The following is a 517332-nucleotide window of genomic DNA, read 5'->3' as shown; positions in this document are numbered from 1 at the left end:
TAAGTGAAGGGCCTTGAGATGAGGAGATCATTCTGGATCATCCGAGTGGGACCTAAATGCCATCACAGGTCACCTGGAAAGAGTGAGACAGAGGGAGAGTAAAAGGACACCCAGAAGAGCAGTCAGTGTGAAGACATAGGCAGAGCTTAGAGTCACGTGGCCTTATGAGAAAGAAGGTCTGGAGCTACCAAAACCTGTAAGAGGTGAGGATGGATTCAGCCCAGAGCCTCTGTGGGGAGCTTGGCCTTCCCAACACCTCGATTTCAGACTTCGGCCCTCCCAGCCTATGGGAGAATGCATTTCCACTGGTTTCCTTTGTTTTGTTTCTGGCTATGCCACACAGGATCTTAGCTCCCGGATCTGGGATAGACCCAGGCCCATGGCAGTCAAAGCAGAGTCCTACCTACTGGACCGCCAGGGAATTCCCATACATTTCCATTGTTTTCAGCCACCATTGGAAACTAATGTTGGCTGCAATGGAAAAGTTACCCAGAGGCAGAAACACCTCCTACTCTGCTGACTTCCCTCTTCGGGGAAGACTCAGGACAAGGTTCATTTGCCGGAACAGGACAGAGGTGGAATTGACCAGCATGCACTCTGTGTGCCCCCATCGTGCAGAGTTTCAAAGGGAGGCCAACCACACAGGCATGCTTGCCACAGGGGATGAGGGCTGAAACAGAAGACCAGAGGTGTACGTCCAGGGTCTCATCAAATCTCCAGCGGTCCTGTGAGCAGGAAATGGAAGCTCAGCATTCAGCCCAAGAGAAGAGTCACTCAGATTTGGGTTTGAATTCCAGCTCCCCCATTCAGTGACCATGTGACCTGACACCCATCCTCCCACCCCACCACCAACTCTAGCCTTTTATCTGAGAAACTGAAATTATGACATTTACCTGCAGTCTTGTTGTTGTGAGGTTTAAAGCCCTTCACAGAGCTTTCTGCTTCCTGAACGACCTGGTACATAGCTCTTGCTATCATGGCCCAGGATCCCAGAGCAGTCAGACAGGCCTGACTGATGTGGGAGCCTGAGGCGGACTCACCTTGCAGGGATCAGCCTATCTCTGTGGAGGAGCTCATTTCAACTCCCCCACAACACTCGTCAGCGTGGGGTGTTGCCTGCTGTGCTCAGCACCAACCTCTCAGTGCTCCCCAAACCACAAGGGCTAGAAGCCTGAAAACTATGTCTCTCAGATCCCCCCTGCCAGCAGGGTTCCAGTTTAGATTCTGCCTTTGGAAGGCTTTTGCATGAGAGCAGGAGGCAGAGAGGGAAACTGTTTCTCTGGCTCCAGCCTGGGAGGCAGCCGGCAGTCTAGCCCTCCTGCGGAGGCGGAGCTAGCAGCAGCGGAACCCTGCAGGACAGTGGCTGGTTCCTGCTGGCCTGAGAAGAGCAGCAGGGCTATTTGAGTCCTGTGGGCTCAGAGACAAGTAGGTTCCTACAGAGTTACAGCGACTGACTGCAGAGTTGGATCTCTGGGTAGCATCACTGTTGCCCATCCGTAATTTTGCTCCTTCCCTTCCAACACCTAGGAAACTTCACTCCCTGTATTAAATTGCACTGTGTTTGAAATACCTATAGTGACTCTCGTTTTCCCAGCTGAATCCCTGACCAGTCCATCAGTCCTCTGAGGTGCAGGGGCCAAGGTACACATATCGTAGGGGGCTCAGAGGGCCATCTTCACCAGGAAATATGACCTTATATTTCCCATTAGAAATAACCCTTGTAATGAAAATACACCATGTCTGCTAAGTCACTTTAGTTGTGTCTGACTCTTTGTGACCCCCTGAACTATAGCCCGCCAGGCTCCTGTGTCCATGGGATTCTCCAGACAAGAATACAGGATTGGGTCACCATGCCCTCCTCTGGGTGATCTTCCTGACCAGAGATCAAACCCACATCTCTTAAGTCTCCTGCATTTTCATGCAGGTTCTTTACTGATGAGCCACCAGGCCAGGGAAAGCTATAACACTGGCTCAAATGCAACCTATAGGGAGTCATTGACCGTATCATAGTCTGTCTTTAGTGAAAGTTTTGCAAATGGGGAAGAGTGCTAAATACAGTAGGGCAGAGAGGAAGCTGGGATGAAAGAAGGGGAAAAGAAAATCCCTCAAAGGGAGGAAAAATATCAGAGAGATATTACAGAGAGAAATACAGATTTGCCCAGGCAGCAGCATATTGCTTGAGTTCTTTATTTTTAATATTGTGGTAAAATATACCCAGGAAAGAGTTTCCCATTTTAATTATATTTAAATGTACAGTTCAGCGGCATTAAGTACATTCACTTTGTTATACAGCCATCGCCACCATCGTTCTCCAGAACTTTTACATCTCTCCAAACTGAAACTCCATTTCAGTGTACAGTAACTCTCCACTTCCCCCTCCCCCAGCCTGTAGGTATCATCGTTTTACTTTGTGTCTGTGACTCTGGCTACTCTAGGTACCTTAGGAAAGTGGAATCACACAGTCATTTGTTCTTCTGTGTCCGGCTGGTGCCACTCAGCTTAATGTCTTCAAGGTTCATCCATGTTGTAGCATGTGTATCAGAATGCTATTCCTTTTTAAGGCTGACTAATTCCATTGAATGTACATACATACCACTTTTTAAAAAATTCGTCTGTGTTGAATTTAAAAATTCAACTTGTGTTGCTTATACATTTCGGCTATGGCAAATAATGCTACTATGAACACTGGCGTGCAAATGTTTGTTCGATCCCTGCTTCCAGTTCTTTGGGGTAGAAAAATTCTACCTAGAAGTAGAATCGTTGAATGTCATAGTGATTTTAGGTTTAATTTTATGAAGAAAGTCCATATTGTTTTTCACACTGCCTGTATCATTTTACATTCCCATCAACAGGGCACCAAGGTTCCAATTACCCTACATCCTCTCTATTATCTGTTATTTTCTTTTTTTCAGTAATAGCCATCCTATTGGGTATGAGGTGGCATCTCATTTTGATTTGTGTTTCCCTAATGATCAGTGATGAACATCTGTTCATGTGCTCATTAGCCGTTTGTGTATCTTCTTTGGGGAATGTAATGACTTTTTACAGGAATTTTTAAAACAAAGAGACTTAAGTCGGTAGGAAGAAAACAGTATAACTCTCTACCCCTCCTCATATAAGCTTCAGAGAGTATGAAAAAAAATTTTTTGAATGTATTGGGTCACATTTTCTATGTATATTGGGTTCAAATGGATGCAGAATGTGATTTTTCTGTCTAGTCAAATAAACTTATTCAGAAGGCAGATTCAATATAATTCAAAAAACTTATGAAATAAAATGTATTAAAACACATCAATTTCTATTGAAGGATGCATTAAAAAAAAGTAAAACTCCCCTTGTCATTCAAATTATAATTGAAATACATCTGGGCTCAGGAGATGGGAAGCTGCCCCTTAGGGTCATGGAGTAGGGAGGGGGTGGGGAGGGCAAATTTAGAATAGCAATTCCGTGAGAAGAATAAAAACAACTGCTTCCTGGCTTCTCTCTTTCACACCCCACTTGAGGCCCACACAAGTGATACTCAAAACTGCAGAGGGGGGTGGTGTTTTTCTGCAGGCATGGGAAGGAGCATTTCCTGCTCATGTTTGTTGAGGCTATTTGTCTGAAATGAGTGTGTGGGAGAGGGTCTACCTTCAAACCTAAACACAAAAGAGATCTTATTTGCTTTCATGATTCTTTTTCCCCCTCCCTCTTCAGATTTTTACTCAAAAGTGTGTGCACATTTTTTCAAATATCTGGAACCTAATTCACCATCAATCTCTCTATAGCTTTTTTTTTTAAAGTTTTGTATCATTTACAAAAGAATAGCAATGATGTTAGTTAATGGCCAAATTAGTTGAAATCTTTATTTCATAAGATCGCTCTCTCAATGTTTTTCGCAAAAAAAAAAAAAAAAAAAAAAAAAAACGAAACAAAAAAATTGCACCAACACCAACAGTGAATGGAGTGGCTGATACATAGCAAGATGCTCAATATATGTGAAGGAACGAACACTTGAAAACCTGAGTCCCATCATTTCTTCCATGAGCTGGTATCACTGCTTTCTAGTTGCTGTCTCTTCTTGCATCCCACACTGTTGCCGTCCACCAGATCATGTAACTGGGAGTCACCCTGGCCTCCCCCTTTCTCACTCTCCACTAGTCATCCACAATCAGAGACTGTTGTATAGAAAACTAAATCCTCACCATTTCTGCTCCTTTCCAAGCTCCCTGACGCAGTTTAGTTGGGCCCCTGATCAGTTATCACCTGGATATTTTAATAGTCTTCTAACTGTCCTCTTTTCCAATAAACCCGCTACATTCTAATACTTCCGGTAGAATTCCAACACAAGTCTTCCTTTCCAAATTGAATGACACCAGGAATACTGTTTCTAAATGCTTACATAGCAGAAACTAGAAGCCTATGTCACAAAACAATAGGCATGAATACATAGAGAATACATGTACAGTGATATTCTTTGCATCATAACTTATAATACCAAAAATTGCAAACAAACCAAATATCACTTTGTACAGGAATGATTAAAGAAATTGTTTGTCTACAAATGGAAGACCATGTAACTATGATAAAGAAGTAGACCTACATGAACTGGCATGGAAAGATATCCATGATAGTGTTATCTTCAAAAACCGCTTGCAGACAACAGCAGCATATATATAAACAGAGCATGTTGTACAAAATGTATACGTTACGTAAACAGTGTAGGAAAGCTAATTCAGCAGGCCCAACTGCAATCCTCTGAAAATCCTACTTACAAGGTTGGCTCTTGGTGGGTATCTAGGAACTTGGACTTCAGGAGAGTTCACACCATTCCTGATACATAAGACGGGTCACCATGCCTACACTCTTTGTTAAAATGGTTTGTGCTAAGCACTTGTTTTCCTTCTGGGAGTCTGAAATTTTAGGATATACCTTCTAGAGGCTGCCTATGTAACAAGCCCCCAATAAAAACCCTGGATGATGAATGCCTGAAGAGCTCCACTAGTGGACAATACTTCACAACTCCTTGCAGGGGAAATAGTCAGGGACTGTGTGATTGTACCAGCAGAGGACCCTAGAAGCTTGTGCCTGGTTGCTCCCAGACTTTGTACCATAAACCTTCTCCCTTTGTTGATCTTGTTCTATACCTTTCCACTGTAATAAATATTAGTCATGAGGACAACGATCTGCTGAGTCCTGGGAGTTCTCCTAGCAAACTGCAGAAATTGGGGATGATCCTGGGGCTCTGTGAATACATAGCTTTACTTACATTGTTGTGGATTGGTCACTAATTTATGTGTCACTCTTTTGCGACCTCATGGACTATATATATACAGCCCACCAGGCAGGCTTCTCTTTCCATGGGATTTCTCAGGCAAGATTACTGGAGTGGGTTTCCATTTCCTTCTCCAGGGGATCTTCCCAACCCAGGGATGGAACATGTGAAAAGTGTGGAATCACTGACAATTTTTAATTCTTAGCAGTGTGTTGAAATTGTCATTTTACCTCTCACTATAGAATATTTTTAAACTATGGGAATAAAATAAAATTGTAATTTCATGAGTCTTCAGTGACTTTAGTGACTTACTATGTTGCAATGATGGCTTACCTGTACACCCCCACATTATGATGAGTCCCTCTAGTGGAGGGAGGGGGTGGTCCTGTCTTATTTTTCAATATCTACCGTGATTAACGTAGGCCTGGGACATACTGGGTGACAGAAATGATGATGCTAACTGAATTTGAAAGAAAACGAAGCAAAGGGGCATAGAGATGATTTCAAAATAAACTGAAAGGTAATATTTCCATGCCAGATCTCCTTTTCTTTCAAGCTTCAGATTTTTAGTACCTTTGACTTCCCAGCTTACTTCAAGCCTCTCCCATGTTCATCCCTCTTTAGAAGAAGATAGGGAAAAGCCAAAAATGTAGAACAACAACAAAAAAGAGGTGAGATAGAATTAGATGAGGTTAGAAAAATAACTACTTCCTCTCTTCTCAGCTTAGCCAGAGGCAAGCAGTTGGCCCTTTCATTTAACATAGTTTATCCTAAAGAAGATGGTATGTATTCTTTCTCAGAGAAATCTCTGTTGGCAGCATGACTGATATATCAAAGGATGTCGGATGTATAGTAGGAAGGGTATAAAACAAATGCAAAAAGCTTTAAAATTTTCTTCCTTTTTAAGGTGCAGCTTTGTAAGACTGATTAAATACCTGAGTAACTACAGGGTACCACTATGTGAAGATAAGCTAAATCAAGTGTTTATTCACTGCTTTAGGATATACAAACATAGAACAGTTGGGTGCTTGTTTTTTTTTTTTTTTTCCCATTTTACCTGGTACATAAAAATAAGCCATCATAAATTCAAATTCTGGCACCAAATTCTGAAGACCTGTCGGAACACAGATTTTGAGGCAATGTAAGTAATTGAAGAAACATATATAAACCCACAACTACTAGGTAAAAAATAGGTTTGCTCTGAAACAATTTGAGTTTTAAACTCTGCCTTAGCTTAGCATCTGTAATTCAAGCTGGCACCGAGTCAGTGTTTTCTAAATTTCTTCTTGCTTAATCATAGATGGGTCATGTATTATATAGACAGTCACAAGTTGAGATGGCACAGAAATACATACCTGACAAATGTATATGAATTTTTTAAATTTCCATGTTGCAGCCAAGCGGCAAAATATTCCTACTTGAAAATTAACATATTCAAATAATCAGGCTAGCACTACCCAGGTTCAGAGAATAATTTAAAGCATCCAAACCATTCTTTACTATCCATTAAATTCTTGTCTGAGCTACTGCTACCAAGGGCTTCCAGCCAGAGAGACTTGAATAGGTTTTTATCCTGGTGAAAGATCAGAACCTGTTTTACATGCTGAAGCTTTGTGAAAAGGTGAATCCATCTCTTCTGGTTACAGAAAGTCAGAGTTTGCTTAACATTTTCATTACTAACAGCTATTTTTCAAAGTAAATTCATACTTCACTTGGTTCTCAGTAGTCATAAATGGTTGTCAGAACTTGCCTTGGGTTCAACTAGATATTCCTTAGAGATAGACTTATTAGTGAGTGGATAGATTCCTTTCATATGCCATAAGATATAGCCCACATGTGGCCAAATACAAAATAGCATGTGTGTGTGTGTGTGTGTATTATTGTGTCATATCCTAATGAAAAATTCTCCAAAGAAGACATACAGATGGCTAACAAACACATGCAAAGATGCTCAACATCACTCATTATTAGAGAAATGCAAATCAAAACCACAGTGAGGTACCTAGTCATGCCAGTCAGAATGGCTGTTATCCAAAAGTCTACGAACAAAAATTCTGGAGACGGTGTGAAGAAAAGGGAATGCTCTTACACTGTTGGTGGAACGCAAACTAATACAGCCACTATGGAGAACAGCGTGGAGATTCCTTGAAAAACTGGAAATAGAACTGCCATATGACCCAGCAATCCCACTGCTGGGCATACACACTGAGGAAACCAGAATTGAAAGAGACACGTGTACTCCAATGTTCATCGCAGCACTGTTTATAATAGCCGGGACATGGAAGCAACCTAGATGTCCATCAGCAGATGAATGGATAAGAAAGCGGTGGTACATATACACAATGGAGTATTACTCAGCCATTAAAAAGAAGGCATTTGAATCAGTTCTAATGAGGTGGATGAAACTGGAGCCTATTATACAGAGTGAAGTAAGCCAGGAAGAAACACACCAATACAGTATACTAATGCATATATATGGAATTTAGAAAGATGGTAACAATGACCCTATATGTGAGACAGCAAAAGAGACATGAATATAAAGAGCAGATTTTGGACTTTGTGGGAGAAGGCGAGGGTGCAATGACTTGAGAGAATAGCACTGACACATGTATATTACCATATGCAAAATAGATCACTAGTCCAAGATTGATGCATGAAACAGGGCACTCGAAGCACCTGGGACAACCCTGAGGGATGGGATGGGGAGGGAGGTGGGAGGGGGGTTCAGGATGGGGGACACAGGTACATCCATGGCTGATTCATGTCAACATATGGCCAAAAAAACACTACAGTATTGTAAAGTAATTAGCCTCCAATTGAAATAAATAAATTACATGAATATATATTTTTAAAAATGCGGAGGGAACTGTCTGCGTGGATTTGGGCCAATTTCCCCCTTTTACATATAGGTTTAACTCATGAATGAGAAACAAAGTTTTAAAGTCAAATACCTGGATTTAGAATTCAATGCAATGCACAGCAACTGAACAATTAACTGTTTGAGCAAAACCCAAAGGCTGTGAGCTCTGTGTGTATTTGGGAGGAGAGTGTTCCAATCAAAGGAAGTAACAGGCAAAAGGCCCTGTGGCTGGAGTGGAATGGGTCACAGGAAAGGCGCAGACAGTCGTTCAGAGAAATCCCAGGTCACCTATCTCACAGGGCCTTGAAGCCATTGTAAAGACTGTTTTTACTCTCAGTAAAGTTGCATAACCACAGTGCTTGCATGCTAAATCACTTCAGTCATGTCCAACTCTTTGCAACCCTATGAACCGTAGCCCTCCAGGCTCCTTTGTCCTTGGGATTATCCAGGCAAGGCTACTGGAGTGGGTTGCCATTTCCTCCTCCAGGGGATCTTCTTGACCCCGGGATCGAACAGAGTCTCTTACGTCTCCTGCATTGTCAGGTGGGTTCTTTACCACTAGCACCACCTGGGAAGCCAACCAGACCCAAACTGGCCTTCTCCTGTTTCTAACAAGATACTGAGTTTCTTTTCAGAGACAACTGATCAAAAGCACAAGTCATGCAGGTGAGGCATGCACAGAGGAGATAATAGCAGTCTCCACAGCCAGAACCAAAGTTTCTTCCCCTCTGCAGAGCTGGTACCTGAACATGGGAGCCCTTTCAGAAGCAAAGGCTCTGTTGTCCAGGAAGACCCCTTTACCATCCTCACTGTGAATAGCCAGGTGCCAAAACCCTCCGACCACACCTGCTCTGCCAGTGCTTCAACATCCGCCCTCGTCCCCTAACTCACAGAGGGGTGAGCGAACCCCAGATCAGGGAGACCGATTTGAGTCCTGCCTCCTGTCTCCTAGCTCGCTGGCCTTGCAATAAAGCATTCTCTTTTCTCAAAAGCCGGTGCGTTGCATTGGCTTCTATGCACATCACGTGGGGCCCTTCACTTGGTAACAGTGGAAAACCACTGGAGAGAAAGTTCTAAGCAGAGGAACAACACATCCGATCTGACTTTGGCAGCGTCACTTTGCTGCACAGATTAGACCATGGAGCAGCAAAGGTGGAAGAAGGGAGGTGTCAGGAGCTTTGAAAGAGACATGGTGTTGGAGTAGAGTGGAAGCAGTAAAGGTGGCAAGAAATGGTCAGGCCCTGCCTGTGTTTTAAAGGTAGAACCTTCAGGATTTGCAGGCTGGTAGACTAAGGGATGGGAGAGGAGGCAGAGACAATGCCAAAGCTTCAGTCAGAGCAGCTGGAAGAATGAAGCTGGCGTTACTAAGTCTTCTCCATCTAATTTCATCCTTCAGTAAACTTTTCGGCTCTCCATTTTGCTGGAGTGATGAAGATACAGCCTCAGTGAACAGATGGGCTGACAGCCCTTCTCAGTCACAGGCAATTCCTGGGGTGTGTCTGGGGACCAGGCTGGGGACACCCACACTGCAGTCAGGCCAACCCAGGCTTGTGCTGCAGGGAGGCAACCTGGAAGGAGACAGGCCAGGAGTCTGTTTATTTGAGGAAGTGAGGCATTTCCCAGAAGAGAACTCTCTGAAGGAAAGAGAAAATGAGAGTCATCAGACCAGTGACAAACAGAGGTGGAGTAGAATTTCAGAAGCAGAGTAGAAAACGGAAGCAACAGAAGTGGAGGAGAATTTCCAGAATCATTGCGTACTACTGACACCAGGTTCTTCCCCAGCCCAGGCCTCCACTGACTTCAGTCTGAATCCCAGAGACAGTGAGAGCAAGAACGAGAGCAAGAGAGAAAAAACAGAGATGAGAATAATGCCTGAAAGAGAGCAGCTCTCACTGAAATCTCTGAAGGCCCCCTGGGCTGAGCTGTACCCACTTGGGGCCCTGGAGCAGAGGGTCTCCTCTTCCTCACCACCCCACAGGGCTGGCCCGTAGTCACCCAGAAAAGAAAAGTAAATTAGCAGGGGATCATTGCAAGTGAATACAGGGCACTCCTGGGCACTCCCAGAAACACATGATGGGAACCAGTGGGGCCAAAGTGGCTCATTTGGGGTTAAGGATTATACCAGTGAAGCATAGACTGTGTGAGCCTCCAATGAACTGGTGATTTCTTAGGTGACAAAAGGCCAGCACACCATACGAAGGTTGCTGGAGAGCCTGTCCTCCCACTCAGACCTTGGCAGGGGCTTAGCAGCCCACCTTCAGCTGGGATAGCTGGGGGGAGAAATGTTAGGACCACGGGGAGAGTGGACGTACACACCAAAGATGTGTGTGTGTGTGTGTGTGTGTGTGTGTGTGTCTGTGTGCTCAGTCGTGTCTGACTATTTGTGACCCATGGACTGTAGCCCTTCAGGCTCCTCTGTCCATGGGATTTCCCAGGCAAGGATACTGGAGTGGTCTGTCATTTCCTTCTCCAGCAGATCCTCCTGACCCAGGGATTGAACACACATCTGCTGCATTGAACACACATCTGCTGCATTGTCAGGTGGATTCTTTAACACTAGCGCCAAAGACAGGAGCCTTCAAAGGGCTAAAACACTGAGATCAACACGTTTCTACCTTTTATATGAAATTGAAATGAGGACGGGAAGGATGGCGCTGTGACAGCCGGAATGCAGCCCTCGGCGTCTGCACCGTGGCCCCAGCCCGCGCCCTGGCGCTTGGCCCGGCAAGATGGCATCCACAGCCTTCCCTCTCAATTCGACCCTGAAAGAAGTGGAAGAAGAAGAGATTCAGAGCCTGGAACTGGAGGATGGCCCCACAGATATGCAAAAAGAAAAAAAAAAAAGAAATTGAAATGAAAGATTTTTTTTTACCTCTTTAGTGAGGATTAAGTTGCAAAGTGGCAGCAGCTAGGATGTGGGAGGGAGATGAGAGGATCACAGCTCAGGAGCACACATTGCCATGGGCTTGGGGTGCACTTAGTCTCTGCTCCGGTCCAGCTGCCAGGACACCAGCCCTTGGGATCACTTGGGCCAAGTGACCTTGGCCTTCGGCACAAATGCAGGCAGAAGAGTTAGGCAGGGGTCCCACTCCCTCTAACCTCCAAAATGCTTCTACCTGTCTCCGGGGTCCTAAAATGCTTCTTGTATACTGATTGTCCTTTTACAAATAAGTAAAAGCTTCCATTGTTCCCAAAACTCATCTATCTGGAGGGGTTATGAAGGAATGGCTCCAACTGGGTGCTGTAACGATCAGAGAATTGTCAGCAAAAGGGGGAGGTATAACACTTAGGAGTAAATTAGGGTCAGCTCTTTCAATTCCCAACCTTACTCCTCAACTTCTGTGGATCTTAGTCAAAATATTCCATTCAGTGCCGTGGATCTCAACTTTGACTACAGTAAATTTACCTGGTGAAACTTTAAAAAATCTCAGTGCCCCTGGATGCAAGGGTTTTGGGAGAAAGAAGGAAGGGCTGACTAGGCAAACCACAAGGGATTCTTAGGGCACTATTCTAAGATATGCAGATGACACCACCCTTATGGCAGAAAGTGAAGAGGAACTAAAAAGCCTCTTGATGAAAGTGAAAGAGGATAGTGAAAAAGTTGGCTTAAAGCTCAACATTCACAAAACGAAGATCATGGCATCTGGTCCCATCACTTCATGGGAAATAGATGGGGAAACAGTGGAAACAGTGTCAGACTTTATTTTTTTGGGCTCCAAAATCACTGCAGATGGTGAATGCAGCCATGAAATTAAAAGATGCTTACTCCTTGGAAGAAAAGTTATGACCAACCTAGATAGCATATTGAAAAGCAGAGACATTACTTTGCCAACAAAGGTCCATCTAGTCAAGGCTATGGTTTTTCCAGTGGTCATGTATGGATGTGAGAGTTGGACTGTGAAGAAAGCTGAGTGCTGAAGAATTGATGCTTTTGAACTGTGGAGTTGGAGAAGACTCTTGAGAGTCCCTTGGACTGCAAGGAGATCCAACCAGTCCATTCTGAAGGAGATCAGCCCTGGCATTTCTTTGGAGGGAATGATGCTGAAGCTGAAGCTCCAGTACTTTGGCCACCTCATGTGAAGAGTTGACTCATTGGAAAAGACTCTGATGCTGGGAGGGATTAGGGGTGGGAGGAGAAGGGGTCGCAAAGAGTCAGACATGACTGAGCGAGTGAACTGAACTGAACTGAACTGATTCTATGTGGAAAATATAGAATATAGATTTAGGAAACTATGCTATGTGACACTATAATGGTGGATTCATAACCTTATGCATTCATCAAAACCATGGTCCTACACATGAAGTTCAGTTCAGTTCAGTCTCTCAGTCATGTCCAATTCTTTGCAACCCTATGGACTGCAGCACCCCAGGCCTCCCTGTCCATCACCAAATCCCAGAGTTTACCCAAACTCATGTCCATTGAGTCGGTGATGCCATCCAACCATCTCATCCTCTGTCTGCCCCTTCTCCTCCCACTTTCAAACTTTCCCAGCATCAAGGTCTTTCCCAGCAAGTCAGTTCTTCACATCAGGTGGCCAAAGTATTGGGATTTCAGCTTCAACATCAGTCCTTCCAATGAATACTCAGGACTGATCTCCTTTAGGATGGACTGATTGGATTTCCTTGCAGTCCAAGGGACTTTCAAAAGTCTTCTCCAATACCACAGTTCAAAAGCATCAATTCTTTTAAGTCAGCACTCAGCTTTCTTTGTAGTCCAACTCTCACATCCATACAAGACTACTGGAAAAACCATACCTTGACTAGATGAACTATTGTTGATAAAGTAATGTCTCTGGTTTTTAATATGCTCTCTAGGTTGGTCAAAACTTTCCTTCCAAGGAGTAAGCGTCTTTTAATTTCTTGGCTGCAGTCACCATCTGAAGTTATTTTGGAGCCCGCCAAAAATAAAGCCAGATACTCTTTCCACTGTTTCCCTATCTATTTGCCATGAAGTGATGGGACTGGATGGCATGATCTTAGTTTCCTGAATGTTGAGTTTTAAGCCAACTTTTTTACTCTCCTCTTCACTTTCATCAAAAGGCTCTTTAGTTCTTCTTCACTTTCTGCCATAAGGGTGGTGTCATCTGCATATCTGAGGTTATTGATATTTCTCCTAAGAACGCACTGGTCATAGCAAACACCCTCTTCCAAGAACACAAGAGAAGACTATACATGGACATCACCAGATGGTCAATACTGAAATCAGATTGATTATACTCTTTTCAGCCAAAGATGGAGAAGCTCTATACAGTCAGCAAAAGTAAGACTGGGAGTTGACTGTGGCTCAGATCATGAACTCCTTATTGCCAAATACAGACTTAAATTGAAGGAAGCTGGGAAAACCACTAGACCATTCAGGTATAACCTAAATCAAATCCCTTATATGGTGAAAGTGGGAACTAGATTTAAGTGACTAGATCTGATAGAGTGCCTGATGAACTATGGATGGAGGTTCATGACATTGTACAGGAGACAGGGATCAAGACCATTCCCAAGGAAAAGAAATACAAAAAAAGCAAAATGGCTCTCTGAGGAGGTCTTACAAATAGCTGTGAAAAGAAGAGAAGCGAAAAACAAAGGAGAAAGGGAAAGATATACCCATTTGAATGCAGAGTTCCAAAGAATAGCAAGGAGAGATTAAAAAGCTTTCCTCAGTGATCAGTGTAAAGAAATAGAGAAAAACAACTGAATGGGAAAGACTAGAGATCTCTTTAAGAAAATTAGAGCTATCAAGGGAAAATTTCATGCAAAGATGGGCTCAGTAAAGGACAGAAATGGTATGGCCCTAACAGAAGCAGAAGATATAAAGAAGAGGTGGCAAGAATACACAGAAGAACTAACTATACGGAAAAGATCTTCATGACCCAGATGATCATGATGGTGTGATCACTGACCTAGAGCCAGACATCCTGGAATGTGAAGTCAAGTGGGCCTTAGGAAGCATCACTATGAACAAAGCTAGTAGAGGTGATGGAATTCCAGTTGAGCCATTTCAAATCGTAAAAGATGATGCTGTGAAAGTGCTGCACTCAATATGACAGCACATTTGGAAAACTCAGCAGTGGCCACAGGACTGGAAAAGGTCCGTTTTTGTTCCAATTCCAAAGAAAGGCAATGCCAAAGAATGCTCAAACTACCGCACAATTGCACTCATCTCACACACTAGTAAAGTAATGCTCAAAATTCTCCAAGTTAGGCTCCAACAATACGTGAACTGTGGACTTCCAGATGTTCAAGCTGGTTTTAGAAAAGGCAGAGGAACCAAAGATCAAATTACCAACATTTGCTGGATCATTGAAAAAGCAAGAGAGTTCCAGAAAAACATCTATTTCTGCTTTATTGACTATGCCAAAGCCTTTGACTGTGTGGATCACAATAAACTGTGGAAAATTCTGAAAGAGATGGGAAGACCAGACCACCTGATCTGCCTCTTAAGAAATCTGTATGCAGGTCAGAAAGCAACAGTTAAAACTGGAAATGGAACAACAGACTGCTTCCAAATAGGAAAAGGAACAATCAAGGCTGTATATTGTCACCCTGCTTATTTAACTTATTTGCAGAGTACATGATGAGAAACGTTGGGCTGGATGAAACACAAGCTGGATTCAAGATTGCCGGGAGAAATATCAATCACCTCAGATACACATATGAAGAGTGAACCCCAATATAAGCTATGACTTTATTTAATACTCAAGCTTCCCTACTGGTTCATCACTGTAATAAGTGTACTACACTAATGCAAGATGTGACTAATAGATGAATCTGTGTGTAGGGGAAAGGGGGAATTTGGGAATTCACTTTATTTTCTGTGCAGTTTTCTTAAGACTGTGTTAAAATATGATGTCTGTTAAAAAAAAAAAAGCCTCAGGGGGAAAAAAAAATTTCGAGTGCCCTAGGCATCATGTCAAACCAACCAAATCAGTATATATTTAAAGCTCTCCATTTGATTTCCATGCACAGCGACCATTAAGAGCCATTAGTTGTCCTGGTCCACTTTCGGGCAACTGAAACAATCTCTGTGGGAAGCCACGTTTTAGAAAAAACTCTTGTGTGCTTATCACATGCAGTTAGGGTTGACAACCAACCACAGCCTCTCTTGTTAGTAAGAAGGTGATCATGCTTAACTCATTAGACGGTCGTCAGGATTAAGCAAGGTAATATATGAAATGAACTAAACATAGTAGTTGGTTCTTAATAAGCACTTAATAAATGGTAGGATTTTTAATAAAATTATTATTGTTGTTGTTGTTGTTGTTATATCCACAAGAGGACAAAGGGATACAAGAAGAGAGATTAAAGATTATAAACACAAACCTAGGGCTTCCCTGGTGACTCAGATGGTGAATCTGCCTGCAATGTGAGAGACTGGAGTTTGACCCCTGAGTTGGGAAGATCCCCTGGAGAAGGAAATGGCTACCCACTGTAGTATTCTTGCCTGGAGAATTCCATGAACAGAGGAGCCTGGTGGACTACAGTCCATGGCGTTGCAAAGGGTAACACTTGCACGGAGGCATTCTAGGGAGGACAAACCTCACTCCACTGACCTTTGTGTTAGGCTTAGCAAAGCCCAGTGAAACGTCAGAACTCTGACTTGGCAGCTTGTCCAGAAACATCTCGGGCTCCGGGGCGAAACCTTGATCTCTGACCACAGCCATCACCCTTGTTTGACACTCCACTGGCCTGGTTCCCGAGGAAGAGGTCAGGGGAGGGAACAGCACCCTGGGTTGGGTCCTGAAGAGGAAAGGGAAGTTTAAAAAGAGGCACCAGTCTGACTGACTACTCAGGCTTTGTAAAGACACATCCAACTAGCTTCTGGGTGCTACACGGGACTGAACCAGAAGAGACAGCTCATTTGAAAAAGGCTGAGGTGGCTGTGACACCAGGCTGTCTCTGGTGCTGAAAGTGTCCCCTGGGTGGGATGTGTAAAAGGATGAGAGAACAGAGGTCACTTGGGACTTCCTTCTAGCACCTGAGAAGGACCTAGGGATGATTCTGGATTTTGCTTCCTGCGCCTCTCATCAGTTTTCCTAAATGTCTCCTTGAAATCAGACAGAGCTACCACCTCCCAGCTATTGTGTGCTTGGGACAGAGACACAACCTCTCTGAACCTCAGGTACTTTATCCTAAGAGCAGGCCTAAAATACTTTGAAGTTGGCTTTATGAAAGAGGGACTCCATCAAAGACTGAATGAAAGTCAATTAAATGAGGCAAGACAGCACCCAGCACATGGTAGGAACTCCCAGAGCTCTGACTTCCTGTGGGTTTGGACTGCCTTCAGCAGACCAGCCTCGTTGTTTCCATGACAGAAGGCGGTCATCAGAGGAAAGTGACTTCAGAGTTGGCTTTAATTAGAAGAGACTCTTAAGGAAGGAATTGATTTGTCCTGCTCTGTTTGGTGCCCCCCTACCAATACAGCCTTTCTACGGGGAAGACAGCGGCTTGGACTCAAGGTGTTTGTTTCTTTATTTTTTTTGATTTTCCCCTTTGGTTTTTTTTCTTTTTTTTTTTCAGTTGTGGCAAACAAAAGCTACTCTCTAGTTGTGGTGTGGGGGCTTCTCATTGTGGTGGCTTCTTTTGTTGCGGAACACAGGCTCTAGAACATGGGCTGAGTAGTTGCAATGCACAGGCTTAACTGCCCTGAGGCACGTGGAATCTTCCCAAACCAGGGATCAAATCCATGTCCCTTGCATTGGTAGGCGGATTCTTAACCACTGGACCACTAGCGAAGTTCTAAAGCCTTCATTTCCTGACTTCATGAGCTCAAAATGCAGGATGGGAGTCAAAAGCTACTGTTCTTTGAAAGACCCATCCCACCTGTCCCATCCCGGTGACCCCAGGCTTGCAAATCATGGGAAAGAATCCCTTTAGGCCATTGTGTGTGTGCTAAGTCATTTCAGTCGTGTCTGACTCTTTGTGACCCACTGGACTGTGGCCCGCCAGGCTCCTCTGTCCATGGGATTCTCCACACAAGAACACTGGAGTGGGTTGCCATGCCCGCCTCCATGGGATCTTCCCCACCCAGGGATCAAAAACATATCTCTTACATTTCCTGCATTAGCAGGCAGGTTAAAATGGCAACCCACTCCAGTATTCTTGCCTGGAGAATCCCATGGAAGGAGGAGCCTGGTGGGCTACAGTCCACGGGGTCGCAAAGAGTCAGACACGACTGAGCGACTTCGCTTCACTCTTTACCTTTAGCGCCACCTGGGAAGCCTCACTAGGCAGTTACTAGGAATTAATCCAGTACAGAAGATCGTCAATAGCAGCCCACCGAGAGTGGGCCATTAAGGAAAGACTGCTCTTCTCTTCAGGTGTGATAAATAGTGCATTTAAAGTATTCAATACTATAATAAAGGTTGTAATTAAGTGAGGCAACTTGGCATCTTAATAACTGCATGCTTGAAAAGATTTAAACTTCAGACTGAGACACAGACCAACATTCATAAACCCTCAAATGGGTTTCCTTTCTAGAGGCGAGAAAATAAAGTCTGCCTCGTTTCCTGAGAAGCTGACAGGGCGGGTGTGTTCCCAGATCTTCACGGAGTTAAAAGTAAGAGGTGACTTTGAGCTCCTGCCGCTGCCTCTTTTGTTCTCTCTCGGTGTTTTCCTGCTAGCTTAATTATTACCATCCTCCTAGTGGGAAAAAGGGAGAAAAAAGGCCTAGGGAACGCAGTGCAGGGACCTGGTAGCCCCAGCGATATGCAAATCACTTAGCAATATACAAATGACTTCAAGGAAGTCCAGTAAGCCTTCCTGGATCAAATCGTCTCCATTTCTGTGGCTTATTATGAAAAGAGAGTCACTTTTTGCCATCACTTGTCCTTTTGCCCTCCCCCATCCTTTCCAGAGTTTGCATCCACGCATGCCCACACTCACATGCACACACAGATTCACTTTAAAATCCAATTTTCCCTCTCCTTGTAAGTTCCAAAAGAGGATGTGCTTTTGCCAACACTAGAAAGGACTTTCAGAAAGATTTTGTAAAATACTGTGTTGAAGAAGAAGAAAAGACTGCAGAGATGCATAAAATGAAATCTACAATCCGGGTGAATCGGATGAGTGTCGATGCTGTAGAGATTGAAACACTCAGAAAAACAGTTGAGGACTATTTGAAATGCAAATTTCAAATACATGTTATAATTACAAGTTCAGCTCGGCAGTTTACAAAACAGAGGCACTTTGTTCATTTTCATCCCATCCAGGAGATGTATATCAACTGTCAACTGCTGGACATTTGAAAACGGTTTCTGACATCATTCATTGAAGATTTCCCTAAGGCCTAGGATCGTGAGTCTGAGAAGAGATTCGGCAAAGGAAAGAAAGAGAATGCTTTCACTCCCACACATCTTTGTTTAAGTGCACACTGCCTTTGATCATAATCTACTGACAGTGTTTATGGAAAAATGATGTTAATCATACTTTTATCCTGGGAAACATTTCAGCCCTATAGACAAAGAATGAGCCTGTCAGAGAACAGCTGAGCTCTGTCTCTGTCATCCATCCCCACTCAATCCCTGTGTGTCCCCCAATCATTATTATTCCAAATTCCGAATATTCTAATTAATTCTGATCTCTACCTCTAGTAGAGATCACAGATTTCAAGAGTGAAACAATGCTTGTGGAGACTATCAGGGAAGCTTTTAGGTGACAATCTCTTGCTTCGTGCTCTGGTGAGAGGACATTCATATTTGTAGGGGGCACAGCTCTCCTTTCTCCACTCAGTGAACAGTGCTGCCCAAGACGCAGAGGGGAGAGGAAGTTTCTCAGATCTTCTCTGGGCTCCTCCAACTCCTCTGGGACAAGCCTGGAAGAAGAAAGTTCCAGCAGCCCCACTGACTTCCCGCACAAGGGCAGACATGAGCAGAGAAAGTCCTGCACTTTACACAAAGCCCAAGTCCTGCATTTCTATAAAACATGCAGTGACTGAGCAGCGTACAAAGGACAGTTAGCTCTGTAAACAGAAAAGACATTTCTGGCAGGGCTTGTTGTTGCTGTTTAGTTCTCTCGGACTCTTAGCAACCCCATGGACTGTAACCCACCAGGCTCCTCTGTCCATGGGATTCTCCCCACAAGAATGCTGGAGTGGGTTTCTATTTCCTTCTCCAAGAGATCTTTCCAACCCAGGGATCAACCCACATTTCCTGCATTGACAGGTGGATTCTTTACCACTGAGCCACCAGGGAAGCCCCTCTGGTAGGACCGCCTCTGTGCAAAGTATCAAAGTATTAAAAGTTTACTTCTCTGGGTCATGGCTTTTCCTAACTACACCCCACACCCCCCACACCCCAAATTGCCCTTTCCTCCTGGTGGGAAAATCCCCCACCAGGCAGGTTCACTGCTGGTAAGGACAACTAGGGTGTGGTTCAGATCTCACTCGTCCCCTGGGCCTGGTGCCCAGGTGGTGGTTCTGATTTGCTGATTTGCCCTGGGATTGGATGGAGAGTATTCTGTGCAATGAGGGTGAGCAGTGTGAGTGGAGTCACAGTTGGTCAGTCACAGGGTGGAGAAATGAGAGGCAGACTTCGAAACCCTGGGCCAACCCAGAATTTCTGCAGGTAGAGCCAGGAAGGCATAGAGCTGCACAGAGGATATGTCACTCTATCCATCTCAGAATATGCAGTTGTAGCTCAGAAGGTTTTAGGGATGGAGTATTGCAAATCCTGCAGCCTCAGCTGTCAGAAGAGGTTCCAGACAATGATCACAGGTGCCTGAAGTATTCTTCTGCCTTAGAGGTAAGAGCAGCTCAGGAAGCTTGCCCAGTCACACCCTGGCAGGCTTCCTTGCTGCCACTGTCTAGCAGCTAAGAACCCAAGCCCCTGGTGCCCTTTTCCACTTGTTTGGCAAATACTTCAGTTCAGTTCAGTTCAGTCACTCAGTCACGTCCGACTCTTTGCGACCCCATGAATCGCAGCACGCCAGGTCTCCCTGTCCATCACCAACTCCCAGAATTCACTCAGACTCACGTCCATCAAGTCAGTGGTGCCATCCAGCCATCTCATCCTCTGTCGTCCCCTTCTCCTGCCCCCAATCCCTCCCAGCATCAGAGTCTTTTCCAATAAGTCAACTCTTCGCATGAGGTGGCCAAAGTACTGGAGTTTCAGCTTTAGCATCATTCCTTCCAATAGTGAATGCATAGAATGTGCCAGGCACTGTGTTATGTGCTGGGGAGATAGTGCTGAGTAAGGAAGAAATCTACCCTGTCCTTCTGGAGTTTAATGTCTAGCAAGGGAGACAGATGCAAAATAAATAATTCTAGTGAAAGTGAAGTCGCTCAGTTGTGTCCGACTCTTTGTGACCCCATGAACTGTAGCCTACCAGGTTCCTCCGTCCATGGGATTTTCCAGGCAAGAATACTGAAACGGGTTGCTATTTCCTTTTCCAGGAGATCTTCCCGACCGAGGGATTGAACCTGGGTCTCCTACGTTGTAGGCAGATACTTTACTGTCTGAGTCACCAGGGTTAATAATTCTAGTAGTTCCTTTTAATTGAGAAATGAGCTTCAGTGCAAGGCTGTCATACACTAAGGGCTTGGCCAAGCACAGGGTTCTTGACAAGCTTTTTAAGAAATTCAGACTTAGTTTGGACAATTTCAAGAGAACATGTAGAGTCAGAAAGACTGGGAAAACCATCTGGTAACCCCACCCTTCATGTACAGATGAGTGATTCACATACATAGTCAAAGGGAAATTTGCCCATGTCGCAAGGCTTCTTGAGCCACAAATTAGAAATTGAGAATATGTAGTAAACCACATATGGAAGAATATGAGTGTGGACCCCAGCATAGCCTTCAGAATTATTTTAGTAGATGACAAGGAGTTGTGGGGGAAGAAAGTCCCACATCACAGCAACCCTGGCTTTGATTTTAGAAATTGTTCATATATACAACATTGGTATATACACGCAGCCAAAGTCCTGGGAGTTCCCTCCAAAAAAATGGTGAAACTGCATGATAATGACCTGACTCACAAGTTGCAGGAAGCTGTCCAGTATCTCCACCCACACCCTTGCTCAACTCCTCCGTGAAAGCCGCATTTCTGGGAAAGTAGATTTCTTGGTGTCACAATGGTAGATCTCCTCTTTGCCCCCTCTTTCTAGGAGACACAAAACTCTCCCTCAGGCAAAGTAAACAGGAAAGAATGTCTTGTTTCAATCAGGCTAGATTCTAACTAATTTAGAGAAAGATATTACCAGTGAGTATCCAATTCAGTCACTCAGTTGTGTCTGACTCTGTGACCCCACGGACTGCAGCACGCCAGGCTTCCCTGTCCATCACCAACTTCTGGAGCTTACTTCAACTCATGTCCATCGAGTCAGTGATGCCATCCATCTCATCCTCTGTCGTCCCTTTCTCCTCCCACCTTCAATCTTTCCCAGCATCAGGGTCTTTTCCAATGAGTCAGTTATTCTCAACAGGTGGCCAATGTATTGGAGTTTCAGCATCAATATCAGTCCTTCCAATGAACACCCAGGACTGATCTTCTTTGTGATGGACTGGTTGGATCTCCTTGCAGTCCAAGGGACTCTCAAGAGTCTTCTCCAACACCACAGTTCAAAAGCATCAATTCTTTGGCACTCAGCTTTCTTTGTAGTCCAACTCTCACAGTCATACATGACTACTGGAAAAACCATAGCTTTGACTAGATGGACCTTTGTTGGCAAAGTAATGTCTCTGCTTTTTAATATGCTGTCTAGGTTGGTCATAGCTTTTACTCCAAGGAGCAAGCATCTTTTAATTTCATGGCTGCATTCACCATCTGCAGTGATTTTGGAGCCCCCCAAATAAAGTCTGTCTCTTATTTCCATTATTTCCCCATCTATTTGCCATGAAGTGATGGGACCAGATGCCATGATCTTAGTTTTCTGAATGTTGAATTTTAAGCCAACTTTTTCACTCTCCTCTTTCACTTTCATCAAGAGGCTCTTTAGTTCTTCTTCACATTCTGCCATAAGGGCGGTGTCGTCTGCATATCTGAGATTATTGGTTTTTCTCCCAGCAATTTTGATGCCAGCTTTTGATTCATCCACAGCCCGGGATTTTGCATGATATACTCTGCATATAAGTTAAATAAGCAGGGTGACAATATACAGTCTTGACATAGTCCTTTCCCAATTTGGAACCAGTGTAACTGTTGTTTCTTGACCTGCATACAGATTTCTCGGGAGACGGGTAAGGTTTTCTGATCTGGGTGAGTATCCAGGGTGTCTGAAACAAATATCTGCTTTGTGAGGACTCTGCACCATCCAAGGGGTCTGGGGTCACCAGGCAGCCTGGGAAATCCACTTGTGGGCTGGTTTGCTGCAGCTAATGGGAAACTGTGCAAGCTTGCTCCCTTGATGGTTTCCAGAGACCACTCATTAGACTGAGTAGTTATGTGAGTGCAGTATTTTCAAGAGAGGATTTAAGTTGAACACTGGTAGGACTGTTTGAAAACACTTTTAATGTAGTGGTTAAAATTAGATGATGTTACAATCCCAGTGAAACTTATGCTGGCAGGAATGATTTAAATATTTTAAGCATTTAAATTGTTTAGGCTGTAAAGTTTGCGTATTGAAATGGTGTGACTTTGGTCCATCTTGCCCTGCAGTCACCCTCTGGCCCAGTCTCATAGGTGAGCTGGTTGTCACAGTTTCACTCCAGCAAAGGAGATCCTAACCCACGGCTGTTGAAAGAAAAGGATCTGAAGGAAGATGGCTCACAGTTCTGTCTCCTGTGTTCTCTAGGATCCAGCTGACCACTCAGATACTTTGATGCCATTGAGGGAACTCAAGCAAAGAGCCAACCTCTTCTCTGTCTTCTCTCCAGTCATCCATGAACCTGTTCATGATCTAACAAGTTGGTGGCAATAAACTTTTGTTTGAGAATGGCTTTCCTGTTAGGAATTTTATATTCCTTTCCTGCATGGACTTTGCTTAATGGCACAGCTAGAGTGAAAAGAATCACGAAGCTAATGCTGGGGCACACAGACTCCAATTAGAAAAGTGAATGATTTTAAAATAGGCAATAAAGATTACTGGGTGTCCAGTCAAGGGCTCAGCTCCCTATTTAATCATCTTTGAGCTATTTTACAATTATTTAAGTTGCAGAAAACTGATGAAAATGCAAATGATTTTTATCCAGAGAAATACAGACAAATTGTGTCCACTTGAATGCAACTGATTATCGCTGATGGATCATCATCAGTTTTTCAACTATTCATTTCAGTATTTCTGTTTGTATATCTATATGTCTACATATAGATATCTGCTCTGAATTCTCCTTTGAACCAACTGTATCATCTTATTGAGTTTCTCATTAATTAATGACTTAAATAAAATCTTTGGCATGTGTTCACTTTATATTTGTATGAGCATCACAATTAATCTATCCAAAAATATTAGCCTCTAAAGTAAAGGTAAGCTCTGTCTCATGCAGTATAGTTGTAGAAATATTTCTTACTGTTGACCATGATGATTATAAAGGAGGAAAGGATAACAAGTTCACCCCTATAAACTACCTAAGATTGCTGCCAAAACTCAGCCTCTGTACAGTGGTGCTGAATTGAATCTTGGAGACAGAGTTTTGGGTAAAGTAGAAAAGAATAACTTTACAGTAATTCCCCTACGTATGAACCTTCAAGCTTCAAACTTTCAAAGATGTGAATGTGCATTCACATGTCCAATCACGTAAGTTAGTTCACATGTCTGGCATCACACGCCTGCATCTCTGCAAGTGGTCGTGCTTTTAGGTACTTCACAGTACTGTAAAGAGTACAGTAGTATAGTATCTTTATTTCAAGCCCAAGATATCCAGAAGCAAGCATAAAAACAGCAGTGATGTAACTGGTACTGCTCAGATTTGAGAAGCAATAATGATGGAAACAAAAGTGTAAATTGAGCGGAGCAAGGCAAAAAGATGGTAGACATCGCTTGTTCTTATAACATAAATCATTCAACCATCAGCACAATTCTAAAGAACAGGAACAAGATGATGGAACATGTGAAGTCTGCTGTGTCAGTGATGTCAAAGGTAATATTGCAGAAGCATGGAAAAAGTGATGGAGGAGATGGAGAAACTTAGGGTGTACATGCAGGATCAGCATCAGTGTTGTGTCCCACTCAGCTTAATGCTGATTTAAGAGAAAGCTATGATGATATGAAGAAGAAACACAGTGAAGAACCAGAGGGTGCATCTTTTAATGCCATCCATGACTGGTTTCATTGGTTGGAGGTTAGAGCCAAACTTCACAGTGTAAAAGTGGGGAGGCAGCGAATACAGATACAGTAGCTGCCCGGGACTTCTGAAATGCTTCAAGAAATTATTGATGAAGGTGTTCTTTACCCAAGCAGATTTTTAATGTGGCTGAGACAGGACTGTACTGGAAGAAGATGTCAGACCAAAGTTATATCAGTAAGGAGGAAAAGTTGATGCCAGGCTATAAAGCAACAAAGGACAAGTTAACTCTGATGTTTGGTGGTAATGCTTCCAGCAACTGAAGCCTCTGTTAGTTTACCATTTGGAGAACCCAAGAGCCCTAAAGAACATAGCCAAGGGGTCTCTTCATATTGTGTCAAACAGCAACCCCAAAACCTGGGTTACACAGGCCATTTTCCAGAACTAGTTTTTCTACCACTTTATCCCAGAGATACAGAAATATTGCTTGAAGAAGGATGTCCCATCAACATTCTTTTGCTGCTCAACAATGCTTCAGGCCACCCTCTATTCATGGGTGACTTTCATTCCAACATCAAAATTGTGCGTCTGCCACTGAATACTACATCACGCATCCAAATTATGGACCAGGAGTTAAAGTGCCTTTCAAGAAATATTATTCATGTCACACTTTTTGTCAGGCAGCAAGGGCAAACGACAAGTCAGAACAATCTTTTGACCATTTTGGGAGGACTATAACGTCTCCAATGGCCTTGTAGATGTTATAGTCCTTCCAAAAACATTGACTTTGCTTGGTGGAGGTTGTAGCCATCACCATGAATGGGGTTTGGAAGAACATTTGCCCACAGTTTGCTCATGATTTCTATGGATTTGAGAAGATGGATGAGGAGTCTAAAGAGGTCTTCAACAACATAGTGATCCTCAGTGAGAAGCTAGAGCTAGATCTGTAAGATGACAGCTTCACTGAACTCCTTGCTGTACAACACGAGGAGCTTGGTAATGAAGGTCTGATGGAACTGGAGACATGGGAAAAGGATGAAGAGAGACAAGAGGCAGAAGAAGTAACTGAAGAACCAAAGAGATTCACGATATAGGCAATGGCAAGATTTTCTTTATTTGAGGAAGCACTGTTAGGTTTTTGAGGCACAGGACCCAAACAGAGAATGGTACACAAAATTTGCAGCAGCCATTCAGAAAGCAATCCAGGGCTACCACATTATCTGTGATGATAGAAAAAGAGTTACCACTCAACAGTCCATGGGGTCGCAAAGAGTAGGACACAACTTAGCAAGTGAGCAGTAACAATAACCCAGACATCACTGGATCATTTTTTCCAGAGGGTAGATAGAATTGAATCCAGCCAGGAAGAAGAAACTGTGCCATCAATGTCAGGCATGAGTGAAATTGCAGCATGCCCTTAATCTCTTATTGCTCTACCATCCTTTAGCTCTACCATCTCCCTCTTCCAGTCAGTAACTCTTCTTGCTGTTCACTTGATGCCAGGCCCTGTAGGCCAGTTGTTATACTGCACTATTGTACTTTTCAAGGTAACATACTGTAAAATTTAAAATGTTTTATTTTTTGAGTTGTCCAAGGAGTGGTGGCTGTGCTGGTGCAGGAGGGCCTAGAGGAGCTATTCCATGTTCAAGGTCAGGAGGGGCAGCGGTGAGGAGATACCCCTCATCCAAGGTAAGGAGCAGTGGCTGTGCTTTGCTGGAGCAGCCGTGAAGAGATACCCCACTTCCAAGGTAAGAGAAACTCAGGTAAGATGGTAGGTGTTGTAAGAGAGCATCAGAGAGCAGACACACTGAAACCATACTCACAGAAAACTAGTTAATCTAATCACACTAGGACCACAGCCTTGTTTAACTCAATGAAACTAAGCCATGCCCCTGGGGCCACCCAAGACGGGAAGGTCATGTTGGAGAGGTCTGACAGAATGTGCTCCACTGGAGAAGGGAATGGCAAGCCACTTCAGTATTCTTGCCTTGACAACTCCATGAACAGTATGAAAAGGTAAAATGATAGGATACTGAAAGAGGAACTCCCCAGGTCAGTAGGTGCCCAATATGCTACTGGAGATCAGTGGAGAAATAACTCCAGAAAGAATGAAGGGATGGAGCCAAAGCAAAAACAATACCCAGCTGTGGATGTGACTGGTGATAGAAGCAAGGTCCAATGCTGTAAAGAGCAATATTGCATAGGAACCGGAATGTCATGTCCACGAATCAAGGCAAATTGGAAATGGTCAAACAAGAGATGGCAAGAGTGAATGTCGACATCCTAGGAATCAGCGAACTAAAATGGACTGGAATGGGTGAATTTAACTCAGATGACCATTATATCTACTACTGTGGGCAGGAATCCCTTAGGAGAAATGGAGTAGCCATCATGGTCAAGAAAAGAGTCCGAAATGCAGTACTTGGATGCAATCTCAAAAACGACAGAATGATCTCTGTTCGTCTCCAAGGCAAACCATTCAATATCACAGTTATCCAAGTCTATGCCCCAACCAGTAACACTGAAGAAGCTGAAGTTGAACGGTTCTATGAAGACCTACAAGACCTTTTAGAACTAACACCCAAAAAAGATATCCTTTTCATTATAGGGGACTGGAATGCAAAAGTAGGAAGCCAAGAAAAACCGAGAGTAATGGGCAAATTTGGCCTTGGAATGCGGAATGAAGCAGGGCAAAGACTAATAGAGTTTTGCCAAGAGAATGCACCGGTCACAGCAAACACCCTCCTCCGACAACACAAGAGAAGACCCTACACATGGACATCACCAGATGGTCAACACCAAAATCAGATAAATTATATTTGCAGCCAAAGATGGAGAAGCTCTATACAGTCAACAAAAACAAGACCAGAAGCTGACTAGGCTCAGATCATGAACACCTTATTGCAAAATTCAGAGTTAAATTGAAGAAAGTAGGGAAAACTACTAGACCATTCAGGTATGACCTAAATCATATCCCTTATGATTAGACAGTGGAAGTGAGAAATAGATTTAAGGGCCTAGATCTGATAGACAGAGTGCCTGATGAACTATGGACTGAGATTCGTGACAATGTACAGGAGACAGGGTCAAGACCATCCCCATGGAAAAGAAATGCAAAAAAGCAAAATGGCTGTCTGGGAAGGCCTTACGAATAGCTGTGAAAAGAAGAGAAGCTAAAAGCAAAGGAGAAAAGGAAAGATATAAGCATGTAAATGCAGAGTTTCAAAGAACAGCAAGGAGAGATAAGAAAGCCTTCCTCAGAGATCAATGCAAAGAAATACAGGAAAAGAATAGAATGGGAAAGATAGAGACCTCTTCAAGAAAATTAGAGATACCAAGGGAACATTTCACGCAAAGAAAGGACAGAAATGGTATGGACCTAACAGAAGCAGAAGATATTGAGAAGAGGTGGCAAGAATACAGAAAGGACTGTACAAAAAAGATCTTCACGACCCAGATAATCACGATGGTGTGATCACTGACCTAGAGCCAGACATCCTGGAATGTGAAGTCAAGTGAGCCTTAGAAAGCATCACTCTGAACAAAGCTAGTGGAGGTGATGGAATTCCAGTTGAGCTATTTCAAATCCTAAAAGATGATGCTGTGGAAGTGCTACACTCAATATGCCAGCAAATCTGGAAAACTCAGCAGTGGCCACAGGACTGGAAAAGGTCAGTTTTCGTTCCAATCCCAAAGAAAGGCAATGCCAAAGAATGCTCAAACTACCCCACAATTGTACTCATCGCACACACTAGTAAAGTAATGCTCAAAATTCTCCAAGCCAGGCTTCAGCAATATGTGAACTGTGAACTTCCAGATGTTCAAGCTGGTTTTAGAAAAGGCAGAGAAACCAGAGATCAAATTGCCAACATCCGCTGGATCATGGAAAAAGCAAGAGAGCTCCAGAAAAACATCTATTTCTGCTTTATTGACTATGCCACAGCCTTTGACTGTGTGGATCACTACAAACTGTGGAAAATTCTGAAAGAGATGGGAATACCAGACCACCTGATCTGCCTCTTGAGAAACCTATATGCAAGTCAGGAGCAACAGTTAGAGCTGGACATGGAACAACAGACTGGTTCCAAATTGGAAAAGGAGCATTGTCACCCTGCTTATTTAACGTCTATGCAGAGTACATCATGAGAAACGCTAGGCTGGAAGAAACACAAGCAGGAATCAAGATTGCTGGGAGAAATCTCAATAACCTCAGATATGCAGATGACACCACCCTTATGGCAGAAAGTGAAGAGGAGCTAAAAAGCCTCTTGATGAATGTGAAACAAGTGAGTGAAAAAGTTGGCTTAAAGCTCAACATTCAAAAAATGAAGATCATGGCATCTGGTCCCATCACTTCATGGGAAATAGATGGGGAAACAGTGGAAACAGTGTCAGACTTTATTTTTTTGGCCTCCAAAATTACTGCAGATGGTGACTGCATCATGAAATTAAAAGATGCTTACCCCTTGGAAGAAAAGTTATGACCAACCTAGATAGCATATTGAAAAGCAGAGTCATTACTTTGCCAACAAAGATCCATCTAGTCAAGGTTATGGTTTTTCCAGTGGTCATGTATGGATGTGAGAGTTGGACTGTGAAGAAGGCTGAGCACCAAAGAATTGATACTTTTGAACTGTGGTGTTGGAGAAGACTCTTGAGGGTCCCTTGGACTGCAAGGAGATCCAACCAGTCCACTCTGAAGGAGATCAGCCCTGGGACTTCTTTGGAAGGAATGATGCTAAAGCTGAAACTCCAGTACTTTGGCCACCTCATGTGAAGGGTTGACTCATTGGAAAAGACTCTGATGCTGGGAGGGATTAGGGGTGGGAGGAGAAGGAGATGACAGAGGATGAGATGGCTGGATGGCATCACTGACCCGATGGACGTGAGTCTGAGTGAACTCTGGGAGTTGGTGATGGACAGGGAGGCCTGGTGTGCTGCAATACATGGGGTCGCAAAGAGTTGGACACGACTGAGTGACTGAACTGAACTGTATGTATTATTTGTGTGAAAAGTATTCTTAACATATTACAGTGCAGCATCATATACCCAAATGAGCGACTGAACTGAACTGAGGCTTACTTTGTTGGATTACAAACAAATTGGACTTATGAACACACACTCAGAACGTAACTTGTTTGTATGTAGGGGACATACTGTATTGCTTTGCCAGGCAAATGGGGACACAGGGGCTCATGACCTCAAAAGCTGAGTGTCCTAAAAGGGAGAGATTTGGTAATGAGTTTTATAGCAGTGGTTCAAAGGCAGGGTTGCTGATAATGATCAGTTAGTGTGTAGGGCCTGAATTCCTTTCGTATGACGTGAGGAGCTTTTGTGGTTCTTGAGGTTATAAAACTGTGACCTTCTCTCTGGAATGAAGACTGCTTCATCAGTTAGTTAACCTCTTCCATTTGTTGGGGGTTCATCTTTCAGTGTCATACCTTTTTGCCTTTTCATAGTGTTCATGGGGTTCTCAAGGCAAGAACACTGAAGTGGTTTGCCATTCCATTCTCCAGTGAACCATGTTTTGTCAGAACTCTCCACCATGACCCATCTGTCTTGGGTGGCCCTACACAGCATGGCCTATAGTTTCATTGAGTTAGACAAGGCTGTGGTCTATGTGATCAGTTTGATTTCTGTGATTGTTGTTTTCATTCTGTCTGCCCTCTGAGAGATAAGGATAAGAGGCTTATGGGAGCTTCCTGATGGGAGAGACTGACCGTGGGGGAAACTGGGTCTTGTTCTGATGAGTGGGGCCATGCTTAGTAAATCTTTAATCCAATTTTCTGCTGATGGGTGGAGCTGTGTTCCCTCCATGTTGTTTAACTTGAGACCAAACTATGGTGGAGGTAATGAAGATAATGTCCACCTCCTTCAAAAGGTCCCATGCACACACTGCTCCAAGCAGTGCCCCCAACACTGCAGCAGGCCACTGCTAACCCACACCTCCACTGGAGACTTCTGGACACTCACAGGCAGGTCTAAGTCAGTTCCTTATGGGGTCATTGCTCCTTTCTCCTGGGTCCTGGTGCACACAAGATTTTGTTTGTGCCCCCCAAGAATCTGTTTCCCCAGTCCTGTGTAAGTTCTCTAATCAAATCCCGCTGGCCTGCAAAGTCAAATTCCCTGGGGGTTCTCAGTTTCTCTGCCAGATCCCCCAGTTGGGAAGTCTCTTGTGGGTCCTAGAACTTTCTTAACAATGTGATAATTTGTTTGGTATAATTGTTCTTTAGTTTGTGAGTTGTCTGCTTGGAGATTCTATGGTGGGGTTAATGATGACCTCCTCCAGGAGGGCTTATGCCACATGCTTTATGACCCAGGTCTGCTACACCCAGAGCCCCTGCCCCTGCAGCAGACCACTGCTGACCTATATCTCCACAGGAGACACTCAAACACTCAAAGGCAGGTCTGGCTCAGACTCTGTGGGATCTCTGGGTCCTGGTGCACACAAGGTTTTGTTTGAGCCCTCTGAGCATCTCTGGCAGGTATGGGGTGTGATTCTAAACACTATTTCAGTACTCCTAACATCTTGCTGGGGCTTCTCCTGCTTGGACATGGGATATCTTTTTTTTTTTTTTTTTCCGGTGGGATCCAGCATTGTCCTGTCAATGGTTGTTCAGAAGCAGGTTGTAATTTTACAGTTTTCATGGAAGAGGATGAGCACACGTCCTTCTATTCTGCCATCTTGAGTGTCAACCTTCAAAACTTTCTTGACCTAACAACCAAAAAAGATGTCCTTTTCATCACAGGAGACTAGAACACAAAAGTAGGTAGTCAAGAGATACCTGCAGTAACAGGCAAATTTGGCCATGGAATACAAAATGAAGCAGGGCAAAGGCTAACAGAGTTTTGCCAAGAGAACACACTGGTCATAGCAAACACCCTCTTCCAACAACACAAGAGAAGAATACACATGGACATCATCAGATGGTCAATACCAAAATCAGATAGATTATATTCTTTGCAGCCAAAGATGGAGAAGTTCTATATAGTCAGCAAAAACAAGACTGGGAGCTGACTAGGACACAGACCATGAACTCCTTATTGCCAAATTCAGACTTAAATTGAAGAAAGTAGAGAAAACCACTAGACCATTCAGGTATGACCTAAATAAAATCCCTTACGATTATACAATGGAAGCGACCAGTAGATTCAAGGGATTAGATCTGATAGAGTGCATGAAGAACTATGATCAGAGGTTCATGACATTGTATAGGAGGCAGTGATCAAGACCATCCTCAAGAAAAAGAAAGGCAAAATGGTTGTCTGAGGAGGCCTTATAAATAGCTGAGAAAAGAAGAGAAGCTAAAGGCAAAAAGAAAAGGAAAAATATACTCATTTGAATGCAGAGTTCCAAAGAATAGCAAAGAGGGATAAGAAAGCCTTCCTCAGTGATCAATGCAAAGAAATAGAGGGAAACAATAGAATAGGAAAGACTAGAGATCTCTTCAAGAAAATTAGAGATACCAAGGGAATATTTCATGCAAAGATGGGCTCGATAAAGGACAGAAATGCTAGGGACCTAACAAAAGTAGAAGATATTAAGAAGAGATGGCAAGAATACACAGAAGAACTATTAAAAAAAAAAATCTTCATGACCCAGATAACAACAATGATGTGATTCAGAACCAGACATCCTTGAATGAGAAGTCAAGTGGGCCTTAGGAAGTATCACTATGAACAAAGGAAGTGGAGGTGATGGAATTCCAGTTCAGCTATTTCAAATCCTCAAAAATAATGCTGTGAAAGTGCTCCACTGAATATGCCAGAAAATTTGGACAACTCAGCAGTGGCCACAGGACTGGAAAATGTCAGTTTTCATTCCAATCCCAAAGAAAGGCAATGCCAAAGAATGCTCAAACTACCACACAATTGCACTCATCTCACACACTAGCAAAGTAATGCTCAAAATTCTCCAAGCCAGGCTTCAACGTACGTGAACCATGAACTTCCAGATGTTCAAGCTGGTTTTAGAAAAGACAGAGGAACCAGAGATCAAATGCCAACATCTGTTGGATCATTGAGAAAATAAGAGAGTTCCAGAAAAACATCTATTTCTGCTTTATTGACTCCACCAAAGCCTTTGACTGTGTGGATGAGAACAAACTATGGAAAATTCTTTGAGAGATGGGAATACCAAACCACCCTACCTGCCTCCTGAGAAATCTGTATGCAGGTCAAGAAGCAACATTTAGAACTGGACATGGAAAAATAGACTGGTTCCAAATTGGGAAAGGAGTACATCAAGGCTATATACTGTCACCCTGCTTGTTTAACTTAAATGCAGATTACGTGATGAGAAACACTGGGCTGGATGAAGCACAAGCTAGAATCAAGATTGCAGGGAGAAATATCAATAACCTCAGATATGCAGATGACACCACATATCTCTCCCATAAGCAGAAAGGGAAGAAGAACCTAAGAGCCTGTTGATGAAAGTGACAGAGGAGAGTGAAAAAGTTGGCTTAAAACTCAACATTCAGAAAACTCAGATCATGGCATCCTAGTTCGTCCATGGTCCCATCACTTCATGGCAAATAGGTGGGGAAACAATAGAAACAGTGACAAACAATTTTTTGGTGCTCCAAAATCACTGCAGATGGTAACTGCAGCCATGAAATGAAAAGACGCTTGCTCCTTGGAAGAAAACTATGATCAACATAGACAGCATATTAAAAAGCAGAGACATTACCTTATTGACAAAGATCTGTATGGTCAAAGCTATGGTTTTTCCAGTAGTTGTGTATGGATGTGAGCGTTGGACTATAAAGAAAGCTAAGCACTGATGAATTGATGCTTTTGAACTGTGGTGTTGGAGAAGACTCTTGAGAGTCCCTTGGACTGCAAGGAGATCCAGCCAGTCCATCCCAAAGAAGATCAGTCATGAATATTCTTTGGAAGGACTGATGCTGTAATTGAAACTTTGGCCACCTGATGCAAAGAACTGACTCACTGGAAAAGACTGACTCACTGGGAAAACTGAGTCACTGGGAAAGATTGAAGGCAGAATGAGAAGGGGACAACAGAGGGTGAGATGGTTGGATGACAAACTCAATGGACACGAGTTTGAGTAAACTCTGGGGGTTGGTGATGGACAGGGAGAGCTAGTGTGCTGTGGTCCATTGGGTGGCAAAGAATGGGACATGACTGAGTGACTGAACTGAATTGAACTGAGCAGATATGCACTCATCTCTCTAGTAAAGTAATGCTCAAAATTCTCCAAGCCAGACTTCAGCAATATGTGAACTGTGAACTTCCAGATGTTCAAGCTGGTTTTAGAAAAGGCAGAGGAACCAGAGATCAAATTGCCAACATCTGCTGGATCATGGAAAAAGCAAGAGAGTTCCAGAAAAACATCTATTTCTGTTTTCTTGACTATGCCAAAGCCTTTGACTGTGTGGATCACTACAAACTGTGGAAAATTCTGAAAGAGATGGGAATACCAGACCACCTGACCTGCCTCTTGAGAAACCTATATGCAGGTCAGGAGCAACAGTTAGAACTAGACATGAAACAATAGACTGGTTCCAAATAGGAAAAGGAGTACGTCAAGGCTGTATATTGTCACCTTGCTTATTGAACTTCTATGAGAGTACATCATGAGAAATGCTGGGCTGGAGGAAGCACAAGCAGGAATCAAGACTGCTGGGAGAAATCTCAATAACCTCAGATATGCAGATGACACCACCCTTATGGCAGAAAGTGAAGAGGAACTAAAAAGCCTCTTGATGAAAGTGAAAGAGGAGAGTGAAAAAGTTGGCTTAAAACTCAACATTCAGAAAATGAAGATCATGGCATCTGGTCCCATCACTTCATGGGAAATAGATGGGGAAACAGTGGAAACAGTGTCAGACTTTATTTTTTTGGCCTCCAAAATTACTGCAGATGGTGACTGCATCATGAAATTAAAAGACGCTTACCCCTTGGAAGAAAAGTTATGACCAACCTAGATAGCATGTTGAAAAGCAGAGACATTACTTTGCCAACCTTTTAAAGGTCTGTTTAGTCAAGGTATGGTTTTTCAAGTGGTCGTGTATGGATGTGAGGGTTGGACTGTGAAGAAGGCTGAGCGCCGAAGAACTGATTCTTTTGAACTGTGGTGTTGGAGAAGACTCTTGAGGGTCCCTTGGACTGCAAGGAGACCCAACCAGTCCATTCTAAAGGAGATCAGCCCTGGGATTTCTTTGGAGGGAATGATGCTAAAGCTGAAACTCTAGTACTTTGGCCACCTCATGCGAAGAGTTGACTCATTGGAAAAGACTCTGATGCTGGAAGGGATTGGGGGCAGGAGGACAAGGGAACAACAGAGGATGAGATGGCTGGATGGCATCATGACTCGACGGACATGAGTTTGAGTGAACTCCGGGAGATGGTGATGGACAGGTAGGCCTGGCGTGCTGCGATTCATGGGGTCACAAAGAGTTGGACAGGACTGAATGACTGAACTGAACTGAACTGATACGTTGGGGAGATTTAGTTCTGCTGAAGAGCTCAATGGTGTTATGTTTATCCGTTGAGGCAGAACCAGAACCCTGGCCCAAGGCTGTGCTATTGTTTCTTGACTGCTCCTCCCTTTCCTCTGGGTCCCCTCCCTTACCCGATTAGCAATTGCTTGAACCTGCACTTTGGAACTCAGAGAAGGCATTGGAGTGTTGAAGACTATTTCCTATAAACAAAAAATGGGGGACACAAAGAGATTTCCATGCCCAGGAGCCCCATAGAATCCTGTTCAGATTCAAGATGATAGTGGGGAAGAATATTAACTAAAAGAACTGAAATACTTAAAATGTCTATTAGTCTTGGATTCCAACACACAGAAAAGACAGCATGAACATATATACAGAAAAAAAGTGGCCATTATCAGTGGGCCAATAGGATGGGACACTCCCCCAAGCCTGGTTGGAGGTTCTAGTCATCATTTCCCATGTTGTGATGACACCCACTTAAGTGTTTGCAAATCAAAGTGGGACCCTCCAACAGGAGGCAACTTTATAGGCCACTTCTCATGGCAGAATTATGTCACCATTAACTGTTGCCTGCCCAAGAATCCCAAGCTACATAAGACTTGTCATGTTACCCAGAAGAGGCTCCTTCCTTGATAAAAATAAAGTGGCTCAGGACGCAATGCAGAGGGAGACAGCATGATTACCTGATCAGACATAATTCCTTTCTTCTCTGTCCTCTCATCTTTACTTTTGTTTATCTAAACTAGAAAAACAAGAAAAAGAATTAGTGTGACAAACACACAACTTGAGCTATAAGCTATTGCATTTATTCCTGGTTTGTTCTCACCTGACTTCAGGAAAAATCTATTTATTGTGGAAAAAATTTAAGACTTTCCATTCTGATGTTCAAATCCAAGGCAGACATTACTTGTGCTATGAAAGAAAAAGGATTACCAAATTGTAAAATCCCATTTCCATCTAAACAGATCTTTTAAATGTCTGGAAGTATACATGCAAAAAATTAGATATCTGTGGTGAATTACAGGTAGTTTTTACTGACTTTCATTTATTTATTAATTTTTATAAAGCTAAATTTTCAATAAATCTGAATTTATAATAGGAGAAAAATTTATAATAGATATATTGAATTTAATTCTAAAGTCTATGAGGCAAGCTTTTTAATTCGCAAGAAAGAGACTTACACCAGTCACCTACAGTGATGAGTGCTTTTTTTCCCCCACAAATAGAAGGACATCCCATCAAGTTGTCTCATCTGAACCCAGAATTTCAAAGACTGGGACACAGAGCATGTCTCCCTGAGAATTAGTTCAGTGAAACAGCAAAATCCTCAGAGAGCTGCAGCCCAGGGAAATGACTGATGTTATGACTCAGAATTTATTATAGATCTATAATTTTTGAACAGTAGGGAAATTCAGGCTGTGTTCAGGCTTGCCAATTGCTCTTTGCTGGCCAACGAAGGAGGAAGTTTCAAAATCTTCCATATGTTGGGAATTCGGAGAGATTTGAAGCTCAGAGACAGAGAGACTGAGAATTTTTTTTTAATTAACATAGAAAATCCACGGACTGAGGAAATGACCATCTGAGACAAACTGCTGAGTGAAAACATAAGCAGCCTGGCAGAAAACAGAAAGAGAGGGACAATCCCGAAGAAAAACAGGGACAGAGATACTTTACTACTTCTTAGGAGGAATCATTGGATTTTAACATCAGAACCTCACTGTGAATGGTCCTTGTCTAGGCCCCCAGTATGGGTTCAAGTTCTACACAAGCTGAAACTTCCAGGATGCCTAGTGGGCCTGTGGGTAAACTTTAAGCAGTTGTTGACATGGGGCACCAAGGAACTTCATGGCATGCAAAACTGACTGGAAATTATGAGGACGAACTCTGGATCTTAAAACCTCTAAGCCAGAGGAAAACAAAGGCTATCTTTGAACACTCCTCTCATTTAGCCCCAGCAGTTTTCAGGATGGGCAAAGTTCTTTTCAAGCAGAAGCAGGAGAGTGGCCGTCAGAACTTCCTGTGGCTGGTGACATGCCAGCCCCGGCTAGACCGGTTATGTAAGTTACAGGGAACAAAGAGCGAATGATAATGTCAGTAATAAGAAGGAAACACTTCTGGGCATATACTGAGAGAAAACCATAATCCAAAAAGATACATGCACCCCAATGCTTATTGCAACACTATTTACAATATCCAGGACATGAAAGATCTTAAATGTCCATCCACAGAGGATTGAATAAAGAAGCTGCAGTTCATATAGACAACAGAATATTATTCAGTCATAAAGAGGACAAAATTGGGTCATTTATAGAGATGCGGATGGACCTGGAGACTGTCATACAGAGTGAAGTCAGAAAGAGGAAAACAGATATTGCATATTAACACACATATGTGACATCTAGAAAAATAGTATAGATGATCTCATTTGCAAAAACAGAAATAGAGACACAGCTATAGAGAACAAATGTATGGACACCAAGAGGAAATGGGGGGTGGGTGGCAGAAACTGGGAGATTGGGATTAACAGGTATGCACACTATTAATACTATGTATAAAATAGATAGCTAATGAGAACCTACTGTATGGCACAGAGAACTCTACCCAATGCTCTGAGGTGATGTACGTAGAAAGGAAATCCTAAAAAGAGAGGATATATGTATGTGTATAGCTGATTCCCTTTGCTGTACAGTAAAAACTAACACAACATTATAAAGCAACTATACTCCAATAAGAATTTTTAAAATAGTAATAAGAAAGAAGCACACAAATGAAAAGGCTAAGAGCCCAAGACAACACAGTCATGAAACCTGGAAGCATCTCTTAGAGGGACATTTTTCCCCTTTCACTTCAAAAGAGATGTTTGGAATGAGAAGGATAGAAGGCGATAGTGATGCTCTGGAGACCCAGAGAGAATTTGCAAGGAAGCGGGTGGAAGGGGAAAACGGTGCACCGCAGGCTCTGCGAGGGCTTCGGAGACAGAGAGCTGAGGGACGTCTTCCGCTGGCTGGGAGTGTGTTGAGCAGTAGTGGAGGGCATGTCACTGTCACCTGTGTGACATGCTGCACGTCTGCTCTGGAATGAAAGCGGGGTTAGAGAGGGATGAAGATCCTGGAACTGTATCAGGAGACAAACAAGAGATTTACTCTTTTATTTCTCTTTAGAAAGACTAAAAACACATTTTCAGCCAGTGGCTTTGATATTCTTAAATGATATATTCTATTGACACATAAATCATACAATAAAATGAGTCCTTCATGTATTGTTAGATATCTTGGCTAGGTATATCTAATTGAAATGTTCTGTGAGCTGTCTAGAGCCCACTTTCAAATCAGGGTGTTGGGAAGATAAAATAGCATCATCTTTAGGAAAGCAATCTAACAATATGCAACATAAATTTTAAAGGTACTTCTACTCTGTCCGGTTATTCCATTTTTGGAAACATCCAAAAGAGATTTCATTAATGCAAATATCCTTGGGTGAAGATGTTTATTATCTTACAAAAGTCAAAAAACTTCTTTCAGTCTAAGTGTTTAAAAATTAGAAATTGGTTAAATAAATTATGAAGATCTGCACTATGGATGTAATGGAAATACTAAAATGATGGCTATAAAGTGTTTTATGTCAATAGGCTGTGTCTATGACATAATTTTAAGAGGGAAAAAGCAAGCTAGTAAACTTTAATATGCAATATAAACTCTAGCTATATAAAATATGTATTATGCATAGAAATAGGAAATAGATGAAAAATTATCTCTGAGTGATAAGATTATGCTTGTTTTATTTCTTCTCCTTTCCCATGTTTAGATTTTACATTCCCAGTTTCCATATAAGCAAATAATTAATTTATATTCTAAAGAAAAGAAATGACTATGTGTGCGTGAGCACAAATGTATGTACTTTCCTATGTGCTCATGTACGGGCACACGTACACTTGGTACCGTGCCAGGAAAGCAGCTTCCTCTTGCACAATGATTGTCACTTGTGTTACAAACTCATATTGTTATTGCTTTTCCTTTTCTAGCTTGACTAATAGTTGCAGATTTGCACACATGTGCAATATGTGCCCCGGAGGAGGGCACAGCCACCCACTCTAGTACCGTTGCCTGGAGAAACCCCATGGACAGAGGAGCCTGGCAGGCTACAGTGTATGGAGTCGCCAAGAGTCGGGCACAATAGAAGCAACTTAGCACACATACACTCCATATAAGCAGGGACTTCCCAGGTGGCTCAAGGGAAAAGATCACCTGCCAAGCAGGAGACAAGATCCCTAGGTCAGGAAGGCACACCTAGAGAAGGAAATGGCAACCCACTCCAGTATTCTTGCCTGGGAAACCTCATGGACAGAGGAGCCTGATGGGCTACACTCAAAGGGGCTGCAAAAAAATTGGACACAACTTAGTGACTAAACAACAACCATTTATGTGACACGCATGAACACAAACACATTCACACAGAAGACTAAAATCTTCATGAACAGGGACTTGAGATCAAATAGGATGAAGCATATAAAACTCCCTGTCCAAAAATTTTCTGTCTTCCCTCCCTTCCTTCCTTTTTTATTTTCCTCCTGGTTATCACTCTTCCACTCCATGATGCCTGAGGAGAGAATGAGAAAGACAGGCATCAGGGAGGGGGCAGTGAGCCCAGCAGACTGCCTTGGCAGGATTACAGAGTAGTCGCATCCTCAAGCAATGAGCCAAAAACACCGCTGCGATGGGGGTCCAGGCTGCGCTGGAGAAGGGCCTGGGAGGCAGAGAGCTTGGATTCCGTGCGACGAGACATTTGGAGCCCCAGTAGGCTCCCCAGCAGGGAGCACCCACATTCCAGAGAAGACACAGAGCCGAGGTGCAGGCCCAGCTCCCAGCCCGACCTCATCTCTGGAGCTCAAGAAAACTCAGGGTTGGCTCAGAGTTGTTCTCTTTCTGTGGTTCAAGGGGCCTATTTCCCCTCTCCTTTCCCAGTATACCGGCGTCATGTTAAACAGAGGTCACGGACCTCAGGATTGGGCTGTTATGTAAGTGAGGCAGATGAAGTGTGATGAAATACAGAGCGACAGGGATTGCAGCCGACCGGGAACGGTGCTCTCCAAAGTGGTCCTGCACACTTTGTGCCAGCACTTTTGCTCATTGGGTATGAGGCCAAGAGTTGCAGGTCTTCCAGTTTTTCAAAGGAAGCTGAACATCCAAAGGAGCCTGGAATTCTAGGGGTGTATGTGCATGTGTGTGTAAGAGCTCTCAATTTTTTTAAGTGTTGGCTCAATTAAAAAACAAACGACAGTCTGTAGACCAAATAAAACATATCTTCTGGCTGGCTTTAATATGTGGGCCATAGGTTGGGGAATTTCTGAAATGAAACTACATAAAGCTTCCCCCACTTCTTGCCTTATGCCTAGTAAGAAACATGGTGTCTCTTGTAAAGAGATAAATATTTAATTCTTACTATGTGCGCAACACACCCTATCTACTATAAGAGATACATAAGAAATGCTGAGTTGTTCTCTGCCTTCTAGAAACTTAAAATACTGTTGAGGCAATAAGCTATTCACTCAGGAAAGTCAGGTAATGGTGCTATGCAGAATTCTGGTATCAAGGCCTAAACAGATCAGATTAAATATACCAAAGTCACCTTAGAAAGAAAGAATTGCTCTTAGATCTTTATCAAAACCTGACTGTAGTAAGCCAGTGGTGTGGAAGTATCTAGGGTATTGTTCACTTTTATATTCCTAGCATTTCATACATAGTAAATGATGTTCAACAAATATTTCTTTAAAAAGAGGATCACATTAATGAGTCATAGAGGGAAAAACTAAACCTTGTGAGCTTAGCAAAGTGGGGGGAAAAGAGAGAAGCAGATGTTTTCGCTGTTGATGACAATATCCAATGGAGAGACATTGAAACTGGAGGCCAGAGCATTTGGTTAGTAGCATTTGGTTAGTAGCATTTGGTTAGTAGCATTTGGTTAGTAGCGTCCTCATTCCTGCTAGAGAGCAAAAAGGAATGCAGCTAGTTCCCGCTGTTGCTGTTTAGTTGTTAAGTCATAGCTGATTCTTTGTGACCCCATGGACTGTAACCCACCAGGCTCCTCTGACCATGGAATCTCCTAGGCAAGAATAGCAGAGTGGGTTGCCATGCCCTTCTCCAGGGGATCTTCCTGACCCAGGGATCAAGATGACAGCTCTTGCATCGGCAGGCGCAGTCTTCACCACCTGAGCCATCAGGGAAGCTGTTCTCACTGTAACCCATGTTAAATAGTTCACAAGAATATTTTCCTTCTTTGCTGAAATGTCTAGTCAACTTCCTGATGACTAATTAAGCTTCTCTGACATCTTGATGGAGGAAGAAAGGAGCCCAGGACAGTGGACCCATGAATTCTGCTCCTGTGAATGGCTTGCATCTCTTTACAGTGAGTGCTCTGACTTACACACAAGTGCTGGTAGAGTCAGGTTAGAGGTGCTCCATCTCCCAGAGCCAGATGCCATTCTTCAGGATCCTGTCTTGATAACTGCAACTGACCTTCCTCTCTGGTGCCTCTTATCCTTCATTGCTTTACTCCTAGCACTGCCCTCATGGAATACTGGCCTCAGCAGGCAAAGCAGACAGAAAACGCACAGTTGTAGATCAAAGAAGGAAGCAATCATTGTGTTTTGAGTAGTCAAGAGAAAGCTCAGGACAGAGAAGGGGCCAGGGATAGCTCTTTAAAAATGAATCCGTTTTGGGAAGGCAGAGTGGGGAACAGATGGCATGAAGGCTGGTGGTAAAGCTTACCTGCTCTGTCGGAAAGTTTGTTTTGAGTTAGGTCAGCCCAGAAGTCAGGCTGAAGAGTCTGAATTTTATCCAACAGACTCACAGGGGAGAAACTAAAGTTCTGAGGAGACAAATGATAGGATGAAATTGATGTTTACTTGGATCTTTCGGAATGAATAGAAGAGGCTTCATTACATTCTCATTATTGTTCAGAATTAGTGAATCAATCCTAAAGGGCTTTGTGGCAGTCAAAGAGGGCCGTCTCCCAGTATGTGAGCTGATTGCAAATACCTGATGCTTGGTCTCCCAGAGGGTCGTGGACAATCTGAGAACACAATGGGCCTTGGATTCCTGGATCAAGTGCAGCCATGAAGACGGCAACATGAGAAGACAACACAGTGAACTCGGATCTGTTGCTGTTAACAGCTCCTCTCTGCTAGTCCTGATGCAGTGAGAGCTCGTGGTCTGGTTGTCATCATGGACATTTCTAACACAGCCATTTACAACCTCTTGGAAACAACCTTGCTGCTGCTGCTGCTAAGTCACTTCAGTCGTGTCTGACTCTGTGCGACCCCAGAGACGGCAGCCCACCAGGCTCCCCCATCCCTGGGATTCTCCAGGCAAGAACACTGGAGTGGGTTGCCATTTCCTTCTCCAATGCATGAAAGTGAAAAGTGAAAGTGAAGTCGCTCAGTGGTGTCCAAATCTTCAAGACCCCACAGAGTGCGGCCCACCAGCCTCCTCTATCCATGGGATTTTCCAGGCAAGAGTACTGGAGTGGGGTGCCATTGCCTTCTCTGGAAACAACCTTAATCTCTGGCAATTTTAGGAATTCAAAATCCCAGCCACGTTACTCCCCAAAAATTAAAACTTCCAACGGGATAACAGAGACAAATGTTCTTAGGGCCCCTTAGATTAGCGGGGGGACTTGTACAGGTCACAAAAATCTGGGGCTGTGGTTTTCAATCTGTTTCATTTCAGTGCCAAAACCGACTGTTGAAAACTCATTTAGTATTCCAACGCGTGAAATGGGTGGACTTGTCAAGGTCCCTATAGGAAATCCTTTCTGATGGGCCTTTGCCCATGCTGTTTCCACAGCTAACATACCTCCACCTCTGGGGTCCCTGAGTCACTTCTGCTACGCCCAGTGCTCTTAGAACATGGTGTGAAAGCTTCTGGGCTGGACTGTAGACGTGAAGAATGAAAACTCTGCTTCTCAGTGAACCAAGGTAATAATAGCAATTGTAATCATACATTTATGTAACATTTACTTTGTACTTGTTATGGGCCACTTTCCGCGTGTTAATTCACTGGATTCCCCGTCCCCCAAATAATCCACATTTTATGGATGAGGAAGCTGAGGTCTAAGGAAGCTCAGTATCTTGCCCAAGCTAGTGTTGTAAGTAGTAAAGCCAGGATTTTATTCCAGAAAGTCTAATGACAGAACCAGCTCTCGGAATACTTCAGTCTCATTGGTTCTGCCTCATTACCTCAGGAAATTTATTAAACCTGTAGCATTTCTGTGCACGTGTTCAGTTTTAGGTTTTTTTTTCCTCTTCTCTAAAAAGAGAGGAATTGTCCGAGGAGCCAATCAAGGTTCACAGGGGCCTGGACTCCAGGTCAGGGTTCTTCCGCCCCTCTTTGCTATACTAGAAAGCAAATGATTTCTCCAACAACATCCGAGAAATCTGACACGAGTGCTCTGTGTTTCACAAGAGGAGGCATTGTAACATTGAAGTCATAGCTATAAATATCAGCGTTAATGAAGGAGGACTCCTGGAGACCTAAATGAATCCATTTTATCCATTTGTCATACATCAGGTTAATATGATTCTGGCAAATAATTATATTGAAAACTGGACAGAGATCAGGTATGCTGTTATTCCTTGCAAATGTTACAGCAGAGCCTTCTGGCCCATTAAAGGGTGATGACGCCAACACTGAAGTGCAGAGCTAAACTATAACAATTTGTGGCATTTAGACAAAGGAGCTCACAGCTCTGCACCCGCTCGGGCTCAGGCAACAGGATTGTCATTGTCTGATTCCTTAATGAGCAGAGCAGCTCCTTCATATGGATTACTGAATTGTCGGATCTGGTATGGATACAGGAGGACAGGATAGAGGCAGAATGGAATACTAATATAGCTTTTCTTTCCTTTTCTTTTTTTTAAAACATCATCTATGAGAATGTTCACACAGAAGGATATATACATTGGGTGAGCCCTGAAACTGGGATTTCTGTTTGAATATGTCAATCATGATGGAAGCTTCTTGTTTGACTAGAAGGGTGGCTTATTCTCTCTTGGGTTAATTGCAGCGGCCTCTGAGGGGAAAAGGGCTCCTTACAGAAGACGGTGGGGAGAAGGAATTATGTGGCTGTGAGATTTGCCATCATCCACTTGACTTGCCTCAAGTCCCGGCTCTGTGGTCCAGGCTAGAGGGCTGGGACTCCCAGGAAGACTGACCTCAGGGAAGACAGTCAAGTTCAGGGGCCTTTCTGCAGCCACAGGGGCTTCTCTTTCGCCCTGTGGGTTGTTTGGTGCACTATCCCACGGGGGTGCAGAGAGAGAAAGTTCAGCCCTTGCTCTGCTCACCCAGCCTTACTGCCATTCTTTATCTTGAACAAAGTTTACACGAGGGTCAGTAGAGGCCCTTGGCTCACCCAGCGTGGGCAAGGACCCACTGCCTGGGCTGTCATAGCACCATAAAGGGACAGCTTTACTTTGCTTTCTAGTGTTCCCAAGCAAATTCCCTCTGTATTCTCCTGTCTTATCATGCTCAACCTCCTCTTAGGTGGCATAAAAAGAATGAGGGAAAAATGATCTCGTAGTTACAGAGAACAGATAGGTGGTTGCTAGAGGCAGGGTGTTGGGGGTAGGGGTAGGGGAAATGTGAGAAGGGGATCAAAAGGTACAAACTTCCAGTTATAAGATGAATAAGTGCTAAGATGTAATAGCATACAGCATGGCAACTATAGTTAACAATACTGTATTGTATATTTGAAAGCTGCTAAGAGAGCAAATCTTTAAAGTTCTCATCACAAGAAAATAAAAGTTTGACTATGTGTGTTGATGGATGTTAATTAAACTTATCGTGTTGAACATTTTGCAACATACATGAGTTTTGTATCCCTGGGTTCACCAATTGTGGATCAAAAACAAACAAACAAACAAAAATTCTGGAAACTTCCAAAAAGCAAAACTTGAATTTGCCACACAACTATTTACAGAGTTTACATTGTATTAGGTACCATATGTAATCAAGAGATGATTTAAGGTATACAGGAGGATGTGTTTAGGTTGTATGCAAATTCTGTATCACTTTACAAAAGGTAAAGATCCTTCTTCCATGGATTTTGGTATCCAAGAGGGTTCCCACAGATACTGAGAGACAACACAACTACATATATATATATGTACACACACACACATATATATATATCCTGCTTAGTCACTTCAGTTGTGTCTGACTCTTTGCGACCCTATGGACTGCAGCCTGCCAGGCTGCTCTGTCCGTGGGATTCTCCGGGCAAGAATACTAGAGTGCGTTGCCATGTCCTTCTCCAGGGGATCTTCCTGACTCAGGGATCGAATCTGCATCTCTTACATCGCCTGCACTGGCAGGCAGGTTCTTTACCACTAGCGCCACCTGGGAAGCCCATATAGATAGATAGAGATAGCTATATAGATACACAGAGATAAAATCATTACATTGCACACCTAAAACTAATATAGTGAATGTTACATGTCAATAAAAAAATTTACGAATTAATTAATACGTTAACTAATATTTAAAAAGAGAAAGCGAGAAGTTGTGGCTACACTCAGAACAAAATCCCATTTGGCTCTGACTCTGTCAGCACTCTTTCTTTCACTAGTAAGTACCATGTGAGTAAGGGTACTATGAATCTCGCTTTTCCTCTGCAACTCTCTCCATCCCAGCAGCTTTTCAGCCAGGAATCGCCAGTGAGATGTTTCTTCAAATGCCCACACCAAGGCCCTCCTCCCCAATCTAAAGCAATCTGGACTTTGTACAAACTGAAACTTAAGGAAACTGCCTTAGTAAGAAGGCAACCTAGAAACTGTCTCTCACCAATCAATCAGCACTAAACATGGAGACGTCAACATGCTGTTTTTCTTCATAACATCCTGCAAAGCTGTTCTGTGTTAAATTGTTTAGCAAAATTCTCATTAAGATAACTGGTGACTTCCATTAAAATGCATGCCAGAATATTGCTATGCGGTAAAGCCTCAGGTTTTGAGGACAGCTGCTTTTTTCTGCCATTCAAAAAGTTGCCCAAAGTGTGGGCTCCTCTCCAGGCCACTGAAGGCTGTCCCAAGGACCCTCTGTCAGGATCCCTCCAGGCTCCATGTGGTCCATTCTCCCTTTCGCCACCAACCAGTCTGAGCAGGCAGGCTTTGGTTTGAGTGATGCATCCCCGAAAACAGAGAAAAGCCTAACTCTGAAAGCAACTCGGACCTTGAACCCAGTAATTGGAGGATATGTCTTCCTTTTTCTCCCCGCAGTCTCAAGAAAGAATAATGCCATGTATTTTTCTAAAGAGAAGACACACAGCACAAGATAAAATCTTTTTTTTTTTTCCAGCTAAGACTCCCGCTGGGTTCCCCAGCCAACTTTCTGCAGCTCATAAAATAAACCCAATTCCCATTCATCCCCCTCAGCTCCAAATCCATCATTACTTGGCTGTGGACAAATGGGCAGGTGGTACTGCACAACGGGGCTTGGATGAGTTCTTTTTTCCTTCCTGGACGGAAGGAGGAGGATTAGCATAAACTCTTTTCTGTTAGTGAATGACAGGGCAGACAACTGGGAGGATCATCTGAATTTCATCCTGGAGGAATGTGCAGAGGTGATTATCAGAACAGTTTTGCTGTCTCCATAAAGGCAACTCTGGAATTCTCCATACTGGCCACCATCTCAACGCATGGTCCACTGTCTTCACTGGATTGAGATGAGCAACTATGTGGTGGGGACGGGAGGCGGGGGCAGGGGGAGGAATAACGAGTGTAGTGAAAAGTGGATCTTTGATAAACATGCAGCCCTATTGCAAAGCATTACCTGCCTTTGGTTTCCTTTTAAATTTTGATAATTGGGGGAACTTCCATGAAGTAGCCTCAGGAAAGGGAAGACATAAACCGACCTAGATTTTTCTGTAAAGTATATAGAGCCTAAGTGTCCTCACATGCTTGGGCCTCAGGGAGAGCTGAGAGTTGCAGGGCACTGTAGAATGTTCTAGGTGGGGAGAGGAAGCCAGGTTGCAGCTAGGAAGTATTTCTGGATAAGCACACACTAATTTCAAAGCTGCTAACGCTTTTCTGTGTGGTCACACACAAAGCTGCCAGATCTTCATGTAGCTGAGCGGTGGCTATTAAGAGGTGTTGCCTGAGGAATAGTCCCTCCTTTTAACATCTGGAGGCCCCAAGGCTGGGTCTGGAAGCTGGAAGAGGAACAGAGAGTTTCTGAAGGTGCTCTAGGTAGATGGCAAGTGTTCAGACTCCTGTAGGGGGTGAACCTTGCAGGGTTAGTAGTATGAGCAGGAAATAGGATATCCTCCTCAGGAAGATCTGGGGCTTTCTGTCGCTGATATCAGTGATTGGCCTAAGGCCTGTTACCTGTGAAAGTGTAATGTGTTTGATCCAGTGATTACATATGGGTGACCTTGAATAGTGAGGAGACAATGCATATTTATAGGAGCCTACTAGCTACTGAAAATAATGCTGAACATGGTGTCACCAAATTCAGGTTTGGCTACTCACTGCTTGAAACCCCACAGAGAGATGAGTCTTGGTTAGAAAAGGAATGGTTTCTTTATTCAGCAACCTGGAGAGATGCAGACCTGTGTCCCAGAACCAACTCCCAAGATTCTGCTCAGCTATGAAAGTTTTTAAAGGAAAAAAGGAGAAGTGAGTCACAATTAATCAGTTGGGGAGGGGGTTAGAATCTTGGTTATTGTTCACTGAGTGCAGACTTGCTGAACGCTTGTGATCTTTCTTTAGATGTTGTCTTGTTCATGCAGTTTGCTCATAGGATTACTAGAGAGGAAGAGGGGGAAAGAGTGTGCGTGCTCAGCCATGTCCGACTCTTTGTGACTCCATGGATTGTAGCCCACAGGCTCCTCTGTCCATGGAATTGTCCATGCAAGAATTTAGCCATTTCCTCCTCCAGGGGATCTTCTCAAACCCATGTCTCCTGTGACTGCCACACTGATATGTGGATTCTTTGCTGCTGAGCCATGTGGGAAGCCAAGGGGAAAAAGCTAGTCATCCATTAATAACTTGTTCCTTATTCCTACTTCTTTAAGAAAAGAATTGACATGTTAGGCAAGGCACTGTGTGATCAAAAGATTTGACAGCTGTGTTTGGGCCAGAGGTTATTGAAGCATGGGGGCGCCTGGTGTAAAAGTAAATTTAAAACGTAGCTTTGTTCAGGTAACAAGACAAACTGCCCTCTGCAAAGAGCTACTTAACGATGGGGGAACGTACATCTTTTAAATTAGTGTTTCAATTTCCTTCAGATAAATACTCCAGAATGGAACTGGTGGATCAAATATTCTTAATCCAGCTATGAACGTCTTTGCTTAGAGGGATCCACACAGTTCAGAAATGTGCAATGTTTGTGGAGAACTGTCTTTCAACAAAAGCATGTAGGTAAAGTAAAAATCTTCTTTCCTCAGTAAAAATCCCTTTAGTTATACACAGCCCTTCAAGAACCTTTTATATAACTATACCACTTTATATAGTAGCATTTTGGAGGGTAGAAATAAGGGCAGCAAAGGAAAGTGTGACTGACTTCCACGTTTATTCCTCTATATTGACCACATGTGGAAAGCAGCAGTCTATTAAAGAACATTGGAGTCCGGATATTCCAGACTGTGGCCATCAATGACATGAATGGTGGTCACAGTAATGGCAATAACATGCAATGTAAAAGTACATCTGTTCTGTGAATGACAGTGGGCGGCATGAGATAAACTCATTTTTCAAGGGATGATGGAAGAATGGGACTTGTGAAGCAGGGGAGACTTACACTTGAACTACAAGGGCACTCTATCTGCTCCAAGGTGAGCTGGCTTGTTAAATTTTTCTCCTTGGCCTAGAGAGAGGCTGGACCATCCCCAATTAGAGGAAGCCCAGCTTGAAAATCTTGGCTCTTCACCCACCCTCTTCAGACTAAAAAGCTTATGTCTTATCTGCAGATGGCTCTTTCACTAACAACTGTCTCCCTGGGCTTCACTAAAAGGAAGATGAAGGGTTTGTTTCTTCCAAAGATGTGTAGGAATTCTGCCCCAAGAATACGTCCCTTCTTGGCAGTTCAGCCAAGCAGTTCATCAGCACTCACCTGCCTTGGTGTCAGCTGAACTTCTCCAGTGCCAGTTGACCCTGGTGAGGTCATCAGACTGTAAAATTACAGTTTGAATTTTCCAGTCTCTGTCCAACAGCTCACTCATCATTTCTATTGTTTTTCTGTATCCACACAGGAGATCGATTATTCAGACTCTATGGTGGTGGCATTTTGGGTTCTGAACCCAATATTCAACGTGTGCGTTGAGGGGGTTTCCCTCCAAACCAGCAGGCAATACTCTGAGTGTCCTGCAAGTCAACACATAATCTACCAGAAGACAGCAAGACCGCAAGACCAGACTTCTAGTCCAAGTTGTTACCTCTGTTTCTGACTGACTGGCTATAAATCTGAGGTTCCCCACAACCCCCTCATTGGGTTTAATCAATTTTCTAGAGCAGCTTACAGAACTCAGGAAACCCATTTGCTCACTAGATTACTGGTTTATTACAGAGAATATTAAAGTATGCGAATCAAAAGCCAGATGAAGAGATACGCAGGCAAGGTCTGGAACAAAGGCGCTCTGTCCTCGCGAAGTTGGAGCCGGTACAGTGGCAGGTGGAAACACTCTGATTCCCCAACCTGGAAGCTCTCCAAACCCTCTCCTTTTGGGTTTTTATGGAGGTTTCATCACATAGGCATGCCTGATTGAATCGCTGGCCATTGGTGATTGAACGCAATCTCCAGCCCCTCTCCCCCACCCTGGAAATCAGGGGGCGAATTGAAAGCGCCTCTATTCATGGTTGGTTCCCCTAGCAACAAGCTCCCATCCTTAGGTGCTTTCCTAAAGGCACCTCATTAACATAAACCCAGTTGTAGTGGAAAGGAGTTTATTACGAATAACAAGAAACCAATTTCACCTTTATGGCTGTGAAGTGATTTCAGGAGCTGAAAGCAAGAGACCAAATATTATTTGACAAAAGATATTCCCATTGCTCATATTGCTCAGGATATTTTAAGGGTTTGGAGATCTGTGAGCTAGAAATCATGGACAAAGGCCACATGTATATGAGAAATACATTTTGATCATCTAAAGGGCCAAATACATATTTCTTACAAATTGCAGTATTGCAGAGGATGAAAAATTCTCATGAGGTATAAAGATGGGTCTGCTCTTCATTTGAACCATATGAAATTTTTTTCTTGACAGTAGAGAAACAGTTAAACACTGGCAATTTCATATGATTCATCTAATGGTTGTTCCTTCCTCAAGAGGCGATACAAGGTATACTTCAACTGCCGAAGTCAACTAGACTCATTCGATCTCCATGATTTCAACTACAGCCCACACATGGATGACTCAAGCGTGTATCTCCAACTTCTCTCCTGAACTATCCTACACCCCCATTTGGATGTCACAAATAGAGCACAAATTTGCTGGAATATCCAGATTGAATCACTCTTCCTTCCTCTTCTCAGACATACTCATTCTATATTCTTATTGCACATGGCTCCAGTGTCTACCCAAAGTCACCAAAGTTCATCCAGGAGACTTCTTGACTGCCTTATCCTTAATCTTCCCCTCCACTTGATAGACACATATAATAATAGTATCTCCTTCAGTTCAGTTCAGTTCAGTTCAGTTCAGTTCAGTTCAGTTGCTCAGTCGTGTCCAACTCTGCAACCCCATGAATCGCAGCACGCCAGGCCTCCCTGTCCATTACCAACTCCCGGTGATCAATCTATTTCCTATTTCCCCACTGCTTCTTTTAAGCCTTCAGAATTTCTTACTTGTATTTTAGCAACAACCTCCTGATTGTTTTCCCAGCATCCAGTTTTCTCACACCTCCAAATTAAAGGGAGTCCTTCAGAGAAATAGTTCTGAAATGGAAATCTGATTGCTTTTCCTCTTCACGTCTCCTATTGCCTTTGTGACAAAGTCTTCGCGGCCCACAAAACTTTGTATCTCATGGTTCTCAAAGGAAGATGGGATCTAGCAGTATCATTCACTTAGAGTTATTTGTGGCTTCTCAGTGTCCAGGATGTTATTGTCATTTAGTGGGCAAGGAATAGTGATGCTGAATATCCTGAATGAGAGATACAGTTCTGTCCAAAGAACTGTTGCATCCAAAGACTAACAGCTCTTGAGTTGAAATACACTGCTTGTCTCCTGACCACTTCTCCAGCCTGATTTCCAGCTACTCAAACTTTTTAGCTTTGTACTAGAATCATCTTAAATCTCCCAGTTCTTGGAGGTATCTATTATGTAAAGCCTCTGTCTTTCTGTCTCCTTCCCTGACCCACCAGATCCATGCACCAGCTTCTTAGTTTTCCAACTCCTTCCTATCCTTTTGGAACTCAGCTCAGATGCTATAATTCTGGGATTCCATAATTCTGGAGCTCCCTGGGCTCCAAAGCCTCTCACATCTCTCTCTTTACTACTGTGTTGATAGTGTGTCTTCATTTTTAGGTACTCCCAATTCTCCTGTGAGCCCTGGAGGACCAGTTTCTGTATTCCTAGCATAGAACTAATTTACTGTAGTATCTCAAAGAACTTATAAATATCAAAGCATAGAACTAATTTACTAAAAGAACTTGTAAAACTATAAAATATCTTCCACTTTCTGCCAAGAATTTTTTTTTTAATCTGAAAATTGATACAACTGCTTAGTAAAAAATTCAAACAATATAAGAAGGGAGACCATGTAGCATAATGGATAGGCTCACCTGAGTTTGAATCCAGGCTTCACTGCTCTTTCCTGGCTCTCCATTTCCACATCTGGAGGGTGGAGGTAGTAATAGCAGCACTCCCTGGTGGCTTTGACAGTAAAGCGTCTGCCTGCAGTGCGGGAGACCTGGGTTCGATCCCAGGGTTGGAAAGATCCCCTGGAGAAGGAAATGGCAACCCACTCCAGTACTCTTGCCTGGAAAATCCCGTGGACGGAGGAGCCTGGTAGGCTACAGTCCACGGGTTCGCAGAGAGTCGGACATAACTAGCAACTTCACTTTCATTGTATAATGATAAAGTGCAAGTGATAAACAAACCGATCTCAAGTTCCAGCTCTGCCTACCTACTATCACTGTGACCTTGGGCGAGTAACTTGACATTTCCATGCCTCAGTTTATACTTCCCAGGTGGCTCAGTGCTAAAGAATCTGCCTGCAGTGAAGGAGACATAGGAGATGTGGGTTCAATCCCTGGGTCAGGAAGATCCCCCGGAGGAGGACGTGACAACCCACTCCAGTATTCTTTCCTGGAGAATCCCACAGACAGAGGAGCCTGGCAGGCTAGGGTCACAATCAGTCAGACATGACTGAGGTGACTTAGCACACTTGCACAAACTAGAGATAATAAAATCTATCCTACAGGTATTTTGATAATTAAAGGAGATGATACATTCTTAGTACTTAGAACACAGCCTGGCATAGGGCAAGCACTCAATAAATATTAACATTATAATATTATCATTAATAATAGCAAGAATATTATAAGGGGTATATATTGAAGATGGGCTTCCCAGGTGGCGCTAGTGGTAAAGAACTCGCGTGCCAATGCAGAAGATGTAAGAGATATGGTTTTGATCCCTGAGTCGGGCAGATCCCCTGGAGGAGGCATGGCAACCCACTCTAGTATTCTTGCCTGGAGAATCCCACGGACAGAGGAGCCTGGCAGGCTACACAGTCCACAGGGTTGCCGAGTGGGACATGAATGAATCAACTTAGCATGCACACATATACTGAAGACACCAGTGTCTCTTACTAACAACAACATTTATTAATATTTTATGCATTACTCCAGAAATTTTATGTGAATATCTAGTGATATATTTATAGTTTCAAAAACAAACAGGAGTAAATTATGCATTTCTTATTTTTCCCCATTTGCAAAACGCTTAGTTACAGACCTTTGCCTAAAAGCACATGTAGTTCTGATTATTTTCATGGCTTCATTGTATGGCAGTTCATGTTTTATTTACTAGTTCCATAATTTTTTTTTACCAGCTCTCTCCACTGTTGACGATTATTTCCAGTTGCTAGTTATTGCAATAAAAGTTTGCTGTTGAGTAATTACATTCATCACAGATAATTCTCTCTCTTAATAGAAGGTGGTCTCAATTACTCTCTAAAATATCAAGCCTTTTGGACTCCCAACTTACTCAGTGATCTGCTACATTGTCCCATGCAAATGTCCTGGGACCATCTAGTCTCCAACTTGACTCTTTCTACAAGGCCTCTTACCAGACTGTCCTCTACCCTTGCAGGCTTTGTAGTCTTTGGGATCCATACAACCTGAGTTTTCATCAGTTAATACTTAAAAGTAACTAATTACTACTATTAAAAATGACCAAAGGAAACAATTTAGGTGATACAAGCAAACTTTATTTAACACTTCATGAAATGAACAGTCTCCTCTTAGAGAATTTTAAATTGGGGTGGGTGGGAGGCAGGAAGTTTTACAGGATAAAGAGGAACAACGAAGTAAGGGGAGAATCCAGAGTTGGCTTCATGTTTGGGAAACTGCCTTTCTGGTCAAGCAGAGCATTTCCCAGGGACAAAAAGCCTGTCTAAATATTGACTTGCTGACATGGCACTCTGTGCAGAAGCAGCTTCATCTTGGGTCAAGAAACTTATTTTTATTTCAACCCTACACAGGAAGAACAATGTGAAACTGTATGTTCACAGATGGTGGCAGCTGGGCAGAAGGGGGAAACATGTCCCTTCATCTTTCTACCAGGAGAAATGATTTATAACTGTCAGAAATTTGATAAAAATGTTAGAAGTACATAAAATCCATTTTATAAATTATAAAATGTAAGTCATGATTCTATTTGTTTGGTGACAACGTTAAAAATGACTAATTTTCATCAATATAGAAAATAAATATGAATCACTACAATATCCAAGTGGTTGTTCCCACTTCCTCCCTCCCCTGCAAACATTATACTCACCCTGTGCCTGTGGATGGAATTCAGTACTAGAAGTGTAGGAGGCTGGAGGGAGTGGAGGGCAGGCAGAGAGGATCCGGATGGAAGAGATGGGAAAATGTCAGAGAGAAATTTCCCTCGTGTCCCCATTTCGCCCAGAGCTGTGTCTGCCTGGGGCTTTACAATGAAAACAGCTCAGAAAAGAACCCCAATAGAGGGGAAGAAAAACTTTTTTTGAAGCTTTCCAGGCATGGACATGTCTGAAAAGCTCAGTTGTGCAGGTCTACAGTCACCCCAGCACAAAGACTGAGACGATAAACCTCCTTCACAGAAATTTCTGGAACCCAGGCATCTTTTCAGAGACAAAAGTCACCTGAAACATACAGTTCCCCTCTGGAGGATTTGTTCATCGCAGCCCCATGCTTTACTAACTGTCAGTTGGAGAAGCAAAGACAGGAGTCAGCACCACATCCTGGGATCTATCTTCTGGGGATTTCAGGAGACACCAGGGAGAGCAGTGAGCTATGGGGAAACTTCCCACGTTTGCCCAGGAGGAGCAGTTCATCTTGCTACTGTATTTTGTACAGAATGAACCATTTTTCAATCAGACAGAGGTTTTCCCACTTTTATTCCTACTGGTAGTCCTTTTCTGCACGATCAATCAGGTTGGCTGAGCAGAAAGACTAGCCGGTTCATCCCAGTATCTGGAAATGCCAGGTGTACTCCTTTTAAATCCTGGACTGTTTTTCACAGAACGAGGCCAAGCCTCCATCCAGAAGGTTCTGCCTGGCAAGTAAGCCAGGTGTTGCACCTGTGCCGCGGCAAGCTGGGCTGCGAGCAGTCAGAAACTACTATTGGGCCGTGAGAGCTGGAGGTTCCCCATTCACATCCACCGTGAGGTGAGCCGGGGTCGAACAGCGGAAGAGCATGGGGTTTACAGTTTCTGGCTACATTCCTTACTAGTACTGTGACTTCTTTCTCATAGTTAGCACTCTAGGTATCATTAGCTGGTATCATGGACGAATATTACTGGTCAAACGTCACCAGGAACTAAGGCACTGTTTTCCTCTTCTCCCTTGCTATTCACAGTGCATTCGTATACCAGGTTCATCTTCATCTGGAAGCTTATTAGAAATGCACATTCTCAAGCCCCAGTCCAGAACAATGGAGTCAGATTCTACATTTTCTCAGGATCCCAGGAAGTTCCCAGATGCACAGTCTGAGAGGCCCTGAAGTCTAGTAGTCAAACCTCCTGCCTCCCTGAAAGGGCCAACCCACTCACTCTGCTTTATTCAGAAAGACAGTCTCTCCAAGTGTTCTCCTTGTGGTGAACACTCTTCCTACAATCTAAATCTGGACAGATGGTCAAATCGAATACGAACTGACTTAATGAGAGCAGTGGGACAGAATGTTTGACATTGAGATTGACCTTCACCATATTTAAGTCTTTTCATAGCCACTTTGCTTTCTTCTTTCTGAAAAGGATAGAGAATTATTTCAAAACAGTCCACCTCCTCAGTCGAGTCATGGATGAGGCTGTATGGTGGTTTTTATAAAATTTTCTGTCAAAATGTTTCAATGTCAAAAAAACAGTCCCTACCAGACACACGATGGGAAAATGCCCCTTTTCCGCACAACATCCCGAGGTCAGTTGCTGCACTGAAGGAGCTGGTCTATGTGGCCGCTGTACCTCGCCCTTCGGTGGATGTTACAGGCCTATTAAGAGCCCTTTTCTTACATCTGCATGAGCAGGGCACTGGGCCATTTGCAACAGCAGTTTTTGAAGGTGAACTACAATGCACTCTTACAGCAACTCTTCATCAGGACCCACCAAATCAGAGGCAGAGGCAGAGGCCGCTCCTAAGGCTCTGAGTTCCTGATCTGAGACCTCTGCTGACCATCAGTGACACCATGGAGACTCTGTTTAGAATCAGCAGTGCTGCCTGAACTGCGAGTTATGACTCGGAAGCTGCGAGCAAATAGAGATTTCATTCAAGTTTGGTTTAAGTTTCCAATTTTTCCCATTTTCTATCTGAAAAAAAATGTCTATGTCCACTGAGTAAAAACTGCAGCAGGAGTGACTTTCATCACATACCCTTGACCAAGAGCTGGACAGTGCGTGGGCAGCAAAGGAATTGCTCTGAGACCACTGGAATCTTGGGAATTGCTCTGAGATCACTGGAATCATGGGACCTGCCCTGAGACCAGTGAAATCAAGGCAGGGGTTGGCTCTGGGCTCTGAAGGCAGAAAGACATGTCAACTGGGAGCTGATCAGTTGCAGGTACTGGAAATCTAGCTCACACCAGCTCAGGTTAGCTTAGTAACTGGGAAGAGTGCTGGGTGGCTCAAAAGTAGAAGAGAGAGTTGAGAACCAGGGTGTTGGGAGACCTAATGCTTCCAGGCACTTTTTCTTTTCTTGTCGTGTGTGTGTGTGTGTGTGTGTGTGTGTGTGTGTGTGTGTACTCAGGCTGGCATCCTCTTTGCCACTAGAGATGATTGCTGCAAGGTGTTCTTTGACTTGTTTTTCCCTTGCGTGTCGCTAAAGGGTCAGCAAATTATTGGCCTGGTGGCCTGTTTTTGCATGCCCCCAACTCCACACATGGCAGACTAGGAATGGTTTTAAATTTTTAAAGAGTTACAGCAAACAAAGAAGGCTATGAGACAGGATGTTCTGTGAGCTGCAAAGTCTAAAATATTATGAATATTTACTATTTGGCCCTTTGCAGAAAAAATGTTCTGACTCCTGCAGGAAAAGAGTTTCTCCCGGCCTCCACCAATTACAGCAGAAATGGCCCTGAGGGACACATGCATTTCTGAGGCGGTCACTGGGGCCACTGTGGGTCTGTGCAGGACCGAGAGGCCTGGGAGCGGAACGGGGGCTCTGACTGACCAGGCTCATAGGGCTTCTGGGTGCTGGAGGGTAGGATAGTTCTTCCAGGAAAAAGCAGGTTGCAGCCCCCAAAAGAAAAAGGGAGAATTGGGCAAGTCAACCAACAGGTACCCGTAGGAAAAAAAAGACTCTCTTATTTAAAAAGGGCTATTTCCAAAGGTGTGGACAGTGACAAGGGAGGGAAGAGAAGGCTGGAACAAGGGACGGGAAGGGCCTTTAAGGGGCAGGGAGGGAAACTTTAGCTAGATCTACAGGAGCTGTGACCCTGAGATCATCACCAGACTGGAGAGAGAGAGAGGAGAACACAACAAGGGCTGAGCTGCCACCTGATCGGCCGCGGGGAGGAAGTGCACACCTTCCCACCCTCGGGCCACCCTCCAGCCTCCCGCCCTCCCTCCCTCCGCACCCGCCACACCAACCAGAAGCCTTGGACAGCCTAGAAGTCAGCCTCCTGAGCACGAAGCCTATTAAGAAGTGTCCGGAGTGGGCTGGCAGGGGCAGATGGAGACGATGCAGACGGTCCGCTGAGAGGGCAAGCTTCTACTGGACTCTGGGCTGGGCCGCCCTCCCGGGCTGATGGCCTGTGCTGTCAGGGGACAGGCTCCACACTTGGCTCAATGCTTTGCCGTCACCATCTCGAAGTTCTTAAGTTTTTAACAAGGGGCCCCGTGTTTTCATTTTGCACTCAGCCCTGCGAATTGCACAGCCAGGCCTCTCTCTGTTCCTGTGATGTCAACAAGTCCTTTCATCTCTTCTGCCATAGGTTTCCCGATCAGTAAAGTGATCTGAGAGATATTTTCCTCTCAGAGATGAAGGGCAAATGAGGTTTGTGTGTGAAGGGCCTGCTGGAGAGGGTGAGCGGCCAGCCGGGAAGTCCTTCCCCTCCCACAGTGGTTCTTCCTCCATGTTCCTCAGACATGGATCTTGACAGCTCCAGGCAACTCCGGCAAGAAGAAAGTGAAAAGTGAAAGTGAAGTCGCTCAATCGTGTCTGACTCTTTGCAACCCCATGGACTGCAGCCTACAAGGTTCCTCCATCCATGGGATTTTCCAGGCAAGAGTACTGGAGTAGGTTGCCATTTCCTTCTCCAAGGGATCTTCTTGATCCAGGGATCGAATCTGGGTCTTCCACATTGCAAACAGATGCTTTTACCGTCTGAGCCACCGGGCAACGCAGGCAAGAAGAAGGGACCCTAAAATGCAACCCAGCTAGAAAGATTCCTGGTCTTATCTCAGGCCTAGAGCTGACCAGGAGGGAAGAAGTGTGAGAGGAGGGGAGGGCTGGTTGGCTGTTTAGCTACTAGTCATTCAGAGACCATTGGAAATAACCCTAACAATCCTCTGGTTCCTTTGTCTGACATGAGGAAACTGGAGTCCATAAATACCCCAAACCTTGCCCAAGTCACAGGTGTAGTGAATAGCAGAGCTTGACCTCAACTCAGGACTTATGGGGCCAAGTCCAGGAAGCTCTTAACTCCCTACTGTTAACAAGGAGGCCCTTAGACTGTGGGGGCTCTGATGGCCCCACCCATGTAAGCAAACCCAGTTCTAAGCATGGAAATGTCTTGGAGTTATCAAATAAAAACTCAAAGGACAATTGGTCACAAAGAAGCAAGTCAGCTTTAGGCTACAACCAATCAGGACTTTCTTGTGGTTCATTGGTTAAGACTCTGCTTGTCCACTGAAGGGGCGCAGGTGTGATCCCTGGTTGGGGAACTAGGGTCCCCACATGCCCCCCTGATTGGCCAAAATTTTTTAAATAAATAAAATAAGGTGCAGCCAATCAAATCATTTCCTTTATTTGCTTCTTCACTTTCCCTATGTAAGTCTTTCCCCCGACCTCTTTGGGTTTGGCACTGTCCTATTACAAAAGATAAATGCTCAAATAAACTCTTAAAATGTTTAATATACCTCAGTTTATCTTTTAACAGAATACATTTATACCCACACAAGAAACTGGGCATGATTTGACTTCAAGTTCATTGATAATCTGACTTTTTTCCTCTCTTCCTTCTCCAAAAAATCCCCTCCTTTCTTCCTTTGCACTTCCAACTGGAAAACTCTGGCTTTTATTTCCTTGAGAGTGCGTACTAGCACCATGGGCCTTGAACCAAAGGGCCTCGGTACTCTGATGACGCCTCTGGCAGGAGGCCCTGAATAGGTCTCAGCGCTGAATGGAATCTGGATGAAAATTTCATTTTTTCTGCGTCAGGTCTGGGCTCCAAATGGTCAATGTTTTGTGAGTCTCTTTAAGGTGAAATAATTCTATTCTTACTGACTCAGATTTTCTGCCTGCTTATATACCTAAAGTCTTTTCCAATTCTCATCAAGTAGTTTTTTATGCAAAATTGTCTTATATCCCACAGCAAGCTTTAATCTGGTGAGGACAGTCTGTTTCTCCTGGCAACATTGAGGATACTAGATGAATGGGGGTCAGCTGGGTAGCTTGAAGAGAAGCCTTGGTAATCTGTTCAACAAAGCTGGGAATTTTCCGAAGAATGTTTAGCAAAGATACTACAGTTGGAAATGAATAGGAAGGGTTTTGTTCACAAGCTCTGCCTCACTGTTGGATTCGAAGAATGTTCAGCCCCAGAAAAGAACATCAATGTCTTACTTGGAAATTAAACACACACACACACACAAAAGGCTTCTTTTCTGCCCACATTGAGCTTTGCTTAACTCTAGAAAAGTTTGTCATGCCTGAAAATATGTATCTTTGCCTTTGAGCCAAAGCAAATGTTATAGAGAAACAAAAATTACCATATCTTTTGTCTTTGGGAAAATGAATCATTGAGGGTTGTGCTTCAGAAAGATCATCAAAAGACCAAACTGATTCTGCAGAATGAGTTCTGGGAGTTTGGACTGTGGAATGAGAGTCAGGGTCCCCTGTTTCTGACCTTAGGGAGGCATTTAAGCTCTTTGTACCTTTATTCCTCTATTTGAAAATCGAGGATAATACCTGCTGCCTACTTAACCTTAAAGGGATATGTGAGGATTAGTCAATTAAAGTTTGCCAAATGCTTGGAAACCAATGGAGGGGGAAATCTCTATGAACATAAAGCATTATTAACATCCCCCTCTTCCTTTTCTCTCTTCCTAAGGATTGCAGTCCTGGGAGATGCGGTGAACATTACTTGTGGTTTTGCTTCTCGTTGCTTTTGTGGAAAGGGGCTTTTTCATTTTATTAGCCACTTACTAAATGGTTTGTTTGAAAGTCATCCTTTCTGTATCATCAAGGGAAGGATTCTAAACATCTTAGACTGATGGCCAGTGTGTCACACCTGGCAAAGCTTCAATTGTGTTTATCTTTAGAATCCTATAGAGGCAAAAACAACCATTTCCAGGTAAAATAGTAAGTATAATTTGGAAAAATTTGCCATTAGTAATGCAAAGTTAGTGAAGTATAAAAATAAAGTCAATGTAGAGCTTTTAATACAATCCTTAAAGAAATTCCCCCTCTTAACTAAAATAGTGATAATACTTTATATTTGTAAACATTGCCTCTCTGGTTCTTACAACTTTACCTATAAAATGAGTATAACAAAAATTGATCATATTATATGCACTTTACAGATGAAAAAATTGAAATGCAAAGAGGCTAAGTGATTTTTCCCAAAATAATTTAGCTAAGAAATGGCAAAGCCAGAACTAGACTCTATATTTATATAAGAGTTTATAATATAAGATTCTATATTTTCTGGTTCCTAGGGCAGCAGATTTTCCCTGGCCATTATTTTTTTACTATGGACCAAATGATACCAAGTGATGTTAAAAGTCCAAATATTGTTGCTTTGGTTCTACGCCACCAAATGGGTAGGTTCTGACACCACTGACCTGGAGATAGCATCAGAGCTCACAATTGTGTTGTCCTACAAGACTGCACCTCCTCACGCTACTTCAGAGGCCAAACAAAGGTCCAGGTTGTCACCCATGCTCATGCTTGGTGATTCCAATGACCCCCCCTTCGCAGTTCAGTTCAGTTCAGTTCAGCCGCTCAGTCATATCCAACTCTTGGCGATCCCACGGACTGCAGCACACCAGGCCTCCCTGTCCATCACCAACTCCCAGAGCTTGCTCAAACTCATGTCCCTTGAGACAGTGATGCCATCCAACCATCTCATCCTCTGTCATCCCCTTCTCATCCCACCTTCAATCTTTCCCAGCATCAAGGTCTTTCAAATGAGTCAGTTCTTTGCATCAGGTAGCCCAAGTATTGGAGTTTCAGCTTCAGCATCAGTCCTTCCAATGAATATTCAGAAATGATTTCCTTTAGGATGGACTGGTTGGATCTCCTTGCTGTCCAAGAGACTCTCAAGAGTCTTCTCCAACACCACAGTTCAAAAGCATCAATCCTTCTGCGCTCAGCTTTCTTTATAGTCCAACTCTCACATCTATACATGACTACTGGAAAAGCCATAGCCTTGACTAGATGGAAATTAGTTGGCAAATTTATGTCTCTGCCTTTTAATATGCTGTCTACATTGGTCATAACTTTTCTTCCGAGGAGTAAGCGTCTTTTAATTTCATGGCTGCAGTCACCATCTGCAGTGATTTTGGAGCCCCCTAAAATAAAGTTTGTCACTGTTTCCACTGTTTCTCCATCTATTTGCCAGAAAGTGATGGGACCGGATGCCATGATCTTAGTTTTCTGAATGTTGAGTTTCAAGCCAAATTTTCCACTCTCCTCCTTCACTTTCATCAAGAGGCTCTTTAGTTCTTCTTCACTTTCTGCCAAAAGGGTGGTATCATCTGCATATCTGAGGTTATTGATATTTCTCCCAGCAATCTTGATTCCAGCTTGTGCTTCATCCAGTCCAGCATTTCTCATAACATACTCTGCATATAAGTTAAATAAGCAGGGTGACAGTATACAGCCTTGATGTACTCCTTTCCCAATTTGGAAGCAGTCTGTTCCATGTCCAATTCTAATTGTTGCTTCTTGACCTGTATACAGATTTCTCAGGAGGCAGCTCAGGTGGTCTGGAATTCTCATCTCTTTAAAAATGTTCCAGAGTTTGTTATGATCCACACAGTCAAAGGCTTTGGCATAGTCAATAAAGCAGAAGTAGATGTTTTTCTGGAACTCTCTTGCTTTTTCCATGATCCAGCAGATGTTGGCAATTTGATCTCTGGTTCCTCTGCCTTTTCTAAAACCAGCTTGAACATCTGGAAGTTCAAAACTCACATACTCTTGAAGCCTGGCTTGGAGAATTTTGAGCATTACTTTGATAGCTTGTGAGATGAGTGCAATTGTGTGGTAGTTTGAGCATTCTTTGGCAGTGCCTTTCTTTGGGATTGAAATGAAAAGTGACCTTTTCCAGTCCTGTGGCCACTGCTGAGTTGTCCAAATTTGCTGGCATATTGAGTGCAGCACTTTCACAGCACCATCTTTGAGGATTTGAAGTAGCTCAACTGGAATTCGATCACCTCCTCTAGCTTTGTTCATAGTGATCCATGCATTAGAGAATGGCAATGAAGGCAGTTAACCATCAATATGTGCAAACTATGAAAGCCAGTTTGGGGCCTCTTCAGCGGTATTTAAAGGGATGCTTATCTCCTGCACCAAGAAGACAAAAAACATCTGAGGATTGGGGCCAGGATTTAAGTATAGAGTCCATGGCAGAACTTTATGCTCATCAGTTGGAGTTATTAAACTTAAATAACTCAAAGCAAGTTATTTAACTTATATGCAGAGTACATCATGAGAAGCGGAGGTTGATGCTTCACTTAACAGTTCACCTACACGAAGTTCGTGGCCCTGTTTGGGAAGGAGTGGGACCCTGAGAGTTAAGATGAAGAATCTAAATCTTCATATTCTACTTGACTTTGGGCCAAGAAAAAAGGCCCATCCCTTCTTGTTAAGGATAGTTCTTGCTCCTTACTTGAAGATGAGACAGAAGCTTCTACCTTGCACAGCAGTGTGTACCCATCCCTATAATCTACGCCACCTCCCCTTGTAATCATCAGAACAATGATTTAGAGTCTAGACACACCACAATCCAGCAGGGGAAGTGAAGCAAGAAAAGGGATTATACACCAAAGGAACTGAAAGACATAACCAACATTTATTGTCAAGAGCCAGCAGAATGAAAACGGACTAGGTGCTGGATGAAAGGAAATGGAATATAAAGTTGGATAAGGGACAGTTTATAGATATTGGAACACAAACCCTTGCTGCAGGATTAAAGATGATGGCAAGAATCTTGGGAGGCATGCCAAAATTGTTGGGGGAAATGATGGAGGAAAGAATTGAAAGCCTGGGAAATTGGGCATATTGAAGTGGCTACATTATGCAGTGTCAAAAACCCTGTTCACTTATTATGATCTGTGAGATAGTTCAGAGGACATTCCATTTACCAAAGGACATGGGATGTGCAGGGGACACCAGCATTGTTAAGAGTCTCGGCGGTGGTCGACCTCTGTAGAATAGGACTGATTTTGGAGGATGCTGTTGCAAAACTGACTCTCGAATAGCACAGTGCTGGTAGACTTCTGAAAAAAATGGAATCCAGGTGGTGGCACTTAACTGTCAAAAGCAAAGTGAGCTCAATTATTGTAAAGAGTGGCAAGGCTGGCGGGCGGGGAGTGGCATGACTCATGTAGTGCCGTGATGGTAGTTAATGGAACACAGCATCTCCAGGGTCAAGACTGAGCAGGCAACAAGGTTATTTCTCAATCTGTGTAACAAAAAAGAAACAAAGGTTCAGAACTATTGCTACAATAAAATGACAAAATCCCTTGCTAAGTTTCTGGACCCGATTCAGTTTTTAACCCAAAAACCGCTGACTGAAATCAAGGCTGGGTTTCGTGAGTGAAGGACACTGCAAGGTCATGGCAAATGCTATCATAATGATTCTCCTTGTCCTTCTCTGGAGGGATCTACACTTACCTACTTGAGGAACCGTATACTGGGGAAAGGAGAGTACTCAAATGTTCAAGAGCTGTGTGTTGAGATCAGTACCTGGCTCATGGTCAGCTAAGTGTACGGACCCAATCAGTGGTTATTTCTCCAGTCTCTGACTGTGTATTTGGATTAGGAAGTTGACAGAATCTCTGTATTGGTTCCTTGGCCTGTGAGTTAAGAATTCTCATAATGAGAAAGGCCAAGTGGAAGCCTCTGATACTCTCCCTCCTACCATGCACAAGATATTAAATTGAAACCAACATGGCATCCTTGGGAAATAGACTACTGTCAGGCTGGAGGGCCCAAAAGACTGGCAGAGTTGGCAGTTACTGCCCTACCCACATTTAATTCACCAGTCTGGCACCAACAGAAGCCTGTGGTAGGATAGTGGTTTACTACAAACTCAGTCAAGGAGTGGTCCCAATTGTAGCTGTGGTATCAAAATAGTTTCTTTCCTGGAGCAGATTAGCATGGTAAATAATACACTGTGTCCAGTCCTGGATCTCAGTGTGGGATAAACAGTACAGACTTAGGATCTTGCTCCACGGCCATGCTAACTCTCTCCCTCTCATAATATAGTGACATGATTGGGCATTCCAGAGGACCACACATTTCTTCAGTTTACTGATGGCATCATATTAATCAGGTCAGATAAGCCAGAAATGCCAAGAATTTTTGGAGGCTTTGGTAAAACACACAAACTCCAAAAAGTGGGAAATATCTCTAATGGAGATTCAGGGACCTACATATCAATGAAGTTTTCCAGAGTCCAGTGGTTTGGAGCCTGCCAGGACGTCCCCTTCAAGGTAGAGTACAAAGAATCATAAATTGCCCCTTCCACTATGGAGGAAGTACGATGGCTGGTAGGTCTCTCAGGTTCTGGATGTAGCCTGTTACGCATTTGGCAATAACGCTGTAACCAAATGTTCATTGTTATGTTCAAAACTTAATTATTTATAAGCTGTTGTGTGTTCAGCTGCTAAGTTGTGTCTGACTCTGCGATCCCATGGACTGTAGCCCACCAGGCTCCTCTGTCCATGGGATTGTCCAGGCAAGAATATGGAGTGGGTTGCCACTCCCTTCTCCAGGGGATCTTCCCAACCCAGGGATTGAACCCAGGTCTCCCACCTTGCAGGCAATGCTTTACTGTCTGAGTTACCAGGGAATTTATTTATACAAACAGTAATTATTTTATTCATAGTTTTTTGGGGCAGGAATCCAAAAAGTGCTCAGCTGGATGGGTCTGACTTGGGTGTCTCATATGCTGCAGTCAAACAGTAGTTGAAGTTATTACAGAATAGCTGGGGGCAGGGGAGTGGAAGGGAGGGTTGTTAGAAAGCAGTGAGACAGAGCAAATCTGAAACAGGTTGGAGTTGACAATGCCTATGTCTCTCTCTCTCATCTCAGGATCTTTCCAGAGACTCCCTCCATGTTGACCAGCTTGGATTTCCTCATAGCATGGTAGCTGGGTTCCAAGAGCATTTTCAGAAAACTAAATAGAAGTTGCACAGTCTTTCCTAAACCAGTCTCAAAAATCATGCAGCATTACTCCTGCTACTCTTCTTTGGTTAGAACTGTCAGAAGTTCCCACTCAGCTTCAGTAGCAGGGGACAGACACCACCTCTTTATGGAAGGAGTGTCAAAGGATTTGGGAGTATGTTTTTAAATGCTATAGTGTGATAAACTGACATCAGCACCAATTTTAGAAAAGTCTGGGCAGGATGTGACTCAACCACTTCCTACTTGCAGGTCTGTGAGCTGTAATACAATCCATCTTCTCAGGAAAGGACTTTTGCTTTCTCTTTGTGCTTTAGTGTGCTCAATAGCATCATGGAAGATAACAATGTTTTTCAGTCAAACTCCTTTGGATGCAAGGAACAAAGACACCCTCATGCTAGTAAAGGTTGCTGGGAAAAACAAACCAGCAATAGCAGCTGCCCCATAACAGGAGGTGAATCCTAGTGACCTCAGCAGCAGGAGGTCATGCTTCTTTCATTTATCTCGTTTGGCTTTTCTCTACCTTTCAGTTTCCCCCTCCTATTCCTTGCTCACCTTCTGCTGTCTCTGTGTCTTTTCTTTCCCTTTCACTTCTGCTAATAAATTGATTTTGTTCTCTTAGAACCTCAGTCAGTATCATAGCCTCTCCAGCTTCTCCCCACATCAAGGCATTTCTATATCCGCTCTCACCACTGTCTTATTCTTTAGGAATTTCCTAGTTCAAATTCCCAGGAAATTTTCTGGGGTCAAAGTGGATTGTCTATGTTTGGGTAACATCATGTTCTTGTTCACTGATTGACCACTGGTATGAAGAAAAGGTCATCTCTTAGCAATCAACACTGGAAGGAAAAGGCAGCCATGATTGGACAGCTATATATTCACCAGTAGAGTCCAATGCAGATGTCGACCTCCAAAGAACCGTGGTGTGCATCAATTAAAATAGAAAAGTCAAAAGTATTGTAAAATATTAAGTTATCTAAGAAGATGCGATATCATGTTTTAATAATACAGAGTACCCACATATTCACTTGCTAAATACCAATATATCAAGTTAGGATTTCTCAGGTGGTGCTAGTGGTAAAGAACCTGCCTGCCAATGTAAGAGACAGTCAATTCCCACCTTGAGAAGATCCCTTGGAGGAGTGCATGGCAACCCACTCCAGTATTCTTGCCTGGAGAATCCCATGGACAGATGAACCCGGCAGACTATAGTCCATAGGGTCACAAAAAGCTGGACGTGACTGAAGCGACTTAGCATGCATGCATGCATATCCAGTTAACATCCTTGCTAATTAATCTAGCAAATTGGTATTTGCTGATTGATGTTTTGTTTCCATGAACGATTATTGCGACTGCTCTTCCCTGACATCCAGCTACATGCTAGCTATGTTAGGTCCTCTAAGCATTGAGACTGACTCTTTCAAATGTCAAGCAATTAGATGTTCAAATCATGCCATGCTGACTAATATATAGATTATAGCATTATATTTTCTTGGATTCTGTTTAAAAAGGGGGAAACTCAGAAATTATTCTTTGTTCAATAATAGTCTTGAAAGGCATCTGTTTCTAACTGCATGTTGTATGTACTCAAATCTGTATTGAAAAATTACACTGTAAATGTTTTGTAGGCTTTTTCTTTTTCAGTCATTTCAGTCTCTCACCGTCTCTCACTTCTTAATCAATTCCTCTTTTCTCAACACAGACTGCCTTGCCATCGAGCTATCAACTAATAATTTTCTAGAACTCAAAATGAAAAGAAAAACCTAACCAAACAAATAAACAAGAGTAAAGCTTCAGGATCCTTTGTACCTGAACAATTATGCTAAGGCATCCAGCTAGCCCTCTGCACATGGTGGGTTGAATTCAAATGGACACCTGAGATAGTGATTTTTTTCTAACTTAATAATTTTTTAAAAATCCAAAATGAATTTCCTTTTCCTTGTCTTCAGGAAAGCCTGCAAATACCAAATCCTCTATGAGAGAGATTTAATTTCGCTTTTGGTCTATGACACAGCACAATTATCTGTGGATGTTTAAAGAAAATTCACAAAGCAGAATGCGCTTAGTTCACACCAGATAAAGCCCCTATGAAATGATGCCATGGTTGGCGTCATCTGTTGACATTCATGCATGATTCAGCACCTCTAGACAACGATTTGGAGGAAATCTGCCTCTCCATTACAAGCCAGGCTCTGCCCTTTTGCTGGAAATTGAAAGGATCAAAATTTTCAGCTTTTAAGACTGTCTACCTCCTGTGACAGCTAGCACCCAGGAGCAATCCAGAGCCTCTTTCTGGTGTTTTCTCTACATGCCGTCCAGCACACGGTAGACAGGAGGCATCCAGGTGATTGACAGATATCTCGCTTGTCCTCTTGCTGCTTTTGCATCTGTTGATACAGCCCCTGTGTTTATATGTGTGATTAGGCTGAGGCTTTCTGGGTCAGCCACCCACTGATTGTATCAAAAATAATCAATCTTATTTGACTGTCTTAACATTTTGGCTATTTTAGTTGTTAAGGCAACCAGATCTGATGAAGTATTCACTCATCAATTTGATGTTCAGCAATCGTCTGTCATGGTTCTGAAGCTGGAGGGAAAATAAAAATAAAAATCAACTGTCAAAACAGTCAATCCAAAACAATCAATCCAATCATGAATTTCCCTGACACCAGAGACCATTGTTTCCCCTTTCCCTTATTTTGCCTCCTCCTTCGCCTCCTCCTCTTCTCCTGAGATCTGTGCCTCCCACAGATTCTTTCCTCTAGTGAAGCTGATGAACAGCAGAGAAGGGAGATATTTTATGTTCACAAAGGCTTACATTTTCCTAAAAGGTTTCCCTTTACTTGGTTTTGATGTTTGATAATTTTCGGCTAAATTATCCTAAAAGGTCCTAAAAGGATGGATACATTAAATGTATGGCAAATGTTACTCTGAATGGAGAATTTCAGGAGAAATGTCCTTTGCTTTCTCTTTCAAGATGAATTTCCCTTTTTGGGGAGCGCAGCTCCAAAGTCAGCCACAGGCAGCTGGCTTACACAGTCCCTTCCTGTCCCCTGAGTCTGTTCCAACCTCCTTGGAACAGAAGAGCTCCGAGTCTGGCCCTGGTGTGGGATGTGGCTGGCTTTCCAAGTTGGAAAATGTGTTAGTAATTACTTTTTACTGCTGTCTCCGTTTGAATTTCCAGACTTCTGCCCCCTCTCCCAGCCTGCGTTTCTCCACCCAGCTTCCTACCTCATTCTGGCTGCTAATTTAACCCTGGCTCCCTTCCTCCAGAAACATTTGACCTTGTGCAAGAACTTGGCATCAATTTCTCTCCTCTGCTGGACTAGGGCAATTAGCATCAGCAGGCAACCCTGCCAGACCGCCTGCCTGTTGTCCTCTGGGCTCTGCCTGGTACAGTAGCAGGCCTCTGTTTCCGGGCAAAAGGGCAGTGGCCACTAGTTGCATTTGCCAGGAGACATTTTCCAACATTTTGCTTCAAGATGTTGTTACCAGGGATATGGACTAAGCCCAATTAGCTTGCTTAGTGAAGTAACCTATGGGGAAAAAATGTAGAAACATCGAAATCTCCTTACCTCAAATATTCCTGCTCTAGATTTGAAAGAATTCTCTTGGTTTCTCCTATCAAGAAAGGTTATTCTATGTTGATTGATAACCTGGAAAGGGCTATAAAGAAAGTAAGAGTTGTTTTACTTGCTTAAGAGAACAAACTTCACAATCACTTAAGAAATGCCCATTTCTTCCTTTTGTTGATAAGTTGATTGCATACCATTTTAATCTCCCCATTAATTAAGTCCCCAAGAACAATTACAGGGTAGAGTTTCATAACTGAAATAAGAACATATAGGTACTTGAGAAAAATGCTACTTCAGTTTCTTAAAAATCGTCCACAATTCCATATTCTCACTAATTCCTTATTCTCACTAACATGAATGAGTGGGTTTCATGTTATATGTCTGTGAATGTATATCCTTAAAGTTTATAGAACAGAATTATCTTTGTAAAATACCTTGGGTTATAGAGATTCATTTTAGAGCTAGAAATTGGTTGAGGAGAGATTGGGATAGAAATTACAAATGGGGACATGGACTCTACTCATGATGATAAACATTCTATATCACTCAGACTATGAAATGTGAATTACATAGTACAAATATTCATATACATACCTACATGTGTGTGTATGTATATAACACACATGTATAAAATGCATAGTATGAAATGAAACTCTGAGTAAGCCATTCTATCCCTCTATTTATTGGGCAGAAGGAGGTATCAACTGCAGGGGTCTAAGTGACAAGACCTCTATGTCTTAGGAGATGAACGTCCAGAGACGGGTATCCTCCATATTGTTTCCACTTCCCAGAGGAAGGAAATTGAGACTGTTTTTCTCACAGTGTCCTTTTCCCTGCCCCCACATCAGAGGGCTAGTACCTTAATTAAATTCGAGTGTTCAGTAATGACGTTCACTACATACATCCAAAAAGAGCTTGTGAGAGCAAGAACACATGCTCTGAAACCAAAGCCTTGGCTTTAGCTGTGAAACTGTCAAAGTATGACAGTATAAGGTAAAAAGTTGACTCGTGCAAACATACAAAGAGCACATGTCAAAATTCATTTAATTTATTAATGAAGGAAGCATTAGGATTATAATACTGGTTCAAAAATCGGAAAGACTGAATGCATACCTATAGATAGATAGATGGGAAGGAAGGAAGGATACAAGGAGAGGAGGAAGAAATGTGTCTCCATGGAATTATATTTTCTACTGGGCAAAAATAATTCGCATTGTTATCAGACAAAAATCTACAAGTTAACCTAGAATTTCACAGAGTTTAAGACTAATCAATACTAAGTAGTAAGGTAAACAAAGGTACATTCTGTAAGAGAATTAACAATCTGTAGGCTCCAATTAGGTAAAGCTCCTGTATAATGTTGAAAGGATACATAGGACTCTTTTTGCCTTATTTTCACATTTAGGATAATTTTTCTTAACAACATGTAAGGCAAATTACCTCAAATCTCTCTGAACTTCAATGCTTTTACTTGAAAAGTGGGACTAACAATATCTACCTTATGGGGTTGTTGCAGGATTTAAATGAAATTGTATATCTAAGGCACCTCCCACAACACGTCATACATGGTAATTACCTTCCCTCCAAGTAGTCCTTTAATTCATATTATCTGACATCATGCCGTGAAGATCTGTTTAAATTGGCACCTCCTTGTATTACCAAAATATTGGTAATTGATGGTTATAATGATGATCTTGAGACTCTTTGCAGCCTTCTATACCATTACAGATAAAATTATATGCTCAGCATAGTATTAATGTTAACTGCAATTTATTAAGTTTCACTTTTTAAAGTCATTATCCATGTAATCTAACTCCATTAAAACAAAATAACCAGTTAACCAAAGCTATATTTTCCAGATTATTAAGCATAAAGAAAAATTTTACCAATTATTTTTACTTGGAATAATTATTTGAATCCAGAGTTGCCTGTGTTAAGCGGTAGATTTGAACAAACACCTTCTAACTTTTCTTCCAACTTCAAGATTTTATAATAAGTTGAAAAGTACACTTGAGAAAAAATATCACACAGAAGGAGAAAGTTTGTATATTTTAGTTCTCAGAAAAAAAGAACACAATTGTATACTAAAAATAATGACTGTAGGGATGCATTTTTATTTCTTTTAAAACATGTAATTAAAACATGTAATAGGCAATTTCAAATATATAGAAAATGACAAAATGCTCATGTACCCAAGTCAATATTTAACACATCTTAATATTTATCCATGTCTCCTTGAGACAGAAAAAAGTAAGCTATAGCTAGATTTCTCTTTCATCCTCACCTCTCTTCCTTCCCCCATCTTCCATCCCCCAAAGGTCACTGTTATCCTAAAGTTGATCTATATCCGTATGGTAATGTTATGCACTCAAAACACTTGATAGCATTATTTTGTGAAATTTTAGGCTTTACTTAAATGACATCATATGCTATATGACGATTCGCAACATCTTTTGTCCACTCACCATTAGGTTCTTTAACTTTATCTGTGCAGATATATCTAGCCTATTTTACTTTGTATTCCAAAATGTAATTATTCTGTAATTTGTTGAACCACTTCTGTACTGAGTTATTATCTCCAATTTTTTGCTGGAACAACTCTGCAAAGCTGTTTTTGTAGACACAAAGAATGTCCTATAGGAAAGGTGTACCTTTTACTGTGGTGTGGCCAAATTGCCCTCTGAAAGAATAATACTGATTTATATGTTGGCTAGCATGAAATTTCATATGATTATGGTCATTTGATTTTCCTTTTCAGTAAAGTGCCTGTTCATAATCTGTGCCCATTTTCTAATGGAGTGCTTCTTTTTTCATGTTGATTTTGTAAGTGTGTGTGTACGCGTGCTTTGCATGTTTTATAATTCTTTGAGGTTATACGCATTAAAGATATTTCCTCCTAGTACTGGTTTGTATTTTCAATTTATTTATGGAATATATATTCTTTTCACTTGAATGTAGTCCATTTTCCACTCTTAAGAGGTAGTGTACAGAGCAGTGACTCTAGCATAGATCTTGACTATCTAGGATCATCTCACACCTCTGCCGCTTAGCACACAGGTTAAGGAAGTGAACAGCCTCTTCAGGCCTCGGTCTTTTATGAAGATCATGTTAATAATGGCCCTTGATCTTCATAAAAGACTGAGGACTGGAGAGACTGTTCACTTCCTTAACCTGTGTGCTAAGCGGCAAAGGTGTGGCCTAGGGTTTTCATGAGGATTACACAAATAAGCATATGTAAGGTACTCAAAATATTGTATACAAATAGAATAGCATAACAAATACTGGCTTATTGTTATTATATTACTTTGTAGTGTGCATTTTTATGTCTCATTTAAGAAATATTTATCTGCCCTGATAGAAAAAATATTATCTTAAATTTTTCATTCAAAGTTTTTAAATGTTGCTTCTCTGCTGATACTTCTGGAATTTTTTTTTAAAGCATGGGATGGGTAGGAAATGTATTTTTTCTCACAAAAATAGCCATTTTAAAGCAGTATTTATGGATAGCTTATCTTTTTCTCATAATGCTACCTCCGTCATGTATATCTCAAATATTTATGGCCTGACAATGGGTTCTTAATTTGTTTCAATGCTATGCTGTTTCAATGACTATAGTTTTATAAAACACCTGCAAAAAAGTTAGTATGGGTCTTCCTTCCTTATTCTTTTTCAAAATTGTCTTGACCCTTACTGGCTGTTTGCCCTTCCACATGAATTTTAGAGTCAGGTTGTCAAATTCTATGAAAAATCCAACTAATTCAATTTGGTTTTGAAGAAGTTTCAATTACAAGAGTAGATTTCATCCTAAGAAAGTTCATTTGTATTGCACGTTGGCAGCACATTATGTGAAAAAAGCCCTGGATGAAGATTTGAAGGTTTGAGTATGAACTCTTTGGGACAAACCTATTCATAACTATAGGCTTCAGTTTCTTCATCTGTAGAAGAGGCTGGACCATGCTCATAGAACCTAAAACAGTACTCCTCAAAAAGTAAGCCCTAAAAGAGCAGCATCAGCATTCCCTGGCAAGAGGATAGCAAATTAGAATCAGAAATCTGAGGGCAGAGTCCAAGAATCTATGTTTGACAATCATCTCAGGTGGTTCATACTTATGGCATAAATGCTAATTTTGTGTCAACATGACTAGTCTATGGTATCTAGATACTTGATCAAGTAGTGTTCTAGATGTTTCTTCAGAGAAATTTTTTTAGATGAGATTAACATTTAAATCAATGAAATTTGAATAAAGCAGATTACCTAGCGTAATGAGTAAATGAGTGAGTCCCACCCAATCAGTTGATGGCCTTGATAGAAAACAGACTGACCTTCCTGCCTGGGAAGAGAGAATTATAACATCAGACCATCTCTGGACGCAAACGGCAACTCTTCCATGGGTCTCCAATCTATTGGCTTACGCTGTAGATTTTGGAGCCGCTGGGCCTCCGTAATCACATGGGTGAATTACTTGAAAAAAAAAAAAAAATATATATATATGTATATATATACACACACACTATTTACATATTTTATATACTTTCCTCTTATTGGTTCTGTTTCTCGGAAAACTCAGACTAATACACACAGCAAAGTCTGAGAAGATCATATTCCAATGCACCTGGCATAGCTCCATCTTTTGTGTATGACTGGTTCAGATTCATTCATTTGTGGAAGAGCTATGGCTAGAATCTAGGTCACAAGACACCCAGTTTGATGTGTTCTCTGCTGTGCTCTGCTTGTTAGGGAAAATCCCCTATAAGGAAAACAAACTATTTATGTTGAGTGGGTGGGTAAGAGTAGAAATTTTATTTCCACAATGAATTAATTTGAGTTCCATTTAAATAAGAAGTTCACCTGGTAATTCATTTATAAATTTCTATAAGCCTGACAGAAAAAGCAGCAACAGGGGACTGAAATATTAGGGCTAAATACCCATTTAAAGCTGAATCGTAAATGAAAATAAAGTATCTCTGAAATGAAAACGTGAGACAATATAAGCTTCTTTTAGCAAAAATATTTTATTTCCCTACACAATGTGTATGTGTTAATAGAGCCACAGACAAAGTGTGGACATAAGTTCGGTGTGCTCATCCACTTGGGCCTAGAAAGCATTTAGTGGGAGAAATTACTCACTCAGGCTCCAGGAATGTGAAAGCGTAATAAGGGAGGAGCTAATGCAACTCCAGGCCTCATCCACTTCCTATGAACATCCCTAGATGTGGGGAGATAGTTTTAGGTCACTAGATGGTAAGAAAAATGTCCACAGTGTAAGCATTTTGTCACTGTGGAATGTACTCTACAGGAGCTGATCTGAACTCCTACCCAGCAAGCCGATGACCCTGTGGGTACCCCAGGGCCTACACTTTATTTCTGAATGTATGAACTGATCACTATCAGAGAGATTTTGCTGACTTGCACTCCGTGGTGGATTAGGCCTTAGCGAGTGATCAGTGGATTTAGAAAAAGGGAAATAAATAAGAGCATCTTCCAGTCAGGCAGATCTCTTTCCTCACCATGTGAAGCGCAAAACACACAGAACCATGACTATTTTTAACAACTGGGAGACTTTGCAGAGAGAGGAAGTTAATCCTCTCGTGTGGAATATGAGCTTGGACACATAGACTTTTATAACCCTTTATCTTGACTGGAAAGTCTGGTGTTTTCAAATGACTCTAGGTTGTTTGAGGCTGACCCAGGGTCTTATTAGAAATCTAGCATCTCCTCTGGCACCACTCTCTCACCAGGGTAGAGAGCCTGCAGTGAGTCAGTTGGGGAGGCACCAGGAACACTGCATGAATATTTATAAGTGAAAATGTATTAATAGAGCTTAGAGAACCTCTATCCCCAAACCTCCAAGAGACAAAAGAAATATCCAAGGGAGATCACTGGCTAGAATTTTTTAAGCTACTGATATTTTAAAATCTATTATTTTTAAATGGCACCTCTCTTCCCAGCATCTGAATGGGGAATTTCAGATACACACTGCCCATTCCGTGCCTTTATCACTTGTCCTCTTAGGAACTCTATTGGGAAACTTTCTTTTGAATTTATCAGACCTGACTCTCCAAAGAGAAAGCAACAAAGCCAGTGTGTTTCACAAATGCATATGCTGCCGTTAAAATAGCTGTCCCTTCTCTCAGAGAGCCTCCCATAAAAGCATTTTAATTCCCCAACTAAAATGTAGTTCAGCCTTTATTCCACAAAGCCAATTTGTTTATGTTTCCAAGTTCAATCACAATCTATTTGTAAAACCTATTTAGAATCAGAGTCACATAGCCAGAAATGATCATGCTCTAATTTCCTTATTAGAGAGATTCTTGTTGCAGCTGGCAGCCTGATTTGACTGCTCCCAGAGTCTGGAGCGACACGTTCTTTCCCTCGTTTTCCGATTTTATTCTTCATTCGTTTTGTTCCCCAACACCGCTCCCCCCTCCCACATACAAATATCAAGCCAGAATGAACAATTGCTGATGTTGTTGCTTAGGTGGAAGTGAAATAAGAGACTGTCACCTTTTTGCCTGCAGAAGAGAAAGGGAGGAAATGTTCACAAAATACACTATAAAAAGGAGGCTTTAGGATTCAGATAAAAGGTCAATTATTTCAAAGGACTTTGGGAGAATGACGTTTTCTGGATAACTGAATGAGAATTAAAGTAGAAAATCAATGCAACATTTGAGAAGACTTATTTTATCTACTTTTTCTTACAATTTTTTTCTTTATAAAATAGGTGAGTTGATCTTTCTGATATAGCAAGATGTCTTTTCAAGATAATTGAACAATTCTCTAACAAAGCAGAGACTTGAAGTGCCTGTGTCTGCATGAGTTAGTGAAATCTTACTCATCCTTTAAGGTCTGGGTCAAATGTTTTTCTGTAGAGCTTTCACCAACGTCTCACTATTGTCCTAATGTAATAAAGTCATTCGTTTTATATAGTATTAAAGATTCCACTAGTCCAAGCAGAAGATGCTATGAAAACTGCTAAGATTCTTCCATTTGGTTGGTGAAAGTGAAACAGTTAGTCACTCAGTCATGTCTGATTCTGTGACTCTGTGGACTGTAGCCCACCTTGTTCCTCCCCTGTCCATGGGATTCTCCAGGCAGGAATACTGAAGTGGGTAGCTATTCCCTTCTCCAGGGTATCTTCCCAACCCAGGGATCAAACTTGGGTCTCCTGCATTGCAGGCAGATTCTTCACCATCTGAGCCATCAGAGAAGCCCCATTTGCTTGGAATGGTGGCTAAATTAACATCATATCTTAAGGTTCACCCTGTAAGAGATTATCAATTGCCCAAAGACCTTATTTGCTATGTCTCTCAAGTTAAATTAGACTGAGAAGCAACACTGCCTACTAATAAATAAATGTCAAATATTAATACATATGTAACACCTGTCATTCAGCACTAAGTTTGTTCTCCAAAAGAGTCTGGGGTACAGAGAATCAGGCATGTTCCAGATCTAAAAAGTGGAGGTTTACTTTGAATTGGGTGATCTGACCCCACTTGAGGTCATATATTAGTTTGTATAAACAGCCAACCTCATACAACCTCATCACACATGCTTCCAAATCTCTTTGGGATTCCTCCACCGCTCACTCAGACTTCCTGTCTTTCTTTCATCCACTGCTGAAATACCACCTCCTCCATAACTGACTTCTTTGGTGGCTCAGATGGTAAAACGTCTGCTTGCAATGCGGGAGACCCTGGTTCAATCCCTGGGTTGGGAAGATCCCCTGGAGAAGGAAATGGCAACCCACTCCAGTACTCTGGAAAATTCCATGGACGGAGGAGCCTGGTAGCCTACAGTCCATGAGGTTGCAAAGGGTTGGACACGACTGAGCAACTTCACTTCATTTCTCTTCCATAATTGACTTAAGACACACACTGCTTATTGTCCACCCAGTATTCATTCATTTTTAACAACTTTCCTTAACAACTGAACCTTGAATTTATCCAAGGTGTATGCATCCAGTTTTCCAGATTCTCAGTGATCAGGAAACCCATATGACCAAGCTCTGACCAAGGAGATGAAAAAGGAATTCATTGGGTGCAACTCACAGGCACTTTTCTTGGAGACAACTTCAGCTGGCATGCTCCTGGGTTCTTTAACCTTTATCTTGCCCTTTCTCTCCTTCTTGCCTGCCACCCACAGTTAGTGTCTGAAAGTACAGCAGCCATTTTATGATGTTAAGAATGGTGAAACAGTGAGATGAATGGAATCTGGACTCTTGATGACATTGCTGACTCATGCTAGCCTTGGACTGCCTAACTTTGACTTTCCATGGCATGAGACCAGTAAACTCCTTTCCTGTCTCAGCTATCTTTTATTGGGTTTTGTTACCTGCAGCTGAGAAACAATCCCAACGATACACTCTTCTGAACCAATTGAGAGGCCTAGAGTGAATCTGCCTGGGACAGGGAAAGCCACTACCCTACAATTTCCTTTTACAATAATGCTTGACAGGAATTTCAGAGAAACTGGCAATCCACACCGGTGGAATCCCCAGAGGTCATCAAGCCCTCTTATTTTTAACTGATTTTAGAATTTCCAGATAAAATATTTTCATTTGTTAAATCTAGGAATCTTACCCTTCTTTGGCAGGGGGAACTGTGTCAAATGTTTTATATGCTTTCCAAAACATCTTGAACATTTTGTAATTTTATTACTTTTTACATGTTCTGTGATTACTATGTTGTGCTTTCTATACAATGCTCTTTATTGATGTTTACCCGTGTGTTTACCCTATATTTAAGTGGTTCCAATCTGCGAAGTTTTATATATGTGCATACACACACACACACACATTTTTCTCTTCTTGTCAACTGGCTCTGCTTTACTGTCAGAATGCCTGTCTATAGCATTTTGATCTCAGTTCAGTTCTTTTCAGTCACTCAGTCCTGTCCGACTCTTTGCAACCCCATGGACTGCAGCACTCCAGGCTTTTCTGTCCATCACCAACTCCTAGAGCTTGCTAAAACTCATGTCCATCAAGTTGATGATGTCATTCAGCCATCTCATCCTCTGTGTCCCTCCCCTTCTCCTCCAGCTCTCAATCTTGCCCAGCATCAGGGTTTTTCCAGTGAGTCAGTTCTTTGCATTAGGTGGCCAAAGTATTGGAGTTTCAGCTTCAACATCAGTCCTTCCAATGAATATTTAAGACTGATTTCCTTTAGGATGGATTGGTTGGATCTCCTTGCAGTCCAAGGGACTCTCAAGAGTCTTTTCCAACACCACAGTTCAAAAGTATCAATGCTTTAGTGCTCAGGTTTCTTTTTGGTCCAACACTAATATCCATACATGACTACTGGAAAAACCATAGCTTTGACTAGATGGACCTTTGTTAGTAAAGTAATGTCTCTGTTTTTTAAAATGCTATCTAGGTTGGTCATAGCTTTTCTTCCAAGGAGCAAGTGTCTTTTCATTTCATGGTTGCAGAGACCATCTGCAGTGATTTTAGAGCCCCCCAAAATAAAGTCTGTCATTGTTTCCATTGTTTCTCCATCTATTTCCCATGAAGTGATGGGACTAGATGGCATGATCTTAGTTTTCTGAATGTTGAGTTTTAAGCCAACTTTTTTACTCTCCTCTTTCATTTTCATCAAGAGGCTCTTCAGTTCCTCTTCACTTTCTGCCATAAGGGTAGAGTCATCCATGTATCTGAGGTCATTGTTATTTCTCCTGGCAATCTTGATTCCAGCTTGTGCTTCATCCAGGCTGGTATTTCTTATGATGTACTCTGCATATAAGTTAAATAAGCAGGGTGACAGTATACAGCCTTGATGTACTCCTTTCCCAATTTGGACTCAGTCCACTGTTCCATGTCCGGTTCTAACTGTTTCTTCTTGACCTGCATACAGATTTGTCAGGAGGCAAGTAATGTGGTCTGGTAGTCCCATCTCTTTAAAAATGGTCCACAGTTTGTTGTGACCCACATAGTCAAAGGCTTTAACTTTTTGTAATCAATGAAGCAGAAGTAGATATTCTTTTGGAATTCTCTTGCTTTTTCTATGATCCAACAGATGTTGGCAATTTAATTTCTGGTTCCTCTGCCTTTTCTAAATCTAGCTTGAACATCTGGGAGTTCTCAGTTCATGTATTGTTGGAGCCTGTCTTGTAGAATTTTGAGCATTACTTTGCTAGCAAAATCTACATCTTTAAGAAGATTCCCAGGTAATCTCTATGCACATTGATGTTTGAGAAGCACTGATCTAAAACAACAGTTTTCCGACTTAGTGTATATCAGAATCACCTGTGCGGCTTAATAAAATACAGATTTCTGAGCCCCACTTCCAGTATTTCAGATTCAGTAGGTCTGGGGGTGCTGAGAATTTGCTTTCCTAACAAGTTCTCAGATGGTGCTGATTTGGCTGGTCTTCGGACCACACTTCTGAAAACCACTGCTCTAAAGAAAACAAAGTGGCAGAATTGGCAAAAATTCAGTGGCTTAATAACCAGAAGCTTTGCATATTAGCTTTTATTCCTCAAGTAGCTAGCCATGTGACCTTGAGAGGGCCTTTGTGCTCTCTATGGCTCTTTTCCTCACTGGTAAATACAATGATCTGAGGATCAGCTCAAGCACAGCACTTGTCTTCTCAATTCTGTGTACATGTCTCCGCTCTGCACTGTCAGCTCCTGAAACCAGGAACCATATTTTAATTATCATTTTATCCCCAGTGAGACCCTAGAAGTCTCTTGGTTGTATGAGTGCATAAATGAGCAAATAAAGAAATGAATCCAAGACATAATACCCTGGTTGTGAAAGCATTTTAAAAATGAAAGAGGAGCTGCCCTGGTGACCCAGTGGCTAAGATGCCAGGCTCCCGGTGCAGGGGTCTTGAGTTCAATCACTGGTCGGGGAACTAAAGATCCCACATGCCACAAGATCTGGTGCAGCCAAATAAATAAAAATAAGTATTAAAAAGAAAGATATTTTTATGACTGTCATATATGGTACCTAGTTCTTCAAAATTGTTGATTAAACACGAGAGTTTCAAGGACACAGATGATCATGAAAACAACGGCATCAAGAACTATTAATATTCATGGTGATACTATCAGACTAAATGCAAAAAATAATCATAGTTGGTGAAGAAGACATATTCCAGATATTGAATCCAGTAGGCATGGAAACTATAAGACACCAGGAAGTGTGATCTGATGCGTCACGAGGGAGATGAGGATTGGAGCAATTAAACCAACTCAGGGCCAGCCAAAAATTCTAGCAAACTGGCAGCCAACTTCTGCTTTAAGGGTGAGTCAGAGGATTTCTGGGAAGAGGACTCTGCACTTTCAAGTCTGGCAGTTCAGCACCCTCTTTCGTGGTGGTTGGAGTGGAGAGTGAGCAGGGTACAGGTTTATCTGCATTCCAGCCCCTCTCAGCACACAGTCCCTCTAGGATCCTTGCATGACCTCAAAAGAGCAGTTCAAACCTCCAAGCCAGGTCTAGGCTCTAACTCTCATTTTATAGGTCCTGCTGCTTGCAAGGGACTCAACCTAGCTTAGAATCCTTCTGCTCCCAGCGGACCAGGGTGTGACACCAAGAAAGTGTACAACTTCCTTGTTACTTTAGAAACTCTTCAAGTTCCCCTGCGGGCCACTGCCTTACCCTGTCTAATGGCAATAAAAGCAAGAACCAAGTATTTCTGCCTGTGTCAAGAAAATAATGTTGAAAGAAAGGAAAATTGGATCAACAGCTCTATATGTAAGAAGATGAGCAGCCGAATGTGATCAGGGACTAGAATATTTAATTAAGAGGGAGTAGATGTCCTTGGTACATGAAAACTCAAATTTGTTTCCTCAGGAAGTTTTCATTTTCCTCTGCTATGTACCTCTGTCATCTACTTGCTTGCATTAATTTTTTTTTTCAGAAAAAAATGCAGCATACAACTAGGCAACAATGTAATGGGGTTTAATTAACGTTTGGGAAGTATTTTGAGTTTCTTTGATGAACCATGTTGGCCGCCACTCAGGGACTTATAGCATAATATTCCTGCTGGTTGTTAAGATTTTACAGTGAAAAAAAAATTCCACTGGATCTAAAACACTGCTGATGGGTGAGGTTTTATTTAATAAGCTAAAGAAAATAATACATTACAATCACCTAAGCACATGAATGTCTGTAAGGTTGCTAAGCTATAACCAAATGTATCTGCAGAAGGGAATAAAAAAGGTAGCAAAGCTCAGGAAAGTCAGTATTAGATTCCTACCAACAGATAATTGTAATGCCAGTGTGGGTTGCTAGAGGAAACACCAATAAAATTACCAGGCATCAGACCCTGGTGTTTTAGGCAATTTACAGGGAAAAGTTGAGCATGGCTATTATTTGAGCTCAGCAAGGAACAGAACATTTAAGCAGAGCCAAATGTGGGTGCAGCAGACATAAACATCTATGCATTTATGTATGCAAATTAGTATAAACATTTGATAGGCTTCAGATTATTTTCAACGGCTTTTCCTTCTCTGTGATGACACTGAAATGTCACCATCTCCAAGCATCAACACTTCTTTGAGTGCAGCTCAGCAACTTCCGTATTTATGCTTACTCTTATTTGAAGCACAATTCTATTAATAACAAGTTTGGTTAGCTGATTTCTGGACCCATGGCATATTAGAGGCAAGAAATAAGGTAAGGGAAGAGGGCTGCTAAGACAGATGCTCTGATATCACCAAATAGTGACCCAGACACTCTTGCCAGTATTTCATCCAGCAGTCATTTTAGGCTGTGCAATGTTTACTTATAAACAATTTCTGCCCAGGTTGGTCAGGTAGCTGGGGAGCCATCTACCCAATGAGTCAGCAGTTCCCTATCATCCACTCATGTCCTGTGTGAGGTGCTGTCCTGTCATTCCAGTGAAATTTCTAGCTGTCTGGATTTGTGCGCTGTTAGTAAACCTATTCCCTTTCATGGATCGCAGGCTTGTCAGGGTGAAGGGGTTTGCATAACTCAACAAAACTATGAGCCATGCCACATGCGCTCACCCAAGATGGTCAGGTCAGAGTGAAGAGTTCTGACAAAACATGGTCCGCTGGAGGAGGAAGTGACAACACCCTCCAGTATTCTTGTCACAAGAACCCTATGGACCATATGAGAAGGCAAAAATATATGAAGCTGGAAGATGAGCCCTCCAGGTTGGAAGGTGTGCAGTATGCTACTGGGGAAGAGTGGAAGGCAAGTACTAATAGCTCCAGAAAGAACGAAGTGGCTGAGCAAAAGAAGAAATGAAGCTCAGTTGTGGATGTGTCTGGTGGTGGAAGTAAACTCCGATGCTGTAAAAAACAATATCGCATAGAAACCTGGAAAGTTAGGTCTATGATTCAAGGTAAATTCGAAGCGGTCAAGCAGGAGATGGCAAGAGTGAACACTGACATCTTAGGAATCAGTGAACTAAAATGGACAGGAATGGGTGGATTTAATCCAGATGACTATTATATCTATTACCGCAGACAAGAATCCCTTAGAAGAAATGGAGTAGCCCTCATAGTCAACAAAAGAGTCTGAAATGTAGCACTTGGGTGCAACCTCAAAAATGACAGAATGATCTTGGTTCACTTCCAAGGAAAACCATTCAACATCACAGTAATCCAAGCCTATGCCCCAACCACTGATACCAAAGAAGCTGAAGTTGGCCAGTTCTGTGAAGACCTACAAGACCTTCTACAACTAACAACAAATAAAAGATATCTTTTTCGGTGGGAGGGGGGGTCATGTTTGGGAACGCATGTAAGAATTAAAGATTTTAAAATTAAAAAAAAAATAAAAAAATAAATGTGGGGAAAAAAAGATATCTTTTTCATCATAGGGGACTGGAATGCAAAAGTAAGAAGTCAAGAGATATCTGGAATAACAGGCAAGTTTGGCCTTGGAGTACAAAATGAAGCAGGGTAAAGGCTAACAGAATTTTGTCAGGAGAACACATTGGTCATAGAAAACACTCCTTTCCAACAACCCAAGAGATGACTCTACACATGGACATCACCAGATGGTCAATACTGAAATCAGATTGGTTATATTCTTTGCAGCCAAGGAAGGAGAAGTTCTATACAGTCAGTAAAAACAAGACCTGAAGCTGACTGTGGCTCAGATCATGAGCTTCTCATTGCAAATCAGGCTTAAATTTAAAAGTAGAGAAAATGACTAGGACATTCAGGTATGACCTAAATCAAATCCATTATGATTATACAGTGGAGATGACAAATAGATTCAAGGCATTGTATCTAATAGAGTATCAGAAGAACTATGGATGGAGGTTCATAACATTGTACAGGAGGAAGTGACCAAAACCATCCCAAAGAAAAAGAAATGCAAGAAGGCAATATAGTTGTCTAAGGAGGCTTTACAAATAGCTCAGGAAAGAAGAGAGGTGAAAGGTGACAGAGGAAGAGAAAGATATATCCAACTGAATACAGAGTTCCAGAGAATAGCAAAGGGAGATTCAAAGGCCTTCTTAAATGAACCTACAAAGGAATAGAGGAAAACAATAGAATGGGAAAGACTAGAGATTTCTTCAAGAAAATTGGAGATATTAAGGGAACATGCCATATAAGAAGGTTCACAGTAAAAGACAGAAATGGTAAGGACCTAACAGAAGCAGAAACTATTAAGAAGAGGTGGCAAGAATACACAGAAGAATATACAAAAAGAAGTCTTAATGATCCAGATAACGACAATGGTGTGCTCACTCACCTAGAGCCAGACATCCTGAGTGTGAAGGAGTCAAGTGGCCTTAGCAAGCATTACTACGAAAAAAGCTAGTGGACGTAATGGAATTCCAACTAAGTTATTTAAAATCCTAAAAGATGATGCTATTAAAGTGTTGCACTCAATATGTCAGTAAATTTGGAAAACTCAACAATGGTCACAGGATTGGAAAAAGTCCGTTTTTATTCCAATCTATAGAAGGGCAATGCCAAACTACCATACAATTGCTTGCAGTTCATATGCTAGCAAAGTAGTGCTCAAAATTCTTCAAGCTAGGCTTCAGCAATATATGAACCGAGAACTTCCAGACATACAAACTGGTTTCAAAGAGGCAGAGGAACGAGGGCTCAAATTGCCAGCATCCATTGGATCCTGGAAAAAGCAAGGGAATTCCAGAAAAACATCTACTGCTACTTCATTAACTATGCTAAAGCCTTTGACTGTGTGGATCACAACAAACTATGGAAAATTCTTAAAGAGATGGGACTACCAGCCCACTTTACCTGTCTCCTGAGAAACTTGTGTGCAGGTCAAGAAGCAAGAACTGTCCAGTTCTAACTGGACATGGAATGACAGATTGGTTCAAAATTTAGCAAAGGAGTATGTCAAGGCTGTATATTGTCACTCTGCTTATTTAACTCATATGCAGAGTATCATGTGAAATTAGTACATGGATGAATGTACAGCTTGGATGAATCACAGCTGGAATCAAGATTGCCAGGAAAAGTATCAATAACCTCAGATATGCAGATAACACCAACCTAATGGCAAAAAGTGAAGAGAAACTAAAGAGCCTGTTGATGAGGATGAAAGAGAAGAGTGAAAAAGCTGACTTGAAACTCAACATAAAAAGAAAAACTCACATTAAGGCATCTGTTCCCATCACTTCATGGCAAATAGAATGGGGAAAAGTGGAAATAGTGATAGACTTTATTTTCTTGGGCTCCAAAATCACTGCAGATGGTGACTGCAGCCATGAAATTAAAAGATACTTGCTCCTTGGAAGGAAAGCTATGACAAACCTAGGCAGTGTATTAAAAAGCAGAGACATCCATGTAAAGGTCCATGTAGTCAAACCTATGGTTTTCCATATGGGTGTGAGAGTTGAACCATAAAGAAGGCTAAGCACCAAAGAATTGATATTTTTGAATTGTGGTGCTGGAGAAGACTCTTGAGAGTCCCTTGGACTGAAAGGAGATCAAACAGTCAATTCTAAAGGAAATCAACCCTGAATACTCATTGGAAGAACTGATGCTGAAGCTGAAGCTCCAATACTTTGGCCACTTATGCGAAGAGCCAACTCACTGGAAAAGATCCTGATTCTGGGGAAGGATGAAGGCAAAAGGATAAGGGTTTTTCAGAGGATGAGATGGTTAGATAGCATCACTGACTTGATGGATATGAATTTAAGCAAATTCTGGGAGACAGTGGAGGACAGAGGAGCCTGGTGTGCTGCAGTCCATGGGGTCTCAGAGTCAGACACTACTTAGCAATTGAAGAACAACAAAAGTAAGCCTACTGGGCAGGAAATATTCCACCCATCTTAGTATGGGCAGTGGATGGTTGGGGCCATTGAGGGTTACTGCTGAGCAGCCTTTATAAAAGGATCTATTGTGCACACGCCAGAATCAAGATTGCCAGGAGAAATATCAATAACCTCAGATATGCAGATGACACCACCCTTATGGCAGAAAGTGAAGAGGAACTAAAAAGCCTCTTGATGAAAGTGAAAGAGGAGAGTGAAAAAGTTGGCTTAAAGCTCAACATTCACAAAACACAGATCATGGCATCAGGTCCCATCACTTCATGGGAAATAGATGGGGAAACAGTGGAAACAGGGTCAGACTTTATTTCTGGGGGCTCCAAAATCACTGCAGATTGTGACTACAGCCATGAAATTAAAAGATGCTTACTCCTTGGAAGAAAAGTTATGACCAACCTAGGTAGCATATTCAAAAGCAGAGACATTACTTTGCCAACAGAGGTCCGTCTAGTCAAGGCTATGGTTTTTCCAGTGGTCATGTATGGATGTAAGAGTTGGACTGTGAAGAAAGCTGAGCGCTGAAGAATTGATGGTTTTGAACTGTGGTGTTGAAGAAGACTGTTGAGAGTCCCTTGGACTGCAAGGAGATCCAACCAGTCCATTCTGAAGGAGATCAGTCCTGGGACTGCTTTGGAAGGAATGGTGCTAAAGCTGAAACTCCAGTATTTTAGCCACCTCATGTGAAGAGTTGACTCATTGGAAAAGACTGATGCTGGGAGGGGTTGGGGGCAGGAGGAGAAGGGGACGACAGAGGATGAGATGGCTGGATGGCATCACTGACTCAGTGGACGTGAATCTGAGTGAACTCCGGGAGGCGGTGATGGACAGGGTGGCCTGGCATGCTGTGGTTCATGAGGTCGCAACGTGTTGGACATGATTGAGCAACTGAACTGAACTGAACTGAACTGATTATGTATCTCTGAGCCCTGCAGTTCAGGGTGCTGATATTCTGTGTAGACTCTGGGTTCAAATCTTCATTTCCTAGCCAACTGATAGTTAAATAACTCTGACCAGTTACTCATTCTTCCTGAGTTTCAGTTTTCTCATCTGTATATTTAGACCTGACTCAAAGGGTTATGAGTCAGACACAACTGAGTGACTTCACTTTCACTTTTCACTTTCCTGCATTGGAGAAGGAAATGGCAACCCACTCAATTGTTCTTGCCTGGAGAATCCCAGGGACGGGGGAGCCTGGTGGGCTGCCATCCCTGGGGTCGCACAGAGTTGGACATGACTGAAGTGACTTAGCAGCAAAGGGTTATGAAGAGGATCACATGAGGCAACATAAGGAAACCCCTTAGCACCTTTATCAAGACTGATATAGGAGACACTTAGAGCTGGAAGAGACCCTGGCAGTTGACTTATCGTCATATCTCACTTTAAAAATGAGGGAAACAAGTTCCAAAGAGGTTAAGTTCAACAGCTAGATACTGGCAGAACAGGAAACTTGATGGAAGAAAAGAAAAACAATTGCATACCTAGTCTATACCAGGAACATCACATCTACTACCATTTTTTCCCTCAGAAAGTTCTATTAGGTATTTTTACACCTGCTTCATAGAAGAAGAAAGCTCAGAGAGGTTCAGTAAGTGGTCAAAGGCCACACAGACAGTGTGTACTAGAACTGCAATACAAATTCAGCTTTGCCTGACTTCAAAGTCCATGTCCACTCTGGCTCAACATAGGAGGTAGGATTCCTGTTTTTTCGGTAACCTGCTTAAAACAAATCAGAACACTCTTGAGCTGTTATAAGACCAAGGGAGATTTAATTGTATCCTCAGTTCAGTTCAGTTCAATTCAGTCGCTCAGTCATGTCTGACTCTGTGACCCCATGGACTGCAGCACGCCAGGCATCCTTGTCCATCACCAACTCCTGGAGCTTACTCAAACTCATGTCCATCGAGTCAGTGATGCCATCCAACCATCTCATCCTCTGTCATCCCCTTCTCCTCCCACCTTCAATCTTTCCCATCATCAGGATCTTTTCAAATGAGTCGGTTCTTCACATCAGGTGGCCAAGTATTGTAGCTTCAGCTTCAGCATCAGTCCCTCCAATGAATAGTCATTGATTTCCTTTAGGATTGACAGGTTGGATCTCCTTGCAGTCCAAAGGACTCTCAAGAGTCTTCTCCAACACCACAGTTCAGAAGCATCAATTCTTCGGTGCTCAGCTTTCTTTATAGTCCAACTCTCACATTCATACTTGACCACTGGAAAAACCATGGCTTTGACTAGACGGGCTTTTGTTGGTAAAGCAATGTCTCTGCTTTTTAATATGCTGTCTAGGTATCCTACAGGTGCTCAATGGGCATTCAGTTTTTAGCTGAAAATCCCAATATCAAAATGCTTCTGCCTAGCAAAGGCAGAGAAATGTGGCTCTTTTCACAGCCTAATGTGGCTGAGAATGCTAATAGAGGCAAGAAACACAGACAGGGCATGGAGGGCACGGTGGGAGCAGACAGAGCCACAGGACCATATAAACAAACCCAGAGAGAGGCATTCCTTGACAATTAGAGGCAGATATGTTGGAGAAAGCATTGAGGGAGCCAATCTCCATAGAAATCGACAGACAAAGACTGTATTTAAAGGGAAAGATGAGAAATTACATGAGCAGAGATGGAGAACCATCTCTAGGCAGTAGCAGAGCCCCCACGAGGAGCCGACACCATTCCCACACAGGCTGCCTGTAGCAAAAACGGTGCAGGGGCCGCAGGAAGGAATGTGAGAGCAAAGAAGTCCTGACCATATGTAAGCAGCCACTGTTCCCTTCATCACAGAAGGGACTGGAAGTTTCACTTGTCCGTCATGCATCTTTTGCAGAGATGCTTATTGCATGGGATTTGAAATCAGACTGCTGTGTTTGAATCCCAACTTCACCATCTGCCAGCTGCCCAACCTTGGACAAGTTACCTAACCTTTCTGTGTACCCAGCTTCCTCATTTATAAAATGGGTCCAAAACTGCCCCCACATCCTGAGGCTATTAGGAGGATTAAATAAGTTAGTACATAGATGACACTTGGAACTATTCCTGGCACATAATGAGAGCTCAGTAAATCCTAGCTTTTATTTTTACCTCATAGGATTGCTCAGAGGATGAGGTAGGCTTCAGGGCTGGCATGTGGTAAATAATCAGTGTTCACCTTTATTATATATTTTTATATATTATTTATCATTCACAGGTCTAGTGAGTGTTTACTGTTGAATTCATAAGGTCCCAGTTTAACCCATTTGGTAGAGCTGTAGATAAATATCTGTCCTGGGTAAACCCTACCACCAAGATCTTAATACACAGAGAAGGCAACTGGGAAAGTACCACTACCCTCTGCCACCCAACATGGAGAGGATGTTCTAAACAGAGATTTCTATCTGAATGCCTACAATGTGATCCACTGATGGGAGATTATGGTGTGGTTTCTTTTCCTGATGATGTTAGTAATTAAAGGACACCAACCACAAAGTCGCCTTCAGAATTCTCATCCAAGGGACCATCTGGATTAAAAGCTATCACAGATCCTCTTCCTTAAACATCTTTCAAAATTCTCCCAAAGACGGAGAGCATTGACTTGCTGTTTTATTGGAGAGAGAGGGGAATTCTTCATAATACCAATGAACAGCACTTTATTTTAAAGGGTCATAACTGATCCTAATGGGTAAAAGCTGAAAAAAGTGAGATTCATAAAAGTAGCAGGAAAATATACAAAGTGTCTTTACATCAGTCAATTGAGATTCAGAACGAGGTTCACCTGAAAACAACCCTCCAACTGGTGATTTACATGGTCTGAGTTACATAATAGAGCTGCCACTGGGAAACTCACTGAAAAAAAAACTTTCTTCCTCTGCTGCCTAACTGGATAGTGGAGAGTGAAGTTATGTGACCCTCAGAGAAAAGCAGGCAAATGTGGGGTGCAAGTTGAGGGGGGCAGAAAGGAAAATCAGGCAAAAATGGTTTTGCCTTAATCTGAGAGGTCTTAAAGTTATGAAGAAACAAAGGAAGGTTTGGCACTCTGAGATTCATGATAAATAAAGCAATATGCAACCTCATGAAGAATAAGATGGCAGCAGAAAGTGTGTTGTTTCTTACCAGCTTTTTAAACCACTGAAAAGCAAAGCACTTGTGATACTAAATAAGCCAGACATAAAATGTCCAGTGCAGTGTGGAGCATGTTTTATTTTAAAAGAAGCAGCTCTGTACGCTCAGGCTGTGTTTATGTCTATGCCCTTGCTTTGGCCATGGCAAGAGACACGACCAGCAGATGCAACTGAAGCAGATCAGTTAAGAGGTCACCTTGGTGAAACTTCCCTTGGAGTTGGGGTGCACACGGCTCTCAGAACCTTCACACCGCAGAGACAGCGCATGGCCAGCCAGCCTGTCAGCCTATTCACTCAGGCAATCTACGAATACCTCTAGAAGATTCTGCAGGGCACAGTCTGGCTTCAGTGGAAACCTAATTTAAAGTGATTCCCAGATGACCAGCCTGGAGCCATCCTCTCCTGAATGCAGAGAACCCTGGGGTATGAGGTGTGTGTGTGTGTGGGGGGGGGGGTTTGCTTGTCTTTAGTCTGACATGAATATCAGCCACTTTGATTCCTCCTGGAAGGAAAAGCAGCCTTCAAATTTGTGCATATCCTCCTTTCAACATAATGAAGCATTCCATAAACTGAGTATCCCAGGACTCAATTATAAAGGCCAAATTGCTATTTTACTCACTAAGATAAATAGCTCTCGTCTCATCAGTCTTGCCCTTTGTAATTTACCTTATCTGGTGGACACTTCACAATAACCCTATGAGCAAAGCGTTTGTTCTAGTCAGGGATCTGTTGGTCACAGGTAACAAAAGCTCAATTCAACCCAAGAAAACAGGAAGGAATGGAGGTTGGGGGGATTGTTGCAAGGTTGTAGTGCAGTCTCACAGGAATCTAGGAAACATTGAGCAATCAGGTCTTGGGACACGCAAAATTGAGGTGGCTTTGTGAATTGTCACTCTCTACTTCCACCCCTTGCATCAAGTGCCCCCCTGGTCTGCAGACTTATTCTAGAGCAGAATCATGTGCTGAGAGCGCCACAAAGCCTGATTATCAGGGGCTAAGGTGAGAGGCAGAATTCCTGCCTGCAATGCACAAGAACATGGGTTCAATCCCTTGGTGGGAAAGAGCCGTTGAAGAAGGAAACAGCAACCTACACCAGTATTCTTACCTGAGAAATCCTATGGACAGAGAAGCCTGGTGGGCTACAGTCCATGGGGTTACAAAGAGTCAGACACGACGCTAAACAACAACAAGGTGAGAGGCAGATTGCCAGACCGGAGGGTATAGGCAAAGCATTACCCCCAAGCGATTCTAGTACACTGCTACTAGCTCCATTCATCACATAGGGAAACTGAGGCACATCAAAGTTAGGAGGGCTCAGTCCTACAGCGAGTAAGTGGCTCTCAGCTATCTGAGGGCTTGGGTGTTGTATTCAGACAGATCCAAATTGAAATCCCATAGTTTGCTTGCTGTTGGGTCCTTAACAGGTTACTTAATCTCTTTGCATTTCAATTTCTTCACTATCAAAATGGGCTTATGTCAAAGGCTCATTTTTAGGATTAAATTAAATGAGTATAATCGATTTAACCCATATAATTTAGTACCTGGAATAGAAGAGCAAGCAAAAAAAAAAAAAAAAAAAGATACTAGCCTTTCTGTCATCTATGGAACCCTGAGCTAGGCTGCACCACAGTTTACCACTGAGTGTGATGGGTTCTGGGCTTCCTCATGGCTCAGCAGTGAAGAATCTGCCTGCAATGCCGAAGATGCATGTTTGATCCCTAGGTCAGAAAGATCCCTTGGAGAAGAGCATGGCTACACACTCCAGCATTCTTTCCAGGGAAATCCCATGGTCAGAGGAGCCGGCCAGGCTACGGGTCCATGGAGTCACGAAGAGTCAGATACAGCTGAGCACGCATGCACCCGTGTTACGTGTTCTTCCTTCAAGTGTCTGTCTCAGACTTCCACTCTCAGACTTCCAGCTCCATGGAGGCAGTGTCTCATTCCTCTCGCATCACACCCTGGGCTGGCTAAGCACATTGGCAGTCTCTTCAAATTCTTGTGGAATTAAACCGGTTGAATCATTTCACAAGTCACTCTCGTCCCGCAATGCCCTAAGGACGCCACATCACCATTGTTTCATTGTCACTGGCGTCTCTGGGGCACCAACCTGGTGTTTTTCTCTTTTCCCTTCTTTCTGTCTTTCATGCAGCTCCACCTGGAGGCCAACGGCCTGAGTTTGTCATGAAGTCAAATTTATCACAGGAGAAAAATGTCCCCCAGTAAAGCAGGGCTGTTCAACTTCGCATGACTACAGACAAAGAAAAGAAATCCTGGATTCTACTTCCTGGGTAAGTTATTAGGGTATTTCTTTGTTGGAGTGAAGGGGGAGGGAAGACAAGAAATCTTTATGTCAAGTGGGGATTTGGGGTAACATTTAAAGTAAAGGACTACATGAAAAGCAAGTCCAGTTAACCCTTGAACAGCATGCATTCGAACTGTGCAGGTCCACTTATATACAAATTTCTTTTTCAGTAAATTTATTGGAAAAAATTTTGGAGATCTGCAGCAATTTGAACAAACTCACAGACAAACCACATAGCCTAAAAAAAAATTGGAAAAAAAGTAAGACAAAGTAAGGTATGACATGAGTGCATAAAATATAGAGAGATGTACACATAACATACAAAATACAGGTTAATCAACTACATTATCAATAAGGTTTTTCGTCAAGAGTAGGTTATTAATAGTCAAATTTGGGGGGAGTCAAAAGTCATACATGGATTTTCCATTATGTGAGTATCGCTGACCTTCCCCTGTGTTCAAGAGTCAACCATATTAGAATTATGAAGACAAAATAAGAAGTGAAGAATTGCTTGCCTAAAGGTGACCTCACAATCCTCCTCCAGTTATTTGCAAAGTGAATATCAGCAATGTGTTCCAAAAATCTCTTAGTGAAAGTAAAAGTGTTAGTCGTGTCAGACTTTGTGACTCCATGGACTGTACCCTGCCAGGCTTCTCCGTCCATGGGATTTTCCAGGCAAGAACACTGGAGTGGGTTGCCATTTCCTTTTCCAGGGGATCTTCCCGACCCAGGCATTGCAGGCAGACTCTTTACCATCTGAACCACCAGGGAAGCCCTAAAAAATCTCCTAGACAAGGTGCTAACTTTGAAGAGAGCTACTCCACAAGGATGCATTAACGATAAGACGAGGAAGGGGAAGGGAACTTCTCTTTGACAAATACTATCATGTGTCTGCACTGACCTATGCACTTACAGTACTTCATTACTGTCCCTTCCCACCCTTGCAACATCAATAATGTTCCAGTATTACAGGTGAGGAAAACCAAAGGTAATGGCCTCAGGCTATGCAATAAGTAAAGGATGCGCTGGAGCCCAGCCAGGGGGATGCTGCAGACAAGATACCAGGTCAGTCTTGCTTCCCCAAATTGCTCATTTCTCTTTTTTGTGCTTCAGGCAACTCAGCTTGACTACCACTATCTGAGAGAGAAGACTGGTCCCTAACAGGACCAACAGAGACTAGAAGAAAGAATGGAGTTGTTGTTTAGGAACCAGCCACAATCTTTATGAGTCACAAACACTCATAAAGAAAGATTTGCACCACTAAGTTTCAAGGAGCTATTGAAAGATCGTTCTGATAAGTATAAAATTATTAGCACATGGGCTTTTGGGTCAGACTGAACTGACCTCCCCCTTTACTATGTGTCCTTGAGCAAGTTACTCAACCTTGCTAGTCTCAAATTCCTTAGTTTTAAAGGAGAATAATAGTTATACCTACCTCATGCTGCTGCTGCTGCTGCTGCTGCTAAGTCGCTTCAGTCGTGTCCGACTCTGTGCGACCCCATAGATGGCAGCTAACCAGGCTCCGCTGTCCCTGGGATTCTCTAGGCAAGAACACTGGAGTAGGTTGCCATTTCCTTCTCCAATGCATGAAAGTGAAAAGTGAAAGGGAAGTCGCTCAGTCGTATCCGACTCTTAGCGACCCCATGGAGTGCAGCCTACCAGGCTCCTCCGTCCAGGGGATTTTCCAGGCAACAATACTGGAGTGGGGTGCCATTGCCTTCTCCATACCTACCTCATAGATCTACTGTAAAGATGAAATGCAATAGACTTGCCAAAGTGTTCCTTGCTAAGGAAAATGCCTTGTGCATAGCAAGCACTCAAGAAACGCTAGCTATCATCAACAGTGGATAATTTTAAAGAAATGGGGATTGGTCACAGAAATTGCTACAAGACATCTATTTCTGCTTTATTGACTATGCCAAACCCTTTGAATGTGTGGATCACAATAAACTGGAAAATTCCGAAAGAGATGGGAATACCAGACCACCTGACCTGCCTCTTGAGAAACCTGTATGCAGGTCAGGAAGCAACTGTTAGAATTGACATGGAACAACAGATTGGTTCCAAATAGGAAAAGGAGTATGTCAAGGCTGTATATTGTCACCCTACTCATTTAACTTACATGCAGAGTACATCATGAGAAACGCTGGGCTGGAAGAAGCACAAGCTGGGATCAAGATTTCCGGGAGAAATATCAATAACCTCAGATATGCAGATGACACCACCCTTATGGCAGAAAGTGAAGAAGAACAAAAGAGCCTCTTGATGAAAGTGAAAGGAGAGTGAAAAAGTTGGCTTAAAGCTCAACATTCAGAAAACAAAGATCATGGCATCCGGTCCCAACACTTCACGGCAAATAGATGGGGAAACAGTGGAAATGGTCGCTGACTTTATTTTTTTGGCCTCCAAAATCACTGCAGATGGTGATTGCAGCCATGAAATTAAAAGACGCTTACTCCTTAGAAGGAAAGTTATGACCAACTTAGCATACTCAAAAGCAGAGACATTACTTTGTCAACAAAGATCCGTCTAGTCAAGGCTATGGTTTTTCCAGTAGTCATGTATGGATGTGAGAGTTGGACTATAAAGAAAGCTGAGCACAGAAGAATTGATGCTTTTGAATTGTAGTGTTGGAGAAGACTCTTGAGAGTCCCTTGGACTGCAAGGAGATCCAACCAGTCCCTCCTAAAGGAGATCAGTCCTGGGTGTTCATTGGAAGGACTGATGTTGAAGCTGAAACTCCAATACTTTGGCCGCCTGATGGGAAGAACAGATTCATTTGAAAAGACCCCGATGCTGGGAAAGATTGAAGGCAGGAGGAGAAGGGGACAACAGAGGATGAAATGGTTGGATGGCATCACTGACTCAATGGACATGAGCTTGGGTAAACTCCGGGAGTTGGTGATGGACAGGGAGGCCTGGCGTGCTGCGCTTCATGGGGTCACAATGAGTCGGACGTGACTGAGTGACTGAACTGAACTGAACTGAATGAAGAGATGTGAATCATTTACAAATAGTACACATTTGCATGTAGACAGTAATGAGATAATATCCTTAAATACAGTGTGTTTTCTCTAAGAAGCCTGAACATATTCCTTCCCACTGATCCTGAACCCCACCATGTTACTTATTTACATTGCTAAACTGCTTAGCAACGCCCATTCTAGGCTTGAGTAGAGACATAAAATTTCAATCAAGAATAGGACAAAATATCACAAATGTTAAATAAACATACAACTATCATATTAAATGTCAAACATAAAAATCACCTTTACTTTAAAGTATCTTCTCAGGGTTTGACTCTCTGTAAATTCAAATGGTTCTTCCTATGTCATGTGTGAGGTGAGGGCTTGATGTGTTTGTAGAAATGTGTGGAGCATCTCAGGAAGGGTGTTTTGCTCCTTTTTTTAAGCATGTAAGGGATTTATATATTTTTTGGGGGGGGAGCATTTCTCTGCTTGTGGAATCTTAGTTTCCCCACCAGAGATCAAACCTATGACCCCTGTGGTGGAAGCACAGGGTCTGAACCACTGAAGTCCCAAGTAAGGAACTTAATTGTCTCATACAACAAGTTAGGAAGCCTGGGGAGGCCAGTTCAGGTCTGGAATAGGCAGCTAAACTTGTCTGCCAGCTCTGTCATCCTTATTGAGAAGGTTTTGTGTCCCTGGCACCTGTAGGCATTGCTCCAGGAAAAAGGAAGGAAATGAAAGGCCAAAATGGCTTACAAGTCCAATTTTTCTAGATGCTCTGCCCAAGAAGTCTTCCCAGAAGCTCTTTAGTTAAGATTGGGTCCAAGGGAATCTGTCTTCCCCCTGAATCTTGCAGCTGGGTGTGTGTGTGGGGGGGGGGGGGGTGTGTCTGTGTCTGTGTCTGTGTGTATACATCTTGGGAAAGAATGAATCACTCTGCTCCAGGTTCCAGAATCTGGTCTCATTAATCCTACACTCTCTTTCCTTCCTTTCAAACTTTGATTAGCTCAACAATGATAGAGGGGAGAAAGATGACAGTGATAAACTCTCCCTTCAGAAAGAGATAGAAAGATTTACTTATTATGTTTTTGAGGACATGAATCCAGTCTTTGTCTCAGTTATTCTATCGAGCAGAGTAATTTATGAGCCTCCAATATCCACAACACCCTGAAATTTCATCTGCTACCAATATCCTTCTGCCAAGGATAATGTTCTCAGCTTTCTGATAACAGGCTTTCCCATTCTTCACATATCCTTCCTATTTGCCCCGTCTGTAACCTTCCCTGGAGGAGCTCTTATTATTGGCATGCCATTTTAAATCCTGTTTTCAAACAAGGTAGGAAAAGCAGAAATAAGCAAATGTTAGATTTTATGATTGACTCAGAAGGCCTTAGCTAGGTTTTCCAACATGAATTTTTGAGGGCTGATCTTTTGAATGACTACAACAGAGACTCCAATATTACTCTCTTTTTCAGGTGGAGACCTTGCCATGGTATATACTTTTTATCTCTGTCTCTTTTTCTCCTTCTTGTCCTCCTGAATGTGGAACTTAGCATCAGGAGGCCCACCTCAAAGCTTTTCTCAGGTCTAATTTCTAGCATGATTAGTTTGGAGTCTAGGATAAAACACTTTACCATTCTTGGTATCTATTTTTTTTATTTATCCAGTGAGGTATCTGTATTAGGTAAATGCCAAAGTCCTTTCCAACTCCAAAATTTTTAACCCTTTATGCATCTGAGAGGGACTTTTACCTATGGATAAACTGTAAAAGGTCACAGCAGGCTAACATCTATACCATAGCAAAAGAAAAATAAAGAAAACATACATTTCAAATATCATTAAAGATACTGAAGAGCTATGGATGCAAAGAGAATTAAATAAACTAAAATTTCTAAGTGAGCTTACATTACCAATAGTTTGCTTCCCAAGGAGCATTTGTCCATTTTGGGTACAAACTTAAGACTGGATTTAGGCCAAGAAGAAGGACTCTACTGGGAAAAAGAGCATACAGCAGAACCCTTGGTGAAGGTATGTGACTGAAATAATGACTTAGAGAACTGTAAGACTCATGCTTTATTGACTATGCCAAAGCCTTTGTGCGGATCACAATAAACTGTGGGAAATTCTGAATGAAATGGGAATACCAGACCACCTGACCTGCCTCTTGAGAAATCTGTATGCAGGTCATGAAGCAACATTTAGAACTGGGCATGGAACAACAGACTGGTTCCAAATAGGAAAAGGAGTACGTCAAGGCTGTATATTGTCACCTTGCTTATTTAACTTATACGCAGAGTACATCATGAGAAACGCTGGACTGGAAGAAACACAAGCTGGAATTAAGATTGCCAGGAGAAATATCAATAACCTCAGATATGCAGATGACACCACGCTTATGGCAGAAGGCGAAGAGGAACTAAAAAGCCTCTTGATGAAAGTGAAAGAGGAGAGTGAAAAAGTTGGCTTAAAGCTCAACATTCAGAAAACGAGGATCATGGCATCTGGCCCCATTACTTCATGGGAAATAGATGGGGAAACAGTGGAAACAGTGTCAGACTTTATTTTTTTGGGCTCCAAAATTACTGCAGATGGTGACTGCAGCCATGAAATTAAAAGACGCTTACTCCTTGGAAGAAAAGTTATGGCCAACCTAGACAGCATATTCAAAAGCAGAGACATTACTTTGCCAGCTAAGGTCCATCTAGTCAAGGCTATGGTTTTTCCAGTGGTCATGTATGGATGTGAGAGTTGGACTGTGAAGAAGGCTGAGGGCCGAAGAATTGATGCTTTTGAACTGTGGTGTTGGAGAAGACTCTTGAGAGTCCCTTGGACTGCAAGGAGATCCAACCAGTCCATTCTGAAGGAAATCAGCCCTAGAATTTATTTGGAAGGAATGATGCTAAAGCTGAAGCTCCAGTACTTTGGTCACCTCATGCGAAGAGCTGACTCATTGGAAAAGACTCTGATGCTGGGAGGGATTGGGGGCAGGAGGAAAAGGGGACGACCGAGGATGAGATAGCTGGATGGCATCACTGACTCGATGGACGTAAGTCTGCGTGAACTCCGGGAGTTGGTGATGGACAGGGAGGCCTGGAGTGCTGCGAGTCATGGGGTCGCAACACATGGAGTCGGACACAACTGAGCGACTGAACTGAACTGAACTGAAGACTCATTCCCTTCTGTTCCGAGGGGGTAGGGAAAATGTATGTGAGCTGAGCCAGAAAGAGAAAGTAAGAACTCTTACAGTCTGCAGTGCATAGGAGACACGGTCCCTCTAGAAATAATGTGTCCGGAATGAATGCACAACAGTTCTTCCTCTCAGATCATTTGCCAGACTTTGAACCTGTGTGAAGCAGAAAGCTAAGCTATAAACCCAAGATCTCTGATGAGCAGGACTTTTAGAGCTGAAGAGACAGGGAGCTGTTAGGTTTCCAATTGAAAATCCAAAAGAATCTCTGCAAAGAACAGGGACAAACCAGAGGTGAACTAAACACAAAATACTGCAATTCAAACTCATATCCAACTCAATTTTTACCTATCTGCCTATCAGAGAAAAGGAAGAACCCTTGCTGGTAAAAGATTTCAGCCAAAAATTCTCCAGATTTTTTTGTTTTGTGTTGTTTTTAATACCCAAAGACTATGCTGCAAGTTAAAATTACTAAGATGAGAAGAGAATGGAAGATGTGATTGATAATCAACAGGAAAAAAATTAAACAATAGAAGCATATCCACAGATAATTCAAATATGGTAATTAGCAGAAAAGAATTTTAAATAATTAAAATTATTATACTAAAGAAAATAGAGGACAAACTAATTAAAATATTAAACATTTCAACAAAATTGACATGCTAAAAAAATCAAATGAGCATTCTGAAATTGTAAAATACAATACTACATTATCTAAACCATAGACTTCACTAGATGAGTTTAATAGCATGCGGAACACTGTATATTTTATTCAAAGACAAGAATAGTTTTAAAAAATGAAAGAAAAGGAAGAAGACCCAAACTGAAACACAAAAGTGTGGAGAAAGAGTGAGAAAACAGAATAAAACATAAAAGATATGTGGAACATAGTCAAAAGATCCAATGCATGTATAATTGAAATCCTAGAGGGAGAAGAGACTAGAGATCTCTTCAAGAAGTTAGAGACACCAAGGGAACATTTCATGCAAAGATGGGCTCAATAAAGGACAGAAATGGTATGGCCCTAACAGAAGTAGAACATATTAAGAAGAGGTGGCAAGAATACACGGAAAAACTATACAACAAAGATCTTCATGACCCAGGTAACCCTGATAGTGTGATCACACCTAGAGCCAGACATCTTGGTATGCAAAGTAAAGTGGGCCTAAGCATCACTACAAACAAATCTAGTGGAGGTGATGGAATTCCAGTTGAGCTATTTCAAATCCTAAAAGATGATGCTGTGAAAGTGCTGCACTGAATATGCCAGCAAATCTGGAAAACTCAGCAGTGGCCACAGGACTGAGTCCACTTTCATTCCAGTTCCAAAGAAAGGCAATGCCAAAGAATGTTCAAACTACCACATAATTGCATTCATCTTACACACTAGCAAAGAATTGTTCAAAATCCTTCCAGCCAGACTTCAACAGTACATGAACCATGACATTCTAGATGTTCAAGCTGGATTTAGAAAAGGCAGAGGAACCAGAGATCAAATTGCCAACATTCGTTGGATCAAATTGCCCAATTCCTTCGGATCATCAAAAAAAGCAAGAGAGTTCCAGAAAAAATCTACTTCTGCTTTATTGACTATGCCAAAGCTTTTGACTGTGTGGATCGCAACAAACTGTGGAAAATTCTTAAAGAGATGGAAATACCAGACCACCTGACCTGCCTCCTGAGAGATCTGTATGCAGGTCAAGAAGAAACAGTTAGAACTAGACATGGAACAACAGACTGCTTCCAGATCAGGAAAGGAGTATGTCTAGCCTGAATATTGCCATCCTGCTTATTTAACTTATATGCAAAGTGCAACATACCGGCTGGATAAGCACAAGCTGGAATCAAGATTGCCGGGAGAAATATCAATAACCTCAGATATGCAGATGACACCACCCTTGTGGCAGAAAATAAAGAACTAAAGAGCTTCTTGATGAAAGTGAAAGAGGAGAGTGAAAAAGTTGGCTTAAAGCTCAACATTCAGAAAACGATGATCATGGCATCTGGTCCCATCACTTCATGGCAAATAGATGGGGAAACAGTAGAAACAGTGACAGACTTTATTTTGGGGGGCTCCAAAATCACTGCAGATGGTGACTGCAGCCATGAAATTAAAAGACGCTTACTCCTTGGAAGAAAAGCTATGACCAACTTAGACCATATTAAAAAGCAGACACATTACTTTGCCAACAAAGGTCCATCTAGTCAAAGCTATGGTTTTTCCAGTAGTCATGTATGGATGAGAGTTGGACTATAAAGAAAGCTGAGCACCAAAGAACTGATGCTTTTGAACTGTGGTGTTGGAGAAGATTTTTGAGAGTCCCTTGGACTGCAAGGAGATCCAACCAGTCCATCCTAAAGGAAATCAGCCCTGAATATTCATTAGAAGGACTGATGCTGAAACTGAAGCTCCAATACTCTGGCCACCTGATGTGAAGTACTAACTCATTGGAAAAGACCCTGATGCTGGGAAAGATTGAAGACAGGAGGAGAAGGAGTTGACAGAGGATGAGATGGTTGGATAGCATCACCATCTCAATGGGCATGAGTTTGAGTAAGCTCTGGGAGTTGGTGATGGACAGGGAAGACTGGCGTCCTACAGTCTATGGGGTCACTAAGAGTCAAACACGACAGAGTGACTGAACTGACTAAGAGGGAGAAGAGAAAGGGACTAGAAAAGAACAGTCGTTGTAGTGATCAGTCAGTTCAGTTCCCAAGATTGGTCAAAGATATCAACCCACAGATCCAAGAACAGGGAACACTAAGAAGAATAAAAACAATGAAAACCACATCTAGGAGCATTATATTCAAAATGATGAAAGCCAAATACACAGAGAAAAAGATCCAAGGGAAAACAAAACAAAATACACTGCTTTCCAAGTGACAACATTAAGACTGAGAGTTGGCTTTTCAATAGAAACTATGGAAGCAAGAAGATAGTGTTTCAACATCTTTTAAGAGCTGAAAGAAAAATATTATATCAAGTGAAAAGATACTTCAAAAGTTAAGCCAAAATAAAAATACTTTCCAACAAACAAACCTTGATGACTTTGTCTCCAGAGAATGCAACTATAACATTTACTTAAAGACAATTTTCAGACCAAAGGAAAATAATCCCATATTGGACTTTGGGAAGGAGTAAAGAACACTATGAGTGAGTGAGTGGAAGTCGCCCAGTCGTGTCTGACTCTTTGAGACCCCATGGAAACTGTAGCCCACCGGGATCCTCTGTCCATGGGGATTCTCCAGGCAAGAATACTGAAGTGGGTTGCCGTTCTCTTCTCCAGGGGATCTTCCTGACCCAGGGATCAAACCCAGGTCTCCCGCATTACAAGCAGATTCTTTACCATCTGAGCCACCAGGGAAGACCAAAGAATACTATAGCAGATAAATATACATATAAATATTTGAAAATATTGACTTTATGAAACAAAAGTAAAGAAATACTTATGACAGCATAACAAAGAAGTAAAATTATAAATAATATCACAGAGAACTTGAGGGTCTAAATGAGGTTAAACTGTTATGAAGTTCTTGAATTACTTGTGAAGTGGCAAAAATACTAACTTAGAATATATATTGAGAAGCTAGAAAGACATATTGATTCTCTAGGTGGAAAGCTATAAGAAAATCAAGAATGATAATCAAAAGACAATAAAAGAGAAAATGGAATGTACATACTTAATTCAAATGCAGGTAGGAAAGGAGGAATAAAGAAACAGAGAATAGTGTAAACCAACTATTTCAATAATTATATAAATAAATGGAATAAACACTCCAATCAAAAAAAGAATGAATTTTTTAGAATACATGATTCAATTATAGGTTCTTTGTTTTGGCTATGCTGGGTCTTCATTGGTGTGCGAGGGTTTCTCGTTGCAGCGGCTTCTTGTGTTGTGCAGCGCTGGCTCTAGGGCGCTTGGGCTTCGATAGTTGGCAGCATGTGAGCTCAGTAGTTGTGGCACACGGGACCAGCTATCCTGTGGCATGTGAGATCCCAGTTCCTGGATCAGGGATTGAACCCATGTTCTCTGCATTGGCAGGCAGATTCCTAACCACCAAACCACCAGGGAATCTCTAAAGGTTCTCTATAATAAAAATATTTAAAACTTTGCCGTACTTATCTGGTAGTCAACAAGGCATGGGCCTAGGAGATGAAGTGCCCTGGGTTTGAATGCTAACTTCTAATTATAAACTGTTTGAACATAGATTAGTTATGTTCACTGACTAACTGAATCTCTCTCTCCTTATTTATATTAAAGGGGCAATAGGGCCTATCTGCTAGCATTTGTGTGAGAATGAAATAAAATTTACAATAAAAGCTAGGACAGAAGACCTTCAGTGAATGATAAGTGTTACTGTTGTATAATCACCATCACCTACCAGCCCAGTCTCTAATACTGTGGTTAACAACTTAGGTGCTGAAATTACAGTTCTTGGCTTTTAATTCCTGCTCTGCCTGTTATTTAGCACATGACCTCGAGTAAGTACTTAAACCTACACTCCATACATCTCGATTTCTTCACCTGTAAAGTGGGTACTCTAAGATTTGTGAAGTTAAAATGAAGTCACCTCTTAAGATACAACACATTGCCTGGAAGGTAGGTGCTCTCTACCCAGCAACCAAAGTGACTATTAAAACATGTGATAATGTCAATCATTTGCTCAAAAGCTTCCAATGTCTTCTCACTTTTACAGTCACTTCCGAGGTCCCTTAAAATCCGTTCCTCCTCTGAACTCATTTACTAGTTACCCCTTGCTTACTCTGCTCACTTCAGACACGCTGGCCTCCTTGTACTTCCTCAAACAAGTCAGCAACACTGTTGTCTCATGGTCCTTGCACTCTCAGAGTCTTCCTCTTGGAGAGCTCTTCCTTCTGTGGTCACCCACCGACTTCTCAGACCCCTCCACTTGCTCCTTTAGCACTGCTGGGTCTTCTTCAAATATATTAGTCAGGAAAGGCGGAGGGAACAACACCATGTAAAACAGCATCTTGCTACCCACCCCACCCCACCTCCCTAGCTTACTTCCTTAGTTTGTTTTTCTTTTTTGCAGAAATCACCATTTTACATTCCTTTCTATCATAATTCTTTATTAATTTATCATATGCCTTCCCTCATTACAACGTAGGTCCATGAGGGCAGGGATTTTTGCCTTTGACCAATGCTGTAACCCCAACACCTAGACAGCCACCTGACACATAGTAGGCACTCAAGAACATTTATCAAATAAGAGAGTTTAAAAGTTACTCATTATATTCTTATTACTAGTATTATTGGCTTGGCCAAAAAGTTCATTCAAGTTTTCTGCACCATCTTATAGAAAACACAAACAAACTTTTTGGCCAATCCAATATTTACTTATTTGATTATTTCTTCCTCTTCTTCCTTCTTTGGTAACTATTGGAGGCATGGAGCCATCCCTGAACTCAAGACCTAGCTCAGCTTAGTCATTACTTCCTCAAGGAATTCTCTTGAATTCCCTGTCATTCCTCATGTTCTGCCTTCTTACAACACTGATCTCTGTTGTGTGATTCTTCAGTTTGAGCCTATCTTTTCTACTAGAGTTGTATCACTAGGGACCTCATCAATTTTGCTCACCTCTGTATTTCCAGTAGTGAGTACAGAGCTTGGCACGTAAAATCAACTCAATAAATAATGAATGAATAGTCAGAATAGGCTGTTGATTTATTTTGCCTACTGTAGAACTAATTTTGCTCATTACTTGGCCATTCTGGCTGTGCTTTGTTTAGTGTATGTTCATGATTGATAAGCCTTGGCATTTACTAGGCCATTTCCTCATTGATGTTGAACTGTATAACTTAAGCCAAGCTGTGTTCTGACAGATATTCACAAATGTTTTTCATTGGTTTGTATGTAGAGTAGAAGATGAAAGAGCAGTAGGTTGCCAGTTAGCAAAAATCCATTTGCTCCTGCTCAGATCTGTGAAAGTATCCAATTAATATGATGCATTAATATTTCACAATAAGGAGGAACTTGGAAATCAGTCTAGTAATAAAAATAACAACTGAAGATAGACACGTTCTTCTTTATTGGGATGGAGGAATTACGGCAACCATAGTGCAGGTAAGAAGAAAGAATGGTCATTTATTCGGAGCCTGTCATACGCCAATCTCCATTCAAGATACCTTGCATTTATGATCCCATTTGATCCATATCATAAATGTGGTTGAGAACGGAGGATGTTGGCAAATGCGGACATATCTGTGTAAACTTTTATGTGTACATATACGTGGGTGTTTGAAATAAGCAGTCTCTAGCCCTGCCTTTGCTTCATATTCACTGTGCAAGCTTAAGGAAGTCAGCTAATGCCCCTGAGCTTCAGTTTCTACGTTTGTAAAGTGTGGATCAAAAGGCCCATCTCACAGAGCTGGTATTAAGATCAAATAAAATAATGAATATGAATGTTCTTTGAAAATAAGTGTTGGGGTGGGGGCGTAGGGTGTTACAAGGATCAAAGCAACAATCTGCTCCTTTGGATAGCATAATGTTTTTGCATTTTCCCTGATGAAAACTAGATCTGGGGTAAAGTCATATTATATCAGGCTATTACCTATTCATTTATTGCATTTCAATCTAATAAATATTTTAAATATCTGTTATGTGCCAGACTCCATAAGGCCATGGAGAATAAAAGGGATGAAACACGATCCTGCTTCTAGGAGTTCACACTTGAGAAGAGGAAGCATATGTGTATAAAAATAACTATACAATTCAAGGGAGAATATGCACAATGCTATGCATGTAGATATCAGGAAATCACATCAAATAATTTATACAATAACTGTATCCTGAATACCAGCTGTGGACCAGGAACTGTTGTACAACCCAAAGAGACAGGAGTGAACAAGAAAGATAGGAAGCCTGTTTTCCTGGGGCCAACTTCTGATACATGAAAAAGAATAAACAGTCCAATTCCAGTTAACTGCTGTGCTGAACAGAAAACAAGGTGATGTGATCCTGCGTTCTGGAGGAGCAGAGGGCGGTCAGCTAAGGTCTCTGATATCTCTGATATCTGAGCTGAGACTAGAGCCATGCCAACAGGGCAGCTTTGAGAAGATCTTCTGAAAGGGAGTTAGTTCTGCACAGAGAGAAAAGCAAATGCTAGGAGCTCGTGGGTTTAAGGCTCTGACAGAGAGTGAGAAACTGTGGTGAGATGTCAAGGGGCCACTGAGGGTGGACCGGCCAGCTCACACACCGCTTTCTGGCTGTGGTGAAGACTTTGGGGTCTAATCCATTACAATGGGTAGCCAGGGAAGGTTTTACAAAGAGCAGAGATACAATCTGAGATCTGATTTACGTTTTAAAAGAGCACTCTTGTTGCTCTGTGGAGCCGGTCGACTGCAGTGGGGAGAAAGAAAATCCAGGAAGCCTAGACAAGATGCTATTTTTGTAAATCCAGGTGAAGGATAACGAATGGTGGCTTGTAGCTAAACTAGAAGCAGTCTAGATGGGGAGGAAGGGACAGATGTAGGATATGTTTTGGAGCGGAGCCAACAAGAATTTGAGGAAGAAAAAGGTTGTTTCTAAATGAAGAATGCTTCAGCTTCTATCTTTACTTCAAAATCCTTTAATGTCAAACAACAAATATGTCTAATGTATATTGAAGCTAATATTAAAATACTCTGGCTGTTTAAAGTTTCTCCATGATAAATACAATTATGCAAGAAAGTTGTTAAAAAAATAGTAAAAATGAAAAATACATAAATACATCATATAAAACATGCTGTGCACACATCTAAGACTTAAATTTTTACCCCCAGAACTATGACTTGATCTTATGCTTCTGAGGAGGCAGTACTGTATCAGATTTTGCCTCTGTCTATAGCACCTGTCAAAAACCGAAAATAGTTTGACAACTTAAACACAAGAGCTGGGTGTGAGCATTTCTTTATATATTGGAGATGACTTCCACCGATTGGGGAAAGTGGGAATGTCCAGTATCCCAGTATGTCAGGGACTGGATGGAGCACCTGGATATTTCACCAAGGCCTTAAATATTACACATGCAATCACCCAGATTGCTGTAAATGCGGGAGAAGGGAGTTTGCAGCTATTTACAGCAACTGAGCGAGGCCTGAGTAACTCAGTCCCTTAGGGAAGCTAGGTTAGAAACCTTAGTCCACGGGCAATCAAGCTCTGGATGGTTAGAAGCGGCCAGTGCCTCTCTGCATCTACAGGCGGCCCCTCGCCCCCATGATGGTTCTGCCTTTTGGGTCCTGTCGGTTTAAACAGACGTAGGATTCCATAGAGGTTAAGGAGTGGGCGGGAGTGAGTCCTTGGGGGGTCCGCCAGGGGAATGAGTTCTGTAGAGCTCAGTGCTGCCACCACCTGCAGGAGTGTATCCTCCCACTGCCCACCCCACGCGCATCTGAGGCCGGATGAAGCCGGGACCAGCCAGCGAGGTTGTACCGTGGCGTGCATCATCTCCTTGCAGCATCCTCTCCCCTGCCGAGGCTGTAATGGATCTCTGCGTCCTAAAAGAGGAAGATAATACTGGGTTTAGCTTATAAATAGATGGTTGTACGCTCTCCCTGCAACGCATTGATTGAGACAGCCAAGCTGACTATTGATCTAATTTTAGCTTACGTTTTAGCTCGCAGCTTCTCCGCCTCCCTGTCGCTGTTTGGTGGAGCGCAGGGCTCGCCTGTCTCAGGCGACCGCCAGGGGGCGGGCCGCTCGTGTTCCTGCCACCCTACCCGTCTGGTCTCTGTTTACGCAGGATACAATGCCGGCCTTTATTGGGTTTGAAAAATAGGAGTTTGATTTTCCTGCGCCGGGATGACCTCATCACTCATGAAAGTCAGAGGGAAGAGGGGAATTGGATGACAAGCAGTCGGGAAAATAAAGCTTGCACTTCACCTCCTCCCACTCTACCACCTACACAGAGCAGTCGGGTGTGCTTCTCATTTAAAAACCACGTTGCTGAGGCCGGGAAGTGGGGGAGGGCGGTAGGAGTGGAATGTTAAGTAACCCGACATTGTGTGTTCTGTTTAAAAGGTTAGTATCACCTCCTCTCTGCCTACCTGGGTTCTCTATGGAGCTGTCACCAAATGCCAGTGCATCAACACTCTCTAGGAAAGAGTGACTTGACTTTAAAATTTTTAGTTATTCCTAAATTCGATTCATCTTGCCAGTTTAAATAATGGTCATCCGCAATTTTATACTGCTAGCTTGTACGTTTCAGATCTGCTTACACCTTCAGTTGAACAGGATCAACAATTAAAATCTATCACATTTTTATTGCCACCTTTTGGGACCATAAAGTATAGGGTAGGTAGAGTATAATGTAATGGGAAGGGAGATAGAAAAAGGAAAAAGCCTCCTCAGAAATTCCCCAGTCCTGGAACCTGGTATTTGAACTTTCCTCCTGAGATTAAGTGAAACATAACAATAAGAGCTAATATTTGTTGGCTTAAAATAAAATGCATGAGATGAGAGATGAGAGTTAAGTTTTATTTTGGGCAACATGAGGACTGCAGCCCAGCACTTCAGATAGCGCTGAGAAACTGTTCCAAAGAGGCAGGAGAGAAAGACAGTATATATGTGATTTTGGTAATGGGAGTGCTTGCAATCAAGCTCATATTTTTTTGTAGAAAAGTTTCTGCTGACCTCATGAAACTTCAGATAGGCACGAGAAACAGTCGGCACCATGAAGGATTTTAGTGTTTTTCTAGATATGAGAAGACATAAGAATTGGGCTCATAAAATCAGCTCCTGAGAATATCTAACTATCTGAAGACCTATCCTGCTAGTTTCCTGCAGCACAGAGTGCCTCATTTCCACTCTCCAGCCTGAACTCCTTTCATGGAGTGTTGGTCAGCAGCTACAGCAGCACACACTTTAATCCCTGTGGAGGTAGATGGCAAACCAATTGTATTTATCAGACACTTGTTATGTGTACCAGCCATTTCACCTTTGCTACCTCCTTAAATTCTAAAGACAACCTACCAGTTAAGTTCTATCATTATCCCTATTTTAGGATTGAAGAAACTGAGGCTAAGTTACTTCCCCAAAGTCAGATTAGCTAGGAAGGGGCAGAGACAAGGTTCAAGGCTCAGTACTGAATGACACTAGAACTTGAGCTCTTGACCACCATGTTATAGCTCTTAAAAGCCTGCCTACCCTTGGCAAACTCGTAAAGTTTCTGCATCCCTAAGCAAAGGAGGATACATTTAACGAGAGGGTGACAAGCTTCAGATAAGGCCTGCCAAGGCCAAAACCAAAAGATTCTTCATAGGTAGGGGTCTTGAGAAAGTGAGAAATGTACAGAAAGGTTATCATCTTCAGCATCACTCATGACAAAGCTTATAAGAGGGAAATTGACAATAAGAAGGAATGTTCATTTGGTCAGTCATTCAACAAATATTTGCTCTCGGCGGACTGGTCTTTGTGGTGAGCACTGGCATATTGTGATGGAGACGACAGATATGGTCCATCCTTTCCTGGAAATTCTTGAGGGAGAGGTTTATAAATAGGTGAGCAAGGAAATACATAATTGGTGATGACTATAAAAAGAACATGAGTTATTTGGGGAGAGGGAGATGAGGCAGGCCTGTCAGGGGAAATGACATGCCAGCTACAACATGAGTAGGATTTAGCCGAGTGAATGACAGATATGAGTGTATTGTGGACAGACATGGGGAGGCTTTAAGGAGGATATGGTGTTGGGAACACAGTGATCAAGAGGGGAGGGACTGTGAGAAGAGGCTGGAGCACTCACATAAGGTCTTCTGCTCCAGAGTGAGGATTTTGAACATCATCATAAGTGCAATGGGAAGACCCCTTGAAGAGTTTGGTGATGGATAGGAGAATTGAGGGAGAGAGGTCATAGATCTTTCCCAGTTTCTGGCGTGAGGCACAGGATTGAATGAGGCATCATTTATAAATCCAGTGGACATGCAAAGAGGAGCAAACCGGGGCAACAATTGGTTTGGCCCTTTCTTATTTGAAGAACAAAGGCTGCTGACCACCAGACAGAAAGAAGACTTCAAAGGGAAGCTTTGAGTAAAGTCATTTCTTTATGGAAATGACCTTGTTGTTGTGGCCTCCACAGTTGACAGGTAAGCTTTAAAACTGTTGTGAGTAAGATGGTATAAGAAAGCAATGAGGTGGTGGTATATGTATTTGCTTCTATCATGAAACTTGGAATCTGTGAGCTTCAAAGGAACCTGAAGGAAACTCTTGTCTTATTTTCTCGAGACCAGGCAATGCCACTGTGGTTTACAGCCCCACATGGGAGGAGAATCACCAGTATCAGAGTTGGAAAGGGTCACATTACCCCCAGGAGGAAACTAAATGCCCACAGAGATGAATGATCTTGTCCAAGTTCCTGCAGCAAATCTGTAAGTGAACAGGGGAAGAGAACAAACAAACAAACAGGGCTCCTGGTTCTTTCCCATGCCACTCTGCCTCTCAGAGGTTAAGGTTTTTTCTCTGGGCTCACAAATCTTCTGGTTCATCAAGGGAGGTTGCTGGGCTGCCAAAATACTGGTCATACACTTTGATCCAAACTCTGTGAGAAATGCAAGCCTCTGGAATCTCCGCAGCATCCTGCAATTCTTCCAGGCAAGAACCAAAACTTCCCTTACCATTTCTTGGCACTTGATCAGGCTGCTTGAGGTACTCAGCTCCTGGCAACAGATCATTCTTTCCTGAGTCAGAAGAGAGGATGGATTATGTCCTTCCCTCGGAGATTGTAGGATGCATCCTTGCCCTTGTGGGAGGCTCCCAATTATGAAGGAAGAGTTGCTCACCTGCTATGCACCAGAATCTTTGTCTGTGGTGCTCTTCTTAGTTAAATATAGGCTGCTCCTCTCCTTAATTCGCACTCTACTTCCATGCCTTTTTTCCTTTGGAAATTTTAGAATGGGACTGAAACTGGAAATCATTTTCCTATGCTTTCCTATCCTATTCTGCTTTAGAATCATGGAAATGTCTCTTTCTTTTTCTTAACTTATGTGAATACCTGAGATATGATCAATTGTCTGACCAATTTGACTTGTTTAAGAGTAGAAACATGATCAAAATTTGCTGCTTTCAAGGTGAAGCAAGAAAGGTGAAAGTGGTTTAAATCCATTTATCTATCACATAATTTTGAAAATTTTCTCAACTATGATTTGTGGTGATATTTAATAACTATTGATCTTAGATGTTAGGCATAAACAGTCCTGTTTGCTGAAATGCACTAGTTTCTTTCAGTCTGTTCAAGTGGTAAATGTTTGTGTGTGCATATAATTTTTTCCAATTTTGTTGAGATCTAATTAATATATAACCCTATATACCTTTTAAGGAGTATAGCTTAATGATTTCAATTGGTAAATGTTATTATCCTTATTTATACAAGTTTCTTCTGAAATATTTAATCTCCAGAATTATCAGTCTCTGCTGTTACAAGGACAGTAATATTTAATGGCAGTAGTTTTTTTTAAAGAAAGATGCATTCTAAAGTATGATTTATAGGAAAGCAACTGAGGATATTTCTCAACAGAGATGTACATTTATGAAACAGAAAACAGCCATAATGATACTTTAACTAAACAACTAGGTGAAAACAATGGCATGAGGAGAGACTTATGAATCATTCCTGCACAGAATTTAATCAGAAGACAGTTCATCATTTAATCAAGTCATCTGAATGCTAAAGGATGCTTCATCATTTAGCCTTAGTTTCTTTTTTAAAATTTTTCCCACATTGACTAAAGGAGGCTTAATTTTTTAATTTGTACTTTTCTACATTTTGTTATTTCTAAAATGCATATATGTGACTTTTACTAAGAGGAAAAAACAAAAGCATTAAAGATAATTTATCCCATATATAGATAAATAGATTATATAAAACCTCAAAATCAGAGGATTGTTGCATAATGGGAGAATGCTTCTTTGGCTTTAATCTCCAGCAAAAGTGATTCGAGGGAAAAAGTACCTATCAGAGCACAGACATTGTATGAGCAACAGGAAGAGCTTTGGAGCTGAAAATTCTGCCCTTCTATAGGAAAGTGTTTATTCTTTAATATCAGAGCATAGGAGCTTCCCCAATGGCTCAGCAGGTAAAGAATCTGCCTTCTATGCTGGAGACACAGGAGATGTGGGTTCAATCTCTGGGTTGGGAAGATCACCTGGAGAAGGAAGTGGCAAGCCCCTCTACTATTCTTCCCTGGGAAATCCCATGGACAGAGGAGCCTGGCAGGCTACAGTCCATGGGGTCACAAGGAGTCGGACATGACCGAGCACCTTGGCACATCAGAACATAATGACAGTGATTTGTGATTCATACAAGATGTACACTGAATTGACATTGCTTTGAATTCTTTCTCCAGTAGAGGCTGGGCCTGTGCTGGCCCTGAACATACCCATTAAAACGAAGGATTAGTCTATCTGGGATTAGGCATCCAGTTTGTGACTATGAAATACAACAAGTTAACTATCCTAATTAGAATTATAGTCCATGCCCTTGACCTCATTAACAGAGAGTGACCCTAACTGCTTACCAGCAAACCAAAGCATTGATAACCTAAGCTGCACAGATTAATGAAGGAAAAGGTCTCACTGCTCTGTGGGAGCAGACCTTTCCCAGACAGTCAATGGGTGAGCAATGGTAGTCTCCTTCTGGATATTATAAGCAAATGAATTATTAAGAACAACTGAACAAATAGAAGCTTCTTTTCTCTGCTTTTCATGCTGCTTATCTAGTCTTGGCAATCTGCTCATTGATGAGAAAATATTTTTTTTCACAACAAAGTTTTTGGGAGATCCCATTATTTTCATTGCCGTCTTGATACCCTTTAACGTGTTCAAGCACAAGAACAGTGCTTGAAACTTCTCTGCCTGCTATGCACCTGTGTCTTGTCCCTTTTTCTGTTGTTGTTAGGGAACTGAATTTGACTTCTTGATGCTAATTAAGGAAGAAGATTGAGAATGAAAATGCTTTAAAAGTCCTTCCTGTTTTATTATTGTGTCCAGGCAAAAACACCTTTTCGATACATATATATGTATAACTGAGTCCCTTTGCTTTCCGCTTGAAGTTGTCACAACATTGTTAATTGGCAGATTCAATCCCTGGGGCAAGAAGGTCCCTGGAGAATGAGATGGCAACACACTCCAGTATTCTTGCCTGGGAAATCCCATGGACAGAGGAACCTAGTGGGCTACAGTTCATGAGTCGGACTCGACTGAGCGACTGAGCACACGTGCGCACACACACACACACACACACACGCCTATACTCCATCGTAAAATAAAAAGTTTTTTTTTTAAAAGTCTTTTCTACTTTTCAGTTATTTTAACTCTCCCCTCTCTGCCTTTTATTCTTTTAGTTTGGAGCTGTGGTTCCCAGTGTTTTTCTGCAGAAATCACACAGTCATATGCCACTTTCTCTAGGAGAATAGAGGTAAGATGGGCAGCAGGGTATTTGCCTTCCTCCTCCTCACCTGCTCTGTCCCCACACTGAAAGCATGTGGGAATGTGTGGGAATGAGAGTGACCTTACCACAAAGATCGTCTTACAGCCACTGCAATTTTCATGAAAAGCACCCTATTTGAAAACTTCATAACTTTATTGCTTATAACAAATTGCCTGTGGCAAACTCCACGACTGACTGAGCAGCCTGTCCCAACACTGCACTTGGGAATTAGCGCAGTAATATATTGCCATTTTAAAGATGAAGACAGGGACAGAGTCTGTAGGATCTTGCCACAGAGGCAGGCCTCATCAAGCATAGTATCTCCTATTTAGAGCAGAGGTTTCTCCATGAGGTAGTGTTCAATCTGTAAGAGAGAAAATTAACTCCGATCTGATTCAAAAGAAAATAAATACAATGTGCAGAAATACTGGAACAATCCAGCTTATGACGGTACATATTCATACAGGGGGGCTTCCCTGGTGCTTCAGCTGTAAAGAATCCACCTGCAATGCAGGAGCCACAGGAGACACTGGTTCAATCCCTGGGTCAGGAAGATCCCTGGAGGAGGACATGGCAACCCACTCCAGTATTCTTGCCTGGAGAATCCCATGGACAGAGGAGCCTGGCAGGCCTCAGTCTATGGAGTCTCAAAGAGTTGGACATGTTGGAGCAACTTAGGACATGCACATTCATACAGAGAAACAGCATCAATCCAGGATCTTATCTTTTTATGATGTGGTTTCCTCTTTACAATGAAGGCAGAGTTGGACACGACTGAGCGACTTTACTTTCACTTTTTCTTTCATAGGACAGTTAATACTTGTGAAGCCGTGCAAATGCTGCCTATCATATAATAATCTCTCAGTAAAGGTTCATTCCATCATTAACATTATCGCAACATGGACACAGCTATTTTTGAAATTAAACTGAGGATAAACTCTACCATTGCTAGTACTGCTAATGTTACCAGCATTAGGACATCATGGACTATAATCTGCCTCTGTTCATTGAATTCTCTGGGCAAGAATGCTGGAGTGGGTTGCCATTCCCTTCTCCAGCGGATCTTCCCAGTCCAGGAATCGAACCTGCATCTCTCGCATTGCAGGCAGATTCTTTACCATCTGAGCCACTGATAGTTTATGGTGAATGATGTCGGATTCATGATCGCCGAAAAAGATTTAGCTTCAGAACAAGGGACCAGACTTGAACACTCGAGAGCTTTTCTGTAGCAGAGTTTTATTAAAGTAAAAAAGGACAGAGAAACCTTCTGACATAGACATCAGAAGGGGGATGGAGAGTGCCCCACCCTTGCCAGTTTTATCAAGGCCTTATATACTTTTACCAGACCCAGGCCCACAACACACATCTTAAATTAGCAAGATTAGAACTAACAATTGAAAGGTCTTACCAGACTCACTCCCACAACATATGTCTTAAGATAACAAGACTAGTCAGAAGGGTCTTGTTAAAAAAGAGAAACATGTCCTGAGCAAGATACATTGTTGTTGTATAATCCTTAGTACAGAGTTTAATTGAGTTGTTTTGCTGTGTGATCATTAGCTCTAGGCTTAAAGAAAATATGGAACTAAGAGAAAGCAATGCAGGGAAAAAAAAAAAAGTTTGTCCTTTTCTCCTCCTTGAGAGCACCAGACCCCTTTCTCCTCCTCAATGGTTCTGGACCCTTCCTCCTTGAGGGCCCCAGACTCCTTATCAACCTATGTAAGGATTAGCTATCTCACCATTCAGTTCAGTTCAGTCACTCAGTCGTGTCCGACTCTTTGCGACCCCATGAATGGCAGCACGCCAGGCCTCCCTGTCCATCACCAACCCTCGGAGTTCACTCAGACTCACGTCCATCGAGTCAGTGATGCCATCCAGCTATCTCATCCTCTGTTGTCCGCTTCTCCTCCTGCCCCGAATCCCTCCCAGCATCAGAGTCTTTTCCAATGAGTCAACTCTTCGCATGAGGTGGCCAAAGTACTGGAGTTTCAGCTTTAGCATCATTCCTTCCAAAGAAATCCCAGGGCTGATCTCCTTCAGAATGGACTGGTTGGATCTCCTTGCAGTCCAAGGGACTCTCAAGAGTGTTCTCCAACACCACAGTTCAAAAGCATCAATTCTTTGGCGCTCAGCCTTCTTCACAGTCCAGCTCTCACATCCATACATGATCACAGGAAAAACCAGAGCCTTGACTAGACGCACCTTAGTCGGCAAAATAATGTCTCTGCTTTTGAATATGCGATCTAGATTGGTCATAACTTTTCTTCCAAGGAGTAAGTGTCTTTTAATTTCATGGCTGCAATCACCATCTGCAGTGTTTTTGGAGCCCCTCAAAATAAAGTCTGACACTGTTTCCACTAATTCCCCATCTATTTCCCATGAAGTGATGGCACCGGATGCCATGATCTTCGTTTTCTGAATGTTGAGCTTTAAGACCCTTTTTCAATCTCCACTTTCACTTTCATCAAGAGGCTTTTTAGTTCCTCTTCACTTTCTGCCATAAGGGTGGTGTCATCTGCATATCTGAGGTTATTGATATTTCTCCCGGCAATCTGATTCCAGCTTGTGTTTCTTCCAGTCCAGCGTTTCTCATGATGTACTCTGCATAGAAGTTAAATAAGCAGGGTGACAATATACAGCCTTGATGTACTCCTTTTCCTATTTGGAACCAGTCTGTTGTTCCATGTCCAGTTCTAACTGTTGCTTCCTGACCTGCATACAAGAGGCAGGTCAGGTGGTCTGGTATTCCCATCTCTTGAAGAATTCTCCACAGTTTATTGTGATCCAGACAGTCAAAGGCTTTGGCATAGTCAATAAAGCAGAAATAGATGTTTTTCTGGAACTCTCTTGCTTTTTCCATGATCCAGTGGATGTTGGCAATTTGATCTCTGCTTCCTCTGCCTTTTCTAAAACCAGCTTGAACATCAGGAAGTTCACGGTTCACGTATTGCTGAAGCCTGGCTTGGAGAATTTTGAGCATTACTTTACTAGCATGTGAGATGAGTGCAATTGTGTGGTAGTTTGAGCATTCTTTGGCATTGTCTTTCTTTGGGATTGGAATGAAAATGGACCTTTTCCAGTCCTGTGGCCACTGCTGAGTTTTCCAAACTTGCTGGCATATTGAGTGCAGCCCTTTCACAGCATCATCTTTCAGGATTTGAAATAGCTCTACTGGAATTCCATCACCTCCACTAGCTTTGTTCATAGTGATGCTTTCTAAGGCCCACTTGACTTCCCATTCCAGAATGTCTGGCTCTAGATGAGTGATCACACCATCGTGATTATCTGGGTCGTGAAGATCTTTTTCATACAGTTCTTCCGTGTATTCTTGCCACCTCTTCTGAATATCTTCTGCTTCTGTTAGGTCCATACCATTTCTGTCCTTTATTGAGCCCATCTTTGCATGAAATGTTCCCTTGGTATCTCTAATTTTCTTGAAGAGATCTCTAGTCTTTCCCATTCTGTTCTTTCCCTCTATTTCTTTGCACTGATCGCTGAAGAAGGCTTTCTTATCTGTTCTTGCTATTCTTTGGAACTCTACATTCAGATGCTTATATCTTTCCCTTTCTCCTTTGTTTTTCGCTTCTCTTCTTTTCACAGCTATTTGTAAGGCCTCCCCAGACAGCCATTTTGCTTTTTTCCATTTCTTTTCCGTGGGGATGGTCTTGATCCCTGTCTCCTGTACAATGTCATGAACCACATTCCATAGTTCATCAGGCACTCTATCTATCAGATCTAGGCCCTTAAATCTATTTCTCACTTCCACTGTATAATCATAAGGGATTTAATTTAGGTCGTACCTGAATGGTCTAGCAGTTTTCCCTACTTTCTTCAATTTGAGTCTGAATTTGGTAATAAGGAGTTCATGATCTGAGCCATAGTCAGCTCCTGGTCTTGTTTTTGTTGACTGTATAGAGCTTCTCCATCTTTGGCTGCAAAGAATATAATCAATCTGATTTTGGTGTTGACCATCTGGTGATGTCCATATGTAGAGTCTTCTCTTGTGTTGTTGGAAGAGAGTGTTTGCTATGACCAGTGCATTTTCTTGGCAAAACTCTATTAGTCTTTGCCCTGCTTCATTCCGCATTCCAAAGCCAAATTTGCCTGTTACTCCAGGTGTTTCTTGACTTCCTACTTTTGCATTCCAGTCCCCTATAATGAAAAGGACATCTTTTTGGGGTGTTAGTTCTAGAAGGTCTTGTAGATCTTCACAGAACTGTTCAACTTCAGCTTCTTCAGCATTACTGGTTGGGGCATAGACTTGGATAACTGTGATATTGAATGGTTTGCCTTGGAGATGAACAGAGATCATTCTGTCGTTTTTGAGACTGCATCCAAGTACTGCATTTCAGACTCTTTTGTTGACCATGATGGCTACTCCATTTCTTCTGAGGGATTCCTGCCCGCAGTAGTAGATATAATGGTCATCTGAGTTAAATTCACCCATTCAGTCCATTGTAGTTCACTGATTCCTAGAATGTCGACATTCACTCTTGCCATCTCTTGTTAGACCACTTCCAATTTGCCTTGATTCATGGACCTGACATTCCAGGTTCCTATGCAAGACTGCTCTTTATAGCATCGAACCTTGCTTCTATCACCAGTCACATCCACAACTGGGTATTGTTTTTGCTTTGGCTCCATTCCTTCATTCTTTCTGGAGTTATTTCTCTATTGATCTCCAGTAGCGTGTTGGGCACCTACTGACCTGGGGAGTTCCTGTTTCAGTATCCTATCATTTTGCCTTTTCATACTGTTCATGGGGTTCTCAAGGCAAGAATACTGAAGTGGTTTGCCATTCCCTTCTCCAGTGGACCACATTCTGTCAGACCTCTCCACCATGACCCGCCCATCTTGGGTTGCCCCATGGGCATGGCTTAGTTTCATTGAGTTAGACAAGGCTATGGTCCTAGTGTGATTAGATGGACTAGTTTTCTGTGAGTGTGGTTTCAGTGTGTCTGCTCTCTGATGCCCTCTTGCAACACCTACCATCTTACTTGGATTTCTCTTACCTTGGGTGTGGGGTATCTCTTCACAGCTGCTCCAGCAAAGCATCACCACTGCTCCTTACCTTGGACTAAGGGTATCTCCTCACCGCCTCCCTTCCTGACCTTCACCATGGGATAGCTCCTCTAGGCCCTCCTGCCATTCAGTTCAGTTCAGTCGCTCAGTCGTGTCCAACTCTGCGACCCCATGAATCGCAGCACGCCAGGTCTCCCTGTCCATCACCAACCCTCGGAGTTCACTCAGACTCACGTCCATCGAGTCCGTGATGCCATCCAGCCATCTCATCCTCTGTTATCCCCTTCTCCTGGCCTCAATCCCTCCCAGCATCAGAGTCTTTTCCAATGAGTCAACTCTTTGCATGAGGTAGCCAAAGTACTGGAGTTTGAGCTTTAGCATCATTCCTTCCAAAGAAATCCCAGGGCTGATCTCCTTCAGAATGGACTGGTTGGATCTCCTTGCAGTCCAAGGGACTCTCAAGAGTCTTCTCCAACACCACAGTTCAAAAACATCAATTCTTCGGTGCTCAGCCTTCTTCACAGTCTAACTCTCACATCCATACACGACCACTGGAAAAACCATAGCCTTAACTAGATGGACCTTAGTTTGCAAAGTAATGTCTCTGCTTTTGAATATGCTATCTAGGTTGGTCATAACTTTAGGGAAGCTCAAATTCACCCTGAAAGTGAAGTCACTCAGTCCTGTCCAACTCTTCGAGACCCCATGAACTGGGGCCTACCAGGATCCTCTGTCCATGGGATTTTCCAGGCAAGAGTACTGGAGTGGGTTGCCATTTCCTTCTCCAGGGGATCTCCTGACCCAGGGATTGAACCCACGTCTCCTGCATTGTAGGCAGACGCTTTACCATCTGAGCCATCAGGGAAGTCTAAATTCACCCTAACTATGACATAATACTGAAAGGGAGGTGGGTTTAAGGACATCCTTTTAGCCAGTTCAGATAATTGCTGAGCCTGAATAGAAAATTAACCTTTAAAAATTGTTCATTTCTAGTGGGAAACATACATTGGCACAAACCTTCTGAAGAACGTTAAAAAACTTAAAATTTGAATACTCTATATCTCAGCCATCTCTTAACTGTGAATTTATCTTATGAAAAGAATTAGAGATGTGTGAAAAGATGTACATCTAAGATGCTTTATCAAATTTATTTATAGTACTGAAAACCTGGAAGAGCCTTAATGTCCAACAATAAGCTACTAGTTAAGTAAAATATGTACATTTAAATGATGGAAAGCTGTGCATACATTAAAAATTATGTCATGGAAGACTGTATAGTGACATGGACAAATGTTTCGATATGTAGCCCAGTGAAAATAGCAAACTGCAACACAGTATATTATAAAAATACTATTCACATATAAATATGACAGACTGAGGTGTACCAATGCAAATTTTTTTATATGAAGCTTGTTGCTATATTCTCAAAACTTTGATTTTCCAATCTACCAATCCAATATGTATACCATCATGCAGGGTATACATATTTTTGGCCTAGTCTTTGTTAAATCTTAGTCTGGTCCCCTGATGTTTATAATCCAATCTGGTTATTTGAGTCCTAGGCTCTCTTGTTGACTTTTTTTTTCAAAATACAGTATTATTAGCTGTCACTATTCATAATTTCAAGCTGTCTCTCTCTGAACCAACACTCTCTACTCCATCTGCACCAACTCCAAGCAGGGCAGAGGAGAGAAATCCTCTTTTTGTTTCTGCCTGAGAGCACAGTAGTGGGAGAAGACTTGGTTCGGACCTGGGGCCACCAAGTATTTTCACAGCTCCTGCTGCTCTGGAGTTTCAGTATGAGCCAGATGCATGTTTTCCTGAGACCGTATTGCGTTCCACAATAGCCCCTTCACAGAATACTCCTTCACCGTGTAGGGACAGCTGTGTGTCCTTTCGGCCCACACTCAGGAAGCTCTACACTTCCTACCTGTCCATTAATCTCTGTGCTCCCGTAAGACCAGGGGATCTTCTTCCATGTTCTCCTCATGGAGAACTGGGAAAGGTGTGTCTCCTTCCTCCTCTCCCTTCCAGGAACACTCCAAGATCTGTCTGAGTTCTACTAGCATTGATCATCTCATCACCTGATTTCCTGAGTAGGAGCCCCCATCTTTAAGGGTTACATGTCAAATAGCTACCTTGCCCCCCTGGATGGGATAGGATGGGATGGTGGAAGGGCCATGGAGCCAGGAAGACAATTTGTCATCCCTGAAGGATCTCAGAGAATCATCCTCAGAACTCCAGTCAAGGGTTCTCAATTAAAAAAAAGTTTCAAGTATATTTACATAAGATAAAATGTTCCATGGTAAATGTACAGTTTGATGAGTGTTACCAAATGCAAACACCCATGTAATAACCACAATCAAGATACAGAATATTTCATGGATTCAAAAAGCCCTCTCTTCCCTCTTCAAAGTCAATTGCTGCTCTCTTGTCTTAGGAAACTGCTGATCTGCTTTCTGTCCCTTGAGATTTGCTAGAATTTCATGTAAGTGCTATAATACAACATGTATTTTCTTTGGCTAAGCACAGTGTTTCTGAGATTCATCATGTTTTTGTTGTAATTTGTTTCTTTTCATTGGCAATATTTCATTATGTGGATATATCATAATTTGCTCTTCTGTTCACTTGTTGATGGATATTTGGGTTGTTTCCAGTTTGAAGCTATTTCAAATAAAGCTGCAATAAACATTCATGTACAAGTCTTTTTGTGAATATATGTACTCATCTCTCTTAGGTAAATACCTAGGAGTGGAATGATTTGGTCATAGGATAGTGTATGTATAAATTTATAAAACTGCCCAACTGTTTTCCAAAGTAGTTGTACCACTTTTTTCATTCTTACTAGAAGTGCATAAAAATTCCAATTTCTCTACATCATTGTCAATACTTCTTTTTGTCAGTCTTTATAATCTCAGCCTTTCTAGCAAATGTATAGTGGTATCCCACTGTGGTTTTAATTTGCATTTTCTGATGACTAGTGATGTTGAACATCATTTCGTGTGCTTATTTGCCATTTGTGTGTCTTCTTTGGTGAAGTATCTGTTCAAATCTGTTGCCTATTTTTTTAATAGAATTTTTATTTTATAATAGTTTTTTTATTTATAGAAAAGTTACAAAGATAGCGCAAAAGAGTTCTTATATCCCACACACCTAGTTTCCTCTACTGCTAACGTCTCAAGTTAGTATGTTTCATTTGCTACAATTAAGCCAATATTGGTATATTATTGTTTACTGAAGTTCGTATTATATTCAGATTTCCTTTCTTCTCACTTAGTGTCCTTTGTCCTCCCAGGATCCCACCTATGATACTACATACATTAAGCGTAGTTGTCATGTTTCCCTGGGCTCCTCTAGAGTGTTCATTTCTCAGGCTTTCCTTGCTTTTGAAGTCTTAACCGTTTGGAGGAATATTGGCTAGCTTTTTTACAGGAGGTCCTTGCCTAGAGTTTATCTGGTATCTTTCACATGACTAGACTGGGGCTGTGAGTTTTTTTGGAAAAGACCAGAGAGTGGAAACACCATTCTCGTCTTCTCAGTCGTATCAAGGGTGTCTGCGTGCTGTGCCCAGCTGCTTCAGTCACGTTGGACGCTTTGTGACCCTAAGGACTGTAGCCTGCCGAGGTTCCTCTTTCCATGGAATTCTCCAGACAGGAGTACTAGAGTGGGTTGCCATGCCCTTCTCCAGGGGATCTTCCCACCCGGGGATCAAACCCAGGTCTCCTGCACTGCAGGTGTGTTCTTTACTGCTAAGCCACTAGGGAAGCCCCCATATCAAGGTCACATGCTACCAACATAACTGATCACTCTTTTTTTCTTTTTTTTAACTGATCATTCTTGATGTTAACCTTGACCACATGGCCAAGGTTAGGTCAGCCTTTTCCATTGTAGTTATTTTTTTTTCTCTGCCTCCCATAAGATATTTTGTGGGAAGAAGTCACTATGCACAAACCACACTTAAGGGATGGGGGATAATACTGCACCTCCCTGAGGTAAACTATCTGAATAAATCATTTGGAATACTTCTGTATGGGAGACTTGCCTGTTGGCCCCATTTATTTACTCATTCAAGCATTTATTTATATCAGTATAAACTCACAGGCATTTAGTTTCAACTTTGGATTATATTCCAATACTACATTACTCATTTTGTTGTCCAAATTGTTTTATCAGTAGTCTTCCAGTTAGCTCCTGTGTCCATCTGGTATACCGCCATGACTGTGGTTGTTTGTTTGTTTGTTTGTTTTTTCCAAGCACTTCTTTTCTGAAATGACAAGATATATCTGGGAGAAAAGGTTTGGTATATGAATTAATTTGCCTTTTCTCCTACCCACGTGCTTGCAAGACTCAGATCTTCCCATACTCTGTCACTGTTGGATCCTTTCCGTGTGTTCCCCACTCCCCACAGACGCCATCTTTTGTTTGGAGAATGTAGGGCAAGATGTGTAGAGAAACATTTCTTTACATGCCTGAAGGGTGCTTGAGTGGTGTATATAGGGAACGAGGTTACGGTAATTGGTAGCCCCACGACAACAGTGAGTATAAGATTCTGCATGTGCAGGCACCAATGTGTCCTGCAGGAACTACACGGTGTGTGTGGTATGCAATACCCTCTAAAGCAAAGTTTGAACAGTGGTACCAAGTGGAGGAATGTAAGTAGGTCAACACAAACAAGTGACTGCCCATTCTGTGTTTAAAAACCTGCAATGGAACACCTCAGTCAACCATTCCAACGTTTAAATAACTTCTTCCTCTGGTTGCAATGTATCAGTGGTCAAAAAACTATAGCCCATAGGACAAACTCAATCCACTGACTACTTTTGTAAATAAAGTTTTATTGGCACACTCATTTGTGAGTTGTTTATGCCTACTCTCACATTCAAATGGCAGAGGTGAGTAATTGCAAAGCTTAAAGGAATACTTCTCTGACTCTTTACAGAAAAGGTTTCCTGACCACTGCTCTATTTCATGACTAGCCTAAATTTTACACAACAATAAAGGGTCATGTTTGTGCATTACAGCCTACATGGGGACAGAGAACCATCCGTCAGTGCCATCTCTTCAAGTAACCTTCATATAAGAAGTCTTAAGTACTAACTTGTAAAATGAAAACTCTGCTTGTCTAATCCCCTTGCTTTGACCTTCTCTATCTCATCTAAAACCAAAATTCACAATTATGCTTAATTGCTAAACAGGCTCACGGGTTAGGAATACATATGCAGAAGCCTAAAATGTTGATCAAATAACTTTCAGAAATTTACAAGGGAGAAAACTTTCTGCTTAACCAGAAGCTGTCAGGCATTTAGAAAAGGGAAGAGCACCTAGGTATCTTGTGGGACTTGGATCTTTTCCACTTATCTGCTTTTCTAAATTCAGGCCTTTGTATTGATCTACAGAAAGGCTTTGGGCAATGGGTGTGGAGACGTGGAACACAGGGTAACACAGGTGTAACAAAGGCTTCCAAAATGAAATGCAAATTGTGTTTTAATGAAGTGCAACTATTGCAAAACCATGAAGAGATCAGGAAATGTTTTGCTCTACCTGCTTGACCTGGGAGAGTTTTATTTTATTTACTTGATTTTCTTCTATGTACACATTTCTTTTTTAAGAAATGCAGACTACTGAGAATGGTTATGAGAGCTCTGAAGGAAGATGAACTGGGAGACTGAGATTGACATATATACATTACTATGTTCAAAACAGATAACGAAAGATAGCCTACTATATAGCATAGAGAGCTCAGTACTCTGTGGTGACCTAAATCGGAAGGAAAACCAAAAGAAGAGGGGAGATTATATTTATGACTTCCCTGGTGGCTCAGATGGTAAAGAATCTGCCTGCAATGCAGGAGACCCAGGTTTGATCCCTGGGTTGGGAAGATCCCCTGGAGAAGAAAATAGCAACCCACGTCAGTATTCTTGCCTAGAGAATTTCATGAACAGAGGAGCCCAGCAGGCTAGAGCCCACAGGACCCCAGAGTTGGACATGACTGAGCGACTCACTTTCACTTTCATGTATACAACGTGTAACTGATTCACTTTGCTGAACAGTAGAACTAATACAACTTTGTAAAGCAACTACACACCAATAAAAGTTAATTTTTCTTAAATAAAAGGGCTAAGCAGCCGAGTAGCTGTTCTAACTTAAGGACAAAGTGGCTGCCTGAGAACTCTGTTGCTCAAGCTTGGCTGAAAATGTGTTTGTAAACAGGTGGTGTTGTCTTGTGGGAAGACACCCTGTCTGGCCTTGGCTTCTGGTTCAGCCAGCCTTGGCTTTGTGACTTAAGCAAATTCTGTCATCTCTCTGAGCCTAATCTGTAAAACAGGGATTGTGTGTGCCTTGCAGAGTTATTATGAGGATATGGAATAATAGATGTATGTACAGTGTATCAGTTCAGCTCAGTTCAGTCGCTCAGTCATGTCTGACTCTTTGCGACTCCATGGACTGCAGCACGCCAGGCCTCCCTGTCCATCACTAGCTCCCGGAGCTTGCTCAAGCTCCTGTCCATCGGTGTATGGCACTTGATAAATACTAGTTTTAATGACTTATTATTTCCAGGACACTGTACTGCTACATACACCAAGAGTAAGGGTGTCAGAGAGTAAAGTGAGATGAGACAGACCACAGGCATTCTGGAATAATCACAGTGATCATCTTGGCTCCAAGAACCCCTTTCATGTTTACAGTTTTCTTGGGCCTGGAGAAGGTTAAGGAGAGCCCTGCAATAATCTCGATCCTACTCCCTTTTCATTCCTCCTTCTGCCTGCACAGAAATTCGGGGACAATCATGACAAGCTGCAGACATCCTTGGAGGAAAAGCAGACTCCATCATAAGAGAGACTCAGAGCACAGGGAGTCTGCAAGCATGTGATACCCTGGCTGCGCCCGGCCTCTGGTCCCAAAGCCCATTTTCTCTAGCTCCAGGGAAACGATCTAGGATCAAACTCAGAGTTTTCTTTGACTTCTCTTCTGATTCTCTTCACAACAGATGGGCCCTTGGTTTAATCCTGAAGGTGCCCAGGCAGGTCCACATTGTGTTTATCTGTCTCTGAATGGTCAGGAGGCCCCGGAGGTCATGAACTCCAGGTTCCACAAGAAGCCAGACCTGGGAATGAAGCAGCAACAAAGATATGCTGCAGAGTTGAGTCACCAGCGGGATTGGAGTCAGGCAGGGGTGGAGGAGGTGACTGCCTGCACCTTGTGATTGGGGTGAGGGTGGTCAAGACTATGTTCACTTGCTAGGGCTGCCATTACAAATGGGGCAGCTTCAGACAGCAGACTCTTATTGCCTCACAGTTCTGGAGACTAGAAGTTCCAAATTGAGGTGTTAGCAGGGCCCTGCTCCCTCTGCAGCCTGAAGAGGAGCATCCTTCCTTGTCTCTTCTGTGCTGTGCTGTGCTGAGTCATGTCCAACTCTTTGTGACCAGGCTCCTCTGTCCGTGGGGATTCTCTAGGCAAGAATACTGGGGTGGGTTTCCATGCTTTCCTCCAGGAGATCTTCCCAACCCAGGGATCAAACCCAGGTCTGTCTCTTCCAGCTTTTGGCATTTGTCAGTGATCCTTGGTATTTCTTTGGGCTTTCCAGGTGGTGCAGTGGTAAAGAATCTGCCTGACAAAGCAAGAGACTCATGTTCCTTTCTTGGGTTAGGACAGTCCCCTAGAGGAGGAAATGGTAACCCACTCCAGCATTCTTACCTGGAAAATTCCATGGACAGAGGAGACTGGTGGGCTACAGTCCAAGGGGTCATGTCATAAAGAGTCAGGCATGACAGAGTGACTGCGTAAGCACGCCCCACACGTGGTATTCCTTTATAGCCATGTTCCATTCCCTGCCCCCGTGGTTACCTGCCACTACTCTCCCTGCTCATCTTCATCATCTCCCTGAAACCGAGAAGGACACTGCGGGGCTCCTGGGCCCAGAAGACTGTCTGTATCCCCTGTTTCTTATTTGCAGGGAATAGGCTTCAGCCTCCATGACCTTCCCTGAGTTCCAAAGGGTAGGTTCAAATAGTTGCTAATCAGGGCACGGAAGGGGTGTGCATGATCTGAGCTTTATCAGAAACCGCACCTTGAACCACTGCTATAAAACTCCTCACCAAATCCCCCCAGGTTGGGATGCATAGTTTTGAGGACACGAGCTGCTGTGTCCCCCTTTGCTTGGCAAAGCAATAAAGTTATACTTTCATACTTCACCCAAAACTCTGTCTCCAAGATTCAATTCGGCACCAGTGCACAGAGGCCCAGCTTCGTCATCATTCCCTCTGTGCCTATCCCTGCATCTCTTCTCTTAAGGACAAGCCCTGCGGCACCAGGGCTCACTCTGCTCCACCATGATCTCACCTTGGGGTTTGGGTCTTTGATTACATCTGGAAAAAAAGTGAAAGTGTCAGTCACTCAGTCATGTCTGACTCTTTGTGACCCCATGGACTGTATAGCCCACCTGCCAGTCTCCTCTATCCATAGAATTCTCCAGGCAAGAATACTGGAGTACATTGCCATTCCTTCCTCCTCGGCATCTTCCTGACCCAGGAGTCAAACCGGGATTGCCTGCATTGCAGGCAGATTTTTTACTGTCTGACCTACCAGGGATACCCTTGATTACATGTGCAAAGACCCAGTTCCCCAATAAGGTTACATTCACAGGTTTAGGGGGTTAGGGCTTTAACTTATCTTTGGGGGATAAGTTTGTCCTGCAACAGGGGGGTGTGAGGGAAGCAGCAGACCAGTTCCTTCCAAACCAATCACTTCTCCCAGCGGGAAGACCTGTAGAGCTTCACACCTTTGACCTTCAGCCAGATTTTTCCAACTGTGGCAAGCAGCACTGCAAACCCCTGTGGGCTCTTGCTCACAGTATAGGTTCCTGGGATAATGATGTACAGTCAGAAGATCTGCAACCTTAGAACTGACATTTTTTAGCCAACCTGAGAACCACAGCCTTCAGTAAAAAACAAAGCAAAAACTAAAACCAGGATGTTTGCTCTATTACCAGCTACTTTCGCTATATGGTGAAGAGATTTCAGATTCTTTTGGATAAAGCAAAGGAAAAAGAGGTTTGAGGAACTTGGTAAAGAGAAAAGAAGACTGAAAAAAGAATGCTGGGTATCTTAAGAGGAAAAAACCTCCCTCTACTCTGTTTTGCTAACAATTGGCCCTGAACACCAGCCTTTACATGCAAAAGCCAAGAGAATCATCATTGAGCCGTGTAATTTATCACATCTGCAGTGTTGCTTCTATCCTCATGCCTGTTGGGGGTGGTTAGTCCTGCAGGCCAGGGCCCAGGTTCCCCATTCCTCCAGACTCATGGGGCACAAACTGATCCTCAGTCAGAATACCACCACCTGAATAGACCCTGCTTATTTCTTTTCTTTCAGGAGAGTCCTCTTCAACCCTTGAGAGGAGGGTTCCAGTCCCAGCACAGATGAGGTGCATCCAGTTGGGAATAAGCCTTATTTAGGAACCCCTCCAAGAGAAGAGTTGCTATAGCTTGTCCTCTGCCCTCTCTGGGCAACAGAACTGTCATTCAAACAACAGGTGGTGGAGGCAGTGGCAGGGGCAGGGTGGGGGGATTGGCGGGGGTGGGGGGCGGGTAGGGAGTGTGGTCAAACCAGCTCAATACCTCTCCTTTGTAATATCTGAAGATGCTGTTTTCCCTGGAACTTGATGAAAGCAATAAAAAGGTAAACCGAGAGTTACTGAACCAGAATAATGAAATGGATTATTAACCATTCACTAAACATACAACATGCTATAAATAACACAGAGTTATATCCTTAGTATACCTCTGATGCTTCCTGTTAGAAAAGGTTCTGGCCTCCCAAATATATGAAGGAGCCCCTACATCCCTCTTCTTCAGCCTTCATAGGAATTTAGCTTCCTGAAAGGCTTGTGGCTCTAGGCTAGAGGAGAAATGTATAGGAATGTATTCAGGAAATGAATCATTGGTCTCGAGCAAAGCAGAGAAAAGATGTCCCAGGAAGAGTTTTAAAACAGGACCAATAGATCTTGCATTCCCAGGAGGAACAGTAATAGTCACGTTCTGTACAAATGAACAAAGCAAATGGGAAAAGGAGAAGAATTCCATGACCACTCACAGGAGGGGTTGGACTAGGAGTAAAGTTGTCTGTGTCCATCAGGGAAGGAGACTTTTAGGGAGGAAGAGAAACAGCTTTTATGTTTCTACGTTTTAGGCCTAGAACACTGGGATATGGCTCTGTTTTCCACAGTTGACAAATTGATACTTGGTGTACTTGAACAAAGCTGAACTTGAACAAAGGGAGTTATGAAACTCTGGGCTCCCTTTGTCTCTAAGCCGGCCCATGGTGGTGGGATTTCTTCAGTTGGAAGTGCTCTTTCAGTGTAAAAAAAAGTGTTCACAGACATCAGTGCCCCAAACTGTTACTGTTTTAAAGAGTTTGTGTTCATCTGTACTTCATATACCCTGTGATTTGCTGCGGGCATGAGGCTCTATCTGCCTCCAAACATCACCTGTTTTGTGCTGTGCTTTGCTTAGTCTATCAGTTGTGTCTGACTCTTTGCGACCCCATAGACTGTAGACCCCCAGACTCCTCTGTCCATGGGGATTCTCCAGGCAAGAATACTGGAGTGGGTTGCCGTGCCCTGCTCCAGAGGATTTTTCCAACCCGGGGATCAAACCCAAGTCTCTGGCAGTGCAGGTGGATTCTTTACCATCTGAGCCACCAGGGAAGCCTTGTTTTAGTTTCCTCCAAAGTCAAATCTCCATCCTCAAACTACTTCCTCCCATTTAAGACATTTTCTTCTCAAGACTCCTGTAAAATGCAAATATCTTCCTAAGAAAGGTAACTCACTGGCAGCATTCCATAGTTCGTCAGATTCCCATCAATACACTTCAGTAGCAAGGTCACAAGAGCACTAAATTAGTCTGTGAAAGAGAGAGAGGTATGATGTGATAAGGAGAAAAGGCCTTCTTCCCAGCAGGCTCCATCTGTGCAGGCATGTGAGCTGCATAGAGGCTGGCCATGGGTGTACCTACAGTGCTGGGACCCTGGCAGTCATGGACCATCAGATGAGGGCTGGTGGCAGATGACTGGTGGTCTTGGGAAACACCAAAGATATAATCAATTTAATGGCAGAGGGCCTTCATGAGAAATACTGTTTGGTTTTCATTTCTAAAGGCATACTTTGTGTTTTAGGTACTTTCTAATTTTTTACAATATGGAAGAACATGTTTTCCTTAAGCAACACTATACCAAAGACGACATTGCTCAGGCTGTTAAAGTTGATGTGCAGACATTGTACTTGAAAAGAATACACTTCAGTTCCTTTGCTTACTTTAAGCAGCCTGGGACTTCCCTGGTGGTTCAGTGGTTAAGACTGTGCTTCTGCTGCAGGGGGTGCTTATTTGAATCCCAGTCAGGAAAGTAAGACTCCACATGTCCCATGGCGTGGTCAAAAAATAAACAACAGCAACAATGACAACAGATGAAGCCCTGAGATGGGCACTGCAGGCCTCCTGGGTTTCCTTTCTTTCTGGGGTGTGATGCTCTCCTCCTTGTTGATGCACCCCCTAGCCCTGGGGCTCTTCTCCCTTCTGTGCAGAGCACCCCTAAACGCTTGGTTCCCTATATCTTTTCTAAATAAGACTGTTTAACCTGAAATTTTTTGTGCATTTTGAATTCTACTTTTTTAAAAGAATGAAGCTAATGACAAAATAGCAACTTTATAGAGCTAATATGAAATGCACATAGAGCATAGAATAATGAAACAAACACAATACAGTCCCTTTTAAAACTGTCTTTAAGTTTTTGCAGATCTCTGCTTTAGGATAAGTTGAGAAGTTCTTTTCTTTTCTATGTAAAAGTAGGCAGCAGGGCAAGACTGGGAAATCTATGAACTTTGGGCCTAGACAAACATGAATTTGAACCAACTCTGCCTTTTGTAAAGTGCAGTCAGACAAGTTTTTTGTAAGTCCTCTCTGAGCTGTACCCATTAAGCATGGATAGAAATTGCTATGTTGTAGAGCTGTAAGGATTAGAAGTAATTCTTATATCCTAAAGGCTGCTGCAAGGACTAAATGAGTTAATGTATGCCAAGTAATTAGCACTTAGCAAAAACTCTATAAATGCCATGTAGTCTTACTAAGTTATTAAAAAAAGTAAGATATTCATAAGAAAACTAGAGATAACAAATCAAGTCAGACAATGGAATATTATTCAGTACTAAAGAGAAATGCATTTTATCAAGCCATGAAAAGACATGGAGGAAACCTAAATGCAAATTACTAAGTGAAAGAAGTAAAAAGGCTATTAATATATCCCAACTACATTCTGGAAAAGGCAAAGTCATGGAGACAGTAAAAAGACCAATGGTTGCTAGGGGTTTGGTGTGAGGGCAGTGGAGGGAAAATAGGAAAACACAAAGGATTTTTAAGGCAGTGACAATACTCTATATGATACCATAATGATGGATACATGTCACTATACCTTTATCCAAGCATGTAGAATGTATAATACCAAGAATGAACCTTAGGATGAACCATGGACTTTGGATGATAATGATGTGTCAGTGTCGGTTCACCCACTGTAACAAATGGACCACTCTGATGGGGATGTTGATAAGAGGGAGGCTATGCATGAATGGGTCAGGAGGTACATGGGAAACCTCTGTACTTCCATCTCAATTTTGCTGTGAATTGCTCTAAAACTGCTCTAAAAAATGAAGTCTACAAAATTTAGCCAGACTAGGAAGAAAGAAGAAACAACTGAGCAGTGAGACATAAGGTTGCATTCTTTCCCACTGAGTTAAGGTCCTGACTTTTCAGCTCTGTAAATCCAGCAGTGGAAGAAAGATGAGAGCCACTGGAGGAGGGAAGATGCAACCTGAAGGAAGATGACAGGAGAGGAAGGGAACACACAGGCTTTCAGGCAGCTACAGTCTCACAGCATTTGGTAATAGCTTGAAATGGGAGATGCCATTATCATAAAAGCATACAAACAAGGAAGTGGAGAAGTACTCATTGTTTTAAAGTCACTTAGTCAATAACATTTATTTTTTTGTCTGATTTTGAAAGTAGTGTATGTTCGTATTGAAAAATTAGAATAAAGAGAAAAACACAAAGACAAAAATGAAACTAATCTGTAACAGAGAGAAGACTATCCATCACTTAGGGTCAGTCCTTGCAGTCTTTAATATACAGGTTTCTTCCTTCTGCAAATTCAGGCTTATTTTATAAAAGTAGCATATCTACCTTTTCAGTTAATGATATAATGTGAACATTGTCTCATGTCGTTAGATAATTTTCTAGAGCATTTTTGAAAAATGTACTATTAAAATTTTTAAATATGTATTTTATGTTTATTGCTTATAAAAATAGCACAAAAGCAGATTTCTGTTAGATATTGGAAGCCTAAGCCAACCAACCAACAAACAAACCTAATATATTTACTGGCTCCAATCAAAGCATGAATACTCACTTACCAAGCAAAGAATAATTTGACATATGAAAATATAGAGTTCAGAATAATGAACCTACATCTATTCATCACTCTGATACAACAATTAACAACTCATAACCAGTTTTCTTTTATCCATACACTGTCCACTTCTTCCATCCAACCTTTTGATTTTCCTGAGGCAAATTCCATGTAACATGGAATTTCATATATAAATATTTTAGTATGTATGTCTCTCTAGAAGACAGAAGTATTCTTTTAGAAATATAATTGTGATAATATTATCACATCTAAAAATAGTAATAATTCCTTAATATCATCAAATTACATTCAATGTTTACTATTTCCTGGTTGTAATATTTTAACTGACTCACGATCAGACTTGGGTGTGTGAGATACTGTAAGAACTCTGAGTTTAAATTTGAAGTATTGATATGAACTCACATGTATTTTTATTTAAAACAAAAACACATTTTTAAAAATTCTGTACATCAAAAAGGCCTAGAAACAATGACTAATCCAGTAGCAAAGAACACTTCCACTGCCAAGATTATAGGCTCTAAATATGATTTTCCACTAAGAAAAACTAGCTTCTTGGAGAAATGTCAGATTCCAAGTCTGGGGCAGAAAATGAACAAGATCATATCCCAAAAAGCAAAGAAAGTGTGCACACACCCCAGAGTCATGTCCAAAGGACTCAGGAACTAGAACAGCACCACCCTCCATGAACCAATGATGTGATCATTTAATAAGGATAACATTAAAAGTACTCACAGGTCACTTTGAAAGATAGTAGGAAACAAGCTGTATTTTGGTACTAAGCAAATTCAAGAGAAAGCATCACATATTCACTTCCCTTCTCAGTGGCTTAGATAGTAAAAATCTGCCTGCAATGCAGGAGACCCAGGTTCAATTCCTGGGTCTAGAAGATCCCCCTGGAGAAGGCAATGGCTACCCACTCAAGCTTTCTTGCCATGGATAGACTAGCCTGAGGTCACAAAAAGTTGGACACGACTGACTGATTTTCACCTTCCTTTACAAATGATACCTTAAGATGAATGGTTAACGAGGAGAAGTTTCTTTTTATATTAAATTCCAACTCCAGATTTTAAAAAAATGTGGGGTTAGAATAGCACCATTTTGTAGGCTTTATATGTAAGGTTTCTAACATCACCAATAAACAAGCAAAACAAACTACTTAACTTCTATTTGTTTGTAATCATTCATCTCTCCAAGCTTGTCCTGATCTCATAGCACGCCCCAGTGACACTGACCTTGGTCACGAGACTGGCTTTGAATAAGAGAATGTGAGCAAAGCTGACACAGGCCACCTCCACACAGAAGCAAGTGCAACTGCTTGGTTCGGCTCTTCTTCCCCTGAGTTTCCGTCCTCAGCCATGGAAATGGCCAGCACCAGGTGGTGCCTGCTTCCTCACTCTGAGTGCCAGAATGAGAATTCACAGAGAGAAGAAGCGCTGACCTGCAAAAACTGTGAGCAAGATATAGTATCAGCTCGAGCAAGCTGCTGAGATCTGAGGAGTTTGCTAGTGTGGTTTGCTAGGGGTTTGCTAGTTTGCCAAAAGCGTCAAACTTGACTCTGAGCAAGTTACCGTCCTCAGCAATGACAGGACATACACAGGATGGAGACACATGTTAAATGACCTCATGGGATCAGCTAAAGCCAGATTGAGAAAACCTACGTGATAAAAGGTCCAGTTTCTTTTTAAAAAAAAGAAGAAGAAGGAATAAAAAGGAGATAGAATGAAAAGAGACTTAAAGACATGCATGTATTCTATAACTTTAACCTAATAAATATCTTTAATGGGACACCCCTAGATCCAAGAGTGGTCAAGGGGTGACCACTTGCAGGTGGAGGCTGGAGGATTATGGACAGAATTTTATTGTACCCTAAGTGTTCACACACATACCTCCTTGGCCCTTTGTGGTGGGATAAGTTGAGAAGAGAAAGCAGGTGAACCAGAGATTTTTATCTGTACTCTTATTCCAGTGCTACAAATATTAGCGAGTAACAGCCCTAAAGAGGATGGATTGCTAGGGGTGGGAAGGGAAGCAAGCAGCTCAGCTGAGAGGCTCCTGCAGTAACATAAACAAAAAAGACGTGTGGAACTTCCCTGGTGGCCCAGTGGCTAAGACCCTGTGCTCCTAATGCAGGGGCTTGGGATCCATCCCTGGTCAGGGAACTGGGTCCCACATGCCACAGCTAGGAGTTCACCTGCAACAATTAAAGCTGCCGTATGCCACAACCAAGACTGAAGACTCCGCATGCCGCTAAGACCCGGCACAGCCAAACAATTTTTTTTTTTTTAAAGCAATATGTTAGTCAGGATGGGATGGAAGGAGAAATATGAGAAAAAATTCAGGCCCCATTACATTGCATGCTGACAGAATCTCCACTTCTGAAAAATTATAGTATTGCTCAAACATTCCCAGGTCATGAGATGATGATAGTAACTATATTCAAGAATCAAATTTTAAATGTTGAATTCTGTACCTACTTATGGTTTCAAAGGAGGGAAGTTGGGCAGAAGTGAAAGTGTTGAATCAGGAGAGAACCCAGTGTGACGGCTGCAGTAAAGGGTGCCTTCCCAGCTGGGTATACACATTGGTAAGAGAAAGCTAACCGTGAAATTATGGTGATGGGGAAAAGGGAATTTTCAGCAAAGGAGATGGAAGGCAGATGGGGGTACTGTGAAATTAAAGAAGGAGGCAGGGTAGTTATTCATAGCTATTCTTCTGTTATACCTCTTAAATATGTGTGCTTCAAGAGTGAATAGAAAGTAATTTGATTTGAAATAGAAAAGCATTAAAGCTTGGAAATATGAAAACATGAGAAATGACCTCAAATTAAATGTGTTTAAAATGGTTTTTAGGGCTTTCTTTGGTCCATATAAGTCACCTTAACAAAACATTTTAATAAAGCGCTTCAAAAAAATAGTGGACTTTTTGGAAGAATATGTCCCCACTGATTCAAGGCAAATTGTATGGCTAAAATTTATGAAAATTATTGCAGAGCTCCAAAAGCCAGCTCTTTTCCCAAGGTGGATGCTGATTTTTATTCTGTACCAGAGGTTTCTCCCCATCCCTAGTCAGGTTTCCTTGATCCAGCTCCTGAAATGAGTGACGTCACTGAATGCACTTCTCTAGAGAAGAGGATTGCTATGGTCGCTGGCCAACACTGCAGCCCCTGGGGAAAACTGTGCCAGCTGGGGGGGCAGGTCTTGGGGGCATTGAGACCACCCAAGACACCATCTAATCACTTTCCACCCAGAGACCCATCAGATAGCAACAAAAAGTACACTTTCATCAAAATCAAAACTGAAAGACAGTGAGGCAGCTCAATGCAGAGAATCCCTTTGATGGAGGTGGCACACTCAGACAAAGGTTTGCCTTCCACCCAAGCTGTGAGACTTGGGGCAAATTATGTAGCCTTCCCAAGCTTGTTTCTCCATTCATAAGATTGGGAAAAAATTTAAATGCCGATTCTGAGTCCTGCTGCTGCTGCTGCTAAGTCGCTTCAGTCGTGTCTGACTCTGTGCGACCCCATAGACGGCAGCCCACCAGGCTCCCCCGTCCTTGGCATTCTCCAGGCAAGAACACTGGACTGGGCTGCCATTTCCTTCTCCAATGCATGAAAGTGAAAAGTGAAGGTGAAGTCGCTCAGTCGTGTCTGACTCTTCACAACCCCATGGACTGCAGCCTACCAGGCTCCTCCGTCCATGGGATTTTCCAGGCAAGAGCCCTAGTAGAAAATAAATATGATATACATAGAATATATTTACATATGATATACTAGTGAATCACATATTCATTTTTATACTAATAGAAAAAATTGTGTAATGCTGTCCTCTAAGGCTACCTGTAAGTGATGGGTGAGGGCCGTTGTCATACAGAGAAGCATAACTGGTTGCAAAGAGCAGAGACCTTGGAGTCAGGCTACTTTGGGACTTGAGGAAAGTTGTTTAACCTCTCTGTGCCTCAGTTTCCTTATCACTAGAATGGGGTTAAATGAAAACCTACCGCAGAAGGTTTCTTTGAGAATTAATTGATCTAACCTATGAAATCGTCTCAAACAGTGCCTAGTATGCTGTAAGGGTAATAAAACTGTTAGCTATTTATATTGTTTTATTTGGTTTATTCCTGTTTTCTAATTTTTCTACAGTGATTAAATATTGGTTTTACAATATTAAAAATGTATAAAGCCTAAAAGAAAGGTTCTTTGTGATATATTGAATATGAACTGTTACTGACAGACATTTTAATTAATTTCTATTCTAAATGAAACTAAAATAATGAACACTGCTAAAGTGATATATCAAACAGGGAACCAGGGCCGTAAGCTTTCTACTACTCCATTCCAGGAAATAAAGCCTCTTAGGAGTGCGGTTTATATATTTGCGTGAGATTTCGCCACCGTTTTCCGTATCTTGCACTTTGCACAGCAGTGGGCACCTCAAGTCCTGTGTTGTGTACTGCTTTGTTCACAGTCAACTCTACGTAGATGCAACATCAGTATTTCCCCATCAATGGTGGGGGTAACCTTGCTTAGTTGTCCGAGCTGTGCGTGGCTGCTTTCTTTTTTAAAGAGTATGAAAAGGCAACAGCAGCTGTCTCACTTACCCGAGACAAACGCATACAACATGGCGGACTCATCAGCAACTCCCGACAGACTCTAAGCCCTGTGGACAACAAAGCTCTCCAGAGACCAGACATCTCGGTCACAGCCTCCCGTTGTTAGGGTCACATGCAAACCCAGCACCATCTCCACATTCAGGGCGTCTCTTGCCCGAGGGGTGGGTTCAGGACAACCAACTGCTGTTTTATTCAAAATATTCAGCTGCCTGCGCCAGACCAATATTGAAGAAATTTATTATTTGAATTGTTCAATTCCCTGAGAATTTTCCTCTTACTGTTCAGGAAGAATGAGGAAACGGCAGTGTCACACACAGACACACACACACAGATGCGCGCGCAAATTATCATCAAGAAGCCAGTAGGATACCACTTCAAATGCGCTGGTGCAATCACACTGTCAATCCAGCCACCACACTTTGCAGGTAATTGCAAGCCAGGGGCAAGCCACAAAGACCATTAAATACAGACATTACCGTTCCTGACGCCCATGAGCGCCATCACCATAATAAACTAGCAGCAGACTAGGATTCCAGATCACATGGACTATACATTTCACAAGAACTTTTAAAGTCCAGACTAAGGGAGGAATTCTCCAGGCTATAAAATTTCTTTGGAGACAACATGAATTCAGAAGGAGAAAGTTAACTGAGGTAAAGCAAAAATAGTGATGGATTTTCTTCTAAATTTAGAGAGCAGAAAGGTTTCTCTCTTTTGGTTCAACTCTTTTTTTTTTTTTCAAAGCTTCTTTCTGTCCTTCTCCAGTGAGTCTATTAGCATGACTCTCGAAACCTAATTGGCAAACACAAATAAATGAATCACAGGCACACACCCAAGCATTTTGAGGGAATTTATAGCCGGCTTGTGTACATATGGATCAAAATGGGCATCCTGCCATTGTTGATAAGGACCTTGGCAGACACACCTCAGAAAACTGAGCAAAATTATAATACCATAAACTGTAGAATCACTGAACATTTCAGCATGTATCACAAATAAAGCAATACAGTTTCTATCAGAGGAAATTATTCCTGATAGAGCTGCCAGCCTGTTTTGGGGTACTGGGCATGAAAATATGAGATGCTAGGCAACTTGCTTTATTTCCATATTTTTAAAACCTTCAGCAAGGTTTTATTTCAAAGATAATGTAAAACAGCACACCCTTTGTTGGGTGGGGACACACTAAGGGGAATTTTTTTAAGAAATACCAATTTTGAGACAGAAATCAAAGTTTAGAGGCAAACAAGTGCTTCTCCGGTTAAAGAAACATAAGTAGCAGAGTCTCTAGGAGAGAATGCCATTTAACCTATTTTATAAATGCTCAAGAAGTGGGAATACAAAAACAAGTACTTTTAGGGACATAAAGACATTACAGAATTCCCTCATAGCTCAGTCAGTAAAGAATCTGCCTGCTATGCAGGATACCTGGGTTTGATTCCTGGGTCAGGAAGATCCCCTGGAGAAGGAGATGGCAATCCTCTCCAGTATCCTTGCCTGGAAAATCCCATGGATAGAGGAACCTAATGGGCTACAGTCCATGGGATCACAAGAGTTGGACACGACTTAGCGACTAAACACTTTTTTTTTTTTTTTAATAGTTTTGTGGCAGACTAAAACTGAACTGAACTGAAAGGACCCGATTGATTCTGTATGGGACATGATATGATGTTTGAGCATCAGAATGGGTAAATCAAGAGGAAATATCTTCAAGAAAAAAGAGAACAAAAATTACTTGTAAAATTATGACCTGTCCAAATAAGGAATATTCAGTGTCTTTTTTGTACAAAGTACATGTGTGGTAATTCTAGAGAAGAAAGGTGCATGATAAAGTTTTCCATGGATGTGGGGCCAATGCATGGCTGGAAAATAAGCTCTAGGTGTCATTAGAATGAGAATTAGAAACAAAATGAAAAGTACTCTTCAACCTTTGTGGAAGTCCTATTGAACTTGCGCCAGAAAATTGCTTCAATACTGGACATCAAGAAACCCAGTGAAGCCACAGAGGAGGGAAAATCTACTGGGGGGACGAAAGGCCTGATTCACATATAGGGAGAGACACACATCTTGAATATTAGGATAAGAGGAACTGGATACTCATTCAATGAAATTCTGAGAGGTATTGAAATGCTCCATATGGGCTTAATTCCTATGCTTCCTTTCTGGTTCAAACTTCTTTATATATATATATATAATGTTTGAAATTTTTATTTTCTCACCTCTATTTCAGTCTTCAATCATTAAATCAAACATCTGCACTCATTACTCCAGATAAACAACTCCTTCTAAAGGAATTAAAAATTCCCTGATTCCAGATCTAATAGAGAATTTCTTATCATTGACTTGATCTTTCTTCCCTGGTCATTTCTTTATTGAAACTCTCTCCTCCCATTGCTACTATAATGCCACCTCCCTGGTTTCCTTTCTGCCTCTCTCTTTCTTGTCACTCCACCAGCTTCATTCTCTCTCTCTGTGCCTTCAATTAGGTTGCCCTTGCCTCTTCTGAAGCTGCATACCCACCCATGATCTTCACCATGCCCAGACTTCAATTACAACCTATTCTCCAATTATTTCCCAAATTCCCCTCTGTCCCCATCATCTCTCCCCCTGAATTCTTGATCCATATTTTCAATTGTCCATTGGACAGCCCAGGTGAATGTCCTTCACAAATACAAAGACAACATGCCTAACGTCAAACTCCAGAGTTCTCCCTGCACTCCTAACCCACTCCTCAATCTCAGTCCCACAGCCAGAGTTCTTACATTGGGTCTTGGGGAGATTACAAAAGGCATCTTTCCCTAGGCTAATTCAGCCCTATGCCAGACTGCACCCTGGCACTCAGGGGAGACTTGAGCCCTTACACCTCCTCTGCAGGCTGTTCCTGGCAGAAAGTACAGCCTGCAAGACTGTTTGAAGTAGGTAGTCTGTGTCAGGGAGGGAAAATTTCCCTCTACCTCTCCCGATTCTTTTGGTGTGTCTAATAGTTCAGTTCAGTTCAGTCACTCAGTCGTGTCCTACTCTGTGACCCATGGACTGCAGCACACCAGGCCTCCCTGTCCATCACCAACTCCCAGTGTTCACCCAACCCATGTCCATTAAGTCTGAGATGCCATCCAACCATCTTATCCTCTGTCATCCCTTTCTCCTCCTGCCCTCAATCTTTCCCAGCATCAGGGTCTTTTCCAAGGAGTCAGCTCTTTGCATCAGGTGGCCAAAGTATTGGAGTTTCAGCTTCAGCATCAGTCCTTCCAAAGAACACCCAGGACTGATCTCCTTTAGGATGGACTGATTGGATCTCCTCGCAGTCCAAGGGACTCTCAAGAGTCTTCTCCAACACCACAGTTCAAAAGCATCAATTCTTTGGCACTCACCTTTCTTTATAGTCCAACTCTCACATCCATACACGACCACTGGAAAAACCACAGGCTTGACTAGACAGATCTTTGTTGACAAAGTAATGTCTCTGCTTTTTAATATGCTGTCTAGGTTGGTCATAACTTTCCTTCCAAGGAGTAAGTGTCTTTTAATTTCATGGCTGCAATCACCATCTGCAGTGATTTTAAGCTGACAAAAACCAGAGTAACAGGAGGGGAAAAAATTGATTTTGTGTGCATGGAGGTCTTATAAATATGGGACTCAAAGAAATCACCAAAGCAGGCAGTTTTTATATGTTTTAAACAAAAAAAAAAATGATACATTCATGAAGAATTGATAGACAACACAGTTTGGGCTTGAGATAGTAACTAGTAAAGAAGTAACAAGGTTTGTTTATATAGCCTTCTCAGCCCTAATTTCCTGTCTCTGGTGGTAAGGATGTCTCTCTAGGAAAGGGGGGGTTCCTTTCCTATGAGAGATTTATTTCTTCCTTTCAGAGGGACAAAGGAGGGTCAGAGTGTCCTTTTTGTACTGGCTGTTTCCTAAATAACTTTAATTCAAAATGATCAATATGTCAAAGTGATATAATTGGGAGCAGCCTGCCCTGAACCCCATCCCCTGCCATCTTCTTATCACTCAAAGTTAGAATTTCAGAGTTATCATCTTTATAACTATTCAGGCATCAAATTCTGTCCATTTGGTCTTAAAAATAGCTCTACTATATAAGAAATATTTTTATCTAATATACTTGCTGTCACCAGGGCTTCCCTGGTAGCTCAGATGGTAAAGAATCTGCCTGCAATGCAGGGGACCTAGGTTTGATCCCTGGGTTAGGAAGATCCACTGGAGAAGGGTATGGCAACCCACTCCAGTATTCTTGCCTGGGAAATCCCATGGACGGAGGAGTCTGGTGGGCTACAGTCTACAGGGTTGCAAAGAGTTGGACATGACTGAGCAACCAACATTTGCTCTCAGTTCATATAGTTATATTAGTAAGGCTTAATTTCTTATTTGTTAAAATATTAATAAAAATTCTAACATTTTGTTTTAGTCTGTCTAGATTGCTATAACAAAATACCATAAACGGGGTGGCTTAAATAACAAACATTTATTTCTTCCAGCTCTGGAGGTTGGAGATCTGAAATCAAGGTATCAACATGGACCAGTTCTTGGTAAGGGCCCTCTTCTGGGTTGCTAATTGCCAATTTCTCACTGTATCCCTACATGGCAGAAAGACAGCAGAAGCAGGCTTTCTCATGACTCTTATAAGCACACCAATCCCATTCTTTAGAGCTCCCCCCACATGACCTCTTCTAATCCTAATTACTTCCCTAAGACCTCACCTCCTAATACTACTGTACTAGGGGTAGACCTTCAACATATGAATCTGGGGGGAACACAAACATTCAGTCCATAACATCTTTCTTTATTGTTGTTGTTGTTTTTAAAGAATTTATTTATTAATTTTTGGCTGCATTGGGTCTTTGTTGAGGCACATGAACTCTCTTGATGCCCTGTGGCATGTGGGATCTTAGTTTTCCAACCAGGCATCAAACCCACGTCCTCTGCATTGAAAAGCAGATTCTTAACCACTAGGCCACCAGGGAAGTCCCCATAACATCTTTCTTTTCTCAGTGCAGTAGATAACTCACTAGGGTAGATTTATCCCACTTTGGAGATTATGTTTAGAAAGATTAAACTGCGTAGCATACTGTACAAGATCTTTCTTAAAATTAATTTTTATTGGAGTATAGTTGCTTCACATTGCGCTAGTTTCTGCTGTACAGCAAACTCAATCAGCTAGATGATTGATTCTTTTTTAGATTTCCTTCCCATTTATATCACCACAGAGCACTGAGTTCCCTGTGCTATACAATAGGTTCTCATTAGTTATCTATTTTATACATAATATCAATAGCAGTGTACAAAACCTTTAACAACCAGCCACAAAATGTGTTTTCAGCCCTGTGTTTTATTCCTCCGTTCTTGCTCCACTCAGTTAGAAGTACTTGGTATTTCTTGAATGAATCCACATGGCTTCCTGCCTCTGTACATTTATACATTCCCTGGTTCTTTCTGGAATCGCCTCACCTCTGCTTTTCCTAGTGTACTCTTCCTCATCTTTCAAATTTTAACTCAAAGGTTACTTTCTCCATCAAACTTCTTCCAATCCTTATTCCATCGTCTCCCACTCCAACCTTCATATGTTGAAACTCTACCCCCAGTACAGTAGTATTAGGAGGTGAGGTCTTAGGGAAGTAATTAGGATTAGAAGAGGTCATGAGGGTGGAGCCCTAATGAATGGGATTGGTGCGCTTATAAGAGTCATGAGAAAGCTTGCCTCTGCTGTCTTTCTGCCATGTCGGGAAGAGTTATCACCTCCCCCTGCAGTGACACCAAAGCTCCTTCGACATGAAATATATACTGCAACCCTCTAGTGCTAGTTGGTTATTTTTTTATATGACTTTTTCCACCATTGGATTTTACTCTCTCTGAAGTAGAAATCATGTCTTATTCATTTTGTATACTAAAGGCTTAGGATTGTTTGACATATTGTAGGTGCTCTGTGAAGGTTGAATGACTGAATAAACAAAATGGATGAATATTTTAAATTGAAGTTCCCTTTCCCTGGGTCCAAGCAGAGGCTGGTAGAAGGGATTTAAATATTGACTAGGTGCATAGTCTAGATATTCTCTAACACACATAAACAACGTGTGTGTGAGTTTCCTGAGCCATACAGCAAGTTCCGGTTGGCTATCCATGTTACATATGGTAATGTAAGTTTCCATGTTACTCTTTCCATGCATCTCACCCTTTCCTCCCCTCTCCCATGTCTGTAAGTCTATCCTCTATGTCTGTTTCTCCGTTGCTGCCCTGTAAATAAATTCTTCAGTACCATTTTTCTAGGTTTGTATATATGCGTTAGAATACAATATTTAACTTTCTCCTTCTGACTCTCTTCAAACTCAAACAGGGGCTCTCTATCAATCTAGAGGGGTGGGATGGGATGGGAGATGGAAAGGAGGTTCCAAAAGGAGGGGACATATGTCTACCTATTGCCAATTCGTGTTGAGGTTTGACAGAAAACAACACAATTCTGTAAAGCAATTATCCTCCAATAAAAAATAAATAAAAAAGAAAAAAAATGTGTATGACAGTAAGCCCCTTCTGACTTCAAAATGTCATGTTACACACCCCTCCTCTTCCGCAGGACACCTTCAGTGTCTGCAGAAAGAACTGAGGTTCTGTAAATCCGCATTTATTTTCACCAGGCACTAAATGTGCTAAAAAATATTTCTGTCTCCTAATTCTACTGTTCATTGTAATGGTTTTACAACATGTACACAAATTTTTGCTATTCTTTTCTTAAAAGGTGAGCCTAATCCTCCTCTCCTTGAATGCGGGCTGGACTTTCAGGTCCCCTTCCAAGAAATAAAATCAAGAGTGGCGGTGGGGGTGGGGGGATGGTGGTGGTGTGAGACATCAGAGTTTAGAATTTTAGATCACAAAAGGCGCTTCAGCTTTCCACTCCCTCGCTTGCACTCTCTTGGACTGCTTACTCTGGAGGAGCCAGCAGACATGTGAGGACATTCAGGTTCCCTGCAGAGAACACCCTGTGGTGTGGAACCCCAGAATGCTGCCACCAGTCATGTGAGGAGCTTGGAAGCAAACCCTCCAACCCCAGTCAAGCCCTCGGATGACTGCAACTCTGGAACTTCTCAACTGCACCTTGAGAGACCCTGACCCACACCTCAGAAACCTTGTGTGACAATGAATACTTGTTTTGTTAAACTGCTAAACTGAGATAATTTATTAGGCAGCCAAAGTTAAATAATACATGCATAGACTATCTTTGTTTTGAACAATTCCCAGAATATTAGAAATAGGCTCTCCTACCTCTCTGCAATCCTCTGCAAAAGGCAAAAAACAAAAAGGAACTAGTGTTTGCCAAGGCCCAAAGTAAATTTATGGAACCCATTAACCCACGAGTTGTAATAGCTTGGATGTATTTCTAGGTTCAAGAAGGGCTTAGCTACACTTATGAATGATATTCATTTACTCATTTATTCATAAGTCACTTAAAAGCACCTGTTCCGTGTTAGTCACTGGGCCTGATGATGGTAGGATCCTACTTGGTTATCAAGGAAAATGATTTATGTTGTGGGGAGGCGTCTGGCCCTCTGAGGTTAAGAGAGACGTCCACACCCTCCTTCAAAGGGCACCAGAGTCACCCTGAGGGAGAGGAAGTGAGCCATGAAGCACAGACCAAGAAGAGGATTATTTATGCCCTTGTAGTTAGGGTTTCCGAGTTGATCACTCACTGACTTCTACGTGACAAACCCATGGTTTTCATCTCCACAGCATCCAGTGGAGTTCTCATTTTCAGAGCCTGAGTGTCCCTCTGCACACAGTGCTACAGACATGAAATGGAAAGGCCGCCCAGCATAGAACATCAGCAGAGCTCCAGACCTATAGTCATGCTTTTCCCAGCCAGAAATTTTTAGACACTTCAACAGGAAACTTGTGGCACAGATGGAAAATAAATCGCATCTGTTAAGCAGAGTAAATGGGAGGGGGGGGACTTCAAAGATCAAAAATCTGTGTAAGAGATACTCTGAGGAACCAGATTATATAAATGCTTGTAAGCTACGAGTGTTTTCATACAGTGCTATTAAGAAACCTGCAATTAAGGTGCTGGAGGTTTTTCTTAAACACACACGCACACATACCCTCGCAGGGAAATCAATCCCCTCTCATAAAAGAACACTGGTAGGTGTTCGGAGCAGTTTCCGTGCCCCGGGCAGGCACAGCACTTGGAGACAGTCAGTCTAACCTGTGGGAAGATACCATTTGATGTACCACCAAGAGCTAGAAGACAGCAGTGCCTCCCTGGGAGCCTGCTACTTCTCCTACAAACCTCAAACCAAGGTAAATGGAAGACTCTGCCCCTAGAGGCAGGGGAGGAGGGGAATGAGGGGCGGGGGAGATGTGCTTTTCTCCAGAGCCAGGTAGGGCATTTGTGAGACTGTCCTGCCATCTCCTAACTAGGTAGGCACGTGGGCTTCACACCTGCAGCGTCTGGAATCGAGCCGTCCTTCTTCCATTCAGCCTGGTTCCATAAAGGCCACAGATGGAACCCTGACATTTTAGCGCGGCCAATGCCATCACCGGTGCTCTTTTCTCAGGGCTGACTCACAATTACAGTATTTGAATAATTTAGACCCATTGCCATCTGAAAAACAAAAAAACAAAACAAAACAAAAACGGTCCAGGCTATTTAACTTTAGTACTTGAGACCCAACCAGAAAAAGTGTGGTGTGGGTAGAACCAGGTGAAACCAGGAAGTCTTATCTTTTCTTTAGGAAATGATTCTCAGATGTGGTCGCTGGAATAGCAGCACTGCTATCACCTGGAAATGGTTAGAAATGAAATTTCTCAGGCCCCATCCAGACTTCCTGAAACGAGACCCCAGGAAGGGAGCCTAACCACATGTGTGTTAACACAGCTTCCAGGGGTCTTGGCAACATGAAAGTTTGAAAACCACTGTCTCAGAGGGGTAGGTCATAATCTCATTCTGTGTTTATTTATAGAATCTTACAAATGGTAGAGGAGAATGGATTGGGTTGCATTCAGGTGAGAATTTCTGGCTTCTTGTCTTTCCTCTTGTCTCAGGAGCCACGGTGAAAAATCCAAGGATACTTCCATCTGCGTGTTAGGGTGATCACTGCTGTGCAGTTTGGGAGGGCTCCGTCAGCAGGTCTTACACTTTCTCAATTTGCATTACACCCAAGTCTAGTTTATCCTATTTCATATTGCAATAATGCTTTCCTAAAAAAAGCAGACAAATGCTGTGTACGTTGATATCAGGTAGCTGTGTTTGGGCTGTGAAAGTACACAAAGGCCCACATAGAGAAAAATTTTGGCTAGCAACGAACAACTACTGCTGAACATAGAATCACGCTGGATTCAGGGCAGGGGCAGGCAGAAGATGGAGATGTTATGACATCATTCTCTTCTGTCACTCAGACTTCACTTAGAAAACGTAGGCCTCCTTCAGAATTAAAAGGGGGGGCAGGATCTATAACTTCCACTTAAATAAAATAGCCCCTCTGTTTAAGGCTCTCATAGTTATTAAACTAATGTTAGAGCAGTACTTCTGGCCTCACCAGCGTAAGAAGCTAAATAACTGCATGTGTACTACGATTATCAGCAACTGGAAGCAATAGTGTCAGGCCATGCAAGAGCCACAAATCAAATATCTCATTGTTCTCCTTGACAGGCTTCCTCTGTTCCACAGATGTCATTAGTCCCAGGGAGCTGACCTGCAATTTCTCTAATCATAACCATCCAGTATTAGAGCTCCAAGAGTGAGACGTTTTTCTCCTAAAGTTTAGTGAAAGAGATTTTTACAATCATGTTTCTTATGCATGGCAGTCAGAAAATGATAAAATGCTGTTCTGAGGTATTTTGAGATACCATATAATTTAATATATGACTGTCATCATGTTTTTCATTGGGTTATTTTTCCAAGAGAAGATTCCAGAATTTCTTGTAGGGGGTAATTATCAGTGTACAGGCTATCTGTTGAGCAGCTCTGTAAAGGTGGAGAAGTGGGAGAGGGCTGTAGACTATTAATAGAATAAGCTCCCGGGGAAATAAGCCCTAGTTCTCAACCTCATGAAAGGTGTTACCATCTCACTATCCCTAGAATAGGCCTGGAAGACAAAACAGAATTTAAAATTCTGATCTGACTCTCTCAGCAGTATTATGATTTCTGTAAATGCTGCACTATAATTTCCCAAACTTTCAGTTCAGTTCAGTCACTCAGTCGTGTCCGACTCTTTGCAACCCCATGAGTCGCAGCACGCCAGGCCTCCCTGTCCATCACCAACTCTCGGACTTCACTCAGACTCACGTCCATCAAGTCAGTGATGCCATCCAGCCATCTCATCCTATGTCGTCCCCTTCTCCTCCTGCCCCCCATCCCTCCCAGCATCAGAGTCTTTTCCAATGAGTCAACTCTTCGCATGAGGTGGCCAAAGTACTGGAGTTTCAGCTTTAGCATCATTCCCTCCAAAGAAATCCCAGGGCTGATCTCCTTCAGAATGGACTGGTTGGATCTCCTTGCAGTCCAAGGGACTCTCAAGAGTGTTCTCCAACACCACAGTTCAAACGCATCAATTCTTCGGTGCTCAGCCTTCTTCACAGTCCAACTCTCACATCCATACATGACCACAGGAAAAACCATAGCCTTGACTAAATGGACCTTAGTTGGCAAAGTAATATCTCTGCTTTTGAATATGCTATCTAGGTTGGTCATAACTTTTCTTCTGAGGAGTAAGCATCTTTTAATTTCATGGCTGCAATCACCATCTGCAGTGATTTTGGAGCCCAAACAATAAAATCCTCTACTTAAGCCCCTATGTCTACTGTGGTAGATCGTGTGTCAAATAGCTTCCCAAAGCATCTCAATCTCTGCCCTGTTCTCATGTACTGGGTACAAGATCATGCATGCATGCTGAGTCACTTCAATTGTGTCCAACTCTTCACAACCATAGCCCATCAGGCTTCTCTGTCCACTGGATTCTCTAGGCGAAAGTACTGGAGTGGGTTGCCTTGCCCTCCTCCAGGGGATCTTCACAACCCAGAGATCAAACCCTCATCTCTCGTGTCATTGGCAGGTGTGTTCTTTACCACCGGTGCCGCCTGGGAAGCCCATGAGATCATAGAAAACATATATGTTGGTCTCTGCCCCTCGTTCCTGCCATAGAGTTTCTGAAACCCTTGTAACAACCTGCATGATAGGATGGGTTTTCTCTAATAAGATGACTCTGGCTGGGCTCGTGGATGTGGATGGGTCACTGGAAAGGCCAAGACATGATTAGGAACTTGAAATCTTCAGCCCTGCCCCTCATTCTCTTGAGAAGGGAGAAGGGCTGAAAATGGAGCTTATGATTGGTCATGCCTACATGATGAAGCCTCCATACAATCCTAAAAGGAAGGAGCACTGGAGAGTTTTCAGGTTGGTGAACAGGTGGAACTTCTAGGAGAGTGGCATGCCCAGAAAGGGCATGGATGCTCTGCATCCCTTCCCATATACCTCACCATATGTGTCTTCTCATCTGGCTGTTCATCTGTTATCTTTCACTGCATCATTTGGTAAACTGGTAAGCAGAAGGAAGTACTTCCTTGAGTTCTGTGAGCTCTTGGAGCTAAATTAATCAAAGCCAAGGAAAGGGTGGTGGAACCCTCCTTTGTAAGAAAAGTCAGACGGAAGTCTGACTGGTGACCCACTATGTGCAATTAGCTCTGAGGTAGGGTGGGGACAGTCTTGTGGGACTGCATCAGATGACCCAAATACTGGAGTTTCAGCTTTAGCATCAGTCCTTCCAGTGAATATTCAGGGTTGATCTCCCTTAATATTGACTAGCCTGATTTCTTTGCTGTCCAGGGGACTTTACAGGTGTCTTCTCCAGCACCACAGTTCAAAGGCATCAATTCTTTGGTGTTCTGCCTTCTTTATGGTCCAGCTCTCACAACCGTACGTGATCACTGGGAAGATCACAGAGTTGACGATGTGGACCTTTGTCAGCTGAATAATGTCTCTGCTTTTCAACACACTGTCTAGGTTTGCCATCACTTTCCTGCCAAGAAGCAATTGTCTTCTGATTTCATGGCTGCAGTCACCATCCGCACTGATTTTGGAGCCCAAGAAGAGGAAATCTGTCACTACTTCCACATTTTAGCCTTCTGTTTACCATGCAGTAATGGGGCCGGATGCCATGATCTTAGTTTTTTTAATATTTATTCTTAAGCCAGCTTTTTCACTCTCCTCCTTCTCCCTCATCAAGAGGTTCTTTAGTTCCTCTTCACTTTCTGCCCTTAGAGTGGTATCATCCGCATATCTGAGGTTGTTGATGTCTCTCCCACCTATCTTGATTTTAGCTTGTAACTCATCAACCCTGGCATTTCTAATGATGTGCTCAGTATATGGATTAAGCAAGCAGGGTGACAGCAGACGGCCCTGTCGTGCTCCTTTCTCGATCTTAAACCAATCAGTTGTTCCATACAGGGTTTTAACTGTTCCTTCTTGACCCATATACAGGTTTCTCAGGAGACAGGTAAGATGGTCTGGGATCTTGGCTCATAGAGCATCATAAAAATTCTTGGCTTGTAAAACATCAATTTACCATGGCTAATCAATAAGTCACATCAAAAGCCTCCTCATATGTTACTCTCTTACCAGTCATGTTTTTACCTTACTTGATATGCAGATAAAAACCTGTTGTTAGGGACTGAATGTTTGTGTCCCCCTGCCAAGCTTATATGCTAAAGTCCCAACCACCAATGTGTGAGTATTTGAACTTGGGGCCTTTGGGGAGTAATCAGGATTAGGTGAGATTGTGAGAGTAGAGCCTTGGTCCCATGAGATTAGTGCCCTCATAAGAAGAGATGCCAGGGAATTTGGTTTCTCTCCTTTCACCATGGAAGGGCACAGTGAGAAGGCAGTCTTTGGTGAGCCAAGAAGAGAGCCCGCACCAGAAACCAACCAGCCTGGCACCTTCATCTCAGACTTCTAGCCTCCAGAACTGTAAGAAATAAATTTTTGTTTAAGCCACCTAGTCTATGGTGTTGTGTTAATATACATGTTTTGGCCTAATAATCTTTTTATTAGAAAATTTAGTGTTCGTGTATTTTTTGGCTTTGCTGTGCAGCTTGCAGACTGTTAGTTCCCATACCAGGGGCTGAAGCTGAGCCTTTGGCAGGGAAAGTGCAGAGCCCTAGTCACTGGACCACCAGGGAATTCCCAAGTAGTAATTTTTATTTTGAAGACATTACAAATAACAAATGAAGAAAAAATAAAATACTTATTGATCAATTTGTATATATCAGGAGCTGAAATAACAATAATTATTATTATTATCAATAATATTATTATTACAAATGAAGAAACTGAAGTCTAGAAATGTTAAGTAATAATAGGTCCAAGATCTCTTTAATAAGAATCAGTCAGCATAAACCCCATGACTTGTCTTCTGGGAATGACCATGCTCTTTCCTTCTCATCCAAATCCTCTTTCTCCTGTATTCTAAGAGAACTTAGTCTGTTCCATTCATGAAACCCTTTATATATTGTCTTTCAATACAGGTATTTGTAAGAAAAGTATATATATATAATCATTGAATATAATAAATACATGGTCAAAATATTATTTTTTACATACCTTTTATCGTTTTACAAGTTGAGACCTTGAGGTCAGGAACTGCAGACCTGAGAAATTATGTCTCTATACAGAGTACCAACAGTTTGAATATTTGTTGCTTGATGAAGAACTTAATTTCTGCTATGAAAAGCTTAAGTTTATAATCATTACTCTGAGTTAAGCTTTTTTATAACAAAGACTACATAAAAATAAAAATTATAGAACTGTTCATTTTAAAAATTATGAAATAAAACCGTAGTGGAAGACTAAGGTAAACAGTTGTGAATGAGATATTTTGTGAAATTGAGTTATTTTCTCACCATTAAGAATGATGGGATATAGGATATCCAATATGTTCTTGAATAAAGCATATTGAATAATATCAGTATGTTCTATGAGTAGAAATTTGCCATGTTAGAGATTCTATAAACCTCTTGGTACACTGAGGACATTGGACAAATGTTAATTGTTATTATCACATAAAAATACCAGTGATGAGATTATTAGACATACTGTCTAATCTAAATCCTAGTTAAAAAGAAAATTAACTAATGTAAAAAGTACTTCAAAATTATGTTATTTGCTAAGGTAATCTAAAAGGCTTACTGTATATTTAAATATATATATTTATTTAAATATATGTATACATATAATAACAATTGAGCTAAAAAATAAAAATTCAAACTCTCATTTCTTTAGAAACCATTGGTATCATTTTAGGTGGATGAACACAAGAGTGAAAAATAAAACCTTCAGCTTGAACACTCTGGTACTTTATAAAAAACCACCTATCCTTTGTTCTGACTGCCAAAAAATAAAAATGATTTAGGAGCAAGAAGGTTTGAAACAATCTTTGAGTCAAGTAGTATATAAAAGCAATTATGAGGAGTGACATGTTCTATGCTATGCGGGAAAAAGTATATAAAAATGTCAAAATAGTAGCAATAAAAAGACTATAAACTTCATCCTCGTGTCCAGTCAGGAAAGGAGAGCTCTTTGTAACAGGCCGTGCTTTGGAAAAGTTAAAGTGCTCTGAGAGTTAAAGACATTATAGGACCTGTAGGACCGGGTCACTACTAGTTCCCAGAAAGGATAAGGGGGAGAACGTACACATGACGTAAAAGTGGTTGTTCTAGAACTCTTTCCTTTTCTTTGTACATGAGGGAAATAAAAGGCAGACATGTTTCCTCCGGCCCAGAAAAGCTCCAGATAAAATACGGGCGCGGCCGCTCGTCCGGCGCTCCGTCACGTTCCTGCGCGTCTCCCCCGCGCTGCGCGCCCCTTCCCGCCGCGTGCTTCAGGGCCGCTTCGGAGTTGCCCACTGCGGACCCCACCTCGACCAGCAGCTATCCGCCCTGAACGCCATTCTCCAGAGCTTTGCTAGGTGTTGCCAACTAGATAAACAATAAAAGCTAAAATCTTTCTCGCTGATAAATGGCAGAGTATGTTATCCAGACTGAAACACATTTCATTTTAATGCCTCCAGCCAGGAGGAAAGCGGCATATACATTTCTGCTAAGGTCAATAGAGGAAAACTCTGGGCCTTTGACTTTTCTCCCATATAAACCATTTCACCACATTTTTAAGATCTCCCTGCAGTCAATCAAGCTGGAGCCTTCCAGTCTCACTGCCTACTTTCATCAGGAAAGTCCGCCAAATACCCTCTTATATCCTAAGACATCCTTATGTTACAGATGCCTACACACACACACATATACACACATATAAAGAATTTAATAAATTGAGTCTTTGAGCATAAGTAGAACTTTTATCTATGTGATTGTATTAGCTTTCGTGGCTGCATAACAAATACCAGCAAGAGAGTAAAGCGTCATCCACGTATTAGCTCCCATTTCTGTGGATCAGTGTCTGGGTAGGCTCACCTCAGTACTCTGCTTAGGTTCTCACAAGGCTGAAACTGAGGCATCAGTCCAACTGAGTTCCTAATTGGAGCCCCTCTTCAAGCGTTCAGATTGCTGGAGAATTCAGTTCCTTGTAGTTGTAGGGCTGAGGTACCCACTTCCTTGGTGGTGGTCACTTAGGACCATGCTGAGTTTCTAGAGTCCACTCTCAGGTGTTTGCTCTGAAACTCCTCCCATCCCAGCAACAGCTTCCTTCTCATTCATCCTGGCTCAGGCTTTTGATCTTCCTGTCTCTTTCACCAGCCAGAGAAAACTCTGCTTTTAAAGGGCTCTTGTGATGAGGTTAGTCCATATGGATAACCTCCCTATCTATGGTCAGTTGATTGATAACCTTATTTACAAGTGGAAAACTTTCTTTCATCATGTTGTTGTTCAATTGCTAAGTCGTGTCTGACTCTTTGTGACCCAATGAACTGCAGCATGCCAGGTTTCCTTGTCCTTCACTATCTCCCAGAGTTTTCTCAAACTCATGTTGATTAAGTCAGTGAGGCCATCCCACTAGCTCATCCTCTGTCGTCCCCTTCCCCTCCTGCCTTCAATCTTTCCCAGCATCAGGGGCTTTTTCAAAGAGTTGGCTCTTTGCATCAGGTGGCCAAAGTATTGGAGCTTCAGCATCAGTCCTTCCATTGAATATTCAGGGTTGAATTCCTTTAGGATTGACTGGTTTAATCTCCTTGGTGCCCAAAGGACTCTCAAGAGTCTTCTCCAGCACCACAGTTTGAAAGCATCAGTTCTTCGGTGCTCAGCCTTCTTTAGGTAATATAACAGCAGGAGTTAGGCTGAGAGCAATATTCATAGGGGCCTCTTTAGAATTCTGTCAGCTACAGGGATCTCATAGATATTTGCTTATAAAGAGTTTACAGCAGTCTTTAGTTTTGCCCGTTTTATGGGTGACTTATGTAGATGCCTTAGCTGTCTCCAATAGAAAAATAACTCTTTAGAGCAGAGATGTTTTCTTTCTCAGTAAATTACTGTGGAAGAGAGACAGTTGAGGCAAAGAAAGAATAAAATATAAAAGGGTGCCATATTTGTTATGTCTAGTCAGACTATAAGGAGGTAAGTTGCAGTTTAGGTAAGGGATTCAGAATTATGTATATGGAAATCAAATAATAAAAATTTGCAAATTTGGGTCAGGATGAAACTCAAAAGACACAGAAAGACATGTGATATACTGGATTATGAAACTAAATTTTATCCCAGCTGAAAATTGCAAGCTGGGAGTCTTCCAGGGATAAAGCTGCTAAAACCAGATTGTAAGAAGGGATTCAGAGGATGTGACTCAGGTAGCAGCATCCTTGAAGAGGTACCTGGGTGCTGTGTCCAGACCACATTCCTTACCTGAACCTGGAGCAGTCTCCTTCCTGTGGTTCTAAGTTGTTACCCAGTAAATGCAACATGCTTTCTCTCTTTTTTCCCAGTTTTACAATCGACAGACAAAATTGTATCTATTTAGAATATACAGTGTCCCTGGACTGGAAAACGTCAGTTTTCATTCCAATCCCAAAGAAAGGCAATGCCAAAGAATGTTCAAACTACTGCACAATTGAGTTCATCTCACACGCTAGTAAAGTAATTCTCAAAATTCTCCAAGCCAGGCTTCAACAGTATGTGAACTGTGAACTTCCAGGTGTTCAAGCTGCTTTTAGAAAAGGCAGAGGAACCAGAAATCAAATTGCCAACATCTGTTGGATCATCAATAAAGCAAAAGAGTTCCAGAAAATTATCTATTTCTGCTTTATTGACTACACTAAAGCCTTTGACTGTGTGGATCACAATAAACTGTGGAAAATTCTGAAAGAGATGGGAATACCAGACCACCTGACCTGCCTCTTAAGAAATCTGTATGCAGGTCAGGAAGCAACAGTTAGAACTGGACGTGGAACAACAGACTGGTTCCAAACAGGAAAAGGAGTACGTCAAGGCTGTATATTGTCACCCTGCTTATTTAACTTCTATGCAGAGTACATCATGAGAAACTCTGGGCTGGAGGAAGCACAAGCTGGAATCAAAATTGCTGGGAGAAGTATCAATAACCTCAGATATGCAGATGACACCACCCATATGGCAGGAAGTGAAGAAGAACTAACGAGCCTCTTGATGAAAGTGAAAGAGGGGAGTGAAAAAGTTGGCTTAAAAACAACATTCAGAAAACTAAGATCATGGCATCTGGTCCCATCACTTCATGGCAAATAGACAGGGAAACAGTGACAGACTTTATTTTGGGGGGAGGCTCCAAAATCACTGCAGATGGTGACTGCAGCCATGAAATTAAAAGACACCTTCTCCTTGGAAGAAAAGCTATGACCACCTAGACAGCATATTGAAAAGCAGAGACATTACTTTGCCAACAAAGGTCCGTCTCTTCAAGGCTATGGTTTTTCCTGTAGTCATGTATGGATGTGAGAGTTGGACTATAAAGAAAGCTGAGCACTGAAGAATTGATGCTTTTGAACTGTGGTGTTGGAGAAGACTCTTGAGAGTCCCTTGGACTGCAAGGAGATCCAACCAGTCCATCCTAAAGGAGATCAGTCCTGAATATTCATTGGAAGGACTGATGTTGATGTTGAAACTCCAATACTTTGGCCACCTGATACAAAGAACTGACTCACTTGAAAAGACCCTGATGCTGGGAAAGATTGAAGGCAGGAGGAGAAGGGGCCCACAGAGGATGAGATGGTTGGATGGCATCACCGACTCAATGGACATGAGTTTGAGTAAACTCCAGGAGTTGGTGCTGGACAGGGAGGCCTGGCGTGCTGCAGTCCATGGGGTCACAAAGAGCCGGACACGACTGAGCAACTGAACTGAACTGAAGTGTCCCTGGAAAAGAAAGTGTCAGCCCTCTCCAGTATTCTTGCCTGAGAAATCCCATGGACAGAGGAGCCTGGCAGGCTACTGTCCATGGGGTCACAAAGAGTCGACCACAGCTTAGCAGCTAAGCAATAAAGTGTACAGTGTAATGACTTGATATGCACGTACTTTGTGAAATGACTACCACAGTCAGATTAACAAATGCATTCCTAAGCTCACATAGTTATCTTTGTTTGTGTGTGTGTGTGTGTGTGTGCACTTAAGATCTATTCTTTTAGCCAACTTCAAGTATACAATACAGCACTGTAAACCTTGGCCACTATACTGTACATTAGATCCTCGAATTTATTCCTGTTATAACTGAAGGCTTCTACCCACTGACCAGCATGCCTCCCCTGTTATTCCCACCCCCAGACCCTGGCAACCACCCTTCTATTCTGTTTCTGAAAGGTTGGCTTTGTAAACATTTTTTAAGAGTCCACATATATATGAGATCACACAGTATTTGCCTTTCTCTGTCACACACAGCAGGCTCTTGGTGGTGATCTGTACCCTTTAGTTGGGTGATTGAGTGCTCTACTGCAGAAAAGGATAAATTCAGACAGAGTTCATCTCTTTGTGTAAGCTGTTCTGTAGTCATTATGCTGCTTTTATGTGCTTTATCTCCTGTAAGATGTTTGAAGTGGATATGAGCATCCAATTTATTGAACTTATAAATCTGATTTACTAAATTTAGAGGAGTTTTATAAAGATTATAGGTATCTTACAGGTTTGTAAGTTTGCCTTATCAGGTGAAATACTTGAGAGAATCAGTTTATCAAATTGGCAATAAAAGAGTGAAATATCTAAGAAAATCTAGTTCATAAATTTTCTAAATGATGTTAACATTTAAAGCATTTAATCCCTCAAATCTATAAGCTAATTGGGTATTAATTAAATAACAAATTAAGTGTTTAAAATTATAACACAGTAACATTTGTAAATATATTGACGAGATTTGTGAGTTAAAAGTAAAGGCTTATATAAACTAAGCTATAAAATTTATACTTTTTATAAATTGAATATTAGCACAAGCATATGGAGAACTACAACTATGATCTTCTGCACCAAAAAAAGCAGCTTTGGGTACCAAAAACTCAATTACCATTATTAAACATTGATGAGTAATATAACTATGGTGGATATCAATCACAGTAGTTACAATTTATTACCTCCAACTACATATCAGTTCTGCGATATACATCAAATTTATTCATTTATTTTTTTTTGTTTTTGCTCTTTAAGTGTGCTGACAATCTTTTAATGAGCTCACAATATTTTTAAATCTAAAAATATAATTTCACATACTAGTTGGAATTCCTTTGGTCACAAGTAACAGAAAAGAACTAAAGTCAAATTGTTTCAATAATAATAATGATAACAGCAGTAACAGCAATAAAAGACAGGGATTTGGTGGGTCAAATAACTTAAGAGGTCCACAGGTAGAGAAGTTACACCACGTGGATCTTCTTTCCAAAAAGGATGGACTGTCAACTGTGAGGAGTAGAGGTAACTGTCAGCCACCAGCCACTGGGCATTAGGGTTCCCACAGTCTTGATCTGGGACCACACTCTTTCCGGACAGCCCTGGTCAGTAAGCACAGGTGGATTACCAGGGCCTGGGCCTTTCTGTCAGTGTGAGCCTCCCCCAACAATCATGTCTTACTCTAAATCTCCCTGTTGGGTTGGCCAATAGTTTATAAAATCTGCATTGCAATCTGGGCTCCCCTTGCCCAATCCTGAGTTCTTTCCCTTTGCTTTCACAGACGTCACTGTCCAACATGCTTCTTCCACTTTTTTATTCCACTGGCATTACCCCTAATAAATCCTGGTCACTGGGCAGCTCCATCTCCAAGCTGCTTACTGAAGGGCGTGAATGGGCTCTTAGGCAAAGTCTGGCCCAGTAGTTTAGTGATGCCACAGGGCCCACTTTGTATCTGACTCTCTGCTCTGCCTTGCTGAGCGTAGAACTGCCCTAAAACTGTCAGTCTTCATGACAGCACCCTGCCACAAGAACCAGCTGGAGCTAACTGCTTCCCTTTCACAACCAGTGGGAGAAGGGAGCATCTTCTGGTAACATTCACATGAGAGAGAATAATTTTATTTTCCAGCTGTTCTTCATCAAACATCTCCTTTATGGCCCTTTGACACAGCTTGAATTATCCTATCCAACCACTGAGACTGTGGTCCACTCCTTCAGCTCCTGTGAGATCAGTTCCAACCAATCTGCAAAGCTGGGAAGCTCTAGGTCCCATTAGAAAGGAGACAGAAAGAATGAATGCTGCGGAGGCAACAATGCATTTCCTTGAGAGGTTTGTTTTAATGTAATTTCTTCTAAGACGATGAAGCAATTCATATCACCCAGGAAAGTAAAATTCTGAAATGGATTCTGTCTTCCACAGATCCATTGCAATTAACCTAATGTGAGATCACCATCAAAGTTGGTTGCACAAAATACTCCTGTAAACATCTGTGCAGGTGTTAGGCAGAACACTCACTTTACTATTACTGGGGGAATGACACTCTTGCACTATTAACAAACTGTCTCTGTTTTTGTTTCACAGACATTGAGCCTCAGGTCATCATAGTTATCCTATTTTCCTCTGGAGTAAGCAGTATGCCCAAATTTTATTGCACAAGATTTCTTTATGTGATTCAGCTATTTGCAGCTTTTTTTTTTTTCTAATGGTGCCATATCAGTTAAGTTTTTCAGTTCCAGATTCAAAGGATAAGCATTCTCGAACACTACCCAGTATCATACCACAGAATTATTCCCGTGAGAGCACTGCTGCTACTAGCCATGAGCATGAGCTCTAGAGTATACACCGCTAATACTGCAGGCATGCAAGTCAGACGCTGCCACTGGAACTCTGACCACTGCAGTTTCTGGAAGCTGGATGTCCTGGTGCCTCTGCCCACAGACTTGCCAGAGTGAATTCTATAGAGTTCTTCCTTCTCCAAAACACTGGGTTCCCCTTCAAACAGGGGCCAGAGCACCTGATGAGCAGAGCCCACATCCTGAGCCTTGGCTGTAAGGGAACAGCAGGTGGACAGTTTCTACCAATTTCAACTTCTAGAATGGGAGATGAGCTCTGCCTCCCAAGGTAGAAGATTCCAGATGCTGGATTCCTTGCATTTACTTTTGTTCTTCTAAAGTCTGCAGTGAGTAATCCTCAAAAGGATTTTATAAGTTTTCCTTAGTACGTAAAGCCTTTGAGAAAAGAATACACTGGTATTTATATGTCTTACGAGCCAAGTGTCACTCATAATTGTCAACAACCCCATTAAGCTTGGACTTCTTGGGGAAGCTGGTTACAGCATTCAAAGTACATTTGTATTCCATTTTTGTTTTGTTAGTAAGATGAGAATATATTGCCTTTATTAATGCTAAACCCACAGACTTTACAGAGAGTACTTGTCACTATTATCTCACCATTCCTATAAACATTCATCTTGGAAAGATTAAATTCAACTCGGCAGATGTTTATTCAGCTCATAATAAATGCAAGACTTTGTGCTAGGGACTGGGGGATGACAAATTTGCCTTAAACTGTCACTGTGGTGACTACTTATTTTAATTCCTTCATCATAGAAAAATTGAGTATTAACCATTCATGATCTACTCTTATATTTTACTGTCAACTTTCTATTATTTCCAATTCTACAGAAGAGCTCAAAAATCACAATACATTTTTAGAGGTTAATCTTCATTACAATTTCTCTCTTGTTTGTATTATGAATATCATTTTGAAATCCAAGCAATATATATTTGAAGATAAAATGCAATTGATTAAGATGTTATTATTCATATACTTAAGTTATGTTATTCCTATCATTATTGTGCAAAAAGAACATTAGAAATTCACAAATGTGAGTGTGTGTTTGAGGAGACATATTGTTTACGCTTGCTTGTGTCTAACATGATGTTTAGTAGGTGTTATCAGCAGAGGAGCCTTATGAGAAGACATTGATCAGAGTTCTGTTTCAGTGATGGAGGTTGGCACATGCCTATAGTATTTGAACTGGCTAAAAAGGTAAAGGTCATGACTCATCTTTGAATTGAGTTTTGAATTGAGCCTCATTGTCACCTGCATATTTTTGTCGCTTTAGGATCCATTCCTTCAGTTTCTGCAATCAAACAAGCCTGAGTTCCTTCCCACAGACCGCATGAAAAGTGCAAGTGTTAGTCGCTAAGTCGAGTTCATCCCTTCATGACCCCATGGACTGTAGCCCACCAGGCTCCTCTGTCCATGGAATTCTCCAGGCAAGAATACTGGAGTGGGTTGCCATTCCCTTCCTCAGGGGATCTTCCTAAACCCAGGGATTGAACTCGGGTCTCCTGCATTACAGGCAGATTCTTTACCATCTGAGCCACCAGGGAAGCCTCACAGACCACATACTTTTAGGCAATTATGTAACCTCTGTATATCCTAGTTTTCATGTCTAAAGAGGAACTGAAAACAATACTTTCACAAACAGCTGTTGGCGAGAATTAAATGACACACTGTATTTAAAACTCTTAGTCATATCACCCAGTATACCCAATCCTAGATATTTACTGAAAAGAAATAAAGATGCATGCCACCCAAAACCTATACAGGATGACCATTACAAATAGCAATGTTGTTGATCAGATATGAATTGGATATGTAAAGTGTTGTGTGCAGTGCCAGCTCTGGGGGAGGCCTTTGAGGAGTTATTAGGGTCCTTTCCCACTGGTTAGAATTGCACTTTGAGGAAATCAATAGTTATCAGTTTACTATGAGATGACAGGGTTACAGGAGACTGATTTACTGTAACTAGTCTCGTACCCCATTGAAGTATAAAGGCGATAGAACTTGTCAACAGAATTGGTAGGGTCAGCATAGTCCTGTGCCCTGGTCCTGCCATTGCAATTTCTCCTTGTGGGCAGGAGATACATATCAGGGCAGACATAGACATATCAGCTTCCTGGGTGGGCAGGGGGTCAGCACAGGGAGAGAAGTTAGTTCAGAAGGTCATACGAACCAGGTCCTAAGAAGAGCTCTGTCAATAATTCCTGTTTTCACAATTCACCAGAATCCATATCTTTGTTGAACAGTGTGCGATAAAAACCCATAAAATCTTGTTGGCAGCTCTCCATGCTCCTGCTACTCAGTCTTTCTCCAGATCTGGTTCATCACCCTTGACAGAAGCAACTTTCAGCTGCTCTTTCCTCTGAGATGTTATGCTTATTAAATTTGGTGTTCCCAGGTTGCCTTCACCTCACGAGAGCTAGTATTTCCTTGGCAAGTAGTTAATGCCATCCTTTTAGGGATTGCTTTTGCCAGTTTCACAGTGAAAGCACAAGTAAAACTTAGGTTATCTGTTGCTCCATAACAAACCAACCCAAGGAGTAGTGGTGTAGAACAATGGCAATCGTCTTATTAACTCTCCTGGTTTGGGGTGTTGAGTAGGCTCAGTCAGGTGGTTTCCCTCAGGGTGTCTCCTGTAGTTACAGTCAGCCAATGGACTGTGCTGGAATACTCTGAATGACATGAGAGATTAATAGGAAAAAAAATAAAATTTCATTTTATATATTTATATTGGGACTCTATAAGTAATGATAAGTTCTTTTAGAACTAATACCCAAAAAATATGTCCTTTTCATTATAGGGGACTGGAATGCAAAAGTAGGAAGTCAAGAAACACCTGGAGTAACAGGCAAATTTGGCTTGGAGTACAGAATGAAGCGGGACAAAGGCTGATAGAGTTTTGCCAAGAGAATGTACTTGTCCTAGCAAACATCCTCTTTCAATAACACAAGAGAAGACTCTACACATGGACATCACCAGATGGCCAACACCAAAATCAGATTGATTATATTCTTTGCAGCCAAAGGTGGAGAAACTCTATACAATCAGCAAAAACAAGACCAGGAGCTGACTGTGGCTCAGATCATGAACTCCTTATTACCAAATTCATACTCAAATTGAAGAAAGTAGGCAAAACCGCTAGGCCATTCAAGTATGACCTAAATCAAATCCCTTACGATTATGCAGTGGAAGTGAGAAATAGACTTAAGGGACTAGATCTGATAGAGTACATAATGAACTATGGACGGAGGTTCGTGACATTGTACAGGAGACAGGGATCAAGAGCTTCCCCAAGAAAAAGAAATCAAAAAAGCAAAATGGCTGTCTGAGGGGGCCTTACAAATAGCTGTGAAAAGAAGAGAATTGAAAAGCAAAGGAGAAAAGGAAAGATATACCCATTTAAATGCAGAGTTCCAAAGAATAGCAAGGAGAGATAATAAAGGCTTCCTCAGTGATCGGTGCAAAGAAATAGAGGAAAACAACAGAATGGGGAAGACTAGAGATCTCTTCAAGAAAATCAGAGATACCAAGGGAACATTTCATGCAAAGATGGAATCCATAAAGGAAAGAAATGGTATGGACCTAACAGAAGCAGAAGATATTAAGAAGAGGTGGCAAGAATACACAGAACTGTACAAAAAAATCTTCATGACCCAGATAATCACAATGGTGTGATCACTCACCTAGAGCCAGACATCCTGGAATGTGAAGTCAAATGCGCCTTAGGAAGCATCACTAAACTATGAACAAAGCTAGTGGAGGTGATGGAATTCCAGTTGAGCTATTTCAAATCCTGAAAGATGATGCTGTGAAAGTGCTGCATTCAATATGCCAGCAAATTTGGAAAACTCAGCAGTGGCCACAGGAGTGGAAAAGGTCAGTTTTCATTCCAATCCCAAAGAAAGGCAATGCCAAAGAATGCTCAAACTACCACACAATTGCACTCATCTCACATGCTAGTAAAGTAATGCTCAAAATTCTCCAAGCCAGGCTTCAGCAATATGTGTACCGTGAACTTTTAGATGTTCAAGCTGGTTTTAGAAAAGGCAGAGGAACCAGAAATCAAATTGCCAACATCCACTGGATCATGGAAAAAGCAAGAGAGTTCCAGAAAAACATCTACTTCTGCTTTATTGACTATGCCAAAGACTTTGACTGTGTAGATGATCACAAACTGTGGAAAATTCTTCAAGAGATGGGAATACCAGACCACCTGACCTGCCTCTTGAGAAATCTGTATGCAGGTCAGGAAGCAACAGTTAGAACTGGACGTGGAACAACAGACTGGTTCCAAACAGGGAAAGGAGTACATCAAGGCTGTATATTGTCACCCTGCTTATTTAACTTCTATGCAGAGTACATCATGAGAAACTCTGGGCTGGAGGAAGCACAAGCTGGAATCAAAATTGCTGGGAGAAGTATCAATAACCTCAGATATGCAGATGACACTATCCTTATGGCAGAAAGTGAAGAACTAAAAATCCTCTTGATGAAAGTGAAAGAGGAGAGTGAAAAAGTTGGCTTAAACTCAACATTCAGAAAACTAAGATCACGGCATTTGTTCCCATCAGTTCAGTTCAGTTCAGTCACTCAGTCGTGTCCAACTCTTTGAAGCCTCATGAATCGCAGCACCCCAGGCCTCCCTGTCCATCACCAACTCTCGGAGTTCACACAGACTCACGTCCATTGAGTCAGTGATGCCATCCAGCCATCTCATCCTCGGTCGTCCCCTTCTCCTCCTGCCTCCAATCCCTCCCAGCATCAGAGTCTTTTCCAATGAGTCAACTGTTTGCATGAGGTGGCCAAAGTACTGGAGTTTCAGCTTTAGCATCATTCCCTCCAAAGAAATCCCAGGGCTGATCTCCTTCAGAACGGACTGGTTGGATCTCCTTGCAGTCCAAGGGACTCTCAAGAGTCTTCTCCAACACCACAGTTCAAAAGCATCAATTCTTGGGTGCTCAGCTTTCTTCACTGTCCAACTCTCACATCCATACATGACTACTGGAAAAACCATAGCCTTGACTAGATGGACCTTTGTTGGCAAAGTAATGTCTCTGCTTTTGAATATGCTATCTAGATTGGTCATAACTTTTCTTCCAAGGAGTAAGCATCTTTTAATTTCATGGCTGCAATCACCATCTGCAGTGATTTTGGAGCCCAGAAAAATAAGTCAGCCAGTTTCCATTATTTCCCTATTTGCCATGAAGTGCCAAAATCACTGTAGCTTGAAGTAATTGATTGTTTTTAGCTCAAAATAATCCCCATGCTAAAGAGATACATTTTGGGGCGGCAAGTGTTGCTCCCATACATTTACATTAATCCACAAATATCCAGTTTGAAGATAGTGAAATTCCCCAGGCTGCATGATTCAATGTACACCTTATCATTTATGGGAACTATTTGCTATTTGTACTAGATAGGGCTTTCCTAGGTTCTTAGTAAAGAATCCACCTGCAGTGCAGGAGAACCAGGTTCAGTCCCTGAATCAGGAAGATCCCCTGGAGAAGGGAATGGCAACTGACCCAAGTATTCTTTCCAGAGAGGAGCCTGGTGGGCTACAGTCCATGGAATCACAAAGAGTTGGATACAACTGAGTGACTAACACTTTCACTTTACTTTTTCACTTTGTACTAGAAACCAGGGTTCAGAAATGGAGAGGTTTACCACATTGATGTCAGTGGGCAAAATCACACCATTTGCACTGAGCACCCCCAACACACACCCACCCTCTTCAGGCCTACATTTGAGGCTTGGAAGAAAACCAACAGATTTAAAATCTTTACATATGGTCACTAAATGTTCTTTAATCTTTGAAACTAAACCGTTGAGCACTTGTCAGCCTACTCTTACTAGGTTTTCACACAGGCTGTGAATATGAGCTGCAGACATGTGGTGACCTAACCCACATTCTCCTCCTCTAATCTAATGAAACTATGTCTCCTCGTGTCCAAGATAACTATTAGTAGGGCTGTAGCAACAACCACTGCTTGATAAGTCCTAAAACAGAGCCTGCACGGGATGTTCAGTGAATTCCCCTGATTATACATCACAGAGGAGACCATAGGAGTCAGTGAAAATTTGCTAAACTGACAAGGCCCATCCTCTGTTGAGGCTATGCTAAAATGTAAGCTGCCCTCCAGCAAATTACACAGACTTGCAGTCAGGGAAGACTGTTTTTTGTTTCTTTGAAATTTTATTTATTTATTTTTTAATTATAGTTGCTTTACAATGTTGTGTTAGTTTCTACTGTACAGCAAAGTGAATCAGCTCTGTGTATACATATATCCCCTTTTTTTGGTTTTCTTTGCAGCAGTTCTTCAAGAACAGAGCTGGTTCCTGAATAAATTACCTTGCTGCTGCTGCTGCTGCTAAGTCGCTTCAGTCGTGTCCGACTCTGTGCGACCCCATAGACGGCAGCCCACCAGGCTCCCCCGTCCCTGGGATTCTCCAGGCAAGAACACTGGAGTGGGTTGCCATTTCCTTCTCCAATGCATGAAAGTGAAAAGTGAGAGTGAAGTAGCTCAGTCGTGTCCAACTCTCAGCAACCCCATGGACACTGCAGCCTACCAGGCTCCTCTGTCCATGGGATTTTCCAGGCAAGAGTACTGGAGTGGGGTGCCACCTCTTAGCAACACTTAGTTTTTTCCTCTTAGCTCACTTCTTCTCACCTGCTCTGAACAAGGGATGCCCAGACCAGATACTGTAATGTGGCCAACTCGATCAAAGAGCAGAGTCTCATGGCAGAGAGTGGAGTCACTGGTGAACTCATAACAACAAGCAGTAACTGCACTTTAATTGGTCTCCATTGTCTAACTCCACAATTACTTTTGATTAGGATATGTTTACAGCAAGAAGAGAGTCTAAGCAATTCCACCAAGGATGATATATATTATTCACATGGGTCTGAAAAATTAAATATACCCTCAGAATTATTCACAACCAACAAAGCTAATTGTTCCCAGAATGGTAATCAGCAATTACATTACAAAGACAGGAAACGAAACATCCACATTATAGCTTTGCTTCAATGACTTAGAAATTTCCTCACAGGTAACATTTATATACATTCTCATTTAACCCTACTTTATGGCTCATTAAATATTTAAGAAGAAAATTAAAAAGGAGAGAACAGAAAACTTTTTTTTCCAGAAAAATTAAAGAGACTATCACTTCCAGAAGCCAAATTTACAGAGAAAATGCTTTTATTTCCTTTACTTATATATTAATTTAGTCAAAACACATTTGTTAAACTCTCACACACTACTGGGAGTAAAATTTGGTACAACCATTTTGGAAAACTGGTGATTTTTATTGTAAAAAAATTAATAAACAGAAACCTCAGTTAAGTCAGAAAACCTGAAGGGGGAACTTTCACGCCCTATGATGACAGCAGAGCCCAATAGGGAGAAGAAAGACTTCTTTCCAGGCAAGGACTCAGCCAACGAAAAGTCATGGATTCTTGGTTTACTACAGTCCTCCCAACTTCCTTTTCCTTCTATAGAAGTGTTCTTTTCCCTTGTGTGGGGACTTGCATGTGATTCACCAAACTGAAAATTCTCTGCTGGTCCCAAATAAACGTATCTTTGCTGGAGGAATATTTGGTGGTCTATTTGCTTCAGGTCAACACCAAGAAAGGTGAAAATATGCAAAACTTATGATTCGTCACTTTTTCTCTTAGAAGTGCAAATACACAAGCACCAAAACACACGTATGAGCATGTTCACACCAACACTGCTCTTAACAGCCCCAAACTGGAGACTTAAATGCCCAGGAGTAGACCAAACAAATTATAGTATACTTACACAATGGAATATTATCAAGCTCGGAAAATAAGTTAACTAGAGCTGTACATATAACAATACTTGGAAGAATCTTCTGTACAGTAGGAAAAATGATTTTCCCTCTCCCCTTCTGTGTGCTTGACTGAGACCCCTTGTAATAAAAGACATGTTCACAACAGGGAAAAAAAAGTTTATTTATATGTATACTTCATGTACATGAGAGAGATACCCAGGAAAAATGAGTTACTTTCCAAGATGGTACCACATCAACTACAATCTTCAGTTAAACACAAAAGAAGGGGGGTGATATTTATGAGAAATTATCAGGAAAAGCATGAAAAACAAGGATTTTTTATGTGGATTTAGGTCTTGCCTTCTCCACTGACAACAGTTTTTCATGAGTCATCTTTCTCTTCTGGTACAGAGTAGGAGATACCCTTACAGATAGAGATTTCCTTAACAAATGTAAATTTCCTTTACAAAAGGGTAACTTCCCTATTTTCAGAGCTTCTTTGTGTCTGTTGTTTCTCAAAATAATCCTTAAGCCAAAGAGGAATATTTGAGGGTGGCGTATTCCACAGCTTCAAGCTTATATGGGATAGGTTGTTGTTGCTTAGTTGGTAAGTTGTGTCTGACTCCTTTGCAACCCCACGGACTGTAGCCCACCAGGCTCCTCTGTCCATGGGATTTCCCAGGCAAGAATAATGGAGTGGTTTGCCGTTTCCTTTTCCAGGGGAATCTTCCTGACCCAGGGATCGAACCTGCATCCCCTGGTGCATCTCCTGCATTGCAGAAGATTCTTTACCACAGAGCCACCTGGACAGTTGGACTATAAAGAAAGCTGAGCACTGAAGAATTGATGCTTTTGAACTGTGGTGTTGGAGAAGACTCCTGAGGGTCCCTTGGACTGCAAGGAGATCCAGCCAGTCAATCAGTCAATCCTAAAGGAAATCAGTCCTGAATATTCATTGGAAGGACTGATGCTAAAGCTGAAATTCCAATACTTTGGCCATCCTATGCAAAGAGCTGACTCCTTGGAAAAGACCCTGATGCTGGAAAAGATTGAAGGCAGGAGAAGGGGATGATAGAGGATGAGATGGCTCTATGGCATCACCGACTCAATGGACATGAGTCTGAGTGAACTCTGGGAGTTGCAATGGACAGGGAAACCTGGCATGCTGCAGTCCATGGGGTCGCAAATAGTCGGACCTGCCTGAGGGACTGAACTGAACTGAACAGAACTGGACCAAAGTCCATATGGGATAGATTTCAAGATTTGTATGGAAATACAAAAAACCTCGAATAGCCAAAGCAATCTAGAGAAAGAAGAATGGAACTGGAGGAATCAACTTGCCTGACTTCAGGCTCTACTACAAAGCCACAGTCATCAAGACAGTATGGTACTGGCACAAAGACAGACATATAGATCAGTGGAACAAAATAGAAAGCCCAGAGATAAATCCACACACCTATGGACACATTATCTTCAACAAAGGAGGCAAGAATATACAATGGAGTAAAGACAATCTCTTTAACAAGTGGTGCTCGGAAAACTGGTCAACCACTTGTGAAGGAATGAAACTAGATCACTTTCTAACACCACACACAAACATAAACTCAAAATGGATTAAAGATCTAAATGTAAGACCAGAAACTATAAAACTCCTAGAGGAGAACATAGGCAAAACACTCTCCGACATAAATCACAGCAGGATCCTCTATGATCCACCTCCCAGAATTCTGGAAATAAGAGCAAAAGTAAACAAATGGGATCTAATTAAAATTAAAAGCTTCTGCACAACAAAGGAAACTATAAGCAAGGTGAAAAGACAGCCTTCTGAATGGGAGAAAATAATAGCAAATGAAGCAACTGACAAACAACTAATCTCAAAAATATACAAGCAACTTATGCAGCTCAATTTCAGAAAAATAAACGACCCAATCCAAACAGGGGCCAAAGATCTAAATAGACATTTCTCCAAAGAAGACATATAGATGGCTAACAAACACATGAGAAAATGCTCAACATCACTCAATATCAGAGAAATGCAAATCAAGACCACAATGAGGTACCATGTCACACCAGTCAGAATGGCTGCGATCCAAAAGTCTACAAGCAATAAATGCTGGAGAGGGTGTGGAGAAAAGGGAACCCTCTTATACTGTTGGTGGGAATGTGGACTAGTACAGCCACTATGGAGAACAGTGTGGAGATTCCTTAAAAAATTGCAAATAGAACTGCCTTATGACCCAGCAATCCCACTGCTGAGCATATACACTGAGGAAACCAGAACTGAAAGAGACACATGTACCCCAATGTTCATTGCAGCACGGTTTATAATAGCCAGGACATGGAAACAACCTAGATGTCCATCAGCAGATGAATGGATAAGAAAGCTGTGGTACATATACACAATGGAGTATTACTCAGCTATTAAAAGGAATACATTTGAATCAGTTCTAGTGAGATGGATGAAACTGGAGCCGATTATACAGAGTGAAGTAAGCCAGAAAGAAAAACACCAATACAGTATACTAACACATATATATGGATTTTAGAAAGATGGTAATGATGACCCTGTATGCGAGATAGCAAAAGAGACACATAGAACGAACTTTTGGACTCTGAGGGAGAGGGAGAGGGTGGGATGATGTGGGAGAATGGCACTGAAGCATGTATACTATCATGTAAGAAACGAATGGCCAGTCTATGTTCAATACAGGATACAGGATGCTTGGGGGTGGTGCACGGGGATGATCCAGAGAGATGATATGGGGTGGGAGGTGGGAGGGGGTTCAGGATTGAGAACTCATGTACACCCGTGGCAGATTCATGTCAATGTATGGCCAAACCAATACAGTATTATAAAGTAAAATAAAGTAAAAATAAAAATTTTAAAAACTTTTAATTAATTGTTACATTAAAAATTAATATTTTTATTTTTCATTAATATTAAAATTAATAATTTTAAAATATCTAAGACAATATTTTAAAGTTCTTCTCCTTCTCCTACTGTTAAAGTAATCAGGTTAGGCCTGGTTAGGTAAAAGTCTTAGTCTCTCAGTCAAGTCCAACTCTTCGTGACCCCATGGACTATAGTCCCCTAAGCTCCTCTGTCCATGGAATTCTCCAGGCCAGAATACTGGAGTGGGTAGCCTTTCCCTTCTGCAGGGGATCTTCCTAACCCAGGGACTGAACCCAGGTCTCCCGCATTGCAAGCAGATTCTTTACCAGCTGAGCCACCAAGGAAGCCCCAAAGAAAGTGAAAGCCACTCTAGGCAAAGGGGAGATGAAAGCAATAAAGTCCTAATTTCATTGAAGTGTACCTTTCTACAAGTTAGTTCTGGGAAAATCTGGTCAACAAAAAGCTGAAGTCCAGCTACCAGCACAAAAGAAAAGTCCCTTGTTGCTATAGCTCACTTCTAGGGAATGGAGATGCTTGTTTTGAAGGGCAAGATCATCTTCTTCTCAGGGCCACTCCACAGTTTTCACCACTGCCGACACCACTGCCAACAAAGTGTCACTTTGCCCAAGTAGGAGCTAATGCATCAAGATCTTCAAGGGCTATTTATACAAGCAAAAGTTCAGTTCACCTCAGTCACTCAGTCGTGTCTGACTCTTTGCGATCCCATGGACTGCAGCACGCCAGGCTTCCCTGTCCATCACCAACTCCAGGAGCTTACTCAAACTCATGTCCCTCAAGTCAGACATGAGCAAAGGTTAGCCCTGCCCAGACTCAACATTCCCAAGCTGCAGGTCAAACCTCTTGGTATTTAAAGCTGAAACATCCCTTAGCCATAATCTCTTCTGCATATTCTTATTGATAAGTCCCCAGCAGTGCTCATCGATAGCTATGCTACTGAGTGCTGATCGACAACCTCAGACGTCGATGACAACATCCTGGTGCAGCTTCCTCAGTGTAAACAACATCACCCTTAAGACAAAACAGCTTTATTCTTAGATTAAAAAAGAAAAAACAAAAACCTGGATTTGAAATCATATCAAATCAGTACACAACACATTTGTTTGCTCCATACAAAGAAAGTAACCCTGCCTCAACCAATCAGCAAATGCTATGTACGACTTCCTCGTTCCTCATCATGAAAGTTCTCTGACCTTGTTGAATTCTTCCGAGCTCCTCTCTGTCTGCTAGGTTGGATGCGGCTCCATTCATGGATTGCTGAACAAAAGAGCCTCCTAGATCAGTAAGTCAGAAAATGTTCTGTGGAAAATGGTAGCTGTGATGAATTATTGGAGGCTGAGTATGAAATAACATGAGCATAAGAAACTCCTGGAAGACACATTTTTGGGAAGGAGGGGCCCGGTTTCATGGTCTTTACCTCCAGGAACTCTACCAGACTCTAATGGTGAAGAGTCAAGAGAGATCCCCTTTATTCTGGCAGGGGGAGAGAAAAGGTAATCATTGTGAAATATATCTAGAGACCTCCTCTCCTGGGGAAGAGACTTGGCCAGAGCCTTATCCCAACTTGGAAAAGTACATTCTCCTCTTTCTGCCTCACATAATTGGGAGGACAGTGTAGTCAACAGAGGTTAAGGTCTTAAGAAAATAGATTGGGAACACAACAGCCAGGAAGAAGATTTTGGGATGGGGAAAAAGCTATGCCACTGGAGAAATATTTCTGAAGGTGACTCAAGTCACAAGCTCGCTAGGGGACTGAGATTTGATTGGAAGATTATAGAATGCTTTCTGTCTCACATACCTTAGCACCACATCATGGGGCTCAAGTAAAACAGTGGATACTGTAGAAAGATTTGCCAAACGTATACTCTCTCTGAGGAGGAATACAAAGAAGTCAAGAGAGGAGATGAAAACAAGGAATTTGGAGCCTCTGGCACCTGAAGCTACAAAAAAGATTAAACACACACAACTCTTAGCCAGATAAACAGAAATCTTCATACAGATTCATTTTCTGTATGAAGGATTTCTGTCATGCAATATAACATGTCCAGCTTTCAACAAAAGGTTATAAGGAATATCAAAAGACATAAAAACACAACTGAAAGAGATGACATAATCATCAGAACCATACCTAAATATGAAACAATGTTGGAATTATAAAATAGGAAACAAAATAACTTTCACTGGGACTTCCCTGGTGATCCAGTGGTTAAGAAGCCACTCTTCTGCTGCAGGATTCGATCCCTGATCAGGGAACAAGGATCCCACATGTCTTACTGTGCATCCAAGAAAAGGAAGAACATAACTGTGGCTAATATTTAAGGGCTCTAATGGAAAGAGTAGACAACACACAAGAACTATCATGTGTGAAATAGATAGCTAGTGGGAAGCTGCTCTATAACACGGGGAGCTCAGCCTGGCGCAAAGTGAGAGGGAGGCTCAAGAAGGAGGAGATGGTTGTGACTGATTTACATTGTTGCAGAAACAAACACAACATTGTAAAGCAATTATCCTCCAAGTAAAAATTAAAAAAGAACTAACTTAAAACTACCATACAATAAATTTTCATACAGTAATTTAAAAATAAAGTATATTCATATAATTTATCCTCTTTGGAGATTAAAAAAGAAAACCATACAATCTGTCAGTAGATGTGAATAAAAGCACATGATAAAATTTAGTGTATTTTTATTGTAAAAACTTGGCAAAATAAGAAAATTTTCTAAATCTCACAGAAGGAATCTATGACAAGAACTCACAAAAATCAACAGTTGGCATAATTCTTAAAGCATTAGAAGCATTCCCTTTATCGTCAGAAATAAGCCAAGGATTTCCATTACCCTGGATTTTATTAAACATTATACTGGAGGTCCTATACAATACAGTCAGACAAAAAAAAAAGGTTGCAAAACTTATAAACATCCTTATAAGAAAATAAAATACCGTCACTATTTACAAGTAGTGTCAAATTAAATCTAAAAGAATCTACACAAGCTCTCTTAGAGCTAACAAGAAAATTTGGCAAGGTTGTTGGACACAAAGTCAACCACTAAAATTTATTTTCTTCTTATGGATCAGCAACAAATTAGTTTTGGCCCTGGCTGCAAGTTAAAATCCTCTAGGGAAATTTTTCTAAATGTTAATGTACCCAGCAAATTCATTGAGTCAGACTTCATGCGGGTGGAATCTGGTATCTAGTGGGGAACTACAGGACTCAAGTGAAGAAAAAATTTAGAAATACCTAATTTGGTAATTTTAAAAATAATTATTTTTAAGTTGTTGGAGCCTTTTTTCAAAATCCAGTTAAAGCAAACTTAAGTATATAAAATGTGGACTGTGCTGGCTTAGTCAAGGTGGGGAGGACAGTGTTGGGGCCGGGAAGATGGTGTCCACAGTCCTGCCTGCTCACATACCCTGTCCTGCTCTCTGCCCTCCCAGATCCTAAGTGGTTCTGGACTCCTTGGAGCCAAGTTTAAAAACTTATCATCTGAAAGTTTCAAATGTTTTATTTGGCAGATTCAGAAGTGAAGACCCAAATGCTGCTCGTTAGTGCCTAGGAATAGATTAATAGTCTTTTCAGATGTCTAGAGAGAAAAAAATATCACAACAAAGTGCAAGCCTGAAAATGTTTATAAAATCTCTTGTAAAGAGCTTTATAATGAGAGGTCATTTGTCCACATTGATTCAAATACAAAGTCAGTGAAATGGAGATGAACTCACATGATTCCATTTTCAGATCTGCTGTTCTACCCATCAGCTGTTTAGCCAACTTTTTTCCAGCAGAGGAGGACTAAGGCTACTGTTGAAAAAAAATTCTTCTCTTAATATATTAGCTTAAGCTGTTAATTACTGTTGCTGTTTAATGATTCATTTATGATAATTAATGTATTAATTCTTTGTACTTGTACCCTCAAGCAATTCTGTGCAGGAGGCAAGTTTAAAAATTCAACAAATGTAAATAACAAGCAGTAACTGTCCAAGCAGTAGCATTTAAGTGCTATTTCATGAATTATAATATTTCAATTCCGTTAAGTTAAAAGGATTAGCTTCCAAGGTATTGTTGTCCTCTGATCCTATTTCATGTTAATTACTCTTGCAATACCAATAGCATTTGCACAGCATCTTTCTTTCATGGGATCTTTATTCATAGTGTTAGCAAGAGTATAAAAAAGAGAGATACGGAATACTCCAATTCAATTAATTTCAACAACTATTTATAGAATGCCTTCTATGTGCTGGACTCTGAGACAGCTACAAAGATAGGTGAGTTATGGTCTGTTTTAATCTTCATGACAATGGTGCAGTTCAGTTCAGTCACTCAGTCATGTCTGATTCTTTGCTACCCCATGAACTGCAGCACGCCAGGCCTCCCTGTCCATAGCCAACCCCCGGAGTCCACCCAAACCCATGTCCATTGTGTTGGTGATGCCATCCAACCATCTCATCTTCTGTCGTGCCCTTCTTCTCCTGCCCTCAATCTTTCCCAGGGTCTTTTCCAGTGAGTCAGCTCTTTGCAAGAGGTGGCGAAGTATTGGAGTTTCAGCTTCAACATCCTTCCAAAGAACACTCAGGACTGATCTCCTTTAGGATGGACTCCTTGCAGTCCAAGGGACTCTCAAGAGTCTTCTCCAACACCACAGTTCAAAAGCATCAATTCTTCAGCACTCAGTTTTCTTTATAGTCCAACTCTCACATCCATACATGACCACTGGAAAAACCATAGCCTTGACTGGATGGACCTTTGTTGGCAAAGTAATGTCTCTGCTTTTGAATATGCTATCTAGATTGGTCATAACTTTTCTTCCAAGGAGTAAGCGTCTTTTAATTTCATGGCTGTAATCACCATCTGCAGTGATTTTGGAGCCCCCCAAAATAAAGTCTGATACTGTTTCCACTGTTTCCCCATCTATTTGCCATGAAGTGATGGGACCAGATGCCATGATCTTAACTTTCTAAATGTTGAGCTTTAAGCCAACTTTTGCACTCTCCTCTTTCACTTTCATCAAGGGGCTCTATAGTTCTTCTTCACTTTCTGCCATAAGGGTGGTGTCATCTGCATATCTGAGGTTATTGATATTTCTCCCAGCAATCTTGATTCCAGCTTGTGCTTCATCCAGCCCAGAGTTTCTCATGATGTACTCTGCATATAAGTTAAATAAGCAGGGTGACAATATACAGCCTTGACGGACTCCTTTTCCTATTTGGAACCAGTCTGTTGTTCCATGTCCAGTTCTAACTTGCTTCCTAAGTTGCATACAGGTTTCTCAAGAGCCAGGTTAGGTGGTCTGGTATTGCCATCTCTTTCAGAATTTTCCACAATTTATTGTGATCCACACAGTCAAAGGCTTTGGCATAGTCAATAAAGCAGAAATTGATATTTTTCTGGAATTCTCTTGCTTTTTCCATGATCCAGCAGATGTTGGCAATTTGATCTCTGCTTCCTCTGCCTTTTCTAAAACCAGCTTGAGTATCTGAAAGTTCACAGTTCATGTATTGCTGAAGCCTGGCTTGGAGAATTTTGAGCATTACTTTACTAGCATGTGAGATGAGTGCAATTATGCGGTAGTTTGAGCATTCCTTGGCATCACCTTTCTTTGGGATTGGAATGAAAACGGACCTTTTCCAGTCCTGTGGCCACTGCTGAGTTTTCCAAATTTGCTGGCATATTGAGTGCAGCACTTTCACAGCATCATCTTTCAGGATTTGAAATAACTCAAATGGAATTCCATCACTTCCACTAGCTTTGTTCGTAGTGATGCTTCCTAAGGCCCACTTGACTTCACATTCCAGGATGTCTGGCTCTAGGTGAGTGATCACACCATCGATGCAGGGTAGGATTTATAGTCTCTATTTTACAGATAATGAAAGGTAAAGAGTTAAATGACATACTCACAGCCACCCAACTAGTAGTGGTAGAGCCAGCATTTAAACCCAAGGATGACTTGCTGGAAAATCTGCATTTTCCTAGTAGAACTCATAATCAGGAGACTCCAGCCAAAATGTTGAAGTAGCTGATGGTTGCCTATGGTCTTCCTGCCACCCCCCATTTTTTGTGATCTCACTTTTCAATTGGAGCCCATGCACTCTTCCATGCCTTTTCTAGTACTTTCTTTGTTGCTCTTTGGATTCTAAGCACAACATAGAAGCAGTCCATTGAAATAGACACAGGAGAGGTCTCCATTAAGTCCTGTCTACTATCCAATAAAAGATCAGTGATGTCCAATAAAACTTTTAGCAATAATAGAAATATTCTATATCTGCACCATCTGATATGGTAGCCACTAACTACATGTGGTTTTTTAGCACTTGAAATGTAGCTAGCGTGACTAAATGACTGAATTATTTATTTCATTTTAATTGATTTAAATTTGAATTTAAGTTTAAGAACCCACACTTGGCTAGTGTCCATTACATTGAACAACACAGCTGTAAAACATTCTCAACTCACTTTTATTTAAAATATTTTCCCATGTTTGATTTTCCAAAGCCTGTTCAGCTAGGACACAGTATGACTGCATTTAGTACATTGATGGTAATTAATTTGCATGTGTGTCTCCCAGAAAAAAAATGTTGCATTTGAACAAGGGTATTTTGGACATGAAAATGCAAATTTTCAGATGTGATGATAAGACACCTGGGGATATTTTTTTTTATCACAAGGATCTTTGAATCTCATTAATCCTATAATGTGAACAGCCAGATGCTGGTGCTGCACAATATTTTTTGTCACATTCACCTTTTACAATAATCAAGCAATTTGTATCACATATCTCAATACAGAGTTCAGTTCAGTTCACTCAGTCGTGTCTGACTCTTTGCGACCCCATGAACTGCAGCACGCCAGGCCTCCCTGTCCATCACCAACTCCCGCAGTTCACCCAACCTCATGTCCATCAAGTCAGTGATGCCATCCAGCCACCTCATCCTGTGTCATCCCCTTCTCCTCCTGCCCCCAATCCCTCCCAGCATCAGGGTCTTTTCCGATGAGTCAGCTTATCGCATGAGGTGGCCAAAGTATTGGAGTTTCAGCTTTAGCATCAGTCCTTCCAAAGAACACCCAGGACTGATCTCCTTTAGAATGGACTGGTTGAGTCTCCTTGCAGTCCAAGGGACTCTCAAGAGTCTTCTCCAACACTACAGTTCAAAACATCAATTCTTGGGTGCTCAGCTTTCTTCACAGTCCAACTCTCACATCCATACATGACCACTGGAAAAACCATAGCCTTGACTAGATGGACCTTTTTGGCAAAGTAATGTCTCTGCTTTTGAATATGCTGTCTAGGTTGGTCATAACTTTCCTTCTAAGGAATACAGAGCTCAGAGGTTTTCAAACATTTGCAAAGTACTCTTCCCAGTGAACATTTTATTCTGTTTTCTGATTTCTTTCTATCTCAGAGCCCAGAAACATAACACCAAATGGAGAACCCAATTTCATGAAAAATACTGCTGCCAGGAGCCTAAAGGCAGCAGCCACAACCTGTCTTACCCTTGGAACAGGTGTCTGGGAGGTGCAAAGGAGGTGACAAGTGACTCTCCATTCCAGAGATATCACATTTGCACCTCCCCACCCCCTGCACCAGAGTTACAAAATCGAAAGCTTTCAGAGTTACAAAAGTGAAGGCTTTCAGAATACAATATTGAGGAGGAGCAAAGTATATAACAGAAACACCAGCAGACAATAGAAGCTTACCTCATTCCATCAAGAGGCTTTGGGGGGAAAAAAAATGATGCACAGGGCTGGAGGACTATAGGTCAGGGATCAAACTGAAAGCTGAAATCCAAGGACCAAATAAGACAACTCCACATCATGCCCCAGGTGAGAGGGACCAGGCTCAGCGGAGCCTAGAAAACAATGCAAGTTCTTCAAGGTCCGTGGACCTGAGAGTGCCTTAGCTTTCCTGGAGGCTTTCCATCTGACAGCCAGGTGGTCAGCTGGCCTCACCTAGTCTTAAAGCAGCCTGGCAGGAGGTTGTGTGAGGAATTGCCTTGCCCTAATGCAGCCTTTCTCTCTTGCACACAGATGTAGTGCAGATCCCTGGATGGGCTATATCCTGTTGGCCTTTAACCTTAGGTAGATGTGAAATAATAAGAAATATACACTGGCTTTTACTCCTGGCTCCTGATAATATTTGGTCTTTGACCCCATTTCCTGACACAGAGCTTGTAAATCCCTTGGAATTTCCCAGATGACAGGAGTGTCTTTTGTTCAAATGAGGTGGCTCTGGGTGGGCTCCTGGATGGGGCCTGGTCACCAGAAAAATCAAGCCATGATTAGAAGCATGGAATCAAGATTGCTGGAAGAAGTATCAGCAACCTCAGATATGCAGATGAGATGGTTAGATGGCGTCATCATCAACTCAAAGGACCTGAGTTTGAACAAACTCTGGGAGATAGTGATGGACAGCGAAGCCTGGCGTGCTGCAGTCCATGGGGTCACAAAGAGTCGGACACGACTTAGTGACTGAACAGCATCAGAAGCTCGAAACTTTCAGCTCCATCCTCCATCCTCCAGAAAGAAGAGATGGGCTGGAGGCGGAGGTGATGACCCATCATGCCCCCATGATGCAGCCTCCAGAAAAATCTATAAAGTACGTCAAGTGCAGGATATGTTGCTGAGCACAACCGCATCCTGGAAGGGAGGTGTACTGTAGCTCCTAGGGACAGATCTCTGACACTTAAGACCCTTCTAGACCTGGCTTTAGGTATCTTTTAGTTATCTGACTGTCAATCTGTATCTGTTATTATATTTTTTATAATAGACCAGTAAATGCATTTCCTTGAGTTCTGTGAGCCTTTCTAGCAAACTATCAAATCCCAGAAGAGGGTCATGGAGAGCCAGTTTATAGCCAGTTGGTCAGAAGTACAGGTGACAATCTGGGATTTGCACTTGTTGTCTCAGGTTGGGGCACTCTTGAGTCTCACCCCTTAACCTGTAAGATCCACATGAACTCCAGGTAAACAAAGTCAGAAATGAATTGTAGGACATCCTGCTGATGTCAGAGTATTGGTCAGTGTGGGGGGAAAAACCCTCAATTCTGGTGGCAGAAGTAGGAGAGTAAAGGCAAACACAGGAGCTGGGTGACATGGAAAGAAAGGTGGGGATCCACAGAAACCAACCAACCAAACACCTCCAAATTTTCACTCAAAACAAGTCAGGGAAAACCACCCTTGTCACTGTTTATTCTGAGATGTTTTAACTCTTTCGTTCACAATCGGTTAGCCTTTACTCTGGGCTCTTCATGTAAAATCACCATGTGGCTCAGCTTTCATGGGAATGAGAGGGCTGCCCTCTGGGAAGAGCATTGAAAAGCATTACAATTTGTATTTCTATCCATTAGAGATGGCTCTTCAGGTACCCAGAGCCTCTCCCTTCAGGGACACAGCATCACAGCATTAAGTTAGCAGATGTGAAGTACCATGATTTCCAATGAAAATAATAGTAATTTGGCTAAGTAAAATAAAACATCTTTTTAGGGAGCTCACAACCATTCATTTTCTGTCTCTTGAAGATGACTTCTTCAGTCTTTTAGGCAGATGGCACATTCTTTGGATTCAACACCAGGGCTGAGAAGAGCGAGCAGTCTCTATTCCAAGGCTATTTCTTGTAACAGGGCCTCACCGAGCCTTTGGGAAAGGTGACTCTTTTGTGTTCACCACATGAACTCTTCAGGTTTTTCTGCATACATATTAAAAAGAGCTTATTCTCCCTGACATAGCCTTTCTGATTTGACAGAACAGTGTAAGATATGCTCACTCAAGTGAGAAAAAAAGGAAATTGAGGTCTGTTTGTATTTCCTTTAGGCCACAAGTTTCCTAAGCTGAGACATTCACATTTTTGCTCATTAGTGGACTGTAACGATAGCATGAGTTTCTGCATCTAATTAGTCATTTCATTAATTTGTTGGAACCACGATGTTGACCACCAGCCTAATTCGAAAGAATCACCCTTGGCTTCTAGGCTTAAAGAGAGCCCTTGTAGTGGAGAGAGAGAAGATGCAATTGACAAAAAAATAAAAATAAAAATACCTGTGCACTGCCATCACTGCTATCTCCGCTTTGCATTTCTCATTTCCTTCAGTTTCTGTCTGCCGAGGTTCTGCCTGAGTAGTGTTGGCAAGCGGGGTGCTCACAACCCCCCACAGGAGCAGGAGGGGACCCGGGTGCCACTATGCTGTGATTTGCGGTTGCTTGGTATTGGGTGAGAGCTTTATCAATGAATTATTGTTTTTAAATTAAATGTGCACATTTTAAAATTATAATTTGAATATATGTATTGTGTATGTATAACTATACATTATACATAGATGTGTCTGTGTGTAACTATATATATTTTATTTAAAAGACATTACTCTTAAAAAGGATCACAACTGCTTAAGAACTTTTACCGGATTTATAATCTACATAATGGTGAATATTCAAACTATTTACCTAACAGAAGCAGAAGATATTAAGAAGAGGTGGCAAGAATACACAGAAGAACTATATAAAAAAGACCTTCACGACCCAGATGATCATGATGGTGTGATCACTCACCTAGAGCCAGACATCCTGGAATGTGAAGTCAAGTGCGCCTTAGGAAGCATCACTATGAACAAAGCTAGTGGAGGTGATGGAATTCCAGTTGAGCTGTTTCAAATCCTCAAAGATGATGCTGTGAAAGTGCTCCACTCAATATGCCAGCAAATTTGGAAAACACAGCAGTGGCCATAGGACTGGAAAAAGTCAGTTTTCATTCCAATCCCAAAGAAAGGCAATGCCAAAGAATGCTCGAACTACTGCACAATTGCATTCATCTCACATGCTAGCAAAGTAATGCTCAAAATTCTCCAAGCCAGGCTTCAATAGTACATGAACCACGAACTTTCAGATACTCAAGCTGGTTTTAGAAAAGTCAGAGGAAGCAGAGATTAAATTGCCAACATCTGCTGGATCATCGAAAAAGCAAGAAAGTTCCAGAAAAACTTCTGCTTTATTGACTACACTAAAGCCTTTGATGGTGTGGATCACAACAAACTGTGGAACATTTTTCAGGAGATGGGAATACCGGACCACCTGACCTGCCTCTTGAGAAATCTCTATGCAGGTCAAGAAGCAACATGGAACAGATAGAACCAGACATGGAACAACAGATTGGTTCCGAATAGGGAAAGGAATATGTCAAGGCTATATAGTGTCACCCCGCTTATTTAACTTCTAGGCAGAGTACATCATGCAAAATGCTGGACTGAATAAAGCACAAGCTGGAATCAAGATTGCTGGGAGAAATATCAATAACTTCAGATATGCAGATGACACCAACCTTATGGCAGAAAGTGAAGAAGAACTAAAGAGCCTCTTGATGAAAGTGAAAGAGGAAAGCGAAAAAGTTGGCTTAAAACTCAACATTCAGAAAACTAAGATCATGCCATCTGGTCCCATCCCTTCATGGCAAATAGATGGGGAAACAATGGAAACAGTGGCTGACTTTATTTTGGGGGGCTCCAAAATCACTGCAGATGGTGACTGCATCATGAAATTAAAAGACTCTTGCTCCTTGGAAGGAAAGTTATGACCAACCTAGAAAGCATATTAAAAAGCAGAGACATTACTTTGCCAACAAAGATCCTTTTAGTCAAGGCTATGGTTTTCTTCCAGTAGTCATGCATGGATGTGAGAGTTGGACCATAAATAAAATGAGCACTGAAGAATTGATGCTTTTGTATTGTGGTGTTGGAGAAGACTCTTGAGAGTCCCTTGGAGTCCCAGTCCATCCTAAAGGAAATCAGTCCTGAATATTCATTGGAAGGACTGATGTTGAAGCTGAAACTCCATACTTTGGCCACCTGATGTGAAGAACTGACTTATCTGAAAAGACCCTGATGCGGGGAAAGATTGAGGGCAGAAGGAGAAGGGGATGACAGAGGATGAGATGGTTGGATGGCATCACCAACTTGATGGACATGAGTTTGGGGAAGTTCCAGGAGTAGATGATCGACAGAGAAGCCCAGTGTGCTGCAGTCCATGGGATCACAAAGAGTTGGACATGACTGAGCAACTGAACTGAACTGACCCCCCAAACACATTTTAATTTTTCAAGCTCTTTTAAGCTCTCATGATAAGCATCTGCCCACACCTGGGGAAGTTTTCCTATTGTGTCCAGTCCATCCCAATTCCAGGGCTATGAATAAAAGGAGATTTCATTTTCACACCTCAGAGAGTTTATTTCTCCTGCCAGAGTTTATTTTCAGAAGCCAGCTCCCACCCCCAGTTTTCTCTAACAATTCATTATAAAAAGCCGAACAAATGGTTAAGCAGGAAGATTTAGTTGTCCTCATGTTTGCAGTTTTATACTCCCTGTTTAAATTTTCTGGTGAAAGCACAATTAACATTTGAGTCTGCCTAACCATGAAAAAACAGCGATTACTGTTTTTACTGAAAATAATTCCTTTTGGTGTCTTTTCACTTCCTGGTTGCCTAATCCTTCTAAGGTTCCTCTTCTCCATGACAACCCATCCAGCACGGCTTTCTTCCTGCCCTGTTATTTACTACATGTAAGTGAAGACTCCTTTATGTGCTGCTTGGTATATTTTTGCCAAAAGGAAATAAAAAATTGTTGAGGACAGGGACTGGATTATATGCAGTATTTTTTAGAAGCCCATTCAGAATCTAAGAAAATCCATGGTACATAGAGGACCCTCCATAAATATTTGCTAAAATGTAACTAGAAACAAATGTTAAGTCAAGCTCAAATCCATGAATCACTGTGGCTATTAAGCATCTGTTAGGAAGATTTTAATAATTTCTCAGCTATTGCCTTAAATCAATAAGAAACCATTTTTCTGACTTTTGCCTTTGCCACTCAACCACATATTTCTCAAACAGATTTTTACCCAAACCCATAAGTCTGGACTTAGAAGGAAATCTTATATTATACTTCTAGGCCTATTCAGCAGCAGGATTTTCTTTTCAAAGAAAATGTCCAAATTTTTCCTATTTGAAAGCAATGAGATATTCTCCAGCTCACAAATTCATTTGTGACCATACAATAAAATGGGTGCCTGCTGACTGATCGTCCTGGAAGAGAAAACTGCCATTTTGCTGTCTTATATAGTGGCAGTCTCCTGGTCAAATCAATAGCCTTCTCCTGGTACCATCTTGTGCCTTCTGTACTGTGACCAAGAGAAAGCACCCTCTAGGTTCACCATCATCACCTGCTTAGTCGCTCAGTGGTGTCCAACCATGCAACCTCATGAACTGTAGCCAATCAGGCTCCTCTGTCCATGGGGATTTTCCAGGCAAGAGGTGGGTTGCCATTCTCTTCTCCAGGGGATCTTTCCAACCTGGAATCAAACCAAGGTCTCCGGCATTGCAGGCAGATTCTTTACCAGGTGAGCTACCAGGGAAGCCACACATTAAACCCCAAATACACCAGGCAACATGGCCCTTCTTAAAGGCAAGGATGATGTCTCTTTCACCCTGGTGTTTCAGGGCAATATTATTTCAGGTGCTTTCTCTCAGTTATCACCACAGTCCAACCAGTAGTCATGCTTATATCCCTTTTAGAGATGAAATATCTTTTGAATTGGAAATGTAATACCTAGATTCAAAGATTTTAAAATATGTAAACATGAAGATGAATAATTTGGCTTCCCTTATCTCCCACCTACTCAGTTCTCTTTCTCCCAGCCCCTATACTGCTTGTTGTTGGTTTCTATGAGTCCTTCCAGAGTTCATTGATGCATAAAAAGTAAAAAGTGAACATATAATCTTATCTCCTTTGTTTACTAAAAAGAAATGTTAGTATGCTACCATATAGATTGTGCCTTCATAGTAAAAATTTTAATCCAATCCTACTGGGCTTCAAAGCTCAAAGTTTCTATACACTGAGAAACTGCTTTCTTAAGTACAGAGAAGCTGGAAATAACATTTTGGATCTTGGTCCATATTCCTACCTGGACAGTCTCCTTGTCTCAGCTAGTCAAAGTTTTCAGCTCTCTCTAGGACTGATGATGAGCTGAGAAGTGCTGAGAGGATCATATGAACTTAGCAGAACTTTTAGCTTTGCTGGTTTCAAGGTTTGCATCAGGCATGGTGAAGGCAGGAGAAGAAAAATAAATGATCCATGGTCCAGAATATTTTCTGACCATGATGCTTCTATTCAGCTTGCACTCCAATTCAAGATCTGTCTTTTGATATCAAAAGTAGCATGTTTTACTGATGGTAGGATGTCTAGGATGAGTAATACAGAACCAACCCAGGTCATGGAAGTGAGGATTAGGGAGTAGGAGAGAAAGGGAATTTAACTCTTACTAAACCTGGAATCAAGATTGCCAGGAGAAATATCAATAACCTCAGATATGCAGATGACACCACCCTTATGGCAGAAAGTGAAGAGGAACTAAAAAGCCTCTTGATGAAAGTGAAAGAGGAGAGTGAAAAAGTTGGCTTAAAGCTCAACATTCAGAAAACGAAGATCATGGCATCTGGTCCCATCACATCATGGGAAGTAGATGGGGAAACAGTGGAAAGAGTGTCAGACTTTATTTTTGGGGGCTCCAAAATCACTGCAGATGGTGATTGCAGCCATGAAATTAAAAGACGCTTATTCCTTGGAAGGGAAGTTATGGTCAACCTAGATAGCATATTGAAAAGCAGAGACATTACTTTGCCAACAAAGGTCCATCTAGTCAAGGACATGGTTTTACCAGTAGTCATATATGGATGTGAGAGTTGGACTATGAAGAAAGCTGAGCGCCGAAGAATTGATGCTTTTGAACTGTGGTGTTGGAGAAGACTCTTGAAAGTCCCTTGAACTGCAAGGAGATCCAACAAGTCCATCCTAAAGGAGATCAGTCCTGGGTGTTCATTGGAAGGACTGATATTGAAGCTGAAACTCCAATACTTCGGCCACTTCATGAGAAGAGCTGACTCACTGGAAAAGACTTTGATGCTGGGAGGGATTGAGGCCAGGAGAAGGGGACGACCGAGGATGAGATGGCTGGATGGCATCACCGACTTGATGGACATGAGTTTGGGTGAACTCCGGGAGTTGGTGATGGACAGTGAGGCCTGGCATGCTGCTATTCATGGGGTCTCAGAGTCGGACATGACTGAGCGACTGAACTGAACTGAACTGAACTGAAACTCCCAGTGGACAAGGAGCCCAAAGGGAATCATTTTAAAATGCAAATGGTTGCAACAACATGGATGGAACTAGAGATTAGCATATTAAGTGAAATAAGCCAGAAAAAGACAAATATAATTTGATATTTCTTATAAGTGGAATCTTAAAAAATGATACAAATGAACATTTACAAAATAGAAATAGAGTCACAGTCATAGAAAACAAGCTTATAGTTACTGAAGGAGTGGGAGGGAGAAGGGATATTTTAGGGGTTTGGGATTAAATTATACACACTACTGTATATAAAATAGATAACCAATAAGAACCTACTGTATAGCAGAGGGAAATATACTCAATATCTTTTAATAGCCTATAATGAAAGAAGAATGTGAAAAAATGTTATAAATTTTTATATATTTCCAACAATCACTTTGCTGTATAGCTGAAATTAACACAGCATTGTAAATAAACTATATTTCAATAAAAATAAAAAGAAACAATTTCTTTCTTGTTGAAAAAAAGTAAAGAATAAAATATAAATCGTATCCTATCACTCTGTCTTAAAAATCAATCAATGGCTCCCATTATCTTTAGATAAAAAGTCTAAAGTCTTGGGTTCTAGTCATAGTACCCAAGGCCCTTGATTTCTTTCGGGCCTCCTGTGTCCTGACACTCACACCTCTCTGGCCATGCATAAAGTTCAAGGTGTACTCTTGGCTTCCAATGCCCTTCCATGCCCTTTCCCAGTTAATTCACATTTGTTTTTCAAGAAGCAGATCTGACTTCAACTTCTCCAGAAAACCTTTCCAGACATTATTCTGGATTTGCTGCCCTTCCTATGTGTACCTGCTGAAAGTTTGCTTATCTAATAATTCCACCCATCACACCATATCCTCATTCTGTTTCCCTTACCGACTGGGAGGTCAGTCCTACACTTAGCAGGGGCTTTTTTATAAAGTTTAATAGCCCAGGAACAAGATTTCCTGAGTTTGTACTTCATCTCTGCCACTCATGGGACTTTGAGAGGTTGTGTAGAGCAATTTACCCTCTCTGTCCTTCATTTTCCTCATTTGTAACATTAAATGAAGAGTAGTACCCACATGGGTTGTTCTGATAATTAAATGATATGGTGTAATTAAGTGCTTAGCACAGTGTAGAAAGAGAGTCATTAGCTTGTTCATTTATTTGTTTACTTTTTATCATTTTTTCTTTCCTCTCTGGAATGCAAACTCCAGGAGCACAAGGAGCTTATCTGGTTTGTTCATGGCTCTATTCTCAGCACCAAGCACAATCCCCAGGAGCCCAGTGCATAATTATAGACTGTGTGTTGAATGGATGCATTGATGAATGACGTGTGAGTTAGCCATGGTATGTTTAAGCTTGCAGGCCATTCACTTTCCTCCTAGCATGATCCCAGGACATATTAGCTACTCAACAAATATCCGTGCCTTGTTCTTCATGTTGTCAGCCACAGTTTCTTACGTGAGAATGAGACCTTTGGCAATATCCGCATAGAGTTTGGTGACAGTGACAAACATAAGTACAGATATCAGCAATCACAATCTCTCTTTCAGACATGCACATGTGCGCCCTTGCTGATAATGACAAGTCATTACAACTGTTTCAAAACAGAACTCAGAAAGAGCAACTTCCTTGTTATCACTCGTATCTCTACAGATATTGGAATCCAAGTCTTTGTAGAGTTTATAGCGTTAATCAGAAATTCATATTTTGTAGTCACTGACATCACCATTGAACAAGAACTCGACATTTTCAGTGTAAGAAGTGTATTTGTGACTCCCTTTTCTCTGTAGAAGAAATTTTTTAAGCATCTGAAAGTAGGGAGAGAATCATAAATAAAAACTTTGGGGGTGGGGGTTGAGGGCTATTTTTATAAATAGAGTTTGGGGGACATAATTAAATTCATCAAAATTTATGCTTTTTTTGTTCAAGCTAGCTGGCAATGCAGTCTATAGTGAATAAAGAAACCAGTCTTTACTTACTACAGACCAGGCTACTCAATGTGCACATATGTGCCTGTGTCATCTTGAATAATCACTCTATTTCTTACTGTACATGCAGGAGCATTGAACAGGTGATCTCCAAAGTCTTCCTAGTCCTATCCTCTGGGTGTCTTCAGCTGACACAGTCCTAACAACTCTACATCGGATGAAACAATCATGGAATGACTCCCTGATTTGATTCTGTGCAAAAACATAGGAAAGAATGTATAAGTCTCTGAAAGCTTTCCAAGTCAGTAATATTTAAGAACAATGGGACAAGTGGGACAGACATTGAAAGCAAAGCAATTCTCTGTCCCATTGCTTTTTCTTTTAAATACACACATTAAATTGTTTTAAAATATTATTTTAAAAAACCATGCTAAAGAAGTCATGAAATTTTTTTGTGTGGTTATCATAGGGAAAGTGCAGAGGAACTAAAAAGCCTCTTGATGAAAGTGAAAGAGGAGAGTGAAAAAATTGGCTTAAAGCTCAACATTCAGAAAGTGAAGATCATGGCATCTGGTCCCATCACTTCATGGCAAATAGATGGGGAAACAGTGGAAAGAGTGTCAGACTTTATTTTGGGGGGCTCCAAAATCACTGCAGATGGTGATTGCAGCCATGAAATTAAAAAACGCTTACTCCTTGGAAGGAAAGTTATGACCAACCTAGACAGTATATTCAAAAGCAGACATTACTTCACTGAGAAAGGTCCGTCTAGTCAAGGCTATGGTTTTTCCAGTGGTCATGTATGGATGTGAGAGTTGGACTGTGAAGAAAGCTGAGCACTGAAGAACTGATGCTTTTGAACTGTGGTGTTGGAGAAGACTCTTGAGAGTCCCTTGAACTGCAAGGAGACTCAACCAGTCCATTCTAAAGGAGATCAGTCCTGGGTGTTCTTTGGAAGGACTGATGCTAAAGCTGAAACTCCAATACTTTGGCCACCTCATGCAAAGAGTTGACTCATTGCAAAAGACTTTGGTCCTGGGAGGTATTGGGGGCAGGAGGAAAAGGGAACGACAGAGGATGAGATGGCTGGATGGCATCACTGACTCAATGGACAGGAGTTTGGGTAAACTCCGGGAGTTGGTGATAGACAGGGAGGCCTGGTGTGCTGCAATTCATGGGGTCGCAAAGTGTTGGACACGACTGAGCGACTGAAATGAACTGAACTGAACTAGGGAATGGATTCAAAAAGTGGTGGGTGGGTTGGGGGAAAAGATGGTGGAGGGATGGGTTGAAATGACTGATAAGCACTGGTCTAGTGAAACAGGATATAGGTGTCAACTATGAGGTGTTGGACACACGCCTTGTCTCTCACCCCAGCTTCCAGCAGCCTCATCTATGACATGAGCATAACACCCTTCCTGCCTACCTCCCACACTTCTAGGGAAGATCCCATTTCTCACAAGTTCATGGAAATGCGTTGACATGGTAAAATCTACAATGTACATTTAATCATTCTAACACGGACAGAGGAGGCTAGGGATAAGTAACACTGTACGACATGAACCTTCTGCATAATTCAAATGTACAAAAACATAGTTGATGGTCTCCCACTAAATTCAATGTTTGTTGCAAGCCTAAACACCTTGGCCCTTGTGGCAAAACCTTGGTCACTCTTACACTCAGAGTGGAGTGTGAACCCTGGGGTCTGGAGGAGCACAGGTGAGTATGGGGGTGGGGGTGCCTGGCTTCCAGTGCCACACAGATGCCTGTGGGGGCCACTGGGTGTCCTCACTGTTGCCACACCAGTTGCCAGTGACCTATCCTTTCTTTCTGTCTGACTGGCACCTTAGACCCTATACCCCTCACCGCTGTGTCCACACATCCTTGGAGATATGGAGGTTTCCTGGGAGGCTGTGTAAGGACCCTCTTCCTCTATTTATCAAATTCTCTCTCTGTGGTCTTCAGATAATAATGGGAGCCCATCTGTTACCCAGTTCTAAGACTGTCTGTCAGGTTCCTATTTACTAACAGGAAGGAAACATCTGTCCATCTGCTGGTCTCCTTACTGGTTCCGGGGAAATGCCTTCCAGGCCCGGAGGAGTCTTCTTCCCTTATAATCCCTTGTGACAGTCTCCTTCCCGGATTCAGCTTTTTCCCAAAGGCTCCATCATTCCTGGAGGCCTTGGGTTTATTTTGCCCGTGATTCCTTTCTCTTCTTCCTTCAAGATAATGAGCACAGAATTGCCAATCGACATGAAATTGCCAATCGACATGAAGCAATGGAGATAGGAGTGGAAAATACCAACATGATCATAGAATGTTCAGTTAACATTTTATACAACAAAATATTTTATACAAGTTAATATCCCACTACTGCTACCAACATAATCATGGGTGTGCATAAATAGAACCAAGTAAGTTGAGTTTGAGACAGTCCACCCAGCCAAAAAACAAAAAAAGGTAGAGGTTTCAGAAAAGAAGAAAAGAGAAAATAACATAAGGTCTTTGTAACATGATTCCTTTTTTTTTTAAGCAGGTCAGTGCTGTGTGTGGGATCTTAGTTTCCGGACCAGGGATCAAACCCACAACCCCTGCATTGGATATGTGCATTCTTAACCAGTGGGTCACCAGAGAAGTCCCCCATGATTGCTTTTGAACTTACTGGATTCATGGTGAGCAGCATCGTTTTGTCACGGGACTCTCCTGCCTCTCTCCTGAGTCTAAGCCCTTCCCTGAGGCCAGTCTGTAGTCAGAAGGACACACCTGTTTTATGTCCTCAGGTGTTCAGGCGGCCTCAGGTCTGTGACCTGAAACCTAGCATTCACTGTACCCCACAGGCGTAAGGAGCAAGTTTCCCTCTCCTCCCCACTCCATCCTCACTCACCCACTCCAGCCTGTCACTCCTGCTAACCTGTCAGGCTGCGTTTTCAATTACTATCTTTGAAAAATGTCCAGGTGGACCCATTAAATCAATGAATGCAATGAGCTCAACACAAGTTGATGGCAATTCTGTGGCCTTCCTTGGGATAATTGGTGATACCAGGGGTATTAAAAATCTAAGCCAGAAAATCATTGCTTTGAAGGAAGGAAGGACAACTGAGCCATTTTTTTCTATTAAAATGCATGAAATTTAAATAATGTCCCCTTTCTTCTGGGTGCCCATCAACCTTCCATTTTTTATGCACTGAAAAGTCCAAATATTTATTAACCTCAATTTACAGAATTTATTATAGCTGTCTTCAGCCAGGGCATGTATGTGTTTTAAAAATACATGGCACTTTAAAATTAGCATCATTTATAAATAATTAGGAAATAATTGTGCTCTATTTTAAAGATACAAGAAACTTAGCTCAATGAAATAACAGAAAAAAAAAGTGGTTCTTGCTGTCTGACCCCTAGTCAGCAGGTTTCTATTCCTTGAATCAGCTGGATACAGCTGGCATCGTAGACAAAGCAGAGTTGGTGGCATTTGAGGAAGTACTAGCTGGCCCACTTTAACTGGTCCACTGTCAGAGGGAGCCGAGAAAGTCTCTGCAGAAAGTGCTTGTAGCCACGTTCCGGGCTATCTGGTTGTGCTCTTCTGTAAATTCAGAAAGCTGGTTTTGTGCTCTTGTGGAGGTAGATGAGATCTCATCCTCAGGAGGATCACCTTTTCAGGTGGCCACACTGCAAAGATTGGGGGCTGTGGGAGAGGGGAAACTTTGGCCATAATCTCTATAATCACCCTCCTCAGTTTTTGACCCAGAGAGAGTTGGAATTGATACCGTCTCTGTCTTATTTGGAAGGCTCTGACAGCTTCAGCCTGCTCCTCCCAGCAGATACCTATAAAGATGTTCTGAAATTGCCTGTGTGTGTTTCTTAATGGCCATTTCCCACAAAAACTGCAAGTGATGAAGAGGATGCTATGTCTTTCCTCCCTGTCCCCTTCATCACCATGCTTTGTTATCAACTAACACAGTTTTTGGAGATAATATTATGGGGAAAAAGCCAACAAAGGAATGTAATTTGAAATTCCACCGTACAGAGAAAACCACTTTTCCTAGGGAATATAGACCGCTTTCAATTTATGCAATCATCTAGTTTTCAAAGGTCTGGAGTAAATCACATTTCGTAAACATTGAAATGCTTTAGATTTGCTTCCACTACTTTTGTATCAGCACCAGCAGTGTTACCATTCCCTTTTAAAAAGATTTTTTTTTTTACAGAAAAAGACAAGATCTTTAGAACTATTGAACCACCTGTGACTAGCCACAAACTTTGTACGAAGGACGAAGTATTTTTTTTTTCTTTTATGCCTTTAAATAGACTGCTAGCCTCTGCCTTATCACCACTGTGCAGCTGCAATTAGAATGCAGTAAAGGAAAATGGCACGAACAACAGGGGCCAAGCGGTCGACTCCTAGGATCCCATGGGTGGCAGGACCAGGCGTGGCAGCTGCTGTGGGCTGACTGGCACTCCCCACAGTTTGTCTGCGTGCTGGGCTACTTTGTGTTGTACCCTGGGTGTGAGAGTGTCCAGTCTCTAACATTAAATTTCGTCCCTTATGGAGTAATTTTCATGAAACAATTTTGCATCCATTCTGTGTCCCACAACCTGGTGAACATGTGTATACTTAACAGTTTTCTTAAAAAAAAAAAAAAAAGAATAAATGCATAGGATATATACCACTTGGTAACTCACTTGTTTGTTGGCAGACGTCTTTACATCCATAAATAAGCACTGCTGCTGCTGCTGCTAAGTCGCTTCAGTCATGTCCGACTCTGTGCGACCCCATAGACGGCAGCCCACCGGGCTCCCCCATCTCTGGGATTCTCCAGGCAAGAATACTGGAGTGGGTTGCCATTTCCTTCTCCAATGCATGAAAGCGAAAGTGAAAGTGAAGTTGCTCGTTTGTGTCAGACTCCTAGCGACCCCATGGACTGCAGCCTACCAGGCTCCTCCATCCATGGGATTTTCCAGGCAAGAGTACTGGAGTGGGGTGCCATTGACTTCTCCGATAAATAAACAGACATCATTAAAAAAATATTCCATTGTATGAATCTATGACAATTTGTTTAAACAGCCTCTAATTAAATGGGCATTTGGGTGTTTTCATTTTGGGCTGTAGTGATGTCTCTGGTTCCCAGGGTCATGCTCCTTGATGGACCTACCTCTGGTTGCAGCCACAACTGCAGTTGTGAAGTGTCAGGGGAGTGCAGACTCACCAGCAGTTGTGAAGTGTCAGGGGAGTGCAGACTCACCGGGAGCTGATAGCCAAGCCCAAGGCAGCATGGGCTTTCCAGTGCTGAAGGAGCCCAGAAGCAGAGGAGAGGGCACTGTGCCCCTGCCCCCAGACACCCTTCAGCCAGTGGAGAACTGAGCTGGTGAATAAATGCTCCAATTGCCTGTCCTTCAAGAGGAAAATTCCAGAGGCCCATGAGGGTACAATGCAGGAGACCAGAATTCAATCCCTCAGTCAAGAAGAGCCCCTGGAGAAGGAAATGGCAACCCACTCCAGGATTCTTGCCTGGAGAATTCCATGGACATAGGGGACTGGCAGGATACAGTCCATGGGGGTGCAGAGTTGGCCACGACTGAGAGACTAACATTTTCAGTTTCAGCAGGGTAGGGTGGAGTCTAGCCCCGGGAACCCGAAGTATCCACCTTATTATATTTGTTTTTCCTTCTTTCCTACTCTCTCTCTCTCTCTCCTGCTTTTGGGATCATCTTGGAAATAAACTACCTGTATCCAGGTAAGTCCTGCTCTCGGGCTTGGAATCAAAATAGGGACTATGATAAACAGTGACACATAAAATGTCCTTAAGCGTACATCTTGGCCATTGACTTATCCTTAGGATAAATTCCTAGAAATGTACACTACTGAATCAAATGGCAAGAACTTTTAAAACCAAGTTCAAACTAGTGCTCTGTGTAACGGGGCTGCTAAGTGTGAGGGAATTGATTTTATTTTATTTGCCTGTGCCTATTCAATCCCAGAGCTATCATGAAGCCGACTCTTCCATCAAGAAGTGAAGCATTGATACTAACTTCCTGAAGTCTTTTAAGCCACCCTCCCTGGAGGCCCTGCAAATCCCTGCCTTATGCTACCCTAAAATCATGATGAATGGAGTAATTGGAATGCACACCCACTGTCTCCCAAATAGACATCTCACTTTATTGCTTGGTAGTTATTAAGAATGAGTAGTAATTTTGCTGCTGAAAAGACTACTTATGGGGAAAGTAAGAAATAAGAAAAACATTCACTCATAATTTAAGCCACAAGGAAATAAAACCAACCACAAGATAAAATATCTGTTTCCCAATCTTTATATCATGGTAGCAGCAAAAGTCTTAATTATAGATAGTGAAGTCTCTGGATTTTATTTCTTACCCAGCATCAGTGGTAAGAAAAGTATAAAAGTAAGTGCTTGGCGTCGTGCGAAGGAGCTCTATATGCAGGCACTTACACGGGGGTGGGGGTGCGGGGCGGACAGCAGAATCCTGTTGCTAGAGAGAGGACCATGGAAAGACAGCGTCAGCACCAAATTGGATAAGCAACAGCCTTTCCATGAGGAGAACTGCTGAGCATATGTTTGCATGTATAATTTATATAAACACATATGTGATTATTTTTAAAAATAAATGAACTATTCATACATCATTTAAAGAGGCAATGTACCTTTCTGACATCCCTCAGGAAGTCTATTTTATTTTACTTTTGTATTTTTTGGACACAGAGAAGTTCTATTTGACTTTTGAAGGCACGTAGTACACAGCATACCAGATTCTAATGTACACTCCCCGCCTTCTTTTTTCCCCTTCTGCATTGTGAAATCTCAGCTCCTCATGAAGTCTATTTTAAAAGGGTATGTAAAATCTTTCTCTTGGCAAACACTTGCAGGTTCCGCCCTCTTGAATGGTTTCCTTAAAAAGAAAAAGAAAAAAATAAAAAGCTTTCCTTGGCCGTGTTTGCCATCAACATCAATAACAGAGGCAAGGCATTCTGACTGCTATTTATTCTGTCATAATTACTATCACGAAACTTCCATGATTACAGCGCTAGTAATTCTGTTGATTATAAATAGCACTAATGCTGTAATACATCAGCAAAGACTGGCAGCATTATGGAGACGTGGTCCATACGCACATGGATGGTTGGACCTTGGAGGATTATAATTGAAACATTTCCCAGAAAGCGTTATCCCCACATGGCCTCTCTTTCCAATCGCTCCGATAAACGCTTCCTTTCAACATTACTACCCTGCTCCCTGCTCAGTGTCTCGGGCCTTCTCGAACGTCCTTCATGCAGTCTGGGCTGTGCTTTGTATTCAAAAGATAATCCCTTGATAGTCTATGGGCCTAGTAATGTCTTGGTTTCCTGCATTTGCTAAAAGCAAGGGCAGTGGATTGTGAAAGCACTCTAGACTCAGCTCTATTTCTGTTTTAACAGCGATGTATCTTCCTTTTGGCAAGAGGTTTATTGAGTGAATTCTGGTAGCATTAGACCCTTCTCTGTTGTGAGGTTCATTTGGTTTTTGTTTGAGGGAGGAGGGCAAAGGGTACAATTAGACTTTTACTCAAAATACCCATGTGTTGCAGAGGGACTCTGCATTTACTATACAATTTCCGTTTTCAGAGTCTTTGCCAAGGGTCACCTGGGTGAACAGAATTCCCTTGTGGAATGATGTGTTTCCAGCTTCCCTGAAGCGTACTCTTCTCTGAGGAATGATGCTTTCCTTTAAAACGGTGTGTACCAAATAAAGCTGACAAATTTCCTGTTTTCAGCTGCCTACCTAGTTCTTGAGGGCACTTTTTTTTTTAAACATAAATCTTTCTTTATTGATTCAGAACTAGAAAAATGTATAATGCAGCAGTAACATTTATTAACAAAGAAGTATGCGTTTTGGAAATTCTCTAGTTCACGGCATGAATGTGTATGAGCTGTGTATATAAAAACTCCTTTGATTCATCTTAAGCCAAGTTAAAAAACACAGAACTATATAAATTAGTATGCTGGTAATCAAGGCTACAGTTTGATATTTTATGAGGTCATTTTCTGCTCATATTTGGATTCAGTGGCCTTATATCTAGAAGTTTTCAAAGATAATTAAAATTCCAAATATTCTGTTCTGTTGTTAGATCATTTGTCCTGATCTGACGGTACAGAAAAGATGCCACCTTAGGTAAGAACTGATGACAAGATAATTGTAAAACATGATAAAAAAATACACAGACTGTAGGAACTCTTATCCCAACCTTTCTTTCAAAATATGTGTTTATTCTACTTGAAAGAGTTTTGAAGAAAATAAATCTTTTGTCTCCTAAGTTTATTTCAAATTAAATTTATATCCTGCCTAAACTTCTAAGCAGGTATATGTAGACCCCAAATAGTTGCAAATTCTGAAGCATATTGACAACTAGCTGTCATGTGCAGACCCAACTTAAACAAAAAGTGGTAGATTTTCAGTCTGTAATTCTATTTTGAAAGGAAGCCAATCGCACTGGGCTTAGTGCTCACAAATAAGTCCTAGCTTATTTGTAGCATAAATTTATCGTCTTAACAAATAAAATCAATCTCCTACCTTACTTGACAGTTCCCCAAGTAGAATAGAGGCCCTCCGGCAAGATTACTGAACATTTTCTAAATAGCCACAGACTTCAAATTCTTGCATTAATTGCTACAAATGTCAGGTAGAGAGATTCTGATTTGCATTTTTCTTAGACCTACTGTAACTATGAAAAGGCTCTTGATGAGGCTTAGAAAGTTGGATGAAAAGTAGAGTAGAATATATCCAGTGACTCCAGCAGCTGCTTAAGCCCCCAGGCCAAGGCAATGAGTTGGTTTTTATTTCATATTTGCTCTGAGTGAAGATCATATGACTTAAAAGAAGGATGTATTATATTGATTCCAATGCTTCCAGAATATTTATATGTCCCTAGAGAAAAGAGGAAGAAAAAGAGCCTTTCTTGAGAGTCACATGGTGCTCACTTTTTTTTTTTTTTTCAATTGAGGAGTGCTTGCTCTGTGTAGGGCTCATCTTCAAATCTGAATGATCACGAGGAGATTTGATTACAAATTTAAACACCCCAGAAGGCACAGCCTGCCCAGAAGGTAGGCAGGTCAGGCTGTTTCCACCCCCGCCCCCCCCCGCCCCCCCACACTGGTTTGACTCAATCCTCTGGTGGCTCAGATACAACTTAAGCATGATTAAACTTTAGAACAAGATGCCAAGAGGATTGTGAAATCTTCATCCCTAAAATTAGGAGTGACAATCATTTGGCTCAGATGGTTTATGAAGACAAAGGTTTGAGCTGGATTAGTAATTTCTAAATGTTGGTCCCTGTCCCCATGCTGGACCACTATGAAAACACCATTCCTCAGCAAAATGAGAAAAATGAATAATATATCATGTTTTTCCATAAGTTAAATTTGTTCCTTTTTCATTATACATTTTATCTGTAATAGAACTCCCTTTGTTTAGTAACATCACATTGTTGCTGGTAGCTGGAAATTAATTTTCCCATGCCTTAGCTTAGAAAAATAAAAAGTAATCAGCTCCATATCAATTCCAATTTCCTTTTAAATGTTTTAATGGGCTTTGAAATCCAAAATTCTGCTAACCACTGGTATAGATAATCTTCATTCAACAAATGTTCCTTCATCTGCCTGCTCTTATGTCATACAAAGGAAAAATAATAACTTTGTCCCATAAGAGAACGAAAATGATAAAATCAACTAACACTCATTGTATACGACACCGTGATAAGTGCCCTAGGTACATTATTTAATTTAATTTTTGCAATATTCTGCAGACAAAGATACTCAAACAAAAGTAGTGCAAGTGCTATGCCAGTCACCTCTGGCATAGGATCCCATAACTGACCTGCTTTTGTTCTTATCCTCCTAAGAAAACAAACTATTAATGGTACTTGCAAGAAGGTACTTGGATCGGGAAGGTCTCCTGGAGAAGGAAATGGCAACCCACTCCAGTGTTCTTGCCTGGAGAATCCCAGGGATGGGGGAGCCTGGTGGGCTGCCGTCCATGGGGTCGCACAGAGTCGGACACAACTGAAGCAATTTAGCAGCAGCAAGAAGGTAGCATGTTACCAGAGAAATACTTGAAAGTTTTAAATGTATTGCTTTTTATGAAACCAAAGCTCGAGCAGTGAGGTAGGTAAAAACAAAAGAAAAGGGTGGATATTATAAAAACTAGTAGAATGCTTTGATGTAGGGAACCCTTTCAATCAGTCAGTTTTCAATAATCAGAGACCATGTATCCAGAAGGCCTGATCTTCCAGTCTCAGCTTCATGTGGCATCTGCTTTCATCTCCTAGATTCATGTGAGCACTTCTGCATATGCTGAAGCACTAAACAAGATATGAACAGGAATTGACATCTAGCTCATTGTGAAGATCAATTTTCTTTTGATCAAGCCACTTTAACATTAATTCCAAATTCAAGATCAAGAACAGGAAGGCAGGTATATGCCAAAGCCATTTGAAACTGCTAATACACCCAATCCATAAGTCACAAAGCCCTAAATTGGATGAGTTGAGTCATCATTTTCACACTACTTTTCATATGTAGAGCGAGATGCCATAGGTAGGGTCTATGACCCCTAGAAGATAATCAGGTAGCTGTTGCCATCGAAAGCTAGTATTGTGTCTCTCTCACCTGAAAATCACGTACTGGAGCTCTAAACCCCAGTGTGATAGTGTTTGGAGGTATAGACTTTGGGAAGTAGTCAGATTTAGATGAGGTCCTGAGGGTGGGGCCCATGTGGTGGGATTAGTGCCCTTATAAGAAGGAAACATAAAAGCACTCTCTTCACTATGTGAGGATGCAGCAAGAACGTGACTTTCTGCAAACCAGGAAGAGAGGTCTCACCACAACCCAGCATGGTGCCCTGATCTCAGACCTCCAGAACCATGAGAAAACAAATCTCTGTTGTTTAAGTTACCCAGCCTATGGTATTTTGTAGGCAGCAGAGCTAAGTGTTGTCCTTAGAACTGTGAGGAGATAACTCAATTGCAGTGGAAAGAAGTAATCAGCACATTTTGACTGAGATTTGAAAAAGGAAAAGCAACCTGATCCCAAGATACCTGAGTCTTTGGGGAAGAGAGGGAAGAAGGGTCTGCATGCCAGATGTCTGGCCTGATTTTGACATAGTCCTGACCTAGAGAGCTGTGATGCCAGCAAGCAAGCAAGGAGTGTTGTCTGTGATCATCTCTGACACAGAGAGTGTCTGGGCCATCCCAGAGAGCAGAGACCACGCCAGTGCTAGCTCAGTCTATCGTGATGCTGTGATGGCTCAGCCGAGGGCCAGTTTCCAGGAAAGCCAATGGGCAATAGCAGAATACAGTAGCAGGAATGGTGGCAGAGAAGTTTAATACCTCCTCCACGATTCCACGGAGAAGGCGATGGCACCCCACTCCAGTGCTCTTGCCTAGAAAACCCCATGGATGGAGGAGCCTGGTGGGCTGCAGTCCATGGGGTGGCAAAGAGTCGGACACGACTGAGCGACTTCACTTTCACTTTTCACTTTCATGCATTGGAGAAGGAAAGGGCAACCCACTCCAGTGCTCTTGCCTGGAGAATCCCAGGGATGGCGGAGCCTGGTGGGCTGGCGTCTATGGGGTCACACAGAGTCGGAGACGACTGAAGTGACACAGCAGCAGCAGCAGCAGCAGCAGCAGCAGCAGCAGCAGCAGCAGCAGCAGCAGCCATGATTCCATGTAGCTAACTCCTCATATGTCATGTGCAGCCTGTAGTCTGAGACAGCTCAGTGGAAGAGGAACACTCAAAAGGGAGATAACAGATTTGTTGACCATCTGGCACAGGGAAACCTAAGCTTGTTTGTATTTTTAATGGGAGAAATAGAGATTTGTGTATGTGCATGTATATATACATGTATTTAATTTATATTTGGGGCTTCCCAGGTGGTGCTAGTGGTAAAGAACACTAGCCAATGCAGGAGACATAAATAGACACAGGTTCAATCCCTGGGTCAGGAAGGTCTCCTGGAGGAGGGCATGGCAACCCACTCCTGTATTCTTGCCTGGAGAATTCCATGAACAGAGGAGCCTGGAGGGTTATAGTATAAAGGGTTGTGAAGAGTCAGACACGACTGAAGCAACTTAGCACGCACACACACACACACACAATCTATATTGGTACCCTTTGTTTAATGAGCTGTTATAATATAAAGGAAATGTTTAGAAATAATAAAAATATTTTGATATAATAGAAATAAAGGAAAAAATGGCTTTTTTTTTTTTTAGGACAATCATCGACTCTGACTCTGAAAGTTCCAGAGGGGCAGTACAATGTGGTGCTTCAGAGCCTGGGCCTGGCACCAAGTCCCCTGGGTTGGAACCCCAGCCCTGCTGATTCACTATCTGTGTAACATGAAGCAAATTCCTTTGTCTCCATGTACCTACCTCATCTGTTACGTGGATATAATGCTAATGCCTTCCTTCAGGAGTCACAGTGAGTGTTAAGCGTTAAGTATTCAAAACTACACCTTCGACAAAATTCATTCTTAATATTATTGCCAAAACTAGTATTTTATGGAACAAGTTGCCAGGACTCAGAAATAAATCCCTGAGGTCACAAAGCAATTTAGTGTCATTGCTCTCACTAGCATGTTAGGGTGGCCACCTACCCCCCTTTCCCAGGACTATCTTGATTTTGGCATTAAAAGTCCTGTGTTCTGAGCAAAGTTGGATATTTGGTCATTCTCCCTGTGATGAGGAGAAAGTCACCTGGAGAGGGATCAGCTGAAGAAGGTCCTAACCATTGGAGAGATTTTCTTTTGGAAGGGAGCGATATTACCACTGAAGCTGTAACTCCAAATCTGAGTGCCTGGTGTGAGACTCTGATAACAGTTAAGAAAGTATCTGTTGAGTTGTGTGTGACCATACAAAGCAACGTTTCTCTAATAATGTGTTAGTCTGGTGGTCAGGAATTTTCCAGACAGGCTTTCTATTCTCTGGGTGACTTCTAGCCATGCTCATGTGGTCTGGTCTCATAAGCTGAAGTTCTGTCCTGATATTTACAGAATGGAATTCTGAATAATAATCTAAGATTGCATTTGTAGAATATTTATCTCCAAGGAGCTCGGTGTTCTTGGCAGTCATTATTTAATTAATCCTTGCCCTGTCTCTGTGCGACATAGAGCAGGCAGGCATAATTATCTCTGTTTTGCAGATTACGTGACTTGGAGTCATGCCTGATTACAAGGTGCCTTGGAAAGAGATGTTCCACTCTGATACCAGGTTTGATTTGGTTCCCAATCTTTTTAGGGAGACCGAGGCTTGATGTGACTCTAGGGAACCCTACATGAACACTGTAAATGTATTCCATCTCTCTGTGCTTGTCACATGCTTTGTTTGGTCACTGTGTTGGACAGCTTGTGCCCCACAGGCAAGACATTCAGCCTCTAGAGATCAGTCAACTCAGTCCATTCCCTGCATGAAAGACGTTCATGCTATCCTTTTGTGTGAACTGCGAGATCTTTACTGACTGATTAAATAATGGATTAATAATTGAGAAATGGCATATAACTCAGCCCACACCTTTGCCTTGGGAGCAGTCAGTCCAAATAGGAAGGGAATCTGTGAGGGCAGGAATTGATTTCCCCATCAGAAGAGCTGGGCTCACAAAGGTGGTGCTAAGAATAACAAAATGGAATAATTGTCAACATGCACTGAATTCTTAAGGCACACCAAGCATTTCATATGTATCGGTGCTATGGACTCAGTGTTTGTGCCCCCCGACCTCCCAAATTCAAATGTGGGAACCTAATCCCCAATGTGACGGTATCAGGAGGTGGGGACTCTGGGAGGTGATTGGGGTGAGTGCCCTGATAAAAGATGCCCCCGTTTGCTCCCTTGCCCCTTGCATGTGAGGTCACAGAAGATGGATGTCTATGAAGCAGGCTGCAGGTCTTTACCATATGTTGAATCTTCCATCAGCTTGATTTGGGACTTCCCAGTCTTGGGAAATGTGAGAAAGAAATGTTGGGCAAGTCACCCAATCTGTGGTAGTTTGTTAAAGCAGTCCAAACTGACTCAGGTAACCAATTCATTTAATCCTCACCAACAAGGCAGGAGCTACTTTTTCAGATAAGAAAACTGAGGCACAGAGAAATAAAATAATTTGTGAAAGGTTACAGTGCTAGCAGGTGTCAGCGCTGGGATCTGAACCCAGGCATGCTGCCCTCAGAGACCCCAGAGGTAACTACCATGCTTCGTGACAGCAGAGATCAAACAGTCCAAAGATAATTTTCTCCTGATTAGATGAAACGCATATCCTGCCTAAAGGATAAACCCACCAGCCACATGTCTGAGGGATCTTCACCTCCTCTGACTAGTGGGGGGAGGGTGTGCCCAGCGAGGAGAAAGTTTTATCTTTCTAACCTGAGCCCAGAAGGGGTGACAGTAATAGGCATAGCAGCAAGTTTGCCAGTATCGAAGGCCTCTCTTGGTTTAACTAGTTTTCCAAACTTGTCACTCAGGCTAATCGGAAATCAACATAATTATTCTATGCCCAGCACCTCCACATTTATCATGGTTTGTTCCAGGGGCACAAGCTCATCATTTATTGTGATGTCAGCTACAGCACCTTTGTTTGTCCTTGTGCAAGTCAGGGAAGGTGGGGTGGGGAATCCAGAGAGAAAAAAGATTTTGGAGGTGCTCAGATAGGAAGGCGAAGGCTGTTTCATTTTGGAATATTTTGCAGTAGTTCCAAAAAGCCAGAATTGTCACCATGGGTCCAAGGCACACCCCAGGGTCAAGTAGCCTCTATGAGCATTTGTGGCCATGGGAACAGGGTCTCAAAAGCACAAAGCATTTACAATAACGAGAAGTGCATTGATAAAAGCTAGTTTTATGACAATTTTACAGCCTTGGATATCGTCAGCAAAGTCTTAAATCAGGCCTCATAGGCAATTCCCTTCCATAGTTGCTTTTTTTGAGGTTGCCACCAGTCTGCTTGGATGAGAACAATTGGGAAAAACTGGTTTCCATTTCCTTTTCGTCTTCAGGCCTCTAGAAACTGGCATATCGCTTGCCAGTTTGGACGTTGCTAGTGGCTCAGCTGGTGAAGAATCCACCTGCAGTGCTGGAGACAGGTTTGATTCCTGGGTAGGGAAGATCCCACAGAGGTGGAAATGGCAACCCACTCCAGTATTCTTGCCTGGAAAATCCCATGGACAGAGGACCCTGGCGGGCTACATTTCATGGGGTCACAAAGAGCTGGACACGACCTAGCGACTGAACGACTTAGACAATCAAAAATACCTGAGAGGCGGCAGTGGCGCGTCTTACTGAAGCTGCCTCCGCCTGCTTCAGATTCACCGGTGATTCTCCTGCCAATGTGCTCCATCCAGTCTTCCGTATCCAGTCAGCTGGAGGCAGGTAACAGACGAAGGTGAGGAGCACAAACACTGATCTGGCCTCATCACAAATCTCTTCCTCGACACCAGCTTCCTCATTCTCTGACACAGAACTGCTTATTTTCTGAGTCAGACTCCCAAGCCTCATGTAAAGGACTGAGTTCCTCCCCAGCTCTGCCTGGATCCCTGTGAGCCCAGCAATTCCTCTGAGGCTCTGGACCCTCACCTTCCAACGCCCTGGTTTTCGCCTGGCTCGCAGCACGGACTGATAGGCTACGGGAACTGGGGATGGTGCCAGAGCGAGAGAGACTAAGCCCTGGCCTCTTTCGAGCAAAAGGAGATGAGCAGTAAAGAAACAATAAGCGTTGGAATTTCAGGACAAGAAGACTGCTCCGAAGGGTCAAGCAGGGTAAGGAGGTAAGAGTGATGGAGACTGCGGAATGGAATGCAGTTTTGCCCCAAGCCCCAATCTGCTGCCTGGGGCCCCGTCAACTGAAAGAAACATCACACTCCCCTGTCTTGACAGGGTCCCATGCCACAGCTCAGAGGAAAATGAAAATGCCAGCCCCTTGTTTAAAATGTATGGAGTTTCAGGATCGTGAGAGCAGAGAATTAAACCAAGCTCAGCGCCCTGCACATCTACACAGGCCACCAACCACCACACCTCCACGCCTTGGAGGGACCTCGTCCCATTCCTGTTGGGCTCAGTTCAGCCATCAAAATGTCCCTTTGCTTCTATTGCCACGAGAGGCATTGCCTGTTTGCCTCTATGTGGCTGGGGGTTACCAGACCTCACAAGCCCAGATCCTATACTCCCACACTGCCCGCCAGCCCCCAACCCGGCCTCCGGCAACCTCACCCAGCATGAGCTGTGCCATAGAAGCTGGTCCATTTCCAGGTTATTTCGGATTATCGTTCCTCCCTCCCCCAGGCTCTTCTCATTTCCCATTCTCCACTCCACTCGCACCTGCTGCTTCTCAGTCCTGCAGCTGGCAACAGGATTAGGTCAGTGGACACCACTGATGTTAGTATTTGGCTTTGCTTTCAAACCTCTGGGCATAATCCTCCCAGCGCCCCTGAAGGCGAGAGCTCAGAGGATCGCCCACATTGAAAATACGGCTGTAAGGAACCAGCCAGCCTGTCCACTCGAGAAACACTGTCCTGAAGATGCTGCTGTGGGAATATTCATTGGGCTCTTTAAATGCGTTTCAGCACCCAGGTTTCAATGCCGTGTTCATGCCTTCTCTGCTCCTGCTACTGGTGAGATGAAAGGGAGGGTATAACTGAGTATGTTTGTTGAATCAGCTTCTGTGACAAGAGAGATAACAAATGTGAGTCAGAAAGTGAAAGGAACAGACCTTTCAGGAAGTAGCAGCATCCTTTTTTACTGGCAAGGAACTTGCAGCTGGGTCACGTGGGGAGGATCGGGCCGGGTAAACTTCTTTAGTATATAGGAAGGAGGATGATAAGGGCTCCTGCCAGGGACTCACTATTGTACATGTAGGAAGAAGGGAACTGACACCCTTTCTAGTTTAGTAATAAAGAGGATTAAAAATGTGCTTTCAGAACTCTGTGAGCTCTTTTTTATATTCTATAGCAATAGGAAGGCATATAGATTAACCTGGTTCCATCTTCCCATCACAGAATACCTATGAAAAAAAAAAAAAGATGTCTTAATTTTATGAGTTGATATGACTTAAGCATATTCGGATAATCTGAGATAATGGCCTATTATTTTGGCAAATATATATATATATATATTAAAGCCCGCAATTGATTCCTGCTGAAAAGGAATTTATCCAAGGCACGGTTTCATTCCTAAAATGGAGACAAAGACCTGTGGAAAAGTGCAACCTTGAAACTATGACTTTGACTCTCTCTCCAAGCTGAGGAAGATGCTGGCACGATGTCAGGATGAAGGCAGGAGGAGGAAATGCCCAGCGGGGACGTGGCCACACCTGGTCTGACCCCCAGTGCCTGCAGGTTCCCTGCGCCCACATGCCCTCCATGCCTTTACACCATGCTCTCCCCTTCTCTCAATCCTCCTGTTTTGCTTTCTTTATCTTGACCCATTTCTGGCTGTTCTGTCCTTGATCTTTTCAGTTTGTTTATTTTTTATTGGAGTATAATTGCTTTACAATGTTGTGCTAGTTTCCGCTGTACAACATCATGTATATACATATATCCCCTCCCTCTTGAGCCTCTGCTCCCTTTCGCCTAGTCCACCCCTCTAGGTCATCACAGAGCACCGAGCTAAGCACCGTGGTCTTGAAACCCTCTCAAGTCTATCTGGCTTTAGACTCCTTTCTGGGGAAAGGCTCTTGGCCCAGGTCATCTGCAGCCTCCAGACCCACCCACGTGTGGAGCTGAGCATTCTTGGATGCTTCACCTAGGGCAGGGGACTCCCACCTATCCCTTGCCTTCCAAACAGCGCCATCTCTTACCCCGCACCCTCTCTCCCAGCCCTGAGCCAAGCTTGCAGCTTTCCCCTCCACCTCCAGCTCAGCTTGTACTAAATATTTCTGTGTTGTTGCTGTTTAGTCCAGAAGTCATGTCCAACTCTTTGTGACCCCATGGACTGTAGCCCGCTAGACTCATCTGTCCATGGGATTTCCCAGGCAAGAATACTGGAGTGGGTTGCCATTTCTATCTCCAGGGGATCTTCCTGACCCAGGGAATCGAACTGCATCTCTTCATTGCATGTGGATTCTTTACAGCTAAGCGACCAGGGAAGAACCATGTATACATAGTTTATGGATAAACATCATTGAACAAGAGCAGGCAAATTATTTTCTACTTCTCTTTCTTGGGATAGTTTTTCCAAAAAGTAATATTTTTTTTACTAAGCCCAGATCCTGTGAGTAATGTATGCACAAGCGCTCTGAAAACTATAAAGTGCTGTGTAAACATCAGGTATTATGTTTCATCTGAAAGAATATCTCTGTAATGGCAAATAGAAATAAAGCCCTCACAAGAGACATATCTACTCACTTTAGCTTTTTCTTTTAGTTTTCTAAAAACATTCTTCAGATTTCAAACACCATTTAATATTTGAAAGTTCCCCTTATCCATATTTTTAGCCATCTTGATCTTAAGGAATTCCATTCAGCACATATGCCTATTGCATGAGATTACAAACTAGTTACACCGGAGTATGCATGATCCCAGATGGGCAGGCTACAGGCCGAATAGAGTGTCTCAGCCTTCTGGTAAAAACCTCCCTAGGATAATTTCCACCGCAATCTCTGTTATACCTGAAGCAACCTCTGATGTAGGGTTCCCAGGACGTGTATGTAAAGAAATACACCCAGGGACCTTTCCAGATAACCACTCAGTACTCTGTTTCAATGATTTACCAATTAAAAGTTTTTCCCAAATTACTTTTGATCATTCCGTTTTTATTGATCTAGAATGATACATGATAACAGCACAAGATTTAATTCTAAATCAAGGTTTTATAAGCTCTTTAGTGTTGGCATTAATTGAAACGAGCCTATTTCATCTAAAGTGTTTCCTATTGCTCCCCTGTCATTGTCAATAACACATTTGTTTGTTTAGATTCTCCATGTCTGTTCAGTACTCTGTTGGCTCCTTCTACGGTCTTATTGAGATCTGAGCAGAACGCACTGAAACACGTTGGGGAGTGTAATTTAGGGAGCCTGTTGCCGTTTTTTTAAAGTATGCAGTGAGACTTATTTTAAGAAGATATGCATAGCGTTACACGTACTATATGTGCTAACAGCTAGAGCTTTTGTGGTGTAATAGTTAAGCCAATAAGGGCGTTTAAACTGGGTCACACTAGACTTTCAGCAGTTGATATTACGCTACCTTGGTATTTTGCATTGCATTTTCACATCACATTTAACTTGATAAAATTAATAAACTTAATAAAATTTTTAAAATTATATGTTTCCATGAAAGAAGTCCATCAGATTTAATAAGTAGTTCTTAAGCCTAATTGCCCATTAGAATCCCCTGGGGAAGTTTTGAAATTATGCATGCCCAGGTCCCATCTGTGTGTGTGTATGTCTCTGTGTTCAGTCACGCAGTCGTGTCCAACTCTTCGTGACCCCAAGGGCTATAGTCCGCCAGGCTCCTCTGTCCATGGATTCTCCAGGTAAGAATACTAGAGTGGATTGCCATTTCCTCCTCCAGGGGATCTTTCCAATTCAGGGAGCTAACCCATGTCTCTTGCATCTCCTGATTGGCAGGCAGGTTCTTCATCACTGAGCTTCCCTAGTGGCCCAATGGTAAAAGAATCTGCTATTCTTGCCTGGGGAATTCCACAGACAGAGGAACCTGGCGGGCGGCAGCTCATGGGGTCACTAAAGGGTTGGACACAACTGAGCGACTAAACAACAAGACCAGGCCCCATCTAAGGCCAGTTAATTCCAGATCTCTAGGTCTTGATTCTCAAAGTGTGGTTCCCAGTCAAGAACTTCAGCATCACCTGGGAACTCGTGAGGAATGCAGATTTTCAGGCCCACTCCAGACCTACTGAATCATTACGCAGGGGCTAAGGGCAGGCCTGGGGTCCAGCCATCTGTGCTTTGCAAGCTCCCCAGGTTACTCAGATGCTCAAGTTCAAGAACCACTGCTTTAGGTACCAAGTTACATTTTTAAAAAAGCTTCCAGCGACTAGAATATACATCCAGGGTTGAGAATTGCCAGGATGGTAGTGCTGTAGGACTTCAGAGGCATAAAAAAGGAAGAAATTGCTGGAACAGAAAAACACATCAAACTTCTATTTATAGGGGAGCTGCCTCCTACACCCCAAATGCAGTGCTGAGGAGAAAAGCAGTCAGTGTAGCTTGCTGAGGTCATGCTCAGTGACTGGAAGAGAGGGTCCATGGCCTGGGATGGGACACTACCCATGCCTCCCCGCCAACCCCCGCCGCCCCCATCCAGACCAGCTCCTTGAGGTCAGGATACAGAGAGGACAACGAGTACAACTGGCCAAGGGACTCAGGACTCACCTATAGCATCAGATAGCATACAGCACCGCGTGTAGAGATTTAACCAGACGGTTAAATCTGGGAATTCAATTGCATAATATTTTATTTGAACTTATTCCTAGTAAGTTTGATTGAAGTAAATATTCCAAGTGATTGTCTAAAAGAACATTCAGACAAATACATAATAATGACAAGCCAACAAATACTTCCACTTGATCAAGCATTCAGATTGAATACAATAAATCATTTTCAACAATTCTTTTGAAACTTTTTTTAGGAGCAGCTCTTTAAGAGACTGATAACAGGCATGTGGAAAAATACAGACAGAATCAATTTATACCTTAAGTTGTCTACAATTAATTCCCCTTACTAAATTCTTGGTAATGGAATGTATTAAAAATAAAATATCTATTTAATTTCCCCTATAGTGTATACATATTTCCTAGATGTCAATATAAATTCTATTTTTACTTAGGATTTTTAAGCTTATCGTTGCCAGAATTTTTAAGCTTATCTTTGTCAGGCACTTTAGGGTTAAGTAATTTTTCATTGAAATCACTTCTTTCAAAAAGAAAGGAAGCCTTGTATTTAGACCCTGTATTTTAAAATGTAAAATACATTTTAAGAATTATTTAAAATAGAATTATCTTAGAAAAGAGAAAGAAAATAAGTACTAGATTCAAAGTCAGCTCACTGTGGTAAAAACCTAAATTGAAACCTTCTCATTAGTCTTCAACCAGAAGGCCACCTCCTCCTTCGTACTCTGGTTGCATGTTGATGAGATTTTATTTAGGGCCACTTTAAATTCCACTTTGTGTCTGGAAAAGACACCATCTGATGTCTGAATCATCTCTGCTATGTCCCTCTATAAACACCTCTAGTGACATGAAACCCGCCCCCTCCTGACACAGAGGAAGCACCCTACTTTTGTTTTGCAGGTAGAAAATTACTTTTCCATGCTGACCCTCCCTTTATCTGTCTTTCTCTTGTCCTCATCTGTCCTGCTTCTGGTCTCTGGTCTCATGAACCCTGTCTAATTCCTCCGCAAATATCCTAAACCTTCACATATTGGAAAATTGCTACCAAAACAAATTTGACTGAGATAAAAGTAAAGGTTTCTACAGAGACCTAAGGAATAAGCTGTAAAAATACAAGCTCGGAATAGCATGAGTCAACAGCCCACATATTTTAGCTCCAATCTACGGAGAAGGAAGTTGAGGCTAAAAACCGTGAATGAGTTTGCAGCTCAAGTGCTAGTCAGTGGTGGGACTGAGACTTGAGCCCAGACAGTCTTATGTGAACTTCTGTCCTCTTTCCACCTCTCCATGATGCCACGCACTACTCTTTCACAGTCTTTTTGAATTTCCAATTTAATCCAGTTTATTATCTTCCCACACCTGCACTCTCAGTATGGTGAACTGTTTACTTGGCTTCCCAAAGCCTCTCCTGTTAGAGTATGATATAGTTTTTAATGACAGACATCATGTCTTTAATTTAGTCTAATATTCCCACAGTATCTTCCACATTAGGCTCCCCTGGTGGCTCAGTTGGTAAAGAATCTGCCTACAATGCAGGAGACTCGGGTTTGATCCCTGGGTCAGAAAGATCCCCTGGAGAAGGAAATGGCAGCCCGCTCCAGTATTCTTGCCTGGAGAATCCCATGGACGGAGGAGCCTGGTGGGCTACAACACAAGGGGCTGCAAAAGAGTCAGATACGACTTAGTGACTAAGGAACAACAGCAGCAATCACCCACACTGACATGTGCAAAATTTATTTATTGATATTCAATGAAAAATCAAATCTTTATTTTGACAATTTACTCTCTGTGAAGCAACAGAAGGAAAAAGGAAATTATCCCAACCTAGAAATGTAAATTCATTTTTTCTTTTCTTTTTTCTTTTTAAAGTGTTGTCTTACATTACATGTAGTTACTGATGCCAAAGATATGTCTTGGTTAAAAACTTGGTACATTTTTTTCCCCTAAAGAAACGAATGCTTAACTACAACACTAGCAAATGCCTAAATATTTTGCAGTTTTTCATTTATTTGATTAAACACACTGCTGATCTTAAGCATGTTTCTCTCTTCCAGTCTTTCTTTCCTCCAGATCTGTCTATAAATTCCTTCCACATCCTTTCTCCATAATAACACGAGTGTCCTGGCCTCCAGAGTCAATTACATACTCCTCGGCACAGTTCAGGGCTGCACGATCTTGCTCATTTATCTCTCTCTGCTCCTCTTGTGAGGACTGTGAGCTCCCCGCCACACAGAACCATGTGCCCTTCTCCAGCTGCATGCCAAGTTCTCCTGCCCTGAGCTAGCTGTTAAACTCTGCTTTCCTGTAAAACTCTGCTTTCCTGTAAAACTCTGGAATAGCAGCAGTTTCTTTACTTTCTGTTCTATTCCAAACTACTAAAAAATTTCAAAAAGAAAACCTTCAAACCATAGATTAATCCAGTTCTTAATACGACTATGAACACTAAAAAGAACATATTTCAATTCCTGGTTATTCCTTCCATAGGGAGAGTGCTGACAATGGAACTGTCATCGATTGTTTCAGGCTGAGCCTTATTGGTCGGGTATGATGGTTAATATTATGTGTCAACCTGACTTGGCAAAGGGATGCCCAGATAGCTGGTAAAACATTATTTCTAGTCTGGGAGGGTGATTCTGTGAGAGATTAGCATTTGACTCGGTAGACTGAGGAAAGTAGATAGCCCTCAGGAATGCCTTGACAGCTTGAACAGAACAAAAAGACAGAGGAAGAGAAAAGCTTGCTATTTTCTCTTGAGCTGGGTCATCTATCTTCTCTTGCCCTTGGACATCTGTGCTCTAGTTCTTGGGCCTTCAGACTCAGACTGAATTACACCTCCAGCTTTCCTGGATCTCCAGCTTTCAGATCGGGGGAACTCTCAGCCCCTATCATCACATAAACCAATTTGGGGGGTTGTTCAGTTGCTAAGTTGTATGTGACTCTTTGGACCCTGTGGACTGCAGCATGCCAGGCTATATCTCTATCTATATATATACACACACATATGGGCTTCCCTGGTGGTTCAGACAGTAAAGATTCTGCCTGCAATTCAGGAGACCTGAGTTCAATCCTTGGATCCAGAAGATCCACTGGAGAAGGGCATGGCTACCCACTCCAGCATTCTTGCCTGGAGAATTCCATGGACAGAGCAGCCTGGTGGGCTACAGTCCATGGGGTCACAAAGAGTCGGACACGACAGAGCAACTAACATTTTTCATACACACACACACACACACATACATCGGTTCTGGTTTTCTAGAGAATTCTGAAAATGTGCCATGAAAAGTCTACTGATGTGGCTTCTTATGAATATTCTGTTCTGTCCTTCCACCAAGTGGTGATATTGAGGAGAATGAAGAAAATAGTGATAGTTAACTTTTACTGAGGGCTTACTCTTTGCTACTATACGCCATGAGTCTAAGCTCTTACTTATATAATTTTATGCACATCCCTTTAGAAGTCTGTGAGGTCGGTGCTGGCTTTACAAGAAGACAGGCTCAGAGAGGTGATGTAGCTTACCCAGGGTCACAGAGTGAGGAGGGATAGAACTGTACCTAAATCCATGTAGCCTGATACAGAGCTCTGGCTTGTAGCCGCCATGAAGCACTGTCTTCCCAGCTTCAAGGGTCTGTGAGCACCCACTTTGGGTAGGTGGGATCATACTTTATTTTCTGTGAGTATCCGATCTGCCCTTGGATCCCAAGGATTCTGGGATGACCCGCCACATTGATGTGCACAGAAGTGAAGCAGGTGCTCAGATGTCGCTGTGGTTTTGCCTGTCTGTTCATGGGAACCACCTCGTGGGCCCTTGCAGACCCCAGATCCCCTTCCCAGAGATCCTAAGTTAATCTGCGATGAGGCAGCCATGCCCATAGTTTTTGGAGATTCTAATGAGAACCAATGTGGGTCCAGGTTGTCACAAATAAATGGACTAAGACTTTAACTTCATTGACGAACAGCCCAGCTTCACTCCTCCCAGTGCAGACAATCCTCCAGAAGGGAGCAAGGCCACTAGGACCACCATTCTCAATCTCCAGGCACATTTAACACCCAGGGGTTAACTCCACACCAGAGCCCACTTTGCTGGCCCAGAGGAGGGAAGAGATGCACACAGGGCTGGCCAAGAGCTCTCAGCAGCGTCCGAGTCCCTGCTGCACCCCTGTCCCGGTGAGGGCTCAACACGCAGGTGTAATCAGAATTTCTTGGGGGATATTCAGAGCAGATCCCACAGCAGGCACAGCTTCTAAATTTGTCCTCAAGAATGATTAATCTGTTTAAGCAAATTCCTGGAGCATAATTAAGAAGCTCTAATCAAGGAAGAAGATTGTTATGCTGCAGCCTCGGGAGCTGATTTGGCGGTAGGCACTCGTGACCAAAAGACCCGAATAACCTAGAGGAGCCGGTGAAGGTGATGGAGCCAGCTCTGCCAGCCAGGTAGGAGGAATGCATGGCTGGAGGCATCTATGTGGAAGGGGAGAAGGCAGAGGGCTCAGCTGACAGAACCACGCTGAGGGCCATGAGCCTCGAGGTCACACCCCCTGATGGGGAGACCCAGGTTGTCAACAGCTTTGGGAACAACAGCCGTGTTTGTGGAGGTGGTGTTCTCAGGGGAGGGGAGGATGGGCTGCTTAGCCCCAAGAGCTTCCAAGGTTGGGAGGGCGAGGCCAGGGACCCTCAGGGAGTGTTAAGGAAAGGGGGGCTGGGGACTAGGCTGATTCTCCAGCCTGCGTCTCTCTGTAGATCTTGTCTCTGGGACCCAGGAAGTGACAGTGATAGAGCCCTCCCCAAGAACCTCTCAAGGCCTAGCATCACCGTGGGATTCGTGCTCCTGTCTGAGCTGGGCAGGAGGGCTACTGCTACCATGCACAGAGTCTTTTTCCTTAATTTATTTGCTTTTAATTCAAAGATAATTACAATAGTGTGTTGGTTTCTGTCATACATCAGTATGGATCAGCCATAGGTATACGTATGTCCCCTCCGTTTTGAGGACAACCCCTCCCTCTAGGTTGTCACAGAGCCCCGGTTTGAGTTCCAAGTCATACAGCAAATTCCCACCGGCTCTCTATCTTACGTATGGCAGTGCGTATGTTTCCATGTTACTCTCTCCATATATCCCACCCTCTCCTTCCTACCCCTCAGTCCGCTGTGTCTATAAGTCTGTTCTCTATGCAACACATGTGTAGGGTCCTGCAGGGACCTTCTTGCCGGTCCCAGGTCTCTGACTGCAAGGACAGGTAGATGTTCCTCTCCTCCCCTCCCTTGCACAGAAGAGTGCGGTCCAGTCTCAGGTGCTGGAAGATGCCTGGAGGGACAGTGGGGAAGGCAAAAGGAGAGAATCTTGGGGAAGGCAGGAAAAGGCAGGAGAGGGGTTAATGTTTCTACTCTCCTCTCTGTCCCTGGCTTGATCTGCCCCCACCACAGACCCTCCCTACCTTCCATTCAGTCGTTCCGTGCCACCCCCAGCCTCTGGAAAACACGCATCACATCTCGCCTGTCCCCTCCTTGACGCCAGCTGCCCCAGGCCGGGCCCTCGTTGCTGATGAAAACGTACAGTCTCGGTTGGTTGGCGCTCTAATTTCCTCTTAACCTGCGTGAGGCCCATTAGATTAAGCACTCGTGACACCCAGTCTCTTAAGAGAGAAATGGCTTGGAGGGCTGCATGGTCAGCATAGAAAATATGGTTGGGTGTTTGTCCAGCCCCCTCCCTGCTTCTGGGGGCTGGAGCTCTCACCTAGACCTCAGCTAGCCTGTGGGGTCCCTGCAGCTTAAACAGGGGGAGGACATGAGGACAGTACAGATAAGATGGTAAGTATCTTACGGATGTATTATGGATAAGGTGATGGTACGAACTCAGGCACCGCCATCATCTCCAGCACCTGCTCGATGGCTCGGCTCCCCCTGGTGAATTGTTGTTTAGTCGCTCAGTTGTGTCCATCTCTTTGCAGCCCCATGGACTGCAGCTCCCAGGCTCCTCTGTCCATGGAATTCTCTGGTCAGGAATACTGGAGTGGGTTGCCATTTTCTTCTTCACGGGATCTTCCCAACTCAGGGATCAAATCTGTGTCTCCTGAATTGGCAGGTGGATTCTTTATTGTGCAGCCGACTGGGAAGCCCCACCAGTGAATTATATTCCCTTTCAGGGCACAAGGACATAGTTTCTGAATTTAGAGGCCAGGAGAGAGAGAAGTGGAGTCAAGTGCATGAGGCCAGTGTCAACAGGCTGGAGACATGTTTTCTGGGAATTCAAGGGAGACACTTGACTGGACGGGAAGGAGAACGCTTCCCTCTGAAGCAGAACCACGTCTCTCTCTGGAGGTGCAGCCTCTGTCCAAGGACATGGCCCTCTGCAATGAAATGAGCAAGAACAGCAGCCTGAATATCCCTGAGATCGGGGCCTTCCTTCCCACCTCTAGCGCTGGAGTTCATCTTCCCCGTTTTCCAATTAAAGGGCCCCTTTGAGGAGCTGACACAGTCCTGATTCCTATTCAAATGTTTTCTAAGGTTTGTTGACTAATATTGAAGACAGATTCCAACTCCCTAAAGAGTGCGGCTACGGGACAATGTCAACAGTATTAATGCTCAACAAACACAAGATATGTTTAACTCAAATATTTAAATACAAATGCTCTGTTTTGGTACTGCACACAGATGAAAATGCTCTGCTGCATATAACTGAGGTGATCCAGTGAGAGACGTCAATGCTATTAAATAACCATAAACGTTTGCCTGGAAAAATCCACTGGGCTGTCATGTACTGACACTGATTCTTTTTTCCCCAAATTGGTTGTGAGGGGCAACTTGCCTCCTGAATGATGTGTCTCTCCACTCCTACCAGGCCTGAAGTGTGCCCACCAGAAACACACAGAGAGCCGCTGGCACTGCGCACCTGGGGCTGGCCTCATGAGCAGGTTAGGCTCTGCCCTGCCCTTCAGACTGACAGCCCAGCGCCTCTCAAGTTCAGAGCCCAGGGAACTCAGCTGAGCAAAACATATGGTCCTGCCTCCAGAGTCTTTGATATTCTTGGCTGGAGCTCACTGAAAACTATCAAGACATAACACCCTGACTTTCCAGGTCAGATGTTCCCAAGGGGAAGGGTCAACTGAGAATTTTAGAGAGGCCTGGAGCTTGAAAAAAATTGTGATTGTTCTTTTTACCATATATTTCAAAATAATATATTAAGATACAAGAGAAGTAGAGACATTTTGGGTGCCATCAACAACACATAAATATCCTCTGCCAGGTATCTTCCCTTTGCCGCCCCATTCCACTGTCCACCTCTCTCTGTCTGGCTCTGTGTCCTGGGAGGCTAAGTAGATGGACTGTTCCAAAAGGTTCTCTTGCTCTTGGCTTCCAATGGTTTGACCATTGGGAAACAGAGCAGGAGATGAGAGGGTGGGAGGAGAGGGAAGTTGTGTCACTGTGAGCTGACTGTGGCTCCATCACCTGCCCTCCCCACCTAGCTCTGTGTATCTCCAGGTACAGGACTAGACCCTTCATGTCTGGAAGAGATGGGGCTTACAGGGCCCACTGTTACTAGCTTGAGGACCATGCTACATTTTTTGTGGTTTCCCTATTCCTTGTTCAATAATTTTCTTACAAAACTCAAATTTGCCTGATGCAATTGTGTCATTTATTTCCAGCTTATGTATGTGTGTGTGTGTGTGTGTGTGTGTGTGTGTGCATGTGTGTGTTTAGTCGCTCAGTCATGTTTGACACTCTGCAACCTCATGGACTATAGCATGCCAGCTCTTCTGTCCTTGGGATTTTCCAGGCAAGAATACTGGAGTGGATTGCCATTTCCTGCTCCAGGGAATCTTCCTGACCCAGGGATTGAACCTGCATCTCTTGAAAATGTCAAATTATTTCAAAACCATTTCCTTTGGTGCCCCATCTTTGTTAATGCCTTAAGAATATCCTGAGTTTTTTCTTGGGTAATCCAGCACCTCAAATGAGGGCCAGTCTGTAATGTATACAACTTGCCCCAGTATTGGGTCTACCCCTGAAGCATTACACCAGGGCAGATGCACTAAAGTGCAGCCAGCCATGGGCAACCAGGGTTGAAGAACAGGATGGAATAGTCAAAAGCAAAAGAATCAGTACTTTTCTTACAAAAATCCGGAGTGATTATGATTTCTAATTTAGTATTGCTGAAGATCATAAATGATTTAATTGCAAACATCTACTTAAATAAAAATGATTTGGACTTCAGTTATTGTCAGCTGAAACACTGTAAAGAGCCTAAAACCTGAGAAAAAAAAATAGGAGTAAATCATCAAATTTTGTAACATTTGTGCTCACTAGGAAATCCTCCATGCCTTCTCTCTCTCCTGATGCCATGGTTTGCTTCCCACAGAAATGAAACAGAAGCAAGCCCTCGCTCCCCGGTCCAGGATGTGCCAGCTTGCTATTTATTACCTTTGATTTCCTGGGTCAGGGATAAAGATCAGATGACTCATCCTGATTCCAGGCTTAGTTTAGTTATCTCCCCTGGGAAGCCATCCTGGCTCCTTCCACTGTGCTCCTCAGGCATTAAAAGGATTAGTAATTTTATATCATAATTCTCAGATTTCTGTCTTTCTGGCTTCCCTACAGGATGCGATTTTTGCTGACAGCAAAAATGAGGTCTATCCCCCTATTATCTCCCTCATACACCTCAAATCCCCCTCCTCAGTTATTTGCTGAGAGGATGGATAAATGAACTTGTGTGAGAGAGAAGGTCTATCACTTTGCAAGATAGATTCATTCTCTGATTTTTTTTTTCCAGATCCTGATAAATGTCACATCCCCAAACCTGATATACAACAGTGGTGTAGTTTGGAAGTAATTTTTTCCAAATCTAAAATACTGAAGTGGTCTAGTCACACAGGATAAAACCCTATCTCCTCTCCTTTGAGGAGCATCAGGACTCTCTGGTGATTATACACTTTAAAGCACTCTTTTATATTTGATGGCAAGCAGGAGAATGCATGTAAAATGAGGTAGGTATCCCCCTCAGAGGAGAACTCTATTTTTATTTACATGCAGTGTTTGCCAATCTTTTTTGTATATGGGTCCATTCAGGAAAAGGAAAAATGTACCAAAGACTTACTTTCTCCATTCAAAATAGGAAAAAAAAAATGTCCCCAAAGGAGGGAAATCGTAGGGTTTTTCTTCCACACAGTTACTTACTTTATTAAACAGGAAAAGCCAATGAAAAAATTAACATGACTTTTTAGCCACTAACCTGTTCCATTTTGGTGACATTTGAGAAGTAGACACACAAAGGGGACGTTCTAATTTTTATTTAATTAATAGACTTTATTATCTGTACTGGTTTTAGGTTTACAGAAAAACAGAGCAGAAAGTACAGAGAAACCCACGCATCCCCTCACTCTTCCAGCCCTTCTGCAATCCCGGCCCCAGTTCCCCTATCATTAACTTCTCGCGTTGGTATGGTGACTTTCTTATGATTTGTGACGTATCCACTAAAATGCATTGCTTACATAAGAGTTCCCTTTTTGTGATGCACATTCCATGGATTCTAACGAATTCACAGTGTCATGTATCCATCGTCACAGGATCTTACAGAAGAGTTTCATTACCTGAATGGTCCCTGTGCTTCACCCGTACACCCTTCCTCAACCACCGGTCTCTCGCCGTCTCCATAGATTTGCCTTTTCTGTAACGTCACATGGTTGGAATCGTACAGTATGGATGTAGCCTTTTCAGACTCGCTTCTTTCACTTAACAACACGCATTTAAGTTCATCCATATCTTTTTGTGCCGCGATGACTCGTCTCTTACTCTTGAATAATATATTGTCACCCTGCTTATTTAACTTCTATGCAGAGTACATCATGAGAAACGCTGGACTGGAAGAAACACAAGCTGGAATCAAGATTGCCGGGAGAACTATCAATAACCTCAGATATGCAGATGACACTACCCTTATGGCAGAAAGTGAAGAGGAGCTAAAAAGCCTCTTGATGAAAGTGAAAGAGGAGAGCGAAAAAGTTGACTTCAAGCTCAACATTCAGAAAATGAAGATCATGGCATCCGGTCCCATCACTTCATGGGAAATAGATGGGGAAACAGTAGAAACAGTGTCAGACTTTATTTTTGGGGGCTCCAAAATCACTGCAGATGGTGATTGCAGCCATGAAATTAAAAGACACTTACTCCTTGGAAGAAAAGCTATGACCAACCTAGATAGTATATTCAAAAGCAGAGACATTACTTTGCTGACTAAGGTCCGTCTAGTCAAGGCTATGGTTTTTCCAGTGGTCATGTATGGATGTGAGAGTTGGACTGTGAAGAAGGCTGAGTGCTGAAGAATTGATGCTTTTGAACTGTGGTGTTGGAGAAGACTCTTGAGAGTCCCTTGGACTGCAAGGAGATCCAACCAGCCCGTTCTGAAGGAGATCAGCCCTGGGATTTCTTTGGAAGGAATGATGCTGAAGCTGAAACTCCAGTACTTTGGCCACCTCATGCGAAGAGTTGACTCATTGGAAAAGACTCTGATGCTGGGAGGGATTGGGGGCAGGAGGAGAAACGGACGACAGAGGATGAGATGGCTGGATGGCATCACTGACTCCCTGGACGTGAGTCTGAGTGAACTCTGGGAGTTGGTGATGGACAGGGAGGCCTGGTGTGCTGCGATTCATGGAGTTGCAAAGAGTCGGACATGACTGAGCGACTGAACCGATATGAGTGTACCACAATTTATCTATTTCCAATCAAAGGACAGTTTTGGGCAATAATTTATTTGTTTGTTGCTTCCAGTTTTTGGCAATAAATTGTTTGTTTGTTTAGCTTCTATAAATATTCATGTGCAGATTTTTGCAGGACTATATGTTTTCAGCTCCTTTGGGGAACAATTGTTGGATCGTGTAGTAAGCCTGTTTCACTTCATAAGCGACTGCAAACTTCCAAAGTGTCTGTACCATTTTGCATTCCCACCAGCAATGAAAGAGAGTTCTAGTTGCTCCACACTCTTGTTAGCATTGGTGGTGTCAGTCTTTTGGATTTTGGTTATTCTGATAGGAATATAGCAGTATCTCGTGTTAATCTGCAAGTCCCTAATGACATAAGATGTTAAGCATGTTTTCCTAGGCTTATTTGCCTTGTGTATATTCTCTGCCACCTCTATGTGTTATCTGTTTAGATCACTTACCCACTTTTTAACTGGGCTGTTTTCTTATTGTTGAATTTTAAGAGTTTATTGTTTAGCTTGAATACAAATCCTTTATCAGATATGTTTACAAATATTTTCTCACGTTCTATGGCTAGTCTTTTAATACACTTAAAGTTTTCTAATTTTTAAAGTATAATAGAATTTTAGAATTTACAAAACTTATTCAAATGTTGTATCTCATTGCATCCACAAAATTATTCTTGGATGGAGATGTTACAATGCCCTCATTAAAGATACAGACACAAAGAGGTGAGGTGATTTGATTCTGGTCACATAGGAGTTCAGGGTAGAGAGTAGAGAAGAGGGGAAAGATTTGCTTCGGTCATTGGGATTTGCAGGCTGCCTGTTGTGTGCCGGCCCTGTGCTCGCTAGGAGCTACAGGGCTGTACAAAGTAACTTCCCCTACTCCCAGCTTGGCTGTCTGACTCCTGGGGATGTTAGCTCTCTGCTTGCGGTGATTCTGGTTTTCAGAGATCTCACATCTAGCATCCTCATCCCACATCTCTCAATGGGTGATTGGATTCAGGAGAAGGCAGCCCAAATCATGCCACTTTGGCATATTGATTGTTTCAAATTAAAGTTAGGACAGCCAGTACAAGAAGGACACTCTGACCCTCCTTTGTTCCCCTGAAAGCAGGAAATAAATCTTCCATGTGAAAGGTAGCCTCCCTGCACAGGAGGAAGAGACGTCCTTCCCACCAGAGACAGGAATTTGAGACCCAGAAGGCTGTGTAAACAAAACTTGTAAATTCTTCCTCAATTCACTACCCCAAGTCCACACTTTTTATCTCGCCAATTCTTCAAGTGTATCATTTATACATTTTTGCCTGTCTAAAATGTATAAAAGCTGCATGCTTTGGCCACTTCTTGGAGTTTCATATTTTTTAATGAGCTCTCATATGTAGTGAATTAAATTTGGTTTTCCCCTGTTAATCTGTCCTATGTCCATTTAATTATTAGGTCAGTCAAAGAACATAGATGGAAGGAGGGAAAATTTTCCTCCCATCCATGGGGTAACTCTCTCCACCAGGTCTCAGCCTCCTTCCTGGGGTGTCTGTGGTCTGGATCCCATTGGTGTGAAGCTACTTTGAGACAAAAGAGTTCAAATTGTTTTTTCCAGAGTCCAGGGTGATTGCCCTTGAAATACCCTCTCCTCCTCTGGCAAAATGAACAAACAAGCAAACCTCAGCAAACAATACCAAAACAAAGACAGTGAAACCGTCTTCCTGTGAGCTGACATTGCTGCATTTGGCTCACGCGTGAGCGAGCACGTCTTCTAGGGGGTGTCGATCTCCATCTCACTCTAGTCCCCATCCTTCCGGAGATGGGAACCACGCTCTGAGAGTCATGGCATGTGGCGGGGGGGCGGTGTGCTCCGTCCTGTCCAACTCTTTGCTGACTGTGGCCCACCAGGCTCCTCTGTCCATGGAATTTCCCGGGCAAGGATACTGTAGCGTGTTGCCATTCCCTTCTCCAGGGGATCTTTCCGACCCTGGGATCGAACCAGTGTCTCTTGTGTCTCCTTCACTGGCAGGCGAATTCTTTACCCCTGCACCAGCTGGGAAGTTCCATGGCACATTAGGAAGCTGCCCAAACTCAGTGTATCACTAGCGTAGTAAAGGAACCATGAGGATACCTCTGTACTATAGAGAATCCCAATGAACAGCACCCATGTACAGGGACCCCATGCCAACTTCTGCCCACCAGGATGCTCAGGTCCGGCCTAAGGCAGTGTCAGGGTCTCCAGGCTTGCATCTTCCCCAAGTCTAGAGATTAAAAGTTCCCTTTCTTCTTGCTCTTGCTGAATCAGATTAAATAAAGACAGCATTAGCAGCACAAAGAATTTAATGAAGTGGTTAATGGTGTGCGTGATGTCAACAGGAGTTTGGCAGCATCTGCGAGGATAATCTGAGAGAAATAATCAAGAGTTGACAACCCTTCTTTCAGAAAGCAAAATTGCCTGGATCTGGCTATACCAGTAGTTATTGGCTTCCCTGCCTGCAATAATGTCACAGTAATACCAATAGCGTTGTTTACACAAGTGGAAAAAATCTGACTCCTTGATAACATGTTTCAGTTGCAACCCCTTTAATGACACTCAGAGGCCTTCCAGTAAGAGAGAAATTTCCTCCAAACTAAGGGAGCAGTTGTCCGGAAATAGTGCCCTTCCTCACTAGGGTTATTTATGTTCATTGGGCTAATGGTTTTTGTCCAGTAATACATTTAAATTGCTTTTCATTTTACAGTTATGCTTTGCTATCACATTTCAGAAAGTGGCTTCTCTTCCTCTGTATAGCCGGCAATTTCCTCAAGTACGCGATGACAGCATTGTCCTTTTGAAGTCATTTGAAATAGACTCAGTCTCAGCCATCTCTCAGGAGAATATTCTCTGGCTGATCATCATAGCCAAGTGGAAAGTACAGATGAACTTGGGCTGTCTGGTCCTTTCTCTCTCTGGTTCCCCGGAGGCCCTGCAGCAGGGTGATGGCGAGCCTGTTGATCTGGGATGGAGCCTGACTTTCAGAATTCTGACGTTACATGAGAAACAGGCCCCCAGCTCGGGTGTGAGAAGGGCAAGGACGGAGAGGAGACACTGCAAATGATTTACAAACTGAGTCACACTTACTTGGTATGGATGACAAAGAAGAGAGGGCTCTCTGCAAACGAACACAATTAGGTTTATACAACCTTGTAGCAGAGATTGTTCAGTTCAACTGACAGCTCACGGGGCAGCTGGGGGGAAAAAAGTATCTTCTTTTAAATCTGGGGGGAAAAGGTGGATCAGGCTGTGAAATAAATTTGAAGCACATATATAATTCTATTCAAATATATGGGGTAGTAACTGTGATATAAGTGCTATATTAGCTTTATTTAAAAAAACAGAAGTAAAAATTTACACGAAGATGGATCACACTTTTGCCTGACTTTCAGTCTGAGAACTATGTGTATATTGAAGATACAGGCATACCTCGCTTTACTGCACGTCACATATAATGCAATTTTTTTTTTAAACAAATTGAAGGTTCATGGCAACCCTGGGTCAAACAAGGCATTTTTTTCCAATAGCATTTGCTCACTTTCTGTCCCTGTGCCAAGTTTTGAAAGTTCTTGAAATAGTTCAAGCATTTTCGTTATTGTTACATTTGTTACAGTGATCTGTGATCAGTGACCTTCGATGTTACTACAATTCCCTGACAGCTCAGTTGATAATTAGCATTTTTTAGCAATGAGGTATTTTAAAATTAAGATACGTACATTTTTTTAGACATAATGCCATTGCACATTTAATAAACTACAGTATAGTGTAAACGTGACTGTCACATGCACTGAGAAACTGGAAAACTCATGCGGACTCACTTCATTGCAGTGGTCTGGGACTGAATCCACCGTATCTCCGAGGTACGCCTGTAATGGTTTACGTTAATATGAGGTTCACATTCAAGTTTCAAAGTTTTAACCTTACTGTAGAGTTGACTGGGAAGCGAAGAAAAGGGACCAAGAATGTAAACTGCATTGCTCATCGGTAGCAGTTTCATTTCAGAAACCTCGGCTCTGCTCCCAGACGCGGAGGACTGCGGTGGCAGCCATTGCTCCACGGCAGGGAAAGGTGAGCCCTGGGGAAAACCTGCTCCCTGCTCCGTGAGGCGGGCATCTTCCAGGGCCCTGCCCGCTGTGCCATCTTGCCACTTGGTGGGCTCTACCTTGCCTGTGACTGCAGGCGAGGGCCTGCTCTTCCCCAGGAATACTATTCATCAGCTAATTCGTGACTCCGTTCATCTTGCCACTAGCCATTACTGACGTTGCTCTCTGCAGTCGGCTCAAAAGCTGGGACAGACTCTGTCTAACATAGTTGGCTGAGGAGCAGGTGGTGGTGGTCACGGCAGGCAAGAATGTCACACAAAGGCAACTCGGAAGGGAAAAGTGCACACCCGGACCAGACAACCATTTGTTTTTTAAAAGAAGGCATATGGAATATTGGATGTGTGGGTAGGAGTGAAAGAGGAACCCTAAAATAGTAATTCACATGGATAAATGCCCAAACACAGAAGAAAAAGATCTTGGTCTGATTCCAGTCTGAGTGGTGTTCCTAGGGAGGACTGTGGCATGCTTTAGAGACAACCCCTCTGCATTCCCTTTCAAACTTCAGTGCCCATCTGGTGGGTTGGTGCAGGTGTTCGAAGACCCTGTCTGCTGTTGCTTCAATCTCAGTCCTCAGCACACAAGTGCTGCTCAGGAGATGTTGCTTCGTATGTGACCCATTCCTTTGAAGTCAGATCTCTGGGACGTAGGGCTTCCCTGGTAGCTCAGATAGTAAAGAACCTGCCTGGGGTGCAGGAGACCCAGGTTCGATCCCTGGGTAGGGAAGATCCCCTGGAGAAGGGAATGGCTACCCACTCCAGCAATCTTGCCTGGAGAATTCCATGAACAGAGGAAGCTGGCAGGCTACAGTCCACACGGTTGCAAAGAGTCGGACATGACTGAGCGACTAACACACTAACACGATACTTTGGGATGTGGGGAGAGGAAGACCAATGAGGGTTTTTAGCAACACAAATCCCACTGACTTGAGTATTTGGGGGTCACAGACAGAGAGCTGATGAACTTCAACTCTTTAAAAGTTCTAAAACTTCTGAATTCAGACACTAATTCCAGGGCAGTTTCCATATCTAAGAGACAATTTAATTCCTAAAGCAGATGATTTGGATTTAAAGGATTCTTTCAACTATTAATTCCTAAAATGGTAATATTGATTTGGGTGTGCTGAGGTAAATGTTTAGTTTGAAAAGGAAAGGCACAGCTTTCAGTATATGGGAAGCAATCCTGAAGAATCCTAGATAAGAATAGGTTCTTCCTGTAGTAAAGTTCTCTTTAAAGGCTGAGGATTAGCAAAAAATTCACTTGCCCAATTGAGATCCAAATTGAAATGGTGGCAGAACACGTTAAAAATGAGAATCTTTCCCAATAGACCCGTGGAGAAAGGCATTTGTTAAGTCATTCATCCAGCCATAAAAACCTTACAGATATTCTCAGTGGAGAAGAAAGAAGGGGAGAAGAGAAAACAGCTTTTGTGAGTGGACAGTGTGGAAGTGGGAAGATGCTGCAAGATGCAAGAGCTGGGACTCAGGTGGGAAAAAGATGCACAGCCCAGCAAGAAGGAAAAGAAAGTGAGGGAGTCCTGCTATCTGACTCCAGGATCACTTCTCTAACGCTAACGTGATCAGTTCTCCAACCCTAAGCACTGCAAGGAGATCCCACCAGTCCATCCTAAAGGAGATCAGTCCTGGGTGTTCATTGGAAGGACTGATGCTGAGGCTGAAACTCCAATACTTTGGCCACCTCATGCGAAGAGTTGACTCATTGCAAAAGACCCTGATGCTGGGAGGGATTGGGGGCAGGAGGAGAAGGGGACAGAGGATGAGATGGCTGGATGGCATCACCGACTTCATTGACATGAGTTTGGGTGAACTCTGGGAGTCGGTGATGGACAGGGAGGCCTGGCGTGCTGCGATTCATGGGGTAGGAGAGAGAGTTGGACACAACTGAGTGGCTGAACTGAAGGCTGACTGCTGAAACTGTGCTTCTTGACCCTACGATTTCTGACATCCTTAGGCCATTGTGCCAAGGCTGTAGACGTGCTAACTGCACATCAGTCCTAGAATCAGTGTAGCTGGGAGGATCCATACTCTGGGACACACATTATATGCTGTAACACGAATTTTCCTCAGAGATCTGATAAATAAAAGAATTTTATTCTTTCAAAGTAGAATAGAGAATTCCCTGGTGGTCCAGTGGTTGAATCTGTACTTCCACTGCAGGGGCACAATTTCAAACCTTGGTGGGGAAACTAAGATCCCACATGCCATTAAAAAAAAAAAAAAAAAGAACAGTATCACACACCCATTTTCTTAAGTCTTCAAAATGCAGATTGTCAAGTTCCCAGGTGACTCAGATGGTAAAGAATCTGTGCAACACAGGAGACCCAGGTTTGCAAAATCCCTGGGTTGGGAAGATCCCCTGGAGAAGAGAATGGCTCCTCACTCCAGTATTCTTGCCTGGAGAATCCCAAGGACAGAGGAGCCTGGGAGGCAATGGTCATGAGTTCGCAAAGAGTCAGACACAACTGAGTGACTAACACTCACTCTCCAGTGGTTAAGACTGTGATTCCACTGCAGGGGGCACAGTTTCAGTCCCTGGTGGGGAACTAAGATCCCACATGCCATTAAAAAAAAAAGAGTAGAACAGCATCACACACCCATTTTCTTTCCTAGTCTTCAAAAATGCCGATTATCAAGTTTCACATGAATTTGTATGTACCTTCTTGCTGTTTGTTGTCCATGCCCAACTTTGTTTGTATTGCATTTCCGTGGACCAATTCTGACCCCAGTAGACCACACACTCAGAAGACTGCCTTGTTGGTGCTTAGCAGGCCCAATAGCAGGCATCCATCACAGAACTGAGGAATGACTAGATTGTTGGAGAGGATGACAGCAATTTAATGGACATACCATATGGGTAGAAAACTTTTTTGGAGCTAAAACAAGTGAGGTGAACTAATTTTTATGGGCTTTGAAACAGAGAAGGGGGTGAAGCACTGCTTTTATTGCACTTATTTTTATGAATAAAAATTGCACATTGTATGTAGGTTTTGTATGTATACTGTATACTGTTTGTAATTCTATTGTATTTATTCTAACACCACAGTTTTGATCTTGACTGACACACAATACAGGTTTAATGCAGGTGAGGCTAGGCTTCCATATGTTCGTCTTCTACTTACAAGGAGGGTTCAGTTTTCGAGGACTTGTCAAAATTATCACTTTTATTTTTAATACACTGCTATAAATACCTAAGCCAAGATACAGCATGGGAGAAGTAAACATTTTAAGTTATTTTATAAAAGGTCATCTAAATTTCTCCAGTATTCATCTCAAAGATTGTATCTTGGAGGGAAAAAAATTTCATCAGTATTGCTTTTCTATTCAATATATTTCAAACAAATTCTTCATATTAGATAGCAAATTATTAGCTATTTTTGCATCTACCGAGTATATTGCTTTTAATGTATTTTCAGTGCCTTCATATTTTGTTTCTGGAAGATATGAATTTTTATGTTTAATATGTCTTTAGCACCACAGATATGATGTCCAATAGTAGAAAAAAATCAAGACATACTCGAGCATATTTCTTGGAAGTATTTCCATGCTGGTATTAAAACCATTTTGATTTTGGCTTTAAAACCACTTTTAGACATTGAACTTTTAAAGACCTGCTTGTATGAGCTTTCCCTTTCTCCCTTTTATTCTCCATTGTTCTCAAGAAACTTTCAATCCCCATTTTTTCACCTGACTCTGCAATACACAATCCAGAGACAAGATGACCTTTTGTGAAATTCTCTAGAGTAAGGGATCTCCAAGTAGCTGAGCCTTAGAAGTAGGAATTATCATTTTATTTCTTCCAGCAGAGGATTTCACTTTATGCTTTAATTTCTGGCCTGTTGACCCAGGATTGCAGATTTTTTGGGAACCTGCCTTCTAAAGTTCATTGAAAATTTTCTTTACTTCTCCCCTACAAGAACAGATCTCACTCTTAAAAGTCTGGGAGAGAAAATGTAGTGGGGATAGGGTTGCAGGGAAATGTGAAGGACATAGCAAGTTAGTAAAAGTTTTATATGGTTGTAAGTTTTAGCATTTGGGCCTTTTTTCACATTAACTAGAAAAAAAAATCATAGAAAGCATGACCTAAATAAATAACATGTTATGAAAAGCCATCTTTGATTACTAAAATCTGCTTAGAGAGTGTAAACTTAAAAAGGTCAAGTACAGAGGTACCCAGCGTTTTTAAAATTTCAAATGACCTTCACTCCAGCACTGCGAGGGTCATGGATTTCTTTTGCTTTGGACAAGAAACATACTTTTTGAATTGTGAGGTGATACATAGAATGAATATTTGTGTATATCAAAATATTTGCTTTTAAAGACTGTATCTGAAGTATTTATACATGAAATCACACTTCTGGGATATGCATATCTCAGTTGGGGAATGAAATGGTGGCAAATGGGTGAAACACAGATGAAATGGGAACTGAAGACACGCCGGTACTTGATACAGGGTGATGGGTGCATGGAATTCAATATGCTAACTTCTCTGCCTTTGCATCTATTTGAGAATTTCCATATTTCAAAAAGGTGAGGTTTCTGATATATTGCGGTCAACAATTTCACCTTCATTCAGTTTGCATGAAATGCAGTATTAGTTTTAGTTCACTTACTGGGAAGAACCATGTCATTGTTCAACAGATTTCATGTTCTACCCAAAAGGACAGATGTAATTATATACGTAGGATCATAAAACCACACACATGTGCATACTGTCATCCTTTTTTCTAACTCAACTTATATTCTTTGGCATAGTATTCCCCCTAATATACTTTATTCTGTACAATGCAAAGGAAGTGTGCTGAGTATTAGAAAACATTATTCATTAGGCAGACTGATCTTACAGAAACTCTTAACAGTACTACATACAGAAGTATGAACTAGCTATGTGAAATTGACCTATCATGGGTTTTCCATACCATCAAATCTCCTGAAACACCTTACCCCCAAGGTATCAGGGCCTTAGAAGTTCATTTCGGAGATTAAGTTATACTTAGCATCTCCTTTGAATACACTAACATATCAACCTTCAAGCTGGAATAAATATAGGTAACAATTAACACTTAATGGACATTTCTGTTACAATGCCCCACACCAACATATTCATATATATTGCCTTTTTATCCCAGTAGTGGTGTTAAGCGGAGAAGGCAATGGCACCCCACTCCAGCACTCTTGCCTCGAAATCCCATGGATGGAGGAGCCTAGTGCTCTGTGGTCCACGGGGTCGCCAAGAGTCGGATACGACTGAGCGACTTCACTTTCACTTTCGCGTATTAGAGAAGGAAATGGCAACCCACTCCAGTGTTCTTGCCTGGGGAATCCCAGGGACAGGGGAGCCTGGTGGGCTGCCGTCTATGGGGTCACAGAGTCGGACACGACTGAAGCAACTTAGCAGCAGCAGCAGTGGTGTTAAGAAGGTATTATTACCATCATTTAGCTAAGTGAAGTGTGATTTAGGGAGGTTAAGAAACCTAGTGGTAAATGGGTGGATCCACACTTTGGAGCCAAATCTGTCTGAATGCAAACAGCTGTGACATAATCATACTATATATGGGTTTACGTTGGCCAAAGAGTCTCTGTTTGGGTTTTTCCATAAGATGTTATAGAAAAACAGAAATGAACCATTTGGCCAACCCAATATTTATACCGTGTGTGCACATGTGGACTCATGTGCCATTCCAAAGGGTTAAAAAAAAAAAAAACACCCAAACCCCAAGATATCCAAGGTTTTAGGTCTCAGGAACATCCTATTCAGCAAAGCTGAGGTCTGTGTTTATCCTACTGTCTTAATGATACTATTCCAATCATTTTACTGGTTCGGGGAAAGACAGTGTGCTTAGGTCACTTTCCAAGGTGGCTCTTCTGCATGCGGACTGAAGCGTTCTTCCTCCTTCTGTAGGGATGATCTCCGCTCTACATGTTAGGGAAAGCAACCAAGGCTGCTCAGACAGTGGTGAATCTCAGGCAGAGTTTCGAGGAGACCGTCGTATGACATTCTAAAAGAGCTGAGAGGTCTTACTTGTATTGAAGTACTTTCCTTACTAGTTTTTAGTGGAAATGGTATACTGAAGGTATATACATGATGGTCAGTAGTTTGAACCAAAAAAATATATATATTTAAATAATATCTTTAAAATATTTCAAATTTTTATTAAATATTTTTATTCAGTTTTAAGATCACAGTTAAAGTACTTTAGCATGTTATACACATGACTTACATGTGCAATTTTTAGAAATATCAAATTAAGTATAAGATTTTGAAGAAAGAAATTATATAAATGTGTATATTGACTCTTACTACACATACATCTAAGAAAGCAATAATTCTGTTGTACCATTAAGTGGAAATCATTTATTACATGGCATGTTTACACCAACTCTAAAGAGAACCAAGCCAATTTCTGAAAGCAAAAAAATGAGCGATTCGGTCATGCTGAAAACTGTCAACAGACTTAAGATCCGGTGGTCAAATGAAGCTGTGGTTAATTTTTGACAGGTAAGTAAGCAATTCAAACCTGTGAGAAAAGTTCATAATCTGGTATGTGGAATCTCAGGTGGTTTTTATTCCTTTTTGACAAATTCCTGAGAGCAAGACTTGTTTAGTGCTAATGAAATGAGAAAAATGTTGCCAAGCATATGCTGAGCTCCAGATCACAAACCTCCCCTCCCCCAGTTCTGCTGCTCGGAGCTGAGGCACTAATGTGAGGTGTCAGGGGACGTGACCACCCCTCTGGGGCGGCAAAGGAAGGTCACTGCTAGTCTGTGAAACACGCGCCTCTGTGATTTAGGTTAGAGCTTGTGAGGTAAGACTTGCTGTGCGGTGGGAGGGCATGGAGGCATTGAATTAGGTCTGTGTTACTCGGTAACCACTTCTGGCCCAAGTTATTAGAAAATCTTTGGAAAGAGTAGTAATGTTCACAATAACTAGGTTCTGTGCATAAAAATCAATTTAAGGGCAGGATCAATTTTGACCACTGGCTGCAACAAGAAAACAGTGGCCAGCAAAGTTCTAAGCACAAGATTTCCTTTCAATTATTAGCATAAATCATACCACCACAAATAAAATGTGGCCATGAGAGGAAGCTTTTTTGTATGTGCGAAGAAAGTGTGTATTTATGTATTTTTAAGGAAAGCACGGATGGAGGTGTGTGAGGGGAGTCAAACGGATCTGCCTTGTTTACTCTTTTGTTGCTTCTTTTTCTATCATGTGAGAAAGATGATGTCACCAGTGAAAAGGACAGGATTATGTAATATGGGGTATAATAAACTTCACTATCGTTTCCAAAATGAAAGTAAAGCAGTCCATCAAATCCTGAATACTTCACCAGACAGATCTGGTAAGATGAACTGAAAACTGTTTCTTTTTTTTATATTATAAGTATGATGTTAGTCAATCTAAATAAGATACTTAAAAAAAAAAAAATCCCCAAACTCCAATAAAAACAAAATCCAAATCTAATTCTTTGGGAATACTTGTATAAATAAAGCAACACCTAATTAACAATTAGTACACTCTTTACAAGGTGCAAAAACAAGGTCCTATGTGGGGAAGGCTAAATTTTAATTCCCACCTAGCAGTCACTCTGAATACTTTGTAGGTCAAATGTCGTAAAAGCATTGGCTTCTGCTGCCCATTTTCAGCAATACATTGTTCTCTCTGGAGAAGGTGGTTTGTGAGTCTAAACACTGCAGTGGAAAATAGTGGCACTGAAGGTAGAAGCAAAAAACAAGACAAACTTTGGAAACAGGACTTACTGAAATTAACTGTTAAAGCCGAGGTAGCCCATTAGGGTTGGCCTTATCTGAGGGCTCTGTGGAGCACTGCAATCAAAGGGGAGCCTCCTCACAGCACTGCTCACACCCTGACTCCCTTTACAAATGATGACTCCAGGCCTTGCATGAATTCCTTTTCCCCGGTGAAGTGGCGCTGTTTCCCCTTTGCTGTATGGATGCCGGCCTCCAGCTGCTGGTCTTCAGAACACATAGGATTCATACAGTAGTTAGCAGGCAGCATGGTCCCACTGCTTCACATTAATGCCAAACGCCAAACTTGGAACAGACTTCCTTGATACCCCTAGCCTTCACCCCGCACTGTATAAACAAAACATGTCATTCGGTTTTCAGCTTACTCCTAGCGCTGTTATCGATTTACAATTTGCTGGAGATTTTACATAGGTGCAAACATTTCCATATGATGAGCCGAAGACTACAGAGTGCAAACAAAATTTTCTAGGACTCAGTCAGGGTAGCATCTGACTTGATAAGAGAACGACGGGGATCAAACAAGTTGGATTCTGAATAACCAGACTACTTCAAACGCTCCTTTTTGTTCATAGTGTTCCATCACTTTTTTCCTCTGCAGCAGTTTTAATGGCAGGAACTAGAACATCAGTGATAACATGGGGATGAGTTCAACATGGGTTTGAGGGGGCACTGGTAGAAAGCTCATCTGATGGAATTAAATAAATATATTCCCAATACTTGAGGGGAAAAGACTGTCAGGATAATGAGAGTATGACATATCCTTTATAAAAAGGGGGGCTTTAATTAATTAGCAATTTTGATCTAAAATCTGGGAACTAACCTAATTTGGGGTTAAGAACCTGTATCTTCAATGTGGCTGTAGGACATTTCTCTTTTTCCTTAATTCAGTATAGTTATCCAAACAAATAAAAACTTAAAAAGGATGTCTTACAGTATTTTCTTTCTTTCACCCAGCTTCTTAGAGCTGTAGCTTCAGTTACTATTATATACTCTACACACTTCAAAATTACATAGGAAAATACCCAGAATAACTAAATAAATAAGAGGCTAAAGAAAACTGGAACAGTACTGCGTCTCCATCTGAGACTGAGCATCCACTTCCAGCATCACAGAGAAGGGCTAGGACAATTTTTTTTTGTTGTTTTTCAAAAGATTTATATACAGGTTTGAATCCAGAAATTAAGGTTAAAAGCATAAATATTGATAATTTCAACTAGATTCAGAATGGTTTCAGAAAGATATGATACAACAATTTAGAATAAAACAAAGCAGAAGAGCATATTTTGGTTTGCTTGAGACATACATAAGGTGCAACAACTTTTTCTCAAGGATGCTTGTGGGACAAATGTTAGTGTAGATGGTGTTTGCTGGCAGATTAAGGTACACACCATAGCAATATGATTTTCCAAAATAAAAAAGAATGCAAGAAGTGAAATGAAAATGATAAATGGGGGGGGGGGTTACTACATGTTGGTCTGAAATACTTGTGCTAACAAATGTTATTACCTGAAAACACCAACACCCTTCTCCAGTGGATTCAGGGCATGAGAAAAGCACTATTATTGAAATCAAGACTGCTCAGAGAAACAACAAGGCGAGTGTCTAGAGGACTATAAAGCTTTGCAGGATTTCTGCTACTCTCAGTGCCTAACCGCTTAAAAATTAAGCATTTCTACAAAAAAGTTTTTTTTTTAAAGTATCTGAAAACAGTCATATCCAGTAGGTTGCCCTCCACCCCCACCCCTGCCTAAGGGAAAAGCCACTGAGGTTTAGGAAAAGCAGATCAAGTAAGATATATTAATCACATAGAAAAAAGTAATCTTTTGTTTCGCTTCTTTTTAAAAAAAGGTCCCATGAATATACAGCAATCTCTTAAGGAACTCTAGTGAAATGTAATCGGAGGACTGGAAGGAAGGAGGGGGCTCCGGCAAAAATAGATCTATTCTAACGTGTTCTAGAGAATAATAAGTTAGTACCATTGTCAAGGTGCATGTTCTGCACCAAAAAAATTTTTGTTGATTTTTAATTTTTTTGGATTTTAGCTAATAATTTTTAAATCACTGCTAGCAAGTGGTCCAAAGACTCCAACAGCCACCAACACTAGGACCCAGCAATTTTTAAACATTTACTCTGTGTTTTGAAATTTAGAAAATATTAATAAAACAGCATCATAGTAAAAACATTAGGCTAAAATCTGGGGCTGTTCACCTGATTTATTTCTATGTGAATGGGGTTAAGTTTTTAATCTCTGATTAACCTTACTTACTACTTCCATCTTCCTCCATGTTCACAAGGAATATGCATTTTTGAGGACACCATTCCGAAGTCCTGCTGCCCTCTTTAACCGCTTTAAAGAAAAACCCCCATTCTCTCTATCCTTTTTCAATTCTGTTAGTATGGTGTACATATTTTCCAGCACCGAAACTGAAGTAGTATCTACAACCGTGAAAAGCTAAACCTAGTCAGTACTAATAGAGTCATTTTTTTGTATGGCTATTAGGTCAAATTACGATTAGAAAAAAAAAAATCTTCATTACAATTCAGTCAAGTATAAATAAGAAAGCTAGATAAAACCTTGTAAACTGTCACCATTTAGAGAGCTAATTCAAAAGCTTCAAACTCGAACTAACACTATCAAAATTCCGCCAGTTTGAAAACCAATAAAAATTATTGCTGGAATCCAATAATTAAAATTTGGTAGTTTGTGCTGTGATGCAAGAGTGGGGAAATACTTTGTGCTATGGAACAAATACCCTGTAAAATGTGTAGCCGCCGACTAATTTTGATTTATCACTTTGCATCTGTTGCTAAGAAACAAGACACTGTGAACGTCAGGCGGTGGAGTCAATATGTTGAATGTTCTAAGCCAGTTAATCCACTTGGCACTGGCATATGTACGGTTGGTTTTCTGTTCAAAAGCAACAAAACACAAAAAAGAAACAGGAAACTTGCAGGTGGACCTATGACTGCGAGTCCCACTGTGATCAGGCACATCTCCCTCACCATTTACTCAATACCTCCGTAATCACAAGAACTCAAAATGGCTCTAAAAACCTGCTGTGCCAATTAGGCTGTGCATAGCAATTGCTACCCGTCCAGTCTGTCTGGGATGGATGTAAAAGGTCTGTAGCTCAAAGTCCACATGAGGTGAGTGTCTTCAATGTGTTCAGAATAGTGAAGTAATACTAAGGTCACTTCTGAATAATAGGTTTTTTTTGTTTGTTTGTTTGTCTGTATGAATGATCCATTTGTTACTCAGACCCCTGTGTAAAAAATAAAAAGAATCCTCAAGGCATGAAAACATTTGTAATCTGCAGGACTGTTCCCCTGTCTGGGAAAATATTTGCCACAATTTGCCCCAAGCAAATTCTTCTTGGTCACTCAAGGCTAAGAAAAACAAAAAATTCAGCTTGCGAGAATTTCAATTTTTTTTTCCCTCTCTTTCTCTTTTTGCCAGCAAACTACCACTCTGGTGGCAAATATAAAAGTGCAGAATATAGGGACCACGAGGCCGAGCATACACCGCTAACAATGGTACATCTGCCTGCCCGTGCTGCTTGGGAGTCTTTGAACAGGCATTTTAATATTATTCTACAATATAAATGTAGGTATAACCTATTATATAAACCATCTTAGAACTTAAATCTCCATGTACAAAAAAGACTAGGAATATCTAATAATAACTAGTGCAGTGCGTCAGTTTTTGCTTTTTTTGTTGTTTTTTTTGTTTTTGTTTTGAAAGAATAACTAGGTAATATATGAAACTAGTTTCACACTCTCTGGTTGGTAAAAGAGATGCTGGATGAGCTACAGTAAAGGCAGCCTTTTACCAAGTTACCACCTGTTACCATCAAAAGCCTTCAATAGAAAGCAAAGCTCTACATCATCCCGTTTCCGCTCAGTATCAGACAGATCACACCACCCTCAAAGATTCTGGGTTCTGAGAGAACAAAACTGGCCCAGGGTGCCAACTTCTGCTTCAAGTGAATCTGGGCCATGGAGGGCAACAAGCACTTGTTTGCAGTCTGTATTTCCCACCACACGGACTCACTAGCATCCCTCGGTAAAGACAAGGCTAGGGTAGTAGGTGAAGCACAATGTTTTACAATTAAAGGGCGCCTCACTGGTCAGCGCAGGAAATAAGTACAGGAGCCTGTGGCATTTCTTTTGGCTGTCCATCATGAGTGAGTGGAGTTGACCTCTGACCTCTGTAAAACAAGAGGAAAAGAGAGAAATCACTTATTGAGAGTATGTCATTAGAAATAAGAGAGGATGATGAATGACCAACAGAAGCTTTCCAATATATCTTGTTTAACAGATGCTACTGCCATATTACTTATGCCTTTTAATTAAAACTGCTTTAAAGCATCTTTATTTTTCTTTCTTAAGGGCTTCTTATCTCAATTCCTCTCACACAACTCAACAACACTCTCTGCCCTCAAACAAGCACCTCTGCTATGTAGAGACAAAACCTAAGGTACCAACAAATTTGGGGAAATTACCTAAGAAGTAGAAAACTTTCAGTCAAGGGTGATGGTTTCAGGATGGCAATATTCCTTTGGATCTTCTTATATTAAAAAAGGACACATTCCTTTCCTTGACTTGACTAAGGGGGAGGCTATCCTATACTGATAACCTTCAGACTCATTTCTTGGTATACAACAATAGGCCCAATTTCAAAATTTAAGGCCAATAAAAGGGTCGGCCTCTGCAGAGAGAAGGGAGCTGTGACCGAAAAAATGAATGAAAACAAAACAGTGAAGCTCTCCTGATGAAAGAGAAGTCTCAAAGGCATATGGAGGGAGAGTGTACAGGGAAGAAGGGGAGGACCAACTCGGAATTTCAGTGTGTGAGAAAATTCAGTCATCTTGAGCCAAAATCTACACATATGGAGAAAGAACTCTAGACGAGACTTTAAAAATTCATGGAAATTCTTATCATTTGGACTGGATCTACATCAAATAGTTTATTTTTCTTTTTTTTTTTAATGAGTAGGAAGAAAAACGCCACTTGCTTCATGGTTATAAGAACATTTCCTGGTAGAGTCTACAGAGCCTCTCATTCTAAAAAGACGGGATTGGGCACACCTGTGACATTTCCTAACAGGCACATGCGCTGCTGTAAATACGGGGGCATGCAGCAATGTCTTCACTGGATCAACCACTTCAATACAGTATCTTTAGATTATGCGAAATAAGGGGAGCAATTTTAAAATTCAAACTGTGTCTCTCCATAACTATATCCAAGTTTCTTTCTCTTGATGCACAAAAAAGAAAATTAATATAAATATCTATAAATGCAACATTTTGGGATTTCAGAATCCAATGATCACTTAGCTTAAGATATAGGAATTTTTTAGAAAAACAAAACATGTTATAATCAAACCTCTGGATTAATTGGTTTATTCATGTGGGGATGCTTAAGAACCAACTGTTCAATATGTTCAACTCTTTGTTCAAGAAAGATGAAATTAAAATGGTATTTTTTACTTTTAAGATGGAATATGTAACAATATTACAAAAGCCAAAAATATTTTAATAAGTATTGGAAAAGGAAACATACAAAGAAAGAAAAGTAATAAATGAAGAGTACAGTAAAAAAAAAAAAAAGAGACATCAAGGGGGAGAGAGGAGTACGGTTGATAGCCCAGCTTGTGTGTGCACGTGCTCGCTCAGTCGCGTCCGATTCTTTGTGACCCCATGGACTGTAGACTCCTAGGCTCCTCTGTCCATGGAATATTCCAGGCAAGAATACTGGAGTGGGTTGCCATTTCCTACTCCAGGGGATCTTCCTGAGCCAGGGATCAAACCCACATCTCCTCCATCTCCTGCATGGGCAGGCAGGTTCCTTCCTACTGAACACAAGGAGAGGCATAATGTGGCTGCCACCAAGCAGTGGCTCCAGCTCCCAGGGGTAGGTCAACTGACCGTCCTCAGGACTCTCTAGGACAGGACGGACGCTTGCATAAGCAGCACTCCCGAGCAAACGCTAAGACACAGGGGTTCAAAGACTTGGATTCAGATCCTGACTTGGTTTAGCTGTGTGCTCTTGGCGAGTTAATTAACTGCCTGTACCGTCATTAAAATGTAACTAAAAAACATGCACCTGGCAGACCTGATTTTAAGAATAAATTTAATGAGCTTCTGTTCTTATAAAATTTTTAGTAAATAAATAGGCTCTCAACAAAGGTTAATTTCAATTTCTTCCTTCCTGTGGTTTATAAAACTGTTTTTCTATGTTGGATTTCTGAACCCAATATTAAGATTTCTTGTGACAAGAATGCAAGTAATATATATTTACCCCAACTCTGTGGACCACCTTCTAAATTATGAACTAGGTGATGCCGAAGCAATAATTAATTAATGTGCAACCCAGGTACAATTACATTAAGTCTGTCCATGGAGGGAAGGCTGGTGACTCTGCTTTACCAGGTAAGGGCTAGAGTTACAATTAACATTCCCCATGAGGAGCTGTCTTTCTGGATGTTGAGAACACTAACCATTTGTTATGTTGATAGTGAAAACTCTAATAAGCAATATTATTCTTTCCAATGGGAATGTGTTAAACAAAAAAGAAGAACTTCTACTCAAATCATTTTTTCCTGTGCCTCTTGGATAACTTAGGTAGTCACTCATTCACTTGCCCACTCGTCCCCTCATTCCTGATGTTAACAGGAACTAAGGAAGTCGTGCACATGGAGAATAAAACCGGTGCTTTGCTTTCAAAGTGCACTGGAAAGGAAAGAGACATCAAACAGTAACTACAGCCCCGAGGGGCAAATGGTCTAAGAGGGGTGTGTACAGAGATTGTGCAGGACTTCAGAAGGAAGACTGAGACAAGAGGACAAAGGACAGACAGTCACTGGAGGAGGAGCAGCAGTTCACTGGGGAGGAAGATGTGCAAAGGCAAGAAGTGGGCTTACGTGGATGGGAGTAAGCGATTGCACATGAACGCAGGGCAGCGAGGGAGGCAGAGGTTAGGGTGGACAGGCTGCCGCTTTCTGCTGCACTGCAAGCCACGGGGGCAGAGGTGACCTGTCGCGGCACCAGCAAGGGTGACTGTGGTGTGGTAGCTCTTCCTGAGCTCTGAATTATGACCCCCTGCCCACTGAATTCTTACATGACCTCTTATTTCCACAATTTATGAGGGCACTTAATAACACTCAGGCACGTATTTAATTCTTTGTGCATGCATTATGAGTTTGTCCTCTGTGCTCGACTGTGAAATGCCACAAGCAGAGACGTGTCTGTGTGTTATCCCCCTCAGAGACCTGAGCAGATTTTAACAATGCCTGTCACCATTCACTTGCTATTAGGCACTTGCAGTGTACACATGAAAAGGAATTTGACTTCTTGGAAATGTCTAGAGGCTATCTGTGAGGAAGCACTAGAACTAATATGATAGGTAAAGAGTAAGACACAAAGACAACTTTCATCAGGGCCTCCTAAACCTGCAGAATCCACCTGCAATGCAGGAGACCCCAGTTTGATTCCTGGGTTGGGGAGATCCCCTGGAGAAGGGATAGGCTGCCCATTCCAGTATTCTTGGGCTTCCCTGGTGGCTCAGCTGGTAAAGAAGCCGCCTGCAATGCGGGAGACCTGAGTTCGATCCCTGGTTTGGGAAGATCTCCTGGAGAAGGGAAAGGTTACCCACTCCAGTATTCTGGCCTGGAGAATTCCATGGACTGTATGGGGTTGCAAAGAGTTGGACACGAATGAGCGACTTTCGTTTCCTAAACCTGGATGTGAAAGATGAAAGAGAATGGCGCCTGACCGTTGTGGGTGGGTAAAGAAGCTGGGCTGGATTTCAAGCACTTTTGTGACGAAGACTGAAAACCTAAGAAAGGAACTCATCTGCAGATAATTCATTTTGAATAAAAATATGAAATACTTCAATTTACAAAAGACTTTCTTACCTTCCCAAATGTTCCACTAAATAGCAGAACACTCAATTATATACTTAGAACTTTCCATGGGGCTTTACTGAGTTCAAAAGGCTTTCACATCTGATCTCGTCTGATTCCTTACAACTGTGTGATTCTTTGGGGATATCGTTATGCTAAATGGAAGATGAGAAAACTGAGGCCCAGAAAAATAAATGACTAATAAACACAGGTTGCTTAAGATAAATCCAGGCCTTGTGCCTCCCATGAGTCAGATGGTGAGATGCTCTTTTTCCCAAACTACACAGTTCTCTTCCGCTAGAACCACCGACGCCATCCTCAGTGGGGGTGTTGCCATATGCTAGGCCTGGGACACTAGATTTATTCTATAGTACATTTCTATGAAAGGAGAACCACTTAAAGCCATTGAACAGAAGAAAAACAGAGGACAGAGAAGTGAATGCTCTTGCTCAAGGTCTTCCTTACAGTTTACAGATGATAGACGCTGCACTCAAACCCAGGTCTGAGACTTGCCTCTAAAACTCCAATGATTAGATAATACAGCTTCTCTCTGCTTTCTCAGGACTCTTCAGAAATGACGCTTAGTCACAGAATAAACTATAGTCAAAGTAAAATTCTTGGCGGTGTACTCCCTTCTATTTTCCTGCACAGCTAGATAGTAACACGTGGTAAACAATAGTCTCCTGAACCCCAATCATCGTGGAAAGTATCACCAATCACATCAGAAGGGATGAGCTGGGTTTGCATGTTACGGTCTCCACCCATGTTCTGTGAAAGGGGGTGAAGCTGAACGGGACCCCAGGCCCCAGGGCAGCGGGGCTTCCCACTGCTAACCTGTGCACGTTTTCCATGGCGGCCACTTCGGCCAGTGCGGCGAGGCTGAAGAAGGCGGACACAGCCGGCATCTCTGGGGTGCTGCTCCGCGTCTCCGCGGCCTCCCTGTTGTGCGAGCATTCGTCACTGCAGCCTGTCTCAATCACCTTAGGGAGACTCCTCTGCAGCTGTTCCCTTGGTTTGTCATCTGCAGAGGAAGGGAAATTCATCATGAGAGAGGACTGCTCTGTTTTTTCCGGAGAAGGGACACAGAAAACTCAGTGCCAGACAATGTGAAATGAGCTAATATGCTTTCCTGCTCACTTCTGTCATCCATGGAATATTAAGGCTGTTACAGAATCTCTTCTTTCATGGGAATAAAACTCTTTTATTGAGCTCAGCCACAACCACGAGCAGCACTATGCCCTGAAGCTGAGCAGAGGAGCTGTGTTTTATCCAAGGTCAAAGAATAGGTCAGTCTTGGAGAGAGAGGCGAAAAATGGGCCTTGGTCAGAGTAAAACCCAAGGGACTTCCGCAGAGGGGCCAGGGGATGCTGTAAAATGGTCCTGCAAAACTCAACTGACCAAATACTCTGATGATGCCACAGCATGCCTACTATGCATGTTGGGTATTCCTACGCTGAGTTACCAGTACTTAGAATGGCCTAAACTAATCCTAGTGAGATTAATCAAGCCCAGTGAGATCCTACACTGTCATGTTTGTTACCTTCTGCAAGGGAGACAAAGGGCCTTCTGGTATTTGTGAAGAGGTGGCCAAAATGCTACACTAATACATGGGCTGGAAATGACTGCACTTCATTATCCAGCCCTTACAGATGAGGAGGAGGGGGAGGAATCTTCCTCATTTTTCCAAAAACGGCTTACCTATAGAAAGTAACTGATATCAGGCTGTAAATGTCATATATTAGAACACGACAGTGCTATATGTTTTTCCACATAAAAGGGAACGTTTTCTAAAACCTTTCACTCTTCCTACAAGCAAAACAGAAGCTATAACAATTTATACAATATGAAAATGACAGAACAGAATCCAGATAAGGAAGGAGAGCAGAGCCTGCTAGGCTAATTATCAGGAAAACTAGATTCTAGTCCTTACCCTACACTTAGTAGTTCAATATATTCTGAAACAAAATTCAACCTCTGTGAGCTTCACTTCCTATATAACAGTAGAATTGGGGTCTTTAACATGCTTTAAGGTTTAACAATCTACATATGCAAAACACAAGTGCATAAAATCCACTAAGTGACTTCTAATTTCTATCTTACCATACAATGAGTCCACCAACTAGATTAACCTAAATCAGATATTTATAAATATCACCCTCAAAGAACATTCACTTAAATTTTTTTTCCTATTTATAGAAGTCCTTATGGGCCTTTGACTTTTTCTGGAAACTGGATTGGGGGAGGGGAGGGAACACCTTCTTGAGGGCTGATAGAATGAGATGCTTTAGGGCTGATAGAATGAGATGCTGGAGGCACTGAAAGGCAGAAAGGCAATGGCTAACGCCAATAATGCTCTGCTGGTGGAGCACCCCAAGATGTGAGGGGATGCGCAGTGTCACTCTCGACAACATTCCTTAACCTGGGTCCCTCCAAGCAATTCCCACAGAGGCCGCCACACAGCAAACAGATCACAGGCCACAAATGAAAATGGAGAAATTCACTGTAAGTTAATATCTGGCTACCGAGTAGCCTAGAGAGCCAAGAAATCAAGAAGCATTCTCAGGCTCCTTTCAGGGTCTGAAACAGCTGTAAAGGATGTGTGGGATACTTGCTTTCTTAATCCAGGGGTTTACACACCTGATGATCCGGCTTGTAATGACTTCAATAGTGAACCAGGGACTAAGATTCATCCAGTACTTTTAAAAGTCTCAGATCTTTGGGAATTTACATAAGAATCTGTGGTTGTGCAAGCTGAGAAAGACAAGGCAGCTAACAGTACTAAAAGCTACCTTTTCTTCCTAGGAACTCTGGATGTGCTCTTGGGAAAAGACCTATGATTTTAACACAGAGACCAAAGCATGTATCTTTAGAGGTCTGCAGGAAACCAGTTCTCAAGGAGACCCAGAGAGGGAACCCACAGAGCAGACCTACTTTTCGGAGAGGACCCACAGTCGGCTTAGAGTCATTTTCTGGCCACTGAGGCCACGATGGTCCCTTGCTTGCTCTGGTCCTTTCTGTCTAAGCACTTCCTTTTCTTACCCAAAGTACCTCCTGCTGGTGACACCCGGCCATCTGCTGTCCTGACAAGGTGTGTGATCTTGGTTTTCCTTGCTTTTCTCTTTTGGCTGCCCACCAAGGGTTCTTGAGTTGTTGTTGGCTCTGGAGTGTTGGGAATGGATAGGGCATTTTTAACCTTATAAGCAGGCTCTGTGGTGTTTTTGTCTTCTGAAAATATGGCTGCAACAGGACAAACCATATACAGTTACACACAAAAACACAAGCATTACTTGTAGAAGGAAACATTTCTAAATGTCCGACCTATATGAACGAGAACTTAAAAGTTTTCAAAGTACTGAGGGAAAAAAGAAATATTGACCATAATTTTAAACAAATATTTCTTTAAATATTAAGTACAGAATAGAATACCCTCTGTACCCCAACAGAATACTGTATTAAGAGGCTAGTGGAATAACATGTTCTAAGTGTTTGGATCTTGCAGGTTGCAGGGTGGATAAGTGTGTGTAAATATGAATAAACTGTGTCCCAACAGACAAGTTGCACACATGACCAGGATCCCTATTTGAGATCCCTTTGACCAGCTGGTCTCAAGAGGTAGATAAAAGAAGTTTCTTTCCTTCTGAGGATACTGAGGTTAGGTACGTGCTTCTTAAATTTACACTTACATTTGTTTTCAACCTCCAGGTTGGACTGATGAGAAAAGAAACTGTCTGTGACACCTGATCTTCTTTTATGCATACTGAGTGCATAATAGAAGGATCTGGCAAACACTGATGAAGCTGGCTCATAACAAAACTCTCCCATTGGCGGAATTCAAGGACAAGATAATGTGCTTTAGGGAGATAATTTAATAAAGTACATGTCAGCGGAACTCCCTGAAATGTTAGTTTCAGGTTTTCTAATTCTAATTGTAATACCAGCAAATCACTTAATAGCACACACTTGTATCTTATTAGTCACTGTGTCAAGAGTAAGGAACACATTTGCCACCAAAGACCTTGCTCTCAGTTCAAACGGGTCAGGAATGCTGTATCTCTTCATATTTATTTCCTTAGGAGTCTATCCTTCTCCCTCCCCCCTTAATTGAAATTAAGACAGGAAGATGCAGATATGAGTACAATAAGCATTTAGGAGTATTTCTTTGCAGTCAAGTTTCCTGATTGGGACTGTTTTTATTCCAGTGAACTAAGAATGGGACAGGAGAAAGAGGCATCTTTCCATTTTTAACTGTCCAATCTCTTAAGACTGGTCTAGAAACTGTTTTTGACAAAGAGAAGGGGAGTAGGGGTCAGGAAATCAACTTGGAGGGCACCTGGAGGTGCTTATCAAAAGGTGGATAAGAAGGCAGACATTGGAAATAACACAGTATATGTAATGTAGGAAGACAAGGTAAAATAAAAGGAACACAGCAGAAGAAATAACTCAGGGTGTGAAAAATGCACTTATTGATATAAATACTTTTACAGGTTTCATTTAAAAATTTTAATGTAGCTCCCTAATGGGTTTAGGTGTAGCCTTGAGAAAGGAGGCTACAAATCAGTAACAATTTTGCCCTTAAGCATTTGAAACCAGGCTTCCTATTCCAAACAAGTGGGATATCATTTCAATCACATCAAGAGAAAGGATGTAAAGCAGAAATCATATTATGGTTTGTGGCTTGGTCTTACTATATTATTGCATAATAGAAGGCTGTGTGTGGACAGGCTTAAGGTAACAGTTACTTGAAAACAAACAAACACACAAAAACTATTTGGCAATGCTCCCAAACATCTTTTCAAGCAAGTAATTAAAATTAGGGAGAAGGCTCCTTTTAAATTACATATCTGACCAGGTCAGTCATGGAATATTGATACTTTGCAGTTTGCTTCACATAGGCCAGTGGTGGTATATATGCATTAAAAAAAATTTTTTTTTTTAAGTTTAAACTTCAATGAAAGCTACCAGCAAAATAAAAAGATAATTTGGTTAGAAACACTCCAAAGGTGTTCCATGACTCTGCATTAGCCCTGAAATTCAAGCCTCCTATACAAAGAAGCCAAAATCTGAGTTCTAATAACCTCATTGGATATTCATAAGCTTCAAAAGTATAGTTTCTTATCTAGGCTGATCAGTTGTCCCTTCTGACTACAAGGGGAAGTTTGTGATCAGTTGTCCCTTCTCTCTCTCTGGTATGATCACTGCATTGCAGTTGGAGCTACCAGACAAAGCATTAACCTCTGCTCTCTTTTTCTTCCTCTTCCCAGAAAAATCTAGAACTTGTGGAGATAAGTGTGTAGAGGACTCCAAAGATGAAGGGTGTATTAAATCCAAATTACTGCTTGTATACAAAAAGAATCAAAAAGGTCAGAGAAAAGGCATGGACACCAGAAAAGGGTTAAGAGGGTTGGGAAAGATGACCTGGTTTCTATGACAACAATACGGGGCTAATGGAAATACCACAGTCACAGAAGATTCTATTCTTGACTTTTTAATTTACTAACTGTGGGACCAAGGTCTCAGTTTCCTCATGTAAAGATGGAGCTGGATGAGACTACCTCTAAAGCAGCCATCCAGCCTGAAAATTCTTTTCATTTCAGGTCTAGAATCAAGGTCCTGGTGGTGTTTTCTCCAGTCAGCCCGTGTCTCAAGGCTGTGGGACAGCCCTGACTGTGGGGCTCCCTTGACTGTCAGCTTTTTGTTTTCAGTGAGACTTCAGATATTTTCACTTCTTTTCAGTGGTTACTCATTTTCCTATATGTTTTCAGAAGAAGCCAAGGGTATAGGTGCAAAGGGTTTGCAAATGGGAGGCAAATCAGGCCTTAAAGGCAATGGGACCGGGGGACGCTCAGACACCAGCAGCCAAGGAGCTGCGGGGTCAAAGGCAGGTGGCCAACAGATACCAGTAGATCATGGGGTCACAGGGATTGGGAGGCTGGGAAATAGTGAAGGAATGAATCAGGCTGTAGGCAAGTGAAAGATGAAAAAAAGGAAAACGCCCTAGAAGTTCTCATAAGTCACTGTAAAGGAGGCAATGCCACCTCTCCAAATGCTGTCTTCTCTAAACCACTGTCAGATCGAAAAGTAATCACAGGGCCTACAGATCATCCACATTGGAAAAAGGCATCTGGGACTTCCCTGGTGGTCCAATGGTTACAAATCTGCCCTCTAATGCAAGGGATGTGGGTTCTATCCCTGGTCGGGGAACTAGATCCTATAGGCCACAGGGCAACTAAGTCCATGTGCTGCAACCTGAGAGGCCCAAGGGCCGCAATGAAGAGCTCACAGGCCAGTTAAGACCCAACACAGGCAAATTATAAGTTTTTTTTTTTTAAAGAAAAAACTTCAATATAAAAAAAAGGCATGTGATGTGATCTTCCTATAGTTAAGAGGAAAAGGGCAGAGTGAGTCTGTCCCATGCTCTGACCCATGGGTGACCCTAGAACATCTTGTCTTATCTGGTGGCCTACACCGATGATGGTCTTCAGGGTCAGTGCTCATGGAGAACCCTCTCCTAACACAGAAAAATTGGGGAAAGCAGGTAAGGCTAAGTCAAAGACATACAGCTGAACTTTGAACAACCGAAGTTTGAAATATAAGGACACAGGTCCTCTTATAAGTGGATATTTTTACATAAATACATACTACAGTACTGCGTAGTCCATGGCTGGTTTAATCTGCAGATGCAAAACTGCTTATACAGAGGGCCTGGAGGGCTAGCTGTAAAGTTACACATGAATTTTTGACTGAGGGGGTGAAGTGGAGGTTGAAATGACTCTGTTCAAAAGTCAACTACAGCTGCCTGGGACAGAAACAGCAGATCAGAGTCCAGCAACATAAACAAAGAGAAACTTCTTCTATCATCCTCTCCAACTAGCTGGTTAAAGGATCTCAGGCAGGAACCCTGAACACATGTAGAAATTGTGGTCTCCAGGGACACAATTTATCTAGATTTACATACACTGTCCTCCCCACCAACCTGCAAGAATCAAAACAAAGGCTTAGTGGTACAAGAAAATTAATCAACAGAAACCTCAATTAAACAGTCAGGAGACCAGAAGGGGGAGCTCTCAAGCCTTGCGATGATAGTAGAGCCCAACAGGAAGAAAGACCTCTCTTCTTTCCTGGCAGGGACTCACACAATGAAACGCCACACACTTGATTTACCATAGCCCTCCCAATCCCAGTTTCTCTCCCCCCTCTATACAACTCTCCTTCCTTTGACATATGGGGGCTTGCACACTATGGTGGCAAACCCCAAAGTTAAATTCTCTGCTGATCCAGAATATACTCATCTTTGCTGGAGAAATAACTGGCAGTCTGTTAGTTTCAGGTCAACAGTGGTGAGAAACAGGAAATGAAACAAGCTTAGAGGAACAGCCCAAAGATGTGTACCGAGACAGCAAGGTTTGCGCTTTTCCCCTGCCCCTCCCCCAACCCCTGCGCTAAACTACTGGAAATGTGAGACAAGGAAGGTTTTTATCCTCTAAAAACAAATTAGTCATTTTCTCTTTTGGCTTGTAACTGAACACACAAACCTACCCAAGCACTGCAAAACAAGTCCACAGAGCTGCTTTTTATACTCCACAATAATCATAATACACTTTGAGCATATCATGTGAGAGTGATAATGTGAGCTGATTCCTGGAGTAACATTAGGAATGTGGCCATAAGAGACTGTCTTGTTTTCCAAACTCTGTTCCCAAAATGTAGAGTGAGTTTTTTGGTGAAGGAGCGTAGCACTTGTACTGTTACCCCAGGAGGCCATTAAAAGCTCCAAAGTCACTAATTCACAGGCCAGTTACGGAGTCACAATTGCACTGAAATTATTATAGCCAAGTCTGGACTCTCACGGCCATGCGTTAATCTCTCATGAGCTGAAAATGCAGTCAAAGGCTAAATGGAACACAGGAGTCAAATGAATGAGCCTTATCTAAGACCCTGGGGGACTCTGCTGAAGTTAGAAAGCGACTACTCTGAACTTCTGAAGAGAGATCAAGTTAGCCTGACTTGTGGATATTTCAAAAATCAAACTGTAAACTAGACTTTTCTTCCCTGTAATTACGTTTATATATTGTAAAGAAACTAATTTTATGGAGATACCTAGTCTGAGATTTCTTTTTTTTTTTCTTATAAAACATAGTATTTATAATTCCAGCAAATGAGGGCTACCCAGATATGCCTGAAAAATCTAAAATGTAGTGGTCACTGCTTTGGTGTTGGTTTCTTCCCTTCCTATTTACATTGGCCAGGCTTCAATTCCTTATCAGGTATTTGAAGCTGATAAGGTCTCCTTAAATTGACTGGAGCTGCTGTTAAGATTCATTTATACAAAAAGTAAATGTGAAAACCCTCTGGAAACATAAAACAATATTAAGTAGTAATCATCCCCCTCAATATTATTACAATTAGAAACCTCTAGCTTAAACATGAACTTATGACACTGTAACTTGGTGGAAAGATAAACACAGTGGCAGAGGGAAGTCATCTTGGTTTTTCGGAAAATTTTACCTTGAATTCTAGCCTACAGGCAATTTTTTTTTTTTTAATGATTTGCAAGTTTAAGAAGTGGTTCAGCAATTTTGAATTTTAAAAGCATGGGGAAAATGCTTATAAATTATTAGCTTAGCACTTAAACCTCAGATGTGACTACTAAACCCCTGAAAACTTCTGATATTTTAGGGGAGAAAACTCACAGTCAATTATACTCAGGATGGTGTAGGCAAAGGATAGTGAACTTGAAGTCATCCACTTTAACAGAGTCAGAAGCAGCTAACAGCTGCCTATGTAGTAGAATCAATATTTCATTTATAGGCATCTGTTACAAACTTCTAAAGTCTGCCTGGCCTTTGCCCAGGATAGCCTACACATGCTACACTGTCCTGAATATGGTTTCCTTTTTCTGACCTCATAATAATCTCCAAGATAAAGTTTTAACAAGGAATGACATGGACACCTATCACATAGTCACCACTTGAACAATAAAATGGAGGAGATGGTATAAAAATAACAAAAAGTCACAACTGATTCCTTTTCGTCTGGCTATATAAAATGAATTTGTACCCTATGCTAAAAGATATGCAATTTTCAGTGCCTATTCTCTAAAGTTTCATTCCATACACATTAATAATAAATATAATTAAATATCAAAGATAATATTTCCAGCTACACCCTTTTGACTGCCTAGAAGATTCAAAATTAATTTACATTTCTGCCCTCCAAATGGCAGAAATTTAGGGCTTCAGAATACGGTATTTTCAGCATTATACCATTCACTAAAGGTATTACAGTAACAAAATCATCAAAGTGTTAGAGGAGAAATGAAATGTACAGTTCATGTATTACTGTGCCTTCTCATTTATCCCACCCCTAAACACACATATCCTACAATAGAGAACAAATGTGGAGAGTAAATCCTATGAGGTTAAAGGGCCTGTCCTACCGGAGACCACACATTAGTGGCAGGTCTGAGATTAGGAATCAGGTCCCCTAATTCCTACTTACTCGCTCTTTTACCACCCTGCACATGCTGTGATACCTCCTTATAGATGAGGTAGGGTTTTCACTGTTTTAAAATTAAAATATTTAGAATAGCATCATTTCAAGAAAAGAGTAATATTGTCTTAAATGCCTCTTTCAGATTCCTCTGATAGTTCATCAGTGCCTTACATTTATCAAATCTGTGCAGAACATATTTTTAAAATACACATGTGTGAAGGTGTATCAATTTAGGGATGTTAGGGTTTAACACTGAGAGTGGCGCAACAATTCATATTTTGTTTGCCAGCAAAGTGCAGAAATGATACCCTATAGAGGCTGTGAATGTGAAGTAATAAGTCAGAAAGGAGACATATTGCTGGCATTTTCTCTAAAAGCAAAATGACATAAGAGCAGACATGCAGTTCATGTGAACTGTGCCAACCAAACAACAAAAGTTCACGTTGATGATTAACTCAAATTTGCATATTTTTGACAAATATCTTTAAAACATGAGTGCTTTTTTAGAAACGACTTAGGTCACATGTGTATCTTAATTTTTTCTCTTTCAACAAAGGAATGAGAGTATATTCCTTGATTCCTTTGGGAATCAAGACACATGGACTTGTTCATCAAGTTCCCCTTTGTAGCCGTAAGTAAATAAACCAAAGGGGTAAATCAAAAGGATGATCACGAAAGTCTCTCCTAGTTTTCAAATGACGTGACTCCTCATGACACGTTGGAAAAATGTTCAGGTTTTTAAAAATATCTAAATGGAAAAGAGCATCAGTGGGAAGAATGGATGTATGGCTCTTTACCCACTGCAAAATCTTCATTTACCTATAGTTCAATGCTTAAGAGGAATTATATAAAGTCACAAATAAATATGACTGTGGGAAATTTGAAATAAAATCTGCGCTTCTAACATTTACCAGTCAATATGGGGCTTTTCTTTGGCTACCAAAAGCCTCAGGGACATTCCCTTTGATCACAATCAGGAGGAACTGGGCAGTGGGTTGGGGAGGAAGACCAGGTCAGGAATCACTTCGGCAGGGCTCCCACATCCAGGAGAGCCCCGTGCCGCTCCATTTGACTTCCCAAGTGCATCCTCTTGCAACGTGAGCTGCAATACTGAATATTTCCAGTTTTGAAACCTCTAATTTGGGACTTCCCTGGTGGCCCAGTGGTTAGGAATCTGCCTTGCAATACAAGGGACACAGGTTCAATCCCTGGTTAGGGAACTAAGATCCCACATGCCGTGGAGCAACTAAACCCGCACACCACCGCATGCCACAACTAAAAACCCAAGGCAGCCAAATTAAAACAAAAATCCCCTCTAATTTCTGGTGACTGTAGTTAAAAATCCCCCTATCACAAATTAAACTCCACATGACGCACAGCCTGACCATTAGTAAGATAAAAATTTTGTCACTTTTGAATAGCTTTTCAGATCTAATATATCCTACTTTTCTATTTATTCAATTAATTTTTGAGAGTTTGATATTGAAACTCCAACTAAGTCTTAATTTATCTACTTAAAAAATAATTGTAATACCTAGTGGAACTGTATATAATTTTGTTCTGTTTTTCCCAAGTCTCTGGTAAAAGTGTTATCATATTTTAACAATTTAAAAAACTTAAAAAAGCAAAAAAACTATCAATTTTGATTTGAAAATTAAAAACTCAAAATTTAAAAATAACAGGTCTAATGCTGTTGCTTAATTCTGTACAAATTGGTATCTTTTTAAATCTACAAAAATTATGGCATTTCCAGCATAGACTACCTGAAACGATACAATGAATGTTGCTTCTTTTACCTTCTGTAGGGTGAATGGCGTCCAAGAAGAGTTGCTTGCTTGACCATTTATCCCCACTTCCTAAAAGCAGTAACAGAAAAGGAAAGTGAATCTCTACTCCTAGTATAGACACATAAACTATAAAAATAAGACAATCCACAAAACCACCTCAATAAAAAATCGTTATAACACAAATGAAACAGAATTTTACTTCAACTATTTAATTCTCAAAACCACATTTGCCAACTAATTAGGCCATATCAGAAATGCATTAAAAGTAAACAAATTTGCATTTTATAAAAACACTGTTGGGTAATTTCTATGACTTTAATCGAGATTAATCTAGAGATTGGTTAAAAGATAAAGATAAAAGCTGACATTTTACCTAAAGAGAGATATTTCTCCACTGAAAGCATAGAATAAATACCAACATACAAAACAAAACTAAGAGGCTGAATGCAGGTGAAAATAAAACCCAAATTAAGTAAAAGGTCACACACAGGAACACTCAGGCGTGTATGTCTACACAGGGAAGACAGCTGCATTTAAAGCCTCATTCCATAAACACGAGGGACTCCACATCTGGCCATGCAAGGAGGATGCAATGGGCATCGGATGGGTAGGCTCATGGCAGTCACGACACTAACATGCAGGAGATGCCAGAGAAAGACTGACTTCCAGGACATGTGGTTGCACTGAACCAGATGGGGAAGCTTATCTTCTGTGTGAGAGAACAGAGGGAGATCTTTAGATGAGCCCTGAAGAGGTTCAAGGGCCCATCCAGACCATGACAATGACACCGATGCTCAGAGCAAAGGGAGGGTAGAGTGCCTGTGTCTCTCGTGCCCTCTGGAAATAACGGTTATGTGACTGAAGGAGGTGGGAAGAGCCCGACAAGCTCAGTATACAGATAGAAAAAAAGAGAGACAGGTTACGACGTAGGAGTGGAATCCCCCTTGACAAGGATCCTCAAGTGTCAGAGAAAGTATAGAAACCGTGGGACTTTCATATGAATATCAAACTGGGAAGATTTCAGGAAGCAGGAAATGTGGTCCTGCTTTGACGGCTGCCAAACATGAGAAAAAACGAGAACAGTCAAAGAAAATAAGTGGAGAAGAGCTCATGAAGACTAAATTTAAAAATGTACCAAATACAAATAAAAAAAGCCGTTTTAGGATTCATATGGAACTCTGAAACTAGAGACAAATAAGGGATTTGAGTACAGAAGTGGAAAAAGATCCCTCTGTGCAATTAGCTGCAGAGTCTAGAAATAATGAATGTGCCTGCGTCAGAGCTGATGACATTGAAGCAAGCAGAGGGGAGGTAAAGGCGAAGACGGTGCGGTGAAGCATCACTCAAAGATGAATCCACAATGGAGGTGGCTGAGAAGTCTTAATGGAGCATGGAAGGCACCAATACCTTTTTCCGGAACATTAGGCTTCTCCTTTTTGTGCTTATATTTGCTGACAATTTTGTGGAATAAGTTCTTTTTCTGAGACTGGAAAGGACCTACAGACAATATTAATATAAATATATTTAAAATTTACAATGCTTCATAAAATAAATACTCCGTGTTTCTAAACAATTATACCCTCCCCCAACTTGTGAAATAAGCAACCTGATTCACAAGAAATGTCACCTTGCATCTTTTCTCATCCAACTTGTGCTTAGCTCCCTTCCCTAGATTTACTGAAAAACCAGTGAGATTTTCCTTAGAAATATATCTGACAGAAGCCTCCATTAGGGCTGGGACTCCCTCAGCAGAAACTGCAGATGTAGTGACTAGAGCACACCACAGCCAGTAATGGCAGTACAGATTGTAGTCTGTAATAAACAGAAGATTTTACTTTAGATTCCTAAATATCATGAAGGCAAGGATGACACAGACATTTCGTTTCTCCTAAGAAACTGATCTTCACAAGGACAGCACTTTGAGGATGACTTTCAGGTGGGCCTGATAGCATTAGATAGCTTTACACCCTATTCTGAGGATATTCTAGGAAGAAAAGATTGATTTAAAAATAGAAAAATACTTGTCAAGACTTTTTTTGTGGAGGGTGGCAGGGGGAGAGTAGTAGGGAATGGGCAGAAGTCTCAAACTGAATCTTAGTTTGCTCAGATAAAGAAAAGAGACTTGGGATTTTTCAGTCACCATCAGAAATGGCAACAACAGCACTGACCTCCCCAAAGCAGGTTGCTTTCTACACTTTGATGATAGTCCTATGTGAAACTGACAATCACCTTACATAACTTCTGTTTCCTCGTGTGTAAATGGGGATAATAATAGTGCCTAACTCACAGGGTTGAAGCGAGGATTTTAAAAATTAGAAGCTCTGTAAGCTGCTCCTGCTGCATCTACCCACCTACCAGGATCTGCACCCACGTGCCCTGTCTTCCTGCCAGAGGCAACTATCTGTGCTCCTGTCTAAAGTATACCATTAAATGGTTTTTATGTTCACAAATATTTGTAGCCGTCATCAATTTGAGGACATTTCACCACCTCAAAAATAAACCTCGTATCCTTTTAGCTACTACACGCCTCCCTACCTCTATAGTCTCTGTATCCCAAACTGCCCTGGCTAGAACCTCCACTACATTGTTGAATAGAAATGGTGAGAGTGGACATCCTTGTCTTATTCCCTATCTTAGGGGGAAAGCACTCAGTCTTTTATCATTAAGCATAATGCTGGTTGCAAAGTTGTTTTTTTTTAAATGTCTTTTATCAAGTTTTTAAGTTCCCTTCTGAGTTTGTTGGCTGTTATCACGAAAAGGTCCTGAATTTTGTCAAATGTTCTTTCTACATCTACTGAGATGATCCTGTGGATTTTTCTTTGTCCTTGTCCTACTGTTGTGGTATATTAATTCCATCAACTGGATTTTTGGATGTTAAACCAACCCTGCATTCCTGGGGCAAAACATCAGTTGATTACAGTATATAATTCTTACATGGATTCAGTCTGTTAGCATTTTGTTAAGGATTTCTGTGCCTACATGTGATAAAGAGAGTGGTCTGCAGTTTCGGATTTTCTTGTCTGTGTGATATGTCTGTCTAGTTTTGACTTTAGGGTAATACTGCCTTTCTTATTGGGAAGTGTTCCCTCCTCTTCTAATGTTATGAGCAAGCTTATGAAAAACTGGTATTAATTATTTAAACATTTGGAAGAATTCAGTAGTAAAGCCATCTGGGTCTAGTACATTTTTGCTTACTAAATTCAATCTGTATACTAGTTATAGGTCTATTTACATTGTCTATTTCTTAAGTCAGGTTCAGTAATTTGTGTTTTTCCAGTAACTGCCCATTTCATGTAGGCTGTCTAACTTATCAGCATACCATTATTCATAGGATTCCTTTTTAATCCTTCCTATTTTTGTGAGGTTGGTAGTAATGATCCCTATTTCACTTCTGAATTTGTTTTCTTTCTTTCTTGGTCAGTCTAGTTAAATATTTCTCAAGTTTGTTTGTTTTCAAAGAATTAGCTTTTGGCTTTAATGGTTTTTCTCCATTATTTTCCTATTATTTATTTAATTAATTTCATTTCATTAATCCCCTCTCTAATCTTTATTATTTCCTTTCTTTTACTTTTTTAGGTTTCGTTTGTTCCGCTAACAGTGTCTCAAGACAGGTTAGGTTATTGATTTGGTATCTTTCTTCTTTTTTTATATAAGAATTTATACCTATAAACTTCCCTCTAAGTCATGCTTTAGCTGTACCTATAAATTTCAGCATGCTATATATTTTCATTTTGCTCATCTCAAAGTATTTTCATATTTCCCTACTGATTTCTTCTTTGACTCACTGGTTATTTAGAGTGTGTTGTTTAATTTTCACTTACTTTTGAGTTTTCTGAATTTTCTCCTGTGGTTAATTTTTACTTTCATTCCACTGTGGTCAGAAAACGTAATTTCAATCATTTCAATTCTTTTTGTGAAATGTTCCAGCATACTGTGTGTTCTGGAGACTGTCCCATGTATACCTGAGAAGAGTGTATATGATGCTATTGTTGTGTGGAACATTCTATATATGTCTGTATGATGTTCAAGTCTTCTCCTTTGTTAATCTTTGACCTAGTTCTATCAAACCTATTCCTTTTTCCATATTACTGCTCACCTTCTGAAACATTATTGTTCAGGCTTATTTACTGTCTGGTACTCCCACTATAATGTAACCTCCACGGCAGCAGGGTTCTTTGTTTTCATTCAGAGATATATTCTATATGCCTAGGATGGTGCTCAACACGTGACTGATTTTCAACAATATTGTTGCATGAATAAGCAAAGCTCTTAAAACACTGGATGGCATAAATAAAGAGTTCAAGAAATGACAGTTGTTGCTATTATTACTGATAACATAAAGGTTTACAAATGATTTTTGAGGACTACACCAAGTCATCCTTCTAAATAACCAATAACAAATATTCTGAATTGGGTGGTAGTGGTGTGAAATGGAAACAGAAAACACTTCTTATTTGTTTTTTTGGGGTAGGGGGGAAGTGAATGAAAAGGGAAAGAAAACAAATTTAACAGATACAAAGACAATATATCATGTGATGATATACACTAATATTACAGGTATTCTTTACAGCCCATTTGCTATCATTCATATGTATCTTATACAATCCAGGAAAGTGTAGGTGGTGCACATGAATGACAGAGGCATGGGCAATCATGGAAAATGGAAGCAGAAGAAAGCAGAAAGCAGAAAGATAATTCTGAGACTTCTCTGGATCATAAGGATGCTAGTGATTTACCCACAGGAAGATAATCTAATGATAATATGGTACAGGCTCACAGGGAGAACGACTTTTGTTCATCACTGTATACGAGGACAATGGGATCAGGAAATGGTTCACAGAAACAAACTGATTTGATGTATGGAATGGGTTAAGAAAGAAGAAAAGAATGCATATTTTCAGACCCAACCATACTCGGAGAAACCTAGAAAGTATAATTTAAGGACAAAACTTAATATAGAGCTTGTCAATTTTAACATAAAAAGAGAACATCCAGGGAGGTTTAGTACCCAGAAGAGTTTCCGTAAAGTTATATTTTTAAACAGCCTTGCTGCTAGCCATCCTGAACTATAAAACAAATCTAAGCAAACGACAAGTTCAAATAAAAAGGAAAGTGATAAACTCAAAGGAGTTTGATATGAGGATAAGATACAAGGATATTCACTGAAAAGCAGTAACTTTAGTCAAGAAGTGAACAATTTGACTCCTGTCCACCAGTATGGTATACATGTCTGATATTTTGTTTAAGGAAAATAAAGTAAAAATTTGTAATAAATAGCACATATACTACTATTTTTCCTTAATTATAATTAACATAGAAATGTCCAAGGAGGGAAAAGAAGGTAGGAAGTCAAAAACAGAGAAAAGAAGCTGAGAAGGAAACAGATGGCAATTGTCTTTCCATGAACCACAATCTCAAGTTTCCATGCCATCTCACTCTCCCATCTTCCTACCAAACCTCCTGAAAGACAGTTGGTACCAGTTTCCACTTCCTTATGACAAAAATCACTGTTGCTAGCATATGAACTAGCTTAGGACTTCACTAACATTTTTGGACAGGGTGGCCTGTATTTTGAAGATATCAACTTCTTTTGCATCCCAACTTCACAGCTCGGTAAAAAATAGCAAAGACAAACTATAACCTGAGACAGTAGGAGGCATGCCATAGAGACACTAATAATAACTTTTTCAAAACATTAATGTTGTTCATAGTTTGCTGAAAAATGGACATGTTTTAGCTGAGAAGTATAGTGACACAGAGCCCTTTTATTAGTAGTATGGTATGAAGAATTTTCAAGGTCAGCAGGTGAGGTGAATTAAGAGAAGCCTGGTTTGGAGAACTGCAGTAGGAAAGAAGTGTTAGGCATAACTTGAATCTTGAATGGTGGTGACAATGTCCAGCTTCTATAGTTTCATGTTTTTAAGCTATAAAAAGAGCAGAGGTTTTATCCTAAGACTAGGCTGTCATTTTGTTAATGAACACATAAGTAATGAAGGGCCAATGAAACAGTAAATACCTTTGTAATAATTTATAGCAAAATGGCTACTAAACATATGAATCTGTGGACTGTGATAAGTTCAAGTAAATGAGCCACAATCAAGTTAGGATTCATTGAGGAGGAGCCACATTATTGGGCTAGAAATGCATGCTTTGTTAAAAAAAACTCAGGATTATAGTAGGCATACCTTTTATACCTGTAAATGTGCTGTCACCATGCTTAAGAAAATGTCTAAGGACAGTGAAGACTCTCAAATAGCTACAGGGCAAGAAACAGAGTTCTGCCCAACCTGGAAGCTATCACTTCCTGACGGGAAAGGGATGGCCTGATTTTCATCACATCTCAGCTCTTGAACACTATTAATATAGTCAGGTCAGCTCAATCCCAAACAGGGGATTCTGTCCTCAATCTTTAACATTGCAAACCCGCTTCTTTGATTTCCATTGTGATTTTCAAAAATTTCAAATTCTTTAACAGTGGGAATTTGAATCTTGCAGAGTAAGCGTAAATTGGAGAAACATGAGAAAGACTAACAGTATGTTTGTTAATAGGCTAAAAAACAATGTGAAAAGATAAAAGAGATAAGGAAGGAGAAATTGAGTCAAGGGTCAAGATTGGGCATAATTTAAACACTCCAAATTGAACTCAATTAACTTTTTCTTCATGACCCTACTTACTTGAAAACTACTATTTTACAGAGCACTCTGACTTCCGATACTTTTGTAAAAAGTGCTTCACACATTAACAGTATACTTAAAATAATGTGTCAAAACAAATCTCTTAAGTTATAATTAAATTTAGATTTATAATTCAAAGCTTTCATTTGAATATATACAAGTAACTGTGAGAGATAAACCAGAAAACACTGTAGAAATGGGCTGCTGCAGCTGACCTGCATTGTGAATGAGATAGATAACTTCCTGGATAATCTTAGAAGCAAAGGGAAATTCTATGCCTAAATCATCGATACACTAAGCCTACTATAATGTGGCCTGGACCTTGTTAGAGGAAGGTAGACCCGTTACAAACACTTAAGGAACAGGACGGAGATAGTAGAGGGCATGATGGAAAAGGGAAAGACCACTTGGAAACACAGATACAAACAAGACGACCACTGGGAAAATACAAGTATAAACCCAACTATGATCTTGAGGTATGTAACTATATAAATGCATGCATAAATATTTCTTCTAGAAATTACATTTCATAAAAATTCTATACATGTTATATAACCTGGAGTAGCTAAAAAAAAGAAATACCTAGTATAAGGCAGGGAAAAATACAATAATAAATGTTGAATAAGAAATACAGGAGAAAATAAAATACAGACAAATGTTGTTGGAGAAAAAATGAGGTTTCCTATGAAAACATGCTCCTTTACTAAAGAATTACTGATCTCACTCACAATGTTTGCTTTGAACAATTCATTATGCAAAAATGCAAAGGGTCTAGACTCTAAGAAAACAATCTCCTCTATCCTCTAAAGACCAGGCAATTACAGCGCAGCTGGTATGATAATTTCATTAATAACTTGTAGGATAGTACACTGGCACTAATACCAAATTATAATCAACTACAAATACTACTTCTTTAGTTTGCTAAATAGAGAATATATTATTTAATTTGTTTTATTTTAATTGCATTTTGCTCCACAAGTTGGAATGAGCAAAATCTAAGGTCTTGATAGCCTTCCTATTTATGCAATTACTGGTACACTTTAAGAACCAGGGACTTTGTGGCTTGAGAGGCATAACAGAAGAGTTAAGATGATATTGTATAAAGTATAATCCAAAGCTCCAAAAAAGCTATTTCACATCAAAAGAAATACTGTTAATCTCAGTTGGGAGAGGAAAAACATATAACAGACAACCAAGACCCAAGAGAAGGTCTCATGAAAACAGATCCTAACTTCAGGGTTTTATAGCTTTACAAAAATAAATCTATTGTTACAGTCCCTGACAGATAATTCAGCCAACTTCAGGGCTCTAAAATGAATGTCTCCAACGGCAAGGAGTGGAGGAAGAGCATATGTCCTGCACATCAATCAATTAAGTTCCATTTTATTAGTTTGCTAAGTCATGTATTTATCAGCAACTTTAAATCCAAGAATTGTGGGGGCTCATGATACCTGGCATCTTTGGGCTCATGGACTGCTTTGCCTATTCCTAAACATCTCCAGGGCACAAGGACTGTCATTTCACTCGGTAATCCATTATGGTGCTCAGCTACCTACCTGTCAACAGGCTGCTTTATTTCTTTCCTACCTATCTTGGAAGATCTCAGAACAACCTTATTTTATTTTCTCAGATGAGCAAACTCAGTGATGCAATATTTCTTTTTTAGTTCTTTATTCACCAGACTTGTTTTTATTAACCACAGCGGAAAACTGAGCTAATTCTAAAATCACTTTTACATTCCTTCCCACCTTTTATCACAAAGGGGGCATTTTCCTCACCTTTTCAGATTCACCCTGAGACACGGGTCTCCTTGTTGTTTCAGTTTCAGTGTACAGTGGGGGTTTTAGATCTTGATGGAGAAAGGTTTAGGTTTCTTCATAGATATACTTTTTCCCTAGATATACACATTATGGACTCCCCCAAATCTGTGAAATTATATATACTCGTTACTATTTATCTTTGATCATTCTCCATGATTGCTAGATTTTGACAAGATTTGTGCAAAGATAGATATCATTTTCTATCTATCCATTCATCTATGCATTCAGCTAAATACACACAAAAAGGGAAGTATTCTGATTTGCCATAGAGGGAGCAACAGGTTGCCTCTTTTACAGGGTAATTATGAGAATGCTGCCATCAAATCCTGCTCAGAATTTGATCCTGGAAACAACAAACCCCCACACTAGTTTTTCATCTCTCATTCACTACCTCTAGAGGAGAGCTACCGAATGACGTTTTCCACCTCTATGTGGAAAAATAAAGGTATACTCACTTGTCTACCAACTTTCAGACCTAAAGTAAACTCAGAAGAGAAGTTTTGCACTGGGAGCAATACTGTGGCTTTGTGTAGGACAGTTCTTCATTGTACTTGAATGTCCTACGCAGGTTAGGATGTTTAGAACTCTAGCCTCTGCCATACATATGTGCCAGGGGTTGTGACCACTGAAAATGTACTCCCCACTCTTTAAAACCCCTCTAACGAACCGCAGTGTTGCCCCTCATGAGTGCTGAGACTCCCCAACCCCCCAAGCCACACTGACAATTTAAAAAACTTCCTTGATATACACAGAAGAGCATCTGATATTCTTGAAAAAGAATATGTACATAGCACTTCTCTAAATTTAATAAAACCAATAAAAATTATATTGCCAAAGTATTACGGGGAGTTTTGGTTCAATTGCCAGTTAAGAATGTGATCTCCTGACCAAGTGAATGGAAGGATTTCACTGCCCCAGAGTCCAACCTGTTGCAGACACACAGAGAAACAGATGAACTGGGTTCAGCCAACAGTTCCTGCTCAAGAAAAGCTCAGCATTCCCAACCTGAATTATGGAGACAAGAAGGTCGAAGACCATGTATAATTAAGACCTGCATATGGGCAAATGTATAGGTTGAGATGCCCAAGGACGAAGGCTGAAGAGACTTAGGAAGAAGACGAGAGAGAAAAGAGTAAGGCAGGAACCAAGATAACCCTGGAAAACAACTGAAATTCCAACTCGCCACTGCTTCAACTGCAAACCCAAGTACATATCTAAAGGGAGCTGCAGACGGTCAGAAGAGGCTTCAGTTAGAGTCTGATCATGCTGCAGGAAGGCACAGCACGCATCTAACCTTTGCTGGTTTTAGTCGGTTCTGCGGACATATTTCCAGTCTTTTTCTTTTTCCTTGGGACAGGTACACATTTCCGGTCAAATGTAACAGGACTATACTGAGGGAGGCTGTTGAATTTCTTTTCAAATTCTTCATCCAGCTTTGTTGAGCTAATGAAAGACGGGAGGGGAGAGACTCAATCAGCACATGATGTAAATATTTAAAAAGGAAACAATCTAAGATATATTTTAAGATATTCCATTTGAAAATGGGGTTCCTTAAGAATTAGGACATTGCTAAATTCTGTGCAAGGACATAAAATATCTTTTTAGAAATGCTTGAGATTTACCAACACAGTTTTCTTAATAAACTCACATGACAGGTTATGTTATTACCTTAGAAAAGTAGAAACATTATATAAAATAGCAGGGTATTATTGAAGTGGAGAATTTGCTGTTTTTTTCCACTGGCACAGGAATTTTTTATGAAGTTCAATACAAAGCATATTCTATCCAAGTTTTTCATTCTGAAGATTCTCATGTATATGTATGTATATGTATATACATACACACATACATATAGCAAGTTTATTTATAGAAATTAGTAATTTATATTGATAACTTCATAAACTTAATTTTAAAAAATTACTGACTCGTTTGTGTGCATGCTAAGTTGCTCATTTGTGTCTGACCCTATAGACCATAGCCTGTTAGGCTCCTCTGCCCATGGGATTCTCCAGGCCAGAATATTAGAGTGGGTTGCCGTGCCCTCCTCCAGGGAATCTTTCTGAAGCAGGGATAGAATCCTCATCTCTTATTGTCTCCTGCATTGGCAAGGAGACAATACTTTATTACTAGTGCCATGCAGCAAGCCCATTAACTAGTTTAGTACTTGATTAAAACACACATTTATCTAGAGAGTCCTGTGGATTGAGAAGCCTGGTGGGCTACAGTCCATGGGGTCACAACGAGTTGAATAAGATTGAGCAACTAACACACAAAGAAGATATAAACAAATATTCTGAAGATTAGAAAAAAAATTCTGGATAGTTGACCAGGATGAAGACAAAACATTCAAAGAGAAAAGTAAAGCCAGTTTTCCAAGTACACACCAGCAGAGAGGCAACGTGACTTTAACGCAAACCACAAATGACTCCAGAAATGCCACCAGCAAAGTTGGGAAATCCTTGGACTGCTGCTGACTGTCTCTACGTAGCCCCACAGCAATGGCAGTGTGCCTGCTGGAAGCTAGGCTGGTTGCTGGCTTTCATTTATAGTGAGATTTATTAGCTAAGATGCAACCCAAACAGATGGGAGAAGCTGCAGGGGAACTGTTGTGCTTGGGAGATGGAAAATGGAAGGCGTACTGGGAAGAGGGCAGCTTTGAGTACTCACTTACCAGAAGTTAACACGTTACGCTGCTACCTGAGAAATGTACTTGAGGTGTGTTCACCTAAGACTCTTTTCTCAGTCTTGGAGGAATGTACAAGAATGGGGAGCACAAATAGGACAGTCAGATGATCATCAGAAAGGCCCCCCTGAAAAAGGCCATTATTAAGTTCTAACAAAGCAGTTAAAGGTGATGGCTTGTGGGTGATGTTCCTCCCTTAGTAAAATTTTCTTTTGTCATTTCAGTTAATAAATTATAGTAATGGAAAATCAGGTAACATCTGATACTAATCAGTTGCTGTCAGAAAGCTATCTATAAGATGTGAATTTTTTAGATACTCTGAATAACCAAAAGAGAAATATGAAAATGTAAGCTGTAACTCCTTAGGTCCCTTGGGACTTCCCCACCCCCCACTTTTTTCACCTAGAATAATTACCTATGTTTTTCTTAAAGAAGTCTATAAAAGTAGAACTGCCAATGCAGAGTGAATTTTCCTTGGCTACAGGTAACTAAACAGCACATTTTCTGTGATAAAAGGTTTACACTACTCATTTAGAAATCTCAGAGAAGATTGACAGATGTGGCATTTTTCAGTGCTCATGAACTATGCTGGCATGTTCCAAATAAAGCAAGCCCAGACAATCTGATTCTGACAGGCCAATATTTAAAGAAGGGAGAGGAGGAAAGACCAGGGTTGTACCACTGATTTAGCCTGCAGAAAATCACACCCCCAGTTAAACACATGTGGCTTCCGAAGAAACGATTAAAACAAAAACACCCCAATCTCTTTTCAGGAACAGATTTCCAAGACTGTTTCACTTTTCTTGTTCCTCAGAGAAGACTGGTAAAAACATTCAGGAGTTTCTAACAGAAGCACCAGAGAACTTTTTGCTGGGGAGCCTTCAGGCCTGCTTTATTTATTCCCTTGGGCTTTCACACTGTCTGCAATAAGACCTATACCTCTCTCAGTGTGTAGACCTACAGGACACTGGTAATTCCAGAAGATGGAGAGCACTAGCTCTAATGCTCAATTTTTAAGATAATCCTGCAAATCCTTCTGTGCTTGACAATAACAAAGGTGAGGATTTTCATGTCACTGTTTAAGCATAATGTTGGCAAAATAATCTGAACTTTGGACTTTTAAAAATATTAGAACAAAATATATACAGTTATAAATATATCATCTCAATATAAATAATATTGAGGAATCATCCTCATGAGAAATACTTTCCACCCTCCCACTGTGTAATGAGGGCCTTAAGATTAACCAGACCTCAAAGCATTGTAATATCCAGTTGACAAAGTACATTATCCCACAAAAAAGAAATGCAAGTATTTATGGATAAAACAAATATAATACTCCTAATGCATAAAATTTGCATACCTTTAACATACTTATGAAAAAATATGGAAAATATATTAAAGTATACTTATTTCTATTCAGTGTATTCTTTTCAAATTTGGCTAATGAGAAAGCTAAAGGACAGTACGACTGAATATACAGATGCTGAATATACAGATGCTTTCTTTTTTCACCAATATAAAGTATTGCATCGCCTATCAAAATGCTTTATGTTAAGCTTGGTATTAGGAGTCTATCTTATATAATAAAAAATAATTCTTAATTATTTTATCAATGTATGCTCCTTCTTGATACTGCATTTTAATACATAATTAATTGCTAAAATTTCTCTGTATTGAGAGAATATTCAATCTAATATTTTTTACCTTAGAGCATTAGAACCTGGTTTAAACAAAACAAGATTAGAGGTAGGAACATAATTTTATGTACATTCTCAGCTGCCATTATTTTATACATGTGCACATAACCTTTACAAATATTATATGAAGTACATAGAGTATATAAAATTAGCAAAGTATAAACCTGTGATATTCATTGTAAACTTCAGATTAGAACTACATCTTGGCGATATGAAAGGATTTACAATGTCACACCACTAGTACAAGGTGGACCTCAACTGAAACTCAGGCCTAAGTCTACAATCTACACATTTTGTACCATAATTAAAACATGAAAGACACTATTACTCACACACCATGCTAACAGCAGGAATCACATGATGATCTGTATTTCTTCATGAGTTTACTAAGACCACAGTAAGTGCTGACTGAATACTCAAAGAATGAGCTGTCAGTGATTTGTTTACCTTGAAAACTTAATACTACTGCACGTGTGGTCTGTGCTGCATGACTGACTGTGCCCACAGGCACTTACCCAAGGACAGAATCTTCCTTTGGCTTTGTCTTTTTGAACTTCTTGCTTCCACTGGTCCCACTCTGGCTAAATGCCCAGCTTTCTTCATTCCAACACCCTTCATGATCAGACGAGTTTCCTTTTCCTGAGCTTCGTTTCCCTAAGGAAATTCAAAAGAGTGTGCTTGGCATATTGGGATGGAAAGGAAATCATCTTAATTGCTTCATAAGTGACCTTTTGACCCCTTAGGTACTATTTGCATGATGCTATTTGTTAATTATTTCAGAGAACTCAGGACCACCTTCAGTAACAGAATGTGTAAAAAAGTAACTTACAGACTGAGATCCACAGTCTCATAACTCAACAGGTGCTACTTGACTCATGAGAAAGACTAACTACTATTTACTTTTCCATTACAGAATCAGCCTGAGGTGTAGACTTGTTTCTAGAGTCTACAGGTCAAGATTCTGTCAACCATACCTGCGTGATTCTGAAAATTATTTCCATCAGTTAAAAACCAGACTAAGAGCTCTACACATGCAATACTGATCCTTCAAAACAAAAAATCAGCTGACATCAGTAAAAAGGGAAAAGACTGGAGTAACTTAGAACACTTATATTCTGAGAATTAAGTTGAATAGAAACGTTCCTCTATGGTGCTAAAACATACGGTAAAATGACAAATGTATATATTCTATAAGCCACAAAGACTCATACAGATCTAAGATACTATTTTGATACTAATGTTCTTTACTGTAGTCTTAACTGCTTTTCAATACCTCTGCAAGAGGAATTCTGCTAGGTTTCCATGTTCTCTTCAGATTTTGAGAAGTCGCTTACCTCTGTCAACATTAGCTCGCAGAGAGGTGAGCATGCCCTCAGACACCAGGGTTTTATAAAGAGCACCTTTGCAAGACCTCTCCGATTTCCGGGAGCCACAGGTCTCTATCTTTCTGTGACAGTCACTGTCCTCAGGCTTGGCCTGTCCTGACAGGGTGGGTGGTAGCGCATCCTCCGTGGGGGTCAACGGTTCTGCTTTGATACCCTCTGGCACCTCACCAGAAATGTTCTTGCTGGCAGAAATGCTGATAAAATCTGGAGGCCTTGACTCTTTGGTGGGGTCTGAGGATTTCTCCTTCGACATCTTCTTCTCTCTAGATCTCACTTTTTTCTTTGGTGGCTTGGCATCCAAAATACTCCCCTTTCCGCTGGAGGATGGGCGGGCCTTCTTGCGAGGGGTGTCTCCAAGCTTCTCAATGCCCCAGTCTCCCTTGGCCACGGCCTCAATGGTGTACATGACGCTCTCGATATCTGACTCCGAGGACTGCCTCTTCTTGCAGGCCTTCTTGGGTGTGGATTTATCATTTCCGTGTCGATCCATTCTGTTTTTCTTCTTTTTCTTTTTTAGCTTCTCTGGTTTGCTTAGTGCTGTGGGATCCTCGATGATCATGATTCCATGAGGATGGCATATGTGGTCCTTTCTACTGGGAACATCACTTATTATTATCTTGCTACTGGCAGAGTAGGAAAAATCAGGGAAGTGGCCACATTTTTGATCTTCCTCTAATTCTTCCTTTTTAATTTCTTTGGGAGCTTCCATTTTTATACCTATTATATTATCCATTCGGAGCTCCTCAAAATTTCTTATTTCCTTAGAATCTCTTACATTTTCCTTAGCTGATTTTTCAAATTCTGCTTCTTTCTGTAACCTGGCTTCATCTGTTTTCTCCATTTTTGTGTCTCTTTCTTCCTTTCCCTTTTCCAATTCTTTAATTCTTCCACCATCTAATTCTTTCGCTCTTATTAGCTTTGATTCTTCCATTTTCACCCCCTCTGATGCCAGGCACATCTAAACAGTTAAACACAATGAGAACAAAACACATTACTGCATACCTGAAATTACCTTAAACTTTTAAATTGCATCCTTAAAAAAAAAAAATCAAAACAAACTTCAAACTTTACAATAACAAGTCCACTTCTGAAAAATTAACTTATTCAAATTAATAAAAGTTTTATAATATAATCATTCAGCTCTGGAGGAACATACACTCAAATTGTCATCTTCCAGTTTCTGATGAAGCTTTTAGTATGAAAATGAGATTTGGTAAAAGGAGCGGGGAAGCTAGAGTTGTAAGACCTGAGCTTGAGTCCCAATTTTGCTCCTTGCTAACTCTGTATCTAGAATGAGTCATTTCAGCCCTCAGTCCTCTGCTGCCTTTGTGAGATAAAAATGATGATGACAGTTATCTCAGAGGACCCTGTGAGGTGTGAGATGATGCGTGCATGGCAGTGCTTAGTAAATCACCCCCAAACTCTATTCAGATATTTACCTTTTCTTTTTTCCTTGGGGAAATATGAGGAAAATAGCAACAATTTCTACCTAATCACTTGAAATTAGAAATTATAAGATGAAAGCTCTGAAAAGTAAGTAGTAGGTTGCTTTCTTTAAAAAACTTGTTAGCAAACTTGATCTGATCTGAACTTACATGGCTGTAAATTCTGACCAGAACTATAATGAAAATGCTTTGTACTGATAATTTATTTCAGCATGACTATACATGTTTTGGCTATCAAATCTCCATGAATTTGAATATATACTGGAGGAATGAATGGCATACTGTAAGATACATATACTATATCACTTTCCCTAAAATTTGAAAATTTTTGAGTATCAAAACACATCTGGCAGTAATTCGGTTAGTTTTTAAACTCCCCAAATTTCACATATAGGACATTAAAGGAGAATGTTGCCATTTTACTCTGCAGCAGCTCTAGGTACTTTGAAACTGCAATCTGAAGCTATTTTCAAAAAAGGATATTATAGTTCATTGTCAAATTCATCTTCAATACCTAGGTTTTCACTCAGAAACACTCCCTGTAAGGTGCACAGGTGCCAGGCCACTAAAGGTATAAGGATCAATAATGCCCATCCCACGTTGTCCTGATAGCCTCCACCCCAGCCCCACAGCACATCTGAGGAATTCATCACAGTGACAAGGCTGGTAAGACCAATGGCAGCACAGGGATTCTTAGCCATTACTCATTTTATCTACTTTTCACTGACTGCCAATTTAGAGGAAAAAGACTATTAGGTATTAGGGCATGCTGAGCCCCCCACATCAAGTACATGAGTAGGAAACTGAACTGTTTTAAAAGAAAAATCACCATTTTATGGAATGGCAAGTTGCCAGAGATTGTTAACAGCTATAAAGATTTCATTTTTTAAAGTATCCATTTTAAAATGGATAATACATTGAATTAAACATCAGATACCATTTCACCTCATTTTTTCCCTTAGTAATTTCAGGGCATCTCAAACCCTTCCATAAGAATTATAGTATGATTAATAAATCTGGGAAGAAACTGGTGAAAAGGCTGGGGGAACGCAGGCAGTGTGAGGTTTCTTTAAAGAAATGAAGGTGACGAGAGTACCCAGTCCTTTGGGATCATTCACAGAAAAGATCTGAAATACTACAAATTCACAACAGAGCTGTCTTTTTCAGGAGATCAGTTAACTTTTAGGCCTCAGCAAACAGTTATGAAGACTGAGAAGTTCCCTTTATTAGACCCAACCAGGAAAAAAAGAAAAAAAATCAAAGCAAAACGTCAAATTAATTCTGAAATACTGATACATTTCATCTTCCCTGTGTACTTTACTCTCAGGGGAGATCTGCTGTTTTTGTCTTAATTTTGAAATAATTTTTATTTTCCTTTCTCAAATATACTAGTCCTTCATGAATCTAACTGCCCCAAATGGGGAGGGACACTATGCTAGTTCTGGCAAGAAGGCTAGAAAGGCATCATCAAGGTAAATTTTATAGTTTTCAAGCACTATCACTCTGGTGGCCTTTAATAAGTCATTTCAGGGACCTTTACCACACAGGCCTTGATTTTCACAGTGGTGAACCAATGGTTTGCATTTGCACAGGTTCATCTTAGCAAACCCAATAACACTTTGCAAACTCTATTCTCAGCTTCAATATATTTCAGAATGATGCTCCTCATCACCCCTGATAGAATTCTATAGCTAGGAATGAAATGGAACAAATGCAGACATTCACTCTGGGGACATATTCCAGGAAATAGCATAATATTTCTTGGGAAGGTAATTACACTGAGCATAGTCAAGCTTTACTTCCTTGTTTCAGGCTCTTAACAGTTTTTTCAAAAATAGAGCATGCTAATTCTAAATTACAAGGAAAACAATTATATGGCTGGAAATTAAATTATAACAATCATACAAATAAGTACAAATCACAAATCTCACTAACCAAAACCCAAACACACAGAAATCAGACTCTCAGAGTTGAGTGTTGCTCTAGACTTATCTAATTATCTAATGTTATCTAATTTAACATTCTTCCTAGTATAGAAATTCATTTTACTAAAACACCTGAAAATGAGTTAACCATCGTTTGGCACAAAGACAGTGACCATATTAGAGGGCAATAAGGGCAATTCTGTTTGAAATTTTTAAATATTAAGCAAAAATCTAAGGTAACCCTATTAGTCCTGGTTGTTCTCTGAGCCACTTAAATCAATTCACTCATTCTCTCCGGTGACAGACTTTCAAATCCTAGAAGACAGACTTTATGCTCCCATGAGTCTCTCCCCCTGGCAAACTGCTCATAATACGTAAAGGCTTCCTGGCCTTTTAAAGGTTGGGTCCCTTTTATCTAGATGCAGTATGGTCATCCGGAAGTGAGAATGTATTTTATTGAAATAAAGTGGGCTCCTGTGTGAGCACCGCACTTGCCCAAGGCCACACAGTGAGCTACGGAGCTTATACTTAAATCCATATGAGGATATAAAGGCTGAGAAATGGTAACAGTACATCCTCGAGTGAGTTATTGGGGGCAAAAATAAATGAATGTGCACAAATAAAACTTGCAAATAACGTTAAGTCTGGAAAACACTCATCTTTCTTAGATTAAGTTCCTAGCTATCCTGTAATATTCCAGATGAAAAGTGAAACTATTTGTCAGTTGATATCAACCCTAATCTTCTAATGGGATCCAAAGATGAACTTGCCCCACTGGTTTTTTTTTTTTTAAACAGGTCAAACTTCTGGCTTGTATTAGGTTTGTAGTCAACTAAAATTCTGGACTACCCACATAACTATGCTGGGGAGCTTGGTCTCTGCCATTCAATATGTTTATATTTTTTGTACTTAGATGCAAGATTTTTCACTTTTCCTTACAAAGTACATCCTTTTCAAAGTCTGAATTAAGTTACCTTCCAGTTTGGTCTTATACACATATTTGATAAAGTTGCTTTTTGTGTTTTGGTCCAAATCTTTGGTAATAATGTTGAGTAGGACACGGCCAAAGACACAGCCTTCTGACAAACCTTTAGAGCCCTTTCATCAGGTTGATTTTGAACATTAATAAACTATAGCAACCTAAGAATGTTTAATAATCCACTCTAAATTCCTCCCACTCTGTTTACAAGGGCATCGTAAGATGACCTGTCAGAAGTTTTGCCAAAATCTGGACACAGAATGCCAACAGCATTCTCTCAGCCTATTTTTAAGCTTAGGAAACAGAAAATGAGGGTGGCTTGTGCAGCAGTCAGGGACTAAGTACACATATAGAAACAACGGAAGGCAGATCTGGCCGAGGGAATTTATGGCTTGGAATGAATTGATTACACAGGTTATGAAGAACCGGAACACCCAAACCGGAGGTGGTGAGGTTACCCAGGGATTAGCAACAGCAGGCAGGACAAATGGGGGAAGGAGTGCTATGAAGCCCAGGAGCTAGGTCCCTGGTGGAAGACGGACCCATGGTGGGCCACGCTCCTGGGAGCTGGATACACGAAAGAGACGTTGCCTTTGCTTGCCTCTACCCCTTTCTCACCCCCTTCCCTGCACAATCCCAGATTCTTTCTTCCTCCCATCCCGCAATTTTTCTGCCAGGGTCTCCCACTGGCTGAATCCAGGTGGAAATCAGGGGACACAGGTACCCAGGAAAGGGAGTCTGCGGCCACCTGGGATATAAGCCATCATACAGGGCACAGAGATCCTGGGGACACACATTAGACAGTAACTTTGTGGAGGGGAGCGGGGAGACTTCCAATAATCCCCAGTTTTCATCTTTTTTATGAGTTCAAATATGATTAGAAGTAATTTTCAAAAGTTTCTAGGAAATAGCGGTCCATATTTTCACATGACATCAACAGAGCCCGGGCACAGCTATGGATTTAGTACCTCTTAGAAGATGGAAATGAGTAGGACATGCCTTAGTAACTCAATAACAAACAAAAAACCAAAGAAGATGCCATCACTCCTAGATGTGAGCAAATTTTGTTACTAAGAGGCAGTTTCAAAAGGCAGGAATTCTAGAGCCAGACTGTCCATGACCAAGGACTGGCGCTGCCACCAATTACTTCCTTTTTTCTAAACCCTTCTGTGCCTCAATCTCTAGAATGTGGATATTAATACAGTGCTTGCCTTATGAATACTGAGGGGTTCAGCAAATTGCACATGAATAGTACTTAAGTTGGTATCCAGCACTGAGCAAGAATAATGCACTGTGACAACCACCCCTTTGGGGGCTAATGCCATGTACGTTAAATGCTGGCTATTACTAGTAGTAATATTCATACTGGTATCATTAATAGCACATCATGGCCCTGGCAGACCAACTGCTCCAATTATTCATTCTAGGGTTGAACGACTCTATACCATAGGGAAAACCATACCCAACAACATTAGATTCAGGGAGATCGTAAATCAATTATCTTTCAAGAAGCATCTCTTACTGAAGATATAATCAAGCTCAGTTCCCCTTTTGGGTACAAGCATCATTTAGTGACATCTACTTTTGGGTGTATATGTAACACTTCAGTGGGACTCAGGAAAGTGCAAACCAATGACATTATATACATGTATGCGGGGATGTGCACATAGTGGACACAGAAGAGCATAAATCAATGTGAACTCAAGTGAATAAAACTGCACAGGATTAATGTCTGTTATTAATTAGCTCATCTGCCTTTAGTAGAGGGTTGGTTGTTAATCAGGACTTGAAACAGAACATGCCTTACTAAATGACAATTTATTCTTCTATTATTATTTTAAATAGAATAATAACCTTCTTTAAAAGTGAGAATGGAAAATCATCTGCAGGACACCTGCTGGATGGCACTCCCACAGCTGTACTCAAAGGACTTAAAATGTTAATGTTTTAAATCAAATGCTGGGCATAAATATTTGATATCTACTGTCTATTCCCTCAGGTATTATTCTATTTTTAATAACTGTAACTCAGAGTAGGGGGGCACAAAATGTATCCTGTTCACCTTTGTATTCTCCTCCAAGAATATCCTAGTAGCTTTCAAAATGAAGGCATTCAAAAGATAATTGTGTTGGATTGAATGGTTCATTAGTTCCAAGGTAAATGATGAATCTAAAATGTATTCTGATTAACACCAGGAAAGAGTTACGAGTCTATAAAAAACAATGCTAATTATGACCATGCTGTGGCTTGGCCCAGACCACGATCAAACTGTCCTTAGTTATGGTTCCCAGGAGCACCCGTGAAAATCACTCACCAATATTTTAATTTTACCTCTGACAACTGGAAACACACTGAGATTTATTACTGTTTCATGTAGTCAGAGTGGCCTGATAGTGATGTGCTAGAAGAAATGTAACTCACTTCCCCGAACAAACAAAAATCATCATGCTGAAACCCAGATCCTTTGAATGTACATGCTGGACAGACACATAAAAAACTATTCTCTTCAAAATGATTGCAGAGAAAAAAATAAAGATACTGAAATCTTTATAAAGATAAAATGGAGGTTTGTTTTTTTTTAAATTCCTGAGTTCAGAGAGGGTGTCATTTTCAGTTCATGTAACACCACACCTTAGGCTTAGGGTTTGTTATTGGGGAGTTGCTTTAAAGACATAATAAATCTATGCTACGACAAACATTTATCTCCTCAAATCAAGGACATTTCAAAATGTATTCCTTTCGACAAATGTTAAGATAGATTCATTTATTAATATGTCCTGCTTTAAAAGACTGAGTGAAATAACCAGTGAAACATAATTAATCATGTGCACTAGATAAGAAGTAATACCATAGAAGAAGGTTCCCTGAACTAGTACAAAGAAATGCGTATTTAGTTCCAAAATATACCATATTATTTCAGTCTTAATTATATTTTGTCTTTCATTGTCTGTAATCAAGGAGCCAGCTCAATTGAAAACAAGGCAGTGTGAAAACAGACCCACTGACACCAATCAAGAAGTTTCAGTTTCAAAATTTCCGCTTTTTAGTACAAAACAAATGTTTTGCAGCCAAGGTATGTTTACAATGATTTTGTACTGGCTTATTATTTGCCAAAACAGTGTAGACATAACCCCAGGATGATATTCAGCAGTGTTCTTCCAAGATGTGCACCTCTCCCATAATTACATAGAACCAGGATGTTTTTGCCATAAAAATATACTGGCTGATGGTTTCACAGAATAAAGAATAGCATCACTGCTAAGAAAATTCAATTTTCTTTATTATAAAAGATAACTGGTCACACAACAGTGGTCTAAGTGTCTCTCAACACTAAAATCTGCGCATCTTAAATAGCTTACTATTTGCTTTGCTATAACAACTGGGCCAGGTGGAATGGTGGTTTAAATGCTTATTTGCTATTTCTTCAGGAACTATACCATTTTTAAAGACATTAGATGGGGTGGGGGTGGCCTTTGTTTCAAGAGGCCATCTACTGATGTCCCCTTCAATGGTATTAAAGGAAGTCATTAGGTGTGTCGCTATATTTCAGTCCCTACAAAAGTAAACTGGTGTAATTAGAAATAAAATGAAAAGTTTTAGCATAAGGGTTTTCTAAAAATGACTTGCAACTCTGCACAAAAAGGAAAGAAACGCACCACTTTCAAATAAAAGGCCACTTCAAATACACAGTAATTATATATAGACTTCTGTTTTGTGATAAGGGTGTATGTGAAGCCGGGAACTACACGTTGAGGTTCTGGGCTTCAGGGGGCTACAGCAGGATGAAGGGAGAACGAAGACACAGCAGAACACAGAAGCAGAGTCACATCTTGATTAAATACCACCTATAATGCCGGTGGTGGGCCGGAGTGCTAACAGGAGGGATGAGACTTCCTACTTTTATCATTATATAATTTCTGTAATTTTAACATAATTCAGCTTTTCTTACAGTGAGCCATAATTTTCCATAAGATTTAATTTTTAGAGTTACTGTAATAAATTCATTGTTACCCATTCATTTGATTTTCATTATATGTGGTTTTTGCAAGTTAGAATGTAAGAAAAACTAGGGTGTTGAGGCCTCTGAAAACATCTCCTTTTTTTTAAATAAGTAGGGTTAATGAAAACTTTTGCAATTCCCTGGGACCCACCATACCCAAAATCTTGCCTATTACATCGATGAAGAGTGTATCTGGAGAGGTCCAGCATTCTCTTTCTTCAGCTGCACCGTTACAGATGATTTGCTTCACAAATTGTGATAGAGAAGAAAAGCACAACGCAGATGGATCCAGTAATCCTGTGGCGACTGATTTTCACCTTTCCTCCTGTGCTCAGAGGAACATGGGTCTCTGCTTTCTAAACTTGGCCGTTTACCTAGCTGGCCAGCCCCTCATGTGGACTCTGAGTACTGGATGTCCTCAGTTATCTCTTCTCCCTCAGCATGCTTTTCTACTTTGGGGCTCCCCCCCCCAGGTTAACAAACATCCAGCTTTCTCACAGTCAGGCTCCAGGATCACTCAAGGCAAACTTCTGGAAGCCCTTCTCCTACACACTCAAGTTCAGGGCTGGAGTGGTTGCTGACTCCCTTCCCTTCCCTCTGACATAGACTCAGTTGTCAAATCCAGCTGGATCCCCTGTACCCTGCCACCCCCACAGCCAGCAAGCGAATCTCTTCAAGGGCTGCTCTCACCACTGCACTCCCCTGCTCGAAATCTTCAATCACCCTTCATTATTTGCAAGTACAAGTATCTCTGCTTCACACTAAACACCCTCCCAATTCTGACTTGCAGCGACACTCTACCTTCACCTTGCATAAATCTCCCAGCACAGCCCTGCACTCATGCTCGACTGATTTACTTGTTGTCATCTACCTATTTCATGTCTGCCTGCCTTTGTCTCTTCACTGTATCTCCCCAATCTCTCCGTTTAATTATGTATAAATCACTATCTCCAGTGTGTATGGCTGGTTAGGTAGAAAAGGCCGGGGGCGGGAAGGAATGAACAAGTGCAAATGGATACTGGCAATGACTACTGGACTCAGAGTTTGGACTCAGTAGGGAAAGGAGAGGACAGTGACATTTGTACCACAAACAGCTCTCTAAGGGGGCAGCCACTTATCCGCTCTGACCACCGGTTCTCATGCAGAGGCTGGTCCAGCGTCTCCAGGCCCTCCGTATGCATTTACTTGAAATCTATAATTTTAAAGTATTAGCCACTAATTCGAAAGTAAGATATAACACAGGTCAACAAATTGTGGGCCAAACAGAGTATCTCTTAAAGCTGGGTGTGGCCCAAAGGCTGCTAGTTTCAACCTCTGTTCCCCAAGAACTCCTTCAAAGAACCATCTATCTTCATGCTTCCTCCTCAGTGCTGAGTCCCCAGAGCACTCCAGCTGAATTCACTGCTCCGTTTACTGATTTTACACATTCACTTTGGGAATCACTCAAATTGAGCTTCCTCATCTCATTGCATGATTTCCTGTGAAACCACTTGCACCATTAATTTATTTCTTATCTCTTAACTTTTTATATTTTATCTCCTTACAACTGGAGAACAGGTTCCTAGAGGACAGGAGGTGTATACTATAATTTCCTATAGTCCTCACAGTATCTCCCAAAGTATACTCTCAAACAGGCACTTATTTAAGGGTATAAGATGTATCTCGACAGTTGCAAAAGTAGAATCACTTTTTAAAAAGGAAATATCAGCTCCATTTTTTTGACAGCAGTCTTGAACAATCTGTCATCTTATTCAGCCATACACATATGTGTAGGAGTAAGCTGTCTTCCATAGAGCCTTCTATAACATGCAAACTCCTGTAACAACTAACTTGCACAGTCTCTTATATTTATCTAAAACAAGTGACAGAATAGCATAGTGTTGAAGATCCCAGGCTGTGGAGAGACTGCCTAGATTTCTAGCGATGCTCTAACACTTCCTGTCCATGTGACCTTAGGTGAATCACAAAACTTCTGTCTTTTTTTTAACTGTGTAAAAGAAGAATGATGATAATACTGACCTCAAAGGACAGGTGTGAGAATTCAATGACTTAATATAAAGTACATAAAAGAGTACCTAACACATTGTAGATAACAGACATTGGTCATTATCATCTTATGATAGATAAGAAAATTTACTTGCAGATAAAAAAATTAGAAGTAAAATAGTAATACTTTTAGGCTTATGCTCCAGCCCCTTAACACATTCCAAACACCAAAACTGGATCTGGAGTTAAGGTCTTCCAATACCACTGATGTCAAAAGAAAGCTCACAGGTTATCTCATTGTACATCCATTTGCAGGTAGCATCAGCTGCCTCACTGTTAACAGCATGGAATAGGCTCTCAGAAACAACTGTTAGAATAAATGAATAAACTAATCCACTTGCTGTACTCAGCAATTTTAGTAACAGATATCTTTAAGCGTAGCATTTTCTTTGCGAAAATGCACAGATAAAGACGTCTCTGTGAGTCTCCAACTAGAGCAACTATTATACACAATGATCTCTAGGAGGATGCTCTGCTGCTCTTTATGTGACCTGACCTAATTAATTTCAAAAGGAAAGGAAACACAATACATTATAGTACCTGCACCAATTAACTGATTAACTGAACAGTATGAACCTCATGGAGGTTCAAACATAAAAGACTGCATTTTTCACAATTCCCTGACCTTAGCAGCACAGTGCCAAATCTCCCTTCCTAGCTGGAGGAGATTCCTGAAAAATAACTGGAATAGATCCCAGAATTTTCAGGTCTCTTTCAGCTATTAAAAATCCACCCAATTTAAAATGTCAATCAAATGCCTAAAGCAGAGCCTTCTGCTGGAGGATCTCCCAGCTTGGGTGCTGGGAAATGGGGAGGGGTCCTCACAATGAGAAGCAGGCCAATCTAAGTCCCTCTCTGTCTGCTGCCAGCCTCTTTCAGTTTTCTTTTTGCCTGTTAAAGTGGGTGTAAGCACAGCAACAAATATATGCCTACCATATTTCTTGCTTTTCTCCAAGAGAAGAGTTTTCTTGTAGGAAACAGCCTGTCTTTGGGAGGGCTCCTCAACCACTACCCCCATGCCCAGCTGCAGGAATGAAGCTGGGAAGGGTGAGTGGTTAGATCTTGGGTTGGTTCCTGGCCCTTCCTTCACAAGACATAAAGCCACTGGTTGAAAGGACAGAAGAAGGAATGGTGGAGGTAAAAACAACTACCCCTGGTTACATTTTTGTTCCTACTAACTCCATGTAAGACTGAATGACCTTGGTAGGGATGTCAAGGACAAAGATGATATACAAAATATTTAACAGGCAGGAGTGCTAAGCAACCAGAAGGGACGTGGTGTCAGGGCTAGAACAGGGTGTTGCAGGCCCCCTGCTGTGCCCTCTAGTTGCTAGGATCCCAGTCTTTTTATCAACAATAGGAGGTGTTTTGGTATTTTAGTACTGGGACAGCTGTCCTGGTGCAAACTAGCTGAACAACACTCCTGCAGTGGGAGTTCCTCAGACTGTCAAATGAACGATCAGACAGTCCCAGGCCAGCCCTCTCCCCATGACTGGCGCATGGCCTCTTGCCTGATCAAGTCGAACTACCTTCTACTTGTTCATTTGTCCCTGGAAAACAAATGCATCCTTGCAATGCCAGGAGAGAGAGCGCAGCAAGCTGTTCTAAGTCTCTGCCTGCTGTTGATTTCCTCTGGTTCTCTCTTTGCTTGGTCAGAGAGAAGGCAGCAGCAATAAATCAACATCTAAGATGTTGCTTGCTTCTTGCCAAACCATGAGAAGACACTTCTTCACTTAGTCTGTAACAGGGCTTCTCTCAAAGCTGTCTTCACTGTGTTTGACAGAGGCCAGGGGTGAAGAAGAGGAAGTACTCTGCTTTCCTCCACAGGACAAGGAGAAAAGCCATGATATTCCAGTGACTGCCCAGCCTGTGACACCCCACCCTTGGGGTTAGGGTGGGGACAAGAAGGAAAACCCCTGGGGTGGTCGATCGGATGGCAGCTGGGTTAGGCTGTCTCTTTATAAATCCTGCGAGAAGATCTGGCCCAAACTGAAGGTGGCTTGTTGGTGGCTCTCCCTTTGGAATGTGTGAATTTAAAGCTATTCTTTAGGATTTCTGACAACAGCAACAATTTGGGCCGCAGGAAAAATTCTCTTCAATACCCTGTCATGCTTATCTAAAGAGGTACCTGAAATAATTAAATATTATATTCTTTTCAAGAAAAGATGAACATCAACTACACAAGGAAGAAAAAAAATAACTGAGGAAGCATATTTCCACTGGTGATTATTCGAAGATGCTGATTAATCCATTGTGCACATATTTATGTTTAATTACAAACTGGGAAAGCTTTAGGATGTTATTCTAAAACACACTCTATTAGCATTATGGCATCATATTCATGTGGTGCAAATAATAATGTGAGATTTTCTCAGTAAATAATTTTTTACCGACCCTGTTTTATCAAAAGCATATATTTTTACTCAGATCTTATACGAAACTAAGTCTGAGTATAAGCTGATTTGCTATATAATTGCAATAGGCTTATTGCAGTCATTTTACCCCTTTAAATTACGACACCAGCACTGAAACATCTGTTAGACCATAGCATCTGTTTCATATTTGGGATGCATCCCTACAAATTAGAAGAGTGTTCTTTTTAATGAGCTCTGATTTAATGGGGAATCCTTTTTTTTTTTAATGACTGTTGTGCCAAAGAAAGAAAATGAGAAGACAAATTTTCATTGCTCTAGCACCCCCCACAGCAAAGCACCTCTAAGGCCCATACATTTCCAATACAAAACTATCTAATAAATATATATTTACATTGAAAGTTAGTTTGTTTTACAGATTGAAAGTTGAACGTGTTAGTTATTCAGTTGTGTCTAACTCTGCGACCCCATGGACTGTAGCCCACCAGGCGCCTCTGTCCATGGAATTCTCTAGGGAATGGGAAGCCATTCCTTTCTCCACGGAATCTTCCCAACCCAGGGATGGCACCCAAGTCTCTGGCATTGTAGGCAGATTCTTTACTATCTCAGCCACCAAGGACAGATTAGTGTTGTTTAATATTTAAAAGATCGTATGTGTAAGTTTGTGTATATATATAAACACAATCCTCCCCCACAGGAGGAGCCAAAATGGCTATACACTCATATAATTTAAGAAAAATAATTATTTCAAATAAATTATTTTGACAAACTATATAGTCTTAGATACTTGACAAATTTACGACCTCATCGTCTCCCTGCTTACGAAGACACGGTTACAACTCTAAAGGCACACTCATTGCCAGATCTTTACCACTTTAGTTCTACCAGAAATAGTACCTTGCTACTGACTTACCCAGTTCTTTTAAAAACTACTCCCTGTGGTCTCCCTAAGTTTTCTAGTTATTCCTAGCCCTCTATTTTGAGTCTGAATTTGTCTTATACAAGAAGCATGTCAGCTTCATGTCAGATACAACTGGGTTAGTTTGTCCCACTGTTTACATACTTTACTGTTTATGCTTCTAATTTGGATCTGGCTGGACTTAGATAGTTAAAATGCCTAAATTTTAATGACACAAGCTACCATAAAATTTAGAAAATGACAGGCTGTCCCATTAAGTTCAATAAACTCAAAATAATTTATCACAAACACACACACACACACTCAAGAAGAAACAAACGGACTGGAAGGAAGACAGAAAAAAAAGAGAGAAAGTTTAATGAGAGATATTTGGTTACCCATTTTGTACCTCCTAATTTGTTTCACTGAAAGAGAAAACCCCTACAACAGTGTCTGGTGCTAAAGACACGTGTCCTACACGTTCCCTTGAAGGCAGAGTGGTCACAGTTTGGCAAAGGAAGTCCCCCTCTTGCCCACCCCATTAACAATCACTTCCGGCGTCTTCCTCCCCACCTGTCCCCATCAAGTGAGAGTTCTGTCCTTCACAGCCTTTACAAAAACATCTTTTTTACTCGACCAAAGGAATAGTAGCATTTTATATCCATGTCACATCAAATGCACAACTGAGAGATGCTATAAAACCAGACTTTAGAACATGTCATTTGAGTTCTTCACTAAAAAAGCCCCCCAAATTAAAACATCAACTACCTGAATTAAAAGTAGTGCTTTCCAGAGATTTATAGACGTTATTAATATAAGAGAATCAGAGAAGAGGAAAATTACCTAGACCATTTTTCTGGGTTTAGGATGGACTGACTTTATCAATCCGAGAGAGACAAAAACTGACCTTATTTTAAAATACTATCTGTGAAAGGATTTTGCTATTTCCCGGGATAACCTTTTTCAATGCTTGATGACTTTTAGTAGCAAAAGTCCACTTTCCTTAAATTAAAGATGAACCCCCCTCATTGTTGAAAATTATATACAACACACATTATGGTCACAGGTGAAATAGTTCAGTTTAGGCAACATTGTTATGATTAACTTTTTTGTGACTTCAACCACTGCAGATTTATCGCAATGTATTCTTAGAAACTTGCCTCAGCCAGTTGAAAGAGTGCAGACTTTCCACAGCGTTTTACAGGTTCAGCACCACCCAAGTGTGAAGTGTTTGAAGAAATCTATATGAAAAACAATTCACATAAAGAATATTAATTGTGATATCAGAATTTTTGCTCTCCATTCACACCCGTTCAGGAATTTTCCTTAGTTTATAAGAATATCATTGCTTTCAAGTGTCAAATAACTTAAATGTGTTAGGTTTGGGATTGTAATTTTGAAACCAATGTTAGTAAATAACCTCAAAAATAGCAACAAAAAAACCAGGTGTGACTTGGATGGCTGTTGGATGATAAGACGTATGAGTATTCCAGGCTTTAAATTTAACTCTATAACCTTAAGACAAGTTATACATTTCTACTTTCATATAAACACCAACTCAGCAACTGGTCATATAGAAAAGAGATTTAGTGTCATTTCACATTTAACTAAAAGCAATTAGCTAATTTTTTGTTGAAATACATTTGGGATCCCTGTGAAAAGACAGCAACAAGGCAGTCAACAAATATTTTTCTGAGAATTGAAGAGAAATGTGTTAGGCAATATGACAAGACCTGGTGAAGCTAAGTCTTATATAAAATACTAGCAGTAGCACTTAAGAGTATGCTCTAAAGGACAAAGTACAAAGATTAACTGTGAAGACCACAAATCTCAGTAAGCACATCAACATACACACACCATTACATGGTGACTGCATGCTCTTCTTCAAATTTTGTAAAACTGCAACTGGGCACAGTTGCAACAAAGAACAGCACTGTCCTATCTCATTTTTATAGGAAGACTTAATTTCTAATTTCAAGCTTAACTCAGTAAAGAGTTGAGAAGGACATATATTTTTAAGGATCTTTACAAAGAAGTCTTCTCCTAGAGAAGTTCTGTCATCATTAGAGCAGCTAACAATGGTCTATGCTGTTAATATTCCTCATGATTGGGAATTCTTTCTCAGTTTAAGACAGGTATTTCTCAGTTCAGTTTAGGAGGCAAACCTGCCTTGTGATGATATCCTTACAGGTGACCCCAGGCCCAACAGGGAATATCATGGAGCTGTCCCTCCAGGAGAGACTGGGGGCTTCATTACTGCTAGAGAAAATTCTCCCTAGAAAACTCTCCCTGCTGAATAAGAGGCTTTTGTTGAGGCAAATATCTAATAAGCCACCTGGATCATTTAGAAAGGGCTAGTTTAAGTTTTAGGGGATTTCTCCTCCTGGGTGCTATCATTTTTGATAGTCCTTCCCTATTCATCCCACTCACTTCCTTTTTCTTTAGATCAACTTAGGGGCTGAAGCTTTCTAAAGATTTTCCTCTGGCTGAATTTTCTGATATATGTCACTTCTACTTTTTCTAGACAAGGTGAATTCAATTACTAACCTTATCATTAGACTAAGAAAACAAACACATTTAATACAATTACTAACTTGGGAGTAACTTGACCAGTCACGTGAACCCACAGTGTATTAATAGAAAGGACATGGCTTTTGTGTCAGACAAACAAGCCTTCATTACTTTTTGTTGTGTGGACTGAAGGAAATAATTAAGACCACATCTTCACCTTCAAAGCAGAAACACTATCTGCCCCGTATCCCTTTTGTGAAGATGACATGTTATGTTAGTAAAGAGTCTGGCCCAGTGCTCAGCCTATATTATGCCCTCAATCAACAGTACAATTATTAGTTATAAGGATTTATCATTATTAACACTAATAAGCTCTTAATACAATCCCCCCAAATTAGCTACAGATTGAAACTAGAATAAAGTGAAAAACTGCAACCTCAGAGGTTAATTATTAAATTTAATAATCTGTAGAATATTAAATTTGTCACATAATCATATAATACCCTCGAGAGCACAACAAGCTCGGTGACGCTGCAACACACAGCTTGACAGTTTTCTAGCTCTTCCACTGGCTCCCCCTGCTGTCGCGGTTATTGCTGTAGGTTTATACTCCCTGACGCTGTGTGTGTGTGTGTGTGTGTGTGTGTGTGTGCGCGCGGTTATTGCTGTAGGTTTATACTCCCTGACGCTGTGTGTGTGTGTGTGTGTCTGTGTGTGTGTGTGTGTGTGTGTGTGTGTGTGTGTGTGTTCAATACCACAAAGCCTATGTGGGTGTGCAGGTTCACTACCACAAAGCCTGTGCCAAATGACTGCATGGCACACCCAGAGGCTCAGTGAAGAACTTCTGACCACACAGATCCATTGCCTGTCAGCTGAGTTAACATGCAGTGTTCTGCATCGAGGCTTGAGAATGGTTCCTTGCCTTGCAAAAGAAACCACCGCCTAATGTTTAGTAAGCACTATTTTTCCTCATTATCTAAAAGTATTTTTACCTATCTGTAGGTACAGGGCAGTATTTTAAACACTCAATGTTGCTGTAAGCCTGATTTCCAAAGGATCATGCTGGTAGGGGGTGTATCAATGTATTTTAGCGGCCCAACATTTCTAGAATCACCTAACAATAAAAATTTCATGGAATGACTCAACAGTAAGATATACTTTCTATAAAAATGCCTTTTGGCTTCTTAACTGGGGGAAGGGGTTGGAACTTATGTTATTGTCTGCAGCACTGGGCATGGCTGACCTTTGTCTTGAGAGTCTTCTCTGGATTTCCAATACTGCAGACTATCTCTAAGGTCTCTCCTTGCTGTTCTTTCTTGGTTCTCCCTTTCTATAGTGAGCCCTTAAATGTTCTCCCTCAGGGTTCTGTCTTAGGGCCCTCTGTCTTTTGCTTTATACTTTTTCTCTCAGTAATCTCATCTGCTTCTAATATAAACATAGCTTATGTAATGCTGACCTTTTATACTATTGTTCATCTCCTTGTATTTTTTTTTTTTTCCTATTTAAGGGACATCCACATCCTTTCAAGTAAGAATAATATAGCTAAAACATGTCTTTCAGTGACAGGTCTGCCAGTGGAGGGAAGCGCATGTTATGTTGCCCTCCTGGGTAGGGGGCAGTAGTGGGCCATACTGCATGGTAAGTTTGGGGCTATGTTTTTTTATTTTCCTCACATTGGATGGGGCTTGCTAATCTGTTAATTCCACTGTAGTCTCTCCTCTGTCTATTAAGTAATGTTCTGATAAACAGGGTGGGTATTAAAAGTATGTGACATACAGCAAAACTGCAAGAAAAATGATCACCCTCGTTAAACTGCTATTTTTATAGCTGCCTGAGGTAGGGGAGCACATCAAGGAAAGAGGTGGCAAAGATCAAAAGCAAATTAGGCAGAAGCCTTCTGGAGTTATAACAGGTATCATAAACACTGCAGTCTGGGAGGAAATGACCAACAATTGTTGAGTGAATAAATGAATCAAAGAATGAACGAACAGTATGACATAATTGGTCTTCCTTATCTTAAAAGAAATATTAATTCTTCCAATAAAACATGGAAAACTTTCACACCGATGAGCTCCAGTGTGAGCATATGGAATCTGTGTCAAGTATAACATTCTGTAACATATTGGGCACGCCATCATAAAAATGAATACTTTAAAACTGCACCAATTGCTTATATCCAAGAGTGACAATACCTTGGAAAGATTACGATTGTATTTATATTAGCAAATGAAAAATCTTCTAAGGGAAGTCTTAGTGTTCAAATGTATCTGTTTAAATTGTCCAGATTAGCTCCCTGTCTTCAAAGTAAACATGCAATTTTTCAACATAAAGGCATACTCCAGGTTTAAGAATCAGCCACTCAGCAGAGAAGAGGCTATGTGGACCGGTCACAGCTTTCAGAATTGTTAAATAATGGATGACAACAACTCCCTTCTGGCATTACATTTGGTGATTAGTCTTCAGTAAATGAGATCTAAACAGTGACAGATGTGTCAATCTACACGTAAACAACAAAAAATGCAGAGAGGAAACTCATTTTGACCAACTTAATGGATCAGAGTCTGGAAACAGTGATGGCTCTTCAGATGGGCCAAGTGGAATCTTGATGAATTACAGCCATCAATATGGAAGGGGAGACAGGCTGAAATGTGAGGAAAACAGGTTCTATACTCTGTATTTCTTTCTACATCTTGTAAAGCAGATATATTTTTCTCCCTTAAAATGTACACATTTATAAAGAACCTACAAGCAAAATGTTCTTTATTTAGTTTCATGGTTCCATGCAGGTTACTTTAATGGGTTTTAACATCATCAGATTTGGTTCAGAAGGAAAAGATATCCTTCTCAGCTTGTGAGACAGAACATACAAGAAAAAATATATTCATTTAAAGAAATGCCCTGGGTTTACTGTTTTTTAAAAAGTGTGTTTCTAGGATAATTGTATTACACAATAAATGACCAACCTCTTCCTGGAGTTATGAAGACTTGTAAATGAAATTAACACTAAGGGTCTCTAAGAATTTTGCAAGCCTGATCTTAAGGGCATTTACAAAGCAAAACATTCTTCAACAGAAAACTGTTGCCTAAATGATATAAACATTTTTCTCTAAGTATATGTAATAGGACCAAGAATCTCTCAGAAAAGGGATGAGGGTTATAATGTGGCCCATTGGGCAAATTTTTATTATCTGCCCATTTCCTCCTCACTTAATCCTTTCCCTGTAAGTTCCCAGAGATACCAGAAGTGCCTTAACAATGCTGATTTAATAACTTGTGGTAAAAATTACCACCTATAGAGCAGTGATCTCAAACTGCAGTTCCCTAACAGGAAACCTGCTGAAAACGCAAATTATCAGCCCCACTGCAGACTTATTAAATAAGAAACTTTGGGGGTGGGGTTCAGCAATCTGTGTTGGAACAAGTCTTTGAGGGAACTCTAATCTGTTTCAAAGTTGGAGAGCCTCTGGTAAAGACTAATTAGAACAAGAATTTCAAAAGCCTTTGTGTTTTCTCAAAGGTGATGGGTGTTTTATGAAATAATTATAAAAGTTTTAGGGATACGATCATAGTAATTATAGGCTATTCTATTTCTACCGTAATAAATACACTCATAGCAGATCTTAGTAGACAATTTAATCAGTCCATCTAGTTAGTACAGTTTAGATTTGAATAAACCAGTGCAATACTCGGCTGACAATATGGTCAGATCATAACATGAGAGATATTGAAACTTAAGAGTTCTCTTGGGTCAGCTGAGGAAAGTGACTGGAGGTTATATATATCCTTAGAGAACCCTGTATTTTAGTATACTTCTCTTATATAATCATATATAGCATTTACAATTAAACAGCTAAGTACGTAATAATTTAATCTGCTTAGGAATTGTAAGGGCTCTTAATTATCAATCTATACAAAATAAAACCAGGAAAAATAATACACAGAGTTTAGATGGGAACTGTATTTGATTCCAAAGCAGAACATTTTATTTTGGTTTTCCATTGTGCATGCCTTCCTCTGTTAAGGCCTTGAAACAAGTCCTAAGAAGTTCTGAAATTAATTTTTTTTAAAGCTTCCTCAAATCTTATACATGCATGGTCAGAAATCCTCAGAAGACAAATGCCACTGAGTATAGAGAACTGATATCTGGAAATGTCTTCCTGCACAATTCCTAAGGAAAGAGAGGTTCTTTACTAGGAAAAAACAAAAACAAAAAACCGTTCTTTTTGAGGAGTGAGTGTACAGAACAAATTAATTCAAAAGAGGCATGGGATCTCATTCTCCAGAGTCACGAGACAGTGGCTGCTTCACCTTCACGTTGCTTCCTAGAGTGGCCCAGGGCTTCGGGACACCTAATAAATCTGATGGTGCTATCACTTAAAAATAAGAACCACACTCTGAGTGACAGGACCTGTTAGAAATGCATCAGCTGAGATATGCTATACAAACATTTTTAATTAAATTGAAAACTCTTGGTAAATAATGCATACGTAAATATCAGATGTGTCAAAGACAAGCCTCAACCTTTCTAATATTCATGAGTACAGAATTTAAATATATGCCAAATAAATTGTGTTTGGAAGGAACTGTTTCTAAAAAGTTTGATGGAGCCAATGAGGTACCAACACTAAAAACATTTATAGTCATGTCAAAATTCTTTTTTATCTTCGAAAAAATTATTAGTATCAAGTAAATGGATATCAACGACTAGAGGAGAGCAAGGAAATATAAAACGAAACTATTCCCCCGACAGTGAAAATACCAGCCTGTTTATCATAATGAAAAATTATGATAAAATCTTAATTTATTCAGATTCATCAAGCAAATTGTTCTTAGTGAAATGATACCATTATATGATATTCTGGTTACCACTTTTATAGAATAGCCCTCAACAACTATAGCAGCACTATGACAGAGAAGTCTTACAGATAAGCAAGCCAACTGGTAGGATCAAGTTGTGCTGGTTGACGCAAGTGTCCCAAGAAGAAGCAGCATTTAAAAAAAAAACTGTTAGAGCTAAAAGTAATTTTTTCTCATTTTCAAAGTAAGATGCTGGGTTTTCTCCTGCCAAAAGGATATCATTTTACATTTCATTTATGAAGCACTCTTTATGCAAATGAATAAAAAGCGATTCAATACATCAATATTAAACAGAACAGTCTTGCTTGTCATTTTCTCTCAACCCTATAAAAAATTGCTTAGTTTATGATATGCATTTTTGGTTGAAATTAATAAAAAGGAAAATGGGGAAAAACCTAAAGGAGATGGTATCTTACTTTTGCAAAAGGGATATATTTTATTATTTGTCATATAGTGCTTATTAGAAATGAGCATATGATTGAGGCCAGGGCTTTTGTGGCAAAATAGAGAATATCAGATTGCCTTCTCATCATACCAACCAAGAAAATGCTCTCCAGGGTGTGCTCTCTCTCTCTGGCTGACAATCCAGAGAAATCTGAGATCCTGCAAGAGCTGACCCGACCTAAGCCTGGGATTAAACGCTAATATAAATACTGGCTGAAGCTACATCACAGTATAATCTAACAGGTCGTATTCACCCTGCATTCACTGTGAGACGCATTCATCAACAACAGCATCTAATTTCGCTACTGGAAAATTTAACAAATAAATTGGAATACTATGACCTTCATGGTGACAATTTTCCTAAGCTTTATAAAGCAAGTTAAAAACAAGGCAAAATGAAATAAATGAAAAACTGTTATTCTGGATGAACTCTTTAGTCAACGTTTATAAAATCTGGAGATGATCTATGATTACAGAAAAGCAGCAGAAAGCAATAAACAGTCTGCCATGTATATTCTGTTAGTAATGGCAAGAGGCATGCCTGAAGGTCTCTATAGGTGACAAAATTCTATTCCAATACTTTCTGCACTCAGTAAATTTTCTGAACCCAAAATATATATTAAAAAAAGCCATACCTCTGCAAACTGAAACAAGGCTGATGCTTGACACTGTTTTGAAGGAGCATCAGGGTGGGAAGTACTTGAAGATATCTGGAAGGAAACATGTAATTTTTAAAGCACAAGGACATTTTTTCCATAACAGACTAATAGATCTGCCATATATTTCCCCTGTAGACACTGATAAAGACTAAGACATGAGTCATCACCCTCAATCCCTTTTAGAAAAACAGTATCAATGATAAATGAAGACAAAGGCCATGTTTCTAAAAACAGACGTGGCAAGAAGAAAAAAGACTGAGTTTGGCTCATTTGCCATGTCTCTTGAATGGGTATCAGATGTGTACCAAACAGCAGTTGAGGAGACCTATACAGATAGACTTATTTCAGTGATTTTTTAAAAATATAATATTAAATGTTGGAAGCTGCAAGTAAAATCTCTCTCTTACTTACAGCACTACCTTTAAGCTGTTCTCTGCTTACAGGCATCTCTGAGACTGTGCTGGGGACACAAACCATGTGGGTCAGAGTATCTAGGACTGAATCTTAGCTCTGCTACTCACCAGCTACAAGAGCTTGGGCAGCTCAACTAATCTCTTGAGACTTATTTTACCCAATTGTAAGTTGATGGTGATGATAATCCCCATTTTATAGGATTATGGTGAGAAGAAATTAAGTCACAGAAAACACTGCCTGGTATGGAACCAGAATTCAATAAACTTTTTACTGAATATGAATAGTTTTTTTTCCTTTATAACACCATGCATCCTCCCACCCACCACCGCCCCCTGCACCCACACACACACAACCCTCAGATCTCTGACAGTAGATAGGGGATTCTGTTACACCATCCTTGATTCAACTAGGAAAATTTTCATTCCTACCTACTAGTGCTTATTCAAACTTCATTAAAGGTTTCCTCTGAGGGCCAAGTATTTCTAAAGGAAATACTTCTCAAGGATGTTTTGAAGCCAAGCCAGTTATTAATTTTGGTTTCAAAGTGAACAAACCTTCTATCTAGCTACAAAATTGGGTGAAAACGAGTCACAAAAGCAGAAAGTATAGGCACTATAAATTCAGCCCATTCCCAGTCCCCCAAAAGTTTCTTCAATTAACTGTGCCCACTGACTCCATCAAAGGCAACTTACTAAGCAATACATGCACCTGGACCATAATTCTTCATAAGAATTCATAGGAATCATTTCTTCATTTTAATCAAATTAAGTTGGTTAGAAAGAGAATGGAGCCAGTTCGTGATAGAACACTGAAGCCACTTTTAGAGATAAGGAATAATTAGAAGAGAGAACTGATTGAATTACTGACTCTATTTACAGCTGAAGGCACTAGGAAAATTTTCATTTCACTGTATTTTTTTAATCAAACAAGCATTTTTAGAATAAATCTCAGTAAAAAAGAAAGAAAGAAAAAAAGATCTCCCATATCCTATTTAACAAACTAGATATATACAAATGGTCATAAATGGCTAAGATAAAACCAAGTACTCTGAAGACACTTGACGATAAATTTGTAGAACTCTTCTTGGTCAAATCATGAAACCTATCATTTCAGAAGACCTCCATGTGAGAGCTGTGACAGATTGCAGATATGAATCCATAAAGATGTCCTGGGAATTACAGACCTACAGTCTATCATTTAAACTTATAAAAGTCATGTCTTATTTCAGACATGACTTCTCACTTCTACCAACCCTCCATAAAAGTTAAAGAAAACAAATAGTTTGTGTAAGGGGAAATATATGCCCTTCAAAGTTTAAATCAGAGAGTAAACCAAATAGAACCAGTGGTATAAACCATCTAGATTTCTGAAAAGCACTTCACAAGTTTTTAAATAAAAGGAGGTTTCCACAAATTAATATTGAGTAGAGGAGATTCTGACATGAATAAAGAGCTCCTGAAGAAATGGCAGGTTAGGGTCGAGGGTATCTTTGGACTCTTTAGTTTGCTATACTAACCAAAAAAAGTGCACATGTGTCAAAATACCAAAAATTTCATATGAAATCTGAGAGATTTCACTAGATCTTCAGGGGCTCAGGGATCACTAGTTAAGAATCTCTGCTTTCAAAGCTGGCACTAACATTATTTAATGTGTATAAAACTATGTTTAAAAGGGAGTGCAGACAGAACACTCTGCTATATTAAATTCTTGAGGAAACAATATACAAGACAATTAGAATTCATGGCACACCTCACAGAGAGCAGACAGGAAAGTGATAGGTAAGGAGCATTATGTGAGCAAATATATAACATAATATTCTGGTGATATCAGCAGGACACTTAGGCATATTACCAACAATGTCATAAAAGGAATGACCTAATATGCCAGCGTGAAAAGTAATTCTGTCAATGAAATGTTGAGAATCACCAGGAAAGGACACTAGAGGAGGAAAAAAGTCTGAAACTAAAACATATTTCCTCCTTGTACAAAACTGTACCACCAGGGGCAAACATTAGGGGGGATGACAGTTTGAGAGAAGGTCTAGTGAAAGACAATTCAAATGATCAAGGGAGGACCATGTGGTTTAACGTTGAGAAAAAATTAATCAATGATGGCTCCATATTGAGTTCCAGGGTAAAAGCAGACATTTGGGGAAGCAGTCTTAACCTTTAGACTTGATAACAAGGATTATGTGCTTTCTACATCATCTGTATGTTTGAGACATACTGAGCCAAACAGGTCTAACATTAAGACATAAGACTTTGAAAACTGCCAACTGCATGCTGAAGTTTCAATTAAGAGGAAAGTGTATGGAAAATAAATAAAAAGGAATGCACAGCCAATAACCATAAGACAATTCTATCTTCTGATTCAATACCTGTCAAATTAATACCTGATAAATAAGTTCTAACAATAATTCAATTATATTCCTAACTTCCCTAGCCCTGAATAAAAATTAGTGATGAGGTTTAAGGGAAATAACATTTAGTATGAGTTAATAACACGTTTCTGGAAATATCTTTATGCCTTAATTAAGAGACTCTAGAGTTTCAAAATTTATTTTCCCATTTATGATTATCTGATCTAAGAACGAAGAGTTCTTCATTGCTTTAAGTTACTGTCATCAGCCAAAATTGAAGCTCACGTTACCATTTCATTAAGTATGGATTGCAACATGTATATTACCTCAGCAAACTGAAATAATGGTGACTTCTGACGCAATTCAGAGGATTCTGAAACATCAGGCCTGCAGGTGCCAGAGGAGATCTAAAACAAAAAAAGGTGGTATGAGGCATCACACAAATAGCTCCTGAATGACAACAGAGGACAAATGTCACCTAAAACATTCCTATTTAAGGAAGGAATGGTTTTCATTCCCAAATTTAAGGCAGTACTGTGAAAAAAAGATAGTTATATTCTGTAAAGTCTTATACATGGTTTTATAAAGTTTTATATAATCATTCATTTGCTAAATATAATGCCATAAATAGTAGGAGATAGACAAGGCAACGCATTTCATGATCATTAACCAAAGTGAAATTTCTACAATGACACTCATTTAATCTCTTGGCTTTTTACAACCAAAACTAACGAATATCGACTTTTTCCACATTCTGCATTTTCCCAATATTTCATATCACTTGACGATATGAAAACACAAAAATGAGTTTTGATCATTATAAACCTTTTGGGAAAATAAACCTAAGGTCAAATTTTTGTGTTCCAGGGTTTTCCTGAATTTATATACAAGTCTCAATCTTAGAAAAGTTAGTATTATTTTCCTAAGAGAAATTTCTTTTATAATATATCCTTGTATATTATTTACTATATTGGGTAAACATTTAACACTCTAAAATCTTTACTTGTGATTTTCATTATTAACAATAGTTACAGAAACACTACTGACTTTTTAAAAAAAAATTCTTGCTATTAATCAAGTACTATTCTCAGGATACATATTTCCTTTTTTTACCGAATGTTAAAATTGACTACATTTGGGTGAAATAATCACCTTGGTAGCCTGTAATTCAAAAGTCATAGGAGTCATAGCATGTTAGAGGGGAAGAATTTCAGTATCCCTCTGATCTGCCCCCTTTTACAGATAAAGGACATAGGGTGAGAGAGGTAAACGACGCCTCTACTCCCCAACAATCAAGGATCGCTGACCACCACAAGACATAAGAATGTGTTTATGCTCCAGCTCCTCCCAGGGCTTTTGTTTAACGCAGAATCCTCAACATTGCCTGGGTGCACTGTAGATACTCAAGTACTTGTTGAATTAACTAAATTAAAATTGATAACATGTCTTTTAAATACCCTATCAGTGTGTCCCCTCTCTCTTTTCTTCCCTGAATAGCAAAGTTAGAGACTCTTAGGGAACAAGTTATCTTTTACTCTAGGGGAAAAATGAACGTTAAAAATACTTTTTAGAAACTTGTTTCTGAAAACAAAATAATCCAAGATCACTGTTTAAAATCTGAAGAGAAAAAATACAGAAGAAAACTCTACATTCACAATGTTATCTCCCAAAGATAAGCACTGTTAGAATTCCATGTATATTTTTGAGGTTGTGTGTAGAGATAATGTTTTCAACAGAAATGGGATGTTGTACTAGTTACAAAATGTTTGCTTTTAACAGTACATTGATTTTCTTGTGTTATTAAACCTTTCCCTATGTAATTTTAATAACTGCATGTGATTAGATGGTTGAATCTATGGGAAGAGCTGGCAGTGACCCAAGTTATATTCCTAAAACCACAGTTTCACACTGAAGATGTGTTTTCTAACAACGTCACAGACCACTGGACAGAAGCGAGTATTTAAAATTTTAATTGTCACCTTTGGATTTGAAAGAGTAATGGTCACCTTCTTCCAGTGATAAGCTCCATAGAAAAGGTGCAGAAGCTTTAATTAATTTGCCACCTGTGGTTTGGCTGCCAAAGCCTGATTCCCTTGCTGTCCTTAACTATTTGACAACCAGTGTGCCAAGAAGTCCAGTAGTTTTTATTTGCTTTTTAAATATTTGATCCAAGGAGACACAAAATGTACTTTAAAAAGGCCAGCAAATCCTGACATTACTAGCCACAAAAAATTCCTTTCTTGGAAGGAATACTTAAATAAAACTCCATATAGTTTCTGAACAATGAAAAAAATCAATACTGTTCTGGTTCATAAGGAATCCTATGTGTTTAGCCCCTAGATACCTTGGTAAATAATCAAAATTTTATTTTACTTTGATTTTCCTGAGAATTCCCAGGCAGTCCAATGGTTAAGGATTTGGCACTTTCACTGTTGTGGCCTGCTTTCAATCCCTGGCCAGGAAACTATGATCCCACAAGCTGCATGACCAAAACAGTAAATTAATTAAAAAAAATTGAGCCCAGGACTAAATGAAAATAAGGTGACTTGATATGTAGGTGGCACACATGACAAATCTATAGAAATATTTAGAATTAAGTATATTACCATATATGGGAGCTACCCTATATAAAGTCTACACAATACACACACATATTTTTATTTCTGATCCCATGATACATAAGAAAGTTATCATTTATGGGATTAGTTTCCCCATGGCTCAATTAGAGTTTACATTAACTGTAAGAAGAAAAGTCAACTTTCTTTTAAGTGCCATTGTAGATAATTTGGCCATGCCTATACATCCAGCCATAAAAGTTTAAAGTTAAATTAAGACCTCCTGCAAATCATTATGATAGATGGTCTTAAGTAAAACTTTCTGCTTATATGAAGAATTCAAATGTGAGTAATTATCAAGATGTTTATAACCCTATTTTTTTTTTTCCACTCAGTTTTGTCTGACTCTTTGTGACCTCAGGCTCCTCTGTCGATGGAATTCTCCAGGCAAGAATACTGGAATGGGTAGCCATTATCTTCTTCAGAGGATCTTCCTGACCCAGGGATGAATCTGGGTCTCCTGCATTGCAGCTGGATTCTTTACCATCTAAATGAAGGAAACCCCTATAGCCCTACACATGTCAGTTGTACTACGCAATCAGAGAAGTTTATGTGAGCAAGTTTGTGCTCCCCATGGACCAGATGCACAGTAAATGCACAGGGAATATCTGTTGACTGACTTGATTCTCCATGTTTATAAATATGAAGAATCTGAATGACCTGGCCAGGAATCACACAACAAAGACTGTTCACTGGTTAGAACAGCTGTAACAGCCACTGAGGCTATGCATTTTACTGCAGTGGATAACATCTTCTTTCAAAATCTAGTTACTCTTACTTTACAGCACTGTAGATTCAGCCTTTACCTTCCGTGTAGTATAATGGAAACAGCACAAAGTTAGGAGCCAGAAGAACGGGCTTACTACTAACCTATGTGGTTACCGGACTTTCTAGTTCACAGAAGAATAGAAGGAGCAAATCAGAAGGGACCAAGAGTTGGGATAAGAAAAAGGAAGAGTGTTGAAAAAGAAACAATGCCGCCAGCAACAAGACACAGAAGGAAAAGACAGAAAAAATGTAGACACAATATGTTTTAAATTTTATTGAAGTATAATTGACTTAGTTTACTTAACTAAAATACTGGGTTTATGATATACGTAAGGGTGTACTGTATAATATAGGGAATATAGCCAATATTTTGAAATAACTGTAAATGGAAAGTAACCTTCCAAAATTGCATTGCAATTTTAAAAAATATCAGTTACTTAGAAAAGTGGGCTATCACAAAAATTAAAAACAAAAAAAACAAAGTAGATCAAGTGGTCCTAAAGCTTCTCCTGAGTGTAGTATATTAATATTGATAACTATGATTCTAAGTTGTCAAGATAAGGATAATTATAAAATGTATTATTTATTTTTAAAAGCCAGAAATGAATGTGTGTGATACATGCTAGACTTATGTCCACCTAGAAACTCAAAATGTAAAAACGGCTCAATGACATGGAAAATGTACTGAGGTAGAATTCATTCCTGCACGTCTGATAAATGAGGCACCCAGTGCAAGTGTACGTATCTGTGCATAATGTGAATGTTTAATAAAGAAATCTGGCATTATACTCACACAGAAGGAAGAGGTTATTTCCGACAAAAGGCTCCTATTTAAGAAATGTTATTAGAGGGGCCTAGACCTTGGGGTATCACTTTGCTGTTTGTATTTACAGTATTCTTAATTACTTTTTAAGTGGGATATGGCTAAATATAACAAAATATAGAGATTAAAGGTATTTGTCCATTAATTAAGAAGGAAGAAAAATCCCAAATGAGCAGACATTCAGTAAAGAGAGAAAAAAACTCCAGTAGCTGTTTCTAGAAATAGTTTCTGAAATATTCCATAAAGCCACTAGGTGTTGCTATATGCCCAATAAAGAAAACTGCTAAAGGGCTTTTAAATGCAGTTTTGTTAGCCACATAGGTGTTCAACTTCCCTTAAATCCAATCTTCCCTTTAAATTAGCTCTAATTCTCAATAACCAAGGAAGGGGAATGATTAGTATAATTAAGAATTATGACGAGGTAGTATTTTTCCCACAGGCAAAATGTACATTGTAATAATGAGAGACATAGAAACATGACCCGGTCCCTTTATATAAAACAAAATCAAGCCAGTTAGATGCACTGTAAGTGGTCTGGAAAGCTAGGCTTTATTAAGCCCATTCCTGCTTCTCAAGGCACAAAACCAGTCACAGAGCTGGACTGTGATGAACACACAGTCAAGCAAAGCTATGAAGTGCACTGGTCGTATCTGAGCTCCACATCCCTGCCCTTGCTAATTCAAACATTTATTGATCGATTAGTCATTCCTTCAACAAATATTCAATAAACACCTAATATGTGTCAGAACAAAGACTGCTGCTCTCTTTTAAGAACCCTACATCCCACCTGTGTGCCTTATACGCCAGGGAATAAAGTAACCCTAAGGGGATGAGTCTGGCCCTCAAGGTGCTTGCGGTTCAAGCGCAGGAGACAGCTACACATTAAGAGTAGATGTGCCTCCTGGTGGAGTATTGTAAGGTCTATGGGAGGGCGGAGAAGCAGCCTTCATTCTATCTGGGGGTGGATGGAAGAAGTAAGATAAGTAGCATCTGAGATACCCCTAGAAGGAACATCAGAATTGTGGAAATGATGTGGTAACAGCAGAGGGCAAAGTATGGGTGACGTGCCCTGCGTATGTGAGCATCAGTGACACTCCCAGTGTGGCTGAAGACTGAGATGTCTGGGAATGTGGTGGGAGATGAACTGAATGCTACTTAATAAGTCTGATGATTAGGCTGAAGGCAATGGGAGTTAGCCAAGGTTTATAGTCAGAGGAGCGGCATGATGAGAGATGTGTCGTCAGTGCTTTCAGGGGAATGCAGGATGACTGGCTGGGGAGTGACTGGAGGCAGGAGACTAATTAGAAGGTTAAGGAATTAAACCAGCTAAGATGCGGGGCCCCAGTTCAATCAGAGATGGCATTTGCCAGGTCTCAGTAACTACCGGGAAGGGTATCAAGGCTGAGGGAGAGGGGCCAGTAAGTGCCAGTGTTTCTAAGGTGAGTTTGTCTTCTTCGGGAGGAGAGGGGTTGTGAGCAGAGGAGTCCCTTTCAGAGTTCAAGTGTAAAGATCTGGGTGACTCTGAGGCCCATGCACTGACTCAACCTGGCTCAACCCTCGCTCAACCTGGCCCAGGCTTTCCCACAGTTGGCAGTTTTTACCAAGGATCCTTCCATACCAGCATCTGGGTGATCACTTAATTTGCATTTAATACGAGATGTTAAATAGACTTGAGCTTTCAACACAGGTGAACTCAATGTAAGTATATTATATCCAAGTAAGTCCTTCAAAATCTACTTAAGGACTAAAATGGAGCCACTCTTAATTAAACCTAAATAAGGTTAAGGAGTACCTGAGGATTAAAGAAGTGCACTTGACTGACAGATGCCAGGGCTGGGGTGCAGCTGAAAGAGAACCAGGCCACCCTGGGGATCACACCAAATAGTACCAAGTAGAATTGAGAATTCCTTGAAACTAGAATGCAAATCAAGTCAAGTCATCCATGGCTGAGAGGAAGGATAAGTGCTGGGTTTTTCTTAGGGCACCAGGGCCACCAGAGTCAAGTTCCCTGTCATTCTAAGCCATGTGGCAGAGAGCACTAGGATGAAGTTCAAGTCAGACTCCAGGCCACTTCTATGAAGTGCTACAGACACTGAGAAAAACCAGAGCACCTTCCCACCTCAGTTTCCCCATTTGACAAAACAGGTACCAACGCTACTGACTTCTTCGCAGGACCCTGTGAGGACAGAATGCAGTTGTGCATGTAAACACACTGTTGACGACGCAGCAGCACAGGCCCACCCTTCTCCTTCACCCACTGTTCATTCTCCTCTTTCCCCACTCACTTGCTGCCCATTCCCCCTTTCCACCACCTCTGGGAAACTGAGGGGCTCCTCTGAACTCGTCAGCCTCTGGAGCAATGCGGCCCGGGGACTCACTGAGGACAGGTGCCTGTCAATCAGGTTGGGCAGAAGCACTTCATTCTCTGGCTTTGAGCCCCACTGTTACGAGATGGAAGATGCTGGGCTGGATGGGCAGTGAGCAGTGGCATATTATAAAAAGGAAGGGTCTCTACCCAGAACTGAGAAAGTTCAAAGAGCCCATTTAATGTGAATTTAAATATAAATATAGTATTTCCTCACTATGTTTAAAAGCTATAAAACTGTGAGAAGGGAATTAAAAGCTTTGAAAAGTGAAAGTGAAGTCGCTCAGTCGTGTCTGACTCTTTGCACCCCATGGACTGTAGCCTACCAGGCTCCTCTGTCCATGGGATTTTCCAGGCAAGAGTACTAGAGTGGGTCGCCATTTCCTTCTCCAGGGGATCTTCCCAACCCAGGGATCGAACCTGGGTCTCCCTCATTGTAGGCAGATGCTTCTACTGTCTGAGCCACCAGGGAAGCCCATATATTAAAAGATTTGGTGGGGGATAAAAGTTGTGAAGAGGGCAAGAGTTGGGGGTGGGGTTGGAATTCAGTGGATTTTAGCATCCTGAAGTGGTCAAACACAGCAGCCTAAGACAGGCAGAAGTCACAGTAGCTCAATGTTACCAATAGGTAGTAAAAATAGCTGTCCCACTTCACTGATATGAGAAATTATAAGAAAGGGGAAAATTTTCAATTTTACCAAAACTGTATTTGTTTTAAATTTAAAACTCACAGTGTTTTAAACATGGACATATTCATTAATTTAACAAATATTGGTATTACCACCTTTTCTTTATCTCATTTTACCCATCTCATTACTTAATGGAACATATACAGGTTTAAATCCTAGTATAATGACTTTCTTGCTCTATGACGTTAGAGAATTTGTTTAACCTCTCTAGCCTAGTTTCCTCATTTATGAAATGGTAAATAATAAACCAACCTCTTAAGGCTCATGGAAAGATGAAATGAGATAACCAGTGTAAGTGCTTAGTATAGGGCTTGGTCCCCAGAAAGTACTCATGAAATGCCTGTGCATAAAGGTGCAGCTCAGAACACTGCTAAGAGAAGGGGCCGGGGTTGAGGTGAGGTGGGCAGGGACTGAATGACAAGTGGGCTACTGGAAGATGGAAGTTAGTCCCTCTGGGTTCAAATCCTAGTTCTGTCATTTCATAGCCACACAATCTTGAGCAGGTTATTTGCTCAATGTTGAGTATGCTGCTGACATTTCAACTACAAAATGCCTAGAATAAATTATGGTAATAATACTAGGTACCAATACTAGAATGCTTTTCAGGAGAGGTAAAAACGTCTTTTTTAAAATTAATCTTCATAGAAGTCTTGGGAGTTAGAGGCAAGCGAGTATTATTAGCTCCATTTTACAGGATGGAAGGAAAATAAAAATGTGACTTGATCTTAACTTTACTGTCATATTTCTTCACGCCAACAAAAGAACTAGGCATCTGAAAATCACAAATTCAGGTCCAATACACTTTCCAAATATCTGAAGATTTGTCTTCATTTATTCAACTAAATAGATATTGATACCATCAAACCTTTTTATCAGTTATGATTACTCTGCCTAATTTTTCTTATTTTCTATTATTCCTCAAATCATCTCTTCTGTTTCAGGCAAGATGACTTCTGTGCTCACCTAGGTCTAATACTGACCTTTCCAATATTATTTCAAGCTGTTCTATACATTATGTGTTGAATAATCTCCCCTTTCATCTCTGAAATGTATTTCTTCCTGCCTTTATTTTTAAATTTTAATTTAGCTTTATATTTTTATGTTTTATTTTTTTAAGTTAAAAATATAAAACAACAGATTTTCAGTCCTGGAGATTACTTCCAGAAATTCTAGATCATAATACTTATATTTTATTTATTGCACTTCCATCTTCAGAATATAACTCACTGATATGAAACATAAAGGCTTAACTCAATATAATAACTTCCTTCTCCTTAGCTCTTCCCAGAGTTTGTGAACATTATTACTTTGCTTAAATTTTTAATAATATTACTTTTAATTCTTCTACTTTTTCTTTCTTGTTCCTTAAAAGTAAAAAAGAGAAGATATGTTCACTTAAGCTGCTGGACACTGTTCAACAGACCAGCTCTCTGATGTTCCCTGGTTAGTATATTTTAAGCATATATCATATTTTCTCAATTAAAATGCTTTATTTGCTTTTTGATTCATGTAAGTTTACTAAAATCTCATATTCTCTGGAAAAACTCCATTTCCTTCACTGTTATGGGGTTATTTCCTAACAAGACTTCTATGCTTACATTTCACTGGGTCTCAATAGAGACAAGCTTAACATGCCATTTTGAGTGTGTGTGTGTGGTGGTGGTGGTAGGGGGGTGATCACTCCCCAATGGCTGTCTTGTATACAGACACACCTTAAGACATATCACGGGTACAGTTGCAGACCACTACCATCAAAAGCGAATACTGCAATAAAGCTAGTCATGCAAAGTTTTGGTTTTCCAGAGTATATAGAAGTTATGTTTATACTATAAATAGTCTATTAAGTGTACAAGGGCTTCCAAGGTGGCACTAGTAGTAAAGAACCCAGCTACCAATGTAGGAGAGGTAAAAGTCACGGGTTCAATCCCTGGGTCAGGAAGATCCCCTGGAGGAGAGAATGGCAACCCACTCCAGTATTCTTGCCTGGAGACGCCCATGGACAGAGGAGCCTGGGGGCTACAGTTCATAGGGTTGCACACAGTTGGACACGACTGAAGTGACTTAGTGCACACACCTATGCAAGTGTACAATAACTTTATACCTAAAAAATACACACACCTTAATTTAAATGTCTTATTGCTCAAAAATGCTAACTATCATGAGCCTTCACTGGGTTGTAATTTTTTTTTTTTTGATGGAGGGGCTTGCATTGACATTGATGGCTGACTGATCAGTGTGGTGGCTGCTGAAGGTCGGAGCGGCTGTGGCAATTTCTTAACATAAGACAGCAATAAAGCTTGTCATGTTGATGGACTCTACCTTTCACGAATGACTTCTCTGCAGCCTGCAATGTTCTTTGACAGCATTTTACCCAAAGTAGAAGTTCTTTCCAAACTGTAGCCAATCCTTTCAAACCCTGCCACTGCTTTATCAACTCAATTTATGTTACACTGTAAATCCTTTCTTGGCATTTCAACAATCTTCATAGCATTTTCACCAAGAGGAGATCCCACCTCAAGAAGCCACTTCCTTTGCTCCATTAGAAGCAACTCCTCATCCATTCAAGTTTTATCATGAGATTGAAGCAATTCAAGTTATATCCTTAGTTCCTAATCCTAGCTCTCTTGCTATTTCTAGCACATCTGCAGTTCCTTCCTCCACTGAAGTCTGAAACCCCTCAAAGTCATCCAGGAGGGTTGGAATCAACTTTTCCTCATCTCCTATTAATCCTGATTATTATTTCTTTCTTTCTGGTCATGCCGCATGGCTTGCAGGATAGCCTTGGGTCCCAACCACTGAACTGCCAGGGAATTTTCTTAGTGTTGATATTTTGATTTCTTCCTGTGAAATGCAAAGATTCTTAGTGGCATCGAGAATGGTGGATCTTTTCCAGAAGGTTTTCAACTAAATGACTTTGCCCAGATCCATCAGAGGAATCACCATCTATGGCAGTAAATGACTTTGCCCAGATCCATCAGAGGAATCACCATCTATGGCAGCTACAGCCTTACAAAATGCATTTCTTAAATAAGAAGACTTAAAAGTCAAAATGACCCCTTAATCCATGGGCTGCAGAAGAGATGTGTGGAATAGTATGAAAACATTAGTCTTGCTGGGCACCTACGTCAGAGCTCTTGGATGGTCAGGTGCATCGTCAATGAGCAGTGGTATTATAAATGGAATCTTCATTTCTAAGTAGTAGGTCTCAACAGTGGGTTTGAAATATTCAGTTAACTATGTTATAAACAGACATGCTGTCACCCGGGTGGAGCAGTCAGAATACACACAACATTTATCAATTAAGTTCATTGTTTTATATGGATATGATTTGTAGCACCCCCCGACCCCCAGCTCAAATTACAATAGTAACATTAAAGGTCACTGATCATAGATTGCCATAACAAATATAACAATAATGATAAGTTTGAAATTCTGCAAGAATTGACAAAATGTGACAAAGAGATACAAAGCGAGTAATACGTTTGGAAAAGTGGTGCCAACTGACCTGCTGGACGCAGGGTTGCCAAAAGCCCTCAATTTGTAAAAATTGCAGTATCTGCAAAGCACAATAAAATGAGGGATGCCTACACATTTATTTTGCTTCTTTAATTCATATACTCTTTAACAAACACTGCTTTTTAAAATTTGTCTCAAATATGAAATATATTTCAGTGTATTCTGGGTATAAAGAAAATACAGGACTAACCATTTATGTGAAAAAGAGTCAAACTGTAAATGCAATTCTTACCCCATTTTATTCATCAGAGACACAAATAGTAGCATATAAAAATGCTGCCCTAATAATGCCAAAAATACTGTGGCAGATTTAGAGTTAATCAGAAGACTAAGGAGAAAGCAAAAACTCAGACATCCTGCTTGTTATTATTTGCTCATTGCTGTATCAAGAACCTATACTTTTTTTCTAAAAACCCTAAGAGTACATTATATGTAGATCTACGAAATGTATAAACCAAAGAAACTTTTTAACCTAGAATTTTATTGTTCCTGTAACAGTAAGCCTCTCTACCTTCTGTTGATAGAATTGTTTTTAAAAATAAAACTATTACCTATATTAAATTTTTCATAGGCTTTTGAGTACTTTTTCTATGTGATTAGGTGTCAGGCTGATGAATAAAGGAAAATCTCCTTTTCAATAAACCATTTCAGAATAAGAATTTTCTCATGGCATTTAAAAAATTCATTACAATTAGACCTCCTCTGTGGAAGAATTTTTGTAAAATGTCACTTTATTTGACTGGTCCTACCCAACAGTTTAAACAGACTTCATGGTAATTGTTCCAAATCTACGAAGTATCAAATTTCTGTACTTCTTTTCTTATCTCATTATCTTTATAATTTTCTTTTAAAAATATATGTATTCATTGTATTTTTCATCTGCCAATGTACATAAGCCCCTAAAGTTCTATGACAATGTCTACATATTTGGAATACGACTTCGCATAGAAATTAGGTATTAAATGAAATCTACTGACAGCTATGAAATAAACTCTCAAACTAATTATATTTAGAGACAGCATTATGTTATACAAACTTTGCCCCTTTATTGTTTCAATAGCTCAAGACTATTTTCAATAATGCCTAAATATACTTGAGATGAGAAGGAGGAATTATGAAGAAAGAGCTGTATTCTAAGAAATGGTCCTTAAAAACCTAAGTGCTGGCAACTTCCTTAGTATGAAATTCCTTCTCCTGTATGGTTCACTTCTTTTGGCCATGTAATTTTCTCTTGTTTCTTTAGCTTGAGGATTTTCAAAATGGTTCCCCTTCATCAGAAATGGAAGGCTGACCACTGCATGATTTAAATAGCTTGTGTCAAACTCTGCTGTCCTTATAAGTGGGGAGAAGAGCTATTCACTAAAGAGAGCCCATCGCAGCACTGTTTATAATAGCCAGGACATGGAAACAACCTAGATGTCCATCAGCAGATGAATGGATAAGAAAGCTGTGGTACATATACACAATGGAATATTACTCAGCCGTTAAAAAGAATTCATTTGAATCAGTTCTGATGAGATGGATGAAACTGGAGCCGATTATACAGAGTGAAGTAAGCCAGAAGGAAAAACACCAATACAGTATACTAACACATATATATGGAATTTAGGAAGATGGCAATGACGACCCTGTATGCAAGACAGGGAAAGAGACACAGATGTGTATAACGGACTTTTGGACTCAGAGGGAGAGGGAGAGGGTGGGATGATTTGGGAGAATGACATTCTAACATGTATACTATCATGTAAGAATTGAATCGCCAGTCTATGTCTGACGCAGGATGCAGCATGCTTGGGGCTGGTGCATGGGGATGACCCAGAGAGATGTTATGGGGAGGGAGGTGGGAGGGGGGTTCATGTTTGGGAACGCATGTAAGAATTAAAGATTTTAAAATTTAAAAAATAAAAAAACTAAAAAAAAAAAAAATAATAAAGAGAGCCCAAAAGACAAATTTTAATTCAAAGGAAAAAAAGTATTCCTTTCTCTGATGAGCATTTTCATCTATCTGTAAGTTCTATACATGTTTATTTGCTTACATTTTTTCCTGAAAATTAGAAGGAATGCTAATAGATGTTTGGAATAAAATTTCATTATTATCTAATCTATTAGAAAAGATGATATTGACTTTCACAATACAGTGCATTCTTGGAAATCATGAGTCAGACTGTGCTGAAAGTTCAAATGCACATTATTATTCCAACATTCACCTTTGGGGACATGCTTGGGATACTCTATGCTCTAGTCGGAGTTAATCTGATTGCTTTTAATGTGTCATAAAGTCAAATGATGCCAGAGAAGGCTGTCATGTGAGGAAATACAAACATGCTGAATGATGAGTATGCAAAAGAACAAAGTTTCCTTTTTCAGCTTAGTACAATGTAAATAAGTACTGGTCCACCAAATTTACACATTTATTGTGATTCTAAATTGAACAGAACTAAAAAGTTAAATCAAATTGAATATCTGGTCAACTACTATGGATCCCAAACATAAACTATAAATAATAAAAGTTTTGTGATGTAAATATGTGGTATCTTCTAAAACAACTATTTGAATATGCTTTAACTGTAATTCATAAGGCATGCATACAACTTAAGAAAGGAAGGAAGAAATATATGTGTGTATGTGTGTGTAGGTTGCTCAGTCGTGTCCGATTCTCTGTGATCCCATGGACTGTAGGCTGCCAGGCTCCCCTGTCCATGGAATTCTCCAGGCAAGAATACTGGAGAGGGTTGGCATTTCCTTCTCCAAGGGATTTTTCCCAACCCAGGGATCGAACCCTGGTCTCAAGCGTTGCAGGCAGATTCTTTACCATCTGAGGTACCAGGGAGGCCCATATATGTATATGTATGTACATAAATACATACATACATATATATATATATATATATGTATATGCAATAAAATTGCTATTTTGGGTCCTAAGTAGTAATGCTGGTTGGGGATTGAAAAATTTCCATCTCAGGGACTTCAGTGTATAAAATAATGTGAACAGCAGCAGGTCAATGCATCTGTCCTCTGCTAAACGGGTTTGGAAAATAGAGAAATTCCATAAATGCAAACTCTGCATGGCTATTGACTACTACCTGCCTGTCAAGACTATATCTAAGAGTTATTTAGCAAACCCAGGCCAATAACTATACAAGGGAATAAAACAAGACCAGGGTCATTAGGAGGGTCTGAGTCCTTTTTCATTTTCCATTGTAAAGAATAAGCAATCCTAAAATGCCACGTTTTCTGATTTTCAAAAGCAGGAGTTTGGATTTATTCAGGTACCAGAGAGACCAACAGTCTCATGCTTTCTTTTTTAACTCTCACCTTTTCACTAACAAGTCTAAATGAGAACATCACAAAAGCAGACACTGTTATGAACAGAATGAATGACTCATAGGATCCACCCTCTGGCCCCCATTACAAAGCCATGGCAAATGCTAATTATCTGTACGTCCTAAGTCTTACACCTGTGCTCAGAGAATCTCAAAATCTGCACCCAATCTCCGTTTGTGTCCTTTTGGGTTCATGTAACCCAGTCTGTTACTTTCAAGGCATAATACCATGCACATAGAAACCTTAATGAAAATTAAAAGCACAGTTTGTTCATGAGCTGTTAACAGTGAAACTGCAGAATAAACACTATGAGCAAAACACAAGTGTCTGTGTTATCAACTTCTAGCAGGAGTGGAACAGAGAGGGATAGGGACTGCTTACCTCTGGTGTCCCAAGAGCATGTTCTCCAGCTAGAAGCAGCATGCTCAGGCCTCCCATTTGAGTAGGATCTAAACAAGCCAAAGGTAAGTAAATTATCAATTCACAACCACGGAGAACATACAATCCAAAATATTCACAAAGACTAACAATCAGAAATCCAACAGAACCACACATAACTTGTCATAGAAAACTTTTGAACTTTATGAAGCAGTAACCTGGCATATACATGCTTAGTATTCATACTTCTGTGAGCTTTAAAAATACCATTGTTGTCCACCATCCCAACAAAATACTTTACTCAGTACCACAGCTATTCAGAACATGAATTATCTCCTAGTGCAATGCTTCTTTCCTTACTGCATAGGGAGTTTGGATTAAAAAAACAATAGAGTGCTTATGCTTGTTTTCTAAGAAGTTTGAGATTGTTATTCTCATATTGTTATTTCTCCCACATGAGGGCTTGATAAAAAGAACCAGGTCATTGGAGGAACTTGAGAACAGAAAGACATTGTACAAATGGGCCACCAAAAATTTAGTGGGCTTTGTTCAAATATTCTTTTTTTAAAACTTTCAAAAACAAATCCAAGTTCAACAGTGAAGTATTTCTGACATCTTAAATCTTAGGGGTAAGGTTAGGCCCTTCCTCAAAATATCTTTTAGTATTTAAAATGAACCCTTTTTATACTACTGAAGGTCTGTGTTTTCATTCCTTCAATAATCAACAGAAGTAGAAAGAGAAACTGGTAGATCTATGACCCAGGATTACATCTAAACAAAGAAAATACAGATAATAAGAAACCTATATCCTTTAAGGTTGTCTTAAATGAGTTACATTTCAGAACTTCAATAATATGTGAAAATGCCTAAGTCAATGCTTAACCTAGTGCTTCCTGGCCCTCAATAAACACATTTTTTATTTTAGTAATCTCTCTACAATTAAAAATGAGGATCAGACATAGTGTTGCCTGAAGACATTCAGGTGCTTCTTTTCTCTTTCGTTTTTTATTTTGTTTAAAGATATGTCCTTTAATCCATCTTTGAATACAAATCGGTCTCAAGAACCCATGAAGCAACTCTGACCACATCTTACAAATGGTCCAACTTTAAAAAAAGAAAAGAATCTGTAAGAGCTTTTTAAAAAAAAGAAAGAAAGAGCTTAGTAGAGGTAAAATATGTCACCAAAGGATCAGGTGGTCACAAAACAGCTCCATGTTGGAAGACAGCCTTGTAGGAAGACATGTAGGAACACAGGCTGATTTGCTAAAACAAGGCTCTTTCTTGTTCAGATTCAATCCTTAATTAAATGTTAAGTTTATGAACTACTGTGGCTGCTAAAATTGACACTTAAATCTATTGGCAAATAAAAGTTAAGAGAAATGAACTGGGTGGAAAGTAAAAGTGAACTTTAGTTCTCAGGGCAGCCAAATACTTTTGGCACTGTCATTCTAGAGATAGGAAGGATTGAATAATTGCTTTCTAATAAAGATAAAAATGTGTTAGCTCAAATTATTTAGTAAAATATGAACATACGTCCATGATAATCTATTTACGTTATACACGAATATGACTTTGCTATATAGACACTAAAACACAGATAAGAAATTACCATCATCCTTTATGTTAATTTATACTTATATAATGTTATTTGGATATATCAAAACTATACTTATATAAATAGCATGTATTCCATTCGCTCAGAGGACCTGCACTACGTTAAATTCTGCACAGCTTTTCCTTCTTGGATATCACACACTTGCCTGCTTTGGGGTTACTAAAAAATGCACAGTGTCATGTGACAAGGACTACAGGGAAAACAAAATAAAATGAAATTCCATGTAAGCTTAAACTGGCCTCTAAAAGCCCTACAGCTTCTTCCTCTAGATTTAAACAGCTAAGAACCATGTTTTAATTAACAGCAAATTAGTTTGCTATCGTTGTGCTAAAAAAGAACACCAGACCAATGTTATCAGCTATATATAGCTTAACAAGGGCTGTGATCATGGATTCCCAACACCCATCACAGGCCCTTATATAATGAGATAAATGTGAGAAAGTTCTTTTCCTTCTTTTCTGTATTTTTTAAAAAGAATGCTGTTTTTAAAAGCTGAGCTGTAAATATCTTGGTTGAAACCTAGGTCCCAATTTGAATTTGTAGGTATAACAAGTAGACTACTAAAGTAATAGAAATAATGCTATAGACAGACATCTTTTATAGCTTTTTGGAGTATTTCTGGTTTGTGAATAGCCACTGTATGCAAAAAACAAACAAAAAAAACACAACCTAGAGAGACTGATCTAGACTTAGAAGTGGTAGAAAAAGCAATGGAAGATACATGCTAATTAAAGGAATTAATTTAGAAGCCAGTCAAAGATATATTCTGATTTGGTTCTGATGATGAGTTCAGATGATTAAGCATTTTATAAAAACTCTTACTGACACAATCTGGGAATTCTAGACGCAGCAAGCAGGTTGAAGCTTAAATTGTACAAAGTAACAGCTGAAACAAAGATCTCTATTCTGATTCCTCTGAGTTATGCAAAGCATCACTTTGTGAGCTTACCTAGAATTATACCACAGATATTTACATGACAATCACCTGAAGACTGTGTTCCCCCAGAACGGCCATCGTGGCAGACGGCATTTCTTAGATTTACATGTGACACCACCACATTGTTAGATGCCACAAGTCACACACTGAACTGTTAAATCTCACTAGGCCTTCTGGCTACTAGTGAAGTGGCGTCACAATACTGCTCAACTTCCATTCCCAAGCTTTCTATTTTGCAAACTGTTCAGAGCTCCCATTTTGAAGAAAATTTGTTTGTACTAATGACACGGGAACCCTATAGCTCCACACCAGTTTCAATGCTTCCATTCTGCCCAGTCTCCCTAATTCATCCTGCAAACTTCTCTTGATTATGGTATTATAATAGGTAGGAAGACAGAACCATTTGCAGGGTGAATATAAATACTTTATTTCGTGGTAATAAATGCTGTAACATTCCTCACCACCCAAAGAATATTAAAGGCTCAGAACAAATGGGACCATCTGGAAAGTTCCATTTGCTGGGCCAGTATAAAGACTGGGATGGCAATTCCCTCTAAAAAACAGCTGTCAGATCCATCCTAGATTTGTGATGGAGTTGTTCATCCTCCTGCCCTCGATGTTTCGTATCCTCAAATGATCTACATAATCGTGGCTTGTTAGGTATGTAACACAACTAAGGTGCTTACAGTGTCTGCTAGTTGCTCAGTCGCGTCTGACTCTCTGCGACCCCATGAGCTGTAGCCCGCCAGGATACTCTGTCCATGGGATTCTCCAGGCAAGACAACTGGAGTGGATTGCCATTCCCTTCTCCAGAGAAGGTGCTTAAGGGGAACAACTTAATAGTGGGCATGAGCGTGCAAGCTGTTTTGTTACATTACAAAATCCCTGAGCTTCTGACAGTCTCCACATTGTTGTCTGCTTTTCCATATCAATGTCAGGAATCCACAGATATTTACAATGGCTCCACCACTTGGTCTAACCCTCCTTTCTTTAATTCTATATACATTCTAAAGCATGTCATACTCCAAAGCTTTAAGCTAAGGTACATATTTGCCATTACTTCCTATTGGTCATAAATTTTGCTTTTCTCTCCCTCTCTATTATCTGTTAAAAATACTGCCTACATGAACTGCCCCAGTCTTAAAGAACAGGGGAAATTAGTGTTTAAACTCACCGGCCATTCCAAAGTTAAGCTGAGGCATTTCTTCAGTCTTTGCTTTCTTGGGGCTTGGCAAGTCTCTTGAAGAGTCAGATGGGAAGGCCCATAGTTTCTTTCGCGGATTGACAGTGGTGGGTGCTGGGGATTTCACAGGCTTGTTTGTGGTAGGACACCATTTGTAGCCAGGATTTGCTTTCATAAACGCATCTTTATACTATAAGTAAAGAACAGACAACATATTTTAATTAACACATAGATTGAAAAGGTTCTAATAGCCTTCACCTTACTCCTCTATTAAGATACTGAATTAAAAAAAAAAAAAAACACTGCTGTGTCTTTCCTTGTAGAAGAACGACAGCCTCGGTACGGGGCTTTAGAGCTAGGACATGAATTTATCTGCTAGAAAGTTCACTTGTGGGATGAGGGTTCAGAGGCAACACATTTTGTATCTTTCAACTCTCATTATTCTTTTTTCTTTCCAGTATCCAAATTCAGATCTCCGCCTGATCTTGGTGGAGAAAGCGCATTGTCTGTCATGTTATTTGTCCTGTGTATCCATCTCAAAGTAGGTATCAGATGCACAGTCCAAATGTGAGCCGATACCAGGGTCAGGAACTAGATTCTGCTCACTGCTTAAGTTGGTAAGTTAAAAACTAAAACATGCTTTACTGCACAGGTGGATACAGGCAAGTCTTTCAGAGCAATGTAATCAGTTGTACGATAAATGAACCACGATCAAGAATGGCAAGAGGACAGGGTAGGGCAAACTGATGAACTTTTCAGTTATTTGCAGGGGCATGTAGAAGAAACAGCCCTGGATACAGAGTCTGATTATCTGGGTTCAAAACCCACCTCTGCTGTTAGTCAGTGGTGGACATTAAGCAAGTTGTACAACCTTTCTCAGCCTCAATTCCTCCTCAAAACTACAAAGTGTAACTGCACCAGATCACATCCTAGGGGTTTGCAATGAACACATGTGATCACTAAAGTGAACATACAGAGATCTGTGAGGTCATAATTAATCCATTACAACATGGAGGTTTTCAGCCTTCGGTATCAATATCTTCTTTTCTCCTTTATTTTTCTATGGTTTTCTCCCTCTTTCCCAACTCTGCCATTCTCTTTCCCGACAATAAAATTAAATAAAATATATGTATGCTATTCATGTTCTACTACCAAAATTATGTCATTTGATAAAATATATTGATGTATTTTTCAATGATTTTGTTATTACTGCTAGATATCTTATTTAATTAATACGATTTGTTCAATCCTATAAAGCTTGCTTTTCAAAATGAATACTGTGTGTAAAATTAATTTAGTATATGACCGAAACAGCTTTTTAAACTAACCCATTTAAAAAAGAAGTTCCTTTACCCTTAGTATAAAAATGGTATATCTGACCAAACTAATAAACATCACTTCACTTTAAATCATATAAATGAGAACTGTACTGTAGACAATATAATGTAAACTTAGTAGTCAATGGTTTAGTATTACCCCCCAGAATTACCCTTAAATTTTCTGAATAATCTTTTTGCTGTTAAACTAAAAGCTGTACATCTGCATATTGATATATAGGTACATGCAGAAGGAAGACACAGTAAGATAAGTTCTACTCTTCTTACAAAAATAATTATAACAGGATACTAAGGCCAGATCCAAACTAGAACTTATCATCACATAGCAGAGTAAATTTGGGGGTATCAATGTAAAGTAAGAGGTTCTATTACAAGCACATTCACATGCATGAGGGTGATTTACATGTTTGTTAAGATGAGGCAGACAGTTTCGCTTGCTGTCTGGAGGTGGAAAGTGACAAATGAAAGGGTGAGATGAAAATCAAAGTAGCAGGCACCATGCATCATCATTTTGTCCCAGCAAAAGGCACACGAGCTGCAACAGTAGGATGAACAGTTATTTGAATAAAAGCCACCACTCTATAAAGTAACAAAGGACTATCAAAGTAACATATCTGTCACAAGACGTTTAAAAGAAAGTTTTTGATACTTTTGGTGTTCTTTTTTTTTTTTTTTTTAGAAAAAGTCCCAACTGTGAAAGATACTAGATGGATGGATGTGACTAGATTTCAGATTTCCTCTGTTTCTAGGTGTCACCTTCTTCCCTTCCTATGTTGTCAATCTGCTAGATAATATAGTTCTTTTCCAGTAAATACTACATCCTTTTCTAAGAATCGCTTAGCAATTGGCTTTGATGAAAATCTGCATGTATGATGAAAACAATAATACTGTCATTCTTTGAATGAATTATTACCAGCATTGACTGTTCTTAAAAGCACTGATGGTATTAATAAGGGCTAGCTTAAACTAACTTATGATATGCAGCTGTGCTGAAGACAACGTAAAGCAGTGACAATCACTGACCATAAATGTCTCTTTCTCTTGCACCTATTCTACGCACTCAGTCACCTCCATCTCCAATACTTTATAAGGACTGACTAGATGACAGACACTGGTTAAACACGGGGCATGAAAAGAGCATGAATCAGTCTCTGTTTTCAAATTGATTACAATCCACAATTAGCCACTCAAACATATTACTTCTTTTAATACACGGTCCACACACCTTCCCCTGGCTCCAGCACGGTAAGTGTTTTTCAGTGGGTCTGTGAGAAGTGGACCATAAAGAAGGCTGAGTGCCAACCAATTGATGCATCTGAATTGTGGTGTTAGAGAAGACTCTTGAGAGTACCTTGGGCTGCAAGGAGATCAAACCAGTCAATTCTAAAAGAGATTAACCCTGAATATTCATAGGAAGGACTGATAGTGAAGCTGAAGCTCCAGTACTTCGGCCACCTGATGTGAAGAGCCAACTCACTGGAAAATTTCCTAATGCTGGGAAAGACTGAGGGTGACATGGTTGGATGGCATCACAGACTCAATGGACATGAGTTTGAGCAAACTCCTGGAGATAGTGAAGGACAAGGAAGCCTGCTGTGCTGTAGTTTATGGGGTCGCAAAGAGTCAGACACGACTTAGCAACTGAACAACAACTACTGAAGCTACCTATGTGTAGGACAAATGGCAGAAGACCGGCCTGGAGTATGTGGGGTTTTATGGAAAACAGAAACTGAGAATTCACTATGAGGATCAATACTATGTAAATGAACCACAATATTAATCTTTCATATTCTTAAACTCAGTGTAAAACAACAGAGCAAAGGGTTAAGAATGAAGGAGATAAGAGAAAAGAATACCAAACAGCCCTTGTCCTTAAGGAGTTTAAAGCTTAGATGGAGATGTCATAAATTCATGAAAAGACAGACAGGTCAACACAGGCAGTGTATGAACACCCAGTGAGGGTGGAGGGAGGAGGGGCCTCAGGGCATGAGGATGTCTGTCCTTGGAACCCAGCACACACACCATCAGTCATTGGCTCTGATTCGGCTATAAGAGACAACAGAAAGGCTTAATCATTTGTTGTGATGAGGTTATTAGGAAAGGGATCACAGAGAAAGCTGAGTAAGGGAGAAATCAGAAGCAGCTATATATAGTCTGGAGCAAACAGCTGAGTGAAACTATTTGCACGCTGGTCAACCATGTGGGCAAAAATCCATCAGCACAAGACTGAAAGGACCAAAGAGACAGGCCCACTCATCTGGATCCCCAAGGGAGGCCTTTCCTGCTGGGGGTAGAGGGGGAAGCTCAGTTATCCTTCACAAACATCAATCACAGGCTATTGGTCCTATCCTTGAGGTAACTAACCTCTTGCTAAAATACCTATTTTCAAAAATCTCCCATTAAAATAAAAATTCCCTTACTAAATTCTTTTTTGTTTTGCTTTCTAATCAGATTTCTGATTAGATAACCTGAGTGAATCTACTTTATAGGCACAGTTCCTGACCTACAGAAGGTGCTTATTAGTAAATGTTGGCCCTCCTCTCTCCAATCTCAACCACCACCAGACTTCATTAGCAATGATAATACACCACTGCTATTCAGTAATGGTATTAAATACATACCCTTGATGCAGTATTTGGTCTACTTTATATATGACAATGGTATTATTATAAACCAAAAGGCAGTGTTATGTTAATCTTTAAAAAATTGGTTCTCAAAATTCCTTTCACAGATCATTAATAAGAATGGGAAATTTGATCTTAAAAAGCACCTTAAGGAGAGATGTACTTATTAATTGTTCTCCAAGTATTTGTTCTTAATTGGAGGTGGGGCGGAAGGGTTGGCTCAAAAAGTCTGGCAGTATTTCTAGCTATTATTGCAGTCTAGCCCTTCTCAACAGAGTGAGAGAGAATAATAACCCTGTTGAGGTAAAGTAATAAGGGACCCTGGGAATATCTATACAAATAAAGAGAGCTGATACTGGTGCAAATATGTGAAATATCACCATGATGAAAAGAAAATCTTTTCAATTATAAGAGATTATTCAGTAATTATCTTGTTTTTTTAAAAAAGGCATAATACAATTTAAATTCTGTAACTTTGCAGGGGCTAAGTGAATCTTTCGCATAATAAATTTTGAGATGGCTAATGAATCTGGAGACAACTGCACCTCCTCATATTGGCAGGCAGAAATCACATTATACAGGGTAGAAGACGAGAGGAAGATATTTGAGAAGTGGCACTAATTAGTACTTCCTTAGTTCTAGGAACCTTTCCTCATAAAACGTTAAAACTTATCATATAGGTCTGAATTATTCTTACTAGACATTTTAACAGGAAGAAAATGAATCAGACTTTTATATGACAGGATGATGAATTAAATTTATGTATCTGATAGAACAGAAGTATTTTAAAGTATACACTAACCTATGAAACTTTCATGATAAAGCCACTCCGGTAAAAACCATACATTTCAAAAAGTGACTTGAATAAGTGACCAGGGAGTTATTTGGTTCTCTTGCAGAAAAGTCATAAAGGAAAAACTGAGTTGGCTACAGATACGGTTGCCTAAATTCCCTGTAAGGATTACCGTGGAGACAGTAGTTCATTTCCACATATAAATTTTTTTAAAGGACAATTTCCCTCCCCAATTTGGGTTAAGGAGAAGTCTATTTAATCAGTTAGCACTAATTAAAAATAAAAATTTCAGAATTTCTTTTAAGATTTAATTTTGGCACTTTATAAAAGGATGGTAGAGGTCTGGGTAAGCAAACATTATCTGCATTTCTGGAAATGCATTAACAGATAATTCATGTACAAGCTGGATTTAGAAAAGGCAGAGGAACCAGAGATCAAACTGCCAACATCCATTGGATCATAGAAAAAGCAAGAGAATCCCAGAAAAACAATCAGCAAATTAGAAAAACAACTAACAATTACAATTAGCAAATGGACTGATATTTCTGAAATCAAGTAGTTAGCTCACTTAGTGGAACATCTATTTTGTTAGGAATCATTAATCACATTGGACAGTATCTGCCAAGCTAGGCAAATGATACTTTTAGTTTTGCTGATTCTTATGTTTCAAAGATTAATTGTATATTTTAGTAGCACTTCAGTGTGTTAATAGGTTCTAATAAAAACAGTAAAAAAATTATTAGGTAAGGAAGTATGAAATACAAACATAAGCTTATCAGGAACAGCTAATATTTCATAGCATTTTAAACTTCATGCCTGTGCGCACAATGCCTTACTTGTATCTTAACCTCAACCCTGTGAGGACAGGTATCTTCATTGCCAATTACAAATGTGGAAACTCAGAAGGTCTCAGAAGGGAGAAGGGTACCCAAACTCTACTGCTAGTAATTTGTTGCCTTGGATAAGTCACTTAACTCCTCTGGGCTGCAGTGCCCTCATCTTTAGCTTTCAGAAAATAGTATCTACTTCGTGGGATTATTTTTAGGATTAAATGAGTCAGAACCCTGGAGAGAATAAAGCAATATTCAAAAATTGGTATTATTTCAAAAAATAAACACAAGTATTTTTTTTTTAATAATAAGAAAGTCCTGACATCCAGAACACAGGAATGGGAAAGGCCGAAGAAACAAGAAATTTGAGAACCATGAAGCCCAAATCTTTGGTTTTACTACCCACCTCTCCTTAAAGTGCTGGGGCCCCAGTTAAGTCATACTCGGAAAAACCCACACAGAGTAAGTGACTTCATTAGAGGTAGCAGAAAGTGTCTGATAGAAGAAAGAAATGTCAATTGACAGCTATGGCGTCACTCAAAAGAAAGAGTCTTGGAAAACCAAAGCGGAAGTTCCAAAGAACAGAAGGGTTAAGAATCATTTAATAAACAGATGAAAATGTTGACTATAACTCAACTGTTCACAAAACTCTCACCAAATTGCAGATTATAAAATAATTCTTGTATGGAAATAACAAATGTAACACTTGTTTCTCAAGAATGTGGGGATCAATGAAGTGCTGCTCTAGCTCAGAAGTATGCAAGATGCCACATCAAGCTAGTACAAAGACAAATTCTGTCGAGCATGACACATGACTGTCAACAAAAGGTGTACAGAATAATAATACACAAGAAAAGGACATCAAACCTTCTATGGAGAAGAATCCATTTCTGATGAAACCAAAGAAAGGGCAGGAATACATTAATTTTCTCTTGAAGAAATATTGAGGAAGAACTGGTCACGAAACCCCATGGAGATTTACAGTGATAATCTTTCCTAGACTCCAGACCACAAGAGACCCCAACATTTACAAGAGGCTATTACAGTTTACTTTTAAACTGTATTTTACTGCATTTGATTCCACTGCTCTTTTATTAACGTACAACCGAGCTTCCAACTTTTCAGGCCAATTTCTCAAGATGTTCACCTTTATATCATCATTTCCTATTCCTCACCTACTAACAGCTCAGGCTTCAGGTAAAACTTTCTCGTTCCTGAAGTTGTTCTTATTTTTCCCTGTCTGCTCGTATCCTTGCCTTTCTTCTGAATCTTGTGGATTTGGACATACCAAATTCTACTAACAACTTCATAAAGCCTTTTCTGAAATATCCCCAACCCCAGCACAAGCAGACTCTTCCCATAAGACCATATTTTATAGTTACCATTTTTCACTTCTTACTCAAATCTCTTGTCTCAAAGGCATCTAAAGTGAGCAACATATACTACAAGGATGCTAGAAGCAAATAGGAAAGACTATCCCAGGGTCCATAACTGTATGATTGGTCAAGATACTAACTCCAAAGAGCCTTAAGTCCCTGCTCTGAAGAATAGGAACACTCATTGCTGTTGTTTAGTTGTGTCTAACTCTTTGCAACCCCCTGGACTGTAGCCTGCCAGGCTCCTCTGTCCATGGGATTTTCCAGGCAAGAATAGTGGAGTGGGTTGCCATTTCCTTCTCTGGGTGATCTTCCCAGCCCAGGGATCGAACCCAGGGATCCTGACCAAGGGATCTCTTGCATTGGCAGGTGGATTCTTTACCTCTGAGCCACCAGGGAAGCATGAGACATCCACTCTGGAATGAGCTAACTAGTCAATAAATGCATGTGTTCTGTCCCATGCCTAGGCTACAAAAACCAAAGGGGGTATGATAAAGGTCATTCAAAATTGTCTTAACTTCCCAGATCCTCCCCTCTCTTTCGCACTGAGTCTATCTGAATAACATGTGTGATCCTCTATATTGACTGTCTATTAATTAATTATGATTATTAGTTTAAGTGACAAGTAGAAGTTTCCAGAAATGTCCTACTAAAAAATGCGGACATATATTTGTACATTTGTACAAATGTATACATAAAGATGTCAAAAGGAACAATAATATGGTTTGAGTCTACTAACAGGCAGCTGCAAAAGCTAGAGGCTATGAATGCCCACAACATTGCACCATAAGGCATGCTGCTGAATTTAAGAAAGGAATCCAGGTTATATCCTTAGGACAGTTTAAAACCCTCAGAAAACATGAAACCCTCATTCAACTTTTTTTTTTTTTTCAACAATACAAACCAGCCCTGGGAAACCATTTTGAAAAACTGAAAAATTCCCAAACAGGTACTTCCGCTCACCAGATGCACTAATAGAAAATAATCAAACAGCAAAGAATGAGTCAGAGAAAGTTTTAACAATTAAAAAAAAAAGTGACATTTCAACTAAGGCTGTAATATTCACACAAAAACACCAGCACAATTGCCTGCACTCTTTTGTAATTTCAAAACCATTTGGTAAGTAGGTAGAAACAAGTATCACTTACGACTAGAAACCAATTGTATAAGGATTTTGAAAGTAGCTGAACCTTCCACGCATGGCACTAGAAGTGAGACAACATTTCATAAGGGCAACTGTAAACAAGACAAGTTGTGGGGTGGAAGAGCCAGTTACGTCTCCATTGGAGTAGCTTGTTGAGGGGTGGGGTGGGGGGGGCGCACCTTATGAAATTTAGATTTCATTACTCACCACAATGGCAAATATTGTGAAGCTAATTAAGTGACTAGTAAAGGAATTCCTGTATGAAAATAAGACTTCCTTCCTCTTAAAAGTGGCCACCTGTTGGGTTTTATCAATTAGCAGTATTTGAGAAAGTAAACAATTATTGGACAGGCTGCATGTTACCCAAAAACAGTAATCCAAAAATAAACTCAAGAGTTTAATTATAGGAAGCTTATGCAACTCCCTATGAGGTTTCAGATTAATTGTTTTATCACAGAAGCATGATTATGAAAGGATCTAAAGCTACTTAATGGGAACCTTTTACTGTTAATTACTGTTATGAGAATTGGTTATGAAAATCAACTTTTACTGTTATGAAAATCTCCAGGAGCATTTAAAATCATTTAGATTACTGGAATTGACTTTAAATTTGCTAGATGCTCTACACAGTTAAAATTCTGTCTTTAACAATACCGTTGATTCCTGAAACCTTATGTGATCATTAATTACACAATAACTATGCTATTCATTTATTCTGGATTCAAGTTTCCCTGAACACTGACTAAGAAATTTTTGTTCCATGTTAGCCTGTTAAGCAACTCAATACAACCACAGCAATTGAAAGAATTATTTTTCTACATACTGAGATGTCTAATAAAATATCTCACTTGCAACTCTGTATTTGTCACCTGCTGGTCCATCTTTTCATAGAACTTAACCAAATGTTTGGGTGGCTGGGGTTTTTCATGAATCAATATTATTTGCAAGCTGTAACTCTAAAGAAATATAGTCAGAATTATTCCTTTCAGGTTTAACCACAATGATATTGCTTTCCTTTCCCCTTACTTGCTAAATCCATTACACAATACATTTTAGATGTACAATGAACTCACACTAATTTAAGATTACTTTCGAAACAGATCAGTATGCAATTTCTGAATAAATTAAGTCACATTTTGGAACATACACGCCACTTCTCTGGAAAGCATTCCTGTTTAGAAATGCTTCTCACCAACTACTGCTTACACGGTGTTTACACGCATGCACACATCATAGTACATCCTGGTCCACTGCCATTTGTCCCTCTACTGGCTTTGAATACTCATGCTATACTTACTCCCTACAGAAACAAATCAAAGCATATCTTTTGATAACTGTGTATATTACAGAATTTTTAAAAAAATTAGTGCTGGAAGGGATGCAAATTTTGTTCCAACTCTCTCTTTCTCATAACATCGTTTTTAAAAAAGGAAAAAAAAAACCCACAAAAAAACTGAGACCCAGAAATTAACTCAGATATGGTTACAAAGCTTTTTAGCTGTAGAACTAGATCAAGATTGTCATCTTCACCATGGGCATTCTCTGACAGCAGAAGCTGGGTTCCTAGAAACACTGAAAACAAAAATCGTTCATAATAAATAAATCACCATTCATAAAAATCCATCCCTTGTGTCCATCAGTGCAATACATACAGTGAGAAAACACTTCTTGGCCATAGGTTTCTTTTGTCACCTCACCAGTATTTGCAAGGTGGACTTGGAACTCAGGAATAGGAACAAAGCTTGTATGTCTTCATTTAACACTTGATTCGGGATTCACCTTCGTGCTGCTGCTAGACCTTTAGCGTGGACTCTACTAACTGGGGGATGCAGGATTGGTTGTTCACAGTTACCACAAAGCCTCGTCACTGTAACCCACCTCCTTGGCCATGTCTGTGTATTTCTGCTTTTCCTTTGGATCGAGAACAGCCCACCAATCAGCTAGTATCTTGGTAGCACCTCGGTTATCAAGCCTGGGGTGTTCCTGACGTACAAGAGAGCGATGACGTTTGCAAAATAGGAGAAATGCATTCATTGGTCTCCGGGCTCGCTGTTCTGGTGATTCATCATCTTCAGTTTCACCAGCATCTTGCTCTAGGCCATCGGCCCCAAGAAGTTGAACCTATTAGCAACAAAACAAAAGCCAAAATGTTTAACACACCCTGGATAACTCTCTTTTTAACAATTAGTGTCGGTTTTTAAATTGTATTTTTCCTTAGCTCTATTTAAACAATTTATAAGTGGGGGGAGGAAGGGTTTTTAAAAATTATCAACCACTATTTGTGGCTGGTAACTAACTTAAAATGTTTTCTTTTGCTGAGTTTCTATAGCAACCTGTGCATGTTTCTATTACAGCATATATTATTACATTGTTCTTATAATTGCTTGCATTTTTTCCTCTCACTAACAGTGAGCACAAAACCTCTCTTATTTCCCTCATACACAGTGCCTAGTTTACTGTCTTGTACAATATTAGTACCTAACTAACTGCTGGATAAATGATTAAATCCATATAAAGAATTAAACCCATTCCATAGTATATAGGTCTCAAAGTTAACAATATCCTCATAAAGATACATGAATATTGGTTCTGTCTTCCTCCTTTTTGGAAAGTGCTTTTGTACAACTAATAATGTGAAAATGAATAAAAATCTAATACAGACTAATGTTTCTGTGTACATCAAAGTGAAGCCTCCTACCATAAAAATCAAAACAGACATTGACATTATTTGAAGGAAGAACTACAAAAGTAAATTTTCAAGTCTATAGATAATCACACATTCTTGTCTACTAAAATTCTATGGTGACAGGGCTTAAACTTTCAAAACTGCTTTTGAATTCTCCAGTTTCCTAAGCGTCTCATTCAAGATCTTCAAGGACTTCCGCAAAGCTCTGATCCTGTCCATCTGTGTAATCCTCATTGCCGCTGTCCTAGTAGCACTCTGACCTATGGCTTCCCCTTCCTGCTTTTAATCCCTTATGATAATACTTCCTATGCATGGCTGCAGGTTTAATTTCTTAAAGCACATCTCTGACCACACAATCTTAGAATATAATAGCACTGTTAAGTATCTTCTGAGGCTAAAATATGATTCCACCGTATTTCTTGGAAACACTGCAACCGAGAACAGAAGTCCAGAGTGCTTACTAAAACCATTCCTTTAATGCTGTTGCATAGCTAAAATCAAGAAGGATCAAAGATGCTGTTAGACTGCATTATACATACAATAGGGCTGCTGCTGCTGCTGCTAAGTCACTTAGCTGTGTCCGACTCTGTGCAACCCCACAGACGGCAGCCCACCAGGCTCCCCTGTCCCTGGGATTCTCCAGGCAAGAACACTGGAGTGGGTTGCCATTTCCTTCTCCAATGCATGAAAGTGAAAAGTGAAACTGAAGTCACTCAGTCGTGTCCGACTCTTAGCGATCCCATGGACTGCAGCCCATCGGGTTCCTCCGTCCATGGGATTTTCCAGGCAAGGGTACTAGAGTGGGGTGCCATTGCCATCTCCGATACAATAGGGCAGTAGTTCTCAAATGAAAGTGGGCATAGGAATCCCTGGAGGTCTTGTTAAAACACAGATTGTTAAGTCCCATTGCCATAGTTTCATATTCTGTATGTCTGGAGTAGGCTTTGAGGATTTGTATTTCTAACAAGTTGTGCAGTTATGCTGATGCTGCTGGTCTAAGGATCACACTTGGAGACCATTACTATAATAAGGCAATCAGCTTCTTTTACATCATGTTTATTGGGCAACTGTTACAGACACTCTAAGACAAATCACTAATTTAATCCCACTAAATGTTTTTTAAAACTCTTTTAAATTTAAATTAAGCATTGTATATGCATTTAATTAACCATCAATTGTCTTCAGACACAATCTCAAAGTCAGAACTACCTGATCTAGAAGTACATTAGGGATTATTACCAGGAGTGAAGGCTACAGATTTATCTTCCTTGTTATGGATATAATCATTAACAATGACTTGCGTTTTCAAGGAATATTTATCTATCATTCTGAAACTGACTAAGAAGTTACAGAAAAATGAGGCGTAAAAATATGTATTATGTAGGTTGAGGAAGTAATCTTATTTTCCCTTCAGAAAAAATAACTTTGATCCAGTGACTAAATTATAGAACTCAAGACAAGAGTTGGAAAAAGAGATAAATAAGCCAAGATCCTGGCCCCAGGAGCTCACTGTTTGGGGAGAAGAGAAAGACATAAAAGCAAATAAATTAGAAAGCAGGATGATGACTGCAACAAGAAACCAGTGTGATAATGAAACACTAGTGGATTGGTAAAGTCTCCCTAGAAAAGCTTGTCTGGGCTAAATTTTGAAAGACAAATCAGAGTACATAAGGTAGTCGATGGGAGGTTGTGGGGAACTAACAAAGATTAAGGCTCAATGGTTTATTCAGACACTCATACGCAGTTCAATAGAACCAGTATACAAAAGATTAGAATGGAGAACTAGAGTTGTTGTAGAAGAAGGTATGGGGCGTTTCATGAATAATGTGCTTTGTCATTTTTTTAAAAATGCAAAAGAAAAATAAGTGCATTTAATCCTGTAAATGAGTGGTTTCAGACTGTATGACTCAAAAAAACCCCTTGAAGGGGACCAACACAGACTGGAACTTTTTGTTCTATCAAGTATGAACACTAAAAACTTTTTTTTTTTTACTTCTCATATAATTATTTCATTAAGTTAACTAACTGAAAAGTAAGTAAACAAACAAGTGCATGGTATATAAATTAAATCAAAATGAAAAATTATCTGGACCTTTTTTTTTTCCTTTCACCAGAGGCCAAGTAACACTCTGCAACAAGCCAACACTAGCACCAGACCAGAATCTGGAGACCACTACTAGCAGCAATGGAGAGCCATGAGTGGTTTTAGCAGGGGAAAGGCACTGTCACATCTGTATTTCAGGATAACGCCCATCATTAGTGTAGAGCATGAATGACAGTAGCAAAACTAGCAGCAAGCAAGACTAGAGGAATGAATTAAAAGTTTATGCCAGCAGTCCACACAAGAACCAGGACAGGGCTGAATCAAGGCAGTATTCATGAGAATCGAGAATTGGGAACAGAGACAACGGTCACTAATGAGGAAGAAACCAGAGTGACTGGTGTCTTAACTGAATGTAAAGGTTGAAAAAGGAAGAATGTTTCCAACTTTGGCAGCCAGATTCCTTCACACACAACTGAGAACACTTTTTCTCAAATGAAGGGAAGTTATATCCAGTGGGGAGCAGGAAGATTAGTACTGGGTAGACAGAATGTGAGAAGGCTCTTGGCAGAGAAGGCTGCGTTGGGATGATGAACTAATGTACCAACAAAAAGAAGTAAGACCAACAGTGTGGGTGAGATCTCTTGACTGTAGACTGAAAAGAGAAGAGGACTCATTGACTTCATTCTTTTACTAAATAACTGTTTACTGGGCATGTGATACGGCACAGCCACTGTTCCAGGTGATGCCGGCAGAGCAGTGACCATACAGAATCCCCATCCTCATGAAGCTGAAAAGTAGCACAATCACCCTGTCACTCTGGAAGGATCTCTCTGGCTGCTTTATTGAGAACAGACTGCAGAAGGGCAAGAGCAAGGGAGCGAGGGGCAGAATACAGTAATCTGCACCAGCGCTGGTGGTAGCAGTGACGCTGCTAAACAAGGCTCAACTCGTGAATACTTTCGAAAGCACAGTTGAAAACCTGCTGATGGACAGACCAGAGACTTGAGCAAAAGAAAACAAACCAGGTGTCAGGTCTGACCAGTCTGACAGCTGGAGTTGCCATTTACCGAGAAAGCAAAGAAAGACGCCGGAGGACGGGGTTTGGAGAAGAACAGAGAAAGCTTCATTTTGAACACATTCAGTCTGAGATTCTGACGTGATATTTAAAGTGGATATGTCAAGTAAATAGTCAGAAATACAAGTCCAGAATTTAGGGGACAGCTCCAGCATGGAGACAGAAATTAAGAGGCTCAGAGAACATCAATATTTGAGGGTAAAATAATGGATGGATAACAAACGGAAGAAACCAGAAAGGTAGAGTTGGGAAGGTAGGAACAGAAATAACAGTGAGTGCTGTCGTGGACATAGGAAACAGCTTCAATAACCAAGTCATCAATAGGTGCAAATGTGAGAGAAAGATCAATTTAGGCACGAGCATGAAAAGTGAAAGTGAAGTTGCCCAGCGGTGTCCCACTCTTTGCGACCCCGTGGACTGTAGCCCACCAGGCTCCTCCATCCATGGGATTCTTCAGGCAAGAACACTGGAGTGGGTTGCCATTTCCTTCTCCAGGGGATCTTCCCAACCCAGGGATCGAACCCAGGTTTCCCACATTGCAGGCAGATGCTTTAACCTCTGAGCCACATAAGCACAAACTTGGCAATTTCCTCAAATAGGAAGAGTGACACCATTTCTCTGAAAAAGGAAAGGAAAAGATGGATAAGGACTGAGATAAGAGTAAGCTGAGTAGAGAAAGCTGAAGGAGTCATTTTTCGTGGCCTCTATTTTCTCTGTGAAAGAGAAAAAAATTACAGCAGTGAGGAGACCATAAACAGTATCCAGAGAAGATGTCTGCACAATAGGAAAAATGTTTATAATTCCTGATAAACAGAGTGAAAAAGGGAGTTGACCCAAGTTTGACCCTAGGACAAAAGACTGAGTGGATACTGAAGAATTTTTATAATATTTGTAGTGACACAAAATATGTACTCATTTATTCTTCCATCGACCATGAAAGGTAAAAATGAAGGTCGCTCAATCATGTCCAAATCTTTGCAATCCCATAGACTGTAGCCCACTAGGCTCCTCTGTCCATGGGGATTTTCCAGGCAAGAAAACTGGAGTAGGTTGCCATGCCCTCCCCCGGGGGATCTTTCCAACCCAGGGATCAAGCCCAGGTCTCCTTCAATCAGGCAGATTCTTAACCATCTGAGCCACCAGGGAAGCCCATTGAGCTGTTCAAAATCTACACTGCACCAATCACCATTCTGGGCTTTAAGGAAGGAGAAGACGACAGGAGAAGACCCCCGCTCTACCGAGGTTATACTCTAGTCTGGGAAGACAGACATAAACAAGTACTCATAGCAAACAGAAAGAAGTTCAAGGGGACAAATTCCTCAGACGGGGAAGACTTGGGTGTGAGGGACATCTCTGGGGAGGTAAAAGCTGAGGAACAGTCATGCCAAGATCTGAAGGGCTGTGTGGCTTTCTAGTCACCTGCATCATTGTGTAACTTTCTAAGCTAGAGCTGGCTGCTTCAGTGTGAGACGAGAGGAGGGGGACTGGGAGGGGTGGCTGCACCCAGATGCTCTGAGGGCCTCAAGGATGAGGGCCTGAACAGCTCTGAACCTGCCTGTAGTGGCACGGCTGGGCTGGGAAGGAGGAAAGAGAGGCCAGAGGAGCAACAGGTGGGTGCAAGGTGAACATATCAAATTTTATGAACTCACTTCATTTGACGATTGCCTGCAAATCACTAGCTAATTGAGAGAAATACTAATTAAGAAGGATCTGCTTCAGTCTCAATTATTAGGAAGTACAGATACTTTAAGAGTCATCAACATTTGGGATGAAACTGTAGATAAAGTAGTTAAATAGAATTCAAGTTATACAGACTCCTAGAAACACATTCACTGTACCGCACGTGTTCAGCGCAGTTCCTGAATGAAAGTTCAAACTTAAAACTTCTACAATGAACGGAGGAATTACCTTATCAATATCCTCCTCTTCGTCTTCCTCTTCTTCCTCTTCTGAAAAGTCAAGGAGTTTCTTTGCTAGCAACGGATGCCACTGAAGACACTTGCGCTTTGGTCGTTTTCCGGTCCCTTCTCCTTCTGCTGAATGATCTTTATTTCTATTACTGCCTTTCATTACTGTGACCTGTGGTAACGAAAAGAAAAAGAGAAAGAGATATCAAAGTAAATTTGATTAAAACTAGTTTATTTAGCTTCCTTAACTTTAACTGGATTATAGTTTTAATGATTAAAATATCTACCAGCTCAGGCATTTACTGGATTCAGTAAGAACTCTAAGTTAACATAATCAAACATTCATTTTAGTGGGCTAAATTGCTAATAAAACCTGCCTCTTCTGAAGTCTTCTTCCTTCCACTTTATAATTTCAAAACTCAAAACCCAAATAAAGTGTTAAGATGATGATAAGTTATTGTCACCTGTTCGTATTTACCCAGGATAGTGTTTCTCAAAGTCTTCCACTAGAGTAATGTGAAAGATGCTTCCCAGGAGAGCAGAGATCCTCCCAGATGTAGGTCTCTCTACATTCTCTGACAGCTCCTATTTTTTCATTAATAATTTATATGAATTTCACATTCTACACTATGATAAATCTTAGAAGTATTAAGTAAAATGAATGCTTTGTAAGAATGAAATGTTTTAGATTTAAAATAAAACTATTTCATAAGATGACATACATTTTTCAAAAACTAACTGCATGCAGCCTCCAAGGATCCCGTCCATATACGAAGTCACTTAGTGTGATGAGCACCCACCTGTGATACAAGTCACCAATGTCTGTGCATGTCCCTATTACATACACACTGCAAATCTCCAATAAGTTTCACTCTCTAGACTTTTTTCCCCAATAGATGATTGTCTGAAATAACTATGAATCTGACAAAATCTTTCAGAAACCTGAATTCTAAAATATTTTTCAATGACTTAAAAAAATTTTTTTTCTCAATGAAACAACTACATATTCATATTGTAAAGGTGAAAACAGCAAAAAAAAAAAAAAAAAAAAAGATGTACCTTGTCCATTATGCCCAGCCCAAAGTTAAACTACACACAACCAGTTTCTTACATGCTTTCCCATAATTATTTAATATTTCTCATTCATTCATTTGAAGTAACATTGATAAACAAATTACTCTTTATACACACTCATGTGAAAATTCACGTAATACAGTTAAATACCATCAGTTTAAATGGTTCATGCTGATGACTACAAACACAAATGCAGTTGCCAAAAATCACACAGTGGTGGCCTTTCTGGTCAGTTTAAATTTGCATTGATCCAAATGCTTGCAGAGTGTTATCAATAAACTTTTAATGCTAAGTTGCTAACATTAGGATCCATGAACATACAGTTTCAAGATTCATCTAGTTCTAAAGTCTTCAAAACAATATGATATAGGCAGTTTTAAATTTCTTCCTTAATTGTTTTTGGGTTTGAGGGTCACATTTAGGTCTTCACTTCAAAATCAAAAAATATTCACTAATGTTTCCTTCTAGAACTTACAAGATTTCATTATTTTAAAAAATGTAAATAACTAATCAATCTGGAATTCATTCTGACAAAGGAATGAGGTGGGGATTGAGCTTATTTTTTTCTCCCCAAAATACCTAACCAACTATTTCAAACCATTTATTAAATCCTCCTGCTTTCCCCCAATCCATGTATATAAAAGTCCATTTCTGGACCATCTTCTGTTAATAATCTTGCCCTCTGTTTTCCCATCCTTTGACCAATTCTAATATCTTAATGGATAATATCATTCTGTACCTTCTCCTATATACAAATATATCAGTAAACACAGCCACTTAAAATGTCTAAGCTGAAAATTTCACACTTTAAGTTAATCAGTTTGATCATCCTCATTTTTAATAACCATATAATATTTCAAAATAAGAATGTATTGAAATTTTCTCAATTATTTCATGATTGATAGGCATTAAGATTGCTTATCAATAAAATCTTCATTTTAATAATTTTTTAATCTTCATTCTGATAAAATCTTATTATTAAAAGCTGTGTCTAGTCAAAAAAAAAAATAAGCGGGAGGGTGAGGAGGGGAGAAGAATATGTTCCTGTGGTTTCCTTAGCAAGAAACTTCTGTTGAACATCTGAAGCAATTACATGATTCATGTGGCTGCCTCAAGAGTAGAAGTGATTGAGAACTCTAAATGGAATTAGTTATCTGGTATGTTTTTAATAAAGGAGCAACAATTTCTTTGAATTGATAGACCAGTCAACAATTCCCAGTCTATCTACAAAAAAAACTTGGCATAGGCAACCCAATTTCCAAAAATATCAACGCTGTATGGAGAGAAGAGGAAATAGTTATTTTTGTGGCTTACTAATCACTTCAGGATGAGATGCTTGAGTGGTAATTAAACCCATACTGGGTTTTAATACCCAATATTTTATGATATAACACATTTTTTAAATAAGTAAAAGAAATCAGCAGGAAATTTTAAGTCAGGCAAGCTGTTATCAACTGGAGAGGTCAAAGTGATTGCCAGTGCCTAGAGAAAAATATATCATTTAGATTCAATGATTTTGATTATGCTATTTAATTATGCATGAATGTGTTTTAGAGTATGTGCCTTTGTATATATTTATGTGTAATTTTAATTTCAAACAGAATACAAAATGTCAAGAATCAAATGAATGGATGGTATACGTGGCTTTGGGGTTCAAAACAACCACATTAACCTCCTCCTACCACACTGCTCCGCTTCTTCCCACAAAGCTGCCAGGCAACTATGATACCATGTCTCCTCTCTGATACTCCCCAAATTAATCTCTCCACCCCCATGAAAACAACAGAAAGATCCTATATTGCTAATGATACCAATCACATTTTCTCCTGAATTACATTTGTGTGGGTACATCCTACCTCCATCACTAAGCCTTCTCCTTGATGATCCAAGACTAGTTAACTTTATACACCCAGAAGCATCTGGCTTATCAGAACATCAAGATCAGTTAGTTGTGAGGGCTGCTGTAAGCAACTATATGAAACTCCATCCTAAATTATGGTGATAATTCACTATTTATACACTAGAATGGCTTCAAAATTAACACCTTCTCTTTCATTCCTGTGAATTCAGATAATCTTTCTTGAGTGAAAAAAAGGAGGTCTGACAACTACATATAACAGTGAATGCAGGCCTAGGTGGCAATGTTCTGTTGGGAGAACCATCAACTACCTGGGCTGTGGGGGAAAAAAGAGTGACAACTAGCACAGAGTCTAGAATAAAACAGGAGGAAAATAAGTATTTTTAGCATGAATAAAATAAGCGAACTGAAGACAGAAAACTTGGGACAAAATAATCAAGGAAAGTGTGTCTGATCTAATGACCATGAAATACCCCAACTATAAACTAGACACTTCAATAACTTATAGCTATCTGATTACTTTTTAAATCACCATGGATCTATTTTCAAACTGTTGAAAGAAGGCAAGCGTCCATGGAGGGTAGGGGTGGGGGTGCTCCTGATTATCATTCAGAAGTAATGAGAAAGAGAAGAATGAAAGAAAAGGTGAAGAAAAACATCTGAGAAAAAATAAGGGCAAAGAAGGCATATAATTTTGAGATTTAAGCATATTACTTATTTCAACAGACAGGAGGAGGGAAAATTGTTACTTTTTGACAGTAACAGAGACCTACATTCGTAACTATTTTGCCACTAAAACCCCCACACATTATACAGTTTGGTTTCTTGTTCTGGTAAAAGAGCAAATTAAGCTAGCAATCTACAGGTAATGAATTAAGCAACTGGGGGACTTTATTCAAAAGGGGTTCTTTTTCCTTTCTACATGGCAATTCTAGAATAACTGAAGTCAGGTTATTTTTACTATCAGTGGACTCTGTACTTGAAAGAATCAATATCATAAAATTAGGTTGCTGAGATCAAATGATGGAGGCTGAAGGTCCCTATCCAAATTACAGTAGGCTTTTGAACAACTCAGGTTTGAACTGTGAGCGTCCACTTATACATGAAACTTTTTCAGTAAAAACAGACTATATTACTATATGATCAATTGCTGGTTGAATCTACTGATCAGAGAGCCATGGATACAGGTAGGTAACTGTATAGTTATATAACCCCAGCATGAAAAAGTGGACTGTACTGAACGATATTTATCTTATAAAAATACACCAACCCATGTGTACCCTTTTCTTTGCCAGGAAGAGTTGCCCTAGATACTAATAAGACTAAACCAAATGTAAATCAACTTGGTGATACATTAGGAAAAACTTCATTTAACTATGTTTTTCAAATGCAGCAGGCCCATTCATGAAGACCTTCACTGAGATCAAACTTCATGATAAATTTAAGGAAGAAACATCATAAAAGAAACAGTACAGAGTGAACACCACATTTAACAAAAGAAAACCATGGACACTGAGGCCTAAAGGCCTCATTCAGAACCCTGCCTATACCACTAACTGCTCAGTGTAAAGCTGTTTATCTTGCTGGTCTCTCTTCACATTAACACTATGTTAACAGCTCTACCGTGAGAACACTTTTCATGTAACACCCAGCACACAGCCTGCACCAAGACAGTTCCCGCTCCATGGTAGTAAACTGTCCTGACACCCACGGGCTTTTTAGAGGGAGTATGGGTTCAACAGACAGCAAGGGCTCGCTTTAACGCAGCCTAAGATGCTGTTGGAGAGAGAACATAGAGGACTCCCATTCAACAGTGGTTCATGTTCTTTCATCTCCAGCCTCAGAAACTGAAAAAGAAAGATGCAAAGTTTCTGTTCTTTTGTATGAGTGATATACAGTCAGAAATGGACCCTTCGCACAGCCATAAATTCTGTAAGATCCTCTATTCTCTCTATCTTCTTGTCTCTCTACTTGGGCAATCAGTAAATTTTGGCTTTTAAAACACTGTGTAAATGTAACTGTGTCACAGGGATATTTTAGAGTTTAAACTGTTTCCTGAATGTCCAATAAAACTCCTTTCAAATCATATTACTGGAAATTCAGACCAAGTGAGATACGGGAAGGTGAGGGAGGCCTATGAAATCTCATTGTTGGACAGCCACACATTCTATTCATAAGCAAACACTCTCCTGGGTCTACCTGAGACTGCTAAGCTTCAGAGCCTTCTCGGGCCTACAGCGAAGAAAATCAGCCCCAAGAAATAGTGATAAAGCAGTAGCTCTAGAGCTTCCACATGAGTTAGGGTGACCTGCTTAAACAACTCTTGCGAGAGTGTTGCTGCTTTCAAAATGCTCCTTGCTGCCATTCTTTCAGGGATCCAGCTGACACAGACACTGGCAGACACCCCAACCTGGAAGCCTTGCTCACTTCCTAAAATTCTTCCATTTTTTGACTTGTGCTTCTATCAAGGCCCAGGTCACATTCACTTCCCTTCTAAAGCTTTCTGTGAAAACCTTAAAGTCAAAATTCATTGCTCTCATCGAATCACCAGTCTATGTCCGATGCAGGATACAGCATGCTTGGGGCTGGTGCATGGGGATGACCCGGAGGGATGTTGTGGGAAGGGAGGTGGGAGGGGGGTTCATGTTTGGGATCGCATGTACACCCGTGGTGGATTCATGTCAATGTATGGCAAAAGCAATACAGTATTATGAAGTGAAATAAAGTAAAAATAAAAAGTTAAAAAAAAAAATAAATAAATTAAAAAAAAATTCATTGCTCTTTGCTCTTGACCTTTGATCATACTTGACCTTTTCGGTCCAGCACTTACCATGGTATTTCAGTTAGCTTTATCTATCTCCACCCTCTCCCCAGTCGGTTGTGAATTTCTAATAGGAAGGTGTCTTGGTTTCTTGCTTTTTTGTCCCTGGGCCTCAAACTGAGGCTGGTATGTAGCAGTTTCTGAAAAGGGTATTTATGGCTTGTAATTTCCTTACCTGACACTTAACCACATAAAACAATTTCCCCAAATGAAGTGTTCCTAAGGATAATTTTTAAAATAATACTAATATACAACTAATATTTATTAATACTATTTGCTTCATACTTGATATTTATTATCTCATTTAATCTTTGTAAGAACCGTTCAGGCAAGTACTAACCACTATGCAACCCAGTTGAAGAAGCTGAGGGTTAAGCCATTTGTCTAGGGTCACACAGTTGGCAGCAGAGGAGCTGGCCCGAGAACCAGGAAGCCTAACTCAAGAGCCCAAACACTTACCTAGGACAAAGCTCCAACATAAAGCCTTGCATCTGCTGACTCACTGGGCATTTTCTACAGGACAAACAGCTTAAGAGCCATGGAACTACCTAAGGGGCACTCTGGGGGGTTGGAAGGTACATACTTTCAAGGTTCAGAGCAGAAGAGCAACCATACATCTCTGATAACTGTAAGTGACAGTTACATTAGACTAACTTTAAAACTCTTTGAAGATTAAAGTTCTACAAGTGCTAATCATTATTTATTGTAATTCTAATGGCAATTTTAAACTGTAGACAGATTAAATGAAAACTAACTCATTCAGTAGGGTAATACTCTCATTGTAGAGGCAATTCAGTCACTCTATTCATGCAAAGAGTGTCTTTCAATGCACTCCTTATTGAAAAGCAGTAGCTCTTCAAGTTGAAACTTTAACTCTGTCAAGATGTTATCTATATGCTCTTCATGAATACTAATAAGACACCAACTATTCACATTATGGCTTAGCTACACTGGCAGTGCTGGTCCCTAACCCCTCCCTTCATAAAGGAATATGTGTTCTAAGATCTTTAATACTTACACTTATGACATTTAGCCTGAGGAGAGCTTAACATGGTTCTCAAAATGCATGCTGCTCTAGGCTACAGATAGAGACAACAGCTACCCTGAAAGAGATAAGGCACCAAAAGAAGTGGCTGAGGGAAGAAAAGCGATTTGCACAGAGAATTCAGTAACAGGCTTGAACATGTTTCCCATCACACTGCCCTCCCTGCGAAAGCCCAACTCTCTGCTCTCCTGTAATTTTAGGGTGGCATTTACATTCTTCACCATAAAATCCCAAATTCCTAGTCTTCAACAGGTCTAGCATAACACATTTGCCCCTTTTAGTTTCTAAGTGAACATGGGTGTTTCTTTTTTTAAAAAATCCATTTATTACATGGTCAGGGCATAATTATCACACTGACAAGAATCTGATGTACAAAACAAAGCCGATGGGAGCCTCTTCCTCATTTATTCTCCACACAGCTAAACATATTGATCACATGCTGAGCTACGCACTGTGGCAGTTAGGTGCCCAGCCTTACCTCTCATCTCATCACCATCTCTGCCGCCTCCCTCCTGCTGGCAGGCAGGCGTCGCCCTGTCTCCCACACCTGCCCTGTGCTTCCTCAGCTCTCCCAGGCCTGCACACTGTACCCCACACATCCATTCTCACTTCCTATGTAAGTCCCTCTGAACTCTCATTTCTATTGTGATTTGCCCCAGCTCCTATCTCTCTCCTTCCTGAGCACCATTTTTGACCACCCACATTTAATGTCTGTGCCATATTTTTTGAAACTTGATTGTACAACAACTATCATTTTCCCGTATAATACATGTATAATGACGCCATATGAATTCCTCCCAGAGACCCTGGAGGGTAAAGAACATGCCAGATGCCTTTTTTCAGGATCTGTCAGAGCAAACGTCCCTGTGCTAGACAGGGAGTACCTGAGGAAGTCAACACAGAAACAATAGCTTTCTGCTTTCACATTATGCTTTTTCTTTGCACTGTTTTGCTAGCAGGCATAAGAGACAGAAGGCTTGAAAGGAAAACATGCAGAGAAGGAAAAATAAGAACACAGAGGGTTGCTCAGGAGGAGTGGGAAGAGAGAAGAGAAACAGAAAACTTGAGGAGAAGTCACTTCCAAACAGCTGTCGGTACTAGACTAAAGACATTTTTTCATAGCTTCATTCCATTCTCTGGTCAATGATGTCATTATGCTCTCAAAACAGAATATCATAGTACCTTCCCCTCACTAGCACTCTTTTCCCTTCATACCTGGTCTATTGCTGCTGCTAAGTCGCTTCAGTTGTGTCCGACTCTGTGCGACCCCACAGATAGCAGCCCACCAGGCTCCCCCGCCCCTGGGATTCTCCAGGCAAGAACACTGGAGTGGGTTGCCATTTCCTTCTCCAATGCATGAAAGTGAGAAGTGAAAGTGAAGTCACTTAGTCGTGTCTGACTCTTGGCGACCCCATGGACTGCAGCCTACCAGGCTCCTCCATCCATGGGATTTTCCAGGCAAGAGTACTGGAGCGGGGTGCCATTGCTTTCTCCACCTGGTCTGCTAATTAACCTCAATTCTGAACTCATCCAACCATTTTTCTTTCCCAGTCTATCCCCAGGTTGCTGGCTATTCCCAGTGTCTGACACTACTACAAAAAGTTTCCAGTCTCAGGTTGATCCTCAGTGCTCATTCATAATCTTTACTTGTCTTAGTCTTATCCAATCCCACGGTGCCCATATATTAATAAATTATTGGTTCCTTCTCAAACTTCATTGATAATGAGAATAGTTATATATATATATATATGCATAAAACCCTTACACATATATAAAATGCTTACACATATATATATATATATATATATATATATATATATATATATATATATTGCTTCCTATGTGCCAGAACATCATGTGAAATGCTGGGCTGGATGAACCACAAGTTGGAATCAAGATTGCTGGGAGAAATATCAACAACCTCAGATACGTAGATGATACCACTCTAATGGCATAAAGTAAAGAGGAACTAAAGACCTTCCTGATAACAGAGAAAGAGGAGAGTGAAAAAGCTGGCTTAAAACTCAACCTTCAGAAACTAAGATCATGGCATCCAGTCCCACCACTTTATGGCCAATAGAAGGGGAAAAAGTGGAAATAGTGACAGACTTTTATTTTCTTGGGCTCCAAAATAACTGGATGGTGACTACAGCCATGAAATTTAAAGATGCCTGCTCCTTAGAAGGAAAGCTATGACAAACCTAGATAGTGTATTGAAAAGCAGAGATATAGCACTTTGCTGAAAAAGGTCCACATAGTCAAAGCTATGGTTTCTCCAGTGGTCATGTATGGATGTGAGAGTTGGACCATAAAGAAAGCTGAGTGCCGAAGAATTGAAGTTTTTGAACTACAGTGTTGGAGAAGACTCTTGAGAGTCCCTTGGACTGCAAGGAGATCTAACCAGTCAATCCTAAAGGAAGTCAGTCCTGAATATTCATTGGAAGGACTGATGCTGAAGCTGAAACCCCAATACTCTGGCTACCTGATGTGAAGAATTGACTCCTTAGAAAAGACCCTGATGTTGAAAAAGGTTGAAGGCAGGAGGAGAAGGGGACGACAGAGGATGAGATGGTTGGCTGGCATCACTGACTCAATAGACATGAGTTTGAGCAAGCTCTAGGAGTTAGTGATGGACAGGGAAGCCTGGCATGCTGCAGTCCATGGGGCTGCAAGGAGTTGGACATGACTGAGCAACTAAACAACTGCTAAACACTTTATATGAATTAATTTCTGTAACATTCCATACACCTCTTGGAGAAAGGAACTATAACGGTCACGTTTTATATAGGGAGCGACTGGGAATGACAAAGCTTAAACAATATGTCCAAGGCCATTCTGCCAGCATGCGGTAGAGCCAGGATTCAAGCCTAGGGCTTCTGTCCTCAGAGCCCAAGCTTCTCCATATGGTCCTTCCCAGTAAAATCCTAGCCATTCTAAGAAATGCCTTTGCCTCCTGGTTAACAGGAAAGTCTACATATGTGGACCTTCCCAAAGTTCTGCCCTGCCTACCAATTTCAAAACTTCTTTTCTTCTGCTTTTTCTCAAAGGCAGAATTTCAAGGCGGGCTCCTTTTCTCCCTCCCAGCCTGTGCTTCTCATCTTTCCTGCTCCCCTGGACCATTAGATGTTCAGTTTGATGAAGTACTGATGAACTCTCACCAGCTGCTCCCAGTAAAAACCTGCTCTTTTGGCCTGGACACAATTTCAAGTCTAAAGCCCTCTCTGAATCCTCCTCCTTTAGCTAGTCCTCTATTTTGGTACAAACTGCCCTCCAGCCAACAGGCCAGGAGACTGCCTAACCCCAAGCCATGGAACTAGCAGCCAAGAAGAACTGGCCTGCTTGGTACTAACGTTGTTCACAGGCTCCACCTTGCACTTCACTTACTGACTTGTTTCCTAATCTTCTCAGTTCTAAAATCCAGGATTAATTTCCTAGAAAGCACTCACGGCTCATTCCAACTGTGCCACAGGCTCTGGGTTCCTTCTCCACCTCACTATGATTCACGCTTGCATCTTTAATTTCTAGACTCTCAGAGAAAACATATTGTCTCCACCATATCCATGGGGGACTTGCCAGAGCCCACATGGTGCACAAAAACTGGACATTCCTTCCTTTCACAGAAACATCTGGAAAATATGCACATCTTTTCTACTTCCTGACCACTTCCCAATCATTGCAACTGGCTTCTAGCACCGATACCTAACCTCTCACCACGTTCTGTCCCTTCTACAGCCTAATATATGGTCTGCTCCTCTCCACTCGCCACGCTGGCTTCCTCTCTATGGCTGCACTGACCTCAGTTCTCCAAACTACAAATACATGCTCATGCCCTTCTGCATATGAAATCTCTTCAGCAGTCCCTCAATGTACTCAGGAAGATGTCCAGACCTCTGCCTTCAAACAGCACATAAGATTCCTTCCTGACTTCGTCCCTACTTAGTTTTAAGGCTCACGTTTCTTTGCTCCATTCTCACTCTTAAAGTTCTACCTATACTGAGCAACACGCTATCACCTGGAACTCACCTCTTAGTATCTGCACGACTGCTCCCTGCTGTGAGGCTAGTAGGCCTGCTTCAGGCCGGAGCCTGGATCTCACATCAGCTCCCACTGGCCCTTACTAGTCTGAGAGAGAGGTGCTTCTTAGGTGTCCCCACAACACCCTACACTCAATATCCCCCAGTGAAATGGCATATGTCCCTTGTTACATCCCTCTTGGCTTTGACAGTTATGGTATGAACTCGAGCCCACTCGTTCAGTGAAGAGTCTCAGGTTTGCTCCCTGAAGCCTCTATCTGTCATCTTTATTGCTTCTCATCTGCCCTGGCTTCTTTTCTGCTCCTTCCCCACCATCCCTGGCTCTTCCTTCCTGCCTTGTGACCCTCCATCTCAAGAGATTCCTTACACCAAGTTCAAACAGCATTCTCAAACTCCCAAACCAGAACTGCTGACAATTTTACTTGTTTGGAAATACTAGCTTCTAGGCAGCAAATGTTAAAATGACTTAATGAACAATTTTGACCTCATAAGAGAAATAATTACTATTTTCTTTTCTCTTGTACCCATCACTGAACACTAATCTTACATGCACCAGTTTAAATACAGCCCCTTAAATAATAAGAATGATCATGCATATTTTTACAAATATTTAAAAATATTTATATTAAAACTTTACCAGGACTTCCCTGATAGCTCAGTTGGTAAAGAATCTGCCTGCAACGCAGGAGAAGGGATGGTCTACTCACTCCAGTATTTCTGGGCTTCCCTTGTGGCTCAGATGGTAAAGAATCCACCTATAATGCAGGAGACCTGGGTTCCATCCCTGGGTTGGGAAGATCCCCTGGAGAAGGGAAAGGCTACCCACTTCAGTATTCTGGCATGGAGAATTGCATAGTCCATGGGGTCTCAAAGAGTCGACACGACTGAGCGACTTTCACAATAACCAAAGTTAAAAAAAATTTTTTTCATTTATATTGACTTAAAAAAATTCTAAACTAATCCAGACGTTTTTATTAGTCTGGATGTCTTTCACCATCCTGATCTCTACTTACAACTTAAAAAACAAAACCAGAAACAATGGTTCCTGTTAACAATCAACAATCTACGATACCTCTAGATAGAAATCTCTTTTTCCTAAGCTACTATTCTTTACTCTTAAGTGATGGCAAATAATTTTAAGTTACATTTAAATTTAGTTCACTTAATAAAGCAAAACTTCTCCATCTTAATGGTTACAAAACAAAACTATTTTCCCGTAACATTAAAAAGAAAGAAATCGCTCTTATTTTAGTAGTGGTAGTGTTTACTGAAGCAGCTTAGCCTAGCTTCTGCAACGCTCACCTGTTTTACATTTTGGCACACTAGAATTGAGTTAATTTGTCATTTTCCAGATTACATACTGTAAGAAGGATGTTGCTTATCTTTATATTCCCAAATGCTTGGAATACTGCCTTGACTATATTATGCAATTAATAAAAAGTGCTTGAAAATGCATTAACTAAATGATTTTGTATCAGATTGTGCATTTGCCAAGGAAATTAATTAGAATACACAGGAAGTTATGATACATTTATAGTTTCTGTTTAACTAGAGTTAAGCAGAAAAACCATTTGTTTTATACCTGCTTCACACTTGGTGAGATTTTTTTTCTTTAAATATTTTCTGACTTAATACACATGATACCAAAGTGCTTACTTGCAGCTTCAGAGCCATAATAGGGCCCTATTCAAAACATTAAACATTCCATCTATATTCTTATTAGGTGTTACAGTCCTTTTGAGTGCTTGGTCTGATTGCTTTAACTTCAGTGCCAAGTACTGAATTCTCTTTTCTTTTATTCATGAAATGTATTAAATCCATGGTATTTGTTTTACAAAGTTCTTCAGTTCATAGAATTAACAACATAAGTTTCTATTTCTATACCATTTGTCTGATTATTCCCCCTCTCTGGAAAACTACCAAAGAGAGAATATAAATAGCTCGACATTTTAGGAGGACCCGAAATTCATTCTTCCTTCCATTTTTCTTTCAATGCACAGTATGCAAATGGATATTACCCACAACAGAGTTCCAGAAACACATCTATTTCTGCTTTATTGACTATGCCAAAGACTTTGACTGTGTGGATCACAATAAACTGTGGAAAATTCTCCAAAGAGATGGGAATACCAGACCACCTGGCCTGCCTCTTGAGAAACTGGTATGTAGGTCAGGAAGCAACAGTCAGAACTGGACATGGAACAACAGACTGGTTCCAAATAGGAAAAGGAGTATGTCAAGGCTGTATTTTGTCACCCTGCTTATTCAACTTATATGCAGAGTACATCATGAGAAATGCTGGGTTGGAAAAAGCACAAGCTGGAATCAAGATTGCTGAGAGAAATATCAATAACCTCAGATATGCAGATGACACCACCCTTATGGCAGAAAGTGAACAAGAACTAAAGAGCCTCTTGATGAAAGCGAAAGAGAGTGAAAAAGTTGGCTTAAAGCTCAACATTCAGAAAACTAAGATCATGGCATCCGGTTCCATCACTTCATGGCAGATAGATGGGGCAACAGTGGAAACAGTGGCTGACTTTATTTTTCTGGGCTCCAAAATCACTGCAGATGGTGACTGCAGCCATGAAATTAAAAGACACTTACTCCTTGGAAGGAAAGTTATGACCAACCTAAAAAGCAGAGACATTACTTTGTCAACAGAGATCCGTCTAGTCAAGGCTATGGTTTTTCCAGTGGTCATGTATGGATGTGAGAGCTGGACTGTAAAGAAAGCTGAGCACTGAAAAATTGATACTTTTGAACTGTGGTATTGGAGAAGACTCTTGAGAATCCCTTGGACTACAAGGAGATCTAACCAGTTCACCCTAAAGGAGATCAGTCCTGTGTTTTCACTGGAAGGACTGATGTTGAAGCTGAAACTCCAATACTTTGGCCACCTGATGCAAAGAGCTGACTCATTTGAAAAGACCCTGATGCTGGGAAAGATAGAGGGCAGGAGGAGAAGGGGACAACAGAGGATGAGATGGTTTGATGGCATCACCAACTCAACGGACATGGGTTTGGTTAGCCTCCGGGAGTTGGTGATGTACAGGGAGGCCTGGCATGCTGTGGTTCATGGGGTCACAAAGAGTCGGACTCGACTGAGCAACTGAACTCAACTGATTACCCACAAGATACGTGGTTTACTAAGGCATCCTGGAATATTTTTCTTACAGCCTAATTTTCATAAGTTTGCTCCCTCTGCTGGTCGAAGTTTTATCCTCTAGCATCCTATTTAAATACAAAAGGCAGTGTTTTATACCATAAAGAAAATAAAAACTCCCCTATAAAAAATTATAAATAAAATTCCAAATAAACCTGGAAAGTCACTTAAGAAGCTCTTCTACATCAAAGCATGGCATTAGCTGACTTTAGGGAGAAGCAGTCTTTCCAGTATTGAATTAAAGGCAGGGATTTTCCAATTTAGTTATATTTTTTCCTCTAAGCAAGATCCTTATCTCTTCCAAGACAATTTCTCATTAATTCAGCTCTTTTTAACCTGGAATCTCCACAGTACTTTGCAATAAGTGTCTAACCAAATCTTTCTATATTTACACAGACAGCATTACGGAGAGAGTAGGCAGGACGGAGCACTCTCACTCACACATATAGTGACTTGTCACGGCAGCAACAGTTAATGGCTGAACACATAATCGATACGGGGCTACAGGGCTACTCATATGCCTTCACTGGTTTTTCCTTTCACCTTCTTTTTTCAAAGATGAAAGCTGTTTTGCTGACATATCTAAAAAAATTGCTTTGATTTAGATAATAAAGCTCTTTATAATAAGAAATTGGAAGTACATTTCACTAATAAGTTGTAAATACATTTTCTAATAAGAAAAACCAGTACTGGTCTAAAAACTTCCGGGTTACTTTAACTGCTACTTCCCGATCATAAAAGACATTGTGACTTACACATTGTATCTATTTATCTAATATGACACAGTCCTGTGAAGTGGGTAGAAGTAAGCCCATTTCACAGCTGAGGAAGAGGAGCCTTGCAGAGATTTACGTAATCTCCCCAATGTCACGGAGGGACAAAACAGGGGCACAGCCTAAAGGCTTGGGCTTTAATCTCTAAGCAGAAGTACTTTCTTCCACATGACTGCATCACTGATTTTATTTTTAAATCAATACATTTATTTTGAGAGGAAAAGTAATGCCACTTTATAAGCCTTTTTGAGCATTTGTTTAGTGCCTTAGCATTTACTTAGCTAGAGAATTCCTAAATTTCCATTTATATTTCAAAATAGTCCTTTGTATGGATTTAGACATACTCAATACACTGGGGGAAGGGAGGGATTCGGAGTAAGAAAGCATATGTATCTGTGAATATTCAGTACACTTTACTTCACTTCGCATTTTGTAAATATTGATGCTGCAGCTCCCAGAGTGCTCTCATAAGTAGTTATGACTGACAGTCCATGAGTGCTGTGTCTCTCAAAACAAATATGCTTTACTGACAGAGAGCACGTGAACCTCCATCTAATTATTCTGAGAGGCAGGGTGGAACAAACAACATGACTCCTCAGCTCAGTTTGGCATTCTCCACTGAACACGATAGGCAGGTTACAGTTTAACACATACTATGCTGCTGCTGCTGCTGAGTCGCTTCAGTCGTGTCCGACTCTATGCGACCCCATGGACGGCAGCCCACCAGGCTCCCCCTGTCCTTGGGATTCTCCAGGCAAGAACACTGGAGTGGGTTGCCATTTCCTTCTCCAATGTATGAAAGTGAAAAGTCAAAGTGAAGTCGCTCAGTTGTGTCCAACTCTTTGTGGCCCCATGGACTGCAGCCCACCAGGCTCCTCCGCCCACGGGATTTTCCAGGCAAGAGTGCTGGAGTGGGCTGCCATCGCCTTCTCCAACACATACCATGAAAGCCAGTCATTTCCATGAACAACAAAACAGATCTGCCATGTAATCCTAGAGCAGAGTACATCTTCCTATGGTTCTTGCAAATATTTTTAAGAGTAAATGAAAATTAACTGCATATTTAATACAAAAAAAGGTGAACCTGGAGTTCACCCCTGATAGTTTCTCAGTGATGTGGGTAAATGTTGTTGTTGTTTAGTTACTAAGTCATATCTGACTCTTTTGTGAGCCAATGGACTGTAGCCTGCCTCGCTCCTCTGTCCATGGGATTTCGGTAAAGAATCTGCCTGCAATGCAGGAGACTCATGGTCGATCCCTGGGTTGGGAAGATCCCCTGGAAAAGGAAATGGCAACCCACTCCAGTATTCTTGCCTGAAGAATCCCATGGACAGAGGAGCCTGGCAGGCTATAGCCCATGGGGGCACAAGAGTTGGACATGACTTACTTAGCAACTACACCACCACCACGACTAATCTGTTCTTGAGAGACAGGCAAATGCCTCCTACAGCTTGTTTGTAGTTCCTCTTGGGAGACCTCCTGATTCCAAGTCAACATTTGCCAATGCAGGGAATATAAGAGATGTGGGTTTGATCCATGAGTTGGGAAGATCCCCTGGAGAAGGAAATGGCAACACACTCCAGTATTCTTGCCTGGGAAATCCCATGGACAGAGGAGCCAGGCAGGCTATAGTCCATTGGCTCACAAAAGAGTCGGATATGACTTAGTAACTAAACAACAACAACATTTACCCACACCACTGAGAAACTATCAGGGGTGAACTCCAGGTTCTGGGACTCCCCTGTCACTGCAAAGTGTGACAACTCTCACATGGCTTCTCCTACTCTGAGCAATGGCAAAAATTGCCCTTTGAAAATATTGTGAAAAGAACTGTTCAGATCCTGGTTGATTGTAGTATTATTTAAGACTGGAGTAGGGGCTGCAACTTTCCACGGGATGAGGGAACAGGAAGGAAGTCAGGTGGCTGACCACTCTTGAAACCTCAGGCTTGACTTAAGAACTGGGTGGCACTTTACAGGAAAGTAATGCTTAGGGGGTGCTTCTCTGGTCTCTGAGTGGTAAAGAATCTGCCTGCAATGCAGGAGCCACAGGACACGCTGGTTGATCCCTGGGTCAGGTAGATGCCTTGGAGAAGGAAATGGCACCCCAGTCCAGAATTCTTACCTGGAGAATTCCATGGACAGAGGAGACTGGCGGGGTACTGTCCTTAGGGTTGCAAAGAGCTGGACAGTGAGTTAGCATGCACACACGCACGCAATGCTTAAGGGAACACAGAACTGGATGGAACTTTGTTGACATTCACACAGAAACTGGTCAATGATAACCTCGGACAGGTGTAAAGTGCAGTAACATTTTATGTTTCTTATATCCATTTTTCTCTTGTTTGTAGAGTTTTTGCATAGAGAGAAGATGGGATATATGAGACCAATAATAGTACCAGATTAAGAATAAGGATATCCAACATCTAGCCCTGGTTTTCACCTCACCAAAAGAGAAAGACTCAATACCAGACCTGTTCAAGGACAAAACTGCAACTGAATAAGTAGGAAAATTGTGGAAGTTCTTCATGCATCAAAAGCTTGGTCTAGATGACCCTGCAGGCACATCAGTACCACTCTCTGCTATGATTTTGACCTTGATGTCTCCAGTGGAGACCAGGCTGTACTGCAGAGTTCCCTCTCTCCTATACAAAGGCCTTCATTCCTCTCTCTCACCTCCTACCAGGAAGATAAAGACATAATAAAGCAGCTTTCACAACCCCTAACATAGCCTTTACACTAGTGACAATTTCTTACCTGTCGAGGTGGGTCTTTTAAAAACTGCCAACAGTGATTTTGTATAATTCTTCCCACATTGCTTTTCTTATAGTCTATGCCCACCTTTCTTACCATTAATTAATACTGCATTCTTTAATTTGAAAATTGAACCCAATTTTGAATTTTGTGTATCTTCATTACGTTGTTTTTAATTACTGACATTTTAAACACTTTCCATGTGCTTTGTTAGAATTCCATATTAAGGAAAAATAACTTTTCCAATACTTACATAAGACTTACCAGCATCTTTTCAGGGAATGCATAAGGAAGTTTTTTTTTTTCCTTAAAAGTCAATTTCTAATAGTTTCAAATCCAGGCTACGGAAACCCTTAGTATTTTTTTATTTTTACTTTATAAATAATTGAATGTATGTTTTATTATACTTCCCAGGTGGCACAGTGGTAAAGAACACAATTGCCAGTGCAGGAGATGCAAGAGACTCAGGTTTGATCCCTGGGTTGAAGATCCTGTGGAGCAGGAAATGGCAACCCATTCAAGTATTCTTGCCTGGAAAGTGCCGTGAACAGAGGACCTGGTGGGCTACAAACCATGGGGTCGCAAAGAGAGGGACACGAGTGTGCACGCCCACACACGTACCTTCTTATGGAGATGTTCAACTCTCAGATACCAGGAGACTCAGACTGCTAACAAGCTGGTTAGGATTAAACTACCTTTGATCTACTCTCACAGTTATTAAGAATAACAGAATCCTGGAGAATCTGAAGTAAAACTCTATGCTCTGGAAAACCTGAAGACCACAATATACAGCTCAGACAGGTAATAAATGCGGCCAAATCTGGGACTTTAAATCCTGGTTCTCTTCACATAAATCCAAACCATTCATGTGCCCAAGAGGGGAACTATCTGCAACACTTAAGAGCTCCCTGGTGATGGAAAGATTAATGGGAATTAGAGGCGCCTGAAACCTTAAAAGTAGACAAACAGGGCTGTCCTTGACACCTGAAAGTGCCGAGTTGTTAACTGTGCCAAGTGCAGGCAGCTACAGTCACTAGTCTTCCAGGACCTGTCTTCCAGACCATTTAAAACATTTCCTTTCTGCCTAAAACTTACCACTGGTTTATAGTAATAGAAATCCAGTCATCATATATTCATTTAAATATTTTTACCTAATATTTAGAATTTACAAAGTCAAAGAGAAGGCTGTGTAATAGAAACAATGTGCCCGTGTGCATGCTCAGCTGCTTCAGTCGTGTCCAGCTCTTTGCGGTCCCGTGCACTGTAGCCCAGCAGGCTGCCCTGTCCATGGGATTCTCCAGGCAAGAATACTGGAGTGGGTTACCACGGCCGCCTCCAGGGGCTCCTCCCAGTCCAGGCGTGGAACCGGCTTCTCTCCTGTCTCCATTTACCGGCGGTTTCGTCACACCTAGCGCCACCTGGAGGGCTTCACTGGTGGCTCAGCCAGCCAAGACAGCCTGTAATGCAGGAGACCCAGGTTTGATCCCTGAGTCAGAAGATTCCTCCAGGAAGGAAATGGCGAGCCACTCCAGTACTGTTGCCTGGGAAATCCCATGGACAGAGTGGCCTGGCAGGCTATATAGTCCATGGGGACTCAGAGAGTCAGACACAGCTTAGCAACTAAACCACTAAACCCACTACCTGCGAAGTCCAAAAACAATAATAACACTTTCAATTCAGAAATTTACTTTCAACTTCATAAAGTACATTTTTATTGTAAATAAAAGAAGACTTGTAGTTTAAAACTGAAAACAGAATTTTCACGCATACAGTGTGCTTTTTTCCTTTCTGACTTTAATCATGCATCAGGACACTATTCTAACTACAATCTTTAGTTCACCTAGTCCTCAACAACTCTATGAAAAAGGGAGCATAATTATCCATATTTTACAGAGAAAGCAGCTGAGCTTGGAGGGAAACCTTCCCAGGGTAACAAACAGAAAAGTGGTGCATTGGACACCAGGATTCAGACTCAAGTGGTCCAGCTGCCATGCTACATTGCTATTCAATACATCTTACCCATTAGAATTTGGGGAAATGATAAATACTGCAGTGGTAATACATTTTTTAAAGTGGGATTAAACTAAAAAGTCTCCTTTTGAGTCCTCTGAAGGTCAAGAGAGGCTCAGAAGAAAACCATGATGATTATCTTTGTCACCTTTTAACCTGTGATTTTCTTTTTCAAGTGACATGCATCATGTACTACTAAAGTGACTTAGTATAGCTTAACCTTGCTATAATAAGCATTACGAGTCTGCATTAAAATTAAATCATTGCCTTACCTGGGTAGTTTATAAGGGTTGTATTATTAAACGTCCTTGAGTTCATTTAAAACAGAATCCAGATAAATACTTTGTTGGGTGGTTCCCCCCAACCCCAACTCTTAGTTGTGTATTTCACAAGAAAAACTTGCTTTACTTAGTATTTCCCAAATATATTGGAGCCCATACATATATTATGCCAACTTTCAAAATCTCTTGAGAGTCATTTAAGAGGAGTTTTTGGAATGCTAAATCTTAATTTCTCCTCTATTACTACAAATTTCAAATACAGGGTAGGATAAAGCAAAGTATGTGGAGGGCAGTGGGCAACAGGTACAGGAGCTATAACTACTTCATTCATAAATACAACCGGATTTGAAGCACAACCACTAATGAGTTTCTGGAATTCTGTAACTACAAATCCCAAGTTCTATCTGGAATGCTCCCTAAAAATACGGTGATCAGAAATAAAAGGCCAGGTATCTATCACCAAAAAAGATGAAATTATTCTAAACACATTGAAAAAGGGAGACAGGGGTGGGGAAAGAAAAGACATTCTTATACAAAAATTGGATTCTACTACTGCTAAAATGGAGAGAGGCAAACCAGATTTATCATGGTTGTTTCTAGACACTGGTTTCTACGAGATACAAATTTGGGTTTGCTAACGAAATGGCAACCCACTCCAGTGTCCTTGCCTGGAGAATCCCAGGGACGGGGGAACCTGGTGGGCTGCCAGCTATGGGGTCACACAGAGTCAGACACGACTGAAGCGACTTAGCAGCAGCAATAAAACTGCACAACATTAGAATCAAAAGGGACCTTAGAAATCACAGATCAACGCCCAACAATTTGAAGATCTTGAAAAGTAAGTTCATAAGAGGTTAGGTTTAAAATTAAACAGTCTTATTCTCTGATTTGGTATAAAATTTGGGTTCCTTTTGAGAAAATTATTATCATTACTATTAGGGGTTTTTTTGTTTGTTTTTTGTTCTTTTTTTTCTTTTCTTTTACTGAATTACAAACCTGAGATTGCTTTATGGTTGTATTATTAGTAACACAAATGAGTAAACTGTCATTTTAAAAATTCAGAAATTGCCAGGTTTATTTACAATAAAATAACAGAAAAAGCTTTTGGTTTCTTTCTCTTGTTCCACTTTCAGCCTATGAAGTGAACTGGATCAATATAGGAAAAGCTTCTAAAGGGCAACCTTATTCTATTATCAATAGAAGAAGTTGCTGCAGAATGGAACAGCCAAGAAATGATCTGTTTTTAGGCCAACTTATAATTCTTCAGGTCCTTGCTATCTGAAAGAATAAAATGGCTCAAAGAAAAACTACACACCAACAAAAAACCTAGTGGGCACAAAATGTAGGAGAGCAAAATCGTACACTGAGAGTTTTAACCGAAAATCAATCAATACAGAGAAACATGAGGAAAGCTGAATGAAGGATTCCATGGTTTAGGGGGACTTATGCTCAAAACAGTATTAGTCAAAATGCTCTAAGACACAGGCAGTATTTCTGTAAGGCATTACTTACAGCAGATAGCAAGCAATCAGAAAAGTGGAAATCAGGGTCCATTACTCATGACAGGATAACCTGCATTATCCTGTTACAGAGGCATCACTAACAAGAGCTGATGAAGAAAAACGAAGGCTAAGAAAGGGAATGGTGTTTCTTTTACATGTAATTTTCAGCAAACTCTGATGAGTTGCAATCCTGCATGAGTTTTCCTCCCTCTCCTTCTTTCAATTTCATTTAGAAAAATCATCTAGGTTAGGTTCTTCAAGTGTGACTTTGTAACTAGCCTAATGTGGTCCCAAATTATCACCTTCAACATTCCTTGGAGGAAGCACCTGATTAAATACCCTCTGGTTAAGCAGATCAAGGTAGCTTTATGCCGATTCCAAGAACAAGAAGCTGTCAAAGCTGACAAATTGGTATCTTTACCCTGTTGGATACCATCTCCTGTCAGAAGGGTTTCTTATTTCTTAAAACTTGCTTCTCCACTTTGGCAGCCTTCTAACAATCTATTTAAGGGTTTGGCTCCTAAACCTAGTAAATTCTATTTTCCATTCTATTTCTCTACAGATTACACCGTTGACCTCTGCTACTGATCTTGAAGGAAGTTATCTGGAAGCCATCTGCTGTGACCCTAGCACAGAATTAGAACTGCACTTCTACGAGAGCCAATTTCTAAAATACCTAAATCAGTTGCACATGTTTTAAAACAACTCATTAGAAAAGGATTGCCACTACCATGGTGCTACTCTTTCCCCAACCCTTTGTCCAGAGTCAGAAAAAAAGATGAAAGGCAGGAAGTAGCCTAACTATCAAGTGGTTCTCCTTTGAAGAAAGATAACAAAATGCTGGAGTTAAAAGTATATTTGTAATTGCAAAGTTACTCTTCCTAAACAAATTCCAAGTGAAATATCTGCCTTTGATCTTGGAAAAGTATTTTTCTCACAGTTCATAGCTGACAGGGTAGTTCAGTTAGGCACCTCAACTCCCATCTCTGGGAAAAATGTTCCCTGAAATTCAATCATGTCAGTTATTAGCTTCTAGTTGTCAGCCTAGAAGTGGCTGCTTTTATGCTCTGCCACTGCTACTGCCAGTGAGAGTTCTGCCTGCTCTGATGATGTGACAAGCTGTCATGGTAACAGCATCCATCTGACCACCTGGCAGACCCTCAACTCCCTCTGTGTGACGCTGGACTGTTGTAGAGAGTCATTCAGCATCTCCTTGGACAAGGACCATTATCAGTGAAACATATGCTGCAACTAAGAAAAAAAGTCTGAGGACCTTAAACCTAAACAGAGTCTAGGGTTCAGATTCTAAAATGAAATCTATTCTCGACCTTCTACATTTTCTATTTTGGCAAGAGTCTAATGGTAATATGTGGCTCCAATAATGCAACAAGTGTATTTTAAAACAATAAAAATATTCCTAGTGTCCCCATGGTCCATTTTAAACAATTAGGGGACATAAATACCATATTATGGTATCATTTACTCAAAAATATTTTCTTTAACAGCTACTGGTTGTGGATCTTTTAATACAAGAAGGAAACAGACAGTAACATGCTAAAATTACGGGGTTAAGCTCTTATCTTTAGTAATTAATAGCCCTTAGAGTTCAGTTAGTAGAGAGAAAGAGTAGTGTCTACCTGAACCCTATGGAAGATATGTATTCCTAGGTTAGAAGAACCCTTTACAACAACAGGACTTTGGAGGCAATGGGGAACATCTTCCACGGAGAAGAATTATGCTTTTAAAGTTCACACACACATGTGAATACATGCACACACACACACATGCACACACATATACACATATACTCTCAAAGTGTAGAACTCATAATACTGATAGATACTAGAGACTGCTATCTGAACTTGGATACTAAAGTATCCCATACTTTCATAAAATGTTTTCTTTGAACATGACCCCAAAGGCCAAAAGTCTCTAACTTTTGAGACTCATCTATAAAGTCAGCATTCAGTATATTGCTGACTGGTAGGCTGAGTACTGAAGAACTGATGCTTTTGAATTGTGGTGCTGCAGAAGACTCTCGAGAGTCCCTTGGACTGCAAGGAGATCAAACCAGTCCATCCTAAAGGAAATCAGTCCTGAATACTCATTGGAAGGGCTGATGCTGAAGCTGAAGCTCCAATACTTTGGCCACCTGATGCGAAGAGCTGGCTCACTGGAAAAGACCCAGAAGCTGGGAAAGATTGGGGGCAGGAAGAAAAGAGGGTGGCAGAGGATGAGATAGTTAGATAGCATCATCGACTCAATGGACATGGATTTGAGCAAACTCTGGGAGATAGTGAGGGACAGGAGAGCCTGGTGTGCTGCAGACTATGTGGTCATAGAGAGTCAGACTCGACTTGACAACTGAACAACAACGGTAAAGCTGATAGCTAAGCTTTGAAAGTAACATTAATCACCTTAGCATGGTGTACCTCACAGTACCTGCAACAACATCCCAGGAAGCAGAATTAAGCAATGATAATCAAGTGTCATTCTGCCTGTCAGCGTCAGGCAAATGTTGTCGTTAATAAATCCTTACAATATCCTAGCAAAATAGCTATTTTCTTTTGCCTGTAAAAGCAAACTGTGACTCCCATCCTTATCAAACAGCAGTGATTTTACAGATACACAGGAAACACATACAGAAAAGCATAGATTTCTACACTGTACAGCTCCACAGCACATCACATCGTGAATCCCACCATCTTTCTGAAATATAAAATAAAACACTAAGCAGAAGGAAAACCCTTAACAAAAAAGAGCATAGGAATTAGATAATTAAATCAAGAAATTTTAAAAAAAAAAAGGAAAAAAAAACCCATCTTCACTTAAATGCATTTATAGTGACATAGTCCATGATTTCCAAACTGTAAAGATGTATCTATACCTATAAAAAACACTGGAAGGAGAAATATCAAACTGCTTTGTTCAAATGGATATGGAGTAGTATAGGTACTGAGGGTGATTTCCATTTTTGTCTTCATGTTTTTCAGTGTTTTTGACATGTATTAAAAGCAAAAAAGAAAGTCAATAAAGTATTTTAAAATCAAATATTTTAAATGTGATTTAACAGAGAACAAAGTGGCAGGCTTCTGAGGTACAAAATCAATATACTGCAGTGGAAAGTCATTTTCTTTCTGATCCTGCCTGTGACCATGTGACATCTTTTCACACTTGCTCAAAATTAACTGCTTCACTACATAATGACTGCAACTACAGCAAATGGACCTTTTTGTAGGTAATTCAATTACTGTAGAAGATTTTACAGTTTGAATATTAAGAAGTGAAGCATACGTTTGACTATATACAGAGAAATAAAGCAGATGCTCAACATACCATATGCTAATTAAGAGTGAATTTTTAAATTTCACTATCTATTTATCTATCCCAGAGGCATCCTAGCTTATTAGCCATTGCTCTGGGTCTAGTTGGGAGGGCAGTGTTCTGTCTCATTTCCAGGTAACATAAGGGATTTCCATACTGTGATCAAAGGCCAGAATTGGTTTGCTAGAATGCATTCCCTAAGCCCCACAGTATTTTATTCACAGATCTACTGTGACATTATCAGCTTGGAGAGTAATCTTCACATCTTCCACACTTCACTGACGTATACAGACTACCAAGAATGCATCCAATAAATGATAAATGAATGAAGGAGCTGTCCTATACAAATAACTTGGAGACAAATGTCAGAAATGGCTCAAGAAGTCATAGTGAATCATATGTAAACTCAACATAAAACACTGAAAGAAAGCCAGTACATGTTCCTTCCTTATGAAAAGTTACTAGCAACTTAAAGCTTCTTTCTTTCCTTCAGTCCCTGCTCACCTCATCCATGCTCCTAACATCATCATGAATGAATGTATTCAACATCTGCTTCTAAAAAGAAAGGGATGAATTCTTTTTATATGTAGTATGCTTATAAAACCTGAATTTTTTCCTCATTAACTATAAATTATCTTTTGGATACCATTACACTGCACTGTTATGAAGAATGTTGAATGCGTGTCATTTTATTTTGCATTTGATTACATTATCAGTAGTGGCTAAGAACATGCTTTCAGGGCAGCCTCCTCCATGATCTCAATTGACCTGTATAGCCAGCAGGTGTTAGATTTGGGTAATTTATATCTACAGCGCTCCTGTTGCTAGCTTTACTCTGAGACTAAGAGATACAAGTTTACTCTCAGTTAAGTCACTGAGTAAAACTATCCACAAGATAATTTAATGAAATAGGAACTGTAGAAATCTCCAGAATTCCTACAGGATTTATAGTACCATCCTTATTCTTTATGCATGTGGTGTGCAGCCTCAGAATCTGAAGAGCAGAAATGTCCAATTACTTATCTGGTTTTGCTCAACTTACAGGAATATCCTTTACTGCAAATCAGCATTTCTTAGTGACGATGCTTTTGGCATTTTGGGTGGGAGAGGTCTCTACTAGGCAAAACTGTTCCACTCCCTGCTGAGTCAACATACATCGTAGCTCCTTTCCCATTGGTTCATCCCCACCCTCAATCTCAGATAGTAGAATTCCCTAATTACCGAGACAAATAAAGTCCCACAGCTTTCCAAACACTCCCAAGGCAAGGGGTGGAGGGCAGTAATATGAACCACGGCCCCCTCAATTAAGAATCATCGCTCTACATAAACCCAATACATAAAAATTCACAGTGGATACAAATCCGCCTGCCAATGCAAGGGGCACAGGTCCGATCCCTGGTTTCCACATGGTGTGGAGGAACTAAGCTCCTGTGCCACAACTACTGAGCCTGTTGCTGCAACTACTGAAGCCTTCGCACTCACAGCCTGTGCTCTGTCTGCAACAAGAGAAACCACCACAATGAGAAGCCCATGCACTGCAACGAAGAGTCGCCCCCACTAGTCACGATTAGAGAAAGCCTGCATACGGCAACGAAGACACAGTGCAACCAAAAAACAATAAAGTTTTTAAAAATCCACATTTAAAAAATAATTGTTGCTGCTGTTTAGTTGCTAAGTCACCGCTGACTCTGAGCTACCCCACGGACTGCAGCACGTCAGGCTTCCCTGTCCTGCACTGTCTCCAGAGTTTGCTGAAACTCATGTCCATTGAGTCAGTGATGCCATCCAACCATCTGTTGTCCTCCTTCTTCTCCTCCTGCCCTCAATCTTTCCCAGAATCAGGGCCTTTCCCAGCGAGTCAGTTATTTTTATCAGGTGACCAATTGGAGTTTCAGCCTCAGCATGAGTCCTTCCAATGAATATTCAAGGTTGATTTCCTTTAGGACTGACTGGTTTGATCTCCCTGCAATCCAAGGGAATCTCAAAAGTCTTCTCCAGCACCACAATTTGAAAGCATCAAAAAACACCCTAAAAAACAAGCCTCATAGGGCTTTCCCTGCAGTGACTATTCATTAACACCTGCATCACATCAAGCCCACTCCTCACATTTTCAGGAATATGCAAGGCTCACATACACTACTTAAAAAAACAAAACAAACAAACAAAAAAAAACCACAAAAAACAAACTTTGTATTTGGCCAATTAGCAATGTTCAGGTGAACAGCGAGGGACTCAGCCATACATATCCATGTATCCATTTCTCCTCCAAACTCCCCTCCCATCCAGGATGCCACATAACATTGAGCAGAATTTTATCTGCTATAGAGTAGGTCCTTGTTGGTCATCCATTTTAAATATAGCAAACCTACACTATACTCTTAAGGCATCATTTATCAGCTTGATTCTATGTGACCTCTGATCATTAATTCTCACGTCATGAAACTTCTGTGTGAGTTAATATTTCTATGTCTATTGTGCTGATTACATATGAGCTATCTAAATTGATTTACCCTTGTCAGAACAGGTTTCCTATAAATATTACAATGGCCTCCTATAAATATTTCATTAAATAGTTGTTTTCGTGACTTCCATCTGAAAACCCAGTCTCCTTCATGTATGCAAGTCCTAAAATCTGATAAATGAGTCTGCCCTGGCACGGTGTGGTGTGTGTGTCCGACTCTGTGACCCAAGCCCATGGACTGCAGCCCGCCAGGTTCCTCTGTCCATGGCATTTTCCAGGCAAGAATACTTAAGTGGGCTGTTATGCCCTCCTTCAGGGGAATCCTCTGGATCTAGGGATCAAACTCTTATCTCTTGCATCTCCTAAGCACTGGCAGGTGAATTCTTTACTGTTGTACCACTTGGGAAGCCCCTGCTTAGGGAAAGCTCTAGCTAATGGGAAGCCAGCTCATTTATGTCACCCTCAACTCTGCTCTGCAAACAACTTTTCTCAGAACCAAACAGTCCCATGTGGCCAACGAGCAAGTCTGGCCTTCTTGGCCATCCATTATCCGAAAATAGGACTCACTTGTCAGTGACTGACCACCTTCTGGAAACAGTAACACTGAGGGGCAGGAAGTACCTGAAATCTTAAATTACACTCTGCTTTACACTTGTTCCTCCCACGCTTTCTTGATTCCTGGAACTCAGGTCCGACTCTCTTACTGGTGCTGTTCATTGCTACCAGACTATCCACTTTAAATGCCTGCCCTGCATAAAAGCCCAGAAATTTTTATGAGCCTAAATTCTGGGTAATACACATCAAATTATTCCCATGGCCTGTATATTTGAAACAAGTTAAAAATTATGTATTTTTGTGTCATCTTCACAAAATATTTGCTATTGACATATTTCTTGTCTACATTTTAGAACTTTTACTGTGTCCAATGAAAGTTCTGGGCTTCCGAGGTGGTGCTGGTGGTAAAGAAACTGCCTGCCAGTGCAGGAGATGTAAGAGACGTGGGTTTGATCCCTGGGGCGAGAAGATCCTCCGGAAGAAGGCACAACCACCACACCAGTATTCTTAGCCAGAGAATCCCATGGAGAGAGGAGTCTCGGGGGCTACAGCCCATAGGGTTGCAAAGAGTTGGAGTTGACTGAAGCGACTTAGCATGCACGGTGTCCGATAATGAATTCAGTAAAGAAAATCTGATGATATTGATATCAATATTAAAGGAATCACACATATTTCTAGTCTTTTTTTTTTTTTAAATGAAACCCTGTAACACAACTTTGAAAGAAATCCCAGACCACCCTGCCTAATTCCATTTTGCCTGTATCTAGTGCATCATGTGATCTGGCAGAAAGGTTAACAGTGTGGATGCTTATTTTTTCCTGGATTCATAAACCAGGATCAACAAATAATTAACACTCTTATCTGGTTCAAGTAACCTCTCTATGCCTTGGCATCCTCATCTACAAAAAGGGGAACAACAGTCCTACCACACTGTGAGGATTAAACAAATATGTTTGTATGTGTTTGTGTATAAACTACTTAAGAGTATTGCCATAAATAAGTGTATATGTATGAACCTTGCACAGAATAAGTATATATGAGAATTTGCTATTATTATATCATCACTATAATTAATCACAGAATATAAACATTCAAATCATCTTTATTTCATTAACCTCATATAGTCATAACACCTTAATTATTTAACTTATATGCAGAGTACATCATGTGGAATGCCAGGCTGGATGAAGCACAAGCTGGTATCAAGATTGCTGGGAGAAATATCAATAACCTCAGATATGCAGATGACACCACCCTTACAGCAGAAAGCAGAAAAGAACTAAAGAGTCTCTTAATGAAAGTGAAAGAGGAAAGTGAAAAAGTTGGCTAAAAACTCAACATTCAGAAAACTAAGATCATGGCACCTGGTCTCATCACTTCATGGCAAATAGATGGGGAAACAATGGAAACAGTGAGAGACTATTTTTTTGGCTCCAAAATCACTGCAGATGGTGATTGCACCCATGAAATTAAAAGACCCTTGCTCCTTGGAAGGAAAGTTATGATCAACCTAGACAGCATATTAAAAAGCAGAGAGATTACTTTGCCAACAAAGGTCCATACAGTCAAAGCTATGGTTTTCCCAGTAGTTGTGTATGGATGTGAAAGTTGGACTATAAAGAAAGCTGAGCACCGAAGAATTGATGCTTCTGAACTATGGTGTTGGAGAAGACTCTTGAGAGTCCCTTGGACTGCAAGGAGATCCAACCAGTCAATCTTAAAGGAAACAGGTCCTGAGGACTGATGTTGAAGCTGAAACTCCAATACTTTGGCCACCTGATGCAAAGAACTGACTCATTTGAAAAGAGACTGATTCTGGGAAAGATTCGTAGATGGTAATGGCAACCCACTCCAGTACCCTTGCCTGGAAAATCCCATGGATGGAGGAGCCTGGTAGGCTACAGTCCATGGGGTCGCGAAGAGTCGGACATGACTAAGCAACTTCACTTTCACTTTTCACCTTCAGGCACTGAAGAAGGAAATGGCAACCCACTGCAGTACTCTTGCTTGGAGAGTCCCAGGGATGGCAAATCCTGGTGGGCTACCATCTATGGGGTCACACAGAGTCGGACATGACTGAAGCAACTTAGCAGCAGCAGCAGCAGCTGGGAAAGATTGAAGGCGGGAAGATAAGGGGCCGACAGAGGATGAGATGCTTGGATGGCATCACTGACTCGATGGACACGAGTCTGAGTAAGCTCCAGGAGTTGGTGATAGACAGGGAAGCCTGGCGTGCTACAGTCCGTGGGGTTGCAAAGAGTCACATGACTGAGCGACTGAACTGACTGAATAAATTTATTCAATATTGAGAACTTATCAATAGATGCTGTGCTAGGCTGACTCATGCTGCTTTAATGTAGTGCTCTTATTAGTAAAATTATAAGTAAAGGAATACCTCTGCATTTCAAAATTCCATGGGTAGAAAAATCCGGGGAGAAACAAAAATATAAGCAGTGGGAGATTAGTTTAAACGGAGTAATATGAAAATTCTTTTATTGACATGAAGAGCTATGAGACAAACTGTTAAATGAAAAAAGAAGGAACAGGTTCATAAGATAAGTGAAAGTGAAAGTGAAGTTGCTCAGTCGTGTCCAACTCTTTGCGACCCCATAGACTGTAGCCTACTAGGCTTCTCTGTCCATGGGATTTTCCAGGCAATAGTACTGGAGTAGATTGCCATTTCCTAAGAAGATTGTAATTTATTTTATAAAATATGACTTAATATATATGGTTATATACGCAAAGAACAAAAAAAAGAATCCTGGAAAAATAAGCATTAAATTGTTCACAATATTATCTCTATATAACAGGACTGAGTTTTTCTTCCTTTGTTAAGTTTTTGGCAAGTAAAAATAATTCAAAAACCAAAAGTAAGAAAACATGGGGTATCCTGTAAGCTTTCATAAAGAATAAGCTTTTAAAAATACTCATTGGCTAAACAGAGGTTAACCAGATCATTCATAAATTTGTATGCAAAATGCAGATAGGATTATTAGTACATTTATAATTAACTATGTGAAAACTAAACTCAAATATCACATATTTTCCACAGGATCAGTCCAGTGCTTCTTAGAACCTTATCTTAAAAAGAACTTTGGAACCACACCAAATACATAATTTGAATCTGTTATAAGCACAATGTTCTACATCTGGTAGAAAACAGACATTATTTTCTAACTGATGGCTATTCTAACAGAGGACCACTTTTTTCTATTTTTTTTTAAATAAAATTAAGAACTTAATATGGTTAGGAAAGCAGTCTTCCCCCTTTTACTAGTATAGGTTACCAAAGTCATGTGTTTGAGAACATGTCAGGGATGATGTAGAAACTTTCCTTACAATGAATAGGCAACATGACAAAATCACTGATAACGCTTTTCACTTTAGAGTTAAAGTTCTCCTGAGTCCAGATATTCATGAACATCCAGCCTTCAGATAAAGATATTTTCTGTTTCAATTATACCCTCTGGTCAAGACAGCTGCAGGGCTGATTCTTAACACAAACAGAAAGTGCCATCTAGTGGATGCTTTTATCAAGATTCTCTGCTTACACGTACATGCTGTCAAGTAATCTTCATAAAAGCTACTTGGGTGGTCAGAAGGTACAAACTTCCAGTTATAAAATAAGTAAGTCCTGGGGATATAATGTACAGCCTGGTAACTATAGTTAATAATACTAAATTACATATTTAAAAGTTTCTAAGAGAGTAGGTCTTAAAAGTTCTCATCACAAGAATACTATGTGTGGCTGCTGCTGCTACTGCTACTGCTGCTAAGTCGCTGTCCGACTCTGTGCGACCCCATAGACGGCAGCCCATCAGGCTCTACCGTCCCTGGGATGCTTCAGGCAAGAACATTGGAGTGGGTTACCATTTCCTTCTCTAATGCATGAAAGTGAAAAGTGAAAGTGAAGTTGCTCAGTCATGTCCGACTCTTCGCGACCCCATGGACTGCAGCCTACCAGGCTCCTCCGTCCATGGGATTTTCCAGGCAAGAGTACTGAAGTGGGGTGCCATTGCCTTCTCCAACTATATGTGGCAATGAATGTTAACTAGACTTATTGCGGTAAGCATTTGACTATACAGATATATATATACACACACATACACACACACATATACTGAATCATTACGTTGTATACCTGAAACTAATATAATGTTATATCTCAACAAAAATAGCTACACTGTATGAGAAAATTGCTATCCCTTATAGTACCTCCTCATCAGTTACTGAACTGAGCTGGTTTATAACGTATCATTTTTTAAAAAACACAACTCTGATTGATAATATTGATTATATATCTCAAGATGTATCTCTGCCATCGCCACAGAGAAGAAAGAGTCCAATTATCTTCTAAGTGTTCTAGGATCTATTAACGATACCATACATAAGCTAGAAAGGAGATCCAATTTAATATGATTTTATCATTCATTTCAGTTGATAATAATAAAATATTAGCATTACTAATATTTCAGTTGATAACAATAAAATATTATCATTACTAATATTACTATAACTTCTGCTCTACACTATACAAAAACAAATTCACTTGGTCTAAATAAGCTATAGCTGGTATTTAGAAATCAGCAGCATTTCCAGCAAAGCATTTGTACAAGCTGCAAAGGCCCTTGTTTGCCATCAGTGATGGCAGCAACACAAGTTATCACCAATTAAAATGAAATTAATAAAAAGAATTAAAGTGAAATAAATACACAATTGAAGTAAAAAGCTGAGGTATCTAAGTGTTTACAGTTTTAGTATGTGATAATTCAGATGAAAGGTTAGGGCTAGACTTAAAAGATGAAATCCATTTTTTAAAATATCCATGAAAATATCTATCTAAATTTTCCTAGTTATAGACTCAATATTTTGCCTTTGGAAGCAGTCTGTATTTAAAAGTTTCTAATTGTCTAGATATTTTCAGATTCCCATACTATAAAACAGATGATCAATTTATTTGGAGAACATTATGCTCTGATGAAATGGAAAGCTCTGACTCAAAAAAGAGTTATTTACAACCAGTTATAACTGACATCTTCAGGAAAATTTTGCATGTTTTACTATTGTTTCTGGGTATCATATTTATGGGATAATTTACAGGATAATTTCTGTCAAAGGAGTCACTCTTTTAAAAATAAGATGCTTTATTTTACACAATGACAGGGACTGCAAATTCAGAATCGATCCCGGGAGGTCACTGCATCCTCCAATCTACAGATGAGGAAAACCAAGATCCACAGAGGTCAAAGGCTAGCTCAATTAATGGCAGAGTGAGGATCCAGCCCTCTTAGTCAAAAAATTAGAACCCTTTCCACTATAACGCTCAGACGGTGAAGCATCTGCCTACAATGCAGGAGACCCTGGTTCAATCCCTGGGTGGAGAAGATCCCCTGGAGAAGGAACGGCAACTTACTCCAGTATTCTTGCCTAGGAAACCCATGGACAGAGGAGCTTGGCGGGCTACAGTCCATGAGGTCACAAACAGTTGGACATGACTGAGCGACTAACACTTCTTCATTGCTTCTTCCACTATATTGCACTGCCTTTTTATTTTTCTTCAAACAGAAATGGAGCGTTTCCATTAAATTCTTAAGTACTACAGTTTCATTTTCAGTCTAAAAGGTCCACATGGTAACTGCTGCTGAAATGTGCGTGTAGGGCAAAGAGGAGTGTTGGAACTGTGAGTTTCCTCAGTATCATCAAAGAAAATACAGTGGGGTTGGTGCAATGCGGCCTCTATGGAGAGATTTACACCAGCAATTTCGAGGAGGGGATCAAGAGAAGAGGGAACAGACTCAGCAGTTACTGAAGTGGGAGCCATTACTGTTTACTGAGAGGGTAGAAGAGTGGCCTCTTGCTCCCACCAGCATGGTCCTTAAGACACCATCTCTTCAACAGGTGCTCCAAAGTGAGATCCGGGAGTTCCCGGGATAAACATAAGTGCAGGGGCTAACTTACTTAAGAAAAGTTCTAATTCCTCTCAAAACTGTTACTTTTACCTCTCCTATCTCAGAGTAAGCATATACACATGATACAATCTTTCAGCTCTGAATCAGTTGCAATTTCCAGGATCTGAATGGAACTTTTATCTGCGGTCTTTCTGTCATATTTGGAGCAATTGATGCTTCTGACTTTTAATCTACGGTTAAGAATGTCCTTTTTGTTACTACTTTGCTATTTACCTTACTATGCATAGGGCCATATTTCTGATCCAGAAAACACAAAGTAAGTGAAAGTCTGAAATCGTGGACACAAATACTGAGTCTAAGTGGGAGCATGCCTCGGCAAACTCACCTAAGCTCTGAATCTCCATTGTCTCCATCTGGCTCCGAAGAGGCCCGTCTAGCTCTAAAATTTTTCTAAGGCTCTATTTCTTGAAAACACTCTACAATAGACTTCAACAAAACAAAACCTATCTGGCCTGTCTTTAACACTGCATCTTCAGCAAAGGCGTTAAACAGAAGTCTGTGGAGTATAGTGATAGGACCAGCTCTTTTTAAAAGAGGTTCTTTGTAGTTTACAAGTGAATTGCTTTTGAGAAAGTCTCTGTGGACATCTTACTTTGGCTCCTCCTCTATACAAACTGCTGTGGGAGCCTAAGAAAAGCAGCTTTCAAATGTGCAAGTGCATAGATTTGGTGTTGCTGCTGCCAGGCTGCCACGGCTGCCAGGGGACCGGAGTGAGTCAAAGCAATTCTACACATGCAGGCCTCAAGGTCTTCCCTCTACTTGGCAGCTATACACTGGGATCAGTCATCCAGCTAAATGTCAAGTGTCCCAAAGTCATTACTGGTGCAATGGGTTCCAGTCTGAAACTTTCAAAATGATATAACTTTCAAATAATTACAAAGGAGATCTTTTTATGTTAACATTATAAATGAGGACTAATTTGTGAAAAATAAAAAGGTAGTGAGACCATGACTCAGGAATTACACAATGTAACTGTTTAGAAAAACATTCACATAAACCTTTTCTGGATCAAAGGCATTACTGGTACTTATTAAAAGAATCAAATAGAATCAACAGGAACTATTTTTAAGGCTACTTACACAGTCTGAGAATTCTCAAAGATTTACATCTGAATGCCTCATTTTCGTGCTCCTGTAACACTTGTTCCCAACTTTTAAGGCAATTACAGATGATTTACTTACAGGCTTTTTTCCCTTGAAAAATGTATCTTCATAAGTATTATTAATGTTTTTGTCCAAAATACATCACATGTAAGCTTGAATGCATTTTATTTTTCAAAAAGGAGAAGAATTAACTTTACTTTTGTGGTCACACCCCTCTGTAAAAAGCAGTTTATTTCTGCCTCCAGCATAAATGAAATGAGGACTGTCACTGACGACAGGTGCTCCTTCACAGACACTGTTCTGAAGAAACTATCAGATTTTAAAAAGGTACATATTAAGGTATCAGGAAATGTATTTTATCAAATAGGCTTCTTGATTTTCAAAATAATTCTGCATATAATATATAACACTAATTTTTGAAACAGTTCATAGTAGACTAACATCTCAGTATTTCTAAGAAAAAAATTTGGATTTTTTTTTTAGGTCTTACTAATAATTTGTTCTCTTATCACGAGCAATTTGTAAAAAGGAAAATTTTATTGTAAAGAGGACACATTTTGAGCTAAAATGGCATTATTTTTATTCTCCAACAGCCTGACAATTTTTAAACTTTTGGCTATGCTTGTAGCTTTGTGGGGAGATTATATTACCCAAAGAGTAAATGAATAATACAACTCTTATGCTTTGGAGGGGTGGGGTGTGGTGTGGGTGGTTAACGAAGCTAATACTCCAGGGCTTTAAAAGAAATATAGAATAGAAGTTTACTATATACAGATTTTAAATGACCATTTTATCAGAAATTGAACTTTTGGACACAGAACATAAACATTCTCTAGCTTACTTATTTGAATCAAACAAATCTCACTGCCACTGCACCCCACACAAAGCTGTGTTACCATGTAACTCCTTGCATCACTTTCAGAAGGAATGTTTTCTCTACCAACTTATTCTCTTCTCTTCCTCATCAAAATTCTGCTAAAACATCATAAATGTGGAACTCCTCCTATCAACCTCTATAACTTGATTTAGTAATACTCATATTTATTTTGAACTTCCACTTTATTCTCATTCAAAATCACAGATTTACAGAGTTAGAACAAACTTTAAAGATCCGGTTTAAACGTCTCATTGAAAGAATAGGAAATTCAGGTCCAAATGAAGAAATCTGCTCAGGAACTTGCACAAGGTGTAGCAGGGTCGTTCCTTGGGTTAATTTTTCATTCTAGATTGAGAAAGTCTACAAGTTAACATTTAATGATAGCTAAAGTTCATTCATTTAATATTTTTTAAAACAAGAAACCTAATCACTGACACTTTCAAAGTGTAAAAGTTTCATTAAAATTCATGTCATTAAATTTGCTTCATCAAAGAGACCAGTAGTCATTCAACATTCAAAACAAATATACTGAACAAATATACTGAGAATCCATTGCTTTGCCAAGCACCCTGGGGAAAAAGACAGAACAATATATAAGAACTAAGAAGGAATTCAGACCTAAGAGAAAATTCATTATAAGATCATTATACTACCCTAGAAAGGTTTAATAAACTCAACGTATCATATTCCAATAGACTATAGAACCAAGTTTAAAAAAAAGAAAACAACAATAGTCTATATTCTTCATCGGTTGTAGGTACTTTTTTATACCGGCCCCTACATCAACTTGTAAATAATTTACACCTTACACTGAGCGTGTATCCTATATCTCAAGAAACTAGTAACAGTACAGCATAACACAAACACAAAAACACAGTAAACGTTCCATAAAGCCTCTACCTGAACTACAAGACACTTTCAGCCTAAGTTCTTTCCACAAAATGCCACATTCAATGAAGCTTGAAAACTTCAGCCATGTAATCCTAGATCTTCTTTAACTTAAAATATCATTTTGCATCACATGTCTCTATAAAGTAGCTAGCACTTTTCTACTAACTAATAGGTCAAAATAGCTGTCTGGGGAGGCTTACAAATAGCTGTGAAAAGAAGAGAAGCAAAAAGCAAAGGAGAAAAGGAAAGATATAAGCATCTGAATGCAGAGTTCCAAAGAATAGCAAGGAGAGATAAGAAAGCCTTCCTCAGCGATCAATTCAAGGAAATAGAGGAAAACAACAGAATGGGGAAGACTAGAGATCTCTTCAAGAAAATTAGAGATACCAAGGGAACATTTCATGCAAAGATAAGCTCGATAAAGGACAGAAATGGTATGGACCTAACAGAAGCAGAAGATACTAAGCAGAGGTGGCAAGAATACACGGAAGAACTGTACAAAAAAGATGTTCACTACCCAGATAAACACGATGGTGTGATCACTCACCTAGAGCCAGACATCCTGGAATGTGAAGTCAAGTGGGCCTTAGAAAGTATCACTATGAACAAAGCTAGTGGAGGTGATAGAATTCCAGCGGAGCTATTTCAAACCCTGAAAGATGATGCTGTGAAAGTGCTGCACTCAATATGCCAGCAAATTTGGAAAACTCAGCAGTGGCCACAGGACTGGAAAAGGTCAGTTTTCATTCCAATCCCAAAGAAAGGCAATGCCAAAGAATGCTCAAACTACTGCACAATTACACTCATCTCACGTGCTGGTAAAGTAATGCTCAAAATTCTCCAAGCCAGGCTTCAACAATACATGAACCATGAACTTCCAGATGTTCAAGCTGGTTTTAGAAAAGGCAGAGGAACCAGAGATCAAATTGCCAACATTCGCTAGATCATCGAAAAAGCAAGAGAGTTCCAGAAAAACATCTATTTCTGCTTTATTGACTATGCCAAAGCCTTTGACTGTGTGGATCACAATAAACTGTGGAAAATTCTGAAAGAGATGGGAATACCAGACCACCTGACCTGCCTCTTGAGAAACCTGCATGCAGGTCAGGAAGCAACAGTTAGAACTGGACATGGAACAACTGGTTCCAAATAGGGAAAGGAGTACATCAAGGCTATATATTGTCACCCTGCTTATTTAACTTCTATGCAGAGTACATCATGAGAAACGCTGGGCTGGAAGAAGCACAAGTGGGAATCAAGATTGCTGGGAGAAATATCAATAACCTCAGATATGCAGATGACACCATCCTTATGGCAGAAAGTAAAGAGGAACTAAAAAGCCTCTTGATGAAAGTGAAAGAGGAGTGTGAAAAAGTTGGCTTAAAGCTCAACGTTCAGAAAACAAGATCATGGCATCTGGTCCCATCACTTCATGGCAGATAGATACGGAAACTGGAAACAGTGTCAGACTTTATTTTTTGGGCTCCAAAATCACTGCAGATGGTGACTGCAGCCATGTAAAAGACGCTTACTCCTTGGAAGAAAAGTTATGACCAACCTAGATAGTATATTCAAAAGCAGACATTACTTTGCCGACTAAGGTCCGTCTAGTCAAGGCTATGGTTTTCCAGTAGTCATGTATGGATGTGAGAGTTGGACTGTGAAGAAAGCTGAGCGCCAAACAATTGATGCTTTTGAACTGCAGGGTTGGAGAAGACTCTTGAGAGTCCCTTGGACTGCAAGGAGATCCAACCAGTCCATTCTGAAGGAGATCAGCCCTGGGTGTTCACTGGAAGGACTGATGCTAAAGGTGAAACTCCAGTACTCTGGCCACCTCATGTGAGGAGTTGACTCACTGGAAAAGACTCATGCTGGGAGGGATTGGGGGCAGGAGGAGAAGGGGACGACAGGATGAGATGGCTGGATGGCATCACCGACTCGATGGACATGGGTTTGGGTGAACTCTGGGAGTTGGTGATGGACAGGGAGGCCTGGCGTGCTGCAATTCATGGGGTCACAAAGAGTCGGACAGGACTGAGCGACTGAACTGAACTGCATAGGTCAAATCTTCCCAATACTTAATTTTCAAATTGTCGCTTCAGAATAAGAACAATCTTTCTCAAAGAACCTAAGTGAAGAATTATGTAAGAAAACACAAAATACTTAGTGCACTTATTTTACACTTGGGGAGCTAAGGTGAAGAGATCCTTAAGGTTTCACATAAGTGACTCTAAAACATCTCTCTACTTCTGAATTCAACATTCCAGACATAAAATCAATTTCATCTAAAAGTAATCAAGCAGGAGGCTGCATTTCTGATTTGCCTAGTTTTAATTATGAGTTTTGTCAATGGTCATATTTTGGTGTTTAGGACTTTTCTCAACCATTATTAATTTTTCAGTACCCATCAAGGATGAAGAGTCACAAGTGAAAACTTCTGAAGGTATATTTTCATGAAAATGGTCTCAAAAACAACAACAACAAAACAGAATACTAAAAGTAACCTGGATTTCTAACTGAAATACAATTTATTCTTTTAATATACTTGTCCACGGTGAATATTTTAGTCATGCCAGAGACTTATCAACACTCTCTTTCTCCCTAAATATTTACAGCAACAGTCTCTCAAGGAGACAATCAGTTTGCAGTCCTACATGGATCTAATAAAATGTGTGAATAGTTTTATACCACTGTACTCAATTTTACAGTTCCTAAAAGTCTTTTGGGACATCATTCTCAACATGCTTCTGGCTTTGTCCATTTCATTCTTTGGATTGACTTTCTTCAGTGAACTAAAGCATTCATCACTTGTTACCAAATAGCACACACATAAAATTACAATTCTTTTTTCCATCTTGTGAAGAGTATTGAGATACATCCCTTGTCACGTCAATCTTGAGGTGACGATTCAATGTTTCCCTTTGAGGATTCAGGAGAAAAACAGGAAGCATATTATCACTTAAGATTAGTTATTAACAGCCACATTGGTGTTTAGGCTCAAATCTGTCCAAATTTCAACATAAGATTGCACTATATATGAACTCAAGACTTCAAGTTACAGACAGAAGTTCTTACTACAGCAGCCAAAACTTAATCTGAAAGCTTATTTTTATTTCCTTACACTACTCAAATCAAATAACTTTTGTTGGGCAACTACAGACAGTCAGCTGAGTCAATGAACATATTTCAGACAGCTGCTTCTTGTTTGTGAAACTGAAAATGTTTTTGCTGAAGGAAATGCAGGTTATACAAACAGAAATAAAAATTAAGATTAAAAAGAAAGGCCTCCACTTGGCACAGTTGGAGGATGAAACAGAAAAATCTCATTTATACATATGTAAATACATATGTAAATCTCATTTAACCAGGAAGCAACTAACCAAAATTCCTCCATTAACCGTGTGTGTGTGTTGCAGGGAGAGGGGGTGTCAGGAGGAACTTGTTTTAGAAAAAGTCACAAATTATACAAGCTACTTTGTTTAAATGACTTCAAAAAACAAAAACAAAAGACCCCCACAACAACCTTCCAGAATATTTTAGGCAGGAGGTGAAGAGTTTGTTACTGTTGCTGCTGCTGCTGCTGCTGCTGCTGCTGCTAAGTCACTTCAGTCGTGTCCAACTCTGTGCGACCTCACAGACAGCCTCCTACCAGGCTCCTCTGTCCCTGGGATTCTCCAGGCAAGAACACTGGAGTGGGTTACCATTTCCTTCTCCAATGCATCAAAGTGAAAAGTGAAAGTGAAGTCACTCAGTCGTGTCCAACTCTCAGCGACCCCATGAACTGCAGCCTACCAGGCTCCTCCGTCCATGGGATTTTCCAGGCAAGAGTACTGGAGTGGGGTACCATCGTGGGCAGTTCATTGGATGTCTGTATCTTCTTCAATTTTGCCACCTCTTCTATATATTGTGTGTTTTTTAAACTATAAAATAAGTGTTAATCTTTAGAGTGATGACACCAAGATCATTTTCCCTTAAAAAAAAAAAGTTTCACTAATTATTGCTAAGGAATTCAGTTGTATACTAACATTTCTAGATTGATTTACAAATATTAAAACTTTTCTAGCTACTTTCAATCAGTAAGAAAAATTAACCAAAACATTTTTTTCTAAACAACTGTTCCGGTTTATGCTATAATTTTATTCTAGGAAACTGGGACACTCATTTCATTTGCTATATACCAAAATTACTACTTGGTAGGAAATATCTCTTCCTATTTATTCTAAAGTGATATAAAATATCATTGACCCAAATTCTGTCAATTGATATTATCCTCTAAATTATCAGAAAGGAGCCATTTTCCCAAATGCTGTAATTGAGAAATAGCTAAATCTAACAATATAACATCTTGATCAAACTCAAACTCAGGTGTACGGACATACATATGATTATATTAATAAGAACATCCACGAATATCATCCTAATTTGGATCAATGTAATAATTCCTAAGAAAAGAGTCTATGGTAAATCAAATCAGGAATAAAACGTTCATCTGTTCTCCATTTCATGCTTCATGAGTCAGAGCAAGGGAGTAGGAAAGGCTGGACTTGGCATTCGGATACGCCTGGCTATGAAACTTCACCACTATTAGTTATCAAATTCAAGGTCTTCTCCATTCACTCATCTATAGAAGTAGACTGGTGTTTCCTTCATAGGATGGTAAGAATGGAAACAGATGACATGTAAAATCCCTTCTAGAATGTCTCACATATGTTGACTTATATATTTCCTTTAAAAAAAAAAAGCATGAATGAATGTATTTTTTCTACAAGTTCTTTGGCACCACCTCACCCCAAGAGATGCTTACAGTAACTTCTAAATGATCATCTCCATTTCCATCTCCAATCTCTATCAGCAGATTTTTTCAGAGTGAAACGTGAAGCCTTTCATTCTGTGAATTCAAACTCCTCAGTGGCACTTCTCAGTCTCCTTCCAGAACTGAATTCCTCAAACAGGCATTCCACACCTTTTGTGTGCCCTCCCTGCCTCATGCCTAATGCTCCCTAACTCTCCCCACAAAACACAGAAAACCTGGCCCTAAACTTCGACTGACTTTCTCTATATCCAATACCCAGAAGATACACTCAAGCCTTGGCTTCCTGCATTTGAGTACTTCCTTTCCTTCTTTGATTTGCCCAGGGATCCCTTATTTTAAACTGCTCCTTTTCTCTTCCTCTCTATGCAGGTGAAAATAACATTCTCTTCCTGCAAGTTTCTTAATTCCCTACAACATGAGCCAATTTCCTTGTGACCTTCTGTTACTGTCTTGATTTAAATCTGTCACTCAGCCTTTTATTGTTTTTACCTTCACTACAGACACATCCACAGCACCATCATCAGCCTGTTAACCACTGATGGTGAGTCTTACACAGAAAGTGTCTCGCTGAAAATGACAGGCTTAAATCCTCTAAGTTAAACTCCTTCAGGCTCATCCTCTCCATAACTGTTAAGTCACCAGAAAAATGCAAATGAATAAACAGGAGAACACAATCCCATCACAATTTCACTCATCCTTTCTATAATAAATACATAGAGTAAAAGAGCCAGAACCTCTCAATGAAAACTGTCTTGGAAATTATTTAAATGCAAATAATTTTAAACAGATGACCAAAAAAAGAAAAATCTCTGGTATGTTTTTTAAAGTTTGAAGGAAGAAGAAACAATCCTTGAATAAGTTCCAGTAAGAGCTGAAGAAAAGCTGTGTTGATGAGCTTTAATCCCAACAGAACAGCTGACTGGATGATTCCATTCAGTGAAAATCACACTCGCTCACTCTTGCATTGGCACTGAGATCTAGACGTTCTCTGCCTCAAGCGCTCCAGAGCACCCATTTCCCGAGGTCCAGAGTGGTTCTGCACAGCTGAAAGATACTAACTGACGAATATACAAATCCTGTGTTTACAGGGCAGCTTGAAACACAGAAAGTGTAGGGCTTCCCTGGTGGCTCAATGGTAAAGAATCTGCCTGCAATTCAGGAGATGCAGGTTCGATCCCTGGGTTGGGAAGATCTTCTGGAAAAGGAAATGTCAATTCACTACAGTATTACTGACTGGTGAATCCCATGGACAGAGGAGCCTGGCAGGCTACAGTCCGTAGGACTGGAAAACAGTCAGACACAACTTAAGAAACTAAACACCACCACCCAGGGTATGGGCTAAGTAACAGCAAATAACTATAAATGGATGAAAACAGCAGCCAAGATTCCTCTGAGCTCAAAACAGACCTTACATTTTGCTGTACAGCAGAAACTAAAAACAACACTTTAAAGCTAATATACTCCAAAAAATAAAAAATCACACACACACACACAATAGGCCTTATAACCTAAGGGCAATGATGCCATCATTCAAATGAGACATGGTGCTTGGCGAGCACAGGGAAAGGGAGTAAGGTATCCACTGCTAAGCTGCTAAGTCACACCAGTCACGTCTGACTCTGTCCAACCCCATAGATGGCAGCCCACCAGGCTCCTCCATCCCTGGGATTCTCCAGGCAAGAAGACCGGAGTGGGCTGCCACTGGGGAAGCACAAAAGCGATGTACAGAATCTAAGGAAGACTTTTGTGGGAGAAACAGTTTGGCACCAATACAGAAGAATATTATATTCAGTGATCGTTAACAATATGATGATGCCTAAGGGAGCTTCCTGGGAGTGCCGAGCCCTCCAAACAATTGTCAATATTAAAGTGCTTCTGCTCTATTTTCTGTTCTATTGATTAAACAAAAAAAGAATCAGTGATTTGTTTTTCAAATTTAGTAACACTCAGTGTTTTAGAGATGTAGATTCTGCAACTAAGATAATGAATGGAAATTAACTTCAGGAAAAAAGATTCATTTCTCATTTTTTCCCCCAAAATTACAGACCCGTTGAACATTTCACTGTTTTTTTACCCAGATATAAACTCCCACACAAAATATTGCTATTCCAGCAACACCTAAATTTAAATGTAGTCATTGAATTTAAAACTATTTTAATAAGATGCTTTTTAGTAATGTAGATAAATCTGTATTTTGTATAATTATATGAGTAATTACATAAAGCTCTAAGTTGAACTAGCTTTGATATGTATTACTAAATTTGCTGTATGATAGATATAAAATGAGTAAAAATACAGTTTAAAATTTATTTAATTAAGCATTTAAAAATTCTTCTTTCAAGACCATTCAGTCTGAAATCTGTACTAAATACATTTCCTAGTTTCCACCAAAGGAAAATTCTGTATCATTTGTTTATATACATTTATAAATTTTCTACAGTATTTAAACATGATCCAACTTTCCAACTTATTAACATAACAGTATATTTTTAATATCTGCTGCAATGTAATCATTATAGAATGTATAGTTCTTTCTCAAAAGACATTAAAATACTAAATGAGTGCTGTAGGTTTTCAGAAGCACTTTCAAGCCTGTCTATATTAATAAGATAGCCGAAGTGAATTAGTATTATAAAAGAACCTTATCATTAAGTTAAAATATTAATGTGAATACTTAATAGGTCAAGCCTTTTACATTAATCTGAGACAATATAAGAGTGGTTAGAGTAAGCATTCTCCCATCAGTGAAGTTTTCATGTCCGACAATTTCTCCCATTTTCCCCTTATAAAAGCACAAAAGAATGTTTCTCTCCTTGTATTTCTGAGGAACAAAAAGTAATCTGTTTTTTCAGAGATAGGATGGTAGTCACTCTTCTTTCCAGAATAGAGTATTTGGCATAACATGTTTTTGTAGAGTTTTGCTAAGTAAGCAGTTAGGAGGGGTGACTTATCACAGGTAGCATGGTTTCTGGTTCCTCATGGCAGGGATGTATGCCCACGCAAAGTCATGTCCAACTCTTTGCGACCCTATGGGCAGTAGCCCACCTGGCTCCTCTGTCCATGGGATTCTCCAGGCAAGAATACTGGAGTGGGTTGCCATTTCCTCCTCTAGGGGATCTTCCCGACCCAGGGACTGAATCCATGTCTCTTAGGTCTCCTGCACTGGCAGACAGGTTCTTTACCACTAGTGCCACCTGGGAAATCTCCAGTGTTGTGTATGTGTTGAGGCTGGAGGTAAGACTGAAGGTTAACAACTCCAATCAATGTCTTTCAATGAGTTTTTAACATTAAAAAAAAAGATTATTTACTCCATTTAGAATAAAGTTAACGTTATTAAAAATAAATCCTCATTTAAAAATCTTTTCCCTCTTTCATTTTTTTAGTTAGAAAACTTTTCTCTTGCCTAACTCTCTTCTTAGCCTAAAACCAGCCTGACTCACATGAGATTTTTCACAAAGCAGATCTGTAAAATCATGACAAGATTAGATTTTTTATAAGATTAAAGCCTCCTTAACCTTGATTAATGGTCAAATAGCTCTCTGGCCAAGATCCTCTGGAGTGACTGGGCAGTGTTTACAATTCACAGAAAATTAAGACAGTTTGTGCCTGTTGCCCCAGGTAGTCTGCTCTCTGCCTTTGATCCATGCAGTTCAGTGGTACTCACAAAATGGAACTCTGGACAACTAACAGACGCAGAAAACAGCAATCATGTGAAAATCTGAAGAGTCAGATAATTCCTTAAAAGGGGTTTGAGCACAAATCCATCTTACAGTGAGAGTCCCTTCAACACCTATGGGAAGATGGACCAAAGGCAATGAGGGAAGGACTCCAGGTCTCACTCCCATTAACTTCAGGTTGAGGAGTTCCTAGCAAAGAAACCATGGGAGAAAGGAACAGGCAACTGGCTGCCAATATCAGGTGAAGACAGGTCCATCGACATCAAGGAAGGATCCGACGGTTAAAACCAACACTGACTCAAAGATGGCAGCTGGTGTATGAGAAGACACGTGAGGTTAAATTGCAATAGCAAGTAACAGAAGATAGAAGACACTCTGCTCAGTCACAGCTATGGGGCTTGGGGAAGAGGAGGAGAAGCAAAAGGCCAGGACTCAAAGCTCTGCACTGAACACCTGGGCTGTCTGGTGAAAGAAAGTGGAAAGCCAAAGGCATTCATTACACTTTCTCAAAGAAAGATAAATGTCTCTGGGACAAATCAAACCCAACAACAAGAAGGGAAGTTTGATGTATGCTCCACTTGCTATGGTTACCAGAGGCAGGAACTGGCAGGTTGCTGTACACAGGTGAGTCTAACGCCTGGTAAGGTAGGTGGATTCAGGCTTTGGTAGTGGTGTCCAGAAATCCCAAGAGAAACTATCAATGTATTTCATTTCAATTGGAGACAGAGTACAAAAAGTTTGGAGTCAAAAGGATACACTGTTCTACCACTCTCATTTTGCAGAAACAGAAAAGCAGAGTGAAGCTCAAGAAGAAATGACTACTTATGGTTTACAAAGCTATCCATATGCAGAACTGTTGACAGCATGCATGATTTTTGCCCATTGTTTTTAGGGTAATTATTATTGCTGAGCAGGGAAAAGGCATTTCAGTCCTTACTCCATTTACATTTTTCCTTTCTTCATTCAATCAACATCTGTTGAATAACAAGAACTAGGCACTAGACTGGAACCTGGGAATCTCCCCTGGAAAACCTTGGGAAATAAATGTAGCAGATCATAGGACCAAGTTTGACAACAGGCAAAACAGTGAGGTCAGTCAAACTAACATCATGGAGCACCAAGCACAAAATTAGGAGGAACTATGATATGAAAATTGGCATGGACTGTGCAAGTATAATCAGATACCAAAAGAACCAATGGCTGAGAACTACAGAAGTAGGTAAAGGAGAGAAAGAGGGAAAGATGAGCAAATGCGAGTTGTCACTTACTCAAGCTCTTGGGACTTTTGCAAAAGATGTGTACATTTCCCTGCTGAAACTATTTTTAAAAATTTTAGTTAGGAATAGCTGGTGATTTTCATCTAATATAAAAGAACATGACATTATTTTGACATAGCTTTCCTGGGAGAAAGAACTTAGCTGGTAAACATACCCAGCTATTTCAGGATGTCTGGACTTAACCGGGTTTGAGAAAATGTGTGACAATTGGAAAATGAAGAGAAATAAAAGCAGCTGATGCAGAGGATAAAACTCATTTTTTAAAAACTCATCAGGATTATTGTTAAAATGGTGTTCTGGACAAGTTACAAAATTCTTTAAACAAAAATTTAGTGATTTTAAAGAACTATATAGGAGATATGGACTTCCCTGGCGGCTCAGTGGTAAAGAATCTGCCTGCAATGCAGGAGACGTGAGATGGATCTTTGGGCCATGAGATCGATCTTTGGGCTGGGACGATACCCTGTAGAAGGAAATGGCAATCCACTCTAGTACTCTTGCCTGGGAAATTCCATGGACAGAGGAGCCTGACAGGCTACAGTCCATGGGTTGCAAAGTCAGACAGGACTCAGTGACTAAACAACAATATACGAAATACACAATGAAAACACTTAAACTCAGCTAGAGGGAGGATAACATGTAGTAAGTTCTGTAGAAATATTTGCCACGATCCTATAGAGTTTCAGGGTGGGTTGATTCTGCATTTATACCTATGAACATATATCCTAGAGAAATATATGTGTTAAGATGCATTGTTAAACAGGACTCTCAAGACTTTTTCTTTTGCAATTTTTTTCTCATAACATAAACTGAAAACAATCTAAGTAGCCATGAAAAGAAAGTGGGTAAATAATGGAATTATTATTTATTATGGAATAAATACTAGATAAGTATGAAAATGTGGAACTTTCATACAACAAAATACAACTGTGATCATAAATGAATTACAAGTATAAGAAGGGTGATTCTCTCAAACATGTTGAGTGGCAAGATAGGTATTGCAAAAGAAAACATTTATTATTTAATGTAAATTTCAAAAAGAAGCAAAACAATGTAGGGGATATATAAAACATGAAAAAACTATACAGAAAAATCAGCAAGTAATAAACTCAACACTCAGCACTGTGGTGGTGGTTAAAGAGAGTTGATGGAATCTGGGCTAGGCACAGCTCTGTTTCCTAAGTTAGTGGTAGGTACTCAGTTATTCAAGGTAATGTTATTTGCATCTTATTCACCTGTAATAAATAACCCTTGCATGTACAGCACTTTCTAAATACTATGGAGTTAATTCTATTTTAAAAAGCACTCAGAAAATTAATACTATATTTAACAAACTATTTTTAAAGGTACTTTTTAAGAAGCTACAAGTACCTAGCACATACTCAGGACTATAAAAAATTATCTCTAACTCACACAACAACTCTTTGAGGTAAATATTTCACCCTTAGTTAACATAGAAGGAAACTGAGATTTCTGTTTCATAGACTGCCCAACATTAAACAGCGAGCCGAGGCGAGATTCTAATCGTATCCAACTGTGAAAGCCAGGGTGTCTGTACGTAGGACTATCTAAAATACAACAGCACAAATAAATTTCCAACACAAACATGAAACTGCCTTGTTACACTGAAGTTTACTATTTTCATACCTCTTAGCATTTATAATGCATCCCTAGACCATATTCTAATAGTTTCTATTAACTTTAGGTCACAGTACCTCAATATTACTTCATAATCACAATTTACCATTAAACTCTCTAAATTCTAAAACTGGTAACAGATACCACGTATGCTTATGGAAAGTCCCAATTTAGCTGTACTTCTTTTCATACCCTGACTTCTCTAAGACTGGAAGTTTAAGGAAAGTTAGCTGTCGGCAGGCTGAAACTCCTTTCACTACCCTTGGGACTCACTCAACAGGCAAGGAAACAGGCTTGCCAAGTCCCACAGAAATTACTCACTTCTGCCCTCTTTTTCCTCAATCTTTTTTCCAATAATACTTCAAAACCTAATTTTAATCTCATGCAGGAAACCTGATTAATACCACCTGGTTTTCTAACAACACAACTCACTTATATAATTATTTGTCAGCTTTTTACTTCATTGTTGTCTTTATTTGCATGTATCTAGCTTGCAAGAGCCACTGAGAAGTGTTTACAAGTTTATTTCCTCAGAACTATGCCCTAACTCATTCTTCTTTGCCCAAAGCACCATCAACTGTGCTCTGTAAACAGTAGTCACTTAATAAATGCTGATTGACTTACTACAGTGGAACAATTCGCCTCTGGTATGTCTCAATAAGCCAGTGAATCCTCCACATCTACAAACATGCTGGAGATGATACCAGGTACTGTTAGAGGCTTGGGGTCTTCCTGAGGGTGCCTGGGATAAGAAAAACACAGAGAGAGACCAAAGACAGTCAGGAGAAACACAGAGAGAGGGAACATGGAAATAAACAAGAGGATAGAACAGAGTGAGAAGAGTCACAAAGTCAGCAGTTATAGAAAGATTAAGCAGTCAGACATACTTAGAGACAGGGCGGAGGTCAGTAATTTGAACTTGGGTTTCAAGTTGGAAACCACATTTTTTGTATCATTTACTCCTGTAGTAAGTGCCTTTGTGTTACTAAATTTTTGATATAATTGACCACTTCAAAGTTATTTCTAAGCTTTTTATGAGCTTATTTATCTTTATCTATTAAAATTCATCTTTACACAGTAGCGTCTTTGGAGACACATCTACACAGATAAAAACACAATTCTCAAATTAACCTAGCAGTAAATATGGAAATATTTTTCCAATTCTTCAACTTAGACAATGGTCACTTCAGAGAGGTAATGTGACCTGCCCAAGGCCACAGGCAAGAACATAATAATTGGGGCCACAAATCTAATTCCAAACTCTAGGACTTTTACTGACATCCTATATTCTCTACTACAAATGAATCATTTATAAATCCAAACTGTTTTTACAGAATAAAGTTCAAACTACACACTTAAGATAAAACTATGCATTCAGACAATGAACTGCTGAGGTTACTCACTAGAATAATTTTAGAGCTTGAATTATTTAAAAAGTCTATCAGAAAAAATAAAGCAAAATGAAACTACATCAGAATGATAGAAAATTTCAAACAGAAATAGAACTATGCGAACAGGCACTGACAAAATTTTAACATTTTAAAAAAGGGGCTAGAGTTAGTTCATTGCTTTTACAACTATAATTTCAAAATCTTAATGATTCAACAAATTTCAGCTGAAAGATCAAAAGTTCTATATTTCAATGAGTTCTTACATCTAAATATTAGTAAACCTATCTCAAATGTGTTCTCTCATGACGCTGCACCTAAAGTCTATACTGCAACTCTACTTCAGAGTACTACATATAGTAAAAATAATTTAATGCACCTCTTGGTAAACATTGCATTTTCTCTTGAGATATACTGATGCTCTCCTAAATAATCATGCCTTTTTGCAAGCAATCAATTGTAATCAATTTTCTGTAATTATCAGCAAAGCTCCTTTGATACAAGTGAAGTAAGTATGTTAATGGATTTCACAGCAAGACACAAAAATAAGAGACTTCTATTCAATTCTACATCAACATTTTCCCATGTTCAGCAATTTTTTAAATTGCTAAATCAAGTATAGTACTGTTCTGCCCTCTAGTGACAGGCTAGGGTTTGTTAACTACATGTTTTTTGGATTTTTGTCTTTGCTTTTTGAACAATACATAGTATTTTTAAAAATATATATGACAGTACTTTTTCATAATTGAATAAAGGAATAAAAGAACAAAAGAAACTGGTCAATTTTAATATATGGCTTGTGATATACAAGTCAGGAAAAATATAATTCCTTCTCATAGGAATAGTACACCTAAGAACTACAAACAAAAAGTATCATTTATTTCAATATTTATGCATATTTTTATGAAATTTGGAAAGGCCAAAAAATTCCATTCAATTTCTTTGCTAAAATCTTTACAAATTTCGTAACTATAAATCCCAAATTGGTTAATTCTATTATTTGGGCCTGAGACATCAAGGCAAGTGGCACTACATATACCATACACAGATGAACAATTTTCTAATAATCATAGAACAAAAATATGCTTAATACAAAACTGCACTGAATATTATTTACCTTTAACTGTCCAAGTGGCAGTTTAGGATTTTCCTGAACCTCAGTGCCATCACTAAGAGACTGACTGTCACTTTATACCTGGAAACAGCTGAGACACAATCATTACACAGAGATTCACCATGGTATTTTGACAAAGGTACTTCTTTCTTTCTTAGTTTCTCTTGCCATATATACTCTTGCAAGGATGTAAGGCATTTCCAGAACAGGATTTCTACTCTCACTAATCCCAAACATACTACTTCTGTGTCTATACTCTCATGTTATAAATTAATATGACATTTGTACATGTGAATGTAAAAGGATACCTGGACATGTGAGGGCAATCTGCAGGCAGACTGAGGGTGCTGTTAAGAGCACAAACCCTAAAACCAGATTCCCAGAGCCTGAATTCCAGCTCTATTTCAATTAGCAGTGTGACCTCAGGCAGATTATTTAATTTCGTGTTTCGGTTTCCTCAGGCACAAAACGGGAATAAAGAGAGACACCTATCAGGAGTAATATTTTATGTCTTCAGAGGTATTTGAGTTACACAGGTAAGTATATGAGTTTATCAAATCCAGAAAATGTATATTTAAGATTTATGCATTTCAGTGAATGCAAATTTTACATCAAAAGAAAAAAGTTGGACATAAATGCTGAGCTACAGTCAATAATATACATATTGAAGTATTTAGGGTATTTGCAGTGATGTCTTCACTTTTTAAATGCATCAAAAATGAATTTATGGATGCACAGACTATAGATCATGTAATAAAATACGTAATAAGTAAAATGTTAATGGCAGAATCTAGGCGGTGAGTATAAACGTATGCTATTTGTCTCATTTCAAAATAAAATGTTGAAGGAGAAATATAGCTGATGTGAAGAATAAATAAGGGAATTAAATATGCAGAAGATTGCCTGACAATCAACAGTAGAGAATGACAATACGTTTAAGCAAATGAAAATTATCTAGTCATCCCAAGTTGGAAGAAAAAATGAAGAAAGTAATGAGGCATTGGGCACCCAAACTGGAGTGAGCAGTTGCCACCAAGAGTGTTAAAACTCAAATTTCAAATACATCTTTAAACTGCACAGGCCATGTAGAGAACATGGTCTTTGAAAGTCAGAAAGAGCTGACCTGAATCCTGGCTCTATTTCAATTAGTCAAAAAGCTCACACAATTTATTTAAATGTTCTGAGCCTCACTTCTCTCATAAATGAAAAGAGTAAAGATATCTGCATCTAAGGGGCCACTGTGACGATTAAACACACACACACACACACACACACACACACACACACTTCTACATAAAACGCAAATAATTACTACTACAGTTCTTTAAAATTATAAGCATTATTACTACTCTTAGGTTGAGTCTTTTATATCCTTACAACTATTCTCTGCAGATGGAAATGAAAGTAACTATGTATTTGGATTCTAACCTAGAAATCTCATATGCAGGTGACCCTACTAATACAAAAAGCTTTCTATGAGATCTTTATTAAAACAGAAACCTTTTTTAAAAGTAAAACTGTACTTCTTGTAAAAGAAGAATTGGCAATGACAAGGAATTCATTTATCATCCTTCTATAATGCCAATTACATAATAAATGTAAGCCCCTATGGGTGAGGCATTTAGGAAGTGTGTTTGATGATGATGTACTGAAGAAAGTAACACTTAGTATATCTGAGGAAATGATATTAGCATCTGATCTGAAGCAATCTTAGGTAACACATTTAAAGAAAAAAATATTAAAACTATATTTATAGAAGATGAGTTGTGTTCCCAGGGAGTGGCTCTGTAAGTCAGTTTAGATCCTTCCATGAAGACTGGCTCAACATAGAGTTTCATATAAAAATCAAAGCAAGAAAGTGGAAATGAGAGGGGGAATATTTCAAACATATATAAATACTTTCTGCCTTGACTACTCTGCAAAAACTGCTTCTCCAAATTTAAATCAAAACCATGTGAGAATGGCTATCACCAAAAATGTCCACAAATAAATGTTGGCGAGGAAATAGAGAAAAGGGAACCCTGGTACACTGTTAGTGGGAGTTTAAATTGGTGCAGCCACTACAGGGAACAGTATGAAGGTTCCTCAAAACACTAAAAATAGAATGACTGTATGACCCAGCAATTCCTCTTCTAAGTATACAGCTCCCCCAAATAAAAACACTAATTTGAAAAGACACTTGCACCCCAATATTCACAGCAGCATTATTTACAAGAGCTAAGATAACAAAGCAACCCAAGTATCCATGAACAGATGAAATAAATAAAGATGAGTTATATATAGTATGTGTGCAAACACACACACACACACATACACACACGGAATATTATTCATCCATAAAAAAAGAATGAAATTCTGCCAATAACAATAACATAGATGGACCTAGACAGTAGAATGCTTAGTGAAATAAACCAGAGAAAGATAAATATTATTATCACTTATGTGGAATCTAAAAACTAAAGCAAACGAATGAATGTAATAAAACAGAAACATAGATACAGAAAACTAGCAGTTACCAACAGGGAGAGGCAAAAGGGAAATGGCAAGAGAAAGGTAGGTACAAATATAGCTACAGCAGCTACAGTAATATACTGTACAGCACCAAGGACACAGCCAACATTTTAAGAAAAATTCAAATGGAGCATAATCTATGAAATGTGTACATGTGCACTCAGTTGTGTCTGCCTCTTCACAATCCCATGGACTGCCAGGCACTTCTGTCCATGGAATTTTCCAGGCAAGAATACTGGATCAGGTTCCCATTTTCTTCTCTAGGGGATCTACCCGGACACTGGGATCAAACTCAAGTCTCCTGGACTGGCAAGTGGGTTCTTTACCAGCTGAGCCACTGGGGAAGCCCAGGGTAAAAAGATATTAAACCATTTGCTGTATAATAAATGTTGTGAATCAACTATACTTTAATTATAAAATCAATTTAAAAACTACTTTCTCCAAAGGACCCATGGAACACCTAACCCAAACACCTTTTCTTTTTTTTTTTTTTGGACAGGAAATAGCATTTATTGGTGAGCATGATTAAGGAGGGGAAAAGTGCTGATGCTCTCATGAGTGCAGGGCCCGCCAATTGTCCAGGGGACCACACTTAGGGGTGTATTTAACCCCACAGTCATCCTGGATGAGCCGCTTTTCTGCCACCATGTTTTCAGATTCATTCTCATTAAACTTAGAAAATCGTCACTTCTTGGAGACGTGGATCTTCTGGCAGCCAGGAAATTTGAACTTGGCCCAGCAGAGGGCTTCAATCACATGCTCCTTGTTCGGCAGCTTGGCGGAGATGGACATTACGACTTGGCCAATGTGAGCTTTCCAAAGGCACCAGACATACCTGTCTGGAGTCTATCCGCTCCAGCGCAAGACAACATCTTGCTGATGCGGATAACGTGGAAAGGGTGGAACCGCACTCGGATGTGAAAACCATCTTTGCCACAGCTTTTCGCCATGCACTTGCTGGCACAAATACAGGCAGACTCCAGGGCTTCAGAGGCGAGCTGCTCATATTCATCTGACACCATGTGGCCACAGACAGTGGGAACTCATCCACGTTTGCCTTCTTATGCCTGAAGTAGAAAATGGACACCTCGGCAGAAGCAGGACTTTGGGTACGGCTTATTCTTACAATACCGGTAACACCAGGCAGGGAGGCGATCCATGGCAACACCAGGATCTTCAGTGGAGTGCCAAAGGGAAAAGCCCAAACACCTTTTTAAAGCATTAAATGTCTCTTATTTTTTTCTTGAAAACTCCCATCTTCTTTAGCACTACACTCTATTGCTTTTCCCATCACAGACCTGATTGTTTTTCTTTCCTTTATACTTTTCTTAACAAGTAGGTGTTTTCAAAGGATCTGTCTTAGCCTTATTTTCTACTTTCATCAATTTTCAAAGATTCAGTTTTACGACCTCTCTCTTAAGCTATACCTATCATCTTCAGCTAGAATCTCTCCCAAACTCATAACAAACTCATAAACACATCCTATACATAATCACAGATATTCTCTTTGTGTTTCAAATCCATTCCATCCCATCCCCTCCCACATATCAGTTTCTATTATTATCTCTCTACTTCCAGTAGTAGTATTATCTAAACATCTACAACTTATATTAAAAACCTATCTCTGACTTCCTTTTCAACAAGCCCCACTGCTTTCCTTCCCTCTTAAGATTCCCCTACACCCCCAACATAAGTTCAATCTGGTGCTAAATTCTGCACATTAGTAGTTTAGTTCAAGCGACAAGACAGGGTTTGTATTCTCTGAGAAATTCTTAGAGTGAAAGCTAAATTTACAGTCACTAAAAACAGACAGAAACACACACACATCAATAGCGGCAGGCATCAGACATTTGAGAAAATCATTAAAAGAATCATTAAAAGTGAGTATCTATTAATTTTTGCTTGCAAAATGGGAAAAGACTTATCTGATTTGGTGAGTTGGATACCTCAATCCAAAATATTTTAAGACACATCAAGACAGGGTACAACCTTCATGTCTCCTACAATGATCCTATTAACTACTCTCAAACTCTATTAGAAAAACAAATTTCTTTTTGCCTGGGATGTGCTAAAGCCCCTCAAACCAAACTTTCCAATGTCTATTTCTTTTCACTTTCAATCCATCTCATTTTTTTTCAGTGGTTTATCTGCCTTGAAAAAAAAAAAAAAGAAAGAAAAGAAAAAAAGTAAATTCAGCCTGACATTCAAGACCCTCTTACATCTAGCTCTAGACCAAAATTTCCCATTTTATCCTTACAAACATTCCATTCCAATAGCAAAAGGTATCTAGGGCATACCTTGAAGATACTGTGTATTTGGATCCAGTCTACTCGAATACAGAAACTGTCATAATAAAGCAAGTTGCACAAATTCTTTGGTTTCCCAGTGCATATAAAAGTATGTTTACACTATAATATATATGGAATTTAGAAAGATGGCAATGACGACCCTGTACGCAAGATAGCAAAAAAGACACAGATGTGTATAACGGACTTTTGGACTCAGAGGGAGAGGGAGAGGGTGGGATGATTTGGGAGAATGGCATTCTAACATGTATACTATCATGTAAGAATCGAATCGCCAGTCTATGTCTGACGCAGGATACAGCATGCTTGGGGCTGGTGCACGGTGATGACCCAGAGAGATGTTATGGGGAGGGAGGTGGGAGGGGGGTTCATGCTTGGGAATGCATGTACACCCATGGTGGATTCATGTCAATGTATGGCAAAACCAATACAGTATTGTAAAGTAAAATAAAGTAAAAATAAAAATTAAAAAATAAATAAATAAAATCAACTGCAAAAAATAAATAAATAAAAGTATGTTTACACAATAGTATAGTCCAGTAAGTGTGCAATAGCATTATCCCTAAAAAAAGGTTCATGCAAGTATTAAAAAATACTTTATTTCTTAAAAATGCTAACCAATCTCTGAGCCTTCAGCAAGTCATAATTTTCTGTAATAGTAACATTAAAGATCACTGATCACAGATCATTATGAATACAATGAATACAATAATAATAATGGAAAAGTTTAAAACATTGCAAGAATGACCAACATGTGACAAACAGAAGACATAAAGTGACAGCTGTTGGGAAAAAAAAAAGATGGTGATAACATTGCTCAACACAAGGCTGTCTCACCTTCAATTTGCAAAAAATGCAGTATCTGAAAAGTGCAATAAACTGAGGTATGCCTGCATTCCCCTTCTCCAGATTCTATATTTATTCCTCTGTGTGGTCTTCTCTGATATCCTACCTGGAATTTAAGCTCTTCCTCAGAACTGCTGCTGCTGCTGCTAAGTCGCTTCAGTCATGTCCGACTCTGTGCGATCCCATAGACGGCAGCCCATCAGGCTCCCCTGTCCCCTGTCCCTGGGGCAAGAACACTGGAGTGGGCTGCCATTTCCTTCTCCAATGTATGAAAGTGAAAAGTGAAAGTGAAGTCGCTCAATCGTGTCCGAGTCTTAGCGACCCCATGGACTGCAGCCCACCAGGCTCCTCCATCCATGGGATTTTCCAGGCAACAATACTAGAGTGGGGTGCCATTGCCTTCTCCACTCAGAATTCTTAGTGAGGTTTATTTATCTTTCTATATTCTACCTAATTAGTTTGCCTTCTATTATCATAATGTGACCTTGACAATGTCTAACACTTGGAATATAGTAGTTCCAGTAAGTATTTATCAGATGAATAAGAGGAACAGAAAGTATGTTACTTTTACCTTTTAAGTAAAACAATTTTTCCAGTGAGATTACTATAGGCAGTTCAGGTCCTAAAAAAGGAATACAAGAGCTAGAAAGAGTGCAAACACTCTTCACTCTTATAGGGGAGCCAGAGAAGTTTAGAATTTTGATATACAGTACACTAATAGTTGAAAAAGTACATAATTCAAGTCTATAAAATCCATAGTTATGTTTAGAAAATGCACCTATTTGACTAGAAAAGGGTAAAACTGCTATAAAAAAGACCACACAAATATCCTAATACAAACATGTTAACTTACAGAGAAGCTTTTTGAAGGAACCAAGGTATTTTCATAGACAGTCCTAAATTATCTTCAAATTATAGAGATAATAAAAATAAATAAATAAAAGTTACTAGGGACAAAGAACAAAACTGTAATGCTTCATGCTCATGAAAATTACTAGAAATAAAAATACTTTCTTCTCTTGGATCCATTAATTGTGAAATGCTAAGCCAACAACCTAAAATGAAGGAGAATCTTGCTCCTCTAGTTTATGGATAAACTAGCAAAATAAGGTCATAATAAGGTCACAGCTGTTTAAAAGTTTTTAAATTTTTTAGCTAGGTTGCAATAATCAATTTATAAAAATAGCTCTCATACTTTAAATTTCATTAAAAATTCATAATACGGCTCTTTGTTTTATTAAAATAATTATAATCTTTGAAGAAAACTCTGTAGATTATAAAAATGTACTTTTACACTTAAATAATTTACTTTTTGTTTGAGGTGATAATTTTGTTAATACCAACACTGCATGAGGTGATAATATTCTTAAAATAACTATACCTCACTGAATGATAGATGACTTATCTCCTAATACTTTCATATACCTGAGCTTTGATTTTAGTTTAATAAAACTGCAAAATTAAATTGGGCAAAGTATAAATAAACATCTATTATGATGGTATAGGAAATATTTTAAGGTATTTAACAATATAAAGAGTAAATGTTATTCTTTAATGACTTAAAACCAATCCTATACTCAATAAAGACTTCATATAATAAAGTGCAACACAGTGAAGACATTTCTCTCGCTGTGAATAGAGATAATAACATGCTTGAAATTCCATTTCAAGGAACAGTTAAAGCAGTAAAAAAGTCAAATACCACTTTGACCTACTGGTCCATTGTGAGAACAAACACATTTTCTTAGCAGCCCTGCCCTGTTCTGGGGTTGGCAGTATAACCTTCAGCACTTTTAATCTTCGTAAGAACCTTACACAGACCATATTCACCCCGTTTCACAGATGAAGAAAAGTAACTTTCCCACAGTACAATCAGCAATCAACTGAGTTGCATTTAGTCTTGTGTACAGTCTATCTGACTCCAGAGCCCAGGCTTCTGAGATCAAATTACAGGTGAAAAAAGTGATCCATTTAAATTTGTCTTCTGTAAGGAAATCTTTTAAGTTTCTACCTATCTACCTATCACATTAATCTCCAGGAAGCAAGAATGAGTATTAGGCAGTTGACAATCTAGCAGTAAGAATCTTTATACACCTTGGGAAGTAAAAGTTCTAAAATATTTTTTTTCACAGGCACATTATAAATTCTAATGTATGGAATATTTTATTATAAAAGGAATAATGGGTGAAAAAATTCTGATGATTAGTTCAAAATTAATAAAGAGAAACATAATTAGCACACTTTACCATCAACAAGATAGATTTATGTTATGTCAGCAATAAAGAAAACCAATACCCATTATCTTAACAGGAAAAACTTTCAAACCTGAAAACTATCATTCCTTTAAGTATTTATGCTACTAAATGGACTGAAAGATGAGCTGTGCGTGTATGAGTGCTAAGTTGCTTTAGTCATGTCTGGCTCTTTGCAACCCCATGGACTGTAGTAGGCCAGGCTCCTCTGTCCATGGGATTCTCCAGGCAAGAATACTGGAGTGGGTTGCCATGGCCTCCTCCAGGGGATCTTCCCAACCCAGGGATCGAATCTGCATTGCAGGCTGATTCTATACTGCTGAGACACCAGGGAAGCCCAAGAGATGAGCTGTAAGTGCCAGCAAATGGCAGAACAAAATGACTGACAGAGGAAGAGGTTTGTATTTAAACACGGGATTGACACTGGCTGCTAATTTCACACTTTCCTCTATTGTCTCTTTGTATAATACACCTATTTGATGAACGGGCATCTCTAACAATACTGGAAGCATAGCAGGTATTCACAAACTATATTAAGCACATGATTCAGAGAATCAGTTTGGGCCATCTGGGTGGTGCCTGAGGGCTTACCTTTCTCTGCACATGGATATATCTCACGTTTTACGGGTTTCATTCTAATTTAGTAATTAGTATAGCATAACTGAAAATGCTTGGGACAGTGTTCACCAGTTAAATGGTACCTTATTATTTAAGCCTTGTTCAGAAGCCAGCGCCTCCCCATCTAATCGACCTTTCCGGAAACCTGTATACTGTTTATGCCTTTGGTAACTCAACAGCTTAAAACATTACATTCCTGAAGTGGAATGCTTTTGCCTCAAAGAGACACTTGATAATAAATGGCCTTACAATAAATGTTAAGGAAACACTGAAATAACTACATAACTCATCTGCTTTTTAAGATCAGCAATATAACCATGTCAGAGGCAGAACAACTGAAAATCAAGCAGATTACAAAAGTTTATAAAATCAAAACACACACACACACATACCAAAACACAATGTTCTTCTCTAACATCTTTATAAATTTGAATATAGAAATATCCTAAAAATAGTACCCCCTCCAAGAATAAAACATCTAAATGTAGACTTAAGTCAATCTTTCTAGTATGAATTAACTAAATACAAGTACCATACAGTATCTCTTGTGACCCAGCCTGAACCAATTTGCCTTCCTTGTATGTCAGAACCTTCACATGCACTGCACTCAAAAGGTCACTAGCAAAGTGTTTAGGGAAATACTTGGCAGAAGGCTTACAAGTCTTAATAAACTCTTGCTGACTCAATGTACCCTATGAACAATACAACAGGTACCCAGAAATTATTTTGCTGCTCATTTTAAGTTCTTAAGCTCACTAACATTTATTGATTATAGGACTAACTGCAACTTAAAGACTTATTTATGAGGAACACTCCTCCCCCTGAACTAAGACTTGGAAGAATAATTACCTCCAAGTAGACCTGGGGATGCTTATTAATATCAATATCAATGGAATATACAATTGATAAAATGTGAACTCCTGTATTACTAATTCACCAAATATTCACTAAGCAAGTTCCATGTGCTGGACACCATTCCTAGGTTTGGGGGATACAGCCCAAAACAAAACAGACCCTCTAACGTAAGGGCTTCCCTGGTGGCTCAGAGGTTAAAGTGTCTGCCTTGCAATGCAGGAGACCTGGGTTCAATCCCTGGGTCAGGAAGATCCCTTGGAGAAGGAAATGGCAACCCACTCCAGTATTCTTGCCTGGAGAATCCCATGGACAGAGGAGCCTGGTGGGCTACAGTCCACAGGGTCGCAAAGGGTCGGACACAACTGAGCAACTTCACTCACTCACTCACTCAATGTAAACTTAAGGCTTTAGATTTCTTGAAGAGGTTACCTGAAAAAATTACACGTATTCACTTACACTTATCTGTTAATGCACAGAATACCCAGTAAATATAGTATGTATTTTACATTAATGTGCACAGAAATTCTGAGAGCAATGTTATTGGAAATTTCATCCCATTAGATCCATTTAGATCCAGAAAAACATGACTACACTAAAACCTTTTGACAGTGTGGATTATAACAAACTGTGGAAAGTTCCTAAAAGAGACAGAATACCAGACTACCTGACTTGCCCTCTGAGAAACACGTATGCAGGTCAAGAAGCAACAGTCAGAACTGGACATGGAACAATAGACTGGTTCAAAACTCGGAAAGGAGTACATCAAGGCTGTATATTGTCACCCTTACTTAATGTGTAAGTAAGTTAAGGCTTACTATTGTCAAGGCTTACTTAACTTATATGCAGAGTACATCATGCAAAATTTCAGTCTGGATGAATCACAAACTGGAATCAAGATTGCCAGGAGAAATATCAATAACCTCAGATATGCAGATGACATCATTCTAATGGCAGAAAGCCAAGAGAACAAAAGAATTTCTTGATGAAGGTGAAAAAGAGTGAAAAAGCTGGCTTAAAACTCAACATTCAAAAAACTAAGATCATGGCATCTGGCCCCATCACTTCATGGCAAACAGATGAGGAAAAAGTGGAAACAGTGATAGACTTTATCTTCTTGGGCTCCAAAATCACTGCAGATGGTGACTGCAGCCATGAAATTAAAAGATGCTTTCTCCTTGGAAGAAAAGCTATGATAAACTAGACAGCGTATTAAAAAGCAGAGATATTACTTTGCCAATAAAGGTCTGTCTAGTCAAAGCTATGGTTTTTCCAGTACTCACACAGGATGTAAGAGCTGGACCATTAAGAAGGCTGAGTGCCAAAGAGATGATGCTTTTGAACTGAAGTGCTGGAAAAGACTCTTGAGAGTCCATTGGACAGCAAGGAGATCAAACCAGTCAATCCTAAAGGAAATCAACCCTGAATATTCATTGGAAAGAGTGATGCTGAAGCTGAAGCTCCAATAATTTGGCCACCTGATGCGAAGCACCAACTCCTGGGAAAAGACCGTGATGCTGGGAAAGACTGAAGGCAGGAGAAGGGGACCACTGAGGATGCAAAGAGTCGGACATGACTGAGCAACTGAACAACAAGATTCATTTATTTTCCTGGAGAAACACAATTCTCTGTAATAGAGATCAAAGGGAATATGGACTTCAGTATAAAAGTAATTTATCTACCTTTCAGAGTAGTAATGATGGATGAAGTGGTCATGTCTCAACTTATTTGTATTGTCCTTAACTAGCAAATTTAATAATCAGTAGACTGAGCCTATGCAAAATAAATACAGTGCTAAAATTTATTACATATAAGGCTTAAGTTTGAGTCATCTGTACATAGCTTTAGAGGGAAATCAAAATCAAAAGTAAATAAAAGGTAAAATAATAACTTTCAACCAATTAACTGCAATCCACAAAATTAGATCAGTCCTGAAGAGCTTATCTTCTAGTCTGTAAACACACAAGGTGAAGAAAAAAATTACAAACCAATTTAAAGTTATTATATAAAGAGAGTCTCAAAGGTTTGTTTCATTATGGTATATTTTCTCTTTTCACATAGGTATCAAATCATAAGACACTCAAATTATTCTAGTGACACAGAGCACACTTTTTTTTTTAAGTTCAAAAGTAGAACTAAGAGTTAAACTGAGCGTTCATCAATACGATTACTAATCCCAAACATTCATCAACTGAAAGTTTCTCCTAGTTATTAGAAAGAGGTACTACAGAGATGTTCAAAGAATTGCATTTAGATTATTACTTGAGAAATTCAATGATTACCTAACCTAAAAGCTAATATCAGAGGAAAGGAGGAAAAGGAAGAGGATGAAAAAAGGAGATTAAAAAAAGAAAGAGAGGGAGGCAGGAAAATTAACAGGGAGAACAGGAGATTTAGGACTCTGTTGTTGGCTTCTGCTGGCTTTATTTCAAATGCAGAATCTTTTCTTTCTGTTTTCCAGAACCTTTAAGACTATGCTATTTTCCTGCTGAATAAAGTAAAAGAATATAGCCATGAAAAATATGAATTGGCTTGATTATAGTAAGCAGAAACGTATCTCAAAAAGTTAAGTGTCTTCTTCTTTGACCTAATTTCCAAATACATTCCATATCAAGTCAACAATGAATACACATTGAAATCAATTTTTACAATGATGCTATTCCTCCATCATACAAAACACTCTGATTTTCAAGTTCTTTGATTTGATTTCTTCCCTTGAAAGACATTCTTTTTTAATACACAGTAACTTCAAAGTGGAAGAAATATGAATTTAGTAATTTCAGATGTCTTCCATTCCAAAGATTCAAAGATAATTCTTAGAATCTTAGATGATACAGTAAACCAGATCTTCTTGTTTATAGATTAAATAACAGAATTTTTTTTTAACGTTCTCTTCTTTTTGGCACAGAAAAAAACAAATACCTCTGGTATGAACTGAATTGGCTGCCCTCAAATTTGTATAATGAAACCTCAGAAACCAGTGTGATTGTACTTGGAGACAGACCCTAGAAGTAGGCAAAAGTTAAGTAAGGTCACTAGGGTGGGGCCATTATCTGATAGAACTGGTGTCCTTATAAGAAGGGGGAAGAGGCCAGAGCACACAGAGAAAAGGTCATGTGAGGGCACAGCAAGAAGGCAACTGTCCATAAGCCAGGAACAGAAACCACACCAGAAACAGAATTGTCAGCACCTGGACCATGGACTATAAGCCTTCAGAACTGTTAAAAAAAAAAAAATCTATTGTTTAAGTCGCCCAGTCTGTGGTATTTTGTTACAGCTGCCCGTCTCTAAAAATGAAAATATTCTATTTTTGAAATAGTTTCTCGATCAGTGATCCAGCTGAATATATAACTGGTAGTTGTTAAAACGATGATCCATTTAGAGAAACACTTGGGACAATTTGAAAAATAATTTACCCCCAAATTATTTATATGTATCTCTGTGTTATTCTAAATTAAATTATCATTTAGAAATAACATAAAGCTTTGAACCCTAAGAGATATCCTCTGCTGTCCTGAGTCTGAGTGCGAGGGGACAATACCAACAGAGAGGTCATCGAAGGAATTTAAAAAATCTCAGCCTCACTGGAAAACAGCAGCATAGAAATCTTGAAGTAGAAATACTGACTCTTTTGAAACCAAACAGCATTTGCTCTACATGCTGAAGAAAATTTCTGTGGCACTCTTTTTTGTTCTTGTGCCATGTGAGATTATAAAAAATTGTTTTTCTTTGATGCCAACCTTAAAATTCAGAGACGAGGCCATACAGCCACATTTGGCAATCACTCTGTTAGGACTTCTCTGTTCTCAGTGGCAAGAACTGATTAGTTCACAGGGTGACTAGTACTTCCACAGGATTCACTTTTTCAGATAAGGATAAAGCCACTTTTATTTTTCAATAAATCTGTAGGATACTTATACATCAAGGACAATTTTTTACAACTCTTGGAAGTGTGTGTTTAAATATAAATATGCAAACATAGTTTATACATACATATACTGTAATAAAAGTATATTATAGTGCATGCAAGATTACTGAACTGTGATCACGTTTCTTAACTACCATTTCTTGAGAGCATCCCACGTGCCAGGCATTGTATCAGGCACTCAACTTAATTTCCTCATTTCATTATCAGCACTCCATGAGGTAGAGATCATTATCCAATACTAAGATAAGAAAACAAAATTTCACAGAGGTTAAATAATCACCCAAATTCTTTCAACTTAAAAGTTCCAGAACTAGGATTTATGCCTACGTTTGTCTGAATTCACAGATTTCTAAGAATGCTCCTTTTCCCCAATCTTAAGGAACTATAAACTAACAAACAAAGCACGGCTTATAGTATAATCCTCAATATTTAAATCATCTTAATCCACACAGGTGTGGTCGCAACATTTTATAAAACTTGTGGGATTAATCATAACACTAGCTGAGGAGTTCATTATGGCTATCAATTTTCTACGAAGTATAGGACAGAGTAATGCAATCACTGTATAGTGAATACGACCTCAGGGTACATTAGAAAACTTGTGTACATTAGAAAACCTTATAGTATGTATATTCTTTCTCTCCAGAATCATTGCTGAAATTGACTTTAAGTAGAAGCACTTGATTACCATTACATGGTAAAATAATTATATTACTACTGGTAAAAACAAACTACCCATTCTCTTATGCTCTCCTCTATATCCAATTGGATATCTGTCAAAAGTCCTGTAACCCAGTAAATACAGAGAAGAATTTATTATGAGGATCATTATTTCCCATATCAAACTCTGTATTCAAACCACCGAGGGTCCAGTCTGCAGTAATTTTCTTTCATTTTAAAGCCAACTTATAAAACAGGAATGTAAGCTTAATATAGGGTGTATATCCACTTATTGCATAGTATAAAAGTGATAATGTTCAAAACTTATGGAAACTCTTGAAATGAATGGACTCCTCATTCCCTAAAACTTGTTCACAGATAGGTTTCAAAGTTCAATATGTTCCATGTACCACACAGAAGTTTCACAAATAATTTTCCACGTTAAACAGATTTTTACAGGACGTCTGGAAGCTTAACATACAAGGTGCATTCTGTCTGTCTAGAAAAGCCCAAGATAGGATTGATTATCCAAATATTACCCTTAAAATAGGCATTGTGCCTCCCTATCAGCATTCCCCTACACCACTCCTCTTTAAGAAGCCACTCCTATTTTATGACATGAGCTGGCCATGTGATGTGCTTTAGCCAATGAAATGTTAAGAGGCAGTGACATACACGGCCTCTAAACAGCAATTAAAAGAGCCCAGATTCCTGGCTCCTTCTGCCATAAGACTTGTGCACCCCAGAGAGGCTGTCCTTCAGCTCTGGTCCAGGAATGAAGAGGACATGGAGCCGAGTGGCAACAGATTCATCAGGAACACGAACATGAGTGTTTTACTGCTATAAAACACTAAGATTTAGGGACTCTGTTTAATTAAACAAAGCTTTGCCCAAGCTGACTAAAACAGCAACATTTCCCAGATTTACTGAACCCTGGGAACCATTTTGCTAGGTAACATTTTCCAAGATTTGTTTCCTAAATTACTCCTGATTTTGAATGGCATATTTTCTATTAGTTAATACTGTACTTATGATGAACATATATGTATACTAGAAGTATAAAGTGTCAGTTTTCTTAAATCTTATCAGCATTTTCTGTCAGTTTCTGCTTACAGTCAATAAAAATACTTTACTGAAGTAATCTAATTAACATTCAGATATCAAAGATCAGATGGCTACTTAAGACTGCCATACAATTGCATATTAATGATTTAGTTCTCTGAATAGGTAATATAAAAGGTCCTGCTTTATTTTCTATATATATATTCATATTTAGAAAACTCAGAATATTGCCACAAATTTAATTTTCTTTAAATCTATTAGAATTAGTAATTGAGAACATATTTGAAATTACAGTATAGATATTCATATTTTCTGTAGTCTATTCTGCTGACCCGGTAAAACCACAGTCAATGGTATCCTAACTGCCATTCATAAATCCAGAATTTGTATTTCTGACTTATTATGCCTTAAAGGAGAGTACAGAAAGGAGGAGAAATAACTAAATCTCAGTCTTTTCACTGGCAATAAGATTTTGTTGGCGTTTCAATATCCAAGTAAACACCCTTACAAGTTAATGGCAAGTAAACACCCTTACAAGTTAATGGCATTTATGTGTACAATGCAAACAATCCTAGACTGTAACATTCAGAAGAATGGTTCAGAGGCCTTATCATATAAAATCATAAAAGCAACATTCAGTCATATATTTACTAAAACAAAAAAGCACACACAGATTTTCTAGACAGACCTAACAGGCTATCAAAAATACTTAAGAACAGAAAAAAGACTTAAGTTTACCATGAACTGAAAATTTGAAGAATAAGTGCATGTCCTGAAAATTGCAACTAAATAATATTTACTATTTTTGTTCATTTTATGTCACATTCCTTGGTCTTATAAATCATCAGTTCATCATAAAGTATTCAAACATCAGTAAACCAATCACACGTTTTTATTCCCAGACTGAGAAAACTCTATGCATTTAAGTAACCATTATTAAAATTAATCCTAAAATATTCCAAAGGAAGCAGTTTTGAATACAACTTATGTACAAAAGGACAGAATTATAGTATGTGAGTTTCAAAGTTTGATATAATTTGCCACATGTATATATTTTAAAATCTCAACTTTTTCTTCATTGTGTGGTTTTCATATTCAAATAGTTTTATGGTACTGCTACACCTGCTTCTATTATTTTTAATCATTTTTTTAAGCTCCCATAATGCTTTTTGATACTGATTCACTTTTCATTTAATGCCAAAGGCAATACAAAAAGCTTTGAGGGAACAAACCAATGTAATATTTACTAAGACATGTATTCTCTAGACAACTGGGGACTTCAATAAATTGACTTTTTACCAATAGCCCATTACATTGGAGAAACAAGCCAGGGATTCTGAAATAGTTAATTTTTAAAAATTAATTACTTTAAAGGAAAATTTACTTACTTGATAATTGAGATTACATGTCACCTTTAAAATACTAGTAAAATCGACATGTTAAAAATACACAATTATCACACTTCCCTGATCAATACGGAAGGTGAATCCATCAGATGCGAAAAAGTTGAGACCAGCTCTGATACCACATAGCTCTTGACTGCTTCACTGCTTCCAGGTAAATAAGTAAGATGCACCATGGGCCTGCTCTTACCGGTCAAGTCAAGACTTTCCATTGTGATGTCAATGGAACATCAGAACTTCCAACTTCTGTGATGCAGCAGGATTCTGTGGAGGACCCATAGCAAAGTGATTAAAATGGTGAGCTAGGAAGCCCTTTCCAACTACACTGACACTTAGTCTCCTTTAGCAAAATCATCCCTAAATAAGATGTATTAATAGCCAACCAATCAAAATCAGGAAAATGATTAAACATCCCTGGACTAACACTACTGAGGAAAAAAAGACCTAAAGTATTTATTGTCAACTTTAATTTAACAAAAAGATGATTACTAAAATTACTCAATGGGAATTCTGAGGCCAAAGTTACAGAGACAAAGAATTACAGGCAATTACTTCTTAGTTTGCTGACTAAATTCAGGTATAGAGTTATAGGCAAATCCTCTGGAAAAACATGGCGTTAAAATGACATCCTGACTTAAGTCAAGTTATTTGAAATGACTGGTTCAACCGAACCAGTTAAAGCTTAACCACAATTAAGCTATGGTTCAGATGCTTATATTTTATCTTTTAAAGACGAGTGAAGCCAAGATAGTTCTTTTATTAAGGGGTGGGGGAACACACACAAATAGAGAAAAGCTGTTATAAATTACTTTCTAACTACATATGATGAAATAAATGAGGATTGAAATCAAGCGTACAAATTAAATAAAATTTTATATTAATACTGCAAATATAGACATATACCTAAATTATCATTTTTGTGAAATATTTTATTTGTAATGTTTCCAATTTATTTATTTTTAAACTAGTTTATTTATTTTAATTGGAGGCTAATTACTTTTACAATATTGTAGTGGTTTTTGCCATACATTGACATGAATCAGCCATGGGTGTACATGTGTCCACCATCCTAAAACCCCCTCCCACCTCTCTCCCCATCCCATCTCTCAGGGTCATCCCAGTGCAACGGCCCTGAGTGCCCTGTTTCATCCATCAAACCTGGGCTGGCGATCCATTTCACATATGGTACTATACATGTTTCAATGCTATTCTCTCAAATCATCCCACCCTCGCCTTCTCCCACAGAGTCCAAAAGTCTGTGTCTCTTTTGCTGTCTGGCATATAGGGTCATCATTAATATAGACATATACCTAAATTGTAATTTTTTTTAAATTAAGCTATTTCAGTTTCTATGTGAGACACATTCAGTTTCTCAAGTGCTTCATATGGCAATACTAAATCACACTCAACTAAGAGAGAATTTCCTACTCCCTTGTGTATTATGACAACATATTTCTTTACAATCAGTAGGCTACAACATACTTCGGAAACTGGGTATCACTTACTGGCTTACTGCTTGATCAATATTGTTAGTCATTTTATGTGTTAGCTAAAGTTTTCTTCAGCCACCACAATATGGAAGAACTCGCTCTTATACATTAAATATCAAAAATGTGTAATGATTCATTTGAGTAATCCTAACTAGATGTAGATAATTCAGCTGTCACCCAATGCTACAGAAGAAAACAATAACCAGAAAGAATAAAATATTAAATGGTCTTACACGGCTTCTCACAAGACACTACTGATTTATCCACATTTTTTAGAACAAGGGTATGGATGGAAGAAGAAATCCAGATCTCTGAAGAAAATTACACGGGGCACATGAATACTTTCAAATTAAATGCTTATGTTGTTACGAAGGAAGTGTACAATTCCAAAAACTGATTAAATAAATGGTATAAAAGTCTCTCAATTATTATAAACTAAATCACTAACATTAAAACTGCTATTTTAAGAAAATGACATATACTATCTCATATATTTATGTCCATGCTTTTTCTTCATATAAATTTATAAAAGCCACTATCAAGAACCATTGAAAGAAAAATTACATAATAGGTAAAAATCATGAATATCTATAAATAACTATCAAGTAAATAAACTGGTATAAACTTTTAAAAAATGAATTTAATTCATACTGCCACAACTGGGAGAGATGACACCACTCTTATGGCAGAAAGTGAAGAACTAAAGAGCCTCTTGATGAAAGTGAAATAGGAGAGTGAAAAAGCTGACTTAAAACTCAATATTCAAAAAAACTAAGATCATGGCATTCAGCCTCATCACTTCATGGCAAATAGATGGGCAAACAATGGAATCAATGACAGACTTTATTTTCTTGGGCTCCAAAATCACTGCAGTTGGTAATTAACAGACGCTTGCTCCTTAGAAGAAAACCTATGACAGACTTGGGCAGCATATTAAACAGCAGAGACATTACTTTGCTGACAAAGGTACATATAGTCAAAGCTATGGTTTTTCTAGTAGTCATGAACAGATATGAGAGTTGGACCATAAAGAAAGCTGAGTGCCAAATAATTGATGCTACTGAACTGTGGCACTGGAGAAGACTCTTGAGAGTCCCTTGGACTGCACGGAGATCAAACCAGTCAATCCTAAAGGAAAATCAATCCTGAGTATTCATTGGAAGGACTGAGGCTTAAGCTGAAGCTCCAATACTTTAGCCACCTGACGTGAAGAACTGACTCCTTAGAAAAGACCCTTGATGCTGGGAAAAATTGAAGGCAAGAGAAGAAGGGGACGACAGAGAATGAATGGTTGGATGGCATCACCAACTCAATGGACATGAGTTTGAGCAAGCTCCAGAAGTTGGCGATGGACAGGGAAACCTGGCATGCTGCAGTCCATGGAGTTGCAGAGTCGGACATGACTGAGCGACTGAACTGATACTGCCACAATTGGGAGAGGAGGGTCCAAAATTAACTTTGATAGGGTGGGTTTAATTCTTAGTGTGCTACAGTCCATGGGGTCCCAAGGACTGGGACACGACTTAGTAACTGAACAACAACACATTTTTATTTTAGTTTGGAGATTTGCTTACCTTTTAGTTTAAGAAGTGAGTGAAGGCTATCTGAGAAATAAAGTATGTTATGTTCTATGTACAGAAGTTCTGTTAGGAGCTCAAAAACAAACTATCACTAATCTTAAGGTATGTTTACTGATTTGTTTCTATAATCAAATATATACCTCCCAAATAGAACAAATCTATACTTTGATTATTGTTTAATAATTTATCACATGGGATGTAAATATCTATGGATAAAGTGGGCAAGGAGAGGAAGGAGGTTGATTACACTATAACCAGTAAGGATTTTAAAACTCAGGATAACACAGAAACCATGCTGGACTTAACTAACTTAGGACAGGGCAGCCAAAGAATCAGCCAGGGAATAAGCCACAGAACGGAGGTCAATTCCAAGGCTGAAGATCCTGCCTGAGACAGACTCCCTTTGAGTTCTGAGCCACACTGAGACTCCAGATTTTATCTGGCTATTACAAATGCCCACACAGTAACTTCAGAAAAGCAGTTTCAGCACAAGCTGTTCTGTCTGCATTTAAGTTACAAGGTGACTTCATAAAATGTTCTGATTTGATGGAAATGGGCAGCTGTGTGAAGTGTCAAAAGGACAGGTGGGCAAGAAGGGGAAATGTCTAAGGGGGTGGATACAGTCCTGCAGAATGGTGACTTGTGTGTGTGTATGCCCTTAGGCCAAAGTCAGGGGAGATTTTCAGCTGAGCCACCCATGCCTGTCTGTGTTCTCTGGGTCACACGGCTTCCTCTCAGCCTTCCCTTCCACCCAAACAGGGCCTTGGATTCCCAACGCCCAAGGACTTCAGTCCCAATAACTCATTAAGGACCTGCTCCTTTTCCAAGGCCCATTTCCCACCCATGAAACTGCCCCACAGGATGTACACCAAGCCAGGACTGACCTGCCACAGCTCAGGATTCCCTCTGAGAAACTATCATGGCAGGTGGAGTGCTAACTTTAAATTATCTATGATTTACCTCTTAACCACAAATAGGACATCTAACTTGGCATCTGAAAAACCTATCATAAAGATCTGGCCTAAGCAACCATTAAAATATCCCAAAACAGCTGGCTTCTTGATGGTTCACACATTGCCCCTTGGGGTACTATGTTTTGAAAGCTTATTATACTAAAAAAAATGAGATGCCACTTTTTACAATGCGATAGGCTCCCTCATCAGTGTTAATGTCCAATGTAACATTCAAGGCATATCATGGCAAAATCCCATTCTAGGCCAACATTGTATGTTTTGCACCCTGATGTCACTACAACCTAGTTAGTGCAGAATAGACTCCAGGCAACCATGCTGCCCACTTACATGGAAGAATATTTAATCCCCATGAAATGACTGCTTTTCTGATGTTTTCATCAATTCTCTGGGAAATACATTAAGCTTTAACTAACTCATTTTCATACAAAACCCTAATTCAATCAAGCTCAATAAAAGTCATTCTGAACTGCAATTATTTGCCAAGGAACAACTGCATTCAAATGAAGAAAAAAAACAAAACAAAACAAAAACTTGCTGGGCCTGATACAACGCATGGTACAGACTGCCTCTCAATTTATGGAGCCAGAAACAACAACAAAATTAGCCAAACTGTTAGAGAAGGAAATAATATTTTTCCTCATCTTCCTGAAAATAGAACATTCATGCTTTTACACTGGAAGAAAAGCAAAATGGAGACCCAAGAAAGCAGATTTTGAAATTATTGTTTTCAATTATGTTTATGCTCTGAAAGAGGCTGCATTTCTAGTCTAAGAGTTAGTATGACCTCTGAAAGTCAAAACTAGTCCAAGTCACAAATAACAGTCTTAATGTCCACTCTTTCAGTCAGTCTTCCACTGGTTTTCTCCATTTTCCCAACAATACATATTCCGATCTCCACTTTACAAAGTAGGTGTTCTCTACAAGAGTTTTCCTGTCTTAAAGCTACTTCCTCAATTCACCCTTTTATAAACTACATGTTTACAAGCAAAATGTAAATGTTGTTTATAAATAAAAGCTAAATACAAACGCCAAGCTCTTACTTCTATGTAAATGTATCATATTTGTAGTCCAAAGAAACTCATTAACTAAAGCTTTCCCAGACTTGTGTGTGCATAAGGCCCCCTACTCACCCCCAAAGTATTTAATATTTTTTTCATCTCCTCAGTAGTACTACCAGGCACACTGCAAAATAGTATAGTACTGAAAACGCATACCAGCTGTTATGCCATTTTGGTCACTCAATTCCACAACTCAGGTCACTGTGGTATAGCAGAGGACAAAGGATGTTTTTTTTCTAAAAATGATAAGCTCTGGTTAAATCATTTCCTGAAATAAATTACCTTTATGCAGACAAAGATAAATGCTTGGAAATATATAATACATATGCTTGTTTTAAAAAAGAGTTGTCTATTTTCATAATTCTTATTGTCACTGTCTTCATTTTATTATTTTATTTTATTAAGGTATGATAAAAGACAACACTTTTGTTAAGATCACCCACCTTGCCTGTCTTTACAGCTGAAGCTTATTTCACAGGCATTCCTGCTCAGGCACCAATTCTTAACAGAAATTACAAGTGTCAGCTACACTGAAAATGGAAATTTCTAAAAAGAAAATGCAAATCTGAAGTATCTTTGTTATCACCTTCCCACCCCCACCCTTGCATTTCCTCCTGACCCAGAGTCTTTCACAGTTAACAAATCTTAAACATATTTTTAAAAAATAAATAAAAAAGCAAAACAAGCCTTAAGAGTTCACTAGATAGCAATGGCACCCCACTCCAGTACTCTTGCCTGGAAAATCCCATGAACAGAGGAGCCTGGTGGGCTGCAGTCCATGGGGTCACGAAGAGTCAGACGACTGGGCGACTTCACTTTCACTTTTCACTTTCATGCATTGGAGAAGGAAATGGCAACCCACTCCAGTGTTCTTGCCTGGAGAATTCCAGGAATGGGGGAGCCTGATGGGCTGCCATCTATGAGGTCGCAAAGAGTCGGACACGACTGAAGTGACTTAGCAGCAGCAGCAGCAGCAGATAGTAACAGTAAAGCAAAGTAACTATTAATACAAGTCATTACCATCTGTCCATCTGTTTGGAATTCCCCAAAAAAGTGTACAAAAACACCAGTAGGCAGAGATAGAAAACTCTAGCATTCATTGTTAGACCTCCTAAAATAACAAGATGAAAGATTTGGAAATCCTCTCCCCTTCAGGAGTCAGTATTGACCAGGTATAAAACTATGCTTTAAAAACTACCTTCCACCTGTCTACATGCCAAGAGCACAAAGAAGCAAATAAGATTGCTGTTTTCTGGAAGCTAATGATCCAGACAGGTAATCACACTCACTCACTCACTCACACACACACACACACACACACACACACACACACACACACAGAGTTACACAATAACAGAAAGAAATGTGTAATGTCAAAATGGTAAGCAGAGAATTTCCCCAAAGTTAGATTGCACAAGGAAATCTTTATATAGGAAATGAAGAGGATGGAGAAGGGTGTCACGAGCACAGATCCAGACGGGGCTTAAGTTCATTATGCAGGAAGGAGCAGGAGGCAGATCTGGGGTCACATCAGACAGTGGAACATGAAATGTAGGCAAATGAGAGTAATGCAACTTGCCCTTCTTTCTTTCTCTCTCCATAGTCTCATAAACAGTAGAGCACAGTTAGCAGCATGGTGTTCTGCAAAGCATACTGACCTTAGGGGCCAAACTTGTATCCCTCATTCACTTACTCCCCTGCCACTGTGAGCCAATTCCTGAGACTCTCTGAGCCTTCACTCCTCATCGACAGAAGGATAACAATTCCTATACCTCAACAGGTTGCCTTAAATTATTAGAAGATGCTATAAATACAAAGGGTTTGGCATATAGGAAGTGCTCAATATATGTTAGTGAGGTCACTAGAGTTAAAAACTATGTGGGAGAAAAGCAATAAAAAAAGTAACATTGTGAATATGCTCAAGTTTGCTTTGAATATTCTCAGTATTTGAATAGTAAGTAAATTGCTAGTGTTTCAAAACGTAGATTTTGGTTTAAGTAGTTTTAACATATGTTTAATTCTGACAGTCTGAACAACCACTTTTTACTCCTGCCAATTTCAAGCCACATTAACTGATTTGATAATGTGGACATTTTATTTTAATGTTCCTTTGCTGTTAAGACTGTTGTTTTAGGGACCATGGTGCACCTATGAATTTCTGCAGTTTCCGCAAGTAGAGGTGGAAAATGAGCAGGCATTAGTCTAGTCAGATGGCCCTGAATGCCTCTTTTATGCTCTTGTGAACTATGTAAATGTGCCTCTGACCTTCTCAGGCAGGGGAAATTGCACATTTAAGGCAGAAAGAGTTTCACTTCCAGGAAGAGTATAGAAACATGCTTGCCAGCAGCTATATGAGGTACACTGACAGGGAACCCCCAGGTACTTTGGGAAGATTCATTAGCTCTATCAAGCCACTGAGCTGGAAAATATAAGGTTAAGATAATCCCAGCCCTGTGGGATATCACATATCCACATTACTGTGGCTTGGTCCAAGCAAACCTTGGCCTACACACCTGAGGAAGTAGACTGTATCTTCAAGGAGGGATTCTGTGAATGAAACTCCCTGGAGGAATCTCAGAACTTTGTCCTTTGAGGTAAGAAAGGATTCCTTCAATCAGCAATCATTCACAACAGACAGAAAATCATACTCTTAACTTAGTCCAAAGTCAGTTGATTAAAAAAAAGGAAGTCAGTTGTGAGCAATTTACATAATTTTAAATGGAAACATTCAAAAAACATTCTGTTTCAAGGACACTGATCTTTCCCTTTTCTTCTGTATTACTTAAATTGCACAAAGACAATTTAAAGAAAAATAAACAGAATGTACAATTCTGTCATATAAAAATCGCATCTCTATTAAAATTTATATTATGTTATTAAAAAACCATACTATCCAAAAAAAGTCCTTCTCCCTTTCAGGTGTGCCTAAGGGATATCTAGCAAGCAGTTTTGCAGCAGAAAGACTCTAGTTCCAGATATGTTGATTGCAAGAACATTTCTGTTCAGTCAGTCAGTTCAGTTGGCTCAGTTGTATTTGACTCTGTGACCCCATGGACTGCTGCACACCAAGCCTCCCTGTCCATCACCAACTCCCGGAGTTTACTCAAACTCACATCCATTGAGTCGGTGATGCCATGCAACCATCTCTCATCCTCTGTCGTCCCCTTCTCCTCCCACCTTCCATTTTTCCCAGCATCAACGTCTTTTCCAATGAGTCAGTTCTTCACATCAGGTGGACAAAGTATTGGAGTTTCAGCTTCAGCATCAGTCCTTCCAATGAATATGCAGGACTGATTTCCTTTAGGATTGACTGATTTGCTCTCCTTGCTGTCCAAGGGACTCTCAAGAGTCTTCTCCAACACCACAGTTTAAAAGCATCAATTCTTCAGCGCTCAGCTGTCTTTGTAGGCCAGCTCTCACATTCATATATGACTACTGGAAAAACAATAGCTTTGACTAGAGGGACCTCTGCTGGCAAAGTGATGTTTCTGCTTTTTAATATGCTGTCTATGTTGGTCATAACTTTTCTTCCAAGGAGCAAGTGTCTTTTAATTTCATAGCTGCAGTCATCAACTGCAGTGATTTTGAAGCCAAAAAAAATAAAGTCTGACACTGTTTTCCCATCAATTTGCCATGAAGTGATGGGACTGGACGCCATGATCTTAGTTTTCTGAATGCTGAGTTTTAAACCAACTTTTTCACTCTCCTCTTTCACCTTCATCAAGAGGCTCTTTAGTTCTTCTTCACTCTCTGCCATAAAAGGGTGGTGTCATCTGCACATCTGAGGTTACTGATATTTCTCCTGGCAATCTTGATTCCAGTTTGTGCTTCATCCAGTCCAACATTTCTCATGATGTACTCTGCATGTAAGTTCAATAAGCAGGGTGACAATATACAGCCTTGACGTACTCCTTTTCCAATTTGGAACCAATCTGTTGTTCCATGTGCAGTTCCAACTGTTGCTTCCTGACCTGCATATAGATTTCTCAGGAGGCAGGTCAGGTGGTCTGGTATTCCCATCTCTTGAAGAATTTTCCACAGTTTATTGTGATCCACACAGTCAGAGGCTTTGGCATAGTCAATAAAGCAGAAATAGATGTTTTTCTGGAACTCTCTTGCTTTTTCCAAGATCCAGCGGATGTTGGCAATTTGATCTCTGGTTCCTCTGCCTTTTCTAAAACCAGCTTGAACATCTGGAAGTTCACGGTTCACGTATTGCTGAAGCCTGGCTTGGAGAATTTTGAGCATTACTTTACCAGCATGTGAGAGGAGTGCAATCATGCAGTAGTATGAGCATTCTTTGGCATTGCCTTTCTTTGGGATTGGAATGAAAACTGACCTTTTCCAGTCCTGTGGCCACTGCTGAGTTTTCCAGATTTGCTGGCATATTGAGTGCAGCACTTTCACAGCATCATCTTTAAGGATTTGAAATAGTTCAAGTGGAATTCCATCACCTCCACTAGCTTTGTTCATAATGATGCTTCCTAAGACCCACCTGACTTCACATTCCAGGATGTCTGGCTCTAGGTGAGTGATCACACCATTGTGATTATCTGGGTCGTGAAGATCTTTTTTATACAGTTCTTCTGTGTATTCTTGCCACCTCTGCTTAGTATCTTCTGCTTCTGTTAGGTCCATACCATTTCTGTCCTTTATCGAGCTCATCTTTGCATGAAATGTTCCCTTGGTATCTCTAATTTTCTTGAAGAGATCTCTAGTCTTCCCCATTCTGTTGTTTTCCTCTATTCCTTTGCATTGATCACTGAGGAAGGCTTTCTTATCTCTCCTTGCTATTCTTTGGAACTACGCATTCAAATGGGTATATCTTTCCTTTTCTCCTTTGCCTTTTGCATCTCTTCTTTTCAGAGCTGTTTTTAAGATTTTCTCAGATAACCATTTTGCCTTTCTTTTGCTTGAGGATGGTCTTGATCACTGCCTTCTGTACAATGTCATGGACATCTGTCCTTAGTTGTTCAGGCACTCTAACAGATCTAATCCCTTGAATCTATTTGTCACTTCCACTGTATAATCGTAAGGGATTTGATTTAGGTCATCCTGATATGAAGACACAAAGGAATCTGTTCAAAAACGATCCACAGTGAAGTGTTAATACACTCCCTTTTGAAGTTATTTATTTACAAAGCAGTTACTCCTAGAACAAATAATACTATATAATAATTAGCTACGTTAAACCAGAAAGAGCCAAGAAACTGCCTGTAGAGGAAAACAGAGAAGTCAATTACAACCTTTCCACAGCTGAAACCAAGAGGTTAAGTGACTGGACAGAAGGCATTCAGCTAGTGTGTGGCCAAGCTGGACAACGCTCTGTGATTCCACATTGTTTGCTGCCCCTGTAGGATATGATGTTAGCCCTGACTCAAGACCCCGTTCCATCGTGGAATCCCAGAAAGCTGAAGGAAGTCAGTCTTCACTCAGTTCAACCACACAGCAAGCTAGACACAGAGCTAGCCAGAACCAAGGGCTCCTGCTATTGGTCTGTGCACTGTCCCTAGGCACAATGCTCCCTTCTGGGTTGTCGTCAGTCAGTTTGATCTGACGGCAGGTGGCTCCAGATCAGATGATGTTAGATCCCTACTCTTCCTCTGTTCTTCCACTGTAGCAACATTTCAGGGGTGTCAGAGAATGCTTCTTGGCTCTAGAACACTTTCCCCTTTCTAGTCTGAACACATCTTTTCACTGCAAAAATAAGCACACAAAAAATTTGTGTTTCTAAATACTCTTATAAATACCTAGGAGTGAGTGTCCCTGATGGTAAAGTGGTTAAGAATCCACCCACCAGCACAGCGACACAGGTTCAATCTCTGCTCTGGGAAGATGCCAGAGGCCACATATGTTCCACAGCTATTGAGCCTGTGCTCCAGAGCCCGAGAGTCCCAGCTACTGAAGCCTGCGTGCCTAGAGCCTGTGCTCTGGAACGAGAGAAGCCACCACGCTAAGAAGTCCACGCTCCCCACAACAAGAGAAAAGTCCACGCAGCAACGCAGACCCTGCACAGACAAAAATAAATAAATCTTTAAAAAAAATTTAATAAAAAAAATATATGTATACCTTGGAGCAAAAAGCTAATGTTTGTTTATGTGGGGGGAGGGGGAGCATATAGAAACTCTATATTCTCCACCCAGTTTGGCTGTGAACCCGAAACTTCCCTAAAAAGTAAAGCTTATTATTTTTTTTAAAGCTGTTGTCAATTTACTTCATTTTAACAATTTTAAAATTATATACACACCAGCGAATGACAGGCCAATAGCAGTTGAGAATTTATAAACGGTAATTCTCCCTTTAAATACTCACGCCCACCAGAAACACCTAGTAACAATTAAATTTATGTCCTCCATTAAACCTAACCCCATGCCCTACATCATCAACCTCTGTACAGTATACGTGCTTCACTGATCACTAACCCTCATTAAATGTCTCTGCTACTACAGCAGTCATTTCAAGTAATGTGCAATATTTGGCTCAAACTAAGCCAATTCAAAAAAAAAAAAAAATCAAAGGAAATATTCTCCTAGTACTCCCATTGATTTGACAGAAAAAGGATTTATCCTTTGTGGCTAATTCCAGCATAGTGACCCTCAGAAGTCAGTGTTATACAACAGAGGCCACCAATCACACAGGTCTCAAGGTAAATGGTGACATGTATATACGCCTTGCAAACATCTGTACTAGTCATGGCTCTCAATCCTGCTAGTAAATATTTTGAAATTTTAACTTTTTTTTAATAATTAAGAAAATCAGATTTTGTCACTTCAAGTTAAAATGCAAACTCCTTGTAGATGCCTTACTTAAAAGGGAGAATAATCAGCCACATAAGTGTGTTTTTCTATACTGGTTTTTCTTAAGCAGAAATTACAGACATACATGTTTTTGCCTGCAAGGTATATGTGTATCTCCCATTTTCTGGAAACAGAACATTGGCTTTTAGGAAAATACTCCACTTTCTCAAGGTCCATGCCTGGAGTGGGACTGACCTAATCCTTCTCAAGCTACAGGGATAGACGTATAACCCAGCCGTGGCCCATCAGCTTATTTCATCTTCTGGAATGAGAAACGGGTGTGAAACCCGGATCAGGACACAGCATGCAAAATAACAGGTGTGTGCAGATAGATACATTGTTACTACTGTCTGAAATGAGAGGAGAAAAGAAAGTACAATGGCTGGCAGTTTTGTTTTCATAAGAGGAAAAGAACATGGAAGTAGTGGATCACACATAAACCTCCTGAAAAAAAAAATGAAAGGAAGTAATGATTTATTTTACTTTAATTGAAATCCTAATTTCAGTCAATTTATTTTAAAAATCTGGCACATCATAACATTCAGTAAGTCAAAATGTTTAAATTTTCAATCTGTACTTCTATAGCACCAATTTTCTTTCAATTTATATTTCCTATAAAGAGAAGTTTCAAGTTTCAACAAAACTGAAAAACTAAATAATGTGACTTCTAAAACCAATTCTAAGGACATTTCCATTATGTATGCCATTATACTTAAGTGGATACTGGCACACAATTCATTCTCTATACCTGAAATTATTTTTAGCCTCATATTTAGGAGGAAAAAAAAAAAAACATGGAATAGTTAGGAATAGAGTGATTTGCTTTAGTGAGTTACCATAGATATTTCTGGAAAAAATAACCAACTTTTAAAGAACAAAAGTAAAATATAATGACACGAAAGCTATTCTGAATATAATCTTTAAATCTGTTCTATGATTCTGCTTTATTATTTTATTCTTTCGATTCTACACATAAGTGAAATCATATAGTATTTGTCTCTGACCTATTTCAATTAGTATAATATCCTTTAGGTATCCATGTTGTAATGAATGGCAAATTCGGTGAATGAATTTCACATTGTTTTTTATGGATATGTAGCATTCCAGTGTATGCATGCATGGTGGTGGGGGGAGGGTGTTGAGATGTCTTCTTTATATATTCATCCATTGACGGACATATAAGTTGTTTCATACCTAAGCTACTGTACACAATGCTGCAATGAAAGCAAAGATGCATATATCTCTTTGAATTAGTGTTTTTGTATCCAGATAAATATCTAGAAGTAGAATAACTGGATCATATGACAGTTCTGTTCTTAATTTTTTAAGGAAATCTCTATACTGTTTTCCAAGTGGTTGCTCCAATTTATATTCCTACCAACAGCATATAAGGGTTCCTTTTCTTCACATTCTCTCCAACACTTATTTCTTATTTTTTTAATAATAACCTAAACACAAATTTTAAAGGGAATCTTCTCGGCAAAATAAGGTACTTTTATAGATAAAATAGTCACAAAAAACAGAGTTGGGTATCACACAGTATATTGGAAATTATTTTCTTCGTAAATCCTTCATATCATTTTTACTTGACCCATACCATTCATAAATATGTTCATAAACATGCAACATGTTCACATATGAACAAATACATACATATGACCAAATCTCAACTCCCAAGTGCTGAATTCTACTGCAACTCAGATTCCAGAAGGTGCTTTCTATAATTTAAAAGCAATAACACAAGCACTTGTTTCCTACTTTGGAGTAACATGGAAACAAAGAAAGAATTATCATCTAAATGTAAATTAAGATCTAGGATATATTTCCAAACATTAGCTACACCAAGGAGGCTTTTACAGGATTCTGTAAATGTCACACTCTGCTTCAACAACACAATTAAAACTGAACTTCAATTACTCTACTTCGGGTAACAGTACCTGGAAGAAGAGTAATTACATCTTCTGGAATGTGGTTCACAGTCTTCAGTGAATCTAAGGACTTCATATAAGGAATTTCTGGGGATCCTCAAAATAAAGTCTAAGATACAGACTTGAATAGAAGTCTATGTATCTATAATAAAATCTGCAATACAATCCAACACTGTAGCTAACAAGATAGTTTTAAATAATCAATAGCTTCCCTTTGTCCCATGCTCCACTCCCATTCTCCTCTCTCCCTTCATTTTACTGACATTTTTTTCTTCCAGTTTTACTGAAATATAATCGAGATATGGTACTGTATAAGTTTAAGGTGTACAGCACAATGGTTTGCCTTACATACATCATGAAATGATTACAACAATAAGTTTAAGGAACATCCATCATCTCACACAGATATGAAATAAAAGAAGTAGAAAAAAATTTTTTCTTGATAAGAGAATTCTTAGTATTTGTTGTGGTAACTTCCATATGTAACATAAATCAGTGTTAATTATATTTAGCATATTGTATACTATTTCCCTAGCGCTTATTTACCTTGTAATGGGGAACTTGCACCTTTTGACTACTTTCATCCAATCCCCCTCCTCCCACCTGTGGTAACCACAAATCTGATTTCGTTTCCTGAGTTTCTTTCTTTGTTTTGAAGTACATAATTGACCTACAACACTACGTTAGTACTTGCTACACGACACAAGCATTATGTCTACTCATTTCAAAATAATCACTATGCTAAGTCAAGTTGCTAGATATCCCCATGCAAGGATATTAGCTACTGACTCTATTCCCCATTCCGTACATTTCATGCGCATGACTCATTTATTCTGCAACTGAAAGTTTGTACTCCTCATCTCTCTCACCTATTTCATTCCTCTCCTCAACTCGCTTCCCTCCGGCAACCGCCTCCTTGTTCTCTGTACCTGTACCTCTGTTTCTGTTTTCTTATGTTCATTTATTTATTTTTTAAAATCCACATATAAGTAAAATCACACAGTATTAGTCTTTTTCTGTCTGACATATTTCACTTAGCATAATACCCTCCTGGTCCAGCCATGTTATTGCAAATGTCAGGATTTCATTCCTTTTTATGACTAATCCTCCACTCAGCTACTCTTACGTCTTTAGACTGGCGCACACAGTCCATTTGTGTTTAAGGTAATTAATAAAATATATGTACTGTCATTTCATTAACTGCTTTGGGATTGTTTTTATAGTTTATTTGTTCCTTTCTTTTTTTGCTCTTTCCTCTTGTGATGTGACTAATTTTAGGATCATGTTTGGATTTATTTTTTTGGTATGTGTATCTAGATTTTTGGTTTGTGATTACCATGAGATTTATGTATAGCATTCTATCTATATTTGTGATTACTTTAAGTTGCTGATTTCTGAAGTTCATACATGTTTCCACTGCATTTTCACTGCCCTCCCCACCCACAATGTTTACTGTTTCTTACACACTTCACACTTCCTCTTTTTGTATGCCTTAACTAAGTACTGTAGATACAGGTGATTTCACTCCTTTTGCTGTTTGATCTTCTAAACTAGCTTTGTACATGGTTGATTTACTACCTTTACCCTATATTTGCCTTACCAATGAGATGTTTTCCTTGTAATCTGCATGTTTCTGGTTGTGGCCATTTCTTCTATGATAAGAGAAGTCCCTTTAACATTTCTTGTAAAGCTGGTTTGGTGGCGCTGAACCCCGTTGGCTTTTGCTTATCTGTAAAATTTGATCTCTTGATCAAATCTAAATAAAAGCCTTGCCAGGTAAAGTATCCTTGGTTGGAGGTTTTTCCCTTTCATTATTTTACTTAAATAGATTGTTTCACTCCCTTATGGCCGGCAGAGTTTCTGCTGAAAAATCAGGTGACAGTCTTATGGGAGCTCCTTTGTATGAACCTGTTGCTTTTCCCTTGTAGCTTTTAATATTCTCTCTTTAATTTTTGGTATCTTAATTAGTGTCGGAGAAGGCAATGGCAACCCACTCCAGTACTCTTTGCCTGGAAAATCCCATGGACGAAGGAGCCTGGTAGGCTGCAGTCCATGGGGTCACCAAGAGTCGGACACGACTGAGCGACTTCACTTTCACTTTTCCCTTTCATGCACTGGAGAAGGAAATGGCAACCCACTCCAGTGTTGTTGCCTGGAGAATCCCAGGGACGGCGGGGCCTGGTGGGCTGCCGTCTATGGGGTTGCACAGAGTCAGACACGACTGAAGCGACTTAGCAGTAGCAGCAGCAATTACAGTGTATCTTGGTGTGATCCTCTTTTGGCTGATCTTGTTTGGGACTCTCTGTGCTTTCTGGACCGGGATACCTGTTCCTTTCCCAGGTTAGGGAAGTTTTTGGTTATTATATCTACAAAAACACCTCTTTCTCTCTCCTCCTTCAGGCACCCCTATAACGTGAATGTTAGTATGCTCCTTGTCCCCGTGGTCTCTTTGAACTATCCTCATTTCATTCTTTTTCTGATTAGCTTCAGTGATTTCCACTACTGTGTCTTCCAATTCACTTATTTGTTTTTATCATATAGTCTACTACTGATACCATCTAGTTTATTTTTCATTTCTGGATTCTTCCTATTTGGTTGTTCTTTATAAGTTCTCTTTGTTAAACACCCCTAACTTCTCTCTCTACACAGCCATTCTTCTCCCTAGTTCTTTGATCATCCCTACGATCACCACCCTGAATTCTTTCCTGAATAGACTGCCTGTCTGTACTTCACTTGGTCCTTCTTCTTCTAGGGCTTTAGCTTTTTCCTTTGTTTTGAACATATTCCTCTGTCACCTCATTTTGGCCTAATATGCTATTTTCATTTCTATGTATTTGGTAAGCTGATTTATATTTCCTGATCTCGGAGAAGCAGTTTTTTGTAGCAGACATCCTATGTGTCCCAGCAGCACATTCCCCTCTGGTCACCAGAGCTATATGCTCTAGGGTGCCCCCTATGTGCGCTGCAGGGTCCTTCCCTTCTGATTGGGTGACTATGTGGGCAGTCTGGTAGGTGTGGCTGGCCCCAGCTCAGCTGGCTGCCAAGCTTTGCCTTATTTAGAGGATGCCAGTCATTGGTGGGCAGGGCCAGGTCTCAGGGAGTTCCCAGGGTTCCTGTTGGTCTGCTGGTGGGCAGAGCCAGGCTCCAGGGTGGGTGACTGGCGGGGTCAGGAGACCCAGAGGTAGTGCTGGCTTGCTGGTGGGCAAGGCTGGTTCCTGACACTTTTGGCTGTGGGGTCTAGGGTTTACCAAAGCTGGTGCAAGCCCACTGGTAACCGAGGCTAGATCCCAGTGTGGTTGACTGAGGGGTCCAGGGTATCTCAGAGCTAGTATCAGCTTGCTCGTGTCCAGGCCTGGGGCTGGGAGAGGTCCACGGCTGGTGCTAACTTGCTGGTGGATGGGCTGCCTATTGACAAGGCAGTCTTTGGGGCTGTGGTGGTCATGGGCCTGGTGCCCATCCACTGGTGGGTGAGACTGGTCCTGGGCTACTGCTGGCCCACTTGTGGGAAGAAGCAGGCCTGTGGGTCTCTGGCTGCAAGGCCCTGGAGGTCGTGGAGCTGGTATTGGCCCACTGGTAGGTAGAGCTAAAATCCAGGGACCCCACGGGTTACTGCCTGCCCATTGATGGGTGAGGTTGGTCCCTGCATTAGTGCTAGCCCTGCCATGGGCTGAAGGGTTTTAAGGTAGCTATGCTGGTGTTGCTGGTGTTCAGTTGCTCAGCTGTGTTCGACTCTTAAGACTCCACAGACTGCAGCACACCAGGTTTCCCTGTCCTTCACTATCTCCCAGAGTTTCCTCAACTCATGTCCATTGAGTCGATGCCATCCAACCATCTCATCCTCTGTGACCTCCTTCTCCTCCTGCCCTCAATCTTTCCCAGTATCAGGATCTTTTTCAGAGAAAGAGTTGGAAGAGTTGGCTCTTCCCATCAGGTGACCAAAGTATTGCAGCTTCAGCCTTAGTCCTTCCAATGAATATTCAAGATTGATTTCCTTTAGGATTGACTGGTTTGATCGCCTTGCTGTCCAAGGGACTCTCAAGAGTCTTCTCCAGCACCACAGTTCAAAAGCATCAATTCTTTGGGGCTCAGCCTTCTTTATGGTTCAACTCTCATATCTGTACATGGTTACTGGAAAAACCACAGCTTTGACTATCCTGATCTTTATTGGCAAAGTGATGCCTCTGCTGTTCAATATGTCATCTAGGTTTGTCATAGCTTTTCTTCCAAGGAGCAATATGTTCCTGTTTGACTAGTACCTTGCCCTGAGACATCTAAGAACTGGAGCCTGGAGCAGGCTGGTGAGAGGGCTGGTGCCAGTGCTAATAAACCAGAGGAAAAAATCCAAAATGGTGCTTCCCAGATCCAATATCCTTGTAGCACAAGGAGGTCCCCCAAATGGCTGCTGCCAGTGTCTATGTCCCAGGGTAAGTCCTAGTTCCCCCCTGCCTCTCTGGGATGCAGTCTTGGATCAGCAAGTGAGAATGACCCAGACTCCTTTCAAATTACCATTTCTGCCCTGGGGTCTTGGAGTATGTGAGATTTTGTGCGCATGCTTTAAGAGTGGACTCTGTGTTTCTACAGCCCACTGGGTCTGCCGAAAGTAAGCCCTGCTTGGCCTTCAAAGCCAATGTTCTGGGAGCGTTGTCTTCCTGGCTGGGGATCCTGATGTGGGGCTTGGACCCCTGGTTCCTTGGGAAGAAGCTCTGCAATTGGAATTATCTTTCTGTTTGCAAGTCACCCCTACCCCCTACCCCAGGGACATGGGTCTTGACTATTGCATCCTAGCCCATCCTACCTGTCTCATTGTGGTTCCTTCTTTATATCTCTAGTTGTAGAAGACCTTCTCTTCTAGTCTTCCAATCTTTCTCATCAACAGTTGCTCTGCAGATAGCTGTAATTTTAGTGTGCCCATAGGAAAAGGTAAGCTCAGAGTCTTCCTCGTCCTGTGACATGCCACTCCTCCAAAGCCAGCACTTTAATGCACTTACTATTTTGAATATGTGTTAATTCTGCACAGAACTGAGAATGGTACATCAGATAAACAGAGGTATAGGAGTGGACAGATGCAAAAATCTCTTTTGAGTTTCTAATATGAGAAGTCAAATAATATTTTTCTTTATTTCCTGAGCTATGTTTTTGTTTTGTTGTTCTCAGAGCAAAACACAGTTGAAGATTCAACTCTCTCCTCACCTCATCCTCACCACTACCTTAAACTTGGATCACCCAACATTTGGTAAAGACGATGGTGGGAACTGGGGCAGGAAGAGAGAAAGGGTTAATAAGGCTTATGTAGACCTGGCAATTCCCAACATACTGTAAGATATATTCTTCAGAGACTACAAAGCAGCTACAAGCTATCTAAGCTTTAATGTATAAGGTTCCCAAAACTAGCAGTTTCTGTGTGAACATTCAACTACACAGCAAAGAATCTAACAAACACACAGAACTGTCTGCTTATGTGTGACATAAAGATTTAAAATTAGCAGAAAAAAAGTACTATAAAACTAGTCCTAAGGAAAATTAAAGCTGAGGTTTGGTGTCCTCAAACTTTCTTCATAAAGATTTCCACCTCCCCTAAAGACTTCTTATGCCACCACAGGTAGCAGCAAGTTTCACTCCATCATCTGGTACATCAAAACCTAGTTTTACATCAGTGACTAAGTACGTGTACCAAGTAGTAAAATTTGCAGGGTAACAAGCATTCAACGTTAACATCAACGCATGTGCATGCTCCGTTGTGTCTGACCCTTTATGACCCTATGGACTGTAGCCCCCCAGGCTTTTCTGTCCATGGGATTCTCTAGGCAAGAACACTGGAGCCAATTGCCATTTCCTCCTCCAGGGGATCTTCCTGACCCAGGGATCAAACTATGTCTCCTGCATTGCAGATGAATTCTTTACCCCTTGAGTCACTGGGGAAGACCTCCAAAAAGTTTTTAAAAAGACCCAAAGGCAGACAAGTAACCCCCCAGGGGTCTTTAAACCTTCTCACTGGGATGTGCTAGGTACCTGGATTATGTCCCCGTAAAAAAGTCTCCAACTGTGGAGAAATAAGAGTAGGCAACATGAGAGCACACCCACAGATTTATAAGTAACCATCATCATCTTCTCTTTATCTGCTTTTGTATCACTGAAATGGAACACAGTGTAAGCTGAGTAGCATCAACGGAACAAATAATAAAAGTCTCAAAGAACTGAATAGGGGATTCCTATCTTACATGAAAAGCATGTAAAATGACATATTGCAACATGAGTCAACAGAAGCATGCAGAAGGAAATCAAATTTAGTAGAACTACACAGTCCAGCAAGAGGGAATGAGAGCTCACTCTATCTGGTGCTGTCTGTCTCAATAAAGTGAGGACAGGAAGAGTTAAAGCGCCTCTAGACAAGATCACTGAGAGATTATAGCCAGAAGCTAAGCAACCCTGTTAGGAGCAAAATGGTTGAAGGCAATGAAAATGTTACTCTGGAAAAGAAGTGCTATTTTCATATCTTTGGGGCGGGAGGGGCAGGGCAGGGGGGTGTCTTATAAAGAAGAGGCATCTAAGACATAATTTTATATAGTCATTTCAGAGTTTAAAATTGGAATCAATTAACAGATGTTTCTTTGAGGCTGTTTGAGGCATTCAGAAAGAGCACGTTCTAACCATGAGATCTATCCAAAATCAGTGAGTCTCTCTCAGATAATTATCTATCAATTGAGATGTTCAAACAGAAATCTAAGGTCCAAACATTTCAGGATTCTTTAGCTTTCTGAAATCAAAGCAAATAAGCCATGGCTGGAAGCCATGAGGCTTGGAATCCATCATGCCCGGCAGTCATGGCGCCCAGCAACCACAGCTCTACACCCCTGATCTAAATGCCAAATGTCCGATAACATATCAAAGAAAAGTTTAGGCTGTATGCACTTTAAATCACACCAAATGTCAGCTATGAGTCAAACTGTTTAAGGAAATGGAATTGATCAGATGCTAGTTTCTAATTAAAAGTCTATACATATCTTTTCATATAATCAAAAGGTTTAATATTAATACAATTATCACCTACTAAGTTTATGTTCATATTTTTACACTGAATTTAAACTGATTTAATAAAATTAAAAATAAATATGAAGTATTATTAGTCTCATAAAACTGTTCTTTGGAATCCAAAATACCTTTTAGACATTCAAAATCTATTAAAAAAATTATAGCAACTTTTTTTCATTTTATATACTAAAAAGACACAGCCACCAATAGTACAGTTATACTTATCAACTTCACAAATGTGAAAATAATTTTCAGAGTAAAAATTATCAGATGGGTACATCATTTAACAATATGCGTTCTCAATGCCTTTTATAAAAATCATTATTTTACAAATATCCCAAAAGACCAGGCTACTAATTTTAAGAGAGTAAAGCATCTGTCAGACATTTATATTCTGCTAGGGGTTTTATTTCTTAATTTGCATTTTACAGACTTAGGTCCACATTTTTCATTATTTTATGAAATTTGCCTTTCAGCATGTTTTTAGCTGAACTTGTAGGGCAGGGAATGCACCCTGGAGTTGAAAATCATGAGGTTAATATTTTGGTAGGATTAACATATTTTACTGGAGAAGGAAATGGCAACCCACTCCAGTACACTTGCCTAGAGAACCCTGTGGACAGAGGAGCCTGGTGGGCTGCTGTCCATGGGGTCGCACAGAGTCGGACACAACTCAAGCGACTTATCATGCATGCATGCATTGGAGAAGGGAATGGCAACCCACTCTAGTATTCTTGCCTGGAGAATCCCAGGGGCAGAAGAGCCTGGTTGGCTGCCATCTATGGGGTTGAACAGAGTCAGACACAACTGAAGTGACTTAGCAGCAGCATACCTTATAAGTGACTTTCTAAGGGATTGTGCCATTGCTTCCCTGACAGAAGACATACCCTTTCAGTTAAAATTCTCCTGGACAGATAACTACTTTGATAGGTTTTTTGTAAAAGTTCATTTTTATTGTGGGAACCCTTTTCTGCAGGTTATACCAAACATTAAAGTCAAAAACAAACTCCCACAACCTCAACTTTATAAATCATATTTCCTCAATAAAAATGAACTTTAAATTACTAGAGATACACTTATTTGTTGTTGCTTAGTTGCTTAGTCGTGTCCAACTCACTCCTCTGCCGATGGGATTTCCCAGGCAAGAGTACTGGAGTGGGTTGCCATTTCCTCCTCCAGGGCACCTTCCTGACTCAGGGATCCAACCCAACCCAGGGATCCAACCAGAGTCTCCTGCATTGGCAGGTAGATTCTTTACCGGTGAGCCACCAAGAAGCCCAGAAAAATGTATTAACACTTCCAAAAACTAAAAAGCACTAACAAACAAGTAAAAACAAGCATTTCTAAGACCCACAGAAGGTTCTCACTAGGATCTGTAATTGGGACACGCTAGGAAGCGCTTGATTGCCAAGGCTTGTGGAAGACAACTAAATTTAAGCATTCCGAAAACCATTTTTAATTCACTTCGGAATACTCTGTCTTCCCATAAATGAATTTTCTTAAAGTATTAAAATATATACACAAATAATTTGAAGAATTTCAAATATATAAAATTTTAAATAACTACTACTGCTATTTTTGGTAGCTAAAATTAAAATCAATTTTACGTTTCTTAAATACAGGTCAGAAAGAGCGATTGGAGAGGAGTTAAGGAATCTTTGGTAGCTAAGGAAAACTGATGTGACTGAAAAGTCACCAGGTTGCTATGGATAGTCCACAAATAGCAAGAGGAATGCATGCACTGGTAATATTTATACGCAAGAGACCTCCTACTAAAAAAGACAATGTCTTTAAAAACAAACCAGAACCTCCAAACTTATCTTAAATGGTTAGCTTTTCCTTTTTCTTTTGTTAAGCTAATTACTTCTAAGCAAAAAGATAAGTTCCAGCCCAAACAAGCAAGGATAAAACTTAAACTATATGTCAAACACAATGCTTAATTAAAATCTTTTAAATGTCCTAAACCAAGAGACTTAATTGAGATTCTGACCTTTCTCCTAACATTTTACTTTTTCCCACTGCACTGATATTCTATGGTGATTTTCTTCTTCCTCTTCACCTAAATGCAGTTTAGGTGAAACTACATTTTCACCCTTTTCATCCAAGTAGTTTATTATCATGACTGCCTGCAGGGCACATTATGAGGTAGATGTGATTAGGCAACAGTCAGAGGTGCTGAGTGAAATGGGGGAAGAGCCCAAGGGCTTAGAGGTCTGGGCAGAGTGACAAGGTGATACTACCCTACTGTCATGGAAAAGAGGATGTCTGTGTGCTTCAGACTGAGACAGTAGCAGAAATGTCTGCTCTACTTGACACAGATACAGTCTGTGATCTCTTTTACATGGAGTGTTACATGGCATGAAACAGAAAAATGTTGAGCAGGCGGCAGGACGTGTGAGTCATCTCAACACACACAGGATAAACCTATGGTTGAGCGACGTCAGTCAGTGTCCTCATGTAGGAAGCATAGAGAGAACAAGGGCCCTACGACCAAATTCTCAGGGAACCTTCACAGCCTGCCTTTTGACAGCTCCTTCATCACTGTGAGAAGAGTTAGGAAAGAAGCAAAAGGGATCATTACCCATGACTGACATTACTGAGTATTTTCAAAAGTTGGTGTGATCTGTTGGGATCTGCTGATCCTGAAGTGCCCTCTCCTTATAGCACCCTACACCCTGCCTGTAGCAGATACTGTTCTTCCACACTTTCCTTGCATTTACAATCTCTAAATACTGCAGAAAACCCCTACACACTGAAGCATAGTTCACTCACAGGATTACCTGCTCCCCCGGCCAGGATTCTCTAGTGGCTCAGACAGTAAAGAATCTGCCTGCCATGTGGGAGACCAGAGGTCAGTCCCTGGGTTGGGACAATCCCCTGGAAAAGGGAATGGCAACCCAATTCAGTATTCTTACCTGGAGAATTCCATGGACAGAAGAGCCTGGCAGGCTAAAGTCCACTGGAAAGAGTTGGATACGACTGAGCAACTAACACGCATATACTGGCCAGACCATACTGCATTTTCTGTTAGAACTGGTTTAAAAGTAAAAACAAAAAGCAACTGCTTTAATGCATAACAGATATGGCAAACTCATCATGAGGCGGCAAATCCTATCTGAAAATCAGTGTCACTTTCCCCACTTCTCATCTCAGACATTTCAGTGGTTCAATTCAAATTAATGGAGGCCATATCGGCAACCAAAATAATATCAAGTTTCCTTTTCTTCTTTGGCAGTAAGTTGAGGGCGAGGAGAGAACATATTTAAATATAAAGAGTAGCTGTATTTACTGAGACATTGTGTAATTAACCAGAACTCGGAGGGGCCTCAAAAAGTTTCCAAGATGCAGCTTCCTTTTGAGTCTATCACTCTCAACCCAGACAACCAAACAAAATGACATGACTGGCTTTTAAAGATCCAGAGGCCAAGGCACATCCTATCCTGAAACCACTAAAAAGATAATAAAACCACTTAAATGAGAATGATCTGTGAGGATGCCTGAGGGAGTTTAAAATAAAAAATCATTCTATACCGTGACTCAGCATCACTTGTGCAAAACTAGTACTTCAGGAATACTACTGCATGATTTTTTGGCGTCTTCATCCCTATATTAATAGTTAGTCCTTACACGTTGAAATAAGCAGGGGCTTATACATTCATGAAGTAATAGGACCAGATACCATGATCTTAGTTTTCTGAATGTTGAGCTTTAAGCCAACTTTTTCACTCTCCTCTTTCACTTTCATCAAGAGGCTCTTTAGTTCTTCTTCACTTTCTGCCATAAAGGTGGTATCATCTGCATACTGAGGTGATTGATATTTCTCCCGGCAATCCTGATTCCATCTTGTGCTTCATCAAGCCCAGCGTTTCTCATGATGTATTCTGCATATAAGTTAAATAAGCAGGGTGACAACAGACAGCCTTGACGTATCCCTTTTCCTATTTGGAACCAGTCTGTTGTTCCATGTCCAGTTCTAATTGTTGCTTCCTGACCTGCATACAGGTGTCTCAAGAGGCAGGTCAGGTGGTCTGGTATTCCCTTCTCTTTCAGAATTTTCCAGTTTATTGTGATCCACACAGTCAAAGTCTTTGGCATAGTCAATAAAGCAGAAATAGATGTTTTTCTGAAACTCTCTTACTTTTTTAGATGATCCAGCGGATGTTGGCAATTTGATCTCTGGTTCCTCTGCCTTTTCTAAAACCAGCTTGAACATCTGGAAGTTCATGATTCACGATTGCTGAAGCCTGGCTTGGAGGATTTTAAGCATTAATTTACAAGTGTGTGAGATGAGTGCAATCGTGTGGTAGTTTGAGCATTCTCGGATTGGAATGAAAACTGACCTTTTCTAGTCCTGTGGCCACTGCTGAGTTTTCCAAATTTGCTGACATATTGAGTGTAGCAGTTTTACAGCATCATCTTTTAGGATTTCAAATAGCTCAACTAGAATTCCATCACCTCCACTAGCTTTGTTCGTAGTGATACTTCCTAAGGCCAACCTGACCTCACATTCCAGGATGTCTGGCTCTAGGTGAGTGATCACACCATCGTGATTATCTGGGTCATGAACATCTTTCTTGTATAGTTTTTCTGTACAGTTGTATAGTTCTTCTTGCCACCTCTTCTTAGTATCTTCTGCTTCTGTTCGGTCCATACCATTTCTGTCCTTTATTGAGCCCTTCTTTGCATGAACTGTTCCCTTGGTATCTCTAATTTTCTTGAAGAGATCTCTAATCCTTCCCATTGGGTTGTTTTTCCTCTCTTTCTTTGCACTGATCACTGAGGAAGGCTTTCTTATCTCTCCTTGCTATTCTTTGGAACTCTGCATTCAGATGTTTATATCTTTCCTTTTCTCCTTTGCTTTTCACTGCTCTTCTTTTCACAGCTATTTGTAAGGATACCTCAGACAGCCATTTTGCTTTCTTGCATTTCTTTTTCTTAGGAATGATCTTGCCCCCTGTCTCCTGTACAATGTCACAAACCTCCATCCACAGTTCATCAGGCACTCTATCAGATCTAGTCCCTTAAATCTATTTCACACTTCCACTGTATAATTGTAAAGGATTTAATTTAGGTCATACCTGAATGGTCTAGTGGTTTTCCCCACTTTTTTCAATTTAAGTCTGAATTTGGCAATAAGGAGTTCATGATGTGAGCCACAGTCAGCTCCCAGTCTTGTTTTTGTTGACTGTATAGAGCTTCTTCATCTTTGGCTGCAGAGAATATAACAACCTGATTTCAGTGTTGACCATCTGGTGATGTCCATGTGTAGAGTCTTCCCTTGTGTTGCTGGAAGAGGGTGTTTGCTATGACCAGCGCGTTCTCTTGGCAAAAGTCTGTAAGCCCCTGCTCTGCTTCATTCTGTACTCCAAGGCCAAATTTGCCTATTACTACAGGTATTTCTTGACTTCCTATTTTTGCATTCCAGTCCCCAACAACAAATGGGGAAACAGTGGGTGACTTTGTTTTGGGCTCCAAAATCACTGCAGATGGTGACTGCAGCCATGAAATTAAAAGACGCTTACTCCTTGGAAGGAAATTTATGACCAACCTAGACAGCATATTAAAAAGCAGAGACATTACTTTGTCAACAAAGGTCCATCTAGTCAAGGCTATGGTTTTTCCAGCAGTCATGTATGGATGTGAGAACTGGACTATAAAGAAAGTTGAGCGCCAAAGAATTGATGCTTTTGAACTGTGGTGTTGGAGAAGACTCTTGAGAGTCCCTTGGACTGCAAGGAGATCTAACCAGTCCATCCTGAAGGAAATCAGTCCTAGGTGTTCACTGGAAAGACTGATGTTGAAGTTGAAACTCCAATACTTTGTCCACATGATGCCAAGAGCTGATTCATTTGAAAAGACCCTGATGTTGGGAAAGATTGGAGGCAGGAGGAGAAGGGGACAACAGAGGATGACATGGTTGGATGGCATCACCGACTCAATGACATGAATTTGGGTAGACTCCGGGAGTTGGTAATGGACAAGGAGGCCTGGCATGCTGCGATTCATGGGGTCACAATGAGTCGGACAGGACTGAGCGACTGAACTGAACTTAACTATCCATTCATAAACCCTGGATAGTCTTCCAAGGACTAGGTTTAGAAGTTGTTTTTTTACTTTGTTTCACTTTGGTTTGGGTTTGTTTCCCCCCCCCCCCCCACCAACTAGCAATTCATTTGCATTACAGCTTCCTTTATGAAGAGGAGGTGCTAAGGGACAAAGCTACTGAATATCTGGGTAGCTTAGCTACTTAGATCACCCAAAACACACAACCTCAGCTCTCCAAGCTCAGCACAAAGAGACCCACATCCTATTAGGGGGAAAAAATTGCTTAACTACCTTAGATATTGAAGGCTTCCCTAAGTTCTGATCAGACATTTAAAAAGTAAACATTTCACAATTATAAAGAAATCAAAAAACTTCTTTCAAGTTGGAAAGATTAAGGAAGCAAAAATGCTGTTTTTGCAGAACAGGGTAGTTTCCCCTCTAGAATTTTTCTAGACCAAAAGATTCTTCCTTCAGGTAGAATCTGATACCTGTTACAAGAATTTCTAATTTCTCAAAAAAAAAAAGAAGAAGAAGAATTTCTAATTTCTTAATTTTTTAAGTTCCCCTTTTACTTTAATACTGGTAAATAAGCCCCGAAGCTCAGATTTCAGTGTATAACAAAGTAAACTACACATCTGGATCAAAGAAATGCTAATATCAAGTACAAAAAGACTAAAAATCGTTGATTGCCAATTATTTGATGCCACATCTACTTCTGTTTTTGGTTCAATTACACAATGTCTCCTAATGTTCTGTGAACTTTGTTAATTATGTCACACCATTCACTGAGGTAATTGCAAGTTCATTAAACCAAACAGAAATAACCTCAATGAACCCTAAAATAAGATGTTTCCTCATATAAATAGTACACACAGGAAAGAAAGATGAGAAAAAAATTATTTAATCTATTTCAATTTCTTTACTACTGAGGGGCTCTCAAGTGACTAGTTTTATATTTTGATAAGAGAGTTGGGAGATATGTTATTTATAAAGAAATTGTGTAATATGATTTATTTTCATTCCAATATAAGAAACAAACATCTTTTAAATATACTTTATTTGCACATGCACAATTTTCATTTATAATCAGAAAGTGTTTAATTCAGTATCTTTACTAGAAAATAAGGAGCCCTGTACTGCTTAAACTTGTTGCAGTGAGCAGTTTTATCTTTAATATAATTTCTTACAATATGGAGCCCTCCAGTGGCCAAATATTGCAACATTTATGTTACCACTGAAAGAAAACCATTAAATAAGAGTTCTCTTCATGCTTTCTTTTTTGCAACAAATAGAAGTAACTATTGTAAATTCTATAATTTTCTAAATAATTTAATAAGTGTCCTCTTCAAAATAAGTCATACTTATAGCATTATCAAGAGTATGATATAGTATACTAAAAAAGAAAAACATTTTGAATCTGTTTAAACCTTAGAGAAAGTAGAATTTCGGTGATATTCGATCACATACAAAAATGCATACTTTAGATTTAAAATATACTATTCTTCCTCAGTGATCATGTACTAGGTGATAAGAAAATTAAATGAGTTCATTGTGAGTCAAAATTCTTACTTAAGTATTTATCAATATTCTTGCTTTAAACTGTAACCAACCTAGCTTCTAAACAAATTAACGACTGAAAAACAATTTGAAGACTTTCCTCATCAGTATTCAGCTCTTCCATAAAGTCACTTTAAGCTTCCTTTACTTTTGGGAAACAACTAGAAACTGACTTCTATTGATCAAGATCATCAATCAAAAACACTAATCAAACACGTATTGTACAGGGCTTCTAGTAGCTTTCAGAAGCTTCACTAGAGTAACCTCATTTAATAGTTAAAATAACCCTGTAAGGTAAGCTTCCCTGGTGGTTCAGATGGTAAAGAATCTGCCTGCAATGCAAGAGACCTGGGATCTGATCCTTGGGTTGGGAAGATCCCCTGGAGAAGGGAATGGTTACCTACTTCAGTATTCTTGCCTGGGAAATCTCATGGACAGAGGAGCCTCATGGAAGGCTACAGTACGTGGGGTCACAAAGAGTCAGACACAACTGAGTGACTAATAGTTTCACTTTCTTTTCTGTAAGGTTAAGTGTTAAAACAGTCTCTGAGATGCTGCCCACCACCCCGACCGGAGTTCCTGTTCACACTGAATAGGGACCACCTTTGTAACCAACAGGGTTACTGCAGAAATCAAAGAGAATTTTGTGGCTAGCTCACACAGAAGACATTATGACTTCTGCCTTGATTGCTCTACAACTCCTTGCTCTACGAAATGCAAAATCATGAGAACACTCAAGAAGGCCTAAGGAAAGGTCCATGTGGCTGGGAAGCTCATGAACTCTTTTGCCAGTCAGTCACTAGGTAGCCAGGCATGTGAATGAAACCACCTTAAAGTGATCCATACCATTTCTGTCCTTTATTGTGCCCTTCTTTGCATGAACTGTTCCCTTGATATCTCTAATTTTCTTGAAGAGATCTCTAGTCCTTCCCATTGCGTTGTTTTTCCTCTCTTTCTTTGCACTGATCACTGAGGAAGGCTTTCTTATCTCTCCTGGCTATTCTTTAGAACTCTGCATTCAAATGGGTATATCTTTCCTTTTCTCCTTTGCCTTTAGCTTCTCTTCTTTTCTCAGCCATTTGTAAGACCTCCGCAGCAAACATTTTGCCTTTTTGTATTTCTTTTTCTTGGGGATGGTCTTGATCCCTGTCTCCTGTACAATGTCACAAACCTCCATCCATAGTTCTTCAGGCACTCTGTCTATCAGATCTAATTCCCTGAATCTATTTGTCACTTCCACTGTATAATTGTAGGGGATTTGATTTAGGTCATACCTGAATGGTCTAGTGGTTTTCCCCACTTTCTTCAATTTAAGTCTGAATTTGGCAATAAGGAGTTCATGATCTGAGTCACAGTCAGCTCCTGGTCTTGTTATTACTGACTGTATAGGGCTTCTCCATCTATAGCTGCAAAGAATATAATCAATCTGATTTCAGTACTGACCATCTGGTGATGTCCACGGGTAGAGTTTTCTCTTGTGTTGTTGGGAGAGGGTGTTTGCTATGACCAGTGCATTCTCTTGGCAAAATTCTATAAGCCTTTGCCCTGCTTCATTCTGTACTCCATGGCCAAATTTGCCTGTTACTCCAGGTATTTCTTGACTTCCTACTTTTGCATTCCAGTTACACTTTAGTATTTAACTAATACAGACTGATGCTTCTACTGTCTCCATTTTACAGAAGAGCCTGGGAGTGTTTAAAACTTTAAATATATCCAAGAAAATAAATATTTTTCTCTCTGTTGAACTTGTCTACCTCTGTGTTATTATTTGCCATTTCCCTAAAACATTTAACAGGTAATTGAAGATATTATTGATTATATAATATGTAGCCTAATTCACTAATTATTATATCTCAGCTTTTATTCCAAATCTGTAATACAACATAAACAAATAAAAAATCCCTTTTTCATATAATTTGCCTTTGTAGCTCAAGAAGTAAGGCTGCTAACACACACATATAATTTGAATAAATTTATCTAAATGCACAGTTGTATATGGTAGATAAAAATGCACTTATTATTGGCTAGAAGCTATTCTGAATGCTACTAAATATTAACCATTTAATTTTCATATCTATCTATGAGGTAGGTACTATTATCCCCATTTTACAGACATATAGAGTAAGGAAAGGTAAGCCACAGCTGAATCCTGGCAGCAGTCTGGCTTCTGATCCTATGCACTTAACCACGAGCCTATACTAGTTCTCTTAATCTCTTACTTATTTCACAAAGTATTATGAGTAGGAGAAAGACCATGTGCTTTGGAATAGAGTTATTAAGCCTCTTATATCTGTATAATTTAACCATTCTAAATCTGTTTTTCTCATGTGTCTAATGGGCATAAAATAGGTTGTGTTTTTTATTTTTATGAAGATTAGATAAAAACATGAATAAGAAACACCCTGTATAATGTCTGACCTATAATCAATATTTATTCATGTTCTGTCTTTTCCCTACAGGTAGGGTTTTATTAAAGCCAATGAAGCTTAAGCTTCGGTGTTCTCCACTTTCACAGCCCTACCCAAGAACAATGTGCCAATGTGTCATATTCCTAACTTGTCTTCCTTTGCTTAGATGGCCTCCAAATTGTATGACCTTCAGACTTCACAAAACTGGAATACTTCTGCCTTTTCATTAATTATTTCAACACTAAAGCAAGCCCAGTGGGCTCTAGTCTGGATAAGAGGGAGTAAATATACTCCACCTTTTCTGTTCCACCAAATGTAGCCATAAAACCTGGAAACAATATATGTCACAGCTATTAAGGTAGCAGGAAAATGAAGAACAACAATTTTGAAGTACCATTTTCTTCTTTCTCTCATGTGCTTGGACTTCAGGGATTTCTGTGGCATTTCTGGCAAAGCAGGCAGCAAAAACAGGAATCCACAGGAAGCAAAAATCTGAGTAAGGGGAACCTTCATCTCTGATTAGAGAAACACAGGTTCCAAGAGGGTGGGGCAAACCCATCTCTTTATCTTCTCAGGGCGTATTCCCAGACACAGGTACAATCATGGGACGCGCACAGTAGAGCATAGTAACTAAAGCCCCAGCTTTCCAATCACAGAATCAAAATCAAAGTGGGAAATGGTAAAGAGGAGTTCTTCATGAACTCTTGGTCTCATCCCAAGCTACACATGCAGGGAACTGATCCTCAACAGTACACATGGACACTGACAATTGTTTGACAGAGCACTGCTCATTCTCAGATTGGCCACTGGGTGGCAAATAAGAGGACAAATCTAAATAACACTGAAAAAGCTTTAAAAACAGAACTGACATAGGAGACAATTCATACTTGCCACTTACAGCTGGTTCATGTGGTTGTATAGCGGAAACTAACACAACATTATAAAGCAATTATCTTCCAATGAAAAATAAATAAATAAAATTTAAAAAGAAAAAATTTACAGATGTCTGGTTAACCTGAATCCTGAACTTATCTGAATCAATGTCCTACTAAAACTAAAATATCACTATTTCCCACAGACTTTATAAAAGCCTCAGAGTCTCATAATAATCAAAATGTCCAGGATAAAACTCCAAATTAGTCAGCACATGAAGAAATAAGAAAAATCTCAGCTTGCATAGGAAATGATAATCAACAGCCCAAAATTATGAAACAATGCAGGGGTCAAAATTATTTGACAATGATTATTAAATGCTCCAGCAAGTAAAGGCTGCTACTCCTGAAGATGATAAAAAAAAAAAAAAGAAAGAAAGAAAAGAAAAGAACTTAAAGGTGGTTCAGTACTCTGGAAAAGTTTGGATATTCCTCATATAAACATGTGCAATCTTATTCCTAGGTATTAACCCAGGAGAAATCAATGCTTATGTTCACACAAAAATCTCTACATCAACGTTTATAGTAGCTTTATTCATAATTGCCATACACTGAAAACAACCTGATAACTGAAGGAATAACACTCAGCAGAAAATGAGAAAGGGCTACTGATGCAACAACCTGGGTGAACCTCAGGCATTATAGCAAGTGAAAAAAGCCAATCTCAAAAGATTATATACTATACAATTCAATTTATACTGCATGCTCCAAAAGACAAAACTATTGTAATGGAGATAAAAACAGTGTTGCCAGGAGTTGGGGTCAGGAGACGGGTATGACTACATGCAACATAAGAAAAGCTGGCATGGCGGGGCAGGACAGGGAATATAACTTTATAAATGTGAACACTGAGCACTATATAAAATCTATTTGTGTTTTAAAATAAATAGAACTATATACACCAAAAGCCAATTTTATTGTCAGTTAATCTAAAACCTTAAAAAAACAATTTAAGTCCCAAATTTTAAAAAGAAGCAAAAAAATAAATTGTTGGATTATCTATTAGAGCATCTGTAAGAAACGGTGGAATCAATTTACTAACTGAAAGGACATTTGGCCCATTACACTAAAATCCAGTGGAATCAACTAAACAGCGTAAGAGCTGAAAATGACTTACAAAGGTATAATCTTACCCAATATGCTTCTTGTTCTACTATACATGCAAAATCAAGACCAAAGTAGCATATGGAAAGAAAATTCAAACACCGTGTCACTGTCAGTCACCAACTCAGGTCTTCTGAGGATACATAGGAAACTGAAGGATTATCTCCATTACCTCAGCTAACAATCTGTCTCTGAAAGTCCCAGTGCAATGTTAATAATTCCACCTGGAAATTTCAAGCTATGTTCTCTATACTACTACCTATGCAGTGTTTTCATCTTCTCTGTCCCATTAAAAAAAAAGGTGAGGGAATTTTATTTCCAGAAAGGTGCTACAAACATACTTATCCCTACTGCTCTCACTGTGTGCTCAGTGGCTTCAGTCATGTCCGACTGCTACCCCATGGACTGTAGCTCGTCAGGCTCCTCTATCTACGGTATTTTCCCAGCAAGAACACTGGAGAGGGTTGCCATTCCCTCCCCTCCAAGGGATCTTCTCTACCCAGGGATGGAACCCATGTCTCCTTCATTGCAGACAGATTCTTTACTGCTAAGCTACTGGGGGAGCCCAACTAAACACACTGGACATTATACAAGAAAACTCTGAAAGGAGGAAATAAAGGCAAGCTAATTTGGGACTTTAAGACCCAAGGAGCAACACAGTGTTGAGTTCCCTGGATCTTCTTTTCACCCTATACATCCTAGACCTGAAACTGAAGAAGCCAGCAACAAAGAAATGTCAATGAGGTGCAGACAAAAAGGTCCCAACAAAAGCCAGGTCGAAAGGACCAGGAAAGCCTACAGAGCAAATTTTTACACAATGACTGCACTACATGAGATAAACATGACAGAAAAAGCTATGGCCCCTGACCCCCACAATGGAGGGGTGTCAGAGAAGTGCAAGGAGGGTGCTGGGATTTTCACTCAGTCAGACAGTACAAGTTCAAGTCCTCCCTCTTCTCCTACATATGCAGAGTCAATGACAATCATGTGCAGACAGATAACTTCCATTATCCCCCTAGTGGTAACACTGCTTCTCTTTCTCCCTACTCGAGTGGTTTCAGAAGAGGCCCAGTGAGGACACATCAGGGCTTTGACTACTACCCAGTAGCAAAGAGCCCACCCCAACCCTGCTCCTTGGTGCCAGAGGAGGCCATGTGTAAAGCAGTAATGAAACACTCCTGACCCCTCCAGTGGCAGCGGTACCTTCAGAGCTGAGTGAGGGATGGGACCTCCTACCTCAGCCTGGAAGTACTAAAGATTTCTTCTCCACCTTGGATGTCAATGGCAGCCAAGTGGGGAAAACTAGATGTCTCTTCCTTTCTGGCAGTAATAAGATGGTGTCATCCCTCACCTCTGATAGTACAGTGTCAGAGTAAGTTAGCTAAACCAGGAAATTTATGTAAGATCCAAAGATTCACAACATAATGCCCAAAATATCCAGGTCTCAATTGAAAGTCATTTCACATACCAAAACTCAGACTGCCTCAACTTGAATAAAAATAAACACATGACAAATTAAAGATGAGATGTTAAAATTATCCAACAAACATTTTAAAGCAATTATTATTTTTAAAAATGTTTCAGTGAACAGCTGAAAACATACTTGAAACAGAAGAAAACATAAAATGTCTCAGAAAATAAATACAAAATATCAAAAAGAACCAACTGGAAACTTTGGAAATGAGAAAAACAATAACCACAATAAAACTTAATGAATGGGGTCAAAGGCAGAGTGGATGGAACAGAGGAAAGAAATCAGTGAATTAGAAAAGAGAACAATAGATATTATGCAAGTGGAACAAAGGAAAGAAAAAAGTCTGAAAATTCTCAACAGAGCCTCAGGGATAAACTTTTAAAATCCATGTGACTATAATCCAGGGAGGAAGCAGAAAAAAGGGCAAGTTTGGGAAGGTATACAAACAAATAATGGCTAAAAACTTGTCATATCTGGCGAGCAACATATACCAAGACACATGGTAATCAAATTAGAAACCATGGAGATGAGAAGGCAGTGGCAATTTTTCAAGAGCTAAAAAAACAGAACTGTCAACCTAGGATCCTATACCCTGTGAAAATATCCTTCAAAAAGGAAATGAAAATAAAGACATGATCACAGGAAGAAAAAAATGAGAGAACTTTCACCAATAGACCTTACCAAAAAGAGCAGCTAAAGAATGCTAATAAGCATAAAGGAAAAAAATAAAAGAAGGAACCTCAAAATATAAGGAAGAAAAAAGAACATGCTAAGCAAAAATATGGGTAAATACAAAATGCTTTCCTTCTTCTCTTGACTTTTCTAAATTAATTTTGATGGTTTTAACAAGTCCTAACAGTATCTAATACAGTTCTAAATGTACGTCAAGTATTTAAGACAACTGTATTATAAATGCAGGAAGTAAAGGGACATAAAGAAAAGTAGAAGTAAATGCACTAATTAAAAACCAGATTAGCAGTGGGTTAAAAAACATGATCTAACTATAAGACAAAAAACTCACTTCAAATACAATAGCATAGGTAGGTTGAAAGTAAAAGAATGGAAATGGTATATCCTGCAAACATTAATCAAAATGAAGAAAGAGTGCTATATTAATCAGAAAAGAAGACTTCAGAGCAAAATCACCAGACACAGACAGGGACATTAAAGGCCTCATGATAAAAGGGTCATACCACTGAGACGACAGAGCAATCCTAAATGTGTATATACTAATAATGTATCTATAGAATATGTAAAAATCAAAACCTATAGAACTGATACTGAGACATCGACAAACCTCTCTCAGAATGACTGGAGAAAAAATAAGAATATACAAGATCTCAACAACATCAGACAACAGGATCTAACCAACATTTATAGAACACCCGACCCAACAACAGCGAATGACATTCTTTTTCAAGTGCCCAGGGAATACATCAGAGAAGGCTGCTGCTGCTGCTGCTAAGTCACTTCAGTTGTGTCCGACTCTGTGCAACCCCATGGACAGCAGCCCAACAGGCTCCCCCGTCCCTGGGATTCTCCAGGCAAGAACACTGGAGTGGGTTGCCATTTCCTTCTCCAATGCATGAGAGGGAAAAGTGAAAGTGAAGTCGCTCAGTCGTGTCTGACTCTTAGCGACCCCATGGACTGCAGCCCACCAGGCTCCTCCATCCATGGGATTTTCAGAGAAGGCAATGGCAACCCATTCCAGTACTCTTGCCTGGAAAATCCCATGGATGGAGGAGCCTGGTAGGCTGCATTCCATGAGGTCACTAAGAGTCGTACAGGACTGAGCAACTTCACTTTCACTTTTCACTTTCATGCATTGGAGAAGGAAATGGCAACCCACTCCAGTGTTCTTGCCTGGAGAATCCCAGGGACGGGGGAGCCTGGTGGGCTGCCGTCTATGGGGTCGCACAGAGTCGGACACAACTAAAGAGACTTAGCAGCAACAGCAGCAGCAGGGAATACATACCGAGAAAGATGTTATGCCAGACTATAAAACAAGCTCATCAACAAACTTAAAGTAAAATCTTTAGCTTCCTTGGTGGCTCAGTGGTAAAGAATCCATGTGCCAAAGCAGAAGACACAGGTTTGATCCCTGGTCCAGGAAAACCCCAGATGCCGTGGAGCAGCGAAGCTGGTACACCACAACTGCTGAGCCCGTGCTCTAGGGCCCAGGAGCCCCAGCTCTGGAGCCCATGTGCCACAGCTACGGAAGTCTGCGGACCTAGAGCCCATATTCCACATTCAGAGAAGCCACTGCAATGAGAAGCCCGCACACTGCAACTAGAGAGTAATCCCCACTCTCTGAAACTAGAGAAAGCCCATGTAGCAACAGAGATCCAACACAGGCAAAAATACATATATGCATATATGAATAAATAACATTTTTTAAAAAGGAAATTAAAATCTTAAGGGTATGTTCTCTGACCACAACGGAATCAAACTAGAAATCATTAGCAGAAAGATTAACAGGAATACTTCTTAACACTTGAAAAGTAACAATATAAATAATCCATGAATCAAAAGTCTCAGGGAAAACTTTTTGAAAAACACACTGAACTGAATGAAGATGAAATATAACCTATCACGATTTGTGGGAACTAGCAAAAGCAGTGCTGAGAGGGGAATCGGTAGCACTAAATGCTTTCATTTTTGGAAAAGGAAATCTTTCAAATCAGTCATTTAAACTCCCACCTCAAGAATCTTGAGAAAGATCCAAATAAGCAGAAATTAAGGAAACAATAAAGAGAAGAAATCAATGAAATTAAAAATAGAAAAATTATTTTGGTATTACCTTGATACCAGAACCAGACAAAGATAGTACCAAAAACTAAAACTACACATCAATATCCCTCATTAGCATAGATGCAAGAATCCTCAACAAAATACTAGCAAACAGAATTCAACAATATATAAAAAGAATTCTGTAACATAACCAGAGACTTATTTCAGGAATGCAAGGATAGTTCAATATTCAAAAATCAGTTAATACAATCCACCATATTAACAGGTAAAAAAAGAAAAATATGATCATATCCATTGATTCAGAAAAAAATATTCAACAGAATTTAATATCCATTCATGACTTCAAAAAAAAATACCCTTCAGTAAAAAGAATCAAGGAGAATTTCTTCGTTTGATCAAGAGAATCTAAAAAGAACCTACAAAAAATAAAAAAAATAAAAAGAACCTACAGCTAACATTACAACACCAACGTATTAAATCCCTTTTTCCCTAATATCAGCAACAAGGCAAAAATATGCACGTTTGTTACTCTTATTACATAGAGCTCTAAGTTCTGCCGGCACAGCAAATCAAGGAAAGGAAACAAAAGGTACTGTGCTTAGTCATTCAGTCATGCCTGACTCTCTGTGACTCCATGGACTATAGCCCACCAGGCTCCTCTGTCCATAGGGATTCTCCCAGCAAGTATACTGGAATGTGTCGATCTGCCCTCCTCCAGGGGAGCTTTCCAACTCAGGGATCGAACTCAGGTCTCCTGCATTGCAGGTGGATTCTTTACCAGATGAGCTACCCAGGAAGCTCTTAATTTTTATTTATGAACAATGAACATATGGACATAAAAACTAACATTTTTAGATACTAGAAATAAACATGTAGACAACATAATTTTAAAATATAATACCATTTACAAAAAAAATAAAATAAAATAAAATATAATACCATTTACAATAGTTTTTAAAATGAGAAAAGTGAAGTGTTCATCACTCAGTCACATATGACTCTTTGAGACCCCATGGCACTGCCCACCAGGCTCTGCCCACAGAATTCTCCAGGCAAGAATACTGGAGTAGGTTGCCTAGCCCTTCTCCAGGGGATCTTACTGACCCAGGGATCAAACCCAGGTCTCCTGTATTGCAGGCAGATTTTTTACCACCTGAGCCACCAAACAGTTTTTTAAATGAAGTGATTAATTATAAACCTAATAAAAACATATCCAATGCATGTATGCTGAAAAGTACAAAATGCTGATAAAAAAAATAATCAAAGATCTAAATAAATGAAGAGATACACTGTGTTCAAGGAATGGAATACTAAGTATAATACAAAATGTAAATGTAATCCCCAAACTGATATGCAGACTTAACACAATGCCTTAGAAATAAATTCTCAGAGAGATTTTTGAAAATGCAGTAGAGACAAAACTAGTCTAGATTTTATACAGAAAGTCTAGAACTTTCTATATAAGTCTATTCTACATTGTTTTAGGTTAGTTAAAATAATTTTGAAAAAGAAGAATGAAGTGTGAAAAATCAGTCTACCTGATTTCAAGCCTTTATATGTAGCTATAGCAATTATCAAGAATGCATGATATTGCTGGAGATGTAGATACAACAGATCAGTGAAACAGAATGGAGAATCAGAAACAGATCCACTTAAATGTACCTACCTTTTTTTTGACCAAGGCACAAAAGCAATTCAACAGATGAAGGTCAGCCTTTCCAAACCAATGCTACTGGAGCAACTGGATATCCATAGCAAAGAAAGGACCTCAACCTAAGAAACATACTTTATACAAAAATTAACTCACAATGAATCATGAACTTAAATGTAAAACACAAAACCATAAAGCTCTTAGAGAAGAAAATGTAAAAGCCTTCAGAACATAGGGGCTAGGTAAACAGTTCTTGGACCTGACAACCAAAAACATAGGCCATAAAAGGAAAACCTGATAAACTGAACTGCAACAAACTTCAAAACTTTTGCTCTGCCAAAAACCCTATAAAGAAGATGAAAACATAAGGTACAGACTGCGACAAAACACATGCCAACCACATATCTGACAACTATTAACTGGAATATATAAAGAACTCCCAGAACACAGCAGTAAAAAAGCAAAAAATCCAATTAGAAAACGGATGAAATTCATGAAAAGACATTTTTACCAAAGTGTATATACAGTTTACCCTTAAACAATGCAGGGGTTAGGGGGTGCTCACCCCTCTTCCCCCAAGAACAATTAAAAACTGTGTGTAACTTTACAGTCAACCCTTCATGGTTTCAACCAACCACAGATTATGTAGTACTGCAAAACATATTTATTGGAAAAAAAATCCATGTTTCAGTGGACCTGTGCAGTTCAAACCCATACTGTTAACTGTACTGATGCACTCACAACTTGCATTTATCTCCAGAGAATTATGCTGAATGAAAAAGACTACTTACTATATGACCTTATTTCTATAAACATGCTAAAGTACCAAAGTTACACAAATGGAGAGCAGATTAGCAATTGCAAGCAATTAGAAAGGGGGAGGGAGCAAGAGGAAAGTAGATGTGACCATACAAAAAGCAACATAAAGATCCTTGAGGAGACAGAAATGTTCTACATGTTGGCTGTATATCTGTTGATACTCTGGCTGTGATATTTTATCAGTTCTGCAAACTGTTATCACTAGGGGAACCTGAATAAAAGGTACCTGGGATCTCCTGATATAACTTCCAATAACTGCACATGAATTGACAATTATCTTAAAATAAAAAGTTTACCTAAAAGACTATACAGCAATAACAAACAGAAAGCAGGTGACCAGTATGAACTTCGTGTTCTCAATCCCTGGGTGATGAGTCTCCTTGCAAGGCCTTGGACTAGGGTTACCAAGCCAACTTCTACTCTCACTCTGCACTCCCCTCCTTAGCCAAACATCATTCATTCTGGAGGCACCTACCTTATGCCAACGACTGCCAAATTGGTATTTCAAGCCAATTCGTCTCTTCTGAAGTCCAGCCAAGAGAGCTGCTTCCCTTGGGGCTGTCCCTGTTTCAGTAGTTGTCACCGTATCATGCAATGAATGCACCGGATGCTGCTGTTAATGTGTGGTTTCCCTGTCTCACTCTCACACATCTAGTCAGTCATAAAACACTGTTAATTCAAGTTCCCAAACATAACGCAAAATCAGTCCACTTCTCATCTTCACTGCTCCACCTGGTCTAAACTACGACTAAGCCACTGATCCCTTGACTGACTTTTGCATCCCTGTTTGTGCCCCTCTCAAAAGCACCCCTTCTGCAGCAACCACACTGATCTGGACAAAAAGTAAATATGAATGAACAGCTCACTCTCTAGCTTAAAACCTTTCAATTTTACCCACTGGGCTTGGGATATAATCTCAAAGCACACAAAAATCTCACATATTCTAATTTCTACCTGAATGATTCTACCTTTTTAGCTCTTTCCTAAAATCCAGTTATAATATTCTTCTAGTTTCTCCTAGACATCCTGCTCTTTCTCACCTCAGCCCATCGGGTCTTATCCATTACTTCTTCCAAGATGGGTTTTCCTGAATCTTCAGATAAGGATAGGTCCCTTATTGAATAATTGAAGAGATACCTATACAACTTGAAATAAATCTAATTAAAGTGTTCTAAGATAAAAAATTCAAATAATTCTAAGATTCATGCAAAGATAACATCTAAGGTATAAATAACATATTTCAATACACAAGTCATATATATTTGCTTTGGTGGATTATTTAATTTAGACCTAGATACAGAAACACTGTTACATTCATTTTCTTTGGAACTTTCTAAATATGAAATATAGTAATAATAATGCTCTTAGTAAGAAGCTTTGTCATTCATAGTCAAACTATGACTGTGATCTCAGGTTTCCGGTCTGCAGAACTGTGAGAAATAAATGTTTGTTGTTTATAAGCCACTCAGTCTGTGATATTCTATCATAGTACCTTGAATTGACTAAGATGGAAAACTGGTACTGACAGGGTGGCACTGCTATAACAAATACCTAAAAATGTGAAGTGGCTTTGGAACAGAGAGTAATAGGTAGAGGCTGGAAGAGTTTTGAAGTGCAGGCTAGAAAAAGCCTACACGACAGTGAACAGACCATTAAAAGCTATTCAGGTGAGAGCTCAGAAGAAGAGAAGAGCCGCAGAGAAAGCCTCTATCTTCCTAGAGAACGCCAAAGTGGCCTTGAACAGAATGCTGGTGGAAAGATGGACAGTAAAGGCCATTCTGATGAGATCTCGAATGGAAATGAGGAACCTGTTATTGGAAACTGAAGGCAAGGCAATACTTGTTAAAAAGTAGGAAAGAACATGGCTAAATTGTGCTCATGTCTGAGTATTTTATGGAAGATAGAACTTGTGGTTCTATCCTGTGGAAGATAGACATATCCAACAAAACTGGCTATCTGGCTGAAATATTTTTTTAAGCAAAATACTACGGTACCATTGGCTCCCTGGAATATTACAGTAAAACATGAAGAAGAAAGAATGACAAAGATAGAATTTGTAATCAAAAAAGCAGCAGAAATTTAAAATTTGGAAAACTCACAGCTTATTCATTTTATAAAACATGAGCAAGCATGTTTGAGAGACCACTAAGGGTGGGGCCAAGAAACTTTTTGATGAGAAGATGAGTCTGTATATGAACCAGAGATTTAATCAGCCACTCAGCAACTGCTATTTGAATCCAAGGGGAAAGAGATAGGAACAAATAAAGACTGGTTGTCAGACTTCTTGAAATTCATAGGAGGGAACCGTAGCACTATTCTGCTTCAAACGTGTGATATTCAAGACAAGATAAGGACTTCCCTAGTGGAGCAGTGGGTGCAGACATCAGCAGTGTCCCCAACTGCCAATGCAGGAGACATGGGTTCAATCCCGTGTCTACATACATACATACATACATACATACACACAATCTACATACTGGAGAGCAATTAAGCCCGTGTGCCACAACTACTAAGTCTGAGCTCTAGGACCCCTGAAAGTGAAAGTGAAGTTGCTCAGTCGTGTCCAACTCTTTGTGACGCCATGGACTATAGCCTACCAGGCTCCTCTGTCCCTGGGATTTTCCAGGCAATAGTACTGGAGTGGATTGCCATTTCCTTCTCCAGGGGATCTTCCCAACCCAGCGATTGAACCCGGGTCTCCCACATTGTAGACAGAGGCTTTACCATCTGAGCCACCAGGGAAGTCCCCTAGGACCCCTGAACTACAACTAATTACCCTGGGCCACAACTACTGAAGCCCATGCACCTAGAGCCTCTGCTCCCTCACCACACTGAGAAGCCCATGCACCACAACTAGAAAGGAGCCCCCAACTCTCTGAAACTAGAGAAAGCTTGTGTGCAGCAACAATGACCCAGCCCGCCAAAAGGAAATTAATTTTTTTTAAAACAGACAAGGTGATTCACAGATCATCAGTTTCAAAGTGGGAAGGGCATCACCTAGGTTTCAGCAAGCCAGAAGACTACCAGCCAAAGCCATGGGAGCCAGACCCCTCCCCAGCAGAGATGCTGGGAAGCAGCTATCTTCATCACGATTTCCAAGGATGGAGCCATTTGGAGCTACAGGCACAAGACCCAAGCAAGGGGCACAGCAAAGACAAGGCCAACACAGAGACCTCCACTGGAGCAACAGTCAGCAAAGCGGTGGGGGAAGGCCTGCAAGCTCCCTCAACTCTAAACCAGTAGAGCCACAGGAGCACTATTCCTGCCTGAGAGCAATGCTGCGGGGCTGCGCTCAGCAAAGCCATGGACGCAGGGACTCTCGTGTGTCCAGTAAGAGGGCCCACAGTAAGTGGGCCTGGCAAGCAGAGCGTCAAGTTTAAGATTATTCTTGAGACTTAAGATTTGAGGCTGTTTGCCCTGTTGGGTTCTGACGGTTTTCTTTCCTATTGCTCCCTCTTAGAATAGGAGCATGCCCGTCCCACCATTGCTGGTGAAGCACATAATTTGTTTGATTGCACAGGCTCACAACTAAAGGTGAATTTGCCCCAGATGACTCACTCCTTGAATCTTACTCATACTTGATGCACATCATATTTAGATGAGACTTTGGAATTTAGACTGTTGAGTCAATGCTGGGACCAGTGACGATGCTGGTACTATTGGGATGGTATGAATGCATTCTGCACGTAAGAAGTTCATGAATTTTGGGGAGGCAGCAGTTGAATGCTGTGATCTAAATGTTTGTGTTTCCCCCCGCCCCAAATAGATGTGCTGAAATCCTAACACCCAACGTGATAGTACTAGGAGGTGGGGCCTTTGGAAGGTAACAAGTCATGAGAGTTGAGTCCTCATGAATGGAATTAGTGCCCTTTAATGGCCATTTGGGACTTCCTAGGTGGCTCAGTGTAAGAATCTACTTGCAGTGCAGAAGACACAGATGCAGGTTCAATCCCTGGGTCAGGATGATCCCCTGGAGGAGGGCACGGCAACCCACTCCAGTACCCTTGCCTGGAGAATCCCATGGACAGAGGAGCCTGGCAGGCTACAGTCCACAGGCTTGCAAAGAGTCAGATATGACTGAAGCTACTGAGCATGCATGCACGCACAACTGGCCGTTCTGTCACGTGAGGATACAAGTCTGCAGTCCAGAACAGGGCCTTCATCTGGCCACGCTGGCGCCCTGATTTTGGACTTCCAAACTCCAGGACTAGGAGTAATAAATGCTTTTTGCTTATAAGCCACCTGGTCTGTGGTATTTTGTTACAACAACCTGAACAGACTAAGACAGACTTATTCATTATGAATAATTCAGCAACCAATGCACTATTTTCTTGCAATTCTTCTTTGCCTTTTTATGGGCTTTAAGGACTTCACACAGACACACACACACACACACACACAGAGTTAGCAGTTAAGTTTGCTGTGTAAAAAGCCACACATGCTTTGTAAATAAATACATACAATTTGAACCTAAAGTTTAAATTTCTTTCTAAAATTTGCTAAGCTTGACTTTAGTCTCTTAATAATGATAAAATCAACAACAAAGGAAAAAACATAGCAAAATAACCATTGGGTTATGCCATGTAAAAAAAAAAATTGTATGAAGCTTTAGAAAATATGTTTATAAACACTTTCTGAATAGTAATTTAGAAAGGTTAGGGTTTATATCTTTACATTTTAAAATTCTACAACAGGAAGTACTGAATCTGTATTTCCCAATTTTATGTTGTTTTTTTTCCTCCAATATCCCATGTTGATATAAAACTACACATGGACACTTCGCATGCAGTACTACTCAAGAATTAACTAACTCCACTAGTGACCATACCTTCATCTGTTTGTCATATTACAACTTTCAACTGTGCTTCTGCATAGTTCATATATACTGGTTCATAGTTCTTGACACATTTACATCCTCATTGCCTCTTAAAACCCCTAGTCACAAGCAGCATTATGAAGCATAAAAATAAAGAACGGGTCATGAGAATGGATTTCAGACTATGAGATAAGAATAGCCATGTAAAAATATAGCCATTATTAATTGATGTAAAATATACCTACAAAATAGGAACTTGGGACCACTGAGTGGGTTTGCAAAAGAAGCCAGGGGTACTCTAAAAGGGCAGCTTCCCAAGGGTTTCAGCGGTGCTGGTTTAGTTGCTAAGTCGTGTCCGACTCTTGCAACCCTACGGACTGCAGCCTGCCAGGCTCCTCTGTCAGTGGGATTCTCCAGGCAAGAATACTGGAGTGGGTTGCCATTTCCTTCTCCATCCCGGGTTTTACTGCTCATCTGTTGCCAGCCTCAGGTGAATAAAGCTGGGTGTTTCCAAACTGCGAAGCAGGACATACAATCAAATCTATAATAACCAAAAGGCTGGAGGAGTAGCTTGGTCTGATTGACTAAATTTACTTATAAGGCCTTTTTGTTTCAACTACTGCTATTGCAAACCTTCCTAAAATCTATTAAGGAATACTTTCTTGCTTTAGGAAGTACAATATAGTGAACATAATTAAATCACCGGTGACTGCAGGTCTTATCATACAGAAGGGTCAGCCTTGTTGTGAGCATCAGTTTTCATTGGATCCTAATGAAGATGTGCACATTCGGGCTAAATGTATACAGACTGGCCCTAGGCTATTCATTCCTTGAGAGCTCCTCTTTTTAAAAAAAACTCAATTTTTTAAAATCAATTTTTCAAGGGGAGGAAAGGAGCTTATTTTCCTAAAAGTCAAAAACCAGGAAAAATAAACTTGGTTATCCGAGCTTTTACTCTATCACTGGAGCTTTTCTAAAGTAATAGGTATTCTTGAAAAATCGGTTCCATTTCAATAGTTTTAAGGAAATAAATGCCCTAGGGCAAAGCTGGAGAGCTGAAAGGGAAAAATCCAATTCCTATGTGGAGAAGAAAACAACACTGAAGAAAGCTGAGCCATATCCAGGTATTTACTAAGTACATACTATGTACTAAGTATGCTGCTAAGCACTCTGGCTACAGTGGTTGGTGTCTGGGTCTCAGTTTCTTCATCTGCAAAATTAAAAGTCAAGCTACATATGCCTTTCATTTACTATTCCCCACACTGTGACTCAGTATGAACAAAATTACACTACTCTGCCATGATCCACTGTGTATAAATATGGGTGGTGAAAAAACTTTCCAAGGGGAGTCAGGGTGCCCATACTCCTGAGAATCCTGTTCTCTGCAGTTCATTTAGAATGCTGGCTAATCATTTTATTCCTCTTTTATTGCTTTGGGCAGAACACTAAATGAATAACAAAGCAAGAGTTGACTGGGCTATATGTTATGGGATTAAATATTAAATATCCCAAAAGAGACAGTGAAGTGTCCATGGAGGCTTTATTTCCTTTCCGTTTTCTTTGAATTCTTATCCTAAGTGACAAGTGGCATCAGCACTTGTGGTTTGATCCACAGAGCACTGGAGTGAACACCAGGAGAGCTGGATTTGGGTTCTAGCCTTGCATGTGGCAAACTGGGATCTTGGACAAATCACCTGCTCATCTGCTAAATATTTTCTTCCATTTCTGTCATTAAACAAGAAAGCTGTGACAAATTCAACACATTTCCTTTTAAAATAAAGATATACACAAACAGTTCAGGAGAATGCCCCCATGTATTTTGATTTTGGAAACGCATTTGATCAAGTGTTGAATACAAACATTAAGACAGGTTGCACAGTCAAATGGATCCTAACTTTGAATAGCACACATTGAGTAATGACTCAGAAGAAATGATGGAAAGATGGACTGAATTAAGAAGATTAAATTTAACTGTGGATTCAAATGAATGGTGTAAATCACTCTTTAAAATCACTGCTATATGCATATAATATACTTCTGGCATCAAGTTCAAATATACCCCTTTCCCTGTATGGAAGAACTGATTCATTGGGTTTTCTTACATTTCCAAAGTATAAATGTAAACCCTGGTACTACAGTGGGGGAAAAAAATGTATTATGCATGGAGGAGAAGAGGCCTGACTTAAGTACAGTTCACATGAAAAAGAAGCTTGAGCTGACTTCAAGCTCAACATGAGTCAACAGTGCTTTGTGACTGCCAAAAACACTAACATAAGCTTAGCCACCAACAACAGAAGTGTAATGTCCAGAACAAGAGAGCTACAGCTTTACTGTACTCTCTGCATCCTGAGCTGGGCACCACACTCCTGGAATGGTGGGCTCTGTCCCCAGGACACCCTATTCAAGAGTGATACAAAACAAACGCAATTCCATGACAGGGAGGAGCCAGAATGGGAAAGGGCCTAGAAAAAAAAGCCCCTGAGACTAGAAAAACTAAGACTATTTCTCTTGGAAAAGCTAAGCCTTGGGGGAGAGATATTAAATATCTGATGAGCTGCTACAGACAAAGTTCAGACCTAACAGAACACACAGCAAAGCCGACTGAGCGTCATACAAACAGTACCCAAAACAGAATGGGCTGCTCTAGCACTGGGGACAGTCAGGTAATACAACTGTTGTCAACTGGCTACACATTAGAAAACACCTGGGACCAGTTTCAAATCTATCAATGCCCAGGCCCCACCCCCAGCCAATTAAAGTAGAATCCCCGGGGTGGGGCCTGGGCAATGGGAGCTATTAAAAGCTCTCCAGGGGTTTCTAACCTGAAGCTACACTTGAGAATGACCAAGGTAAATACAGTCAGGGTGGCCACCTGTCTGTGTGTGGTATAGTGCAGAGGGAATTCCTTCTCAGAAGCCTGTATTAGGTTTAACTTATTAACATCATCCCATATGATCATGAAGATTAGCTCTCTTTGCAAATATTTGAGAAGAAATCAAGTTTAAATGGCACAGTCTCTTATAGAGAAGAATTTAGGTTGCATTATAATAGCTAGTCTTTTCTATTCATGAATAACTGCCTTCAGTGATTTAAGCATTACCATCTTTGTGGAGAAGAACAATAGTACTGGCACGTTTATATGTTGATAAATTTAAACAATTCCAAAACTTTGTAAAATAAATTTAAAATTAGCTAACATTCAAGAGTTTTCAAGTTTCTTCCATGACAAAATAATTCTTAAAATCAAGCAGGATCTCCTTTGTAGTTTGAATGGATTCTGTCACTAATAGCTTATCCAATGTACATGATAAAATATTCTATTTTCCTACCTTAAATATTTTTCTAAAATATTTTATAACATAATAGCCTGGATTTTTTGTAACCAATATACAGTCCTCCACGTTTCCTTCAGTGTTGGTTACATTTTTATTCTTAATCCTATGAGGCATTTATACACATTTCCTAATCTCCTTTGAAAAAGATACATCCAGAGCCTTCTGGTCTTAATACTTACTGGTCAGGCAATCACTTGTAGTGGGTGGGGTTACGTGTCTAAATTTTAGTGACCCCTCAAGGCTTTTCCACTTAGATATACCATACCCTCTAAACTTTCAAACTTTCACTTTAGATTACGATACTAAATCACCAACCATTTCCTTTTACTTTTGCCATCTGTCAATGCAAAAAGCTCCAAATGAATCTGAAGCTTCATCTATGCTACTCCAAGTCTCTTTCATTAATCTTTGTCATGAGGTTTCTAAATAATGAGAGAATATTAAAGATCATCACCTTGTTTACAACCACCACCAAAAGAGCCTAGAATAATGCCATGGATTTGGCTAGATGGATTCAAGCTACAGGACAGTTTCAGGAGTCTTGGTGTGGGGACCAAGCATACAGTTAACATTTTACCAATAGCTAGCTAACTATACCACGTTTCAAGTAACGATTGCCCTTTCTGCATCAAAACACTAGAAAGAATTACGACCTTACAGCCATCTGAGCAGCTGCTGGGCGGACAGTCTGCTCCACAGCCAAGAGTCACCTTTCCATTTTTCAAGCACATACCTCTCACAGAAATGTTTTCAGTGCGGCAGTCTACAGAGCTGGTTATAACACCGGCACGATGTGACAACAAAATTCGTGATGATTTTGCTTTTTCAGCCTGCCCCTTCCTTTTTTAAACAAAAATTCTTCCCTCCTCCTCCATCCCCCAAAGAAAACCAAACCCACAATACTTCCACAAAACCTGACTCAGACTTATATTCATAATGCTTTCAGTGAAAGCTGACCAGCTTTGCAGGAGAACAGCCTTCCTGAGAAGCAGGAAGCTGATCTGAGCAGCAGAGAGAGCAGGGATGGGGCGGAGCAGAAGGGAACTGAGCTGGGGGAGAGCAAAGCACAGACAGTCCTGGCTGCTTCTAGTTACTTATTGACAGTTTCATCTTATAGCACAGATTTATGAACAGGGTGAGCATCGGCCCTGCCATACCTTTTCTTTCTTTTACGAAGCTCTGGCAATCTGGTAAACTATTACACAGGGGAAAGTGAGGCCTTACCGCCTCGCCAGAGCCCAGTTGCAGGGAAATGATGTAAGCTTCCCACCTCCCACCAGCCCCGTTCTGCCAATCCACCTCTACTCTGACCTGTTAGCATCCCCTCCCTCCCCCCCACAACCCCGTGACCCTGCCCTGGGCCTGTGGGGCCCCAGGCTCGGTAGTTGTGTCCTACTGTGCAGCAGAAAGTATTTGCCAGGGGATAAGGGGTATTTTAGTTTTGAGAAAAGTCTTCAATGAAAAAGTAAATGCCTCTCTGTCTAAAAAAATAATAATAATGCTGGGTCGATGAAAGCTAATCAGTCCCCAGGAGAAATAATATTAAATAGGATGGAGGTAAGGAATGCAGTTTTGCAAAAGGCAGCAAAAGGTGTGATGTAGCAAAGGGTATATAGTAATGGGAATTAGGAGACACAGGTTCTCCTATTCTAATACCACCTCAATGACCTTGAACAATTGGTTTAATCTCTCTGGTTTCATTTTCTGTAAAGGGAAAGAGCTAATATAAGTTACATCTGAAGTCTCATGTAGTAATTTTATGAATTGAGAAGCCAAAGAAACAAATTGGGACCAAAAAGTAATCTGTCGCCAATTGTTTCTTGTTTACTCAAAACTGCACTTAATTTCTTATACTGAGCTGTTTAAAATATGCTTTGCCAACATGTGAGTAAATATGAATAGGATTAGCAAAAAGATGTATCGGGGGGAAAAGTTACAGGCAATTTGACTGTTAATCCCAACCTGGAGAATTTGTAGAGAATGAGGACTGTGAAAATTCATGTTCGGTAAAGGACAATTTATAAACTTCATTTATAAACACATGCTTAGAAGCAATTAAGACTTTTAACATTATCCTCGACAGCACAAACTATTTACCTTGGTCAGCAGTGTTTTAAGTTTAAAGGATGCGCATGCAATTGGTGCCTGCACACACACACAAACACCAAGGAGGAGACTTTTTTAAATTAAGAGCTCATAATGTAACTGGTTACCAGGACAACAGTCTTCAAATTAGGATAGGCAACTCCTAGAAGTGCCTATCGTTCTAAAGGGTATGAAAGGTATGCAGACACATAGATGGTAAATCAATTTCCAGATCAACCCTTCTAAGTGCCCTTGATCTGCCTGAGAATGCCCCTGGAAAGTAGGGTCACCTGTCCCTCCCACTCCTTTCCTATCCCCCTTCTCCCACTTCACAAAATCAAGGCACACAGTTACTCAAATCCAATGTCACTCTGTGGCCCTGCTTGTAGTAAGAAACAACCTCTGAGCAGGACCTAAGGAGATAATTAGAAATATTGGTAGTGAAAAAGTGTGTAGCCCTAATCACTCTTCTCTTGCAACTCAGGTGGGTTGTGCCAATTTTTTGCTTGAAAGAAAATTGGAGGAGGGCCTAATTTGGTTGTCAGGTGGCAAGTCATGAGACAATTTTAAATGATAGAGCACAGTGGTTTTGAATATAACTGAGGAGGAGTTCAAAGAACTGAGTGACACTGCTATATTAATACTCTCATCCTCATCAACATATCTATGTAAACAACATTTCAGACTGTATATATTAAAAAGAATGAAAGGTATGCTGAACTCTTTCTGAAATTAGTAATATTCATATGCTGATAAATAAACTAACCACAAGAAAAGCGCCAATAGTGTAGTGATAAATTTTCAGTAAATAACACTTATCTCTGATATTATTTATCAAAATTTGTAATTCACAAGTTATTTCGATCAACTATGCACTAATAACAACTAGTAAGTTTGAAAATTACCTAAAGTTTTATTATCACAGTAAGTTAAATTCTGTCACCAGAAGTATGATGGGGTGATCAAAAAAAATTTTTTTAATGTAATAATATGTGAGAATAAAATTTAGTGGGAAAAGTATAGTAATAAAGACCTCAACGATTAAAAAAACACTTTAAAATCTGACTGTTAAAAAGTAGTTTCAAATGGATAGTGGTAGGTTTTAAGTGTTAAACACTAAGTCATATCCAACTCTTTATGACCTCATGGACTATAGCCCACCAGGTTCCTCTGTCCATGGGATTTCCCAGGCAAGAATACTGTAGTGGATAGCCATTCTCTTCTCCAGGGGATCTTCCCAATTCAGGGATTGAACCTGGGTCTCCTGCACTGCAGGCAGATTCTTTACTGTCTGAGCCACCCAGGGAAGCCCTAAACAGCTACAGTATTTGATTCAAGTAAATATATTTTAAAAGGCTATGCTAATTTTATGAAGAAATAATAATATTTACAACTGATGACAATTATGCACCTTTCTTCCATCTCATAGCATAGCACCTTCCAATTATTACTACAGTTTAAAAATAAATAAATAAAACAGAAAGAACAGCAATCTAGAACCTCAGGAAACAAGCCACCTGGAACAACTTAATTTTCCAGTTATCTGTGGTTATATTCGTTGAGTACCACAACAGTTCTGTCTCCTGATTTAAAGCTATTATAAATGAAAATCTTTTCAAAACAGGGGACCTCTTCTGAGACTACACCAACATAATTTAACCATTTATTAGCATTTCCCAGATAATTATTAACACCAATTCTGCAGAGAACTCATATAATGCCCTTAACCAAGGCTTTTCCTGCTCTTCCTGTTTGGCATTTTGCATTTCTGCCAGCAAGTGGGGGATGTGCATTGAATTCCTGGTCCAGGAATCACAAGCTAAGTCAAGGTTCTAAAACACCTTGAGCTCCAACTTTCTCCCCTATAAAAATAAGTTAATTCCACTTTCTTAAACTATCTCACAAAACAGAGATGAGTTCACAGAAGTCAACATGCTTTACTTGAAATTTTCACACCAAGAAAACATATGTTCTCACTATGAGTGCTTGCATGAAGCTCCTCTCTTCATTCTTATTGTGGAAATCAGCCAAAAAAGCTAACTAGATCTGTTTTTTTTTTTAATTCTGATAAAAATGGTTTAAGTAAGAGAGAGATGTTTTCTATAAAATTCATACATTAAGTTAGCGACATTTATTTCCAGTGGCCATATGAGTTCTGGATCATTGACACTGCTTGCTGGATGGCTGAGTAATACATACAAAGACATAACTCTATGTGTTCCATCCAAAAACCTCAATCTGCTGTTGTAACAAACCTCAATCTCCTTTCTAATGTATCTTTAAGATATGATCTTCATTCATTTTATTACCAAATCCATCACCCTTCCAACTACCACTACACAGAAATATGTTGCTTTTATTAATTATATGCTCCCTTAATGTTTTTATTATTATGGTGCTGCATAGTCCAGAACTTCAGTTCCTAAGCTACTGGTCCACTGAGTGCCCTAGAACCGTAGGTTCAGTCCCAGAAGAACAAAATAAACCTTACACTTTGAAAAGTAGCAAATAAAATTCAAACAGCATCAAAGGGGAGATAAGGTTTTAAAAAGTTAACTGATAGTACCTGCTCGATTTAAAACATCGGAGAAGGCAATGGCACCCCACTCCAGTACTCTTGCCTGGAAAATCCCATGGATGAAGGAGTCTGGTAGGCTGCAGCCCATGGGGTCAACACAACTGAGCGACTTCACTTTCACTTTTCTGCATTGGAGAAGGAAATGGCAACCACTCCAGTGTTCTTGCCTGGAGAATCCCAGGGACGGGGGAGCCTGGCGGGCTGCCGTCTATGGGGTCGCACAGAGTCGGACACGACTGAAGTGACTTAGCAGTAGCAGCTCTATTTAAAACATCCAGAGGGTAAACTTATTCTGTTCCATGAATTATTATGTGGTTAGTATTATCACAGTTTCACTTGACCCTTTAAGCAATTTTACTATTATTTCCTGGCTACTGCTTATAAAAAACTGACCTTCAAAGGTATTTAAGTGATTTGCTCAAGATCACAAATGAAAGCCAGACCTAGAACTCAATTCTGAAGACGGACAGTCCCACAAAGTTCCCTGGTACGTGTACTTGCCCCTCTGAAACTGCTAGTAAAATCAATAAAAACTGCAGTGAGAAGCTGTAGTGGCAGGCAGTCCTGCTCTGTTCTGTGTTTCCCATGGACATCATGGTTTTAATCCAAAGAGCAGATGACCTGAAATAGTACAGATCAGAGGTTGAATCCAGACCCTGGGCAAGTTATTTAACTTTTCTAAAGCTCAATTTCCTCATCTGTAAAAGGTATTAACAAGCACCAATAAGGTTGTTGTGGGGATTAAGAGGCACAGCACCTTAGCAATCTTTAGCACTCCATCAGTAACAAACTTGAGTTTACTAAATAATAACAACTAACATATTTTGCGTCCATTATGTGATGCATCTTAATTCATCTAATTTTCCTAATGATTCTATGGCACAGTGGATACTATTATTATCACTCCTGTTTTATGAATCAGGAAAGACCATCCTAGGGAGGTAAGACAATCTGCCTAGGGTCACAGATCTAGGAAGTGAAAAAGCTTGCAATGAGGCTCAGAAGCCTGACTGGGGGCTCACACTCTGAACTACTGTTCACTGTTGACTGCCTCTCTAGAAATGAGCGTAATGTTAGAACCACCTCTAGCCTCACCATAGTCATCAACACCCCCATCACCCACCTTCTCTTTAGTGAGCCTGGAGGGCCTCAGGTCTATGAAGCACTCCAATGATGAGACATAAAGAGCTGAGAATATGACATAGTTAGACTGACAGAACTCAGCGCCTTCAGGGAAGAAGACGGAAGCTCATTACTGGAAGAGAATAGTGTGCAATAGAACGAAGAAACAAAGTGAAGGCGTGAAATAAGAAATATGAAAAATATTGGGCTATTAGATAAGGGATGGAGATGGGGGGTGGTGGATTTAGCCCAAGAAAAACATTTTAAAATTTAATCAGGTGCCTAAAGGAATCCTAAAAAGAACTGCAAAAACCTGGCCTGTAATATAATTTGGGGTCTACTCTGTATCTATTTAATAATTGCTATCTGATCCAGGGATTCCATGATCTTAGTTTTTTGAATGCTGAGCTTTAAGCCAACTTTCTCACTCTCCTCTTTCACTTTCATCAAGAGGCTCTTTAGTTCTTCTTCACTTTCTGCCATAAAGGTGGTGTCATCTGCATACCTGAGGTTATTGATATTTCTCCCGGCGATCCTGATTCCAGCTTGTGCTTCATCCAGCCCAGCGTTTCTCATGATGTACTCCGCATGTAAGTTAAATAAGCAGGGCAACAATATACAAACTTGACATACTCCTTTTCCTATTTGAAACCAGTCTGTTGTTCCATGTCCAGTTCTAACTGTTGCTTCCTGACCTGCTTACAGGTTTCTCAAGAGGCAGGTCAAGTGGTCTGGTATTCCCATCTCTTTCAGAATTTTCCACAGTTTATTGTGATCCACACAGTCAAAGGCTTTGGCATAGTCAATAAAGCAGAAATAGATGTTTTCCTGGAACTCTCTTGCTTTTTTGATGATCCAGTGGATGTTGACAATTTGATTTCTGGTTCCTCTGCCTTTTCTAAAACCAGCTTGAACACCTGGAAGTACACGGTTCATGTATTGCTGAACATTGAGCATCTGAGGATTCTTTGGCACTGCCTTTCTTTGGGACTGGAATGAAAACTGATCTTTTCCAGTCCTGTGGCCATTGTTGAGTTTTCCAAATTTGCTGGCATATTGAGTGCAGCACTTTCACAGCATCATCTTTCAGGATTTGAAATAGCTCAACTGGAATTTCCATCACCTCCACTAGCTTTGTTTGTAGTGATGCTTCCTAAGGCCCACTTTGACTTCATATTCCAGGTTGTCTGGCTCTAGAAGAGTGATCACACCATCGTGATTATCTGGGTCATGAACATCTTTTTTGTACAGTTCTTCTGTGTGTTCTTGCCACCTCTTCTTAATATTTTCTGCTTCTGTTAAGTCCATACCATTTCTGTCCTTTATTGAGCCCATCTTTGCATCTTTGGTATCTCTATACCATCCTTTGGTATCTCTAATTTTCTTGAAGAGATCTCTAGTCTTTCCCATTCTATTGTTTTCCTCTATTTTTTGTACTGATCACTGAAGAAGGCTTTCTTATCTCTCCTTGCTATTCTTTGGAACTCTGCATTCAAATGGGTATATCTTCCCTTTCCTCCTTTGCTTAATGCTTCTCTTTTCACAGCTATCTGCAAGGCCTCCTCAGACGGCCATTTTGCTTTTTTGCATTTCTTTTTCTTGGTTCAACAGTCAAAAAACTAAGATCATGGCATCCGGTGCCATCACTTCATGGCAAATAGATGGGGGAAAAGTGGAAACAGTGGCTGACTTTATTTTGGGGGGCTCCAAAAATCACTGCATATTGTGACTGCAGTCATGAAATTAAAGGACGCTTAGTACCTGGAAGGAAAGTTATGACCAACCTAGATAGCATATTAAAAAGCAGAGACATTACTTTACCAACAAAGTTCCATCTCATCAAGGCTATGGTTTTTCCAGTAGCCAGATATGGATGTGAGAGTTGGACTATACAGAAAACCGAGCACCAAATAATTGATGCTTTTGAACTGTGGTGTTGGAGAAGACTCTTGAGAGTCCCTTGGACTGCAAGGAGATCCAACCAGTCCATCCTAAAGGAGGTCAGTCCTGAGTGTTCACTGGAAGGACTGATGCTAAAGCTGAAACTCCAATACTTTGGTCACCTGATGTGAAGAGCTGACTCATTTGAAAAGACCCTGACGCTGGGAAAAATTGAGGACAGGAAGAGAAGGGGATGACAGAGGATGAGATGGTTGAATGGCATCACCAACTCAATGGACATGGGTTTGGGTGGACTCCGGGAGTTGGTGATGGACAGGGAGGCCTGGCGTGCTATGAAATCCACGGGGTTGCGAAGGGTTGGACACGACTGAGAGACTGAAGTGACCTGATCCAGCGGGTGTGGGGTTGGGGGAATGTGTTCAATTTAATCAGCTCTTGGTGGTGACCTAAAACAGGCACAATGAAAACCATTTACCTCTGAAAGTATCAGAGCCAAACAAAATGTTGCTTTCAACTACTAACTACAGTCCTATTCCTGTGGCAAATCATGCTTTCATGCTCATGCCATATTATTTCTGAGTTCCTCTGGATAACCATTTTGGGCTTTTCATCTACATTATTTTCTCTATACCAACCGTCTAAATCTAAAAACTGCTTTTTTTCACTCAAAGGGATTGCTGGACATCTCAGTTTACCTAACTGCCTCAAGCAGAGGCAGGCTGCAATGAATGTGTTTCCTGCATGTGCCACTGTTAGAATACTGTGTGCTGATGACTCTCAACTGTGACGGACTTCATTACCCTGTGAGATTCCACAAAAGAAATCCCATGTTTTGCTCATCCTTACAGCCCAAGCATCTGGTAGTACATTGTGTTGCACTCCATAAATGCTGAAAGATCAGCTGAAAGTTTTCCAACAAGTTTTTTGGTCTCCTCCTTCAAGGTTTTCTTTGCCACTAAACTTACTCTAAAAACCTATCTTTTTAGAGAATGATAATCGTGCATCACCAAAAGTGACTCAGATTTAGTGGAGTAGCAATTACTTCCCTGACCAACTGGCTGGAGAAATAAAAAGGAAACACCCCTGGGTTGATGCTTCAGTAACCACTTTCCTGAATATGACCAATATTCAGTTTTTAAGACAAAAAATATGCATGCCTTAGGGTCATGGTCACTTAAAATTTATTGAGGAGCTCAAGGGGCTTTGTTTATCTCATAATATCCAGTTAAGTGCCTAGCACAAGGTCAGTGTCAGATGAAAATATTGGTTGATTAATTGATAACAACTATTAAAACTGCCACAGGCCAAATGCCTTGAACTACCAAAAGGGTGTTAAAAGATTTAGCAAAATACCAGTTAGTCTCTAACTGCAAATAATGAGCTTTTAAGAAATGTGAAACTATGATTAAACATAGTCATATAATAAAATATTCCCCCAAATATCATGCTTCTAGTTTTTCCATATAGAGGCCTTTGAAAAGTACAATGCTGAGAGAACTTTCTAAATTAATCTGAAAAAAACACAAACGCTCTCATAAACTATATGGTACAAATTAACAGAAATTGTTAGTCCTTTAAGGTCCTTGCATAGGAAGCAACTCAGGATCAATGATCAAATAATACTCCTGCAATTCCCTAATTCGGATTATTATTTTTATAAATCTACACGTATCTATTTGGAGAAGTTACTTGGGGGAGGGAGGCCTCCTGAAAATTCCATATGCCCCTCTTGTCAATAAAACCTGAGATTGTGCCTACTGGTAAATACAGCAAAATAAATAAACTTTAAAGTAAAACTTTAGGTTGTATGCAAAAATCTATCTTTAAATGTTTCAAACTGCCCTTAAGGTTTCCTACTTAAGGATTATTATACTTCAAGAAACAATAAAACTGAACATTCTATTCAACGCTAAGGCAGCTATTACACTAAAAATCATTTTAAGATATTTCAAAATATCAGTACTCTCTCAGAAAACGCCTGTTGATCTTAACAGTTTTTTTTTTTTAAATGCAAAACACTAAGGAAAAAAAAAAAGTAAAGTAAGTAGATTACATTTTGCAGGTCCATGGGTTTGTAAGTACTCCCAAATATCAAAGTCATACTGAGCTGAGTATTAACTTTGTCATGGAGTTAATCTCTTTAATATAAAGTCACAGTCATAGCTACCATATAATCAAAATTAAAATACATATACAATGCCAAAAAAATTTGAAAAAACATTTTTCTATACCATAATGATTATTAAGGCCAAAGATTCTTCTCACCACATACATTCAAATATTCTCCTTTTATCTACTTGAAATCTTATTAACAACATTTCAATTACCTATAGTAAAGTACTCTGGCCTCAAGGAAATATTCGATTAGTATTAACACCCTTTAAAGTAAATAGAATGTTATTACGTATGGGATTTGTGTCCTCCTTTTAACTGTGAACCATTACTAACAGGTAAAACATTGACTGATTTTTAGTTCCTTATAAAATAAGTAAATCATATTTTGTAGAAATCAGTTCAGTTCAGTCGCCCAGTCATGCCAACTCTTTGTGACCAAATGGACTGCAGCATGACAGGCCTCCCTGTCCATCACTAACTCCCGGTGTTTTTGCAAATTCAAGTCAATTGAGTCGGTAATGTCAAACAACCATCTCATCCTCTGTCATCCCCTTCTCCGCCTCCAATCTTTCCCAGCATCAGGGTCTTTTCAAATGAGTTAGCTCTTCGCATCAGGTGGCCAAAGTATTAGAGTTTCAGCTTCAACATCAGTCCTTCCAATGAACACTCAGAACTGACCTCCTTTAGGATGGACTGGTTGGATCTTCCTGCAGTCCAAGGGACTCTCAAGAGTCTTCTCCAACACCACAGTCCAGAAGCATCAATTCTTTGGCACTCAGCTTGCTTTATAGTCCAACTGTCACATCCATACATGACTACTGGGAAAACCATAGCCTTGACTAGATGGAATTTTGTTGGCAAAGTAGTGTCTCTGCTTTTTAATATGCTGTCTAGGTTGGTCATAACTTTCCTTCCAAGGAGTAAGCGTCTTAATTTCATGGCTGCACTTACCATCTGCAGTGATTTGGGAGCCCAGAAAAATAAAGTCAGCCACTGTTTCCCCATACATTTGCCATGAAGTGATGGGACTGGATGCCATGATCTTCATTTTCTGATTGTTGAGCTTTAAGCCAACTTTTTCACTCTCCACTTTCACTTTCATCAAGAGGCTTTTTAGTTCCTCTTCACTTTCTGCCATAAGGGTGGTGTCATCTGCATATCTGAGGTTATTGATATTTCTCCCAGCAATCTTGATTCCAGCTTGCGCTTCCTCCAGTCCAGTGTTTCTCATGATGTACTCTGCATAGAAGTTAAATATGCAGGGCGATAATATACAGCCTTGACGTACTCCTTTTCCTATTTGGAACCAGTCTGTTGTTCCATGTCCAGTTCTAACTGTTGCTTCCTGACCTGCATACAGATTTCTCAAGAGGCAGGTCAGGTGGTCTGGTATTCCCATCTCTTTCAGAATTTTCCAGTTTATTGTGATCCACACAGTCTAAGGCTTTGGCATAGTCAATAAGGCAGAAATAGATGTTTTTCTGGAACTCTCTTGCTTTTTTGATGATCCAGTGGATGCTGGCAATTTGATCTCTGATTCCTTTGACTTTTCTAAAACGAGCTTGAACATCTGGAAGTTCATGGTTCACCTATTGCTGAAGCCTGGCTTGGAGGATTTTGAGCATTACTTTACTAGCCTGTGAGATAACTGCAATTGTTATATTAAAAAGCAGAGACATTACTTTGCCCACAAAGGTCTGTCTAGTCAAGACTATGGTTTTTCCAGTGGTCATGTATGGATGTGAGAGTTGGACTGTGAAGAAAGCTGAGGGCCAAAGAACTGATGCTTTTGAACTATGGTGTCGGAGAAGGCTCTTGAGAGTCCCTTGGACTGCAAGGAGATCCAACCAGTCCATTCTGAAGGAGATCAGTCCTGGGTGTTCTTTGGAATGAATGATGCTAAAGCTGAAACTCCAGTACTTTGGCCACCTCATGCGAAGACTTGACTCATTGGAAAAGACTCATGCTGGGAGGGATTGGGGGCAGGAGGAAAAGGAGATGACAGAGGATGAGCTGGCTGGATGGCATCACGGACTCAATGGACGTGAGTTTGAGTGAACTCTGGGAGTTGGTGATGGACAGGGAGGTCTGGTGTGCTGCAATTCACGGGGTTGCAAAGAGTTGGACACGACTGAGCAACTGAACTGAACTGAACTGAACTTGAGCATTCTTTGGGATTGGAATGAAAACTGACCTTTTCCAGTCCTGTGTCCACTGCTGAGTCTTCCAGATTTGCTGGCATATTGAGTGCAGCACTTTCACAGCATCATCTTTTAACTGTGCGGTGCTGGAGTGGCGAGTGGCCGAGAGGAGATACCCCACATCCAACGTCAGGAGCAGTGGCCGTGAGGAGATACCCCACATCCAAGGTAAGAGAAACCCCAGAAAGATGGTAGGCACTGAGAGAGGGCAGAGAGCAGACAGACTGAAACCACAATCACAGACAACCAGCCAATCTGATCACATGGACCACAGCCTTGTCTAACTCAATGAAACTAAGCCATGCCAAGTTTCTTGTGGGGCCACCCAAGACAGACAGGTCATGGTGGAGAGGTCTGACAAAATGTGATCCACTGGAGAAGGGAATGGCAAACCAGTTCAGTATTCTTGCCTTGAGAATCCCATGAACAGTATGAAAAAGCAAAAAGATAGGACACTGAAAGATGAACTCCCCGGGTTGGTAGGTGCCCAATATGCTACTGGAAAGCAGTGGAGAAATAACTCCAGAAGGACTGAAGAGATGGAGCCAAAGCAAAAACAATACCCAGCTGTGGATGTGACTGGTGATGGAAGCAAGGTCCGATGCTATAAAGAGCAATATTGCATAGGAACCTGGAGTGTCAGGTCCATTAATCAAGGCAAATTGGAAGTGGCCAAACAGGAGATGGCAACAGTGAACATCGACATTTTAGTAATCAGCGAACTAAAATGGAGTGGAATGGGTGAATTTAACTCAGATGATCATTATATCTACTACTGTGGCAGGAATCCCTTAGAAGAAATGGAGTAGCCATCATGGTCAACATAAGATTCCGAAATGCAGGACTTGGATGTGATCTCAAAAACGACAGAATGATCTCTGTCTGTTTCCAAGGCAAACTATTCAATATCACCGTAATCCAAGTCTATGCCCTGACCAGTAACGCTGAAGAAGCTGAAGTTGAATGGTTCTATTTTATAGAAACATATCCTCTCAAATCAGATTACATATATCATTTACTTTCATGTTCTTCTTAGTCTGATTAGTTTCCCAGAGAAAAGGTATATTTCTGTTATCCTGGACTATCTCTCTAGCTCTAAAGGCTCTGAGATCTAAAAGTCAAAATTTGTCAAAGATTTAGCAGGTCCCTTCGAATTACACAGACACCTAAGATCGGTCTGTAATATACAAAATTCTACTGATGGAAATTTAGCATGCATATTTTACAATATATTTCTACTTAAGAGAAAAACCACTGAGGTAAACATTATTTAAAGGCACTAAACTCCATAGAGGCCAAGCATCTTGTCTGCTAAACAAGCTTAAGAAGGAAAGATTTGAACTGGGTTTTCTTTCTTGAAATCAGGTGCTTTTAGCATATAGTGGAAAGTTTGCAAATACATTTGTTCATCAATGCAGAATAAAATTTGGAGGAGCAGGGAATTCCAAATGCTTCTCAAATGCCTCCTGCTCCCCCTATTCACCGTTTAAGCTGCTGTTTCTGCCTCGTAAACCAAGTTTTTCTAATAAGCCTCTTTTACTGGACTTGCATTACCACCCTGATTTTGATCTCTTTCATTCTTTTTATAACTTTTTTCACTGTCCTATGAAAAATGAGGGATGTTATCTAAGTTTGGTGCTTTTTTCCTTTTCTTTTTAGATAGGCATTCTAGTTTTTAAAAAGGCTTCTTTTAGAACTTACAAGCACCAAGGAGAAGGGAAATACACCTTAAAAGCTAATGATGTGATTCTATACTCAATCTATGATTCTCTCCTATGACTATGGGGAAAAAAAAAATCCATCCGGAATGGCATTAACCTTTAGGAAATTGGCAGATTCCCAACAGTGGATAATGCCTGGAAGCTGAAGGTATTGAGGGTTGTGTTGAGGAGGCAAGGTCATAAAAGGTCAGTAACTAAGTTTCAGGCAATACTGGGGCATGCAAAGCTGTCGATCACACACAACCTGCGCTGTTATTGATGAATGAGATTCCTGAGCTCGCACTCTGAAATAGCTTAATTCTTACTATCTGTCCCATACCCCAGGTGCTGGTCATAAGCCCACTGGCTTGGCTTTTGCTAATAGACTAAGTAATAGATAAGTAAGCTCTCAGATAGGAAAGAAAGCCGGACATGTTCCCTGGAAGAGGGATTCATCAGTGTAGATAAGAAGTGGTCTGGATGAAGATTAAACTCTAAAATGATTTAAAGAAATATGTGGGGAACTGGTAAAATAAGAGAGATGAAGATTGAGAAAACTGAAATAAAACAGATGCACGTACATGAACATACATAAATAACTTCCCGTTTAACTGTAATATAGAACCTATATCTTATTATTCAATTTATAAAATTTTCAAGTTTAAAGCTGATACAACCTTTCCAGTCCCATGGAATGGTTATTTATGAAAATATTTTTAGAGGTGTTTACAAAGACGCACTTTAAGGAAATACTTCCTATTTGAAGTATTTGTACATCATATATTCCTGGGGTGGTGGGGAGGAAGGATTAAGACCTGTAGAAAAGATGAAGGGACCAGATTACACCCTGAAATGCTGGAAAGCATTAAAGGAACAAATCAAAATTCACAAAGCACAATGTAAAATTTCTAGGCAACCGCGAAAATCACACTTTTGAACAAATTTTGCTTTGCTAGATCTTGCCCTTTCTCTCAATACATCTGTATACCTTTCGTGTGTGTGTGATTAAAAGAGCCAAAATTCTCAAAAGAGGCATATTTCTGCACTTGAACAACAGTCAGCTTAACTATCTTCTTTGATAACCTTCCAGAGAAAATGAAGAGCACAATTTCACTCCCGAAACTTTAAAAAAGAACTGCTATGTGGCACAGCTCGAAAACCAAACCTCTTAGGCTTTCATGCTTCCTCTGGTGGAACTTCCTGAAACAGTGCCAAGAATCGTTTGATCACTTAAACCAGAGCTGATGAGTTAGAAGCAGCTGGAGTATATGAATCAGTGGTCATTTCTCTGTTATTTTTTTTAACAGATCACTACCTAGAGAACCAAGTAACTTGATCAAAAAGGCATTCTGAAAATAAAATTAGGAGGCAGAAAACCCAGAGTTCTGAATTAGGATTAAACTGTTTTAACTTCAATTGTTTCTCTAGCTTCTTCTAATAGCTTTGTTTTCTCAGTCCCCTTATGAGATTTTGGAGAGTAAGGAACCCAGCACACTTTTTATCTATCTCCCTAAGAACATAACAAGAGAATGGTCAAATAGCAGTTGTTTGAAATGTATTTATTCATTGAGTGTAATTATAAGCTCAAATAATAAAATATTATAAATAAAATATTTCCTTCTTATTCTCCCACTATAATCAGGTTTGCACTAGAAATTATAGAAAGAGCATAAAATGATTTCTAGAACATTAAATGCAATGCATCAAAAAGGCTAAAGAGAAGTTTCATGGGGCAGAGTAAATGGCAGAAGTGGAAATAAGTATGTGTAACGCGTTAGTCCTAACTCTGATGTCACACACATTCTTTGTAAACATCATTTCTTATTTTTACCTAATTTAATTTCTCACATTCATTAGTGTTCACTAGTAGACTATATATGAATTAAACTTAAATAAATATTTCCTATAACCACATCACTCAATGTTGATTTTTGATCCCAGACGTTTTTCTTTATAATCCCAAAGCCCGTCATATGAACGAGGACTCTGCCTTCACACCATGCTATATGTTCAATTTTTACCCTTTACATTTCAATCAGAGACTAAGACACGGGAAAGGCAAGTGTTGAGAGGAAAAGAAAGTGGGTATGGAGAAAAAAGAACAAAAGATAAACAACCAAATCATTCAGGAATTTCTTAGCCATGGTAAGGAGTGTGTATTTATTCTAAGTATGATAAGAATTCCGTGTAGGAGTAATAAGAGATCTGCATTTTGGAACTTCTGCTTCACTGACTACGATAAAGCCTCAGACTTATGTGGATCAGAGCAAACTATGGAAAATTCTGAGAGATGAGAATACCAGACCACCTTACCTGCCTCCTGAGAAACTTGTACGCAGGACAGAAGCAACAGTTAGAAAACTGGACATGGAACAACTGACTGGTTCAAAACTGGGAAAGGAATACAACAAGGCTATGTATTGTCACCCTGCTTATTTAACTTATACGCAAACTGCATTATGTGAAATGCAGTGCTAACTGAGTCACAAGCTGGAATCAAGACTGCTGGGAGAAATAACAACCTCAGATATAAGCAGATGATATCACTCTAATGGCAGAAAGTGAAGAGGAACTGAAGAGAATCTTGATGAGGGTGAAAGACTGAAAAGGCTGGCTTAAAACTGAATATTCAAAAAAAAACAAAGATCATGACATCTGGTCCCATCACATCATGACAAGAAGAGAGGGAAAAAACGTGGATAGAGTGACAGATTTTATTTTCTTGGGCGCCAAAATCACTGCAGACAGTAATTGCAGCCATAAAATTAAAAGACACTTGCTCCTTGGAAAAGCTATGACAAACCTAGACAGTGTATTAAAAAGCAAAGACATCACTTTGCTGACAAAGGTTGATATAGTCAAAACTATGGTTTTTCCAGTAGTCATGGGTGGATGTGAGAGTTGGACCATAAAAAAGGCAAAAAGTCAAAGAACTGATGCTTTCAAATTGTAGTGCTGGAGAAGATTCTTGAGAGTCCCTTGAACAGCAAGGAGATCAAACCAGTCAATCCTAAAGGAAATCAACCCTGAGTATTTATTTAAAGGACTGATGCTGAAGCTGAAGCTCTAATACTTTGGCCACCTGATGCAAACAGCCAATTCACTGGAAAAGTCCCTGATGGTGGGAAAGACAGAAAGCAACAGAAGGGGGGTGGCAGAGGATGAGATGGTTAGATAGTATCACTGACTTAATAGACACGGATCTGAGCAAACTCCAGGAGATAGTGAAGGACAGACGAGCCTGCATTCTGCAGTCCATGGGGTCACAGAGTCAGACACTACTTAGCGACTGAACAGCATCAACTATGGCAGCAAAGGAGTGAGGAGTGGACAGAAAAGAGGCAAAGCTAAAGGCAGGGATGTGTGTTAAGAGACTGGTTAAATTATGCAGGCAGGTACTGTGGTGGTCTGAATTAGGATGGGGCTAGTAAAGAGAGGAGCCGTGGATTGATTTCAGAGATGCAATGGGAAGTGAAATCAACTAGACTTGATATCAGGGTAGCAGATGGGAAGACAGGGAAAGGGGGGGTTTTACCATAAATCCTTCCTGAGGAGTATATTTTTTTTTATGACAAGTTTTAATAATTATAGACAAACGCATTTCTTTACACAGGTTGCACTTACACATGTATTGCTAAACAATACAGTTTAAATTAGCCAGCTTCTGAATTTTACATAAGTGGAATATCCTTCTATGGCTTGCTCCCTTCTCTCAGGATCTTACGTCTGATATTCATCTGGGTGCTTGTGTTTAACTCAAGATTATACGGTTGTATGTCAAGTGAGTATACCAAGATTAATTATCTTTTTTACTCACTTATATTTCAGGAAAAATAACGTTATGTATTCCCTCATGTTATTAAAAATATAAGTGAATACAATCTTCTTAATGGCTGAAATTTTTTTATTTTGGGGAATCGGAAAACTAAGGAACAGAGGAGTTCAGCAACCTGAACAGCTACCTGGCTTCTCTTTTAGACGAAAGGGCTAGTCAATCCAGGTTAGCTTCTTTACTGATGATCTTCCTGTTCTCTGCCTTTCCATTCCCATCTCCTTGCTCCAGGTCCTTTTTCTTATTCTGTGACCATGTTGTTCCTTCTGTCAGTTGCTTCCTCCTTTTACACCTCCTCAAAGCCTGACCACCTTTTAATATCTGGCTCATGTCTCCTCCCCTCCATACAGTCTTACTGGACAAATTACTGGACTAAAACATTCATTCATTCATTCAATTTATTCAATAATTACTTAACACCTAGGGTGCATCAGGTACTGCCTTGAGCACTGGGATAGAAAGGGGAATGAAATAGACAAGGCTTCTACTCTCAGAGGAAGAACAGAAGATAAACAAGTTAAAAAACGAAAAGCTAATTTGCCAGTGATAATACATTATGAAAACAAGGCAATTTCTGTACTATTTCTGCTTGGCTTTCTGCCAACTTGCTATAACATTATGAGTTACTGAAGGAATGGACTCCATCTTTCGCCTAAAGCCTGGCATACAATAGGTACTTGAGTGATCAGTGACTTAACACGTGCAAATGAAGAGCACGGATGACTAGATGGAATGATAGATGAATGGACAGAGAGATGAACCAGCAACTGCCTCAAACTGTGACCAAACCACTTAGTCTCTAAGTTTTGCTTCCCCCAACCAGACTGAGAGACAAGAGTCTAGGGTCTGCAAATCTGTACTTGTCTGGCCTGCCCAGTGAAGGTGAAAAGGAATCAACACAGGGCAGGCACCACCAGTTAAGGCTTGATCCCTACTATTTCTATCCTCTTATCCAGTGCCTATTTCCCACAGTCATGCTCCCTCCTTGACTCAAGCAAGCAACTGTCCCCATGCAGGCTTTAATAAATAACAGTAGATTAAAGACTGAAAACTCTATAAGATAATCTTAACCAATTCTTTAGGAATTGTGAAAATAGAAATTTCTAGCTTAGATTATCTAGAACTGCAAGAAGTTCCGTCTATCACTCCAATATGGGATTAAATCCTCAAAAGCTTACCAAAACTAATTTCACTCCTCTTTTTAAAAAACACTTACTAATTTTGCTGCCCTGGCTCTTAATTGTGGCCCAAGAGCTCTTTTTTTAGCTGTGGCATGCAAACTCCTCAGTTGTGGCATGTGGAAATTTAGTTTCCCAACATGGGAAATCAAGCCAAAGCCCCCTGCAATGGGGGCACAGAATTTTAGCACGGAAGTCCCTCTTTTCTCTTAAAAATGTTAAGTTTTCAAAATATTCTGAAGTGGCGGAATATATTTTTAAATTAAAGCAAGATAAAATGGCAAAGCCCTCAATAGTGTGGAATCACTTGCTTATTACATCACTGGACACAGTAAGCACAGATCACAATCAAGGATATTGTTTCTCAAACTTACTTAGCCTTGACCAAAAAAACAAATAAACCTACAGACAAGTCTGTGGACCTCTGTTTAAAGAACATGGTCTTAACGGTTCAACATTCACTTTAGGTGAACATTTTTGTCAAACATTGTGACAAGAGAGAAAAATCCAACAGTAAAGCTCAGTTATAAATAAGTTATCTAATCAGGGCACCCGAAATGTATTATTTCTTTAGTATTTATCAGCTAAATGAAACATTAAAAATTATTTTTCCCCATTAAGAAATAGCTAACCTCTAACAATATGTCCATTACTTGACTTAAGTTTAAGAAATCCAGATCTAAAAAAAACACAAGGGTATCTCTTCAAAAATGAATTCACGTTTATTTATGGTATGGGCGTATACAAGCACAACAAACTGAATACTTTAATTGAAGTTCATTTCTGATTAATATTCAAATGCTAGTGATTTTTAAAACATTAAAATTTTATATTCCTCTGCCCATCAGCCACAGTTCTCTGATGAACAGAGTTAATATACATAAACTCTTTAAAACAGAAGTTTGCTTAGATATTTCAGATAACCACGTGAATAAATTATCTTGTCCAAATAATTATCCTCTATTTATTTGATATTAACTTCCGATTTTGCATTGGGGTTTCTTAAAATGAGAACATTTAATTAAAGCTATATGAAAGACCGTCTGAAAATATATCTGAAAGTTGATTTTTATTGTTAATTAATAACAATGTCCAAAAATTATAAATAAAGTGTAACCCTAACCAACAAGAGTTAATGCAGACTGAAATCTGAAGATTCTGGAACCTCTTAATTTAGGGGTTACTGACCTCTTTAGTGACATAAACATAACCATAAATATCTTTTTTCTTGCATCTCCCTATTATATTTTAGTAACAATTAAAATAGATCTACTTTTTAGTTATCCAGAGAGGCTTAAATATATAAAACACAGGTTTTCTATTCAGGAACTATTTCTTTTATTATTTCAAGTGCCTCATGCCAATTTAGCTTCACTAAAAATTATAAACCTCGATAAAATATTATCCAAACGAATTAAAGAACTATAAAAAAATAAATAGGATTGTATTTTTGTGGTAGTGAGTTAGCTAAAAGCCACCCAGTTGAAAAAGAAATGTTTCTTATAAACATCATAATTATGAAAAAATAAATAATATTTAAATTGTACTTGCTTTCATATATATACTATCTGTCTTTCAAGAAGCTATTTTTTCCTCCTTGGAAATAAAGCTATCTTCTTTTAGCATAAAGAACCAATCAGTTTCCAATTCCATCTCTAGGTATTAATACTCTCTTCCTCCTTGCCAAGTAACACTTATCAAAACACTTGTCAACAGCAACTATCACCTTTTTCTCCCTTCCTACTTGTCTTTCAATCCACTGCTATATGGCTATCGCCCTCTCCAATTGTCAAAACTGACTCTCCTTAAGATCAGCAATAGCCTGAACTTGCTAAATGCAGGAGTGGCTTACTCCACACCTTATTGTTTCCTCTAACTGAGGTACGGACTTGACATTCTCCTGGTTTCCTCAGCCTCTATACTGCTTCATGACATCCATTTGCCCCTCTCAGGTGCAAAACCTTCCCCTGCATTTCCGTCTCCCAAAAGCCTCACAATTCTTAGGATTTCAACTGAAACATCACTTCCTCAAAGAAGCCTGCTCTGCTTCTGCAGCTTTAGTCAGCTACCCAGCTATAATTTTCTTACTCATTCTTTTACTCTTAAACATTTATGACTACTTGAATTAAATTTTGTAAGTAATTATTTGATGTTAGTCGCCCTCACTGGAAGGTAAGGTAGGGGCTGTGATCCCTAGTGGCCAGCACCAGCTTTCTACACATGGACATTTAAAGGAAGGAATGGAGAAACAGATGGAAGAAGAAACAAGTTTCACCAATTAAGGTGATAACTATTAATTTTGATTCTAAATGGTAAACAAACAACAAAAAAGCACTGTTTCAATAATTTGATAAAAACTAACTGGAAAGTTAGTTGAAATTCAGACAAATAATATTAGAGATACCACGTATAATTTGAAGTACAATTTATCCTGAATATTAAAATGACTGGCAACAACTACCAACAATAATCCTATTTTTTAAAAAAGTTTCAGAAATCAAAACTAAACACTGTTTTGCAGAATCATTAATCCTCTCAGGCTCAGTAGAAACTGGGCTATAATGAAGAAAACCATATTAGAATATAAACATACTAGAATAAATATTTCTTAAACCTGAATTAACATTTAAAAATTACTCTCAATTACTCAGTGTATTCTTAAAAAGATAAAAGAAGTATTAAGTACTACAAATATCTCGATCCTGTGCTGTTGATAAGGTGTGAATCATTCCTGTCCTGTTTCTTCATTCATAAAAAGCAGGTGAATAGCTGATCTACAAGTTCCTTTCCAATCCTTCTAAAAGATGAGAGTTACACCAAGAAACCTAACACAGCAACATCATGGTTAATCTGAAAGTCTGCTTCAGAGTCTCTTTTAACTACTCAAAATACAAAAGATTAAAAGTCTTTAAAAAAAATTAAAACCCCTCTGAATAGCAAGATTTGTTTTTATTATTACCCAACAAGTCACATGTATTTAAGGCAGGCCTTTAAACTTCACAACACCTTGATTTTTATTTTGATCACTGTTGCAATATGCTTCATTATCTACCAGCGAACTATATAACAAGGCTACTAACAGACTTGAGAAGAGTCAGAAAGGGAATGAGATAAGAAAAATGGTACAGAAAAAAATATTAAAGCACAGATTATCCTCTAAAGATCAGCAATGTACATACATACAGTGCTTTTAGTGAAGCAAAGAGCAGAATACACCTTCATTAACTTATAGTATGTTCATTTCAAATATTTCAAATCCTAAAAGATGATGCTGTGAAAGTGCTGCACTCAATACCGCAGGAAATCTGGAAAACTCAGCAATGACCACAGGACTGGAAAAGCTCAGTTTTCATTCCAATCTCTAAGAAAGACAATGCCAAAGAATGCTCAAACTACCACACATTTGCACTCATCTCATACACTAGCAAAGTAATGCTCAAAATTCTCCAAGCCAGGCTTCAACAGTACATGAACCGTGAACTTCCAGATGCTCAAGTTGGATTTAGGAAAGGCAGAGAAATGAGCTATCAAATTGCCAACATCTGCTGGTTCATAGAAAAAGCAAGAGAGTGCCAGAAAAACAACTACTTCTGCATTATTGACTACACCAAAGCTTTTGACTTTGTTTGTTGGATCACAACAAACTGTGGAAAATTCTTCAAGAGATGGGAATACCAGACCATCTGACCTGCCCTCTGAGAAATCTGTATGCAGGTCAAGAAGCCACAGTTAGAACTAGACATGGAACAACAGACTGGTTCCAAATAGGAAAAGGAGTACGTCAAGGCTGTATATTGTCACCCTGCTTATTTAACTTATATGCAGAGTACATAATGAAAAATGTTGGGCTGGATGAAGTACAAGCTGGAATCAAGATTGCCGGGAGAAATACTGATAACCTCAGATATACAGATGACACCACCCTTATGGCAGAAAGCAAAGAACTAAAGAGCCTCTTGATGAAAGTGAAAGAGGAGAGTGAAAGCTGGCATAAAACTCACCATTCAGAAAACTAAGATCATGGCATCCCATCCCATCACTTCATGGCAAATAGATGGGGAAACAATGGAAACAGTGAGAAACTTTATTTTGGGGGCTCCAAAATCACTGTATATGGTACTACAGCCATGAAGTTAAAAGACGCTTGCTCCTTGGAAGAAAAGTTATGACCAGCCTAGACAGTATTAAAAAGCAGAGACATTACTTTGCCAACAAAGGTCTGTCTACTCAAAGCTATGGTTGTTCTAGTAGTCATATATGGATGTGAGAGTTGGATCATAAAGCAAGCTGAGGGCTGAAGAACTGATGTTTTTGAACTGTGGTGTTAGAGAAGACTCTTGAGAGTCCGGTGGACTGCAAGGAGATCCAACCAGTCAATCCTAAAGGAAATCAGTCCTGAATATTCATTAGAATGACTGATGCTGAAGCTGAAACTTCAATACTTTGGTCACCTGATATAAAGAACTGACTCATTGGAAAAGACCCTGATGCTAGAAATGATTGAAGGCAGGAGGAGAAGGGGTTGATAGAGGATGAGATGGTTGGATGGCATCACTGACTCGATGGACATGAGTTTGAGTAAGCTTTGAGAGTTGGTGATGGATAGGAAAGCCTGGCGTGCTGAAGTCCGTGGGGTCACAAAAAGTCAGACACGACTGAGCGACTGAAGTGAACTGATATATATGTTCATATATATATATGCATATATTATACTAAAATGAACATTATAAAATAAGTATGTTTTATAAATGTGACTATAGATGTGGTTGGAGAAGGCGATGGCACCCCACTCCAGTCCTCTTGCCTGGAAAACCCCATAGACGGAGGAGCCTGGTGGGCTGCAGTCCATGGGGTCGCGAAGAGTCGGACACGACTGAGCGACTTCCCTTTCACTTTTCACTTTCATGCATTGGAGAAGGAAATGGCAACCCACTCCAGTGTTCTTGCCTGGAGAATCCCAGGGACGGGGGAGCCTGGTGGGCTGCTGTCTATGGGGTCGCACAGAGTCAGACATGACTAAAGCGACTTAGCAGCAGCAGCATAGATGTGGTAACACTGTATACAAATTAAAAGAAACTAAACTCTGTTTAAAATTATTTTAATGATAGTAATAATTGTAAACCATCATTCTTTTCTAAAAATATCGGACTACTGGTTAAGAGGGCATAGTACAGAATCTTTATCATCTCAGACATCAGGGAAGCCCCAATTAAGAACTTGAATTCATAAATTCTGTAACTTCGGCTCTGTGGCTGATCCACTGTATTCTTTACGTAAAACTCAAATTCAAGTTTTCTTATCTTTAATCCCTGTTTGCAAAGTAAAGGAAACAGCCAAATCAAGGATATTAGTTACCGAGGAAGCATACAATGTATAAAAACTAAACAACATCAGCCCATGACCACAGCAGAGAAGACTAATTAGCAAACCACTAATTATAATTTGGCCTATCATTCCATCCTCAACTCTACTTTTAAAAAATCTCTGCTTAATTCCACAGTTATTACCTGTCTAGTATGTACAAAGAACTATTAGGCCATACAAGATAAAAGAATGAAAAAAATATGGTCCCTTTACACTTGGTAGGAGCAGGACACAAATATAGGATCACAGAAGGGGAATTCCCAAATTTAGGAATCCGGCCTATACCCTCAAAAAAAGATTCAGCATAAATGGTGAAACAACTATTCTTTTCCTAAATGTGGGGGAAAGGTCCAAGTTTCTCTTTTATCCATCCAACACTTCAGAACATAAGTGTGATCATTCTCTAAATGTTCAATAAGTGAAAATATGATTAAAGGTATTTTAAGGCAAAACTAGCAGCTTCTATAAAAAAATTAGCTTCGTTTAAATTTGCTCCTTGTTAAATATAGATTGTTCTTTAAGCAAAATTCATTCAAGAATTCACTTACGAATAACAATTTAAAAGGTTAGGAACAGAGGAGGTATCAGGTAGACTTTAAGGTTTCCATATTCAAACATTTATTTGCATAATTAGAGAAGACTAAAATCATGAAATTTAGCATCTCTTATTAAAAATACTGACTGTTTAATATTTTATTGTTGTTGTTGTTTAGTTACTAAGTCCTGTTCGACTCTTTTGCGACCCCATGGACTGCAGCCAGCCAAAGTCCTCTGTCCATTCCAGGCAAGAATACTGGAGTGGGTTGCCATTTCCTTCTCCATTTTAATATTTTTAGACCATAGAATATTTTTTTTCCTGATGGCATATCTATATATCAGTCATATTCTTGGTAAATGCTTAACTATTCAATTAACAGTTAGAAAGACTGATGTCAAAAGATAATGTTCCTTTATTAATTGAATCCCACATGGAAATCTTACTTTTGACGCTTCAGTAAAATAAGAGAGATTGTTAATACACATTACCCTATGAACATGATGATATAAGATAACAATACTGAACATTCAAAGAAATAGCAAGGATGACAATGTTGGAGGAAACAGTGAAAATAATAAAGAAAAAATTAACAGGAAAAAACTTTTGTATTTAAGACTTATCTTCTGTCTAAAATGCTAGCACAACAGAAGCTATGTCTTTAAAAATCAGATAAACAGCTAACACAAATGCCTGGTAAGCCAAACTATTTTTTAAAAAGTATGATGTATAGCGTCTACTTTTATTACATTAATCTTTCATAATTTCATCTATCTGAAATTAAACTCTTTAATATCAAGTGATTAAAATGAACTAGACCTAATTAAACACCTATATAATGCCGTAAGTAACTCAAACTTTACATAAAAGATTATTGGCTTTTTAAAATCTCCAGCATTGATTCACAATGAGCTTCTCCCATACAATCCAAAGTTACTTGGGGTTAAGAAAAATCCAGTTATAAATATATAATTATATTACATAATTAACAAAAATACCCCCAGAACATGCCAAATCATGTTCTTAAAATGAGACTTTAAAAAAAAATTCTATAGAAAATGATAGTAAAACGATCATTTACTATAAGCCCTTTCTGAATGTCCCCACAGGATTCTGAGAACACAAGCACAGAAAAGAGGGATACAGCTTGACTTACTTCTGACTAAAAGCCGCTGCGCAAGCTGGGCAAGAAGAAACTATAAACCATGAGGACCAAACTCCTTTAATTTCTTCTCTCTGGTCATAAAAGAGGCACCCTCAACACAGGTTAAGTGTCTATGTAAAAAGAAGCGTAAAGAAATCTGTTGGGGTGGGAGGGACTGCAAGGCATCCATCAACATTTGTTTGAAAAGACCTGCCAGGCTCTCAGGAGTTACACTTAAATAATGTGACCCTTCTAGACAGGACAATAAGGAGACAGATTAGCCCCTTCAAGGGGTGATTCATCCTCGGACACATGGTGAGAGGGGAGCCAATATAAAGCTTGGATCCTGCATGTTTGCTTAAGCATCTGGGCAGCTCTGTCTATGGCCCCGAAACTAAACTAGGGGGTAATAAGGCACCTAACAGTCCCTGGAGGTACTCGGGGAAGACTCCGGATTGCACTGAGGGGTAAAATGCCGGGCTCTTCCAGGCCGACCCCCGACCAACCGCATCTGCTCTCCTCTTGCCGGAGCGGAGGCCAATTGCCAGCGCCAAGATCTGCAGGGCGCTTGCCCCCTTCATCACACCTATCGTCTGCCTGAGAGTTTTGAATACAACTCTTAAATATTCAGTAGTCTAATGAAACAACGAAAAGCAGATTTTAAAAGGAAACTGGCCCGCCTCAGAGCTCTAGAGGGAACCCAATGTGAAAGTGAGAAAAGAATGCATTCTGCACAGGCAACTCTTTCCGCGTGTGTAACCCTCCCCGGGTTTCTCACGGGTTCCTACACCGACCGACGCGCACCCACACACTCTAGAAGGTCCTTCAGGGCCCAGAGAGTTTACCGCATCAGACTGGAGAGCTTTGTGGTTGGGGGGCCAGTATTTAAACCCCCCTTTTTAGTATCTCAAAACCCTAGAGATTAACCCACCCCATCAGGTAGCTTCCTCCAGCAGGCGCGTCTTCCACTCTTGCAAAGCCACTCCCCTCTCCTGCATTTCAGGGGCCAGGACGACGCCAGGAGCCGCGACCAGCCCGCACTCCCTGAGGCCCGAGGCCCGAGGCGCAGGAGGGGCTCTTGCCGGCTGCTCTGGAGGAGCCCCGAGGAGGAAGCACCTCCCCGCGAGCGAGGGTGCTGTGCTTCTCCCTCCTTCCTGCAGATGGAGGCAGGCGGGGAAAGAGCCGCTTTAAGGCCAAGAGCCTCTCTGCTCTCAACAGCCCACGGACGGGGCGATGAAGCCGCCCAACGTCCCTGTGCTCCGGGAGAAGGAGAAAGGAGGCGAACATGCAGGGGCCGGCCACTGTTTTCAAAATACTCTAAAATTCTAACCTGTACGTGATATTTTTGGTACACACAAAACCTGAAGAGAAATCGGTTTCCAGCAAGTTTACCCGTTGACAAATGAAGTTTAAACCCCACCCTCTTTTCCAAAATCAAGTCTGCGTCCCCACCGGCTAGAAAGCAGTGTGGTAAAATGTCCTCTCCTGAATGAATTTATATTCAAGTTGCTTTCCCTCTGGAGCTCCTTGCTGTTGCCTGGAAACAGGAAACCTTCCCACCTACAAGCTTCCTGACTCCTCTCCCCCTCCTCTCACAGTGCAGTGAATGTACCTGGCCATGCTTCTAGATACTGTTTATCTTAAAGAAGAGCCGAGTCCTTCAAATAGAGGCAATGACAGAAATTTTGCCATTCACTAGCCCAACAAATAAGTACTGAACACTTGAATTACTCAGACAGGAGAATCACAAAAGTCACTTCATTTAGCAGCATTTTAAAATGGTGACTATGAAATACAAATTTATTTAAAAGTCTTGTTCAATAAAAACAAAAGTTACCCAGAGCTTTTTTTTTTTACCTACCACTTTGTCTTAATGATGTTTCCTTGAAATTCTATGTTCCTGGGGTAAGGGACAACATCATCTCTTTTAACAGCCTCTATGCTTGACCGATCAGTCACCCTGGCACCCCCTAAACTTCAACACCCACATCATACCAGCGGCTAAGGCCTCAGGGAGTTTCCTTATCTGTTCTTCACTCATTTGATCTTTCCTTTCCACTCCTTTTGCTACCACTGAACTTTCACCAGGAATTCATTTCACTGAAGATTACTGCAGCAATAAGTGCTATTGCTATTACTATCAATTACTTAGAGAATACCATATGCCAAGAAAGCATTTATATGTTTTACCTCACTATTTCTCTCAAAAGTCAATGCAACATGTACTATTATTATTCCACTTTAAAGATGAGGAAGCTGAGATTTACCGAGTTTAAGTAACTTGCCTAGAGCCTCAAGTTCCTCTCCTAGGAAGACAGAAGTAGGACTTCTTTATCTACCAATCCTTTCTCTGTTCCTACTAGTTTTCATTGGAAAATATTGTTTTGATAAATTTTAAAAACTTAAAATGTTCATTTACTTTTTTCCTAGGTGAAATCACATTGTGCTTCACACACACCAACACACAATGCTTTACTTCCTACAGGTGTGAGAGAGATCCTTTTTAGTATTTTAATTAACGGGATTTATGTCAACAAACTTTACATGCCTTTCAGAGTAAAATAATCAATATCTTCTTATGATTTAATGTTCATAAAGAGCCTTGAAAAGTGAAAGTGAAAGTCCCTCAGTCATGTCTGACTCTTTGAGATCCCAAGGACTATAGAATCCATGAAATTCTCAATCCCAAGGACTATAGAATCCATGAAATTCTCCAGGCCAGAATACTGGAGTGGGTAGCCTTTCCCTTCGCCAGGGGATCTTCCCAACCCAGGGATCGAACCCAGATCTCTTGCACTGTGGGCAAATTCTTTACCAGCTGAGCCACAGGGGAAGCCCATAAAGAGCTTTAAGAGAATAAATAAGTCATAAGGTAAGCTTTGGTCGGTCCCTTGAAACAAAGACACAAGACCCTAATAATAAAACAAAATTCAGAGAGTAAAAAGAACTAGATGCATAAATAGGTAAGTAGGTACATCAAACCTCAGAATGTTGACCTGTAACTAAAGCAAAACCGAAAACTAGAAACTGCCTCTTAAGTTAGTGAATTAATGAGGCCAATAAAGTTGAAATTATAAACTGCTATTGAGAATTTCCAGATAACATACCCTTTGGTTTTTTTAAAAGAATCAGTTCAACAAATTATGGGTAGTGTTTGATTCATAACTTTGGGGCTTCCCTGAAGCTCAGATGGTAAAGAATCTGCCCGCAATGAAGGAGACCTGGGTTTGATCCCTGGGTCAGGAAGATCCCCTGGAGGAGGAAATGGCAACCCACTCCAATATTCTTGCCTGGAGAATCCCATGGACAGAGGAGCCTGGTGGGCTCCAGTTCACGGGGTCACAAAGAGTCAGACACAGCTGAGTGACTAACAGACTAACACTACTACCTGATTCTTAAATGTACTGAAGAAATCACGTAAGTATAAGCCAACAAAACCATAAAATAACCGTTTAATTCTAAGCAAACGCCATAGGCAGGACTGGATTCCAAATGAAGCATTGATTTGCCAGCTACCTCAACTTTAGCACATCCCTCAAATTGTCTGAGCCTCAGTTTCCCCACATCTACAAAGATAACAATGGCAACCCTGAGTCTACTACAGGCTGTTCTGAAAATCAAATGAAAATACGAATGAGATCTAAAAATATAAAGTTAGTTTTTCTTAACTATACATCTATTAGCTTTCATCACATTTTAAACAGTCAAACGTACAATAGAAAAATTTGAAGTCAGAACTTCTCTAATTTCTGGCATACAAGATTCATTATTTTACATTTAGAAAACTTGCTTTTTCATTTATATTAACTTTGGAGATACTACGTTACTCAAGGACTACATGCCTATTAAAATTATTTAAATTAGAATTACCCAGTGAGATCAGTACAATGAATGACCAAGTACTGTGTCTGCAGTTATTAAAGATATGATTGTTACTTATGAAATTTTCATCCATGGAAACTGTATTTACCTAAAGATAAAACCAGAAAGTTAAGAGAAATGGGCAAATGATACAGTATTTCTATAAAAATGAGCATTATAACTAACACAAACCAGTATGGTATTTGTTCAGAATACAAATATCTATACCCATCAGATGGTCAGTGTAGGCAACACTGGTGGCAACTTTGCCAAAAACTGAAATATTTGTGAGTCAAGAGGTTTGGGGTGTTTCTTTAGTTCCTAAATGAAACCCTGTGTCACTCATTGCAAAATATAATTCCAAACATCTTATTCACCAGGAGAGTGATAAAATCAAGGAAACCCTGGAAAACCAAACTGTTCAGGAACACTGGCAACAGAATGAGAGAATGCCAAATAAATCCAAATTGATATTAAATATTTTTAAAATTTAGTATAGTGCATAACTGGGTATACAACTAAATAGTCTGTCTTTATAAAGTGGTGGGGGAGGAAGAGGAAGGGCAGCTGAGGGTATTACTATTTTTTATTCAAGTTGTTTATTTAGACAACTAAAGAGGAGAGAAAATTCTTTACAAGAAACTTTTATCAAATTCACTGAGACAAAAATGTTTTTAGGCCTAGATTATACAGCTAATAGTCCTGGTTTTTCCACTAGAGTTTACAAGGATAGAAACTGTATGTCTAACTGCCAGCATCTCTGTGGATTTATGTAATTCTTTGGTTATAATACACTTTTCATTAATCCTTCTCTATTTTTAAGTCTGAGATAATTCTAACAGTGGTCAGATAGTTGGGATGTTAAAACCTATTTGGATATATGAACCACAGCAACTATTACAGCACTTCTCTAACCAGAAGTCCACTTGAGTTGGTTTACACTGCCCTCTACAGCCTTGAGTCATTCTTTCTGAAAAATAACTGTATTTTTGAAATACGGAAGGACACCAGAACAAGGGGCCAAGAGATATTCCTTTTTTTTTTTAATTTTTTATTAGGGTATAGTTGCTTTACACTGTTGTGAAGAGATATTCTTAAGCACTCAGTTTTCATCTCTGAATCACATTAACAATGATGACTTGAGAACTGAATTTTTAAACACTGTCACACATCTTTTTACCCATTTTTATTCATTAAGCTCCCAATGAGGAATTTTCTTTATTTCAACAAATAATTACTGCGGGCTTATTATTATGTGTGATATTGTGCTAAGTGTTAGAATAACCAAAATATTTATGGTGTGATCCTTTATTCTTCAGAATTTCCAACAAGCAGTTTTAACAGATGATTATTAAAGATACATATGTATTTGAAATCACATTTCTCGAAAGATCAATCTAAAGATCTATATCACAAAGAAGAGTGGAATAACCTATACTCAATTACAACTTAATATAATGTTATCTTGGGAGTAAAAGAATGGTGGGTTTGCATCTGGAGTCCTCTATTAGGATTCTGTGATCATGGATAAGTTACTTAACCCTCCAGATCTCAATTTTCTCATTTATAAAACAGAGATGTTTGTAATTCCTACCACCAGTTTTTGGCAAGAATAAGTGATATATCCTTGAAACCATACTGCCTTATCATAATGAGTGTTCAATCAATGATAGCTATTAAGTTATTTTTATTACTCACATGTATTTTCCAAACCAAAAGTGGGGACAGGTAAGCTGAAAAAATGCTAGTGTATTTATGAAGAAAATGAGAGAGATTTTAAATTAGGAAATTTAAAATGCCCCAGAAAACCAAAACTGTGTATTTCCTCTTTAATCTACTGAAAAGTTAATAAAACTGTACTATGTTAAACCTATAGCTTCATTTTTAAAGCCTATATAATATTTTCATAAATATATTTATTTGTAGCTCAAGAAATTTTGAGTTTATACAAAGTTATCACATGAGTAATAAATCTTCAAGAAGAATGCTTCTTAATCTCCATCAGAAATAACATATTTGAGTCTTTTTTGTTGTTTTGATTTGATCTATGTACACTATTAAGTATGTCAAGGCTGTACGTTGTCACCCTGCTTATTTAACTTATATGCAGAGTACATCATGAGAAACACTGGGCTGGAGGAAGCAAACAAGCTGGAATCAAGATTGCCATGGAAATATTAATAACCTCAGATATGCAGATGACACCACCCTTATGGCAGAAAGTGAAGAAGAACTAAAGAGCCTCTTGATGAAAGTGCAAGAGTAGAGTGGAAAAAGTGAGCTTAAAGCTCAACATTCAGGAAACTAAGATCATGGCATCCAGTCCCATCACTTCATGACAGATAGATGGGGAAACAGTGGAAACAGTGGCTGACTTTATTTTTCTGGGCTCCAAAATCACTGCAGATGGTGATTGCAGCCATGAAATTAAAAGACACTCTTTGGAAGGAAAGTTATGACCAATCTAGATAGCATATTCAAAAGCAGAGACATTACTTTGTCAACAAAGGTCCATCTAGTCAAGGCTATGGTTTTTCCAGTGGTCATGTATGGATGTGAGAGATGACTATAAAGAAAGCTGAGCACCTTAGAATTGATACTTTTGAACTGTGGTGTTGAAGAAGACTCTTGAGAGTCTCTTGGACTGCGAGGAGATCCACCCAGTCCATTCTAAAGGAGATCAGTCCTGGATGTTCATTAGAAGGACTGATGTTGAAGCTTAAACTCCAATACTTTGGCCACCTGATGCCAAGAGGTAATTCATTTGAAAAGACCCTGATGCTGGGAAAGATTGAGGGCAAGAGAAGAAGGGAACAACAGAGCATGAGATGGTTGGATGGCATCATTGACTCAACGGACATGGGTTTGGGTGGATTCCAGGAGTTGGTTATGGACAGGGAGGCCTGGCATGCTGCGGTTCATGGGGTTGCAAGGAGTCGGACATGACTGAGCAACTAAACTGAATACTATTAAAGAAACAAAACTGTGAAACATTGAAAACAGCTGCAAATGTAGGCTAGTTATTGTGAATATGACCTTATTCCTATAATACGGATATAAGATTGAATAGAATCTTTTAATTGCTTTTATTTGGCCAATCTTTCAGTAACTAAATTGGGATAATATTAAAAATTAGAATAAGAGTTGCATGGGCTTTCCCAGTGGCTCAGTGGTAAAGAATCTGCCTACAGTGCAGGAGATGTGGGTTCAATCCCTGGGTTGGAAGGATTCCCTGGAGGAGGAAATGGCAACCCACTCAAATATTCTTCCCTAGGAAATCCCATGGATAGAGCTTGGAGGGCTACAATCCATCCATAGGGTTACAAAGAGTCAAACACTACAGAGCGATGGAGCATACATATGAGTTGCATATTTACTCAAAATTTTAAAATAAACCAAAAAAACATGAATTGGTATGTTGAGAATAAATTAAAGGCACTGACTTCTTTTGAATTCAGAATTAACAGTGTGGCTCATTTAATAACATCACTTAAGGAATTTTTGTTGTTTTATATTCTATACAATGGGCCTCTTAATATAAATCATTATATTTCCCCCCAAATTTAGCTTTCCTAGTCATACTTCAGTAAATATAATCGTTTATCTCAATGGCTGATCATTTAAATGTTACTTTGAAAAATTGCTCTGTTTACACATTTGTTCATTTATTCATTCAGAGCTCAGTCATTAAAACACTGAAATGATTATACATATTGATGGTAATTTTAACTTTTTTTAAAAAAAGAATTTGTAAACATATTAATGATCAGAAGATTACAAAGAAAGGATGTTGAGACACTGCGAGTTTACTTGTCAACATATGAAAATCTCCAAGCCATTTCAGGCATGTTTGGCTTTTTTGAAGAGTAACAATCTCAGTAAACTAGCCCACTGATGGGCACTAATTGTCTGAAGACAATGTATTAAGTGAGTTTTAATTTATTTGCTCTTATTTAAAAAAAATAAACAAGTGTCAAAAATCCTTTCAGTAGGAATGGTTGAGAAGAAAGGACCAGCTGAATATTGCAATTTCATAAAGTTCAGGCAACAGTAAGTTTCAGAGGTCATCACCAGCATACAGTGGTTCTGGTTCAGCAATAACTGTACCATTCTAAGTACCTTAAAGAAGGTAGTGTACTTTCGGGTAATATTTTCAGTCTCCTAGTCTAGCATGATATAATTTCCCATAACCTTTATTTACCCTTTCATAGTAAGTTGCTAAATGATTTCTTCACAAAATAAATACCTTATTCTTTCAGAAAGAGCAAATGCCCTGCACAGTCAGCGGCAAACAGGAAAGAAACTGCGCCAGTGGTAGGTGGCTCAACTAACAGATCCTAGCATTGGATTAAATGATGCACGCACACACACACAGGGACGGAACACTGCATGGGGGGAGGATGAAACACTGAAAGGGAGATGGAAAAGAAATTACTCTGAACAAAAAACACAACCAAAGGTAGGCCAAACATTCCTCTCTTAAAAACACTGTTTACTTGGTTAAGTTTGAGAAGCTAGCAGAACCAGACATCAAAGATTTGCTTAGGGCAATGAATTTCAACAAGTAGAACAACATCATCAGCTGCTTTCAGGGGAAAAAGACATATGAAACTATCATATTTAGGATATTTTCTTAGGTTTGTTGAAAATAACAGTTGGGAGTAAAATAACCTAGTACAGTTCCTGGCATGTAGTGTCTATACAAGTTAGGCAATATTATTACAAGTTTCATCTCCACATCAAGATAACACAGTGATACTTTAATCACAATTTTGCCAGAAAATCGAAGCTTAAATAGAGGCATCAAGTAACCAGCCATGACACAGTTAACTGGTAGGAAAACAAGATCTGAAAACAGGTCTGTGTGTTTGCTGGAAGCCATATGCTGGTATCAGACATATACTTTACTGGTGCTTCAAAATCATCTGGATGTATACAAAAAAACTTTGAATCCTGGAAATGAAACTCTGGACAATTTGGAAATGAAAAATGTATTTAGTGAAATAGAAGGCTGAATATGAAAAGCAGGACATCACTAAAAGAATACCACTGAAGAATGAGTTAGTAAGCTCAAACCTGGGCCAAAGATTTCTTCAGAATGCAAAAGTATAACGAAATAAAAGGTTAAAAAAGGAAAAAGTTTTCAGACAGAGGACAGACCTGATTTTCACTATCTATTAGCAATTCCAAGAAGGGAGACTAAAGAGTGAAAGAGAGGCAATATCCGAAAACAGAGTATTAGAGAATTTTACATAATCGAAGATTATGAACATTGATTCCAAACGCATAGTTTCACATTGAATGGAGTCACTCACTGAGTGCCGATTTGGATAAATAAAAAACAAAAACTTATGAAACACATGGAAGAGAAATTCTTACTAACAAGGATAAAGCAAAAATCTCTAAAATTAACAGAAAAAAAGAGAAAAGACTTATCCACAAAAGAGATACCAACCTTCCGCCTTCAATAATAATTTAGGAGGAAACTTGTCTTTCTCAACCTAAAAGGCTGAAAACAGAGAATTGGGGGGAACTAAGAGCAAGCTTAAATTCTTCTTTTGTTCTGAGAAAAGGTATTAAACAGATACCTTTAACTCCAGACATTAAGAAAAACATGCTTAAATACACGTGTTAAAAAATTTACTGCGAAAGTGGGGGAACTGAATGAAGAGAATGAAAAGATAGACTTCCAGTTATAAGTACTGGGGCTATAATGTACAGCATGATGTCTAGTTAACACTGCTATATGGTATATTTGAAAGATGCTAAGATAGCAAATCTTAAAGTTCTCATCACAAGGAAATAATGGGTTTTTTTCCCCTTTGGGCAAGGAGAGGGGTGAAGTGGGGGGAATCTACATGAGATGACTGACATGCAGTTAACTAAACTTACAGGTAGTGCTAGTGTTAAAGAAATCACCTGCCAATGCAGGTATACATAAGAGACGCGAGTTCGATCCCTGGGTCGGAAAGATGCCCTAGGGAAGGAACGGCAACCCACTTTAGTATTCTTGCCTGGGAAATCCCATGGACAGAGGATCTCGGCAGGCTACAGTCCATGGGGTCACAAAGACTTGGACATGACTAAAGTGACTTAGATGCAAACTTACTGTAGTAAACATTTCACAGTACATATAAATCAAATCATTAACGCTGTACACCTTAAACTTACACCGAGCTACATACCAAATATATATAAATAAAACTGAAAGGAAATAAACAAAAATGATCACAAAGTAGGAAAAAATGTATGCTATTCAAACTAGCAGAGCAAATAAAGAATAAAACAAATGCGATCATTCCAATGAGTCTGGAAAACAGAAACAAAGAGAGGGTAATATAAAGAAATTACCAGTTACAAGTTACAATAAATATAAACACACCATCAGAGATATGCTCAGACTAAATTAATAAATAAAAATATATGTACACATCCACAACAGACACACCTAAGACAAAATGACACATGAAATGTTAAAAGTCAGGGATATGAAACTATATAGCAGGCAAATGAAAAGAGAAAGGACATATAAAACAATGACACTAGACAAAAAAAATTAAAGAAAAATCATTAAAAGGGAAAAAGAAAATATCTACATTGCTAGAAAGAATAACCTTCCAAGAGAATAATAGTCACTAGTTCTTATACATTTAATAACATAGTGTTTTAAATATAAAAAGAAAAAATTTTAAATAGCTGTAATTAGCAAATCACAATCACACTGACAGTCTTTAAAATACTCCTCTCAGAAAACAACAGATAAAGTAAAAGAAAAATAAATAATGCTATAAAGGATAGGAATGATACATTGAAATTGTATCGTTTGATACAACAGATAAAATATTAACTTAAGCAGGTATTTTATAGGTAACACTCTGGACTCCACATAAAAAGAAATCACATTCTTTTTGAAGATGTGAAATATTCAGAGATTGATCATGTAGTGGACATCAAAACGTAAATTAACAATTCTTAAACAGTTTTATCCTGCAGGCCACATTCACTAACCTAAATACAGTTAAGATGTGAAATCAATCAATCAATAAAATAAATAGATAAATCAGGAATTTAAGATAAACATATATACACTGCTATATATAAAATAAACAAGGACCTACTCTGTAGCACAGGTAATTATACTCAGTATCTTGTAATAACCTATAATGGAAAAGAATCTAAAAAAGAGTATTTGTGTGTGTATATAACTGAATCACTTTCTTATACACCTGATACTAACACAACATTGTAAATTAACTACAGTTCAATTTTAAGACTAAAAAAAGAATATGCAGAAAAAGAAATTGGTAATAAAATGACAGCCAAAAAAATTTAATCAGGAATTTTAAACTCTGTTTCTAAAAGTAGTGTATTAGTTGAACAGCAAATTAAAATGCATTTTTTTTCATCTTTCAAATGGACAATGACCACACTATGTAAGATAACCTGTGAGATGCCATCAAAATGGTAATCATTGAAAACAGTGCAACAAACAATATTTTACAGAACCATTACATTTGAAAATAACTGAATTATTTCACAACAAGCACTAGAAAACAAAACAGAACAAAAAAAATTTAATTTGAACAAAAGTTAATAAACACACATGAAAAACTAGAGACAGAAAAAATTAAACATTATAAGCAAACAACAAAAAATTTTATATGAAAAAACCTTGAAGTCTATATGAAATAGATGGCTTTATAACAAAATATAAACTATCAAAACTTACCAAAGAACAAGCAGAAAAACCAACACCACAGTAACCAAAATTAAAAAATTAACGCAATTGGCTAAAGGTCTGCATCCTCAAGAAAGGCACGAACGAGCCTGAGGTGGTTTTATAGGCGCTGAGGCTCACTTAACCCCATTCAAGAACCAGGTAAGAGGAGCAAAGAAAAGAAAAATTAGTGTTCCATCATACTTCAAAGTAGATGTAAAATTCTTCAGTAAAATTTAAAAATAGAATAAAACAGTGTATGAAAAGAATAACATCAAATAGAGGTTAGCCCAGAAATGTAAGGATGACTGGCATCAGAAAATATATTAATGCAATTCATTACATTAAGAGAGTAAAAGAAGAAAATGAGATGAGCAGGTCAACAACTTACTTTACCATACACTCATGATATAATTTCTCAGCCAAGAATAGGAGAGAATTTCCTTAATCTGATTAAAAAAAAAATCTAAGAAGAGAAGCCAGCAGAGTCAGAGACCAAGAAGAAGGACACAGAAAATAGTATTCATAATAGTCAAATATTAGATGCATTAAAATATGTAAATATATAACAAAAAAGGATGTTCAGGGACTTTCCTGGTGGTCCAGTGGCTAAGACTCCAAGCTCTCAATGCAAGGGGCCCAGTTCAATCCCAGGTCAGGAAGCTAGATCCCACAGGCTGCAACTAAGACCTGGCATAGCCAAATAATAAATAATTTTTTTAAAAAAAAGGATATACGCTATCATCATGTGTAATCAGCATTATCAGAGGTACTAGCCAACGCATTAACCAAAAGCAAAAACGAAAGAAAGAAAAATGGGCAAAAGAAAACACTGGACAAAGTGACACAACTATCACTCATTAGTCAAAATATCCAAGAGAATAAACTGACAAACTAATAAACTAGTAAGAGAGGTATTATAAAGCTATATAATTCAACCTATTATTTCCATAGAAATAGAACACAATATTTAAGTTCTAAAATATTTGTACACGATTAAAGCATTTCAAATTAGTTAAATCGCACAGTATTCCACAGATTACCTCTGTGTAGATGTGTGTGTATGTGTTTGGCGGGGGAGGGGGGGTGGTGGGGCCGGGAGAAGAGGAGTAAAAAGATCCATCACTACCTCACAACATTAACAATAAATTGCAGACAGATTTTTTTTCAAAGGCTTAACAGAATCAAACAGATACAAGGAAGAGAGTATATACAAGGGAGTGTATCAATGACACTGGGGTAGGAAAGATCCTCTTAAAGAAGGAAAGAAAAGACAGACAAAGTTAATACATATATAAAAACTGTCAGTGTCCCCTGGGAAATTACATTATAAGCAAAGTTGAAAGAAAATACACCAAATTGATAAAGTAGCTAGCTTGGGGACTTGGTGGGGTGAATGACAAAATATTAAAACTACGAATGAAAGTCAAAAGGAAATCTGTTCTTTTATTCATTCAGCAGCCATTCATTCACAAACATTTATTGAGTGTTTAATATGCGTCCAACCCTGTTTCGAGCATGAGGTATATGGAGCAAACAAAACAAAGAGACCTGTTCTCATGAAGCTTCCTTTCTGGAAAGAAAGAGACAAGGCTCTAAACAGGTACGCCAGCAAGTAACTACTAATAAAACACCTCTCATTTTAAATTTAAATAACTTCAGAAGTTAGTAAACAGTAGGAAAAATAAAATAGGACTATATATATTCTAAAATGTATGGGTTTTGGAAAACAAAAAATGTACTCATACATTACCTCTGAAATAGAAACATTAACCTCTGAAACTTTATAAAATTTTATTTTCTCTATAGTAGTTTAGATTTAAGGAATTTATGCACATAAAGATTATTTACCCTTCTGAAATACCTGGATAGAAATACCTAAAAGATCAAATCCAGCAATGACTGACCAGAAAATGAGGGTTTAACGAAAGAATTGCAGGCTTTGAGATATTTATCCATTGTGGCACCAAATGGAGGATAGCACCTTATGTCTGATCCTGAGAGAAGGAGCTGAAAGATACACTGTGCTTCACAGAGGTCTTGAACAAGTTCCCTGGACCTTGAGAAGAAGTCAGAGATGGGCCCCTATGGTCACAAACGGCCTTAACTAGTCAATAAGCAGTTTCCGGAATATAAACAGCTCTTTCCCTTTTTAATTTATCATTTACATTTTTAAAAATATACTCACAAATATTTTTAACATGAGATATACTTTACTTAAAATTCTATTACATTCAGTTAACCTGTCAAGAATACATGAATCACAGTAGTTCCCTGGTGGTCCAATGATTAGGACTCAGATTTCACTGCTGTGGGCCTGGTTCAATCCCTGATCTGGGAACTAGGATCATGAGAACCATGCAGCATGACCAAATATAAATAATTAAAAATAAAATGAATGGATTATCCAAAATGTGATATTCAAAGATTATTTTTAATTAATTACTTACCGAGGACAACTACCAGCATATTAAAAAGTAGCCCATTAAATAAGCCCTGTATTTGTCTAAAGCAGTGATAAACTCTAAAGACCTATTATACTTTTTAGACACTCATGTCCACATCTGCCTACTAAAAACACATGTTCGAAGCATGAATTTTAGTAAAGCGAAACTTCCCTTAAAACAAGTGTGTTTATTTGAACACAAAATTTCAGAACCAAATCAACAAGTGTTTTATGGGTTCACGCTCATGAGGGATCACATGTGTGTTTATTTGAATGTAATCTTACTGAAATAAACACAGCTGCGTTTATTTCAACGTGTGAGAATCAAGATCTACACATGTTTGTGCAGGAGTGAATCATGAAATCATGGCTTAGTGCATGGAAATGTGACTAGGAAATAGCACAAAGCACAATCACTTTCTTCAAATATAACACTGAAAATTAAATCTATAGCTAAAAGGTATTTCAGGAAAAGGTACAATTCAATGTATCTCATAATGAACAGAAATATAAATTTACAGGGTCAAGTATAAAACATCTCTTTTATAAAGGTTTCATTTGAAAAGAAAAGAAAAATGCAACGAATGATAATAAATACGTATGTATCTACCCACTGAAAACATTGCGTAGTATATACTTGACCCTTTTTTAAAAAAACAAAATAATGTAAATAAAATTGGCATTCTCCATTTTTCTCTCCTTGGTCCCGTTAGTCTTCATCCCTTCCTCCTCAGAAGTGAACACTGTCATGAATCTGAGCTAAACAATGTATATAGTATTGTTTTGGGTGTTTTCTAAAATAAACACATAAGATAATAAAGTAAAAATTATTCTATGTTTTGTTTTTTGTCTATCAACTTTGTTTCTGAGATTGATCCAATGATGTTACTTCCAATTTTCTCCATTACAAAACAACTCTGCCATGAATATCCTTGTACACATCCCAGTGCAGATGTTTGAGACTTTCTCTAGGGTATAACTAGATATATAACTGCTGTTTCTCAAATTTTGCTAGATATTGACAAATTGTTTCCCTAAGTAGTTGTATCAAAGTGTACACTGATTTGGAATGGATTCTATATAATTAGGATCTGTTCCAAGCAGAGTGTTCAAGAAATTGGTTTCGTAAATGGATGTGCAGACTTTCATGTTCTTGCTTGATCTGCTTAGGTTATCAGTACAGTGTTTCTCAACCAGAGGTAACTGACTCTAGGAGACATTTATGGTCGTGACTAGGACTTCCCTGGTGGCTCAAAGCATCTGCCTACAATGCGGGACAACTGGCTTGGATCCCTGAGTCAGAAGATCCTCTGGAGAAGGAAACTGCAACCCACTCCAGTACTCTTGCCTGGAAAATCCCATGGACAGAGGAGCGTGGTAGGCTACAGTCCATTGGGTCACTAAGAGTCGGACACGACTGAGCCACTTCACTTCAGGAGAATGGCACTACTAGCATCCAGTGGCTGGAGATGAGGGATATCTCACTGCCCAGTTTTACCTCTGGAAAAACAGAATGTCCAATTGGCTTGTTCTGGTATAAATTCTTCTTCCCTCTTAGGTCAAGAATAAGTTCCAGGAACTTTGGGCTTATGAAATCATCCTTTAAATAATAATAAGCAGTGACCTTAAGTTGAAATGCTTTCTGACATCACAAACAGTTGGACTCAGAATAAGGAGTCCAAACAAGCTACAGCATATAATGCCCTTCTGCTGCTGCTGCTGCTGCTAAGTCGCTTCAGTCGTGTCCGACTCTGTGTGACCCCATAGACGGCAGCCCATCAGGCACCCCCGTCCCTGAGATTCTCCAGGCAAGAACACTGGAGTGGGTTGCCATTTCCTTCTCCAATGCATGAAAGTGAAAAGTGAAAGTGAAGTCGCTCAGTCGTGTCCGACTCCCAGTGACCCCATGGACTGCAGCCTACCAGGCTCCTCCATCCATGGGATTTTCCAGGCAGGAGTACTGGAGTGGCAGCCCCACTAACCAGACTTTTTACAACATCCCTCTGAAGTAATTGTATTCTCTGGTGGCTCAGATGGTAAAGCATCTGCCTACAATGCAGGAGACCCAGGTTCAATTCCTGGGTCGGGAAGATCTGGAGAAGGAAATGGCAACCCACTCCAGTATTCTTGACTGGAAAATCCCATGGACGGAGGAGCCTGGCAGGCTACAGTCCATGGGGTCACAAAGAGTCGGACAGGACTGAGTGACTTCACTTCATCCTCTGAAGTAAATAACCATACACGTATCTAAATTAAACAACTGGAAATGCAACTAAGTCTGAGTCTCATGGTTCATAAGAATAAAATCTTAATCTTACTTCCTAGGTGACTTTACTTATTAATAGTATCTTGGCTGACATTTTTGCCATTTATTTCCATATCTAAGCCATAGCAGAAACAAGAAAAAAAGATTTTTAAGCTAAACTATTTAAATGCCTATTTTGGAAAAAAAAAGAAGACAGGCAATACAAGGTCAAACTACTACTTAGGAAGAGCTGAAAAGATGTATATTTGCTTTTGCCAACCTGAGAGGGGTTTTTTCCTCCATTTTCCCTTTTATATTCCCTAGTCTAAGTTAGAAAGTAGCAAAATGTCTAACTTTCTCCCAATTTAATATGCAAAATGTAACTTCATTATTCACTTGGAGGCCATGTGAGTCAATGGATTTAAAAACTGAACAAGAAGCTAAGAGACCAAGAACTTTAACCCTAACTGAGTTTGGCCCTCTCTTACCAATGTCAATAACTGCCTCTACAATGAAGTCTAAATCTATACCTCTATTCATGCCTTTTACTTCAACATTTCCAGCTACCTGCCTGACATCTCCACAATGGTTGCCCCTTACCATATTCCATGTTCCTGAACCTCAACTGTGATCTCACTGCACGCCCTCCATCAACACCCTCCATCACAGAAGCTCCATTCATTTGTGGGGCAAAAAAAAAACCCAGCATTCTCTTGGCCAGCTTCTTCCATGACTTCCTCTCTCTTACTCCTGTAACTCCTGGACTGCTTCTTCTATAGCATCTTGTCTACCCATTTCTTCCTTTCCAGTTTAACTGCCATAGCCAAGGGCAGGTCCCAGTTTATTGTGTATACGCACGGCTTCCAGACTTGACTCACTGCTGCTTATTTCCAGCTTCTCCTCCTGAAACTCACCCAACATATATGTGGTCATACTAACCTTTCTCTCTTTTCTTTTGTATGTCCTTTTTTATTTGGGTGTGACTGACACACAATCAATTGCACATATTTGAACTGGACAATGTGATACATTTGATACGCCTATGAACCATCACTTGCAGGATAATGAACACATCCATGATCCAACCCCCAATTTTTTCTTGTGCCTTTGTAAACCCTCTCTCTACTTCTCTCCATTGTGAAGGAACCACGTATCTGTTTTGCGACTCTAGATTAGTTTGTATTTTTTAGAATTTCATGTAAGCAGAATCACAGAGTATGTACTCGTTTTGGTCTAGGTTTTTCAATAAGCATAATTATTTTGAGATTCACCAATGCTGATGGGTAAATCAATGGTCCTTTCCTTTTTATTGCTGAATAATAGTTCTTTGTATGCACAGACCATCATTTTTTAACCATTCACTTGTTGGTGGATATTTTGGGTATTACAAATAAATCTACTATAACATTCAGGTACACATCCTTGTATGGACTTATCTTTCCCTAACTTGGATAAATACTGTAAGAGGAAAATGACTAGATCAGTGGTAAATGTAGGTTTAACTTCTTAAGAAACTGCCAAACTATTTTCAAAGTAGTTATACCATTTTACATTCCCACCTGTGGTTTATTTGAGTTCTAGTTTCTCTATACTGGACATAATCAGTCTTTTTAATTTTAGCCATTTTCATAATTTTCCCTAATAACTAATAACGCTGAGTATTTTTCGCAAGCTTGGTAGCCATCGCCTCTCTTCTTTGATGAAATGTCTATTTCACCCATATTTCTTTTTTCCTTTTTGTCGCTGCACTGGGTCTTCATTGCTGCACACGGGCTTTTTCATTGCAGCGCAAGGGCTCTGGAGCGCATGGGCTCAGCAGTTGAGCCACATGGACTTAGTTGCCCTTTGGCACCTAAGAGCTTAGTTCCCTGACTACGGATCGAACCCAAGTTCTCTGGATTGCAAAGCAGGCTCTTAACCACTGGACCACCAGCTAAGTACCTCACCAATTTTATTAGGCTGTTAATCTTTCTAAAATATAGTTCTGACTATGTTACTTCCCAGATTAAAAACCCTCAATGACACTTGCCTGGCTTTAAAAAAGAGCTGACCTCAAACCAATATGGAATGACTTTTCTCCCAGAACTCTTTAATAAGCCAAATTGCAACTCAACAGAATAACTAGGTTTCCAGACACAAACCCATATTTTGCATGCCATTATGCCTTTTCTCAGGGCTTCCCAGATGGTGCTAGTGATAAAGAAGCCACCTGCCAATCCAGGAGATGTAAGAGAGGTGGGTTCAATACTCGGGTCAGGAAGATCCCCTGGAGGAGGGCATGGCTACCCACTCCAGTATGCTTGCCTGGAGAATCCCATGAACAGAGGAGCTTGGTGGTCTATAGTCCATAGGGTCACAAAGAATCAGACACAACTGAAGGGACTTAGCACGCAGGCATGCATGCCTTTTCTCAGGCTATTCCTTCTATCTAGAAAGCCTCTCATGTCCAGATCTTTTGTACTTCAAGGTGAAATCAAATAACACCCCTTTTATGAGGGCTTCCATTTTCCTCAGCCAGAAGTACCACCCTCCTCTAAATTGTCTTTTGTTCATATATGTCCATGTTGTTATTTCTATTATTGTTCTGACCACAGGGGGCAGTATAACTGATGGTTAGGAAGATGGACTCTGGATACAGACAACCTGAGTTCAACTCCCATTACTAGCTGTGGGAATTTAAGCTAGTTACTTCCCTATACCTCAGTGTAGCGGACACTGGGATGCCCCACTTAGACCCCCTCTAGGCCAGCAGACCCACTGCCCAGCTGCTGAGTGTGTGGAATGCTAAGGGCTCAGAGCTGCTTAACAGCTACCTTTGCCAGCACTTCTGGGGGATTATGCCCCTCCCTCAGGGTCTGTTCCCCAATGCAGTCCCCCTCAGCCACTGCCTGACTGAGTGGTCCTCTTCCCAGTGGTAAATCTATGTGCCATTCCCACTCCAAACTTCGCAAAGGATTTCAAGGAGGCTACATTTTTAGCAAAATCCACATCTTTACCTGGCTTTTTCCCCTACCCAGTTCAGGTCAGTTGCTCAGTTGTGTTCGACTCTTTGCAACCCCATGGACTGCAGCATACCAGGCCTCCCTGTTCATCACCAGCTCCTGGAGTTTACTCAAACTCATGTCCATTGAGTCGGTGATGCCATCTAACCATCTCATCCTCTGTTGTCTCCTTCTCCTCCTGCCTTCAATCTTTCCCAGCATCAGGGTGTTTTCAAATGAGTCAGGTCTTCGCATCAGGTGGCCAAAGTATTGGAGTTTCAGCATCCTCTACCCAAGCAGTTCTCAAACTTTAGTATCAATCAGGTTCACCTGGAAGACTAGTTAAACCACAGGTTGGCTCCCCAGCTCCCCAAGTTCCCGGTCCAGGGCTCCTGAGAATACACAACCTGGGAATGTATATTTCCAAGTATCACTGAGGCCACTGCCCCAAAGCCCAATCCAGCTTCCCTCCATTGCTCATGTTCAGGTTCCTCCTGAGTGCTCCCTCAATAAATCACCCACACAAGACTCTGCATCTCAGGCTCTGCTTCTAAGAAACCTGACATGCAATTTCTTAATGTAGCAAATAGGTACATTATTAATTAGCCTAAATGATGACTGTGCAGATAAAATCAGGAAATATATCCACTATGCTTAGAATAGTACAAAGCACTTTAAAAAGTCTTTGTAAGTATTAATTACCATCATCAGCTCCCCTATTATTACTAAACATTACTGAGCATAGATCTATCCCTTATCCAACATTGTATTTCCTATATTACCTAACACCAATATCTATGATTGATATCAATCTAGTGGGCTTAATGTATTGTCCACTGCATTAGCTACAATAATTAGAACTTGGTCTCTACTGAAAGGGAGCTTTAATATCTGCTCTTTGAAAGAATCTGGAGGAAAAACAAAGTACAAGCACTCAGTTATAGTTGCAGGCTATGTTCAAGAAAGAATTCAAGAAATGAGAATAAAAGGCTGGGAGTGGATCATCAGTGGGATTCCTACAAGGTGACTACTACAAAGGACAGGGTGTCAAATGTTATCTGGAAAGAATGTTAAAGGAACTAACACATTGTACACGTGAATAAGGCCTTATTATAAAACAGATTACCGGAAAAAACAATGAAAGTGAACAAATCTTTAATTTCCTGATCACAGATCTATTGCTTGACTTAGTAAACTATTTGCAATTAGAGCAGTTAAAAGTTTTTGGTGTTTAGGCAAACAATGGACATCAAACAACTTCTCTAGCTACATGTTAACAAAAGAAAATCCATTAAGATGCTTATCCATTTTGCAGAGCCATCTTGATGAAGCCCATACTTCTCAAAACCAAATAATCATGCCATGTCTACTGCCATCATTCCAAAAATATAGAGTAGTATAACAAGCAGAAATTAAAAATTGAAAGGCAGATAGTCTTAGGGAATTAAATCTTTTGCTTTTTCACCGGGGTTGGGGTTGGGGGGGGCATGAATTTCTTGATGGCAAATAACTTCAAACCGTACTTCTATGTTAGAACATGTACATATATTCTTGATATGATAGGCATGTAGATTATACTACTGTCTGCTTATGTCAATACTCACCAAACTCCTTACTTAAGATCTACACATTCCACTGTGTGTCGTTTTTTTAATCTCGATTTTTAAAAAAAGAGGCCTATATTATAGAACAGGATATATAATACTCAAATAGATTTTTAAGATCAAGCATTCTGGAAACTTCAACAAATTTGAGCTTTCTGGGAAGCACAATTTGGCCTATGTTATGACCCATGACTTTATAGGAAAACGAGTCTACTTTCTTCTGCTCTTCAGGTACTTTAGTAGAAAATTTGAGAAACAGAAAGCTAAGAAAACAAATTATTGGTTTTTCATTGGTTATTTTATATAAATTGAGCCTTTTCTGGAAATTTAAATGGGTGACCTGGTAGGATTACCACCTAAGAGCGGTCTGTGCCTTAAAACACATTCCTAAAGCAACTTCTTCAAAAGAAATATCAGAAAAGTCACCACAACCACAGTAGCCCCAATGGGACAGGCAGCCCACTGGCCTGTTCATTAAAGGAATAACTACAGAAAGTTACCAGATACCTGTAAAGCTGTTTAACACAGAGAACTTACATGTAATATTCCCCTACAGACAGAAGGGCCCTTAAAGTTTGTTCAGCAAAATGATCTGGCACAAGGCCAACATCTAAAACAGAATCTAATCCAAAAAATAAAATATACACAACACTTAAAAATCATGAATCTAATGTGAGCTCTCTTATATGTAACAGTAAAGCATATAAACCTGTTCAATAAATGTCTGCTGAATCACAGAGTGGATTCTGTTAAGCAATAATTTTCTAAAATGGAAAGCAAAGTCCTATATCTTTGAAGAACTTGGCAGGATAGCAAGAAAGAGGGATACAATATCAGAGCACCAAACAACAGAGCTGAGCAGGCCCTGAGCCACCTGGGCCCCTACTCTATCTGACAGTAGAGACAAGAGCTTGTTGTGGAAGGATAAAGCTTTCTCCCCAGACATCAGCCTCACAAGATGATGGAGAAACTTCAAAACTTACTACTTGCTATAATGAGGGGTGGAGGGTGGGGGTGAGAGGCAATATTTGTCCAGAAGTTTGTAGGACTATAAGGCATTACCACTCATTCAAATTCACAAGAATCTAGGTGAATAATCCTTCCCTGGCTTTATCCAAGAATCCACAGGCTTAAACTAGAGATTCTTCAGCATTTAAAAAGAGAGTCTCCTCCAATGATAGCACTCCATCCCAGGGGTATTTCAGATGCCCTTTCTGGCAGCTTTCTTAATTCACATCTTTCCAACCTAGAGATGCCTACAGTATTTCTGGAAGATGAGTACTGTGTCTCAAACATGAGTGGCACATTATTTTTGGTTCTGTTTCTGCTTCTTGATAAATAATTTTTTGTTGGATTTTCATGCTCGTATGGGCGATGTGATCTTAGCTAATCTCTTGGAAAAGTTAACAAGCAATCAAATTTTTTCCAGGGTCTTTAATGAAAAACCTAACTTGCGTGAATTATTCTGACATTTGCACATCACTTTTCCTTTGGTGGCTCAGAGGTTAAAGCGTCTGCCTGCAATGTGGGAGACCTGGGTTCAATCCCTGGGTTGGGAAGATCCCCTGGAGAAGGAAAAGGCAACCCACTCCACTATTCTTGCCTAGAGAATCCCATGGACGGAGGAGCCTGGTAGGCTGCAGTCCATGGGGTCGCAAAGAGTCGGACACGACTGAGCAACTTCACTTTCTTTCTTTCTTTTCCTTTCTAGACTGCTCTTGGAAATCTACAAATTCCTTTGTAAACGAGGTATATCAAAAACCTTAAACCAAGAGGCCAGCACAAGAAAAGTTACCCCAACTGTGCTATTTTGCTTGGTTAAATCTTCCTGTGATTTAACCAATATCATACCCTCCTACTCAAACTGTGAGCCTACATGTAAATAGAGAGGATAAGAAAGGGTGGAAATCGAGTACGTAATCCTCAAACAGGAGGTACTGGTCAAGCAGAAACAAATACTCTGGAAGAAAAGTAGAAACAATTTTTTTTTAAGGACGAATTGCTTTGGTAAGATAAAACCATTCTCAATCATCTGCACGGATTTATGTCCTGCCAAAAATATTTTTTATGTAGCACAGAGATCAGACAATATGGAAAGGCAAAAAATGACCCTATAAGAATTGCTGTAGATAAAAACACTTCAAGAAAATCCCATCATCAGACTCAGTATTACTTCTGGATTGTCTTCCCACAGATCCACCCCCATATCTCTTTTCTTATCACTTCAGGTTTTAGAGAGAGAAAAAAAAATTACTGATAGCAAGTTTAAAGCATTTACAAATCATAAGATACAACCACACTTCCAGAGTCACCCACGATCACTGTTTATCTACAGCATTAAACACACATACACAAAGCAAATAACATATTCCACAACTGTTAGAAATCTAAAAAATAACTGTTGTGGAATTAAAGACTTAATGAAACAACAGGATAAAAAATTAAAAGAATTAATAAATATAATATACAACAGTTAATCTGAGTAAATAATCACACCTTTGGCTTTCGAGGTGGCACTAGTGGTCAAGAATCCACCTGGCAATGCAGCAGATCAAAGAGGCATGGGTTCCAACTCTAGTCTGGGAAGATTCCACATGTCATGGCACAACCAAGTCCATGCCCCACAGCTACTGAAGCCCATGTCCCGAGAGCCCATGGTCTACAAGAGAAGCCACTGTAATGAGAAGGCCACACACCACAATGAGAGAAGCTTCCACTACCCGCAGTTAGACAAAAGCTCACATGCAAGTAAGGAAGACCCTCGGTTGAGTTCAGTCACTCAGTCGTGCCTGACTCTTTGTGATCCCAGGGACTGCAGCATGCCAGGCCTCCCTGTCCATCACCAATTCCCGGAGTTTACTCAAACTCATGTCCATTGTGTCAGTGATGCCATCCAACCATCTCATCCTCTGTCGTCCCCTTCTCCTCCTGCCTTCAATCTTTCCCAGCATCAAGGTCTTTTCCAGTGAGTCACTTCTTTACATCAGGTGGCCAAAGTATTGGGAGTTTCAGCTTCAACATCAGTCCTTCCAATAAATATTTAGGGCTGATTTCCTGCAGGATTGACTGGTTGGATCTCCTTGCAGTCCAAGGGACTCTCAAGAGTCTTCTCCAACACCACAGTTCAAAAGCATAAATTCTTCAGCGCTCATCTTGCTTTATAGTCCAACTCTCACATCCATATATGACTACTGGATAAACCATAGCTTTGACTAGACGGACCTTTGTTGGTAAAGTAATGTCTCTGCTTTTTAATATGCGGTCTCTAGGTGGGTCATAGCTTTTCTTCCAAGAAGCAAGTGTCTTTTTAATTTCATGGCTGTAGTCACCATCTGCTGTGATTTTGGAGCCCCTCAAAATAAAGTTTCTCACTGTTTACCTTGTTTCCCCATCTATTTGCCATGAAGTGATGGGACAAGATGTCATGATTTTAGTTTTCTGAATGGTGAGTTTTCAGCCAACTTTTTCACTCTCCTCTTGTACTTTCATCAAGAGGCTCTTTAGTTCCTCTTTCCTTTATGGCATAAGGGTGGTGTCATATCTGTATCTGAGGTTATTGATATTTCTCCTGGCAATCTTGATTCCAGTTTGTGCTTCATCCAGTCCGGCGTTTTTCATGATGTATTCTGCACATAAGTTAAATAAGCAGGATGACAATATACAGCTTTGACGTACCCCTTTCCCGATTTGGAACCAGTCTGTTGTTCCATATCCAATTCTAACTGTGGCTTCTTGACCTGCACACAGATTTCTCAGGAGGCAGGTCAGGTGGTCTGGTATTCCCATCTCCTTCAGAATTTTCCACAGTTTGTTGTGATCCACACAGTCAAAGGCTTTGGCATAGTCAATAAAGCAGAAATAGATGTTTTTCTGGAACTCTCTGGCTTTTTCGATGATCCAGCAGATGTTGGCAATTTGATCTCTGGTTCCTCTGCCTTTTCTAAATCCAGCTTGAACATCTGGAAGTTCACGGTTCACATATTGCTGAAGCCTGGCTTGGAGAATTTTGAGCATTATTTTGCTAACGTGTGAGATGAGTACAATTGTGCGGTAGTTTGAGGATTCTTTGGCATTGCTTTTCTTTGGAATTGGAGTGAAAACTGACCTTTCCCAGTCCTGTGGCCACTGCTGAGTTTTCCAAATTTCCTGGCATATTGAGTGTAGCACTTTCACAGCATCATCTTTTAGGATTTGAAATTCTATCACCTCCAATAGCTTTGTTCATAGTGATACTTCCTAAGGCCCACTTGACTTCACATTCCAGGATGTCTGGCTCTAGGTGAGTGATCACACCATCGTGGTTATCTGGGTAGTGAAGATCTTTTTTTGTACAGTTCTTCTGTGTATTCTGCCACCTCTTCTTAACATCTTCTGTTTCTGTTAGGTCGATATCATTTTTGTCCTTTATTGTGCTCATCTCTGCATGAAATGTTCCTTAATTACCTCCATCATAGCTTGGCCTTAGGTCAAGCAACAGGGAAGGAATACGGCCCCGCCCATCAACAGAAAACTGGATTAAAGATTTACTGAACATGGCCCCATCCATCAAAACACCACCCAGTTTCCCCTTCAGTCAGTCTCTCCCATCAAGAAGCTTCCAAAAGCCTCTTATCCTTATCCATCAGAGGGCAGACAGAATGAAAACCACAATCACAGAAAACTAACCAAACTGATCACATGCCTTGTCTAGCTCAAAGAAACTATGAGCCATGCCGTTTAGGGTCACCCAAGATGGATGGGTCATGGCAGAGAGTTCTGACAAAACGTGGTCCACTGGAGAAGGGAATGGCAAACCACTTCAGTATTCTTGCTTTGAGAACCCCATGAACAGTATGAAAAGGCAAAAAGGTATGACACTGAAAGATAAACTCCCCAGATCGGTAGGTACCCAATATGCTACTGGAGATCAGTGGAGAAATAACTCCAGAAAGAATAAAGAGATGGAATCAAAGCAAAAACAACACCCAGCTGTGGATGTGACTGGTTATGGAAGTAAAGTCAGATGCTATAAGAAAAATACTGCATAAGAACCTGGAATGTTAGGTCCATGAATCAAGGCAAATGGAAGTGGTCAAACAGGAGATGGCAAGAGTGAACGTCGACATTTTAGGAATCAGTGAACTAAAGTGGACTGGAATGGGTGAATTTAACTCAGATGACCATCACATCTACTACTGCGGGCAGGAATCCCTTAGAAGAAATGGAATATGGTCAACTAAACAGTCTGAAATGCAGTACTTGGATGCAATCTCAAAAACAACAATGAACAATCTCTGTTCATTTTCAAGGCAAACGATTCAATACCACAGTAATCCAACTCTATGCCCCAATGAGGAATGCTGAAGAAGTTGAAGTTGAATGATTCTATGAAGACCTACAAGACTTTCTAGAACTAACACTCAAAAAAGAATTCCTCTTCATTATAGGGGATTGGAATGCAAAAGTAGGAAGTCAAGAAACACTGGACTAACAGGCACATTTGGCCTTGGAGTACAGCATGAAGCAGGGCAAAGGCTAACAGAGTTTTGCCAAGAGAATGCACTGGTCATAGCAAACACCCTCTCCCAACAACACAAGAGAAGACTCTACACATGGACATCACCAGATGGTCAAACTGAAATCAGACTGAATTATATTCTTTGCAACCAAAGATGGAGAAGCTCTATACAGTCAGCAAAAACAAGACCGGGAGCTAACTGTGGCTCAGATCATGAACTCCTTATTGCCAAATTCAGACTTAAATTGAAGAAAGTAGGGAAAACCGCTAGACCATTCAGGTATGACCTAAATCAAATTCCCTACAATTATACAGTGGAAGTGACAAATAGATTCAAGGGATTAAATCTGATAGGCAGAGTGCCTGAAGAACTATGGACAGAGGTTTGTGACATTGTACAGGAGGCAGGGATCAAGATCATCCCCAAGAAAAAGAAATGTAAAAAGGCAAAATGGTTGTCTGAGGAGGTCTTACAAATAGCTGAGAAAAGAAGAGAAGCTAAAGGCAAAGGAGAAAAGGAAAGATATATCCATTTGAATGCAGAGTTACAAAGAATAGCCAGGAGAGATAAGAAAGCCCTCCTCAGTGATCAGTGCAAAGAAGAGGAAAACAATGGAATGGGAAAGACTAGACTAACTAGACTGAGTTAAATTCACCCATTCCAGTCCACTTTAGTTCACTGATTCCTAAAATGTCGACGTTCACTCTTGCCAAAAGACTAGAGCTCTTTTCGAAAATTAAGAGGTACCAAGGGAAGATTACATGCAAAGATGAGCACAAAAAAGGAAGACCCAGCACAGCCAAGCATAAATAAATCTTTTTTTTTCTTTTAAGTGAAATAATATCAGTCTATTTACAGCAAAACCTCTGGGTACCAGGCCCTTTAAGCTATATTCACTTTATCCAGAGAAAATGTGAGAGAAAAAGATCAATTTATTTTCCACAAATAGCCAGAAAGGGTTTTAAAAATTAAGAATGAATAACACTCCAAATCTGTAATCACTAGTCCCTCACCAGTGTGTTTTGTCAGTGATGTTCAGCTCTGTGCTTCAGAAAAGGAGGAGCCTTCTACGAACTCGGCACTCCCGGTTTTATCCACTTTACTCTCTCCATGTACATATAGGCATCCTACTAGCATTTGAGCCTATCAGAATCATCTGCAGGATTTGTGAACAATGCAAATTCTTAGATCCTACTCTGAAGATTCTGATTTGTTCAGGAGGAGACCAGGCAGGCAGGCGCTGTGGTAGCAGCAGCAGCTACATCTCAAGGCCTGATTTATTTACCCCTTCCCCTTGGCCTGTCACTTCACACTATCCGATGCAGTGTCTTTCAGTTCCTATCTCGGGTTCTCCTGATGGCTACTGTTTCCTTGTCTTCATCTTAACTTTTTTTTTTAATAGTTATTTATTTATATATTTGGCTGTGTCTTAATTGCAATATAGGGGATCTAGCTCCCTGACCAGGGATTGAACCCAGACTCCCCTCATTGGAAGCGAGGAGTCTTAGCCACTGGGCCACCAAAGAAGTCTCTTCACTGTAACTTCTAACACGCACCTCTCTCCTGTTTAAGCTCCAAAGTTTCTCCTCTCTCATGTGCTCTCACAGGCACAACCCTCATCCACTGAATCTGCCCTGTAGCCCACGCATTAAAAAGCACAGGACGAGACATCAGCTCCAAGTACATGAGAGCAGGGGGAGAAATGGCAAATCGGACTTAAGCTCTAGAGTCAGAATGACCAGAATTCAAATCCTGATACACAGAAAGCAAATATGGGTACGATATTTAACCACCTGCAGTCTTAGGTTCTTCATAGGTAAAATGGGAAGTAGTAATATCTCTCTCATGGTATTATTGCAAAGGTTAAATAAGATGATTTTAAATACCTATGGCACTGTCTGGAATGTTACCCTCAATAAACAGGAACAATTATTATTACAGAGAAGAACTGGTAACAGTGGTTAAATCCATCAGCAGAGTGCAGTGAGAATTATTATTCATTTTATTTTATTTTAAAAAGATTTATTTTTTAATGGCTGCACCGGGTCTCCGCTGCTGCGTGTGGGCTTCTACTTGCAATGAGCAGGGACTACTCTACGTTGCGGTGTGAGGGCTTCTCACTGCAGCGGCTTCTCTTGTTGCGGAGCACAGGCCCTAGGGCAGCATGGGCTTAGCTGTTCTGAGGGACGGGGATCTTCCCAGACCAGAGACTGAGCCATGTCCCCTGCACTGGCAGGCGGATTCTTAACCACTGGACCACCAGGGAAGCCCCATTATTCGTTTTAATGCAACATCTAAATATCAAATAAACCAAACTCTTCAATACCCATCACTGGTTCCAACTCAGATTGAGCCGATCCATACTAACTAATCAGAGCTCACTCTGTTACTCCAAAGTAAAACTCCTGAAATGAAGTTTTGTCCTCATGAAGCCAATATGACATTGAAAGGATGGGGTGAAATGAGATCGCTGCTACCTCAGCAAAAATGACTAAAAATGGCTTTGATCTATAAATCCCTAAATAATTGGAGTTGCAGTGTCCTTAGAGACTGCGTATGTCCCCGGCTCCTGTCATGGGTGCTGAGACTAGCTGAAACGTTCCTGTTCTTCAGACCTGAATAAGGGAAGTATGAAGAAGCCAGAAGAGAATTTGTCACCTTACTTAGAAAAAAAAAAGAACTTTTAAGTTGGAGGAGGGGAAGTTGGGGGAAGTCCTATTATCTGTCAATTTTTTCAGGTTTTATGGATTTAGACTTTTTTTTCAACACAATTTTACTTTTAACAATGATTGAGAGAACAGTCATCTGGTTCCACGCTTTTCCATCTAATATTGGTGTAACACCTATCTTACTAAGTCGTTATGCCCATTTTCTCTACTACTGTGGAAGCTGGTATTGGGGGATTCCTATTTTTACTTACTTTATATTCCTGGGCTTAATACTATGCCTGCCAAGCAAATGTCAGGACCTCAATATATGTTCCCTGAGTGAATATAACAGTTTCTGTGATCATCCACTCAAGAGTTTACTTCTGATACAGTAAGAGTTATTTCAACTGTTTCTCTGACATCAGCAGACGATCAGACCAAGTCCCGGAGTAATCCCTTAACACACTAATGTCTCTCACAGCTAAAACAAACCCAGCAATTATGTATCGGGGGCATCTTCCCTGTGCCTTGCACTCTGCTCAGAAAAGGGCAATGTTCTGCAATGAAAGTAAACATGGGCCTTTTAGCCCTCTACATGAAAAAAGATACAAGTCAGGAACTTAGGAAGAATGCTAAATAATGTGAATTTTGAAATATTACAATCTGTGAATGTTTCTGGGAAATTCTTCCCCTTGTGGCTCTAACAGGTCATAGAGTCACTAGGAGTTACCCTGGAAAGGATCTTCCTGATCATTCCAGACTAGGCCAAACCCTTAATGAAAAAGAAAACGGAGGCCTATTGAAATAAAGTGTCTGGTATAGGTTACACACTTAGCGCCACAAAAACCAGGGCTGGAATCTAGGTTTTCTCAATTTTCAGGACTTATACCCTAACATACAATTGTATTAATGAGGTCAGTGACACTAGAGAGAAAGGATCATACTTTTTCCATTTTTATATTGTTTCTCATTACACTCTTATATACTTATGCTAGTTGTGAAGGCAAAAGCTGCTATGATTTTTCTGACAATGCTTTTCCTAACAAAAATGTATTATACTAAATAAAACCCAAATAGCATTACTATTCAAAAAGTTACTGTTCAAAAATCTTTTTTCTTGAAATGGAAAACACAAGACCTCCTGAAATGCTTTCTTGGAAACCACTTTATAAAACTGATGATCATAAAGAATTTTTACATTAAAAAAATCAACTGCGTTATCATTAGACTACATTACTGATTCAAGATGCATTGTCAAATAAGTAACTATTATGTGGATATTTCTGTATTTTCCCTCTTCTTCCCTGGTGTGTGCATGTATTTAGAACAGAATATACAAAGGGCTCAAAAGAGCTATAAAACGATATATATAGTATATAAAAATTGAACTCTGTTGTAAATTACCTAAAGGTTGATATAATAACTTTAACTTTTTTTTTTTTTTTGCTTTCATAAGGTTCCTGAGAGCATGACTTTAGATAGTGCTCAACTCTTGTCCCAGTAAATTTGATTTGATGCTTTCATTTTCTCAAAAAGAGCTCCTACAGCAAAAGGAGGCATTCAAACTCACTCCACTGAGCTACAGATTAAGTACTGGATTGGCTAAAAAGTTTGTTTCAGCTTTTCTGCACCATCTTACAGAATATAGTATGCTGTCAATTCAGCCTTTAACATATTACTTGTCCCCACTTGTGCCTCTTCCCTCCCTGTGGCCAACCAAGATGAGCTCTCAGTTAACTTCCAGCCTCTGATGCTGTGTGCTTTCCTCACCTGATACTCCGGCCACCCATCCCTTCCCCTCGGATGCTACCAGTGCAAGGTGCACCCTACACAACCTGCTTCAGTGACCCTCCACTGCCGGGCCTGGCAATTATGCGGGCCTGGCAATTATGCGCTCCTAAAATCTGACCCCTGATCACCCTGCAGTGTATCTCCCTTTCTTAAAGGGAAATTGCGCTCCCCAGTCTCTACCATGCCCTTACTCTAGGTTTTCCCTTCAACAGGATAGTCCTTTCCTCTTATTCATACAACAAATATTTATTGACAGCCTATTCTCTATCACTTGCTAAAAATACAAAAACAAATTATCTCCCCACCACCCAGGGGCTATGTCCAAATCCCAATGTCCAAGGACCAATAATGGAGTCAGATGCTACGGCTCCCTCATCTGACTTCCTTTTACCATTTTTTTTTTTTTTGGCCACACCACACAGCTTGCAGGTTCTTATCTTCCGGACCAGGGATAGAACCTGGGCCCATGGTGGTGAAAACACAGAATTCTAACCTCTAGACCATCAGGGACCCAGCATACTATTGTCTTTATGTCTCAACTTACTAATCACTTTAACCAAAGGTCAATACACAGGTGTTGAGTATCCACTGTACTCTATTCAACTTGCGTGACTGCATTAATAGCTCATGAGGAGGTTATCTCTATACTTCCTCTCCCTTCCTATTGTACACACACAACTCTTCCTTGTCTTCTTGGTAACATTCACAGAACATAGCAACTGCTCAATAAACACATGCGGAAAGAATTAAAAGATCTATAAATGAATGTGGTTGGGGGGAGAATATTTTCAAAGTATTAGCTCAATACTAGTGTCAACTTTTCCCTATCTTGATTCATAGATTACCTTAAAATTTAAATGCACCCTTCTTCTCTTTCAGTGTTGGGGGGAAAAGACGGCAGTTAAAAATCGCATACTTGGACTACCCTGGTGGTCCAGTGGCTAAGACTACACACTCTTAATGCAGGGGGCCCAGTTTCAATTCCTAGTCAGGGAACTAGATATCACATGCCACAACTAAACAGTTCGCACGCCAAAACTAAAGATACCACATGCCGCAACTAAGACCTGGCACAGCCATATAAATAAATAAACATATAACTATTAAAAAAAAAAAAAAGAACAGCACACTTGTTCAAGACACTCTTCTCAAGTCTAAAAGGTCGTCTTGCCAGCTCACTCGACTGTCATCAGGGAATTTCAAAGAAAATCTTGAGAAGAATGAGTGAGCACTTTAGCTGCGAGGAATACACATGATTTGCCCCTAATTCTGCCAACTACAGAGAAAGCCATCCAGAGTACCAGGCCTCCTCTTCCAAGCATAATAGTAGATTCCCCAAAGCCTGCCACCAGGTACAAACTTCTGTACCACCTTTCATGCTGAGCAGGAATGTCTCCAAGACTGCCAGAGGCACTCTACAAACGGTGCAGTAAAAGACACTCAGCTTTTGGAAGAAGCCGGGCATTCCTGAGGTCAGCACTGCGCTCTGCTCTCCATCTCTGTACGAACTCCTCCTGGACCTGCACAATTCCTGACCTCTCTCTAATCACAAGCCACCTGATAAAACTGCAATGCCACACTCCTCCTTCCCACGCTTTCTTTTTCCTGTAACATTTTACCATCTAACATAGACAGCTTCCTTGTTTTATTGTCTGTTTTCCCTCATGAGAAGGTACCTTCCATTCAGGCAACAATTTTTTAGCTATTTTATTATTATTATCATAGTCCCAGAGACTAGAAGAGATCCTAGCCCATAGCAGCAGCTCAATAAATGTTTGCTGAATAAGTGCTAGTCCTTTTATCATTTATCTTTAAATATATAATACTGCCCATTATAAGATTCCCCCCACCCCTGAGAAAGCTATTTGTCTTCCAGCTTTTGCTGTCATACAGAAATGTATGTAAATATAAGATCATGTTATACACATAAACAGAAAAATGAACACACACTAAACACAATGTATTGAATACACCTAACAGAGCCAAGAATGTCCTTTTTAAAAAGGGCTATAATTTATAGCTGCTAAGCATCTATATGCAAAGTGCCTGACTGCTTTACATAGGTTATTACCTTTTAATGTTCAAAATAACTTTAAAAAGTAACTATTAGTTTCCTTTTTTAAAGGTGAGAAAGTCAAAGTACCAAGGGGTTAAGTGCATAGCCCAAACTCACACAAATAAGAGGTGGCTGAGATGATATTAAACAAGGCTTGTCTTTACACAATGATACTTTTAAACCATGCTGCCTCCCAGGTAGATATTAAAAGACCAACTTAACTAGGTTTCTGAGAGTGTGGCTGGATCCAGAATATCATTTAAATCATGAAAAAGAAGTCAGGCAATCTTTCCAGGAATCAGAAATTAGAGAGTCCAGGCTTAAGATTCCCTGGGTAAATCCGGACACTGGAAAAGGAACTGGCTCTGGACTTAGATGCTGGTCCCTCCTGCGTCATCCCAGCAAGTTACTCCTCCTCTTGGAGGCTCAGCTGCAAAACTTGTGAAGGAAGTGGAGAAGGGGAGAAGTGGGTGGTTGGATAAACTATGTCTACCTGCAAAAACCCATTATGAGATGACATATCTGAAAGCATACATTAGAGTGCCTGATATACAGTAGGTAGAAAGTATATGTAACATTTATGTCAGATTTTCCTCATTTCTTGAAGGGCAGGACAAATATGAAACAAAAACCCACTGGGATAGGTTTCATGTCAGATCTTAGCCACAAAACTCTGCATTTAGCCTTATGTCATTCATCCACTAACTGCCCAATGCCTCTTTACTTGATAAATATTGAAGTAGGTACTGTTGGGTCATGTAAGGCACAAACATCACCAGCAAATAAGACAAAGTTCAGTAATTTCATTCATTGAACTGGTATTTAGTGAATGGTCACCAACACCATTAATTTACTAAGTTTTAAAACCGTCGTAAATTCTTTCAAAGTTATCTTTCCACAGGAAACTATAATTCATGCCTTTATCTTAAATTTAGCTAAGGAAATTTATATATTATTTATTTATAGTATATCTATAGTATACATCTAAAAATGTTGAGAATGTTTGAGCTTTATTTCATGTTGTCAGAGCAAATACTTTTCTAGCACTATCTCATAATACAAAACAGCTTGTTCAGGTAATTGTTACTTGAATAGCACTTATACACTTTATAGCAAGGAAGTAAGAATTGATTAATCTTTCTAACTATCTTGAACATTATGAAGTTTACCTAAAACACTCTTTATTCACAAGTCAGAACAAATAAACCAGCAGTGCAGTTATGTTAATAGACCATAACAGAAACTGGTTGGGTAAAGTTATTCAACAAACAAATCAATACAACCACTTTTCCTTCTGAATATACAGCAGGGGTTGGGGAGATTACGGAACCATACATTATTTTCAAGTATAATAACTATATCACATTTTGTAATGAAATAGGATAGTTTTACAGGGCCAGTTTACCAATCTGATCAATAATTCATACATTTTAAATTAATAAGACATATTTAACAAAAGAAATCTTGCATTATTATTACTATAAGTTTTATGAAGGTAAATTTTTGTTATTTAGCTCAGAAGTCCAAATCTTTCTCATAATCATAACCTAAAAAGAAATCTAAAAGAGGATATGAGTTTCTTGCAAAAATTATCTGTCTCATGTGAGATAAAACGAGTTTATCATATTTCCTAAAACGATTTGTCACTAAACCACTTGATGATTTACTTAATCATGTAGTCCTGTGTATCATGAAATCTTAAAAAATCTGAGTTTTATTTAGTCAGTAAACAATAAGCAAATGATGAGTGTTCTGACAAAGGGCTTTAAAAAACATGGTCCTTAAGCTATGCACACTAACATTTCCTAAAATTATAGCAACAAAAAAAATAAAATTTAGAAACCAGCAATTTATGGCCAGGAATGACTAGAGAATGAATGTCATCTCAGGCCAAGTCTAAAAGAGTTGAGGAGTCAAAATATGGGTGGCTAGTGGCTTCCAGGTCTTAGAGCCAATCTTCAGATGGCAGAGAAAGGGGTGCTAATTTAAATAAACTTCACGATATCGAATCAGTCTACTGTAAACTAGGAAGCTGGCAGGGAGGCTCTGGACAGGTGAGTGGGACCTAAAATAAAAGTAAAAGGTTAAGGATTACCTGGAGGTTTCATGCAAACAAGCAACACTTTACTGCCCTTTCTCCCAAATTCTAAAGAGGACTGGTACTCGAGCACAGTTCAAAATCTGTTTAGAGTGTAGTAGTTTACAGTCACATCACCGAGCTGAATCAAAGACCCAGCACAAAGACGGTTTTAGCTACTTAATGCATCATCACTACCTCCTGGGCAAGACTCAAATTCAACCAGGGAAGCACCATAGACTACAAACAGGGTAATGGATTTCCTGCTGAACATCCCACCGATTGCCATTCCTTAAATAAGAATGAGAAAAGTAATTATTGCTCCTGTTAAGAAAATAATTCCACAGACCAGCTCAAAGACAGTGAATGCAATATTATCTTTCCAAATGTGTAGGGGATAAAACCTCGACAATCCGAAGTCACCCAAATAGCCACTCTTACGTCAGTAAACCTGCATCCTGAAACCTGCTCCCAACCAAACATAAGGTACTGATCTGCTTTCACCATCCTCCCACAAAAATTAACAGCTTTTATTTCCATTTAACTGCTATTTAATATTTATAAAAGTTCGTTTTTCTTTTCCTTCTTTTAACTCAAGTCCTCACAGAACATACTTTTTCCTCATCACAGGTTGCCAATTTTTGGTATGTTAAAAATCCCATCAAGTTGCACTTGTATAAGGTGACAATTAACTTTTAATGATGGATAAAAGAGGTGGATGCTTAAAGTCATTCTGCATTCTATTACTGCACCCATCTAATAAAGGAAAGCTCCTTCATAAAGGTCAAAAATTCTCTTCTTTAGTCAGAACTCTAAAAGACAGACTAACTTTGAAAATATATTACATTGGCTGGGCCAAGAGCTGTGTAATAGAATATAGAGCCTTTTGTCAGTATACTGCAGAGGCAAAACAATGCCTCCACTCCATTCCAACAGAAACAATTTCTACTATGTTTATAACTTAAAAAATAATGATTTCATAAATAACTAGCATTTTGTATCTGAGAATTGTATTTATAGTTTTCTAGACGTGATGTTTTAATATCTGATGTCTAAAGACAATCTCCTTGGATACAACTGCCTGCAGGGTTCACGTATGCCTGCTCAAGTTGTGCTGTGCACAATCCTAGGGGGCGCCATTCGCGTCAGAGAGCAGAGCTCTATATATTTATTACAACAATTCCTGGCCTAAAGGCAATCAAGTGTCTTGTTCTAACAAAATCAATCTATTATGACAATCTTCCAACAATTGAAACTAGAATATATCAAGAAAAGAGTGTTTTCCAGCAGCTTTTGGGACTACCTGGCTCTTATTCTCTGAAAATTCCTATCTGGAGGATGGCAGGTGAACTCGCAGAAGCAATGCTCTCATAAGACATACCAGGCTTCCTCCCTGAACTGCAGTGCGTGCTAAGTTGCTTCAGTCGTGTCCAACTCTTTGCAACCCTATGGACTGTAGTCCATCAGGCTCCTCCATCCACGGAATTCTCCAGGCAAGAATACTGGAGTGGGTTGCCATTTCCTTCTCCAGGGGATCTTTCCTACCCAAGGACTGAACGTGGGTCTCCTGAATTATAGGCAGCTTCTTTACTGTCTGAGCTACCAGGGGTTAATTTCTCCCAAAGGAAACACAGACATACAGACCTTGAAAACATGATGGAGGGTCTTAACTCACCAATGTTTAATACATTTACATTTGAGAGGACTCAGTCCAGTGTTCTTGCCTGGAGAATCCCAGAGATGGGGGAGCCTGGTGGGCTGCTGTCTATGGGGTTACAGAGTCGGACACGACTGAAGTGACTTACCAGCAGCAGCAGCTACAGTCCGAGTTACAAGGTATGTGGTCACTACAGTAGTTTCTTAATAAGGCCACCATGAGGCGTCACAGTACACAAATCAGTTAAATCACTCTTTCACAATTAAAACTGTTAGGGTTTAAAAACTTCTTTCTCCTGATCAACAGCTTTATACTTTCTTGGACAGAACAAAATCTAACAGTCCTTGAATAACTTCAGTGGCTCTTTTGCTTAAGATTAGGATGAGCTGCTATAAGGCTAGGATGGTTTTTCCTAAGACCAGACTGTAATAAACTTATGGCATTTGATAAACTGGCATGCCATTTAACAATGTGTTATTGTTTTGGAAATTCTTCTTCTGTTTTCACAGGACACAGAACTACACCAAAGCCATGTGTCTGTTAGCTACCAAAATTATGTTATACTACTAAATATATCAGAAATCAACTAATAAGATAAAAAATGCTTTCAAAGTTAGTATGTATAATGTATTACATAGAGCTCTAATAACACATAATATTTTCATTCTTTAATGTTTTTAACCATTTATAAACAACATATCCAAAAAAAAAAAAGTCACATATTCCTGCTGTGAAAATGGTGCCATCAATGGACTAAAAATATTTTCTGCATCATTTTTGAGCTAAGCAGATTTTTCTAGCAAAACACCAAATCAGAAGTCAGATGCCTTAGTTCCAGCTCTGCCACTCACATGGCCTGGGTCCCAGTCCTTAATCTGGGTCTTTCTTTCTTCAAATTTAAAATGACGACTTATATATAAGACTCCAAGATCATCCACAATGTCCCTTCTAGAGCCCAAATTCTGTTATTCACTTTGAATGCAAATTATTTGAATTCGAGGACTTCCTGGCAGTCTAGTGGTTAACAATCTGAGCTTCCACTGCAGGGGGCACACAGGTTCAATACCTGGCCAGGAAACTAAGACCCCACAGGTTGTGTGGCCCAGCCAAAAGAAAATACATACACATAATATTTTTTTAAAATTATCTGAATTCCAAAACTATTTTCTTTTTTATATTTGCACCACAATGCTATTTTTTTTTAAAAATCAGATATTTCACCTCTTAGAATACTATATTAATACTACCTTTTTAACTTAAGAAGTTTACCAGATACTTAGAATGACTTAAGAAACAAGTAACAAGCAAATGTGAATACGGTTATGTGCTCCACAAAGACAGCAAAGGTACTTTCATCCTGGGCCGGAAGTCACGTCAAGTACAGGGCACTACGAAGTGGTACAAAGGCTGCGCCAGCAGCAAGAGGCCTTGCAGCGGAGAGAGTGAGTAGGAGCGTGGCCTCCTCAGAATGAGCTGGAATGGAATGCCAGCTCCACCGCTTACCGGAAGAATGACCTTGGGCAACTTGCCGAGCCTCTAAGACTCAATTCCCTCATCTAAAATGGAGATGATAATTCCTCCCTCCCAGGCTGTTTCAAAGTGGAAAGAGAGGGACCACAGGATTCAACTGCTTAAAAACTGAGGATGGGGAGGAACTTTACCTAATTATCCTCATGACTTTCATTTTCATACCTTATTTTAAATAAAAAGCTATAGTTAAGAAAAGTTGACAGTTTCTAACTCTTTCCATCTTTAGATGTCTTCTCAATAAATACATACTCTAGTTTTTCTTCAAATTATGCTTCTTCTTCAACAAACTTCCTTATCCACAAATACTATACCATGTCCCGCAGTTAGTATAAATCTTCAAAATCAAATTATGAAAATTAAATTGAAACAAAAATAATCGATTAAAATAAATATTCTAAATAAATTTCGTGTCAGGCCTTAAATCTTTAAATAAAAAAAGGTCTGGGAGACCTAATGCAATCATTCTTTCATCATTTTCCCACAGTACAATAATAAGTAGACCTCTTTACTCTTTGGGAACTTTGAGATAAGATTCTAATAAATAAAACTCTCCTACTATGTAAAATACTAATTGAATAATTGTGCCAAGTTAAAATGCCTTTTAAACCTAAAAAGAAAAACACTTGCCACCACTTCTCTGAAAACACCAGTTGCTATCACATTATAATACAGATGTGTTCTAGAAATGGGTGTAGCTTAGGTATTTAGATATCAATTCATACCAATGATTTTTCATGATAATTTCAGAAATATGTCTCACAGGGGAAAAAATGGCCCCAATACATAATCCAAATCTCACTTAAGAACAGTAATATAAAAAAAAAAAAGAACAGTAATATACACTTGAAAGTACATTCTTTGTCAGTGTATGGTCTCTATGCATTCAATTTTCCATCTTTTTTACTAACTGTAAACTCTTACAAACTTTTTTACAAATTGTAAAAAGTTAAGTCAAATGGACAGTGTTCCACACGATCTGAAAACACTTAAATACACAAATATATTTAAATATACCAGAAATTTAAGGTCCATTCCACTGATTTTATAGCCCACAGGGCATTCAAAATCAAAACAACCATATTGTCTAGGGCACTGCCATTCCAGGTATTTACAATCACTTATCAGGTTGAAAGTAAGAAAACGAAACCTCAGTTTAAGTAAGATAACTTCTGCTTTTCACAGTGGGCAGTTTTCTAGAGGAATGACCAAAAGACAGGGTTTTTGCCTCAGGGGAGCCACTGCAAACTCTGGCTCAGGTTCAGCCACTTGACAACTTTGAACCTGTTTCCTCATCTGCAAAAATGGGAATAATGATACCCTACTTCACAGCCTAAAGAGCAAGCAAGATGTCTGAGAAATCACAGTGTAAACTCTAGATGGCAATAACAAGTTTGACATTTTTACTACTGTGCCTTTAAGAGTGACAAACTTACAATGAAGAAAGATTTGACGACTTAATGACCAAAAGGATGAAAGCAAAGAAATTTTACTAGTTTAAGTCTTTATCTGGAGACTATGATACAGATGCAGGAGAGCTCTCAGAGGAAATTTTAAGATTTTTTTTTTTTTAATGTGGACCATTTTTTGAAGTCTTTATTGAATTTGTTACAACACCGCTTGTTTTTTTTTAATGCTTTGGATTACTGACCACAAAGCACGTGGGATCTTAGCTTCCCAACTAGGAATCGAACCCACACCCCCCGCAATGGAAGGTGAAATCTTAACCACTGGACCACCAGGGAAGTCCCTCAGAGAAAATTTTTATTCAGCTCTAGGAAGCCTGAGCAGACTAAACTGTTTTTGTAAGGGCAAAGGGGAACTTCCTGTGCCTTACTACGAGACATCAGAAATGCAAATTAGAGCACAGTAATTTATTAATTGTGCAGATGTGAAACTGCTTTAAATAAACATGCCCTAAATGAGACTGCACTGCAGAGGGAGTTAGGGGGTACCTGTCTTGACTGTGTGTCACAGCTGAAGAAGGATGCCTTCGTCTGGCCAGCCTCTAAAGGAGAGAGCTAATGCCAGAGCTGTTTCTCAGGGGAAGTCTGTTCTCCCCAACTCGAACAACGCTCAATAAAATGCATGACAGGTTTATTTTATGACCACAAAACTAGAATTTTTACTACCTTTTAAAGAGGAAGTCTATTGAATAAGAAAATTCCAAAACTAAGAGGGGAACTACAAACTACCTTGCTTTATTTATCTGTAAATACATTCAGTCCTAACTGAAATAGTACACATGAGGGTGCTCCATGACATTATGCCAGCGTTACTGATGAGGGAAGACAGTACAGGATGAAGGCATGTAAGAAATAATTCTATCACAAATTCCATTTTCTTCATTGATAATGTGTCGATGGCAGTATGTTAATAACGACATTGTTAATAACAAACAGCTAAATATGATCTGGCAGTTGTGGTCACCAGAGCACCTCTGTGCAGGCAACACTGCGAAGGCTTAAAACCATGTCTGCGGATGAGGTAATCCCAGAACCGCTGGCTTTGCTTCAATCAGGGCAGGATTCATTTACAGGCCTCTGATCTTTCCACTGAGCCATTCCTGAACATGCAGAACCTCCTATATTCAGGACATAGTATAAAACAGAGCAATTCAACAAAACTGAATCAGACACCTACTATACTGTTCTACGCAGTGTGGGTACAAAGATACCCAGATCTTATTGCTTACGAGGGTCACAGTTTTTAAGACGTGAGGTTATCAAAGCCATTCCTCTGTAATGTTCTTATTAACACTGTAACCCCTTCGCCACACTGGCTATATTTTTTTACCTACTAATCTCCATAGACTGTTCTGCTCTAGGGGACCTCCTGGAATTTACCTTTTCATGTCCTTCTACGAACTCTGGCAGATCCCTCATTATGGGCTACACACTGTCCACACCCTTAGCTCAGTGAACTAGTATTTTTTGAGTTCCTGCATTTTTATAGGTACAGGAGATATAGCAACAGACAACAGTTGACTCTATTCTTATCAGATCCTTCATGATGAGCTGGACTCTGTCCTCCTCCCTACTAACTAGACTAATTCCACTGATTTGTTTCATAGTATCCATTGCACTCTTAACAAGTTCTAGGTGCTGATGATACAGTAGGAAGCAAAACATGTCCTTGGGCTCATGGAACTTAGCAAAGCTTGGTGTGACACAGCTCACTTTTGACCGGTGGTGTCCAAAATCGGGTCCTTGAGACCCAAACCATGAATAAGACTTAGCCCACTGGAGTAGGTAAGAAGGAAATAGTATAATTTTTCTTTATATTCAAAATAAAATATTTTTATATTAATTTTATTTCTAAGCATTTATAGTTTATCACATTATATATTAATAGCTCAATATATATATGTTATAAATAAACATATAGATACTGAGGATACATGCTCAAATTCATTTACTGAAGGGGATAGCACTTAAAAATTCCAGAGACCATTGGCTTGAATGATAACACAACTAGAAGGAACTGTCTGGCCAAGATGGGTTTAGCCTGGACTTCCCACTAGCCTGGAAAGCATTTTGGCAAGGATGCCTAAACATTAAACTAAATAACCAAAGTCCACATCCATCCCAATCTTCCTCCCTAACTGTCTCCTAACAACCATATATTCACCATCCCTGTGCCCCATGGATATCAACAGCGTTGTTACTTTCTATTCCACATCTGGTATATGTGTGTCCTTACTATACCAGAAACATCCTGAAGCCAGAGCCACTACCATTTTATTCTGCAAGCCCCAGAATTCCTAGTCTGGCTTTATATATAATGAGTACTCAATAAATACATGCTGTATAAAATAAAGACAATCAATATATGGAACCCAGAATTACCAAACAGATATGACAGAGGCATACAAGCATTTGCTTTACCAAAGATTGCTCTTCTTTATAATGATCAGCACTGGATTCCTTTATGCAGCACCCCTCTGTGTACTTCACAGATCACTGATTACTACTAAGACCTGGGAATGGTAAAACTTCAAGTACCCACTGCTAACTAAAGATCAATTCGAAATACATATGAAATGCTCTGAAATTATAATTTGTCAACAAGGATTTATAGTTAGTTTTGAAAAATTAAGGAAGTCAAAACTTTACAAGAAAACATCTTTAATGAAGAAAAGCGCCAATCACCCTAATTATTGAGATCTATATATCAGACTTTATGATGAGATAGCTACAGCTGAAATATGTCAGGAATGATACATATGGTTACCTAAAAAGAATTCAAGAAATAAAATCCACCACTGATTTATGATACAGTAAACTCGTCACTATGTGAGTAAGACCAGATCCTCAGATCTGTAACTCTGTGTCCATTCCTCAAGACCCATTTCCAAGACCTACAAGCTACAGAAGACTTCTGTATGGATTTAAATTTATGCACAGGCTATAGGTAGAAAATTATTAAAACTTTTTAAAACCCTGGACCTTACAACAAACCTTACATGTTGTATGGGACAACTAAGGATGTATAGCACCAAATGAGATAAGAATGCATATCCATATACAAAACTTAAAAGAGAAATTCATTATTACCATGAGGACTGTTAAATGAGACCTGAGTAACTGTACTTCCATGATGCCAAAGAGCCCCATGACAGAACGGAAAGAAGATTCACAAAACATTTTTCTGTTTCTCCATTCCTCTTTGCTTCTTTAATGTTAACATTAGGGTCATTATCAACCGTGTGAGCTTACCAAGAAATATTTTCCCAGATCAGTTTCTTCCTTATGATTTCGCTTATGAATGTATTTTTTATTAAAGCACCCAGGGTTGGCATCTGGAACATTGAGCACACAGTATTTTCGAAACAAAGTTTTAATCTAAACTGTGATGATGTCCAGAAATGAACAGTCAAAAGGGGGCCACAAATAAAACTGGGTAAAAATGAATACATCCTGAGGTGCAATAAATACAAAAGTTATGATTTTAAAATGTGATGCTGAAGATCTGATCAAGTCAAAGGGAAATCCAAAGACCAGAACCCAGATTACTAAGCATAAAAGAGAAACTCATGTGTGCCTTACAGGTCATGGCTTACTAAGACCCGAGAGACACCACAGTTGTAACAAAAGTTGAAAACATCCTGGAAAACCTGAAAACTGCTTAAGGGAAGCACTAAGCATAATTTTTAATCTATAATTTCTCATGGATAGAAAAGTACATTTTTACCTGTTTAGAGTCTGGGCTTAAGATCTTATTAATAAATATACTTTAGTATATTTATGTAAGTAAGAAGTGTTAGCAATAGTAGTTTACAGTATTTTTATTGGTATGGGTTTGAACACACAGTTCAAACTTATTCTATTCACTATACTTTTAACATGATTTGGTATAAAGTGCATGGAGTCCTCAAACCGCTCCCTTTACTTCAAAAGTGTTGTCCTTTCAGACTGTGACATTAATAGCAATAAATAAAAAAGTAAAAATAAAAGAAAGTCCAAAACACTTGTGTTAGTTTTAGTTGCTCAGTCGTGTCCGACTCTTTGCGACCCCATGGACTGTAGCCTGCCACGCTCCTCTGTCCACAGAATTCTCCAGGTGAGAATACTACAGTGGGTAGCCACTCCCTTCTCCAGGCAATCTTTCCCACCCAGGGATCAAACTCAGGTCTCCCGCACTGCTGGCAGATTCTTTACATCTGAGCCACCAGGGAAGCCCCAAAACACTTAACTTCAATGTAACTTAATATAGGTTGACAACTTCATCAAAAAAAGTCACTGTTTTTTTAAATAGACTAAAAGCCAAAACAATGCACTAATAATTAAAGAAATGCCAGGCAAATTACAGTTAAAAGTCTAATTTTTAAAATCCACTCCAGCGCTTGGACCAAATGTATTTATAACCCTGATGGCAGTTAGGACATATATAGTGGCACAAGAAGAAACCCTTTCCATATTTCAATGTCAGCTCCTATATTGGAACTGGCCAATTTTTAAGCGGTTTTTGCTTAGTACTATTTTATGCCATATCTGTCAAAACAATTAGCACAGAATAACATATACATTCATATCTACTGGACTCTTCCAGTCAGTAGAAGATGCTTGCTTTGAGGATAAGGGCTGTTCCATATTCATCTTATATCCTCAAAGTTTAAATCAGCATCAATACACTGTAGGCACCCAGTACATGACCAGTGAATTAAGTCAGTAAGCTTTTGCTACCTGAATTTCACCTACACTTGACTAAATTATATAACATGCAAAATGATCTTTGAACACGACTCAAGAAAACAAATCAAAAAAAGGTATCAGATGCTACAAAACTTATTGAGTTTACCAGCCTACCTGAATGAGAAATATGGAAGTACTTTACTGTAGGGTGGAGAAGGCAATGGCACCCCACTCCAGTACTCTTGCCTGGAAAATCCCATGGACGGAGGAGCCTGGTGGGCTGCAGTCCATGGGGTCGCTAAGAGTCGGATACAACTGAGCTACTTCACTTTCAATTTTCACTTTCATGCATTGGAGAAGGAAATGGCAACCCACTCCAGTGCTCTTGCCTGGACAATCCCAGGGATGGGGAAGCCTGGTGGGCTGCCGTCTATGGGGTCGCACAGAGTCGACATGAATGAAGCAACTTAGCAGCAGTTACTGTAGGGGGGATGAAAGACAAGAAATGGAAGCCTGACACACCCTAAAGCATCATTGAGCAGAATCCAGCAAGAGCACTCTTCATAAGATTATCATCCACAGAAACTACTTTGCCAAAATAGAAAAATATCCTATTTCTATGTTTCAGGGTTCAGGGAAAAAGAGAAGTCATTTAAAAAGAACAACAAACTTTTTATTTTCTATATCTGAATTCGGCTCTAACTTTGCTGAATTGCAAAGATAAAAGAATTTCATTTCAGGTGAATAGGGCTCTTAGTACCAAAAAAGCAACATGTTACTTTGTATTTTTTAAATCATCTGCTACATGTATATAAATGTATAATTTATAAAATCTCTACTTATCACAGCAGAAATAAGTTTCTTACATAAATCAAAAGTACCCAGAAATCACTTTGAAAACTGGTTAACTTTTGACTGACCTTCTAATTCATGTTTGCTCATTAGAACAACACTCTGCAATGTGTCTATGAAATCTGCCTAATAATTTTTTCCATGAATACTGAATTTCTTTTCAAACTAAATTCCAGAAAACTATAACACTATGTTAAATTCCTTTTGTAAAATATATTCACTGATTAAGTATTTAAGAGTACCAGACTAAAAACATATGGACTATTCAGCAAGAAAAATAACTTCTTATGAAGAATGAATGATGATTGCTACTACTGCTGTACCAAAGGAATTAACAAACAGTGAAATCAGTAACTGCTGTTATTAGACATTCCTATCCTGGATACACCAAACAGAAAGAAAGTTCTCTAACTATCAATTTCTAAACTAAGTCTGAGGCCAGTTTTGTCTTTGATTGTGACCTCACAGATGAAAACTGACAACCAGCCCCAGCTCAGAGACTTTCTCTTCTACCTTTCCTAAGACTGATAGAGGACAGTGTTCCAAGCCCCATCACTTCAAAAAGAAGATGATTTCTCTTTCAGGAGAAAGAAAAGTTAGAGGTAATTCTTAGCTAGAAGGAGCCTCAAACCTTTCATTTGCAACCTTCTGGAATGTGGTCCTAAAAGCGGGTATGCAGAGAACAAGCCCAGGAGACGGTGGCACTGCAGACCGGCATTCTAAGCCTGGCACAGTCACTTGCTAGCTGTGTGACTTCCGACAAATGACTTAACCTGAGACTTGGCTTCCTTGTCATTAAAACAGGGTTCCCTCTCATCAGAAAGCTGTTATGAAAAATAAACTAGTAAAAATAAAACTTATACTTCATAAGGAGGCTCTCAGTCCAAATATCTTTCTCCCAAAGGGTCCAGTTCAGTGATAGATTTCGACTGCAAATTATCTTCCTCCCTTCCTCCCAAAGTGAAACACTATTTGGGCTACCCTTCTAAAAACTGCATTTAATTTTCCCCTAAATATACGTGAAACTATGTAATCATGCTACCACTCTAAAAAACAAAAATGACTGGATAAGGAATTTACTTTATAAAAACAACAGGCACCTTTATTTCACGTAGCCGTGCTAACAGCTCCTAATAACTGTTCCTAAAAGACTCTGTAAGGGACTGTGTAAGTCTCAAATTCATAATTGACAACTTCATTATATGTAGTGATGAATACTAAAAGGACTCAAAAGCTACAAATAAATCTTTAAAATCAAATAATGGTAAAAAAGAAAAAAAAGTTCAATTCCACATTCCCATCCTCAGACATTTCTAGGCAGTATCACAGATGCACATTAGTAAATATAATAATTGGCTGAGAGAAACAGGACAGAGATAAAGGGGGAGAGAAGGGAGGAGAGAAAAGGAAGAATAGAAGGGAGAGAGAGAAAAAAACAATAACTTCAATAACACAAAATACAATCCAAATTTGACAGCTTGATGTAGAGAATTATTTTCTCATTTTGTTCCATGCTCCACCACATTCTCTTTGCAGTCAATGAGAACCCTACATTTGAGTGAGTTTTGAGAGGCTCACCAAAAGCTGAAAAACAACTCAGCAATTTTTAATATTAAAAGATTCAGGACTGCTAATAAGATTCCCTCTGAATGACTCAATCTGTAGCTTTCCCACACCAAAGGATGTAGTCAAATCAACAAATAAGAAGACTATCTTTAGCCATTAACAGTTTTAATCTAACAAATGAAGATTAAGTCTTAGCATAACAGTAGTTCAAACACAGCTACTACTTTATTCCTAGACAGTCATATAGACTCTCACTTCATACTTTTCAATCTTATAGTGCTTTTTTATAGGAAATTAGAAGTACAGATAAAAGATCAACATTTTACAGTTAATTATTAAAAATAAAGATACCTAGGACCTCTATAAAATATAACCCAGGAACATTCTCACCTGAGAGGAGACCAAATTTGCAGAAAACACTTTCACTTTTACCTTTCTGACTGAAGGAAAGAAACATTCAAGTAGCAAAGTAATAAAGGAAATATAATTCCTTCATGAAACTTCTCCTAAGAGTAAACTGTAATGAAAGTAACCTAAGTTTTGTTCACTGTTATAAGCAATGTATAACAAGGTACAAGTTTCGAAAGTTACAGCTATAAGTGTGTGTTTGTTTAATAAAATAAAAACTACAACAACCGAAAAAGAATCACAATGTCAAAATGGATGGATGAGCTTCAGCTAGCGTGCAAGTGCACGTGACTGTGCGTGTCTGTGTGTCTAAGCTTTCCTTACCCGGCAGCCTTCCGCTTTGCTCAACGCAGGAGGCACAAATGATATTAAGCACTACCATTTTGTTTCCTTGTCTTGATAACCTCTGATGCCTTCCACATGTATATTTGAAGCCAAGGGTTTCAACAGATAGTCTGAGTTAATCTATGATGTTAACATGGCTTCCATGATCTATCCCCTTGGAATGAACTCAAAATGTTCAGATGATCAATGATCAAAATTAGCAAAAGGATTTTCACTGAGCTAAATGAGTAGGAATACCCTGTATTTTCACTTTGTGAACTAAGGAAGTTAATACAATAAGATCACGATCCCTTATATGAAACCCTTAGGTCCAAGTACACATCAGATTTTTTATGGGCTTTAAAAAGATCAGATTGAGCATACCGCATATTTTATGTAACATTCGTAGCTCGATTTAGGTTGGTATCTCATAACCCACCATACTACTACTTACAGCAAAATATGTGAATATTTTAAGTGGACGTTAAAAACTATTTTAAACAGGCCCATTACAATCTGGATCAGGTTTTGGCATCAAGTGAGTTTTGATGTCAAACTTTTGGAAAAACAAAAATATTACTTTTTCAGAGATATTTTTAGATACAGGATTGCAAATATATATCCAATACCACTCCAGATCAAGATACAGTTTATTAACTTATTAGAGATGAAAAAGTATGGCAAATTAAAATTCAGCAAAGTAAGATGTTCCTGGCAAATACATTCTTAAAAGCCAGGGAACACCCGGGTGGTTCAGTTGTCAGGACTCTGCCTTCTCACTACCGAAGGCCCAAGTTCAATCACTGGTCAGGAAAGTAAGATCCCAGAAGCTGCAGGGTGCAGCCAAAAAATAAAAACAAAAACCTAGAAAGTTAGGAAATACGAAGGTATTTCATTTTAACTTATTCAAATAAATGAACACTGAAACTACTTAAAAATAAATGTCTGTGTTAGAGGCAATGAGTATTCAAGTTTGAGAATCATCGTACTAGTAGTCTTTGGTACATCCCTTGCATTTAACCACAGAGTGCATATTCCCAGGCTTTTGATTTTCATACTGTTCAAGATTTCAGGGATTTAGGGTATTTCCCATCCATTCTCTCTCTAGTTTATCCCTCTTTTCAATTGAAGTGCCATTCTGTGTGATATAATTTGTTATGGACTTTGGATATAATGCTCCTCAATCTTCATGCCTTGACACAAATGTGTTGTAACTGGTTGTGAAGAGTGCTCCTAAGTAATTAGTTATGAAAAATCAACGTACCACAGTTTAGAGGATTTTACAAGTATATATATGGGTATATTCAAGATTTTCATCATAATAACATCACTCTTGCTTATTTTCTGACAGACTTTGTTGAAAGGGAAAGAAGTGGCTTTATCACACTGTGAACTACCTATATAGTCAACTGCACAATTTATCTATGTCTATCACCAGAGAATCATAGAGTTCCATATGAAAACATCAGTTGCATGCGTCTAGGTAGAAAGTTTGAGAAACGATGCTCTAAGACATTCCAGGATGCATCAAAGTCACCTTAGTTTAGTCCAATGCTGTCAACTAACCATTTTGAATGGTGGCCTGTCCTGTGCTATATCTTTTTTTAAAGAGGTAGGAGAAGCATTCCCCAAACTTGAAGGAGCACTGTACTTAAATGTGGCATGCCTCAGCTGTTTTTTTCTTTTTTTCCCTTCTGGTTATTCTTATTTCCTTCAGTAATAACTTGCTTGTCCAGCACCTCACATTCAGTTAAAAATTGAACCACTGCTTCATACTAGAGTTGAAACAAAAAACTGAAATGCACGGCCTTGGTGCATTTCAAACTTGGTGGGAGTTGGTGTGAGATGAGATATAACTATAAAAACATATCCTATTGAGTATTGTCTGTGGATAACGGTCATTCTAGACCTTATAGTCTTGTGTAATTCTCATTCTGCTGCATGGTAAATAAAAGATGCCCTTTTGCACATATGATAATGGAAGTTTATTCTGTGTCCATATAAGCCCAAAGTCCCTCAGCTTATAAACTAGAGAGCCATCAAGAGTGAAACCCAGGGCTCTTCAGCTGCAAAGCCTCTGCTTCTTATTCTATACCTGCTACAATGGAACATCTATGGAGGGGGATAAGGGTCCTCTGAGTATTGTAAACATGCTGACTGATATAACAGCCATACAATCTTGAAGCTCCAGAAGAGACCTCTGTAGTCAATAAACTCTAACTCCACATTCAAGTACGTAACGCCCATTCAATCTTTATCCATCAGTCCCTTAAATGAGAATTCCTCCAAGAGTATCAGGGGACCTCACAGCTGCTTCAGAATCACCAGCAGTATTAGTTAAAATGCGGATTCCAAGGCCCTCCCCTAGATACACTGAACCAGAATATGAAGATGAGGCCTGGGGATTTCTATATTTTGCAAGCATACCGGTATTTTTTTAAGTCATAAAATAAATTTCATGAATGGCACTCTGTATTTTTTTTAATAAAATAGTTTGGAACAGATTAGGTTTATAAAGGTTAGATAGGAATATTAAATTATCAGAGCACTGCTCTTAGTACTGTTTCAGGAAACTTTTGTTCCAGGTTTTATATGTGTATTAGAATACAAAAAGTATTTCTTACCACAAATCTCAAAAACATTTGAGAAATTCAGTTGCTCTAAGAAACTTTTATCCCCATTCTTATTTGTTCTTTGAAATAAGTTATTGATCATTTATTTAATTATTCCCTCTATAAAATATCCAAACTTGTGTCTTTTTCAGGATCTCAGTTATTTCAACCCAGGAGTTTCTGTTTTATTCCCTGATCTTTTCACCCAAGGGCTATATTTAACTACTGGTTTAATTATTTAATCAATATTCTACAATACTTTTCACTTTTCTAAGATTTCTGAAAACCCAATTCATTCTTAATTTTACTTTATATTTTATACAACCTCCTCACTATCTGAAGTTATTTTATTCTGTCTAGATCCTTCAACTGATATATTTTTAACTTATTAAATTTATATTTTGGAAGGTGTGTCAGTGTTTCATGGTCTATATTTAATCCTTTAAATCTTTCATTCCCTTACGCTTTCCTTTTCTGTTTATATATACTTTTTAGACAGAATTCTTTATTGGCTTGTCTTCTTTTGCATTTCTGTTGTGTAACTGGTACTTATTTCAATTCTCACCTTACCTTTTCCTTTAAAAGAAAAAAAAAGAAAACAATCCCCATTAACACATGAGAATTTTCTGGATGTATCTTTACAGTTTTACAATGATATCCTGGCATTTCAAGAAACTGTAATTGCCTTCTAAGGGATAATATGAACACATACGAATGTTGAGTGAAGCTAAACGCAAAAGGTACTCTCCTCAGGTATGACTTAAAATACAGAAATCTCTACAGTTCGACACAGTGTGTTACGACTGCCCTTGAGGTAGCACAAGCTCACGGACGGAATTAGAGTCACAGAATCTTCAAGATGGAAGAACGTCCATTCAATATTTAGCCTTAATTTTCACTACCTTCAGAGCAGTGTTTCTCAAAGTATAGCCTGAAGACCGCTTGCATCCAATTTCCTTGGGGCATATAATAAAAATGAAGGGGTGAAATTACAATGTTTTTATAATTTGGGTCTGTTTTCATTTCATAGTGAGAGGAAGGAAGCCGATTAAAAATACAGGAGATACCAGTCAGACCTATTTTAAAAGGTGCCCTTGGTAAGGAAATGTTAAAAACAAGGTGGACCTCAAACTACAAGTTCAAGAAAAGTGTCTTCTTCTTAAGTTAAACACCTGTTTAAGCTTAAATTTTAAAATATATACTACACTGGTGGTGATGCGACATGCCAAATTAATTGCCTATATTTAGTAATTCAGAACATTAAAAAATACAATTTTAAACATTTCTGCACTTTGCAACGGACTAGTAATTCCAGGGATTTCTTTAGTATAGCAAAAACAGCCATATCTATAGTGAGGCTATTGTCAAAAACTTCTTTTAATAGGGTTGAACTGTGAAGTTTTTATCACTTCTATTAAAGACTTCTAATATTAAAGTAACTGATATTCATGGTAAGATCCCAGTAAAAATATGGCCCTTGCTTTAATCACATTCTTAATGAAATGTAGGAAAACATAAACCTTAAGTATACTAATGATTAATAATTAGAAATTACATCTGTCATTTTACTGAAAAACATGGCTTTATAAAAACTTTAGCTGATGAATTAGACTTTCATGAGCTGTGCCACAGTATTTTAAGGCCGTTGGTCCTTCTTTAACTATACACAAAAAACGTTATCAATTACATAGTTACTTAGAGCACAAGCAAGCCATAATTATATATTCATCCTCACTTTCACTCAGAGCTGTTTTAAATTCAATGTCTAAACAAATCTGTTTCAGTGGATGAAGTATAAAGAACAAATCTATAAGGTCAAAGGTCCTACATACTTTTCAAGTTGTACAGCAGAGCAAGATATACATTGAAAGCAGAGCTACCTCACAAACTCATAAACCCGGAACTTTTCTTTTAATTTGGATATAAAAATCAAGATGGATATTAAAAAAAAGGAAGTGTCAAAATTGCAAAGTTCTGTTAGTATCTAAGACCCTAGAGGAAGATTCTTCCTAAAACTGCCATAATACATACAAAGATGTACCGCTAAGAAATAACATAGAAGAACCCTTCTTTCAATAAATGTGAAATGCAAATTAAGACTTCAGCTTCAGAATTTAATAGAGGTATGCAGAATAATAAAATAGGAGGTTTGAAAACTCTTGGCCATATAGAAGCAAAACCCGTATCTAAAATCTTATCTTAAAAAATTAATCCTTATAAAACCAAGCCAAATAACTTGTATTTCATTGTCAGTGTGACTTTTTCAAATCACTACTTCAAGTTTTACACTATAAAAACTACTCTGACTTCAAAGACCAAGACTTTGCTTGAAAATATTGCTTTAATGAAGCAGTTATTTGATATCTCAAACAAATGCAAGAACTCATCAGATCGCTTTTATTCTGGAAATTATTGATTCCCATTTTAAATTCTGAATTGGTAAAACATATTTCCATGGGGAAAGAGCTAACATTAAAAGTTTGCGACACTGAACAAAATAATGTGCCTCACATGTCTAAATGTGGTGTTCTTTAGTAATCAGGAATGCATTTTGAATACTCTTGCCATATGTTCAAAAATGAAAAACTTCTCTTGCAAACAAGCTTAAAAAAAAAAATCAAAGAGGCTGAAATCCCATATTTCAGTGTGCACTAAATTCATCTTACAGACCCATCTCATTCTGACTGTTATGCATGTGACGTATTAGGAGGCTCTCCTAACTATCTGAAATAACAAGATATTTTACATTCCATTAAAGAAAGCTGGATACAGAGCTTCTGTTATATATCATCTAAAGTTCTCAGCAATGTCAAAGTATACTTTGCTACCATACAGAACTACCAGAAAAGCTTGGTCTTCAAATTCAATTTCTCTCAATACTAAGACAATCTTTTGGTGACACACAGTATCACAGCAAGTCATGGAATAAAACAAAAGAAGGTCCCTTTTCTTTTACAGAAAACTGAATTCAAGTTCATTTTCATTCACAAAATACAGTCTGTCTTCATTGTGATACTATTACAAAGCACCAAAACTGATTTACATAATTTATAGGACCAGTTTTCTTAAATTATCAGCAATTTAAGAATACCTGAAGTGTTTCTTGCAGTGGAGGAGCAAAATTACACGTTGGTTTTCTGAAGTTTGGGCTTACCATGCTGCTTTCAAATGTTAAACCCTCAGTTTTCACTTAGAGGGCTACTTCTCAAAAACAAACTTTTTAGGCACTTACTGTCCCACGTTATTTCACCAATTTTTCCAATTAGGGGCAGAGATCTGAAAAAAGTACTTAGCAACAGATTTCAAAGTTGCTATTTTTCACATACACAGACTGTCAAAATATACCCAATTTCTCCAGATTTAGGAGTTTTGAAGCAAATTCAATGCATTAGGACAGTTATTTGCTTCTGAATCAAGCTGATATGCTAAATGCTAGATTTACTACACTGCCCAGTCCTCCTTCCCTACTACAATGGTAACTGTCATAAACAGCACAAGTTCCCAAGAAAAGAGTGTTCAGAAAAAAGTAAGCAAATGTCAGATACTCTAATTTAGAGAGGTCTTCTGGGCAATGCTTCCTTGGGTTTTTTAATAATTCTCTCCACTCACAAGTTACAATCTTTCTACAATACTATCTAGCATTAAATTCCCTAGGCCTTCAACTCTATGCAAAATTTCATTATGAAATAAAAAGAGAAAATAAGTATTTCAATGACACTTGCAGAAAAACATTAAACGGACATTTAAACTGTTAAAATAATAACACCCATAGCCAAATTCTAAATACTAAAAATCTGCTATGGGAAACTCAATGAGACAAGATTTCTAGGGTGCTACAAGCCCAATAAGGCATCTTCTGACGTGTACAGTAAGGACCCTTAGGTCATTACTAATAACCAGCTAGCTTCCCTATATGAAGAGTTTGCATACTTACTCAGGAAGGCAAGTGGAAAGTACAGAGAGAGGAAGATGAACTGTGGCAAAGCCTCTGTCATATGATAGTGACCTATAAAGTATCAAATAAAGGTACATCATCAGTATGATACAGCTTTACAGTTGAGGGTGAACTCCTGCAACATCTACGAAAGAAGGACCCCGAAACCCAGGAGGCCCGCTCCCCACCAACCCCTCCTTCTCGCCATCCCCACCCCTAGGCGTTGTGGGGCAATTAAGGCAAAGAGCTCCCAGTTTTCCAAGGGCAGAGGCTGAGGGTAGCCCAGCTGGCATTCTAGGGTGTCTCCAGCACACTTTCTCCCTACTCCCAGTAATGTACAAAGCAGAAAGTTGATCTATTCTGCACACCCCAAACCCACACAGTGATCATTTATCAACTTGCACAAGTGATCGCCGTCCCCAGGAGAAATGCACCAGGAACCAAATCATGGCAATCGACAGGCAGTCCGAGTCTCCCCGTGCTCAGAAGCCGGCCAGAGGTGGCAAGGCGACGGCAGCGGGTCCAGGTAGTGCAGCCCTCAGCCCTGCAGACCTGGGCGGCCACATATGTCGCCCAAACGCTCGGCCCCGGTCACAATCCCGAGATTAGAGATCGGAACCGAGCGGGGAACACATCGCCAGAGCCCCCGGGGTCTAGTGCAGGGCCACCAGGTCGGGGTGGGGGTAGATGGGAAACGGAGAGGGAGGAAGGGAGCGAGGGATCCCACCCCGGCTTTGTTGCTGGTCACCATCAAGTTTGCATCTTAGTACAAAATGTCGATCTTAAAGGCTGACAAGACAGAGGCAGAGGGAGAAAGAGAAAGGGAATAGAGTCCATCTTGCTTTGGGGAAGAAGGGGGAGAAAAAAAAAATGAAGTGTAAATCCCACACTCCGGGCGTAAAAGTCTGCTAAACACCTTTCCATAACGGAGAAGCAACGAGTGGGGTGGCCCCGTCGCCGTGCCCGCTCGAACTGGCGGCGGTCTGGGCAGAAAACACCTCCCTCTCCTCGTCTTCCTCCTCCTTCCCCTCCTCCTCCTCCTCCCTCTCCTCCTCCTCCCGCGGGCCCCGGCGAAGATCCCGCCGCCACCGCTGCTGCCTCCGCTGCCCCCCGGGGAGGCACGGCCGCCCGGCCCGGCGCTGCCATTCCGGGCTTGGACCGCGCGGCGCGCGTGGGGCGGGAGCGGGGTGGCCGCGCGGGGACATCCGCACCGGGGACCCCCTGCGCCCCCTCGCCGCGGGCTGGCTACAAAAGTCATGCGAGCAGAGGTGGCGGCGGCGCGCAGAAGAGGGGGCGCGCGTGGGGGGCCTCCCACGCCGCGAGTGGGCAACCCCAAGGGATGGCGAAGAACGCCCCTCCCCGCGCGGGGAAAGTACCCCAGTCCCCGGCAGCCCGGCGTCCGCGGCCGGGAGACTAGAACTGGACGTGTCATTAGCAGGACAGGCAATGGTTTCAAAGCCCCAGGCCAATGACCATTAGCAGAGGCAGAGCTCGCTCCGTCCCCATCCCCCACCACCTCCACCCACCTTCCCCTTCGTACCCCCCCCCCCACCTCCACCCCACCTCACGAAACTTTTCAACGAGATCCACCTGGACTAATCTGTCCTCAGACAGTTAAAATACTGACTAGACCCTACACACCGGGAGAGAAGGGGAATGCACGTTTTATTTTCCTTTCTACAGAAAGGAAAGCAAAAAATAGCTTCTCTCTCCGTCTCTCCCTCTCCCCCCCCCTCCTCTGTCGTACATGTTGTGTCTTAGCTTTTTGCATCGTTTCGTTTTACCTTCCTCATTTAGCTGAAATGATCGTGGATATTTCACACATAAACGTGTTCCAGATTCTTGGATTCAGGGTCCTTGTAAATTACAGGACTCACGTTAAGTTTCATACAATACCAAAAAATAAAAAAATAATAATAATACATTTCTGAGGGTGAGCGAGCGAGACGAGGTGGAGGAGGAAAAGAAACCTCGAGTCTGATTTCGGTAATTTACTAGCGACCCGGATCGCAGCAAATAACAGTGTAACACGAGTGTGGCTTAAGGGGCTGGGGAGCTCTTTCTAGAGCCATCGACCCCATCCCCGGATAAAGGATCTGCAAGTTTTCTGTCATCGCGACCATGCAATGCCATAACTTACCTTCAGAAATAAGACTTTAAACAGCCAAGGCCTTCCTCCTCCCCTCCACCACCACCCCCAGTTTCGCTCCCTCCACCTTAAACTTATTGACACAACATAATCCCACATTCAAGCAAAATCCTGACACAGCCTCCCTCCTCCTCTTCCCCCTCCTCTCTTCCCTCGCGTTCTCTCGTTCTCTCTCTCTCCCGTTCTCTCCGGTTCTCCCTCTCTCTCTCTTGCCCTCCCTCCCCCCCGCCGGCTTTCCCTCCCTCTTCTCTCTCCCCTACTCCCTCACCCTCTTCCCCCTCTCCCCCTATTCTTCCTCCTAGCCACTCTGGCACTAAAACAGCACTTTCTCTACTCGCCGCGCATTTGGTTAGGGGTGGGGGGGTGAGAGGGCACCGATCTCCGGGGCCGGAACACCCAGATCCCAACTCTCCAGATGAACTGTTCCCGGTCACCGACGCACTCGAAACGTTCAATCAATCCACTGAGGGCTGGCTGCTCGTACCTTCCTCCCTTGCCCCGACTCCCCAGGCCCCACCTCCCCGGCAGCCGAGCCCAGGCTGGGCTCCACGTACTTTCGCCGAGATGAAGTTTGGGGCTCCCCGGGCGGCCACGAGCCGCCCGCCGGCGTGAGGGCTCTGTTGTTGTTTTCCTCGGGCTGCTCCTGCCCGCGCCCCGGCTCCCGTGCCCCTCTCGGGCGGCGCTGCCTGTGTGCCGAGAGGTGCTGGTTGCAAACGCAGCCTGGCACCGGCTGGCCTACTACTCCCCAGCCCGGCCCCCAGCCTCCCGCCCGCAGGGCACTGCCTCCGCGCCCCCCACCCGCCGCCGGCGCGGCCGCCGCGACCCTCGCCCCCGACCTCTCCCGACCCAAAGTTTTGGCGGAGGGGGAAAGTGCCCAGGGAGCGGGTCGGCTGGCGGCGGCTCCGGACGCGCGGGGTTCCCTCCGTCTTCCTCAAGTCCAGCCTACCGGCTGCCGCCGCCGCCGCCGCCGCCGCTGCTCCTGCCGCGGAGTCCTTGGGGCTGCAGCCCGGCGGCTCGCAAGTGAGTAGGAAAACAGAAAGTGCGGGGAGAGCGCCCGAGAAGGGCTGGGGATGGGGGGCGCTTACCTCGCGGGCTCGCCGGGCGCGAGGGCGTGTGTGTGGCTCGACCTCAGTGGCCAGTCAGGGGTTCTCTATGGGAAAGTGGAGAGGAGCTCGCGGAGCCGCTCTGCCTCCGCTTCACTGTACACTGCTCCACATACAGTACATGCAACCCGGAGAGACTGAAAACACTCATTTTATATAAGGCAGCCTGCCATTGGTCCGCTCCCTGACGGACAGGCCGCGCGACCAAACAGAAGGCCCGTTACACCCAAACACACGCACACATACACACATTTTACAGAGACACACAAAGATCATCACATTTTCTATTTTCTAATGTTCGGGACCTGTAGACAGTAGGAGAGGACAGGTAGAGAGGCCCAGCAGAGTGGGTTGAGAGGGAAAAACCCTGTCTGCACCAAGTTGCAAGGCTTGAAATTGGTGTCCTTTTGACTTGGGAGGGTTATAGTAATAAACTACAACTCCACTGGATATGGAAGTGAGGGTGTTGTTTTTTTTTTTTTTTTAAATCGTTGCCTTGTGGTGCCCCATGGAAGAGGCGTGCATTGTGTTATGATTTTACAGCATGACCTGGCTAACAAGTGGCCAGGAAAACCTTTTATCAGCTTGGATTTCTTTTGTCAATGGGTTAGCTATCACATAGGCCAAAATAGTCCAAGATAAG

The 517332-nt window shown here is 40.2% G+C and overlaps 1 protein-coding gene, 1 long non-coding RNA gene and 1 pseudogene across 20 annotated transcripts; all 3 read right to left on the bottom strand.

Moving 5' to 3' along the window:
• Window positions 1–190094: 190094 nt before the first annotated feature.
• On the bottom strand, window positions 190095–200645 carry LOC138430767 (uncharacterized). The gene is made up of 3 exons (XR_011253381.1): window positions 200041–200645; window positions 199087–199193; window positions 190095–190707 (listed from the first exon to the last, which is right to left on the bottom strand). It is a non-coding gene; the product is annotated as an uncharacterized lncRNA (long non-coding RNA).
• A 28131-nt stretch (window positions 200646–228776) lies between these two features.
• BBX (BBX high mobility group box domain containing) lies at window positions 228777–516868 on the bottom strand. 19 transcript variants are annotated; one of them, XM_069552481.1, is made up of 19 exons: window positions 516672–516868; window positions 513438–513509; window positions 386186–386259; window positions 367680–367797; window positions 319155–319325; window positions 313320–313562; window positions 303329–303527; window positions 299606–299673; window positions 285448–285528; window positions 282325–282399; window positions 275038–275118; window positions 260162–261170; window positions 259343–259481; window positions 255739–255887; window positions 247357–247446; window positions 245959–246018; window positions 237710–237907; window positions 235505–235691; window positions 228777–230975 (listed from the first exon to the last, which is right to left on the bottom strand). In XM_069552481.1, the coding sequence occupies exons 5-19, from the start codon at window positions 319314–319316 to the stop codon at window positions 230888–230890; spliced, it is 2829 nt and encodes a 942-aa protein (XP_069408582.1). In that variant the 5' UTR covers window positions 319317–319325; window positions 367680–367797; window positions 386186–386259; window positions 513438–513509; window positions 516672–516868; the 3' UTR covers window positions 228777–230887. The 19 variants fall into 19 exon arrangements, with proteins under 19 accessions (XP_069408582.1, XP_069408605.1, XP_069408586.1 ...); XM_069552504.1 differs by lacking the exons at window positions 367680–367797; window positions 516672–516868 and adding exons at window positions 516141–516272; window positions 516433–516567 and having other exon boundaries at window positions 237719–237907; XM_069552485.1 differs by lacking the exon at window positions 516672–516868 and adding an exon at window positions 515578–515807.
• LOC138419745 (large ribosomal subunit protein uL16-like) lies at window positions 372543–373228 on the bottom strand (annotated as a pseudogene).
• Window positions 516869–517332: the final 464 nt, after the last annotated feature.

This window comes from Ovis canadensis, chromosome 1 (genome assembly GCF_042477335.2).
Source record: "Ovis canadensis isolate MfBH-ARS-UI-01 breed Bighorn chromosome 1, ARS-UI_OviCan_v2, whole genome shotgun sequence".
In the NCBI taxonomy this organism is placed as follows: Eukaryota; Metazoa; Chordata; class Mammalia; order Artiodactyla; family Bovidae; genus Ovis; species Ovis canadensis.
The sequence above is the reverse complement of the archived record's forward strand: the minus strand, read 5'-3'. Positions and strand labels throughout refer to the sequence as shown.

Excerpts from the sequence above, each read along its gene's own strand:
- BBX (XM_069552481.1), bottom strand. The coding sequence starts at position 319,316 with ATGAAAGGCAGTAATAGAAATAAAGATCATTCAGCAGAAGGAGAAGGG. Across the intron at positions 247,447-255,738 it reads ACCGACTAAAACCAGCAAAG|GTCCTTTCCAGTCTCAGAAA; the intron begins GTTAGATGCGTG and ends TATTGTCTGTAG. Across the intron at positions 235,692-237,709 it reads ACCAGCAGGAGGTACTTTGG|ATGACAAACCAAGGGAACAG; the intron begins GTAAGAAAAGGA and ends CTTCCTCTGCAG.